General features: G+C 40.6%; 16 protein-coding genes, 2 long non-coding RNA genes and 1 pseudogene across 29 annotated transcripts; 6 read left to right on the top strand and 13 right to left on the bottom strand.

Moving 5' to 3' along the window:
* Positions 1 to 120,215: 120,215 nt before the first annotated feature.
* On the bottom strand, positions 120,216 to 124,960 carry LOC121322949 (protein ADP-ribosylarginine hydrolase-like). 2 transcript variants are annotated; one of them, XM_041263597.1, is made up of 5 exons: positions 124,600 to 124,960; positions 123,411 to 123,726; positions 122,246 to 122,606; positions 121,618 to 121,859; positions 120,216 to 120,498 (listed from the first exon to the last, which is right to left on the bottom strand). In XM_041263597.1, exons 2-5 carry the CDS (start codon positions 123,715 to 123,717, stop codon positions 120,446 to 120,448), a joined length of 963 nt encoding a protein of 320 aa, XP_041119531.1. In that variant the 5' UTR covers positions 123,718 to 123,726; positions 124,600 to 124,960; the 3' UTR covers positions 120,216 to 120,445. The 2 variants fall into 2 exon arrangements, with proteins under 2 accessions (XP_041119531.1, XP_041119530.1); XM_041263596.1 differs by lacking the exon at positions 120,216 to 120,498 and having other exon boundaries at positions 120,535 to 121,859.
* Positions 124,961 to 134,820: 9,860 nt separating this feature from the next.
* aox5 (aldehyde oxidase 5) lies at positions 134,821 to 178,374 on the bottom strand. The gene is made up of 35 exons (XM_041263587.1): positions 178,324 to 178,374; positions 171,054 to 171,111; positions 170,494 to 170,590; positions 170,028 to 170,136; positions 168,927 to 169,053; positions 166,546 to 166,607; positions 166,193 to 166,276; positions 164,384 to 164,464; positions 163,691 to 163,835; positions 162,837 to 162,929; positions 162,002 to 162,153; positions 160,439 to 160,532; positions 150,751 to 150,860; positions 150,154 to 150,338; positions 149,449 to 149,611; positions 148,566 to 148,655; positions 147,955 to 148,124; positions 146,982 to 147,108; positions 146,183 to 146,305; positions 145,174 to 145,270; positions 144,494 to 144,618; positions 143,655 to 143,788; positions 142,997 to 143,084; positions 142,722 to 142,808; positions 142,059 to 142,250; positions 141,440 to 141,667; positions 140,662 to 140,757; positions 139,936 to 140,064; positions 138,884 to 138,958; positions 138,738 to 138,790; positions 138,045 to 138,159; positions 136,644 to 136,709; positions 135,949 to 136,137; positions 135,251 to 135,418; positions 134,821 to 135,146 (listed from the first exon to the last, which is right to left on the bottom strand). Exons 1-35 carry the CDS (start codon positions 178,372 to 178,374, stop codon positions 135,096 to 135,098), a joined length of 4,014 nt encoding a protein of 1,337 aa, XP_041119521.1. The 3' UTR covers positions 134,821 to 135,095.
* Positions 153,366 to 156,378, top strand: LOC121322950 (gastrula zinc finger protein XlCGF7.1-like). 3 transcript variants are annotated; one of them, XM_041263599.1, is made up of 2 exons: positions 153,366 to 153,723; positions 154,907 to 156,378. In XM_041263599.1, exon 2 carries the CDS (start codon positions 154,918 to 154,920, stop codon positions 155,884 to 155,886), a length of 969 nt encoding a protein of 322 aa, XP_041119533.1. In that variant the 5' UTR covers positions 153,366 to 153,723; positions 154,907 to 154,917; the 3' UTR covers positions 155,887 to 156,378. The 3 variants fall into 3 exon arrangements, with proteins under 3 accessions (XP_041119533.1, XP_041119532.1, XP_041119534.1); XM_041263598.1 differs by having other exon boundaries at positions 154,904 to 156,378; XM_041263600.1 differs by having other exon boundaries at positions 154,880 to 156,378.
* Positions 178,375 to 185,038: 6,664 nt separating the features above from the next.
* Positions 185,039 to 202,195, top strand: LOC121322947 (basic leucine zipper and W2 domain-containing protein 1-A-like). 2 transcript variants are annotated; one of them, XM_041263592.1, is made up of 12 exons: positions 185,039 to 185,131; positions 187,773 to 187,846; positions 187,936 to 188,112; positions 191,000 to 191,094; positions 191,490 to 191,555; positions 191,646 to 191,781; positions 194,205 to 194,314; positions 194,882 to 195,052; positions 195,605 to 195,751; positions 196,134 to 196,272; positions 196,755 to 196,877; positions 201,445 to 202,195. In XM_041263592.1, the coding sequence occupies exons 2-12, from the start codon at positions 187,783 to 187,785 to the stop codon at positions 201,477 to 201,479; spliced, it is 1,263 nt and encodes a 420-aa protein (XP_041119526.1). In that variant the 5' UTR covers positions 185,039 to 185,131; positions 187,773 to 187,782; the 3' UTR covers positions 201,480 to 202,195. The 2 variants fall into 2 exon arrangements, with proteins under 2 accessions (XP_041119526.1, XP_041119527.1); XM_041263593.1 differs by lacking the exons at positions 185,039 to 185,131; positions 187,773 to 187,846 and having other exon boundaries at positions 188,035 to 188,112; positions 191,000 to 191,005.
* Positions 201,582 to 216,886, bottom strand: si:ch211-227n13.3. 2 transcript variants are annotated; one of them, XM_041263591.1, is made up of 5 exons: positions 216,784 to 216,886; positions 210,590 to 211,200; positions 208,875 to 208,950; positions 207,378 to 207,491; positions 201,582 to 205,677 (listed from the first exon to the last, which is right to left on the bottom strand). In XM_041263591.1, the coding sequence occupies exons 2-5, from the start codon at positions 211,161 to 211,163 to the stop codon at positions 205,161 to 205,163; spliced, it is 1,281 nt and encodes a 426-aa protein (XP_041119525.1). In that variant the 5' UTR covers positions 211,164 to 211,200; positions 216,784 to 216,886; the 3' UTR covers positions 201,582 to 205,160. The 2 variants fall into 2 exon arrangements, with proteins under 2 accessions (XP_041119525.1, XP_041119524.1); XM_041263590.1 differs by lacking the exon at positions 216,784 to 216,886 and adding an exon at positions 212,257 to 212,453.
* Positions 216,887 to 217,425: 539 nt separating this feature from the next.
* Positions 217,426 to 218,560, top strand: LOC121322951 (hydroxycarboxylic acid receptor 2-like). Its single transcript, XM_041263601.1, has one exon. The coding sequence runs from the start codon at positions 217,471 to 217,473 to the stop codon at positions 218,437 to 218,439; it is 969 nt and encodes a 322-aa protein (XP_041119535.1). The 5' UTR covers positions 217,426 to 217,470; the 3' UTR covers positions 218,440 to 218,560.
* Positions 218,561 to 224,200: 5,640 nt separating this feature from the next.
* Positions 224,201 to 230,740, top strand: LOC121323077 (annotated as a pseudogene).
* Positions 230,741 to 232,509: 1,769 nt separating this feature from the next.
* On the bottom strand, positions 232,510 to 241,907 carry LOC121322955 (anterior gradient protein 3-like). Its single transcript, XM_041263604.1, has 8 exons — positions 241,767 to 241,907; positions 239,236 to 239,299; positions 238,219 to 238,271; positions 236,944 to 237,020; positions 234,961 to 235,024; positions 234,164 to 234,247; positions 233,697 to 233,752; positions 232,510 to 233,302 (listed from the first exon to the last, which is right to left on the bottom strand). Exons 1-7 carry the CDS (start codon positions 241,864 to 241,866, stop codon positions 233,700 to 233,702), a joined length of 495 nt encoding a protein of 164 aa, XP_041119538.1. The 5' UTR covers positions 241,867 to 241,907; the 3' UTR covers positions 232,510 to 233,302; positions 233,697 to 233,699.
* A 7,948-nt stretch (positions 241,908 to 249,855) lies between these two features.
* On the top strand, positions 249,856 to 259,493 carry LOC121323076 (UDP-glucuronosyltransferase 1-2-like). Its single transcript, XM_041263814.1, has 5 exons — positions 249,856 to 250,710; positions 252,638 to 252,769; positions 255,238 to 255,325; positions 257,869 to 258,088; positions 258,768 to 259,493. Exons 1-5 carry the CDS (start codon positions 249,856 to 249,858, stop codon positions 259,048 to 259,050), a joined length of 1,578 nt encoding a protein of 525 aa, XP_041119748.1. The 3' UTR covers positions 259,051 to 259,493.
* A 3,854-nt stretch (positions 259,494 to 263,347) lies between these two features.
* LOC121322948 (zinc finger protein 239-like) lies at positions 263,348 to 268,350 on the bottom strand. Its single transcript, XM_041263595.1, has 2 exons — positions 267,921 to 268,350; positions 263,348 to 265,656 (listed from the first exon to the last, which is right to left on the bottom strand). Exon 2 carries the CDS (start codon positions 265,396 to 265,398, stop codon positions 264,223 to 264,225), a length of 1,176 nt encoding a protein of 391 aa, XP_041119529.1. The 5' UTR covers positions 265,399 to 265,656; positions 267,921 to 268,350; the 3' UTR covers positions 263,348 to 264,222.
* Positions 268,351 to 269,969: 1,619 nt separating this feature from the next.
* LOC121322952 lies at positions 269,970 to 274,409 on the bottom strand. Its single transcript, XM_041263602.1, has 7 exons — positions 273,538 to 274,409; positions 273,167 to 273,447; positions 272,326 to 273,010; positions 271,997 to 272,207; positions 271,529 to 271,890; positions 271,154 to 271,422; positions 269,970 to 270,941 (listed from the first exon to the last, which is right to left on the bottom strand). Exons 5-7 carry the CDS (start codon positions 271,601 to 271,603, stop codon positions 270,413 to 270,415), a joined length of 873 nt encoding a protein of 290 aa, XP_041119536.1. The 5' UTR covers positions 271,604 to 271,890; positions 271,997 to 272,207; positions 272,326 to 273,010; positions 273,167 to 273,447; positions 273,538 to 274,409; the 3' UTR covers positions 269,970 to 270,412.
* Positions 274,410 to 277,033: 2,624 nt separating this feature from the next.
* LOC121322940 (disco-interacting protein 2 homolog A-like) lies at positions 277,034 to 391,953 on the bottom strand. Of its 3 annotated transcripts, XM_041263581.1 has the most exons (39): positions 391,031 to 391,950; positions 329,089 to 329,160; positions 324,302 to 324,421; positions 322,751 to 322,870; positions 314,443 to 314,649; positions 313,372 to 313,506; positions 312,071 to 312,115; positions 308,653 to 308,772; positions 305,481 to 305,678; positions 304,412 to 304,503; positions 303,121 to 303,231; positions 301,325 to 301,448; positions 300,831 to 300,940; positions 299,635 to 299,737; positions 298,743 to 298,807; positions 297,155 to 297,248; positions 296,622 to 296,741; positions 296,059 to 296,173; positions 295,277 to 295,416; positions 294,164 to 294,300; positions 293,657 to 293,737; positions 293,132 to 293,259; positions 291,145 to 291,259; positions 290,634 to 290,835; positions 289,747 to 289,856; positions 289,005 to 289,085; positions 288,302 to 288,425; positions 287,588 to 287,709; positions 286,649 to 286,760; positions 286,105 to 286,214; positions 285,537 to 285,667; positions 285,003 to 285,171; positions 284,573 to 284,743; positions 281,585 to 281,646; positions 280,836 to 280,893; positions 280,301 to 280,375; positions 279,883 to 280,057; positions 278,649 to 278,772; positions 277,034 to 278,302 (listed from the first exon to the last, which is right to left on the bottom strand). In XM_041263581.1, the coding sequence occupies exons 1-39, from the start codon at positions 391,146 to 391,148 to the stop codon at positions 278,050 to 278,052; spliced, it is 4,749 nt and encodes a 1,582-aa protein (XP_041119515.1). In that variant the 5' UTR covers positions 391,149 to 391,950; the 3' UTR covers positions 277,034 to 278,049. The 3 variants fall into 3 exon arrangements, with proteins under 3 accessions (XP_041119515.1, XP_041119516.1, XP_041119517.1); XM_041263582.1 differs by lacking the exon at positions 312,071 to 312,115 and having other exon boundaries at positions 391,031 to 391,949; XM_041263583.1 differs by lacking the exons at positions 277,034 to 278,302; positions 278,649 to 278,772; positions 279,883 to 280,057; ... (13 more) ...; positions 291,145 to 291,259; positions 312,071 to 312,115 and having other exon boundaries at positions 293,128 to 293,259; positions 391,031 to 391,953.
* A 5,417-nt stretch (positions 391,954 to 397,370) lies between these two features.
* usp40 (ubiquitin specific peptidase 40) lies at positions 397,371 to 427,505 on the bottom strand. Of its 2 annotated transcripts, none has more exons than XM_041263584.1 (31): positions 426,304 to 427,505; positions 426,041 to 426,108; positions 424,916 to 425,029; positions 423,710 to 423,892; positions 422,791 to 422,937; positions 422,048 to 422,191; positions 419,816 to 419,947; positions 418,825 to 418,929; positions 418,368 to 418,475; positions 416,883 to 417,177; positions 415,989 to 416,070; positions 414,739 to 414,910; positions 414,516 to 414,600; positions 414,290 to 414,360; positions 413,567 to 413,895; positions 412,825 to 412,954; positions 412,615 to 412,672; positions 411,712 to 411,765; positions 411,326 to 411,414; positions 407,306 to 407,392; positions 406,923 to 406,959; positions 406,665 to 406,729; positions 405,310 to 405,384; positions 404,761 to 404,899; positions 403,784 to 403,863; positions 403,340 to 403,458; positions 402,710 to 402,775; positions 402,026 to 402,236; positions 401,535 to 401,633; positions 400,487 to 400,581; positions 397,371 to 399,441 (listed from the first exon to the last, which is right to left on the bottom strand). In XM_041263584.1, exons 1-31 carry the CDS (start codon positions 426,503 to 426,505, stop codon positions 399,327 to 399,329), a joined length of 3,756 nt encoding a protein of 1,251 aa, XP_041119518.1. In that variant the 5' UTR covers positions 426,506 to 427,505; the 3' UTR covers positions 397,371 to 399,326. The 2 variants fall into 2 exon arrangements, with proteins under 2 accessions (XP_041119518.1, XP_041119519.1); XM_041263585.1 differs by having other exon boundaries at positions 423,728 to 423,892.
* A 1,569-nt stretch (positions 427,506 to 429,074) lies between these two features.
* si:dkey-230p4.1 (centrosome-associated protein CEP250) lies at positions 429,075 to 452,994 on the bottom strand. The gene is made up of 23 exons (XM_041263801.1): positions 452,991 to 452,994; positions 452,679 to 452,761; positions 451,962 to 452,090; positions 450,686 to 450,763; positions 450,366 to 450,436; positions 449,580 to 449,745; positions 449,111 to 449,217; positions 448,268 to 448,477; positions 447,709 to 447,835; positions 447,091 to 447,237; positions 445,384 to 445,544; positions 444,094 to 444,264; positions 443,631 to 443,775; positions 443,240 to 443,386; positions 441,282 to 441,512; positions 440,232 to 440,425; positions 439,845 to 439,972; positions 437,379 to 439,114; positions 435,123 to 437,327; positions 434,069 to 434,257; positions 431,420 to 431,506; positions 430,531 to 430,608; positions 429,075 to 430,080 (listed from the first exon to the last, which is right to left on the bottom strand). The coding sequence occupies exons 1-23, from the start codon at positions 452,992 to 452,994 to the stop codon at positions 429,823 to 429,825; spliced, it is 6,852 nt and encodes a 2,283-aa protein (XP_041119735.1). The 3' UTR covers positions 429,075 to 429,822.
* A 1,646-nt stretch (positions 452,995 to 454,640) lies between these two features.
* LOC121323109 lies at positions 454,641 to 455,939 on the bottom strand. The gene is made up of 3 exons (XR_005951114.1): positions 455,858 to 455,939; positions 455,301 to 455,529; positions 454,641 to 454,685 (listed from the first exon to the last, which is right to left on the bottom strand). It is a non-coding gene; the product is annotated as an uncharacterized LOC121323109 (long non-coding RNA).
* Positions 455,940 to 456,279: 340 nt separating this feature from the next.
* Positions 456,280 to 464,695, top strand: LOC121323110. Its single transcript, XR_005951115.1, has 3 exons — positions 456,280 to 456,365; positions 461,653 to 461,921; positions 463,532 to 464,695. It is a non-coding gene; the product is annotated as an uncharacterized LOC121323110 (long non-coding RNA).
* A 91-nt stretch (positions 464,696 to 464,786) lies between these two features.
* Positions 464,787 to 475,915, bottom strand: zgc:162816 (uncharacterized protein LOC571260 homolog). Its single transcript, XM_041263900.1, has 8 exons — positions 475,554 to 475,915; positions 474,660 to 474,852; positions 472,979 to 473,259; positions 471,184 to 471,364; positions 468,202 to 468,323; positions 466,813 to 467,002; positions 465,818 to 465,923; positions 464,787 to 465,201 (listed from the first exon to the last, which is right to left on the bottom strand). Exons 2-8 carry the CDS (start codon positions 474,812 to 474,814, stop codon positions 465,112 to 465,114), a joined length of 1,125 nt encoding a protein of 374 aa, XP_041119834.1. The 5' UTR covers positions 474,815 to 474,852; positions 475,554 to 475,915; the 3' UTR covers positions 464,787 to 465,111.
* Positions 475,916 to 477,190: 1,275 nt separating this feature from the next.
* LOC121323107 lies at positions 477,191 to 490,067 on the bottom strand. Of its 3 annotated transcripts, XM_041263898.1 has the most exons (14): positions 489,313 to 490,067; positions 488,142 to 488,250; positions 487,278 to 487,296; positions 485,911 to 486,120; positions 484,703 to 484,780; positions 482,655 to 482,822; positions 481,801 to 481,881; positions 481,440 to 481,604; positions 480,886 to 481,119; positions 480,728 to 480,805; positions 479,361 to 479,666; positions 478,224 to 478,442; positions 477,928 to 478,005; positions 477,191 to 477,814 (listed from the first exon to the last, which is right to left on the bottom strand). In XM_041263898.1, exons 3-14 carry the CDS (start codon positions 487,282 to 487,284, stop codon positions 477,645 to 477,647), a joined length of 1,794 nt encoding a protein of 597 aa, XP_041119832.1. In that variant the 5' UTR covers positions 487,285 to 487,296; positions 488,142 to 488,250; positions 489,313 to 490,067; the 3' UTR covers positions 477,191 to 477,644. The 3 variants fall into 3 exon arrangements, with proteins under 3 accessions (XP_041119832.1, XP_041119831.1, XP_041119833.1); XM_041263897.1 differs by lacking the exon at positions 488,142 to 488,250; XM_041263899.1 differs by lacking the exon at positions 488,142 to 488,250 and having other exon boundaries at positions 481,440 to 481,601.
* A 7,483-nt stretch (positions 490,068 to 497,550) lies between these two features.
* LOC121322541 (collagen alpha-2(VI) chain-like) lies at positions 497,551 to 528,783 on the bottom strand. 2 transcript variants are annotated; one of them, XM_041262642.1, is made up of 29 exons: positions 528,461 to 528,714; positions 525,852 to 525,953; positions 524,487 to 525,088; positions 523,371 to 523,391; positions 522,863 to 522,928; positions 522,408 to 522,461; positions 521,224 to 521,268; positions 520,711 to 520,737; positions 520,403 to 520,429; positions 519,656 to 519,700; positions 519,154 to 519,207; positions 517,555 to 517,617; positions 516,236 to 516,298; positions 515,958 to 516,011; positions 515,100 to 515,135; positions 514,453 to 514,515; positions 514,159 to 514,221; positions 513,616 to 513,678; positions 512,924 to 512,986; positions 510,697 to 510,747; positions 510,317 to 510,352; positions 509,958 to 510,020; positions 507,994 to 508,056; positions 507,793 to 507,828; positions 507,141 to 507,186; positions 506,301 to 506,453; positions 505,734 to 506,186; positions 505,344 to 505,382; positions 497,551 to 499,705 (listed from the first exon to the last, which is right to left on the bottom strand). In XM_041262642.1, the coding sequence occupies exons 2-29, from the start codon at positions 525,931 to 525,933 to the stop codon at positions 499,098 to 499,100; spliced, it is 3,039 nt and encodes a 1,012-aa protein (XP_041118576.1). In that variant the 5' UTR covers positions 525,934 to 525,953; positions 528,461 to 528,714; the 3' UTR covers positions 497,551 to 499,097. The 2 variants fall into 2 exon arrangements, with proteins under 2 accessions (XP_041118576.1, XP_041118577.1); XM_041262643.1 differs by lacking the exon at positions 497,551 to 499,705 and adding an exon at positions 500,365 to 502,341 and having other exon boundaries at positions 528,461 to 528,783.
* Positions 528,784 to 571,224: the final 42,441 nt, after the last annotated feature.

Genomic DNA, 571,224 nt, shown 5'->3' with positions numbered 1-571,224 from the left:
ATAGGTACGTGTTGTAAATCCCAGAGAGTTATGGAAAAGCATATTAGTAAACATGGCTAACTGCTGTAAACTATGGTAAATACATAGTATAACCCTGCGCAAACTACAAAGATATTGTGCAAAAATACAGCAGTAAACCTTTATAAGGGTGGCCGTGTATGCATTTCAATGGTAAGCAGGCACTAACTGATTGTTCAATATTTCTTCAGAAATATATACTTTATTTAAGAATACCTTTTTTATTATACAGTTGAAAACACTAACAGCTAACCGTTGCTATTAAAAGCTATGGAAACAATCATTTTTCAAAGCAAAGACATACTCTACCTAAGAGACAGGCAGTTCTGTATAATGTCTACAGCAAGCCTTCTGTTCTCAGACTATCTTCTAGTTGCAGATCTAATCATTTGAGTAACAAAATTGCTCTTCCTATAGTGTTATAGGTGGCTTTGACTTTGTCCGCCTGATCTGGATGCTTAAAAAGACCACCAGTTCTCTAATGTGACACTAGCTCATAGACTACCTGGCTATTTAGACTGACTGCTGTAGCCAGACCTGCCAGACGCAAAACTGGTCTCTGGCGTGTGAAAGTGTCAGGTTTGTTGTTTGTGCCCCGCAGGAGATAAGGAGGGAGTGAGGGGATGGTTTAGAGTCTAGCTGAAATCTGTAATTCAGCTTCACAGACAATAGACAGGTACAGCAACAGCTGAAGCAATAAACAATAAGGGTTCCCATGCCAGGGGAGAATCTGTTCACATGGGAACAGGCCATGGGTTGTTTTTGGTTTTTATCCACAGACCAAAAACCTCTTAAAGGTCCTGGTTTCTCTGGGGGTACCTGAGTGGCTACTGGGGTAAAGGCATGGCCGTGTGGTGTGCAGGGTAAGTCATGAATACCTTGTTTCCATTGTCATGCCAACTTGAGTACTTGCCCTAATTGCTCCCTCAATGCTGCTTTTCCATGTTTTTGTAAAACTCGAGTTGGCCTCCAGTTCAGCTGTGTACCCGAGCTCATTGGTGCCATTTCACTATGCAGGCTGGCCCGAATTAATTTGGGCCGAGCAGAAAATATGTCACTAATCATGGAATACCGGGTCTTAGCAACAATCTCTATGAAAGCCAGTGTCAGTTGAAAATTACCATTAAAAAAAAACTAAATAATAGCTTACCTGTAATTTAATTTAACATTATGCAACGTGGAATCATGATGAAACGTTATCACTGATTACTGTTTGGTGAGATTGGGTCATTCAAAGTCAGCTTCAAGTTCTTCCTATGGGTGTGAGAAGGAATGCGCTCTAATGTAGAGAAAAAATAATAATTAAAATTGGAATGCAGAAAAATCAAGGACCATAATAACACACAATGATCCCAAAACATTCCGCTGTTATGACAGATTAGATGCGATTTTAGGACGCCGTCCAATATTCACCAGGGAGGGCATAATTAACAGTGCTGACGTTGATGTGGCAGCCATGGTGTACGGCTCATCAGAAAACCTAAATGGTAAGTTAAATTCTTCTTGTAATAATTATATAGCGTTGGTAATGATAGGAGGCTGCCGAAAGGGGGGTGACCGGCCCGGTAACCATAGGGATAGAGCTATAATAATTTCCTTCTCCTGCTTTGTTAAAATAAAAGTAATAATAATAATAATAATAAATCAGCCACTTCTCAGATTACAATACCATACCACTTTCAACATTAATTGTAATTTGAGTTTGAAATGTTTACATTATGTATTGAAATGTCAAGATTAACATTTTGTTTCTTCTCTTATGCAGACTCTCCCAACAAATTTCTAACTCTGAATTAAGAGATAACACACACAACTAGTGAGGGTTCCAGCACTGCACCAACATCCGAAAGCAGCAATTCTCCTAGACCAGCAGAAACATACGTTACCTTGCCAAACAACTCACGTACAGTATGTATACATATGTTTTCATAACTTTCAACATCTTACAAATATTTAAAGTCAATCCACCTACATGAATAAATATTAACCTATCTATAATATGTGTGTATTGTAGCGAACTAAAAAAAAAGCCAGACACAGATGTGATTGACAGCACTATATAATAATTTGCAAATACAGGGACAATACAAGCAGGCAAACACCGACATTTATTACATAAATATTTAGTTACAGTTGTCATTATAAAAATAGCTTTGCTTATGACCGGTTGGTATAAGAACCACAAACAGCATGTTAATGTCTTTCTCAAATGTGTTGTTAATACTTAATTTTTTTGTTTCTTTTCTTTTCTTTAAGCAAGGGTACCAAAGAAGAGGAAAAGACAGGAGGTAAAAGATAGCTTTGTGAATTACCTTCAAGAAAGTGACAGTCAACATTTTGCATTGAAAGAAGGAATGTTAGAGGTGAAAAGAGAGGAAAGAAGATTAGACTGGGAAGAGTACAAAAAGGACAGAGAGGCTAATTTGCAGTGCATTCAAATGCTGTGTGGTGTTTTGCAGGAAATTGCTTCTGAAATTTTAATGTACCAAAGAGCAGGATTTTTTTTTTTTAAATATTTATTTGTTTGTACTATTAAATGCGTTGTTTTTATTGCACAATGCTAAATAAAATGCACAATAGTTTTGAAGAATCATTCATTGTTTTGCATCACATTATTTCCTTTTCAGTATCAACTGTGTTTACATAGCCAGGTTAAAAGTAGGCCTTTATGAAGTCGGCTCTACTCCAAAAACGTAACCTAGGCTACAACAAACAAACTTATATGAACATTTCCTCCACTTTTAAAAAAGATGCAGTTTTTTTTTAAAGCTTTTTACAGAAACCAAAGGGGTTAGGTTGGGTTACAGCAGGGATAAACTGCAACAGTTTAAAAAAAATAAATAATACGGATCTCAACAATAAGAAACTTTTCATTGCATTTTTTAGACAAAATGTAAGCCACAAAAAGGTAACAGATCTGTAGACTACTCGCTTAGTTGCAACTGTTGTGATGCAAAATACAGGCAAAACGTGTTCCTGATGCTTTCAGCCTTATCAATATTTCAGTTTCTACCACCTGATATAATTGATGATGAACATTGCTGTTCATCAGGGAACCAATCTTCATAAAAATGTTCTTTGTGCTGCTTGCAATATTGTCAAGGATGCAGCCTGTCATAATCATTTCTGGTATAGTTTCAAACAACTATCATTTCTTTTGAGCAGACAGCTTCAGCACCACTTCAGTCGTCTGAATGTGTTCTCCACAACACTGTGCTCTGCTAAGGCGATAATTGAAATTCTTCTGTTCATCTGTAAGGCATCCTGAATCAGAGTAGGGCTTCATCACCCATTCCTAGAGGATAAGCCGGGTCTCTAAGAAGAGTGTAACTTACATTTGTTCCCAGGCACATACATAAAAAGAAGTGTAAACAAAGAGGGTGGAAAAACGGCTTTTCATCTTGCACCTTCTACAGATGCCAGCACTTTCCCCTCTTGTTTTTTTCTTCACATGTGTAGTTGTTGTAAAAGTGTTTGCCCTAGATGTGCTCGCCCAGCTCCATTCAGAGAAAAAACAACTAAAGGCCATTGCACACTGGATCAGATGATGCATCCGATTTTAACGTGAGTCTAAGAAAAAAATGGCCGCCTGCATTTCCTATTGCACCTTGCACACTGGGTCCGTAATTGTTGTAAGACAGTGATGCGTCAATTTTGGGATCGAAACAAGTTCGATTTGATCGGACTTGACAGTCGTTAAAAATGACATTGGCCGATGAAAAACAATTGGGAAGACACATGGATTCTTGCAGTTCCTGTTTTTGTGTTCAACGTGGCTCTGGAGAAGCTTATTCTCTGCTTTTGCTGACCACGAATAACTGTATAATAAAGCAGGTAAAAAATACAAGGATACCGAAAAAAAGAAAACATGGTGAGCTATTGCCATGGAGCTATAGAAGCTACCATTGTGCTTATTTCCAAGTTTATTAGTGAGTCAAAGTTTAGGCGCGTCAACCCCTAGAAATACAAAATAATGTCTGTTAAGCACACATAACCACCAAAAACCTACTTACATTACTTAACAAAGATTTATCTTATTTCTTATTTCAAATAAATAGTTTACCGTTCGTCGTCAAATTGTAGCTGTATCAGCCTGTGATACTCCAGCTCTTTATGCTTCTTTAATATTGGGTGCATCCAATAGCACCTTTTTTGTGTTTTTGGCTTTGACTCTACAGGATAGGTAGACTGTACAGGAGATCATCGCTGCTGGAGCTGGTTGAAGATACCATATATACCAGCTTACAGATCTGCAAAATATAGTTGTGTTTTTTCTCCCAGTTACATTATTCAGGGAATGTTTTAAACCCCTCTCATAGTTTTTGCATGCGTCAAGTGATGCTGTGTTGAGATGAAAGGCTGGGTCCTGCTGAGCAAGCCAGATCTCTGCAGGAAACATTCCTTCAAATCCTGTCTTAGAAACATGGCCCATTCTCTGCCTTTCTTTTCAATACTTCATAAATATAATGAGCTGCCTCTGCAGCTTAGAAAGCAACAACAATGCAAGTGTCTTTAATATTTGAATTAGAGGAAAGCGGATTTGGTATATCTTTGCATAAGTCTTTCTCTTTCTCTCTCTCTCTCTCTCTCTCTCTCTCTCTCTCTCTCTCTCTCTCTCTCTCTCTCTCTCTCTCTCTCTCTCTGTCTCTGTCTCTCTCTCTCGCTCTCGCTCTCGTTCTCCCTCTCTCCTGGGGAGCTTTTCAAAATAAGACCAAGCCTGTCCATCTCTCCTGATGAGAGACAGAAAAAGAATGTTTTCAATTCGATAATGCTTTATTGGCATGACACCCAAACCTTGGTTTTAAGTTGTTTTTTATTCTTGTTACAATTGTGATTAGGGTTTTTTTGTTAAAAAAAAAAGAGCTTTGAGAATCTGGTCCACTTGACTCTCTTCCGCTTTCCCTCTCATTGTGTCCATTAGTAGGTAATGCACACATTTGTTTTGACTGGTGCCAAATGCTTACCTGTGCTTTACCATGCTTTCACTATGCTTTATTACACTTTGCTTTACTTTTACTGTGGTAAACTGAGAAAGCAGCATCTGTGAAAACGCCTAATCTTTAAATCACATTTTTATTCCAAAGCTTTAATCCTTTTCTTAATCTTAAAAATAACCTTATAACTATTAGATTACAAATATGCTGTTGTATTCAGATGCTATTTAGATCTTGGATTTATTTTAGTCCTGGACTATTTCGACAGCCAGCACAGGAGAATATGGGGCTTAGTTCAGAGTGGTGGAGAGGCTGCTTCAAGAAGAGAAGTTGTTTGTGTGTCTGCAGCTAAAGCTACCCACAGTAGATAGAGACCACTGACCAAACTCATATCACTTGTGACCTGAACAGCCAAACTAGAAACCAGACCGCCGGAGATGACACGATTTGGAGGCAAGTGATTTAGCCAGCTGCCTGTCTGTGGCACCTTGCCCCCCAGATAGGAACCCAGGCCTTCAGAGGTGAAAGGTGAGAAATATAGGCTAGTGAAGTAGCTTGCTGTCTGTCTGTCTGTCTGCCTGTGTCATCTAGCCCCCCTAGATTGGAAACCAGGCCACCAGAGGTGAAAGGTATGAGAGTCTAATGATTTAGCCTGCTGTCTGTCTAACTGTGCCACCTAGCCCCTAGACAGAAACCCAGGCCTCCAGAAGTGAACAGTATGAGAGTCTGTGAATTATCCTGCTGTCTGTCTGTGCCACGTAACTCCTCAGATAGGAACCCAGGCCTCCAGAGGTGAAAGATATGAGAGGCTAGTGAATCAGCATGGGAGAGCTAGAGTCGGTTCCTGTTGTGAATACAGCTCTCTTGGGCGCCTTTGAAAGCCAGCTGGGCATCTCTCCAGATCATCGGCTCTCTGAAGGGCCAAGAAGAGCATTCCATACCTTTCCAGCAGGGCCGCTCAGAGCTTTCTGTGAATGCCATGGGGCAGTCCCTGTGGGGTCTCTGACAGACTGAGAGCTGCACCAAAAATAAATACACTGAGGACCTCACTGAGGAATACTCTTCAAATGATACTTCTATTTGATCATGGAAAGAGCTTTTTTAGGGCTTATAGTTTAACAAAAAAAGGTTTTCCCTTACTCAAATGCTTTGCATTGTTTTTTGGCTGTAGTTTGAACATTAAAATGACAATGCATCACCCTGCTCTTGCAGTGTAACAGTTTCTCAGCCTCAGAACATTGGAGTACGAATTACCTCTGATGACCACCATAAAAAAAACAAAACAATTTGTAACGTATTTTCGACATTACCTCTAACAATTGTTGCTAAGGGGTTGAAAACAACCAGAAATCAGCACAGAAAGAAAAGCATGGATGTTATGCCCGACAAAAAAAAACATTAATGTCACACTGTTTAAAATGAAAATGAGTCAAAGAGCTGGAGGACATGAATGAAAGAGAGAAAGAACCAGTCCCGGGTATTTCTCAAACAAATGGATTATGTGGAGATTAACTTGTTATTTTAATGCTCCAACATTCAATGGGTGGGCTAGTTTGAGACCACTGACCAAACTCACTGACCCAAGCAGCCAGTTTGGAAACCAGGCTTCTAGAGGTGAAAGGCCTTTAGCAGTAAAAGTTCACCCACCATCATTCCTGGAAACCTGCCTTTTTGAATCTGTATGTGTTTCCTCCACATACAGATTCTCACTTAGATGATTTTAGTGTGCCAGTTTTCTCGCTGGTGAATATCTTCTTTAAAAATTTGAATGAATCTTTATAAAAGTTAGTTCTCGCACACTCTTTCTTTATGTAGCATTTCCGTAGGTGCTCAGCTCTGCGCAATGCTGCAAGCTTATCTTTTATGACCCTTTGTAACAGATTGAGTCCCTCCTTCTGACTTTGTTCTGCCTCCTTTCTCTAACTAAGTGTTCAATCTCCTGCTGCTGTCTAGAATTTCCAGGAATAGTTTGTACTTTTTCCTTCCTTTTTTCAATTCCAAACCTGTCGCTTCCATATGTGTAGATGATGTCCCCAAATTTATCCAGCTTCTTTTCAGCTGTTCCATTCAACCTTTCCAAAGTAAAACAGAGATCCGTGTTTACTGGTCCCACGCAGTTTTCTCACAAGCTCTTGGCCATTTAACTTCACGCTTGCTCCTGTTGAGGTTCTTTTCTCTCTTACGCTGGTTCATCTCACCGGGTTCGCAGGGATCATTAGGTTCATCACTAGTTGTATCCACGCAAGTCCTCCTCACATCTATGACAGGGGTGCTGATAGCCTGCGAACTGTGGTTTGCTTCCTGTCACTGGATTTCATTCGACTGACTTGACTGACTTTGTAAAAAGTACTGATCAATGCGAGGCCCTTGTCCCTTCTCCCTCAAGCATTTCATTCTCCCTTGATGAATCTTCAAACCCCTAACCATTGTCGACTTGCTCCAGCCACAGACACAAACCTAGCAAAATAATGATAACAAATATATACGGGATGCTCTGGGAATATCTTCTGTTTAACTATATCCCTTAACCAAAGTCCTATGACTGTTTCTATTTCTCTAAACTTTATACCATTAATCAATGAAACCCTACAGCCAAACTTGCATAAACTCACAATCTTACAGTTAAAAGCAAATTCTTACCACTTAAAATAAATTTATAGCATAAAATTAAGACTTATATCAAAGAGTCTTTTAAATATTATAGTCTCTGCATGTTGAGATACTAGTTTAGCTCAAGAGCAGGGGTGTCAAACTCCTGGAGGGCTGCGGTGTCTTTTGGCTTTCATTCCACACAAGCTCTTGATTACTTAATTGGTCAATTATTTGATTATCTGGACACATTTAACACTTCTCTCCAGGCCTCAACATGTTTCATAGGTTGTGTACATTGAATTAAGTGCATTTTTTAAATCATCAACTGAATAAATAATTAGATCCATCATGTTAATTGAGATTTAAGTTGGAATGAAAACCAGAACACCCTGTGGCCCTCAAGAACCGGAGTTTGACACCCTTGCACCAATGTGCCACATTGCATAGACAACAGTTTTCTATTGTGAGCTGCATTGCGAATGTGATGGAAATCACAATTACTGACTGATAATTGTCTTCCTGTATCTGTTAGCCTCTCTCACTCTCACTCTCTTTCTCTAAATGATTGTGTCTTTATTTCTGGCACAGTAGCTAACTGTTTCCAATTAACCACCTGCATCAGGCATGCAACACAACGACTTTGAGATTACAGATAAAACTGACCTCTTGCTTACAATAGATGGTGAATTGGCATATCAGGAACTGATAAGTATGTGTGAGCAAAGACACAGCTGTGATTACTTACAGGGTCCCATTACCTATGAATTCCTGTCGTAAAGTAATTATAATGTCTTGTAAAAAACAACAAATACATGCCAATATCTCTAAACTTTCACCTTCCGTTCATAGCTTTGTGTGGCTATGTCAATATGAGAAGCTCTATTGCAGGTTGTACTGTATACAGACCTTAACTGTCATTCATTCACATAGAAGTATGAAATTTACCACGATAAAAATAAGATTCCTAGTACAATAACACTGAACCACACACACACACACACACACACACACACACACACACACACACACACACACACACACACACAGCTTGAACAGGGAAAAGGTGTTTTTTCTAGATCATGTGATTACAAGCCAGTAATGTGGTTTCAATACACAAAATCCATGTATTTTTATAAATATCAGATTTATACGCTGACTGGCCAAATTTTTGTGTCAAATTAGAAAATCCTCTAGTCTGAAATGTATACAAACTTACATCTTTAAATTTCCTCTTGCACCTGAAAAAGACATTTTTCAGGTTTTAAAAATACATTTTTCAGGTCTTGGAAGCTTAATCTAAAATAAACATTGTATACCTGACGGATCATATCACCCAGTAGAATGTTCATTATCCTGCAGGTTGATTCCCTCTAAAATGCCTTCTAACCGAACTTTAGAATCTTGATACACGCTAAACAGTGGCATAAATGTTATGCCCCCTAAAAGATTAAATCTAAAATATAGCCTAAAAGTATATTTAAAAATGTCTTTGTAAACATTTATTGGATTTATAATTTGATTAGCATCTTCCGCAGTGGTCATTACCTGTAGATAATAGTGACCTTGTCTTTCATTAACTGTCCAACACGCAGCCCATTATCTTGCAGGTAATGACATCTGCATGGACATTAATATCTCGGCATGACCAGCGCGTTCATCCCGGCTGTTCCTGGATCAGCAACATCTGTAGAAAACCATCACTGTAAAGAAAGAAAGCGCCAATGTGCAGGAAGCGGGTCATGATGAATTGAACCTGCAGACGCGTGCAGCGTATTGTGTGCAGTGGCCCAAATCACATAGTCCTTCATCACTAGACAAGACACGTCTGTTTCCATTATGCACTGTGGGCTTTGATACTTAAATAAGAGAATCGTGATGAATTGGCATCTCAGCCCATTGAATTGAAAGGGCCAGACGCAAACCTTACTGTCCAAAGACAAACATCTTACCATTCAACTAAACAGCAAGCTCTGTAGTTGAGTGGTAAATACGGTTATTAACTCATCGGACTCTAGGAGGAGATCCGTTACAACTAGAAGTGTCTAGTTTGTGTGGAGATATTCCTAGAGCCATGGATACAGATTTCAGTCGAAAAATCGATAACCAGAGAACAAGATGGTACAAATCAGCGCAACAAGTTACTATTGAGGTGGCCAAAGGCAATGTTTAATTCAAACATGTTTGTATTCGTGTTTTATTTTTTATACAGTGCATTGCTTATGAACCACTGTATATATCTGGAATGCAATTTTTGGGAAAGTTTGTTATTAATCAAGGAAACGATCATTCAGATGAGTTGTTTCTTTCCAAGGTAAAGCCCACTGTGGATACTCTGCACAAACCAAGCAGCTGTGCAGACCAGCTGCACGCAGGAGCCTCGTACCAGGTAAATAATTCAGCTTGTAATCATCCTCATCTAAAAATAGGAATGCGACCGATTGGAAATAAATTTTTCCCCCTCATTTGAAACAAGATGTGGCATTTCAATTTGGCCAAATAATAATTTGATTTCAAAAGCTGTACTTTAGCCACTAGTTAAAGTGTTCCCTGCGGTCCAGCGATGAGGCACTTTGGCAGTATGGGAGAAGGCTGGACCTGAGCCAGGAAGCTCCAGTTTCAATAAAGACAGAAAGCAGCACTCAAATGGGTCCACAGCCTTACAACACTCTTTTGCTATGTGATCAGGTCTAAATACAGCTAAGGTTTTAAAATGTCTTTTAGGGATGTTAATGAATTAAAACATGTAACTATTAAAAGGTTACTTTAACTGAAAGGACAATTCATTTAGAAGGGGATTGAGCGGTACTAAGGCAACCTTCAATCAAATGGCAAGGATCTATAAGATGGGAATCTTTGCTTGCAAGTGACGGCCAAAAAGAAAATGTTTACTATGGAATTCACCCAGTGATACTGATGAAGGCACTAGCCAAACGTTTGTCTCAAGGATGTCAAATACAAGGTGGGCCACACTCGAAGGTTCACAGGCAGTCTGAGTTCAGGATGTGTCCATTTCAAAGCAGTTACAGGGAGATAACGACATTCCAAATATATATTTTAAAAGCAGTCGTGCAGTAGCATGTATATGTATATTATTTATTAAAGTCATATGCCTATTCGACTCTATTAAGAGCAACTACACATTCAGAGAGTGGTATCTCTCCCTCGGAATGTGACCTTGTTTGACACACTGAACATTCTAGATAAGCAGCTAAAAAAAAAGACATTACTTTGCAACTCGTTAAAATTCCACAGAAGCAATGCAAATAAAGTGGAGGTTGGGGAGGTGGAAGTTGAAGTTGCAACTGGGAATGTGTCAGCGACAGCCAGTTGAGTTTCCTAGAGGTTTAATAAGTGAGGGAGCAGGGATCGATAAGAGAGGCAAGCTCTGTGATCCCTCCCAGAAACTCAGCATAGACCTACAAACAAAACTGGAAACACAAAAGTTTTAATGACTTACAGTTTAAGTGAAATTGTGTCACAAATGACCAAAGTTTTAATTGTTTTGTTCACTGGTGGTTTTATTGTACACTGGTTTAGTGTTTATTTACACTGTTTGACTAATTATTGTATTTTTTTACACAATGTATTGTATTGTTACACTGTGGGTTTTATTTATTTATTATACCCAAAAGGAGGCCCCAATAAGGGGTTTTATGTATGTGTTTTATCATTTTAATTATTTTATCACCAGCACAGTCACAAGTGATTAGGGCCTTAATTATAACCAGGTGCAAGTCATCTGAACCACTTGATTAGTTCCCCTATATGATTGGAACCAAAAGAACAGGAAGAGAGATACACACGGGAACGGGAACAGGAACAGGAACAGGAACAGGAACAGGAACAGGAACAGGAACGGGAACGGGAACGGGAACGGGAACAGGAACGGAACCTTGAACGGAACCTTGAACATGGCCATTTTGGACACTGAAGGAAGAGAAGCAGCACTGGAGCCTGAAAAATAAATACACTGAAGAGCAGAAAGAAATAAACTGGCACAACTACATGCAGTGAAGAATACACCACAGAAAAGAAAGTTAAGTACTCTTTGCATTGACTAAGAGAATACTGTTTCGCAATGGACTGCGAGTCTAACTTATGGTGTTTATGTAAGCGTCCCATTTCATGAACGTGTTCTAGTTGTTAACTGTTACGACTCCAGTACATAGGGACTGTGAATTGAAAAAGTATACTATTGAACTGGAAGATATTTTTATTGTATTATGAGTGCTGACACATTAGTTTTGTCTGTCTCCAAGGTGCACTCTCTCTCCTCCCTCTCTCAAAGGCAACAATGGACTGTTGTGTTACCTGCACACACCCCGATAAGCGAGGCTCTCATCTACTAGAGTTAAATAAACTATGTAACACAATTTTTGTTCCTGGGTAGTAAGTGTTATTTCCTAATTGCTTATGTCTCAAAAGTATAGAAAATGGCTATTATTTCCCACAAACTTTGCTTTTGTGACCAGGACAGGTAAATTTCAAAAATCACTATTTCCAATGAAAACAGGCGAATTTGTGTCTTTTCCTTCACGTAAAGTCAGAAAAAAAACAACATATGAATCCAAATTAACATGTATTTATACTAAAGTAATACAAAAATGACTACAAAAGATTTAGAAGCGAGTAGTTTTTCGAGATTTACGATTATACTGTAAATTTACAGTATAATCGTAAATCTCGAAAAACTACTCGCTTCTAAATCTTTTGTAGTCATTTTTTTTAAATCCGCAGGTGAGATTGAACTGTACTTTTCTTGCCTGAATACTTTTATAGCATCGCTGAGGAAAACCATAGTTGTGTTTTGTTGTTTTTGCCTGGGCTGTATAGAACAGAGTATGTGTATATATAGATAGATAGACATACTGGCCTGTAAAATCACGCAAACATCAACCCCTGACAATTGTTCATATTTCTTTTAAGATTCAATGACTTGCGAGAAAAATGCTGATAGAGCCTTGTCTATGCTAGTCACTGTAAAAGTTTTCTTGGGTCAAGTTAGGCTTAACAAGCTATTAATGAGTGAGTTCTTGAAGTCAGGGATGGCAGTGACATTTTAACTGTTATTGCATTTCAGTGTGATACTCGAGCACAAGGTTTGTGCTCACAGACATTCATTTCTAAAGTTGGAAGCTGTGTTTGAATGTGAAGTGTCGTGCTGTGAGTGCTCAGGGCTTACTGCAGGAATCTCTCTTAAATCTGCTGGTTACCAACAATAATACCTCAGCATGGGGCTAATAGGACGTTGCTGATTTGGAAAACCAAAGCTGCACTTTTGTGATGCCGCTCCATAAACACCCTCAGCGTGAAGCCATTGTGGGAGGTGTCAGCGGGGGGTGTTCTGCTTGTCTGTCCTGGAGCCCTGGGCTTCATGCTGACTTCTTACACAGATTCTAATAAGCAGTGTTCCACCATGATTTCCCATGGTTCAGCCATGCTTTATTTACATGGTTGTGTCGGGGGAGGGGGGTCTTTTGTCACACTGTTAGTGTTTTTTAGGCAAAGAATTAATGTAAATTGGTTCCCGGCTCTCTCTATTGCTGTCATGTGAGAATGGGGCTAGAATGGAGAGAACTGTGAGCCTTGATTGATGGATCAATTAATTAATTGTTCAATGTGGTTTAAATGATCCAGGTGAGGATAAAAGGCCACAGAAAGCATAATCAGGGGCAGTAGTCTGTTGGAACAGTTTGAATCAGAAGTTGTGTTGCATTGATATAAACGCTTTGCAAACTAATGTATTTGAACCAGGGAAGGCTATGTCTTCCCAGTCTTGTGACTAACAACAATAAAAGTGTGCAAAAGCACTACAGATTTTGTGTGACTCCAGCTTTTGCCTGCTTGACCTCGTTACGATGGTCAACCCTTGTTTCCCATGGTTAACCATTGCCAGACCATGCTTGGTATTCAGGATTTTGCATTTGGCCATATCTTGCTTGCAGTGGCATTCCAGTAACACACAGATTCAGTGAAGACTGTGTGAAAGATGTTTATCATTGAATTTAGTGCTTCTAAAAGTGAACTAAGGAATTGGGCTCAAATGCTTAAATGCGTTGTGTAAAAAATCTTATCTCAATATTATTGCTCTGAAAAAATGAGGGAATTGCAATGCTCAAGACATATTGGTATGACATTAGTTTGGCATTAATTTAACAAACCTGGGGAGGATCTCTCAGTCCTTTCAAACTGGTGAACTGCACCACTTAATTTAATTGTTAAAACTGAGAACAGAAGAATAATCTCTTTAATTTTGATTGACACGTATAAGCAGCAGTCCAGATAAGCTGATTACCTATCATTTTTACTCATTCAAAAATCTGAAATACGCAATAAATTTAAATTTAATTTGTAAAAATATGCATAGCAATTTTGCTGCATGCTCTGTCTGCCTCCCCCAAAACTTCCACTAACAACTACGTCTCCCAGAAAACAATATCTTCAGTTACTAGGAAACTGTACTCAAGAAAAACTAACCCGACAAACATTATTCAATCTCTGGCTAGCCTGTTGTCTTTACAGCAAATCACAGTAAGAATAAGAAAAATTCTAAGCTACAGTAGTTGAAGCGAAAACAGTCCAGCTAGCTACAAACCCAACTGGCTCCGTCGTCAGAGGCAACCACTAAAGAAAAGTGCCTGTAATATTAAACAAACTGTTTAACGCATTTACTTTTGTTTATTTGTTTGTTTGTTTTACCTGTAAGCAGTCAACATTGCAGACACTTAGTTTTGGTTTAATAGTTTTTGGTTTAATATGAAATAACCCACTCTGTTCTGCAATGTGCACATTTTTTAAGGAAACTGATGTGTTCTACTCTACCAAGATATTTAATGAGCACAAAGTGTGAGTGGTAAAACTTCTCTTCCAATAAAACCTCAATCATAGATTCTATGTCAAGTAGAGAAATATTGTCTTATGTCTTTGTTGCTGTAACGCATATGTAACACTGAAGATGGCACTGGGATGGTAAGTGTGTCTGTGTCTCACAGTAATAACTTTAAGCTTCGTCATCAACTGCAGTGTTTACTGAGGAAGCACTTAACAGTTCATCAGCAGTTCTGGGACATCACTGTTACTCACAATATATACACAAAGCCAGGAGCACACACTCACCCCACACAGACACACTCACCCCACACAGACACACTCACCCCACACAGACACACTCACCCCACACAGACACACTCACCCTACACAGACACACTTACACACAGGCACACTCATCCCACACAGACACACTCACACTACTCAAACACACTCACTCCACACAGACACCCTCACACATAGACACACTCACCCCACACAGACACAGACACATTGACCCCACATAGACACACTCAACCCATACAGGCACACTGACACAGACACACTCACACTACACAACATTTAACATAGATTGACTCAGTTTATTCTCTCTTACAGCTAACACATAAGTTTGTGAAAACGACATTCAGATACCTTGTATAATATCCTCTGTCACCTTTAGAGCAAATGGAGGAGAGAGCTGAGAGGGCATGAACTAACGGCAGGGCAGCAGATTTTTTTTTTTCCTTACATATTTCGATAATAGTTTTTTTCATAATTATGAGTAAAAAAAAAAGAAAAAAAAAAGACAATGAAGCATCTTTAAACAATACGTTTTATACATCCTGTCATGACTCATTCTTTAAAAGACAGACATACTTTCAGCCAGCCAACATTGAGGCAGGGGTCAGGGGTCGTGGAGTCTTAGGGGAGGAGAGCTTTTTAGATAATGTGGAGATGAGCCAGAGTGGTGCAAACAACATCTTCAAGAAACATTTAGGGAGTGCTTTATTTCAATTAGACACTAACCCTTATAAGAAAAACTTAAATACTATAGTTTTCTAGAATATACAAGAACTATAGTGTAATTGGGCAGTATTACAGTATTTTGGATATGTTGCATTCTTAACAACTTTAAGGTAAAACTATTAAAAGTGGACTTACGTTTCGACTAGTGCCTTCTTCAGTAGACTAATTAGTATGCTGCAAGGTAGACCAAGACTTAATTCCTGTAGTTTTACCTTCGTATTCAGATTTTTGTTGATTTTGCTTTTTTAAACTTTGCAATTGGAAGTGCTGATTTTGTCAATCTTCTTGCAGCATATGGGCGATGAAAGCTTGGCTGAACCTGCATTGTGCTTTCAGGCTCCACTCGTGTGCGGTGCTAGTAGCTCGCTGCAGCTGAGACAGATGTGCAGCAGCTCAAGCCATCTGTTCTGGCCTGCCTGCCTGCCTGTGGCTTCCCCATGACCCCTCATACACAGCCAGGGATCCTCTGATGAACTCTGCTTTCAGATTTATTGGCTGTGAAAGAAGGAGTAAAAATTGCTAAGGCAGCATCTGTTTCTGGCCTTTTCTGTGTGTGTTTCAAGTCAAGTTAGAATGGATGGATAAACAGTACTGTGTACAGCATCTAGGGTATGCTTGATAGTGCTGGATGAATGTGGGGGTTTCATGTTCAAAATTTTATTCATTTAAACGTATATTCTTGCATTTTGAATTAGCTAGAATATAAAAGTATTATTTGTACCATCTCACAGAAAATAAACCCAGTACCCCATCTGATTATCTAAACAAGGAAATTCTTTTCTGTAGTGTTATTTACTTCACATCTCATTTATGCATGACATCATTGTATTAAATTTATAAATTCTGTTATATGAAGGAATATGACCATGGTCATTTTTTCCACCTAATACATTTCAAGCAGTGTTTGAATATTCAAATATCCGTCCCAGCACTCATTCTAAATGTTGGAATGCGATTTTCTGTTTCTGAACACAGGGTTTAATAGATGAACTGGAGATGTTTGAAGCTTGTTTTTAATCGCCTTTAAATCTAAATTTGTACAGCTGATCAAAAAGGGATTATGATCCTTTTGCACTGAAAAGCATATATTATCTTTCTATTGGAAATGTTTTATAAGTCATATCTTTCTACCAATATACCTAAATACATCTCTGTAGTGGAATCTGTAGAGTGTAAAAGTATATTGGTAGCAAATTACATTGTCATAGTTTTCCTGTCCAATTTATAGTTTGCAGTCTTTTTGAGTGGTTTCATATTAATATAATACTGTTTGTGCTGTGCTCAGGAGATGATGTTTAGTCCCAACCCTATATATGTATGACACAGGCTAGATCAACCAAAGTGTCTTTACATTAGTAAGCACCGGCGCTATCTAGTGTACACCAACTGTGGACCGAGTTTCCTTTTGTATTGCTGGCAATACAGCGTAGGTGTTCACTAGACGGCGCTGAAGCTCACTAACATAAAGAAACTTTGGTGGATCTAGCTTATGTTACACATGTCTATGATAGGCAACTACTCAAAGCACTTTAACAATAGACTTATAGAAAAGAAAACAGAATGTTTGAGTGATTGCAATAAGATCCAATCAGAATATAAAAAGGCAGATGCAACTATGAAATGTAATTTGAAGATACTTGTCACAAGTGTAGCGGCTGCCACTACACCACCTAATGACTAACTGTGGGGCACTAGAATCTGATATATCTTCTTGTATTGCAATTAACAGGAAAAGGTTCAATTTATATGTGACTAGTAGGAGCCAGACCAGAGACCAACCTACCCAGGGACAGACAACACAGAAATGATAGGTTAAATATATTTTATTAATATGTTAACAAACAGTAAATCAAATATCTAAAAACACTACCCCGAAGGGTTAACGCCCATCAATGGCTAGGACTGAAAATAACAAGAAAAAAAAAAAGCCCACTGATGTACTAGAGCAAAGTATCAAAGAAAAAAGTGAAAATGGAACAAACCAGGGGGCCACAGTCCACTTCTTCTAGGGCTGTCCTGACTGGTTCACAGGAGGGCAATTGTCACCAGCCCTCTTCAGCACATTGTCTCACGACTGGACCAGCACTTCTACCATGGCTCTCCCTGCGTGTCCAGCTAAGACCACAATTACAACTAAATAACAATTAAAACAATTGACATACATTACAATACATTAGATATGACTACAAAATACAAATATGTAAGATGAAAGTAGTACAGTGGAACTACATAATATAGTGGTAGAACACACCACACATTTTGATCAGTGATTAAAACTTCACTACATACCCAAATTATTCAGGTGAAACACTGGAACAGACTCAAATTAGCGTCCTTGCCTGCTGCATTCATAATCATCATCTTATTCAGTTTTATTACTAAAATGCAGACAAACAAATACACCCGCAATGCCTGAAATGACTGGCTGCCGATCTTAAGGTGTCAAAAAGTTGAATTGTAACAAGTTTTCAATGGAATGAGGAAATATGTTTACTGCTAGGCAGTTAGGACTCTCCAGGCAAGCTCAAAGCAAGTTCATAGTCGGGTAATGAAAGGTATAGAGAAAACTGATGAGAACTCAAGCTAGGAGCTAAGAGCCAGCTCTATTATTCACAAGATGGGGCGAGCAGGTTTTATTAAACTTTGCTTTGTAGTTGGAGCCGTATTTGTTTTGCTTTTTTGTTCATATTTTTGTAAAACCATTTTGTTTAAAGTTTGTAACTTGCTTCCTGTTAATTTGTCTGGTACTAGTATAGGGGGCGTGGGTTATCTTAAAATATCCACACAGGGAAAATCCCTTCAATCACCAAAAACAAACTGAAGCTCCTGCAGGTTAGGGAGGCAAACTCAGCAGAGACTGTTTCTCCTCACCCGGTAAAGGCATCACAGTGTGGTTTTCAAGGTGAATCACAAGTCAAGGGAATGCATGTTTGCTTCTTGTTTGTGGGAAGCCAATGGGAGCATTTGAATTTGCTCTGGTGATCCTGTGGGCTGTGGAGGAAAACTTCAAAGTGGACTCCTGCAGAACTGGCCTTTGTCCTCCACTGACATCCTCTCTCAACCTCCTGGGTGTACAGAGACAACTGACCTAGTCGTGGGATCAGAGGACACCCATTGGCCTTCACTTCTCCTGAGCTGCTGTGGTAATTTTCTGTGAACATGATTGGGCATTCTCAACCGGTATTAACAATATCATATCAGGGTTTCTCCATACTGACAGTCAAAAGAAAATTGTAGTCTGCAGACCTGCAAGCAGGGTAGCCATCTCATTGTTTTAAATAAAATGTTTGAATGAGGATTACACTGCTGGGCACTTGGGGCTAGTTCAGTTCAGTTGCGACCTGATCAGTCGGATTTAAGGTGACAGGAGAAATATTTTGCGTTCCATTTCCACGTCACTTTGAATCAAACAAGAATGTAAGTGACGTGACCCTTTTCCAGGACGTTAAAATATAACTTAAAAGCATTCGAAACATCTCACTGAATTTGGGGCAGTTACATTAATAGAGATTTGATGAAAGCGGGTGAGAGGGGTGGACTAGTTAGCCTCCAGGCACGAGATTAGTTTAGTTTTGAGGCCCTGGGCAACTCATTTAACCCTATTTTTCTATCTAGACAGATATGCAATAATCACAACAGTATAGGGAGCTGTCACATCATGGAGCTGCCATGCTCAATCATAAGTGTCACAAGGCTGTTTCCTGAGGGACGCTCTCTAATAATATCAGTGTGTCGAGGCTCTTAGGCACACGGGTTAAATATTCAGGTGTTCTGTTTTATTAGCATTACATTACTGACTTGTCTTTTTTGCTGCATGGCTTTTTCTAATAAAACCATACTGCTGTTTTCTCCCTACAATAGGGAGGGGGATGAATTTAATTAATTTTACGATGCCCAGTTTCATTAGTTAGCAAGTTAAAGCTTATTTTGGCCATAGAAAATCCTCCCAGATATTGTCATAAAGCCTGGAGAAGTATATGCATGCTGAAGCAGTTTTAGGCTTGTAAGTTATAGTTCCTCCTGCAGCTTGACTGTTCTGCTGGAGGGAGTAATGATCTGTTTAAAATGAGCCATGTCCAAACAGACACTCCCTAATTGTACGTTAAAAACGGAAGCATTACAGCAAAAGCGATCACTTTTAAAAATAACCCCTCCTGGTTAAGGGTTGGGCAACAGCCATCAGACAAGAAAATATTTCCTAATGAATGTCCAACAGTTTTGCCCTGTGATTAAAATGTGACTGGAGACAGACAGCCATTGGGAAGTGAGGTCTGTCAAGTGCAGAGTTACTTGCTGTTCTGTGCTCCTTCAGAGAAAAGGAAAATATGAACGTGAAGTGTTGCTTTACAGACTGTAGAGTAGCAGGAAGTACAGCATTACTTATCATTGCCCCTTATAAAAGTTTGCCATCGTTAAAGCATAGCAAATTGTAATAAAGCCCAGTGAAAGAATGTTAAAGAATATGTGCGCATTGTAAGCTTCAAGTATAGTAAAACATATGATTATACACCAGTTATGGTAAGTGTATGAGATAACCATAGAAAAAGCATGTGAAAACTGCAAAATGATCAAGCAACATACTGTAATACCTTTTTTTTATATTCTTAGTTATAATTCAGTGTTGACCACTTCTTTGCGGTTAATATTGGCTATATGCATCCTGACTGCTGGGGGAAACAAACTTCAATCAAAACACAGCATTGGTTTGCTTTTCCTCAATAAAGTCAGGGACAAGCAAGTTTAGCCCTTTGACTGGTTCACCTATCAGCTTACTCCAGGTGGAGTGAACAGCTTTATGAAATGCACTCCAAGCCCTGACAAGCCCCCTGTGAGTGTGTTGTTTTATTCACTGGTTTCACACAGTCAGTTTTGAAATCTGTGTCATCGGGGAAACGATATGCGAATAAAACAGCATGCTGTATCTCAAACACAGAGCCTTTCAAAGTGATTATTTACACCACATGGTGCACTCTACTACAAAGTGAGATTTTTAAAAATTCCAAATATACTGTATGAATGCCTCTGAATGCAAAATGAAAAGGTTTACGATTCTAATATCTATGAAAAACAAATTGAGATCCTGAGAGGGTCACAGTCTGTGGGTCTTGTAACTGGTTTCCATCAGAATGAAATATTGACAGGCCAGTGAATGAAGTTTATAACTAAGTTTCGGGAGTAAAAGCTTCCCTACACACACATTATGTTTATCCACTTCCGGCCTGTCAAACAAAACTTAGTCAGTTAACTTATCATTCCTTGATTTTGATCCATTCGCATCCCACTGCCTCCTCCCACTCCTCCCTTTCTAATTACCTCTTGGTGCTGTCTGTCATGGGGTGTCTACAACCTCATCCAGCAGGCCAGGGTGTAGACCTTCAAACCAAGTAGAGACAAATGTTCATCAATCTTCACGTAACCATCAATAAAAAAAATACATAATTCAAAATGTCTCTGTTTTGGGGGTGCTGTCTTGTACTACTGAATTATAATTGATTTGGGTTGAACCTAATTAGCTGTGTTTCAGTGGAATACAAACCTTAGGCAAGTGCTCTACTCGCTAACCGACACAGCAGCGTGTAGCCAGCCAGGAGATAATATCCCGGCTTTATAGTGTGTATTAGGAAAGAATTATGCACACTTTGTTGACGGACATGAATATTCATACTGAGGTATGCCCCTGTGCATCTGGAACCAGGCACGTTCTGTGTAGCACGATGGCACTTTATTTGCAAAATGGTAGAGGTTGTGAGGTTGACAAGAGATGTTGATTCTCATCCAATATCGAAATAGCTGGTCATTTCTGATAAAGCATGTTAAAATAAAAATATTATGATTTTTGAAAAAGATATTGAAAACACAGCCAGCCAAAATGTTAAGCAATGTGTTCTGCTGTAAACTTGTAAACTTGCCTACTGCCTGTTCAGTTACACATAGGACGATCTCAGACACATGAAAACACTTACTGAAAACAATAAACTAGCTGAGACCGAGAACAATTTGAGTCTAAAAATGTAAGGTGTGCTGTTTATCATTGGCTGTTTCATAATTTAACTGTTCACACTGACATAAGATTTTATAAGATACAACTGTGTCATATCTCACTTACAAAGGTACATCAATTTAAAACTCACCAATAACAAGTGAGTTTGTGAAAGACACACTGAAACACATAAATCAATGCAGAACGGCTGGGTCAAATGTTTTTTCTTCATTTTCCTTCCAAACAATTAATTTTCTTGGCAGAAACTTTGGGGTTCCTCTGCACTTGCTCATTAAAATCATTATGTACTTGAAGATTATTTATTTAGGGACAACAAGGTGGTTATGAACTATTATGAACTCTGTGAAACTCAAGGTCATCTGGTTTCGATATCAAGCTGCTGCTCACTACCAGTGCTTCTGTCTACGATCCAGTCAGCAACAAACATTGAATATTTTTTTGTTTAATAACTTGATTTATTAGTATTATCTCATTGTTACCTCTCTGCTGCCAGTGGAAACGAACAGGACATTTAAAATCACTTTCAAAATGATCCCAGAGGGTTAAACAAGGCTGAACAAGAAAGTCTCAGTAGGTTAAAATTGACAACGAATTACCCCACCCTCTATCATTATATATTTTCGGCAAGAGATTTATTCAACCGATCTTCCATACATTGTGCTGAAAGTCAGGCTTTGCTCTCAGCATTTCTTACTGACTGGCTCCAACAGGATCCCTGGGGCTGTAATGATGTGTGCAGCAGGGAAACACTGCCAGTGAGACTTTCAAAAACACAGTCCCTGAAGAGACAGTTTGGAGTTGTGCAAGCAGATTCAGAGAAGTCACCCAACAATGTCTCAGAGCAACTGGCAGTAAGGTCATAAACAAAGTGCAATGGGCACAATTCTTTCAGCAATATGAGTTTGTATTCCTGCCACTTTCTATTTGTGTCAGGACCTGTGAGGCTAAGACTAATACATGAGGTTACAATAATACAAAAGACAGGGGTCTGTCTATAAGATAAGGTGAGCGCTATCTTTAATCAATATCATCTTTTAATATGTGTCATGTCTTATAATGCTAAACAACACACTGATGGCTGACAGTTGTTTAAAAATGGTGTTTGCAGTAAAAAATAGATACATAGTACCAGAAAGAGCAGGTAGCTTTGCGTACCATTTTAATAGGTGTTGTACATCTCCCTTACTACTTTATGATGATCGCATTCAACCTGGGTTCTGCTGCTCCAGTATTGAGTTACATTGTTCATTGTGTCAGTGTTCTTGAAATCTTAATAGGCTTTGAGCTTCACTGGAAATCCAAAGTACCTTCATTGAACAGTCACTCCTCATTCCATTCAAATCATTAGACAGTATAACCTTTCAACTCTGCCAGCCCTGCCTGCCTGCCTGCCTGCCTGCTGTCTCTCTCTCTCTCTCTCTCTCTCTCTCTCTCTCTCTCTCTCTCTCTCTCTCTCTCTCTCCCTTTATGTAGAGTAGGCGGGGCTTGCAGAGTTTAAAGGTTATATTGTCCAATAATACTACTGACATAATACTATTGAGGGCCCTAAGGCCCTGTTCCTTGTAGTTGGCTAACTGAGTTAGCTGGATAACTCTCAGGATAACTTGACAGAAGTCCGGTTTTTCTATTCCTCAAAGCAAGCTTAAAGTCTAGCCGACTAAGTTACCATAGCAACACATCCTTAATCTTAAACCTGCTCCAACACAGACTTACTTAAAGTTAGCCGGATCTGTGTATAAAAACTAGTACTTCTACTCAATGAAAGCACTTGACACACCCCTCTAAAATGGCAACGCCCTTCCTTAGAGATCCCATAGATCAAGGAGCAATTTTAATTAGATTAGCTTTTCATAGGGAAAGAGTATTGAGAGAACGCCAAGATCCTTTGCATCAATCAGATGTTTTGTATTTGAGCACTATAGATTCGGTCAGCAAGGTATCATTTACCTAATAAATCTACTTGAGCTGAACATTGCCCATACCACCCAGTGCAGCCGTGCTTTGACAGTAACACAGACTATATGCATAGGGCTGCGCTTTTTTGCTAGTGGCGCATTCCTGTACTCAGTTGGCGATATTGAAAATATCAGCAAGTATGCTGTGCAGTCTCGCCCTAAAGAGATCTCTTAATGTGTTCGTCACATTTCCAGGACATACAAAGGGAAACGCCATCAAAGAGGGCTTCTATGCAGTCACAGGTAATTTACTAGGTTATATGCAAATTAATGAATAGGTAATCCCATCGTTATCGTTTATTAAGTAGGCTACATTATTATAATCCAACATTTTTATAACAATTATAATGATTTGCATTACATGAGATTAGATGTTGAACATCATGCTGATTTGAACTCTGCTCTCGCTAAGATAATCATCAACTAAGACGTAGCTTTACAGCAAACTAATGTCATCCATCTGCATCTCCATCCATTTGCATTGTTTTCCATCTGATGATGTAGATATCCTTCTGTCTGGTGTTGATTGCTGAAGTGTAATGCTGGCTCTAGGGATCAGCCCATTTTGCCTCCCCAGCGCATAAGCACACACAACAGCTGCGATGTTGGCTCCGGGGATCAACCCAGTGCGATCTCCCCAGTGCAACAACCATCTGGATTGAGCAAAGTAGGGTACATCTCTGGGGTCTTCAAGTGGGCACCTTCCATCCTCAGTGTTTCGTTGACTAGCTCACGACACCTCAAGAAGGCTCAACAGTGATTCTGGCATCCCAGCATCACCCCCCTCCATCCCCCACTCAGCTCAACCCAGCTTACTTACCTGTACAGGCTGAAAAAAAGTTGCTCTCTCTTTCAACGTCATCTTTCGTGAAGATCATTATTTCAATGGTCTGTGATTCTCCCTTTGAGATAGCACGAGCACACACAATTACCCAGATTTCTTAAGTAGGAATTGAGTTAACTAGATAGTTTTAGCCTGTATTCGCCGTCGAGGAACGGAGATAGCCTGGCTTCAATTATCGGGTTAATCAAATCTGGTTAACCTCTGATTAGCCTGAATTAGTTAAACCAGCTATAAGGAACAGGGCCCAAGACACAAGGGAAATAAGTCTCATTACCTCAATGGACAGCGATACCCACAACACAAAACTGCTCCAGAATGTAGTGCAGAAGAAAAAACCCACTTCAAAAGGTACTGCATGGAACTCATTCAATTAGGTCACGTTATTCCTGACAGCACCGCCATGCATGACAAATCCCCAAAGCAACGCAAAGGAAGTGCCCTTTTAGGGTGTGTGCCTGTGTGCAAAATTAGTCATTGATTGCCACAGCTCATGCAGTGTAGTGTAAGACCATAAAAACCCCAGTGTGCTGCTTCTTATTGGTGCAAGAAGAAAGAAAGTGACCATGTCAATACAAGGTTGGGTAGATTCAGGGATTAGGAGGCTTTTTTTTTTTTTTTTTTTTTTTTTAACAAGTATTTTTTTTATACATTTTCCAATTGTTCTCCCAATTTTGGAATGTCCAATTATTAAGAACATAAGAACATAAGAAAGTTTACAAACGAGAGGAGGCCATTATTCAACCTGGTCTAGAATGTTCATAGACCCTACAGGAATACATTTTTTTACATTTTTTTGTAAAAGTATTTGTAAAACAAGTTTATAATACTCTATTACTCAATGTAATAGGATCTGTTAAATTGTTACAGAATATGCTGAAGTGTTAACAAGGAACTTTATCTTTGCTTTATTCACACATCATGAGTCATCAAGAAACGGGGCTCTTCACACAGGCTCCACGGTCAGGCCAGAACTTGGGAGCAAGTAGAAGTTCTTAAATGAAAACACTGGGCTATAAGCAATTAGGAAACATTAATACACAGGAAGCAGAGCCTAGTAAATGATTGATATTTTTGTTTTGCTAGTGAATGAAATACCAGTAAAACACTGCAGTTCATGAAAAAAAAGTGTCTCTATTCAGAGCAGGTGGACCAGCTCATTCAATGATCCAAGTGCAAATCACAATGGCCAATTCACCATTCTCCTTGAAAAAGGAGCCCTCGGGCATTGACTTCCACTGCTTTGAATTCTGCTAGCATCAAACAGCCTCAGTCAGGTGGAATGATGAGAGGACAGATTGTTTGGCAGTGGAAGAGCCTGTTTACTCTGGTTTCTTTAACCTGTAAGGCAGAAGATAATGTGATAAGCATGGGTAGAGACTGTGGGACTGTAACATGAGGCTGGCATGTGAGACGCTGCTTTCACATTCATGACAAAACAGCAGCAGGGGTAATGATGGGCATGGAGCAGGCTTCAGGAAACACTATCTCTTTCAGTGTGAGAGGTATACAAGTACTGGGACAGACAGCCCTAAAAAAAGGGAGAGCTTGTTCATACAGGGTTTAAAGAAAGAGAAAAAAGCACTTTTTAATTTCAGGATTAAGTCTTTGCAGACAGAAACACACACTGTCTGTCACCTCACTAGGGCCTGTCTACCCAACTGGATGTTCTCTTGGTATATCTCAGATCCCTTGATTTCTTTGGAAACTATAAATGCAATAGTTGACCTAACAGTCCACCTAATAGTGCTTCATTTGTGCTCTGACAGTGATGGTGATGACGATAGTGCAACAGAATGGTTTGATGAGCATGATACCTTCCATGGTCACCACAATCTCCCTGTATGCAGTGCAGTTTGGTTTTTCAATAAAGACGCTTTGTTTGATCTAGCATATGTTACATGTACCCAGAGTCAAAGAATCTTAAAAAATAAAAATAAAAATAAAAACAGTAAAGTATTTGCAATGAACAAGTAAAAAAAAAAACTACAATAAGCAATTTATTCCTAGTGAAGGTAATATGATGGAAAGTGAAATATAATAAACAGTTTAGTTCAGAAGGACACTCAGGGATGAGGACAGGCCTGAGGCTCAAACTACTTTTAAGGGATGTCTTTTGTTATTTCTTTGGTGCTGTAGGTTGAAATAAAATAAACACAAGTAAATGAGTTAACGGTCTGAGCTCTGCTGGGGGTCACAGTGGCGCTAAGCCCACCCACACATTTCTTCAGCTCAGCTTCCCCGACACTTTACTGCAAATACAAACTCAACAACTCCCTTGGAATGTATCCAATTCTCATATTCCACAGACTACTTAACTCTTCTTTAAAAGCAGGCAGGCTGCTGTTGCTTCAAAGTTTTCATCCTTTAATATTTAAGCATCCACTTAGCAAGTCTGCTTCCCAAACCTCACAACCCATAACATAGTGCTTCTCAGCAACAGGGTGCTTTGGAGGCGGGTGTCTCTGTGTCACACTTTACAGTCTTATGTACTACTCTTCCTGAGGCCCTTCTTTTGCACAAGTTATTAACTGTATCATAATCATCTACAGCTATATAGAGCATGCTGTCTGTATGGTATTTTACTTGTAACTAACTTTTTTAATTGTGATGAAACTTGTAAAAGACATCAAATCATTTTATTTTATTATTTCGCAAGTATTGAATCTGAATTTGGGGTAAAAATTGTCTGCTTGAAAACCCCTGCCTCCCATTACTTTTTAACCCCCACTCAGCTGACAACCTGGAATGAGAGGCTAGTGAATTACCCTGCTGGCTGGCTGGCTGGCTGCACCACCTAGACCCAGGCCTCCAGAAGTGAAGGGCAGAAGAGATTGGTGAATTATTCTTTCTCACCTAGCTGAGATGTATTTGCTCTAAAATACAGGATAGGGTTATTTATTATACAGAACTGTAGCTGAAATGTTTTTAGCTTGGACGTTTTTCCTGAGCGTTCTCCTGTTGAGACCTGTGCCAGAGTCTTCAGTGAAATATTGAAGTGTGATGTTCCTGCAGGGCAGGACTTCCACTTCAGATTTAAAAAAAAAAAAAACTTTATTAAATAGACAGTTATCCCTTAGAGCAGATCAGTAACCAGGACCAGAGGGCACAGTTGGAAATAAAGTGGAGACAGACTGAGAAGGGAAGGAGACACTTCTTAACACCAAGAGTGTTGAGGGAATGGAATGAGAGGGCTGAGACCTTGAATCTCATTTATGAAAAGTAAACAGCCAGATTTAGTGAATTAGCCTATAAACCCATTGCGTCACCTAACCTCAGTACAGATGCTTGTGTCTGACACAGCTCTGGCATTCTTCCGTAACATGTCAGGTCAAGCAAGACTACACAGGGTTTTACAGAAAGGAGTGTCTGAGTAATCCTTCAGCGCTGCAGCAGCTTCCATTCTCTCCTACACTCTTCCTCTTACGCATCTCACAAGCATTCCTTTGACAGGCTCTGCTCAGCTGTCCACAGTAAATCAAATTACTCAGCCGCTTGATGGGAGAACACAGTGGTTGTTTTCTAAGTTCTGTAAGCCTCAAGAAAAAAAAGAAAGCCTCCAAAAAAACCCAAACTCCTCCAAAAGTCATTAGCAAGCGCAGAAGTGTTTTTGAAGAGGGCCAAAAATTATTAATGGTGGAAACCCCCTTTTGTCATTTCAAAATGATGTAAACACCTTGAATAAAGCTATGGCCAAATGTTTTGCATCTCCCTATATAATTAACTAATTTTGTTTCATAAAGACGCATGAAACCTGTTGAATAATGTTATGTTAATTACTTAGCGAAAAAAAAATATTGAAAATTGTGACATTTCGAAATTTAACTACTGTACTACTATTATGGCTTCCGGTAAACTTTTGCGATATAATTTTGTAATTTCTTTGATTACATTAGGTTAAATAAGATATCTAAATTATAGTGTCTATAGGAAGTATTCACCCCCCTTGGACATTTTCACAGTTTGTTGTGTTACAACCTGAAATCTTGGTGCATTTAAATGGGATTTTTTTTCCTTTGATTTACACAACCTAGTCAACACTTTCAATGTGTGAAAAAACAAATCAATTAAAAATAAAAACTTAAAAAGTCTTCATTAGATAAGTATTCACCCCCTTTGCTGTGACACTCCTAAATAAGCTCAGGTGCAACCAAGTGCCTTCAGAATCCACACAATAAGTTAAATGGAGTCCATCTGTGTGCAGTAAAAGTGGTTCACATGATTTCAGATTAAATGCACCTGTCTCTGTAAAGTCCCACAGTTTCATAGTGCTTTCAAAGCAAAGATACTACCATGAAGACCAACAAGCTTTCAAAACAACTCTGGGATAAAGTTGTGGAAAGGCACAGATAAGGGGAGGAGTATACAAAGATTTCAAAGGCATTGAATATCCCTTGGAGCACAGTCAAGTCAATCATTAAGAAGTGGAAGGTATACGGCATGACCCAGAATCTGCTTAGAGCAGGACGTGGCTGAGTTGGGAAAAAATGTCAACAGTACCTGAGGTACTACCACAAATCTGGCCTGTATGGAAGAGTGGCAAGAAGGAAGCCATTTCTGAAAGAAAAAAAAATGTAAAATTCCACTTGGAATTTGCAAAAAGGCATGTGGGAGACTCTGAAAAGATGTGGCAAAAGATTCTGTGGTCTGATGAAACAAAAATTTAACTATTTGGCCTAAATGCCAAGCGTTGTCTGGCGCAAACCCAACACAGCACATCACCCAGGTAACACCATCCCTACTGTGAAGCATGGTGGTGGCAGCATCATGCTATGGGGATGTTTTTCATCGGCAGAGACTGGGAAGCTTGTCAGGGTAGAGGGCAAAATGGATGGAGCTAAATACAGGCAAATCTTTGAGGGAAACCTGCTTCAGTCTGCAGAAGACCTAAGACTGGGACAGATATTCAGCTTTCAGCAGGACAATGACCCCAAGCACGCAGCCAAAGCAACATTGTAGTGGCTTAAAAACAAGAAAGTGAATGTCTTAGAGTGGCCCAGTCAAAGCCCGGACTTGAATCCAATTGAGAATGTGTGGCAAGACTTGAAGATTGCTGTCCACCAACAATCCCCATCCCACTTGACAGAGCTTGAACAATTTTCCCAAGAAGAATGGGTGAATATTGCACGATCCAGATGTGCAAACCTGGTAGAGACTTACTCCAAAAGACTCACTGCTGTAATTGCTGCCAATGGCGGTTCTACCAAGTATTGACTCAGGGGGTGAATACTTCTCTAACCAAGACATTTCAATTTTTTTTTTTCATTAACTGTTGTTTCACAATTAAAATTCTTCTTCAAAGTGTTGAGTAGGTTGTGTAAATCAAAGGAAAAAAAATCCCATTTAAATGCATCAAGATTTCAGGTTGTACAACAAATGGTGAAAATGTCCAAGGTAGGTGAATACTTATTTTAGGCACTGTATATTCATAGAGTTTTGTTAATTATGTGTCAATCCTAAAATTTAAGGTGATGCTAAACTCTTGGTCATAGCTGTGTATTCCACCTTAGAGTAACCATTTAAATTCATATCTGCAGATTAAAGGTACAATAAATATGGTGTACAAAATGAACCCATTCTCTCATCTACATTTTATGTTATTTGCTTTATAGTTTTTGTTTTATTTGCACTTTTCATTAAATCCTAAAAACGTACTAAAAACCACTGCAAGCTGCTTCTAGTTAGCTCTCCACATAGGATTTTTGCTTCAGAAATGTGAGAGTAATACTGTTTTCAAACTTCCCAACATTTAGACATGTTTAACATACATTTGTCAAGTGTGTTTGAAAACAAATAGTTATTATTTCTATTAAATAATATTAGATATTATTAAATATTAAATAATATTAAATAATACATATTTGTGAATAAAGATAAAAAATATAATGTACACGAACACGAAAATTTATTTGTCACCTATATATATATATATATATATAAATAAAATATATATATATATATATATATATATATATATATATATATATATATATATATAGTGCCGAGAAAAAGTTTGCGGACCACAATGATAGTTATGGAAATTCCATACTTTTACCATGATAGCCTTCTTGAATCTTTTCTTAATTATCCAGTAGGGTTAATATCAACCAATTCCATGTCTTTTGAAACAAAATGATGTATGAATTAGACAAACAATGAGTAATTAAGATTCATGGTATGTGAAAAAGTAAGTGAACCACTGGTTTTATCAGCTCAATTAAGGGGATAATTAGAATCATATGTTTAAATAATTAGGTAGATCTTCAGGCCCCACCCTATATAAAGATCAGAAACTCTGTCAGTTTGGTCTTCACCATACAGCTGTTTGGAAACACGTCAGCCACGATCAAAATAAATCTCTAAGGATATATATACAGTGAGAAAAAGTTTGTGAACCCCTTAGGATTTTCACATATTTCAAACCTAAAATGCTATTGAATATATATATATATATATATATATATATATATATATATATATATATATATATATATATATATATATATATATATATATATATGACACACACATACTGTAGTTACGTCTGGCACAAGCCCAACACTGCACATCACTCATTCAACACCATCCCAACTGTCAAGCATGTTGGTGGCACCATCATTTTATGGGGATGCTTGTCTTCAGCAAGAACTGGGAAGCTTGTCAGGATAGAGGGGAGAATGGATGACGTAAAGTACAGGCGAATCCTTGAGGAAAACTTGTTTGAGTCAGCCAAGACTCTGAAACTGGGGAGGAAATTTACATTTTAGCAGGACAATGACCTGAAAAACAAAGCCAAAGCCACACTGGAGTGGTTGAACAAGAAGAGAATTAATGTTCTTGAATCCAATCGAAAATGTATGGTGAGACATGAATATTGCAGTCCATAGACGATCCCCAACAAACTTATCAGAACCGGAGCAATTTTCCTGTGAAGAATGGGCAAAAATGTTGTGCAAAGCTAGAGAGATCACTCCAAAAAGACTCATTGAAGTAATTGCTACAAAAGGTGCTTCTACCAAGTACTGACTTAAGGGGCTGAATACTTATGCAACCAGCAAATTTCATTTTGTAAATTTTCTTTGCAGGTTTAGCTGACATTTAACCTCCTTCTCATATAACAGTGTTCAGTTTAACCCCTACAGCTTTGAATAAAAAAAAAAGTTTGTTTGAAAATCTGTGCATAAATTATTTGTAATTCAACAAAATGTGACATTATTTGTAGGGGGTGAATACTTCTGCAAACCACTGTGTGCATATAGAAATGTGGTGTGTGTGTGTGTGTGTGTGTGTGTGTGTGTGTGTGTGTGTGTGTGTGTGTGTGTGCGCGCGCATGCACGTGTGAGAGAGAAAGAGAGAGAGGGAAAAGCAAAACAAAGCAAAACGAAACAAAAGTAAAAACACTGCTATGAGTTCCAGAAGCTCTGTATTTGTTTAGTTGAGATTATTTTGGGTTGGTGACTTGTTTTTGTTTATTATTTTATTTTGCCTTGTCTGTTTATGTCCATGCACCTGGCCTGATGTCACCACACAGCCATTCGTGTCACAGGCAGTCAGTAAACTCCATGTAAAGCAGCTGTTTGCAGGACAGGCAGTTTTGTGTAGGTTACATCACTGAGTTCATCAGCTTTGTCTCCTGTTAAAACCATGTTATATGGACCAGCCAAGAGATATTAACAAGTATAGTCCTTGTTCCACTTGGTTTGGTATATGGCACCACAGTCAGCTCCCACATTGTCAGACCTCGGAGTTTCAGAACAGAATCGTAGATCACAACTAGTGTTCTAGCAGGAGGAATAGCAAACAATCCCTCATGATAGCACTTTATAAATGCTGTCACAGCCTTTCTTTCAGCTGTCTCAGTGGCATTTTGTCACATCTCCTTGAGCTCTGCTTTAAGAAGTGTTGAGCAGAGCCTACTTTCTGTGCTGAGATCCAAAACTAAAACATTTTTTTCATGCTGTGGTCCCTGGAAGTGGAATGAGCTTTACACCAGATTTGCTGTGCAATAAACTGTTTCAATTTCATATGGAATGTGTTCATTTCACTGTTTTTAGATACTGTTAACGTTAAGATTAAGTGTCTAAATGTTTTTTTTTTCTGTTGTGTGTTATTTGGAAGCATCATAATGTGCTACCTCTTGACTCAGTCTCAGTGAAGAATTATTCTTGGGTCTGTTATGAAATAAATAAATACATTGTGGTCGTCATGTAGTGCATCTGTTAGCATTCGCAGTGAGTAAAAACACTTAACAGCCTTCAATGTAGCAATCTTACTTAGCAATATTACGAAACGAAGTGTGCTCACCTTAGCCAATACTGTCCAAAGGAGCAAGACCCCGCAAAACGTGACTGGCTGTGCAGTATATAAGGCCTAGAGCAGTTAGTATTGACCTGTGGTCTTTATTATAAAAAGGCTCCAGAACTGAGAATTAAAAACTAAAATCAATTTTTATTTTTTATATGAGGTAGCATAACCTTTCAAGTGACCATCTGATGAAAAAGTGTTTTCTGTTACACAAAGAGTAAATGAATTAAATACATTATTTCAGGACATTTTGGACAAAAGCCTTTCTTCAGCTGTGTAGACATAAAAGTAAACACTGTGCACTAAACTTGTTGTTTTTCGTGGATGACTATGTCAGAATAGAATGTTCATTACAAGAAGTTCTAAAGTTCTCTATTTATACAAAGTTATATATAGAAAGATCTAGCATTTGATAACTTTTTGTACAGTACTCAACTCTTTTGAATGATTATTTTTTTTACCATATAGCAGTTTGAAGTAAAACAGAATACTCCATGAATAACTACAGAATAACTACAGTACCCCATGAATAACTACAGGACTTCATAAATAACTCAAGTTCTCAAAGTACATATCACTGTACAGTCACTGACCCTTTATAATAATACTCCTGGTCTGGTTAAATATTACTAAAGGAAGGCCCCATTGAGAAGCCTAATCTAGTGTTGCAGTACATCACATTTAAACAGACCCCCAGTCAGCTCCTTAACTGATCCTTTCAGCCAGCTATGTGTCCTAGACAGAGATACACGTACATTGAGGCAGTGCCTTTGTTGATGTCAAAGACGTCCAGTTTTAAAGCAGCACAGTGGCATTGGTTAGGCAGTGATCGTGAGGTTTGATATACAGTGGAAACTTCAAAGTTATGAACACATGAGGTATGGAGTCTGTTCTTAACACTGAACTTTGAAACTTGGATTATTATCATTATTGTCAATGAGTAAGGGGTCTTTCACAGACTCTGAGTTTGTTGTTTATTGCATTAATACAAGGTTTAAAGGCCTGATAAAACATTTACTATGGGGAGGTCAATGTGCTTCTCATTTGCCCAATTGGGAACTTAAAGGACTACACCTTTAACACAGGAAATGATTATAAGAAACCATAACAACAAGCCAGGAGCTGTATTTAACCTTAAAATGTTTACCATGATAAATATGCACTGTAATTTTGCAGTTTTCCCAAGTTTTTCCCATGGTTATGCTGTAAGTTTACCATTCTTTTACATGTTATTGAATGTGCTTTACCATACCTCTAAGATTTGCAATGCCTTCACTGTGCTGCATTACACTTTGCCATTGGGAACTTTTATAAGGGTCTGATCTTCATGCTTGTGTAATTGTGGAGTTTGTATCTTTAAGGTTGTTTGGCTGTATAAAGTTTTATAATTTGTATCTAGGTTTAACTGCATAAATCGAGTTTTGAGGCAGCTGCATCCCATCTCCAACCTTTTTCATGCCAGACACAACAGGACATTAGTAATTGCGTTACACACTGAATTTACCGATTCAAATCTCTTACATCTAATTGTGCCAGAGGAACCACTTGAACAGCTGAGGCACATACTTAAACAGTAATGTGTGTGTTAAACGCCTCAAATTAATCCTTTCCCAAGAAGAAGAAAACCACCTTGTGTTTTTCAAAACAATGGGGGCTGGAGTTTGAAAATTAACCACTAACATCACTTATTACAGAATTGTATGTGAACAACCAGAGAAGAGATTTTTCATTGAATAACCGTGTGTCCTGACCTGCTGCTGTACTGAATAGATTCATTGTCAGAAGCGTAGATTAGGCACCCGTGCTCACAATTAGATTAACTTGAAGAGGAAAAGTTTATTGTTTTGGTACTAAAAAATAACAAACAAAAAAACACATCAAAGCCTTCTCTCACAGCTCTGCAGACGAGAGACAGGGGAGAGGGGGAGAGCGAGGGCACTTCAATCCACACCCTGTGGCAGTGGTGTTTATGTTGTGATGTGGATTACAGTCATGTCTACTGTGAATGAAGGCTGGATTAATCCTGTTGTATTCTAAGAGCCTTCCTGTCCAATTCAAGACTCACAGTGATTGGCCTATTAGCCTTACGCTATGCTGCAAGTGTGCAGCTTATGGCTTGTTAAATTAACTAACATCGGTCCCTGATTTGCTTTTATCATAGTTTGAATGAGGTGGTCTTCCGAAATGGACCTGTGCCAAGCTCAGGTTTATTGCGTACCATCCCACGTGGGTCATGTCATGTTGAACAGCCTATTCATCAACAGGGGGGTCTCTTTCTCTAACATTGGCATGCTTGGACCTGCTTGTACACAATTAGATACCACTTTTGTAAACGTCTGAAAAATTGTAAGCGAGCGCTTCACTTAAAAATGAAGTGCTAAGTCATACTACCCAATGTTGTCTTGTTTAAAGTTCTGTATATATCACAGCACATGCCTTTTTGTAACCTGGGCTCTTTGGTAGTAGATATCACACTTTGACAGATTGATCCTTTAATTCTAATTTGACAGTTTTTGCACACGTCAGATTCCCAGTATTGCTCCCCTTGCTCCTGGCATGCAGTTCACACGAGTGAGACATTTATTCTGAGCCCAATGCCAGCACATTCCCGAGGGGAGGTCTGACCCCTGCAAGCACCCCTGTGCTCTGTGTTCCATCGCACCTTCACAGCTTGCATTCAGTCCCTGTTTGTGTGTGCGCAGGTTTGCAGAGGAGCACATCATTAACTGAGTTCCCAGCATGGCGTAAGAGTGGCCTTTGGTCTAAATTAGTGACAGTTAAAGGTGCATTCATTTGCTGATAAATCGTGGTTATGGTCCGGGGTCCTTAGAAAATATCAAATTGCCTACTGTAGCCAATCTGTTATTGTCGCAGAAAACAAGTGCAACCCAGCTTCTTTTCCCCTTCTCTGTACATATAAACTACACACCAATTCAATTTATTCAGTCTGGATTTTAATTATTGAAACCTTACTGACAAAAAAGCTTGTTATATAAGAAAATGAATTAAACCTAAAAAGCAAAAATTATATATAATTCAGACCCCTTACAGATGTTCAGTTTATGTAGATACTGTGATGGGGAGAAAATAGAGTAATAGAGTTTATTATTGTGATTTATTTTGTCTAAACTTATTTGGAACCAGTACTTATTTTCCTTCCCTCACATCCTACTCTATACAAGTGTGTGAATGCAGCTGGTAAGGCTGAATTGCTTAATTAATTGTCAATTTAGCCCGGCCCTCCTGTATTTAAGCCTGGCCCTTTGTGTTGCAGTTAGTTGTGTTTTGGACTCCAGGGAGAGACTAGCTACCTGTGTGCTCTCCAGCTCTGCTACATAGAGCAATTCTAAGCCTGTTAAGCAGCTTTTATTTTTGCATGTTTAAAAATAGTTTTTTTTTGGATTTTAATGAAAGCATGCAACCCTGTGACTCCTGCCCCAGTGTTTCTGCACTGTATACCATTCTGTCTTGTCCAGAGCAGTCAAACCCTTACACTACTCTGAAGTAACACTCTTCAGAAGGACTTAGAGTCTATGAAATTTGCCCAGTACTACAGCTAGTTAATGGTAACAAAAAAGAACAAGTTGAACTGTGGTTTTCCTTAGAGACAGGATAACAAACAGAAGCGCAGACGAGAATCGGATTGTTTTATTCTATTACACTCATGGCAACTTAAACTAACACAGATAATAATATCCATACAACTGAATCACAAGTACAGTACTTTGCCTGCCCAGAGCTGGAAGGTGTGTTCATTTGATTAGGTAATACGTTCCAAGGCAATTCTCTATAATTGAAACTAATTACCTACTCCACCCAAATACAGCTTACACAATTGAAGAAAAAAACAATTCTTACCTCAAACCACTTACCAACTACTTACAAAATTGTTTTACTAACTCTATAAGACTTTGATTAAGTGAGCCTATTTATCCAGCCTAATGTTGATGGAAGTATGTAGTTTCCTCTCTTATCTGTGTTACAGGTAATAACACCCCACCTAACCCCATAAAGGTTCCTATGGGCAGCACACTGCAGAATGAGAGAGTAGAGCGCTGGTGGGGTCCTAGTACTTGTAACACAGAAAGGGAGTGAGCTTGTTAAGTATTCCTACTGGAATTTGGACAACCCTGTCCAACAAAGAGCATAAATAAGTAACTTTGTCATGTGACGGGTGTCTCTTATTATTCTAGTGAAATCCACAAGGGGATATAATAGAGACAGTGATACGCACGTCACTCTTCACATTTTTCCATATATCTGGAGAACCGCTTGTCCTGATGTCAACATTATTCAGCACATGTTATTAATAATATCAGATTGTGGGGTTAGGGATTTTTATTTGCATTCCCAGCTGTTACCAGCCAAGCAGAGGGGATTTATGTATGGCAGTCATTTTTGCCTATGGTTTCCTTGTCAATTATTCCCAATGCAGTATTAAGTGACTGTAAAAGCCTTGCTAACAGAGAAGGTTCGAGATTCAGACACATAAATATTGAGGACAGCCAATAATAGATTTTTGTGCGAGCCACAGATAACCAGTGAGACCCGTACCTTGAACAATGATGGGTGGATAAGGCTGAATTGTCAGCCCCCAGGGCTTTCCTAGTGATCTGCTCCTGACACCTCCCACCCTTTCTTTGATGTGCTGGAGTACCCAGTGCCTGGAATACTGGGAGAAAGGCAGGTTAAATCAATAAGGGCAGGGCAGTGTCTGTGCACTGGATTTAACTGAGGAGATCACTGTACGCTTATTGATTTAACAAATATGTACATTTCTTTACGTACCTTAAACTGATCCAAACACTAGTGGATCTAAGCATCACTGTTGTTGAAATCATTAAAAGAAGGGACTTTGAGAAAATCAGCATCTAACAGAGTGTGTGGATCTTTAAGGCTAAGTAAGATTAAAAGAGTGTCAGTATTGGGATTCATTTTACTGCTGAATGCATGTTGACACATCTGGTATGCAACCAGTTTCTGCACAACATTAACACGGAACAAAATAAACATTAGACAGTCCCTTTTTATGTGTCTAAATCTCAAACCTCCTCTGTTATCAGGGCTTCTAGAGTCACTTAATACCATGTCAGGAATAATTGACAAAGAAACCATCTGCAACTATTACTGGCACGCATAAATCCTTATTGCTGTCCAGCAGCGCTTTTTGGCTGGTAACTAGGGCCGGCGTCGGGGGATGAGACCCATACCAAAGATATTCTAGAATATCTTTGTTCATACCTTTTTTTTTTTTTTTTAAGTCCATTATCAGAAAAAAAAAAAAAAAAAAAAAAAACTGTTCTCCCGGTGTTTCAAAAATAAACCATGGCAAAGTTGCACTGTCAGTCAAAACGCACATTATCAAATCAGAGTTACGTAGGCGGGACTCGGCATGAATATTTATAATAGGTCAGTATCGATTAAAAAACAACAGACTGTTCAATTTAAGGGGGGGGGGTTGCATTTCTTTCACAGCTGCTGTTTATAAAGATTATAGCAAACAGTTTACTGACAAGGTATATAATCACAAATACTTCTGAAAAAATAAACACATAGGCCTACATCACACCCCAGTTTTCCATAATAGATTATGGAACTAGATTATAATAGGTTTAAAAAAAAAAAAAAAAGCACTTGGTGGAAGTAAGCTAACTTTTCCACAGTTGTGCTAATAAATACATACCGTACAGTATATATACAAGTCGTGTTGTTCAAAACGAAAAGAGTAGAAAAGTCAGCTAGAAATTTTCTCAAAAAGAAGCAGAAAATGATAAAAAAATAAATAAAAAAAAAGTGCAGTAAATGGGTTAAAAGTTGGCCGACGACAGCAGATGGAAGTATAGTGTGGCAGCGGAACTGCCAACCTCCTCCTCGCACAGAAAATAAACAGCAGCTGAGTCAGAGGAAAGACATGAATCAGAGACATCAGAGTGGAAATGTATGCAAATACAAGGTACTGATCATGTACTCATGTACTGTAACCCAGTACACAGTCAGGCACCTTTATGTGATTTTTATGATCCAGCTACTTGGTCTGACTTTTGTACCAAAAAGCTAAGAGTTGAAATCATGAAACATAAACCTGTGCAGCTAAATATACTGACATTGAATTCCCCCAAAATTACACAATTTGTACTCACTTTTGGAACAAAACTTCAGTTAGATTTATTTTAGATTGTGTTTTTTTTTTTGTTGTTGTTGTTGTTGTTGTTGTTTTTTTTTTTTTGGGGGGGGGTGGGGGGGGGGGGGGGGGGGGGGGGGGGGGGGGGGGGGGTGGGGGGGGGGGGGGGGGGGGGTGGGGGGGGGGGGGGGGGGGGGGGGTGAGGGGGGGGGGGGGGGGGGGGGGGGGGGGAGTGATCTACTACTCACAGTCTTGCACCAGGGCCCAGTGAAGCTTGCACCAGGGCCCAGTAAATCCTAGCACCGGCTCTGCTGGTAACAGCTGGGAAATGAAAATGCAAACCTCATGTATAATGACTATCTATGGGACAGGATCTGACTGTCACAATGGTTTCTTATGTGCTGCAATGAACACTAGTACAAGGCTCAAGCCAGGTCTTATTTTCTGTAACATGGGAAGCACATTGTGGCTAGCAGGTGCAGCAGGCTGATTGATAGACCTCTCATACCTGCCTTTCGCCTGCGGAGGCCTGGGTTTCAAGTGAAAGCTGTTTGGTCAGTGGTCTCAACCTTGCCTCCCAGACAGTGTAAAAATCACATCACAAAACAAGCACCACACATGTTGTGCAGGACTGAATGGGAGGCAGGGGGTGTTCAGGTCAAGTGATTGTAGCTAACAAAATAATTCCACACCATGCACACCCACCGTCTCAAACGTGCTGCTTTGAAAGAAATATAGGTTTTAACAAACATGTATTTTCATTTTTTTAAATATGATCTCTGGTACCACACTAGGTTAAATAAATCTCTATTTGCAGGCCTTGCTTTCAGACAGACCTGCACTGCAGAGTGAAATTGTCTTCACAAGTTTGGGGCCTTCCTTCCTGATAGTAATCAAACAGCTGATTTCCCTAACAATTTCATGCCAGTAGATGCAAGGCCCCCAAAGACACTGCAAAATGACCTAGGAAGTGCGATTGTAACTGATATCCCAGAAGGCAAGGCAAGCAAACCGGTAACTTCCCTAGCATAGTACCGGAAGTCATGTTTTAAAATGTTTCATTATATGTGTCTTTTGAAGCGATATATTTGAGACGTATATAGTGAATAGACAAGCATGACAGGTAACTATTTCATCAACTACAAGCACTTTGAGGTGCACTCTATCTCTCTCTAGTTCCATTATCGCTCACCTTTTTTGCTTTAAATTCGCAATGTCTATTAAAGGCAGAGAGAGCTACCATGGTGTAACTTGTATATAGTCTCTGCAGGGGACGTTTGTACCAAAGCTGCCCTTGTTCAATGTAATGAAGCTACACTCGCTCCTCACAGCTCTGCGTCATCATTGATAAGCACAGAGATTTAGAAGGCAGGGTCATGTAACTGCTGAGAATGTGCTAATCCCCGGCCTCTCCCCACCACACACCTGCGCTTCAAGCACATGCCTGGAATAGCTGCAGTGCTATCTGACACAGTTGTCCACGCTTCATTTAACTGCCATTATTTATAGCCAGGATCTGGGCTCGGTGTGCCTGTCCGAGGACCCTCCCGCTGCTCCGAGCTTCTCCAGCTCTCTTTGGGTGTTAATGGGATTGTCATTTAGGGCTGTATCTTCAACGGGTTTACTCCAGTCTTTAATTAACTCCCCTGTTAATTTGATTAAACTAGACCAAAACAAACAAGTATATATATTTGAAGTCCTCTTAAGGACTCTCAGTGTGTTTTATGGAGATAATAATGGCCTATTAAAAAAAAAAAAAAAATATTATATATATATATATATATATATATATATATATATATATATATATATATATAATATATATATAGGCCTAGTATTTCATAAAAGTTACGTAATTAAAGAAAAAATAAAACAGTAAAACGACGAAAAGGGGAGTAATATGATACATACAGTGGTATCAAATGATACCAAACGGGTAAAACAAAACGAAAACGAAAACACGTTGACAATGTTCGAGAGTTTCAATGCTAACCTCTGCTTCACCATGCTTTCACTACGCTTTATTACGCTTTGCTATGGGAAACTTGTAGAGTAATTAATACAGTAAGATTCAGTGCCTTCATCTGCATGACTCACCCTGCACATCGAGTGGTTTTGCCTTACCTGGGAAGACATTATCGAATTGCACGCAGTCCTCAAAAAGTGAGTGCTGCAGAGGTACATCTAATCAACGAGAAGAATACATTAGTGAAGATAACTACTAATATTTCACTACTATACCAAGTTGCCCTTTAAAGAGTAGCTATGTCATCTGTTTACAGACAAGCCCGTTACTCTGGCAACGCTGCTTGCCTGAAATCAATCTAATGAAACCCAGTACTTACGTAACTTCCAGTACATTCACTTTTATGTCTTGTATGTAACTGCTTTACAGTTTTTGGCAGTATATAAAGACAGCCCCAGCATTGTTTTAATGTGTCTGTTCAGCACTTTTAATACCCTAGGATGGGCTAAAGAACAAAAAAGGAATTTGAGGATAACGCACCTTTGGTTTTAGATTAGGTAACACTCACATTTTAAGGTTTAAAAATATTCACACTGCAAAGGTTACAACAGGAATCTGCCTGCCACTAAATTCATAAGCACTTTACTTTAGAGCCACGCCAGAGCGAATTGTGACGTCTCAGGATCCAAGTTACACCCAAAACAAACAATCAGTTTAGGAACATATAATGTATATTCATATATAATATATACATTTCAGACTATTCTTTAGCACCAGATTATCACACACCAAGAGCTGCACTGCCTACATATCTTTTTACAAAGTATCTCAAAATGATTCTCAGGGTGTGATATTTTAAAAAAAGGAACTTGTTTTAATAAGGAATAAAAAAATGATTGCAGCTGCCTCGAATGTGGTTCCAGTCTTGGCATTCACTGTTGCATACATTCTTTTTTGGCAGTAATGTGTAAGAAATGCTTCATTGTATTCCTGGCTGGTTCACCAGGTAAAGCACGGTTGCATGGTGAACAAAACGATATGGTAAAAAAGTACTGGTTGGCAGACTGACCTTTTAGTTTGCTGTGATGAAGGAATATAATAGATATATTAAATTAGTTAGATAATTTGGCACATTAAATTTAAAAAAGCCCAACCCCAGTCATTCAGTATTCCTAGAAAATTGCTAATCTGTAGGGATATCGTTGGAGTCGTGATAAATCTTTTGCTTGTATTTGAAGAGAGGGTACTGATCTATCCTGGGATACCAAGATATTTAGTGAGCAAGTAAGGGGTCTAAATGGGGAACAATAGGCAATAAATGCCACACCTCCAGTTATTCTGCATTTATTAATCTGCCCCAATATAAAGCAGATTGTGGTGTGATTAGCCTGCCTCCCTCCCTCCGCTCCTACTATTTCTCTTTCTCTCTGCCTCTCTCCCCTCCCCCTCTCTGTCTTTAACTTTATTGCAGCTTGCAATTTGTAAGTTCCATGATCTCGCAATACCGCAGGATTCATCAGAACCACACTTGCTGCAAGCTTTAACGAGATGACAGAGCAATGCATTAATTGGTTGTGTTGAAAATAATGCAGCAAGGTTATTAACAGGGCTAAATCTGGATAAGTTCAATAATTTTAGTTTAGACAGAATCACAAAAAGGCCACACCTCGTTATGGAAGGCTAATTGAGGGATACAAGCTTTGTTTACTATCACAACTATACACCTTGTAATTCCCTTATAAAAGGTCTGTTGAAATTACAAACAGTTTACTAATCCAGTAAAATTCGACTTTAAGGCAACCTTATTATCAATGCCATCTGACAAATATTGTAAGCAATCACTATGTCTTTATGGGTATTGCTTTTCACATAACTTCTTTTCCAGAGGGTAATACAACATTATGGGTTAGCTACTTACTCATCGTTAGCACAATTTTTTTCTGAATCCAATTAAACGTCTAAAACGAATAAGAACTTTATACTTCATTCAAGCCCCTGAATGGAAAGTTATTTATTTCTAGTTTGGAAACTTCTTTGGGTGTGTTTCTCCTTTGTGCTAATGACAAATTGGAGTAAATACCTTTGAGAATTCAGTCGTCTGTCTTGTAAAAAAGAAACACAGTGGACAAATATTTAGGTTAGTTTGACAGTTGAGCAATTCCAGTGATATGTAACACTCTAAAAGGTACATTACAGTTCCTTTCAGTAACTCAGATCACCAAATGGTTTGTTTTGTTTTCATTGTCCTTGCTGCTTAGAAGCTGTTGTCTTTTTGTTCTCTGGGTGAGGGAGGTGCTGAGATTGAAAGAGTGAGGGTCAAAGGTTATATTTGCTTTTCCTGTTTGCATATGTTGAAGGGTAATCCTGTGGTAATGGGATAGCCAATAAGATTGAAAGTGTTTGTGTCTGCCTCCGAGTGCTTGGAGAGTCACATGAAAAAAAACAAAAAAAAAAAAACAAAGATACTTCAAAATGGAAATGTCAAGTAAAATTTTTAAACAGGTCTTATAAAGAAACTGCTGTGAAGGTGTCTTATAAAATATGTTTTTACAAATATATAAAACATTTAATTTAACAAAGTTTCTGCATTAAAGCACAGCACTGGATTACTGTGTCTGCATTTTACACATGTAATTTACGGCCGTATCTTTCCAAGTAGGTCACAACAGGATTCCAGTACTAGAAAGTGTTTGTTTTTTATCAATAAGTCTCTCGTCATGGACAGCGCATTGAATGTATTTGTCTGTTTATCCTTCTTTGGGTGTGTTTTCTCATTTTGACTGCAATAGAACCAGGTTAAATGACATTTGACCAAGAATCTGTGAACATGACCATAACACAAGAACGGACCCAGTCATTAAAAATGGCGGTGGTTGAAAATGTAGTCGTATCACTTATGAGTATTATTGATGAACCAAAAGGTTATGTGTTTAATGCTGACTAATGTCATAGATATATCTGTCAGACGTTCAACACCAATAAATCATGCAAAATATATCTCTAGGCAAACATGTTAGACTGCATTGCTATGTATACAGACTATAGGTAGTTTGTTCCAAGTACCTTAATTGTATTTCACGCTAGTAATGTGAAACCATTTTTTATTTTATTTATTTCTGATCAACATCTACTTGGTGCAATCAATCCATTGTTTTGTGTATTTTATTTCCTTTCTACACAGCTGAAGAAGGGCTTTTGCCTAAAATGTCCTGAAATAAATGTTTTTTTAATCATTTAAACTTTTGTGTACATCATTTTTATATTTATTATTGTTTTTTCTTATTATCAACCTATATGTGTGTGTGTGTGTGTGTGTGTGTGTGTGTGTGTGTGTGTGTGTATATATATATATATATATATATATATATATATATATACATAGTAGTGAACCTCAGTTCCGGCAGGCTGGCGCATCACACAGGCCGAGGCAATCCACACCCAGGTGGAGGGAGGGCGCGAACCTTCATGCAATCGACATGTTGTGTGCTGGATTAGGGCAGCGTACTGTGGCGCGCAGTCTTGGGTGCTCACAGCCATTAATTTCAAACCTGGCAAGATAATATAACCAGACACACTCTGTCAATGATAGGACATGAACTGGGAGACCAAGAGTCACAGCACCTGTCCAAGATCAGCAGATCATTTTGCAGCGTCTTTGTGATGTCAGTTTTTAATCAGCACAAAAAAAAGTCACTGCACCTGCTCTAAAACAGAGATGGTAATTTTTCAATCACATCTAGTGAATTTTATCCAAATATAAGTGATAAGTTTCTTGAAGCTCAAATATTAATTATATGTTTCTTTTGACACTCAAATATAAGTGATAGATTTCTTTTGATACTCAGTATATTAAATACAGTTACACAATCGTCTCCATTCAGCCTTTTGTGACTATGAAATGTAATTGTTATAGTGTTAATTAAATGTGCTTATTTTGGGGGGTATATCAAAGAATTTTTCACTGGAACTTAAACCCACTTTTAATAAGCTTTCCTGCACTTCGGGGTGTAAAGGTCAAGGCTGGTAGGTGACGCAATCAAATATGAAGACATAAGCCCGGTGCCAGCTCCAGCAAGGGAGCCGGCGCTTTTTTACAGCGGTATCAGTACTATGCTTCAGAGGTCCTGGGTTTGTGTCCCACCTGTGCCTGTGAGAAACCACTGCCCCCGGAAACCGCGGTTCGCCACATTGGTGTCAGAAATGGACGCAGGTAGCCCGGAATGCAATTGGAAGCCTGTAGCCTGGTGAGCAAGTCCAAGGCTTATGCCTCAAGAGCAAAGTCTTCAACCAGTGTGTACTGGCAGTGCTAACTTATGGATGCAAAACCTGGATGCTCAATGCAAAAAATTACTCAAAAATTCCGACTCAACAGAGAATAGAAAGATGCATGCTGGGAATAAAAAGAAAGCAAGAAAAGGAAGGAATGGAAAAAAGCGCAAACAAAAGTATGCAATGTTATTATAAGAGAGAAAATACTGAAATGGCAGAGGGCCGGACGTGTAGCAAGAGGAACGGACCATTGCTGACCAAGGAGATACTAGACTGGATCCCAAGAGATTATAAGCAACCAAGAAGAAGACCTCCAGGAAGATGGCGAGATGAAATTAGGAAACACGCCGGAGCAGTATGGATGAGAGATGCAGCAGCTTTTGTGGAATAATCTTGGGTAGGCCTTCATCCAGCAGTGGATTAAAAAAGACTGAAGATGGTGTGATCTCTATGACTATATATAATATATTATAATATATATATATATATATATATATATATATATATATAATATATAATACATCTTCACATTCAGGGAGGCCCTTTTCAGACTACCTGGGTGATGGGACTTTGTGAAAGAAGGGAAAGATCAAAGGTGTTCTGTTTGAGTGTGAGCATATGTGTGTGTGTGTGTGTGTGTGTGTGTGTGTGTGTGTGTGTTTGTGTGTATTGATTAATTGATTTTACTGTATTGTAATTCGCTTCAGGGTTTTCATTACATGAATGGAGCGGTAGTCTAAGTTTTATTGTATTAGGGGTAGCATTCAATTTACTGACAACCCATCACTTATTCTGTTTCGCGATTAATTCCATCAAAACGTATAATTTTTAATGCAACAGCATTTCTGTGTGTTTATAGTTAATACTAGTACTGTAGTGTGCTATCAATGTCAGTGTTTTATTTGTAGAGCCCCACCAAATCATAACATTTTAAAAATCTTAAATTTCATGGTTTCAGCTATTTAAATCTTAAATTTGAAGGTGGTGAAAACATGTAGTTAAAAATGGCAAAATATGCACTTAACATTTAAAGCCATAAGTTAACAAAATTATGTGACTAACAAAGTAGAAACACTAAAAGAAAATGAAAATGAAATCCAGAGGATCTCTCTATGATTGTTTTTTTTTAATGGTTCTGGTTTTAAATGTCATTGAACAGTAACTCAAAAACTATTCTGGAATGCTGTTTTTCTGTATACCGCACTTCGGCACAGCTCACTGCCTCCAAGGAGTTTGCTGGAATTGATACAGACGGTTCCGAACTAGGGACAGTGTAGTGTAGCTGGACAATATATCCAGTGGCTAAAAAATATAAACGTGAAATCTCTGAAATTACTGACGTATTTACTTTGTTTATTTTTTGTCCTGTGGTGCTTTTAGTGTATTTTACTGCTCATACTACTACTTACAAATAATTTTAGATAATCCATTGCAGTAATGATAGTAGCATTTTTTTATTTATTTTGGACACAATTAAAATTTAGGTCTAATTTGACTCACAGTACTATCTGTTGAGATCCGTAGGTCATACTAAACCCACCCTGGATGCCTGGGTCTACCAATCAGTGCTACCAGCTCCTTTTTTCGTGGTATTGGCGCTATGTTTTAGTGCGAGAGGTCCCGGAGGTGGTGTACTTTCAGCCAGTCCCATTCACTGTAAAACTCATTAGTAGTCATTCCACCCCTATATCGTATAGTGTTGTGGAAATAAATCTGAGAGGCCTTTCCTAGCTCCAATGTCAACTACACAGGCCTCTAACATCTTACACCACGTACTGCATGCTGTTTGCTAAACCAAAGATTAATATTAAAGACATTGATCTCATTGTGGTTTTAGCTGATTCTTTCTTCCAGTTTGTTATTGGAAATTAAGGTATTATCACCTCTTTTCCTACTGAGAAGCAATTTGCGAAAGGACCACAAATTATTATCTTTTAGAGTTTTGTATGGAGAACCACTAGTCCAGTTGTAACGAAATTTGCTAATACCATTACGTAGCACAAATAATTGAGTGCACCTTAATCTGGGGGTATATGGAGGATATTTGTCAATCTGTCCCACTGTTTTTTCTGTATGTCCTTTCTGTATGTATAATATGTCTAAAACTTGCTAAGGGCATTTTTTTTATCACAAGTCATTAAGAGTAAGTGGCAGGGTTCCAAAAAATATAACGTTACACATCCCCACATGATTCTACAACTGTTTAAACAACGAACCTGTAATTTTTATTCTCATTGTTATGACAACTTTTTTAAGTCTGGCCTCTCTAGTGCACTGATAGTGTAAGGATTATTGGCTACATTGTCAAACAGGTAACACAGCAATAACAATCCATAATATGGAAAAGAAAAGCCAGAGCATTTGTTATGTTTTTTTTTTTTTTTTTTTTTTTTTAATCGCTCCTCCTGCAGTGATTTAGAGGACAGATCTCAAACCCCAATGCACTACAGCGGCCATTTTGAAAATAGCTTTGAGACTTTAAAGCTCTAAGTGTAAAAAGTTGTCAGGAGGGTGTTACAATGAAAAGAGAAAAGTCAGGTACGTTATTCAAACAGCTGTAGCAACACGTGGGGATGTGAGACGCTATATTTTTCGGAACCCCACTACTTACTCTTTTCAGAATCTGATGGTCTATGGTGGCATCCTGCCTGTCAAATTGCCATTAGTGTTACTAATAAGAAATAACTTCAGACTACCACCAAGCCACTAAATTAAATATCAGAGTCCTGATTCAGGGTTCTGCGTTGGTAACTTTATTGGGTGCGTGTTTTACTACCTGAAAAAAAATCAGACTAATAATATTTTGGAGCAAATATCTTTGAGAATTGATGGCTTACTCTTTGGACTTGGGCGTGATTTCTCTTGCGCACTCATGGGTCTGTCATATAAATATGACTCCTCATCCTGGTAGCCCTTATAAAAATTTTGTGCAGTAGATTTGCACTCTAACTTTGCTGGGGGGGGGCATTTCTTCAGGTAAGGACAACCCTGACTTGCAGACAGCAAGGAACATGTCGGGCACCACTAGAGGGATTGATTGTTGTTTTTATTTAGTTTCCCATGAGATTTTAAATATAATTAGGTGTTCAGTCATTGCACAGGAAAACCTTCATGTGTACAAAAGAAAAAACAACAAGAATCTTTTTCAGTTTGATAAGTATAGCTTGCCCGTCTAAGTGTAAACCCAGTCTGTAATCACTGAGGTAATTAGAGATAGCAATAATGAAATTGCTTACTGGTTCCATCGGTAAAGTGCAGGTTCAGCATTGGGGTCGCGACAGCAATCTGTAATGAAAGCAGTTTAGCAAGTCTGAAGATAATGGAGTTAAGGGGCTTTCATGCAAATAAGTGTGGAAATAACACACACATCGGCCACCATGCTGCAAATACAAACCGATCAGGAAACACAAGGCTTACATCCACAGTGTGGACATGTAAAAACATAACTGCGACATACAGAGTGTGGGAGCTTCCATACCTCACTGGATTCTGAAACTACTTAGAATTGACAATTGAAAAAGCTGTTCTCTGGGTCTATGTAACAATGAAAAAATGTTGCATAATAAAAGCTCTTCATTTTAAAGCTGCAGTATCCCATATTAATGTTTGCATGTATTTTATTATATAACTAGAATATAAGATTAGGTTACAGGAATGACATCTGAATGGTTTGTAAACATGAAATAAAGTGGACAAATACGCACTGATCTCTCAAGAGGTTAAAACATTGAGGCAGTGAAACGGTAATGCTTCCTGGACCAATAATGAAACTTTATTGAGAGAATCATAGCATACAGCTGTCTACCAAATATTAAAATAATAACTCAAAGTTTACTCTCTATACAGCAGAAACATATGACAGTTCAGAGGTCAAGGTCACCAACACTCTTGTTGTGCTGTGTATATAACTCTGCAAATATGAAGTTGCCATCTCAAATGGGTCTTTGACACTGCGTACTAACAAAAAAGGGTTAATTTATCATGTACTAGAGAATCATAGAATACAGTTGTGTACTGAAGCCAGTTAATCCAAGTATTAGGTCTTTATCATCCAGAGATCAAAAAGGCATCCCAGTATGTCAGCCATCAAAGGTCATAGGTCAAAGGGAAGTGTGTCATTACATTCTGCCAGAGGAGTTTTCATAAGACTGAAAATACAAAGTCAGCATCTGGAATGGTTAATGAGATCTTAGCAGCTGAAGCAACAGTGTGGCCAATAGCAACCAATAATACACAACTCCCCCCACCGCACCCTATCTTCGCAGGGGGAGATTAATTAACTGTTTTTGTATGGCATTCTTTCATAGTTTATTTAGTTTGTTTACATGTGTTAAAATAAAGCCTGTTTTTTGTATATAAAAAAGTTAACCCAGGTTATAATTATTATTATTTATTTATTTTTAGCTGAAAATACAACATGTGAAAATCAGACTGTTGTAACTGACACTGATTTCCTAGTGGAAGAACAGTCAGTTGTTTTTCTCCCTTCTTTTCCTGGGTGGCTCCTGTCAGTTTGGGCAGCTGTCGCCCCACTAAGCGTCTCTGGTGATGGCGCGGAGTACAGTGCAGGCGTCCACACATGGTCGTCATTCGATCGACTGGCACGCCACTCTCCAAATCAAACACGCACTGTTTGGTTAGAATGCTGAGGAGCAGCCACCTTCAGGGTTCTATTTCATTCTCTAAGGAGCTAGGCCTAGTACGAAATTAAGTTAAGTCTGGAAACGTTTCAGCAAAATGCTTATACTCTGGAAAATTCTGAAGATTAGGGCTCTCAAGTTCTGTTTAAGCTTTCAAAATGAATTTATTCGGTTGGTTTCACAACCCCTGATTAGCACAAATCTTAGACTACCTTACCTATAGTAACATTAGACAGTCTTAGGTTAATGTTAATCAGGGTCTGTAAAACCAGCCTAAAATGTATTTTTATAGTTCATCCTTTATTTAGGCCTGTGTATGTTAATGTGTATCTTTATTCTAATTTGTCTTTTGCAGCTTGGAGGTTATCAGAGGAAAGAGTACAGTGAGTAGCAAAACATGTCATTTTAATTACTTATTATACATTGCACTATCTTACAGTGTTTGTAATCTTTCTAAATGGTTCTAGGTTCCAATAGAGTTATTATCATTTTTCTCTAAATCTGCCTTGAACTGGCTTTGAGCTTGTCTGGAGAAACTGCCAGGCACTCAACAGCTGTCCCATTACATTCAGTTCATGTGAAAAAGTGACCTTTCTGTACAGTTCAGTACTGTACAGTTACAAGGGTTTAGAGCTTTGTATTGCACATGATTGGTACAGGAAGGGATTCACCTGTGCCAAAGGCAATTTATCACACCCCCATGTACACAATTATTTTTATTCCATTGAATTCAATGGAATACCTGCATCAAGCCACCAAATCCTCTTTCTAGAATCCTATTACATGGCTGCTTGGAGTGGGCAGTGGAATAGAGAACTTTAAAATGCTCTATTGTTCCAGAGTTCCAGAATTCTTTCCTCAGTGGAGTTTCAGTGCAGTGTCAACAGAAAAGCCTCTACCTGATACCATGAGCCTACTGCTCACAGCTGGACATAAACATAAAACATGTTCAGCGCTGTCCTGGGAAATACTCTGGTACTGTCTTAAAGATCCAGCTGTGGCTTATCTCAACAGGGTATAGGTTTATCTAATCACATATTTAGCTTGGCTCTGAAATTGGAGCACAGGGCTATGTCATGAAACCTGCAGTATGAAGCAGCGAATCACTGGGGTATTTATTTCCATTGTACACTCACTAATTGTGTTCTGCATATATCAGGAGGCATGACATCGTTTTCAAGTTAGATTCAAGGAAGAAAGAGCAGCAACTTTTATTCAAGGCAGAAAACCAGCAATCATTATAGGCTGTATATCTGTTTACGCAAGCTGAAAAGTGCACAGTTAACAAGAGGATCAGAATGTGGGTAAGATAAATACAATCCAAAACCCTTTCAATAGCCCCACCTTTGATACCTTAGCAGACTTCAGCCCACAATGGAAATTAGGCCCAAGTAGTATTAACAAAAACAATAGCAATCTCATTCAGAATTTTTCATATCACACCAAAAAAACTAATTTATCACACTAAACTGAAAAATAAAATAATGCTACTGTTTACCCTATATAATTATGTAACAATATTAAATAAGCATAAATCCAAATATGCGAGTGTGGGAAATGCAGGGAGCAGTTCAGACATGTTAATAAAACAAGACCGATGTTTTTCTCGATGCCTTGTTGTGTTGTTTTTGTCTTCTCTTGGCAGCCTGTCCTCTGGGTGACCGGGAGTTCTTTTTTTTTTTTTTTTTTTATATTTAATTTACTATTTGTTGTTTGCAAACTTTTTGAGTGGTTCTGGGTTCTGTTCCTCGAATAGTGTCCATTTATATTTTCTAAATCTGCCTTTACCTGGTTTTGAGTCAGTGGTGGACCTGTCCAATAGGTCAAAACAACGCTCTTACAAAGTTTAATTAGCAATACCTTTCTGAAACAGTACGGTTACAGTGTTTACATGTTCCAGAGTATGTGGCAAATCTGTGTTGCCATAGTAACAAGTCAGTGCTAGGTAGAATTTCCCAGGATCCCAGAGTTCTGGTACTGTTCAGGAAGTTCTGCAGCACCAGTCAACTTGTTAGTGGTGGATACAGTGTCGGTACCAAGGCAATACAAGTCTCTAAATGTTTTCTTTAAAAAGAGAAATGCTGCAAGTTTTATAGAAAGATGTGAAACCCCCCCCCCCCCCCCCCCCCCACCCCCCCACCTGCTATGAAAGTGTGATGTGACAGGTACGGGAACAAAGTGTTAACTAACAAATTTTACTTTGCCTTGATCTTTTGAAAGTGGTTTAGCTGACCCCCATTTAAGAATTTACAAAAGACCCCGCTTGTTAAAATTCAAATTCTCAATACGAGCTGAGCCGGTTTTTAAACTGCTCTTATAAAAGTGTAAAAAGGGCGTCATTTTGTAACTTTCCATTGGTTATTCAAGGCATTTACCAAAGTTTACCACTGTTTTTTAATAAGTATTTTAATATCCTTTACCTTACCTATCTGGGCTTTATAATGCTTACCTGTGCTGTACCATGCTTCCACTGTGCTTTATTATACTTTTCTATGAGACACTTATGGGTACAGTTATGTGTGTTTTTTAACCCTTTGCTGTCCTATGTCAAACCAAGTCCGAAAAAAGGGGCGGATCTGAGCAATACACAGAGGACCTGCACCACAGACCTAACACGGACATAAAAGAACAAGATAGCTGCTTCCGCATCCAGCCCTCAAAGAATATTAATATAAATAATGACTTGGATCACATTATTGAGGAGTTTGGTGATAAAACAAGTTATCAGGGGAGGATTTATCAGTATGCATGACTATGAAGAGGTAAGTGATAAATACAGCAAACAAGGGGTGGGGCTTGGCTGGAGATGCAGTACTAAGTGTCCTATTGATATGCACTGCCTTTTAAACTGGTTTTAATGTGGAGAAAAAAAAAACTTTTAAACAGCGTGTGTGAAAATAAGTTGGCCCTGATGTGCCAGACAGGCGCTGAATAAATCGACCTCTAAGGGTTAAATGCTGTTTTAACAAATGCAAACTATAGTTAAGAGTTTCAGGTTGTAACTACATATAAAAATACATGACCTTGGTTGGGGTTGGACTGGGTTTTGGAGCTGGAGCCACCTGCAGTCTTCACTCACAGGTGTGTCTCACCTGTCAGGTCACAAGCTTGTCTGGAGGACTTTAAGTGCTGGCATTGAATAAGCATCTTTGTTCTATTCAAATCATGTAACAATAAACTCTTTCTGTTTATATGTGTAGAGTAGGTGGGGGTGTCTGAAAGATTCTATTGTCCCAAATTGGAATGAGGAAATTTGTTCAGTGCCAGCACTTAGGATTCTCCAGTTCAAAGCAAGTTCAAGGCATGTATAAAGAATAATGATAAGAACTCAACACTGAAGCACCCATATCCCAGAACTACTCTGAATAACATTAAATAATAAGAACAATATCAAAAAAATGCAAGACCCAAAGCACAACATATCTCTATGCACTTCGCCAAATGGTTCTTGAATGAAGAATACATGCATTTTATAGTGACTATGGATACATACTCCCCTGTCTCATTCAATTTAGTCTTTTAACAAAATAGTCAATCATGAATTGATCATTTGATCTTATTACACTTCATACAAGTAGCCCATCAGGACCTTCACATGTATAGTTATACACATCGTATCGTGCCCTGCATTCCGCAATACATATAGTATCGTGTCCTGCATGGGTGATACACATCCAACTGCTCCTGTAAATCGTGATACATATTGTATTGCGCCCTCCATACCGTGACACACATTGTATTGTGCCTTGCATATCGTGATACATACCGTACCATGCCTTGCATATCACAATACAAATTGTACTGCTCCTGCATTTCATGATACACATTGTATCATGTCCTGCATATTGTTATACCCATCGTATTGTGTCTTGCATATCGTGAGACATACCACAACGCGTCCTGCATAGCATGATACACAACGCATTGTTCAGCTCCTGCATATCGCGTTACATATTGTATTGTGCATTGCATATCGCGATACATATCGTATTGTGCACTGCATATTGCGATGGATACCGTATTGTGTCCTGCATATTGTGATATATATATCACATTGTGAAAATTGGTGTATTGTTACACCTCTAGCTACACACTTTTTAAACTCATGAGACTGGAATAAAAACTATTACAATCATATTTAAACTGTGTAAATCTGGTCATGTCTAGTTTACTTGTGTAAGTTATGAGCTTTGTGCAGCAAATAATTTAAACACAATTTGTCCTTAATTTGTTTGGTAATTTTGTAGAGATGGTAATGTCTCATGAGTATACCACATATTTACCATAGTTTACCATGCTTTTAATCTTCTTTACCATATATCTCTGTAATTTACAATACTTAACTATAGTATGTTTTACCAGGTTTTCCCTATGCTGTATTACACTTTGTTATACTTTTACGATGGGACACTTTTGTAAGGGGTGGTTTGCAAGTCCATACGTACATGTTGTCTTATAAATGAACCCTACTGTTTTTTGATAGTGTCACTAGTGTCAGTGCGCGGTCACGGTGCTCTGTGTAGGCGATGGCAGGTTTACATTCCTCTTGCTTCGGGTTTGGTTCTGTTTTGTTTTTGTTTTTTTTGGTTGTTGTGGTTTTGTGGAAGTCAGCATGAATGGAAACAATAGTAATCCTGTTCCATCAGTTTCAAAATGCCACTCCTACAAATCAATGTGGCTTCTTCCGTGCCAGATCTGAACAAACACAGTCACACCTTAATGAAAAAAGAACACCATTACTAAGCACCTTGTAATTCTGCAGCAATAGAATCATTTACAGTAATTGTACCGCATGAAAGTATAATTATAGATCTCCTTTCAGAAGACAGGAATTTTGCCAACAAGTGACAGACAAATAAGAAATACTTACTATGCAAGTTATTTCACCTTCAATGGAAATTGGGTATATGTCTGTCATTTTATAATTCTACCTGAGAATACATTCAATTAGAAAGCTATTCGGTACCAGCAACCAATCAGTTTTCAGCTCTAGGGGACTTCTATAAGGCAGTAAATGCACATTGAACGTCACAGTAAGAAACTGTTGGACAGCAAACAATAAAGAAAGACAAGATTGGCCCACATTTATTTTATTATCTACTGAATCATCCACAGTGCTGTGCCTCAAAACAAGTCAATCAATACTGTGAAACTATGAAAGCAACCAGTCCTGTACCCACCACTGCCGCATCAACCAATCACAGCCTGTCAGCTCGACTGGAGCTCAGCATCTTTCAACAAAAACGGACAGTTCAGTAATATTGCTCCATTCAAATATCTAACACTGTCCAAATGAACTATAAGCAACTTTGACAAATAAAAAGCTATTTGTTTAATAAAGTTATTCATTTTTTCCACATCATTATGTATGTGATCCCTGTTTTTTTATGTACATTTGGGGGATTATTCTCCTCAAACATTTATCATTGGATGGATACCTGACACATATTTACAATTACCAGGTAAATGTAGGTTTTAAAATGTCATCTTTAAGAAAAGAAATGAGAAAAATTGTTTTCTTCTAGCAATAGTGCTGATGAAGGCGCTACCGTGTGGTAGCTGACCTTGACTTTTGTTCATGCCAACCTTTTCTAGCACTTGGGACGCATAGCTCCCGTAGTAGTTAACTAATATACGGTAGTAGCTAACTGTGGAAGGGTGGTGGGTAATTTACTGACTCAGGAGACAGACAGGTGAACTTGAAAACACCGCACAGGTGCCCAGTTTTATTTTGATGCAATGATTTCTTTTGGCCCACAGAGGGCACAGTTGGTCCGTGGTCTGCTTTACCAACTATGGTAAACAGAACCACGGGAATACCAAATAATGGTAAAACAGTTCAGGGTGCAAGCGCACTCGCAGGTGCTTCAAACAATAATTCAAGAATAGAAGGCAAAAAGAAAAAGGGAAAATAAAACAGTAACAAAACTACAAAGAAAAGGTGCTGCACTTTGCAGCGATATCCCGGTCGTCGCTGCCTGTGCGACTCGGATCACCGTCCTACGCTGCCGGCTAACTAGCCTGCTCATCTATACTATTCAGGGGTCTGCCCAAGGGTTCCCCTCCCTCACTGTCTCACTCTGAAACTCAGTTTCTTTCTCTCCAACTGGTTCTCGGTCGTGGACCAGCGCTTCCGCACTCTCGGCACGTTTAAAAGGGCAGCCCTGAGGAAACAACAAAGCGTTAACTTATAGGGCTAACAATCTCCCCAAGACCCGCCTCTCAGCCATTCAGAGAGGGGAAAAGTCCACACACCCACTGCCATGACTCACAGGCGGTTGTTGGACGACTGCCACCCTCATCCTGCAGCACCGTGAACACGCCAGCAGAGTCAGCACAGATCTCCCCCTGTTACATATCCTTCCCCTCAGAATGACACCACCAGTTCATTCAAAAATCCTACACCCCCATGCCTTCCCGAGAGAAAAAGTCTGCGTTTTGATGCAGCTTTCCTGCTCGGTGGACTACCCTGAAGGCATAGGGCCGCAAGTACCACCGTATGATTCTGGCATTGCTATCTTTCATCCGGTGAAGCCATGCTAAGGGGGCATGATCTGTAACCAGGGTGAAGTGTCGCCCCAGGAGGTAGTACCGGAGTGACTCGACTGCCCATTTTTCTGCGAGACACTCCTTCTTGATGGTGCTATAATTTTTCTCGCAGGGAAGGAGCTTCCTGCTGCTCGCTTCCCCGAACCTCCTGAGACAACACTGCCCCAAGACCTGTCTCTGTCGCATCCGTCTGCAGGGTGAACCTCTTACCAAAATCCATGCTGCATAGCACTGGCTTACTACACAGCCTCCGCTTCAAGGCGAGAAAAGCCCTCTGGCACGACTCCGTCCACTGAACCGTATTTGGGGCAGCCTTCCAGGTGAGGTCTGTCAAGGGAGCAGCGAGCGTAACTTTCTATAATAGCCCGCTAGTCCCAAGAAAAAGCGCACCTGGGTTTTGGTTGTAGGAACCGGCCAGTCAGCCAAGACTTTCACCTTAGCAACCAGCGGTCTGATCTGGCCGCCCCCTACTCGATACCCCAAATACTCTGACTCACTCTTCCCAATGGCACACCTCTTTGGGTTAGCAGTGAGCCCCGCCTCCCGCAAGGATTGCAGCACCACTGCCACCTTACACAGATGACTCGGCCAATCCTCACTGTGGATAACCACGTCATCTATGTAAGCAGCGGCGTACTGCTGATGGGGCCGCAAGATGCGATCCATCATCCGCTGGAAAGTGGCGGGTGCTCCGTACAACCCAAAGGGCATGGTCCTAAATTGGTACAACACGAAGGGAGTCGAAAACGCCGTCCTCTCTCTAGATTCCGGAGTCAGGGGTATCTGCCAGTACCCCTTCGTTAAATCCAGTGTTGTCATAAAATCAGCTGTGCCTAGACACTCCAGCAACTCATCTACCCGGGGCATCGGATAAGTGTCAAATTTTGATTTCTCATTGATTCATCTAAAATCAATGCAAAATTGAGTTGACCCGTCTGGCTTATCAACTAAAACGATCGGACTGTTCCAGTCACTTTGGGACTCTTCTATTACCCCCAGTCTCAGCATTACATCAATTTCCACTTTTATTACCTGTATTTTACGTTCAGGTATACGGTACGGCCTCTGGCGAACTAGCGCCCCCGGCTCAATATCAATGTGATGATGGGCTACTCGAGTCTGCCCCGGGACGGAAGAGAACACGTCAGGAAACTCCGCCACCAGACCGTGAGCCTGACATTTCTGCATTGGTGTCAGATTCTCAACAATCTGTACCGATCCTTTTCTTGCCAACACAGAAAGATCAGGTCCCAGGTCCACGATGTCATCTGCATGCGCCACTAACAACGCCTCGGCTTGCAACCAAGGCTTTAAGAGGTTGATATGATAAATGTGTTTCTCTCTCCGTCGCTCCTGCTGGCAGATCTCATAGTCCACCTTCCCAACCTGGCGTGTAACCTCAAAGGGTCCTTGCCACTTAGCCAAGAGTTTCGACTCAACTGGGTAATAAGAGAAGTACCTTATCCCCCGGCTGAAATGTGCGCAACCGGGCTCCTCGATTATATTGTGTCTCCTGTCTGCGCTGTGCCTGCTGCAAATTGTCATGCGCCCATTTCCCAACAGACTCAAGACGCTTGCGCAGGTCCAACACATACCGGACGGTATTGGTCGAATTGTCCTGCTGCTCCTCCCACATCTCTCTGACCAGATCGAGCACGCCCCGGGGTCTCCGCCCATACAACAGCTCGAATGGTGAAAACCCAGTGGAAGCCTGGGGTACCTCTCTGATTGCAAAGAGAAGGAGAGGAATCAGTTGGTCCCAGTAACGCACATCACTACGACTAAACCTGCGCAACATGCTCTTAAGGGTCTTATTAAAGCGTTCCACCAGACCGTAGGTCTGAGGATGAAATACCGAGGTCCTAATGGTCTTAATTCCCAAAAGCTTACATGTTCCGCGGATTAGCCGGGACATAAAATTGGTGCCTTGATCGGTTAGTATCTCCTTGGGAATCCCCACCCAGGAAAAAACCTTTACAAGCTCGTTGGCAACAGACTTAGCGGATATTGATGGGAGGGGAATAGCCTCTGGATAACGAGTAGCGTAATCCAGAATGACAAGTAGGTGGGTGTATCCTGCCACGCTCCTCTCTAATGGCCCAACTATGTCCATCCCAATACGTTCAAACGGAGCTTCCACTAGGGGCAAAGTTACCAGTGGGGCTCGTGGAACGGCTCTAGGGCTGGCCTTTTGACATTCCCCACACTGCTCACAAAACCATTTGACATCGCTATCCAGCCCCAGCCAGAAGAACCGTGACACAAGCCTTGCTTTAGTTTTATCCCTTCCCAAATGACCAGACAGGGGAATAGAGTGAGCCAGCTGCAACAAATCCTCCTTAAAGGGCTGAGGAATGAGCAACTGATGACGCACTTCACCGGTCTGGAGTAATTTATCAACACGGTACAGCAGGTCTCGATCAATTTCAAAGTGGGGATACGTGGCGGCGTGTCTGGGCTCGACCACCCAACCATTAAAAACTGTTGCTTGGTCAAAGAGCCTGCCCAGCACATCGTCATACCCTTGCTCGAGTCGGAAGTCACGGGAATGAGCTAAGAAATCAGCTCCCATGGCTTCCAACTCGGGGTCAGGTCGATCCCGAGCAGAGGCAGCCGAGCCAGACCCCTGCGCTGGCTCCGCGACCTCCCCTCCAGACTCTTCACCAACCGCCCCCACCTGAAACTTCTCCGACTCCCTCCATTGCCAGCCCTCATTCTTAGCGATCCGGCGCTCCAGTTTAGTTTTACTGGGTTTCAATTTATGGCAAAACCATTCTGGATCGCGAAAGGGAAAAATCTCTCCAATTACTTCCTCTTCGCCAATAAAGAGGATGGGGCTGTCAGGGCAGCCAACCAATCTTTAAACTGCTCACAGTCCCATCCCAGAACTACTGTACTACCGGCAATCAAGAACATAATCCTACTTGCACCTGCGTCACCTGCTGGCCAATAGTCATACACACACTGATCTTGGGATAGGAGTGTACTCCTATACTGCTCGGCTAGTTCGACCACCCGATCCAGAGTATCTGGTGCCTGTCGCTGAACCCATAGCCGAGGTACTGGGGCCAGACTCTCCAGAAACCGCTCCACCACGATCAGCTCCACCAACCTGGCTTTGGTGACTGCGTCTGGGTTTAGCCAGCCCATGGCGTAATCCTTTAGCCGGTGGGCAATAGCTCAGGGGTGCTCCCCCACAGCAAACTGCTCCTCCCGGAATTTCTTCCGGTGGCCCCCATGCGATTTAGGATGGCTGCCTTCAGCAGGGGGTAATCCAACATGTGCTGCGGGGACAGCGTCCTCGTAGCTGCTTGAGCCTCCCCGGTGAGTTGTGGCAACAAACAGCTAGCCCACTGGGCTTGGGGCCACCCGGCTGAGATCGCCATAGCCTCGAACACCTCCAAGTAGGCGTTAGGTCGATCCTTGGCCGTCATTTTGGTGGGTCTCTGCAAGGAGTGGTCTGGAGCTGCGGGTCTAGCCGCCCCCTGCACTGCCGCGGTGAGCGTCTGGCGCAGGAGGTCCATCATCGCGTCAAACTGGTTAGCATCCATGCTAGTCTGCTCCTTCTGAATATGCACTGTTTGGGGCAATGCCAGTGAATCCCACTCTGACACCACGTGTGGAAGGGTGGTGGGTAATTCACTGACTCAGGAGACAGACAGGTGAACTTGAAAACACCGCACAGGTGCCCAGTTTTATTTTGACGCAATGATTTCTTTTGGCCCACAGAGGGCACAGTTGGTCCGTGGTCTGCTTTACCAACTATGGTAAACAGAACCATGGGAATACCAAATAATGGTAAAACAGTTCAGGGTGCAAGCGCACTCGCAGGTGCTTCAAACAATAATTCAAGAACAGAAGGCGAAAAGAAAAAGGGAAAATAAAACAGTAACAAAACTACAAAGAAAAGGTGCTGCACTTTGCAGCGATATCCCGGTCGCCGCTGCCCGTGCGACCGGGATCACCGTCCTATGCTGCCGGCTAACTAGCCTGCTCATCTATACTATTCAGGGGTCTGCCCAAGGGTTCCCCTCCCTCACTGTCTCACTCTGAAACTCAGTTTCTTTCTCTCCAACTGGTTCTCGGTCGTGGACCAGCGCTTCCGCACTCTCGGCGCATTTAAAAGGGCAGCCCTGAGGAAACAACAAAGTGTTAACTTATAGGGCTAACAATCTCCCCAAGACCCGCCTCTCATCCATTCAGAGAGGAGGAAAGTCCACACACCCACTTTCCCACCTCCCCGTGTCACTGCCATGACTCACAAGCGGTTGTTGAGACGACTGCCGCCCTCGTCCTGCAGTATCCTGCACTAACAAATTCATTCAATAAATCTGTTTCACTTCCTGAGTCATTTCCATTGGGTCAAAGCATTTTACTGGCTGCGAAGCATGTCAATCAATAGGGAAAACAGTAAGCTCGTTGAAGGGGTGGGGACAATTTCAACCTACAGATGAAATGACCAAGGATGTGCAAGTCTACTTGAAAGCAACGTTTGTAAAGAGAAATTTCTTGAACTTAGTTGAGTACCATATGTCAGGTTTTAAAATATATGTTACTTTCTAAACTGTTCATATATGTTGCATAATCGTGCCATCAATCATTAATAGGAGTGCCCTGACACATACAATAAGCACATGAGTTTGCACGCAGGAGTTGAAGAGTTGAAGAGAACGCAAAACGTTAAAGTCCAATTTCTTGTCTTTAATGTGGTGTTTTATCAGTGAAATTGGCACAGCTTACTATTCTGGTGGAAAGTAATGCAGATTTGTTACCAGTTTAGCCCACATGCCTTGTGTTTATAATTAACTTAATTAAGGGAGCTTATACTTGTGATTAAGTGCATGGGCTTACAGTATATGTAAAACAGTGCAGTCCCAACTATAAGCCTTTTGATTCATTATTTTTAGCACTAGCAACTTCATCACTTTTTTCTTCTTTGCTTATTTATTTGTATTTTTTATTTTATATAAGAATACAGAATGTAGACATCTCATTATTAATGAGTCAATTAGCAGTTGCTTTTATCCAAAGCGACTTACACCGAGACTAGGGGGTGAAATATGCATCACAAATGCTGCTGCAGAGTCAATTACAATAGGACATTGTTTGTTTTACATCTCATCCGAAGGACGGAGCACAAGGAGGTTAATTGACTTACTCAGGGTCACACAGCGAGTCAGTGGCTGAGCCAGGAACCTCCTGGTAACAAGTTCCTTTCTCTAACCACCGCATTACCAAGCCAAGCCTCATAGACACTGTTCCAATGGTTTCACTGCAATCAGACCATGTGCCCTACAGCAAAGGTACCAGGATGCAGCCGTTTATATACAGATTTGTAAATACTGAAAAAACAGAATGAAACAAGTAAATATCCTCAGCACAATAAAAGAGGGGGCCAGCTGATAGGAAATGGAATTTAAAGCATTGGTTAGCCATTGGAAACTACAAGCCTGATTTGTAACTGGTTCCTGTTTGTCAAACTGATCCACCTCTCATCTGCCGACTTAGAGTTCATTCTGTGGTTCTGAATGTTGCATTGTGTTATCATGTCATGCTTGATTCATCACTTTCCATGCCATCCTTCACCAGTGGTAATTTAAACCGCCGCATGTCGAATCAAATTATCTGTCTTGTATTGCATTTCTCAACACATGAGCAGGAAAAGCAATTGTTCCAGTCATACAATCTCTAGCATGTATATAGAGCCTGCTGAAGAAGCCTCTAGGGAAATAAACAGTGGAGGAAAGGTCACGGTGAGAGAGAGAGAGAGAGAGAGAGAGAGAGAGAGAGAGTTGACTTTTAAGATCCTTTATTTAAACATTCCAAATAAAATCCATTAAAATTCAAATAAAGGTAAAACACAACAAAAGTTAAGATTCCTACTGCCTGAGCAAAATTTAAAAAATCCTAAAATATATCGTGTTCTCCATAAAAACAGATTTTAAACAAAATAAAAGGATCATTAAAAAATCAATATTAAACAGTGTTTTTTTTTTTTTCTTTGTTGAAAACAGATAAAAGCCAAAAATAAAACACTGTAAAACAAAAATTTAATAAAATTAGAACAAAAACTGGAGCTCCCCCTCCTCACTCACAGCACACAAGGCGTCTCCCACACACCACCTCTCCTGAAAGTCCTCCAGGTTACTGACCAGTTTAAAATACTCAAACTCTACTCTGATCTGGCTGACCACGAGCACCCTGAACTGAACCACTAAACTGGTCAGTCCAGAACCAGAGAGTTGATTTTTCCTTGTCTTTAAAATAGCCAATTTTGCCTGTCCAAATAAAAAATTAATAAGAACACACCTGTTTTTCATTTTAAAATTGTATAGAACCCCAAAAATAAAAAGCTCCTTACTAAAAACGACTCCTAAATTATTCAGGATTCCCTGCAGTAAATTAAAAAGTGGCCGCAGCCTCTCACACTCACTGTAGGCATGAAAGAGAGTTTCCTCTGCTGAGCAAAAAGCGCACTGCTCACTGATGCTGGGGTCCACTCTATGGAGAAACCTGCCTGTGGACACAATGCAGTGTAGAATCTTCCACTGCAGGTCCCCCACTCTCTTGGCGAGAGGCGGTTTGTACAGCACCCTCCACACCGGCCTGTGCCCCTCCTCTACAGCCAAGTAAGCTCGCCACTTAGAGTCTACCAGACCCCTTAGCCTACTATACTCTGTGGCTTTAACACACAATTTGTATATCTGTTTTCCATTCATTGTGTGAAAGATAATTTCCTCCACATTCTGCAATTTAAGCAAAGTCCCTCCATTCTCTCCACCGCCCTCACCTTCCTCACCTACTGCTGGTGACACGATCATCCCTGGAAATAAGGAAAGCTGTCTCTGCTCTGTGCCTCTGGACAACTCCTCCCTCAGGACTGCCTTGAGCCGCGGGGAGAGGCAGCCCCTCAACTCACCCATCAGTCTTTCTGCAAGCCTCTCTGAGTGCCAGCCTAGCTGTGCAGTTAGCTGGGAGGCAGTTAGCCAGCAGGAGAGCTCAAGGTTTAACAGGTGGACCATCCTGGTTACACCTGCTTTTAAAAAACTGGCACAGAGCGTCATCGACTGGAGGAACTTAACTGGAAAGAGTGGATTAAAAAATAGGGGCTCCTCAAACAGGTCCTGCCCTGTCAAGGACTCCACATCCCTTTCCACCCTCACCAGCTGCCAGGCTTTTAAAATACTTTGATAAAAAGGAGGAAGTCCTGCTTTACTAAAACTGGTGTTCTCAATTAAAAACAGGTGTTTTCCTAACCCCAGCCCCCCAAATCTATTGAGAAGGAAACAGGCCAGCCTCTTCCAATGAGCCTCCTCCTCAGTGTACAGGAGTCTCTGAACCGCCTGCAGTCTGAAGGCTGCCACCCTGCTGGCAATGCTGACTAGCCCCTGCCCCCCCTCATCACTAGGGAGGTAGAGGACTGCCGGCCTCAAACTGTGTCTCCCGCTCCAAAAGAACTCCAGCAACACTCTCTGGATCTCCTTCACCAGGCCCTGGGGTGGGTCCAAGCATACCAGCTTGTGCCACAAGCTAGAGGCCACCAGATTATTAATAACAAGCACCCGGCCCTTGAAGGACAGTTGAGCCAGCAGTCCCTTCCACCTCTGCAGCCGCCCCCTCACCCTATCCAACAAACCCTCCCAGTTCTTTTTCATGTAGTTTTCTGTTCCGAGGTACACCCCCAACACTTTAATACCTGTTCTGTTCCATTTCAGCCCCTCAGGCAGGAAAGGAGGGGTGCCCTCATCCCAGCCGCCTGACAGGAAGGTGTCACATTTTGCCCAGTTTACTCTGGCAGAAGATGCTCTCTGGAACTCATTTAGAGTCTGCTGCAGCGCTTGGACATCTGCATCCCCCCTCACAAACACAGTCACATCGTCTGCGTAGGCAGACACCTTCACTGTGGCAGAGGAGGGTGTGGAGGGCGAGGAAGGCACTGTCCATCCAGCTAGCCTGACCCTCAGCAGGTGCAGCAGGGGCTCTATAACCAGTGAATACAGCATACCAGACAGGGCACAGCCCTGCCTTATACCCCTGCACACTGGGAAGGGCTGACTCAGCCCATTGTTGATCTTTAAAATACTAAAAATGTTGGAATATAAAAGCCGAATATAAGAAATAAAACCAGGACCGAACCCGAAGGCTTCCAGTGTATGAAAGAGGTAGGTGTGGTCGACTCTGTCGAAAGCCTTCTCTTGATCCAGGGAGACCATTCCTACATTAAAATCACAAATATCACTTACAGTTAAAAAATCTCGAATAAAAAACAAGTTATCAAAAATAGAGCGACCCGGTATACAATATGTTTGATCCATATGTATTACAGTTCCAATAACACTTTTTAATCTATTAGCGATTGTTTTGGATAAAATCTTTAAATCAGAACATAAAATTGACACAGGTCTCCAATTTTTAAGCTGGCATAGGTCTCCCTTCTTGGGCAGCAGTGTAACCACTGCCCTACGGCAGCTAAGAGGCAGCTCCCTGTGGCTGAGGCTCTCTCTCAGAACCTGGAGCAAATCCTCCCCCATTATATCCCAGAAATTATTATAAAATTCTGCTGGCAGTCCATCGATCCCGGGAACCTTTCCGCTGGAGAGCTGCTTGACAGCGGCGGTCATCTCCTGGTGGGTCAGCGGTGCGTCCAGCTGAATCTGCTCCTTCTCACTGAGGCTGGGTAACCCCTGGAGCAGCCGCTCAGTGTCCTCTATGTTGCACAGTTCTTTATTATAAAGTTCCTTGTAAAAACGCACCGCCTCTCTGCTGATTTCCTCCCGGGTGTGCAGTTCTTTCCCACCAGGAGTCCTGATACAACACAGCTGTCTACTGTCCGCTCTCTTCCTCTCCAGGTTGAAGAAGAAACTAGTGGGGGCATCCATGTCTCTCAACTCCATGAATCTGGAACGCACAATCGCCCCCTTCACTCTTTCCTTCAGCAAGCTCCCCAGCGCGATTTTCTGCTCCTTTAGGTTCTCCAGGGTCTGTTCTTTAAATTCTGAATTTAACCTTTCCTCTAGGAGGAGGATTTTGGACTCCAGTTCTCTCACGGCTGTGTTCAGTGACCTGGTTGCATTTATAGTATATTGTTGACAAAAACATTTAATTTGTATTTTGCCAATGTCCCACCACTGTCTTAAATCTTTATATTGTGCTTTTTCTTTTTTCCAAATTATCCAAAAAAGTTTGAATTGTTGCTTAAATTTTACATCTTGTAATAATTTTACATTGAAATGCCAGTAAGATGCTCTGTGGGGTTCTGATTGAATTAATACTGTAATTAATAGACAGTGGTGGTCAGAGAGACTACTGGGGATGATTCTTGCTTTGATAAATTTATTTAAATCGTTTTTAGAAGTATAAAACCGGTCTAGTCTTGCTCTATATACACAGTCTGTGTGATACTGAGACCAGGTGTATTGTCTTGAACTGGGGTGCAGGCATCTCCATATGTCAACCAGGTCACTGGACTCTAACAATGCAGCCAACTCTCTGGAGGACTGAGGGTGTGGTTCATCATTATTTCTATCAATATTAAAATTAACAGTACAATTAAAATCTCCTCCTACTACCACCACATCATTATTATTAATATTAAAAAGAGCTTGCTTTAATTTCTTAAAAAATAAAATTCGTTCGCCCCCTCTATTGGGGGCATAAATATTAATAAAAACATACACTGTACTGCCCAGCCTAGCTCTTACTTTTAAAATCCTCCCTTTCTCGATTTCATCTATATCTAGTAAAACTGCCCCCAGGCTGGGTTTAAAAAGCACGGCTACTCCTGCACTGGTACTAGCGCCGTGACTCATCACGCACAGCCCCTTCCACTCCGCTCGCCACGCCTCCTCATTCTCCTGATCCGAGTGCGTTTCCTGCAGAAACACCACCCCCGCCTGCTTCTGCTCTAAAAACCCGACTAGCTGCGCCCTCTTAAAAGACTGTCTGCAGCCGTTTAGATTAAAAGAAATAAAAACGCACCTTTCCATCATAGCTAAAAAAACTAACACACTAAAACAAGTAATAAAAGACGTTTCATAAAACACAGCCATTTTTAAACAAGAGATTTTGAACCACTTTTAAGATCCTTTTTAATTTTCTGAACAATTTTTTTTAATCTATAACGTTTTGGCTGATCAAATTCTTCTATTGTGGCTTTCCTTGTTATAACGTGAGCGGAGTGGAGAAATAACCTTAGATCAGGGAAAAAACTCTCTATTTCTACTCCCCTTTTCCCTTTTGTTTCTATCATAAAATCATTTACCTGCTCAAGTGTGTATAACTTTTTCTTACTGACGGGTTGGCTATCAGGGATGTCTGAGATAAGCGAGGAGTCAGAGAGCTCCCCCTCCATCTCATCCGCGCTGTCCTCTCGCTCGCCCCCGAGAATCCGTTCCTCCGCAGCTCCCTCCGACTCCCCGACACCGGTCTCTGCTACAGCCGGCACTATTTCAGGCGGCTGAGATTCAGCTAGCGGAGAGTCTTGCACCGCGCCCGGCTCACCCTGCGCTGTGCTCTCTTCCTCCGCGTTGGGAGGGACTGACGCCCCGCCTGGAGCCCGCAGTCTCCCTGTCTGCACGGGTTCGGAGTTCTGCACTGGCTGCGCTCTGCCATCCGGCAGCTCTGCAGCCTTCCGCTGAATTCGTGTCTTTTTCGCTACTACCTTGAATGATTCTTCACCATTCTCAGTAGTAGCGGTATTATCCTCCGAACCCGTCAGTGACAGGCTGCGGCTGGGTCTCTTTGTGCGAGGCCGTGGTGTTGGTGGTTCTGCTCCGGTTTCCCTCTGGATCGCCCCCTCCTCGGTCAGCACGGGCTCGCTCTGCGGCTGCGCTGGGGGAGCCGACTCTTCCTCCCGCTCACCCCCAACACCCCCGACTTCCTCCCCGCCAGCATCGCCCTGATCCTGCCCTGTCTCCGCTCTAGCCTCTTTTCTCGGGCAGGCTTTTCTCTGGTGTCCCTGTTCTCCACAGTAAAAACATCTCATCGTTTCGGAACTGACAAAAACTACACAATTCATCCCTTCCACGTTAAAATTCCAGGCAACATTAATGACTTGGTTAGGATCATTTAGTAAAACAAACGCCTGCCTTCTAAACGACATGACGTGCCTAACACTGTTATTTTTGCACCCCAGCGGGATTCCCTTAATCGGGGACACCAGTTTACCAAAACGAGCTAAATTCTTTTCTAATTGCTCATTTTTTAAAAACGGAGGCACGTTAGAAATAATAACTTTCGTAACCGGGGTTACTAGAGGGGAAACCTGAACAAATTCACCTTTCACTGTAAATCCTTCCTCTACCAGCTTGTGTACCAGAGACACCTCCACTAAAAATATTACCAGCGCTTTATTCATTCTTGACGCCGACATAATATTTTCAAACCCCACCACCTCTCCTACTGCCAGCAGGCACTCCTCCACCGAAACCCCGGGGTCAGGCAGGCAACGGACCCCGTGTCGGCGGGTGAGAGCCCCCAGCCCTCCTGAACGAGACCCCATAACGGGATCTCCAAACACCCTCCAAACAAACAAACACACACACACACACCACTAACCTACGAACAAACAAACACACAAAAAAAAAAAAAAAAAACAACTAAGTAACTATCAAACAAACAAAAATAAATAAATAAATAAATAATAAATAAATAGATAAATAAATAAAGTTTTAAATTTCCCGGTCCTACCGCACCGGCGTTCCACCTCTCTGCAAGCCCTTCCCACAATCCTCCACACGAGAGAGAGAGAGAGAGAGAGAGAGAGAGAGAGAGAGAATTCTCACTATTGCCATTAATGCAACAGGGAGATACATCTCTGGCTAAAGAAGCCAACAACAGTCTGTAACAGTTTTGTAAGACATTCATAATAATATATAATATATATATATATAGTATATATATATATATATATAGATAGATAGATAGATAGATAGATAGATATATAAGAGATTGGTCGGTTAAAAGACAATGTAAACAAACTGGTTGGTAAGCAAAGTAATTGATATAAAGTGTTTGGATCAAAACTAAAGATGGTTTAATTAATACACTGTTAATTGATAATGGATTGTTAAATACAGGAGATTAAAAATAATTAAATCAGGTTTAAAATATAGTTCTTATTGTGCAGAGACCATACGTGGGGGGCATTAGGACCTGGTAGTGGTTATAGGAGTCAGGATCAACTTCAGGTTTATTCAATTAACTAATTAATAATGTTTAAAAGGGTGTGAGTGTGTCTGTTTGGTGGGTGATGGTAGGAGTTTGGTTGGGAGAGTTGGAGTTTGGTTGGGAGAGTTTTTGTCAGTCTGGTCAGCCAAAGTGTCTTTATAGAGGGAGGCAGTAGAGATGTGTCACTTTGGAGTTTAGATTTTCTAGACTAAAGAGCAGCTCCTAGATTCATAGTCAAATCACCTTGACACAGACTTATCAAAAAATAAAAGTCACTTTAGTAATTGCAAAAATAACCATTTGGAATGATTGCAAACATCATAAAAAAAGTAAGTGAATGGTGATGAAGAAATGTAATATGAAACTACTGAAGAATTGTGCTTTTTAAAGTGTTCCACCAGTCATTCAATCTCTCTCTCTCTCTCTCTCTCTCTCTCTCTCTCTCTCTCTCTCTCTCTCTCTTGAGTCTTTCTTACCCAGCAAACTGTTCCACAAACAAACAGCTTATATTTGTGATGAGGCTAGTTTTCTTTTCTGCTGAGTCAGCTGAGGTCTGACTATTTCAGTGTCTTTTGGGATTGGAAACACATGGTGTCTCAATGTCATTTGTACATTAAATTAAAAAAGGGCCTTTGCATATTGAAATAAAGGGCAAGAGTGCTGGCAAGCCAGCACCACAGCCATATGGAATGAATGTTTCCTGTCCAGCACTGACAATGAAAAAAGCCACTGAGAGAAAAAATGAGATCAAGAGAATTTTACAATATGGGAAAAAATCAGGAAGAATTACCGTAAAACAAAAGCAAAATGATTGTTAATCGTTTGACTGCCACATCAATGGAAGTGCATGATCTTGCTGTGTTACAGTAAAGTGTATACAAACACACAAGAGGAAGCACTCTGGCACTATGCTAACACATAGATCTGGACATCAAATCAGAAATCTGTAGCAAATGTGTTTCATGGACAGCACTGTCAAAATTCAAATGCACATCTGTGTGTAACAAGTGATTTCTAAAGTGTGTTTATAGGGTTACTGTTTTCAGTATTTTCTTCAGTAGATCACCATAAAATAACCCTCAGATGAGTTATTCTACTGATCCTGTGGATCTATATCAAGTGAACGCAGGCATGTTGCAAAGATGGACTCTGCCATGAAATGCACCTAATGAGCGCTCGCTCGCTCGCTCTCTCTCTCTCTCTCTCTCTCTCTCTCTCTCTCTCTCTCTCTCTCTCTCTCTCTCTCTCTCTCCCTCCTTTTTTGATCTAATGGCTTGAATGGCTAAAGAGTAAACCTTTCATTAAGTTGATTAAAGTGGCTTCAAATACTTCTGAATCTCTTAATGCTTGAGAAGCTCATATCAGAGTCCTTTAGCCACTGAACTGTGCTGCAGTATTTGAATGGGATCAGAGTCTGCGTGTGTGACTGTGAGTTCTGAAGTGCAGTGTACACCCCAGTACAATGCCACACTAAGAGGCTGATGACATTTACGACAAAGAAATTATTGCTTCAGATTGAAGTAGAGCAGGATATACAACATGTCCATTGTTAAACACACTGCACACTCTGCACCACTACTCACTTCTATTAATCTCGCACAAATTAAGTACAGGTACCGTATAACAAAGAGAGTGAAAAGGAGAATGGCAATAACAGACTAGTGTAAAAAAAAAAAATACAAAATATATATAAATCTAGAATATTAGAAATGGTGATATCAAATTGCAACAAAATATCAGTTTAAGTCCACCTTAGTACAAACACCACCTCACAATTGCACCACTTTCTCACAGTCCCAATTTATTCCTATTGACGGCAATGTAAAGTCAATGTCAAGGCCACCCTCTCTATTCAGTATTAGGCCACCATTGGCAGTACCAGACATATCTAAACTCTGTTAAAATACCTCTTCAAGACCAACGTGATAAAAATGCTTACCTGTGCTTTACCGTGCTTTCATCATGCTTTGTTACACCTTGCTGTGCTTTTACTATGCAAAGGTTTTATAGGGGACATCATTTTTCATAATGAACAAAACCCATACATACAGGTTTCATGACGTGATGCATTCACTTAATAAAGATCAGCAGCAAGCTAGACACTGTACAAATTAAAATTCTATAGTTTAACTATTCTTAATCCTGTAAACTAAAAGAAGGATCCATAACTTTGATTATTTTTATTTGAACTATGTGAAGTCTATGAGGTACTAAAAGTTGCTCTAGTAAGACTCTGAAAAAGAAAAGCATTTATGTGTTATAATGTAGATACAGAGGAAACTATGAGGGTGGTACAATTATAGAAGCAGTGACTGAAGGGTTTAAAAAAATTCTCAACTGAAGTTCTTTGCACAAAAATAACCAACAGAAAACAAGAATACAGCAGTTTATTTGTATTTTACAAAGCTTAGACCGCATAACAAAAAGCATAAGACTACATAAGACAGTTTAGATATCAAGAAGTTGTTTTTCAAAGATGTTTACAGTATTGGAATTCACTAAATAAAGTGTAAAAAAAACACTGAGCCAAAAAAAACTAAACAAAAGAAAGGCACACGGAAACCTGTCTGTACAGTGTGTTTGTATTACAGTACACAGAGTTAGTGTACAGTGTGCTTGTATTACAGTATATAGAGTTAGTGTTCAGTGTGCTTGTAATACAGTACATAGAGTTAGTACATAGTTGTATTAAAATGCATAGGGTTACTCCACAGATAGACAGACTATTCTAGATAGAAAGTAGAATGTTAGCAGCAACATTAGTCCTTGGTGTTTAAACAAGGCCTGCTGTAGCTAACAGCAATAGGTCATATCTGATCAATTCACTGTAACCAAGAAGAACTACTGTACAGCACATGTTCCAGCAGCCATCGCATGTTCCAGCAGCCATCGCATGTTCCAGCAGCCATCGCATGTTCCAGCAGCCATCGCATGTTCCAGCAGCCATCGCATGTTCCAGCAGCCATCGCATGTTCCAGCAGCCATCGTATGTTCCAGCAGCCATTGTATGTTCCAGCAGCCATTGCATGTTCCAGCAGCTATCGCATGTTCCAGCAGCTATCGCATGTTACTGCAGCCATTGCATGTTCCAGCAGCTATCGCATGTTACTGCAGCCATTGCATGTTCCAGCAGCTATCGCATGTTACTGCAGCCATTGCATGTTCCAGCAGCCATTGCATGTTCCAGCAGCCATCGCATGTTACTGCAGGTCCTACTGACATTGTTACCCCTGATTTTTACTATGAAGCTGCAGTGTTATCTGTAACTCGAAGCTGTCAGTCAAAGATCTGAACTGAAACTTTATCTAGGCTTTCCTATTTTTAAGAGTTTATTTTCCAATAAATCACTTGCCTTTTACAGAAACATATTTATTTAACTGAGTTCTTTATTGTTGTTTAATGTATTATTTGCTTCTGACCAATAGCTGACCAAATAACAGATTATGAAACTGGTGTCAGTCATACCTGATGCTTTCCTGCAGTTGACTTTAGATACCAGTATCTCTGCCCCACTCAGTCACAGCATGTCCTCTGCCCAGCTGGTCAGAAATTATTGAAAGCACCAAAATCTGCTGTATAATTAACAGGTTTCATTGTGTTCCAATGAAGAACCTCAGCCTAATACGTTACTCTAAAAGGTGAGTGATTTGACAGTAATTTGTGAGCCCCTTAATAAACATTGAAAAGGAGCAAGCGTGACTGCTAATGGAGTCTTGATACAGCAGACAGTCAGCATGTTTGTTCTCTATGACTGGTGATTGAATTGCATCCTTTGTCAATGTTTTCTATATTCTCTTAAGGACCCTGATGTACATTTTCAGAGGTTCTTCCCAAATCTGTTTTACATCAGGCATCAGGTTTTACATCAATAACTCTGGCCTGGAGACATTAAATAAACCAGGCTATTGTCAACTAATCAAAAAATAAACCAGACTTTTGTCAACTAATCAATTGATCAATAAGTAACGCAAATTAAGAAAAGCAATTTGATGAAAGCAGCAATGAATTTTTTATTATTTTTTATATATACCAGATTACATTTACAAAAATGGTATTCCCATAAGCTGCAGTATCTACTTTGCAGCAACATTGCTGGCAAATCTTGGACATATGTGACCTTTGCTTCTGCTGGATCACAGACTACTTTGAAAAGGGCGAGTCGGTCTGTGCTTTACTTATTTCAGCATCAGGTCTTCTTCTATACTCAGTTTGTTTTTTGTCATGGGCAGTACCTGTGCATTTAAGAGTATAGTAACCTACTGGTTAGTTCCATGAAAATGTAATGCTGTTATATTGTAGCCATTGAACACTGGTAAACATATATTTTACTAAATGTAAATAAAAAAAAAATGAGAGATATGAACTATTCGATGTGTTTTTATAGAACTCGTTTCGGTTTAAAGTTTAGAATGCATTGTCATTGGTTTTGTGAGTGCAAGATCTAAACCCTCTGCAAAGTTAGAGGTTTATTGATACATTCTCTTGAATACATAACTTTTTAATGTATTCCACGGAGCCTGTGCGCAGTAATTATAGTTCCACTGACAGTCTGCATTGACAGTGTATATCGTTTGAGAAGGGACAGCCTAATAAAACTGGTCTTTGATTTATTAATGAAAGGCATGGATGAGAGTGAATTAGACCGCTGTCTGTCTAACTGCGCCACCCAGCCCCCCACACTGGAACCTAGGCCTCCAGATCACATAATGAATGAGAGTGAATTAGCCTGCTATCTGTCAGCAGCACTTCTTCCCCTCCACCCTCACCCTGCATAGAAGATATTTCTCAACTAATAATTGGTATTCACAACCTTTCAACAGAGTTCACTGAGCAGTAAAAGAGAACAAACAGATCCATTCTACCAACGGCCTTACTGGCTCCTGTGGAATGTATCAAACTAGTAATTAATGCAGGGTTCTTGTTTGAAAGAGGGTGACTGTGACAGACTTGTAAATTGAATTAGTTTTCGATAATTGCTTTTATAGCCTGTGTTAATGGAGGTCTTACTTTTGAGTGCCTGGTGCAGGTATTTGTCAGCAAATAGAGACTTTATTCCTCACTGCACTCTCACCTCTCACATGGCATTGTGAATATACCCTCCACACTGCAAATGAGAGTAGCACACTTGTCACATAATAGTTCTAACTGGAGGATGCAGCCAGTGCATTTGGAGAGAACCATCTTCCTGACTAATATAACAATCACAATTTAGAGTTTTTCTGCTTGGAAGACTGATGGCCTTCCACGGTAAACTAGACCCGCTCTGTGGTTATGATCCCAATGTACTAGACCAACAATTCCCTTCTATTTCCATAAAACAGTCACTCGCACTCAAACAGAACACCTTTGCTTCTTTCCCCTCTTTCACAAAGTCCCATCACCCAGGTAGTCTGAAAAGGGCCTCCCTGAATGTGAAGATGTATTTAATGGCATTATATATATATATACATATATATATATATATATATATATATATATATATATATATATAGGTAGGTAGTGATTCCTCAAACAGGTAGCTTAATTCTGATTAAATCAGTCTGTGGCAGGCTGGCGAGTGGATAGAGGCCCAGAGACAGACTGCAGTTCAAAAAAATAACTATTTTATTATAAATAAACAAAAATAAAGTGCACAAGGGCAAAATAACAGATACTCAAACACAAATAAAGCAAAAACAAAACTCACAAAAATAAAGTTTCCAGGCTGGGCAATGCCTTCACTGGATTTAGAAAATTCAAAAACCACAAAACAAACACCAACCTGCTTCCTCAGCTCCCTCTCCCTCAAATGAGAAGCAGAGGCCTCCTTTTATATCAGGTGGCTGGGCGCTGATTGATCGTTAATCAACCTAATCAACTAATCAACCCCAGCCACCTGAACATAATAAACCCAGGCAGGTAGGGGAAGTTAACCCCATCCCTGCCAATTTATAAAGAGCAGAGCTTTGCTCTGCCACACAGTCCTACTCAGGTGACAGGCATAACGTTAAAGACTATGAAGCATGATTCCAAAACATACATGTCCCCAGGTGTTGCTACAACCCTTTAAACAACAAACCTGTAATTTTTTTATTGCTAAAATCTTTTTATACTTATAACTTTAAAGTCTGTTTCAAATCTCCTATCAAAATGGCCACTCTAGAGCACTGGGGTTTGAGATCAGTCTTCTAAATCACTGCAGGAAGAGCAATAAAAAACAAAACATAGCAACAAGTGCTCTGGCTTTTCTGTTCTGTGCCACATCATGGATCGTTATTGCTGTGTTACCTGTTTGACAATGTGGGCAATAATCCTTACACTATCAGTGCACTAGAGTTGACATGTTGAAAAGGGCTTTCAAACAGACTTTAAAGTTATAAGTGTAAAAAGTTGTCACAATGTTAACAATGAAAAGAAAAATGAAAGGTACGTTATTTAAACAGTGGGGACATGTAATGCTGTATTTTTCGGAACCCGGCTACTTCCTCTTTAAGTCCTGGGTCTGTTGTGCCCAGCTGTGTGTTCATTTCACTGTGCACTTGAGTTTTTAATACAAGGCATGAACGATAAGAAATTAACTACTGAACCATCTATCCATGTGACGATTAATTTCTAATGTTTTGTTCCAGCAGAACTTAATGTTTTGCCAGGCTGCCCAGTAAAAGGCTAGTGTCAAAGGCAGAGCTTTAAATGATTAAACTTAGAGCCACAAACATCATGAGATTTACAGTACAGTATATCTTCTTGTCTCGGTGATACCAGCAGGGTCATTAGAACTTGTCATATCTCTGGTGTTCCCTCTCCTGCCAGCGATACCTTGATATATGGCTCCATTAATAATGGTAATGACCTGCTGGGCCCTGCAGAGACGCGGGGCACAAGCTCTCAGGGGAGCAGCATTTCATCCGTTAGAAGCTCCAGTTATTAAAATGCAGTTTGATCAGGGTGACCTTGACAGGGGCCTGCTGGGTTTCAAGTTCCGCTGAGCAGAGGAGACAATCGGTTCCTGAGGTTTTCAGATAGTGCCCAAAATCAGTGTCTAGATTAATAAATTAAAAAGGACCAAAATGTATCTAGGATGGGTTTCTTAAAATGCAGGAAATTCAATGAATTGCAAAGAGGATCTACTATCACCGAAGTAATAATGTCCACAGTGAATTTGAAGTGAACTCATTTCTTGGTCATGAACAAATGTATGTATTTCTCATAAGGTTGAGGGCATGACCATGTCTCTCTTTTGACATTTGACTAACTACTAACTAAAATAAAACGACATTAAAATACAGATTTATGGGGCTCCCAAGTGGAGCGGAGTGCAGGATGCGCCCTTTAGGTTGGAGGTAACCAGTTCGAATCCAGGTTATGCCATTGCCAACCGTGGCTGGGAGTTCCCAGGAGGCGGTGCACAATTGGACAAGAGCTGCCCGGGCGAGGAGGGTTTATGTCGGCTGGAGAATCCTTGGCTCACCACGCACCAGCGACCCCTGTGGCTGGCAAGGTGCCTGCTGGCCTGCCTGTGTGCAATTCAGAACTGCATGGTCCTCCAACACTGTAGTTCTGTAGTGGCTTTACGACGGACTTGCAGTGTGAAAAAAAGCAGATAGCTGACGGCACACGTTTCGGAGGGAACGAGTGCTCATCCTCGTCTCTCATAAGTTAGTGCAGGGGTTGTAGCAGTGAGCCGGGTTGAATAATTGGGCATTCCAAATTCCAAATTTTTTTTTTTAAATACAGATTTGTCAGACTTTTATCACAGAGCAGTAGATTGTAGTGGCTTTACTGGTAGTTCCACAACTGCAATATTCATCACTGCAATATTCCAGATTACGTGAACTGTCATTGCATGTTTGCCCATGGGCACAGCTTTGAGGACTATTGTTCTAAAATAAAGAAAAACAAAACCTGTGTTGTCTCTCCTTAACTAACAAGTAGAATCTATGACATTTGCTATCAGTGGGTTTCCAAATCTTGCTGCCCTGCAATAACTCAACACAGCACAGTTTGGATGAACAAATGTCACAAAGGCTCCATGGCAACAGCACACTGTCTTCAAACCAAATTATTGATTCAGAGCGGAAGCAGCACCTAACTGACTTTATTAAAATACAGGACCTCAAAAAAGTAAGTCTTTTACTCCATATAATCATCTACTATGCTTTTTGTCTTTTACTGTAACTTGTAAAGCACTTTGTGATGGTGATTCACTATAATAGGCGCTATATAAAATAAAGATTGATTGACAATAGATGCAGTATAACTACAGGACAAGTCTGGTGTATTTTGTGTACCTAGCTACTGTAAAATCCTCGACCCCTTTGTGTATTTTATCAGCTCTGAAGATTGTTTTCTCCTTGTACACAGCCTAGGGCTATAAAAGCTGAAAGCCCTGCCACTAGTGCTTGCCTTAAAAATGTTTCCCATAGTTAAAACACAGCCAAGTGTAAAAGTATAGGTAAACATTGTAAATCTCACAGGTATGGGAAAGCATGGTAACCTTTCAATGCACAGTATAACCAAGGGGAAAGCATAGGGGAAAACTGCAAAAACACGGTGCAAAAATACTGATTCAAAATCCAAAAACTATCTGAGTGCTAGGATGCGAGGACAGGTGTTGTGTGTTTGATATTCTTAGTTCTGGTCAATTCTCTGGCAGTAGATTTCATTATATTCCGGAGCCTGGCTAGCTCTAACCTGAGCTGTTGTTCTTGATTTTTGTTATGGTGTTTTATTTTCAGTGTTTTTTCACAAAACCAGCATGAACATACAATTGACAGAAAGCACTGTACATATAATGAAAAAACACTGAAATGCCTTATCAAGCAAATAGGTCTTTAATCTAGATTTAAAATTGCCACCGATGCCTAGTCCATGATATGTTTTGACAGAGAATTCCATAAACAGGGAGCACGGTGCCTGATGGCCCTCCTTACCTCCCACAGTTTTGAACCCAGCCTTCAGGATGGTCAATAGCCCTGCAGTAGAAGAGCCTGTAATGTCTTTAGACAGCATGTCTAAAAGATACTGAGAAACTGGGCCAGGAAAGTTCTTATAGATCAACAAAAAATATCTTCAAATCAAAACGAAACAAGTAGCCAATGAAGGATTCTCAAGAAGCTCTTCTTAAGAAACTACAAAACAAAGTTCAAAGGTATCTGCCCCATACAGCCCCAAGTGTTGACAAGGGTGAGTCCAGACTCATAGTTCTACTACTAGCTGAGTGGAGTGGGGGTTCTTTCACAGCCATTCTGTTGTGTCTCTGTGCCTGGGAGTATTAGAGACACACTGTCACTTCTAAAGCATACAGTGAAGGCTGGAATCTTTGTATTTCTTTTGGAAAGTCCCTCAATATGCCTCGACATGAGAAGGCACTATAAAACAAAGCAGTTTTTTTTTTTTTTGGTGTGATCCCGTGCTTCTCAGATCTTTTGTATACAAAAGGAGGCTGAACTGAAATGGATTAAAGCAGTATTGGTGAATACTGTATTGTGAGAACCATGGTTCTTCCTCTTATGCAAATAATCTAGTATTGAGTTTTATTTTCTGGGGCTCTTCTGACTAAAAGAAAATTATGTTCAAGTGTATTTTGAGGAAATCCCAGTCATTGGAGTTCCTTATAATAAAAATCGGCTCTTAGATATTCTTCAGCACACTATTGAGAGAATCAGAATCTAGGTATGTATACCCTTACAACAGTTTCCCATAGTAAAAGCCTAACAAAGTCTAACAAATGCATGGTGACTGTGTGGCAAAGCACAGGTAAGCCTTGTAAAGCACAGAGAGGTAGAGTAAAGCATATCACAAACCACAGTAAACTATGGTAATTGCATAGTAAAACCATGGGCAAAGCATTGGGGAATTTCAAAATGACCTTATGAGACGCTTGCCCTACATGTCAAATCATCCCATCAGAGTTCTGTCAGGACAAACTTCCAGTGTTGTGTGTATAAAGTGCTATGTACTGCAGCTATGACAGGAATTCATATATGTCCAATTGTGACTCCAGTGTGTCGTCCGGTGTGGATTTCTGAGCGATGGGAATGTTTGATCCCGAAATGTGGACTTCGCCTCCAGCTGGCTGGGACTCTGTCAGATGTGTTTGTTCTGGCCTGGCGCCCCGAGGAACACAGCTGCGCCTCCTTGCATCACCTGATCAAACAGTGAGGGAAGTGTATCTGAGAAACACACACACAGGTGTCACAAGAAACCTTGACAAGCTTCTCCCAGCATGCTGTACCGTATCCTCAGTGCTGCTACCCACTGGAGGACTCTGACAGGACAGGAGCACCGGGACTATCCAGGCAGTCATTCGAAACCCGTGGCAGCTGGAGACAGGCTCCGAAATGTACTTAGGGGGGCCAGCCTAGTGTACCTTTAATATAACTATAATTTTATATAATCAGACATGCTACTTTATTTTGTGCACTAGGAAAATTATATATATATATATATATATCGAAAAGCCCCTCAATTTAAATATTGACCTATGTTTTGTTTTAGAAATTTAACTGCAAATGTTTTACACAATTGATCTGAATTAATAGATTGAACTACGGATATTGAAACTTGTCTGGTGTCTCTGTAGAAGTACAATGAAACTGATCTGCTATCTAAGCACCTGAATGCAGCTCTGCCCTTTGATCATATGCCGTTTGTTTTCTGTGTCTTTGATCTCAAGCAGATGTGGTTCTTTTAAACTTCCTTCTCCTGGTCTGTGGCTACAGCCATAAAATGGGTGACAGAGGTTTTCAATTAGGAACCCTTATGATTTTTTTTTGTTTTTGTTTTGCAAAAGACAGCTAAATCCATGACCACCCCTTTTTTATATAATGTCCTTTTACACAACATTTCTTTTGAAATCGCACAAAGCTCTCCTACAATTGCCCACGCTAATGTGAAACAAGCAATGTGATTAGTCAAGCAAGGTTCCAACTGTCTGTATATTGGATGGATAATAATAGAAATCATAACAGAAATCAGCGCTGCCTTACAGAATTTAAAGTATCGGTAGCCATGTTGTCAACAATTACAGATGTACAGTAACTATAAAACTGAGTGACCAATTACCAGCAAAAAAAAAAAAATCCCAAAGTAGAGCAATCACATTAACTGGAAGATAGCAAAACAGAAACAAATACCAAAAAAACAAAACAAAACAAAAAAAACCTGTCTTTCAGGACTGGCTGAAAAACAAATTGTCTCAACTGTGGAAAATGCACATCTTAAAAAAATGTTTATAAAATACTAAGGGTTTTCTATAGAAATGTAAGAAATGCTCAAGGAGACTAGAACATTTTAAGCTGCATTAGCCTCTGAGGAGGAATAAACCACTGTCTAAATAGAAACAAAACTGGGGAATCTGTCAATATATGCCCTGAGAGGAAAAACATATTTACTTAGTGCCGTCTCAACTCCACCACCTGGTGGATCTTCTCAATGGCAATGTACAATTAAACACAATATCAAAAAATAAAGATTCACTTACTTTTGCATGCTTCAGTTAAATGAATTTACTCAACTTAGTGTGTAGTTCAAAGTTATAAATGTGACTATTTGCTGTTTCAACAGGATTATAACTTCAAAGAGGCCCTTCAGGGTGTCTGTATACGTCCAATATACTGACCTCTCTGGTGTTGGAGGTACTCGACTTCATCTTGTGCTGCACAGCACCTGAGGCGTCCGTATATTGGATGTATACGGACAACTAGCCAACTTCCCAACGTTGTCAAGGGAAAGTGTGTTTGAAAACAAACATTGGAGGTATTTTATTATTATTATTAATTAGTCATTTAGCAGATGCTTTTATCCTAAGCAACTTACAGAGACTAGGAGGTGAACTATGCATCATAAATGCTGCTGCAGAGTCACTTACAATAGGACCTCAGTTTTACATCTCACCCGAAGGACAGAGCACAACGAGGTTAAATGACTTGCTCAGGGACACACACAGTGTCAGTGGTGAGCTAGAATTGGACTGGGAACCTCTGGGTATCAAGGCCTTTCTTTAATCACCGGACCACCAAGCCATTTATAGGCTTTTGATGCCATGGTAACCATACATTTATTTATCTTTAAATCTAATGTCTGTAATGCCATTCACTAAATAGCTAATGATATAACTATCTACTGCTCCTTTCTATTTAATCCTTCAGGCATCATGGTATCTAGTCAATTTATCCATTTATTTTCTTTTATTCTTCTGTAGTGTACATTATCTATTTTTTTTAAAACCACAAACTTTAGGTAATCCATGGTGTGTCTGTTTCTTATAAAGTGCTGAACTCTTGGTTCATTTATTTTTATATTTCTTTTATTTGATAGGTGGTTCTGTATTCTTTTATATAATGTACCTGTCTCTCCTACAAATTTTATTGTATTCCATTTTTTATGCAAAATATACCATATACAAGGTTGCTATCCTTGCATGATGGATTTTTTTTAAGACTGACTATCTTTTCTTTATTTGCGATTTCACTTTTCCAGTATATTTGTACACTTTACATGTACTTTTACAGGTTTCAATGTCCCTTAATGTATCTAGGATCCCTTTGTTTACTGTGGATTAAAATGTTAGACAAATTTACATCACTTCTTTTGGAAATGTTTTTTAAATTTTTTTCTGAATTTTGAAGTATACTTAAATGCTTCCAAACTATTTTTGAAATGCTGTGTAATAATTTAGAATATGCCATTATTAATGGTACTCTCTTAACCCCCTCTTCCCTTTTCTTATGATCAAGTAATTCATTCTTATTGAGTTTGTCAACTTTTCTCAATTCTCTCTCAATAATTTGTTCTTTATATCCTCTTTTCTTAAGATTTATTTTTAATTCCTTTGATTTTTTAGTCATTTTCCTCAGTACAGATTATTTTTATGCTTATACCCAGTCCTTTAGGAATTGCTCTTTTAGTATAGCTAGGAGGTGTAGATGACATATGTAGGTACTGCTGTGTATCAGTAGGTTTCGAGTAAAGATTGGTTTTAATAGATCCTTGATCAAGTTCAACCGAGATGTCTAACAATTCAATTTCAGATTTTGTCCACCTTAAATCCATCGAAATGTTAGGGTGGCTATATTGTATATTTGCTAATTTATGAAACTGTACAAGAGATTCTTCTCCATGTGTCCATATTCAAAATATTTCATCCACATCTCTTATGTATTTTAAGGGTTTCTTGTCTAGTTTACTCAGTAACGTTTCCTCCCATTTGCCCATATACATGCTTGCCAAATGCACACCTAATTTTGAGCCTTTTGCTGTGCCATCATTCTGTTTGTAACCTCTATTTCCAATCCTAAAATAACTGTTTTCTAACTATCTTGATAATATTTAATATTTCTTCTGTAGGTATCATGTTCTTTACTCTATTTTCCAGTGCCGTTTTACCTGAGTTTCATGCCTGGGAACACTGGGGTACAGGGATTTTACATCCATGCAAATGGTATTCTCTGGAAGTTTAACCTTTTATAGTATTAATCCTTTTTAAAAAATGGATTGTATCTTTAACATAGCTAGGTAAGCTTTCAACATGTGGCTGCAGAGGGCTCTCAAGTAACGCATCCAGTAAAGGCGCTCCGCATAGAGTGCAGAATGCGCCCTACAGACTGGACATCGACGTTTCGAGTCTAGGCTATTCCAATGCCAACTGTGGATGGGAGCTCCCAGGGGGCCGAATGCCACCCGTGGGGAGAGGGCATAGGTGGGCCAGGGTGTCATCAGCTCATCGCGTGCCAGCAACTCCTGTAGACTGGCCAGGCGCCTGCGGGCTTGTCTGTAAGCTGTCCAGAGCTGCATTGTCCTCCGATGCTATAGCTCTGGGCTGGTTGCATGGCGGGCCTGCAGATTGAAAAGAAGCAGTCGGCTGACTGCACACACTTCGGAGGACAGCGTGTGTTCGTCTTTGCCGCTCTAGAGTCAGCGCAGGGGTGGTAGCAGTGAAGTGAGCCTAAATGCAATTGAACATTCCAAATGAGAAGAGAAACAGGGTCAAGTTTATTGGTGACTACTACATAAAATAAAACAAAAAAACGTGTTGTCTTTCAGCTATTTCTGCAATAACCTATGTTATTCACATTGGGTGTTTTTCTTTGTGAATTTTTGGGTTACCTCTAATCAAACCTGTTCTTGGATTTTGTGGAAGCATGTAATTTTTTTATTGTTTTGCTACTAACCCATTTTTATATAATCTAGCTGCCAAAATTCTCACTTCTCTTATTATGCCATTATTATTGTTAGTTTTTACTTCATCATACGTATTTATATTTAGCAATTCAATCGCATCTGCTTTTATATAATTATTTATTACTACCACCCCAAAACTTTTATCTGCTGGTCTTATAATGATGCTATCATCCTCTATTAATTCCTTTAGTGCAATCTTAGTTACATTTAGTTTACCTTTACTTCTTAAGCCTGTTACTATTTCATTTATAACTACTTCAATCTACATGTCTACATTTGTTTTTTTTTTTCCCTCTAGAAGTCCAATGAAGCTTCTATTAATTTGTTTTTCATGTTCACGCACATATTCTGATTCTGTGGGTGTTTCGTTATAAAAGTATTCCGCTGCCTCGTTTGTCTTTCCCATTCTTTTAATTCTGTTATTAACTTATCCTTATTTATGTACAAACTTGAGCCCTTTTCATAGTAATGTTTTCTGTGAATCTGTTAATGTTTTATCAAATAAATTAAATACTGCATCCACTTTGTTTTTAACTTTGATATTGTGCACCCGATTACGAGTGTTTTTGGATAGGTCTCTACTAATTTTTCACAGTAGGATGGTGACATTTTTGCCAATTCACAGGAAAATTGCTCCAGTTTTGATAAGTTTATTGGGGTTCTTCGATGGACTGCAGTCTTCAAGTCTTGCCATAAATTTTCGATTGGATTCAAGTCAGGACTTTGACTGGGCCACTCAAGAACATTAATTCTCTTCTTGTTCAACCACTCCAGTGTGGCTTTGGCTTTGTGCTTCGGGGCATTGTCCTGCTGAAATGTGAATTTACGCAGTTTCAGAGTCTTGGCGGATTCAAACACGTCTTCCTCAGGGATTCGCCTATACTTTGCACCACCCATTCTCCCTTCTATCCTGACAAGCTTCCCAGTACCTGCTGAAGAGAAGCACCCCCATAACATGATGCTGACACCACCATGTTTGACAGTTGGGATGGTGTTGACTGGATGATGTGCAGTGTTGGGCTTGCGCCAGACGTAACGCTTGGAATTTAGACCAAAAAGTTACATTTTTGTCTTGTCTGACCACAAAACCTTTTTCCATGTGTCAGTATCATCTACACGTTTTTTTTTTTTCGCAAATGCCATACTTGCTTTTAAGATGAGGTTTTATGAGTAATGGCTTCTTTCTTGCCACCCGTCCATAGAGGCCAGCTTTGTGTAGGAACCGGCTTATTGTTGATGTGTAAACACTGACTCCCATCTCCTACACAGAAGTTTGCAGATTTCTCAAGGTCATTATTGGCTTCAGAGTGACATCCAGAACCAGTTTCCTGCTTGCTTTGGGAGGGCGACATGATCTGGGTAGTGTCTGGGTGGTATGATGCATCTTCCATTTCTTAATGATGGACTTCACTGTGCTGAGAGGAATAATCAGCTCCTTTGAAATTTTCTTGTACCTTCTCCTGCTCTGTGCCTCTCTACCACCTTATCCCTGACTTGTTTCAAAAGCTTCTTGGTCTTCGTGGTTTTGTTGGATCACTATGTGAGTTGCAGCTTGAAAGTCTTTAAATAGCTGAGGGAAATTATCTACAAGTTAAACCACTTTGAGTACACATAGGCTGAAACCATTTCACTAATTTTGTGACCTTGAGCTGATTTAGGGCTGCAGTAGCACGGGTTGAATACTTATTCAACTGATTAATCTGGTTTTCTCTGTAAGTCTTACTTATTTATACTCTATATGCATTTTTTAAAACTTTATCAATGTGGAGTAGTTTGTGTAGATTCTACATGTAAAGTTTAATATGAAAGAGCCGTGGAGTACGCTCAGGTACCAACAAAATGTAAAATTTTTGTAGGGGGGTCAATACTACTGTACATTGAAGTATACTTAAACTACTGTACATTGAAGTATAATTAATTCCAAATTATTATTTTTATATAACAGATTAATATAGAGCCTCGGTGCTCGGGACACACGTTACACTTGGTGCACATGATACGCACGGTGCACGGTGGCTTGGCATGCGTAGCATCTCGGTACACGACGCACACGGTGCTCTGAGAACTCGGTGCACACTGCACTCAGTGCTCGCCATACTTGGTGCATTCAGTGCACAAGGCATTTGGCTCGCTCGGTGCACACGGTGCTTGATACGCAGGGTACTCTCGGTGCTTTGGTACCCGGTACACGCAGTGCTTAGGCTCCCCCGTGCTTACATTAACTGCAAGCAGGTGTGCAGTGTCAGGGTCATACCCCAGCTGGAATGTCTGGGTTTCATGCTTGTAAGTCCTGCAGGGCGAACATGCCCCAGGAGGATGGGCATACATTGTACACTGTAAATGACTTTTTATGTTTTTCTTTTTAGTTCCTTTGAGTTTCTAACATCTTTGCTCACTGCACACAGAATATATTTTGTACTTTGCTCTATGAGAAAAATATCCTTGCATTATTAATTACTGCACCTTTATACTCTGCCATAGTATTGCATCAATCTAATAGGTGTTCTGGGTTATTGATATTTATTGAATACTGTCTTGCCTGATTTGTATAATATATTGTTACTTTTCCTACTCAAAGTTTGACTTTGTTTTCATAAACGGCTCCATTTTGGGCATCTGGGTCTATCTGTATCTTTCATTTAATTGAAGGGAATCTGTGTTGGGGTTTAAGATCTAATGATTGGATAAATATTTAAGGTCCTTTATATATTCTAGTGAGAATAACGTAGTCGACTACATTATATTAAATGTACTGCTGAACTGTACGGGGGACACACAGAGACTGCAGTAGAGAGACCAGCGTTTAATAAATCATCGCTCATTCTGCACAACGTCCTTCTTGTTTTATGAAGCTGAGCTTCACAGACCGATTGGTTTTCAGTTTTATGACCCAGTAATCTATTCCAGCAATTGCTGCAGTAGTGGCAGTGAAGAAATGCCCCAAGACTTTCATATTGAAGAATCTGCTCTGCATAACAATGAGATCAGATAATGCTGCTGTACAGAGAGCGAGAAAGAGGTGAGAGAGACTTGCAACAAAACTGAGACAGCAAAAAATGCTGCAATGTTTCTTCACCAATCCTCATAGGGAAAATGCACCAGTATACTTCATACTGGGACTAGGAAGGCGAAACACAAAACAAATTAACATGCCTGAGATCCCTGCTCAGGAAAGTCAGTCCGATTATCTCACTGTAGCTGAAAAACCCAAACAGAGGCAAATCCGAACCATACAGAACTTGTGAAATAGAGAGAAATCTGAGAGGAATACTCTTTCAGGATGCAGAAAGAGGAAGAAGCACCTGTGGATAAACTGGAAATATTTTTTAAGGTAAAAGAAAGAGGTACAGAAAGGTTTGGATAATGCAGCTTGCCGCCTCGTTTTTGACAGTTCTGTTTTATTTGCAGCACTATGAAGGAGAGAGAGAGATAGAGAGAGACAGAGATTAAGCAGGTGAGAAATTAATTACTAGGAACATGTAGATGATAAAAAATATTCTTTAAATATGTTTCCAAATCCGTGTATAAAACCAGTGTAACAGGGCTGGGGACAAACCGGCTACACTGCAAGCGAGCATCTTAATCACTAGGCAAAAGAGCCGGGCTTGTCTGCAGTCGTTTCTTAAAGACAGCGCATCACACAACACTGCCTGTTACGGTGCAACCCCTTTAATCTCACAGATCTACGAGATTTGAGTCGCGCAATGTAACAGGGTGAGGGGCTGGGCGCGAACCAATGACCTTGCACTCAGCAAGCGAGCATCTTAACCACTATGCAAAAGAGCCAGGCTTGTTTGCAGTAGTTTCTTTATGGAAGTGCATCATACCACAGTGCTTGTTACACCAGCAACAGTTAATGTCTTGCTTCCCATTGTGTGCTACTCTGTAAACGCACCATCAAGGAATTTTGATAATCATGGGGAATGTGAGTAGAGAAGATCTGAGAGTATTAGCAAACTGCCAGGCTTAGTTTTTTGCTAGAACTTTGGATTTGATGCATTGTGACATAAAATCCATGCCTGCCTTAGATCCCATCCACTTGAATAACCACGGGCCGAACCTTCAAACACGTGTCTGCAGTCAGAGCCTTCTTAGAGAGAATAGGAACCAACAAGCGTGATGTGGGTTTGGAAAAATATTTAGGGAAAAACATCCATATCTGCAACCTTGTTGCTGGCACAACTTAACATTGCTCTGGTCATATTTTGAGGTAGAGTACAGTAAAATTTCTTGAGTTTTGTCTGCATTGCATCTTCAGTTGAAGGTGAAACTTTTTTAGTTTCATTACTGTTAGCTATCTCACAACCATGGTAACAAATACTGTTAATTTTGTTTTAACAGTTAGTTAATTTATTAAATCTTGGTTTTAAAATCCATATTTTTGTTAAAACCTTGATGTGACAGATTAGTTTGTACTGTAGCCTCAGAAGTCCTTAACCACGTTACATATGCATAGCAACCATTCATATTCCTGATGTTCACTCCTCACATCTGAACTTTTACAAACACCTCAGAAAGAAAACAAGAAAGTGTTTTTCCTTCAGATTTCTGAAGAAGAGCTATAAAAACACAAAGCTTTTATTGCTAAACATCTCTGTGCCTTCAATAATATCAATAATATAGGAATCTAATTTCACTGAAGTCAAAGTAAAAAAATCAGTTTGAACTTGTTGTCTTTATACTTTCCAGACTTCTTGTGCTGTACCCTGTTCCCTTGCCTGACAATAGGACCCCACTACAATGTTTTTCAATGTGTAAGTGTAGTGGGAAGTGTTGTGTGAAGCACAATATAGGTTCTGTGACAGTGAGATAAGATGAGATTAAAAGGTCTAAAACCACCAGCTATTTTGCATAGTGGTTAAGACACTTGCTTGCGGTATGTGGGGTCATAGGTTTGCAGCAAGCTTCCCTCCGCTACATTGGGGCCGTGACCCGGATCTCAAAGCCCTGTTGAACAGGACAGGACACTCAGTTGGGGTGCTATTACTTGTAACACAGGGGGAACATACAGTATTGTGCCAGAAATGAATGGTCCTTCCCTAAGAGGAAAAAAGAAAGACACTGAAGAATAACTGCTTTGAAAGCCTTGGTTTGTACAGCTTTAAGCCTGGTTCGTTTTGTTTCTCAGATACCATATTATTTAGGCCCATCAATGCCAGTCGTTGCAACTGAGCAGAGAACTGTGTGCCACTGAATGTATAATAAAATACCACACTGCAAATAAATGTCTGTATATCAAAAGTAAATTCTCTGCATTTGGGATTAGCATGATTGGTTCCTCCAGGCAGCTTTATTCTTGCTTTATTTAACAAGCTTATATACACTTGCTCCACTTCCTTCCCTGACCTAGATCTCAGTCCAAACATCTGAGAATGTGTTTGTGTGTCCTGCTTCTCTCCACTGCTTCAGTTCTTGACATTAATGGAGTTGCTTGCTGTGGAGAGCAGTACTTTGTATGCCACTGTGTACAGTATGAATAAACAGTGGATCCCTGTATGGTCTTTTTTGTGACAGGTTGAGAACTCAAATGGATTCAATATTATGAAAAAACAATGATAAAATGTAGATAAACTTGTGCACAGTTACAGAATTAGGGACAGACTATGTTTCTGTTGCTTTTGAATCAGAAGTAGTTCAGTAATCAGTAATGGCTAGGCCCTTGTAAGACTATAACTAATGGTCACATTTGTGATACCATTTTGTAAAACACTTAGGGATTCTCAAAGCTATTTACTCCAAATCATTTATTTTAGAAAGAAAAAAGCACCCAATAGTCACCAGCCTGAAAATCACCATCCAGAATTGAGTGGCTTGTAAGTATTCTGACATGCAGTTCTGTCCCAGATAGACACATTACTGAATGTTGAACTATGGAGACTGGTATTATGAGATCATTAGATAAGCAGGCTGGAACTCTGACGTCACAAAGCACCGCTGCTCACCAGCTTTTCTCTTTATAACCCCTCTGGATTTATTGCAAGTGCGTGAAAACTGACAAGAGAAACAGTGGGGGCATCATACCAGACCAGTACACAAGAAGCCTGGACCTCAAGTTGTATCCACCAAGGACCCCAGCCCTCCTGTCCTTCTACAGCTGAAGATCCCTGAGGTCGTGGCTGCTGGACCCGATGTTTTCAAGACCCTCTCATCCTATCTTTTTCTTTTTTAAAGGATTGGTCTGTGACTCACTGGTGAAGGCAAATGGCCTCTTTCTTTTTTGCATTCAGCTGTTTTAAATTTTCTATCACAATGAATGTTTCTAAATAAAGCTTGAAAGCATGATTGACATGGTGAGATACTTAATCTCTGATAATCCCCAAAGCGGAGGGTACTGTTGATTTAAAAATGATTCATTTGCTAGCAATGCAGAACAACAAGATGAGACCACTTCTTTGTGTTTCTATAGTGGTGACTACCAGCTGTCCCAGGACCCATGTATTTATTTTTCAGATGGAATGAACAACTGTGACAACACAAAACAATGCTGCAGCTATAACACTTGAAGAACGCAAAATGTATTCCATTAGAGGTCATAAAGCAGCCAGCCCTCTGGAGCATGCTCTCCTTTATTGTTCTGAAAGCTTTTCCAACCTCTGGAGCTGTCAGGGAGGCTGCTGAAATATTTAACCACCATGATTGAAACAGACCTTCTTCAACCCAGACTAAAACATGTAAAAGAAGATGGTTTCTGACAGCCAGTGATGAGAGCCTGGTCATTTCTTGTAACTCACATTAAACCCAGCTGGTTTTCAAAGTTTTAAGTTAACTTTCAGTGAAAAGCAGTACTTTTAACACTTAGAACTTTAAACACTCAACTTATGTACTATTAATTAAGACTATACATTGAGGGGCTTTGCTGTGGGTTATGGAGACAAAATCGACAGGGACTCATCTCATTATAGTGACCCCTACTGGCCAGGCATCCAGTGAGCTCAAGTCAACACCAGCAGGGCTGGCCTTTGTGCTTCTGACACAAGTAGCTCGCCTGTATCTGCTGAGGAGCTCTTGAATCTAAAGAGGTGGTTGGCTTGGGGATCAGAGGATGCCCACTGACCTCAATTAAAAAAAATGATATTTTAATTTCCCCAGAGTTATTTTTGCTTTGACTCAGATGAAGTACTTTGTCCACCAACAGAGAGTGTACCTGTTGATCAGCATATAATGTAGGCTTTTCATTTTGGGGTTTATTTTGAAGAAAAAGGTAACTTTGGCTTGCTTCTTCTGCCCAAAACTGTGGTTAAGTGTAGCAAATTAATGGTGTGAATGTCTAATAATGACCACAAGACTGGGAGCTTAAATGCAGGGTGCATTTGCACTGTAGTACCCTAACTGGGGGTCATACTGCAGCTGTGAAATGGTTCATTAGTTACAGAAAATTGAAATCCTACAGATGTCGAACAAAAAATATTTCCCAGAAGCAGAGGGAGCTGGAAGCTGTTAAGTGTGACTGCTCTGGCTGCTCCAGACCACTCTGTTTTTACAAGAGGAGCATTACCCTGTGAAAACCTTTCAAGTCATTTTTCACTGGCTGGAAAACAAAGAATTAGCTGGATTTGCACTTTATCTACCTCACAAAAAAAAGCCTTTCAAACGAGCTTTGTTCCACTCTGTCTGTTTGTTCAAATGTTAGTGTTGATTTAAAAAACATTGTGGTAAAGTTGAATATTGTATAGTTGAATGAAATGATTGTGGATGAAATATAAGTTTAGCGACAGTTTTTGGTTTATTTTTGTTATTTTAAATGCAGCTAATTATCCCAGTGACCTACACAAGCAGTTGTAATAAGGGCTGTTTTGTGGTAGGCGAGTGAGCTCCACACCAGGAAATGTGTTCAACCCAAAGATGAGTTTGATTCCTGTTTTTCTTTCCATGCACGTATCCTGAGTCAAGCCATCTGAAAGTGTGTCTGCATTCATACAACCGATGTGTATTTACAGGTTCATTTTTTAAAGATTTTCTTTTTCTTTTTCTCCAGAGCAGCATTATTTATAAAGCAACCAGTTGGAACAGGAACACATTTTTCTGAAACATTTTATATCGTGATAGCAAATAATGTGAAACAGGAAAAACTATTCGAGTTGCTTTATCAGCAACACAAACTGAAAGGGCTATATTTTTGCAAGAGGGTTTGATTGAATAAACATGAATATACAGGGTAAATTGATGTGAGGTCAGTGCCATTTAAAGAGCACTCCAGGGTGAATATCTGCTATGCATTATTGCTTTACTGTAACTCCAAATCTAACCCTGATTCACTATTACAATGTATGCCGACTGTACCTAATGTAAAACATGTTCCCTTATAAAAGTTTAGTATTTTTGCACAGTATCTTTGTGATTTTATCATGATTGCACCATTGTTATACTATGCATTTACCATAGTTTACCCTGGATTGCAATGTTTATTAATATGTTTTACCATACCTCGCAATTCTTTACAATGCTTGCCTGTGCTTTATTACACTTTGCTATGCTTTTACTATGGGAAACTTGTATAAGGTTTAAGGCAGTAATAGATGTGGCCCCTCTGTGTCTGGAGCTGATTCCTGAGCCCTTGTTATGCTTTTGCACTTGTCCTGGCATTTCTAAAGTTCTCTCAGACAGATTGTGATTCGGTTCTGCATCGGAATTCTTTTCATCATTACTAAACAAGAGTGCCAGCAGGGACTCAGTATTCACTGTGTGAGAGAGGGAACAGGGGAGCTTGTTTAGTAGGTTTGGATAGAAACCATTTCCTGTTTGTTTCTGAAGGCTTTTGTTCTTCACATAGCAACATTCTCCCAGGTCCAGTCATCTTTCGTATTGCATTTAAATCTGAGAGCCATCCTTTATAAAAGTTTACCACAGTCTTTTTGCACCATATATATGGTTATACTATGCATTTGCCTTCATTTACCCTGGTTTGCCATGTTTATTCATATGCTTTACCATACCTCATTATTCTTTACAAAGCTTACCTATGCTTTACCATGATTTCACTGTGCTTTATTACACTTTGCTATGCTTTTACTGTAAATAGTATGGTTTTAGTAGTAAAGAAAATGCTATAAAAATGTCTAATATGTATAATTTAAAGGATTTCTAAAAACACATATCAGTGTGACTAGATATGCTGCCTAACTGAAATTTAATGTGCAGCAGGTGGCCAGGTGTTAATTGGCTAATTAATGATCAATTAACTCTGGCCACATGCCTTTAAAAAGGGGCTGGGAAGCCAGTCCTTTCTTCTCCAGTTGATCTGTGCCCTGTTACAAGATGAAGGACTCACCACTGCATGTAGAGTCAGGGTGTGCTACAGGTTATCACATGTGTATACAGGGAGAACTGCCACGTTTATGTAGCGACTCATTTAGGGGAATTTTAATCACACCACAGTTTATTTATTTTATGTTAGGAAGAAGGTTCCTGGTGCAGGACCTCCCTATGTAGCTTCACCATCTTTTATTTCTTAGCTCACTGCAATTGCCTGTTCGATTAATAAACCTGGGAATCTCTGGCACTGCTCTGGCCTGGTTCTCCTCCTACCTCATCCTCAGCCAAGAACTCAGCGTAACCCTGGTCCCCTGCCTCTCCTACTCCAGCAAATCTCCACTCTAGCACACACCTGTATGTTCTTCCTGAGCAACATACGAAGAATCCGTCCCTTCCTCACCAACTACTCCAAGCAACTCCTCTTCCAGGCCCTGGTACTCTCCCGCCTAGACTACTGCAACTCCCTCCTGGCCGGCCTCCCTTCATCCGCCACCTGTCCGCTCCAGCTCATCCAGAACTCCGCTGCTCGCCTGGTGTTCTCTCTGTCTCCCTTCTCCCATGCTACTCCACTGCTCTGCTCACTCCACTAGCTCCTGATCAACATTCGTATCCAGTTCAAGACTGTACTCGCCTACCAATGCCTTGACCAGACTGCACCCAGCTACCTCCAGACCCTCCTCTCTCCCTACACCCCCACCCGACCTCTCCGCTCCGCCTGCACTAGAAGACTGGCTGTACCTCCTCCATGCTCCCCTGCCTCCAGAGCCCACAGTGGTGGAACAACCTTCCTACAGATGTCAGGACTGCCCAGTCCCTGACCACCTTCCTGTGCCTCCTCAAGACACACCTCTTCAGACAACATCTGTAAAACTCAACTCTTCCCTTTAACTTTGCATTTATCTGTATTTAATCCTGCACTTAACCCAATCTGAAGTATTTTGTATTTCACTTGTACTCGTATCTAACCCTATGTAACTATCAACACTGTTATCTGCTCTTGAACTGCCCCTTTATCAAGTCATACTGTGTTTTGTATTTGCTCTTATTAGGACTGAAGTCATTGTATTTTTTATCTTGCTCTTAATTGTACTGTAATTCCTAATATGTGTTTTTTGTATACAACTGTAAATTGCCCTGGGTAAGGGTGTCTGCTAAGAAATAAATAATAATAATAATAATAATAATAATAATAATAATAAAACCGGGCACCTGTGTAGTGTTTCAACGTTATCCTCTGTGTCTCTATCATCTCTTAGCGGATACCCACACAGTAACAGAACACCCCTGTTACAAAGGGGTTTATAGCAAACAGTGCACGGACTGATTTTATAAATGGAACAAAACCATTTTAACAGTGTAAAAAGGAATCAAGCAGAACTATCATTGACCTGTTCCTAGCAGAAACTAAGTTGTTTCCTGTCAGTTGTATTTCATTAAAATGTTTTTACTCTTTCTAGAAAGTTTTCCCTTTCCCTTAAAGTTTGAAGGACTCACTGGGTTCCTTCTCCACATTAACTTTGTGTGTTACGATAAGAACTCCACCTGCGCTTCATACTTGGGATCCTGATATAAGTGAATAGGGAGATAAAACCAAATGCTGTTGCTAAATTAAATTATAGAGCTGTATCCATGAAGCATTTTTAGGTGGACTCTTTGACAATAAATACGACGGTTAGGGTCATATTACCTGTAACACAGGAAGTGAATGGGGAGAAGAAACTAAACACTTCCACCAAACCTCTTTCAGAATTATTTTTGTTTTCTTTTACGAGGGTAGAATGCTTTTCGGAAACTTCCAGTAGTCCTTTCAAAGAATGCTCTTAAACTAGGCAAAACAATTTGGTTTCAGAGCCCTAGACCTAAGAAACTAAAGACTCACATGTGGGCTATGTGTCTTTAATACCCCTTTTGTGATGAACCGTGGCTGTTCACAGATGTAGGCTTTTCATTTTCAAATAAAATTCCTCTTGTACTGTGCCTCTTTAATTCTGGATATAAAGGCAGTCTAATTAGTGGCTGATGACTTTGTGAGGGTGGTGCCTGTGCAGCTGCAGCTGGTGTTCCCTAGAACTCCCTTTCATGGGAACGCAAATAAGTTATAAAAGGTAGCACTGAAAGCAGATGTGTTTCAGAAAACTCTTGCCAAAATAGAAAGAGGTTTGTTTAAATAGTTGTATCAGCTTGTACCTTGTTCAAAGGGAACAAGGTCAGGTATAGCTAATGTTGAACAGAAAATGTAAACAGGATTATGGTTTTAGTTGGGAATCCTTTTAAGGATAGCTTTTTAGTATGTACTAGGAGAGCTCACTAATGAGAAGAAGGTGGTTTAGTTTTGTGGGTTTTTTTATTACCTTTTTTTAATATTTCGAGTCCAGTTATTTTACCTCATTTTTCTCCTCAGTTTAGAATGTCTGATTAAGTTTCCTCAACACTCCCAACAACACCTCAGGGGAACTAAAGGTCAGAGGGCATCCTCCACACACTTCTTTACACACAGGAGCTTGTCAGAGAGCGACCGGCATGTGGCTAGCCCTGCAGGTGTCCGCTGTAATGTGATGAGGAGAAACAGCCCCTGCCAATTTTCCTTCCTCTTTTTTTCCTCCCTCTTATGTTCACTTATTCTGAGATATCGTTTATACATTTTAGAATGTTCTGTTCATTTTGAGGTATCTCTAATTATAAGATATCTCAAAATAACTTCCTGTGCATTTAGAGATATCTCAAAATGACATGCTGTTCAATTAGATCAATTTATATATATATATATATATATATATATATATATATATATATATATATATATATATATATATATATATATATATATATATATTTCTAGCCCTGCTAATCCCAATATCCATCAGGTGTAGGGATACAGCGCAATGATTGTCCACCATTCCTCTGCAAGCAGGTCGCAGGTCATTCAGTCTCATGTAATGGGTAGTGTAAAGGTTAAAGTAACCCTATTTATTCCAGTGACTGCCCTCCCCTCCCTCTGCAAGCAGGTTCATTCTGGTCTCAGTGTGGTGACTGGGTATTAAAGCACTGTGCTGTTCCAGGGACTGCCCTCCCCTCCCTCTGCAAGCAAGTTCATTCAGGTCTCAGTGTGGAGAATAGTTCCTCTTGCGCAGGTTGAGTGAGCACTCAAAACACAATCATTATAGACACTGGGGGTCAAAATCACGAACTTCTTTCGAAAACCTAGTTCTTTTTTTAACGTATGTTATTATGTTACTGATTCTCTATATGTTTACTTTAACTTCACAATAATAATAATATGAATAATAATTTTAAAAATAAATCTTTTATTTTGACTCATCAGCTTCACAATTCCATGCACAGGTATTTAATTACTGAACCAGATTCAGGGTCACTGTTGGTGGAAAAGATTACTAATAACAAAAGCACATTGCACAACACATACGCATCTAAGCATGCACTGGACAACGGGAGCCCTGGACAGTGGAAACACAGTGTAGGTGCCATCAGTACGATACGGGGGAGTCCTAATACCTTACACTGGAAAGGAGTCACAGAGAGAATAAAGTCTTGAAATGCACACAGTAAAATGCTGACTGAGAATTTGAAGGAAGCTAATGAGAGGAGAGAGAATGCTTCTAAAGTCTGGTTTACTGAAATCTATAATTAATCTTCTCTTAGCTCTGGTCTGTCGTTGTTCAAAGAGTGGACACCATGGATTAATACTGAGGACACCTGGGGAGCTTCCTGTCTGGCCGGTTCTTTGATCAAAGCCCTGCGCTGGCCACCGTAATCACCGCCTTAGTAATAAACTGGATTGTGTAGCCTCCAGGTACAGGAATGCTGGCCGCACTGCTGTTTGGAGTTAAACCATGTAAATTTACAGCTATCGGACCTGGAGAAAACTTTAAGGAAAGACTAAAGTGGTGGCATGGATGCTTCTATTAGCTGCAAAGCGACCTTCGATTGTGGCTTGTTGACTTGACTTCATTGTTAGAGTTTGTGGTTGAATATTTCTGGTTGAGCATCTAAACCCTTATTGATATGTATGAATACTAGTGGAAATGGTCACAACTGGATAAGTGGTTGTCTATAACGTCAGACTCTAAAGTATGCATGATGTATGACCCCAGCCGGGTGATAAAAACCTGGCATTTTGCCTTAATATTTTATTAAGGAACAACTTTCCTTTAAATCTACAACCTTCCTTATAAAAGTTTACCATGGTATTTATGAATGATACTTTTTCAGTTTTACAATGCTTTTCCCATGTTTATACTGTGCACTTACCATAGTTTGCTCTGGTTTGCCATGTTTATAATTATGCTTTGCCATACAGTGTTATTTTTCACAGTGCTTACCTATGCTTTACCATGTTTTCATTGTGCCTTATTACACTTTGCTATGCTCTAACTAGGGGAAACTTGTAAGGGTTATAATGATTTTTTTCTGCTCTACCCCTACCTCTGATACAAATACAAGTTTATCAAGTGTCTGCTAATTTTAGTGAAGTTAATAAAAAGATGTCCCACTCAGTCATTCTGCATTGGAAACATTTGGGGGTTACCACTACACTTACGCCATGCTCAAACACATTTTTTTATATCTAAACAGAGGCCAGTTGTCTATTCAAGCCCAGGGATACAAATATTTTAGTAAGCACAGGGTCTGAGTTAGAGTAAAAGGGTAACAAATAAACACCCCACTCCCCGTAGTTCTGGATTTATCAATGTGGGCCAGCTCTTGCTGGGGTGAGGTGTGTACTTCACATATTCCGCACCAGTGCAGTGTAATACTAGTCTATCAGCATTGTCAAGGTCCCTTCAGTGCATCACTATCCTCCAGGGGCTTGTGTAAGCTTATGTAACTGAATTAGCTTTGAATTAAAGAGTTTTAACCCTATGAAACATAGCCATGGATATTGGCTTACAGGGATGCAGTTACTTAGGTTATTACAGCTTACTTTAGAGACTTTAAAAAGAAAAAAAGGCCTCCCATCACATTCATTTTAATTAGCTTTCGATTGCTAAGCTGACGTTGGTAATTATGTTTTTTAATTGGAAAACAGGATTCTTGGCACATATATTAGAGGTAATTATGTGTCTTGAAATGGAAAAACAGGCTTCTAAAAATACAAGTCACATGACTGAGTTGTGAAGATCTACAGTAGTTATTATGTGGTCTCTGTGTCTTAGTGGTTTATAGAGCTAGCCATGCTGTCAGGGATTACGCACTGCTTCACTGATTGGCTTAAAAATGAACAGAGCCTTTTAGTTCCACTTACTTATCGTATTGTGTCAGATAGAGCCTTATTTTGAAGTCAAGGCACTTTCTTTGAAAGAGGGATAATATAATTCTGATGTCATAGAAGTATTGAGAAACTAGTCTGAACTTAGTTGCTCCTCTCTGCAATTATGTCCTTTTCTATGCAAGTTTTAAACTGGTAGCACTTTATTTGAATTGGATGCTATGAGGTCTATTTTAATGATCTAAACAGTAGTAGATGTAAATACAGTAAATCTTTAGTTATTATATTAATCCATCTAGAGTCCCCTATTACCCATCACTGCAGATAAAAAGCATATAGCGGAGGTGGTCATACATATGTAGTTTAAATGATTGAGGATATCAAATCCTAAAGATACAGGGGGATGTAGTTTAAGTGATTGACAGCTGATCCTGAGCATAGAGAGGGATGTAGTTTAAGTGATTGATATCAGATCCTGAGCATAGAGGGGGATGTAGTTTAAGTGATTGATATCAGATCCTGAGCATAGAGGGGGATGTAGTTTAAGTGATTGATATCAGATCCTGAGCATAGAGGGGGATGTAGTTTAAGTGATTGATATCAGATCCTGAGCATAGAGGGGGATGCAGTTTAAGTGATTGATATCAGATCCTGAGCATAGAGGGGATGTAGTTTAAGTGATTGATATCAGATCCTGAGCATAGAGGGGATGTAGTTTAAGTGATTGATATCAGATCCTGAGCATAGAGGGGGATGTAGTTTAAGTGATTGATATCAGATCCTGAGCATAGAGGGGGATGTAGTTTAAGTGATTGATATCAGATCCTGAGCATAGAGGGGGATGTAGTTTAAGTGATTGATATCAGATCCTGAGCATAGAGGGGGATGTAGTTTAAGTGATTGATATCAGATCCTGAGCATAGAGGGGGATGTAGTTTAAGTGATTGATATCAGATCCTGAGCATAGAGGGGGATGTAGTTTAAGTGATTGATATCAGATCCTGAGCATAGAGGGGGATGTAGTTTAAGTGATTGATATCAGATCCTGGGGAAAATGTGTTTTGAAGTTTCTTAATGTACATCTAAAGGAAACATATGAAAGTGTAATTGCAGAAAGTGTTATTATAGAATCACTGTTTGGCTGCATTATATAAGTCATGTCTTCATCACAACACAGAAGAAATAGGCATCCCCGGTACTTGCACATCATTTTAGATCCCTTATCACCCACAGGAGTTGCCTGTTTAAGCAATGCAGTACGGAAGTTTAAGGTAGGGGAGACCAGGGACAGAGTTAAGGTTTATTTTTTACTTTTGTCTCCATTACACACAGACGATTTGAGCTAGTTTGACCAGACTTTGATACAAACAACTTACATCTGTCCTCTACCAATCCCTGTAGTGATCCTGTTTTAAGAGCTGATATACATACAGCAAGAGCTCTTGAAATTTAAGGTGTCTGGTGTTACAACTGACCCCATGGCCAGGTCAGCTGTAACAGAGGGTTGGGTGAGATGTAACATTCTGTGAAGTTATTAAATTAAAAACAATGCATTTAATTTAACTCAAGAACTGAATCTTTTATTGAATAAGATCCATTTTCACGTGAAGCATATATTAGATAAGATATAGTTTTTATTTTACTAAAAATCTGAGCATTTTTATTGAAAAATGTATATGTTCATATAAGGCAATTTTTTTTTTGTTATGTCCGACTTTTAAAACTGTTTACCATCCCTAAAATTATAGGCCTTTTCAAGCAAGAATAAGTCACTCTGAGTCACAGTTGTGATATATGTATTTTGTTTCTTTCAGTGCAAGATGTGGCCAAATATAGTTGGCCTAATGTTATATGGAGTCAGTTGTAACACGTGTTATAACTTCACCCAACCCAGGGAGCCATTACTAAACCCCATGCTACGGCAAGAAACAACAAAACTAAGAGCAATCAATTGTTTCAATTATAAGTACAGAGATCGGGGATGAGAATGCTAAAAGCATGGATCCATAACGTGGGTAACACAGGTATATATTAAAAAAAGAAAATTGGGGAACAAAGGTACTCTTCTAGTCGATTTTGGAGATAAAATTTTTGGCACAGGCAGCCCCTCTTCCCCAGGCAGACAGAGACCTGAACTGAGCATTTGCCCAGTGAGTGATGGCACTCTATATTGTTTCTGATCTGAGAAATTCAAGGTGTTACAACTGTACCCAGTCTCCCCTATATGAGCTTTAAAAATCAAATATCTACATCCAGTATTTACACTCTTTACACAAAACATTTCAGATGATCAATGGAACTCCCTTGTATATTATAACTACGGTATGCATTTTGAAATCCTGCCAGAGGAGTGATGAATGTGTCAATACTTTGCCCCTCAAGTTGGAAAAGCTAAAGCTATTAAAAATCCCATGTAAACTAAAAGCAAAAATCCAGACATCCATCTCACCTGTCTCCCAGGGGGAGCTCTGTACAGGGCTGCTCCACACTCATCAAAAACGTTCCTCCTCAGAGAGAGAGAGAGAGACGCTGACAGTGAGAAGTGTGGAGTGTGACGCATGATGCTATACCGCAATCAGAGATTCTGCTTGTTACATTTATCTTGCTAAAAGAAAGGATCAAATTACAGCCGCATCAACATCCACTGTAAGCTTGTCTTGTGATGCTGGTGTAATTGTTGCCCATTTATTTCAATTTATTTTTAACATGTGCTCAACTGTTTATAATGCTTGAGATGAGCCACCTTGTTTAAAAGTGGGAGAGCAGCCGCACACAATCCAGTGTCATGATGCACACCCATTATTACAAATACAGGGCAGTCACACTCCCAGTATAAAAGCACCATACATTTACACAATTACAAACACAGGCAAGTTTGAAACAATTCCATAAAGCGATTCTGAATTTCTGTTTACTGTGCTCTTTTCTTATACTTTCTGGTAGACCATTCCTATCTTTTAATAAATAAGACTTATTTACCAGACACACATTTAATAATAATAATCGTTATTTTTATATAGCACCTTTCATAGTGGACCACCATCACAAAGTGCTTTACAAGATACGAGACTAGTGTGTGTGAACTATGCATCAGCTGCAGAGTCACTTACAACAATATCTCACCTGAAAGACAGAGCACAAGGAGGTTAAGTGACTTGCTTAGGGTTACACAGTGAGTCAGTGGCTGAGCTAGGATTTAAACTGGGGATCTCCTAGTTACAAGCCAGTTTCTTTAACCACTGGACCACACAGCCTCCTGTTAAAGAGAAGGATGTGGCAACTTTGTCCAGTACAAGGGCTCACTGAATTCAATCAAGATAATTCACAATGGTGCATCCTATAGTGACACTGCAATATAAATGTGCAGGTGGAATCTACGTGATGCAGTTTTCATCCCTTGCTTGCTCTACAGTATAACCAGCCTGGCTTCAAATATATTCAAATGGTTTAAATGAGCAAGTTGTCTCACAGGAGCAGTGATGCCCTAAAACGAATGAGGACATTAACCCCACTACTCAGCCTACTCAGAATATATTGGTGTCCCTGAATAGATAATCAGACCATCTTCAAAAAACAGCCTAATGAAATTTGTGCCGAATTTTACCCCCGAAAATTACGTTTCTACAATGGAGACTTTTGTAGTTTCACATCTTATAGCTTCATTGTAGATATTATAGTTGTATATAAATTTAATGGTCTACAAACACAAATTTCCTGTAAAACAAAGAGTCCCACTTCAACATAAAATGATGGAGTGTGTGCTAAAGAATGTTCTTAGATTGTTTCCTCAGAATTGGACAAGGGTTTCTCAGAACAAATGAATTGTAGACACAACATCGTACAGACGTTCCAAATCCCCCCAGATTACCATGCACTCCATAACGGAAGAATGTCCTTTTAATGGGTCATTGCAAGGATAAGCAGTTCTTTATGTAAAACTAAGGGTGGCATGCAGGCAGCCTCTGTTTACTGCAAATAACGATACCCCCAGTAATATAGAGAAAGGAAGTTCTTAGCCAGGTTCATCACAGTTGGTTCTCTAGAAATATACAGTCCCACCCCCACTATATCCCCCAGTGGGAATATGCATCTCCAGCAAAGCATAATAACAGGCAAGAAAATAGATTTTAAAACTCTGCTCTATTACAGCACGGTGTAGTATGTATTTAATTAAACCTCTCACGCTGATCTATCGCAGCATGGTGTATGTATTTAGTTAAGCCTCTCACTCTGATCTAGCACAGCATGGTGTAGTATGTATTTAGTTAAGCCTCTCACTCTGATCTATCATAGCACGGTATTGTATGTATTTAGTGAACCCTCTCACAGCACGGTGTTGTATGTATTTAGTGAACCCTCTCACAGTACAGTGTTATATACATTTGGTGAACCCTCTCACAGCACTGTGTTGTAGGTATTTAGTGAACTCTCTCACAGCACAGTGTTGTATGTATTTAGTGAATCCTCTCACAGCACTGTGTTGTATGTATTTAGTGATGCTACATAGGGGTCCTATAAAGCTGGAGTAAAATAGCAACATGATTAAAACAGCAATTAAATAGCAGATTTACTGTTTCGATCGGCGTCTGTTGAGATCAGTAATGTAGACCCTGTTGTCTCAAAAGAAACCACTATGCAAACATTTAAAAACATTCTTGATCTACTCAGGCATGAATTCACTTGCTTCCATTTGGTCGGTAAAATTTAGCTCCATAAGGTTGGATGCGTATCAATCCACGTTGTATTTACCACCGTGCCCCACACAGTGCCAGCAGTGGTTTGTATGAAGTATAAATATCAGCCACACACTAGCGTAGTGTGAGTTAAACCCACAGCTACCTGCTGTCTGATGCACTCCACAGATTACTCGGACCAGATATGTACTAAAAACTGCAATCCACGTGTAATATTCCACCTGCTTTTATTACATGTTAACACAAGACTGAGAGTCGGCCTTTTAAAAACAGCTCCAAGGAAATAAAATGACTGTGAGGTGGATCCCACCCTCAACCCCAACTGGTTTGAAAAAGAAAGTGTCAATTAGCCAGGGTGACTGGTGACTGGTTCAGTCTCTAAATACTGGGTCACTGTGTGTTGTAGCGTTTCTTTTCATAGCTCACAGGGCTGACAGTTGTACAATAATGTTAGACAGTTGTGAAGCTCAGCTGTTGTTTTCACTAGCAACATTATCAGCCCCTCCCCTTTTAATAATCTGAATATTTCTGGGGTTTGTTTTAGAGAGTAAGCAGCATCATTTGTCCTTGCGGTTGCTTTTTTACATTCCCCTGAAGGTTTAATTGATTTTGCAGTCATTTAGAGTGATTCTAGGTTCTGTTGCTTCACTGTTATTATTTTTATTGAAATCTGCCTTTGCCTGACATTGAACTTGAACTGGAGCTCCTAAGAACCAACATTGAACAACCTCCACATTCCACTCAAATCATGTGACAATGTGACCTTTCAATTCTTCAATTCTGGTGGCCTCACCCACCGGAGTGGGTCACGGGGAAGGGGTGGAGAAGAGGGGAGGGGAGGCCATTCTCTCTCTCTCTCTCTCTCTCTCTCTCTCTCTCTCTCTCTCTCTCTCTCTCTCTCTCTCTCTCTCTCTCTCTCTCTCTCTCTCTCTCTCTATATATATATATATATATATATATATATATATATATATATATATATATATATATATATATATATAGTGCCTATAGAAAGTTTACACCCCCTTTCAAATTTTTCACCTTTTGCAGCCTTATAGCCTGGAATTAAAATGCATTTGAATAGTTTATTTTTTTTCATTTATCTACACATCCTACCCCACAAATGTGTAGAAAATTAATTAAAATAAAAACTGAAATAGCTTGGTTGGATAAGTCTCCACCCCCCTTGTAATAGCAATCCTAAATTAGCTCAGGTGTAACCAATCGGCTTCAAAATCACACATCAAGTTAAATTGTAGTGATTCACATAATTTCAGGATAAATTCAGCAGTTCCTGTAGGTTCCCTCTGCTTCAAAGCAAGACTCAACCATGAGCACCAAGGCGCTTTCAAAAGAACTCCAGGACAAAGTTGTTGAAAGGCACAGATCAGGGGATGGGTATAAAAAAATATCAAAGGCTTTGACTATCCCTTGGAGCACGGTCAAGACGATTATTAAGAAGTGGAAGGTGTATGGCACCACCAAAACCCTGCCTAAATCAGGCCGTCCCTCCAAACTGGATGACCGAGCAAGAAGGAGACTGATCAGAGAGGCTACCAAGAGGCCAATGGCAACTTTGCAATTATGGCAAAGACTGGTCAAAGTGTGCATGTAACAACAATATCCCAAGCACTCCACAAATCTGGCCTGTATGGTAGGGTGGCAAGAAGAAAGCCATTACTCAAGAAAGCTCACCTTGAATCCCGTTTGAAATATGCAAAAAACACTCAGGAGATTCTGTAGCCATGTAGCAAAAAGTTTTGTGGTCTGACGAAACTAAAATGGAACTTTTTGGTCTAAATTCAAAGCATTATGGGGATGTTTGTCAGGATAGAAGGGAAAATGAATGGAGCAAAGTACAGAGAAGTCGAGGAAAACTTGCTTCCCTCTGCAAGAAAGCTGAAACTGGGATGGAAGTTCACCTTTCTGAATGACAACGACCCAAAGCACACAGCCAAAACTACACTGGAGTGGCTAAGAAACAAAATGATAAATGTCCTTGAGTGGACCAGTCAGACCCCCGACCTAAATCCAATCAAAAATTTGTGGCATGACTTGCAGATTGCTGTCCATCAACACTCCCCAAGGAACTTGACAGAGCTTTGTAAAGAAGAATGGTCAAATATTGTCAAACCTAGTTGTGCAAAGTTGGTAGAGACCTATCCCAACAGACTCACAGCTGTAATTGCTGCCAAAGGTACTTCCACCAAGTATTAACTCAGGTTGACTTTCTATAGGCATTTTGTGTATGTATATATATATATATATATATATATATATATATATATATATATATATATATATATATATATATATATATATATATATGAACAGCATTTAGAGCATTTATTTCACATCAAAATGATATCGTAAAGCCATGATAGTAGTACAGTATTTCATGTTAGATTTCAAAATTCACATTTTTTTAATTTTTGTCAGTTTTGAAAACAAAAATATGTAACATAACATTGCTCAGCAGGTTTCATTCGACTTGCTGAAGCAGCATTTGTTAATTCTACAGAGGAGGCAACATTTTTGGCCACTGCTGTAGAGTAGTTCTTGAATGGAATGAGGAAATGTTCAGTTCCAGGAATTCTCCAGATAAGCTCAAAGCAGCTTAAAGCCAGGTAAAGCATGATTGGAGAACAATGATAATAACAAAAGCAATGCAACCAGAACCACTCCAATTCGTTGTAAACACCTTCAAATAGTAACAGAAATACTGACTTACAGCACAGGAAGTAATTAGGTACCAGGAATCTATAGCACTGTATGTGTAAAATCTATCGAGAAAAAGAAAATGATGAGCCCTAAGATGCTCAATAGAAGGGGGGAGCCAGAATAAGAGGTACAAGAGCTATTTGTCTTGACTTATAGAAGTGCAGTAAATGTACATTTTGGTAGCTTCCAGTACCTTGCTTCTCAGTCTGCTCGAGGTGCTATGGACAAATGAAACCCAGAATAAAATAAAATAAATACATTGAAAAAAAATCACATTTTCATAGGATACAACTTGTCAAGTTATGACGAATGTGCATACATATACAGTATGAGTTTGATTCTCCACACCCCGATTACATAGCAAGAGCTGTGCCACTGTGCCATTTTAAGACGACATAAACTGTGGTACTTTTGCTAATCGCTGGACTTCAGTGCATTATTCCACTTTTCATGCATTAGCAAATACAAAATGAACATGACTGTATTATAGTTTGATACAAAGTAGTGAATTATTATAGTTGGACTGTACCAATAGTATAAATACATATTTACATTAATATTATAATAATGACCTTTCCGATCATTTCAGATTCTTTCTGGATTGATCGTTTCTTGTAGTCTTAGAAATGCATCAGTGATTTATTGGGTATTTATACCTGCAAGCACTTTTTATACAACCTGCTATATTGATATTAGTGCAATAACTATATCTCTTCCTGTTTGAACGAGTGTGAATAATCAATTGACTTCAGAGTATAACTCCAAACCACGTACAGTTTAGCTGCTCTCTGACAAAATGCACAATTGTTTTTAAAACTTAGTCTTTAAATCCACAGCGCTCCCTGCTGTTTTGTTCAATGAATTTCCCGCTTTCTTTTGTCACCTGGTGGAAGGACTAATGAAGTTCAGCTGATTCAATGGTGGTTACAAAAAACTGGACTTTTGCGTTATCACACTGCGACAGTCTTGCTACAGATGAATAGCTGGTTTTGGCTACGAATGCAAGAAAATTGATTTGAAAAACTTTGTTAGCACACCTTTAAGGGAGGGAAACCAATGATTATCATAATAAATGTTCTGCTTGAGAATCGCTTAATAAATAAATAAATACCCAATTCTTTTTTTCTGACCCTCTTGTTGTACTGAAATAAGAACAGAGAAGCCATTCTTCCAAGTCTGGCAAAAAATGTAATTAGTACATTCTGGAAGCAGACAGACGGACTGAATTATTTACGGTTCTTAATGCCCCCCCTTCAGGCACCATACATTCTGTCCCAATTTAGGAGCTAATTGATTAAAAAACAAGAACTGGATCCTTGTTCTGCACTCTGCAGTCTCATTATCCTATTCCTGGGACTGCCTCTCATTTGGAATAATAGCTGTGCATCGGTTCAGTAGCTAGTAACTCTTTTTTGTGAGTTTAGTGATGATGAAAGGTGAGGGACAACGGCATTGGCTACAGTCAAACAGACCCCATGACAGCTTCCCCTCACAGCTCTGCACACACGAGACAGAGCGAGGCCTTTAAAAAGACTTCCAGCCAAAACGTTTGACGTTGAATTTAAGTTTCCTTTAGTATTTCTAAATTTAGCACTACTTAGTGTTTAATAGTCATGGAGAGAGAGAGAGAGAGAGAGAGAGAGAGAGAGAGAGAGAGAGAGAGAGAGAGAGAGAGAGCAAGCGAGCACTAGCGAACAAGCAGTTGTAGCAGTTGTAGGATTCCATTGTTTTCATGTGCACTTGAAACATGTGAGAACAACAGATTAGTTAATCAATATGCTGGACTGGAGTCAAAAACATGCAGGGTTAAGAATTCAGGACCGCAGTGAACATGAATCCTTGGTAAAATAAATAAAATAGTCATCGTCTTCTGTAATATGTGGAGACCTAGTTTAACATTGGAACCCTGGTATTGTGTTCAGGTGAATGTACTTCAAAACAGTTATCTTCTATCAGGCCTGACCTTTATAGAATAGCTTGGAGTATCAAGTGTAGCCTGGTGGGTGTCTTCTATTCATTTCTGCAGTGATTTAGAAGCTAACAGTCCCTACATTTTATCTGAAATCAGAGAAAGTAATTCCACATAATGACCTCTATTTGAGGAATCGGTGCCTTCGTCGTGCCCTCTGAATGTCAGTTCTTGCTTGCCAAGGTAAACAACAGATTTAATCAAGCGTTTAAGAACCTTACCATTTTTCTTACTTGCTCATTGTGATGTATGTTGATTCTAGCGAAAGAACTGTTTAAAATGTGGATTGTGTTGCTGCTTTCAATTGGAAGGAAACAGAATTAACATTTGTTAAGTAAATTTGAATGCTTGTTTGCCGATGTAACTACTTCAGCTGGGTGAAGTAATTAATTTTCTATAGTGTTCAAAGCTGTGGTAGATTGAAGTAAATTTAAGTAGCATGTAAACTGGACCTGCTCTAGACCTGCAGGACAGTATAGATGGCAAATACTGTCCATGGTATACCCTCGAACTTTGACTGCTTAAGTCTGCCTGTCGCAAGTGGAGGTCATCTAGACTGACAGTTCACAGAGAGATTTGGACCGATCACCTCAGCAGCTACAAGCATGTGCTCGCTACTGCCAGGGTGAAGTACTTCTCTGAAATGATATTCATGGGACACGGTAAACCAAATATCAAAGCAAATCAAATCCTGCATCCAGCCATCGATAAATCCATCTTCTATTCATCCTCCTCTCTTACCTGCCATGATTTCTCCTCTTTCTTTCAGAACAAAATCAAGACCATTTATTCTGCGCTCTCCTGCCATAAACCCACTATAGTACTTGACCACCTTGACCCCTCCGATTGTCCCTCCTGATCGCTCTTTCTTCTCTCCTCTGTAAATTATTGATGTTTCCAGCTATTGTTGAAATCAACTACTGCCACATGCCCATTGGAACCCTGGCCAACAATCTCATCCATCTCTGCGCTTCTGACCTTGCTCTTTCCATTATGCACACTCTCAACCTGTCCCTGGTTTCAGGCCTGGTTCTTGCTGCCCTCAAGACTGCCCGAGTTAGGCAAGTGCTCAAAAAACCTTCCCTTGACCCAGCTGTGTTATCTAACTTCTGTCCCATATCCAAACTTCCTTTTCTCCAAAACTCTTGAAAGGGCTGTAGCCAGCCAGCTGATGAAACATCTCACAGATAATAATCTTCTTGAATCTCTACTGTATGGCTTCTGGCCACATCACAGTACAAAAATGCCCTGCTCCAGATTGTAAATGATCTTCTGCTTAATGCTGATGCTGCTGCTCCCTCTGTCCTCCTTGACCTAACTGCTGCTTTTGATAGCATAGATCATAGCCTTCTTCTTGACTGCCTTCAGAAGTATGCTAGGATCTCTGGAACCTGTCTTTTCTGGCTGTCATCTTACCTATCTGGATGCATGCAGTCTGTCTTCTATGATGGAAACGGTGGTGACGCAAACCCGGTCACTTGTGTTGTCCCTCAAGGGTCTGTTCTTGGGCCTCTTCTCCTTAACATCTATATGCTTCCCATGGGTCACCTCATCCACCAACACAGCCTCATGTTTCACTCCTATGCAGATGACATCCAGCTCTTTCTAAAACTAGACCCTGGATGTCCCTCTGCCATGATCTGACTCTCAGCTTGCATCCAAGACATCGAGGCCTGGATGTCTGACAATTGTCTTCCGCTCAACATTAACAAATTAGAATTTCTTCTAGTAGGGTCAAAAAAACTCAATTCAAGAATCTCAATATTGCTTCCTTGAACCTTGGAGACTGTCTGCTGCTGCCTTCCCCACTGTACGAAGCCTTGGTGTACTTCTGGATAGTAACCTCTCCTTTGATGCCCAAATCTCCTCTATAGTCAAATGATTCTACCACCTCTGAAACATCTCAAAAGTCCATCCCTACCTTTCCCTCCCATATGCAGAGATACTCTGTCATGCACTCATCTGCTAGGATCTTTACCAGATGTAAAAAACATGATCACATAAACCCATGTCTTGCCCAACTGCACTGGCTGCCTGTAAAGTTCAGGATTACTTTCAAGATTCTCCTGCTTGCCTATAAGGCCCTTCATCACACAGGTTCAGAATATCTCTCCAACCTGCTGACCCACTATGTCCCTGCATGCAAGCTTCATAGCCCCAACTCTCTGGAACTCTCTCACAGCTTTAGTGCATGCAGCTCCCCCAGTCGCTCACTTCAAATCTCAAGACACATTTGTTCTCTCTTGCTTTCAATGCTCTTTGAGCCTGATATCTGTTATTAGCTGTTGTATAAATTGCTATTTCAGGTTTCATCCATTTCACTCCATCTTATTCACATGATTCTGTACGACACATGCATCCACAATGTTTAGAAATCACATCCTAGCCTTGTATTTAATGTAATATGCCTGTATTTAATGTATTTGCATGGTTTTTTACTGTTTGTATTTAATGTAGTATACGTTGTTCCTCATTATCTTGTATAGCGCTTTGTGATGGTGGTCCACTGTGAAAGGTGATATATATATATATATATATATATATATATATATATGTTTTTGTGCTGACTTCGATAGACATCCTAGATTGCTGCAACCAGTGATGTTCCATATGACTTTTTCTGTACTGAACAAAAGACACTTCCAGCTACCGGTAAGACATGGATACCTTTCATAATTTGAATGTTGGAAGTCCCTTCCCTTCCTGTGTCAGTTTGGGTATTTGTGGTATAGACCCTATACCTCCCTTTTTTTTAACAATCTCACATTTTTTCTGAGAAAGTTCTTCTTGAAAATGGATTCGTAACCAAATCGACTGTGATTTATCTGTTGTCTGAAGACATTTTTGTTTTTTGGAATTTTTAAAAAGTAATTGGAATTATTACTTTGAAGTTCTAAATATAATTTTCAATAATGGTCTCTATAATAAGCAATATTGCACAAAAGTCAACTATCCTTACATTGCTTACCCTAGCATATTTATGTGCCACCTCTGCTCACTAATCATTGGACAGCTCAAACCAGGGCAGATCTTTGACTTTCCGTGGCAAAGTGACGAGTGGGTACAGGTGAGTGCAGTGCAGTGCAGGTAAGAATCACAGACAATCACAAACAGGTGCAAGGGTGTTTATTGAAATTAAATGCAATGTCCAGAGCCTTATAGCAAACACCTGTAAATAATAAATAATGGAAGTGAGTACAGCGTCAATCCCATGGGTTTGACCCACAGCCAAAAGTCCAGTTTAACACACGAACACTAAACACAAAACACAAACACAGTTCTTAGTGACAGTGAATAAGTGCTAGTGGTGTATTACAGTTCACGGTGAAAGTGATGTCTGGGTTTATGCTGGCTTTCGCTACAGCTCCAGATCGTGCTACTGGTAGTCTTAAGAAACAGACAACAGTTAACATACACAAGACAAACTCACAGTTTCGCAATATAGCAACACAGACTCCTTGTAGGTTTAACACTAACCATTTACCAAGGAACAGATTACTTTGCTACACATCTATTTTATACCCTCGCTCATGACCCCTTGGTTAACGAGCACATCTGCTTCTCTAATCCGCAGATGCCATGCAGTTTCCTGTTTGGGTCATTGAGTTTGGGTACTGTAGCTCAGTCCATTTTCTAGCCAGCCGACTTCCACCTACCCACAGGAATAAAGTGTTGTGCCTTTTAGTCCAGGGTATTCTGCTCCCTTTATCTAGTCCTCTCGGGTCGGAAGGATCTAACGCCAAGGGTCATTCAATCTCTGTCACACTTTCCCATTGGTTAAACTCCCAAGATCTTCAACTGAAACAGTTTATGTCCCCGCCTCTGCTCAATCATGATTGGACTGCCGCAGAAGAAATGCAGATCTTCTATTGGTTGATTTTATATATATGTAAAAAAAAAATAACATTCTGCAGATTGAATTGTAAAAAAAAATTATCTGCGATCAACTCTTTAGTTCATTAATCGGTCCGACTAATTTGTTAGTCAGAACAACCGAATAACTATAACATATATTAGAGGTCGGCACAGCTACCCGAAAACCCATTTTAAATTATCAGATCTGACCTGGGTTTCTTTTTATTACCCAGGTATCAATTATTAATTTGAGAATTTAAAGAAAATGTAGCAAATATGCAAGGCAATTGTAAGCGTGCATCTCTGGTGTGCATCTCTGGCTGGCGTAATAAAGACAATGTTAGAACAAGCTTTGCATTAATGAGTACACCTAAATATTAATACTAATAACTGTGGTGACTATTCTTCTCAGGAACTAAATCGGAAAGAAAAGAACATAAACATCCTTTATGTCAGTGATAACTCCTAATTATCCATTAATAACAATAGTGCAAATTATCCATTAAAAATAAAAGCACAAAATGAAATCAGTATGAGAAAAACATTCCTCACAATGCTTTGCTTGGATGCCATGTTAATGTAAGACTGAAATATTTATGTTTATTTATCAGTTCGGATTTGGAGGACTTGATCATTAAGTTTTGTTTTGAACTATTGTGTTTGCCAGTGAACAATAAAGTTAGAAAAACCGGATGTGACAAAAAGGGATAAACAGGAAAAGCAAGAGAAAGAGAAAGAGCAGTAAGATCTACTTGCATGTACACCCACCCCTCGTTATATCACGCCTCGCTATACTGCAGATTCGGATATATCGCGGTCCTGGAGTTGGCTCCCCATGTTTACAGTTTAACTGCATAGAAAATTTCAATTTCTAAATAGACAATTTCACTTAGAATTGCTGTTTGTTTTATTTAGTGCTGCATATCACAAACTAAAATATACAGAACAATTAAAAACAAAGCATTAATATAGTACTGTTATCATATACACATACATTGTACAATAACACAAAGCAAATTGAGTATCTACTTGTTGAAGCAGTTTTTTATGCAATGGACTAGCAAAAGTTACTGGGAAGTGACGTCGGCTCCCTAGCAACAAGCCTCTTATGTTGTGAATGGATTCTTTCAATGCAGCGGTTTGGGCATTTGAGAAAGGACAGGGTGATTCATGAAAGTAATTGGAGACTTAAGTTAATGAAAAGCAGTTATCCTCTGCAGTATGAATTAAAACGGCATGCTACTTTTTGTACAAAAATATGAGAAAAACAGTGTTTTGAAAGGATTCCATCATATATAGCAGTTACAGTTTTGTTCAATGGCTTTCAGCACCCTCACTTTAAAAATTGTTCCAGTGCCACTGACCCTGACACCCGGGATATGTAGAGTGGGTGGTGTACTTTTTGTTTTTTGTAAACTACGCTGTGTTCCGATTGAGAAAACAAACAAAACCTCAATTACTGGAACGCTTACATCGTCCTGAATCAAAGAAGCACAACAGATCAATTAAAAAAAAAAACATTGAGAAAAAAGGCACTTTACAGAGTGTTTAAAAGGGACCAAGAACAAAGTACACAGAAAGAGTACTACAAACACATGTCAAAAAGGAAGTTAGAAAGGGCAAGAGAAAGAGAGAGAGAGAGAGAAAGTTTTTTTCAATATTATAACAGCAAGGGAACGTTCAAAGAGGAGATAAAATGTCTAGGAGATACAAACAGCAAAATCATAGATGAAGAGAAAAGAATAGCAAATATATTAAACGATTACTTCTCACAAGTTTTTACAAAGGACAATATGGACAACATGTCCGACATGTCGACCTGTTGCTTTCCAGTTTTAAATAATTTCATCATAACAGAGGCAGAAGTGATAAAAGGACTAAGATCTCTTAAAATAAACAAATAGTACTCAAAGAAATGAAAGAAGTTATTTACAAACATCTAACCAAGATCAAGCAACAGTCTTTTGGACAAAGGGGGTGTACCGACAGACTGGGGAATTGCAAACATAATACAGAGTCACAAAAAGGGAGACAAAACCAAACCAGGTAACTACAGAAAAATAAGCCTGACTTCTATTATATGTAAACTATAATAAGATCCAAATTGAAAAATTACCTATATGGTAACAGTATCCTAGGAGACAGTCAGCATGGTTTTAGGAAAGGGAGATTGTGTCTAACAAACCTGCTTCATCTTTTTGATGTTGTGTCACGGGCAGGGTGACAGTGATAAACAATATATTTAAGTTCTCTTAGTTTAAGTAGCCAACTACGCTAAATTGGGTTTCAGAAGGGCAATGACCTTGGTGGCCGAGAGATCTTTTAATTCACCTTACATAGGTTCTTTTCACTCTCCAGTGTTCCACAAACATAACAACAAGGTTAAAATTAATAAAACAAACTTTATTCATTCTCCACAGGATTAGGTTCATTTTAAAAATACACACAAAAAAGTTCCCACTAAAACAAACAAAATGCAAAGTCCAAAAAATACTACTTGGAGCTACCCTCCCGCGGGTAAAAAACACTTGATTAATAATCACAGCAAATCCAACAAAGGAGACAAAGTGCAATAATAATGCAGTTCATAGTCCAGAATCCTGCAAAGGAATGGAAAAGATTGAAGAGTCCAAAAAGGGGGGAGTGTTATGCTCCCCCCACAGCCCCTGCCTGAGATTGTCGTCCTCCGGGAGGTGCTACACCCACCGGAACCATCCTCCGACTCTAGAGAGGGGAGATCCCAGGAAACCTGGGAAAGGACAAAAGTAGGACAGGGACAGGCTAAAATAATTGAATCTATTCCATCTTGAACAGAGAAGACTACACGGCGATCTGATTCAGGCATTCAAAATTCTAAAAGGTATTGACAATGTCGACACAAGGGACTTTTTCGATCTGAAAAAAGAAAAAAGAACCAGGGGTCACAAATGGAGATTAGATAAATGGGCAATCAGGACAGAAAATAGGAGGCACTTTTTTACACAGAGAATCATGAGAGTCTGGAACCAACTCCCCGATAAAGCTTGATGAAATTCTGGAATCAATAAGCTACTAACAACCAAACGAGCAAGATGGGCCGAATGGCCTCCTCTCATTTGTCACAGAATGGCAGGGATGGGTTCAGTATTTGAGCCTGACCTCATCTGATTCCTGGTCACTCCTGGTGTAACAATGACAGGTTGTGATGTATGATCATGTTCTCACAGCAGGCACTCGGCTGATAGCTTTACAATAGACTCCTGGCCCTTGAAAGAAAAACAAAACCCTATCTCCCAACAAGGACAAATAAAGTCTTCTGTTCTCCTTTCAGCACTGTCTGACTCTAAACCATGGGGGAAAGCTAGTTCCCTTTACCAAAAAAAGAAAGCAATTCTACTTTCAAGACCATTATTTTCACACCATTCCTTTCCCTGCAGCTTTGTCACAAAGACGGCTGCAGTGGGTGACTTCAGACCAGAAACAGGAAATAAACAAAAAGAGAGGTGGAGTTTGGTGAAGCTGAGCGAATGGTCTCGCTCAGCATTTAATAGTGCACAAACAGACAGAAAGTAAACGGTTGTAAGACAAACAAAAACACAGGACATGGCACTGGTAGCCAAAATAAAAACAGACAAACAAAACGGACTAACACTAAACAAAACAAGGTGAGCTTCTATTTTACTTAATGCTATTACAATTACCTCCATCTCCAATCCCATTCTCCACTCATTGAACGCACAAGTGGGTGAAAACATTCAGCTTTTATGCAGCTTTACCGAGACTAGATTGCTAATCAATCGTTCAATTGGACTCTCAGTACAACTGCATGTGCATTAATAAAGTGCAATTCCCCATGCTCACATATTATTACGTTTTACTTGCACGTGAAGTGCTGCGCAATCCTTGTGCCTAAATGCACATATACATTTTAAACACTTGTGTTACACAGACCCGTTTATATCCCATGTACCAATGACTATACACCAACATTAACACACAACATAAAACACACACAGGGGCGGGCACTTTGCCACAAGCTTGCATTCCCTTGTATTCTCTGTAGGCATTCCCAAGGGCTCTCTTTTATAAAGCTGTTCTAATCAACTAAGATTGCTGTGCTTTGGTTCAGTAGCTTGTAACTGACAGGCAGACAGGCACCATGAGAGCTTCCCCTTACAGCTCTGCAAGATTGAGAGACCGTCATTCCGGACCCGAACAGTCCTGGGCCTCACATTATACCTGAAACTATATTTTTATCCAGTTTGGAAAAGTGCTGTTTATTTTATTTTTTATCCAGGTCTGGTGACCAGCAACAATAATAGTAAACAATAACAATAACCCACACATATCCACCCCACAATTAAACATACATGGTCACCAGTCCTGGGTGTGTGCAGTGGTGCTCGTGGTGGGTGACACAGGTTATTTGTGACAGTTGTGCAGTGCTGTTCCGGCTTTAGTGCTGGCCCTCGGCGACAGCTCCGGAATCGCGTTAGCCGACTAATGTGGTGTAACAAACAAGAAGATTACACACAAACAAACAAAACACTCACAAACGTCATTTTTCTCAGGGTCTCTCACAGTCCTTACTGGTTCAAAGCTCAAACCAAATGAAGGAACAGATTACGATTCTCCGTCGCCTTTTATGCTGTCACACATGGCCCCTTGGCAAACGAGTGCAACCATCTCTCCAATCTACGGCTGACATGACGTTTCCCTTCCAGGTCAATGCATTATTGCAACAGAGTCTGACCCCCTTACAGGCTGGCCGACTTCCGTTGAACCCTGGGAAAGAACTATCAGACCAGCCCGTCTACGGAACTCTGTTCTCGCTGCTTAGTGCCCTGACAAGTCAGGAGGGAGATTTAAAACCAAGAAAAATTGTATTTCTGTCACAGGTCCCCATGGCAATAAAACGAAACAGAGAGTATGGAGCAGGGACACAGAGGAGTGGCACAAAGAGCTCCCTGACACAGAGAGTATTGAACTGCGACATGAAGGAGCAGAACAAAGAGCTCCCTGATACAGAGAGTATTGAGCAGGGAAATGGAGGAGCGGCACAAAGAGCTCCTTAACACAGAGCATTGCTTACAAGTTCAGGAAGCTGCTATAGGAACTAAAGCACATAAGCATGGAGTCACTCTTTAGATCAGATAGTGTTGCAACACAGTCACTGATTAGGAGACTGATTGTCCAGCCAATCAACTCTTGTGTCTGTCTGTGCCACAATGTCCCCGGGAAGCAAAGGGGTGAACTTGTGTTGTGTTTGTAATAGCCTTTATTTATTAAGGGAAGTGATTTTGTTTATTCAAGACAGCATTTAAAGCAAAGGCAGCTTTTCCAGTACAATCGCTGTGACTGAAATGGTTGAAGAGATTGATTTACAAAAAGGGAACATTTTAAGGAACTAAGGGACCAGGTTGCTCTTCAATTCCACCCTTGATTAACACTGTCTGGTGGATATACGCAGTCGCAATGAGATTAGCTGTAAGCCTGGAGCCACAGGTAACAGGTCCATTTCCACTGATAAATCCCTCAAATATTTTCAGGCACCCATTCTTTTTCCTATTTAGATTTGTCAGTTACATCAGATTTGCAACAACAAACAAACAACTGTAACTATGACTAGGCTGCAACCAATACACTGACAGAACCCAGAACCCAGAACCAAGAACCTAGAACCCAAGCTTCCTACAGCTGTGCCTTTCTCCTGGTGCTGCAGGCCTCCCTTCTTGTTTGATTGCTGATCTGGTTTTGTGTGTGTTTTCAGTTGCTTCCCCCTCACTTCTCAACAGCTGCAGTCATCTCTCCTCTCCCCTGTAGCTATCTCAGGGACCACTGAAACCCAGCTCATGCACCAGCAAAGTTCAGACATGCCACTTCACTGGTGTCCTTCTCAGAGAGGCGCACTTTGGAAAAGGCCAACAGGCTTATTTACAAGGTCCCAGAGAGAAGAGCAGAAAAGGCTGGATCAGTCAGTCCACACTGCCTGTAGATCTTTGTCAAACTTGTAGCCCCAACTTAGGTATACAAAGGTTAAACCCAAAATAGAATGGCATACAATATACAGCATTCAATTGGCCCCTTACTATTTGTTCTGAATATTGTGTTAAGGTGCTTTGTCTGGGAGTCCTTTCTTATATGTAACATGGACTAGATCAGAAAGAAGAAAGAAGTAAGTAACAGTGCCACTTTGGATCTGGTTTCCTTGTGCTATGCTGGCAATACATTGCTGACCACTAGATGGCGCTGGCACTTACTTCTAGATAGACACTTTGGCTGACCTACAGGATTCATTGATTGCCAGATGATTGAAATCACTTTATGAATCAGTGATTTGGAAAATGGAAGCCTTGATTCTATGTTTTTAGGTCATAATTACATTTTAGCATGCATTTCAAAACAAACAATTAAAAAGCAAGCATTATCTGTGTTAAAATCATATGTATTTAAAAATATATACAGGTGTAGTATTTAAACCCGGAGCTCTAGTTTTACAAAGCAGTTACATTACCAGTGTACCAAGGCTGTTATCTTTTCAGAATGCTTTAAATACCTCCTATTATTAAAGCAATAGATTAGGAAAGGTTTCTAAAGCAAGTGTCAGTGCCGTGTAACACGTCTGTGCCCACTTTAATCAAATATGCCCCAGAAAAAGACAAAAATTGATTTACAAAAAAGGTAAATAGAATTTTAGATACAAAAGCACCTACCAACTAAACATCTGCTATCCACCCTCTATCAAAGTATGTCAGAGCATCTGTCTTGCAGCCCCATCTGACTCCTAACAAGGAGATCTCTCTTACTTTTCCTTCATCCAGCCAAAATCTAAATTGTGTCAAAGATTAGCTATCTCCCCACTTTGAGAATCGGAATCAGAATCTAATAAAACATGCAGAACTTTGTAACAAGAGACAGGCAGCCCCTCAGCCTATTTGCTCAACGTTCTTCTCACATATTCACAAGGATAAATGAATACAATATTTAGTTTACTCAGTTCTCTGTTGGAAGTCACTTTTGAAAAGGTTCCCTCATTCCAGTCATGTTTTGTGCTGCTACTGTGTGCCACAAGGTAACCCTGACTGAGGAGAACTACAACAAGCAGCTAAATCTTCTGTTTACAAACACCCAAAGCTGCTGTCTTTTAACACAGTGATTGATTTCCAATGCCTTGTACCCTGAATCGATGTGGAAGTCAGACAATATTAATAGGCATGTGAGAAACAAAAATACTTTTCAAAAGACTCCCTTGCTTTAGTTATCCAGTTCTGTTAGTTGCAAACAGGTTAGGGTATGGTAATAATAATAATAATAATAATAATAATAATAATAATAATAATAATAATAATAATAATAATAATTGTATATGGGGATAGGAAGTCACTGTACTTTTCTTATTCCTGGTTAGAATATACCTCAAGCGCCACAGTGAAGTGTGTACAGTAGGTGTGCCGGATAGTTAATTCAAACCTATCACAAGGGTGCCACCTGCTGTCCATTTTGTGATCTGCAGTGGAAAAATTCTAGAAAAAGTATAATGAAACAGTTACTGTCTAGCTTTACTGCTTCTTGGGCTGGACTGTGAACCATGGTGTTCAAGCTGCAACAGGAACTAGTACAACAACATACTGCCTCTACCATGCTGTAAATACAAAATGATACTGCTATTGGTGTCATGAACAATTAGATCACAACAAACCCAGTTTCACAGTATGTTCAGTAAATTTAAAATACATGTGAGACATGTGTATATAAGAAAGGACACTCTATAGACAAGCTGTTCCGATTCGGTACAAAAGAATATCCTTACCATGTTTCATCCATACCATAGTACTCAATATATTTGAAAATGTAAGTGTGACTTACATAAATGGGCAAACAGAAAGGCAAAAGGGAGCCTTCATTTATCAATGGATTGTGTAACTTTCAATAACAACAACAACAACAACAACAACAACAACAACAACAACAACAACAATAATAATAATAATAATAATAATAATGTCACAGTATCTCTCTCTCTCTCTCTCTCTCTCTCTCTCTCTCTCTCTCTCTCTCTCTCTCTCTGCTCATCTTAACAAACACTTCACAGTATTTATTCTGCATAGACATCAAGCTGAAGCGTCTTGTACAGGAGGCTGCAAATGAAAAAGTACCTCACTTGTTCTGATTTCCCAAGAATGACAAGATACGCACTTATACAAGTTAAGCACAGTAAATTTGCTCTGTAATTTTGAAGTTTTTTTGCTTCTCACATATTATGCTGTGCATTTACCATAGTTCACCATGGTGTTTTTTAATATGCTTTCCCACTACACTTTTATATTACAGTGATGGCTGAGCCATGATCCGAGCCATGAAACCTGAGAAAGACAATGCAGTCCTTCAGCACACGGCTCTTCAATGGATAGTAGTTTTATATTAAATTAATTCAGGGGTTATTTTAGCTGGCAGATCTTTACTTTCATTGTCAACTGAGGTTTGACGTTTGTTTTCTAGATAAGTCAGTCGCAGGCAGATGGGGAACTGGAATTTCTTGACTAAACTTGTTCTCAAGGAAATCAGAGTTCAATCAGAAATCATTTCAGACATTTTATAGTTAGGGTTAGGGTTGGTGATCATGACAGTGGTTGTATTTATTTATTTTAAATTTGGAATTGCCACTTATTTTTTTTCTCATTTTCTCCCCAATTTGAAAAGCCCAATTATTTTTATTTCACCCCCTGCGCTGACTCAGGAGAGACAAAGATGGACACGTGTCCTCCGAACCGTGTGCCTTCGTCAGCCGTCCACTTCTTTTTACTCTGCAAATGCAGCCACCTCAGAGTTACAGCATCGGAGGACCATGCAGCTCTGGGCAACTTACAGGTTGGCCCACAGGGGCCCTGGGAACTCCAGTCCACAGTTGGCAGTGGAATAGCCTAGTGGCTTTATTTTTTGATTTACATTTTGTTCAATGGAGGCCTGGTTAAGAAGGTTGCGTATCATACACAAATCATGTCTCTGCTTCATAGATGTCACATTTGTTTAAACTCCTTTAGAGATATTGAAAGCTTCAGTTCTTCCTGAAGTTTGTTCAGACCACAGAACACTTCACTACTCAAGTGATTTATAAATGTGGTTAATTCCTGTTCAGGCAATGGTGGTATTAATTGCACTAGTGTTCATTTCTGTATAAGGACCCATCACTAATAGTTTTCAGTATGTCATGTTCAATGTGTAAATTAAATAGTGAAATAAAGTTGGCGCACTGTGATGGAAGTTTTATAATTCAAACTCCATAAGACAGAGACTCAGCAGGACAAGCAAATTTGACCAAACAAGTTTAATGGTTTGCAAACCCAAGAACACTCTCAACACACGCAGGTGTTAGGAAACTTAGCAATGTTCTGACTACGTAGAGCCAGTAAGCATAATATATACCTTGTAACCTACAGTTATTGCGAGCCAATCACAGAAGCTCAACTTAATATTAGCAGATAGCAACAACTTGGAAGATTAAGATGAGACCAATCACAACAACTTATTTAAATTGCAAGCACCCTAAAATGAAAAGTAAGTCGGTGACATTTCTGTGAAGTGCCATGGAAGCAGCTTGCAGTTGCTAAAGAAATAGAACTTCCTCTTTCTAGCTAGTAGTCAGTATCTTTCCATCCCTTATAAAGGCCACCTGTCCTTCAGCGAGAAAGAGGAAGTGTGTTTACAAACAACTACCGATAATAACACATTATTATTATATTATACCTAAATCTTATAACCCGTAATAGCATTTAAACCTGAGCATGGAAACCCTAAGCAATCATAGCAGTAGCAACATTAAAGTGGCCCATCAAATTATACAATAACAACACATCATATAACTAATATTATAACTACTTAGAATTAACTTATTATGGCTTTAGCGAGCATGTTTTGTTCCTCCTGGCACCATGACAATCTCTGTTTTGTCACGTAGGCTTTCTTGCAGTTACTTTAAAGCATGACTATATATGGGCATTTTCAGTCTACTTTAAACCCTCTTCACTTAGCAATAACAAGATGTGTGATGAAGGCTGAAAGAGGAAGAGAAACGTCTAAACTAAGTTTATTTTTTAATTCTAAACGTATTAAATAAATATCAAACTTCTTATTGCATTGGTATAATCCCTTTTTAAGTCACACAGGCTAAACAAACACATGAACATATAGCTCAGGGGTTAGTACATAAATTGCATGAGATGTAATTTTCCCACCACAGCACTCTCTATTATTTAGGTTCATTCAGGATTCATTTTAGTAGCTTTTCTTTACCCCTTCCTTACTTTTTATGATGTTCTAAGTTCTGTTTTAATATTGAGATTTTGTTTACTCAGTTGCTCAGTCTAAATGGCTGTAATCGTGCTTTGCTACCTGGTTCATGCGATATTGTGATCATTTTCTCCACTTGCTCCAGTATTATACAAAAGAGCTGCAAAGGACATAAAGAAAAACACATAGCAAGTGGTTGAGTTAAGCAAAAATCTAATTTTATTTAAAGTCATGAGCGGTTATTACACAGCAAGTAAAAAAACAGACCCAGTGAGCATTATGATCTGTAAGGCAAGGTATGTTTAAAAACACTTGTTTATCAAAGTGTTACCTCCTGATAAAGCAAACGATATGCACTGCTGAACAACTGAAGAATCATTACATGCTACAGTTTTTCAAGTCCATTAAGCGAAATATGAGAGTTTTAAAAGTAAAAGTAACTCATGTTCTGTGTCAAAGCATGTTACTGGCTGAAATGCATGACAGTCAGCAGGGGAAGCAGCTGGTTGGAAGGCAAACAAGCCACTGAAGGGCTGGATACAATTTCACCCTCCAGGTTAATTGACCCAGAAAGCTGCTAGGTTTCTGCCAGAGTAACATTGTAGAGAATAATATTTCACTGAATAAGGAGCCCAGACATCCTCACAATCGGTTATACAAGCCACAGATAGTCAGATAGATGCATAGTAACAGCTCTGGAATACACGGATTACATTTGCTTTTGATAAACTACTGATTTCCCTGCACACCTGTTAACTGTCATGCGCTTCACTTACAAGCGTCCAACTGCCTTCCCTGAAATTACACCCCCACATTGCACCACTTCCAAAAACTCCAAACCTTAAAAAGTAGAGCTAGAATATACATATCAGGGATCATTGAAAAGTGCAACGTTCTCTAAAAGCATGGCTTGCAAATAGATTTAGCCTAGTCTGAACTACCAAGTTTTAAATAAAAATAAGTTTGCTGTAACTTGTTTCGGCACATTTAACACCTATTTAATGAATACAAGTGCACAACAGGTGAGATTTATGGATTTTTTTGGCAGGTGCAATCACTTTAATAAAAGTGCAATCAAGTAAGCTTTTGCTTACTCCTAAACCATTTGAATGGTTTGTCATTTCTATCTAGTTTCTTGATAGCTCATATAGACTCTCCCCAAGCTTGGTCAGCCTGTCCCGGTACTCCAGTGTCTGGTGATTGCTCCTGGGCACCCCCTCAAAGCCATGCATTGCACCCCACCAGCACGCAGCGATTACTGCAGTGGAATCACTGTCACCTCCGTGGAAGAAAGCGTGATGGGCCAGAGACACCCAGGAGCTGCCAGCTCTCAGGACTGCGTCGTAGGCGATCATGGGGGCATCATGCCCGCTGCTGCCCGCCCAGCCAGAGTAACTCAGGGTGCGATAGAAGGCGTCCCTCTCTCTCACTCCGTACTCGGGAGGAAACTTGGCCTGTGACTTGCCGTCCAGAATTCCTCTCTCATTGAGGTAGTTTATCCACTTGTTTTCAAAGTAGTCCCTGGAACAGAGGAATATAAAATCCTTTGAAATTGTCCGTGCATTCTGCGATCAGCTCTGTATATTGTATTCTGAAAGAAAATCTAATTCATTGATTATTGGGGTATTTGCAGGCTGGCTGGCTGGATGTCGGTCCAACTATCTTTCAGTTTGGGATGTGCATCTAGAGAACCGCTTGTCCAATTGTAATTAAACTTGCGAAAGACTTTATTTAGGACAAGTTACTGAGGGTGTCTGTCTGTATGTCCTACATTTATAGAAAACCCTGTAAAGAACATTCCTTTGTACCTTACTGAGAATATAAAAAAAACTGTGGGTATATGGAGGCCCCGTTTGTCTCTGTAATTCTGCAACTGCAAATGAAAATCAGTAACCACACACACTCACCATGCCTGCAGGTTCTCCTTGACATAGTGCCCTGTCTCCTCAATGTATCGTTTCGCTGCACTCAGAGTGTGGAGGAGCCCCTGGCCCCATTCCTCAAGCGGCTTCAGATTGACAGCGTAGGAGGTGAACAGCGCCGCTGCCAGCGAACCCAGGTAGCCTGTAGGGTGGTGATGGGTCATGCGGCCGCTCTCGATGCTCACCTCTATCAGCTGCTCCAGCTGGGAGGGCGCTGGGAACCTCAGGCCAATGCACATTGCCCGCATTGCAGCCCCACACCCCCCTCCTGCGGGGTTAAAGGCAATGCGCCAGCCATTGTGGACATTCGGCTTCAGACTGTGAACCACTGCTATACACGTTGCACCTGAAATAATTAAACAATTTAAATAGGCAACTTGCTGCCGAACGTGTTTCCAAACTGCCTGTAAAGTTGACATTCAAGCACAATATAGGAACAAACTCATGCAATACGTTTGTAAACGTTTACATGTGATGTTCAATAATTCTGCAGTAAATTTATTTTAAGCCCTTATATCCAGTTGACCCACTCTCTTATTTTATAAAAGGGTCTCCTCATGGCAAGAGGACCGCACAGATGAGTGCGGAATAAGAAGACACTCAGATACTGTAACAGACAAGGTCAACTGGGCAAGTTAACTTATCAGAAATCATGTTTGCATAAAGAAAGAACAAAATCCACATTTAATGTTGTTATCTATGTCTTTAGAATTTTTGTCTATCATGCACGAGGCGATAGAGGGCAAAATAAGATATGCTGGAATGTTCTGAAATCTGCTGTTCTGATTGGCCGAGATGGGCATCATTATTTATTTATAGACTGGTATAATCTTTGACAAACTCAATGTCTTCGTCTTGTAAAAGGAAGTTTGCGAATGTTCTTATTACAGCTTAGGGGTTTGGTGTTGAGTAAGATGTAAAACAACTTGAAATTGCGTGTAACAATTACACTGCAACTTCCTGCTGTTTAAATAGTAACAGTGACCAGCTTCAAATGTCATTTTAATGTCCCTTATTATCATATGGTGTTTGAAATCATTCTGGGTGGTTTTGTGTTATGTTATTTTACAAAACTGCCTTCATCTGGTGTTGAGCTGATCCCAGCTGCTCTGCATTTATAGAGACACGGTCACATTACTCAATGTGTTACCTGGAGCTCTGCCCTGCATGTCCTCCATGCACTCGATGTATTTCTGTGCAATATTCCTGTACAGCTCTGGCATGGCTGGCTCCTTCCCTGCTTTGACTAGCGCCTCTGCAGTAGCCATGTGCATGACAGTGTCATCGCTCACCATCCAGTCACGAACATCCACCTTTTCCAGCCCTCCCATCCTGGAGAGCTCCTTGTGAATCGTTTCTCCGCTGTGACAGAACTCCCAGTTTCCGTTCTTGTACCCCAGGGCATCCCCGACTCCGCTCAGCACCATAGCAGCCACGTACCGCTCTTTTAGGGGCATCTCGACCTTCTGCACAGGAAAGAACAACAACAATTGTACGATTGCGTGGAATTCCCCACTGAAGAAAGCGTGCATTGCCCCCAAACTAGTGCACACACAGGTTACAAATACCTGTAACAAAACAGTTAATTCAATTTTAGCCAAATGCAATCCCAGATGTCTACAAAAGAGTGTCTACAAGTGTGTGATAGAAGTTTGGTTTGGATTGGTGCCAGATCATGACAGCTATTACCTTCACCAGGTACAGTGTGACAGACGGACATGATCGGCACACAAGGGTCCCTGTTTTTAGAACGAGGACCCTAAAGACATCCTTGCTGGTGGTCTAAACTTACCAGTTACAGGCAGATGTGTCTTTTACACTGTCCAAACCACCAATAGCCTACAGAATATCCTCTACTAGGCCTGTGCTACTCAAAAGATGCACGGCCAGAATTGCTGTATCCAGATGTATTGTCAGTAAACAGGAAATATGAATGTGGAGCTCACAATAGCCTACATTAAAGCACTCCCAGAAAACAACAAGGTTTAAACTGTCTTCATGTGCTTCCGTATTACGTGTCGTATATCCATTTATTACTATTAACAGCATCGCAGCAAAACATTACATCCAGATTACTTTTGCGCTTTTCGTTTTAAACTTGTGCAAAATGCTACATTAAACAACAAACACACACACACACTGTGTTGGAATGAAGAACAGATTTAAATTTAAAATGATGTACAGTGTTCCATTTTTTTCAGCAGGCCCATCAAAAAGCCTGACCCGTTTATCCACGCCTATGCCCATATGTCACTAAATGAATTGATAAGAAGCCCAATACTTAAAAAACAGTATAATTAGTGTAGTAATAATACTATAATATACAGCCCTAGTTTTACCTGGAAGCAACAGGGCCTTCTATCAAAGATCTTCTATATCCACAATACAATATAGTCAACTCCCCCTTTTCTTCAAGGATAATATTAATAAAAAATTATCAGCCTTGCTTTTCTTCCATCCCTGTCGAACCGGTGCATCATGGGAATCCAAAGAGTTCCGAAAGCGACCGCCTTTCTAAGCTTTCTCTTTTTAAAACGGTTGCATTTTTAAACACGATTCATCTAGATTTATTTTGAGATACCCCTCTTTAACACATGCATGTTATTATTTCTACGATCGATGTTTTCACCTGGCCTGACAAGAGCTCTTTATCGCCGAAGTCCCATCAGATATTGCCACTGTCATGCATATTCATGAACAGTCAAGACTGGGGCGTGGTTTGGTTATCACGGAGGATAAGCAGCAGGGTTGCCAGTTCCGCTTTAAAACCGCGGAATTGGGTTTCTGTTTCCACGGGGTCGTTACAATTTTACTTTGCCACTTTTTACTATATTTTGGGCTTATTTACATGCTTGGTCGCTTATGTTGAAAATGGTTAACACTGCAAACGTCTGTTCAATTAAATATCATTCTTGTATACAAAAGCAATACACATTATCTACCAGGTTTTTGTTTTCTCTGTAAAACATAGGAGGTTGATTGCAGCGTATCAAAGTTAGTCCACTTGATGCATCTAACTAGTGGCGGATTAAGCAGGTTTAGCCCACTTGCTTCGACTAAAGTTAGTGTAACACTTGTGTTTTTTGTTATTGCGTATTTGTTTACGTTCGCTTCCCGGTTGCCTTGTGTACTGCAGTAGAGCTGTCAGCTGTTTCATTGTTGTGTCTTTTCCCCCGTATTTCATCCTCCCCTGTCCCTGATCTACTGCGCTTCCCTTAAAAGGGGGCGCTACAGAGTGCAGTGAGGGGCGAGCTGTCTGTTGTAAAGCTGCTACTGTCACGACTGAATCGGAGGGAAGCTGAGAGTGGACGAGAGTTGGTAATTTGGAGAGGGTGTTTTCGGAAGCGGCGTTCACCGACATCGGCACTGGTACCAAATGATTGCCGTAGAGTAGGATGTGGTGAGCTGATCCGGGTTTGTTGGACACTTGTTTTATGGTTTGGAAGAAGCGTGTTCTCGGACATACCTTGTCCTTTGTTTTTTTCTGCTCTCTGTCGGCGAGAGATGTATTGTGTATTTGTATGCATTTATTGTAGAATTTATTTTAAACAGTGCATGGCCGGCGCGTTGCTGTTTTTTATATTGTCTGTATTTTTGTTTCGTGAGAGGAGATTCTAACTGTATTGAGCGACTGAACCTATTTTTTACCGTGTTATACTAAGTCAACTCGCTATTTTGTATTGCTAGTGTATATATATATATATATATATATATATATATATATATATATATATATATATATATATATATATATATATACACACACACACACACACATTTTATATAAAGTTATATATAAATTTGTCACAAAGACGGCTGTAGTGGGTGACGTCAGACCAGAACCAGGAACCAACAAATAAACAACAGAGAGGTGGAGTTTGGAGAAGTTGAGCGTTTGTTTGCGCTCAGCATTTAGTAATGAAACAGACAAAAAATAAAAGGTTGTAAAGACAAACAAAACACAGGACACGGCACTGGCAGCCAAAATACAGAGACAAACACGATGAGCTGCTGTAATTATATACGTTACTTTTTACTTTCTCCTCACTACACCCGTTCTCCACTCACCGAACACACAACCCAGAACGAATGAAAACATGCTGCTTTTATGCAGCTGTAACGAGACTAGATTGCTAACCAATCGTTAAATTGGAGTGTCGGTACAACTGCACGTGAATTAATAAAAGTGCAATTCCCCATGCTCACATATAATTACATTTTACCTGCAGGTGAAGTGATGTGCAATCCTCGTGCCTCAATACAAATATACATTTTAAACACTCCTGTTACCCAGACCCTTTTATATCCTGTGTACCAATGACTATACACCAACATTAATACCCTACACGTAACATACAACACAGAAATACACAGGGGTGGGGCAACATTGCCTATATATATATATATATTATATATATATATATATATATATATATATATATATATATATATATATATATATATATATATATGTTTACTCATACATTGTAAGTTATTTGATTCTACTTGCCATACATATTTAAATGCAACTATTGATTAGTGTATAAATATTGCAACTTGCTATTTTGCACATGAGACTTTGCTGCTATACATAAAATTGATTTGTGTACAATTATTGCACTTTGTTGTTTTGCGCATCGAAGTTGCTTCCTACCTACTAGGTTTGGATCTTTAAGAGTATTAATAACTAAGTGATTGACCTTCTGCACTTTAGTTGTAGCTGAACTGTCAGTGTCATAAAGGAACGACTAATTATTATTTGATATTGGATATTTCACATGTTACACCAACCTAGTTGTCTTTCTGAGTGGATAGCACTGCTTGTGTTTAACTACTGTCTCAAGTTGACTTAATACATCAATCTAATTGATATTGCTGTACTTGTTATTTTGTTTGAATTGCATGATACCTGTTGAGCTTTTTTTTGTTCATCTCTTTCCTTTGTATTTTAATAAACGGCCTTGGCATTTTTGAACAGCATATATGTCTGCCTTTCATCTAATTGAAGGGAATCTATGTGGGGGTTTAAGATTTACTTGTGTTTTTAAATACTCAATTTCCCTTCTATAATTATAACATCTATTAAGGGTGGCGTAGACAACTATATCACTTATGATCCATGGTCAGGCGCTATGTTTACATACATAAAATACATTAAGAACTACTATTTAAGCGCTAACGAACGTCAAGATCATCTCCCAAATGGTAGAGCCTGTATCGAGCGGGCTCTATCGCTATTAGAAAACAATTTATTTCTTTATTTATTTTCTCTTTTAAAAGAAACTTTAAACCCTATATTTACCTTGAACTTCTGACATTTATCACAATTCCAATCATGAGACAGATGTCAATTCGTAAAGATAAACATTAAAAACATATATAGATGCCGCTTAGCAACTCTGATAAAGACAACTTTTGGTTATTAACATTTTTACAGGAATCAATCCTATGCTATGTTTTGTTGCTTATTGAGAACTTTCCGAGTTGTCGAGCTAATGACAACGTTTTGATGGCTAAGCAGCAGCAGGCTGGCTCATGAGTTGAATTCAGGAGTTGTAGAACAAAAATGGCAACCTCCTCTTCTAATTACGTCGGATGTTTTAAAACAATATCAGGCTACTGCCACCTACTGGCCTGGCGCGGATTTTCACAACCAAAGGGTTATTCGATTTAAAGGAAGATACCGCTTAAAATGATCTGAACACATTTTTTATTTATTTATTTAAATCAGTTTTTGCAACAGATTATATATACAGCTGTGGAAAAAATTAAGAGACCACTGCAAAATTATCAGTTTCTCTTTACTATTTATAGGTATGTGTTTGGGTAAAATGAACATTTTTGTTTTATTCTATAAACTACTGACAACATTTCTCCCATATTCCAAATAAAAAGTACAAGGTTGTCCTGGAAGAAAACTTGCTTCCGTATGCTCTGACAATGTTCCCCAACTCTGAGGATTGGTTTTTCCAGCAGGACAATGCTCCATGCCACACAGCCAGGTCAATCAAGGTGTGGATGGAGGACCACCAGATCAAGACCCTGTCATGGCCAGCCCAATCTCCAGACCTGAACCCCATTGAATACCTCTGGAATGTGATCAAGATGAAGATGGATGGTCACAAGCCATCAAACAAAGCCGAGCTGCTTCAATTTTTGCGCCAGGAGTGGCATAAAGTCACCCAACATCAATGTGAAAGACTGGTGGAGAGCATGCCAAGATGCATGAAAACTGTGCTTGAAAATCAGGGTTATTGTACCAAATATTGATTTCTGAACTCTTCCTAAGCTAAAACATTAGTATTGTGTTGTTTAAAAATGAATCTGAACTTATTTTCTTTGCATTATTCGAGGTCTGACAACACTGCATCTTTTTTGTTATTTTGACCTGTTGTCATTTTCTGCAAATAAATGCTCTAAATGACAGTATTTTTGTTTGGAATTTGGGAGAAATGTTGTCAGTAGTTTATAGAATAAAACAAAAATGTAAATTTTACCCAAACACATACCTATAAATAGTAAAACCAGAGAAACTGATAATTTTGCAGTGGTCTCTTAATTTTTTCCAGAGCTGTGTGTGTGTGTGTGTGTATGTGTGTGTGTGTGTGTGTGTGTGTGTGTGTGTGTGTGTGTGTGTATATATATATATATATATATATATATATATATATATATATATATATATATATATATATATATATATATATATATATATATATATATATATATATATATATATATATATATATATATATATATATATATATATATATATATATATATATATAAATATATATATAATATATATATCTCACAGTTAGATAGGAGGAAAGCCAGTCAAGAGCAGTGCCTGAGATCCCCAGATCAGAGTAAGTGGACAGGAGAATAGCATGATCGACAGTGTCAAAGACAGAGCAGAGGTCAAGGAGAATTAGAATGGAGGAGAGGGAGGCAGCCTGAGCAGAGAGGAGAGAGTCAGTTACAGGAGAAGGGTGGTTTCCATGGAATGTGCAGGACGGAACCGTATTGAAGAGGGTCAGGCAGAAAGTGCTTGGAGGAAGCATATCAGCTGGTGGTGGAGAGCTCATTTTAGAGGAACAGGAGGAGAGAGACAGGACAATAGTTCTGGGGAGAGGAAGGGTCAAGGAAAGGTTTCTTAAGAGCAGTTTTGAAGGCTGAGGGAAAGGAACCAGAGTGCAGATAGGTGTTAATGAGGGAAGGGATAAAAGCAAGAAGAGTGAGGGCAATGGATTGGAAGAAGTGAGTAGGAAGGGGATCTAGGGTACAAGTAGTTGATCTGGAATCCAGGAGTAAGGAGCACAGAGTCAGAAAGAGGTGTGAAAGTTGAGAAGGTGGGGGGGTGGGTGTGATCAGGCCCATCACACTTTCTTCCAAGAGGTGACAGCGATTCCACTGCAGTCATCACTGCATGCTGCTGGGGCACAATTCAGGGGTTCCCAGGAACAATCACCAGACACAGGAGTAACAGCACAGGCTGGCCAAGCTTGGGGAGAGCCTGTATGAGCTCAGGGCACCAGTGAGGTTGAACAAATTTATAAAATACAATTTCCAGTAAGGTTCTTAGGACTGGACCTCTGTCTCAATGTGTACTTGCAAGAGGCCTACTGACAAGGCAACTGATCAATATGGTTGAAAAAATGCCAGTGGTTTAGAACATAAAGTTTACAAAAGAGAGGAGGCCATTTGATCCATCTTGCTTGTTTGGTTGTTAGTAGCTTATTGATCCCAAAATCTCATCAAGCAGCTTCTTGAAGGATCCCAGGGTGTTAGCTTCAACAACATTACTGGGGGGTTGGTTTAAGATTCCCACGATTTTCTGTGTAAAAAAAGTGCCTTCCATTTTCTGTTCTGAATGCCCCCTTATCTAATCTCCATTTGTGACCCCTGGTCCCTGTTTCTTTTTTCACGTCAAAAAAGTCCCTTGGGTCGACATTGCCAATACCTTTTAAGATTTTGAATGCTTGAATCAGATCACTGCGTAGTCTTCTCTGTTCAAGACTGAATAGATTCAATTCTTTTATCCTGTCTGCTAGAATCACTCTTCTTTGCACTCTTTCTAGAGCAGCAATGTCCTTTTTGTAGCGAGGTGACCAAAACTGAACACAGTATTCTAGATGAGGTCTTACTAATGCATTGTAAAGTTTAAACATTATTTCCCTTGATTTAAATTCAACACTTTTCACTATATATCCGAGCATCATGTTGGCCTTTTTTTATAGCTTCCCCACATTGTCTAGATGAAGACATTTCTGAGTCAACATAAACTCCTAGAAACAGGTTGACATGTGGGGCATGTTGTCCGTATCCTCCTTTGTATAAACTTGTGAAAAGTAATCATTTAATATATTTGCTATTTTTTTCTCTTCGTCTATGATCTCTTAGACATTTAACTTCCTCTTTCAATGTTCTCTTGCTGTTATAATATTGGAAAAACTTTTTGGAATTGGTTTTAGCTCCCTTAGCAATGTTAATTTCTATCTCTCTCTCTTTCTTGGCCTTTCTAACTTCCTTTTTGACTTGTTTGCAGTTCCAAGTACTCTTTCTGTGTACTTTGTTTTTGGTCCCTTTTAAATGCTCTGTAAAATGCCTTTTTTCTGAATATATATTTTTTTAATTGATCTATTAAACCATTTTGGCAATTTTGTTTTAGATTTGTCTACTTTTGGGATGTAACTGTTTTGCGCCTCTAGTAGTGCATTTTTAAAAAACAGCCATCGTTTTTCCATGAATGTTTTAACTATTTTACTCCAATCTTCTTCTGTTAGTCTGTTTCATTCCTTCATAGTTTGCCTTCTTGAAATTGTAAACCTTAGCTTTAGTCGTTACTTTTGGGGTTTTAAAAAGCACTTCAAATGAGATCATGTTGTGGTCTGAGTTTGCCGATGGTTCTCTGACCTCTTTTAGTTATTCTGTCTTTTTGTTATTTGAAAAAACTAAATCAAGTTATGCCTCCCCTCTAGTCGGTGCCTTGACAAATTGTGTTAGGAAGCAGTCATTTGTCATTTCCACCATTTCAGTTTCGTCTGTTGTACTCCCACCGATTTTTCCCATTTTATATCGGAAGTTGAAATCCCCCATTAATATGGCTTCTGCTTTGCTGCACGCATTTCTAATGTCATTGTATAACACATTATTTTGCTCAGTGCCTGAATTTAGCAGTCTATAGCATGTCCCTATTATTATGCCCTTTGAATTTTTGTCGATTATTCATACCCATATTCATTCTGCGTTATTAGTTTTCTTTTTCTTCCAGATTTAACACCTGGGCTTCAAGACTATTTTTGATGTATAGAGCTACCCCTCTGCCTCTTCTGTCCTGCCTGTCTTTCCTATACAGTGTATACCCACTAATATTATATTCCCCCCCCCCCCTCCCTTCCTTTATAGTTTAAATGTTTCTGAACCTCCTTGAGGATATGTTCTCTGAGTAAATTGGTTCCCTTTTTATTTGAGTGCAGTCTGTCCCACCTATATAGATGGTCCTTGTTGTAGAATGAGGTCCAATGTTCAAAGAAGGTGAAGCCTTCCTGTGTGCACCACTTTTTCAACCATGCATTTAGATTAATTATTTCAAGCTGTCCGTATGCTCCTCTGCAAGTTGCCGGCAGTATCCCAGAAAATACAACAGGGCAGCCCATCTAATGCTAAAAAGGTGATTTAATTTCATCTTAATCGGCATAATCAATGATTTACTATGTATCATCTAATAGCCAGGATATTAACCCTTCTATCAAAGACAGTCAATCACATTAAAATTAAGGCATGTTATTTGTTAAAGAAAGTGGGATAAATAGCTTTTCACAACTGAGATCAGGAGTGTTTTCTAGTCATTCAGCTCTCAGCTGTTTTAATATGGGATTGTGACAGAGATCAAATGATGCTTGGTGTTAGATCTCCCTCCTGACCTGAGAGGGTGCTAGATAAAGGGAACAGGGTATCCTGGACTAAAAGGCATGACACTTTATTCCCACGAGTAGGTGGAAGTCAGCCCGTATAGAAAAGGGGCGGAGCTACTGTACCCAAACTCAATGACCCGGACGGGAAACCCTGTGGCATCCGTGGATTGGAGGCGCAGATGCGCTCGTTAGCCATGGGGTCATGAGCAAGGGTATAAAATAGGGGCGTAGCAAAGTAATCTGTTCCTTTGTAAATGGTTAGAATACAACCTAAAAGGATACCCTGCAACAGTAAAAGAAACATGAGTGTTTGTTAAGTCTGTCTTGTAACGCTGTTTGTCTGTATTGTCTGTTCAAGATTACTGACAGGATCTTGAGCTGCAGCCGCAGGCCAGCACTTCACCTTTCACTATTAACTGTCTTTGCACCACAAGCACTTAATTCATGCACTGTAGGGACTGGGTCTGTGTTTGTTGTGGGTGATAAAAGACTGGACTTTTGGTTGCGGGTCAAACCCGTGTAATTTTACAAACTGAAGTGATACACGCAGCTGTATCGCTTCCATTATCTATTATTTACAGGTGTTTGCCATAAGGCTCTGGATATTGTAAATATTTCAATAAACACCCTTGCACCTGTTTGTAATTGTCTGTGATTTGTACCTGCACTGCACTCACCTGTATCTACTCACCACTTTGCCACACGTGGTGTGAGTAGTGGGATGGATTACGCAGCACTGTTGGCACTGCTGGAGCAGCTGGACAGTAGACGGGAGAGATGGTGAGAGGAGCACCTACAGCAGCAGAACCCTTTGTGGCGGCCCTGAAGGTGAGAACATTAAAAAGAGGGTGGAGGATGACCTAGAGGCATGCCTGGTGGCATTTGAGTGGCTGGCTACCACCGTGTCATAGTCCCGACAGTTCTGGGCAAGCCAATTGGGACCCTGCCTGATTGGTGAAGCACAGACAGCATGCCAGGCAATGGCTGATGACGACGACGCTCAGTATGACCTGGTAAAGCTGGCCATTCTCCACTGTCTCAATATAATGGAGGAAACCTATCTTGTGTGGCCCAGGGAGTATAAAAGGTCCCCAAATACATGCCCCAGTGTGGTTGCGCAAAAACTTTGTGACCACATGGTACACTGGCTCAACCCTGCACTAAAAACAAGCACACAGATGGGGGATGCTATTGTAATAGAGCAGTCTTTACACCACAAGTACTTAATTCACGCACCACAGGAACTGTGTCTGTGTTTTGTGTGGGTGATTAAAGACTGGACTTTCGGTTGCGGGTCAAACGTGTGGGATTTTACAAACTGAAGTGATACACGCCGCTTGCATCATCTATTATTTACAGGTGTTTGCCATAAGGCTCTGGACATTGTAACTATTTCAATAAACACCCTTGCACCTGTTTGTAGTTGTGTGATTTGTACCTGCATTACACTGCACTCACCTGTATCCACTTACCACTTTGCCACAGAGATGCAACACAAGGAATTTTGTTTGAAATTGTCTTTATTTAAAGATACAGTCCAATTTACACTGGTTAGACAGCACTGCGTTCCTAAAGGGGCATCATACATTTTCCTACATCCTGTGTTCTCTGTACACTTCTCTTTGGTTTCTGCTCAGCTCACTTTCCACTAACTATTCCAGCAAAACTGCTTCTTAATAGCCTGATTGTAAGATAGTGAGGTGGGGATGCATATTTGCGTAGCGCTGTGCAATGAAGATCTCAGTGAAGCACTGTGTACTGAAGCATGCATACCACTAATATGATTCTGCACCTTATTATAAGCCTAGAGGAGTCATTTAAGATGCAAATTCTGTGGAACAGTTGGTACGCCTGGGAAATAATTAACTGAGCTGAAACAGCAATGGAGAACATATGTAACATGATATTACACAGGTAAGAAATTCCACATTAGAACATCCCTTTATTGTACAGTCATGTTAGCATTCAGCTTTAAATACAAATGCATTTGTTACAATTCTGATTATAAAAGGGTTTGTACAGTGAATTCTGAAACCTTAAGATGCAAAACCCTGATTGTATCTCAACACTGGGCATGGTGAGCCCTGCCAGTGTGATAGGAATCACACAATGATCTTGGCTGGGGATAGATTACCATGTCACTCTTCAGCAAGCCCTGCTGGTTAATAGGGGTGTAATGATTCATTGTGTATCCATGAATCATGCTACTTTCTTTACACGATTTATTAGAGGTGTGTATCGTTTGTATTGTAATAGACCAAAAGCAAAATATAGCTCATTGTAGTTCACCAAATTATTTTTGAATGAAGAATACATAGTATTTTATAGTTGTTATGGATACATACTCTTCCAACCTCATTTAATTCTTGTCTTTTAACAAAATAGTGCATTGCTAAATATTCATTTGATCTTATTATGCATCATACAAATAGCCATCCAGGATCATCACATGTATCATGAACAGCATATTGTATTTGTTAAAGATTTGGATTCACACCTTATGAGAAGTAATCATACTACTTTGTTTTAGTATTTACTAATTCCAGAGAAGCAGTAAATAATTCTTAGTAATGTTTGTAAATGTCTTGATATTATTATTAACTAATAATAATAATAATAATAACAATATTTTGCTCCATCCAAACTGCATAATCAATGATGTATCATGTAATAGCTAGGATATTAACTCTTGTAATAATACATTTGAAAAAGTAATTCCCAGAAACAGCATGTAATCTGTAGTAATTATCAAGTAAGTATCAAGTTATTTTTTTAGTAAGTGGTAACAGACTAAAGACAAAGAATATGTCGTGAATAGGACAGACAGGTGCAGATCTGTAAAAAAGGATGTTGGGATAGGGATCAGGGGAGCGCTCCAGTCCCCTGCACAGGCTCTGTATCTTCACACTGCTTCTGGGTCACACTCTGATGGTCCATGGAGTGAAGGAGCCCGGCTCCACTGCAGGCACCTGGAGCATATCACAACAAACCTGGAGGTGATTCATTCCCAAAACAACACCATTGTAAAACAAAGCCCTAAATATACACCCCTACACCATTTTCAACGACTTACCATCTGAGTGAACCGATCCACACAAGCCAGACGGATCTTCTCTGGAGTGGCAGGGCTGCTAAGAGGGAAGCTCCCACTCAAGCCACTGTCCTTGCGGGCTGCAGCGATCGCTTCCTTAATGGCATAAAACAGTGTGCAGCCGAAAAACACTGTGGGCTCTCCAATCCCCTGGGAAACAGCAAAGCACAGTGAATACCGACACGACTGCAGCACTGCGCAGGCAAGTGCAGATCAGTCCCTTCCCCCATATACACTATAGAAGTCAGAACCATGGTTTGATTTGATTTTCACTTTGACTCTAGTGAAGTCCATGTATCCTGCCACTATATTATTGTCCCTCCCTGTGCAGCAGGTATTAGGGTCCATTTGATGCCAAAGATAGTCTTGTAATGAATTTGCATCTCACCCCATTGAACTGAACAAAAAGGCAAGAGCTGGATGTGAACCGCAAACCATACAGTTCAAAGACAAACATCTTACCATTCAACTAAAGAGCAGGCTCTGTAGTCGAGTGGCGAGTACCTGCAGGGTCTTATGCTGATATTCATATTATTAACTGATCAACTGCTAGGAGGAGATTCACCAGACTATGTTTTATGTTTCACGTGGGGGGCTAATACTAATAATTTTGTACTAATTCTGTTGTTTTTGGTTCCCTGTATTGCCTGGCCAGTCAGCGTGTCACTCGCAGCCCTTGCCTTTGAGAAGTAGATGGCATGAGGGTTGTGAGCGTTGGCCAGCAGGGACACGTTGAGCTGCGAGGGGACATCACAGAGCGCAGGGACCTTGTACTGGGACAGACCCCGCGTCCGGAGGACCCCCTCGGGGGAGAACTGGAGCTCCTCAGTGGTGTAGAGACCCAGCCCCTGGACAAATCCCCCTTCGATCTGAAACACAGCAAGAAGAAAGAGCACCAGCAGGGCAGTGCTTTTGTACTGCAGAGTGCATATTATCGGGATTCTCTCTCCGTCATATTTATATCTCTCTGACTGAGATCGTCTTATGCTTGCTGTACATTGCTCCCATCTACAGTTCTTCAGACTGGGCCTCAGTGAATGTAGGAAATAAGTGTGTTTCCTCTCAAACACTAATACAACAGAGAGAGAGAGAGTGCAAAGGGGCAAGGCAGAGAAAGGGTTGCTTGTTCAGAGCCTGCATGAAGAAGGACAGAGGAAAGACTGGAATGAGAAAGTGGCACAACCACACTATGTGTTGTTCAACAAAGTAATCCTTAATAGTAATTCCAGGAAATCTTACCTAAATCTTACCAAACAGACAAGATTATGGTCCTGCTTCATGCAAAACTAAACCAATTTGTGAGGAAACACAGTCCTCCAATTTATCCAAACCCTACAAACTCAATGTCACACTGCTGCCAAAGTCTAAAACCCACCTGCCCAATATCCAGAGCTGGGTTGAGACTCTGGCCAACATCCATCACGATGTCCGTTCTTATGTTCTGCAGTTTAGAATGACAGAAAGAGAGAGATTAGTGCTGTCCAGGAAGAAATAGAAACAAGAAGCAAAAACAAAGCATCCCAAGTTATAATGCAAATGCAATGGCATCTGTGATATAATGGTTTATAAACAATCGTACATTTGGAGTACTAAGTAGATAAAGTATAAATTACATATTTGTCCATAAGGAATCATATAATACAGCGGTGTACTAAATGTGAGGGCACTAGTTAAGTGTGCAGAAGTCTAAAGTAATGTGACCTCAATATGGTAGCCACTAGTCAAAGGGTTCACTTTTTCATGTCCAGTACCCATGAATTAATCCCCATGCTTTATGCCCCTGTAGTCGCTAGGGTGAGCAGAGTAGGATGAAATTCCATTACAGCACAATATATAGTATCCATGGTAAAATGTTTCTTCCTTCTCACATTAAACTGACAACCAGCCTGGCAATGATTCGAGCCAGGGAGAGGAATAAGGCTCTCATTGTATAGCAGTTCGATCCATTCCTGGTATTTACTATGAGATTAATAAGACACAGCTGAGCTTGTTACCTACACAGTGTTGCTAATCAAGCTCACAGTACAACCTGGAATGAGGGTAACTGCTATGCAATAGGAGTCCCTGTATTCTCCTTAAGAAATCATTCCAGAAAACCGCCCTACCCTGTTTCCAACTGCATTTTCTGGCGATTCTGGCACCAAGTTGCATTTTATTCCCTCTTATTTATCTAGCCCCCTGAGATCGCGACAAAATGTTCGTTTTCAAGTCCAGACTCAAGAAGAGCCACTGCCCACTCCCAAGGAAATAGTTATACTAACTGTAATTACTGACATACCCAACGAGAACTGAGTAGGAGTATGACTTACATAATTTCTAGTTATAAGTTATCAAGCAGCATGGGTGTTTTAAGTATGCTTATTGTGCAACCTATTAAACAATAGAAAACAAATACTGAAGCTACTGAATCTGTACAGAATCTGAGTTTTGATTGGTATTGTACAGAAACCTAATTTCTGAACATGACTTTTCAACTACAGTCAGTGTTATTGTTACAGGTTTTTAATACTGAAACACACATGCTTTCATCGTATTTCAGCACAGCACACAGAATGTATCATTTTTTGATATGATTGCCTGGAGTGTTCTACTGTGTGTTTTATATTAAGGCCATGTACGTTTTCAGTAGCTGTTTCTGGTTCAGTGCAGTTCGTTATTAGCTGTAGTGGTCCTTTGGTTTCACCAATTAGAAGGAGTAGCTGGAGGGGTGGGATAGTCATGTGCTGACTGTTCAGGGCGAGCTGACCTACAGTTGTGGAGAATCGGATCTCACTACCTTGTGATCTCCTGTCAGACAGTCGACCTCTACCTCAGAGCAGCAGGCTCCAAAGGTGAAGTAGTAGTAAGGCATCCCCTCCCCTTTCTCCCAGTCAACATTCGTATGTGGCCCCCTGTATTAAAAAATTAAAAAGCATACACAGAGAAAACAGGGAAACAAGTGGAAAACCTGGTTCTATTTTATCTTACTGTTAAAAGACAAAATCTCATTAAACTTTGATCATATCTACATTAAATACACAGAACAAAAATGAAACATCACTGGTTTACCAGATTTAACACTGATAACTGATCTTGGAGTCGGGAATCTCAGACTGAAGCTGGCAAAGATGGAAAAATGACCTTCAAATCATCACAGTGTTTGATATGCATAGAAAAAATAAGAATGTGGCAATAGACAAGTTCATTTCTGCAGATTAACCCCCTACTGTAACTCTATTAAAGGGGAAAGAACTCCTACTTGAAATAATATTTTTGGTCATCACATTTATAGACCCAGCGCAAGGCTCTCGCATATGCTGACACCATGTACATCATTCTCTACAGGAGCCTGCGGAACAGCTGGGTTCCAGCTTTGCAGCAGTCTGGCAAAAGGACATCTGTGCTGAGATGTATTGAAAAGAGTCTGCACACGAGACTTTGAAGTTTAACAATTCGCTGCGATCTGCATGTGGCCCACAGTTTTACTCACATGAAGAATCCGGTTGCTGACAAACTGACTTTCTGGCAGTAGGCCTCTTTAATCTGTAAAAACACAAAGATGGAAAGAAGCTGTCAGGACTCTGTCGGCTATGCCTCTGGACTTGCGCTCCTTGTTCCCCTGCAGGAGAGACATACCCAGGCAGCCCATGAGTCCGTGGGGTTTTCCTGCATAATGGGCTTCAATCGCTTCATCATCTTCTCACAGGCATCCTAACGAGAGAAACAGCAAACAGATTACTGCAATTACCACAACGGGCTGCTTATTGTAATCAAGCACTAGATACACACAGCTGACCTTGCTTTGCATTCCAGCTGCGAGGCCAGTCCATTACAGTGTGATTAAGGCTTCTCTAGGAGGCTTTCCAAGTCCTTGTAACAGTTAAATAGTAAGTTGCTTCAAAATATGTATTTGTTTTTGTTCCTGTTCTCTTTAGTTCATGTTACCTGCCATAGACATATGTAACCTTGGTCTGCCAAAATGTCCTTATGGTATATATGCAGCAAGCAACAGTAGCATCTAGGGCAGTGTAGTGCATTACCAGCAAAACTAAAGGAAACGTGATTTAAAGTGACAGATCACTAGTCAGTTCTTACTCGTATAAAGACTGATTGAAAAATACCCTGTGTACTGTAGTTGTTGGTGCACCATTTGTCAGGACAGGGTTATATCCATGCCTTGTAGTTCAGCTGAGGAAGGAAGCAGTGTTTATTACTTTATCACCTGAAAAGGTATGTTTGGAGCTAGGGGGAGTGTGGACAGCTTTGTGCCCAAAACCAGGTACAGTAGACTCCTGGTAATCCAAACCATTTGGAACGTGACCCAATTCAGATCAGTATTTTGTTTGGAGTAATCTGTAGTGCATGCTGAATATGTTGTGTCTTGTTTTTGTTTTATTTTTTGGACACTTATATTTCCTTACAAATCTACACTAACCTCAACTAAATGATACATCTACTAAAAAATTATGAATTTGGCATTTGGTTCAGATTAATTCGGACTACCAGGGTTGGTTTAAACCTGAGTGTAGAGGCATCTCTGTTTGTACTTTTGTTAGGCTTTGTTTTTCTGTAACACAGTGACAAAAGCAAAAGAAAAGTGTGCAAGTGCTTTCTGCTTGAGACAAGTCAGCCTCCCACCACAAGCAGACATCATTTCTCTTGTTTTCTAGTTATGAAAGCCCAGGTACCTTAACAGCCATCCCCACTGCATCGGTCCCGAAGGAGGCAGCGGAGGGAGCAGCGTTGGGCACGTTACCAGTGCAGGTCTCTGTGATGTGAATCAAGGACATGGGGATCTTCAGGATTCGACTAGCAACCTGGAGAGGAACAGAAGATCATCCATTCAGCCTATCAGTGCTCGTCCTGGTCTGAGTAACTGGTTGATCTCAAAACGTTGTCAAGATCATCCAGGATCAATAACATGAATAGGTAACTCATTCTATACCCTCACCACTCTCTCAATAAAGTAGTGTCTCCTACTCTCTGTCCTAAGTCCACTTAATTTCCAATTGTGTGCTCTGGTCCTGGTTTCTGTGCTGTGCTTAAAATGTTGATTTAAAATACTTTAATCAAGCCCCCCCTAATTATTCTTTGTTCTAGGCTAAATAAATTCAGACCACTAAGCCTGTTTTCATGCTCATTCATTACCGGGATTCATCTGGTTGCTCTTTGGACTACATGTCTTTGTTGGGGCTGTGGTGACCAGAATTGAAAATAGTATTAGATCTCACCAGTCCATTATAAAACCTCATCACAACCTCTTTTGATGTGTACTCTATACTTTCTACTCAAGCATTCTGTTTGCCTTTTTAATTGCTTTCCCCACATTGTGTTGCAAACCTCTTGAAGAACACACCATGCTGCTCAAACTAGATGAGTTACTGTGACTGGGGCATAGTGAAGCGAGTGTTCACCTGAATGGCCTTAGTGTTGATCCCCTGCCCCATCTCTGTGCCTCCGTGAGTCAGCAGCACTGACCCGTCCTTGTAGATGTTAATCAGGGCAGCCCCCTGAGGAACAAGGCAAGCACAGATTGAGGGATAGAAACACACCCAACTCCTCATACAGCCTCCTCCCCAAAGCTGGAGGCTCGCTCATTTCAGCTCAAGAGGACCAAATCCTGGGGAGGTGTTTCCGCCATTTGTGGTTGATGTGGAATATTCATGAATTACCTGGGATGGAGAAAAGAATGCCAGCCCACATGGTGAGAATGTATCTGAAGGTGGTAAAAATGCCAGGGTGTTTATGCAGGGGCTGACCTAGACAAATAATGCCTTGATCTGACAAAAATAAATGAATGGACAGGAGTCATTGACGAAAAAGGCCCAGTAACCCACATTGGTAAGCAAACCAGCATGAAGCAGGGATGGAAACTCCCATTTGTATAGCTGTTTCATCTATTCTTGGTTTTACTCTTGAGTTTAATAAGTACCTATTCTCTGTGGCTAATCAAGCTCATAGTAAAATGGAATGAGTGAAACTGCTATGCAAAGGGGTTTTATTTCCATTGCTGAACAAGTTTGTTAGTAAAACACAACCCCTCGCAACTCATTTCAGCGTTGTTGTTTTTCATTGCATTTATTTTGTTTCTTTCTGTGCTCTATCGAGTGTTTTACAGCGATGGCCAATTCATACTAGGTAGGATTACATGGAGCAGCTCTGCTAGCTCTTCAGGAATGTCAATCTGCTCACCTGGTTATAGAATCCCTTGGAGAAGCCAACCCCGAATTTAAGCGGCACGGTGCAGAGTCCCCTCTTCCTCCAACGGTTGTTCTTGTTGAACTCCTGGATGGCGAGCCGGCGATTCTCGACGCAGGCCTGCTGCAGACACTGCTCCCAGCAGCGCACCATGTCCCTTGGGTCAAATAGCTGCTTGTGGTGGGTTAGGCTCTCCTCTCTGCACATGTTTATGTCCTGCACCTGTGGAGCATGGAACACAACTCACTTTCCTACTGCAGAGGTCAGCCTGGCTATGCAGCATCTCATCTAGAGGGGCCAAACCACAGCTATTGAAACACACACCGCCTGACCCTTTTATTAAGACCTGTCTACGCGATTGGATTTGACATCACCCTGGTGTGGGAAATGTTCTCCTGGTATACTCAGGGTCCCTTGATTACTCTGGAGAGCCAAACTCTCCAATAATGCTGTACCCTCATGGCAATGGCTACCTCCAGGGAATTGGAATTAGCTGTATATTTTATGTTTTCGCTGCAAACACTTTGCTAACTTGTGTCTTGATGCAATACTTGTCTATTTCCTGTTTAAATTGATTAAATTAATACAAAAAACAGCACCACAGCCCCCTCACCCTCTCGGCAGGAATGCCACATTTGGCTGCCACTTCATGCAGGACGCTCTCGATGACCATGAGCCCCTGTGGCCCCCCAAAGCCCCTGAAAGAGGTGTTTGAGGGCAGGTTGGTCCTGCAGACAAAACCCCTGCCACGGAGGTGAGGGATTCGGTAGCCATTGTCCATGTGCAGCAGAGCCTTCTCCATGATCTGCAGAGACAGAAGGGAAACATTCTGCACATGCATGTTTTACAGGTTATCAGAAGACTGTAACAGGTACTGTGTTACTATGAAACTGTGTGCTCTTTTATATGATGGAGACTGCTTGATGAATTGTTGTTTGGCTAGTGTTTACTAGCAGTGTTTGCTAGTGGTTACGCCTGGTTTAAAGGACACTTCAGACATGATTCTGACAGCTTTCAATATTTGACAGGTCATCAGACAGTGGTTTAATTCACTAGCCTCCTCTGCCTTTCGCTCTGGGTTCCCATATGACTGTTCAGGCCACAAATAAAACATGTTTGATCACTGTCCTTAACCTAACTCTCAATGGACATCTGTTATCCACATCACAAAACTGGGAGTGTTCTTAGCATGTGTTTGAGAGGGGCCCAGGACTGAAGGGCAGACAGGGTGGGGTGTCAGGTCAGGGCTGGGAGCTTGTCCAGTTTAATTACTCACAAATGAAGACTCATCCAAGGTGTTTCCTCCATTGCTGTAGTAAATTATATCTGCTGCGACGATCGTTCCATCCTTCATAAAGCCCACCTAGCAAGAGAAGAACAAGCAGACGCTTTACAACCATTCATCAGAGGGGTGCTAACCAGTGCTTTCAAATCCAATCTCTAATTTAAGAGTAAGGAGCTTCAAATTGAAATTTATTACAGCAAATTGTAAAATGTTCCTCACCCTTCCCTTCCCATTGCATGTTAAATGTTTCTCCCTGCCCCTCTCACCTTGTATCTGCCCAGGAAGGGGTGTCTGCCGCCAGTGATTAGCATGTCGTCTCCTCGGTCCAGCACAAGACGCACTGAGCGGCCAGTCCTGCATCAGAGGGACAGGCACTATCAGTACACAAAACGGACAACTGTCTCTTGAAATGCTGTCCTGGAATTTACAAATATCTTGATAATCTCTGTATATTACTATAACTACTATATAACTACTATATAACTACTACATAAAGTAAGCCCATTCATACTGCTGTGATATTTTTCAACTTTAATACAGTGTTACATATAATAGCTCAACAATGTTTAGCAAATCAACAAATATTCAAATACTTGTCTGAGTCTTGAACGGATATCTGAATATGAAAATTCCACATTTATCCCAGCACTATTTCACACAAGCAAAAGTAAATAAATAAATAGCTTTAAAATGTTGCAGTATAATAGCGATAATGGCATTGCTGTGGCATGTTCATTCCAAAATAAGCAAGCATTCTATGAAGTAGTGTCTGGATTATTAGAAGCTGCCCAGGTTCACAGTGACTCTCCCCTCTATGAAGCAGTGTCTGGATTATTAGAAGCTGCCCAGGTTCACAGTGACTCTCCCCTCTATGAAGCAGTGTCTGGATTATTAGAAGCTGCCCAGGTTCACAGAGGCTCTTACTTGTGAGCTGCTGTTGCTGCGATCGCTGACAGAGATGCAATCTTCATGACTTTCCCCCCGAAGCCCCCACCAAGCCTTTTCACATGACATGTGATCTTATTGGCCTCAACCCCCAAAGTGGTAGCAACGACCTCCTAGAGAACAAGAAAACAGACAGCACTTTCACCCCTACAACTTCATTGTTTTTCTTATATTACATCAATTGACATTTTAATCAAAACTTAATCAGGTGATGTTGTTTGTGTGGCAACATAGGAGCAAGTTTTGAAACAAATAATAAAATAGGGAAAGTGGAAAAAGAAGCAAGTAGAGGCAAGGAAAGTAAATTATATCTGAACAGCAATGTATGTACCACTATAAAAGTTTACCACAGTATTTTTACATGGTCATTGTTCAGTTTGCCACATTAAGCTTTACCATACCTTTCTAGTCTTTACAATGATTCCCAATGCTTTATTGTGCTTTATTACACTTTGTTATAATTGCAGTTATATTACTACATGGAGGCAATTTTTCTATACACCTGTAGTTGTCTATCTGGCAATATGAGGCCCACATTAAAGACTTGTAACAGAGAGTTTAATTGATAGATGTAATTTACAAACAGATGGTAATTTGTACCAGCAGGAACACAAACGTGTATCTGTGTGACAGTCAGAGGCATTGGGTTTGCTCTTACCTGTGTGAAAGCTGCATGCTGTGTGACAGTCAGGCATTGGGTCTGCTCTTACCTGTGTGAAAGCTGCATGCTGTGTGATTGTCAGGCATTGGGTTTGCTCTTACCTGTATGAAAGCTGCATGCTCTGTGTGACAGTCAGAGGCATTGGGTTTGCTCTTACCTGTGTGAAAGCTGCATGCTGAGTTGCTGCAAACAGCTCCATCTCCCCGTCCTCCCCCTTGGGGACAGCTATCAGGCCCTGTGTCTCCATGTAGAAATGCTCCTGCCCGCCCATGTAGATCTCTCCTGAGCACAGAAACACACAGGCCATTCCAATTATATAGCAAACCAATGAGGTCTAACCAGGCTTCAAACAGGAATCACACACACACACACACACACACACACATACACACACACACATGCCATTCCCCTTACATAACTGTAGAAAATACATTTGTCGCAACTACATTATAATTTTCTTGAGAGTGAGCAAAACTAAAACATCTAAACATGAACGCAGTACATGAGCAGTTTAAAAAAACATTGCTCAGCTACTTAAAACAGTACACTTAATCAGTGAACTAAGCAAAGGATTCAAGTTAGAACCAAAAGATTCTCAGCACACTAGGTGGTGGCCAGCAACAATGCTAATAAAGCTAACAAGAGATTTATTCTGAAGCTATTGTTAAAGAGGGACCAGTGATAATGTTAATAATACTAGTAAGAGGTAAGATAATTGGTTGGCACTCCTTTAAACATTCTTCTCATAAATACAGTTCTTTCTCTGGGATTGTGAATGTATATTTGTAGAGGTGTAAATTCAAGAAGGTTGCTGATGGGGACCCTCCTGTGCAGTACCTTCAAGAATATGATCCACGCTCTCCCAGGCCCCATCCACACTCCCTCGCTCCAGTTTCCTCTGAGGGTTGTAAAAGGATTGCTGCTCAATAGCTTCCTGAACAGAAACACATGTTAAAAAAGCCACAGGTAATACCTAGTCTAATGCATTGTTTGTTGCCCATATCTGCTTTAGACTTGACTTATTTGTTCATTTGTTCATGCAGTCTTTCAGCTTCTCTCTAGCTACAGTACTGGCAATTGTAAACATGCCCCAGTCAATCCTACAGCAGCCCTTCACAGTGGCACGACTAGCATTACATTATTTTTTTGGGAGGCGGGGGGGGGGGCGCTAGGCAATCCATCTGAAATGTAACTGAAAATAAATAAATAAATAAAGTAACCTTAATTAGGTTAACAGACGTGTGTGTTATACGAAGTTATAGACCCAGACTCCACTGTAGTTAAAGTAATTGTAGCTGACACAAAATGAACCCATACAACTTAGTACTTTTGCACCACTAGCTACATAGGTCTCAAATGTGCAGTTTTAAAAGAAACACCTGTTCTAGCACACACATGTTTTAATTTGAAAACAGGATATCTGGTACTACTTTAGGGTAAAGGGAACGCTAATGTTCTATGCCTTATTCTCAGCATATCTGTTTGCACTTGTACTGCCTGGGTCATTTCACCTCAGCAATGTCTTCTGGGTCAAAGCATGTCAGTCAGTAGGGGAAGCAGCTGATTGGTTATTGACCGGAATGAAGCCAGTGAAGGGGCAGAGACAATTTCACTATCCAGATGAAAGTACCCTGGATGTATGACAGTCAATAAACATGGCTTCCAAACAGAGTTTTCTATCTGGTACTACTTTAGGTGTTTCTTTCAAAACTGGAGACCTACGCTATTTTGTTAGTTATAATTACTTTAATTACTTCATTACTCTTGTTAAACTTGGTTTAGAGTGGCCCTCCAGGACCGGAGTTGCCCATCCTTGTCCTACAGTAAGACTGCTGGTCCCGCTCACCTCGATTGTGAAAAGGACCGGGGTCAGGTCCTTGTAGATCACTTTGACACACTCCACCGCTCGCCGCGCGTTCTCCCGAGTGTCAGCAACAATGGCGCCAATGATCTGTCCCACGCAAGTCACCTGTGCAGAGAGGAAGCGGGGACATGTGAGACTGAATGCGATACAGTGGAGTACCCCAAATACGTACAGCAAAACCATAAAAAATATATTTTAACAAAAAGACATACTCTATGTTTTGAGATTTCTGTCTATAGTGATATCACAGTACTCCAAAACCATTATCAAAATACAGTATTCAGTTCACAGTAAATTAAAATAAATTAACTGTACTATATTTAGTAGAGCTATGAATAAGATGCCAAACATTGTACTGCTGTAGATTTTATGCCAACATTATAATAAAATCATAATAAAGTTGTTTGACATTTAAATATAAATAGAAATGACGGGTTATAGTGAAGATTATAGCCTTAATACAAGTCATTCTGCTAACTCTGTGTACCTTTACCTAACGTTTCTTCTGTTCTTTACAGTGCTTTCTCAATTTGTTCTTGATGTGTTTTGGGTGTTGTATTATGTTTATGTTTTAGCTGCGAGAATCAACCTGCATGTGAATCTATTTTTATTTACAGTTATATGGGAGCCATGAGGAATATTATTATAACGTAAAATGAATGTGAGACACTGGGGTACAATGCTACTCTGGGGTACTGCGTGGTGTCGGGACGCAATGGAGGAAGGATACCCCGAGAAATCAGGATACATATTTCTGATGATTCCTGGGAACGTTATCCACCTTCTCCTCCACAAAGAGTTCCTCGATGTCACCGAACCAGGCTCTCCGGTTGTTCCCGGGAACGTCAGAGGCAGAGATGAATGCTGCCACTCCAGGCATGCTCAGAGCTGTGGCTGCATCAATGGAGCTGAGACACCAGAGAGACACCAGTTAGTGCTGTTGACAAGGGGGTCCAATTCTCTCTGAGGGGAAGCTCTCCTAGCATCTGACTTAATTAATGAAATTAATATTATATTAATGAAATTAATAAGAACATTTTCAAAAATAAATATCAGAGGCCATTCTGTATATTAAAATTGTGTCCTATTACACCCTACCTGGTCGATCTCCATTCCTAGAAAATAAATTGTATGGTGCCCCTCCACTTTTGAAACAGCTTGCTTGTAACTGACAGGCAGATGGGTTGCTCAAAATTCATCACAATATTAACAATCCTGTATTATTCCCCATTAATAGTAACCTAGTTAGCATTCCTTTCTTTCAAACGTTCTTCTTTTTTACTGTCTGTGTTTTGCTAAACCTAACAGGCAGGAAACGTGACACTTAAACTAAAATCAAATTAGATATAACAGGTAGGCAAACTATATATATATATATATATATATATAGACATATATATAATATATTATATATATATATATATATATATAGTATATATTACGTTTAGAATGCAAACCCCACCCCCCATTACAAATTATTTAGAAAAATCACAATACATCAATTCCAATCGTAACAAGTGGGAATTCCAAAATCAATTCCAACCATAACAAGTGCCTTTAAGCAAACCAAATTAACTCTAGACCATGGAGAAAGAGGTTATTACCTCAGAAATGTTCCTCTACTTCCCTTTGCTCTAACTGGCAGCCACCACAATTTCCCTGTGCTTCAGGCTTGGCTGATGTTTATTAACTGATAGCTGGTGTGCTGGCTGTCAGCAGGAGCCTCAGAGACTGTTACCGGGGCAGGTGCGTACATGATCTTGGCGTGAGGCTTGGAGCTAGTCACTGGGACCAGGAAGAGCTCCCCCTCTATACTGGGCAGGTCGTCATAGTAAACCGCTTCTCCTGTCGCCTGTTTGAAAGCTGATTGGTGCACATAGGGCCGTCCAATCGGATCGTCAGAGAACTGGCCAGCTGAAACGGCCTGGATAATACACAAGAAGCAGAGCTTTGCTGAACCATTTATACTATCCTCATCCATTCATTAAAATGTAAGGAATTATTTGTTAAGGACAATCAGGTTTGCAGCTCATGAAACCTTTTCTCAGCTGTTTTAGAGATGGTTTGTTAGTTTCTCATTTTTCAAAAAAACATTCCTTAATGTTTTATGTGACCCTCACCTACATCCCCTGAATGTACATTCAGGTGCTGGTTCCCCAGATTCTGATACTTTCAATTCATTAGAAAGAATCCAAATGTGTGACACACAGAAAGACAGGCAGACAGCCTTCATACACCCCAGATTCTGAAACCATCAAAACGTTGACCATCTCCTGCTACCAGAGGAGATTTCATTACGTTATAATTACAGTAATAATTCAGTAACGTGCCAAGGATAGGACTGGGGAGCGTTACATGAACACACCTGATATCTTTGCTGCCCCTGGGGCACCTCATTCCTGAAGGACTTCAAAGCACTCAGGTATTCAGGAGGGAGCTCATCAACACACAGGCCCTGGAACACAGAACAAGAGCAATCGGAACATAATCATGCAGTTACATATACAAGTAACTAGAGGACACACAATGGCCTTTCTGCACTATAGTCATTCCATAAATCAGGCTAGCAGAATAACTTACAAAGGATTTCAATGGGTTCTTTACAGCTGTAATCATGAGTGAAATAACAACATCTCTCTATGACTCTTCGTGGAGTGTAAAATGTATGGAAAAGAAAGTATCATTAAACCAAAATTAAACAGCTGAACTCGAATTGTTAATGCAGTGTTATTTGGAACAGTGTGACTGGACTGGAATGAATGTTACATTCTAAAATGAGATCCGGTAAAAAAAACAAATTACAAAATAAATATGAAAAAGTTATTCTGCAAAATACAAATGAATGGTCCCTTTTCACATTATGAAACTTAAAAGAAATGTCTAACTTAGTAGACAATAATGTAATCCATTTTAAATATATTCAATTGAAAAATCAACAAACAAAAAACAAACAACCACAGAGTGTTTAAGGCTCAAGTGCAGCGCAACACTAATATGTTTCCCCAACTCACTTCCTAGCAATCAGCCTTAAGGACTTTTTAGAAGCCATTTTTTGCTGAAATGTGACACAACCTCATCATAACCTCCTTTGATTTGTACTCTACATATTTAGGGCTGGTTTCACAAAACCTGATTAGCAGTAATCTTGGACTACCCAATGTTATTGTAGGTAAGGTAGTCCAACATTAGTGCTAATCAGGGCCTGTGGAACCAGTCGCTAAAGCCCTTGTTATCGCTCAGTGGTTTACCTTTGCCCTCAGTCTCTGCAGCACATGTAGGTAGAATTTGAAGAAGAAGCTGAGGGTCAGTGTCTTCTTGAACTTGACCATTCCACCATGCGCAGAGGCCTGCAGGGGGATTTCATCCAGGAGCACCCGACACGCCTCCGTCAGCAGCTCCTCGTTCCAGGGCCTGCCAGGGAAAAAAGAGGGCGCTGAGTCCGGAGCCTCCCTCTGTGTACACACAAGCACCAGACAGGGGCCAAACTGGAAACATAATGAAGGCCCTTAAAAATACAACAATGTAGTCCATGAGTGGCTTATCCAGTTAAACCACTGCCGCAGGGAATGCAGGATGAGTCATACAGGTTGAACTGCGACGGTTCATGTCCAGGCAGTGTAAAGCCGCAGAACTTTGCTAGGGATTCCGAAGGGGGTTTCACATTGGCTCTGGCGTTCCCAGGGGTGGGGATGGGAAACTGGCAGAGACTTATTCTCCTCATCACGCAAAAGCGAACCCTACTGGCCAGACACTAAACGCACTCAGAGTGGATAAGAAGCAGGGCTGGTCTCTGATCTCCGGGATCGGTAGCCCACCTGCCTCTGTTCTGGATTGCTCAGCGTAAAAGTGATGCCAGGTATTTCAATAGCTGTGGATAATTGACCATTCCCCAGTGAGCCCCTGTCTCTTGTCCCCTCTGGGAAGGTGTGCTAGATTTGTCTGAGGCCTCTTACCTTCCCACCAGCTCCTGGCACAAGTGTTTAGTCCGGACCATGGTGGGACCCACACCTCCAAAGAAGATCCGGATATCATCTACCACATTTGTGCCCTCTTTGAAGACTACCTTCATTCCCGAGTTCACAATGGAAAAGGCAAACTCCCGGCGCTGGGCCTGTCGGAATGCAGACATGAACTCCCACTGGAGAGAGATAAGCAGGGGAGCTGATTGGAGCATTGTGATCCCATTCTACTGGTTTTAGGGCTGGTAAGGATGGTAATGGATTTCAAAACCTTGGTTAGCACTACTTTAACTACATTATACAATTGCATATTTCTATGTAGGCTTCTATGATTTCAAATGTTTGCTGTGTTTTTTCTTTAACTTTGGTAACTTTATGAAAAACATATTTAAACATACAGTTTCCATATTTAAACATAATAAAAGTCAATATATATCAGCATATTGCGATTACAAAATATATTGTACGATTATCTGTATATTTAACCGTATATTTCTCTCTGAGTCATAATCACAAAACTTTACAAATAGAAAACAGTTGACATGTGTGCTAGTAGCCTCGTTAACACAGGAGCTTGCTGAGTGAACCTACCTGTCTGGAGTTAGGAATGTGTACAGACAGCAGCACTTCATCGGGTCTGATGGCAGTCTTTTCAAACTCAGTAAAGAACTCCTCATTTAAATTGATCTCCCTCAGGCCACCTGGAAAGAGAAATGGATTTTAGATGTACCACACTCCTACATGAAACAGAAACTAGACCCACTGCATATACAGACAGAGCAAAACACTGGTAGTGGCAGAGAATGATAGAAACACTGCCTTTTAAACAATATTATGAAGCTTCATCTTTTTGTGTTGAAAATGATCATGTATTCAGGTAAAGATAATTTGGTCATTTGAAAAGTGTACCAAATAAATCTAAGCAGCAATTCAATAAAACCCTGTGGCAAGCCACTTTACTGTCTACATATACTGACAAGGGACACAAATATTTTATTGTTTCATAACATACCAACACCACAACCGGAGAAAGCACCTTACGAGAGGAAAATGTGTAAGAGTCACGTCTGAGACTGCTCCTCTTGAAACACCTGTCATGAATACGGAATCACCTGCCAACCTGGCACCTGCCAAGTTAACTTCTGTTTGTTATTTGTAATAGCTATATATTTGTGTTCCGTACACCTGTCACTGTAAGTGTATACAGTGCCTATAGAAAGTCTACTCCCCCTTTCAAAATGTTCAACTTTTTTTACCTTATAGCCTGGAATTAAAATGCATTATATCATTATATGTATATATCTATATATATATAATATATATATATATCTAATATATATATATATATATATATATATATAGGATGGGGTGTCCTGAAGGTTCACCAAGTGAAAAAAAATATAAGAAATTGTAGACATTAAATTTTTAATTAATTTTAAATTTTAATTTAACTAACAAAACTATTCACAGGTGTAGCGAACATTAACGTTAAGATTTAATTCGAGTCACATTTGTTAACCGGAAGTTAAAGTGTGTGGTTAAATTGTAGAGGTGAACAGGTTACAGGACTAAGTGTACTAAAAGTCTATTAGGTCGTCAGGGGGCAGTTCCTGTAGGTTCCCTCTGGTGGGTAGTGCATTAAAAAGCAAAGACTCAACCATGAGCACCAAGGTGCTTTCAAAAGAACTCTGGGACAAAGTTGTTGAAAAGCACAGATCAGGAGATATCCCTTGGAACATGGTCAAGACAATTATTAAGAAGTGGAAGGTGTATGGCACCACCAAGACTCTGCCCAGATCAGGCTGTCCCTCCAAACTGGATGACCGAGCAAGAAGGAGACTGATCAAAGAGGCTACCAACAGGCCAATGGCAACTTTACAAGAGCTACAGGCTTTTATGGCGAAGACTGGGCAAAGTGTGCATGTGACCACAATATCCCAAGCACGCCACAAATCTGGCCTGTATGGTAGGGTGAATCCCATTTGAAGTATGCAAATAAACACTCCGCAGATTCTGTAGCCATGTGGCAAAAAATGTTGTGGTCTGACGAAACTAAAATGGAACTTTTTGGCCTAAATGCAAAGCATTATGTTTGGTGCAAACCCAACACAGCGCATCACCCCACCACAAAGAACACCACCCCTACTGTAAAGCATGGTGGTGGAAGCATCATGTTATGGGGATGTTTCTTATCGGCAGGGACTGGAGCACTTGTCAAGATAGCAGGGAAAATGAATGTAGCAAAGTACAGGGAAGTTCTTGAGGAAAACCTGCTGCCCCTCTGCAAGAAAGTTGAAACTCGGACCAAAGTTCACCTTTCAGCATGACAAAGACCCAAAGCACACAGCCAAAGCTACACTGGAGTGGTTAAGGAACAAAAAGGTAAATGTCCTTGAGTGGACCAGTCAGAGCCCCGACCTAAATCCAATCAAAAATTTGTGGCATGAATATTGCTGTCCATCAACATTCCCCAAGGAACTTGACAAAGCTTGAACAGTTTTGTAAAGAAGAATGGTCAAATAATGCCAAATCTAGGTGTGCAAAGTTGGTAGAGACCTATCCCAACAGACTCACAGCTGTAATTGCTGCCAAAGGTGCTTCCACCAAGTATCAACTCAGGGCGGTGGAGACTTATCCAATTATGGTCTTTCAGTTTTATATTTTTAGTATATATATTTTTTCTCAATAAAAACTTTTTTCACCCTTAACAGTGTGGAGTATGGGGTGTAGATAACTGGGAAACAATCCTCATTTTAAATGCATGAAACTCTGAGGCACTGACACAACAAAATGTGAAAAAAGTCCAAGGGGGTGTAGACTTTCTATAGGCACTGTATGTACCATGTATATATAAAGGTGTACTACCACACTAGAGCCTTACAGCCCTATGCTTTACTACACTTCATTTTAAATGGAACAGCGTTCAATGGTTAAAAAAATGGATAACGCCTGCCTGGTAATAAATTGGTAAAACAAAAGATTGTTTCGCAGATTGGTTTGGCAGGTCGATATTCCAATAAGGCATGTGTCAGTGTAAGCTTCGCGCTTATTGGCTTATTGTATGTTCAGTGTTGTCCCACCCACGAAGCTGGCTTTGTCGTCGTTTGTGACGCGCTGAAGAGAGAGGGCGTTGGTTGGTTCGTCCGAGCATGAAACTGCAGCGCTGTGTTCGCCATTTTGCCATTCGCTGCAGCACTGCTTACTAGACGCTACGGCTCTACGATTGAGCCATAATGGCGTTAGTTTCATATCCTGCTCTGAGGAACGTGTGGATTTCAGTGTTTAGGGAAGTACTAGTTGTGTTTTTGTTTTTGGAGGGTCGGTGATGATGTCGATTTCAGTGTACAACGGCTGATAATATTTCATATTGTAAAATGTATTTATTTTATTTATTACGTACTGTTTTTTTTTGTTTAGTTTTTTCAACAAAGCAGTTGTTTTCGGATATGAAGCTGAAGTCTTGACAACGCTCCAGGTCATTTATCTCGAAGTAGCTTGTTTAAAAAAAACCACTGACATACCACGTAGTAAAAGAAGAACGCAGCCCAACACACAGAACGACAGGTAAGGATAATATTAAAATATTAGTGGCTTACATACTACATATGGTCCAGGTTGAATTATCGTGAGGTTTCGCCACTTGCCCCTTAAAACTTAGAGATACGGTCAGGGGTATTCAGGAAAGCGAATTGGTTGGATGGAAAACGTGATCGATCAACCTGTATTAGCTTAATGTTGTAACGCTATTAGTTTTATTATCGTCCTCACTGCTCACCTTATGAAAACTCCTAGCTCCTAACTGAAAAAATTATAATTCTGTTTACACACCCTTATTCAGGTGCAACACTGTATCCTTGATTCCAGTTAGTGCTAGTGACAGTTGTCCTTCGCAATACAAATCTACTCATACAGAAGCGAACGTGCTTTGTGAGCGGTTTATTTTCCTATACCGCTTCAAAAATGTAAACATATGAAAGAATAAAAGTACCGGTAACTTTTTAATTAGGAATTTAGTGCAAGTTTATGTGTTTGTTTAAGTTTAAATATTTACGTTAACGTTAGGTACCAAAAGTTATGAGCGAACAAGTGAAAAAAAAAAAAAGTTTTAGTAAAACAATAATAAAGCAGTAAAATTATATAGAGTCCTACATGTGTTAATGCTGGTCGTCCTGTTTGTTCAGTAACTTGTTCAAAGTGTGTTCATAAAGTTTATTCAAAACCTCCTGGCTTTGTTAGAGAAGAGAGCACAGTTGCATGTGTTGTTCTTGTGATATACTGTACTGTAATAAAGTTGCTGTGTAAGTAATCATTCTGCATCCAGTTGTTCGATTTCTACAATTTGTCATTCAAACCAGATACTAGTTGATATTGCTGTTAGGGTTTCTGCTGTCACCAAACACTATTCTCGGTTTATTTATGTATTTGCTATACTAAATTTAAATATAGTTTGAACGACAACATTTAAGGTCCTTTACCAGAGAATAGGGACCTCATATTGACCGATCGTATTTCTGTTTAATTTCCTTAGCATTTAATCTTTAGGATTTAAAGGCCTTTAAACATTTAAACTTTCACATATCCTAAGAAATCCTCCATCACTAATTTGCAAATTACTGCAACATGTATTTGTGTATAAGACAATTGCAAAAAGACATAGGCACTGTACACACACACAAAAAAAAAAAAATGCAACTTATAAATATCTTTTTTCATGGCATAGGTGATTATGATCTCTTTGATTCAGCAGAGTATCTGAAGATGGAATCGGTCCAGGTCACCAAGTCGGTCCCTCTATTGAATGGTGTGCATATTAAAGAGGAGATGCCTGAACTGGAGCCTGACAGGTTTGCGAAGGACATCAGCGAGCTGGGGTCTGTTATCATCAAGGAGGAGGAGGAGGAGCCTGTCAAGATTGAGCCCGGTCACCTCAACGATTCAGCAAGACCCAGCAAGTCGCAAGGCTCGCATTTCTGCACTGAATGTGGGAAGAATTTCAACCGATACGAAAACCTGAAAACGCACCTGAGAATTCACACCGGGGAGAAGCCGTATCAGTGTGCGGAGTGTGGGAGAAGCTTCAATCAACTCCCCCACCTGAGAGCACACCAGCGAACCCACACAGGAGAGAGGCCGTATGGCTGCAGCGCCTGTGGGAAGAGCTTTAATCAGCTGGAGAGCCTAAAGACTCACAAGCGCACACACACAGGGGAGAAGCCTTTCCACTGCGCGGAATGTGGCAAGAGCTTCATCCGGCAGGAAAGCCTCAAGACCCACCGTAGGACCCACACCGGAGAGACGCCGTACCCCTGCCCGGACTGTGGGAAGAGTTTCAGCCAGCTGCCGCACCTGAAAGCACACAAGCGAATCCACACAGGAGAGAAACCCTACCTCTGCACGGAATGTGGGAAGAGCTTCAACCAGCTGGAAAGCCTCAAGAAGCACCAGAGAATCCACACTGGAGAAAGGCCATATCGCTGCCCTGACTGCAGCAAGAGCTTCAACCGGCTTGAAAACCTCAGAACGCACCAGCGCATTCACACTGGCGAGACACCCTACTGCTGCTCTAAGTGCGGGAAAAGCTTCCGCCACTCCAACTCCCTGAAGATACACCAGCAAACCCACGAGAGAGCCGCCCTGCATCGCTGCACAGACTGCGGGGAGAATTTCAGGCAGTTACCAGCCCTGCAGGCCCACCAAAGGAGTCACGCACAAGAGACTCCTCAGTGAGGGCAAAGTCAGCATTGAAAAAATATATAAAAAACTGTTGAACTCAAACCTCTGAATCTTCTACTGTTGAAGGACAAACTTTTTCTGCATCTCTCTGGGCCATGTTCCAGGGAGTTGTGATTGATTCTGTTAATGTGTACAGTAAGAAAATAAGCCTATTTAATTGTAAGGGTGTATTTGAATTGTGATACTGTGGATGTTGTGTACTGTTACCTTGCAGCCTGTTAATCTCTTATTGGCAGTCACCCTTGAAACGAGGAGTTAGCATCCCATGCATCGGTCTTACCTGTGTTGATCATTTGAAACTCGGTCATTCCATGTCAGATCAGCTGGTCATGTTCATCTCAGGTATAGATTCATGAAGAGGTGCCATTCAGCATTACCACTTTCAACACTAAGTACAGAAAGGCTACTCCAGGATATTTAATTAAATAGTTTTGGAGTCTTGTAGTGAAAATAAATGCAACACTTTATATGTGAAAAATTGGGGGGGGGTCAATTAAAAATAAAAACTGTGAAAAGTCTTCATTAGATAAGTATCACCCCCTTTGCTATGCCACTCCTAAATAAGCTCAGGTGCAACCAAGTACCTTCAGAATTCACACAGTAAGTTAAATGGAGTCCATCTGTGTGCAATAAAAATGGTTCACATGATTTCAGATTAAATACACCTGTCTTTGTAAGGTCCCACAGTTACGTAGTGCTTTCAAAGCAAAGATACTACCAGGAGCTTTCAAAACAACTCTGGGATAAAGTTGTGGAAAGGCACAGATCAGGGGAGTGGTATAAAAAGATTTCAAAGGCACTGACTATCCCTTGGAGCACAGTCAAGTCGACCATTAAGAAGTGGAAGGTATATGGCACCACCCAGAGTCCGCTTAGAGCAGGCCGTACTCCCAAACTGAGCAGCCGGGTAAGAAGGGCATTGGTCAGAGAAGCCACCCAGAGGCCAATGACAACTCTGAAAGACCTACAGCGTTCCATGGCTGAGATAGGAGAAACTGTCCATGTGTCAACAATAGCTGAGCTACTCCACAAATCTGGCCAGTATGGAAGAGTGGCAAGAAGGAAGCCGTTTGTGAAAAAAGCCCATGTAAAATCCTGTTTGGAATTTGCAAAAAGGCATGCTGGAGATTCTGAAAATATGTGGCAAAAGATTCTGTGGTCCGATGAAACAAAAATTGAACTATTTGGCCTAAATGCAAAGCGTTATGTCTGGCGCAAACCCAAAACAACACATCACCCAGGTAACACCATCCCTACTGTGAAGCGTTGTCGCAAGTGACGCTGAATCAGCTGGGCTGGTCAGTAAAAAATTGAATCCTTTTGTATGGAGAATCTCAGTAGCTAAGGCTCATGATTCATCAACTGATTCAGATTCAGTTGTAGTGAGTTTGCCCACTGATGATGTGAGGCAGAACAGTAATTGGATACCAGAAAATATGAAAAACAGTGAGTTTTGGACCCCTACTGTATTGTGGATGAATGGCATCCCTTCTAAAGTGTCTCTATGTGAGCAGAAAGAAATGTATAGTAACAATGTGTACAGATCCAGAACTATTGTACATGGTGCAGAAGTAACCCTGACACACAAATTAAAACATAATCCTCTTGTTAATTGTGCATGTAATATGTGCCAAAGCAAGTCATCAGTGACTGGGCTCAGACTTCATGTCCGGCATGCAGTCATTTGGATAAACACTGTAGAATCTTGTTTGAATGCAGTGATTCTGTAGGTGTTTCTTTCTCTCATTTAAATGTAAACCCAAAAAGATATTAAGAGAATTTAAAATGAAATGTATTAATGCAATAATATGTGTTATAATCTTTTGTAGTGTTTGTATAATCTTTAGTTTGGAAAATTATGTAAATGTGTAATCAAATGTAATGTTTAATGCTGCTCTAATCAATAATTGTGAAAATCATGCATTCTTTGGGTATAAAATGATGCCGTAAGAAACTGGTATAATTTGATACATCGCCAGCTTTTGGGCAATGGCCAGTTTTTAGGCGGTTTCTTATCAAGATGGGCTTGATTCCCAGAATTGAATGCTAAGTTTCTGCAGCATCCTTTTTAGCCTAAGAAAATGCTGTTAAATGTTAAAATAAGGTTTAATATGCTTGCTTTTTACTATAAACTATTAGTGCGTGTAAGACCATATGCTTAACACTGCCTGTTATGATAAAATGTATAAAACTGTTTCTCATCAGGAAAAGTTTACATTTAAACAGCTATGGGGTTTCTCTTAGTTCATCTCTTCTATTCCTATATTGAGAAGTTGGGGAATGGGGAAGATGAATGGAATGAAATACCTGATGTGCTTACTATGATATTGAAATATAAAAAAGTAATTTTAAGAAAAAGAATAGAAGATGGGTTTTAAGAAAGTAAAAACTTTATAACTTGCTGTGAGCCTGTCTTAGTCGTGCCAGAAAGTGAAGGGATAGTTGGCATGAAGAGCGGAGTTCTCTTATCAAACAGCGTCAAGGTTAGAGTGTCTTCTCACCATAGAAAAATTGGAAAAAACCTTGATTATCGCTGGAAATTGGAAAGCTAAGTGCACAGCTAGCGAACCGGTTTTAGCTGGTTTGTGTGCCGCTGAAAAAAAATAGGAGGTCGTCTGCAGTTCAGCTGAGTTCGTGCTGTTAGGAAACTCATAGGACAGAGACATTACAATCTTAACTCTATATTACAAAAACATAAGATGGAAGTTGCCTATAATATCTATTAAGCACACGCCTGTAAAGAGAGAAGGAAAACTAATTTGAAGAATAGAATGGCTTGAGGGAGTATATACGCAGACATTAATACATATAATCAATATAATCATAACTAATAGTGTTGTATATATTTCAAACAACACTCATATATTCAAAACAATATTATTCTCTTTGTCTGCACATATAAAATAAAGGAACAGTAAGGGTCCTGTGGGGACAATAAGGGTCCAGTGAACTTTGTTTCACCTAACTTTTTAGATAAAGGAGGGGTCGAGAAATGAGCGGGTGAGATCATGATCGGATGTGTAGACCAGGTGTCATATCTTGAAAAATTGCTGACACAAGGCTCTAAATTATTAGGCTGTTGTGTGCCAAAGAGATAAGAATTGGACTTGATAAAGATTCTCCATGTATTCCTATGGAGACGAATCCTATAAAAACTCACACTTTTCGCAAAGGGGCACCACAATCAAGACTCAGCTTGGCAGAGTGATGTGGTCCATCATTTGCAGATCCCCACAAGACAATTCTGATTACTTTGTTCACGCTACTTTTCCTTACAGTGGGAGGTAAGCATATTACTAACATTATTATATCTTACATGTATTGGTTGTATTGCTATAAGGTTTTGAAACTATGTTTTGGTTTTAAGAGAGTGTTACATTGAATGAAACTGAAATATAGAAGTGGGTGCTTGTAGACCGTGTGTATTGGAATTTGGTGGTCTGATCAACCTACCTTTCCAATATTAAAAGCATTTTAATAAAGCGAAAGAGCATTGCTCTGATTCGTAAAACTTAAAATGAATGGGTCTTGAATGTCTTTCTTTCCTATTAAATAAAGGTTATATGGACATACTTACAGCTCGTCCAGTGCTCGAACATAAACCACTAGGAGTTTATAACATCTCTGTCCTCCTAACGTCTCCCCTGAGTTAAGAGTGTGTGCAGAGTAAATAGAAAATAAATAAGACCGAATAAAAAGAGTACGTGAAAATCTGCGAAACGCAGCAGAAGTGACAGCGTGGTGGTGGCAGCATCATGCTATGGGGATGCTTTTCATCGGCAGGGACTGGAAAGTTTGTCAGGGTAGAGGGCAAAATTGATGGAGCTAAATACAGGCAAATCTTTGAGGAAAACCTGCTTCAGTCTGCAGAAGACCTAAGACTGGGACGGAGATTCACTTTTCACCCCAAGCACACAGCCAAAGGGACACTGGAGTGGCTTAAAAACAAGAACGTGAATGCCCTAGAGTGACCAAGTCAAAGCCCAGACTTGAATCCGGTTGAGAATCTGTGGCAAGACTTGAAGTGCTGTCCACCAACGATCCCCATCCAGCTTCACAGAGCTTGAACAATTTTGCCAAGAAAATGGGTGAATATTGCACAATCCAGATGTGCAAACCTGGTAGAGACTTACCCCAAAAGACTCACAGCTGTAATTGCTGCCAAAAGGGGTTGTACCAAGTATTGACTGGGGGGGGGGGGGGGAATACTTATTTAACCAAGACATTTCAGTTTATTTTTATTTTTCATTAACTGTTGTTTCACAATAAAAATTCTCTTGCCTCTTGCCTCAAAATGTTGATCAGGTTGTGTAAATCAAAGGAAAAAAAATCTAATTTAAATGCATCAAAATTTCAGGTTGTAACACAACAAACTGAAAATGTCCAAGGGGGATGAATACTTAGTATAGGCACTTTACCTTTCAGTAGCTGTCACAAACACAGTTTTACGTTTATCTATTAAGAACAGAAGAATACATAATCAAGACTAAACAAGTTCTGGATAATATCCCGATTGATGTGATCTGGTTCCAGCCCCACTCCTTACCTTTCGAAGCGAGGGTGAGAGTGCAGCCCCCAGCTGACAGGATGCTGCTGAGGTCATATTTGGGATTTGCACTCAAGATGTTTCCCCCCAGTGTCTGTGAACGAGCACACAGAACATGAGGCACTGACATAATTAATTAAATGTATTAGCTTGCATCCACATTAACACTCCTGTAATGTATTTTAGTGTTGTTTTGGGCCTACTGATCCTATGATGCATTTTGTGTTGCCACAGTTCACATTCATCAGTGCCATTTCCATTTCCATCATTAATAGGACTGTGTTATTGTATCCCAGTTTTTCAGATTGGTTGACAAAGTACTTGCAGGAATGTTAAAATATGCAGATTTCTTTTTCTTGTACAGTGGTGCATCAGCCACTGCTTTCCACACTGTCACCATCATGATGACAAAAGAGGTGGCATTGAAAGCAGTGGCTGATGCACCACTGTACAAGAAAAATAAATCTGCATATTTTAACATTCCTGCAAGTACTTTGTCAATCAATCTGAAAAACCGGGATACAATAATTCAGGCCTATTAATGGCAAACTGTGGATGCAAGTCATCAGTGTTTCTGATTTGCTCATTGCCCTGATGTTGAGTGCGCTGTGCTTTGTGGTTTAAATGCCAGTGATCAGAATGGGATATGCAGATTTTAAGTGCAGTTAATTTACAATGTATGCATTTTAAAATTCACTTCAACTGTATTTTCAATACAAAGCACAGTAATTTTAAATGTATAATACTTGTCATTGTTCTGTAATTGAAATTTAAAAACTGACAGGATGCATCTGACTTAGAATCCTTTTTTTTTTTTTTTTTTTTTGCTGGTCCCTTGAAATTCATATTAATGAGAATTGACTGTATTACATATATCAAATTAATGCATGTTTGACTTATATAGAATTAATATATTTGTACTTATGGAAATACTATATATATCTATATATAGATATATATATATATATATATATATATATATATATATATATATATATATATATATATATATATATATATATATATATATATATATATATATGACCCTGTATGTATATGTTAGTAAATTGTGTGTTTTTTTTTCCCTTGATATTGATATTTATTAAATGTATAATTTAGAATTATCTGGAAAACAAAACTACAATTTGTACCATATAGTAATATCATACGACAGTAAAATAAACCTGGTTGCCCATCAAATTAGTTAAACACTCTTCAGTACAGTGGAACGGAACTTTTGTTCTTTCATAACAGAATAATTTTTTTAAATTAATTGGCGATACACAAATTAATTTCAGCTGTCGTGTCAGTGGCGGATTGGTTAAAAAATAAATTTGTAGTGGTGAAAAGTGGTTCTGCATAAAGACAAGGGCCTGTATTTAGGGGATCTAAATGACTAATGAACCTCCTATTCAAACTTATCCATGGTTTAGCATTAACACCATTGCAGCAGTCAGAGTTTTAAATGCAGTGATGGTGTTAAGGCTCTCCATTGACGTTCTTAATGCTGATGTTAATAAATCAATTGAACAGTATTCCAGAAGTGTCAGGCGGTGGTCTTACGGCCATATTGCGGATCTGTTTCCCTGCAAGGCAGCTCAGTGTCTGCAGCAGCGCTCGGTAAACCTCCGCCTTCTCCTCTGACAGCTCGGACACGACACGCTTCAGCTCGTCCTTCATCACAGACAGGCTGCACCCCGCGCCAAACGAGATCCCTCAAGAAACCATATAGTTCAGTATAAACATGCTTGTCTCAGCTATTTGTGACTGATCAATAAAGCAGCTGTTTCCTCATTATACATTAGAGCAATGTCATGGTGCAACACAATCCTTATACAAGTTTACTACTGTATTTTTGCACTGCATTTTTCCCATGCTTTTCCCATTATTATAATACTAATTTACTCTGGTTTACCCTGGCTTGCCATGCTTCATTGGTCTTTACAATGCTTAGCTATATTTAACCATGCTTTCAATATGCTACGTTACAGTTGTCTGTACTTATACTATGAGAAACTTTTATAAGAATAGAAAAGGGTCCCTTCCTGTCATTTTTTAAATCTTGCATGAGTTTATTAACTGCTGCACACTTGCACAACTGTCAGTTATTAGATGAAAGTTAAAAATATATTTGCCGGAAACAAACAGAAATATATACCAGATTGTTCTGCATGCAGACCAGAATCGATTTCTAAATTACTTATTTAAATTACTATTAGCACAGGCTTTAAAGATGAACTATACATATTAAAATAAATTAATGTGTTTTTATCCTTGGAATTTCCAAAGATTTGATTAAATAATAAGCAGCATCAAATGTCACATTATGTGATCTTCTTTTACATTTCCCTATTTGATGTTTGCAAGCTCTCGGATGCGCCAATATTAAGTTCCTTACCATCCTCCAAGATCTTCACAACACTCAGCTCCACAATCCCTGTGGGGGCGATGATCAGAGGGTGGGACACTCCTTTCAGCTTCATATTCGGCCCTATTGGAAACACATAGTAAAGGATTTCAAATGGAAGACAAGGTAAAATGTACAGGTCATGTGTAGGGTGTATCCAATTTAAACCATGTTGCCTCATTTATTTTCTGAAAAGAGATATTTTTGCTGTGTTAATCAAACATGAACAATTAACCAAATGGAAGGCAAATCTGCAGATATTATAACATAAAATGATATACTTCTTGAGACAATACCCCCCAAACCTGATATATTATTATTAACAATTATGTATATGAATTGCATTTATTCCAGTCTTAATACACCTTTGCTTTCTTGTTTTCTTTTATTGAACATGGTTAAACTGGGCATTTTGTTTTCCATGAAGTGACAGCAAGTAAAAAGTGAAACTGAATTCCCAAACACACCATCCTTTCTTTATTTTATCTCCAACTGCATCCATTTTGTCCTGCTAAGAGCTGAATTTACTGTTTTAGACCCTTAATAAAATGTGCATTGATCAGTTTCCATCTGTACCATTCTACTGTATATAACTGTTAAACTAATCAACAGCTTGTGATTCAAACATGATCTATTAACATGGTCAGCCTTGATTGTCCTTGCTTACCCATTGCCACACCATGCTTGGTATAAGGTACCACAGCCAAACCATGTTCAGCTCACTCACACTGTCATTGTCAGACCATGGAGTTTCAGAACAGAGTCATGTATCACAATCAATGGTACAATGGTTTCCTGCATGTCTGGGTTAGCAGTGTTTCAATGTATTTGGTGAACTCACCCACCTACAGTGGTGTTCCCGATAACCAAGGGTGCGTTGGGGTGCTGTGCCTTCAGCTCCAGAAGCTCAGCCAGACTCCCTGGAGAAATCCAGCGGAGCCTCTCCCCCTGGAACACCAGCCTGCTACTCCCCTGCTGGCGCGCCAGCAGCTACACACAGGGACACAGTGAACGCAGTCAACACAGCTCAGCCATCACCGTGCTTTCCACAGCCTACATCTTTTGCAATCCCTTCTAACATGATATAAATTATTTAACAAGAGCATTGTACCATTTGTATCTAATTAGTGTCTGATAAATGAAGCAAACGCTTTCACACTGTACATGGGATATCGGCAGTGTCCGTCCTTTAATTTGTAACCTCTTAGTGCTACACCCTGATATTTCTAGTTATGTAAGCTCTCTACTCAGTTGCAAATTAATTACTAGATGAAAATTAAAGTTAAAAAAGTATTTTGCATTTTAAAAAACCTATGACTATGTTTGACTTCAGACAGAATCAAATTGTATATCATTTTTTGTCATTAACATTTTTGCAATATTTTGTAACATAACAGAAGTCATTAAACTGGTGAAGTGTAACAGATTGCATAGGTATTTTATTGATCTATTGAATATCACCAGTGGGATTAATACAGCTTTAGATTCGCAAATGTTCAGATCATTCAGTAGATATGGCACACAGTCATCTGTCTTACCATCAGCTCAGGAGGGAAAATTAGGTCTTGTGTGGGATCCAGTGGTAAGAAATCATCCATCTTGAACAATTCGCTAGAGATCTGTCAAAGAGGATCAGAGAACTTGACAAAGCAGTTTTATTACATCATCTTGCTATATAATCACACAAATAGGAGCTGATGCCTATTTTTAAATGCAGTTACTGCTTTAGTTTCATAGCACATAATCCCATGTGCCCCCAAGCAACCCCACCACTGAGATTAGGTCAAATACAAGAAATGTTTATATGAATTCCTGCACTAGAACCCCAGCATGGTCACTTGTGATAGTAACAGTGATAAACACAAGGGCATATCGTAAAATGGAACTCATAGAATTTACACTTTTTCCGTTCTGTTCAAGTCTTTTCTAAAATAGCCTTGCATACAAGTCCAGGTCCTCATACCAGCCCATGTACTTATTATGTGAGCACATGCTCCTATTTGCACTGCTGTACTGCACCCTTAACCTGGTCATTATACAATTATTATTGGGAAATATAGAACATTATACACAATTACCATAAGAACATAAGAAAGTTTACAAACGAAAGGAGGTCATTCGGCCCATCTTGCTCGTTTGGTTGTTAGTAGCTTATTGATCCCAGAATCTCATCGAGCAGCTTCTTGAAGAATCCCAGGGTGTCAGGTTCAACAATATTACTGGGGAGTTGATTCCAGACCCTCACCATTCTCTGTGTAAAAAAGTGCCCCTATTTTCTGTTCTGAATGCCCCTTTGTCTAATCTCCATTTGTGACCCCTGGTCATTGTTTCTTTTTTCAGTTTGAAAAAGTCCCTTGGGTCAACATTGTCATTACCTTTTAGAATTTTGAATGCTTGAATTAGGTCGCCACATAGTCTTCTTTGTTCAAGACTGAATAGTTTCAATTCTTTTAGCCTGTCTGCATATGACATGCCTTTTAAACCCGAAAGAATTCTGGTCGCTCTTCTTTGCACTCTTTCTAGAGCAGCAATATCCTTTTTGTAGCGAGGTGACCAGAAATGAACACAATATTCAAGATGAGGTCTTACTAGTGCATTGTACAGTTTTAACATTACTTCCCTTGATTTAAATTCAACACTTTTCATAATCAACAAAGAGTCAACAAAATCTCCTAGTCTTTTTCATAGATTCCTTCTCCAATTTCAGTATCTCCCATATAATATTTATAATGCACATTTTTATTTCCTGCGTGCAGTACCTTGCACTTTTCTCTATTAAATGTCATTTACTATGTGTCTGCCCAGTTCTGAATCTTGTCTAGATCATTTTAAATGACCTTTGCTCCTGCAACAGTGTTTGCCACTCTTCTTATTTTTGTGTTGTCTGCGAATTTAACAAGTTTGCTAACTATACCAGAATCTAAATCATTAATGAACATTAGGAATAGCAGAGGACCTAATACTGATCCCTGTGGTACTCCACTGGTTACCACACTCCACTCTGAGGTTTCTCCTCTAATCAGTACTTTCTGTTTTCTACATGTTAACCACTCCCTAATCCATGTACATGTGTTTCCTTGAATCCTTACTGCAACTTCAGTTCCTATTGCCTTGGTGTGTACTTTTAACAACCAGTGTACACTGCTGGTAATGCATTGCAGTCCCATTCTACCCTATCAGTAACTGGCAGTGTGCTACTACATCAAGACAGCATCCCATGTCCATTGTGCTGCCATTGCTGGTAATGCTGTGATCTGCTACTGGTTCTGCTAGTATCTGTGTAAATTTCCTGCTCTGTCTTCTGGTCCGGGTTTCTGTTCCAAAATAAATCTCTAAGTAAGACCTACCTCATTGTCCTCCTGTTTCAGCTCAGGCTCTTGATCCAAACAGCATTTCTTGGTGTCATTTCCATTCTGACAGCACTTTGAAGTCTGGAGAACAAAACATGCACCAAATTAGGAAACCCTGGAAACACTAGCAGCAGGTGTGACACAGACAATGGTATCAACAGACGGCAATCTCTGTTTATGAAAACCTGCCCCAGAAAATGGTTTGATTCAGAAGTTATTTCTATGCTCTCCATAAGCACAGTCTGGGTTTCATTGGCTCCCTCAACTCCAACGCTGATGCTGACTGGTTATCTCTCAGAGGGGGGTATTTGCTGACCACTAGGGGTCGCTGTACACTACACAATACTTACTCCACAGAAGGTCTTAAAGCCATCTATGATGGGCCTGTATCCTGTACAGCGACACAGGTTACCTAAAAAGAACAAAGATAAAAAAAAATCCCATTGGTCATTAGTGTTCCCCCTTGAATTTTCACGATGCTTATCTCACATTCTGTTATATAGGATACTGAACTCATCAAAGTAATATAGTTGTATTATAGCCTTCATTAGTAGGATCCACAGTTTGGTTTAAACCTGGGCCTGCATTACTTTACCCCAGCCTGTTGAATTATGACAGTAACACTGATGAAGACTAAGGCACTTTACAGAGCATTAAAAAAGGACCAAGAGGACCAAGTACGCAGAAAGAGTACACGGAACTGCAAACGCAAGTCAAAAAGGAAGTTAGAAAGGCCAAGAGAGAAATAGAAATGAACATTGCTAAGGGAGCTAAAACCAATTCCAAAATGTTTTTCCAATATTACAACAGCAAGCGAACATTCAAAGAGGAGATTAAATGTTTAAGAGATACAAATGGAAAAATCGTAGATGAAGAAAAAAAATAGCAAATATATTATATATATTTGCTATTTATATATTAAAGTTTTTACAAATGAAGATACATCCAGTTCCTATCCAGTTTTAAATAACTTTAGCATAACTGAGGCAGAAGTGTTAAAGGGACTAGGAGCTCTTAAAATAAACAAATCCTCTGGGCCGGATGAGATCCTCCCAGTAGTACTCAAAGAAATGAAAGAAGTAATTTACAAACCGCTAACCAAGATCATGCAGCAGTCTCTTGACACAGGGGTGGTACCGACAGACTGGAAAATTGCAAACGTAATACCGATCCACAAAAAGGGAAACAAAACTGAACCAGGTAACTACAGACCAGTAAGCCTGACTTCTATTATATGCAAACTTATGGAAACTATAATAAGATCCAAAATGGAAAATTACCTATATGGTAACAGGGTCCTGGGAGACAGTCAACATGGTTTTAGGAAAGGGAGATTGTGTCTAACTAACTTGCTTGATTTTTTTGAGGATGCAACATTGATAATGGATAATTGCAAAGCATATGACATGGTTTATTTAGATTTCCAGAAAGCTTTTGACAAAGTCCCGCACAAAAGATTAATTCTCAAACTGAACGCAGTTGGGATTCAAGGAAACACATGTACATGGATTAGGGAGTGGTTAACATGTAGAAAACAGAAAGTACTGATTAGCGGAAAAACCTCAGAATGGAGTGTGGTAACCAGTGGTGTACCACAGGGATCAATATTAGGTCCTCTGCTATTCCTAATCTACATTAATGATTTTGACTCTGGTATAGTAAGCAAACTTGTTAAATTTGCAGACGACACAAAAGTAGGAGGAGTGGCAAACACTGTTGCAGCAGTAAAGGTCATTCAAAATGATCTAGACAAGATTCAGAACTGGGCAGACACATGGCAAATGACATTTAATAGAGAAAAGTGTAAGGTACTGCACGCAGGAAATAAAAATGTACATTATAAATATCATATGGGAGATACTGAAATTGGAGAAGGAATCTATGAAAAAGACCTAGGAGTTTTTGTTGACTCAGAAATGTCTTCATCTAGACAATGTGGGGAAGCTATAAAAAAGGCTAACAAGATGCTCGGATACATTGTGAAAAGTGTTGAATTTAAATCAAGGGAAGTAATGTTAAAACTGTACAATGCACTAGTAAGACCTCATCTTGAATATTGTGTGCAGTTCTGGTCACCTCGCTATAAAAAAGATATTGCTGCTCTAGAAAGAGTGCAAAGAAGAGCGACCAGAATTATTCCGGGCTTAAAAGGCATGTCATATGCAGACAGGCTAAAAGAATTGAATCTGTTCAGTCTTGAACAAAGAAGACTACGTGGCGACCTAATTCAAGCATTCAAAATTCTAAAAGGTATTGACAGTGTCGACCCAAGGGACTTTTTCAGCCTGAAAAAAGAAACAAGGACCAGGGGTCACAAATGGAGTTTAGACAAAGGGGCATTCAGAACAGAAAATAGGAGGCACTTTTTTACACAGAGAATTGTGAGGGTCTGGAATCAACTCCCCAGTAATGTTGTTGAAGCTGACACCCTGGGATCCTTCAAGAAGCTGCTTGATGAGATTTTGGGATCAATAAGCTACTAACAACCAAACGAGCAAGATGGGCCGAATGGCCTCCTCTCGTTTGTAAACTTTCTTATGTTCTTAAGACTACATTTAGACATAGTTATTAGCTTTCTAATATTCATTTTCATCTGTTTTCTACAACAAAAGTCTTGCATACAAACCCATCTCACTTTTAAGTCCACTCCCATTACATCTACCGGTTGCCCTGGCACTCTTTTAACATTTATTAAGAGCCTTGAATGAGCTGCTTTAGAGACCCGGGGTACCTGTGAGAGCCTCCCTGATATCCTCGATGGAGGGTTCTGGAATGTTCCTCAGCAGGGTGTACATGGACATCACCATGCCAGGGGTGCAGAAACCACACTGCGACCCATGAGCCTTCGCAATGCGCTCCTTTTAAAGAGAGACAGGGAAAGGGAAACACACACACACAGTGTCAAACATAAGTTCCACGCACCCACTACACATTCAGCAAGAGAGAGAAAGGGAAACACACACACACAGTCACTCAGCAAGAACTGCACAATGTGAAATATAAGGCTACGGCACCACACTACATTTAGCAACAACTTCACATAGGAGACAGAGAGAGGAAAACACACACATTCACAAGCATGAAGTCAGCGCACCCCATTATACAGATTCAACAAGAACTGCAAACACGCAACAGTAACAGGGATGGAAATAAGACTCCTGTTACAAACAGTTTCACCCATTCCAGGCTTTAATGCAAGTTTGATTAGCCACAGTGTAGAGGTTACAAGCTCATGTGTGTTTTATTAAACCAGGAATGGATCAAACTGCTATGCAGTGGAAGTCTTACGTCTATCCTTGTTACTGTTGCATGATTGCAGTTTCATTGAGCAAAACTAAACTTCTAGTTAAACACTTTGACAAGGGCTCTTTTCAGTGTTAATAAAACAGGCATGATCTGCAAAAGACATAGTGGTGCTTTGTTTCATTTTTTGTAGATAGCTTTCCTTTTTTTATGCCAATGTTGCTTTGGTAAAGCTGTGTCCACTGTATTATGTGTTTTTTAATATTACGTAAGCAATGGGGTATCCACATGAGAAGTTCGAATCAGGTAATCTTTAGGCAACATAAGTAACATGAAAATTACTTATGTGTGAGGAATAGAGTTTATTATCAAAAGCGCTGGACTTATGCAACGTCCAATACCAAAACAATATAAAAATATCACAATACTGGAAAACACACTAAATGGATACCAACAATTTCTCAATTTATTTCTTAATTTTAACCCGTTGTATGAATGTTTGGGTCAGTTAAAATGCAAAAGCAAAAACAGTCCAATCCAGGCATTTTCCCATTTCTCTCTCTTTCAGAATGCGTTTTGTTTTTCTCACCTGCACGGGGTGGAGCTTGGTCTTGGTGCTCCCTACCCCTTCCACAGTCGTCACGGCAGCGCCATGCAGTGAAACGATGGGCAGCAGACAGGCATTGACAGAGAAATGACTAACGGGCTGAGTTCAGGAAACATGACATTGGTGATGATGATGAGGATTACTTTAATGAGCTGAAATACTTCAGGTGTGGTACAGACACCCTTTGTGGAACACTTACTATTTTATATGAAAATAAAGATTATTATTATTATTATTATTATTATTATTATTATTATTATTATTATTATTATTATTAAAACCTGGAATGGGTGAAACTACTATGCAGTAGGAGTCTTATTTCTATGCCTATTACATAATTTTGAACGTATTTACTGTATTCCACTGTATTATTTGTAAACGCAGGTTCCAATAGGATTGAATTGCAATGGCATGAATCTACATGGGGTCTGATGCAGCAGAAGGATACAGGACCCTGCTTTGGAGGGTGTCGTATCGGGAGATCATCACAGTGCATGCTCCGCAGCCTCCCCCTCCACACCCATACTTCACCCCTGTGAGCCGAACTGCAAAACAGGGGTCCGAGTCACACACAGCAGATATTATAACAGAAGACTATCTACGTCCTGAGACAATATCCCCTGACACTGATTATCATCATTACATTTATTATTTTATTGATTTGGCCCTTTCCATTACTTGAAATGTTGTTTGATTACAACTCCAATGGCATGGTTTACATTTTTAAATATTCGTTTTATGTCAGAAACCAGCCACGCATTTCTATTATTGCAAAGACATTTTTATGTACCTTTTTGAAAGTTAGGCATGGGAATTGTGTTTATTACAGTTTTAATACACATTTCTGTTTCTATAAAAATGCACTTAACTATATGCAATAAATTAGTATTTTAAAAAAAGACAGATTGAACAAGAGACTTTACACTGACTGGCCAAACAAGAGACTGGAAGTACAATTAGAAAATCCCCGGTCCTAGATGAATGCAAGTTTATGGAGTACAGCGGTACCTTTCTTTCTTAAGTAAGTCAACAGCATAACTTCAGGATCTGCATTCTTCTCAACAATCTAGAACATTGAAAACACATGTTAATAGTTCCCTTGTATCGTGTGTCCTTTCAATTCTACATACTGTGCCATGAAAAAGTAATTGCCCCCTGTCTGATTTTCTGCTTTTTTGCATATTTTTGACAGTAAGTGTTATCAGATGTTCAACCAAAATCTATTATTAGGTAAAAGGGACCATGAGTGAACAAATAACACAAAATGTTGATACTTATTTCATTTTTTTATTAAAGAAAGTTATGCAACACCCAATGACCCCGTGTGAAAAAGTAATTGCCCCCTTAGACTCAATAACTGGTTACGCCACCTTTAGCAGCAATATCTGCAACCAAACGCTTCCTGTAGTTATTCATCAGTCTCTTACAGTGCCCTGGAGGAATTTTGGCCCACTCCTGCATGCAGACCTGCTTCAACTCAATGACATTTGTGGGTTTTCGAGCATAAACTGCTCTTTTCAGGTCCTGCTACAACATCTCAATGGGGTTTAGGTCTGGAATTTGACGAGGCAATTCCAAAACTTTAAATTTCTTGTTCTTCAACCATTCTGATGTAGACTTGCTTGTGTTTTTCAGATCATTGCTGCATGACCCAGCTGCGCTTCAGCTTCAGCTTATAAGCGGATTGTCTGACATTCTCCTGCAGAATTCTCTGATACAGAGCAGAATTCATGGTTCCTTCAATGATGGCAAGTCATCCCCAAATCATGACACTATTACCACCATGCTTGCCCGTTGGTATGAGGTTCTTACTGTGGAATGCTGTGTTTGCTTTTCGCCAGACATAACGGGGCCCATGTTGGCCAAAAAGTTCTACCTTTGACTCATCTATCCATAGAACTTTGTTCCAGAACTCTTGAGGATCATCCAGGTGCTTTTTGGCAAACTTGAGACGAGCATTAATGTTCTTCTTAGTGATCAGTGGTTTCTGCCTTGCTATTCTGCCATGAATCCCATTTTTCATCAGAGTCTTTCTGATGGTGGAGTCATGAACACTGACCTTAGTCCAAGGCGAGAGAGGCCTGCCGATCCCTGGATGTTGTTCTAGGGTTCTTTGTGATTTCCTGGACGATTTTACGCCTTGCTCTTGGAGAGATTTTGGCAGGACGGCCACTCCTAGGAAGATTCACTACTGTCCCAAACTTTCTCCATTTGGACAATATAGCTCTGACTGTAGTTTGGTGGAGCCCCAGAGCCTTAGAAATGGCTTTGTAACCCTTTCCAGACTAATAGGGATCAATAACTTTTTATTGGAATTTATTTTGATTGTGGTATGACGTGCCTCTACAAAGTATTCAAACAGCTGACCCTAACTATCCCTTTAATTGGGTTTTTCACACCTGAAGATTGCTTGTTTGATTATCTTGCACACCAAACAAATGAAAGAAGCGCCAAAATTTGGTGTCATTTTTTTCTCTCAGACTCCCTCACAAAAAAGATCTGACCAAATTCAATGTGAAAAATGTGCAAAAATGCAGAAAATCAGATAGGGGGCAAATACTTTTTTCATGGAACTGTTCATACAGAGAGACAAGGGGTAAAGGTAACATTGTCATATAATTTGAATGGAATGAAGATGGCTGTTCAGTCCTGGCACATGCTCAACAGCAGTTCATTGAAAACAGAGAACTCAATATTAGAGCAACCCAGAACCATAATGCGTGTGCATCTTTCATGAGGAACCTACAACATGATGATACATTTTAAAGAGAAACCTGGGAGGTGTCAGACAAAGGAACAGGGCAGTGTTGCAGGGGGACAGGTTAATGGTTACACTCTGGTATACCAGCTGCACTTAGACAGAAGACATGATTGCGTGCCCCTTCGAAGAAACCAGATGGATCTTTTAAACTTGTGAGTTTTAAAAAGTCCCAGGATGTGACGGGTTGAAACAGAAAGTGACATACCAAGCAATTCTAGACTAGAAGAAGAATACATTAGTAAAGTGAACCAATATTTCAGATTCAAGTTGCTCTTTCAGTAAGATTTACTAAAAATTATTCTTTAAGTACTTTAAATTTGTTGGCTATGACCTTGGTCAATTTTCTACCACTTCCACTGACTCTATCATGGGCTCATCCCCCCAGATCAGCTGACTCTGAGGTCATGGCTCTGAGGTTTCATTACTGGTTTACTACACTGGCAATGTTCCCTGGTGAAAATGAATTACTGACCAGCTGAGAGTCATGAGACACAATAAAGAGGTGTGACAGATTATGATTAACATGCTTTATCAGATAACCAGGACCCTTTTCTGTTTCATCACCGTGTGTGTGGGCAGGTATTACTATCAATGTGGGCACAAAATTTGAGGAAATGTCCCCACAAAGATAGTAACTCCTGAAAAAATGACATTGTGGGGCTGTCCCCACTTTGTAAAACACCTTTTTAAGAACTAAATATGCCTTTTAAAAAAAAAACTGAACATGCCAAAATATTTAGTTGTCGACTTTCACCGTGTGGAGTTTTGTCTGTGTGTGTCTGTATATAAATTAGGAGGCTGTGTGGTCCAGTGGTTAAAGAAACGTGCTTATAACCAGCAAGTCCACGGTTCAAATCCCAGCCCAGCCAATGACTCATTGTGTGACCCTCAGTAAGTCACTTAACCTCCTTGTGCTCTATCTTTTGGGTTAGATGTTGTTAAGTGACTATGTAGCTGATGTATAGTTCACACACCCTAGTCTCGTATCTTGTAAAATGCTTTGTGATGGTGGTCCACTATGAAAGGCGCTATATAAATATTATTATTATATAAACAAATAGCTTTCGAGTTAAGGGAAATGAAAGCAATGAATAGAGAACAATGGGTAACTGGGAAATATGTACATTTCAGCATTACAAGAGCCAATCAAATCGCTTGAAAGTCATCTAAAGGCTTAAAATTTAAAATTCAAAGCACAGTATCTGTACACGTTTTGTCCTGTTTGTTTTTACTTACTCTCCTGAGCTTTTCGAAAGTCTAAGTACAGTTGCACTGCATTGATGTGCCCAAACAGGGCGAAACATGTCTGCAGATACTGTGCTTTGACTTTTAATAACGCTGTGAATGTAGAAGCCTTTAGGTGACTTTCAAGTGATTTGATTGGCTCTTGTAATGCTGAAATTTGCATATTTCCGAATTACCCACTGTTATATATATATATATATATATATATATATATATATATATATATATATATATATATATATATACATACACATATATGTGTGTGTGTGTGTGTGTGTGTGTGTGTGTGTGTGTGTGTGGAACATGGGAGAGTACATTTCTTCCCCCCTCTTTTATTCCAATCAGACCCCTAGACCCCTTCCTCACTAAATATCTTGGTATCCCTGAATAGCTAACTGTATCTTTAAAAACATCCAAAAAATTTTAATGTTACCACAAAATGTGATTTATTATTAGGAATGTAAACCTATTTTTTCCACCACTCAGACCCCATCCTCACTAAATAATAATAATAATAATAATAATAATAATAATAATAATAATAATAATAATATCTTTATTTTTATATAATGCCTTTCATAGTGGACCACCACCACAAAGCACTTTACAAGATACGAGACTGACTAGATCATCATCTCTTCTTTAAATATCTGTAAAAAGGTTTTAATGAACAATCTGTTCCACAAGTGGAGTGGTAACCCAAATGTGATCCATTTAACTATGTGATTAAAGTCATTCAGCTAATCTCTTTTCTTAAGCAGACCCAGTGTAATACAATATAACACCTTGCATAGGCACTGACCAGGTTAAAAACAAACCCCCTTTGAAATAAGCAGCTATATATGGTGGTGTTGATGCAATCTCTTAACAGCATCAGCACTTGTGCCAGATGATCAAGGATTATGTGAAGATAAATTATATACATGCACACTAGCTATAAACTGAAATGGTCTTATTTTTTTTACTGTCATCTATTATTTTGATATTGTTTGCCTTCATTCTAATTGATCTGTATTGCAGTTCCTGAAGCATTGAGTTGTTTTTACTTTGTGTTTGTGTTAAGAAGCTTTGACAATGAGTTCAGCAGCTGCTCTTCTGTTCTAGTTGCCTTTTGTGGCAGGGATAGAAATAAGACTCTCATTGCTAGTTTAACAGGGAGTCTAATAAGACACACCTGAGCTTGTTAACTATACACTGTGACTACTCAAGTTCTTTGTAAAACCTGGAATGGGTGACACTGCTATGGAATATGAGTCTTATTTCCATCCCTACCTAGACATATGTAATGTAGGTGTTGTAATGTGGGACAAATTGCTCTGCTTCAAAGCCTCCCCTACTGGCATACCAAGGAACAAGGAATGACCAATCTGGGTGTGGGGGCAATACAAGGATGAAATCCATCTTTCAGGCCAAATGATACCTTCTTGAGTTATATATACATACATACACAAAAGATAGCAAACTGACTCTAACTCAGCTAAGTGGAACAATAGCACTGTTTGATCTCACAGAGATTAAGAGATTGATACACAATCACACACAGACCACTTATCAAAGTGCAGAGATAAAGTCTATTGTAATGTGACTAGGCAAAGGAAAGGTGTTAACTTCCTTAAGGGTGTGTCAACCAGGAGCTGCACATTTCTGGCTAGAGTGATGATGGGCTAATATTAACACGTTAACACATGCATTGCCTATCGCAGTGGGCCAACTTATACATACATATGCATGTCTATAACAATTTAAATTGGACCTTAATTTATTTGAATCAGCTTGCTGTAATTTGGGAAAACAATTCCATGTATATTATGAATAAACCAAACTAATATCTGAAGAAAAGGACTCTATGCATTTCTTTGCATCTAATTCACATGAAGAAATAAACACTCACAACTTCAAAAACTTATTCAGTGGGCTAGATCATCCGAAGTGTCTTAATATTAGTAAACTCCAGCGCCATCTGGTGCACTGAAGTAAACTTCATCAAAACAAACTATTCGATTCAGATACTGGTTGCACCTCTAGTCACACACCAAGTTAAGTGGCCTCCATCTGTTTTAAATTGTAGTGATTCACATGATTTCAGAATAAATTCAGAAGTTCCTGTAGGCACCCTCTGGTGGGTAGTGCATTAAAAAGCAAAGACTCAACCATGAGCACCAAGGCGCTTTCAAAAGAACTCCAGGACAAAGTTGTTGAAAGGCACAGATCAGGGGATGGATATAAAAAAATATCAAAGGCCTTGAATATCCCTTGGAACATGGTCAAGACGATTATTAAGAACTGGAAGGTGTACGGCACCACCAACACCCTGTCTAGATCAGGCCGTCCGTCCAAACTGGATGACCGAGCAAGAAGGAGACTGATCAGAGAGGCTACCAAGAGGCCAATGGCAACTTTGCAAGAGCTACAGGCTTTTATGTCTAAGACTGGTCAAAGTTTGCATGTGACAACAATATCCCAAGCACTCCACAAATCTGGCCTGTATGGTAGGGTGAATCCCATTTGAAGTATGCAAAAGAAACACTCAGGAGATTCTGTAGCTATGTGGCAAAAAGTTTTGTGGTCTGACGAAACTAAAATGGAACTTTTTGGCCTAAATGCAAAGCGTTATGTTTGGAGAAAACTCAACACAGCGCATCACCCAAAGAACATCATCCCTATTGTGAAGCATGGTGGTAGCAGCATCATGTTATGGAGATGTTTTTCATCGGCAGGGACTGGAGCACTTGTCAGGATAGAAGGGAAAATGAATGGAGCAAAGTACAGAGAAGTCCTTGAGGAAAAACCTGCTGCTCTCTGTAAGAAAGCTAAAACTTGGATGGAAGTTCACCTTTCAGCATGACAATGAACCAAAGCACACAGCCAAAGCTATACTGGAGTGGCTAAGGAACAAAAAGGTAAATGTCCTTGAGTGGCCCAGTCAGAGATCCGACTTAAATCCAATCGAAAATTTGTGGCATGACTTGAAGATTGCTTTCCATCAAAGCTCCCCAAGGAAATTGACATAGCTTGAACAGTTTTGTAAAGAAGAATGGTCAAATATTGTCAAATCTAGGTGTGAGAAGTTGGTAGTGAGCTATTCCAACAGACGCACAGCTGTAATTGCTGCCAAAGGTGCTTCCACCAAATATTAACTCAGGGGGATGGAGACTTATCCAATTATGATCTTTCAGTTTTGTATTTTTAATATATAATTTTTTTTCTCAATAAAAACTTTTTTTTTCCCCTTAATGGTGTAGAGTATGGTTTGTAGTTAAGTGGAAAAAAATCTTCATTTAAATGCATGAAATTCTGAGGCACTGACACAACAAAAACTGAAAAAAAGTTTTTTTTTAATGCTGCAGTCTATAAAATGTGTTGAAACCCATTTCACTGCTATCATCAAGTTGAGTCAACAGGCTTATAAGGTAGTTAACTGTTAATTCACTCATAAAGAGACCAGTGATGTCTTCATAATGCACTAGGAGGGCAGCAGTTCAGCTAGTTTTGTCATAAGCATATAGAGGCACAGTTGTGTCTCCATCCATTCTAACTTGGCTGGATTCACTTCCAAGACTCCTGATTATTGAATTTTCTTCAGTCACAGAAGCAAAGAACTTTTTGTTATCAAGTCATACCATTTCAATCCATTTGAGTCACTTGACAGGGTTTCTAAAGCTTGACATTGTTCTGACAATTCCCACTCTACTACAAGCTCCTTGTATGCTTTTCTTAAGAATAAATACAAACGTATTTCTTTCTCAGAAAAGGTGTCTCACATGCAATAAGATTAGGAACACCTGCCATAACATTGTCAATACAGCGTACGGTCTCCACGGACAACTAGAGCAAAGTGGTAGGTGATACAAAGATAAAAACGCACTTACTGTTGTTCATTTATTACCAGCAAAGCAGCCAACTAAGTTTAGGTAGCGCTCCTTAAGTTAGGGGTCTGTTTTGTTTATTTTGTTTTGTTTTTAAAATAAATATACCGGCACCGCCATGTTTTAACCCTACCTGTTGTTTCGAGGGCTGATCCTTTCACACTATAAGACTATAAGAAGTGCTAAAAGTCAAAAATAGGGACAAAACCATCAGCCAAGAAGACTGTGTGTCACAACGTATAATACAACGTATAATCATACAAACAATCTGTGCTTTATTTATATTACCTAGTTGCTCCTTATGAATGGGTGCATGGTATTTAAGACCACAGAACACGAAAGTTTGGAATTATGTTCAATGATGTCACCCTCTGTAAAATATTTTTTAAAAGAAATAATAGCTTACCTTCCTGCCGTTAATGAAGAAGATTAACTCATCAGATTGGTCCTTGCACATCATTTTGCCAGCAGCTGCACTATTCCTAACAAGCTCAAGTCTGACAGCAGAATGATGCCTGTGTCTGAAGAGCTAAGAGTTACCCTTTGACAATTTAAATGAAGCAGCCGTCACATGACAGCCAGCCCAGAGCCAAACAGTGAAATCAGTTAAATAGATTCCATCAGAACACACATTTTCACATATTAACAGCATCTTCTGTTCCTTTAACCCTACATTTCCCATGTGTAGTAAATCTCTGTTTCATTACCAACATTCATCTTTAGTGTTGAATTTCATTTCATTTTAGATGGAGTGTGAGACATTATCAGCCAGTTGCACAGACCCTGAATAGTATGATTTTGGATGATCTAATGTTGCAAGATTAGTGCTAATCAGGGTCTGTGAAAACAGCCAAAAGCATATTAAAACTGCACTGAACAGTCTTATTCAGCTTTACACTACAGTATGATTTCTGGGCAAATCGAGTTATAATCCTCTTCTGGGATGCATATCCCTGCCAACAGGAGTGCAGTGAAGACGAGTGTCACGCTTTAGAACTGATGCTGACTGGCCAGAAAATATAGAATGTATAAGAGAACATCTCCTAGCCTGCAATGAGTCGTGTGCAATTATTCAGCAACAACACATGGAAAGCAGAAGGATCCCAATGCCTTTACAAGGGGCATGTGTAACAGGGCAGATACTGGGTACGACCCCACACACCGAGAGTGAGTGTCTTAAACCCTATGCAAAAGAGGCTGGCTCATCTGCATTTGTAGTTATAGACCTTTTAACTTCATCTCATCCCACCGCGACGGGTGACAGAATCTGTAACGACAGTGCAGCACACAGCACTGCCTATTACCTGTGATAGAACTCCAGCTGCAAGCAGGCACTGACGGATGGAAACCTCCATGAGAGCCAGTGCACGAACATAAAACAAGCAGCAGAGACCAAGTCCTTATCATTAACAAACAGGAGTCTTCAGCATGGCAGATTCCAGGTGAAGGGTGTCACAAAAGGCAGAAGATGGCAAAAGGTGCAGCTCATATGTGAAATATCTATGTAGAAAAAAAAAGAATCTTGTGCTTTTCTAGTATTTTTTCCACTAAAACTTCATTACATCAATATCCTTGCCCATCAGACATCAATCCAGAGGTCTTACAGCCTCACGTGTCCCATAAATAGTTTTTTTTTTTTTTCACAGAAGAGGTGTTACTTTGTACCATGCTATCCTTTGTATTCTACTAAGAACCCTTGGAACCGCAAGGCCACACATCCTTGGGCAACTAACTCTTTAAAAGTTCTCAGATTCCAGTATCACAAACACGGCATAAACTATTTTGGGTCAGGTTGTCTAAAATGCAGGTTAGTTTTGTAAAGCAATGTTCATTTGTTTTATTGACAGGGGTTTTAAGGGCATATATTACTACATTGGCAATGACTATCTATTCAGAGATGCAGTGTCACTATTAAAGTTCCCCAATTAAATAATTGGGGAATGGCCACACCTGTGATTGTTGGCACAGACACACTCCAAATCTCCAAAACAGCTAATTCAAACGTATTCATACCCTTTGATGCTGTGATCATATTGTCTACAGGGTGCTAGAAATTTCAATATGATAATGCAAAATCTAATTCTAGAAAAGTCTAGAAAATGCTGGATTGTAGGTGAATTCTTAGAGAGTATAAAAGGGTTAGGCATAGGATCATTGCTGTCATTACCAATAAGTCAATATGGGGAAAAGTAAAGAGCTATCTGAAGACTTTAGGCAGAAAATTATTTATTATCATAAGGCTGGAGAAGGATACAAGAAGATTTCCAAGCATTTGAGTATCCCAATTTCAACTGAGAATGTTCTTTCACCAAGAACAAATAGAAGAATTGTGAGGAAGGTTAATATCAATCCAAGATTGACTGCCAAAGATATTCAAAGTGAATTGTCTGCAACTGGGACAGGGGTTTCCATTTCAACCACAGGGCGAGTATTGCATGGTGAAGGACTCGATGGTTGCTGGCCAAGGAAAAAGCCACTATTAGGAAAATGTAACAAGGGCAATAGTTTAAAGTTTGCAAAATGGCATTTGAATGATGGATATAAGTTCTGGTCAAAGCTTTTGTCTAGCTATTTGGTCATGCTGGTAGTCGTTACTTTTGAAGAAAGTCTGGTGAAGCATACAAAGAAAAGAACACCATACCTACTGTCAAGCATGGAGGTGGTAATATCCTTCTATGGTGCTGTTTTTCCTCTAGTGGCACACGAAATTTAGTTCCAATACATGGTAAAATCGATTCCATAGAATACTAAAAGATATTGTCCAATCATCTGTAACCTTCCACTACAAAATTTGGGTTAAAGCTCAACTGCATGTTCCAACACAACAACAATCCAAAACACACTTCAAAATCTACTTCATAATGGTTAAAGAAGAATAAAATCAAGGTTCTGGAATGGCCTAGTCAAAGTCCCGATCTAAATCTGATTGAGAATCTTTGATACGAGTTGAAGAAGGCTGTGCACAAGAGAATTCCTTGGAATCTGAATCAACCGGAACAATTTTGCGTTAACTAGCTATTAATTTAATTTTTCTTGTCAGGGTATGAATACTTTTAAATTAGCATCTTTGGAGTTTTGTAAAAAAAAAAAAAAAAAAAAATTCTGAAATGAATAATTGTAGAAATTTATTTCTTGTAACATTTTTTCCTCATCCACAAAAGCAAAACTTTTGCAACAAATATAGTATCTCCTATAATTATTTGTTTTAAAGAAATTTCTAGAAACATTTCCATTGGGGTATGTAAACTTTTGACTACAACTGTATATATATATATATATATATATATATATATATATATATATATATATATATATATATATATATTTTTTTTTTTTTTTTTTTTTTTTTTTTTCATTATTTTGTTCAATTTGTATGTGTTCAAAATCTATATCCATTTCCAGAAAGAAAAATAAATGTCCTAGTTCTGAGGAGAATGACACTTGAGATGCAACTACTGCTGCCCCTGCTGTTTGTTAAAGGGATTGTAGTCTGTCTTAGTTCTGATTATTGTTTGTTTGTTTATCACATAGGGTTTGTGAATGATGCATCAGCTTCACTTACAACAACATCTCAGCTGAAAGACAAAGCACAAGGAGGTTAAGGGACTTGCTTAAGGTCACACGGTGCCTTGCTTAAGGTCACAAAGTGAGTGAGCAGGGATTTGAACCAGATACCTCCTGGTTAGAATCTCTTTTCTTTAACCAGCAGACCACACAGCCTGCTGATAAAATCAGCTAGTCATGTCCACACAATGACATGCTATTCAGACAGCTTTCTGCATGTTCTGTCTTGATTGTGTACAGCTGTATTATCTAGCGTTATTATAAGTTCAGATTTATAACCAACGTCATTCCTAGCAGCTCAGTGCATTACAGATGCTGGAATGCATACTTGAAAAGTAAGTACTTTCAGATTTTACTTTGGTGTGTTTTTTTTTTCTTTTTAATCCCTTAACATTTTTGTGATGTTTTCAGTCATTAAGTGCTGTGCACTAGATGGTGCTGGTGCTTACTAATATAAAGACATGCTGGCTGATCTGGCTTGCATTACATGTATCTATGTCAAGTTACTAGAACTAAAGAGCAACTCAGAATGATTGCAAAGCACATCATGAAAAGATAAGAAAAAACACGACAATGTAATTTGAAGCTACTTGCTCTTTAAGAATATGTCTAGGAGCCAGGCACTATAAACACCAACACATTTAATCACGGGCAGCCCAGATTCCATTATATTACCAATAATAAGCACAATCTGCACGTTATATTGTCCCAAAAAGAACTGTAGTTTCCATGTCTAAATCCTTAACCTGGTAAGATCAAATTCACTTCATCAGGACCAATAGCCTGGTGAAATAAGCATTAAGATGTGTTAATACAACAATGGGTGTTTTGCTGTGGAATTCGACTATCGTACACAGTACTGCATGCATTGCAAAATGAGCTATACAGTTTATTACACTTTACACACACATTGTACATGCAGTTCAGTGATATTCTAACCTGATTCCTTTATTGTACAAAGTGATATAAAGTCAAGTTGCAATTAGTTGTATGGCGTGCAGTGATATTATCAGGAGCCTATCTCCACTGGCTCTCATACTGTCCTGGCTGGGCCACTTTAATATGGTGAGAGCAATTGGAGGTGGAGTGATAGTAGGCAGGTTTCACTGTATGGTGTCCCTCACAAAGTTTTGCACTTTAGCATAGATTTAGTAAAACTTTTTGTTTGGTTCTAAATACACTTCAATCCTCTCTAATTTCTTTGAAGTTCAGTAATTTATTATGTGTGTTTTGTATGATTCTATGTTGTTGTTTTTGTTTGGATAATTATTTACTAGGCTGACTAATTATTCCACAGAATGATTCGTGGTTTAATCAAGAAAGTGTGTTTCCATTTTTTAGCCCACTATCTTTTGTTAAATAATGTATCTCAATTGGACAGGTGTTTCTCTAGCTACATGTACAAAATGTAAGTTTGACTGATAGACAAACAGTCTAACTGACAATCGCATTACTGGCAAATGTGTGTTATCTTACCCAGCAACAAGGGTTTTTTTTTTTGTTTGTTTGTTTGTTTTTTAAGCACAGAGTGGGAGCTGATTGGTTAAAAAGATGTGGGTTTTCTTTTTAAACTTCCCGATACTCATCAGTCATTAGTGATGATTTCTCTTAGGGAACACTGTGTGTGTTTGATTAGATTCTCATGGAATCTGTTTTGAAGCTTCTGGCTTTACATCAGTCAGTATTTGAATGTTTGGGCAATGAGGAAAACCAGGCACTTTGCATGAGCAATGCCACAGAATCCTCAAATAAACCCTTAACTGTAGCATAAAGGCTGTAAAAAAGACAAAGACTACCACGACAAGTTTGAGTTTGTACCTGACAAACCAGTTTGATTAATAAATAGGTCTCGAATGTGCAGCTCTGAAAGAAACATGTGCTTTAGCAAACATGTATTTTCATTTTAAAACATGATAACTGGCAGTACACTAGGATAGAAATCTCTGTTGGAAGCATGTTACCTGTGCTGTCCTTACAAAGGTAATATGAAATTCTCCTGTCCGGACACTGCACTCTGATTGGCTATCATATTATTGTTACCAAAACAATGAATAATCCTCTCCCCACACTGAAACCTTAACCTTAAGGTCAGTATCCTATACTGCAGTCATTACACTTCTAAACTAGTTCATGTTTGGCAGTGAATAAGTGTTTTGGTTACTTTAAAAAAGAAAGTGACCGGAGGTGCTGACTTCCTCAGTTGTCCTGACAGGAACATTTAGTGGTACCTTTGTAAGCACTGCGTTATACATAGTGTGAAATTGTCCTCACCCCTTAAGGACAGGCTTTACTGTCAGTATCCAACTAGCTGCTTCCACTAATGATGGACATTATTTACAGCCAGTTAGATGCTTTGACCCCAAAGACATGTTGGGATTAAATGACCATTAAAAAAGTAACAGATTTCCTGGCAGTCAAGACAAACAAACTGAGAACTTAATTTAAGAACATAAGAACATAAGAAAGTTTACAAATGAGAGGAGGCCATTCAGCCCATCTTGCTCGTTTGGTTGTTAATAGCTTACTGATCCCAGAATCTCATCAAGCAGCTTCTTGAAGGATCCCAGGGTGTCAGCTTCAACAACATTACCGGGGAGTTGATTCCTGACCCTCACAATTCTCTGTGTAAAAAAGTGCCTCCTATTTTCTGTTCTGAATGCCCCTTTGTCTAATCTCCATTTGTGATCCCTGGTCCTTGTTTCTTTTTTCAGGCTGAAAAGGTCCCTTGGGTCGACACTGTCAATACCTTTTGACCTTGTGTAGTACCAGAAAACATGTTTTAAAAAGTAAATACATGTTTCTTATAACGTGTTTCTTTCAAAACTGCACTGTGTGTAGGGTAGGCTAGGGAATACACCTTTAACGAGGCTAGTATTGGATGAGAACCAAATACAGCGCGTCATCTTGTTTGGGACACTGACTTACCGTACACCGTGCCTTCAGCAAAATAACATGTTTGGTATAGCGTCAGTCCGGAGGCGTGTTGAGCAATAACCGAGGTTCAAGCGTCACTGCGCACGCTGCGGGCCAACACCATATTGAAGGACGCCAAAGGACTTCATAAACGATATTAAAAAGGGGGGTGTTTCAATTGTCACAGTACACGACTCAACCAAACATATTTGTATCCAAACATTAAAAATACAACTAAACATAGATTATAAACAAAAAAAAAAAAAAAAAAAAACGAAAGCTTAGAGGACTGAGGTGTGGGAGTTTACAAATCACTTTGAAAATACATTTTATATATCTTAGCAGGACAGAACAGAACCCCTTGGCTGTAGCAAGAGACTTGATTTCATAAAGGCGGGGCGCCCGGACGATCTAACTTTTTTGATAGGTATATAGAATATTTTAAAGTATTACGCTGTGTACAAATAACATTATTATATATACAATTATATAAAATATATTTAAAAAAGGTAAAATTAGCTTGATCTGTATTGTGAAATGAATTCTTGAAACTGGGAGATCACAGAGGTTGTTTTCTCTCAAGTGGGTGACCCCTATACGAGTGGATCAGCCCCAATGGTATTATCTCGGCGCCGCCGCACTGGCTAGCATTCAGGGTGAATTTGGTAGGTGTGAGTGTTTAGAGTATTTTGCAGTCATTTCTGTTTCTATTGCTGTTTTTATCTGAATTAATTTCGGTAAGTAGTTCCTGGTAATTAACTCTGAAATTAAATTACAAGCTGTGAAGTGGTATGTTTAGCTTGCTGTTTTGTTTGTTTTTTTATAGTATTTTTTCTCGATTTCAAAACCACTGTAGCCGATTTCCCCGGCCTACTTTTATTTGGGAATGTATCTCAACTAAAATGACATATTGACATTAGCCAAACGGTATCCACGGATATGTGATAAAACACGGCTTTCTCGTGGGCGATGTGTTTTTTTTTAACGTGTATTATGATTTTACTGTTTTTCTTCGGATGTGGGTATAATTAGTAATAAATACGATACCTGGGCCTTGTTATGGAACTAGCTTCTTGCTTCTATTTTTATGTTTTCGCTCAAGCGTTGTGATTTTTAGTACACATGGAGTTTGTATTCTAAATCTGACTCGTTTTCTGTCACGAAAGATTTGCTGGTGTGACAGATGTTTTAAATTGGCTGACAAGAAAAAAAAATGGTTCAACGTGGACGCGTTTCTTTGTTGTGCGTGGCTATGCAACCTCGTTTAAGAAGAAACTACTTTTTTAGATTGATAACTCCTCGTCAGATTTGATGCAAGCTACCAGTTGTGATTCAATCGACCGTCTTCATCGGTTCATGAATTTCAACTTTCTTTTCTAATTTTGCAACCCTCTTGGTAGAATGCCGAAGTAACAACGTATCGGCAACAATGCCGACCTTCCTGTGAGGTGAGACTGCGCACTCAGCCCGAAATGAGAATTTGTTCAGGTCGCCGTGTGTGGTTCTACATTGAAGGGAGATTGCAGTTATTTTAGTCCTCGCTAGTCATAAACGACACGTGTGAAATCTTTTTGTGGCTGTGTTGTCTGACTCCGTGAGTATTTAGTGATGTGCAGACAAGTTTTTTAATGAACCGCTGCTGGGAGCTTTTTCAGTCTGTTGGTGGTGAACATGACAGGAAGTAATGCTCTTTATGGGAATTGTAGTTTTTGTATAGTCCCGCGTGGAAACAGAATGCCCTGGATCTGTCTGTTTTTGCACGGCAGTAAAGTTCTAAGGCAAAAACGAAGCATGTTCGTTTAAATTTTAAAACAAGGGGCTGGCGTAGTGTCTAAACACGGACAGGGTTACACCAGCAGTGCTTAATTTATTACTTAGCTTAGTTAAAGTGTAAGTGTTTAACTTTTTTTGTATTTTACACATTGTTAACTTTTCACGGGTTGCACCATCTATGAGTTATAACGCAAGACTTGGTTGTTGCTTAAAATGTACGCATGCCTTTTGGGAGGTGTAAGTTGGTAGAATCGAAATACAACATGACACGGCAACTTGCTGCGTGAGCTTCTCTTTGAAGATTGTGTTATTTTTCGTCGTCAGTTACATCCTCTAATTGTAGGACATCCTGTTAGTTTCTTGTAGGATTTAATAGAATAGTTTCTTTTTGGGAATAATTTTAAAGTTCCTATATGCATTTTCAATTAATGAAGTATTATACAATCCGGTTGGATGTTTTCACAATATGTTTTTAATATAATTAAATGTTATCCGTACAAGGTGCACAGTATTTGACAGTTTAGGTTTTTATGAATAGAAAATGCCTCGGACATAGAATATTAATTAACGTTATTAAAGTTTTATACTATTGATCAATAATTTCATAAACTCTCTCTATCTATCTATTATATATTATATATATATATATATATATATATATATATATATATATATATATATATAGATAGATAGATATGAATGAATATAACGACATACTTGCGATTCCCAGTACAAAATATTCATAAATTAGCTGTCTTCTGGCTGGCACTAGGAGGAGCCGCGGGATATTTATTATTTTTTCAAATCATAACGTAGAAATTTGTGTTGATTTTTATAAATTAACACAGGGACGTGTGAAGTTTTATGGTAAAACAAGTTTGCTATCTCAGTATCCTTATTCACAAAAATGCGCTAATTCATCATAATGTTTTTAGTTTTACATTCCCACTGTTGTTTATTTTCGCTAGTTTAAAAGCCCAGTCCATAAGTGTTTCTTCATTGGTAGTTTCGCGCTATATCGCTGTACCAAGCCCTCAAATATCCTCACTTCTAATTGGCTACTGCGCAGCAATGGCGTCACTAACTTAAACTAACAAAGTATTGTCAAGTAGGTGTGGTGCAACAGAAATTACCACTAGGGATTTAGTAGAGACTTTACGTTCAAATTTAGGAATGCACTTAAGCATAGCTGGTGCAACCCAGTGCATCAGTCAATATTCATAATATCAATTATAAACTGTATACAGATAGAACTACATTAACTCAAGACAGCCATTTAGCTACCTGTCAATTCACCCTCCCCACGCTGTTAGTTTTTCAGTATAACCCTGTGTTTATCCCTGCAGCCCTAAACTTTGTAATCTGATTGTGTTATACTACATTTGCAGCGACTGATGGAGTTATCTGACCAAATCCACTCACTGTTTTGTTGTATAAACACTTGCCAAAAAGGTATGCAAAATGCTGCTTGAGTGATAGGACAATAGTACATTACACCAGATTTAAATGTTTGCCTTTCATCTGAATAATCAGATGATTATATGCATCAGCTTGGGGTTAACTTAGTATCTCAAACTCATTGTAAATCTTTATTTTTTATTTCAGGGTGTCTTTTATGAATAATCAAAAGCAGCAAAAGCCAACGCTAACAGGCCAGCGTTTTAAAACTAGGAAAAGAGGTACTGTATATTTGTGTGACTTGTGTACACAATTTTATACAATTTTGAATTTATTTTTATATACAGATTTCTTCCTTTTCTTTCTGCAGATGAAAAGGAGAGGTTTGACCCTACTCAGTTTCAGGAAAGTATTGTTCAAGGTCTGAATCAAACTGGCACGGACTTGGAAGCAGTAGCTAAATTTCTTGATGCCTCTGGCGGAAAACTTGACTATCGTCGCTATGCAGAGACCCTGTTTGACATCCTGGTGGCTGGTGGAATGCTGGGTAAGAGGTTTTAGACAGAGTATTTAACACACCAGAGCTTGTTACCTATACACTAATCAAGTTCCAAAAAATGGAGTGGGTAAAACTGCTTTTACCCACTCCATCCCTGCTATGTTGCTACAGGGAACCATGTAGATTGCATCTGTTCATTAGGATTCACTTTGGATGTGTGGCACACTCAGCCACTTTTCTCAAATGGTGATTTGGCCATTTAAAGACAGCTTGAACTTACTAGAAGTGCAGCTATTTTCTGTTCACAACTGGAAGGAATTGCTGTGAAATGAAGTTCATCTTTGAGATGTGGATCGGCATGCAGTGCTTTTTTTTTCTGTTGGCATTTTTTTCAGAACTTCATTCCTGTTATATCAGTGGGTCTTGGAATTAGATACCATACAAAATTACAATTCCTGCATTCTTCAGTACTGTATGTGTGACTCCCTACTTTCAGTTTTGGCAGTGTAATCAAAGTCTGAAATAGTGTGGATAAAAACACAAGGCAAATAAGTCCCATCAGCCTTTTACATTTGTTAACTAAAATATTTTGGCACAGTTTGTACTTTCCATTGCATTAATTTTGCTGGTCGAACCAGGACAAGAAAATGCAAACAAAGGCCCACCAGTAATTTTTATTAAATCAGGGGAATTGTTGGGTGAAACTAGATGGTATTTCAGCTAGTGTTATGCCATACCTCATTTAAGGAGTATCAGAGATTCCATGCACAGTATTGTGATAGTCAATATTATCGCCATAACTTTGTCCATTACATGTTAAATGGCTGCCAAATTTTTGCAAAGTGCATAAGAGGCTAATAAGCAGTTAATGCTACAGCATGATAGAATGCTTGCTGTTTTAAATACATATTCTGCTGAAAATAAGTTCCTGTGTATTCAAAGGTCCTTGCCACTGACAATAAAAGAACTGGTGTTTTCAGCCAGGTTCAAATACTCTAGTTACAAGGAATCTCAATTCTTTTATATAACACATACTTTCCTTAAAACAGACTTTTTATAACTAGGCCAGCTGTTTTACATACAGGGGTAGCTTTAGAAGTGCCCTAAAAATGTGAGCAAGGAATGAAAATGAAGCACTGTTGTGGAAGCTGATTCAGTTACTTCAAGAACTGGGTTGATTTAAGTTCTTGCTTGGATCAATAAACAACCAAATGAGCAAGGGCCAAATGGACCTCCTCCTTGTTTGTAACATGTTTCTTGTGTTCTTGGTTACATACAACATAACACTTCCATTAATCTGTGCTGTTTAAATCTTTTAGAAAGTAAAGCAAGTAAACGCAAGTATATATAATGCTGAACTAGGCTAGCCTGGTTGATTCATGTACATTGTTAAACACTTTAAATGAACGCCATGATGTAATGTGTTACATTAGGGATTACACATGTATTCTGTAATTTTTAAACGCTTCATTTTACAATTTATATGTAAAATCGCCACTTCCAAATTTAATAGTTCAGTGGTTTTTAAAAAAAAAAAAAAAAAAAAAAAGTCAAAACTGCTTTACTAAAAATGCTAACATATGCAATTCAATAGTGAAAAATTCAAAGCATTATATTTAATGATACATTTCTAAAACCGGCTACTAATATAGATGTCTTCCTCTTATGTGCTATTAGAACATAATTCAGTTTTAAGTGTATTCAAGCCAAATGTCTCTGTCAAACACCCTAGTGCACCTTGAATAAGAACATAAGAAATTTTACTAGCGAGAGGAGGCCATTTGGCCCATCATGCTTGTTTGGCTGTTAAAAGATCTTGCAAAGTAAATTAGGCAAGACAACCACTCTAGCTATTGTAATAAAATACTTTTTATTGCTTTCATGCTGAACTTGTAGCAGTCTGCATTGGCGGACTTTTGCAGTGTGACTCGAAGCTTTATAGGTCCTTTCCTCTGCAGGTGAAGCGTCACATTGATACTGTTGGGGAAACTATGTTGGCAATGAAATTTATTCATTCTGGTCTTTCTACCACTCCGTACAATTCAAAACACAGAATTCCTGTTCTGTTTGCTTCATCTTAAGTAACATGCACTGGGATTCACTTAAACTAAAAGTAAACTTTGGCAAATATCAGGGTGACGATCTGAAAGATGTTTCAATAAATCAGTGGTATTTCCTCCTTTTTGTTTTTCACTTTAAACACTCAACATTTTGACTATCCGCCTTCAACCAGATTGCCTTTGTCATCTGGCTGAAATCCAAAATAGTTCCACATCAAGCTTCTTTCTCCACCATTTGCCAGCACTGCTGAAGTAATGTAATTTTTCCAGAGTGCACAGGGTAGCTGGTCACTTCCACCAAGTGGAAATTAGTAAACTTCATGTTTTTAAAGCACTCAATTAGTTTTAAGAGCTATAAAAAATAACACTGTTGAAAAAACTTTAGCAAAGTGGTCCATCCATTTCATTTAGTTTTATTTTATGCATCATACAAGTAGCCAATTGCATGGTTCATGATCCATGTTGTATCACAACTTGCATGTTGTGATCTGTTTAGTATACTGTTACAATCCTAACCCAGTTGCACCAAGATGTTCCTGCTGCATGAGCGTAAGTGACTGATGGAGACTTATGGCATTTATTCGTGTTAAGCCCGTTTCCCTGACTTAGCAAGTAAATTAACTTCTTTGTGCTCCGTTTTTTCGGCGATGTGGCTGCAGCTGATGGATAGTTCACACACCCTAGTCTCTGTAAGTCGCCTTGGATAAAGGAGTCTGCTAAATAAACAAATTTCCATGCTTGTCTACTTTTTGCCTACACCAGTCTCTTAGTTTGAAGATTTTACAGATTGAGTATGCCTCCCCTGAGAACCTTTTGACTCTTCAATGTATTATAAACAGATGTGTTAAGTTAACTCTTGGTTTTCTCTGTTTCAGCCCCAGGTGGTACTTTGTCCGATGACCTGACTCGTACAGAGTTCTGTGTTTTCACAGCACAAGAAGATCTCGAGACCATGCAAGCATATGCTCAGGTTGGTGTTAAACATGCATGTTTAATATGCAGACTGCTGAAAAACTGCTTTCCAGAAGCATGGTCAAGTTGTGGTGTGTTTTTTTTTTTTTTTTTTAAATTTGGGTTTCTCTTTGCATTATGCATTCACTGCTTTCTTTAAACTATTTTCAAACCTGATATAGACTTCTACAAAAGTCTATTAAATCCACTGTACATTGCAGTTAACTTTGTCAAAGTCATTTATATTTGGCAGTGTTTTATACAAACAAGTTTATAATACTGCTTGAGGATTTTACAGAAACATGAAACCTTAATGCTGAATGTGTAGTGCACCTTAAAGCTGATAAATTATGTTCTACTCGCTTTTCGGAAAGTGTCTTGGTTACCAGAAAGTCTTGTCGCTGTATATTGCAGGTTTTTAATAAGCTAATCCGGCGTTACAAGTACCTGGAAAAAGGGTTTGAAGAGGAAATCAAGAAGGTAAGGCTATTTGAACTATGTGTAATGGTAGCCTGCATTTTTGTTGACTGTTGGTGATGAGAGGACTAAGTTTAGTTCTGTCTTTTCCAGTTGCTGCTGTTTTTAAAGGGTTTCACAGAATCTGAGCGCAACAAGCTGGCGATGCTGACTGGCATTCTACTGGGGAATGGGACCTTATCTGCCTCCATTGTAATCAGTCTCTACAATGAGAACCTGGTCAAGGAAGGCAAGTGCCAACTCTGTTCAGAATATGTATCCATAGGAAGGCTTTACTTCTCAATTAGCTTTATTTTGTTATTTCACAAATTTGTATTTTAGTAAATATTGTCATGTATAATAAAAAAAATGTTGACAAACAGATTGTGCACAGAATGTAGTTGCCATAATTTCTCATTAGCAGCAGTAATGGTAATGCACATTCCCTCACCACTCTAACTGCCTTTTTACAGTAATTACTGCCCATGACTGCTATAAAAGTACAGTAAGTTCAGATACAAAATGTTTAAACAGCCCAACTATAGCGGGGCTGTCAATTGCACATACAGCAATCTACCCATTGTAAAATAAATAAATCCCATTGCACTGGAGCAGAGCATATACAACAACCTTGGGGTTTCTCTGTCTTTCAATACTGAGCAAAGCAGATTCATTCAAAACCGCATTTGCCCCAGTGCAAAGTTTGCACTACTTGAAATAAAACCGAATTGGCATGCTAATACAAGCAAACAAGCCATATTTTCCCCAAAATTAATAAATGGCTAATGCTCAAGATCCATGTTTCCTCTAAGCTTTTTAGATACTGAGAAACTTGCCGTTTTGACCGAGGGTAAATTATCAGTGAGAAACCCTTGGCCACATGTTAACCCTTTTAATATTTGTTGCATTATACAATTTTGAAACAATATTCCAGCAGAAGTAATCTCTACAATTTAAAAACAATACTTCAGATTTTAAATGAGACGTTTATTGGGCTCTGCCACTGATTTTGAATATCCCTCTGATCCTGTACAGCCCTGTCTGTTATTGTAGTTCTAGAACTGCATGCTTAAGTGGTATCAAGCATAAAATTGCTTTTATACTACTGCTTAAAACACTGGCATCTGCACTGTCATCAATTGTAACCATCTTTAGGGCTACAAATAATTCCAATTCTGTTTTTCAAAAATGGCCAATTCCATTTTTTCCCACTTTATCAATGTATTAATAATTTTATATGGTATTTGAACAAATTAGAAGGTTGCTAGTTAAAATAAGAATTAATAAATATTGCCACAATTTTTTTCAATCACTTTTGTTGCTGTAATAGTAAGTAAAGAACCTGAACACACTTCAAACCTGCCAATGTTTATGGACATCACTTGGCTCATTGCTAGCATTAAAATAAGCAGGAAAACGTAAGAATTATATTAAAACAGTTCAGAAAACCAAATGTCCAGCACATTTGTGAGAATCATTTAGTCTTCCAGTAACACAGTAGTTCTAGTCTACAAAGTTGTTTTTTAAAATACCTGGTTTAGCTTATTGCTAGTCTCTACAGTAATAAGTATGAAACAGTTTAACAGACAAGCAATGTCATGAGTAATCCTATGTACAGTACTCCAAATTAAATTTAGCATTTTACTGGCATTATAATAATCAGGATTACATATATGAAACACTGAAAGGCATGTACTGAATAGTTGCTCTAAAACGGGTTCACTGCTATGTATTACCCGATTTGTAGTTTAAATGGTGCCCCTTAATGTAAACGCATAATTAATCCTAAATTGTTTCTTTCCTAATTCTCCAGACAGAATGTGCAGTGTAGTGACTACATCCTTTACACAGTAATGCGATCAGTTTCCTTTAAGGATTGTATAGCTAGAAAAATAGTTTCAAGCTTGTTTCTTCATTGTCTGAAAATATAATTCAATTAAAAAATGGCCATTGTTTAATTTCTAATTCTATCTTTGTTAAAGGCAGGTAGCGTGGAAAGAAATAAACTAAACGGTGATGAAATACGCAAATGTAGCTTACTTCGGGAAAGCTCTGCCTTATGCACAGTACCTAGGGTCTTACTTTCAGCATAGAATGCAGTGTTTTGCCATTGTTACTGTCCTATTTACGTTCTTATTCTCTACGTGTTTTACTGGCATTTTAGCCTTCGAGGGAAAGCTGCTTACTATTGCAAGTATTTAATTTATTTTTTGTATAAACCTGTATAAATGTAATTCTGTGCAACATGTGGAAAAGCAAACTGTCATCTAAACTTGAATCCCATGCTCAAATTTCAAAAATAGAACTTTTTTTCCCTCCTGGATTTGTCTGGGAACAGTCAGTGTGTGCCTAGTTGATTTATTCTCTCTCTAACTCCCCCCCACCACCACCACCACCACCTCACTCTGGGGGTAAAATCCCCTGCAAAGGAGATCTGGAAGAGGTGATCAGACTTGCTTATCTCACACATTTCCAAGTCTGGAGCAGCTTTCTGTTCAGAATCTATAGATACGTATATCTGTCCAATAGCTTATGTAAAGCTGTTGCATACCACAGTCATTTCAGTTCTGCCCCCAAAATACCCCTCTTCTGCCTTGGTTCTGTAGTCCTCCCTTCTGTGTATTATCAAAGAAGCCGTGCCATGACTTGGTTCTTGTCTATTTCCTATTTCAGGTGTCTCTGCAGCATTTGCTGTAAAACTGTTCAAAGCCTGGATTAATGAGAAGGATATTGGTTCCGTGGCTAGCAGTCTGAGGAAGGTTGGCATGGACAACAGATTAATGGTAGGTGAATACTAAGCTAGAGACCAGAACAAGCTCTACCCTTGATACTAGATCTACTATAAACTGTGTAATGTGCTTTTCAGTAAACTGCACATGAGTTGGTGTTTTATATTGTACCTAATGAAAAGTACTGCTCTTTTCACTGTTCATAATGTTTCAAATACACTACTTCTACAGTTGGATTGAATTGACATGTAAAGCATACTTGCATTTTTGCTGCTGTTTTGTACCAAAAAAAGTACAGCATAAAGAATTATAAATATGGTTTGACAATGGCACATCTGATTCTGTAGTCTGCACTTCATACTGCTTGCTAGCTCTCTGTTTCACTGTGTGCTGCTTCCACATCTTCACACCATATGTGCTCTGTATAAATGCTAATTGAGTGCACTTGCCTGATTGCTTGTGTTAAAGTAAAACTTGGCTTTCAGTAAAATAAATACTAGGTTTGTTTCCATTCTGTTGTGTTAAGTGCATGAATATATATATTTTTTTGCAATAGGCTTAACACTTTGTTTTAGCAGCATTACCCTGAACAGAGTTTTTTTTTTTTTATTTATTTTTCAGGAACTCTTTCCTGCCAACAAGAGGAGCTGTGAACACTTCTCTAAATATTTCACCGATGCCGGACTAAAGGAGCTGTCTGACTTCGCCCGGAACCAGCAGTCGATCGGCGCTCGCAAGGAGCTGCAGAAAGAGCTTCAGGAACAGATGTCACGTGGGGAGCCGTTCAAAGATGTACGGGTTCATTGTGCATATGTAGACTGCAGTGATGGAAATGACTGACTTTGTGTAGCAGTTTCACCCATTCCAGGTTTTGCTATGAGCTTGATTAGCTGCACTGCAGAGGTAACAAGGTCAGGTGTTTAGCAATTGTAGTAAATCTAAGAGTGGATCAAACTGCTATACTTATGTCCATCCCTGTAGACTGGGACTTTGTTCCTGTTCGTGTGGAGAGATGTTTATTAGTCTGGTTCTTGGTTGAAATTTGCACACGGATAAGTTGGCGTTAAAGACTTCAGCTAAGACTTCAGACCCCTAAGAGTGGAATGGCTACAGAATGGTATTCGAGTATCTTGGTTCCTGCAAAAACATTTTTATATGTAATGTAACAAGGCCACATTCCTCTTTCTGAAACCAAAGCCAAATGAACTAGCTTGATATGGTGTGTGAAGTACCGTGCTTCTAGTATTTTAGAAATTTGTTAAATGGGTCACATGAACATGTATGGTCTTGTAGGTTAATTGGCAGCCATGTCTAATGATATTTTTACTTTTTTTTCATTCCCAGATTATCTTTTATGTCAAAGAGGAGATGAAGAAAAACAACATCTCCGAGCAGACCATGATTGGCATAGTGTGGACAAGTGTGATGAGTGCTGTGGAGTGGAATAAAAAGGAAGAGCTGGTAACTGAACAAGCCATGAAACACTTGAAGGTAAATAAGTCACCCACTTGGCAGCACCTCATATGTCAGTCCTCGATTGCACCACTTTGTTTTAGAACCCTGTTTGATTGCAGTACAGGGTTAAACTGCAAAGGTGTCCTGTGAATGATTACATTGCCTCTTAAAGAACCCCTAATGTTTGTGTCTGGCTGCAAGGTCCTTTTTTCATGAGTAAGTCTTGGCTATGGTGCCAAACTGAACCCTAATCCAAGTTACTCCTGCCATTTGCAGTTTTATATAATTTGTATGCTAATCTGTATATTGGCTGCCATTCCTGCTTTTTATTGTATTTAATCAAATGGATTTGTGTGTTTTATTTTGAGTGTTCTGACAACTGTGAACCCTATTTTAATGTCAACTTTTTCTTCTCTAGCAATACAGCCCTCTCCTCAAAGCCTTTTCTTCCCAAGGCCTCTCAGAGCTCACTCTGCTGGTCAAGATTCAAGACTATTGTTATGACAACATTCATTTCATGAAGACCTTTCAGAAAATTGTGGTGCTTCTTTACAAAGGTAACTTTGAGCATGGCTCTCCCTGTCCATTGTCAATTTGCTGCTTCAAGACTCCGTCTCAGTTTAAGATAGATTTTCTTGGGCAAAATATATATAACCCTTCCTTGTGACTTGCAACTCAGTATTGTGACACTTTGGCTTCTTGATTTAGGCACTTGGCTTTTTGACCATGCATTTGACTTCCAACCCTTCTCAGAGCAATTACAGAAGCGAAATATGGCACATTTATTTCAACTGCAGGAATAGCTTGATGTAATTGCACTTTTCAAAGTGAATAAGAAGTTCATCCATGTGAATGCTCCCTTTCCTGTATGATGGTATACTGCATTTATTTTAAATGCACTGCTTCTGTGTGAAGTACCATTCATTAATAAAGCACTGCATCTAGCCTTCTGTCACACTGTTCTATTTGAATTAAGCTGAAGTTACATGAACTAATTGAGCTGCTTAATTGTCCTTTTTTGTTTTTTCCCCTTCGGTAGCGGACGTATTGAGTGAAGAAGCTATTCTGAAATGGTACACCGATGCCCACGTTGCTAAAGGAAAAAGCGTTTTCCTAGAGCAAATGAAGAAATTTGTTGAGTGGCTCAAAAATGCAGAAGAAGGTATGTAGGCTTTGTATTGAAAGCGAACAATGATGCTTGTGATCCTTTTAACTTCTGTATAGTAGTATTCCATGAAGGGACGTTTTACACAAGGTCAGGGCTTGAAATTAACTTCTCCATGCACTAGCCACCATGGCTAGTGGATGGGGAAAAATCCACTGGCCATACATTTTTACCAGGCAACGTCATTCTGGCGGGGGAGCGACGACAGCAAAAAAAAAAAAAAAAAAAAATTTAAAAAAGCATCACTTTTTATGAGCAGTCTCAACAGGGTCTGAAACAATCTGCCTCACGAATGAAGATAAAGCGTCTGAGATGTTGGGCATCTGTCCTCTCCACAGACTGCACCAGCCCTTTCTGGCAGAATAGTACATTTACTAGCTTCTCTTCTATGACTGTTATTGATTGAACCGTCTGACATCGCTGACAGGAACTTTGCACCTTTTTATTTTCTCTTGCAGCTGCTGCCTTTCTACATCAGCAATGTAGTGCATAGATATTCTTGCTTGTTTTGTTATTCCTAGATTTAGACAGTTCTGTTTATTGGCCCTATATTTAAAAAAAAAAAAAAAAAAAAAAAAGCTATTGTCACCTTTGAGGATCTGCTAAGCATTAGCTTACTATGTTTTTACAAGCTTTAACCCTTTACAGTCCATTTATTCAGCACTTGTCAGGCGCATCGGGTCCTATATTTTCACACACACTTTTACAAAAGCTGTTTAAAAGTAAAACGGGCTTAAAAGGTATTGAATCACAAAAGGACACTCCAGCGAAGCCCCACCCCTTGTTTGCTGTATTTCGCATACCTCTTTATAGATGTGCATACTGAAATTCTCTCCTGATCACTTGTTTTATCACCAAACACCTCAGTGCGATCCAAGTAATTATTTTATTACTAACATCTCAAAGCTCTGCGAATATCAGTCATTCTTTAAGCAGTTATCTCCTTTTGTTTGTCAGTGTTCTCTATAGTGCATGGGGCTATGATACATCCCCATCACCCCCCCCCTTTTTCATTCGGCTCGCATCGGTCTCACTTGGGCATTAAAAGGTTTTCTCTGCTTTTTTCTGGAGAAAACTACTAGAGACCTGTGCTTTACGTCCTTTTGATGTTGTACAGGGTCCAACATCGGACTGGAGAGGGAAAATTTTCAGACCTGGTCTGTTAAAACAAGTCAGTTCAAGATACAGTAGATTCCAGTAAATAGTAAGTTCACCAAAATCCTTAAACACCAAAAGTTTACTTTAACATGGTTGTATTAGTTTACTAGCAAAATATTAATATTACAGAAATACTACTTTTATTATAGAAAATATTGGATGTGCTATGCTAAATTTAAAAGTAATTAATCTTGTTGTATAGGATTTGTTAGACCTGGGGCACTTCGTAATATGCAATGTGTTTTAAAACAGCAGTTGCTGTATTAAAAATTAAACTTGACCGGTTATACTTTCAGTGAGGTTAAAATACTCCAGTTGATTGCATTTGTTCAGCAATTGATACCTATGTGTTCTCCTTTTTAATCTGATCTTTTATAATCGGCTGTGTTGACTGCATATATGCAGTGATGAACACTGAGCAGCTTCTTGACAAACAACCAGTCATTTGTTTTGGTGTTATAATAACTAGCGACAAGGTCAAGGTTCAGTTGACTTGAACTGTCAACGAATGCAGTTTGAGCAGGGCGATTGCTGGTAGAAAGTATAAACTGCACGGCGACACGACGGCGATGATCTCAGGTTGCCTTGCTCTTCAGCGACAGTCGAGCGATGGAATATAAATTGGCCTTAATACATTGCATGCCATTGTACAGGAAAACAGTGTTGTCTCACCAACATTTTGCATTATTTACAAAGTGATTTTATATACCCTTGAATATCTATAAATAAGTTGTACAAAAGGATAACATGTTCCCTACTTCGCAGGTTATAAAATGGTTGGTTGTAAAGGGAGTGCATTTTATTTGATTAGAAAACTGGGTAAACATCTGTACAATCTTGGCAGATGTGAAATGATTTGCATGCAGATGTGTTCATGGTTACTATGGAACCCATAGTAACCCATGTATGCATTCTGCACTATTTGCTAAAGTGTTTTGGTACTGGCACTGGAAACTGAAGTTGCTAGCAACTCTAGTTCCGAACTGTTTTTGCTGTTCTGTGGTAGCATTTTTATTTGTAAAAAATAATCGCGGAGATAAAGGCAGTACTGCCCAAGACGTCCGAGGGGAGTTTTCAAACTTGTAAGTTTCCCGCGGCACTCGAGCTGCCTGCTATGCTCTTCACATGGAGACACTGAACTTGCACTGAAAAGTTATTTACATCTAAAGAATGACATACAATAATATTTTTATACTATCTTAACGGATGCTGTTTGTAAAAATCCTCTAAGTAAATATCAGAAACTAACCTCAATTCTTAACCCTTTGTGGTTCTATGTTGGAGTATACAATTTTCCCTTTCCGGTCCGATTTGTCGAACCCTGTCAAAGCACACCTTTTAGGTCCTTTCTGGACACACAGCCAGGCGTCTCTTCTGGCAGTTAATCAATCCTCGCGGAGAGAGAAGACAAAAAAAATGGTTTATCTGACCCACTTATTACTAGTTATGCACCACAGAGAACACGGGCGATGGCTACTGCCGCACCGATGACGGCGTAGGTCTCGAGGTTCTTATAGCGCGACTGTAAACGTCTCGAAAACAACTGACAATTTCATTATTTTACTGAAACGTAGCGTAAAACTTCCTCAAACCACTTTTTGAAGAGTGACTTCTCCATACACTATGTACGTCACTTATCCCTCACCCCGAAAAACAACCTCTACGTGATGCCTCATAGGACAATACAAAAAAAAAAAAGGTTTGACACCCCCCTTATGGGGGGGAAAACAAAAAACAATTTTTTGTTTAAACCTTTATTCAAAATACGTATTCACTTTTTAACAAATAAATTGGACCTGACGGGCGCTGAATAAGTGGACCGCAAAGGGTTAAACGAGAGATGCTGACAAACTGCACAGAAAACTAGCCCTAGTATAACGCAAGCACCACCTCCTTTTCTGTTTTGTTCGGTTGTCAGTAACGTCAACGTCGTGGGTGTCAGGGTCCAAAATAAATCTACTATATATCAAGGGCTGCTATATAGCGAGAGACCCATAGAAAATCAAATAGGCTAACAAATACTGTGCAACCACTCCCACTCTCTCATTTTATCGGGTGCGTCGGAGTCCAATGTAAATCCTCTACATAACCTGCTTTTTCTCATTTTTCTTATAAAAAGCAGCACACCAGTTTTAATTTGTACAGCGGAGGATAATTGCTTCGCAAACTTCAGTCTCCAATTAATTTCGTGAGTCTTCCTCTCCTTTCTCAAATGCACAAGTCCGCTTCATTTGGGGGGGAAAAAAAAAAAAAAAAACTATTCCCAACAACATAGTAGGCTTGTTGCTAGGGAGTTGACGTCGCTGCCTTGTTTCTTTTGCTAGTACATTGCTGCCACACGAACACCTCGTTGTCTAAAATAAAAACCATTTCTAGTATCTATTTAATTTGCTTTGTTATAGTGCAATGCGTGTGCATGATAACAGTACGATATTAATGCTTGGTTTTTAATTTTTGTATATTGTTTGTGTAGTATGAAGTAAAACAGTAATTAAGTGCCTATGTACATTGCAGCTAAGGCATATGCAGTTAGACAGTAAAAATGGGGAGCCAGCTCCAGGACCACAATGTATTTGAATCTGCAGTATAGCGAGGGGTGGGTGTAATGTATTAAATAGACCAATCGAAAGCAGAAGTTGGGGTGGCAGTTTTTTTTTGCAGGTGGTGGTTGTTAGTCAACAGCTTCTATTTATTAAAGGTACAGAGCCACTGGCATTCAAAGTGTTCAGTGTACAAAAACTTACTCACCACTGACATGTGAAATTTACCCGTTGCAGACCAAACTAACCCGCTATTGGCAGGTTTTAATTTCGAACCCTGCAAGATGCTGTGGTGTTTCATGCACTTTCAGTAGAATTCTCTGTAGACCAGCAGTCTAAGGGGTTAACTTGTACAAATAACAAACTTTTGCCTATTGCTTAAATATACCTTGGCTAAAACTACTTATTTGCATCCCTGGTCAACATGTGTAATTGCAGCAGCCTAGACTGGCAAGCTGCCACCTAACTTCTGCCCAAAGAGATGAAGGGCACAATGTGCAAGACTTTAGCCACAGAAACTGTCTCAAAGAGAATAGATTAGTGCAACAGTGTCATCTGAATGAACAAGCCATTCAACCAAAATCCATGTTTTCAGTCTTGTACTGAAGTCTGTGGGATTTACTGTAGTCCTCTCATTGCTCGTCCTTGTACTATACTTTTATGATAACATTGACAGTACAGTTTGTTTAAATTCCTTTTTTTTTTTTTTTTTTTTTTTTTTTTTTAATATAAACTGCCTTTCCAGCTGTAATGTCGCAGGGAACAAGTTTTTACATTCTGAACACTTTTACAAAGGTTGCAGCAAGGATTGTGGTTTTAATGTGGTGTGTGTGTGTTTTTTTTTGTCATCCCCCCCCCCCCCACAGAATCGGACGAGTCGGACACTGAAGAAGGCGATTAAACCCTGAAAGAGGTTTTGCGTTTTAAATAAAGTAGCAACAGGAGCTGTAGAATGTTTGTTTGTTACAGGAGTGCTTGTCTTTATTTTTTTTTTTTTCTATTCTACCTCCTTGTTTTTCTGACTAATGTTTAGATGTAATTAAGGGCTTTCCCAAAGTTCATTTTAACTCCTTTTTTATGTCAAAAAAAAGTTCACACCTCATATAGCGTCTTGTGAATGTCTCCCTGTCGCTGTCAAATTCATTAAGTGTAATTACCAATTTAGGATCCTGCAGATTACGATACGGTTAGCTTCCCTCTCCCAAATTCAGTTCCTCCTGAAGTCATAATAAATGTATCATATGTGCCACCTCACTTGAATTACTGTTATGATTCGGGTTTCATATAATTCGTAAAACCTGAGTTACAATGGCTTGTTTATTTCTTGCATTTCCCTGTTCCAAAAAGGCATTTAAATTGGACATTATGCTACCTTTTTGTTATTTTTGCCAAATTAAGAAGCCCTGAACTATTTTGTGCAGACAAATGTTTTGGTTTTGTCCCACTTTTTTCGTTTTGGTCTCCTTGGTTTAGTTCGAATACTGAAAGAATATAAATGGAATTGATCTCGCTAATGTGTCACTGCTGTGCTTAAGCAACATACCTGGTTTAAAATAGTGGCAGGATTTGTTTTTTGCCCCATTTATAGGTTATTTTAATAAAGGATGATTTAAAGGACTTGTGTAAGACTATTCATTAGCCAGGCCCTGGGTCTTTCCAACTCCAGTGGACCCCCATATGGCAGTGACTTGTCAATAAATACGTTTTCTGTGGGAAAGCCTGTGCCACAAGATTTTAAAATAAAGACCTTGCATGTAATGACATCTCTTTACATGAGCAGGCATCTTCCACATGTGAGTTATCCTAACTTGGTCATCTTGACCTGGGATGAATGGTCAAGAATGTGTCCACATTCAGCAAAATTTGAGACTGGATAGATATTGGATAATCAAATTGTGTAATCAAGAATATCTCCAAATGCATTGTAATTTAGAATAGTGTGTGTATCTATATGAATGAGATATATTTCTCACTCATGAATGAGAGAATCTCACAACCATTACTGTTCAATTAATATCTGAGCTAAAGGACTTGGGATGTTTGAATAAAGTGTTAATGAAATTAAGCTTGGATTATTTTGTCTGTATAGGAGATTACATTGTATTCTAACCTGTAATTGGGGGAGTAGTTTAGTGGCATCTCTGGTACTTTCACAGAGGGTGGAGGGTGGTCATTCCTTCTGAGATATTTAAAAAAAAAAAAAAAAAAAAGGCTGTCAGTGGTACAATTTAGGTTTTGTTTTTGTAAGCTAAAGGCTTCTACAGTGCTACACAGACAGCATGTCTTCTAGTCAACTGGGTTTGATAGACTTGATATTTGAACAATCTGTATCCTTCCCCAGTCATGCAAATCTTTGATTAGAAAGTTCTTCAGTTTAACAACCTGTCATTTCAATTGTAATTTTTACTGTGTAAGTTTTCCAAGGCAGAATTAGGTGTGTCAACAATGCTTCACCAAAAACTGAATTTCAGCATGTACTAAGTCTATTACCCATGACTCCTGCATGTAGTTTGTACACACTGGTTGTAATAAAAAATTTAAATCCTAGGAGTTGCAGCAAGGGTAGATAAAGCATTTGAAGGTCCACCAGTGTAACAGGCTCCTGTTTCTGCCTCCTAAAACTGATCTGTGAGCAGTGATCTGAACTCTATGTAAAAGTGCAACTGAGAACTTGGTGACCATCCATAATTACACAGGCCCCATTTAAAAGAATTGGGCAGAATAAACTGAATTTTGTTTACAATATGTGTATATAATATGTAGCAGGGATAGTTCAGTGCAGATCAATGCTTATCCCCCTTTGTTATAATCAGATTGAAACAGCAAATGGCCAACGTCTCATTTATTTTTGCCACAAGAGGGCAGTCTCATCATTTTGATTTGGTTTTAGAAAAGTATAACGATCGTTAAATTAACTCTTCAAGATCCCAAAAATAGGCAACTACCATTCCTGGGAAATGTTTTTTTTAGAACACCTACCCTGGACTGGAAAAAGCACACTTTTCTAGACTGGGGGGGGTAGTTCAGTTTCTATTCCTCTAGCCTGCACTAGATTACAGGGGAGTAGTTTGAATTATATGCCCTTTAAACTGCCCTGGAACTTCCTCTTGCGTGTGAGACTAACTGTTCATTGTCTGTGGTCATCTTTAGCCTGTCTCTCTGAGGGTGTTAAGATTAATACAACCAAATACATTTTCCTACTACTGTAATCTCTCTCTGCCTTCTCTCCACTACCCAAAAAAAAGAGTAAAAGCACACCCTATTTACAGCTTTATTCCTTTTGAAATAAAATTTGAAGACCATTTTAAGGCATTTCAACATATATCTCTCATATGAAACATTGCAGTGGCAATATTTTTCGGCTATTTATATTTTCTAAATAGTAATAAATCTGCAACACATTTTCCAAAAAAAAAAAAATCTTGTAGGTGATGGAGAAGTCCCAGTACATTTAAGATGGATGTTTGCATACTTGTATTGGTTCAATTTTATATAATAGTAAGATCAAGGTGTACTGCACGCCAAAGGCAGTCCACTATGTTATCTGTTCAGTTGGCAATGGGGCAGTATCTTTCAAAAAAAATGTAAGTGACTCAGTCATTGAGACAGTGAGTTTCAGTATTCATAAACATTTTACAGATCAGTTCAGCTGTGCAAAAAAAAAAAAAAAAAAAAAAAAGTAAAAACCAAGTACTTTAAAACAATTTACTACATAGGGCACATAGAAAATAAAAGTAATTTCAACTTAAAAGAATTCCTACAGTTTTGATGGGATACCTAAACCAGTGTAAATAAAAGACACTCCCAGACACTGCTAAATAGTCAATTAAAGAGGGCCGATAATAAAACAATAGTATTAGTGCTGGGACAAACATGCTTTCAGTAAAAAATATTAAAATACAAAATTATCAGTAGTAAAATAAACCCTTACCCCTTCAGAAACCTATTGAAAACAGTTAAACACTAATGTACAGTAGAATATGTTTATTTCAGCTGTCATTTATGCATTGGTTTTCTTTGGGATGTATCTTTGTTTTATCATGGTAGACCATGAGACAGATCCACAACACTCACTAAACACTACTTTAGTTTGCCTTCACCCCTCCAATATTTAACTCATATGAAACAAACAATATATGAAAGTTCAAAGGTTAATGGTCACCTAGGCAATAAGGTCATTGCTGAGCTGCTTGTAAGCACCAACATCAATAAATAGTACACTTACCATCAGTGCTTTCATAGATTTTCCAGCCTCGGCTCTTTATGAAACCAGGCTTGCGTGACTTCATAACTGGGTACTCTGCATATTTCCAAAACGCTCAAACAATAATTGAACTGAACAATAATAATACAGTGTATAGAACCATCAGCTGTCTGAAGAGTGCCACTGCATACAAACTCTGAAGAAGTGACCCTAAGCAGTGGAATACTTGGAATAAAGACCTATACTAAATGGATCTCAAAGGCCAGAGTTGTGTACCACTGGCTTACAGTGAGCCAACCTACACTGTACTGTACACATTATTATATATATATATATATATATATTCTAGTCATGGTCTTAGCAATGGTGCACACAACATCACCAGATCTCCTTGACCACTGTGGTCTGTGGTGCTTCCAGCTTGGCAAGCATGGACCTGAAGCCCCCTGTCCGCAGCCAGGAGAAGTTACCTGATGAGGTGGGCTGGCTGCTAGGAGCAGGGGGCTTGCTTTTGAACAGACTTTCTGAACCCTCCTTCCTTGTACCCCTCCTCCCTGTGTCCCTTTCAGTCACTCTCCTTGCAGACCGAGAAGCAGACGGGGGTCCGGTGAAGCGAGCAGGCCGGTTGTATTTGGCGAGATCAGAACTCTGCGTTCTGCGCACTTTGTTATCTTCATCGCTGTCTTGAATGAGCAGCGGGTCTCCCAATGTCTTGCGCTCTTCTCCAGGTTCCCTGTGATCCTCCTTCACTTCAATAATTTCATAAATCAGATCACTCTGCTCTTCTTGTTTAGCCCTCTTGAACTTCACCTTGGAGGATGGACTCCTTCCTATTTTCTTCTTTGCATGCTTACCTTTGGCAAACTTTTCCTTTCTTGTACATCTTAACAGGTTTCTGCAACAAACGAAACAAAAAGGTTACTTTATTCAGCCCCACAGAGATCTGCATCTGATTCCTGCAAAACCTCACAGTTTTTAGTCGACTCAAAACATGAATACGGTTCATAGGAAAGGCAGTGGTGCTCGTGTTGCATGGATTATGTAGCCATATTTAGTGAATGGTAAATTGTTTAGTACTATAAACTAAACTCAGGCAATACCAATTTAGATATTAGAATAAAAAGAAAAAGTAACTGGAAAGCAAATAACATGAATGATGCCCGATACATAAGCGAGATACTGATTTAACTTTGTACAACCTATTTATCTTTAAAATATCCCTTATGGAAACTCCAGTAGCTTTCAGTAGAATAGTGTTCTCAAACTGGGGGGCATGAGAAGGTTCAGGGAAAAAAAAGTTTTACAGCACACATCTTAACATACACATACACACACACACAGTGATAGAATAAAAGGGAAAGTAATAAAATATATATATATGTATTTGAGAATGAGTATGTGCAGAGCACTGTGTCCAGGTTTTCTGTACAAACAAAATGGAATTAGCAGTATTTCTAAGTGTCCACTAGAGGTCGTTGGAGAACTCAATGTGTATCAACACTCAGGTCGTAAACAATTTGGTAAAAGTGGTCATTAATTTTCTACTCAAGAGCTCAGCAAAAATAAGTTATTTTGTCTGGGTCTGACTGAAGATGAGCAGAAGTTTGTGTGAACCGTGGAAGCCATTATTGAGTGCTTGGATCTGGAGAATTGCATCAATTTTGCATCAGCAGAGAGAGAAACCATCACAACCTGTGCAGGATGAGCTGCAGTTTGTGGAGTCCCAAACAGGAGAACCTATATTGTTACTGTGTGGTTTTGTTGGGGAAATGGCTTAGCCATCCCAACCATTTAATTAGGGAATCCAAGTGTTTAGTTGGCACTCCTTGAAGGAGTTAGGCTTTTATTTGGTTTGTTTACTCTGGTTTCTCTATGCACTGTAAATAAAACACACTATTGGTTTGGAAAACAACTGGAAGTCTCCAAGTCCATTACTGTGAAAACCCTGAACAAAATACAGCCACTATCACAATATATATTAACTTGAAGCAAAACTTACTACTGACACCTCCTGGCATGTCAAATGTTTTAGATGGCACTATGCCTCTGACTGGTGCCTTGTAAGCTTGCATAGTATTGAGCTAAGTCCACTGCCATGTGGTGATGTATGTTGTTTATCGACTTACTACAGGGTGTGCACATTGTTAAGAATTGGACGCAATCAATAAACTAATTTGCAGTGTTATATTTGCTCTTTACCACAGACATAGAGAAAAGTCAGTGGCATGTTATTTTATTATTATTTTTTAACCGGTATATGTACATGTGTGTGGCGGTTGGGAGGCATCAAGTACCACAGACCAGAGGAAGGGGGGCGCAGTCCAGAGTGTTTGAGAACCACTGCAGTAGAATAAGAAAGTGTCTATAGTAAAGGTCCACTGCTAGATGCCGTCCCTCAGAGTGTCCTTAATCTTACAGTATTAGTAAACAATTTCAATGTGTGAAAGGGCATAGCTTTTTGTATCAGGGAAGCAGAATATGGCTACAAAAAAAAAAAAAAAAATGTACAAATGCCTCAATAATCAGATCACCGTCCCACACGTAGTAGAAACTGGCACAACATTTTTTAAATGCACAAACCATTCCTCCCCTTACCTCTGAAGAAATACATGCGGCCAGCAGCACCTTTCCTTTTGGTTTCCATCGCACGCCGACTGGCCCTGCCTCTCCTTCCTGTTCCTTACTTTCCTCAAAACGTTCCACAGTTTTCTGCAATTGTACATATAGAGATGCTGGGTTACAACCTCACAAAGCATTCCTACTGAATAGAACTGCGTTGATTTTAAAAGCATTTTAACAACTGGATGTACAGAGAATGGGCAATCTATACAGTCCCAAATGAAAACATTTTGTAAACCTCTTAAATAACCATGTTAAAGATGAACGAAAAAGCGTGAAGCCTTTTTTTAATTAAGAATCTGTTACTTAAGAGGTTTTGGAAACAGTGATGTATCTGTATTTTGTTTTCTTTCATTTATTTATTTATTCAAAACAGAACAGAGATATTTGTGAATATCTCATCAGTAGATGAAAGTAACATCAGTCTATAGTCTCATGTTAAATTGCTCGATTTACATCACTGCTGGTAATTAGTTTTAAGAAGATGGAAATTTTGCCTAAAAAAAATAAAAATAAAAAAAAAAATACTATGAAAGTTGCTTCACCTTTTAATAGAACCAGGTATTGTCTGCACAAATTAACTGGTCTGTTGCCACCCTTCTTTTTTGTTCCTCACATGTGTATCAAATCCTGTGTAGGCCCACATTTTTGATTATTAGAAGGGGAATGAAGCCCCCCTTACTGAAGATACCAAGATAGTTAGTGAGCAAGGGGTCTGAATTGGGAATAGTCTGCCCCACAGTTACACGGTAACCACTATTTAATAAGTGTGTGCCAGTGATCATATTTTCTGAGTATTTACCTTTAAGAAATGTAAAGCTTTTGGGTGTTTGAATAAAACGTAAATTACTCAACACAAAACAATGCGGTCCTACAGTTTCCCGTGTTTACACAATTACAGAGTATCAATCAAGCACAGTCAGTCACACGTTACCAAACTCATATATATTTTTTAAGTGATTGATTTACCTTTCTTTGACCCTTATGATATTTTTTTTCTTCACTTTCCTGTATCATTTCCATGTATCATCTCTATAGTGAACTGTGGGATTATAGTCCTGTCAAATTGTTATCTCGGATTAAGCTTGACAAAGTAACACATATCCCAGTTTCCACAGTGGTAGCTCATGTTAGGGTTAAGAAAAAGGTCACATTAAGGTAAAAGCCAGCTGCCTCTGCTAGTTTTGCAACATATTTTCATTATCAGTTTATGGCCTTGGTATGGCAGCAAAAATGTCAGCACCCCCAATGAGAGGAAAATACACCATTGATTGGTACTCAGTTGTAAAGTGAGGGAAGGACAGCCTTTCTTGTTTTGAAATCAACACACTCATAAACAGGTGTATTTTCATGTAGTTCATATCTGCTGATAGATACTTCTTAAAGGCAATTACTCTGAAATTGAGTATCAGCACACCCCTGGTATTGCTCCACACACTCTACTGTGTTGGCGGACTCCACAATGATACTTGCCCTCTGGTCCGTGGAAATCTTCGTGGTAAGCGCCTTTTCAATAGAACCCACTCATCACAGGACAAGGAAGAAGGATCTATTTAAAAATGGAGATCAAAAACAAAAGCACAGTATGTAGGTCATTGATAAAGACTTGTAAACATTAGGTAACATGTATATTTAAAATTACCAGCAGTGTTCGTAAAATTATATAAAAATAGTGCTGAGAATTGGAGGTGAAATCAACATGGATAATCACGACTTATAATCAAATTCTTGTTTAATTTGTTTAATTCTTGCTCAGACAGATCCCTTAACAGGCCATAAAGGAAACTATTTTTAACTACCGTAAAACTTCAAATAATCGCCTGGCTCTAATACATGCCGGGTCAGCTGGCAAATATTGTAAATAAACGCCGGGTCAATGTCATCTCCATTGAAACCGAGGAAGATGAGGAGGAGCTTGAGCGTAATGAACTGCTAATAAGTGACAGCGATGAATGCGACTCTCACGATTAATAAATAATAATCACATAAAACGCAATTTAAGGTAGGCCTACATGTAATGCATATTTGTTTAATGCAGTTATTATGTTATTAAAAGTTTTGATCATTTTAAGCGTGCTGAAAGTAGGCCAGATACAAACCTCTTTGGTGTATTTTAATGTATTTTGTTGTATTAACAATGTACAAGTTTGAGATTAAACAAATTATTTTTGATAATGATACTTATTGCTTTAATTGTTCATTTTTAAAAACATCTTAGAAGTTTGTATTATTATTATTATTATTATTATTATTATTATTAATAATAATAATGGTAGATCTAATTCCATTTCTAAATACAAACTCGTACTTCTGCTTGTTCATTTCTCAATGTTTTCCATACCGTATCCTTGTTAACCAGTGCATATAAAAAGACCATAATAATACTTTCACTATACAGTGAGGGTGTACAATACAATGTAATTTAATTATAAAACAAAACTGTTACTTAGTTCCCACTGACACACAGCTTTTTAACAAAGTTGCTGGAATGTTTAAATTGAGTTACAATGTTGCTACAAGGTTGTGCGTTAGCGGCTTCTCAATGACCTCATGAAGCAAGTGAAGCTAGTGACCTAATAAAAATGCTGGTCTCCAACAAGCACCGGGTCTGCTGGCAAATATTGTAGTTTATGGTATATTTACATTAAACCAACATCCAACTGCAGCCACAAGTAACACATTCTCTATCAATCAGACAACTGGAACTGAAGAGCAGCTCCTGAACTTCCAGCTCTACAATAGAATATATAAAATCTTTTTAGATCGCACCTTTCATAGTGGACCACCATCACAAAGCACTTTACAGAGGTAGGCTGTGAACTGTGCATTATATTCACTTACAATAGGACACTGATTTAACATCTGATCTGCAGGATGGAGCACAAGGTTAAGTGAGGCAGTCAGTGGCAAGGTGGGATTTGAACCGGTGACCTTCTGGTTACAAGCCCTTCACTTTAAACACTGGACCACACCGCCTCTTCCAAACACCACGGCCCCCAGGCTTTTACATGTGTTTTTTTTTTTGGGGGGGGGGGGGGGGGGGGGGGGGGCTTGGGGGGGAATGCTTATACATGAAACCAAAGGAGCAACTGGAGTTTCCCAGAAAACAGCATGTACCCAAGTGTAAGACCAGGTATAACTGAGAAATTGCATTAAGAAACACAAAGAATGATTGTGAACACACATACCGTAATCAATTGTCTTGCTCACTGGCTTAATTTCACTCCTCATTCTCCAGTACAGCTCTAGACACTGTGTGCAGAGGCTGTTGGCTGCATCAGACAGCCCTGAATGCACAGACAGGCAGTCATCTTCATCACACAGAGTGTTATCATTCTCATCTTTGCTTTCTCCTTCTTGTTCATATTCATATTCATCATCATCATCATCATCATCATCTAAAATGCAGATCACCTCCACTGGAAGTACAGCAGGGCTCCTTGCCCTCCAGGCACTGTGTTCATCAGTCTTGCCGAGGTGCATGCTCACCTCACTCCCTTGTTGCGCTTGGTTCTCTGTTTCTATGTTTACGGACAGGTTGCTGCGAGAGCCCTGGCTGCTAGAACACGACGAGCTGTTGAGTGACAGTGTGCTATTCGATCCTTCAGTCCAGAGTCTGCGTACAGGTAGCAGGATCGGGCTGTAGCACACGGCTTCTGCTGTTGCTGCTGCTGCTGCTTCTTTATTGGCTCTCCTTGACAGGAGGCGACCTTGATCTGTCCTATCATCTAGTCTGCTGTAGTTAAAGGCATCAGAGCGCATGTCATTGCTTTTGGATGGTCTTATTAACCTCTTGTACCTGGGAGGAAAAAAAAGGAAGTAAGAAGTTTGTACCAACATAAATGTGAGACTAGAGGTTTATTTGATAAACCTTCTGCATCTGTGTGAGCTGGCCAGTGCTGACAATAGCATTGTGATGGGATAATTCAGTTAATTGCTGCTGCTAAGGAGATGCAATGAATCCCTTTTTTTTTTTCTTTAAATTACAACAAAACTCACACTTAAAGGGGAGACTGACATCAGTCTCCAGTATCTCTAGTTTCACAAGTCCTTGTGATGAACGAATTAGAAACAACATGAAAAAGTGCATGTTAGTGCGATAGTGATCTCATTTTGTACAACCTATTTATTCTATCTGTAGAATATCCCTTGTGGAAACTCCAGCTTTCAGTAGAGCATGCAAGCAGAAGAGATATGTGTTGTCCCTCAAGGTTTCATTAAAAGCAAAGTATCATTTGTGAATGACTTCAGTGTGTGAACGAGTCTGGGCTTTTTGTGGCAGAGAAGCATAAACAAAGTTATGGAATCCATTCTACCTACTAAACATGTATGCCAGTTGCAGTTATACCACACAACCAGTGTAAACTCAAACTTAAATTATGATTTGAATCACTGGTTTCTTTTTTTTTTTTTTTTTTAAATACCAACTGTGTGATTTAAAATGGTTTGTAATTGCAGCACCTCTTTCTACCCTAGCATGCACGCCACACATTCGCCGCATGAAAGTAATGTTTTTTTTTTTTTTTTTTTTTTGTTTTTTTTTTTTTTTTTTTTTTTTTTTTTTTTTTTTTTTTTCTTATGGGTGGGTGGGCGGGGGTTGCGGGGGGTGGTTGCAAACAAAAACATTTTTTAGTGAAATATCTTTTATATCCGGAAAGCAAACGAAAGTTTTCGTTAATGGAAAATTATAGAACTGTGGTATATAGAAAATATACATGATATACTATTAAAATTATTAAATGGGTTCAACCTTGGATATGGTTGGAATATAAATTTATAAAAAAAAAAAAAAAAAAAAAACCAGCTGCACACAGCGCCCTGTCGAGATTATATCAGTCATAATATCAATACATACAGATTTTCAAACTCGTTGTCTATCTCCGAACAGCGTCGCGTTTTCGTAGTCTTCATGTCGCTATCGTTTTTTGCTGTAACGGTTATTTTGTGATGTTTTTATCTTCATATTACTTCTTTTTTTCACTCAGGGCAACAATCCGGAAGTATGACACTTGGCCGGTTTTTGCGACGCACCTCTTAACAGTCTCGCGTTTTGATTGGTCCTTGTCTGTTAGAGGAATATGACGTCAACACGAGTGGGAATGCTGGGAAAGCCTAGAGACTTTTTTTTTTTTTTTTTTTTTTTCATTGATCGGAAAGAGAGTATATGCTTTCCAGAATCTTTCAATTACAATATAATATGGTATTTTGCTGTACTAATATAACAAACTATGGGTGACAATTACTTTATATAAATTATCATGTTATGCACGAATGTAAGAATTGGCTTTCTGTGGTGATGCGTCTTTCAAATAGCGCATGTATATATATATATATATATATATATATATATATATAGAGAGAGAGAGAGAGAGAGAGAGAGAGAGAGAGAGAGAGAGAGAGAGAGAGCGAGAGCGAGAGCCCTATCTGTAATCTTTTGCGTGATTTATTTTAATAGCAAATATATATCGTGCTTACAAGTTTTGTTACAGGAGTCATTAGTGGTCTGGGGGTGGTTTTGTCCCAGCGGGTCGACGGAGTAGAGCACCCTATTCTGTAATCAGCAAGAAAATGCTCCCTCGGGAGTGCAACTACTCCATCATAGAAAAGGAATGTCTGGCCAGTAAATGGGCCACTCAGATTTTACGCTATTACCTATTGGGACATTCATTCTTGTCACTGACCACGCCCCTCTCAGATGGTTAAGCATGATGAAGGATAGCAACGCCCAAATAACTCGGTGGTATCTGGCGCTGCAACCCTTCATGTATTTCATGACACACCGTGCACCTGCGTCATGCTTTCACTTTGCACTGCAACCCAAACGTTCACAGTCAATAAAAGTTATTAGTTGTAATTGTCTTTCAGTACAATTTCATGTCATTAGCAAACAGGTGTGATGAGTCGATGAATTCGTCGTAGATTGGATGATTAATAAATTAGTAGAAAATGTAAAGATTAAACACCCTATGTAAAACACAAAATATATGAATTTAAAAAAAATTAACATTTATAACCACATAAATAAAGAAGTTCCCTTTTCTGTGAATGTTTGCAATAAGGAAGGTGATTTCACTTTGTTGTTGATGACAACAGCACCGGGCTGAAGTAATATTCATGATTTCACATGCACCTGTCTCTGTGGTGCAACAGGGTTCCAGTTGAAATACATGGTCAAGCCTACCCTAGTGCGGAGAACACAAAGCTAGTGAAGGAAAGACTCAGGACCCTGTTTAGCAACATTCGCAAACCCCTAAGGATTCGCAAAACACTTTTGCAGACAGTTAGCGCACTAAAATCAGGTGCACGTGTGGGCAAACAGACTTTGCCCACCTACAGTGGCTCTCAAAAGTATTCGCCCCCTTGGACTTTTCCACATATTATTGTGTTACAACATGGAATGAAAATTGATTTAATTAGGAGTTTTTGCCGCTCATCAACACAAAAAAAAGTCCATAACGTCAAAGTGAAAAATAAAATCTACAAATTGTTCTAAATTAATTACAAATATAAAACAGAAAATAATTGATTGCGTAAGTATTCACCCCTTTGCTATGACACACCTAAATAAGCTCTGGTGCAACCAACTGTCTAACCAACTAACCAACTGTCTTCACATAATTAGTTGAATGAAGTTCACCTGTGTGCAACTAAGGTGTTTCACATGATTTCAGGTTAAATACACCTGTCTCTGGGAGGTCCCACAGTTGGTTAGTACATTTCCTAACAAAAACTACATCATGAAGACGAAGGAACATTCAAAGCAAATCCTGAATAAGGTTCTTCAAAAGCACCAATCAGGGGTAGGATATAAGAACATTTTCAAGGCATTGACTGTTCCCCTGAGCATGGTAAAGTCCATTATTAAGAAATGGAGAGAATATGGCACAACTGTGAATCTGTCTAGAACAGGCCGTCCTCAAAAACAGAGTATCCAGGTGAGAAGGGCACTAGTCAGGGAGGCCACCAAGAGTCCTATGGCAACTCTAAAGGTTTTACAGTCTTCCACGGCTGAGCTGGGCGACAGTGCAAACGGCAACAGTAGCCCGGGTGGTTTATAAAACTGGACTTTATGGGAGTGGAAAAAAGAAAGCCATTGTTGAAAAAAACTCACATCACATCTCAGCTAGAGTTTTCCAGAAGGCATGTGGGAGACTCTGAAACCAAGTGGAAGAAGATTCTATGGTCTGATGAGACCAAAATAGAGCTTTTTGGCCTGAACGCTAAGTGTTATGTTTGGCGCAAGCCTAACACCACACATCATCCTGAGAACACCATCCCTACAGTGAAGCATGGTGGTGGCAGCATCATGTATGGGGATGCTTCTCTGCATCAGGTCCTGGAAAGCTCGTGAAGATAGAGGGCAAAATGGATGCAGCAAAGTACAGAAAAATCCTGGAGGAAAACCTGTTGAAGTCTACAAGAGACCTGGGACTTGGAAGAAGATTTGTCTTTCAGCAGGACAATGACCCAAAACGTACAGCCAAAGCCACACTGGAGTGGCTTAAAAACAAAATGGTCAGTGTCCTGGAGTCACCCAGTCAAAGCCCAGGCCTCAATCCAATTGAGAATATGTTGAAAGAGTTGAAAATTGCTGTTCACCAAAGGTCCCCATCCAACTTGACGGAGCTTGAGCAATTTTGCAAAGAAGAATGGTCAAAAATTGCAGTGTCCAGATATGCAAAGCTGGTAGAGACTTATCCAAATAGACTCATGGGTGTAATTGCTGCCAAAGGTGTCTCTACCAAATATTGACTCAAGGGGGTGAATACTTATGCAATCAATTATTTTCTGTTTTGTATTTGTAATTAATTTAGAACAATTTGTTGATTTTATTTTTCACTTTGACATTATGGACTTTTTTGTGTTGATCAGTGGCAAAAACTCCTAATTAAATCCATTTTGATTCCATGTTGTAACACAATAAAATGTGGAAAAGTCTAAGGGGGCTGAATACTTTTGAGAGTCACTGTATGTGATTTAGCAACACACGTTTTTGTGCCCACTCGGCCAGTTAGCATCAGCGCTTGACATGGGCTGAACTTGGGGAGTGTCCTCATTTAAATACAAATGTAGCGATTTAGCAAATCATCAACAGCGTTATCGTTTGCATTTCAGTGGGCATGTGAAAACCAGGTCTAAACTGAGCGCAAATTACATGGTCGACTACAAATACCAGTGAAACTACCGGGGAAGCAGGTAAAGAAAACAGAGAGAGAAAAAAGTAAAGAAAAATAAAAGAAACATGGAGTGTGCACTGGATTAATGTGATACATTGTAATGTGATACATTGTACTGTGATTTTGTAACAATTGTAAGTTGTCCTGGATAAGGAAGTCTGCTAATAAGTAAGTAAATAAATTATTATTATTATTATTATTCTACATGGACAGACAAAGAATGGAGGAGGAGACATCTCCAGTCATCCGTCTTTTCTGAGCATGTCTGATAAACAATGTATGTAACAATTTCGCCAAACAGTCACTGACATTTGCCAACTGCTTCAGGCTGACCTGGAAGGTCACGTGTGGAGAGCATATCGTTTGCCTGCAGCACTAAAGTACATACACCAACACAGAATATGCACTTCTACGTAAATCGTAAGGGGACCTATTATGTCAACGTGCAAGTAGTGTGTGATCTCTGATGCCAACAACTAAATCACAAACATGTATGCAAACTCCGCTCATGACTTCTTGATCCTTGCTAATTTGCGTGACAGCTGTGTTTCAGCTGGATGACAGGACAACGGATATCCACTGAAGCAGTGGCTACCGAGACCACTGCTCAACCCCACGACCCCTGCCGAAGATATACTCGTACTTTTAAATGTGCTCGTACTGTAATTGAGCGAACGTTTGGAATCATCAAAATGTGATTTCGATGTTTGGATGTCTGTGGCAGAACACTACAGTACACTCCTCAGAAGGTTAGCAATATCATCCTGGCTTCTTCTGTTTTACACAACATAGCTTTCTGTAATGGACATAGAAACCTAAAGAGGAAACATTACAGTGTTGGAGGTTCCAGATGCTGCAAGTGCCAGGCAGGTCAGACAAAGCCTTTTAGACGGGTTCACAGGTACGCATGCGGACCAATAACAAAATGCAGACTTTGTTATTGTTGTAAAAGATGCAAATTCGTACCATTAGTATATTTTTAACAGGAAAGCATTTATAATAAAGGCAAAGACGGTACTCACGGTTCAAATGTGAGCTATACGTGCCTAACTTAAGGAAAACAAGCGAAACAGAAAGCGAAACAGAAAGCGAAACAGAAAAAAAAAAATGTAACTTAATTTTGCTTAAAAAAATGTAGCCTTGCTTGAGTCACTTTACATTATATGTGTATTTTCCCAAGGCGGGGCGGTGTCCGAGCGTCTCACCTGGTACAAGCACAGCCGTGTGCTGTGCAGGATGGGTTATACACCGCAGGTTCGCGTTCTGGCTGGGTGAAGTCACTGCTATTCGCTCAGTCTCTGGCGCACCTGTGGGTTATGGAGGTAAAACCGACAGGGGCTGTCCTCATCGAGCTACAGCGACTCCTGCTGGCGCCCAGTGAGCTCAAAGATGGACAACTGCAGAACTGGCCTTTGTCCTCTAGAGGTCGGTCGCTCGGTGAAAATCAGGATTAAAATAATTGGCTAAAAAAAATAAAAGAAGTCCATGGGACTTCTTGCACAAAGGCAAATAGCATGGTTTGGTACATAATGCAATTGAATTGAGTTATGGAATTATTCTGATTGAGTAAGTTGCTAAAATAATTGGGAGAGAGTTTATTTTTTGCATTTAGTTTATTAAAACCCTCCATAACTATCAAACACTGTGTAGTGCTGAATTTAGAAGTAAAAAGAAACTTAAATTCAGTGAAGAAAACATCATATGAAAACAAAGCAGTTTTCTTTTTACTATTTAGAATTTAGTGTCTTTTTTTTTCACAGCATCTCATCCATGAAGTAAGGGATGTATTGCAGTAGAACTATAAGACAGGAAACAGATGGTAGTTTACAGAAGTGCTTGCCCTGCTGTCCTTTACAAATAAAACTCTCAGTACTGTAAGCCTATCAGTCACCATGATAATGAACAGCACCATGCACTGCCCGTCTTCCCAGAGCAACATTGCCTTCATCCTCGTCCCAGCTGTCATCGTGGAGTTCCTGCTGGGGATTCCCGGGAACGTCATCGCCTTTTGGATCTTCTGTTTCCATATGAAAATCCGGCGGCCAAGCACGGTGTACCTGCTTAACCTAGTGCTGGCAGACTTCCTGCTCATCCTCAGCCTGCCATTCAGGATCGACACCCTCCAGAGAGGCGAGTACTGGGTGTTCGGGGACACCATGTGCCGCATCAACCTCTTCATGCTGGCCGCGAACCGCTCGGCCAGCATCGCCTTCATGACGGTGGTGGCCATCGAGCGCTACTTCAAGATCGTCCACCCGTACCACAGGATCAACCATCTGTCTGTGAAGCAGGCTGCTGCAATGTCCTGCGGAGTCTGGGCTTTGACTTTGACTCTGACAATCCCCCTCCTGACCAGCGAGCTCCTCCAGGATCACAACGGCACATTATTGTGCCGCAGCTTCAGCTCTTACAACATGATCCCCACGGGGATCCTCCTGCTCTATCTCCTATACATTGCAGAGTTTTTCCTTCCTTTCTCTGTGCTGCTGTTCTGCACACTTAGGATCATCTGGGTCCTGAAGCGCCGGAAAATGAACAAGGACCGAAAGATCAGGAACGCCATCAGGGTGGTGGTGGTGATCACATTGATGTTCGCCATGTGCTTCGGGCCGGGGATCGTGACCGGTGTGACCGCGCTCCTCATCAAGCAGCTCAGTCCTAAGGACTGTGAATCTTTCCGGGTGGCGGGGGAGTGGTTCAGCGTCTCCATCGCTTTCACCTACCTGAACAGCGTGCTGGATCCACTCATCTACTGCTTCTCCAGCACCATGTTCAGGAACACTTTGAAGAAGTCCATTAACTGCCTGGGCCTGTGCCAGCTGGAGGTGTCCAGGAGTGGCAGCACCACCAACATCTCCTGAGGGGTTTGCTGGGCTATATTCCACAGCACCCACATGTCTTATAATGTATAAAGTGTGTTCATGTGAATTCTGTATTTTATATATTGTATAAAGTGTGTTCATGTGAATTCTGTAAAAATAAAACTGCTGTGTTTTCATATGATGTTTTCTTCACTGAATTTAAGTTTCTTTTTATTTCTAAATTCAGCACTACAGAGTGTTTGATAGTTATGGAGGGTTTTAATAAACTAAATGCAAAAAATAAACTGTCTCCCAATTATATATATATATATATATATATATATATATATATATATATATATATTATATATATATTATATATACTGAGCATCAAAAGAAACGTATCACTTGTATTTCAGCATCAATAGAAACTTAACACTTATATTTGGATAAAATTCACTAGATGTGATCAAAAAATGACAAACTCTGTTTTAGAGCAGGTGCAGTAACTTTTTATTGTGCTTATTACCAATTGACATCATGAAGATGCTGCAAAATGATCTGTCGATCTTGGGCAGGTGTTGTGACTCTTGGTCTCCCAATTCATGGCGTGTCATTGACAGAGAGTATCTGGTTACACCGTCTTGACAGGTTTGAAATTGCTGGCTGTGAGCACCCAAGACAGCAAGTCACAGTACGCTGCCCTAGTCCAGCCTCCAACATGCCGATTGCACAAAGGCGCTGCTCTCTTGACAGACTCTTGTTTTTTGTTTTTTTTTTCTGTGATTTTCTTTATTGCTTTTATTCAAGCTTGCAATTCAACACCTGAAATCACTCCATATCCAGTGTCCAAGCAACTGTCTCACTAATAGGTGATTAAGTGTATAGGCTTCAATCATAGTCACTCAAGTTTGTCACGGGCAAGGGTGAATGATCGAGTGATTAAAAAGAAACCAAAAACATTTCGTCAATGTCCATCATTTACAAACCTTATACATTGTAAGAGATATGGCAAACCAGGGTTAACAATGGTAAATGCATAGTACAACAACCACGGAGAAGGTGTAAAATGGCCATGGTAAACTTGTCTAAGGGTTAGTAAGGCTTTGTTACTGTAAGCAGTATTAATGACATTACATTTACTAATGAAGATCTGAAGCATCTTTAGACGCACGTGTCTGTATTTTTCTTTGTCAACAGTCTTGCATTAGATACATATAATTGCTTTTGTTATGAAGTATCTGTTTTACTGTAAGTCTTCTTTGAAAGCGTTTTTTGTTTGTTATACTGAAAATATTTTATAGGGAAATACCTATTAAAATGATCCTGCCAGCCTTCTTAACAGTTGAAATGTACTAGAAAGAAACACGCATGAAAAACCTTGTTTGTATTTTGATACTTTTTTAAAAAGCATTTAATTTTTTTAAAAGCATTTCACATAGATTAACAATTGAGGGCATTCTTAAACTGTACTCAGTGCTCATTAGTAAGCAGGACTCAGTAAAAAAACTAAACGAGCTTTTGAAAAATCTCCCCTCAGTTTAACAAACTCTATCTAGATTTCACAGGATTTCAAATCAGATGCTTGTGTTGGAGATTCATAACCCTGATATAAATGAATTGCTGAATTATTGCTGCCTCTTTTGTTGTAATTTCTTCTCTTGTCAGTGTGACCGGTTTGGGATTGTACTGTGTCCTCCTTGCCGCTTCTGTTCCACTGCTGGTAGGAAGTGCAGTGTGGTTCATTATGCAAAATTAACATTAAATAAAGCATATATCAAAGTTTAGACCTAGATCCAGATTAACAACACTGTGTAACACGTTTTTTTTTTTTTTTTTTTTTGGTTCCTGGGTAGTAAGTATTATTTCCTAATTGCTTATGCCTCAAAGGTATAGAAAATGGCTATTATTCCCCACAAACTTTGCTTTTGTGACCAGGACAGTGATATTTTGAAATTTACCTATTTTCCAGAACATTCCAGATAGATTCAGTGCTGAGTAAACTTGGAGTAACTTCTAAAACTTTCTAGAACTTTCCAGTAATATAAATAGTAGTATAAATACAGGGGCCTTAAGCCCACCAGTTCAGTTTAGTTCCAGCTACCTAAGTGGATACATATCTGCATTTTTCTGGGAGGTCATAGGAGACTTCAAAATGGTGGCATTCCTGATGGGTCTCTGTGGCAAAGTGGTTTGTAGTGCTCCGGTGTAGAGGTGATTTGAGGTGCTCCAACAAAGGACACACACAAAGTTTACCGGTCAGGTTTCTTTTAATGCCCTTTAAACCGGGTTTCAAATAATAAAGCTGGCTCTACCCAGCAATGGGTATTACCAGCTACAAAACAAAGGGGTTGCAGTCCCGAAATAATAACCACAGAAAACACGTCTCCAAACTGGGTGCTCTGGTGCAGGTGCGGTGCTCTGATTGCTGGTGCTCGTGTGCGTTCAGATCTGGGCTTCTCGCTGCAGCTCCAGCTTCGTATCAGCCGTCTGGCAAAACAAACACAACACTTCTCAATGAACCCACACTTCATTCAAGGTTCCGTCCTTGTCTCCTCCCATTAACCACAACAAAGAAGACGATTACGGCATCACGTCCCCCTAAAGTACTCTAAGCCCCACCCCCTCCGATAGCTAGTTCAATCACGTCTCCTCCAATTCATGACTGAAACTTCGCTCACCGTACTAGGGCGATGACTCCAGGTACCGTAACGCCGCCCTCTTCCTGAATGGCCGGCTCCCGACTGTCCCTGAGATGAACTGCCCAACCATTCAGTAGGAAGCCCGCAGCTCCTGTTGTACAGTGCCCTCACCGGTCGAGAGGGAGATTGTTGATTTGGATTCATTCGCTCTCCGTCACAGTCTCCAAGGAGGTTTTACCAAGTTTCCCTGCTATCTTTGCCTTTGGGACAGCAGGGACACCAAGGCGCACTACCACAGGCGGGACTGGCCACAGCGGACCAAGTTCTCTGTGGGGAGGAACAACGTCAAATGGGAGCCACTGGTGGACCCCCGAAAGGTGCTGATGCCACCACTGCACATCAAATTGGGCCTTATGAAACAATTTGTCAGAGCTCTAGATAAGGAGTCGGCAGCCTTCAAGTACCTTCAAGACTTCTTCCCTAAGCTGTCTGAGGCAAAGGTCAAAGCCAGTGTCTTCATCGGACCACAGATAAAGAAGATCCTGGAGTGCAATGAATTCCCCAAGAAGCTCACTAGTAAGGAGAAAGCGGCTTGGAACAGTTTGTCGCAGTGGTTTGGGGCTTCCTGGGCAATCACAAGGCCGAAAACTATGTGGAGCTGGTTGAGACTCTGGTGAAGAACTACAGCACAATGGTCTGTAGGATGTCCCTCAAAGTCCATATCCTTGATGCTCATCTTGATAAATTCAAGGAGAACATGGGAGCGTACTCGGAGGAGCAGGGCGAGCGCTTCCACCAGGATATACTGGACTTTGAACGCCGCTACCAAGGACAGTATAACGAGAACATGATGGGAGACTGCATTTGGGGGCTGATTCGTGAAAGTGATTTACAGTATAATCGTAAATCTCGAAAAACTACTCACTTCTAAATCTTTTGTAGTCATTTTTGTATTACTTTAGTATAAATACATGTTAATTTGGATTCATATGTTATTTTCTTATTGGAAATAGGTAAATTTCAAAATATCACTGTCACAAAAGCAAAGTTTGTGGGGAATAATAGCCATTTTCTATACTTTTGAGGCATAAGCAATTAGGAAATAACACTTACTACCCAGGAACAAAAATTGTGTAATATAGTGCAATCAGTACACTGAGAAAATCACTAATCTTTGCAACATGCTTTGCTGAGCAAGAGAATTTCAGAAAATGGTGCATTTCCAGTGTTTTCAGAATGTTGACCTCAAAGGCTTGAGCTCAGCCCACTGAAACTGTAACACTGTTAAGATTCCAATAAAGACAGAGCAACTGTGCCACCCAGCCTCACCTGCCCAATCCTTGTAATACTGACAGCAATCCCCTGCCCAGCATTCTCACCCTGAATGTATCACAAACAGCAAAACCCACAAGCAGCTCTGAGCAGTGTACAGCAACAGATGGCAATAACATTTAAAAAAAACATGTTACTCAACACTTAACACATTAGCTTGCTTCCACCACATCCCTTCTTGCACAATATCTTTTCAAACTAATCCACTTTGAATATTCAAACAAAAAACAAGAGCTGGGTCTGTATTCTACAAAGCTGACCTCTTCTGTTTTACAGCTGTGACAGGGAGAAGATCCTGCACTTAAATATTCTGGTGTAAATATTGCAAATTTAAGTGGGTTTAAACAATTTTCCCCTCCAATGGGGCAGGAAAATGTGAAAAATGTGTTGAAAAGTCTGACCAAAAAGGAAGGGAGTGGGCAGATCCATGTGCAGAATGGTGGTCAGGTTCAGTTGGTGAACTGAGTGCCAGTTTAACCTGGCCACATGCACAAAGAATAGTGATGTGAGAACTCATGTAGGTGGGTAAATGGAGTCTGGAGGTAACACCTGCTGCAAGTGGCATTGAGAAGCAGATACCTGGAACTGCATCAGAGGGCCGGGCACAGACAAGCCTCGGACCAGGTTATTTAGTTATTTAGAAAAGCTTTGCTGATATCCAGTAGTAGGGGGAGCATGGCAAACTACAAAATGATTGTGCACTATTCTAAGAGTCCGTCTGCACGGTTTGCTTCAAGAGCAGAGACAAGCTACACTAGTCCTGTCGCTCTCAAACTGCAGGCAGTCCAATCAGGCTGCCAATCTTTCTTCTGCACAAAGGCGCTGAACAGCTAAAGTGAATTCTAGTTTGTGTTCTGTAACTAAACGTTTCAATTCTGTATCTAAACCTGAATAAATACTGAAGCATTCTCACACATTCAAGAGACACAACCTTTCTTGTCGCGCTCGTGGGAATGTGATTTTGAAATTTCTGGATTAAAACTGGAATTATTTTGTCTGTTCCACCATGAACCTGAAAACTCTAAAGGAGCCCACCAAAGCCGGTGTCACAGGAAATAACTTAGCTGGGAAATAAGTTAGCGCAATGTCTACAAAGGTACCACAAAATGTTCCTGTCAGGACAACTGAGGAAGTCATCACCTCCAGTCACTTTCTTTTTTAAAGTAACCAAAAAACTTCACTGCCAAACATGAACTACTTTAGATGTGTAATGGCTTCATTATAGGATACTGACCCTAGGTTCAGGGTTTCGGTGTTGGGAGGGGATTATTCATGATTTTATTAACAATAATATGATAACCAATCAGAGTGCAGTGTCCTGACAGGAACATTTGGTGATGGACAGCTTTGTAAGGACAGCTAAGTTAGCATTTATCTTTTTGAGCCTTTCTACATATGTGTGAATCTTAGAACTTAGGCAAGGTTCTCTGTAGAGATTCATCCAAAATTACAAGAGGCTATTTGTATTTTTTTGGAGAAATGAAAACAGGTTTTGCATTGGAGACGGTAATTTTTGTTTAAATATGTTGTCATCTTATATATATATATATATATATATGGTACGCACACACACATACACACGCAAACACATTTTAATAGTAAGCAGCAAAAATGTCTGTTCTCAATAATTTAAACAACATGGAATCGTCCTTTGACTGTGTTACAATATGGTACAACACTCATACAGTGTGTAGAAGCACACATGGACAAGGAAGTTAAGTGTGCTTTTTTATACAGGGCTAGCTTTCATTTAGAGTGCAGACACAGCTGAAAGAAAGCTGAGAAATACACGTTTATAATAACAATGAATGTTTGGATTGTATAAAAATATAGAATTTGCATGTATCATGAGGTAATAGCAAAGAAGAGTGAAAGTGAAAGTAGGTTGAAGTTCTTCGATGACTGATAAGAAAGAAGCCATACAGAGAGAGCAAGACAGGGAGTGATTTTGTACAGGAATGGCAGCAAACCCTTCTCATCTGGAACAAGAGCTTTCCTGTGTTGTGAGCTATGACATTCTCAAGGCTCATGTAACTCCACATTGTAACCACAGCTTCTGTAAGCATGCCTGTATGGGTACTGGAAAGAGAAGGGAACTTGGGAGTGTCAGATCCTGAAGAAGATCTTCAATACAGAATCCTAAAGTCAATTTCGCTCTCAGGAATATTGTGGAGACATTCTTCACAGAATGAGTGCTCTGCAGTCTGTATGATGAAAAACTAAAGCAGTAAAAGTAGGCCTGGTTATGGTGCTGTTCACAGTATTTCTTACTATCATATATATCATTATTTTAAATCAAAGAACACATATCATGTTTTATTTTATATCAACTGCATTTTTTTTAAAATCAGTACTTCCACGCTGAAGTCATCTAACATTAGAGGAATGTACAGTAAAGTAACTCCCAGGCAAACAAACAATAACGATGGCAGGTCAACATGGTAGCGGGTGCCTGAAGCTCAGTGCATTGCAGTTTTATACTGGAGACTCCCACTGCAATATGTATGCAAATAAACCACAAATACAGACAACCTTAGAGGCCAAATGAGATGGATCTGAATACAATTCCTTCAGTATACAAAAAACAGTTAAAAGATTCAGAACTTGTTCAAAGATGATAACTCATGAAAGGGCCATTAGACAATCAAATGGCTATTTTTCTATCTATTTTCAGCTAACTTATATCAGTATATTAAATAAAAACAGTTTTATTCTGCTATTTACAAAGTGAATTGTCTTTATTTGTATTATTTGTAAAACACCTTGGACTCTACATTCATAATATCAGTAATATAGGGGAGAACTCAAGACTGCGCTAAAGCCCTTGCAGGACAAGTTGAAATCCTTTAATAAGCTTAAAGAAGAATGTGATGAAACAGCAGAGCACATCAAGGTAAGATAACTAGATTATTGATTTAAACAATGCACAGCATATATTTTCACTGGACACCGAAACTAACTCTAAAGTGTTCTTGCATAGAAACAAGCCCAGCAAACAGCAAGGCAGATAAAGGAGGAGTTTGAGAAACTTCACCAGTTTCTACGAGATAAAGAGAAGGCCAGGATAGCTGCAGTGGAGGAGGGAAGAGAAACAAAAGGGAAGAGTCATGAAAGAGAAGATTGAAAATATTACAAGACAAATTTCATCCCTTTCAGACACAATCAGAGTGATAGAACAGGAGATGAAAGCTGAAGAAGCCTTATTCCTGCAGGTAGTCATTGTTAAACTGTGTATGGCATGTTCTTATTGTGAATGCACACAGACTAGTACACTGACAGACCAGGCTGAAAGAAAGCCCCCAGTCTAGACAGCACACTGACAGACCAGGCTGAAAGTAAGACCACAGTCTAGACAGCACACTGACTGACCAGGCTGAAAGAAAGCCCACAGTCTAGACAGCACACACAGACCAGACTGACAGAAAGCCCACAGTCTAGACAGCACACTGACTGACCAGGCTGAAAGAAAGTCCACAGTCTAGACAGCACACACAGACCAGACTGACAGAAAGCCCACAGTCTAGACAGTACACACACAGACCAGGCTGAAAGAAAGCCCACAGTCTAGACAGTACACACACAGACCAGGCTGAAAGAAAGCCCACAGAATAGACAGCAACCCTTGGCATACGCAGGTACTGCACGATACTGCAAATCAAATCAAAGTTTTATCTCTGTATAGAAACAAACAGCATTGATCTCAAATCATAACAGCAGCCAGCCAGCCAGCCCAGCACTACCTGCAGTGTCCTGATGGTAAAACAATGTGAAACACTGCGGACTAGAGGAAGTTGCTGCTGTTTGGTAGTCATTCATTGAGTTGTTTTCCTTGTTTGTTTCAGAACTACAAAGACACAAAGAGAAGGTATGTAAGATCTGGCCTACCTTCCCATTTTCTGTTGTATTGATTGCAAACATAGAGAAGCGCTAACTCTTGAATATTATTGCGGAGCCGAGTGCACACTGCAGGATCCAGAGTGGGCTTCAGGAGCGCTGATAGATGTAGCCGAGCACCTGGGCTCTCTGAAATACAAAGTCTGGGAGAAGATGCTGGGGATTACATCTATCTACAACCAACCTGTAGCAAATACAGTTATATCAATCAGAGAGATAATATTAATCTGATCTCATGTTGGTCTGCATTAAAATGCCTTGTAAAGAAACTACAGCAGTAGAACACAGACTTCTAGAGTCCAGCCTATTGTCTTGGAATGCTCCCTTAGTGCTGAGCAGTGTCACAGTGTTCTATTCTAGAGCTCTGTGATAGAACTCTGACCAGAGTTCTTCTCAAATCATCCAGTCAGATATTAGTTCAGCATTTATATACTGCACACCTTCTTAGCCAATGTCAAGTTATAATTGACATTTAATAATAGTATTTGGAACTGAAGGAACCAAACAGGATAACAGGATCAACCAACAATCATTGGGTGCAGTTTTGCAATGTTTAATGAGGAACTTGTGAAAGCAGGGAGGAAGGATAGAATGTTCCAGTACACCATTAGGTTGGGTCAGATGTCCGGGGGCAGAGGGAGGATAGAAGGAGAAGTGGAATGTGTGCTCAACCATGAAATGCTTGCTAAAAATCTAGTATTAACTGTTTCTGAAATGTTTCTGAAATGAACATAACAAACGCAAGCGAGGGGGCAATCAAGCCCTACAGTTGCTATCCATTGGTTAAACTGAGGGAGGAGACAAGTTTAGGGGGTAAGGACAAAAGAATTGTGTGCTGCGTGTAAATCCTGATAGGAGTGAGGAATTTTATGTGAAACATATATAACCCATGTACGCGCTTTACCCCGGCAGAATACAATAGTTATTGATGAAGTGACTGTTATTCTCTGGAGCGCTCTGTTGTTTGATGACCACTGCAGTAAACCTTTGACACAACAATCGGTGTGATTAATTGTCTCTGAACATCTCTGCACTTCATTTTGCATACACCGTCTTTTACGGGCACATTATCTTTTGATACACGTCAGGTTGGTTTCTATTAATACGACAAGATTTTAAAAAAGTTATATTGTATTCCACTGACTTTACCGAACAATACGACCCCCATTAAAACGGCAGTATGGGTTGCTTGACAGCTCCCCGTTACTTCGGGATGAATATATTGTATTTACCTTTTACCCCCCCATTGACGGTCAGCGGAGTCCTCATTTGTCTCCTCCTCTTACCATTTACACATCAATATGGGGTACATGCAAAATGGGGCCGTCATTTACCACCCACTTACAGGTAACATCTTCACTGAGCAAAAGAGACTCGCGAGACAAGGTTAAACTACTGTTGTACGTCAGTTTTTGCTGGGTTGTTAGCATAACAATTAACAGGAGACTTGATAGAGACTTGTAAGTTAACACAGGACACCCGGAGCATGAACGTAATAACCCATACGAATCAAGGCCGTGTCATCCAAGAATGTACATTGGAGCCCCCCCACCGAGACCCCACAGTCACAACGAAAAATACCTTTTGAAAACCACATTATTTAGGCATAAAAAAAAAAGAAAGAAAAAGAAAAAGAAAAAAAAAAGAAAGAAGAAAAAAAAAAAAGGAAAAAGAAAAGAAAAAAAAATTGTGACCCTACAGAACAGTGCATTATAATTATGCTTGCTACTTTTCAATATTAATCATAAAGCTTGTTAAATGTCGAATTCCCCCAAAAATATGAGTTTGACTGAAATAAATGTATATACGATAAACGGCAGTGGGGGTTGCTGCCAGTCATCTCAGTGGTCCATTAGTATTGTAGTTTCACCCTGTTCTGACAGATCTCGGTGACTGAAGCAGCGGTAGAATGTGCTCATTTGTTTAAATGACTGTCAATCATCAAGACCTGCACCGAGCTTTCATTTGCCAGCTACAGTGCCTGTCATTCAATGCGCCTACTTTGAAATTAGTGGGTTAAGTTGTACATAAGCTTTTGCTTCAGGTATACGGTGACAGTTATTGTTTGAAAATGGGGCGCAAGAGAAAAACGCTTAATGAATATTGTGCACAATACCCTGACCGACGTCTGAAGTCTCCATGGCAGGATGAAGTGGGCCCATCTGCCTTGCCTTCCAGTGACTCTGAGTCCAGTTGTTCTGAAGCAGGAGAGGGGTGGAGCTCAGTCTCAGAATTAGTTCTGGTCAACTATTTAATGTTTTGTTCTGTGCATATTATTTTTATTCATATTTATGCTATAAAAGTTTGTGCAATGCACTTTTATATGCTGCGTTTTCTAGGGTTTATTTGAGACCATTTTTTAATTTGTGTAGGATCTTTATCTTACAAGATATAGCTCCGCTCTGTGACTAAACGTTATTTCAATTACAATGTTGGTAACTGTCATTTTGTTGCATGTTGAATATGATGAAGGGCTTTTGCTAAATGCAAAGACAACTCGTTGCTTGAAAAACTGGAGTTGGTTTTAGCACATATTTTCGCTGACTGGCACTCTTTGGTTATGTTATTAAAGTTTGAAATAAACTGTGCACTTACATATTCTCTACCCACTTATGAAAAACATAAAAATATATATTTTTAATTTTTAAATAATAAACCCTGGCAGCAGTGGCGTAGCCGGGATTTTATTTCGGGAGAGGATGAAAATGGTAACTTTAAGGTGAGTAATCACAGTGGTGCAATTGGCAACCTGATTTCATGTTTGTGCGTTGACATTTTATTTAAAAAAAAAAAAAAAAGAATAATCTTTTTTTTAACATTGGACCAAATACACCGTTGTACAAAATAGTTAAAAAAAATATTCAGTTTAGAACACTTCTGATTAATAAATACAAAGCAAATTACTTGAACTTTTAACATGTGCATCAGATTTCAATTTCACATTATGATAATAAATAAAAATAACTATATATCATTTCATTCGTACTTGTGGTTGTTCATTTTTGTTAACTAACATTTTGTGTTCAAAGTAAAGCAAACCATTTTATTTCATCTCACAAATCCTGACTAATTTAATTTGAATGGCGCAGGACTGCTGGTGGTAGCTGCTAGCTTGTTGTCATCAGATGGTTCATCAACAGTTTTCTGCTGTTTAGACCAAAACAAATAGCATTTTTTTTACATTGTTTCCTTTCCCCTACCGTTGTCAGGCCATATTTCACGTCTCTCACTCAGTGTTCGTCATGGTGCACGTCCGTTTGTACTCTAAAGTGTAAAAGCTGTGTGCATTGTCCAATAAGAAGAGTTCAAGGTTGAACCTCTCATGAATGACAGTAAATAGGCCAATCACAAACAGAAATTTGAAATACGTGCTTTGGCAGACAGCAAGCATGTCATTGGTCAGTAGTGAGTGGTGGATCATGTGTATACTAATTGAAAGCGGTACTGATTGAAACGTATTGAGGCCACCAAAAAAAAAAAAAGTTTGCAGCACTTTTTTTTTTTTTCCTGTAACACAGTGGCTAAGCCACTGACTAGCAGAAATCTGGGGGGGGGGGCACGTGACCAGGTGTGCCCCCCTTATGCAGTGCCTCTGGCTAAATGAGATGTTTTTCAATGGCATAAAAAAGTCTGGTTTTCTTTAAAGCATAAAGGTTGATTTCACCCATTCTCTGCTTGAATTAAAAAATAAACATTGAAATAAAACGGTAAATTCTTTCTAAAATAAACGTTGACATTAATCGTCAATTTGACAAAAATCGAATAGTAGGAAGCCTAATTATAATGCTAAATTGAATACACAACCCTGCCTCCAAGTTAGGTAGGTAGATGTTCTCATTTCTAATCCTGTCTCCAGTTTCCTCTCTAAGTTCTAGTGGCTCTGGATCCCAACACAGCATCACCATGGCTCATACTGTGTGAGGATCTGAAAAGTGTGAGACACAGCGACAAGTGGCAGCAACTTCCTGACAACCCAGAGCGCTTTGATCACTGCATTGATGTGTTGGGTTCTGAGGGATTTGCCTCTGGGAAACACTGATGGGACTTTGAGGTGGGGAACAAAACTAAATAGGATGTGGGTGTGACAAAAGAGTCCAGCAAGAGGAAAGGGGATATCAGTGCAAACCCAGGGGCGCGGTACTGGGCCATAGTCCTGAGGAATGGGGATCAGTACTGGTCATGTGCCTTACCAGCGACATGTGATACACAACTCACTCTGAAGAAGAAACCCCAGAAGATCAGGGTTCAGCTGGACTGTACAAGGGGGGAGTTGGTATTCTTTGACACCAGTGATATGAGACTTATCTACACTTTTAAAGAGAAATTTACTGGGAGAATGTTTCCATATTTCTGTACTGGCTGTTCTACCCCCCTCAGAATCTGCCCTGGGAAGGTAGTTATAAAAGGAGACTAGCCAGTACGTTCAGGATAAACAATAGGAATGTATAATCATACTAATAAGCTTGTGACCCTGCTGGCCACTGCGCACTGACTCCGCCTCCACAAGACTTTAACTTTATCCGATCCATGATCTGCCCTCCTGAAATATCCATTCACATCCACAAAAATGCACACAAATTGCATAAATCCGTTTGAAGATGTTGGGATTGAGGGGGATATTGGGCGCGTGTTCAGTGTGTGTTGTCTGTTGAGCTGCCTGGGTTTTGAGTAATGTCAATACACTAAATCTAATACAATGATGATACCACATTGTTTATGACATTGTTTATTTCAATATCTATCTAAAGTTAAGGTAATAACCAAGGCATTAAAACATTACCTAACCATTTTTCTTCTAGATTTCCAGTCTTTAATTTCCCTTTGAATCGGGTAAAGCCCGTTTCTCCTGCCACCACACTGTAGGTTCACTCCCTGTGCAGCAGGTGTTAGGATCCCACCTGAAGCTGTAAGCTCCCTTTGCTGCACACAGCTGCAGGCTGAATTATTTTAAAGTTATGCTTGCTGCATTTTAAAAACCTAACAACAAACATTATCTCTGAATTTCCCAAACTTGCCTCATGTAAAGATCAATAATGACATAAGTGTCAACCAAGTCTCTAACCAGATGCAGCCTGGTAGGTATATGCACATAGAAGCCCTTGCATATTGAAATGATAGATATTTAATTAACTTAGTAAAATGAATATTACAAAAAATACAATAACTATTGCACAAAATGACGAATTTATTATTATAATCCCGTGGTGCTCTTCGCACAGTCACCGGGCAGGTAGCTCCCATGGTGCACCTCCGCACTGTCAACGGGCAGGTCGCTCCCATGGTGCACCTCCACACTGTCACCGGGCAGGTCATTCCTGTGGTGCACCTCCACACTGTCACCGGGCAGGCCGCTCCCATGGTGCACCTCCACACTGTCACTGGGCAGGTCATTCCTGTGGTGCACCTCCACACCGTCACCGGGCAGGCCGCTCCCATAGTGCACCTCCGCACAGTCACCAGGCAGGATGCTCCCGTGGTGCACCTCTGCACAGTCACCGGGCAGGATGCTCCCCTGGTGCACCTCTGCAGTCACCAGGCAGGTAACTCCTGAGGTGCACCTCCGCACCGTCACCGGGCAGGATGCTCCCGTGGTGCACCTCCGCACCGTCACCGGGCAGGTTGCTCCCATGCTGGGACAGCAGTGCCTGGAGATACAGCTCTGGAGCCACAGCATCATCTGGCACGAATTGTGGCTGGTTGAGATCCAGGATGGCTGCATCCTCTGGTTGGATTTGCTGACCAAGATGGGGCCTTCGGCTGACCCTGGACCAGGAGAAGGAGGGGGAGAGCATGCTGTCCGAGGAGGAGAGGGGTTTGTTGGACAAACAGGGGCAGGGCCCACAGCAAAGATGACGAGTCATCGCTGGAGCCACAGTCTGTCCAGGGGAAGAAGACGTGGTGGAGGGGCTATGGCAGCAAAACTGGGAGGTCCTCACTCCTCAGGAGGAACAGTTTGATAAAACTGTTCTATATTGTTAATGCAGACTAAATTTTCTTAAAAACATTCTGAAAAAACATTCTATAAATAAAATTACTTTATCCCAACAACGACTTTAAAATCACTTGACCTAAAATATATATTGATTACAAATGTTGTAATCACTCTAACCACAGTGGCAATAAATACATTCACCAATACCCACACTTCGATGAAACTTGCTAAGGATCCTACATGACATATTAACTTTTTTTTTTCAAACCTTTATTTTACTAGGTAAGCACATTGAGATTAAAATCTCTTTTACAAGTGCGACCTAGCCAAGAAGCAACACAAAAACACAAATACAAAAATACCATCAACAATCAGTGAAACAGTCAACAATCAAATAGTAACAAACAGTAACAAGTCTACTGAACTACTTAAAACATGCACAACTCTCAACTAGATAATCGTGCAGATTACTCTTAAACTGTGCTAAAGGTATTCAGGACTGCAATTTAAGTTTAGATTGTAAATCATTCCAAGACCAAGGAGCAAAATAGGCAAATAATCTTTTAGCAACCTCTACGCACTTTAGGAACTGTAAAATTAAAAAAATGTATGCGATCTAATACTGTATTACAAAATCCGACTATAAAGTATTAATTTATATATGGAGTAATAGCTTTATATAACAAAATATACAGTACCAGCGCTTCAACCTTCGCAAAGCCAAGGCAGTCCAGCCAACCAAACTGTATAACACACAATGATGACCACTGTACCTTACTTCATAATATATCTCAAGGCTGCATGATATATAGCATCCAGTTTGCTTAATGTTAAGGGTGATGCAAACCTATAGACTGCATCCCCATAGTCAAGACTGTACTCAGTAATAGCATGCAACATTGTACAACTGACCCAGGATTGAGGTGTTTCATGATCTGCTCAGCATTTTACGTTATGAAAAAATCTCAAGTGAGCTATTCAATAAATACCAATTCCATAGACAGACTCAATGAAGCAGGCAGTTGAGTTTTCTTTTAAAGGGGTATTCATGTTCACTGAATTGTCACCCAGTCTGCATCTGTGAAGTCCTGGTCACTTCCTGGCCATCCACATCCTCCGAGATCTGCATGAAAATAAAATAAAATAAAGAATATGATTTATAAAGAGGCTGGATTTAAAAGGATACTTTATAACATTTGGAGGCTCACAGAAACAACAGCATAACCTGTAGTTGGTGGCTGGAATTGAAGTTGAGCTCTGATTGGCTCATTAGACATGGCACTTTTCTTTTTTTATCCTCAGTTTCACCCTTTCCTGTTTAAAATGGCCAATTGAAATGTCTTTTTACAGACCATTGACTGATTAGGAGGACTGAAGATCAATTCCTGCTATCGAGCCAACCTGTGCCACTGATTTCCCCTATGCTTCCCCCATGCGCCCAGCTTTTCTGATTAACATTTTCAATTGCATTTCTAGACTACAGATGAGAAACATAAATACATTGCTGTGAGACTTACTTGTTAGAGTTCGATCCTGAGCCTTTCTGAGACTGCCTTCTTCATGTTTTCAAGCACTACAGAAAAATACCAAAAGATTAAAAAATGTATTCCAGTGACTAATAACCTAGTCTGAACTTCTCCCTCTCTCACCCCTAAAGAAAGGATGCTCCCTCCAGTACAGGGCAGGCTTGAGGCATGGAGACTGGACTGCTCCCTCTCTCACCCCCTAAAGAAAGGGTGCTCACTCCAGTCCAGGGCAGGCCTGAGGCATGGAGACTGGACTGTTCCCTAAAGAAAGGGTGCTCCCTCCAGTTCAGGGTAGGCTTGAGTCTTGGAGACTGAACTGCTCCCTCTCTCACCCCCTAAAGAAAAAGTACTCCCAGGCTTGAGGCAGGAAACTCTCTACAGCTGATGTAACCTATCCTTGTACACTGCAGTAGTGGAGCAGGTTCCTGTTGTGCACATGCATTAGTATTGATCCTCACGTTTATCAAGGTCTTCATGGCTGTAGGTGTATTTGAGTTTCTCAACGTTTCCAATGAGGTCAGTCCGAACGGTCATAGTCGGATCTAGAATTAGAACAAACTTAATGAATAGCAGGTGTCCATTTGCTGTAACTTTAACAAATACTTGATGTAATGCCCTGCCAAAAATATAGAGCCCTCAAAGAGTAAGTAGTGTGGTTTCTGAGAAATATAGCGTTATACTTCCACACGTGTTGCTACAACTGCTTAAATAACGTACCTGTCATTTTTCTTTTCATTGTTAACATCCTGACAACTTTTTATACTTATAACTTTAAAGTCTGTTTCAAAGCTTTTTTCAAAATGTCCGCTCTGGTGCACTGGGGTTTGAGACCTGTCCTTTAAATCACTGCTGGAAGAGCGATTTAAAAAAGTACTCTGGCTTTTCTGTTCTGTACCACATCATGGATGGTTATTGCTGTGTTACCTGATAGACAATGTGGGCAATAATCCTTACACTGTCAGTGCACCAGAGCGGACATTTTGAGAAGTGCTTTGCCACAGGTTTTAATTTTGCAGTTTTCCCCCATGCTTTACCATGGTTATACTCTGCATTTACCATAGTTTAATATGATTTGTCATGTTTTTAATATGCTTTACCATACCTATCTGGGCTTTACAATGCTTACCTATGTTTTGCTATGATTTCACTATGCTTTAATACACTTTGCTATACGTTTAGTATTGGAAACATTCATTAGGGAATATATAGGCACATCATTTAACACTAAATACATTTGCAAAATAAATATCCTCACCGACAAAGATAATCCGAGGTACATAGTAACCGTCTGGGGCCAGATTGCTGTCCGCTGTCTCATGCTAGTAAGTACAAGAGACAAAACAGACAGGAGCCCTTAAACATCCTAAACTATTCAACACTCAGTAGTGCTGTATTAACTTTAACCACAAAACATTTAACCAGCAATGTACCATTTCATGCAGCTTTGGACATTTTTTCAATGTGTCCTTATTTATAGTATTGTGATACATTGTACACCACTGTACTGTTGACTGTTAATTGTAACAAGTAAAGACACAAGTAAGGGGGGGTGAGGGGGTGTCTGTGACAAGCAGTAAAAAGGGGGCGTGTTTGAGAGGTCACATCTACTAAAGCATTCTATATATATTTTTTTTTTTCTTGATACTTGCTACACACACAGAACTGCTCTACTGTACAAGTACAATGCTGCCAATAAAAAGGCCATGTTGTACTTGTGTGAACTCCTGAAGCACTGTAGTCATCGCCTACGCCAGGCTATCCAACAACAAAGCCTCTATAGGCAATGTCAGTGTCACAGGGTAAATGGATATTGAGTTATGTTGACATCAGGCCTGATATTGCATCCCTTCAGCACTGGTTACCTCAGGGATGGAAATAAGACTGTCATTGCATAGCAGTTTCACCCACTCCAGGCTTTACCAAGAGCTTGATTAGCCACAGTGTTTAGGTAACAAGCTTAGGTGTGTCTTATTAAACTCAAAGCAAAACCAGGAATGGATCAAACTGCTATGCAATGGGAGTCTCATTTACATCCTGGTACCTTATTACCTTTTAAATTGACTTGCAACAAGGAGATGCAACTTTTCTCAACTGCAAAATGCATGTTGGATTCTATTTGAATTGTAATAAGTCATGTGAGGTTCAGCCTACTACAGATAATATATTAAAGCTTTGTTTTTTGTCCAACCCTTCTTATCACCTTTCATGATAATACAAATGGTTATTTGAACCTCTAAATGTGTTTCTTGTACATATCTAATAAGGGCTACTCTATTAAGACAATGATTGTGCTACCTGAAATAAAAAAAATAAAAAAATAAGAAAAAAATAAGAACATTTCTTTGAAGAATACCAAGTTTTTTTTTAAGAAAAAGTTAAGAAAATTCTTAAGAAAAATTGTTGTGAACAATCATTCTTCCTAACTGTTTTAAGTTAAACTTAAGATAAATGTTGGATTGTTTCAAGAATACGGCCCCTGGTCTCTATGGCAATACAACAAGGTCTTTCTAGGACAATTTGAGTCAGTCGTTTTTTGTTTTTTTTTAAATAATGTAATAAATTAATCATCTACAAGCAATGTGAGCAATCAGCTTCCTGTAAATCTTAACTGATCAGACTTATAAGTTATCCAACCAGAACTCAATCTCTAGGTCTTTAATTGAGTTACATGTTGAAAGACATCCAAGAAACCATAAAGGGAAAGCTTATCTTAATAAGTTCATAGTATATTTAGCAAGTGCTCAATGGTCACATTGCTGGCACATGATTATTTTGTTACAGTGTTTCAAAAAACTAAACTGGCTGACGCAAACGGTCCTGGAAAGACCTTTCAATATTGCCATAGAGACCAGTCTCATCAAGAGATACAAATACAGTTCAGCAAAACTGTATACAATACTTTATACAATACTGTCGATACTGTACATAGTTTATCTGATAATAACTTAGAACATAGAAACCATTTGTTTTGTTATATGGTGAGGTGGGGATCATTGGTCCCTTTGATGAGGGATTTCTATGAGAATCTATTGCTTTAAGCAAGTCATTCACTGTAGCAAGCGTGAGACAGTTAAAGGAAAAAACTGAGCATATCACAAAAACACAGTCACTTTGATGAATACCAATGGCCCGATAAATGCGTTCATTGTACCTCAGGATATCTTACTCAGCTACATGAGTGAAGAACAGACTTGCAGTGAATTCACTGGTTTCTGCCATTGAAAAGGTTGACACTTACCATCACATTCATCATGATAAAATCCTCTTTGGCTATTTTCTGGATTTCTTCATGCTGAGAAAATAGCTCCTTCAGAGCTGTTTCAAAGAAAGAGGGAGAGGGAGTGAGTGCGTAGGCAAATAAAACTTAATTTCTCCTGAAAGAATTACATAACTAAAAATAAACTATAACAATAAGTGCACAGTGTTTCCGATAGTATACCACTAAACTGGTGATTGCGTATAAGTGGGCTGGAGCGTTCTCCTTCCATTCCAGTCAACCAAACATTTGGCTCCAGTACTTGCAATGAAGTAAATGTCCAGTAGGTGGAATATGCTAGTATTCAGTTCAGTGGTGTTAAACTGTATGTACATCTACTGTAGCATATATTAATTGACCCAAAAGCTACAACTGTATAGTATGTATAACCTTGTGAAACTGGGCTATTCTTCACATGACTGGTTAATCCATATCAAAGGTTGCACAAATCGTTAGTCATTTTTGAGGAATGTCAGGTACAATGGGCATTGTCGGGTACAATTGGTATTGCATTAATACAGCAGGTGCTGTTGTGTGGAAAGTGAGTTTGGGGGTATTTCCTTTAAATTTCTATTTTCCCTTTGACACTTAAAGGAGACTTAACTGAAAGGTGTCACTGACTAATGTACATGGTTTCTGTGTTATTTTCCTCATCATTTAACTAAATAAGTCATGTTCTTATTACCTCAAGCTTGACCCAGTCCTTATCACCACATATTTCTAAAAGCAGGTTCGTTAAACAGTATTGCGTTGCTCCAAACCATGGCTGAGTTACGCTTTAATGAAGGCATTTGTATTTTGTAATGTATCTGGAAAAAAGTTTTTAAAAAGAGGCTATCATTTGCTTTTATACACATGTTGAATAATTTTTGATTTTTTTTTTGGAGGAAAAAGTGAAATGCAACCCACGTTAACTGTATTATTATTACAAAACAACTGATTCAACTGGGAGGTAGTATATATTTGTATATCCTACTTCCAGTGCTAGTTAACATGTTAGTTATGTGCATTTAATTTAATTAAATGTAAAATGTAATACATGTTAACTGTTTATGAAGTAGCAATATAGCCTGTAGGAAAGCTCTGATACTTTTTTTTTGCCACTACACCGCTGATTACCTGTGGCTGTAAATAATGGCCAGCTATGTGCCGGTGTATTAAATAAGTCACTGCTTCCTTGGTTTAACATGCAGGGTCTCATAGTAAGTTCCCTGGCTCGCAGAGGGCTCTGTGCACGTTCTCCCTGTGAGTTCTTACCCTTGCTGTAGGGGCAGTCCATTAAGTGATGAATCACCATGAGGGGTTTCTCCCTGTAACAAAGAGAGAACCGAAACAGGGATATAAACTGTATAGTAGGACATAAACAGACCTCCACAAGGAAGATACTGTTTAATCCTGTAGGCCTGTGTTAAAGAATGATGTATGTACAGTCCAACTCTGATATTGTTGAGTTCAAACTGGACTCAAAATGAACATTGGGTTTTTCAAAAAGTAGGAGTGAATTTTAACTGGAGTAATGATTTGAAATATGATCTGTGCATTTGTGTTGTACTGTATTTCTGTGTATGTGTTTACGTTGTGTGTGTCTTATGTCATTCCCTTTGTTTGTAATTGTGTTCCCTTCCCCCTCTGTATTTCCCACTGTTGTTTAACTGTATCAGTCATGTAGTGCGTGGTCTGTGCCCCTGTGATTTGTCCCGTTTGTAAGTCACTGTGTGTTTACATGTTCAGTGTGTTCCCATTGGCCTGAAGTTTGAGGCTAAGGACTAATGGGAGGTGTATGTTTTGAACAGAGTAGCGGGGGGGCTGGGATTATAAAAGATTCTGCGACGCCGTGTTGTGGTGGTTGTGTGGTGGTTGCCATGGTTCCAGAGCAGCTTACAGCTGTGTTTGTGACTGAGTGCTGAGTAAAGCTTTTGGAATGAGAAACCAATGTGTCTGTTTCTCCTGTTTTCTGGCTGTCTGTCTGTGAAATGCTACTATATATATATATATATATATATATATATATATATATATATATATATATATATATATATACACACAACAGTGAACTTTTCTATGCTCTTTACTTTAAACATGTAGGTTGCTTTTAGAAAAAAGAAGTTTCCAGAATTTCTGGGGGACCCCCAGTGTTCCCCGAACCCCAGTTTAAGAACTAATGATCCAGATTAATGTACAATTCTAAAGTGCGACTTTATAGTCCTGTGCATTTGCCTGCGCATTGATAATACACAGATCCAGCCCATAGGATCACACATGCACATACTGTACCTGGTCTTGGCTTGAAATAGTCCTTCTTCATACGATTGAACCCACTCAATATCAGCACCCCATCCTGCAGGACAAAAAGAAAAGGTAAGTTCCTAGTAGCTGATTGATCTCAGAACTTTGTCGACTTGGGTCTTAACAGAATCTTAAGTGAATCTGTCTCAACAACATGACTAGGGAACCCATTCTATCCCCTCACCCTCTCTGTGCTGAAGAAGTGTCTCCTCTCTGCCCTAAGTCTATCTCCACTTCATTACTAGTTGTGTCCTGGTTTTGGTGCTGTGTTTAAAGTATTGCTTAAGGATAACTTTGTCAACTCCTTTTAATAAAAATCTTTATTTTTATATAGCGTCTTTCATGGAGGAGCACCATCACAAAGCCCTTTACAAGATACGAGACTAGGATGTGTGAACTATGCATCAGTTGCAGAGTCACTTACAACAATGTCTCACCCAAAAGATAACGCACAAGGAGGTTAAGTGACTTGCTTAGAGTCACACAGTGAGTTAGTGGCTGAGCTGGGATTTGAACCGAGGACCTCCTGCTTATAAGCCAGTTTCTTTAACTATACAACCTTTTAGAGTTTAATTAAGTCTTCCCTAATGTTTATAGGTTTGCATCTGATAATTATCTCATGATGTGCGCAGTCATGGATATTTGGCATGTTTATTAGAAATCACGTGTTAGAAGTCAACCAATAACTGTTTTCATGTGTGAAGATGTCGTGCTTCCTGAGTGCAAGATATTATACAAATTAAGTTTTTGGAAAAGTTGTTATTCCAATTTCAAAATTCATGTTTTCAGAAAACATATTAAAATATTTGATTAAGTGTTCCAACTGACACATAAGATCCACGTTTAGCTTTCTGAAACCGACACTTCTAGTTAAATAAACTCCTGTAACAGCCCTGACTGTGGCAGCAAAACAGGACAGGCAATGAAGGAAGTAAAGTTCTAAATCAGTAGCGGGCATCAGCCTATTGCCTGCCATGCTGTGAGGATTATGGTATTAGTCCTGCCCATGTGACTGTTGTTAACACAGGAGAATCCATTCCGACATAGTTTTACATGATTGTTCAATCACCACAGTAAAACAGCTACTGTCATATAATGTCATATAAATGTGTTGAAGTGGCTGTGTGTGAATGCTCATCTGCAGTAAAGAATTCCATTCACCAAGCATAGTCGCAGTGGCTATTTAAACTGTTTTACATAAATTGAAGAACATTTGGTATTCATTCTAATGTACATACAGTTGACCCCTTTTAATATTAAAGGTAGAATGGAGAGGGTTTTAAAGAAAGGATCACTCTCTTAACCATGTGTCATTCATGTTATTTGGTTTCCAGTTCCTGTCTTGCTCCTCTTTTTCATCCCATCATCAAAACTAACGTTTAACAGTTCAAGCTCTGCAAGGTTAAGAGCCACAAGCTGGACTGCTGAAGAGCGTTTCAACTAGTCTTGGTATCCCTCAAGTAAATCCCTCAAGTAAATTCAAACAGTTTGTGTTTTACAAACCACATGACGCCCCATACAGGCTTTTCCTGAACTCTTTGCATTACTAACAGAGTAGAGTCACTGCTTCAGATAAAAATACTTTCTCACCAGAATCAGAAGCTAATCCACAGGACTGTGAAACAATATCTTAAAGATGCAGAGTCTGATGCTGTGTATTTTCTTTTATTACACACTGGATAAGTTATGACATTACTTGTGAGATGTATTAGTAGTAGTTGTAGCTTTCCAAATTGTCCAGGTTTACTTCAAGAGAGCTGTCCCTAATTTCCAGATGCACTTTGATCTTAGTACTTCTATTTATGGTTTTTATTTGGAAAATCTATGAAATGATAGCTCAGGTAGCACTTTTTTTTTTTTTTTTTTTTTAGCCTGTTTTTTTCTTAACGTAAAAAAATAACAAATATCTATATTTCTGAGCACTGTTTATTTTGTAGTTATTTTATATCTTTATTCTCAGACTCCCAGCTGCAGTTTGTGTGTGTGGTGTAGACAAGGTACTAGGACTGTTTTATAAACACTAAACTCACAAGTAAAGACTGAGTAACAGCACACATCCTGCAGAACAGGTTAAACACCCTGGCTACCCAAGATCACCCTTCACCTGACTGGCAATGGTATTGCAGGTGTTTCTTTTCACTTGCCCAGGTGTTTTTGTTGCTTTCCTAGTGTACGTAAGGCAGATAATTTGTACAGCACTCAAATACATCATACCAGTGGTATAACATGCACACTCCCTCCTCATGGCTGGAACTGGAAAATTAAACCAGCATCCTAAAAACAGATCCATCCACAGAATGTACATGCGGAAAAGTAAGTATGACATACAGACATACTGGGGTTTCCACTAAAGCCCTGTCATCGTGGATATGCATCAAGAGCCAGTCAAGAAAGCTCAGCTACACAAAAGAGTTTCAGATCTTTCTATTATGTTGTCAGTCTGAAAACTTTCAGTTTGCAAACTTTGTTGCTGTTGTTCCCAGGACTGTATCTGTTCAAATCAACGTAGATAGGCTTACCTCTGGATAATGGGTGATCAGTTTTTTTCTCTGCGGGATAGAAAAGGAAGAAGGCTGTAGTGACCAGGCAGAAGAACAGGCCCTGTAGAACTGCTTTCATCTTGCCTGGAGGAGAGTCGCCTGCAAGGTTAAACAAAAACAGAAACATCACATTTGACAAACGTCTCATGCAAATTCATTTTAGTTGCTGATTCTACATGTAAAGATAACAACAGGACTTTCCAGCCCAGTTCAGCACTGATCAGAGCTGGGAGTAGAGCAGGATTTCACTGGTCAAGCTGGTTCTTCAATAGATTGGAATCTTGGTTGTCACAAATGTCAGTGCAGCTTCTGGTGATGAGGTGTCGGACAGGTTCTAAAGGATCACGTTTTAACCAATCAGCTTCCAACCATTGCTAGTGAGATAAGTTGATGCCTTACCAAATGTTTATTTTATTTTATTTTATTTTATTTTTTTAATTTTCAAGTTTTTTATTTAAAGAATATGATTTTCTTTCTAGGTTTATATAATCTAACAATAATTTCTTCCATAGCTGTAAAGACGCTGGCTTTGAGTATTTCCAGTACAGTAATACAGCTTTCTTTGAAACTAAAAGAGAGCAACTGATTCATTTTGAAGTGGTTTTGTTAGTGAAAGCAGTGAGGTATCCCTAATAATTACAAGACTAGCTGCAAATGGAATATCATAACCTATTTTAGATAAATGGAATGCAATGTTTTCCTAGTAAGATTTATATTTGGAGCAAATCCATATCATGTGTATTAGGGATCACGTATCAGTGCCAGATTTGAAGCATTAGTTTGAATCAGTTAAGCCACAGGTGTACATTCTTTTAAGGGTATTGTATAGTCAATGTAATAATTCAAACTGAATTGACCTTAATTTTGCATTACGAGAAGAACGTTTTATGTTACTGCAAACTTTATGTCAGTTATTATAATGTCCTTAGCTTATCATTCATTGCAATGAATTAGTATTATGGGAGTCTCTAATTATGGCATAAAGTTTAGTTACAAATGTATTTTAATTAAGAGGGTTAAATAAAATAATTCAATATTCGTGTGTCTAAAGTTAATATTACCAGAACCGAGTACATGAGTTTCAGTATTTTGAACTTGTAGATATGTGCTGGCTTCAGTGGCGTCAATATTGTATTTATCCTTTAAATTGCGTAGAAAAGATAATTTATTGTTGTTAATTAAATCGTCTATTCTATTGATTTCCTTAGAACTCCAGCATTGATAAAGGCTTTTTCTGATAAGAAAGAACAGGGTCATTCTATATTCCTGAGTTAGAATATACTTTTTTTTTTTTTTTTAATTACTAACACTTTACAAAGTTTGTTAAAAATAATTTAATTAGTGTGGATATATAGAGTGTGTTGTGTCTTATAGAGGGGGACGTACCAGGCATAAAGATTTCCTTTAAAGAAAAGGGACTAGCAATTTCTACCTTCAGCAAAGAAAGTGTTCAATGCATCATGGTGAGGAAACAATCACTGTGTAAATTGTCTACATTGGTAGGCTGTATGGTACCAGTATGGGGAAGGGAAGTAATAAGAACATACTGTAACCATTCTTGTGGTCAGAGAGGGAATGTTTCTTTCAGCAGAAGCCAGTCTTGTAGAGATTACCATGAAATGTGTAGCTAATGAGTTTGTCACTGAGCAAAACACTAACCAATTTGGCATAGAATTTTTGACAAAACAAGACAATTCTGCAAGTATGTCAGTGAGGGAGACAGTTTTAAAATGCGTTAGTGAAAATTGCATTTACAATTCAAAATTAGCATTGCTTTTGCAATTCAAAATGTATGTTCTGTATTCCTCAGTGATGTTCTTTAAGTGAATATTCAGAAAACGTGAGATTTACTCAAAGTAAGATACCAAGTGTACACAAATATAAAAGCAAAAGTCAGTCATTTCAGGCACTTGGGGTTTTTTATATTATTTATGAAAAACAAGAGGCAGACTTATAAAGTAATGGATCCATGCAATTTCTCATGCTTTTAAAAATTCACAATAGAATACAAAACACTTAAAATGCCATACTTTTTTACCTACAGTTGCTAAAATGTATGCATTTGTAATAAATAAATAAATAAATAATCAAGTCTGAGTTGTACCCACAAGTTTCACAGCAGTCTCCCGTACAGTAAACTGAAGAGATTGTTACTCACCTTTGCCTCAGAAGAATAGGGCAGTTTGTTTCCAGTCAGTTGTATTTAATGAGAATGGGTGGGTCTCCTTAAAACCAGTTCTACTGCCTTAGCTCACATGACAACGCCCACGGGATGAGTCTTCAATCACTGCTCTGCAGGTGTTCCAGAGCACCTCAGTTCTGCCCTAAATGAAGTCTTCAATCACTGCTCTGCAGGTGTTCCAGAGCACCTCAGTTCTGCCCCGAATGAAGTCTTCAATCACTGCTCTGCAGGTGTTCCAGAGCACCTCAGTTCTGCCCTGAATGAAGTCTTCAATCACTGCTCTGCAGGTGTGGTTAGAACCAAGGGTTCCAGAGGAGATAAAGGATAAGCTGGCCTGTTTGCCAGCCTGCAGTAGCAAACCCCCAACAGATTGCAAGAGAAATGAATGGATAGTTATCTGCTTGAATTGACTGCACACCTTGCAGAACAGCTTTGGCGCAAATCCACTTGGCAAGCTGTCAGTTTGATATTTATATTGAAATGATTTTTTTTTATACCATTGCTCCGCAGTGCACTTTACTTCATCACAAACCACATCTTAGTAGCCTTTGCCCTTTACCGTGCAGTTTCAGTTGATGGATTGACAGCATCATACCTTCTAAACTTCTGTGTATTTCAACAAAACACTTAATATTAGAGAGAGCAACTCTGGATCCATGTGTGGAAGGAATACTAGAATCATAGAATGTGAGCTAAATATAAGAATGCATTTATTGATACTTTTACAATTTGTCTAAGAATACAGTTTACTAGATGAACCATGTTATTTTAGATTGTGATGTCAAAAATGTATTATTTGAGGATGAGAATAAAGATAATAGAATAAGTGTGGGCCACACCAAATTATATATAAAAGATCCTTGCTCACTCTCGTTCTTTTTCAGCATGATTGACTGACTCACACACAAGAATTTAAATTTCACAGCGCATTTGAGCCCTTTATTTAAAATAAACAAAACAAAAACCTATCCTGAAGTGGCAATTTTCAAGCAGGACAATACAAAACCACACAGTGCTAGGATTAGAATTGCACGACTTCAAGAAAACAATGTTGAGGTCTTGCCGTGGCCAGCTTTTTCTCCTGAGTCCAATAGAACACCTGTGGGACCAAATCACCAGTGCCATCCACAGGAGACAACTGCAACTAGCCAACCTTCGCCAGCTGGCTGCAGCTGCACAGGAATCGTGGCGGAGCATCCCACAGCAGAGGCTGATCAGGTCTATGCGTCAACGCTTGTGTTAATGCTCACAGAGGTCATACCCGATACTAACTTTGAAATGTTTTCATTTTGACAGTGTGTCACGCTTCATATTATATATATATTATATATATATATATATATATATATATATATATATATATATATATATAATTTCCTGTTTGGTAGATACCATAGAATGGAATTGTACACAAGAGTAGCATGTAGCTTCTAAATCTCTGATCTCTGATAATTTGTAGTTCCTCATTTAATTAAAAATAAATAAAGGAATAATTTATTAAGTAGAAATAAATACATTATTTTAAAAATGCATAGAGGAATAAATATATTTAGAAATAAATATTTAAAATAAATGTTCATATTAAAAATGTATAAATAAATGAATAAATAGCAAGGCAGAAAAATGTCATATTAATTGATTTGGCTGATGCTTTTATCCAGAGCAATTGACAAATATACAAAGTACATCTCACTTGTAGCATATGTGAAGTATTGGTTAGAGTGCTGTGCTCTTGACTGAAAGGTCTTGAGTTCCATTCCAGGTGGGGGATCCAGTTCTGCTTTATCTTGATTGAGTCAGTAAAATAAAAACACTGTATGTAAATAATAATAATGTCACAATTGTAAGTTGGCCTGGATAAGGGTATCTGCTAAGAAATAAATAATAATTTTAAGGCCTAGTTGGTATAGGCTAGGAGAGTGCCTGGCAATACAAGGTACTTTAAACTTTTCTTTGGCATTTTACTCAGCGTTTACCCACTTTGAATTTGGGCAATATATTGTTTACCCACTTCTCATATGAGGGATACAGAGTTTACTCCCTTCTACTCTTCTGTGATGTGCAAATCCTGTGTTAAAGACAATATATTTTAATGGCAAGCATCTGTTTTGTGTTCAGAAGAGCTCCACTTTTTCTTTACTCCGCTCCACTCCTTGTGATTCCTGCTCCACTCCCCCACTCCAGACAAAATAATATTCAGAAAGATATATAATAATAAATATATAATAATAAATAAACTAGCTGTTTTTCCCCCATCGTGTTGCCGATTGCAGATGAAAAGATTTAGAAAGGACTACCATTTAATTGTCCTTATTAATCGCATACCTCGACCCAAGTAAAAAATAAATTTAAAAAATCCCCAGCTGTGCAAACAAGCCAACATAAAGTGCTCATAGAAGTTATCTAATTGAATTTGAAGACACTTTCTCGTTATTAGTGTTTGGTACTGAAAACATGCATACATTTCACACTTTTCATATGATTTGCATCAAATTAGCTTCAAACAGGACTTATTTGTATCCTAATATCTCATAGTGAACTCAAAGCAGCCCATGATCATATATAAGTGAGTTGAAGGAGACTGAACAGAGAGGCTACCAAGAGACAAAAGGCAACTTTGCAACAGCTACAGGCTTTTATGGCCAAGACTGGTCAAAGTGTACATATGACAACACTATCCCAAGCACTCCACAAATCCGGCCTGTATAGTAGGGTGGCCTTATGGCAGCGCCCAGGAGGAGTATAGTACGTATTTAATCTTGTAAATTCTGATTTGATGATTAAATGATGAATAATTTTTAAAATGCAGGGAAGTCAATTTTCTAACAGGGTGCAGCAATGGTGAATAAGCATTCACAAATAATGCTTAGAAAATAGTCAGTGAAACCTCCCCTTATCGACCTTGCAACGCCAACCGCACTTGGTGGTGTTTACATTTGTGTTCTCCTTCTGCGCTGGGTGTGAAGTTTATCGTTTGAATTTAGTGAAACGCGTTGCATCTTTAGAAGTAAGTGTAAACTCATTTTACAAAAATGTGGAGATTTATACTTGGTTACGATACTGACTGAATAGGTCATTTGCAAAGGGGGCCGGTTGTATTAATGAGGTCAAACAATAGGTCACGTTTTACTAAACATTTTAAAATTAATAAACAAACAATTACCATAGTGAACACTATCGTAGTGTGTTGCTTAAAACATAATAACACGATATTCATAATAAAGTTGAGTTCTTATTCATAAACAGTAACATGTTTGAAGCTTGGCACTCCCTGTCTGTAGCTTGGTGTTGTTTACATTATCTTCAGCATATTTTGAGTGATTGAAAGCTGAAATTACTTTTTTAAAAACACACTTTTCTTACACCAATACAGTATTGGTGAACAATAATCAGTCCGTTTGAGAACCAGACGTTAATTACTGATAATAGGTGCACAAGTGGTGATTCCGCGAGTGCTGGAGGGCTCAAGCACCAATGGGAGAAAATAAGGTCCTGCACAGTGCAAATAAATCACCTGTTCTGTCAAATTATAGTATGGATGCTTCACAAGCAGAACTGTTATTGCAGTGTTTAAAAATATAAAATCCAGTTATAAAAAGACTCCCAGCTTTCTTGAAAAGATCTGCGTTTTCCTTGTTTTTCTTTTGTATTTGTTTTGCTCTCATTAGTATCTATTGTAGATACAGCGTCTGTCAGTCCTGGCAGATTCTACTGTACTTGCTGAAGTGGTTTTCTCCCACTGCTACTTAAAAAATGGCCACCTAGCTATTTCATCCCAAGGGCTCAACCTGCGTCATGCCTACTGTAGATGCCTGTAACCAGATCCAGACCATAACCATCTAATTTAACAATGGAGTCACCCATACCTTTGAACATTTATGCTCAAAGTTTGAAATCATGGACAGAGTTTCTATTGTTCGAGAGCAGTTCCCAGTTATTGGTGCTCATGCAATCACCATTCACAAATGTTATGATGGATCTTGGTAACTCCATTTCCTCCTACGGACAAAGTTTCATTGCACTTTCCATAGTTACATCCTAAAGCGGTGTCCACCTTGTCAATTTTTTGACCCCACCTGCATTAAGGCACCTCAAATTGCAGTTACAGAGTATAATAGGTTCAGAAGGATTTATTGTCATAAGTTGATAAGCTTGAAGGAGACCACAAGGGACACAAGGTAAAGATCAAGTGCATTTCATTCACCGAGCCATCACTAATGTTCAGGAACTGCAAAAGCCTCAATCTTCTAAGAGAACACCTGCAGTTACACATTCATTCAGAGGCTTGAGCAACCCGAATAACACCTCTATAACAAGGAGAATAATGTTTTTTCAGCATTCCAATGTGTTAGTATACTACCCTTTGGCACTGATATGCATATGTACCTTTTTAACCATTCATAACATTGTTCTTTTGTACCTACGTAAATATCAATATATTAATACCTACCAAAATAGACATGTTGTTTTCACCACTCATGGATGTACATTTGCAAATGAAAGAATATAATGTTTACACTTTCAATACTGTCCAAAAGTCCCTTCTACCATTATTTTACTTTCAAATATTTTCTCATTTCTCTTATATCACTCTACTTATTACTCTCTTGTCTTGTCTGTCTATTTACCATACACATTCACGAATAGCTTTCCCTTGCTTTATTCATTATTTGATTAAGTAAAAAGGTGATATCTATAACAATACCATTGTCAATGTAAATAAAAAAAAACAAGTTAGAAAAACGCAACAGACATTTTAAGTGGTGATATGAAACACAAAAGCCCAAGTTAGGAGAAGCAATTGGGGCAACCTTGTCAAGCATCAAGCAAATAGGCACAATTGGAAAGGTGCTGGGGCCCAACATTCACCTAGTTAGTTGTTGCTTCTAACTTGACTTTTTTTCATTGCTCCACTTTACATTGAAATGCTGTTTGTACAACTTCAAGAGGATTGTGATCATTCCCTTATCACCTCAAAAGACACATCTGCAACAAAAAACATTGGCAATGCACAACCAAAAAAAAATTCTCCAACACCCCATCCCTGGATCTGCAATGCCTGTCCCATCAACTGTCCCTTCCCATACACTTACCCTGCATTCTCATTACCCCTTGCACTCGTTGCCATTATTGGTCTTGTTCATCATCTTCATTGTTGGCAATATATTGCTTCATGCTCTTTCATGTATTCTTGTATGTATGCTCTAAATGTATGTCCATGTGTACCTAACTTGGGCTTTTGTGTTTGTTATGACCACGTTAAACGGCTGTTGCGTTTTTCTAACTTGTTTTTTCACATTGATTCTGTACACAGCTGTGAGTTTAAGTTCTAAACCACCTATGCCTTTGGAGAGGGGGTTGATGCTTAGGGTTAGTGCTTCTATATGTTAATGCATTGAGAGTCTGTTAATGTTATAAGACATGTCATCTTGTGCAGTTTGTGTGGCAGGAAAGCAAAGCTGAGTGAAATTATTTCTGTTATTTAGAACAAAAAAAAAAAACACCAAAAATACTTAAGTCTCAGTTCCTGGTTAAAATATGTTTGCACTGATGCACTAAACTGAAAAACTTTCTATGAATGAAGCCAATCATTTACAAGGCCTTCCCCTCTAACCCAGTACTTTCATTAATCATCATGAGGCCTTTTTTCACAATTAACTTTAATCTTGGAAAAAGGTTACCCCTTTACTGCAGTGTGCAGCCTTTGTACTCTGGCAAGATAACCATCTAGCTCAGTTGCACACATACATATATCAGGCAAGCAGTGGTGGAAAAGGCAGTACTCACTCACAGACACATTGACACACACATAGCTGATGATTTTCCTGAGCTTTTGTGCAAAGTGCTCCAAGAGTTTTCAAATCCTGCAGCACATTTCCCAGCAACATGGGGCGAGCAGTCTGCTATCCACCACGGGGGTTGCTGCTGTTACTCGCTGTGCTGTGGTCTGCCGAAGGAGGCAAGCTTCTAGTAGTGCCCATGGATGGCAGTCACTGGCTCAGCATGAAGATCCTAGCAGAGGAATTGGGACAGAGGGGGCACGAGGTGGTGGTTCTCACGCCAGAAGTCAACATGGTGATCAAGGGCTCAGCTTTGTACAAGACCATGATGTTTGAAGTTCCGTACAGCAAGGAAGAGCTAGCTGGCATCTTAGGAGGCCTGAAGGATAGCATCTTTCACAATGGATCACACCAGGAAGGGCTCCTGATTAACATAGACAGGATACAAGCATTACAGGTCTTCCAGGCCAGGAGCTGCAAGAGTCTTCTGTATAACTCAAAGCTGATGGCACAGCTGGAGCGGAAGGAGTTTGATGCCTTACTGACGGACCCCTTCCTGCCTTGCGGGGTGATCATCGCAGAGAAGCTGGCTGTCCCAGCTGTGTTCTTCCTGCGAGGGATGCCATGTGGGATGGACAGGATGGCAGCTCAGTGTCCCTCACCCCCATCGTTCGTCCCCAGGGACTTCACCGTTAACACGGACCACATGACATTTCCCCAGAGGGTGCAGAACCTCCTCTCAGCCTTGTGGCAGCCGCTGCTCTGCAGAATGATCTTCTCCAGCTTTGATGAGTTGGCCAGCCGCTACCTGCAGAGAGACATCTCCTTTCAAGAGCTCATGAGCCACGGGGTGGTTTGGCTGCTGAGATATGACTTCACCTTTGAGTACCCTAGGCCGCTGATGCCCAACATGGTCCTCATAGGCGGCATCAACTGTAGAGTCAAGAAGGGCTTACCTGTGGTGAGTCTTTGCAGTGCCAGTGGAGACCAACAGCCATCCTAAATAGAGGGGATAATCTCCAGTTTGCTGGTCGTACTTGTCATTGTATTTAGTAGTGTGCAAATCCTATAGAAGGGTGTGCCACTCTTTAGAGTAATGTATTTATCTAATGAACCACTTGGCCAATTGTGATGAAATTTTTTTTTCAAGACAGTATCAGAATATAGGTGTATGTCTGTTTGACCACCTATTTAAATGCCACACTTTAATTATATATATTATAAACCACTTGTCCAACTTACTAAGGACATTCTCTAGCATAGGCTATCAATAGTATTGGAATCTGGGGGTAAATGGAAGCGCTCTGTCTGTCTGAAACTTGGTATGAATGATCATTATCACAAGCTAATGAGGGTATTGTTTAATGACTTAGGAATCAATAAAAGTCTTCTTACACCCTATTGGTTCGGTGGTAGTGCAGGCATTTATAATTGTATACATTTCTAACTATCCACATTCTTTAACATGTGCAGTAAACAGGTAAAAGCAAGGAGCCCTGTGTAAGGCAATTGTTATGCTAAGAGAGCTGTAACAAGGCTCATCTTATGTGCTTGCCTATCTCAAGCTCAGCACTGTGAGTTGTTTACTGCTGCTGATTCAGTAACAGTACCTGGTGCCCAGCGAGTCATACTCCTTGCCCTCAAATTTTGAAGTTCAGCCACTGCTAACAGGTTTAAATGGGGTGTAGTCACAGCTCCACAAAACTCAACAGAACTCTTACTTGTATTCTAGTCTTTTTAGTTTTTTTATTTTTTAAATTTTTTTTATTTAGAGTGACCAATTATTTTTATTAATTTTCCCCCCAGTTTGGAATGTCCATTTATGTTTTTCCCCACACAGCACAGACGTTCTGAAGCCGTGTGAGCGTCCTCCAATATCACAAGCCTAAAGCCAGAGTCGCTTTTATGCAGAGCAATCCAGCACAGAGGTGGGCGAACAGAGATCAGCCCTGAATTTTGTCCACTTTGAATGTGCTTGCCATCTGGCCAGTAGGGTTCATTGTTGCATGATGAGGAGAAGGAGTCCCTGCCGGTTTCCCATCCCCCATGGTTTAGTTAATGGTTTAGTTAATATTTATTTACCGTTTGTTAACTATAAAAAACCTGAACCTGAACTCAAATTTCAATTGCTTTTAAACAACTTGAAACTCATTTCAGTGATCAACCTGGAGTTAATGTTAGCTAACTATTAACAAGACATGAAGGACCTTTGTTAACATATCAGTCAGGGGTGCATTTGAGGCATTTGCTGATAATGTAAAATGCCCTATAAAGTTGTCTACTGGTTGACCGTCTCCAGTCTCTATTTCCTTTTTGGTGATTGCTGCCCTTGCTGCACCTTTTGCACCAGTGTATGCTAGCACAGGTGTTCTTGTGCTTGCATTCACAGAAAAGATAAGCATGACTTTATCAAGGTTCACTATGTTTTAGACATGTGCACCATCTGAATCAATTAAACCAGTTTGGGTAAAACTGAATCTCATCTCATTCTTGTTAAAAAGGGTATTCTTGTGTACCACTGGTTCCATTTACAATTACACAAAGACCAAAAATTACCTACATCACATTGCTGTATAATTCCCACTGTATTCACCTCCCTCCAGTATTAGCCTGGTAGTTCAAGAATTGTCATCCCGCCCTCTGTTCTGCCTATATGTTATCTCATTTGCAGTATAGTATTCAACACCAACCCCTAAACTTCAAACGCTCTCTTGGGTGACTTCCCAGAGCCCAGATCCTAACTGTGGCTGACTGACAAGAGTACCAATTTGAACCAGATCGGTCTATGTCTGCCGATAAAGATGAACTGGACTGATGTTAGATCAGCTCGGTCCCAATGGCAAATGGAAATGTTGCATCGCTAATCTGGGTTGTGTTCTGGTCCATAGGAGCTGGAGGAGTTTGTGAACAGCTCTGGAGAGCATGGCTTTGTGGTCTTCACTCTGGGCTCCATGATTTCAGAAATGCCGCTGGAGAAGGTCAACCAGTTTGCAGAAGCCCTGGGAAAGATCCCACAAAAGGTAGGAAAGTTCAATATTCAACTGTCCCTTGTAAAGGATTACCACTGTATTTTCCCACTAGGGCCATGCTTTTCCCATTATTATACTATGCATTTACCATAATTTACCTGATTTGCCATGCTGATATGCTTTACCCAACCTCACTGGTCTTCAGAACTAATTATTGGGGGGGGAGGGTTCATTTGTGGGGAGTGGAGCCTAGACAACAAGTTCAGGTTAATAAGCTCTGACAATAAATTATATTACCTAGAATACCTTATTAAACCATAATTAAATGAAGAACACAACACATTTGTTGTGTTTAAAATGTGTCATGCTTAATATTTTTCACTGTGTAAAATTGTATATGAACTTTTACTCAACATTCAAGTTACAACAAAATAATGTATTGGGAGTTTAAAAAAAAAAAAAAGGAAGCTCCCTGATTATCTTAAAGGTGCCTACAGACTTTATGAGTGTTGAGTGACAAGACTTTATTTAAAAACAATTGTGTGTCTACAGAACATTAATAAGCTTTGGGTAAAGCTATTATATATCACATCCATACTAATGATCAGTTTTCAGACTATGAATCATACTGCAGTAAATTTGCAATAATACTGCCAAAAAGGAGTTACTCAACACTAGTTTAATTAAATAACCAGTTTCCATATAGGAAAAAAAACACAACCATAAATACACATATTAGTAAATGAGATCAGTTTACTGCTATGTTGCTTTGAATACTGTAGTTATTTTTCCTACACCTGTATATAGCTTCAATAGTGCAAACAAAATAATGCACTGCCTGCACATCTAGAAAGTGCTTGAGCAACTGTTACTTCTGCCTTAGAAGGCTCTTATCTACGTCTATCTACCACTGTTATACAATGTAAATTAAAAAGTGTTTCACTAACTAACCATATGTATGCTACTGCTGCTTAAAAAAATTATATTTATAACAAAATACCTGTGTAAAATTGCTCTTTGTATTCAGTATCCAGTATTCAGTGTACATTCAAACACAATATAAATGAGTATATATATATATACACACACCAGAAAACAAACCTGATAAAATCAAACTCATAAAAGTAAAACAATATATTTGAATTCTTACCGTTGGATTTGATTCATTTATGTATCATATTTTTGTTGATTGAGACAGAGCATGAGATGTAGAAATATTTGCTTTAATCAGTATTTGATGGCAGCATTGGTAACAAGCTGCTTCCGGGACATTGATACGCGCATTGTGTACTCGCATCTGTCATCCAGGTCAACCCTGCTTTATCAAAAGCAGTGTGAAATCACATCCCCGACCCGCATGACACTAGGTCCTGACCTGGGTAGGTTCTCACCTGGGTAGAGCATGCTAGTGTGAAAGGGGCTTAGGATAACATCAGAACATTTACCATCATTACAAATTACCAGAGAGAAAAAAAGACTGTTCTCTTGCTAGGCTGTAAACTGCAACTAAAAATAAATTTGTGTGCAAAAATGAGTTGATTATATGAGTGTCACCTGGATTGTGCCAATGTACTGCACCATCCAAAAGATGGGCTTAAAAAAACTAGTGCCAAGCCTTATGTCAGAACCATCCCTGCTGTTTTTTACAATGCTTACCTATGCATGCTTTCAATAGTCTTTATTACACTTTGCTGTGCTACGGGACACTTATATTAGGGGTTAATACATTGTTAATGCTCTGTGACATGACCCACAACTATTACACATGCAATAGTGCTAGATTTCAAAATACTAAAATAAACTTTTGACTGTAATCTCACTGTTGTCACAATTAAGGATTAACAAAGATGTTGTTACGATGCCTGGAATTGGTGGGGAGATATTTCTATATGTATTTACTGAAAAGGGCATTGGGGGTGATGTTCAACTAAAATAATGATATACGCCAAAGAAGAGGATAACCCAACAGCAGCAACAGCAATGCTCTGGGTCGCCCCAGCTTAGCCCTTAATATTCCCCTGGGTCAGAGTTTAGAGCCTTTTGTTTCGACCTTCGGCAAAAATGTCAAAGTTAAGAAAAATCATATTGTAAATATTAACAACTTCAGCTATTGCATATACCCTGCTTGTTAGTGTGTTTTGAGTTCCAGTAAGTAAATATTTTATCAGTTACTGCTAGTCTTGAGGTGAATTATTATTATTTTTTTTTTTTTTGGTATACTTGTTAGTTTTCCTCTTCTGTCACAATGTTTTGATGTCATTTTTTTAAGCGGTTTGGGTGCACTCTATGGGGTTTCAGAAGTTTCTTTGGTGTCTGATACAGCTATGAACGCAGGGACCGAAAGGGTCACTGCTTTTTATTTTTACTCATGGGCCTCTCTGATCTGTACACTCTGAGGAGCAGCCCAATCGACGGGGTCAGGAGCTTGGTTAGCACGTCTCTTCAGGGGACAGTAAAGAGGGACTGGATTTTCAACCTGTTGTCCGGGTGCCTGCCTGCCTGCCTGTTTCTTCCTGCAGGTTATATGGCGCCTCACTGGACCCACACCTGGTAACCTCTCTGCGAACATCAAGCTCATGAAATGGCTGCCACAGAATGATCTTCTGGGTAAGAGTCCAATCAATTGATTACCATATGGGAATCTACTAGATATTATAGAAAGGATAGAGATGTCCCTTATAAAAGTTTACCACAGTATTTTTGTAGTTTTCCCATGCTTTTCTCATGGTTATACTATACATTTACAGTACAGTACCATAGTTTACCCTGGTTTGCCATGTTTATTAATATGCTTTACTATACCGCACATGTTTTTTATAAGGCTAACCTATGCTTTACCATGTTTTCACTATGCTTTATTACACTTTGCTGTGGTCTTACTATGGGAAACTTTTATAACGGAGAACACATTTTGCTAGTCAATAAGAGCTCAAATGGTCTGTCTTATACCCATAAGTCTGTCTCGGACCATGAAAGTCTGAATCTCTAGTGCCCCCTGCTGGCTCACCTGGTACAAACCGCAGGTTGGCTGGTCTCCACTGGAGATTCAATAAGGCGTATCACATTGGGCCTGGTGCTCCCGCAGGTTAGGGAGGCAAAACTGTCAGGGACTAATGCGAACAGCATCTGTACTGACTTCGCTGAATCTCCATTTATTAGTCCAGCTTTCAAAAGAACCACAGCAAACCTCCACATTCTAAAACACTTTTGTACCACAAAAATACATTAAAAGAAAATATAACCATTATAGACGAAAACAGAGCTTACAATTAGCTAACAGTACTGGCAGTGCAGTCTCTCTATTCCAAAGCATTCATTAACAACTTAGCATGTTATATTGTAAAATACTGAAGTATTGTACATCATTATTAGCTCTGCATTAAAATGGCAGCAGTGCCAAAAAATATATTCAGAAAAACTTACCACAAGCTGTGTTATAATTTTACTTTTTTTTTTTTTTTTTTACAGTTAAAGTGTACGTGCTTTGCGCCTGTCAAAGTAGTTATATTTTTTCAATGTATTTACATGAACAGTTTAACCAAACGCCTCAACCTTTAACCTCATGAAGCAGTGACCTTGCCACGCTCTTAAGCAATTTACCAATGTCTTTTTATCTGCGTAGACACATCATATGAATCAAATTGGCCAGCAAAAAATGATTGGCATGCATTTACTCCAATAAAATAATTATATTTTGTTGGTACGTTTTCACAGATGGCAGGTAGATGATTTGATCTTATTGTTATTTGTTATTTCTATTTCGTACATGCTTTAATCTAACATGCAATTGGAAAGTACCTAAATCCTATTTTCTAGGCATTTCTGCTTCGCAATATTTTGTAAATGATTCAGCATTAAAAAATAAAATAAAAATGGGACTGCTTCTAATGAAAAGGAAAGGTAACAAAATATAGAGATAATTATGCAAATATACAATTACTATATTAACTTTTTATGTATTACAATTTTACAGTAAAACAAAGATATTTTAAAATACATCAATTCAGTTAATTCATATAAGTATCTTATATGCAGATGTTTACCATATATGTGTCCTTACATATCCTTGCAATACACATATAAGGCCAATATAAGCCTTATATGATACACACGTTTTATAATAGTCAATCAAAATCTTATATGAAACATATATAGATTTTTGACATATGGGTTTCTCCTCATCACGCTACAGCAAACCCTACCAGCCAAACGTTGATTGAGCTGATCTTTGCCCTCTAGAGGCGGGAAGCTTGCTGACACCCGCTCTCGAGTTCCTGGGTGTAAAAAAGGAAACAGGCTTGGTTGTGGGATCAGGAACTCTAAACGTATTAGGAAATTTATGCCTCTGCCTTTCTAGAAAGTTGCTGCCCATTTCAAGACCACTTCAGTTGTGGTTAATATTACTATTGCATCCAAGTGTAATAATGACTGACTGACTCCACTCATACCTGACTGAGACGCTGGATAGAGTCCAACAGTGTTTGGTTATGCTGCTTTAATCATTTATATATCAAACTATGGAACTCAGGCTTGAATCAATAACAATATTTAGTATTTATTATATGAATCAATAACAATATTTAGTATTTATTATGTCATAAATAAAGCGGACCTTGTCCTATTTGATTTGTGTCATGGATTATTTATTTTTGCATTTCTGCTAAAACAGTAACAGATGTATTACTAAGTTAAAGAAAGTTCTCAGTTTCCATGCCTTATTCTCAGGAAGCCTGTTACTGTTTCACTTCCTAGGTCAGCTCCCCATAGCAGAGAGCAATGTGTTTTCGGTCATTTTCTTGGCCAAAAGAATGGCAGTCAATAGGAGCAGCAGATGGATGGTTAATGAAAGGAAAGTAGGCGCTGTAGGGGTGGGGACAATTTCACTCTCCAGGGTGAAACGACCAAGGAAGTGCAAGACTATCTGAAAGCATGGCTTGTTAACAGGTTTATTTAACACAGTGTAGTATCAGAACATGCATGTTCACAATAAGAGTGCACATTTGAGACATACATATCTAATGAAACTACAGGACACGTAATACTGATGCAATTATTTAGTAAGCTGCGACCACATTAAAAAGAAATTGAAAATCTTAGCCCTGACCCTTCTTTCCAGTATCCTCACGCCTCTCCCTTTCCTATCCCCCAGCCCCACCCCAAGGCTCGTGTCTTCATGACACACGGCGGGACACATGGAATCTACGAAGGAATTTGCAATGCCATTCCCATGGTGATGCTGCCTCTGTTTGGAGACCAGGCTGATAATGTGCTGCGCGTAGCGTCCCAGGGAGCGGGCGTGGTCCTCAACATCCACGATATGACATCACAGAGCCTGCTGGATGCACTCAACACCGTCATCAACGACACGAGGTAAGACAACTCTGGAAAACCAGTGCTAAAAAGAAGCACTAAAAAATAGTACTACATTAATAATAATAATTGAAAAAACCATATGGCCCCCTTTTTGCTTTTTTTTTTTTTTAATATATGAAATACCATAAACAATGAAGGTTCATGACTCAAAAATCTTGATCTTTGCAGATAGCATTTTTGGTAGATAAAGGTATTATTATCATGGCTTTGAAAGAACGGGTTCTCCCCTCTCGTTTGCATATAGATACTATATTCTGTTTTGCTGCTGATATTGTTTTCCAAACTTTATATTTGACAGACGAAGCTTATTTTTCCTGCCGCAATGCTGAGTTAGATGGTAGCTCCTGGTTTTAGCACCCTGTACATTTCCTTACTTCCCAGACATTCGGTAAACCATGGTACCATTGTTGACCATCATTGCTTCCTCATTCCTGGTGTAACAAGGACTGATTGTGATGTCCAATCATAAAGATTTTAAAAAATTACAAACGAGCCCAGACCATTCGGCCCATCTAAGCTCGTCTGATTCCTAGTAGCTGATTGATCTCAATACTTTGTCAAGTTTGGTCTGAAAGGATCCCACTGATTCTGTGTGAAACACCCATGGTCTGATGGTTGACCATGGTACAGTACATGAGGGCCAAGTCAAGACTTGATGATTTTTCTCCTCTTGTAGTTACAAAGAGAACATGATGAGACTGTCTGAAGTGCACAAGGACCGCCCCATAGAACCCCTGGACCTGGCAGTTCATTGGACAGAGTTTGTGATGAGACACAAGGGGGCAGAGCATCTCAGACCGGCGGCTCACGACCTCAACTGGATCCAGTACCACTGCCTGGACGTGATTGGCCTTTTGGTTGTCATAGTGATTGCTGTTACTTTAGTTACAGTTAAAAGTTGTGCATTTTGCTTTAGGAAATGCTGCAGAAGATCCGGGAAGAAGAGGAAGACTGACTAAGTAATAATACAGGACAGGTTATTAACATAAGACAACTACACCCCTAAAGGTGTTCAGGGTGTAATGATCTCATCATAATCACAGCCCTGCAGCTTTAATCAATGTTTAAATCCAAAGCGTAATTTTATAATATTATTTTCTCAATGTGCAAATGGGCCTCAATGCTGTTTACTTTCTTTGCTAGCACGGTGGTGGTGAAACTCCGGCTGCTAGTGGTCGCCAATTATTTGTATTGTTTTCTCCCCAATTTAGTAATGTCCAATTATTTTTAGACTGTCCACCGCTACCACCCGTGCTGACCTGGGAGAGGCGAAGCTGATCACATGCTGTCCTCCCAAGCGTGTTCCATCAGCCGTCTGCTTCTTTACACACTGCAGATTAACCATGCAGCCATCCAGCGCTACATCGTCGGAGGACAACGCAGCCCTGGGTGGCATTTCAACATGGAATACTGTACTATTATGGCTTCCAGTGGGTTTCTGGAATATAATTTTGCAGTTTCTTTGACTACATGATACTAAATAAAATATCTAAATTATCTTTATATTTGTTTTAATTATGTCACAATCCTAAAATTCTAGGTGATGTGAAACTGTTGGCCATAGCTGTACACTAAACAGGTGTCAGTACTCATGATCCAAAACTTTCTTTAACAAAACAAATTGTTCATTTTTATTTTGGACCAACAGTAAAATTCCAGTGTCAGAAAGCAATGTCATCTAAGGCTGGTTTCAAAAACAGACAGTCAGGGTCTGTAAAAGTTTTACCCCAAAAAGGTCCTTCTGGAAAGATGGGCACAAACCTGGTTTCAGCGATATGAGATTTGGGGAGTGCTGACAGTAAGCAATACCCTTAAAAAATGTACACAATACAGAAATCCTTTATTAACATAGCATTTATTATACGTTTGTTGTTACTGAAACTGACAAGTGCTACTGGTTCCGTCAGATCTGTTTTTCTCCAGAGATGCTTTTATTGACCAATATATGATAATGATATTTGAACGTTATTTGAATAGAATGTAAAGTTGCAATTTTTAATTGTGCAAAAGGGGTATAGTTTTTACTGACCGTGCCTGTAAAAAATTATTCTTTCTTATATATTGTTATTAGATAACAACCCCCTAGATTAACGTTTATTGTGAAGTGCTCAAGGTTCCAGTAATGCCTCCAGTCACATTGTGGTTGTGACATTTAGGCTATGTCAAGCATTGATCTCTGTACAAAGAAAACAAGTCATCAAAATTGGCATTTTTTCGATGACACGTTTTCACCACGTGGGGCACAAGCTCCCCATATCTTCCCCAGTATGCACTTTCCTACCCTGGCACCCGTTTCTCAAGGACACCGGGGGTGAAATGCCATTTACAATCTTTTACATGTTAGCAAAGTTTCTCCATGGAGTCAATATCCATGTTTTGTCAGTCATCTACGGTGGTTTCCCTCATGTATTACAGTGTTCACAGAATGGAGAGGAAACTAACTATTTCCATATAGCTGAACTTGATTTTTACATAACTGAGGTCAATGCTTGTGACCGGTTTAAGTCATTTTACTCTTTCAGCATCCTCCCTTATAATTCAAACAGTGCTGAAAACAATTCATTAATTGTGTCCCAGGTTTACCATACAGTAGATCCGAGTTTAAACTCTACAGATTGCTTTTCAAATAGAAGTCATAAATTCAGCATGGTAATATTTAAGAGTACACATGAGGGTTATCCTGTTGTTCTAGTAACATGTGATCACAGAAAACAACCTCCAGTTTGTATACGAATGATTTGGTGACACTTTTTTCTCAAAGCTACAGTATTTACTCCAAATCGTTTCAATGGAAAAACACCAATTAATCATCGTAAACAAGTAAGAAACAACTTAATAAAGTATTAAAAGTCTAAATTAAAGTATTAGTAGTATATTTCTAATTTGGTTACTTTATTGGGTGCATTTCTCCTTTCTGAAAAAAAAAATGTTCAAATGATGAATGGGGAGTAAAAAGCTTTGAGAATTTAGCCCACTGTTTTTATACAGAAAAAAAAACAATGTTATATACACAGTACAATGTATGATCCACCCTTAACAGGATTATTTCCAGACAGTTGCTTGTTGTTTCATGGAAGTTCTCAGCACTGTTGTTAGAAAATCTAACCCATTTCATCCAACTATTTTTACAATAATAATCTATATATATATATATATATATATAGAGAGAGAGAGAGAGAGAGAGAGAGAGAGAGAGAGAGAGAGAGAGAGAGAGAGAGAGAGAGGCACGGACAGGCAGACAGAGATATAAACAGAGATAGAGAGATAGACAGATAGATAGATCCCACAATTTAAATCTGCAAGTTGGTTAGTCGTTGGTTATGCAAGGCGGTTTGTTTTTTGTGCCGTGGGTGGCTCCTAGTTCCCAGTGAAAAAAAAACCTATGAGAAAGAAAATACCACACTTGTCTGTGTATTGAACTGGGATTCACAGGAGCTGAAATTTGTCTCCACTGTTGGTTTCTGGTTCAAACAATAATTGTATAAACTTACAAAAAGTGTGTATTACTCATAATCGCATACTTTTTTTTTTTTTTTTGCTTGTTCAAGTACAGTCACAGCAAAAGCCTTTTAGTACCATTTGGTCATTTAAGGTGACTAATTGAATAAAGCAATCAATTTTAAGTTATTAGTTTTTAAGAGTTCCAATATGAAGTGGCATCTGAAGAGTTCCATTATTACGATAAAACAATAATAATCTATATATATATTATTTTATATATATAATATATGATATCTATATATATATATTATCATATATATTAAAGATAATATCTATGATATAAAATAAAACACACACACACACACACACACACACACACACACAATACTGTACAAAAGTTTTAGGCAGGTGTGAAAAAATGCTGTAAAGAATGCTTTCAAAAATAGACATGTTAATAGTTTATATTTATCAATTAACAAAATGCAAAGTGAGTGAACAGAAGAAAAACCTACATCAAATCAATATTTGGTGTGACCACCCTTTGCCTTCAAAACAGCATCAATTCTTCTAGGTACAGTTGCACAGTTTTTGAAGTTACTTGGCAGGTAGATTGGCCCAAACATCTTGGAGAACTAACCACAGTTCTTCTGTGGATTTAGGCAGCCTCAGTTGCTTCTCTCTTTTCATGTAATCCCAGACAGACTCAATGATGTTGAGATCAGGGCTCTGTGGGGGCCATACCATCACTTCCAGGACTCCTTATTCTTCTTCACGCTGAAGATAGTTCTTAATGACTTTCGCTGTATGTTTGGGGTCGTTGTCATGCTGCAGAATAAATTTGGGGCCAATCAGATGCCTCCCTGATGGTACTGCATGATGGATAAGTATCTGACTGTACTTCTCAGCATTGAGAAGACCATTAATTCTGACCAAATCCCCAACTCCATTTGCAGAAATGCAGCCCCAAACTTGCAAGGAACCTCCACCATGCTTCACTGTTGCCTGCAGACACTCATTCATGTACTTTTGACAGTAAACTGTCTTCAGCAACCTCACCTTGTTAGCTGAGTTTGGCTGTTCCTCACCCAGTTTTATTCTTCCAACACAGCTGTTTCTGTTTCAGTTAACGATTGTGTTTCAACCTACATATTGAATTGATTATCATTAGCACCTGTTTGGTATAATTGTTTAATCATACACCTGACTATATGCCTACAAAATCCCTGACTTTGTGCAAGTGTACCTAGAAGAATTGATGCTGTTTTGAAGGCAAAGGGTGGTCTCACCAAACATGGATTTGATTTTGATTTTTCTTCTGTTCACTCACTTTGCATTTAGTTAATTGATAAATATAATCTATTAACATGTCTATTTTTGAAAGCATTCTTACTTTACAGCATTTTTTCACACCTGCCTAAAACTTTTGCACAGTACTGTATATATATATATATATATATATATATATATATATATATATATATATATATAGATATATATATATATATAATCTAATATATATGAAGCATTTGGGCATCCTGATCCTATAGTATTTTATGTCTTACCCTTGAGTTTTGGGTTTTCTCTTCTGTTGTGTGTGTGTGTGAGCATCTCTAGGTCTACCATGATACCTGATCTAAGAAGCACTTCTGCACAAACTAGCAGCACGATTGCATTATTTAGGGTTTTTTACGGTTGCAAAAAATGTAAAGAAGCAAACAAACTAAATGTAGGAAACACACAAAAAAAATAACAAAAAAAAAAAAACCTAGATGCACTACCAGGCACATCACACAAAAAAGTCACTTTACAAGCTGATAATTTCATGGATAGATAGATTAACAACAGCATTTATTTACTGCATCTTCCATTACTGTGTGGACTGACCACCAACTTCCAAGATAGGAATTGGTTCAAAGATGTGGAAAGATCAGTCTCTTAACAGCCCTTCTCACTTCACAGACATTGGAGCTGTGTGTAGTTAACTTTGATAAATACTTAGCAAACAGATTGTCTAGCTCTAAGCTATATTTAAAAATGAACCTTAAAAACATCCATGTTCTCAATAGCCCTTGTATTACACTACAATGTTGGGCATATAAAAACTGAATTGAACGAGACAGACATTCTGGGGGGGGGGGTCATTCCTAGTGCAGCTTTCAACACCGCAGACCTATTGCAAGGTCTATGAAAGTGCAGACCATTATTGTAGTACAGGAAATATAACTCATTGTGCAGTACATGAAGCTAAAACATGTTAGTTATCCTAGGGTTGTCTATCTGTATAAGTTACTTTAGTGCTGAAACCTTTGGAAACTAGGGAAAATTCTGAAATGATGAGTGCAGTGTATCACATACATATGTATTTGTATTTCTTTTAGAAGATCACCTTTTAGCTCAGATTAGTCATGTATGGAATGTCAAACTCAAAGTGCTAAGGAATGGGAGATCAGTTTCACTGCAATCTCTGCACAGGTTATGTGCACCTGAACACGTTCTGTCCCCCTGGATACCACTGCAGCTGTGCTATAGCAGCGGCCGTTATCTGAGAAACTACTCCATTCCTGCCACGATTCCTCTCTTGTGGTGGCCCCAACTCTAATAAAGATGAGTCTGGTGTTCTCTATCTGGTATACAATGATTTTGTTTTTAGGATATCGCCCCTGCTGCACTGTCAGGGTATGTAGCTGTGTTCACTTGCCCTTCTTGGCTTTCCCCTTGGCTCTGGCCCTGGTCTTGACAGACTGGGGTGGTGAGGGCTTCACATCATCCTCCTCCTCCTCCTCCTCCTCCTCCTCCTCCTCTTCCTGGTCCTGCTGCTGGTGCCTCTTGCAGTGGCGCTCGAAGGTGGCCATCTTGGCGTAAGTCTTGTTGCAGACCATGCAGTGGTAGGGTCGCTCGCCGCTGTGGGTGCGCATGTGGAGCTGCAGGTAGGAGGAGCGCGCAAAGGAGCGTTGGCACACCCCACAGCGGAACGGCTCACGGCTCTCATGGGTCTTCAGGTGCTGCTTGAGGGAGGAGGCCGACTTGAAGGCCTTCACGCACTGGGCACACTTGAAGTTGCGCTCGCTGGACTCTAGGACTTGGTGGGAAAGCAGGTGGCCAGATGAGCGGAAGGTCTTGCCACACCTGTCGCACTTGAAGGGCCTCTCACCTGTATGCAGGCGCTGGTGCATGATGAGGCCCGCCTTCTGCGTAAAGGCCTTGTCACACTGTGTGCACCGGAAGGGTTTCTCACCCGTGTGCAGGCGCCGATGCGTCTTGAGGTGGGAAGCCCGGCCGAAGCTCTTCCCGCACTCCGGGCACCGGAAGGGCTTCTCCCCTGTGTGGATGGCCCGGTGTCGCACCAGGTGGGAGGACTGCAGGAAAAGCTTGCCGCACACGCTGCACTTGTACTTGCGCTCGCCAGTGTGGGAGCGCAGGTGCAAGGCCAGGTGGGAGGAGGAGATGAAGGTCTTGCTGCAGACGGGGCAGGTGTGGGGCCGCTCGCCCGTGTGGATCCTCTTGTGCAGCACCAGCCCCGAGGAGAGGGCAAAGCACTTGCCGCACACGGGGCAGCGGTAGGGCTTCTCGCCGGTGTGTACGCGCTGGTGTTTGGTGAGCGCCGAGGTCTGGGCAAAGGTCTTGCCACACAGCTCGCAAGGGTACGGCCGCTCCGCCGCGTGTGACATCTCGTGCAGCTCCAGCCCTGTCAGCTGGGAGAAGGAGCGGCCGCACTCAGAGCACTTGAAGGGCTTACTGATCAGCAGAGCCTTCCCGTCACTCCCACTGCTGCTCCCCCCTGCACTGTGAGAGACCGACATGCTGTCCAGCAACGAGCTGTTGGGCACCATCGTGGGGAGAGAATAGCTGCTGCTGCTGCTGTTCATTTTGATTGTGTCCAACGAGCTAATACAAGCGAGTGCTACTGGGTGCTTAAAGTCATACAACCATCCAGTTTCACTTTCATCTGCTGTGAGATTTTAGCATGTAATCAAGAGAACCACTTGTCCAATTGTCACAAAACTTACTAAGGAGAATCTTCAACAGAAGTGGACGCAGCTCTTATTTTAAAGTATTACATTTTTGTTTTTAAATCCTTCCCTGCAGTTAGGTCTCCTTTCCATCGAGAACTTATTTTTCTGTATCTGCAAGAAACCAAATGAAGAATTTAGGAACCTGCTGATAGAAAGGTTACAGGAGATATTGTGTAGTGAGCATCAACGCAGCCACAACACAGAGCTGCTCTGTCTAAACGGTGAACCCTTTAAAGATTCTATTGTGTGTAGACCATGTAACCCAAGCAAGCCCCTACGTGGACATGTTTGTGTGCAATTCGATTTAACAGTTAAGTAAATAACATAACAGTTTATGTGTTTATATTTTCTACAATGAAAATGCTATGTAAAATAGTTCTTGCAAAGCCAGGTGAAGGCTATTGTCACTGCCTACTGTGATATACAGGCATTGAGAAATAAAAGCTTTTTTTTTTTGGTTGTTCTTACGACAGGGCATTATTTTCAAAACTTGACAAGTTACTCAGAGTAAGGGTTATGTTGAAATGTGGTCTTTCCTATGCAGTGTCCTAAGACTTCATCCCTGGGTAGCAGAACTTGCATCTGATTATGGACTGCTTCTTTAATAAAAATCTGTGCCCAAACCCCAATTAACGTGTGATGTACTCTATAATTTGACAGCAAGCAGAGTGAATTTACTCCAATAAAACCCCAAAAAACAAGAATTTACGTATAGAAAAACTTTACCATAAAACTCGGATTAATAGTTAGTGTAAAGACCGAAATGCCTTCCAAGTGTTAAAGTTTTCGAATGTTTCAGCTGTATTGTGTGCAGTGTGAAGTTACACATTTAATATTTATACAGTCTTTTCCAAATATAGGTGTTAAACACAAGTGGTCTCATCCACTTTAATGTTATAGTGCATCATTCAAAATTACCATAATCTCTATTTACTTTAGCACCCAAGCTATTGAAAGCATGGGAAAGTTCTGTTGATCTGCCTGTATGTCACACTTACATTTTGCCAAGTGCACACAGCGAATGTAGGATGTGGTGATCTACTTTTTCATGTTACTGGCAGCTTTTTCAGATACAGCTGTGGCAATGGGGGATGAATATCACTTGTTTTTTGTGGCCAATTTTTCACTGAATGAAAACTAAACTGAACTCATCTACTTTCAGTTCAGCTAAATATACAAAAGTTATCAGTGCCCCAGCTGTGGCTTCTGTGCACTCTATTCTATCAGACGAGATCTCTGCTGACAGACCAGTTGGTTTATAATGCTGAAAAGTAATTTTAACGGTAAGGGAGAGTCCACCCTTCAATTTGCCATACTGCACCCGAAGACAAGCTGTGTCGGGTGTCCAGTTTGTTTGCAAGCTCTAAAGGTTGTTGCAGGAAGACAAGCAAATCCCTTCCTCCTTGAAGTCTCTCTGCCACGCTTAACTGAAAGGGGATGCTACTATCTGCAGCAGTGGGAGGTTATGAACACAATTGCTGTAACACAGAAACATGCAATGCTGAGTCTGTTAATATTTACATGAAACAGCCCTGGAGTTAATATTTTCAACACAGGCTTTTAAGTTGTTATAATAATAATAATAATAATAATAATAATAATAATAATAAAATGTAATGGGACACACCTTTTAAACGCCTATACTCGTCAATTTATTATTCAATTGTTTTTGTACAGTGTCTTCTGCCTATATTCACCCGCTTCATCTACAGGTTCCACTGCCTGTTTTTTCAACAAGCCACAAACAGCGAAGTCAGCCCACAATCTCTTAAAAATGCATTTTGATTTTTCACAATGCAAACAAGTAACTGTGGTACGCTAACGACGCAAAGGTTTTCGAATTGTTTTGTTGTACAAATAAAACGGGGAATGCATTTCCGCTGTACTAGTCAAGAGTCTCCTAAAGTATACCACAAGACGCCGTTTAATAGCTAAACTTCAACGGCTACCAAGCTAAATAATAGTTAACACGTTTGTTTTCCTTTTACAGTACGATACTAGATGAAATCCATTGTGCTTGTGCGATGCAGACTGTACGAGCGGTCTTGAATGGAGGTATATGGTAGCCATTGCCGCATTCCCTTTCGTAATCATTGTATTTACTCCGGTGGGAGATACTTTTCCGATTTCTTAGTAACAACTGTTAAAAAGGTGCATGTCAAAATGCAGTCCACAAAGAACATGAATACCGTGTTTCCGACTGTGTTACGATATGAATCTAAATAAGAGTGCATGGTTTAGTTATAACTGTAAGGAGAGACTGCAGTTTATGAAATGGCTGCCCTGTTCCCTTTGAAAAAAAAAAAAATCTCGTTTCAACCAGACAGCGTTTAAATGTGTTAAAACACCTTCTCAACATTGAAAGAGACACTTACTTTGATGCGTTTTCGTTTTAACGAATGCAGAAAGTAACCCGGAGTTTTGTATTGATCATATGGGACACTGAGGCAAGAGCTGACAAGGTGTTCTAGTAGAAAAGGGAGATGGCAATCGAATGGCTGCAGCACCAATCCCTGGTTTGCCTCACACTCGTGGACCACAGGTACCGGACCGGTTATTCTCTTCTCGGTCAGAGTTTTTTTTTTTTTTTTTTTTTTTTTTTTAAGGACGTTGCTAAATCACCCCCAAGTACTTCCGCAATCGCATAGTTAACAGTTTATCTCCGTTTTATTTAGTTTACATTTGCACACATTACGGCACCGTCGCCACCTCTAGCCCGTCTACACATTCATCAAGAAAAGCAGTTTTGCGACATCTTAGATTGATTTCCGCCATCTTAGTTGCAGTACGTAGTGTTTGTATTATACTGTACTGATGGCTTGCGTTGTATGTGTTTGCCTTGTATTGTCCCACAATTAGTTTTGCACTTAAATAAATAATCATGTGATGTATGTTTCCCCTGTGTTCACTGTTTTACAGTGCTCTGTTCTTATATATATATATATATATATATATATATAATATATCTATATATATATATATATATATATATATATATATATATGGTGTAATATATACACACATATATATGTGGGTGTGTGGGTGCTACACAACACATACACACATACACTGACCTTGTTGATAGTCCAGTTTGTGTGTTTACATTACATCATGACCCTCCAAATAGACAGGATGCTATCGTAGTTGCCCAGCAAGGGAAATGGAAATGAAGGCAGATTGTCTTTTATTCCATATGTTTTTTTTTTTTTTTTTTGTTTTTAGACTGCTGGCATTGCACAGATATGTAGAGTTTCTTTAATATACAACTATCAGGCTGACCTTTGTAAACTATTGTAGATTATCATATAGGGTACAGTGTGATACACGCTGATATCCACTCCATGACAGGTCAGAGCAGATACCAACCAATGAGTGGGCTTACTGGTCACTCTGACGTTGAGTATCTCACACAGCACCCTGGACCATATTACAATATATTGTTAAATAACAATAATAGAACAGTGTAGCTCATTTTATTGGGATGTCATTACTATCTGAAACAAACTGATAAAAAAAATACATTTCAGATAGCTGTATCACATCAATATCAGGGTGTATTATATATGCTTACTTTACATGAAAAAATATCTTTACAAGCTATCAATGTCATTTGAAAATATATCTGACAAAAATATAATGTTGGTGTTTATTCATTATACAACCTTAGGATTTCAGTTTGAAACAATTTACTGCTAGCCCGCTCCCCCCACAACAGAAACGTCAAAATACAGAACTGTTTACTTTACCTTTACAAGAAAGGAGCGCTGCATCTTTGCCGTAAACCCCTATTTTCTTTAACGTCATTTCAACCTGTGGCACCTGATCAGAGAGTAGAGTTGGCAGCAGGCTCCAAAATCTCGGGACACTAAGGAAAGTTGGGTTTTGTAACTCACCTCTCTAAACTGCAATGTATTCAGCAAAGTGAGTGAATTGTGCGAACTGTCGCTAAATTAAGTGAATTGGTTTACTTAGTTGTTACCAAAAACACAAACAAGCCTGCAAGGATCGTTTCCATCAATCAGACTTGATTGGCTTTCTGAGTCTGACTGAAGCAAGAAATATTAAACAAACAAACTTTACCTGCTGTCACAAGGTTAAACTAAAGAGTGCAAGTGAGTGCAAAGTTATGTATAAATCACAGTGTTGCACTATTTTGATAGATATTGTTTACTGTATGAAAAAAATTCAAGCAATAGGATTAATCGTTGTTACGAGGCTCTCAGAATAGAATCGCTACCACAATTAAACAGTTAAATACATTTACTAAACTGCTGAAGCAATGCACACTTAATTTACATGTTGAATACATTGCAGTTTAGAGAGGTGAGTTACCTGACCTGCCTTAGTGTCCCGGGGTTCTGGAGCCTGTTGACAACCCTATCTGAGAGCTATGCAGAACAAATTACTGTGATGAGTGACCTGAATCTCCCTGCGAAATAAAACCCACACTGATTAAAATGCACCGTGTGTGTAACACATATCAAATAGGCTACAAAACAGTTTAGTAAAACACAACAGTTCCCAAATAAATCAACTTGTGGTTCAATATTTCAATTAGCTTAACACATCGGGGCTTTCACCAGAGGAAAGTCCAACTTGTGCTGAATAAAATGCTATATAGGTTTGCTGGGGTACACAAGACAGATAAAACAATAAAAACATGAAAACAATTCACCACCAAAAAAAAAAAAAAAAAAAACCCCACAAAACCGAATTGTTTCGGAGGATAGGAGTGCTTGTCTTAGTCTCTCCGAGTCAATAGGGGCAAGTTGCAGTTCTGAGGCAAAGTTTTTAAATCATAATTGGATATTTTAAAAACTGGGAGAAAATGGAGCTTTAAAAAAAAAAAAAAAAGAGGGAGAAGGGCTTACTTCTTCTTGGCACGCATTTCAGTCAACCACTGCGCCACAGTTTTGCCCGAGGAAGCAGAGCAGAAGGCAACGTTGCCAAAGCGGCTCTGGCCGAACTCCTTCTGCTTTGGCTGTCCGCACAGTGAACATAAGTTCTCTGCTCTCTTCCGCTCGTACTTCCTCTTCCCTGTGTTGGAGCCCCCCACCTCCTCCTCTGCCCTCTTTCTGTGTCGCCAGCAGGTGGTGCTGGACACGTGAGGAGGAGGAGCAGCAGCAACAGCTGAAGAAGTGGAATGTGGCGCAGGGATAGCCGAGGGTACCAGGACTGCGGTCTGCGCAGTGGCCCCAGGGAGTTTCTGCTGCTTTGCCTCACCCACTGTGTTTGGGGGGCATGGAATGGCATGCAGCTGGTGGCTGTAAGTCACGCCCTCCTGTAGCAGCGGGTGCGGCTGGGGTTGAGGCTCTGGGTCTACTGCGCTGGCGCTAGAGGGCTCCACCCCCAGTTGAAGGACAGCCTGCTTCTGCCCCTTTTGCCGTTTGTTGTGCCTGAAACACAGCAAATGCATGAAATTGTCAGTTTTATGTTTCAACAAAAACAGAGTCACTTGTTTGTGGTAGTTGTGTAGATTGTGTGTTTTTCTTTCAGCCTTTAACCTCAAATTGTATAGTGAGCGAGATGTTATCATTCTTAATGGACATCTCACCACTATGCTTTGAGGTGTAATGTCATCAGTATCCAGTCAAGAGACAAAACTTACCATTGAGACAGGGTGTGCTGATTCAACTGGAACAGCTGGAGGGTGGTCTTCTCCATGAGTCTCGGGCTGCCCAGCACCAGCTCTCGGACTTGGGAGTAGTCCCTGAGGATGAGGCACTGCTTATCTCCGTCAGCGAGGAGACGCCATAGCTCAACAAGCTCATCTACCTGCTGCTCCGTCAGGAAGAGCGACCCACGCAGTCTCACCAGACTGCTGGCCAGGCGCTGGACATGCTGGTACCCGGGAGCACCATCAGGTCCATGTGACTCCTGGAAACAAAAATAAAATTGTACTTAGACATGTATTAGCGCAGATTATGGCTTGTGTAACAGTATGCAAAAAGGAATATGTTGAACATCTATGCATTAGTCTCACCTCAGAATCTCTCACAGGTGAACCAGCAGGAGTGAGAGCCTGACAAGAAGTCGGAGGAGATGCAAGGGGAGACATCTGATGCTGGCATTTCCAGAGCGACAAAGGCCACAAGACATCGACTTGACCGGACTGGACTGCCGACAGGATCGGAAGGACTGAGACTCGGGGCGCAGGTGGCTCTGCCAGCGGGTGAACGAGGCCGGGGATGGTGGGGTCTTCGACCTCATCGTCACCCTCAAACCCCTCATCCTCGACATCTGGATCCTCATCTGCAGCCTCGTCCGGAGTGTCCGGTTCCAAGACGACGGCCTGCAGCACGCTGCCTGTTTGCGAGTACAGGTACTCAACTCCAAGGAGCTCTCCTGCCAAATACAAAATAAAACAAAAGTAAGCAGCTTTATTGTTTTTGTAGACACAGTTATAAGCAGTTGAGAAGTAAATGCTTAAGAAGTAAATGCTGTTACATACCTGTATACTCGCCAGGCTTGGTGAAATCCTCAACCAGACTGCAGCCAAGAAGTTTCTGGCTCAAATCGGTTGAGGGCGTGCTGCAGGGAGCCACTGTAGCAGTGCAGGACCTGTCTTAGTCCCTCCACTGCCGCTGCAGCGCGGTCCTCCTTCCACCTCACCAGCCCCTCCAGCAGGTATGCCTGAAAGTGCATGGCACTTACACTGCTACCTGAAAAACACAAGAGAAAACACCCACTCTAATACTGAAAAAACACAAAAGGATGGAAATTGGCTTTCACGACACAACTTCATAAAAGATAGAGTACACTTCACTGTTGGTTATTTACCTTGGATGAAGTGGTTGAGGTGGAGATGGAAGGACTCCAAGGAAGTCAACCCACGTGTGCAGCGGTAGACCGGCAGCGTCACGCCTCCCTTGGTGATCTGCCCGATCTTGGTGTACAACTGTACACCTGGGGGTCCTGGATGCAGTGGAGGTGACATCTCTGCACCTGCCAGATGGCCTGGATGCAGTCGTGGTCCAGCAGCGGGATGCCCATCTTGTCCCAACCCTTCTTGCTGTCAAAGGTCTCAATCAGCTCCTCCAAGAGCCGTGCCGTCTCCTCTGCTCCCCGAGTCCAGCGGCCACAGTGGCGAACCAGCTCCTTCTTGGAGATGCGGTTCGAGATCTCGGCGTCAGTCAGGCCCAACACCCGCTGCTTCCCCTCGAGGTCCGACCGCTTGGCCTTCATCAGTAGGGCAACGTCCTCCTCGGCCCACTGAAAGATGGAGGCAGACAGCGGCAGTCTTCGACCCCCCGCCGATGGAGCAGCAGTCACGGTACACGTAGAGGAGCTGAAGGGGAGCCTTGCCGGCTTTCTGGTACCACTGCATCAGCCCGGCAGCCATGGGGAGCAGGCCCTCGTCCTCATAAGAGGTCGGCACAGACATGAGGACCTGCCCAAACTCGTTCCCCACGTTGGTGGACCAGGCAGCCGTGCCAGCAGCAGCACCCACGATCTTCTTTGTCACCTGAAAACAGATACAATCAACAGTATTCAGCAATCTTTGTTTTTTTTTTTTTTTCCAAGCTGGCGCTTGGACACCCTTGGAAAGTAGAAAAAAATATACACATGTAACATAGAAGACATGCACATGAAATAAAGTGAAATTAAGTATAATACCTACCTTGAGCTGAAGGTGTGCAAGGCACGACCTTCGGCATGTTTGGAGGCAGACGCCGGCTGCTCACCAGTGGTGAGAGCGCAGGGGTCGGGGACAACTGCGAGGCCCCAGGCTGAGAGGAAGCAGGCTAGGAGGGAGGAAGCTGAGCGAGGACAGCCTGCGAAGACTCGGCCTGTGACGACGCAGGGGACAGGGACTCCTAGTCTCTCCGCAGGATGTATTTCTGGAGTGCCTCCATCTGCGTTCCGGGTTGGTGTGTCTGACACCAGAGACATTTGACGTAGCTGCGAGACATAACACACAGAGTCCTATACTTGTGTCTGAATTTTTGGTTACATAGTAAAAAATTTAATTAATAATTGTGCTATACAAACCCTCTCTTCTCCTTGTCCATAGCCTCGTACAGATCCCTCCAGGCGAGATCCTTATGCACCCCAAAGGCCACAAGGTGCAGGTCCTCCTGACTGGGCTGGGCTACATCCTGTGCTCTCCGGTCCCTGAGAGTCGAGGCAAAGTCAGGGAAAGCACAGGCGTAGCTAGTCAGGGCGTCCTTGTTGGCCATGTAGGGTGACATGTCACCCTCCCGCTCCCTCTGGGGGATGGTCATCATAGACACAGCGTAGCCCACGTCGTTTGTCAGGAGCCACTGTCAAGGTTTGACCCCGGTACTTACCGAACTGCACGGTACTCTGGCCGAGTACCAGCATGTTGTTCCCGGGGTCTCTTACCTGCGACACAACATGGGTCACGGCACCCTTCTGGACCTCTTCCGGTGCCTTCGCCACAAAGCTCACAGTGGCCGCCTCAATGGCCGCAGAGAAACCGGCAGCTTCGGGCGAGGGCTGGAGGAGCAGGTCCTCGGACCCTGGCACCCTTCTAAAGGCAGGGGTTCCTTCCATTTTTCTTAACTGGAATACATCTTACATGTTAGTACTTATTATAAAGAACCAAGTTGATTAAGCTAATCTCCTAGATATTTTCTGACATATGATGATACACTGATAATTTTTAAATTACAATGAATTCAATAAGCAAGTACATTTTTGAAAATAAATAAAGGGGGTGATGAATGAAGTAGCATTTCAGCTTTTAAGAATGTCAATGTGAGTTAATAAAAAAAACTATATGGAGCGTATGCACCATTAATAATAGGATCTGTAATCAGACGCATGCAGTAGCTACAATTGATTTTACACTGCTAGGCTATAGAGAGGAGGCACTTACCTTTACCTTCGTTAGAGTTAAATCCGTTCTGTGAAGGAAAGACAATTTTAATTTTACATGGAGATTAGGTATTAGAAATTAGTTGATATTACCTAGTTAACACACTTTATATAGATAATACACTGATTTAAAAAGTACCCATTACAGTAAATGTAAAATGTTACAAATAAAGTACGATAAACGTTGAAATAGATCAAAAGCAATAACTTACAATATTACGCTTGATCTCGACGAAATGGTATGTATAGCTAAATATATAAAGCCCAATACTACACGGTAATACAAGTACAACAAATCAATACATTACTGAATGATAAACGCTTGATCTCGACGAAATAGTAGTACTGCATAACTAAACACAAAGTCGAATACGCGTTGCTTACTTTTTTTTTTTTTTGGTTTCCCAATGGCAGGTTTTAGACACTGTGATAAAGCTATCATTGAAAAAAACATTAACAAAATACCAAAAAACAAACGGTCAAAAGTCTACAAATCGGCGAAAACAAAGTTGAACTCGCATTAAATCATAGTAAATCTTGACAATATAGCGTTATTATTCGGCCAAAAATTACACCATTCCACTAAAAGGTTATACATTCGACATACTTTGTGTCAGTAATTTAAAATAAAATTTGAAAAATAACATTTAAATATGGATAAAAAAACTCGTCAAAAATTAAAACTTACCTCTTTGTCTACATGCAGTTGAGAATGAGTTATTTCTTTTGAATCGCCGCCCCTTCCAAAGTTGGAACAGGCTCCGCGAGATTTGATTGGCCGCCTATGTTTGAACACTGTGTTCCGATTGGGCAAATGTTAGACACTGTGTTCCGATTGGCCCAATGTTGGAACAGTCTATTCCTATTGGCCCAATATCCACCAATGTTTGGTAATTGTAAACACATGGCATTTACAAATTAACAACCCCAACAAAAATACTTCAATACTTTTTTTTTTTTTTTTTTTTTTTTTTAATTTGGAATTCTATTTATTCTGGATTTAAATACTAGAAATGAAGAGTAAGTGCTATTAAATCTCAAAACTTTATAAAAATAACATCTCAAGAAAGGTTTAACAATTTTTTTTTTATTTACATTTTTACTTCCCTGCAACTATCAAAACACAATGTAGTAACCAATAAGTAATTCATTATTTAAAGAGAGTTAAACCTCAAAACCGATTTGCACAAACATACAGTAAAGGGGAGTGTCAGATTTTGCTTATTGCTGATGTTTCTTCCTACCTATGAGTGATACAGTCATGATGGCCATCATGTTTCACAGAGAAGTCTGTTCAGCAGAATTCACAGTAGATGTGAGATTGAGACTCACTTTTTTAAAATGAATGACCATTCTGTGGTAAATTCCTCTCAATATTTATGACAAGTTAACCTCAATCTTTTTGATTGAGGAGTGACATTTTTTGTTTGTGATTCCTATTTTAATAACTGATAAGTAAAGCTAGGATTTTGTCACTAAAATTTTTACTAAAAATCTCAGAGCAGTCACAGTAAATTTGTTCACAATCACAGAGGATGGGGGGAAATGGTGTGTGAAGTCACGGAGATGCTAAGTTTTTTTTTTTTTTTTTTTTTTTTTTTTTAATTAAAATATACAGTGCCTACATTTTGGTACACTGCATTTACTGTGATCCTGCTGTATAACTGACCATCTTTACTGCTGTGTAGACATGTCAAAGTACCTATCAATGGAAATATAAATGGTCTGTACTGCTTTGACATGTGTAATGTTATGTCTGGAACGTATAAAGGAGTACATGAGGAATTTATTACCAGGAGTAGACTGTGTGAATCAATATCAAAAAATAAAATAAACATTTTAAAAAATCATAAAAAGCCCAGTTCACATTTGTTATAAAATGTGCTCATGTAAACCCTAGCATTTTTAATTTCCACAAAACACTTTATAATACTAATAAAAATCAGCTGGTTGAGACTTCCTGCTCTCTTCAGATGCTCAGTGTGAATCCTCAATCAGACTCAAGTGACTGGTCTCCAGCACTTCCTGCTCTGCAAAGAGGAATGATGCGTCTAACAGTTCATGTATTTTGATGCTTCAGACGCTCAGTGTGAATCCTCAAATCGGGCTCATGACTGGTCTCCAGCACTTCCTGCTCTGGCATGCAGTAAGACACACCATTGTGTGGATCACACTGTTAAAGTTAAACAATCATCTATATATTGACAATAACAGCAACCTTACCCGTTTACACAGTGGCTGTGTTGAAATATGTTGAACCTCATCGGAGACATCCTGGTATTTTAATTAGAACTCTTATTAACAGATCACTTTCAATCACAGACTTACAGATGACAGAGTGCTTATGACAATATATTTATGTATGTATTTATTTATGTTTTTCTGTGTGCTGTATTCATATCTGTGTTAATGAACAAAAACACAGCATCCCTGTGTAAGGGGAATAACATCTCTGATACAATGTTTTGTTAACACGTGAAGAGATGGTGGTTGTAAATTGCAAGAACTGTAGCATTTTTTATTTATTTTTTACTGGACAGTGACCATTCTGAAATGTCCAGAAAACAGAAAGTAAGCAGTGTTTGTTTACTACAACAGGAAACGGGTATTTTCAGGGAATACTATTTACAGGAAACCAAGAGGCACGTTTTCATTTTAAAATGTTTTAATGTGCTTTCTGTTTTACAAGGCAACCAGTCCAGTCTCACTGTCACCAATTTCTTAATACAAAATCTTACAAGGCTTTTTTTGTTGTTGTCTTATTTTTGTTTGTTTTGAGCTATAAAACAAAGACTACAACATTTAAACTGTAGGCGAGTCAGGTCATCCAGCTAACTGAATGTCTGTCAGTCCAGCGGCAGCCACGCCCACTTCCACAATCACAATCATAAGTTACGCAAGATCTGTACATAATTACAAGACGAGTCAAAGACTAGTCTACAATGCATACAAGCTAACAGCAGAGCTACAGCATGGAGTCAGGGAGCAGGCTGTACTGTGTGTGTTGCTTCCACAGTCCATCTTAAACTCAAACAGTTTCTGAAATCTTTTTATCATTCGTCCGGCTTAGCTTAATATTAAAAAACTGAAAAACAACAGTAAATTAATTAAATACAGAACTATAGCATCTCGTGGGAGATGGGCAATATTAAATAAAAAGCATCATGGATAAACTTGTTCATAAAAAGCGAACACTTTTTTGTGGAATAAAATAATAAAATTCACAGTCTTCATATTGCTGCAAGCAAACAAAGTCCTGATTTGGCCCTCATTCACTGTGTTGATCTTGGTACCAATCTTGAAAGATTCCTGGAAATGAAATTGTGCCAAAATACACCCAAGCATGTTGAGGGGGGAGGGGGGTCCATCCTCTGGAAAACAACCCATAGAATGCAAGGGGAGCGAAGCAGGGAAATGATTTAGTCTGGAGTCTGACTCCACTGGGCTCCAACTGGAGGGCAGAGCATCTGGGAATCGATATTGGCATTCAAAATAAAATGTAAAAAAAAAAAAAAAAAAAAAAAATTGTCCACAGTCTAAAATGGAAATTCTGTACACCAAAGAAAAAGCTGCACATCCTAAGGTGTGGGTGAAAAAGCAGGGAGGTTCATTTGCTGTCAGTAAGTAGTCCTGGTGTGTGTCTTGGTGCTGCTTCCTGCTCCCTCACATGTTGTAAGCCACGTAGATGGGGTCGAGCTGGTCCGCCAGGAAGCCGTCCCGCAGGTGCATGCGCTGCTTCTCCCCCCGGGAGTTGATGGGGATCACGCCAGGGTCCACCACCACCACCACGCCCACGATGAGGTAGTGCTCCTCCAGGACCACGTTGGTGACCAACGGCACCAGGTCCAGCGCCTCCTGCTCCGAGCCGTCCAGCTCCACCACCACCACGAGCAGGTTTGTCCAGGTGAACACCGCGCTGACAGGGGGAGAGAGTTGCAGAGAAAGAGAAACACTTAGAGCACTCATTCCTAGTTGTCAAATCATTTTTATAAGCATGCAACATCTGGATTTTAAACCCACCTCCATTAAACCCAGCTGGCTACAAGATCTCTACTAGATCAATGCAGGAGCACATGTGGCCAGATGGAGGCAGTGTGTTTTTAAAGAGATCACACTGTTGAAACCTTTAAGTAACATTTTGGTGCCTTTTTTTATTCTTTTTTTAAAACATTTACTCTGTTATACATGGCATTTCAGCCTCAGGCTGCTCCTAGTAAGCGTGTTTGCCCACGTGTGCCTGTCTGAGTGTCTGCAGCCCTTACCACTCTGCGATGCTCTTGTGTGCTCTGATCACGGAGGTCTCTATGTCGATGGGGTGGTACCTCATCCCCCGCAACTCCAGCGTCTCATTCAGGGATCCCACCACGTACAGGGCATCGTGCCTCTCTGCAGAACAAAAAATGAACCAGCCGCATCAGCAACAGCACCCAGTGCCACAGTAACACAACAAAACAAATGTTGTAACTGTGTTGCCAGTGGATATTGCAAAAATCTTTAGTGGGTAAAATGAACAATTAACATCCCACCTGTTCAATTGCAATAAAAAAATAAAAAAATAAATACTGTGTATGTATATATGTACTGTGGTGAAGTGGTTAAAATTAAATAGGTTAGCCTTGTTTCCTGGACTTACGTAATCTCTGGTTTCTCCACAGATGCCACTGTTTTCTGTAGATCTGTGTGTACGGTATAGGTACTTGTTTAACTGATAAGGATAATGGTGGTTAAGGTGCTAATAAGTACTGATTGTGTGTTAATTGAACCTTATCTTTAAAGTGCTATTAAGATAACTAACAGCTGTATAAAAGGAAGATTGTCTTTGTGGTTCATTGAGGGTGGAGAGGAGAAGTGGAAGTGTGTTCAATGCTGAAGACAACTGTGTGAGTTTTTCAATTACAATAGTGAACGTTTACCATCTCTGTTCTAAAACCACCTGTCGTGGTTACTGTGTGTACCACAACATTTCTGTGCGTATACTTCCTGTGTGGAATGAAACACCTATTACAGCACGTTTTCTTGTCAGGGAAACAGCTCAGCCATCCTGACCTCAGTCAAAGACAAGAAGACATTCTGTAGTTAGCGCTCAAGCACAAGCTAGGGTTATTTTGGTTATTTTTTTGTGTTTACAATTGTCAATTATCCCTGTGTGGGAAATTAATAAAATAATTACCTGTGTTGCCAATGCATACCCTGTCTCCTGCCTGTTTATAGAGTATACCTCAGTCACTCTTCCACAGTATGCAATTAATAGATACAAACACACACACACACACACACATAATTGTCTTGAACTATACACATACCTTAATAATTGACTGAATTTACATTTAAAAGTTGGATAACATTTACGAACACATTTTGTATTACTCTATTACAGAATGTCTCTATCAACATGGTATTCTGCCACTCAGTTTGGAAAGTGTGCTCTGTTGCATGGAACCCTCGCTGTGCCGGCCGTATTTCCGGGGGGGGGGGGGGGGGGGGGGGCGTTCTTACCCCCGCTGGCGTCGGTGAGGTCGGTGCGGCGCAGGAAGCCCAGGTAGCCGCTGCGTGCCCACACTGTGGCCATGTCTCCGAAGCTCAGCTTGGTGCTGAAGTGATCGGCGTGCAGAGCCTCCTCCCCATACACGGTGTAGTAGCCGGTGGAGTTGTGAGGGCTGCTCACCCAGATCTACACACAGAGGAGACAGCGTGAGGAGCACAACACCTGCAGAATACTGAAGCTCCCGCTGCACAGCAGTTTATTCCATTACTGTGAGCTGGAATGTGGAATAAGGAATCTGGAATGAACAGACTCAGATGGTTTAAGATAGAAAACGTTCAGTCGTTGACATACAGGAAGAGGAAGTTTAGTCAGGATAAACACGGTGTGGTACATATGGCTCAGTCACACAGCCTGCAGACTCGCTCTTACCTCTCCTAAGTGTGAGTCTCCCAGTGGTCCTTTAGTCTCCGTGTTCGCAATGATAACCCTCACACCGGGCAGGATCTGCATTACAGGGGTGGAACAGACAGGTTTCTTTTAACAACATCACAATATAAGAGGCAGGAGAAAACAAATGAGAATCACCGTGCACACAAGAGTGTGACACACTCAGATCTGTGCTAAGAAATGTCCTCACCAAGTTCCATCACAATGTGACTTTCATACAGACACGGATGGAAATAAAGCTCTCATTGCAAAGCAGTTTGATCCATTCCTGGTTTCACTGTGAGTTTAATAAGACACACTGTGGCTAATCAAGTTTATATTAAAACCTGGAATGGGTGAACCTGCAATGCACTAGGAGTCTTACTTCAATCCTTGCAGACAGAAACCAGATTACTAAATAAAAGAATGTCCTGAACAAATTTTCCCAATAAGATGAGTGGTTCTCTAGATAGAAGTGTGACGCTCAGTGTGACGTAAGTACAGGTCTGTAAGAGGAAGGTGCCGTCGCTGTGCTTACCTTTCCTGACTCCATCAGTGGGAGGCTGTGTGGGGAGCCTCTCTCAACCAATCGAACCCTAAACAACACAAACACACACCAACATTACTCTATCTGCAGAACAAGTGAACACATGCAGAGTTACTGTACACACAAAAGGCTGAGTGCACAGTGCTGGATAACCACATTTTCTATTATTCAATTCGATTTCACATACTACCTCAGCTTTATACAGCAACCAGTTACGCACATGAACACCACCTGGGCTGAAGCATGCTCTAGCACAAGATTTCGGGAGAGACAACGAAACAACAGGGTGCTTAGTTTTTTGGGGGGTTTTTAGCATTAAAATGAACAAGGGTGATTTCTTATGGAAATGTTTTTTTAAAAAGTACTACCAAAGCTCATGGCATTAAACATGATGATGTAATTACTGTAGCATTTAATGTATCATTCAGGGCTGCTCTGCCCTTATAAAAGTTTACCACAGTATTTTTGCAGTTTCACCCCTATGCTTTTCCCATAGTAATACTATGCATTTACTATAATACATCTTGGTTTGACATGTTAATGAATATGCTTTACCATACCTCTCTGTGCTTCCAAATGCTTATTTAGCTTTAACGTGTGTGCACTGTGCTGTGGCTTTACTGTGGTAAACGTTTACAAAGGGGCAGAGAGGTTTCTCAGATGTTCAGATTTCTAGAACCTGTTTTCCATCAACTATTAACAGCAATGCCCGTGTCTGAACTTCAGGTGGGGCGCAGTACCTGTCGTGGCGCAGAGCTCTCATGTCCAGGTACACTGTGGTGGGGTCCGGACCCGCTGTACCCTGGAAAACACACAGAGAAGACAAACTGCTCAGAGAACGGCAACCAGGGTGTCTCCATTCATACATGAAAAGTGCTGAATGTGATGCAGGGGCAGCATTAGTGGCATAGGGAGGCAAACTCTCAGCACTCACAATAGGAGTTTGACCCCCTTTTCCAGAGCGGTCTAGAACGGGACTGCAGTCAAACTAAATACTCCTTACCGACAGCAAATAAAATAACCAAACTGTCTAACAGATATAATATAGGGGGATTATATGATGTATAATAGATTTCCTGGATGAGACCTCATATAACACACTGTATCCGTCTGCCACTGGGACCAGTTGAAAGGCATTTTAAATGGGAACTCTTCAGCTGAACCTTGTGTCTTTGAGGCGTATTCAAACAAACAGGATATGATGGTTGTGCGAATGCTCTGGTTTGTGACGAGTTTCTAGAACCTTGCATTCAGTTTCTTTCCACACATAATTAATGACCCAGGGTCCAGTCTGTGGTAATAATGAAGCTGCTTTCTTTTGATGGATCCCTTTCCCAGTCAATCCCAGTTCCACAAACTCATTACAATACTGCTCTACAGTACATCATCTCAATCCTAGTCTGTCACTGTTCAACTCAACACTTGTCGTTCTCCTTTGTAACACCCATGTATTATAATAATAATAATAATAATAGCAGACAAGACTACAAGAAAATAATTCCATCTGGGGGTGACCTGCCAATCACTCTCTTGGTCTACAATGTCACAGGAATTGTTTTCTTACAATTCACTGCAGCCACCACCTATTACTCTTTTTGTAGTACAACTGTAATAACACAACACAGCAATATACTTTAGCTGCCGTCCCTTGCTGAACCTTTCCGTGCCCATGAAGAGAGTATCGTGTCTCTCAACACGCTAATGACTGGAGATTACACCGTGTAACAATTTTTTTTTTTTTTTTTTTTTGTTCCTGGGTAGTAAGTGTTATTTCCTAATTGCTTATGCCTCAAAAGTACAGAAAATGGCTATTATTCCCCACAAACTTTGCTTTTGTGACCAGGACAGTGATATTTCAAAATAGCACATTTCCAATGGGAAAACGGGCAAATGTGTGTCTTTTCGTTCACATAAAGTCAGAAAAAAACAACATATGAATCCAAATTAACATGTATTTATACTAAAGTAATACAAAAATGACTACAAAAGATTTAGAAGTGAGTAGTTTCTCGAGATTTACGATTATACTGTAAACACAGTATAATCGTAAATCTCGAAAAACTACTCATGTTTAAATCTTTTGTAGTCATTTTTGTATTACTTTAGTATAATGATAATAAAAACATGATACTTGAACATTTATTTATCCACAAATGATTCAACATTCAATATCCATGTGTGAAAAATTATGTGAACCTTTAGATTCAGTAACTGGTGGCACCCCCTTGAGCAGCAATGACTTCAACTAAGCATTTCCTGTAACTGTTGGTCAGTCTCCCACATCGGTTTTGAGGAATTTTGACCCATTCCTCCTTACAGAACTGCTTCAGCTCTGTGACATTTGAGGGCTTCCTTGCATGGACAGCTCGCTTCAGGTCCTGCCACAACATTTCGATAAGGTTTAGGTCCGGACTTTGACTAGGCCATTCTAAAACGCAGAATTTCTTCTTCTGCAGCCATTCTTTTGTAGATCTGCTTATATGTTTACGATCATTGTCTTGCTGCATGATCCACTTTCGGTTCAGCTTCAGCTCACAGACAGATGGCCTGATATTCTCTTCTTGAACCTTCTGATGCAATGCAGAATTCATGGTTGTGTCAAAGATGGCAAGCCGTCCAGGTCCTGAGGCAGCAAAGCAGCCCCAAACCATCACACTCCCACCACCATGCTTGACGGTTGGGATGGGGTTCTTCTGTTCGAATGCAGTGTTTGGTTTTTGCCAAACAGACGTTTCTCATTGAGGCCAAAAAGTTCTACCTTTGACTCATCTGTTCAGAGAACACTGTTACAGAAGTCTTGTGGATTATCTATTTGCTCTTTGGCAAACTTCAGACTGGTAGCAATGTTCTTTTAGAGAGCAGTGGTTTCCTCCTGGCTATCCTTCCATGAGCACCATTCTTGTTCAGTCTTTTTCTGATAGTTGAGTCATGAACACTCACATTAACCAGGGTGAGAGTGGCCTGCAGATCCTTGGATGTTACTTTGGGGTTCTTTGTGACTTCCTTGATGATTTTCTGGTTTGTTCTTGGAGAGATTTTGGTATGGAAAACTGCTCCTGGGTAGAGTGACTGTGGTCTTGAACTTTCTCCTTTTGAACTATCTGTCTGACAGTGGATTGGTGGAGCACCAAATTTTTAGAAATGGTTTTATAACCCTTTTTAGACTGATGAGCATCAATAATTGTTTTTCTGAGGTCCTCAGAGATTTCTTTTGATCGTGGCATGACGTGTTTCCACAAACCTGTATGGTGAAGACCAAACTCACAAAGTTTCTGATCTTTATATAGGATGGGGCCTCCCAAGCTCACCCTTGAAGATCTACCTAATTATTTAAAACACCTGATTCTAATTATCCCCTTAATTGAGCTGCTAAAACCAGGGGTTCACTTACTTTTTCACATACCCTGAATCTTAATTACTCATTGTTTGTCTAATTCATACATCATTTTGTTTCAAAAGACATGGAATTGGTTAATATAAACCATACTAGATATTCAAGAAGGCTATCATGGTAAAACTACGGAATTTCCATAATTATCATTGGGGTTCGCAAACTTTCTTGGCACTGTATATAAAAGCTACTTTTCAATATTATACACAAGTCATTTTCTAAGTGTTACACATACATTTATGTCCACATTTAGGGACCCAGGGCCTGAAGGGAGCAGTGTTATGAGCCTGTACTGTATGTTTATTTCAATACGAGACTGGCTCGCTGGCCTGCTCACCTGCAGACACACAGCCACGTTGACCCGGCAGCCGAAGGTGGTGCTGACTGCTCGGGCAGACAGGCCCAGGTCTTTGAAAAGCTTGGAGAAGGACTGTGTGAGAGCAATGCGGGGCCTCTCCTCTGCTACCACCATGCATGTGCGCACACAGGAGAGGTTCACCCCCTTCACCTGGAGAGAGACAGAGAGAGAGGGGGGTAAGTACTGAACACAGGGCAGGGTCAGTCCCTTCACCTGGAGAGAGATAGAGAGAGAGGGAGGCAGTATGGAACACAGGGCAGGGTCAGCCCCTTCACCTGGAGACAGAGACACACACAATCACTAAAACACAGAGTTCAACACTAAACAAAACAATGAATTCCTGAGAATATACACTATCTTGAAATGAAGTAGCAGCATAAAATAAAGCAGCCCAGTAAGTGTGACTCACCCGCAGTGCGTCGGTCTGTGTGCCCAGCCCCTTGGTACACATCTCCATGACAGAGTAGGAGCAGAACGTGACGCGAACCTTGAACTGACTGACTGCAGACAGCCACAGAGACACGTTACTCTCCAACTCGAGAGGGGGCACCAGGATAGACTGGTGACCAGAGTACACGCTGTGAGTGAGAGGGGGAGAGAGAGACAGAGTCATTAAGGATAACATGCCGAGAGAGAGAGAGAGATTTTGAAAGAGTCAGTGAGGAGTAAGAGTGAGAGACACACAGAGACAGTCAGTGAATAGAATACGCTGAGAGAGAGAGAGAGAGAGAGAGAGAGAGAGAGAGTGTAGAGTACACAGAATAAGAGAGAGGGAGAGATTGAGAGATAGTATCACAGAGTACACACTGCAACAGAAACTCAACCAGAGACACATTCACTCCAGATGAAAATAAATAAACAGAGCTTTCATCACAGGGTACAGATTCAGATTTGCTGATTACACACACACTGTAGTGCAGGCAGCTCCTGCACTGCACTGTACCTGCAGAGGCACCAGAGAGCAAAGCCCAGGCCGCAGTAGGGGTCCAGGCAGATAGCGATCTGTCGAGAGGGATACAGCTCACACTGCAGCTTGATGGAGCGACACAAGGCACTGGTGGCAGCGTGGGACATCTGGAGAGGAGGGAGGAAGAGGACGAGTGGGGGGGAGAGGAAGAGGGGGAGAGCGTCAGTCCACTGCCATTATAAATGATCATGAGCACAGGAGATCACTGTTTCCATATCCACTGCACATTCACCCCACCAAACCAAGTTCATCTCTGTATAAGAATAAAACCAGAAACTACTGTATGGTGTAAGAAAGCATCCACTACCTCATTCTGAATAGGAGCTTTTAAAAACTTAGTGGAGTTGTATTCCATAGTATTTTTAATGCTATTTAGTCATTGTGTTATAGATTGAAGCTGAATAAACAAATAATCCACTTTGTATGTTTTCCAATTTACAGTAGAGTCCTCAGTACTGCCACCTGTGGGTCTAAATGGGTAGTGCACCTTCCCCTGCGCCGTGCTGCACAGCGGGAGTGTGCAGCACTCTCTCTCACTCCATACCTTCACTCCTGCAAGGATACCCGTGGTGGAGACACTGAAGTCCAGGTACGCCAGCATTTCAGGAGTCGGTGGCTTGTAAATCTGAAGGGGCTTCTTTCTTGGCAAGTCATCTGAACATTAAAAAAAAAAAAAAAAAATAAACAAAAACAAAAACTCATGAAACATTGACAAATAAATGCTGCAGGCAGGTAGCAAATTACTTCACTAGCCTCTCGTCTGCCTTTCAACTTTGGAAGACTGGGTTCCAATCTGGGGGGCTAGGTGGTGCACAGGGTTCATGTTAATGACTAGAACAGCCTTTCACCTTTCTCTGGAGGCCTGGGTTCCAGTCTGGGGGCTAGGTAGTGCACAGGGTTAAGGTTAAAGCACTAGACCAGCCTTTCACCTTTCTCTTGAGGCCTGGGCTCCACAGCGGCTGCTCAGCTCCCAAGTGAAATAAGTTTAGTCAGTGGTCCACACAGCAGCCTCAGTGAAATCCAGATGACAATACAACCCCCCACCCCCACCCCCACCCCACCCCTCTTTCAGTGAGCGGCAGGGTCACCTGTGTCCAGTATAACCGGCCAGCTTTTCACGTCGACAGCTGCAGATGCCTCTTTGGATTTCAGCAGCTTCATTATTGCTTGTGTGGTGAGGATGCACACGGATTTGCTGACCTGAGAGGGAGAGGGGAGGCAAGGTGATTGCACATTATGTTTTAGTTAGGTATAAAACAATTACTGGGGGGGGTGGGGGGTGGGTTGCTTCCAACTGGCGCATCCAGTAAAAGCGCCCCACGAAGGATGCGCCTTACATCCTGGAGATCGCAGGTTTGAATCCAGGCTATGTCAGAGCCGACTGTGACCGGCAGTTCCTAAGGGGTGGTGCACAACTAGCTGAGTGCCCTCTGGGTAGGGAGGGCTTAAGTCGGTAGGGGAATCCATGATTCACCGCACACCAGCGACCCCTGTGGCTGACAAGGCACCTGCTGTTCTGCAGTTGAGCCATCTGATCTGTGTTATCCTCTGGCACTATAGGTCTGGTGGCCTTACTGTGGATCTGCAGTGAGAAAAATGGTGGATTGGCTTCCAGAGTCGACAGGGGAGTTGTGAGTGGTGAGCCAAGGATACAGATAATAATTAGGCATCCAAAATTGGGGAAAAAAACAGGGTCAAAAATTGGCGATGCCTACATTTAAAAATCATAAAACAATTACTGGAAAAGGTGGACCTCAGCTTCGTTCAGCCCACCTGTACAGGGATAGAAATAAGACTCCCATTGCACAGCAGTTTGATCCTTTACTGGTTTTACTATGAGTTTAATAAGAAGACACACCTGAGTTTGTTACCTATACACCATGGCTAATCAAGCTTGTAGTAAAACCTGGAATGGTGACACTGCTATGCAATAGGAGTTTTATTTCCATCCCTGCCTATGGCAGTATTATGGATATCGGTCTCACAATCCCTGCATCGCTCAGTGATGGCACTCTGAATGCACCCACCTCTACAATCATCCTGACAGTGGGCAGAGTGGTGGCCAGGTTTTGAGGGTGGGGGGGGCGCACAGTCACCGGCACACAGCCCGCATACAGACACCCGTAGAATGTGGCTATCAGGTCCACACCTAGAGAGGGGGGGATGAGGAGAAGGAGGGAGGGAGGAAGAGAGAGGGAGAGGGAGAAGAGAAAGGCAGGAGAGGGAGAGAAGGAAGAGAGAGAAATCAGGGGCTGAATTAAAGCAGTAATGACCAAGGCGTTGAAATCCATTTTCTTATCTCCCCTTATTAGTTCAGTACAGCAGTGTGTGTCAGTGTCCCTGGTTCAGTAAAGCGGTGTGTGTCAGTGTCCCTGGTTCAGTACAGTAGTGTGTGTCAGTGTCCCTGGTTCAGTACAGCAGCGCTGTGTCAGTGTCCCTGGTTCAGTACAGCAGTGCTGTGTCAGTGTCCCTGGTTCAGTACAGCAGTGTGCGTCAGTGTCCCTGGTTCAGTACAGCAGTGTGTGTCAGTGTCCCTGGTTCAGTACAGCAGTGCTGTGTCAGTGTCCCTGGTTCAGTACAGCAGCGCTGTGTCAGTGTCCCTGGTTCAGTACAGCAGCGCTGTGTCAGTGTCCCTGGTTCAGTACAGCAGTGTGTGTCAGTGTCCCTGGTTCAGTACAGCAGTGCTGTGTCAGTGTCCATTTGTCTTGGTGAGTGGGGAGAAAGGCTGTGCTGCTGCTTACCTGGCGGGTACACTAGAGCCACGTGGTCCCCCGTGTTTAGACGTCCCTTCTCCATCAGCCCCAAGGCTACCCTCTCTGCTCGCTTGTGAAGCTGCAGGCAGGTTGCTGTACTGGCGACTGTGCCCTGTACCGAACACAAGACAAGACACAGGACAGGGCTTCAAATCACGCAGGAAGGCAGGGCCTTTCACAAGGACCAAAACACATCATCCAAAACTGGTTAAGAAATGCCAAAAGAAACATAACAAGTTCAATGACTCGACAGAAGCCATTGAGAAACAAACCAATCACGTTTCTTTTAGGATTTCAGATCTGAAATAGAGAGGGGACATAATCATTGAGTGAGGGATGAGGCCAGAGGAGTTTCTCTCTTTACTCACAAATTGATTATTTTTTTAGTCACCCACTTAGAAGAACCATTGTTACCAGTTACTCATTACGATATTTTAAACTAAGTCAGAGAGTAGGTTCTCCAGCCCTGAGTGCAGCGTAGACAGGGCTCCAAATATCTGCTGCACAGGAAGGAAGCAGATCTATAGGGTGGGGCTGGGAGAACTGAACATCTACAGCACAATGATGGGTTCCTCTGACGAGAGAGAAGTCTTGGCCTTGACCCTAGAAGTGCGACTAGCTACTTGTGCGCACGGCTCCGACTCTATATTGCCGTGCCATTTGAAGCTGACAGGACGGCGCTCTCAGTTACCTTGGCGTTGAGCAGGAGGAAGAGAGGGTGGTCCGGCGTGGCCTGGGCCCTCCACTGTAGCACGTCATGCATGTACAGGAACTGAGGACAAGAGAAGAGAAGCCCATCACCATACTGCAGTCTGCATGCTTGGAAAGAACTCTAGAGAGTGCTCACCAAGGCGCTAAACATCTTACTGCCTCCTTGGAAAGAACTCCTGAGAGTGCTCAGCAAGGCACTAAACATCTTACTGCCTCCTTGGAAAGAACTCCAGAGAGTGCTCATCAAGGCTCTGAACATCTTACTGCCTCCTGATTAGAACTAGCAACACAATCACAGCTCATCTTCTGGGTCTTTGCTTGTTTTTTTATTTTTGTATTCTTCAAATGCAACAGATTTGGGAATTCTAAACTCAGATATTGTTGTTGGTGTGATTCTGTTCAAATACTGTTATCCCTCAGGAAATACTACCTTTGCACTAACTTCAAAACAGGACAATTTCCATTACAACAAAATCTCCCTGGAAAAACTGGGGGGAAAAAAGTTTCAGTGGATTTCACCAGTTTTGTATATAAAATAAACAATGACAATAATTGTCAGTGCCACTGTATGAGGCAGCGCTGCAGGAGGACTGCCAGGTACACAGCTGGAGCAGTGCAGTGCAGTGAGAGCACAGTGTTGTGAGAGTGCAGTAATTAGTGGAATGCAGTGGTGCAGGGACAGTGCTGGAGTGCAGGTATACTACAATCAGTTAGTTCAGTACCTTACGCGCCTGGTCATTGTCCTCCAGTGCGGCCACATCCCTCCCACAGGCCTGAGCGATCCTCTTCCCAGCCACCAGGTTCCCCACCACCACTGACGCAGGGCCCACTTCTACAGAGACAGACACAGACACACAGACAGACAGGATCAGAGCTGAAGGGAAAAACTAAGAGCCCAATTCAATTGACTTAGGTGGAAAAAAGTTTCAGCATTCAATGTTTTCACACATAAAATGGCAATAAAAACCTCTACAGAGAATCAGAAAAGTATTCAATCACCCTGCTGGGACAGATGATGTTTCACCTCACTACTGAAACACCTACTTAGTGTCTTTTAATATCCTTGAATAGATAGTTGTCTGCTTCAGAACAGTAGTCAGAAGGGTTTAATAAGCAAGCCTTCCCACAAGTGCTGTGGCACCCAAAATATAATTTATTAAAAATAGCAAGAATAGGGGGAGCAATCTCATTGGCTAACAAGTGTTCCAGCCTGTGCAGATGTGTCACCATTGCAGCACAGCTTGGAATTTTCAGAACTTTCTGCCTGATTCATTTGACAACCGATTCACTTTGGTAGGGGGGTAGGGAGGAGGGTAGACATTCTCCAAGTGCAACAAACACTCCAGAGTGTTCAAAGGCCTGTGCTGTTCAACTCAGCTTCACTTTGTGCCCAACAACATCCCTTTAGGTGTGCGGAAGTGGGACCATATTTGATCAAGATTTAATATATATTTGTTTAACAAGGCATTTCAGTTTTTTATTTTATTTATTGCATGCATAGCACCTTGAGATGCTTCAAGGAAGGCACTTTATAAATCCCTATTGTACTGTACTGTACTGTCTTGTGTAAAGTCACTATGAAGTCTGCCTGTGACCTGCGCTCTCGTACCAGGCTGTTTCTGCCGGGGCTTGGGCAGGTTTGTGACGCAGGTGTGGGGGCACATGAGCACGTTGCAGGGGTGCAGTGCCCCCTCCAGAAAGCGCTGCTTGGTCTCCGAGATGTGGATCCCCCCCAGCGCGGCTTTGGGCAGCGTGTTGGCAGGAACCAGAGCTAGGCAGTATACCCCCACCTGGTGGATACTGTCAATGGCCTGAAATAAAGAGAGACAGGGCACAGGTAAAAACACAGTGATCACAGCACACAGACAGACAGATAGGGTACAGGTCAGAACACAGTGATCACCGCACACAGACAGACAGGGTACGAGTCAGAACACAGTGATCACCGCACACACGCCCAGGGTACAGGTCAGAACACAGTGATCACAGCACACAGACAGACAGACAGGGTAGAGCTCAGAACAACAAACGATTGCTCTAAACCAAATGCAGACGGGACAAAACTGCAACAAAACTAACAGCAAGCTCCTTCTCCGGCCTCGTGTTTAGGATAGCTGTACCTGCAAGATTCGGCTCATCCACTGGAAGCTGTCCTCCTCCGAGGCGTCGGGACGCTGCTCTGCAACCACCACAACCCTCTCATCATGGAGCACCTCCAGCGAGAACACTGCGATCCTGACGGAGACAGCGAGAGAGACAGAGTGTGAACAAGAACACTGTGATCCTGAGAGAGACAGAACAAAAGCACTGCGATCCTGAGATTGAGACTGTGAACAAGAACACTGCGATCCTGAGATTGAGACTGTGAACAAGAACACTGCGATCCTGAGAGAGAGACTGAACAAAAACACTGCAATCCTGAGAGAGACTGAACAAGAGCACTGCGATCCTGAGAGAGACTGAACAAGAACACTGCGATCCTGAGAGAGACTGAACAAGAGCACTGCGATCCTGAGAGAGACTGAACAAGAACACTGCGATCCTGAGAGAGACTGAACAAGAACACTGCGATCCTGAGAGAGACTGAACAAGAACACTGCGATCCTGAGAGAGACTGAACAAAAACACTGCGATCCTGAGAGAGACTGAACAAGAACACTGCGATCCTGAGAGAGACTGAACAAGAACACTGTGATCCTGAGACTGAACAAGAACACTGCGATCCTGAGACTGAACAAGAACACTACGATCGTGAGAGAGAGAGACAGAGTGTGAAGAACAATGTGATCTTGACAGAGAGACTGAACAAGAACACTGCGATCCTGAGAGAGATACTGAACAAGAACACTGTGATCCTGAGACTGAACAAGAACACTGCGATCCTGAGACTGAACAAGAACACTACGATCGTGAGAGAGAGAGACAGAGTGTGAAGAACAATGTGATCTTGACAGAGAGACTGAACAAGAACACTGCGATCCTGAGAGAGATACTGAACAAGAACACTGCGATCCTGAGAGAGACTGAACAAGAACACTGTGATCCTGAGAGACAGAGTGTGAACATGAACACTGTGATCCTGAGAGAGACTGAAGAAGAACACTGTGATCCTGAGAGAGACAGGGTGTGAACAAGAACACTGCGATCCTGAGAGAGACTGAACAAGAACACTGTGATCCTGAGAGACAGAGTGTGACCAAGAACACTGTGATCCTGAGAGAGACTGAAGAAGAACACTGTGATCCTGAGAGAGACAGGGTGTGAACAAGAACACTGTGATCCTGACAGAGACAGTGTAAACAAGAACACTGTGATCCTGAGAGAGAGAGAGCGAGAGAGAGAGGACAGAGACACAGAGTGTGACCAAGAACATTGTGGTCCTGAGAGATAGACAGAGTGAGAACAAGAACACTGCAATCCTTAGAGAAAGAGTGTGAACAAGAGCAATGCAATCCTGAGAGAGACTTAACAAGAACACTGCTATCCTGAGAGAGACAGGGTGTGAACAAGAACACTGCGATCCTGAGAAAGAGACTGAACAAGAACACTGTGATTCTGAGAGACAGAGTGTGAACAAGAACACTGTGATCCTAAGAGAGAGAGAGAGAGAGAGAGAGAGAGAGAGAGAGAGAGAGAGAGAGAGAGAGACAACACCATCCACAGCACAAAGTAGGTTCATATTGGATTGTGGTAAAGTTATGCCCCTTTATCCTATAATCAATGATATGTTGCTAGTGCTAACCAGATATATGGAAAAATGTAAGTGTGACATGCAGACAGACAGATGAACAGACAGACAAACATGCCCATAATATGATACATCCCCTACATGCTCATAAGCTGATATTCTAAATAATGTCAATATCAATTGAATAAATGGTTCTCTAGATATATGGAAAATATAAGTGTGACAGATATATGGATGGCTGAACAGACACCCCCATATATCCCCCTAGATCTGTTATCAACAACTTACCCTACAGTCAATGTTACTGTTGACTGCCTCCACTATATCTCTTTTGGGTTAATAAAGGTTTAAAGATTGATTTTTAAAACTCGATTAGCTTTCCTGCAGGACCAAGTGGGATTAATAAAACTGTCGCTCACCTTCCTCTGTAAACAAATTTCATTGGCTCCACTGCCAGCGCTGTGGCGACAACGTCATCAGCGTTGTGCCTCCGACCACTAACCACCATCAAACCATCCATCTTCCCCACCACAAAAACCAGCTTATCCTTCAGAGAGAAAAAGAGAAAGGGGGAAGGACAGGGAGAGAAAGAGAGAGTGAGAGAAACAGATGGGGAGGGAGAGAGAAAAAGGGAGAGGGACAAAAAGAGAGTAGAGTAAAGGAGGAGCGGGGGAGGAAGAATGGGAGGGAGACAGATTTTAAGACAGGTGCATCTCTGTCATGCCAAATAAAGCTAATCTGAATTGAAAAATAATTTGTCAATACCTTCATCCAAGAATTTTCTTTAAAATGTATCTTCTTTCAGTATTACTACATTGTTTTGCTAATAGAACAGACATAGAAAGACCTAACTAAGGCCTATGTATTTAAAAAAAAAAACAGATTTAAACTATATGTTTTGTTAATGTCCCTTGACTCTGTGGTGCTTCTGGTCACTCACTCACCGGCCCCACGAAGCCTAGCAGGCCAGTCCTGGTGAAGTGCCGGTCAGTGAGGGGAACCCCTGCGGCAGTCAGAGGAATGGTCTGGAGGACAAAAAAACAAGCAGGTCACCCGAGAGCACAGAGGATTCACAATGAAGGAGGCTGGGGGGGTGGGGGGAAAATCTGTGATATCCGGGTATGTGAAACTAATTTAGCACAATTGTTATTTATTTAACTCATTTATAGTGTCAAATGCCCAGTTTAGTGTCCAATTCCATTCCCTCCCTCACTGCAGAAACTTCCGCACAATCCCACGACCAAGCCAGTCGTTACAGGGATGGGAATAAGACCCCCACTGTACAGCAGGTCGATTCATTCCTGGTTTTATAGAGTTTAGCCCCAGCTTGTTACCAATACACTGTGACTAGTCAAGCTTGTAGTAAAACCTGGAATGGGCGAAACTGCTATGTAATCGGAGTCTGATTGCCATCCCTGCATTTCCCTACGCCCCGAGGTTCCTGCTCTCACCTCGAAGATGTTCTTGGTGATGCCCGGCAGCCCATAGTAGGCGACGCCAGTGGTGTTGGAGCTGACGCAGATTTCTCCCACCTCATCCGTCTTGCACAGGTACGGGGTGCCCTCCACCCTCACCACGCATACCAGAGCTAGGGGGCAACGGAGCACAGGGGGGAAGTGAGAAACCATTCCCCTATTGGAGCACAGGGGGCAGTGAGAAACCACTCCCCTATCGGAGCACAGGGGGCAGTGAGAAACCACTCCCCTATCGGAGCACAGGGGGCAGTGAGAAACCACTCCCCTATCGGAGCAGAGGGGGGGCAGTGAGAAACCACTCCCCTATCGGAGCAGAGGGGGGGCAGTGAGAAACCACTCCCCTATCGGAGCAGAGGGGGGGCAGTGAGAACCCACTCCCCTATTGGAGCACAGGGGGCAGCGAGAAACCACTCCCCTGTCGGAGCATTGGCAAGGGTCGGGGCACTGGGAACACTTTGTTATTCAAGCAAGGAGCCCAAAAACAAACAAACATCTGGGCTCTTTACAACAAACAACAAGGATGGAAATAAGACTCCCACTGCATAGCACTTTGATCCATTTCTGGTTTTACTATGACTAACAAGAGACATCTAAGCTTGTTACCTACACACTGTAGCTAATCATGCTTGTTGCAAAATCTGCAATTTCAGCAATTGCAACGCAAAGGGTCTTATTTCCATCCCTGTAACAGCCTTCAAATAAAACCGAAAACAGGCATGTGCATTATTAGACATAATGCAATATTCACAGAGAAAAAACTAAAAACTGTAAAATATGTAATAAATGGTTATTTAGAATATAAAGAGTAAATGTGAATGTGTCTAGTTGTTTTTGTTACTTTTTAGTGTAATTGTACTTTTAATTGTAATTACTGCAGCAAACAATTCTCCTGTAACTGTAACTGTCCAGTGGTTAAAGAATAGCCAACAGCGCAGGCACAGGTGCCCGGTCAGACTAGAGGGGTTGCTGGTGCGCAGTGAGTGGAGGACACCCTGGCCGACCTAAACCAGGACAATCACGTTTCGTGATACCCAGCATATCGTGACAGGTGTCGTATCGTTAGTGTTGTGCAGAGAGCGGCTCACTGACCCCCTGGCATGACCTGGCCCACGTCCTGCACCGTCAGCACAGAGAGTTTCTCCTCGCTGTCCACGCGGATCACGCTGTGACTCAGCCCAGTCATCGAGAGCACTGCCTTCCCAGGGGGAGGCACGCCCATCTCCGGGGGTCTGCGTGACACAGAGAGGCAGTGTTACAAAACTAGCAACCAGCAACGGAAGCACATCTTTACTTTATTTTCCTTTCACAGAAATGCAAACTGCAATGCGGAATAAAGATAAATCTGACTAATGCTGCACAAACCGATTATTCAGATCAGCTCTCCACAGAAGTCAGGTGCTGACAATCAGATGAGGGTCATTGGTGTTGATTGGGCTAGTTTACCATTCCAAGTGAAACGTGAAGAAAAACCAATCCAAGAAGTTGCCTCTTCATTTGTTTCACTTTGAATGGTAAATTAGCCCAGTCAACACCAATGACCCTCACCTGTAGAGAGCTTAAATTTGTAGAGAGAATAAATGGGTTTGTGCAGCACGACCCTCAACATAAAAAAAAAGAATTATATAACCACTTGGATGGAAATACAATGAGAAACAGTTCAGAAATTATATTTATTTGCATAACCAGAATTTTATTTTTGTTGTCATAATACATCTAGGAAAGCTGCCCAGGTACAGTAATAAACTGCTCAGGTGCACCTTTCCTGTCCTGGTCCTCTAGACTGAACCTCTCTGTGAAGCTAGTGTGTCTCTGCTGCCCTGCATCTCCAGTGTGGCTCTGGTAACATTGGAGCCTGCAATGTGGCACCATACCTGCGGATGGCGACAGTGAGGGCCTCGGAAGAGCTGGCGCAGGGGCAGATGACCTCGGGGCGCAGCCCACGCGCCTGGAAGACGTTCAGGAAGGCGTCACATGACGAGATCGACCCTGCGAGCGAGAGGGCATGAGACAGGGGACAGTTAGACACGACACACAAGACAAGTTCTTTCATTTTCTTCTGAAAAGGACAAAAACGCCTGCTTATTTAACCCTTTCATGTATTTCTGTTTCAATATGGATTAGGGGTATAAAGTGCCACAATGTACAGATTTTAAAAAATTAATATAACAAATGGTTTGACCGATTGCCAAAAAGCAACAGTCACTTTTAACCTGAAGGGACCCAGACTTGGTCAGAACTCCATTAAAGGACGTCATCAGTGTTCCATGCAATTATGCTATACAGGGTGCAGATAGTTAACTTTTCTAAATGAAGAAACATTTTAAAGTACATAGTGATATGCTGACCCCAATGCGTGTAGTTTTATACAGTAAGCATTTCTACATTGCTGTATCTGAACGAGTGCGAGTGGACACTCAGTCGGAGTGGCACTCACAGGGGTTGGCCCCGTCGGCTACAATCAGCATGCGCAGGGAGCTGAGGCTGATATCCCGCTGGTCTCTCTGCGACAGGAGGGACCAGTGCATGTCCCGTGACTTCACCACCGCCACGCGCGCTGAGGAATAAACACAGTCAGCATGGGGCACACTCTCACAGTCATTTCACAGTTTTCCCATGGTTATATGCAATGCATTTACCATAGAAGTTCAAACAGATAACTTGAGAATAAGGCATAGAAAAAGAGCTTCCTTTAACCTAAAGCAGAACCAGATCTCATGCTTTAAAATAAAAATACATGTGTGCTAGAACACGTGTTCCTTTCAAAGCTGCACATTTGAAACCCCATAAAAAAAGTTCCCCATTGCACAGATAGGTATGGTAAAGCATGCTTTACTAAGATAGGTATGCAAACTGTGATAAATGCATAATATCATCATTAGAAATGCATGGTAAAACTGCAAAGAGAATAACTTTTCTAAGGTAAGTAGTGCCTGCGGGTTAAATGTGATCTCCTGTGAGGAGGCTTACCTTTGTAGGAGTGCACTTTCTGTATCCAGGACAAGGGATTGACCTTCATCAGGGAGTAGGGGATACTGATCACATGCATCCTGTTCATAACACTCTGTCACAGCGAGAGAATGAGAAGAGGCTGAGACACCCTGTACTATCAACCGGAGCCACACAAACTGAGACAGAAACTGATTATTCGAATGGAGCTCTCCACTGAAATCAGGTGAGGGTCATTAGTGTTAATTAGGCTAATTTACTATTCCAAGTGAATCAAGTGAAGAAACAGCTGCTTGGGTTTATGATGATTAATGCTTCAGATTGACTGTGGAGAACAGCAATTCACACAAACCCAAGCAGCTGTTTCTTCTGAATGTCCACCAGCAAACCCAGAACTTTCCAAAACACCAACAAAGTACAGGGTTAGTACAGTGCCACCAAAAGACTGAATTCAATCCACAGTGCTTTACACTGAGGAAGCACTGCAGGCACATAGACAGGGTCCTCATAATCACAGCAGTATCTGACAGGGATGGGTTATAACAGCAGCATTTACCTAATATACAATTTATTTCGCATTTATTAAATGCAACCTGATATGCTTATAGGAGGGTAGAAGTGTATAATAAACTTGGTGCAAATTCAAGGCAGTTATGTTCCCCTTGTAGTGCGACAGACAGATCCGATCAGTGCAAACGAATCCCGCGTTTATTGACTAAAGACCCTAAAAACTGAAGAAAAAGATTAGAAAACGTATTTTAAAATGTGGAATACGCGAGCCAGATTTTGAAAATGAAAATGCTGTAACATGTGCTTCTTTCAAAACTAAACCGAGCATCAAAACCTATCACTTATATTTGAGCATCAAAAGAAACGTATCACTTATATTTGGATAAAATTCACTAGAAAAATAACAAACTCTGTTTTAGAGCAGTGCAGTTTTTTATTGTGCTGATTAACAACTAACATCATGAAGATGCTGCAAAATGATCTCTCGATCTTGGGCATGTGTTGTAACTCTTGGTCTCCCAGTTCGTGGCCTGTCATTGACAGAGTGTGTTTGGTTATACCGTCTCGCCAGGTTTGAAATTGCTGGCTGTGAGCACCCAAAACGGTGAGCCACAGTACACTGCCCTAGTCCAGCCTCCAACATGTCGATAGCACGAAGGCGCTGCTCTCTTGACAGACATGGCATATTGTTTTTCTTCTGTGATTTTCTTTATTGCTTTTATTCAAGCTTGCAATTCAGCAGCTGCTGAAATCACTCCATATCCAGTGTCCAATCATCTGTCTCACTAATTAAGTGATTATGTGCATATGCTCCAGGGTCACAGTCACGCAAGCATGTCATGGTCAAGGATGAATGATTGAGTGATTAAAAAGAAATCAAAAACATTTTGTCAATGTCCATCCTTTATATACTTTTTTTTTTTTAAATAAATGTGTTATAATAGTGATAAGTTTATTTTGATGCTAGGTATACAAGTTTCTGACCCACAGTATAGAGTAAACGGAAGAATAATGCAACCACTGCATTAGCTCGGACCCCTTTAACAAATCTAAAACCATTCCCAGAGCTGCGTATCCCTAGTGAAGCCCCCCTGCTCACCGTCAGAACGCCGTGCCACAGACCCGCATCCCTCTTGAAGTCCAGCACGTTGGTGATGGTTTCAGCTGAAATCAGGGGAACAAGAGAAAAAGACTCTGGTTACAGAGGCAGTGCGTGCTCAAATTAGTGCTGCACCAAGTAATGAATAGACTGTGCAGATTGAGCTCTCCACAGAAATCAGGTGAGGGTTCACACAAACTCAAGCTGCTGTTTCTTCACTTGTTCCACTTGGAATGGTAATTTAGCCCAATCAACACCAGTGACCCACCAGATTTCTGTGGAGAGCTCCATCTGAATAATCGGTTTGTGCAGTTCTATTTCGAGCATTCTTAAAGGGCAGCTGCATACTATCTATATTTTTACTATTTAATTTCTCACCTGTTTAATAGGATCATTCTTTACCAGGCTTACTGATGAATGTCCTTTTTAAACCACTGAAAAAGCTGAATTCTAGACAGAGGTGGTGGTTTTAGAAATGACCACTAGGGGGGTACAACTGTAATTAACCTCTGCAGCTGTGGCAAATCTGAGTTAGCAAATGGAAAATTTCTTTATAAAAGAAACAGGTTTCAGAGAGGGATTTGATTTTTCTAAATCAAACCTCAGAAATTCATCTTTTATTCTCCTCCTGAAAGGGACATTATAGAGTAAGACCAGTAAACTGGACCCAAGCCTAAACAGCAACAGAGAACTAGAAACAAAAGCTGCCCTGGCATCTAAGGGGTACATCACCATATCAGATAGCATGGCTTGTGTACCAAACATTAAGACAATAACATATATTCAATTCAACAAAGTGCACAGTCTCTATACAGAAGAAACTTAAAGTCAGGTGACCTCAGCCATGTCAGATGAGAGGTGAATGGCATGGTCTCATTTGCGAGTGACTCACCCTCTGTATAGCCGCAAGCCTGCGTCAGGGCGTGGCAGTGTGCCAGCATGGCGGCATGAGACACGGCAATGCCCATGGTACTGTCCTCCTTGCTCGTCTTGTACTGAATGAGCGAAAACAAAAACAAGATGTCAGGAACGCTCGCCCCACCTTCCACACCACCTCAAAACCCACCAGCACTCATTGAGAGTCACATCCCCACCAGAACCTACTGGCTGCAACTACACTTAGAATTTCGCTGAATGTAATGTAAATGACAACACATTCAAAACGTTTAAACCATAACAGGTTCTATAAAACAGGTTAAGTACACTAATATTGGGGTTTTATTTGTTTTTTATTTCGATTTAATGACTTATAATATGTGTCTAAGTGTTTGGTGGCTACCACTAATCAAATCACAGCAAAGAATATGTGAGAAATACACTCTGAACTTGATTCGAGGCAGCCACGGAACACTTTGAAACATACATGAGAACATTTTATATATAGCGCATTTCAATGCCAACGTCAACAATGCTGTACAAACATGAAACAGACCAAGGCTTTCTTGCTAGCGTGGGTTTGCCTAATGAATAAAACACGCTTTTAAACAAGTTTTAAAAAACGGCCATCATTTCGGAATAATTTTTTGTAACAAACTCAATGAGTGCAAAGCCTTGCCCTGGGGACTTGCAGCTGGCCCGCATTCAAAATAAAAAAAAAAAAAAATGCGATTTGGAGTCCAATCCAGTGAAGGGTTACTGAAGGCTGTGTTGGTTTTGCTGACGTTCAGAAGGTGTGCTCTGAATAAAGATTTCCTCAGCAAACTGGCACCTGTGCAGCTGCTACTGCAAATTCCCCAGCACATCTGCCAGAGCAATGCAGTTCATCATCATCCACAACCCCAAACACTGGCCCGGGGGGAGTTCACCCCAGTCTTTAATTAACTTGTATTCTTTTGAAAAGAGAAAAAAACAACGCCTTGTAATTTGGCAAAACCAAACAGCGACGTGATATACCCCAAGATCTCGCTGGCACTCTCAAGGCGTTTGTTTCTGTTTTTTTCCACTTATTATTTGATGGTATTTCCCCACCCCCCCCCACCCCGCGCCTTGCACGCTCAGCTGAGCCAGGCAGCCGGGTCCCAGCATTACCTCTATGTAGTGATGCCAGTCCCAGCTCTACCTCTATGTAGTTTACAGTCCCAGCTGTACCTCTATGTAAGCGATGTCATTGCTGGCGTCTCGAACTAGGGGGTGCCAGTCTTTTGGGGGCTTCGCTAAGTGCTTCCCGTCCGTCACGAACCACAGCAGACGAGGCCAACCTGGAATCAAAACATGCAGGAGCAGAGTGAGGGACTCTCCTCTCCACTCCCATTCCTAATGCAGGGGTGGAAACAAGCAGGAGCAGGAGTGAGGGACTCTCCTCTTCACTCCCATTCCTAATGCAGGGGTGGAAACAAGCAGGAGCTGAGTGAGGGAATCTCCTCTCCACTCCACTCTCATACCTAATACAGAAGTGGAAATGAGACTCCCATAGCTGTTTGATCCATTCCTGGTTTTACTGGGAGTTTAATAAGACACAACTGAGCTTGTTATCTATACACTGCCTGTTAGTCTGTGTCTCCCTTACCTCTCTCCGGTAAACCTGTTATTCTGCGTTTGCCTTACCTCTCTCCAGTCTCCATGTTAGTCTATGATTCTCTCACCTTTGAATGTTGCCACCTCCCCAGTCTGTGCTTTGGGCAGGCCCTTCTGGCAGGCGTCAGTGGTGAGAGCCAGGGTGACCCCGCAACTGCCCAGCAGGAATCCGATCTGCTGGCTTCCTGCATCCTGCAAGCAAACACAATGCAGGTAACAAATCGTGATACAGCTCAGGAACGAGTCTGTCGACAGTCTATAACCTTCCTTTTCACAGAGGAACTTGTGAACGGCATGAAAACACGTTCCCTAACGTATTATTAGGCTTTCTTCATTTTCAATGCTTATTTTTCAGGGACTCACAACATACTGTAATAAATCGCTCACTTTTTAGAGTACATATTTGACTGGGGTTCTTCATTTGAGCACCATGAAACCTGTTAATTATACAACAGGTTTATCCACTTCCCATTTCTGACCAGCTGGGCAGAGGACACGCTGTGATTGAGTGGGGCAGAAATATCCATAGTCAACAATCATCAGGTATGACTGACACCCATTTCACTGGATTTTCCTTAGCTAGGATACAATATCTCCACCCCAGCTGCATTTGGTCAGTTGCTGGTCACAAGCAAAGAATGAATTAAAATGATCACATTGAGTAGCAAAGACCCTGCAACAACTTGTTTCACAATTAACATGTTTCATGATGTTTCAATAATTACAGCTAAAATGTGTCTGATTTACCATGGTACTGTATTTCATTTACCCCTGTAAAACATGCAGCAGAGCTACAGCTCGTTTCTAACCCTGCTCAAACTCCTGGCTCCTGATCATTTCAATAATGGACTTCATTGAGGGGGTTCTGAAACCCAGGACTGGGTGCAGCAGGCTAGTGTGAGCATCAGAACGCTCTTTTTGGTTTCTTTCAATCAGTTGTACACTTAAGCTTGATACTTAATGAAAGCATTTCTGTCATGAACTTACAAACATACAAAGTGAGCCTGACAGTAATCCAGGAAGGCGACTGTAGCTGGACTGAGCTGCATTGGAGGACAGGGAGAGGTTTTTAGACTGTGAGGCTGCTACGATTTCTCAGAGCGCTCCCTGCTGCAGGGTCAACAACTGAAGAACGTTCCGCACTGCTCAGCTCTGCGGTAATAATGTTGAAACAGAATACTGTGCACACACCAATGCAGTACAGCAAAGAGCAGGGACATTGCCGAACTGTGACAAAGCAGTAGAGCAAGAGCACAACTGACAATGATGCACACGTGGCAGATCACTTCCTTCCAGTGCAGCAAGTATTAGAATCTCACCTCCGATGTGGAGCAGACAGAAAAAGGGCTCCTAATATCTGCTGCACAGGAAGGGAACTTAAAGAACTACTGTGCATGACGCAATGAGTCTTGAAAAGCCTTTAGTTTTCAAGTTTCAAGGTGACTCAGAAGGGCGCAGGTATGGGGAATAGAATTTCTTGAAAAAGTTTGCGTTTCAAGTTTCAAAAGTTCAAGTTTGGTAAACGTTTTGGGGGGGGGGGGGGGGGGAATCGTATAAAAAAAAAAAAAAATATGATTGAACTCCCTAGGTCTCACACAAATAATATATTTAGGTGGTAAAGGGGGGGGGGGGGGGGGGGGGGGGGGGGGGGGGGGGGTGAAATCATACCAGGGCTGTTACTGCCATTTTCGGACATTAAAAAATGATGCGATTTAAATGGCGGACTACTAATAACGTACTATAAAAGGTAGCACCAATCCAGCGTATTATAGGTTCAATTCAAAAAGGTCATCAATTGATACTCTCTCTCTGCCCTGCCGAACTGTATGAAACAGTGTAAAACACAGAAATAGAGGTGGAATACCTTCCGAGTCAGCGGCACTTCAATGGGAACTGGAACCAGCTCCACCAGCAGACAACCATAGAACGCAACCATGAACATGACCGGGTCATTGTTCGGGAACACAAGCGCAACCTGAAGAGAGAAACACACAGAGTACAAATCAGGCAGACCAGCCCATGGGCGCCACTTGTGTGCTTGCTGTTACTGCTCTTTACATAGAAGCCTGTGCACCAATCTCTGAGTATAAGCATCCCTGGTTGAACAGGAGTGCAACTTTAAGGCTAAGATGTTGTTCATTACTATCCACCAGCATGGTAGCCAGTGAAGGAAACACTGATAAAAAGACACTAAGTCTGGTAATTGGATTGAAGTTCTCGTCAACTCTTTCTTAAAACAGTGGCTCTGAAATCATTCATCAATCCAAATGCTTTGGTTTGAACATAGCCAAAATAATACATTGTCCCTATATCTGCATTCCAATCAAATGCTTTTCAAATTCATTTCTGTCATGTTTGTGACTTGCTAGCCTTTGAAGAGATTTCAGGACATTACCTGTACGAGGCTTTCTTTGAATTGCACCCCTATTTGAGTTGAAAACCCGTTTAAATAATAAATACAGAGCTGTGAGGTGAGGAAATTGATTTTTAAAAGCTAGTCCTAAACAAGCAACCTAGGAATGACAGCCTAACTGCATCCCTGTCTCAACTGCACTTGCCCTCTTCTGCTTCCTGTGAGATGGTGTGAATCAGTTGTCAAGTGGAGAATGCAGATTTGCTGTTTTCCGATTAGATTTGGGCACCTAATGGCTTCAAATGATACTTCAACAGGCTTTTTATTTTGGCTACCTCACTCCGTTTAGGAAGTGTGCAATCATTCGGTCTCTGTTTTCTCAAATGCTACGTTAATGTGGTCTATTCAATTAATCTAAAGTGTGGAGGATCTAACTACTGCTGTCATTCAAATTACTAAATCTTCCCCAGTTTTTTATTTTACATTTTACAGAGAAATAAATTGTTGTCTGCTTTTGAAACAGCTCATGTATGTACTGTAGATTCATCGCTGTTTTATCCTCATAAAAGTTTACTGCAGTATTTTTGCAGTTTTCCACTGCTTTTCCCCATTATTCTACTCATTTACCAGTTTACCAATATGCTTTACCATGCTTTTACTTTTCTTTATTACACTTTGCTATGCTGTTATAAGGGCAATAGACACCAGTGTATTTTCTAGGTAGGCGCTCTCCTCCTGTATCATGTTACACACCTCAATACTATATATACTGTGAGAGGGGGCAGAGCTGCCCTGTACATACCCGGTCTCCTGGCCTCAGTAGGGGTTCATTCTTGGTGCTCAGCTTGTTCAGTAGAGTGTATGCCAGCTTCACACTGCGGCTCCACAGCTTACCTGCGCAGAGATGGAGAGAGACAGAGACAGAGAGAGACACAGAGAGAGCGAGAGATACAGGCAGAGAGACAGACACAGAGAGAGAGAGAGAGAGAGACACACACACACACACACACACACACAGAGAAAGAGAGAGAGCGAGATACAGGGAGAGAGAGACAGAGAGAGCAAGAGACACAGAGAGACAGACAGACAGAGAGAGAGAGAGAGAGAGAGAGAGAGAGAGAGAGAGAGACCGAGAGAGTTACAAGGAATGCTTCTAATGTTGATTATAAATTCAAGAATGCCAATCAAGCGCTAGAGTCACAAACATTTTAGCCCATATTATACAAGTCATCTCCATTCAAAGAGAGAAAAACAAAGACTGAACTACAGACTGGAAAAAATGCTTTAAAAATGTATGTTTCATTAATAATAAAGATCAAGACTCTTCTTGTGGCGACGTTTCTGTAATTCTCTCACTAAGTTTATATTAGTGGCGTATCCAGTAAAGGCGCTCAGCATGGGGTGCAGGATGCGCCCTATAGCCTGGAGATCGCAGGCTCAAATTTTATTGCCGACCGTGACCGGAGGCAGTACACAATTGGCCAAGTGTCGCCCAGGTAGGCAAGGCTTAGGTCGGTAGGGCAATCCATGGTTCACCTCGCACCAGTGACCCCTGTGGTTGATAGGGCGCCTGTGGGTCTGCAGTAGTCACTCAGATCTGTGTTGTCCTCCGGCACTATAGGTCTGATGGCTTCACTGTGGAGCCGCAGTGCAAGAAATGACGGCTTGGCAGGAACATGTTTCGGAGGACGCATGTTTCAGCCTCCTTTGCTCGAGTCACCGGGGGGTTTCAGCCGTGAACCGGGATTAATAAATACAATTAGCAATTCCAAATTGGGGGGAAAACTGGGGTAAATTCATTGTCAACGACTAAATTTATATAAAAAAAAGTCTGTGCATTTACAGTGACAGCTCTGCTGTGGTCTGCTCACCATATGTGAGGGTGTAGACTGGTTTCCCGGAGTTGTCCAGTGCGGTGAGACAGGGGGTTTTGGGCTGAGTGGTTCCCCAACGCTGCATGGCAGTCAGAAGAGATGGGGGCCAGTTCGTCACGACCCCGGGGGGCTCCCCTGCCAGCGGGGACATGGCCGGCCCCTCAGGCTTGGGCTGGTTCGGGTCTGGCTGCTGGACTGCAACACAGACAGACACATAGAACATGATCCCTTTCTCCAGAAACACACATATCAGGATTAGCATACATTGAAAAAGAAATGAGGCCACTTCAACCTAGATGCAGTGCTTACTTACAGAGCCCTCTTAAAACCCCAGAATTCTAGACCTACTTTCACTGCAATTGGATACGCTGTTCTCTATTTGATCAAAACAGATCTAAATGCAGCAGCACTGTTTAAATATTGCATTAGGACCAATCCAGTGAAGATGCAGTGTTCTCAAAGTCCCCATTTATTATAATAATTCAAACAGCAGCTGGGTTTAGATCCACCAAAGTTTCGATCAATTGAATAGATGGCAAAAAATATCTGGGGAACATCTTTTGTCAAGAGAGGTGTCTTAACCGTTAATTACTTAAACTCTCTTCCTTTCCCCATCCTCTCCAGCTCAGTCCAGCAACGGTCAACAGGATTCAGAGATGGAGACTGTCTGGACAAATGGAATTCAAGCTTCTACAACTACTTTAAATCAGATATGCTCATGTGTTTCTGCCCCACCACTGCACTGGGCAAACCTATTGGGAACAGGGTCAGCTGACCAGGCAAAGATATACTCAACAGAGCGGATCTGAAGAGGGAATAATGTTAGTCAGATGTCACAATAACAGCCTCCCCTTAATAAAGACGACCACCCGGCACCACAGAGTGAGGGGCTGGGCACGAACAAACAACCCTGCATACTGCAATGCAAAAGAGCTGGGCTCCAAACCTTGTCTCCCTAACAGGGGTCACAATCTGGAACGGCAGTGCATCACACAACACTGCCCATTACATTTGCAGACATCTTCCTCACACTGACAGATTAGGCTTTGCTGAAAATAACGCTGATATCTGCCGCCATCCAACGAAGCAAGACACACATTATAAACTGACCTGAAAACGCCCTCAGTTTAGTTTGGGTAAGCGACACATGAAGCTTTTAATACAGACTGAAACAGATAGGCTTCCTGAAAGGGTGTGTTATCATCAGGCTGCATCTGTTATTTCCTTGACTGTACCGAATGATACTGTATGTACAGCAATTGTGTCATTGCTTTAAAATAGCTTCATGTCCCGATTACTGCACTGGAAGCCAGGAAAAGGAAACAGATGCTTTAACAGGTGATTTGGTCTTGTTTCCTACACCACCCTGACATCAGCATCATGCATGTATTTAGGTATTTATGTTTGGGCATTAATGTATTTTTGGAATTTATTAAATGTACAAAACCCAGCAGCTTCCTGACAACCACAGTGGTTCAAGTTGGAATCTCTTATAAATTACTTATTTCAAATAAAATAAAAAAAAAAAACATTAAGAAATGTCTCACCTGGAAGCATCTCACTGCTTATTTAAGGGGGTGGGGCTGCATTGCATTCAAACTAACTTTATTCACAGTACAGAAGAAATTATAAAAGTCCAGTCAAAAGGTACACCATTGGGATTCACAACTATCATAGCTTTTCTCCCTCACTTATGTCTTTGGAAAGTTTGAGAAATTTCCAACTAAAGTATAGGATCCAAGTCAGTTAACCAGCCTTTCAGCCGAGGCATGCACCACAACGTTTGTCTGCTTGACTGGGGTGAGGGGGCAGGGTTTGCACTGGCTCTTTGTGATAACACCGTGTAACAATTTTTTTTTTTTTTTTTTTGTTCCTGGGTAGTAAGTGTTATTTCCTAATTGTTTATGCCTCAGAAGTATAGAAAATGGCTATTATTCCCCACAGACTTTGCTTTTGTGACCAGGACAGTGATATTTCAAAATATCACTATTTCCAATGGGAAAACGGGCAAATGTGTGTCTTATCGTTCACATAGTCAGAAAAAAACAACATATGAATCCAAATTAACATGTATTTATACTAAAGTAATACAAAATGACTACAAAAGATTTAGAAGTGAGTAGTTTTTCGAGATTCACGATTGTACTGTAAATACAATTCATATGTTGTTTTTTTCTGACTTTATGTGAATGAAAAGACACACATTTGCCCATTCTCCCATTGGAAATAGTGATATTTTGAAATATCACTGTCCTGGTCACAAAAGCAAAGTTTGTGGGGAATAATAGCCATTTTCTATACTTTTGAGGCATAAGCAATTAGGAAATAACACTTACTACCCAGGAACAAAAATTGTGTTACATAGTGTAATTACATTTGATTTGAAAGCCATGTCAAGTATAAACGTCCCCACATTTCTTGGTGGTTTTACTGTGTCTCTGTGTGAGCAGTGAGGTGTCTGGCATTTTGTGCAGCATGGGGTTATTCCTGCTACTTGTTCAAAGACCCATATAAAAGTTTACTACGATACTTTTGCAGTTTTACCAAGCTTTTCCTATGGCTGTACTATGTATTTACCATAGTTTACCTAGTTTACCATGTTTATTAATAGAGTTTAACATCACTTGATATCTTTACAATGCTTACCCATGCTTTCACTTGGCTTTGCAGATCGATTAATATTGAGTTGTATTGCACGCACACTGATCTGTACTGGGGTGTATTGTACAGAGCCCTGTGAATGCAGTGCACACTGATCTGTATTGGGGTGTATTGTACCGAGCCCTGTGAATGCAGTGCACACTGATCTGTATTGGGGTGTATTGTACCGAGCCCTGTGAATGCAGTGCACACTGATCTGTATTGGGGTGTATTGTGCAGAGCCCTGTGAATGCAGTGCACACTGATCTTTATTGGGGTGTATTGTACAGAGCCCTGTGAATGCAGTGCACAATGATCTTTAAAAGGGGCGTACTGTACCGAGCCCTGTGCACACAGACTGATCTGTATTGGGGTGTATTGTACAGAACCCTGTGCACGCAGACTGATCTGCATTGGGGTGTATTGTACAGAACCCTGTGCACGCAGACTGATCTGCATTGGGGTGTATTGTATAGAACCCTGTGCACGCAGACTGATCTGTATTGGGGTGTACTGTACAGAGCCCTACCATCCAGCAGCTCCTCAAAGTCGTCCAGGAAGAACTCTCTCAGCGGGGGTCGCTTGGGTCTCTTCAGAGTGTTGAGCAGCTGCTGAATCTTGGAGGAGACGCGGCTGTTCACTGGGACACCTTGGAGACAGGAAGGAGGAGGAGGAGCCCTAATCAGTCCAATTCAATAGCATTTCATTCAATTTCAATTTAAATTAGTTTCAACTCAACTCAATTCATTTCAGCTATATCAAAATCACAGCATGAGAATGTAATGCACTGTATTATTATTATTATTATTATTATTATTATTATTATTATTATTATTATTAACATCCCATGTACTGTTATAAGAGATCTGATGTGCAGTATTGTTGTTTAGTGACAAAACTTGAACAATCTTGTGTCATTGTGGGACTCCAGCTAACCCTCTCATCCACTGCTGATAATTTCAGCCCTGCGTTTCTATAATCAACTTCCTACTTACCGTTAAGGCACATTGTGCATTTGGTGTTTCATTCTAATAGCAAACTGAGTTTGGTTGATATTTCTAGATTAGAGTTCGTAGCGATGGCCAGGGCAGGTACCGAATTGCTGGGAGCAGCCCTTGTAAAGGAGTCTGTATGTACAGCACACACAAACATACACGCAGGGGAACGCACTGACGGTTAGGAGGAAGACACACTGCACACAGTAGAGAAACACTGCACACAGTACTAACATGAAGCGCTAGTAAACCACAGAGAAGCACTGCACTGGAGCTACAACAACCCTGTTGCTTTGTTTCAGGTTTATGTGGACAGTCAAGTATTGACGAATGTGCTGACTGCTCCTGTGTGCAAGGCAGATTAAGGCTGAAAAGCCTGCTTAAACGTTTTACCGGAAATGTCGCATTTAATGAGGGTCAACACATTTCATCACTAGCATAGTATATTGATGAGCTGATGAAATATTAAAATCGGGAAATCAATGTACAATTTGACATAAACAGAGGTGCTATAGAGGCCACACGGTTGATTATAACCACTAAATCCAATCGCCGATTTAACATGCGTCTGACAGTTTAAACGATAATGACCATTTACACGAAGTTTTATGCTCAGATTTAGAGTCTTAAGGTCAAAGAAGCAGCTCAATTGGAACCCGTTCTGTTACACTGTTCAATAGAGCAGCTCAATTGGAACCCGCTCTGTTACACTGTTCAATAGAGCAGCTCAATTGGAACCCGCTCTGTTACACTGTTCAATAGAGCAGCTCAATTGGAACCCGTTCTGTTACACTGTTCAATAGAGCAGCTCAATTGGAACCCGTTCTGTTACACTGTTCAATAGAGCAGCTCAATTGGAACCTGCTCTGTTACACTGTTCAATACAGCAGCTCAATTGGAACCCGCTCTGTTACACTGTTCAGTACAGCAGCTCAATTGGAACCTGCTCTGTTACACTGTACTGTTTGTGTCATTGTTTAAGAACCGTCCTGTAGATGTCTATGTCTTTAGTGCCGCCAATCGTTTCTCATCACAATTCTTACCTTTGTAACCTTTCTAAAGCCCGGGACAGACAGATGGGCGCTGCACGGCATGCAAGGCACCCTGTATCGCTGCCATTGCTTTTCCCATAGCGATGGACAGATCAGCATGGGACGATACCCTACGAGCACCGAAGGTCCTGTAGTGACACTCAGCGGTACCCACTCAAATCGAATCCAGAGCAATTTTTTTCTGGCTGCCGCCACAGCCAAGTGCTGACAACACATGATTGCCAGGAAAAATCATGAATGAAACTGTTGTCTATGGAGGTGTCCAAGCACCCTGAAGTGTCTGATCCATCCCATATCTCATACAAGAACTGGCAACTCCTGATAGGCATCCTACCTGTAGCCAATTTGATACTGTTATCACGCTTTGCCTTTTTTAAAAAAAATTGTTTTATTATTTCTGTAGTTCACTGCTATTTTTACTAAATAACTGGCTGTAAATGGACATATTTTCTAACACTTCAGTATGTTTCTTTGCTAAGCTGATCACTCATTTCATACACCTGCATATAGAGGACAGAAAAATAATGTTGAAAACCAAACCAGTGTTTTTATTTAGTAGATTTTTTTTTTTTTTTTTATTATGTCTGCATCCTAATATTCTACTAGGTGATGCAAAACTTTTGACCATAATGTGAATTATATTCGAGTTCATAGCCTTCGGTGTGGTACTGGCAGCTACTGTACTGTACCATTCAATTTTTCTATATTGTAAGAAAAGTCCATCGGGTAGTGCATACCGCTCCTGTGTGCCCGGCTGCAGACTAATGGTATTGCACTGTGAAAATGGCCAGCGGTGCCATGCCTGTCTGTCTCGGGCTTAAAGGGGCTAATGAAATCTGCCATTGGTTAATCTACAGAGATTTTACACTGAATCAGTGCCTGGAATAATAACAGTTAGCTGGTCAGACAGACAGACAGACAGGCAGACCAGTCCAATCCCTCGCCTCATTTCACCAGCGCAGATTATAAAAGCCCTCCCTGTAAGACCCAGGTGCAGCAGCAGGTAATCAGGAGGGGAGGTCACCTTGCTCTGAAGGACACTCAGCCTGAGCAGCAAGGCTGAAGGAGCGCTCAATGACAGCACTCTCAATTCCAGGCAGTCGGTAGGCACACAGACTCAGACAGCCCACAGTGCATCTGATATGTAATCAGCAACGGTACCAGGAGGTTCCTGTGCTATTATATAAAACTAAACCATTTATGATTTAGGTCTACATTTAATTTACTTCCAGTGTCATGTCAGAAGCAGAGGTATGGCATGGCAGAAAACCTGCTGCTGTAAGTAGTGTGTGAGGGGGAATGTAAGGTTGGCAGGAATTACATCTGACCCTGCCCCCAATAACAGATGTGGCCATTCCCAATTTAGTTAATTGACACTAATTGGGAAGTGGCCACATGCATAAAAAAGGAGCTATATCCTTTGGTTGTTGGGGGAGTTTGGGGAGAGTGTTTGTGCTGCAAGTCTTTGTTCTGTTTTGTAACATTCTAGAGAAGTTGAATGCCTAGCTGGCATGTAGGTACTCTGTTGTTGAAACCTTTTATTTCGGCCCTCAAGCCTCGTTGGTTTTGTGTATTTTTGTTAACAAAATGTGCGCACAAGCACTTAAAATGCCACTTTCTGTCTCTGGGTCTCTTTCCTGCCGGCAACCAGCTCGGGCCGAGACACCATCCTGTCACAAGAGGGTTTTTACACGGGTGTTGCTTCAGTGCTATGTTTGGGAGCTGAACAGCTTGTGAGAAAACAAACACAACACTAGCCAGCACACAGAGTTTGCACCCATCGGGTCAGTATTTTGGCAGTGCACATCCAGAATGATCACATACAGTATGCTCTACATGTATATAACATAGCACACAGCGAGCGCTGCAGAGGCATACTGCAGGAAGGGTTCATATATACCGTCTTGCAGCAGAGAGGAAGCCCCTTGCATTGGAGGAGGGAAGCCTATGAAAGAAGACCATTGAAAGAAGCGGTCAGTTCAGGCACTAAAAAAATACAAGCGTACCACTGATTTATTCCAATTTCATATCTGTTATGAGGCTTCTATAGCTGGCGGATGCTACTGACCTCTGCATTGCAATAAAGGCTCTATAAACTACTACAAAAAAGGAGCAGATCCATTTGAAAGATTAGTTATAGAGCAGATGCAAGGGTTCTTTGAAATGGCATGCCAGAGCGAATGTAAAGTATTCACTTGCTGTAGGTATAAAATATCAGCTCTGTTAACTAATGCACTCCTCTTCTTGTTTAGAGTCACTTTGTATCATTTGCATTGGTGCATCCTGGTGACTTTTTATAACTCATATATTTAAAAACAATCTCTCTGCCCCACAGTTGTTTTGTGTGATATTTCTTACTGACGTTTTTTTTTTTTTTGCATCCACCAGACCTGTGTTGCAGGGGGACAGGTTAATGGTTACACTCTAGTGTACCAGATGTACTTAGAGATGTTTGAGAGCTCTATAGAGGCAACAGGGTTGCTTAGCTTAAACTTCTACAGTGGTTCTAAAGAAAAAGAACACATTTGTTAGGGTAAATGTAATATTCCAGAGCTGTGCCAAGCTTCTTTTTAAAATGACCCTCTCACAATAATATATTTCATGGAAGGCTTAAGGTTCTTTGCTTGGTGGTTTAATATGTACTGGTCCATAGACAACATATTGACTAAGGACTTGCAAAGAGGAGCTTTTGTTTTAAAGCTACTTAACTATCGATGTGGAATTTGATTTTTAGATAGAAATTGGTGCACTAATTGAAGCACTTTGGTACCAAAACATCCTAGATCAGTGATCAGCAAACAAGCACAGATAGATTGGTGCTGACTCAATACATGAAGTGAGTCGGTCCCACTGCCTACAGAGCTGTGGAAGGATCCAAGTCTTCATTATTTAAAGCATCTCAATGTCAGTTTTTTTTTTTTTTTAAATTAGTTCAATTACACGCTCAGATGAGCTGCTCTGTTGTTACTATAGATTATCTTGGGCAAAACCAGCCAGAATTTAAACCTCTTGCAGAAGCATTAGGCTTGCAGAAGGACCAATAGGATCTAATGGTGTTTTCAACAATTAAGACTTTACACGTTTCATAGCTTTTGTGCAACCTTTCATAAATTCATGGGATGACAATATGAACAGAGTTATTTGTTAAAACAATGTAATATTAAAACCTACTGATTAGAAAAATGACTGTCTGTCACTCACCGTCCGCAGTCTCAAGGATGGTGGTGTTGTGGAGGCCTCGCGGGACTCCCCGCACAGACGCCACCTGGGGCCGCTCAATGTGCACCGAGCGCTGGGACAGGCCGGTGGTCACATCTGGGGGGGCAGAGTGGTTTTCTGTGGGAGGAGAAGGAAGAGAGCTGTCAAACAACAGCAATCTAAGTAAGCATTACCCAGAAACTCATGCAAGGTCATTACAAAAAAGAATTCAGAGAGTTTATTACATACGTATTATCATTATTATTATTAAAGTGACTTATTATTTAAAAGCACCGTATCTTACAATAGTATACCATGTAGATTTTCTTTATTTTGAGCCTGGCATCAGCAAGAACTTCGAGGCTGAATAACATTTTAATGGTTCTCAAACTTCTTCACTCCAAACTGGCATATAAACCACAAATAAACACACACTGTTAGACTGAAGTTGTTTCTTATTAGTTTTACAAATGTAATGGACATTTTTTTTTCAATTATGCCAAAAACAATCTGGAGTAAAAGCTTTAAAGAAAAAACTGAAATCCATGTACCTGCTCCTGGCGTAGTAACCAGAACTATTTTCACCAAACAACTACAACATCACAATGGCTGGCCTTCAGCAGATGTCTCAAAGGTAAACTGCCTGGCTCTGCTGCACATATTGCGCCATTGTATTGTGCTTAAATGATAACTGCACACAGTATTTAGTAGCTGTGACCAAGTTAGTCACTTATGTGCTAGTTAGGTCTGAATTCGACTAAGCGACAGGCTGCTGTCACTATGCAGTCAATGGGAGCCTCTGTGGCATTTGTTGATTGAAATCACAGTGTGGTGTTATTATAGGATGACTGGATTTGGATTTGCAGTGACAGAGAATAGCAGGAGAATTTACATGACATATAACATCTTGACCCCCCCCCCCCCCCCCCCCCCTGAACTGTACTGACTAAAATGAAGTGTAATATGGGTCGTGCTGTACTGTACTGGGTGCCCTGTGCTGTGCTGTGTTGCTCTGTACTGGGTACCCTGTGCTGAGTGTCCTGTGCTGTGGTGTACTGGACGTGCTGTACCGACCTATCTGGGACTGAGCCATGAGGTCTGCCAGCACGGTGGTTGCAGCGGTGCTGGCCGGGCCGAGGGGCCACCCTCCCGGGTGCGATGAGGTGGAGGAGGAGGAGGAGGAGGTGGAGGAGCCCTGGATCACTCTGTTAAACCAGCGCTCCACGCTGGGGGGGCCAGGCCGGCGCAGGGAGCCCTCGTCCTCCGAGGCCGACGAAGTGTCTGTGTGCCAAAATAACAAACAATAGCGAGTGGATGGGAGGCAGGCAGGCGCGAGAACCTCAGGACGTTTACCAAGTCTTGGTGGCAGGACTTAACTCAGCTAAAGAGCAAGCCGCATCAACCTTCATTTATACAAGGATGGAAATAGGACTCCTGTTACATAGCAGTTTCACCCATTCGAGTACAATAACAAGTTCAGGTGTGTTTTGTTAAACTCCTAGTAAAACCAAGAATGGACCAAACTGCTATTCATTGGCAGTTTTAGTTCCATATATATATATATATATATATATATATATATATATATTATATATTTATTTATTATATATTTTAACTGTCCCCAGGGGGATTTGAAACTTAATGATGTTTGCAATTCATTCGAAGCTGCTTACTCTTTAAAGATTTTTTTAATTGCAGTTTTGTTTTCTGGACTGCTGTCAACGAAACATAACAACCGTCTAGAAATTGTATAAATATACAAATTTTGATCCATCAATACGGACTTTAAATTAGTGAAATTATGTAATCAACATTCCAGATTCTTGATAAAGAATATATTAACAAAATAGACTTCCTACATATTTCTGAAATCAGTATTCTTGATATCAAAATTACCTGCAGGTAATTTTTAAAATAAGTGTGCAGGACTAGAAATCAGAAATGTTAAAAATTGTAATATTTCCAAATATCTGTAAATTCATTTCTCAGTTTTAATAATACAATAGGAGGCTGTGTGGTCTAGCAGTTAAAGCAAAGGGCTTGTAACCAGGACGTCCCCAGTTCAAATCCCAGCTCACTCACTGTGTGACCTTGAGCAAGTCACTTAACCTCCTTGTGCTCAGTCTTTCGGGTGAGACTTTGTTGTAAGTGACTCTGCAGCTGATGCAGTTCACACACCCTAGTCTCTGTACGTCACCTTGGATAAAGGCAACTACTAAAATAAAATAATAAATAATTTCTGATGTAAAGGAAAACAAGACTTTTTTTTTAGATTAAAAATCAAAAGATCATTATATCAACATTTAAATTACAATATCAGAAACTGGAGAGATAATTCCCAGTTTCAGAAATGTAACCATCCATTCAAAAACTTATTTGTGGGTTAAATGTCAAAATGGTTTTCCATATCTGCAATGTGATGCAGAGTGTAGAGGCTGTGTACAGGGCAATGTTGGGGATGCAGAGTGTAAAGGCTGTGTACAGGGCAATGTTGGGGATGCAGAGTGTAAAGGCTGTGTACAGGGCAATGTTGGGGATGCAAAGTGTAACGGCTGTGTACAGGGCAATGTTGGGGATGCAGATTGTAGAGGCTGTGTAGAGGGCAATGTTGGGGATGCAGAGTGTAGAGGCTGTGTACAGGGAAAATGTTAGGGATGCAGAGTGTATAGGCTGTGGACTGGGCAATGCTGTAATGGACCCGAGTGGCACTCAGTCAGTGAGTCATTGCAATACAGTAATCAACTGGGATACGGGACTGACAGTTGCTCACAGCAAGTGTGCAGATCAGAGCACTTCAGTGAAGAAGATGATGTGGGGAGAGGTATTTTGCACCAGTGAGATTCAATATATACATGTTTGTGTATGTATATATGTATGAATCTAAGTGTGTGTATGTACGTATACAGTGCCTATAGGAAGTATTCACCCCCCTTGGACGTTTTCAAAGTTTGTTGTGTTACAACCTGAAATCTTGATGCATTTAAATGGGATTCTTTTTCCTTTGATTTACACAACCTACTCAATACTTTTAATGTGTGAAAAAGGGGGGGGGGGGGGGGGTTGAAAAAACAAATCAATTAAAAATAAAAACCTGAAATGTCCTCATTAGATAAGTATTCACCCGCTTTGCTATGACACCCCTAAATAAGCTCTAGTGCAACCTATTGCCTTCAGAATTCACAAAAGTTAAATGGAGTCCATCTGTGTTCAATAAAAGTGGTTCACATGATTTCAGATTAAATACACCTGTCTCTGTAAGGTCCCACAGTTGGGTAGTGCATTCAAAGCAAAGATACTACCATGAAGACCAAGGAGCTTTCAAAACAACCTCAGGGATAAAGTTGTGGAAAGGCACAGATCAGGGGAGCGGTATAAGGCGGCAAATATTCAAAGGCTGAATATTCCTTGGAGCACAGTCAAGTCGATCATTAAGAAGTGGAAGGTATTCGGCACGACCCAGAATCTGCTTAGAGCAGGCCATCCTCCCAAACTGAGCAGCTGGGAAAGACCTACAGCGTTTCATGGTTGAGATTAGAGGAACTCTCCATGTGTCAACAATAGCTGAGGTACTCCACAAATCTGGCCTGTATGGAAGAGTGGCAAGAAGGAAGTCATTTCTGAAAAAAGCCCATGTAAAACCCTGCTTTGAATTTGCAAAAAGGCATGTGGGAGACTCTGAAAAGATGTGGCCAAAGGTTCTGTGGTCCGACGAAACAAAAATTGAACTATTTGGCCTAAATGCAGGGACTGGGAAGCTTGTCAGGGTAGAGGGTAAAATGGATGGAGCTAAATACAGACAAATCCTTGAGGAAAACCTGCTTGTCTGCAAAAGACCTAAGACTGGGACGGCGATTCACCTTTCAGCAAGACAATGACCCCAAGAACACAGCCAAAGCGACACTGGAGTGGCTTAAAAACAAGAAAGTGAAAGTCTTAGAGTGGCCCAGTCAAAGCCCGGATTTTAATCTGATTGAGAATCTGTGGTAAGACTTTAAGATTTCTGTCCACCAATGATCCCCATCCAAGTTGACAGAGCTTGAACAATTTTGCCAAGAAGAATGGGCGAATATTGCACGATCCAGATGTGCAAACCTGGTAGAGACTTACCCCAAAAGACTCACAGCTATAATTGCTCCCAAAGGTGGTTCTACCAAATATTGACTCAGGGGGTGAATATCTAACCAAGACATTTCAGTTTTTTTTTAATTTTTCATTAACTGTTGTTTTACAATAAAAATTATTGAGTTTTACGATTATACTGTAAATACAGTATAATCGTAAATCTCGAAAAACTACTCACTTCTAAATCTTTTGTAGTCATTTTTGTATTACTTTAGTATAAATACATGTTAATTTGGATTCATATGTTGTTTTTATCTGACTATGTGAACGAAAAGACACACATTTGCCCGTTTTCCCATTGGAAATAGTGATATTTTGAAATATCACTGTCCTGGTCACAAAAGCAAAGTTTGTGGGGAATAATAGCCATTTTCTATACTTTTGAGGCATAAGCAATTAGGAAATGACACTTACTACCCAGGAACAAAAATTGTGTTACATAGTGTAATCATTCAGCTTGTGTAACACTGCTTGGTGTAGTCTGTTCACCCCTGAGATCTATTGTATCTGTAATACTGAGCTACAGGGACTCACTGGAAATAAGCTGGTAACACCTTGTTATCTCTTTCTTGACATATAACTTGTATATTCTCTTTTTTTTCACTACATAAACAGAATTACATTCAACTGTATTGTGGTACTATATTGTCACAGCTTCCACTGTGGCCCAGAAGAGGAGCCGTTTCCCAACGTTCACAAGTTCCAATCCACATGCCATTCAATGGGATTGAATTTGCTTCAGCTACTGTCCAGTGCTGGCAGTGTTAGAAGGATCTGGTCAGAGCTTCGGCACTGGCAAAGCAGTTCCAATGTGTTGCTCCTCTCCAATGCAGGGCATGACTACAGCCAGCAGGACACAATGTTTGCTTGATTATAATATCCCAGTCCTTTCCTGTTTTCAGTGTGTTTTCTGTATGATTAAAACTGAGACTTAAAAAACAAGGTTCAGTGATTTTTTGACCATTGTGCTTGTGAAGACTCCCAGGGTAATTTCAATTATCCCACACTCTCTAAAAGCTAATTACAGGTACATAAAAATTAGGAGGCTGTGTGGGCCAGTGGTTAATAAATAAAAAAAAATTAAAAATCGATCAAATATTGAAGAAATAAAATAAATACAGTTTACACAGGCCATGCTTGGAGAAACTGAATCTCGTTTTACTGAGAAATGATCCTAGCAGTTTAGGTGTCTGATGTTAAATTGAAACATTGTGCTAATTCAGCTACGTGAATTTTCTGCTTAGCCATACTGTTGTACTGGGACGAGCTACATAACAGGCTCTGAGGCTGTGGCTGTTTTGAAACCTTTCCCCCAGATGTATCTGCTTTTAACATAATTTAGTAAAAACAAATATTGGTCAATCGCTTCGGGATGACCCTGGATGTGAAAGGCGCTATATAAATGAAATGTTCTTATTGACAGCAGGATTGCTAGGAAATGTGATCACATCTGCATGGTTCTGACCTCTTTCCACAGGCTTCTGGTATGATTTAGAGCTGAATTTAAGATCCTACTCCTTACCTATAAGGCCTTACAAGTTCTTGCTCCATTACATCTCACTGAATTATTATCTCTATACATCCCTCGCTGTACATTACACTCACAGGATGCCAGTTTGCTGTGACTTCCACGGTTTTCAATGCATGCCAGGGGCGAAAGGACATTCTCTAACCACAGCCACGAGCCTTAGGAATTCCTCGCCACCTTTGGTCAAACAAACAGCCCCTGTTTTTAAATCTCTTTGAAAAAGGCATTCCTGGTACATTGCCTTAAGATTGTGATTAGATTTTAAACACTAAAAATGTTTCTTATACATTTTAAACCAGTAGTTTTGAATCATATGTGATATAGTCTCAATCACACTTATTCTTCAAATGAATATAAGCAGAGTAATAATCATTTACTAATTGGTTCCTTTACTTTGAAGTAAGTTAGACAGTTCTTTAGTGCCACCTACTCAGTGAGAAAGGAAGGTGGAGAGCTGTGTAGACGTTCCTTGGATGTATCCAGAGTGACGTGGGTTAACTAGCGGGTTGAACAGAAGTGCCCAGTCACATGTATGTTATACAATGGAACAGTGGAACTAGGCTAGGTATGGCCTGAAGCATTTCATTACTAAAATAAATGTGCTGTGTGCTTGTACCTGCATTCCGTGTCTGGACTCTATACTGCCTTCTGGCCTGGATTAACATTAAAAGCAGCCTGCCCAGCATTACAGCAAGCGAGGTGCACACTTAGACACTATGTAGGACACTCAAACATTCATACTGAGGTATAGTGACAGAGCTCCCTGTCAGATCTGCCATCTTTGTGGTAAAATGGTAGGAAGCGGAAAACATCGGGGGTGCCACTGGTGAATTTGGGAGAGCTTGTTTATTGAAATACAATCTTCTGCCTGTTTTGGCATTATTAGCTATTCAGGGGTCCCAAGATATTTTCCTGGGTTTTTAAAGCCTTGATTAGCACTCTTTATGCTTTTAACTGTATAAACTTGTCTATAAACACTTTATATTTCACTATATGATGCATGTACTTATATAAGCTGATAATCATAAGTGATTTGCATTGAAAAATTTAACTTTTAAATGAAAATGTAAATCTTGTCAATTTCAATGAAATGGTCACCCAGAGCAAGGGGATTTCAGTCTGAAGCCCAAGTCAGTTAAAAGTCTGAAATGTGTATAACACGCTGTTAGAACACTGGCCTTAGTATAAAAGTGTCTTTGTTAGATGTTCTCTGGAGTTAACTAGCATGTTACTTAATTAACCTTTTGTCACCAATTATTGTTAACAGGTGAGGGTCCATGATTACTATAAATATAGGTAACATAGGCACAAGTTTGTCATTCCTGAAAGTAAGGGAGCAGAAAATGGCAAAATAAGCTCAGTTAAGCAAAGACAAAAATTGTAATTACTTTAAGAAATGAAGGTCAATCTTTAAGACAAATCGCAAGAACTTTGCAAGTGTCTGTAACTGCTGTGGCCAAGACCATCAAACGATTTGAAGAAACTGGCACTCATGAGGACCGAACAAGGTCAGGCAGGCCAAGGGTGAAATATTTGGGTCCAACCACAGAGTATTTGTAAGACGCAGAGAGGGTGAGCACATGAGTTCTGCATGTGTGGTTCCCACTGTCAAGCAAGGAGGAGGCAGTGTCATGGTCTGGGGTTGCTTTGCTGGTGACAGAGTTGGTGATCTTTACCAAGTCCATGGCAAGCTCAACCAGCATGGCTATCACAGCATACTTCAGAGGCATGCCATTCCATCAGGATTACGGTTACTTGGGCAGTCCTTCATTCTTAAGCAAGATAATGACCCGAAACACATCTCAAAGTTGTGCAAGATCTATCTGGCGAAGAAGGAAAGTGAAGGACAACTCAATCTAATGACCTGGCCTGCCCAGTCTCCAGACATCAATCCCCATAGAACTTGTATGGGATGAACTGGACAGAAGAGTCAAAGCAAAGCTACCCACAAGTGCCCTACGTCTCTGGGAATTGCTGCAGAAGAGCTGGGAAGACATGTCGGGTGATTTCCTGCTGAAACTTGTTAACAGAATGCCTCGTGTTTGTGAGGCTGTTATTAAGGCAAAGGGTGGCTATTTTGAGGAATCCAAGATTTAGAGATTTTCAATTTTCTTGAACATTGCTTTGATACTCCTTATGTTTTGTTTTGTATATTGTAACGTATTTTCATTGGCAAGTATTTACAGAAACGTATATGACGTAAAACATTGTCAATTATTATTGTTGTTAATAATAACAACAACAACAATAATAATAAATAATAATAATAATAAAGCTATTAGCCACATTGAAAAGCACTGACAGCTTGCAGTTCCGTTGCTGTTCAACAGCAGTGGATTGTTCTGATTCATACTGTATAGTACAGAACTCTGCAGTGTCTTGATTACAGTGTTGTGGTGTTTATCAAGTACAATGTGCTGTACATATGAAGTAGAGTTTATTGTACTGGTAACTAAATGTAAAGGAATTCTAAAATGAGCAGCATTGTAGTATCAAAAAATCACCGTACGGCTGTGCTACAGCTTTATATACAGCAAATGAAACTAACTGATTATATCTCTGCTTCTTTCTGGTGTGTTTTGTTTTATTACTGGTTTATTGCTTAACAGATAAAGCCAGCTTGTTACTCTATACTACATATTTAGCTGATCCTTTTATAAAGTGATCACAAAAAACATGAAACTCCTGTTGCAAAATTAAATAAAGCAGTGTGTGTTAAAAAAGCTGGAGAGGGGCTAAGCTTTCTGCTATAGATGATGATGGGCTTAAAACGAGTGTGTCGTATTGAAGTCAGCAGCACTTTAACAGACTGCAGAATCCAACACCAATTCGGTGCAGAGCGCAGCTCCCTCTTCATAAGCAGCAGATCAGCCTGGGCTTGAGCACAAATCTGTGAAGAGGTCTGTGCTGTCGTCACTGTATAAACGGGATCACACATCCACTGACAGCCCCCGACAGTATCCCAGCTCACTCACTGAGCAAGTCACTTAACCTCCTTGTGCTCTGTCTTTTGGGTGAGACTCTGGAGCTGATGCATAGTTCACACACACACACATTAGTCTCTGTAAGCCTCCTTTGATAAAGGCATCTGCTCAATAAAGAAATAATAATAATAATAATAATAATAATAATAATAATAATAATAATAAGCAGCCATCTTACTGGGATGTTATCATCCTATTTTTAGCCTAGAAGTTTACCATGGCACAATTGCACAGCATTTTGAGTTTCCTGTGCTTTACCATGTTTTTAAAATGCTCTGCCACATTTCCAGTGGTACAACAGTCATTCACAGTGTAATCCACCTCACAATCACCCCCACCACACAATTCAGGATGCCTTTGCAAAGGGACAGTGTCTCGTAAAGGAGTGCACAGCAAGAGTTTAATATCCATTGTGTTACCTCTTACACTGGAAACAGTTTTACTGATGCTTCTGTTGTGCTGAAGTGCGACACCAATAAACAGGCGGACATACAGATAAGCTCCTCTTTATAAGCACAGATTGTAAGGAATATTATGTCACCGCAAGTGAATAAGTGGATCTCAAGATTTATGTAAATGTGTATGTGTATAACACAGGGATGGGTTGGCGGACTGGCACCTCCATACGGTACACTTCCAGAGTGTTACACCTGTGCTAAAGAATGTCCTCACTGAGTTCCATCACTGCTGGTTCTCTTGGATGCTAGCAAAAATGTGCTTTAATCTGCAGCTCTCCTGCATTTCTTACCTGGGGGGGTGCATGCTTCCACAGAGGACTGCACTAGAACTGAACGTCTCTTGGAGGGCATTGGCATTTTCCGCTCTTTGTATTTGGCCAGGGCTGCTTGAACTGCTTCAGTGTGCACATCTGTGAAGAGACACAGGGGTTTGCAGAAGATTTCACATGCTGCCTGAGCAAGCTTCAGTACATCATGCCCACCCCCCCTCCAGAGGCCAACACACAGCACCTTATCATCTGGCTCCAATTATTATTATTATTTTTTTTTTTTTTTTAATTTAGAATCTCTAATTTTACCTCTGATTTTCTCCCAATTTGCAATGGCTCCAATGATTTTTATATCAAATTATAGTTTAGTGTGGCACACATACTAGTGTTACATGAACCAGTTATTCGAATGAAGCTCTCCATAGAAATCAGGTGCAGACAATCTGGTCAGGGTCACTGGTGTTGACTGGGCTAATTTACGATTCAAACTGAATCAAGTGAAAAAGCAGCTGCTGGGGTTTGTGAGGACTGCTGCTTTTCTTTGACTCTGGAGAACAGCAATCCAAGCAGCTGTTTCTTCAGATGTTTCACATGGAATGGTAAACTAGCTATGCATATTCTATGCATACATCTATATACAGACACACACACACACATATATATATGTGTATATAGCTACATTATATATATATATACATATATATATATATATATATATATATATATATATATATATATATATATATATATATACACACACACACACACACACACACACACACACACACACACACACACACACACACACACACACACACACGCATAACTGGACACAAACAAACATGTAAATTAATATTCTTTAATTGTGAGTTAGCTGTAAAACAAGAGTATAATTCGTACCTTGTTACAGTAAAAAAACAAAAATGACGAAATAAAATATAAAATGAAAGGAACACTCTACTGTACAGCAGAATGTGTATTACTGATTTCAGACCTCATTCATGCATGTTTATAAATGTTATATGAACGCATATCAACACGGTCATTATTGCAATCTGTTTCAAGCAGTGTTTGTTCCACTATTTGAATATCTGACCCAGCACAAGAATGAATCCTGATTAAACACACTTGATCATTTAACTCGAACACCATATAAATCCTGAGAAATCAGTAGGTATGTAATGATTCACTGTGTATTCATGAATTCTGATGGCTTCTTTACACAACTATTTGTCATGTTGTAACAGACGTGTGTACCGTTTGCATTGTGACGCAAGAGCAAAAGCACAACTTTGCTCATTGTAGGTCACCAAGGGGTTCTTGAATGAAGAATAAGTGTGTTTTATAGTTGGTATAGAAACCTAGTCTCCCTATCTCACTGAATTTTTGTCTTTTAACAAATTGGCCCATCATTAAATAACAATTTGATCTTATTATGCATCATAAAAGTAGCCAGTCAGAACCATCACATGTATCGTGACATTCGTGTATCGTGACACCCCTAGAAATCAGAACCCTGAAGGCTCCCCTGCTGCGAGTCTCAGACGCAGCAGCAGGCTTGCGTTTCCTTACCAGATCGGAAGCGCTCATCCCGTGAATTGGATGCGCAGGACTTCTGCTGCTTGCTCACAGCCGGGGTGGGCTGGGAGGAGCTATGGATCCTGTTCTCAATCTGCAGAGAGGGGTCTACACCTGCAAACACAGACAGCTTCAATCAGGACCACACCGGCCAAAGGGGAACCAACGCACCATCACTCGCTCCACAATCCCCAGGGAGAGAAAGTGAAACACACTGCTGTACATGACCAGCCTGCTGCAGGGGTGAGGCAGGAGAGACTGAATGACAGCTAATGAATCACACACACAAATGAAAATTTAATAACAGGATTCTCTGAGCTTCTCACTTTCACTCCTTCCAATGCATACTGAGAGGTAATGAATTCACTGAATTCTCAGAACAGTCACGGTGGAGAGGGTGAGAAAGAGATAGAGTAAAAGAAAGACGGAACTGGAATAGAGATAGACAGAGGGGGGGACAGGAATAGAGCACTGGAACATAGTTGGTGAACATTATATGCTCCACACGCAGTGCCTGTTTAATGTACATAAAGTTGGATGAAATGGATTATGTGTAAAAGCAAGCTTGTTTTGCACAAAAACCCATATTAAGCCAACATTATCAATGCTTACTGTTGCTGAAGAACTTATCACCAAGAATCAAACAATTAGGCATGCATTTCTCTGGAGCCTAGTTGTGTAAAACATATAAATGTAACACATACAGACATCTCCGCTGCATCCACAGGGACTTCAGTCTAGGCATGCAGGGATAGCATGTATCATGAGGTGTACTGTAAATGCTCCCAAAAGGCATTCATTAATGATGTACTATTTTTTCACGGTGAAAATAAATCTATTAAAAAGTACTCCACATTTACAGTGACAGTAAGCTACTTTGCAAGTGTGCACCTGTTATCTTAATTCAGACACAGCCCAGAGAAGCACATGGCTAATTCAAAAAGCACAGGGTTTCATCCACACTGTGGAACCATGCCAATCACCTGACATTTGTACAGGCCGAGCACAGTAACTGGCAAAAGCAAATAAGCCAGCAATAAAGTGTAAAAAAAAAAAAAAAAAAAAAAACACAAAGACATAGCCTTTGGGGTAACATAGGGTGGACCAATCAGTCAGTGCCTTGCAACAACATGCCCTGGTCTACCAGACATAATGCAGTCAGGCCTGTCAGTTTTACAGTGGTAGGTTTTAGTTTGTATTTTATTAAATGATTATCATTAATAAGCTTAACTGAGAAGTATGCGTGCGGGAAATGTTACATTTACTATATTTCTCTAATATTTCATTTCTAATCTGTTCAATACCATATTGTATGCGTTCTGTGTGATTCCCTATTCATGTTTTTGCTTAGATCATTTTTTCTTGTGCTTACTAACTAATCCTGAAAGGACTCCTCAAGGCTGATTGTGGGGAGGCATATCAATGTCACATAGTGCATCACTTGGGGGCTTTAGTGCACAGCACAACGCTAATATGTTTCCCCACATTTCAGAAGCAATTTTTTGCAGGCATAGTTAGTAAGCCAGGGAACTAATGATCTCAGCACAACCAACAATAGTGAATCACGCAGAGCACACACAGCAGAATATGAAACAGGTATGGCATTCAATATTCAGAAAATGTACAGCAGATGATACAAAGCAGCCCAGTTCACAGTGTCAAGTATGGAGCCTGAATCTCAAGTCCTCGACATCACCTTTCCTGCCTGTGAGTGCTATTGTCACATTTGCAGGGAAGGCAGCAGACCCTCGTTTTGCAATTACCAGCGCTTGTCTCAGTTTTAATTACTACCAGTTAATACTGAAGAGGATTAGCCACAAATCCAGATAACTGGCAGCCTGCTACAGTATTTTACAGCAGGGTGATCCAGCCCTCAATACAGCCACGCTGTGCCTGAACCTTCTGCAGTGTTCCATCCTGTAAAGATCCCGATCCAGATGTCAGCGTGGTTTATCCCTGCATGAGGGTAGCAGCGTCAGCTGAGCCTGGCAGACCACTGCCCAGACTCGCATTGTCAAGAGGCAGAGAATGAGGCAGTGCTGCCCTCATAGTAAATCTAGCACCCTGATGCACTATAACCTCTCACATCACAGACAAAGCTAACCATTCCCTTCCATAGCAGGTCAATGCAGTGCAAACAGGAACAGCTGCTGGACCTTCGCGGTGAAAGACCTGATCTGGATTCTGAAGAGAGTGACTGGTTAGATGATGCATTCAAACTTACAGGACACCTTTTACAGTTTGGACACACATTTGAATAAATCAACAGATTTCAAATTTGATAGCTGCACTCAAGTACAAAGATAATACCAACACACCACATTCCCAATATAATTCTGTATCATGAGATGCATGGCTTACTGTGAACAGATATAAATCACTATACAGTATTACTGCTGATAATTTTTTTTTTAAAAATGTGACAAAAATGTGAAAGCTTTTATTTAAAATGAATTGTAAACAGTAGCAATGCAATAGACTAACCCCTATATTATTTTTATTTGAGAAAAGTAAAGAGACTACAAAAGGTCAGGTATGAACCTCTGCAGCATCATTCATCAATACAACACGCTGTCCATCCTCTAACATTAACGCCTGGTCCATCACATGTTGGCTCTCATTTCCTATGGAATAGAGCCATGCTTCTAATGGAGCTGAGAAACTTCCGCTCCGCTCCACTCCACTCCGCTCCGCTCCGCTCCAGGGAGACCAGGGCACCACCAGCAAGTCCCAGAAACCTGGCATGCACTACAGCATCACCATGACCCACAGCCACAGTACACACGAGACACGGAGATGATTTTCATAACAAGCCGTCTTCCCAGAGCAGGAGAAGCAATACTGTACACAACAGGGGCTTTTAATTAAAAATTATAAACGCTTACCACTGTATGTTTGTAGTTTATCATGCTTTTCATTTTTATTAATACTCTTTAGCATACCTTGCTATTCTTTCCAATGCTTACCCAGGCTTTACCATGCTTTACTACACTTTGTTATGCTTTTATTATGGGAAACTTTTAAAACGGGACCTCCATTACATAAATCACTGCAACATACATTTGTGTGCTAGACTGAGTGTGTACAGCATAAAGAAATAGGGAATATGAAATAAACTGGCCCACAACAACTATTCAACTTTTAGTAACAAAGATTCTCACAGAAAAAGTACCCCAACTGAATCAATTTACTAGGATTGAAGAATGACTAGGAGGGGAATCCCTGAATAATTAATAAACCTTCTAAAACAGGCAAAACTATTTAATAAGCATGCCCCACGAGTCCAACGGCTCCCCAATGTTATCCATTTACTACCAATGCAGAACGATCGTTCTTCAGTTTACCATGACAAACAGGTTTGTGCAGTGGAGAGGCTGTGTATGAGGTGGAGCCCTTTACTAGCTCAGCACTAAGAGCCAGTAAATGGCAGTTTCAGCAGCTCTGGAGATGGTTCTTTCTGAATATTTTATTCATGAGGAATGCACCCCCATAACAGTTTAATTTGAGCTGGAACAGGATACCAACTGGCATGGTTACTGAAAGGGTTAGCATAGAGAGGCAACCGTTAATTATTGATCGCCATGTCTTTAAATTGAACACTCATTGATCAAATAAATCGCCAGTGTCTACATCAGTCCCCTGATGTGTAATATACTACCAGCCAGCTATAACCATATACAGCCCTCATTAAATGGTCTCCCGAGACATTCCTGGTTCATTACTCTTGATGTTTAAGGAGCGCGCTGCTCTCAGGTGTCAGTCTCCTTAATTAAAACGTCCCAAGCCGTATTCCCACCCCTTTAATCTACAGAGAAGCGCTGCCCTACACTCACAGGAACGCATGCGGAGGACAATGCAGTGTAAAGTATGAAGTGAAAACCCATCATTAAGAACCACTTGATGAACTGCAATTAGCTGTGCTGTGCTTTTGGTCTTGTATCATAAAACAAACCACACTTAACTTTAGTAGAATATGATATATCTTGTAAAATGGAACCCTGATACATCAATACGTGATGAATCGATACACCTCTAATCAGTCTTGCAGGCTTTATTGTTAATGCTCCCCCACGATGAACAGGAGCTACTGTCCACTGTTCACCCTGTAGAGGCTTTCAAATCCATTTCCTTGTCTCTTTGTCCAGACATGCAGTAACCCACAGGGTCACTGCTGATTGTTTCCTGGTCACCCCTGGTATAACAATGACTGCTTGTGAGCTCCGTGGTCTGGCAGTGACATTGTGTGTGAGTGGAACAAGGTTTGGCTGTGGTACCATGCATGGTCTGGTAATGCTGTGGAAATGAGGGCCATACAAAGGCTGATAAACACATCAATAGCTGGCATTCACTAGCTTGAGCGCAGGCCTGGGCTCCAATCTGGTGTCACTCTATTTGAAAGATTTTGTAAGAGGAACAAACCCATTTTAAAAGACAAGAATCAATTAACTGAACTGCTCTCCCTGCAGTGGTTTGGCTGTCCTGTTGGGAATGTTCTCAGCAATGCACCTTCCTTTGTTTTTCTTTTCTTGCTATGATGTGCACCGCAAGACAGGAAACATTTTTACTTCCTAAAGCAAGCGCAACAAAAACGAGCAGTCCCCTGGGGCCTGTTCCCAGACTGAGCACTGGAGTAATACAGCACACTGTACCAGCAGTAAGGGACTGGCTGCAACACTGCACAACACAAGGAACCAGAGAAGTCTGTTAAAAAACACGTTGCAGAAAACAGCCGGACAAACAGCCTATCAACAAGAGAGCCTGCAGCGTGACGGCTGCCTTACCTTGCGTCTGGGGGATGTAGGGCGCTACCAGCTTGGCTCTCTTCTTCTCGTAGCCCTTCTGTGTGATGTCCCCTGAAATGAAGCAGAGACACTGCTTATTCACTGTGCACAGGGCAGGCAGGCAGGAGACAGTGGGGGGCAGGCTGTGCGAGGTCTGCTCACAGGACTATTGCACAGCACTTCTGTTCCTGGCAGCGACATAGACGGGCTCCAGTGCACAACAAACCAATTGACACAGAGAGACAGAGATATCAGACCATCGGTGACAGCAGACAGATCGGCCCCGTCACTGACTGACCGGCTCCTCTCTGCTCCTCACTTCCCGGTGCGACCAGACCTCTACCATTAAAACAGCAGCAGCGGCTCCTACCTGTGCAGTCACAGGGAAGCCATTCCCATAACCTACAGGAGGAGCAAAAACAGCAACTGCTATATACACACCTTACAGTATTTGTAACAGTGTTACAAGAACAGTAAGAGAACATACTGAGAACAGTATTTCAGCCTTCATTATTTTCACCGCTACCACACTATAGCTCCACTTCCGGTGCAGCAGGTATTGGAACCCCCGGATACTGAACAGACTGATCCATCAGATAGAGTTACCACATCAAAAGTGAGCAGTTCAGGCATTTAATGGAGGGGCTTGCAGATAAAGAACCATTTGCCGATAACGCTGAGCTCTGAAAATCTTACTCACCAGTCTGAGAGCCCTACGTGTTTGGAAGCTACTGTAGTGCAGGCAGCTTGTCCGAGAGAAATAAAGGAATTTATTAAGAAACAAACTGCGGTTGCAGGGAGTAGAAGTTCAAGTACGTATTGGAAGCATGGCTTCTTGCTAGTGTAATGCATGTACAATTTTGTTTTTCTTCAATTCTGGAACGTACTCTGGTCCAAAGAGTTTTAATGCATTTCTGAGTTGATTTTTTATAGAAATTGAAACAAATACTGTATTGTAATATACATTTTAGTTCAAACCATGTATTAACAAATGATTATTCCTGCAAATCCAGGTGTAGCATATCTAAATCGAAGGCCTGTGCAATGCCCCCTCCTCTCACAGTGATAGGGTTCGAAGGCTGCATGCTTGCCTCATTCTCACACCGCCCAAGCTGTAATGATAATCCTGATCATTAATATTGTGCGTTGCAATGGCAGCAATTATGGATTAGTGCAAGTGATTTACTTCCCAGTCTGGTAATTGCTGCCAGGAGAAATCTAATTTAGTTATATAGAACATTGCAGTGAGCATAATTACAGCAAATCAGGATGAAAAATCTTGAATTACACAGCACAAAGAGCTGACGGATAAGTTTTCATTTTTGTGTTTTTTTTCTCTCCTGTTTGTTTATTAAGCACAAAGCATCATCTCATGTGTGACATCTACTTCAGGCTAATTTGATGAAAACAAGTCATTAGAATCGGCTGCTTTCTAAAAACAAATTCAAGTACGACTGTGCTTAAAGTTGAGGAGAGAATGGGAAATGTTCAATTCAAGACAGATAGGTACAGTATAAGCTGATAGATAGATATTATACATCAGTAACTTTAAAAGACAACTAACTCAGGACTCTAGAAGTTAGACTCAGCTAATGCTAAGGGACTGAGTAGGAAATGAAGGTGAAAGGTCACAGAGTTCAGTAAACTTGTCTTCCCAGTGAGGATGAACACCGAACCAAGAGACACACTGTGGGCTTGAACACACAGGAAGGTTTTGAGTTGTGAGGGTCTGACAACTTAGTCCCTGTGAACTGTACCCGTTACTGCACCCTACAGCCCTCCTGCAGCAGCTTTTCAATCTTTATAATTCATCAAAAAGGAATCAATGACCCAGCAATGGTGCTTATTTTTTATTGCAGAACAACCTAAACAGCTCTCTCATTTTGATTTCATTTTCACTTCTAGGACTCAGATGAAGCCCATTTTTAAAAGTATACCCACATTATAAGTTAATTTCCTTCCTGTTTGACAGGAATTAGGTCCCCACATGCCTTACACTCACTGTTGTATTGCTGGTCATTGTAAACCGTGGGGTCTTTTTTACCTGTAACACAGGAAGGAAGTGAAGAAACCAAGTACCATACTCATATCTATGTGCTGTGTAAACCTGACACCACATACTGCAGACTCATATATGCAGAACTACAAGCTCAGGTCAGCGGTCAAAATAAAAGTAGTGCAGAAAACAGAAAAATACTGCTAATGTATGCAAGTGAGAGAGAAGAGACTTTGAAATGCATTACATCTTTAATTTACTATCTCACTGTCTATTTGTTTTATACAAAAAAAAGTACACTTTATAGTTTAGATGGTCCTGCAGAAAATAGCTTCAGAATTGTTTAGTGATATAAATGAATTTCGAAGTTCTTCTCTCCACAGGGAACAAAGCAGGAGAGGATGGGACTCCAAACTGTAAGGCTGACAAAAATCTAATCGATCATTTAGGAGCCTGGAATTGGCAGGCACGCTTACGCTCAAGCATGCAGGTTATACGAGTTTGCATAAAATGGCGCAAGTTCAGCAACCTTCAGCCAGGAAGCCATTTGTCAGTGTTGGCAGGCCCCGACCCCCTCTCTTAATCAATACCCAATCAGGTTAAGGTGGGAGTCTCAGGGGAGCAGGGCAAGCCACGCAGAGAGACCGTACCACTTAACCTCCCCCTGTGTGTGTATGTGATGGTCCCAATTGGCAACTTGGGTTATGCATAATAAGATCAAATGGTAATTTAATGATGGACCATTTTGTTAAAAGACAAATAATTCAATAAGTATCCATACCCACTATAAGACACACTTCTTCATTCAAGAACAATTTGGTGAGCTCCAAATAAGCTATGTTGTGCTTCTGGTATCACAGTACAGTCGATACATACCTCTATTACGAGACGATAGCTCATGTTAAGAAAGCAACCCAATTCCGGGTCACATGATAACTCGTTACACCCGATTAGTATGAGACCCTACTCAGGGTGTCTGATGCTTTCCTTTTCAGTTGCGTGTTCACAGTAATGCATGAGACAACAGAATGCAATTCCAATCACAACAAGCTTACTGAGATTGAATCCAGTATAACTGAAATTAATTGAAATGGCAAATTCACCAGTACAGTTGTAATGTTTACCTTTCCAAATTCATTCTACCAATTAACCTAAAATCTACATACAGGGTGTCCTAGGAGTTGGGCACCGCTGTTAATAATCAGATGCCTCTCTGTTTCTTGCAGATGTGAAACATCTTCAATGAGGAATGCATTAACATCATTCTCATGTGTGGTGCTGTTACTGCAGGTCAATCGATTTAACAGAGAGCATCCTACTTGGCAGAATACAGTAAATTGCCTGTGATTCCTGACTTAGGAGTCGGTACAAGTCCAATAGCAACTTTAACGCCCTTCTGTAAGCATGACTAAAGAGAAGTGCAAGTGCAATGCATGGGGGCTGTGCTGTTCAGACATTAGCATGACTACACAACAACGATTCTGGCTCCTTACAGGTACAGTGTGCTCCTAAACTTGGGAACCCCTTGACCTTTCTCCGACTTGTACAAAGCTACTTGACCGCTTGACTCAGTTTCCTTTACTGCAGTTTCAGCTCAATTACACTGGTAAAGGCTCTTGCCATAACATGTGTCTGCTTGGTTCAGTGTCTTCTCGTTTCTATAACACTGATGCACTAGCTGAAATGCTCCACCAACAAATAGAGTACTGCAGGTTTCTCGCTATATCCCAAGGTTCTACAGGACGCCAGTGTTTGGTACAGTAGATAGTATTTCAGTAGACACTTGACCCCTGCTTTCTCTCAGTCTGGAGCAGCAAGAGCAGATAAAAGCGAGTCTGGGATGAATGGTTGTGCTGCTTTTTCCTGCCCCCCCCCCCTTTCTCTGTCTCTGGGTGTGTATTTCTGTATCCCAGAGACAAACACTGCTCCTTTCTTCAGCAGGAAATCTGGCAGAGGTTACTGTGAGGACACAAAGAGAAACAGCAGCAAATGCAAAGGAGCTACAGGAATGAAGCTCAGACTGGGGTGGAATGGTTATGAAGGCTGGGCTAAGGAGCCGGGAGCAGTTACAGGAATGAAGCTCAGACTGGGGCAGAATGGTTATCAAGGCTGGGCTAAGGAGCCTGGAGCAGTTACAGGAATGAAGCTCAGACTGGGGCGGAATGGTTATCAAGGCTGGGCTAAGGAGCCTGGAGCAGTTACAGGAATGAAGCTCAGACTGGGGCGGAATGGTTATCAAAGCTGGGGCAGACATTCACCTGGGTGCTTTGTTTTTTACTTTAATAAAAGATAGAGATTTTTCAACATTACAGATTTAATAAAAAAAAAAACAAAAAAAAAAACTGCTGCTTCTTGGTGCTGTACCTACTCCTTTTGTGTGCCGTAAGCACATGTCCTGATTGCAGTGAGACCATGGAATTGACGAGAGCACAAGAAATGATTAGGCACCAGCAAACGGCAGCAATTTTTTATCTCTAGTGCTGTATCCGAAATCTCAGCATATAAAAAGTATTAAACAAAAGCAGATAAACAAAATAGATTTTTCAACACAAGAAAGGGATAATAAGGGTTGATAAGAAAATATCCTTGATTAGTGCTTCTTTTAAAGGGAGGGGGAAAGCAGTGCAAATAGCCTTGATTAGTGCTTCTTTTAAAGGGACGGGGATGGCAGCGATGAGGTTGCTTGAAGAGCTAAGGAAATATCCTACAAAGGGGACTAGTGATAATGTTGCAAGCGCTAGTAAGAAAATGGATTTTAATGCTATGGTTCGTACAGCTCTAATCAGCACCAGTCTTATGGAGAGAACACAGCCCTATACTGGGAAGCAGACAGCCAGGCTAGCACCTCAGGGTGTCTGTATAATTGAACACAAGCCTCAGACTGGATGACAGCCTGTCAACACTGCAATATATAGAGCTGTCAGTCAAGGTGAAGGCAGAGCTCTCAACAGACACAACAATAAGAAACTGAAACCATGCCCAACACGGGGTCTAGTTCAAGGACTGTGTAGTGAGAGTGTGTGCATGTCATCATGATCGTAGCTACTTGTACTGTAATCCACCAGCGGTACTGTACTTGACATGAATACATGTGAAAGAGTTTTGAATACATGCTTTTTCGTCTGGCTAGCTTGAACTCTGCAATCAAACATTGGACCTACTTGCATTTCTCTCTGCTTTCCATCATTACAAGACTGTCTTAAAGCCACTGTACAGTGTGAGCTCATTACAGCTGCCAGTCCCTCCCTCCCTGCTTCCCGCCACATGGATTCAGATGCAAAGCTCCTCCAGGATGGCACGGGCTCATTAGTGGATGTCAGACTCCAGCATGCCGTCCTTTTTAAAACAGCGCTGTCAGCACATTTGCAACTTGAAGATATTTCACATTCCTCATCAAAGGGAAGAGAAACACACACTGCAGCTCTCCAGATAAAGAGAGCTGGATCTTTTATGCAGTCATTCCTATTCAAAATACAGCTCTCTTTCTTTTTAGGAAAATGACATACTGTATGTTCATTTTTAAAAACAAGGAAATGTATTTTATATGTGTATCATAAACACCAACAATGCATATCTCAAACATCTGTTTAGGATTGAGTATTTGAAGTGACCGAGGAGTAACATTTGCAGGGAACATGCGATTTTAAAGGTAGATCAACAATGCATGTTCTGGCTGAAAGGTTGTCAAATTGACTTTGTTTGTTTGTTTTGTTTTTTTTAATATAGTTTTACCTTATGCACAATAAAATTATCAACCCCATTCCCAATCATTAGCATTTTTTTTCAAAACGTTCTTGTTGATTTGATTTGTTTAAAATATCCTATCTTGTTAAATAACAGAAATAAAATCTTGCCAAGATCTGGTGCTTTACAGTATTTGCAGATGAAAAACTAGACTATACAATATACTGCCATTTTAAAACGCAAAGATTTGTATCTGAAAAGGCAGCTATAGCACAACACACACAAGAGAATGTAAAAGCACATATTTACTGTAACACTTTTGCCCCAGCTCTGGTTATTAGCAGAAGTATTGAATCTATCTTTCCAGTCGCAGCCTCATTGTCTTAACACATGACGTGGAGTCTGAGTGCTCTCCCTACAGCGTAGTTTAAAGGTTCTTCCCAGTACACTACCTTACATTCCTGCCCAGACCTTTCGCAGGTTCCTCCAAGCCTGGTATTGCAGAGCTGCTAGTCCAGCATGAAGACTCACTCACTCCGGGCTGTAATCAATGAGACTCACAACAGGGGGCTTGAAGCACAGTCAGAGAGGCAGACTGGCAGCACCTATATAGTTTAAAAGGAAATAAAGAATATTTTCTTCTCTCCCTTGCTCAAATGCTGATATCCTTGGAGTTGTGAAGGAATCAGAAGGATCTGGCTGGCTGGCTGGCTGGCTCCCTACTGTAGCTGTGTCTGTCTGTCAGTGTGCGAGAGCTGAATTAAAAGTCAGGCAGTGCTGCTTTGCAGATTTCTTTGTTCCCTTTTATAAAAGCTTGCAAACCCTCCTCCCCCCCTACTCCTCCCCCCCCAGCTTCCCTAGCTCTTCACACAAAACCATGCTGGGCTCAAGCTGTCAAAGCGATCGCCCCCACAGATACACACCCATACACTGACACACAAACACATTCACAAACACACACACACCCTCACATTCACAAAAAACGATACTAGGTGGACCCACCCACTGTCCCAGACCTACAGTCACATCTGGCTTAGGCTGTGAAGACCTCAGCTGCTGTCCCTCTCCTCTCCTCTCCTCTCCTCACAAAGGGGGGTTAAGGCTCTGACTAGCAGAGAGAAAGATCTTCTCCAATGTTCAAGACCAGCCCATTGGAAGACCATTCAGGTCTAGGGCTGCATCTGTAATCAGTTACCAGGATAATTAATTCATTTCACTTCAAAGGGTTTTTTTTTTTTTATTGTAACCATCTTGTTGAAACGGTTACATACCGAACTAAACAATAAAAATAAATCTACACAAAACATTACAGGCTTCAAGAAAAATGCAGGGTCAATTGAGTGCTACCAAAAGACCAAAATGAAAACTGCTGTGCAATAGGAGTGTTATTTCCATGCCTGTAAACAGCCGACCAGCTCTACTGCATGCTGCTCATTGTGTACACACAGCTGTTTGCAATGCATTTCTAACTGAGGCTGTAAAGGTTTGAACAGTAAACAGAAATTAAACCCTTAACGGCTATTAAACGTTTAACCAAAAATGGTCCTTTTTAATGTGGATTAATGGTTTTTTTTTGTAAAAGTTTCACCGTTTACTGTATTCTGATTTTAAAATGCTGGAATCGGACACCTGAACACTGCATGCAAGAAACATAAATAAATAAATAAATCAAAACAGGAAAATGGAAAATACTAAATCAAATCTACTTTACCTATTGCAAATGTGTACGACAGTTTAAATGGTACATAAAACATTTGACCTAATAAACAGCTTTGCAGCCTCACCAAAAGCTATTCAGTTTCTTTCACTAAAGAACAGTACAATAAAATACATCATTTTACATAATGCAGTTCATGTGCGACATCCCAAAGAGCTACACAGAGCAAAGCCAAGTAACTGCACAGCTCCAACTGAAACAGAATTAAAAACACCCCTGGGAAAAAAAAAAAAGCTAAAAACTTCACAAGCTACAGTGCCAGCAGGTTGCAGATGGTCAGTACGAGGAGAGGGACTCCAGGGTTAGTGTAAGAGGATTGCAATCTGTAGAGAAGTTGAATGGGTGGGGGCCCTGCAGTCCATGCAGGACAGGGATGATCTGACCAGAGTACTGGGGCGGTGAGAAGACTGCCAGTGCATTTTGAACACGGAACACAGAAGACAGGAACAGCTAGTGTCCAAACACTTAAATGAAAATTAATGGCGATTTATTCATTATGTTTTCGAAACATTAATACAAAAGGAGCATTTTTATTCTAAAATCGGGGACCCTTATGCTCTGCTAAGGTCTGTCTGTCACACTGTAGATGCTGAACAAGATAACTACCATGATTTTGCACCAATCACCACTAAAAGTTTATCACACGCTTTGAGCACCCTGTAGATGTTTTGGGTTGCATTTGCACATGATCTGATAAACACTCGATTTGATAGAGTATCTGTAACCTTTCAGGCACTGTGCCTTTATTTGCTTCTCTGCTTTTCGTATACAGTAACATCCTAAGACCAATTTGCCATACCGTACTGTGCATTTGGTTGAATCATGCTGGAAAATTGAGCTGCTTTATCATCACTGTGGTGAGGAAAACACCAATAAATGTATCGTTTTTAGGCTTCAATTTCTTATTCTATATTGAGCTGTCATAAAAGCATCTGAACGACTATTTTTTTTTTTGCAGAGTTATCAATTACATTTAGGAGTAAGTTATAACAATATAGTTAAAGAGAACATTTAAGTAACAGGTAGATGCCTCAAGTAAGGACAGGGACGGCATTTACAGTAGGTGTCTCTAAGCTGACCAATAAAGAGATTACAAAGGCCAGGACCAAACAATACAAATGAATAGGTTTCTACTATCACCGATAATGAGATTCTTGGTTATCGACAATCATCTGCAAATGATAAGGATCTGTGTTTTAAATAAATATAACTAAGACTATTTCTTAGCAGAGCAGCATTTACTCTCCAATACTGAACATTACACTAAGAAAGCAAAACCATTTTTAGAAACAATAATAATAAAGACAGAATGATGAACCCCAAGCTCTTGCCTGTCACTCAGGGTCATTTCACCAGAGCCCTGACACACAGCTGTGGCACTTCTACAGTATTCAGAGGTGATAACAGTATCAGTGATCAACAAGATCACAATGAACAACTCCTATCATACAATAACTTAGAGTAATCTCCCATTACCGTGGCTGTCGATAACTGACATAACAGTAGGTACAGAACAGCCAAAAATACAAATGAGCAATTCAGTGTTTTTCACAATTTGATAATGGGTTCTCCATGTAAAATGTAAGTGTGACATACAAAAGGATGGCTGTGTGGACAGACAGATACCCCACTACAGCACCAGAATCTGATACCGTCAACAACTCCTAATACCAAGTAGGTATGTACGCATGACTGCCTCCACTATACCCCCTTTGCAGGAGATAATAGTCCTATCCAACTGCACAGTCCCCTTCATCATCTTGTACTGCTTGGGTTTTACACTCCATTGAACTGCATGGAACGCCTTACCAGTCAACTAAAGAGCAAGTGCTCTAGTCAAGAGGAAAGTACGTGGCTTATGCTGATGGTAGCGTTATAAACACATCAGCTACTAGGAGGGGATCATTACCATCTGGCCATTTAAAATGCAAGGTTTTTAAAGTTTTCTTTCTTTTTTTCTTGTACGATACCCACGATCAAACCTGACCTAGAGAATCACAGAATACAGGTTTCATCTAGAAAGCAGGACCCTGATGAGGAAGCCTAATTAGGTCACAGGTCAAATACAAGGGCACTCTTACAGCTCCCATAGCACTAAAAATATGAATTTGGCATTTGAAATGGTTTAATGATAGGAGTTCCCAAACTGTGGGCAGCGGGAGCAAAGGCATTCTATGTATTTATTATATATAATAAAACACAAAATGAAGAAAAAAATAAGATTCAAATTAAGTTTACTTACAGTTACAAGTTTAAAAACATTTTTCATCTGTCATTTTGGCCAATAGTGGGCCACAAATGCCTAATGCAGCTGAACAGGTGGGCCTCAGGTATATACATAAAAAAAAAGGAACCCCTTGATTATGAGATATTAGCAGTTAAAGTTGAGGCGACGGCTTAACAATACATTATAATCTGCCCTGACTGGGATGCTGGAGGATACAGAGAGAAAATACAGTGCTGGTGGTCTAAGCAGAAGCAATGGAGAGTCAGACAGGAGACATATGTCTTATAAAGTATCCCTTCTGCAGAGAACGAACGGTCGACCGGGAATTCATTACAAAAACAAAAAAATAAACAGTTAAGATTTCAAAAGCAAAACTAGACAAAAGGAAGGAGATGCGTTACCTTTTATTGGACTAACAAAACAATAATTTAGCAGGAAAGAGAGATTGATGTTTACATTCCTTTCACCTGATGAAGACACCTTTGAGGTCTTGAAAGCATTGTGATTAATTATTGTTAAATTAGTTCAATAAAAGGGATCACACCTCCTTCTCTTTGTCTATCATCTGCAGACTGACAGGGCTCCCATTTCATCTATCAAAAGCAAAACTGGAACTTTCAATTCCAGAATGACCCTGAATGAGATCCACTTGCCACAATGATGCTCTATTGTATTGTACTGTACATGTATCAGTGCAACTGTGTATCTACAGTTGACATGACACAAAACGCACATTCTTGAGAGTCCATGACACAGACGGCAGCAAAGCGTTTCCCAGCGCTGGAGTCTCGCACATGCCCCACAGAGATCTGCAACAAAGCACTGTGTCAAAACCACGAGGAATGCAGATCTCTGCATGAGGGGAGAAAAAAAAAACAAAGCGAAGCATAATCAGTATGTGTCTGATATCGAGCCAACATGGGAAACAGCTTTTTTGCAGGCCGATGGAAGGGGGGGCGCACATGCAATGTGGAGAGATGCTGATCGCAGTGCAGGAGTGTCTCTTCCACCCCCAAGTGATCACACACAGAGACACGCTCTCACAGACACACACACACACACACACACACACACACACACTCACTCTCACAGACACACACTCACACTCTCTCTGACACCAACTCACTCGCACGCACATGCTCTCAGACACAAAATCACAGACAAAGACTCTCACTCACAAGCTTAACAGACACAGACTCTCACAGACACACACTCACACTCACAGACACACACTCACCCAGACACAGACTCACTCACATGCTCTCAGACACTGGCTCTCACTCACACGCTCTCAGAAACAGACTCTCACTCACATGCTCAGTCACACACTACTCTCACAGACACACACTCACAAGCTCTCACAGACACATACTCTCACAGACAGACTCTCAGACACAGACTCTCACTCACACGCTTAGTCACACACTTACTCTCACTAACACGCTCTCACAAACACCAACTCACTCTCACAGACACACACACACACACAGGATCTGGCAGTCCATTTAGTTAATCCCATCATGCAGGTTTGTGTAGCATGCTGGCCACTTTTGAGAGCTAGTCCACATATTGAACTGTGCCAGACACACAATGAGATCTGCCAGGTTCTGCAACAATGCTCAGTTAGATAAAATGCCCCTCAGTGGTGTTTCACTCTCGAACAGAACTCCTTATTGGTCGGTTTACTGCGACATTCTTCCACAGTTTATGTACATAGTAGTAATAAAGGAAACTTATAAAATGTAATTTCCTTTAACCTGTTTTAAGCAGGAGAGTATGAATTAAAAACAGAAAGAACCCTAATGGTTGTGAAAAATGAAAATTATGATTTGCTCATCATTTGCAATCTATTACGTTTTATACAAATGTATGTTTTCCCTTTCTAAGAGCGAGACAGAGAAGCCTCACTGCGACTGTGCTCTGGTTATTCTAATTACTGGCCATTGCGAATGCAGCCCTGCAACTTGCCTTATAAACAGTTGAACAGATCACTCAATTGACGTCATTCGTTTATTATTAGTGACAGCGCACATGCAGCTTCCGCTACGCTGTGCATCCTGAACTGTGGCATCAGGAGGCCAGCCTGCTTCCTCTTTACTCGCTGCTTTCCAATTCCCTTCTCCACACCTGGGGCTGCTCAACTCATTGGCTGCAAGCACCGTGACGGGTGAGACACAATCCCAGGATGCAGGATCCCAATCGCTGCCAACCCTCTCCCACCTGCCTAGACTGTCAGCCACGACTGCCAACCTAGACTACCTGACTGCCTAGACTGCTTTGACTGACAATTTAAAAGACGGCATTCACATTCACGAAGGTAGAAGATCTGGTAGAAGATCTGGGCGACAGAACCGTTCAGCCTCGCTTTGCAGTCCACTTGCACACCCAAAGTGCTCACGAGCCAACACTCTTATACTATCAGGGTCACCTAGACATGTAGACTTCTATATAAAAAAGAGAGACAGGGTCAACTAGACATGTAAACTTAAAACTAGAATTCTGTACTGTGGGATCTGCAGAGGCAACACCATCACGGCATCTAAACTGTGCATTGCAAATGATGGCACCACTATGACCAACTTCCTTTGAGTGAATATCCTGGAAAGAGCATAGAAATCAGGTTTGTACCAAACTGAGTGCTACCTGAATCAGATCAGTTCAAGCTGACAATAGATGACGGCGGTTTGCATTTCACAGGTTTACTTCATTCGCTCATAGAAAGTAAGTTTGACTGACTGTCCAGTTTATCCATTTTCAATTGTTGGCCTGCTGTTGTGTGACAGTACAAACTGAGTGCCGCATTGAGTCTTATGGATGGGCTGAAAAAGGGTAGGATGTGAATTAAGGCAGATCATTCCTTTGCTTTCTCGTTGGTCACAGTAGACAGTCACCGACTTATTCATGTAGTACACTATGTGAAAATCTCATTAGGGAAACATTGTGCTTCCAGCTCTGGGCTCCATGAGGAGTTTTGTTTTTGCAGTGAGCCAATGTGCACCAGGCTTCATAGTTCAACTTACAGCTAAACTAGACATTGAAGGAAGGTTTCCCCCAATCTTACAACCAATCCAATTTCCTAGACACTCAAGAACGGATGTCAGCGAGCTACCAGCCTCTGGAGGACAAAAGCCAGCCCTGCAAGTGTCTGCTTCAGCTCACCAGGAAACTGTCCGGTAGTGTCCTCTGTATCACAATGAGGAGAAACACTACCTACCGGTTTTGTCTCCCTTATCAGCAAGAGCACCAGAGCCAATTCAACACTCCTTTGAAATTCCCACAGAAGCCCGGAGATTTTGCACAGTCAAGACACGAAGCTGCACTCCCTTGACTGTATGACTCACCCTGCACACCCCACAGTCATGCCTTTACAGGGGCGACAGTCAAAGTGATCCCCCAATTACTTCAGGAGTGAAGGGAACACTGTCTGGGAATTCTGATATGCAGTATTGTGCATTCTGTGTGGTTATGTTTTTTTAAATATTGCTTTTTTTTGAGTAGACACCAATAATGCTGGCACATCAACGAGCCAGACAGCTTTGCTTCATGTTCCCCTCGACCAAACTGCAGATGACATCTCTTATACAAGAGACTACCTACACAACATTGGTACACTTTTATTGTAAATCGCGTATCAAAAACCAACCAAATCACAGTGAAGTATTTGCCAAAATTCCAGTACCTTATCCTGTGTACAGCTGTCATTCCGTGCATAGAACACCACAGTTAACAAAAAGAATTCAGATAAGACATAACACATGTTATCGACAGAACATATCTTATAGAATAAGAGACACCCTACACATGACATATTAGCTTATAGTGTCATAATGTATAATGCAGCAGGAGCCTGGATAACTTTATGTTGTATATTCTAAATCTACTCCCAAATTACTGACATTATGCAGGTGAGAGGCAGCGTGAAAACATGAAGCCAGTAGAGTCTCGCATCTATGTACATTTTCCTTTCCTGTTAATTCAGCCGATAATATTACTACTATAGAATTGACAACCCAATTATGCGTCTATTGCAGTAATCTTGTACCTTTATCAAACCTGTGCTCAACGTACAGTACTGTTACTGTGGTGTTGCTGTAGTAATCTACATGGATGTGGAAGCACAATATTCAAAACTGTGATATTTTAGTGTCCAGGGAAATCCCAGGATACTTTAACAACAGGACACCTGCTCTGGTATATTCCTGTGTGATCCTACTCACTTCTGTTTAGCTTCCTGAACTATGGGATGTCACTTATCTCTTAATGCTGCAAATTCATTAGTACAGTAGAAGTAGGTCTGTCTGGATCGCTGTGAACCTAGAGGCAAACGGGTTTCAAAAAAGCTCTAGGAGATAAAAACCGCCACGTCTTTCTTCCTTCACTGCGCTTCACTTTATATTTCAGTACACAGTGAGGCAGAAGTGGCGAAACTCCAAACTAATTAACTGTTTTGGTGTAAAGCTGTAGGACTGATGGAAGGACAGTGTGACACTGCAGGCTTAACATAGCCGGCCACCAACAGGGGGCAGTACAGCCTCACATGGCCTCATCTTCCCTCCCCTGCAGTCCATTCACAAATATACCTGAATGAAAATCTGCGCCTTTGCAGTGTGTACTGAATATCAGTGATAAGAAACAACAGTCCTGAGAGTGAGAGAGAGAGAGGGCAGAGAGGAGAGGAGAGGGGAAAGAGTGAGGACACAAGGCAGAGAGGAGAGAGAGGGCAGAGAGGTTAGAGAGGATAGAAGAGAAAGGACGGAGGAGGGAGAAAGAGTGAGAATAGAGGAGAGGGCAGAGAGGAGAGGAGAGAGGAGGGAGGAGGGGAAAGAGTGAGGATAGAGGGGAGATAGGGCAGAGAGGAGAGGAGAAAGGAGGGGGAGGAGAGGAGGGAGAAAGAGTGAGAATAGAGGAGAGGGAAGAGGATGGGGAAGAGTGAGGACAGAGGACAGGAGAAGAAAGAGGGAGAGAGGTGAGGATAGAGGAGAGAGGGCAGAAAGGAGAGAGGAGAGGTAGTAGGGGGAAAGAGAGGAGAGGGGGAGGAAAGAGTGAAGGTAGAAGAGTGAGAGGGCAGAGGAGAGGTAAGGAGAAAGGAGAGGAGAGAGGAGAGAGGAGGAGGAAGTGAGGACAGAAGAGAGGGAAGTGAAGATAGAGGACAGAGAGGAGAGGGAGGAGGGGAAACAGTGAGGAGGGAGAGGAGAGAGGAGGAAAAAGTGAGGACAGAGGAGAGAAAGAAGAGGAGAGGGAGTGGGGAAAGTGAGGAGAAAGAAGGGATGAAGGCGGGGAAAGAGTGAGGATAGAGAGGGCAGAGAGAAGAGAAGGAGGGGGAAGTGAGGATAGAGGAGAGGAGACAGATCAGTGAGATGATTCTATAACTACTATTTATTATTTTGCTTATTGTCATAAGTTGTGATAAAATGATAAGAGTTTATACATACAAATCTAAAGAAGAATATTTTACTACTTTTAACTAAGACGACATCACAAATAAGACAACAGAAGGAAAAGAGTGCAGTGTACAGAAGAAAGAAAACAAATCAACACCAAATCAAATACTAAAGCAGGAAGATAGCTTTAAACCTGCTTTGTACATCTACTCTACAGTAAGGGTCAAGGAAACTTATTTTAAAATTTGTTCTGCTCCTTCTCAGTGATGACTCCCAGATTAACTTTAACCTTCAGAAACATCGACTTTTGTTGGCAGGCCGAACAGTAGCTAAAAAGTCAATCTTACGAGGTTGGATGGAGACAGATACCCTTAGATCACACTTCATTTACAGATATTGTGCTTGTGGACAGAAGTACTGCTAGATTATATCATGCCAGTGCAAAAACTGTAACGGCACAGTCATAGGCTTTTTCTCAGAAACTTGCTTAATTAGGCCCCGCTCTTATATACAGTACTGTGCAAACGTTGTAGGCAGGTGTGAAAAAATGTTGTAAAGTAAGAATGCTTTCAAAAATAGACATGTTAATAGATTATATTCATCAATTAACTAAATGCAAAGTGAGTGAACAGAAGAAAAATCTAAATCAAATCCATATTTGGTGTGACCACCCTTTGCCTTCAAAACAGCATCAATTCTTCTAGGTACACCTGCACAAAGTCAGGGATTGTGTAGGCATTTAGTCAGGTGTATGATTAAACAATTATACCAAACAGGTGCTAATGATAATCAATTCATTATGTAGGTTGAAACACAATCATTAACTGAAACAGAAACAGCTGCGTAGGAGGAATAAAATTGGGTGAGGAACAGCCAAACTCAGCTAACAAGGTGCGGTTGCTGAAGACAGTTTACTGTCAAAAGTCATACACCATGGCAAGACTGAGCACAGCAACAAGACACAAGGTAGTTATACTGCATCGGCAAGGTCTCTCCCAGGTAGAAATTTCAAGGCAGACAGGGGTTTCCAGATGTGCTGTCCAAGCTCTTTTGAAGAAGCACAAAGAAACGGGCAACGTTGAGAACCGTAGACGCAGTGGTCGGCCAAGGAAACTTACTGCAGCAGATGAAAGACAAATCATGCTTACTTCCCTTCGCAACTGGAAGATGTCCAGCAGTGCCATCAGCTCAGAATTGGCAGAAAGCAGTGGGACCCTGGTACACCCATCTACTGTCTAGAGAAGTCTGGTCAGAAGTGGCCTTCATGGAAGACTTGCGGCCAAAAAGCCATACCTCCGACGTGGAAACAAGGCCAAGCGACTCAACTATGCACGAAAACACAGGAACTGGGGTGCAGAAAAATGGAAGCAGGTGCTCTGGACTGATGAGTCAAAATTTGAAATATTTGGCTGTAGCAGAAGGCAGTTTGTTCGCCGAAGGGCTGGAGAGCGGTACACAAATGAGTGTCTGCAGGCAACAGTGAAGCATGGTGGAGGTTCCTTGCAAGTTAAGGGCTGCACTTCTGCAAATGGAGTTGGGGATTTGGTCAGAATTAATGGTCTCCTCAATGCTGAGAAGTACAGGCAGATACTTATCCATTATGCAATACCATCAGGGAGGCATCTGATTGGCCCCAAATTATTCTACAGCATGACAACGACCCCAAACATACAGCGAAAGTCATTAAGAACTATCTTCAGCGTAAAGAAGAACAAGGAGTCCTGGAAGTGATGGTATGGCCCCCACAGAGCCCTGATCTCAACATCATCAAGTCTGTCTGGGATTACATGAAGAGAGAGAAGCAACTGAGGCTGCCTAAATCCACAGAAGAACTGTGGTTAGTTCTCCAAGATGTTTGGGCCAACCTACCTGCCGAGTTCCTTCAAAAACTGTGTGCAAGTGTACCTAGAAGAATTGATGCTGTTTTGAAGGCAAAGGGTGGTCACACCAAATATTGATTTGATGTAGATTTTTCTTCTGTTCACTCACTTTGCATTTTGTTAATTGATAAATATAAACTATTAACATGTCTATTTTTGAAAGCATTCTTTACAGCATTTTTTCAAACCTGCCTAAAACTTTTGCACAGTACTGTGTGTCTCTCTCTCTCTCTCTCTCTCTCTCTCTCTCTCTCTCTCTCTCTCTCTCTCTCTCCTCTATATATATATATATATAAATAATATGATTATTATATTATTATTTTGGATTATTAATTTCGTAATCCTGTCACTTATTATACAGAGGAGAAAGAGAGCAGAGAGGAGAGAGAAAGAGTGAGGATAGAGTTGTGAGGTGTGAGAGGGAAAGAGATATAAAGCAAGCTGGTTACGAGCCAATATGATATCTACAGCAATGGTGAACAGTAATACTGGTAAAATGAAGTACACTACAACGTACGCGCTAAAGATTCTAATGGGTAAGCCATCATAAAAACTGAATGGCAAATATCCATTTGCTACCAGTGCAGAAGGCCTGATGGATCCAAGGTGGCTTGGTGATAAAGCAGGATACATCCTCTAAAGGTCAGTTCAACACAACCGCAGGTTTCCATTACACCTAATCTGGGTTTTTGTTTCAATAACTCGTGTCAGACTTCTGCTTCATTGGGTCCATGCTTTACAAGCTGTGGAGTGGAAAGCAAATCTGTTAAGGGTGTAACTATGGACAGGAAAGCAGAATTTAGTTTTAAAAATCCTCACAATTACTGGTTGAACTTCTTGTAAGTGCATTGCTGAAGTCTTCCTGATCTCAGCACCAGAGGAGGCTGCTGTTTCAATAGAGCTAGTCTGGGGTATTGCTCTTCACTTTACTGACCAGAGAGTCTGGATCAGAGGCTCCTGGGCTCTGGGTTTTCTCGTCGCCCTCTAGAGGACTCTATGAATCAGGAGCCACATTCAAACTCCTCCAGCACTACAGAGCTTTGACGAGCCACAGGAAGAGCAGCTCCACTCAGAATAGCAGACAGTGCTGCAGCTCTATAGGAAAAACACCTCAACAGCAAACCAGTTAACAAATCTCTCTCTCTCTCTCTCTCTCTCTCTCTCTCTCTCTCAGAGCTGCCAGGCACTTCCTTCTCCATTGTTCGCAGGCTTGGCCAGCTCGCCAGGAAGTGGACTCTTTGTTTCCTCTCTCTCTCCTGCTGGCCAAAGAGAGCAGAGTGCTTCTGTTGCAGTGGGAGGAGGGCACATCTGAGGTCAGAAGCACAGTAAAGCTGGACTCTCTCAGTGCAGTATCATAATATAATGTAAATACAATTCCATACCATTGTGACTAAAGCTCCCATGGACAGTAACAATTTTAATTTACACAAAAACACCTAGCACCAAAAATGACTCAAACAGTTTAGTATCCTTCGTTTATACAGTAAAAAATTAGTTGCGGCAGTGCACCACAGTCTAGTCATGCATTTAATGCTATTGCGTGGCTGTGTCATTTGTTTCCCATACATTATTAGGGTTTGAAATAAGACTCCTATTTGCATTCCAGATTTTTCTATGAGCTTCACTCACCCCAGTGTATAGTTAACAAGCTCAGGGGTATCTGATTAAACTCACTGTAAAACCAAGAATGGATCAAACTGTTAAGCAATGGGAGTCTATTTTCACCCCTGCATTTTTAAAAACACATGTTCTAAAACACCTTCAAATAAGTGCCATTAGCAATACTGCACTTTCATTCCAAATAATAAGTCATGGTTTGATGCATTTCCAGTTGACAGGCACACTAAAAACAGAGGCTTTCTCTCCTTCCGACGGTGGTGAGAAGCTACAGTAGGAGGAGACATGTATTTTCAGCTGCTGCAACTTTGCAGGAAACATGCAGTTGCCAACAATGGGATGTAAGACTTGATCGACTGTAAGATTGCACTGTTTGTATCAGGAAAACAGCCCGCCATGAGGTCTCGCGTGCCGAGCTGCAGCCCTAAGATGAAGCAGCCTGTCATACAGCCTACACCAGCAGGGAGGACTGGAGACAGACAGACACAGGAGCACACAGCCAGCTCTATATGTGCAACAACGGGGTCTGAATCACTCTCACACAGAAACATACACACACACACACACACACACACACACACACAGTTGCTGTGTATTTCCACACCCCCTTCCCATCTTCAGGGCAGGAGAAATGAAGCATTATTTAACTAACGCTGTTAAATTACAGAGGATGCAAACTAGCATCACACACACTCAATCACACAGTCACCGACCATATTACGTTTGGGATTGGAGCATTCTCAAACCTGACCTCTAGAGGTGAAAGACAGGAATGAGAGGCTAGTGAATTACCCTACTATCTGTCTGTCTGTCTGCACCACCTGGCACCCCCAATCAGATTACATTTTCTAGATGATCTTGAAAGCCTGCAGGTTCAGAGCTCTCTAACAGATGTAGCTGGTTTTTCAGGACTGACAGCATGTGCTGCAGTCATGCCCAAACTCATGACTCTCACATTTCAATGAAACGAAACCTGTCACAGGCTTACTGCTCAGAAACACAACTATCAGAACTTCCAAAGGGTTTATAAATCAATACATATTTTCAATGTTTAAAATGTATGTGTTAATATTAGCTTGCTAGCTTGTTTTATCAGCGGTCTACTGCAAATCAAAACATTCCTATCAGTTGTAATAGCCAGGCTGATTAACCACATTGCTCCCAGGCGATGTACTGCTCTTATTTACTATAGAACAATGGCTGTAGTGTTTATACTTCATATTTTGAAATTCAAGCAGTTTCTTCCATTCACTTCATAGAACTTAATACAAGAATCAGAAACTGCAGTAAACTCTCAAAACAAGAATCCCCTTCCCTGCTCAAATGACACACGCAGGACTCCTGTACCATGCTGTACATGCCAAATACAAATACCTTCCAAAGTATCAGCTTAACTGTTCTGGATCATTTCAATTAAGATTATGTATCTTTTCAATCATGCTTGAGAAATCTTGGCTGGCCCCCAAACCCCACAGTTACAGTTTATAAAAAGGAGTGGTTCACATTGCTTCCTTCTGTAGCCAAAGAGTTTACAGTCTGTAACAGAACTTGAGACATTTATTCACCTTGACATACTAGCCCTATTAAACACCAATGACCCTCATCTGACTGTCAGCACCTGACTTCTGTAGAGAGCTGATCCGAATAAATCGGTTCCTGTGGTACTAAAGTCTAAGTATGTTTACTTTATTGTTACATGTTACGAAGAGTCTTGAAGATATATTTATTATTTGTATTGCTTATTTTGTTCCCTGGGGCTTGCTCTGTGCCAGTACCAAATTTCCGCACTCTACCTCGGCCAGATAAGCCACAGCCTAAGCCAAGTCCAAGATATAGCCCACCACAGGATAAGCAACTTTACTTCAGTACTGTATAATCATTGCGTTTAACGTTATGGACAGAAGGAAACTAAAAGAAATGTAATGAATTCAGTGACAGGCGTTTCAATTAGAACTAAAGCTCAGTAATCACAGACATGTCAAACGAAGCAAAGCTCTTGTCAAATGTATATTTTGAAAGTAGCTTAACTGTCTACTTGACTCACTGCTTCATTGAAATCCGTTTGTTTTATTGTATGTGATCAAAATGAAGGTAATATACTGGCTTTAAAAATAGGCCTTTAACATTTTCACACCAGCCCTTAATACGACATCAAATAGTCCTCTGATCTGACTGCTTAGCAAGAGACTGTGAATGTGTGCTCAGACTTTTGCAGCCTTGTTCACCGAAATGAGTCTTGGGTGTGAATCAGCAGACTGCTTTAAACAGATTAGCTGTTCCCAGGGGCCCAAGTGAATTCCTGATGCAGTAATCTGTGCCATCTCCAACACACAGACAGAGCCCTACCCAGCTTTCAAAACCAACAGCAAGAAATAATACACCTGGGATTGCCAGCGCCGTCACACAGCTGTTTCTCCAGCCTGGACTCCAAATCCAGGTACCAAGTACCACAGGGTTTCATACCAGCAGCCCAGGGATTCCAGGGCAATAATAGTAGTATTCCAGGGGGACTCCAAAGAGATGCTGGTAGGATTCCAGAGGGCTTTTGGAAGGATTCCCAGTGTCAGAGTGTTCTGTAAGTTCAGAGGAAGCCAGTGTGAACTGCAGCCAGCTGCAAAGGCAAACACTGGACTCTCAGGCATGACCACAAGCCCAGGAGGGCTGGGGGAGCTGAAAGGAAGCCTGGGACTGGCCCTCACAAACATACAGCTCTTAATAACAGAACGGGTCCTGCAGTCCGAATGGACGACCACATGTTCTGCTGTCTAGCCAATCGCCTCTATTTACACGAACAAATGTTACTGAAGTCCGGAGGAGAGGCAGACTGGGAATCACAGGGCTTGGCAGCACCTTCCGACGCAATGATCTCAATGATAACCAGGTCCGGTGTGAACTGGACAATTTTAATGAGCTGCTGTAAATGGAGCTGGATCAAACCACTACCCTATAACTATAAGAAACACTAAGAGAAGCTTACACTTCTGTAAAAAACATTTTGACTAGGAAGTCTAATGCTGAAAGGCAATGAAAAAGACTTCCTAGTCAAAATGTTTGTCAATGAATTTATCTTTGCTGTAGTTTCTTTTAGAATTCAGTAATACAAGTTATACAAGCTCAGAGCGTGCAGGCACATAATGTCTGGGATCTCTTTGAGTCAAACTGACTCACCTTTCAGGGTGATTTTGAAAGCCATGAACTTCTCCTCTCACAGTCTCTCAGGATAGCAGGATCCAGCTCAGTGGTAAGGAGGCTGGCTCTAGGCTATACTCACTCTCACAGCCTCTCAGGACAGCAGGACCCAACTCAGTGGTAAGAAGGCCAGCTCCAGGCTGTGCTCACACAGGACTGGGCTGCAGTGCTGTGTGATATGATCTGATGGTAGTCAGGCACTCTCTCTCTGCTCAAATGCTACTACGGGTCACTGCTGCGTTTCTAAAGCACAGCCGGCCTGACATCACCATTGTGCTGTGCACTGCATCCTGGATCTGTGTACGATGATGTGAGGACTGAAGCAAGAATGAGGATGCAGAGCCGTGGTCTGTGTGCAAACCCAAGCGGTTTTTTAATTACATTTTTCCCCTTTTTTTTTTTCCTCCAACCCAATTCAAAATGAACCATTCAGTGGCATCATGCCTGTTCACCTCACTTATTGATCAGAATGACTGACGATCAATGGGTGGCCTTTCGTTCTCGCTGTCAAAGCAACTCATGTATGGCCGTCACCAAGGCAACAAACCCGGGAGGCAAGTGCCAGCCATAGTTCTCCTCTTGGAATCCTGAGTAGGTGCTTGCCAGCAGGGGCAACTATCCCCACTATCCCTAACCCTGCTGGGGTGTACAGACCAATGCAGTTCTCCCTTTGGGGGCAAAAGGCAAAACCTTCAATCTGGCGTGAGCGGGATTCAGATCACAGTGTAAACTCCCCCAAAACCCATCACCTGAATCATCCCTGAATCTGCAGTGCTGCTCACAGGGTTAGAAACTCACACTAGCCCTGCTGCACCCAGTCTTAAGTTTAGAACTCCCCTCAGTATACTGATATACTGTAATACTGAAATGATCAGAAGCTAGGAGTTTTGAGCAATCAGTCAGGACCCTATTAAACACACCGCTCTCCCCTTCAACTGAAAGACTCCGAGTGCAGTTGGAAATCAAGTGAAGGCAGACAGGAAAGAGGGCAGGAGACACTTTAACAGAGAATATATTTGAGATAATTACAGGAGAAAAGTTCAAAAGGAGAGACTCTGGTAAAACAGATTACTGGACAATAAAGACTTTCTAATCCGCAAGGCTATTCTTAAAATGCAGATATATAAGCTGAACCCGGTGATGTGATGTAGGAATGCCTTTGAACCCAGTGGAAATATTTTTAGTAAACAGCAGAGAAAGCTCCGTCTCTTTTTCTTCCTGCAGGTTGATGCTCTGATTTGAAGCCTATGTTCTAAACCTGTCCCTGGATCCCAGAAGTAGAGAAGCTTGCACTCCATACACTTCTCCGTACCCCAGCCAGCCCTGCCTGACTCTCTGTGAGAACATACAGCCGGCTCGGAGCAGGTCAAGCATGGCCCCTTCAGATCACACTACAATGTCAAGACTCACCTCTCACTGGTCATCAGTGCGTCACTCCACAACTCCAGTGATTCAGAGGGACCTGGAGTTTTACTGTGTGTTTTTAAGTGTTTGGTAGCTACACTACAATACTGATGTGCCTTTAACTAAAGCCATTACAGCTACAACCGACTACTGCCATCACCCTCTTAGAGTACGTGCTTGAAACGATCTTAATGCATTTGATACATTCCTACTTTTTGAAATATTCTACAGTTGCTTACACAGTTATCAAGGAATTCTCTCCCAATTACATTATCAAATAAAACCAGAAATCCTCTCAAATGCTCTGGCATATTTTTTGATGAATCTGTATTTAGATGTAATTTTCAGTTTTTTTTTTTTTTTTTTTTAATATTGCAGTTCGTTAAATGTTGAGTGTGAACGATCACCGTGCCCTCAACCTCCTGAGTAATACAAACCCCTCGCTGTGACATTGTGACTGGGAGCAAGTGCCTACAATAGTTTGGAGTAAGTACATTAAATGCTTGAAGTTTTAACACATGAAAATTCCAGCGGAATATTATTTATTTTGAGTTTATATATACAAAGCGAACAGGAAGCTCGCCATGGCTGGTGATCAGTGGAAGCAAGAAGCCAATACCAAATCACCTGAAGTGGCCTTCTGTCAACATTACAAATCAGATACATTCTCTGTATTCACTTTTTGTCCCATTTGTAAAACTGTGGCCATTTTTTTGTAGACTGTATGATCCACACAAACAGCGGGGGTAGTTATTCATAAAGAAGGCCCCTTCCCCTTCCCCTCTAATCTTTGGGCAACACTCTGTTGCCGTGACAGCAGTAGGAAGCACTCTGTGTTTGTTTCCCATGAACAGGAAACAGTGTTGCTCACATTTCAAGGCCCTTGTCTCAATCACTCGCTTTCAAAAAGACTAAACATTTCAGAGACAGCCTTGGACACTGTAAGAGCGAAGAGCCTTTTCTTGTGTTTTTCAGTTTTTTTTTTTTTTTTAAATAGCCTGGGCCTCCAAACAATGGACCATGGTCAGTTCCACTAACATACTACCATCTAAGTGTGGGAAATTATTCCAGAGAGTATTTATTCGAATGACAATTCATGACTGACTTGTTATTAAAAAACATGTTTATTCAAAGCTGAAGATTGCAGTAAAAAGATGGTAGGATGTGAACTCTTATCTCAACCATAGTGATTTATAAATCTGAATTTATTTAGCCTAGAACAAAGAGGAATTACAGTAGTGGGGGACTTGACTGTCGTATTGATTAAAAACTTAAAAGGAAATGAACCCTGACCAATACTTCAAGCGCAGCACATTAACCAGGACCAGAGGACACAGAAGGAAATGAAATGGAGGCTTAAGACAGAGCTTCTTCACACAGAGAGTGGTGAAGGGATGGAATGAGTTTCCTAGCCATGTTGTTGAGGCAGAATCATTGGGATCCTTTAGGAACAATCAGCTGCTACGAACCGGACCAGCACGGATGTGTCTGACTCATTTCTTCATTTTAACCAGCACAATGTGGATCAGTGCTATACAAATCTCACAAAGGGCTCCTTATCAAACATGTATCGCCCAGCAAGGAATTCTTTCTCAATTACATACATTATCAAATGAAACATTCGTTTTGAATTCCACTGAAATGATCATGATAAATTCCACATTTATTTATGGACCGGGCACCTTTTGTGCCAAAATCAGAGACAGGACGAGCTTCTGAGCAGTGATGTGATCCCCACCTCTATTGGCTGCTGTTACAATTGAGCGGATTGGACTCTCATTGGCTTGCATTCTATTGTCTGCTCCTATTGGCTGTAACTGGGCAACACTGTATTAGACACACAGTTATTTATTCATTTATTTTTTAAATAAACATTGATTTATAAATCAAAAGGTACACCAAGGCTAACTGTGTTCACTTATCTACTTCTACTGTTTATACTACTGTATAAACACTAAGGCTATGGGTCACACGACTATTTCTGATGACGTTTAAGATAAAATTCAAAACTACAGAATTTGGATAATGTTTAAACAGTTAAACTCTATAGTCTTGACTTCCCTATTCTGCAGTGCTGGATAGTTTGACTCTTGTTTTTACATAAATGTGACACATCAGTGACCTTTCCCATTGCTGCAAAACACACACACACCCACCCACACCTCAAACTCCCACAAGCCCCCCACACACCCACCCACCCACATACATACACAAACCCCATACCCACCACACACCCATACTCCCAAAACACCCACACATCCAAACCCCCACACATGTTTTACATATAGAAATAACAGTATCTAAAATTGCACATACAGTATACTCTCAATAACTGAGTCTTCTCGTAATTGTAATTAGTGCACACATACAGTCTCACAATCTCATAGTACCTGGAAGGTTATATTTGCATAAAATCAAGAGTGTACTGGATTCGACACTTCTATATGAGGCTAGGAGTGTCTGACAAAAGCATGGTGAAAATTGGTGCAAAATCATGGCAGCTACAGTGTTCAGCATGTAGGCAGGGTCAGTGCATAAGAGTCTGAATGAGATAGAAACACACAGGCACCTTCGGACTACATATCCCCAGATGCCTGCCTGATCATCCTGTTTTTCTGAATGAGTTCTCAATGATTTCCGGTATCCGTGCTGTACTGTATCTCAGTGAGGCAGCAGTGTGATCTGAGATGCACACCAGTGTTGCCAGATCAGAGGTTTTCCCTCCAGATCTAGAGTTTCACATTTCAGCTCAGGGTAATGCGGAGGTAAGACATGGGCAGAAGTTTTTTTAAAAGGTACATTTTAAATTATACAGGATTTTCTGAAGTTTTTTTTTCTGTCTGAAAACATTTACTCATAATCCGCACGTCCTTCCTTTAATATGGTGACAAATGAGCTGTGGCCAGTGCTGTAGTCGAGGGTATACGCATGTAAATGGCATTTAACCACTTTTTAATTTGGCAATATAACATTTACCCACTTCTCATATAAGGGATACAGAGTTTACTCACTTCTACTCTCCTGTGATATGCAAATCCTGGGTTAAAGACAAGACATTTTAAATGGGAAGTGTCTGTGTTGCATTGCTGGGCACGAGACTGACACAGCTGAGAGCTCTCAAATCAGAACTGTGCTAGTAGCCTTCATCCTAGCCCGCGAAAGGACGCTCACAGAACTGTTCATGTGAAGCGCACCTGAAAGGCTAAAGGACTGTGTGGGTAGCTCTGGTTGGCGGAGGGCCAATAACAATGTATCTGTTCATGTTTATCTGTTCAACTCTACCAAACAGGGCAGTTTAACCACTTTTTCACTACACCACTGACTGTGACATCATGCCTGTTGGCAGCTGCAACCTCAGGTTTTTATAGAATTTCTTCAGGCATTCGATTTACTGTAACTGCCCAGTATAAGACCACTTCATGTGCAGCACGTATTAGGTCTATGCTGCACAGAATTTGAGCAAGAGACACAGGTGGGGGCCTAATACTTGCAGAGAAAATTGATTTAGTTTTAAGACAGTGTTTAAGTGTTGTTCCAGTCAGTGAATATATATTCTGGAAAATGCAGAAAAAACACGGTGTGCCAATATAATATTACTGGAGGTTTAAAGTTTAGGAATTATACAAGTACAGTGCATTGCAATGAATTGCATATTCCTGTTAACTTTTAAAAAAGCGAAGCACATTTCATCTGAAAATGAACATGCAGCAGATTCTTGTGAAAAGCATATCCCATGTGACTAACAGTTTTATGCATTTAACTAGAATAAGGAACATATATTTTCAAAAGAAATGTACTTCACAGTTATATGCAATTATATGGTATACAATTAAATGTATTACACTGTATATGTTACTGATAATTGCAAATGCTGGTTAATTGCATAAAACTGTTAGGCTCCTGGGCTATGCGATTAACAAGAATCTACTGTAATAGGACTTAATATGATGTGCTTCTGGAATTATTTAAAGTTGGATTTCAGTTTCTCTTAATAAATTCAATATGCATTGAATATTTCACCAGCCTAATTCTTTGTTTTTACATTTAGAAAAACAGGAACTTTAGCCCTCATACTATTTTTTTTCCCTAGAGGTATTAGGTGCAATTCTAAAGTTTTTATTGCATTCATCAAGAGGTTATTTTGGGGAGGACCTGGCAACACTGACGCACACCCAAACTGAGTGATCTGAGACAGAGTCCTGCGCAGGTCCGATTTGTATTACCCGCTTCCGACCCGGACCCACTACTACAGAACCCGACCCGAACCTGCATCCCACTGTAGTACCGTCTTCTTACTCACTTTAATAAGATCTGCAAGTCGACCCGAACCCACAAGTGTTTGTCCTCAACCTACTGCCTGCGCTGACTGGCTCCCTCATGCTCTCACATTCACATGCAGATTGAGTTTACACAATAGACTATACAGCGTCTTAGCTTTCTCAAGTGGTCTGGATCTATTTTATCATTGTAGCATATTAACTCTCTCTACTTACTTTACTATAAAATACCTGTCTATTCCCTTTGTGCCACCAGTTTAAAAGGAGCTACACCTTTTCACAAAAACATAATGGTAGGTTTTACAAGCAGCGAATCCAGTCACATGTTCATTATTTTGATTCGCTATGATTCCAAAAGAATTCCACTCTTCTGATTTACTTCTCCGATTTACATGATATAAGCCCTGCTCTACCTGCTCTATTATCCATTGCATGATATAAACCCTGCTCTACCTGCTCTATTATCCATGCATGATATAAGCCCTGCTCTACCTGCTCTATTATCCATTGCATGATATAAGCCCTGCTCTATCTGCTCTATTATCCATGCATGATATAAGCCCTGCTCTATGCTCTATTATCCATTGCATGATATAAGCCCTGCTCTATCTGCTCTATTATCCATGCATGATATAAGCCCTGCTCTATCTGCTCTATTATCCATGCATGATATAAGCCCTGCTCTATCTGCTCTATTATCCATGCATGATATAAGCCCTGCTCTATCTGCTCTATTATCCATGCATGATATAAGCCCTGCTCTATCTGCTCTATTATCCATGCATGATATAAGCCCTGCTCTATCTGCTCTATTATCCATGCATGATATAAGCCCTGCTCTACCTGCTCTATTATCCATTGCATGATATAAGCCCTGCTCTATCTGCTCTATTATCCATTGCATGATATAAGCCCTGCTCTATCTGCTCTATTATCCATGCATGATATAAGCCCTGCTCTATCTGCTCTATTATCCATGCATGATATAAGCCCTGCTCTATCTTTTGTTTCTCCCCATCCACATACATTTTTTATATCACCAAGCAGACAAAAACTTGGATCTTCAGACGTATTAAACAAGCAGCAATACAAACTGAGAACACTGCTTAGTCAGCCGACTCCTCCCTAATCGCCTCTTGCTTTAGTGCAGGAAATACTGGTACATTTACCTTCTACATTATTTGGGAAAGGGTTACAAACGAGTACGCTGAAAGGACAGAAAACTTTTCCGGCGATTCAAATTCAGACCCGAGCCTGACCCAAAAATAAAAAATTTCGACCTGAACACAAACTGTTTTTCCAGGTCACCCGCGGGTATCCAATCCGAATCAGGACTCTAATCTGAGACGCATATCCAAACCGAAACAGTGTGATCTGAGACCCAAACCAACACCAAGGAACAACTAAGCCTTCACTCAACAGGAACACAAGTACCGACAAACAGACAGCAAGAAACAGAGAAAAGTCTCACCCTGAAACAGAGCTGCACTCAGCCAGCTGCAGCACACACAGCTCACCAAGACAACCAGAAATACCAAAAAAACTGATCCAAGCACAGACACTGGGAATACAATGCAAACATAAAAACTGATCCAAGCACAGAGACACTGGGAATACAATGCAAACATAAAAAACAGATCCAAGCACAGACACACTGGGAATACAATGCAAACATAAAAACTGATCCAAGCACAGAGACACTGGGAATACAATGCAAACATAAAAACTGATCCAAGCACAGAGACACTGGGAATACAATGCAAACATAAAAACTGATCCAAGCACAGAGACAGCTGTCACAGAATCAGAGCTAATTAGTATCACAGTAAAATCCGTTGCCAATGTAAACACACAAGTGTGAGACATGTACGGATGTACAACCACCTCCATATTTCCCCAGATTCGAAACGCTTGTGTGTCCTTAACGAGTTTCATCACACTTGCATAACCAGTTCTCTAAATGTAAGTGTACAGAAAAGTACAGTACCTTAGTTTTTTACTAAGTAAATAAAACACTTCAAGGAGACATCAGTGATGCTTTTGCTAATGAGAACTAACAAAGTACAAATACCTACTGGAACCAAAGAGCAACAATAACACCTTAAATGGGAAGTCATTTTAGTTTTATTTTACTATCATTGAACAAGCTGGGTGTCGGGTGTCCCTAATTGTTTTAAGAGATGCCATCTCGTGCAGTCTGGGTTCTGTCTGCTCAAACTGTGTGAAATTATCCCTGCTTTAATAAAAGATGCCTACACATAATGGATGAAACTGTTATTAACCACAAAAAGCTTTTTTTTTACTCTTCAGGAATGATTTATAATGAAAGGAACAGCTCAGGTAAAAACAGCTGGTGTGACTATTAAAACAGGCCAAATATCGCAGAACAGGAGTGCAGTAACAGCACAAAATGGGATATTAAGAAACAGATACAAAAAACCACACATTATATATATAATTACCAGAAAGACACTGTGTAATCTGGTAAATCTCAATGTAGGAGGATCAGCGCTGAAACAGATTAGCAGAGACGGAAAGCGTGAGAGAGAGAAAGAGAGAGAGTGAGCACAGGGTCCAGTGATTCAGCCCTGACTGGAAAGGGCGTTCACAACATGATCAGTGTGCAATCAGTGAGCATGCTGACTGCATTGAGTACATTACTGAGAGTGTACAGCACACAGAAAACCAAGCAATCCCAGCAGTGCCATGCCATTCCTGAAACAGGCTCACACACACTGTTACACCTTGTTAAGTAATGATGCAACGCTTCAGCAAAAATACGAAAAAACATTCCGGCCACGACTGCAACTACAAAACTACAGCCATAGCTATTTAGAAACATGTAAAGAAACATAATAAATAAAAAAGACAAAGGCTTTGACTAGAAGACTTTGAAGACATTGTGAAAGACTCTTAGTTGAAATGTTTGTCATGTTAGTTTCTTTTAAAGTATGTCTAAATTTCAGCACTATTGAGTGTATATTAATAGTTATAGATGACATGAAAATGAGGTCCCATGCTGTACTGTAAGCAGATGTGAAAATGAAGAGTGACCTGCACACAGACGTTTCTCACTAACCTGACGCCTCTCGATAACGTGCTAAAGAATATCCCAAGGTTTCCTTACTACTGTACCCATGTGTTCCAGAGAGGACAGATAAATGAAGAAAGAAATAAAACAAAGCAGAGAGAAATCGAGACAGACAGACAAGAAATAAAGAAAGGTAGACATGCAAAAATAGGCAGTGATCGAGCTAGTGCAAAGAGCCTGATTGTGTGGGCATAGTGCTGAGCTCATGGTTACAGACAGACAGACAGACAGACATGGAAAACAATGCCTGATTGTGTGTGCGTGGTGCTGAGCTCATGGCTACAGACAGACAGACAGACATGGAAAACAATGCCTGATTGTGTGGGCATGGTGCTGAGCTCATGGTTACAGAAGGACAGACAGACATGGAAAACAATGCCTGACTGTGGTTGGGCGTGGTGCTGAGCTCATGGTTACAGACAGATAGACAGACATGGAAAACAATGCCCGATTGTGTTGGTATAGTGATGAGCGCACGGTTACACATACACAGAGACAGACAGGCACATAGAAACATACACACACAGAGCTGTGCAGCAGGCTTGCCCCTGGCAGCCCTCCTCTGTGCTGTACTGCGGTGCAGTGCAGAAGTTTACATCAGGAGGGTGTGGAAACTGCTCTTGGCATTAGAATAAGGTGGATGGCAGGCAGCGTCCCTCCGGTCCTGGTAATTAATAGCCTGTTCCATTAATAACTCGTTTTCCGCTGCTGATTTAAACCAGCTTTCTGTCACTGCCGTACTGCACAGTAATACAACCTGCATCCTGCAGGCAGGGTCTGCCCATACTTGCAGATCCAATTAAAGTGATCCAGTGCAAGTTATACTGACAATACTGTATGTGATGAAGAAATACACGTGCACTGTCGCGCTATAGACATTTTATCAGGTTTCAGGCAGTCACGCAATTTCCCACAAAACTGCAGTCTGTGCAGTCCTGTTCAGAAGATTGACAGGTTTTAACAAACCTACACTAGTAACAATACTGTGCATCCATACCTATGAAAAATTCAAATGACAGAACAGTATGTGTGGTACTAACAGAGGTAGAAGTCTTTGACTATGTCTTTGTGACTGAAGACAATGAGAGACCCTTCAAGTATTTTGTCTGATTTTGCGTCTGCTTTAGCTCTGACATTACCACCTGTCAGAGCTGCAAACTCCATTGTGTTAAAGAACAGCCTCATCAAACTGGACAAGCAGTTCTGTAGATATATGTTGAAATGTAAGTGTTGCATATATTGCTACAGTGGGTCAGAAAGACAGACAGCCACCATCATATACCCAGAAACAAACATACACTCATTAATCTGAGCTAACACTTCATCACAAGTGCTTCTCTAGATATGTGCAAAACTCCTGAAAATCAGTCGGACGGACAGCCAAACAAACAGCCGTTGCTCAGTATCCTGTGAGATTAGGATGTTAAGTACCTTGTGCTAAAGAAAGTTCCTAAAAAGTTTTGTGACGAGCTGTTCCCTAGATATGCAGTGTGACCCTTACTCCACTGCGGTACAATTCTCTGACGAGAAGTCTGACTGAAGACATTAAAACCTTAATTTAAACCTTCAAGGAATAGTTTATTTTGATTAATGAATTACTGAAGTATCACTGGGAAATCAATATTGTATGTTGAACCAACCCAGTAGAAGACCTGTCACCTGTTTACTATCTCCATGCCACATCAACATATCTAGGCTTTACCTACAGAACCGATTGTCCAATTGTGAGGAAACTTGCTAAGTACATTCTTCAGTTATAGGGATCAGAACCAGGTGGGTGCAGGGCGTAACCATATAGGCAGAACAGGCGGTTGCCTAGGACAGCAAATTGAACAGGGCGGCAAAAACGATACATAATTACATTTTATACTTCACATTTCTTTAGTCGTAAAATGTTCAACATCTTAGATGTTTCTTGTTCTGCAAAACTTATTGCTGATGTTACGAAATCATATCACGAGCAGTGGTATCTGGACGTATGGGAACCCTGGTGTGGGCAGGGTGATCATGCGGGTGCGTTGTCACCCGAAACCTGGTCTCCCCTGGGAAAAGGCTTGAGGTTGTTGAGCCCATTGCTAAGCACATGACGCAATGAAATTCCTTGCGTATTCAAATGGGACGGGGCATTACTGGATTTAATTACCATGACAATGACTCTTATAAAAGGATGTCCTGGAAATCTCTAGATTTGTAGGTAGTTGCTTTTTTTTGTATATAGTTGAATACACTGAAAGTAACTTTAATACTTACCGGTACTATATTATTGTTCAGTCCCACCCTCCACCTCCCCCCATTCTGATTTAAATATAGATCAGCTATCAGTATACCATTTTAACGTAACAAACAATCAAAACTATCAAACAAATAATCTATAAGATTGTTTTTATTTTTGTATGGCACTAACACAGCCTAAACAATTACTCTGCTACTGTCTTGCTGAGCACAAATAATAAAGTAGAATAGTAGTATGCCCTTGTCTTATGCAGGTGTTCACTTCAATTCAAACCACTAAGACCTTAGTTTTTAAAAGCTGCAATAGTTTCCAATGTGAGGATGTTTTGTTTTTGTTTTTTAGTTTTTCAGCAATGCTTCTTCCTGCATCGAAATGTCACGGAGCTACCCTGTGACGGTTACCATGGCGATCACACGCTGTCATCCTTAATCACGTGAACGGGACCCGAGTTACTGCAAGTTATTTTGCTTAAATACAAAGATAAAACAGTGTAGCCTAAACAATTGTTTTGATAAGTCAAACTATAAAATGACCTTGACAAAATGTTTTGCCGGTACCAGGCCGTCCAGGCTTACTTTCAACTCTGGTTGTAAATAGTGTTGTGACAATCTAATAATAATAATAAAATTAAAAAAAAAACACCATAATCTGGCGTTATTTATATATAGCCATTTTTTTTAAAAAGAGTGAAAAGGGAGGGCAGCAAAATTTGGTTTGCCTAGGGCGGCAAAAATCATTGCGCAGGCCATGGATGGGTGCATTCAGTGGCAATCTACTTTTTCATGACACTGACTCCGGTTTTGAATTTACAGCCTTGGCTGTGGAGAGGAATATAAGGGACTAACTTGCTTAGGAAGCAAATTAGCAAGACTGGCCTGCTAAATGAATTAACTGTCACCGGCAGGCAAACCCAACTGCTTAGAGCACTTAAGAGCTCTGTTAATTACCTGAGAAATAGTTCTGAAGACACAGGGAGGTAGTGCTTTCTCTCTGAAACCCTGAGGCAGGTACTATAATGAATGCAAACCAAGCTGCTGACAGGGCGATTCCCTGCCTGTACAGATCCTTACTAGCAAAGGCCCAGCACTGTACCGGGGAAAAAAAAAAAAAAGCATTCCTATGCTTTCTGCAGCAACTCGGTCACGCAGAGCAGAGCAGGAAGCAGTGGTATGAGGAACAGTGCGCGGCCGCGGAGAGGGGAAAGAACAATGCAAGGACAAGAGTGCTTTATCATCTGTGAAGATGGAAAGACACAGCAGTGAGCTGATACAAAGGGTTTTACTGTCTCAGTAACGCCATGGTGTTTGCAATCATTCCCAGTGGTTCTCATTGCAATTACTCAAATATTTTGTTCAGCTGTTTTGAGCTGAGTCCAGGAGCTGCTCTTCTGATTTAGTTGCCTGGCATATATAGCTATAGGGAAACCAAGCTAGTTCGACCGAGGCGACAGCACCATCTAGTGAACAGGTACTATAGATCATGTTTCTGTTAGTGCTGCTGGCATTACACATCTCTGCACTAGATTAGGTTGGAATCACAATTAGTTAAAATGATTTTTTTTTTTCCCCTTTCTCCAAGCCATGTATAAACTAAATTGAGTTACTTATTTAACTTCTGCAATATAGGTCAAATGGTTAATGCAGAATGAATCAAACTTCCCTGCAATGGGAGTCATATTATTACTAAGCTTTGAGAATGAATGTAAAACCTGGACTGGCTCAAACTGCCCTTTTTTTTTTAAATTATTTTCTCCCCAATTATAATAATGTCCAATTATTTTTAGGCTCAGATCACCGCTACTACCCCTGCGCTGACTCAGGAGGGGCGAAGACGAACACACGCTGTCCTCCGAAGTGTGTGCCATTAACCTCCCACATCTTTACACACAGCAGAATCGCTATGCTGCCACCTAGAGCTACAGTGCCGGAGGACAACGCAGCTCTGCGTAGCTTACAGGCAAGCCCACAAGCGCCCGGCCAGACCACAGGGGTCGCTGGTGCGCGGTGAGCCGAGGACACCGCCCTGGCCAACCTAGCCCTCCTGCACATAATCTGATGGGAGTGACTTTGATTCTACCATTTGGAATGGGGGTCTTAACTTTCACTAGGAGTCAGATTAACCAACTCTAACTGCGGTCACATCCCTCATAAGTAGTAGTTAACCTTTTCCAGTTTGGTAGCTAAACTACAAAGTCTGCTTCTTCAGCAAGTCCTGCATGGTTCTTTTCTCTGGTAATTATAGTGTCATATTTCATGTGATAAAAGTGTGTTTTTTATAAAGAGATGAAGGCGACTTGCATCCAGTGTCTTATTTTGGTATATGAATTGTGGGTGCAGCTTACACTCAGGGGTTACTTATTTCTTTACACAAAGTCTCCGTCCAGTCCAGTAGTACTGTCCCAGCGGACTGGCCGCCTCCAGTCACACATCATTCTCTACACTGTGGCGAGCCCCTGGAATGCACTGGGCAGCACTGACTATGAATCCAGCACAATACCATTCCACACCGCAGTTCACAAACTCAGCTATCCACGCACACACATTCCAGCAGCCCCATCCCGAGAGGGAGGAGGGGGAGGAGAGAGACAGGGAGAGAGAGTGAAAGTGAGACAAGGGGGGAGGAGAAAGACAGCAGGGAAAGGGAAAAAGAGAAGGGAGGAGATGGAGATGGATTAAAAAAAGCATTGCAATTTTATTTTAGAGGTTCTTGATTACTTGTGTTGAATGTGATTATCTTGTCATGCCAATAAACAGACAGAGAGAGAGAGAGAGAGAGAGAGAGAGAGAGAGAGAGAGAGAGAGAGAGAGAGAGAGAGAGAGAGATTTTGTCTGTTGTGTTCTCTAACACATTGTATATTTGGCAAAACGGGTTCAACTTGTCATGCCAACAAAGTATTTGAATTTGAGAGACAGAGAGAGCAAGGGGGAGGCAGAGAGAGAAAGGGAAATGGGAATTTGAATATTTATCCCAGCTGCTACTTTCCACATGGGCTTCCAATGCAAAACAACGTCCTTCTGAAATGTTTTAGACTCAGCGGTGGCTACAGTACAGAAAGCAAACCACTCTCTCTCTCCTCTGGGGGGCATATCCTGCAATAGCAGCTTGTATCCTGACTGTAAAGAGACGGCAGGCTAATGGATAGTCTACAGAGCAGACTGGATTTAACAGTCTATTAGCCCTGGAGAGATGAGGGCAGAGGGGGGAAGTGAGGAGCTGGAGGGGGGACTAGGGATCAGTAGACTGGTAATTGGACTTGGGAGAGTTTCAGTGTAATTTCCATTGGAACAGGTCCTGAAGATTTGTAGTCAAGTCACTCAGTTAAACTACACATAAGAAACAGAAGAAATGTATGAAGAGGTCACTCAGCTCGCCCGGCTCCTAGTAGCTGATTGAGCTCAAAACTTTGTTGAGTTGGGTCTTAGACGAACCAAGTGCTTCCGCCTCAACAACATGACTAGGTAGCCCATTCCATACCCTCACCACTCTGTAAAGAAAGTGTCTCCTCCCCTCTGTACTAAGTCTATCTCTACTTCATTTTCAACTGTGTCCTCTGGTCCTGGACACGGTTCAGCACAAGCCACCTCTCGCATGCTTCTCATTGGACTCTCAGTCACTTCCTCCCTTAGAAGCTAGTTGGAGGGACCCCTAACTGGAGCTGACTGAGTCCCAATTCTCATCTCAGTCTGACTGACAATGGAAACAAATGCAAACACACCAGTGAAACACGAGGTGCAGAGACAGGAGCCTGCGGTACAGAAACAGCCATTGAGGATTTTAAAGTATTCTTTACTTTCTCTTTAAAACCTGACACACTAACAAAGGGAGAGACACAGACGCGCACACACACACACACACAGTATGAAATCATGAGGCAATGGATCGGGGTTTCCCGGAGGAGCCCTTGTCTTTCTTCACTTCCTGAGCGCTGGAGGGGGTGGGGGTTTGTTGGAAAGGCGATCCATCCTGATGTTTTGAGAATTACAAACACAGACACACCTCTCACAGCACGGCCAGTCATGTGTGTGTCTCTTGTTAAACTGTTTTATTTGCATGTTATTTATAAATGTCATGTTGTTTAGAAATTTTATCTTTATACTAAAATGCAGTCTGTGCGTTTAGTGAGGACTTCTGGTATAATGGTGTTATATGGTGATAAATGGTGATATTTGGTTTTGTTGTTCTGGTTCAGCATTTCAAACCCGTCCCTCTCGTTTACCCATCAGGGGAACCAGTGATGGGAAGGGTTGGGTAAAGGAGTGCTGGCTGTACTGTAACTTCAGAATTGTGAAACAGGACAATAAGAACTCTACTGGGAATCTGATTGGCTGAGACAGGCCGGGAGGTTTATATCCTCGTCAGTGTTATTTAACATTGCCAACCTGCGGTCCGGAGAGCACTTGTGGTTTGTGAGTGGATTCCAATGGTATAGACTTGATTAACAAGCCACTGCATCACCAGAGGTACAGAGAGTCAGACAGCTTTATCCACTGTAACCCCAAATACTCTCAATAAGGAAATGTATGTGTAATGTATTACTATGGGGCTGAACTGATTAATCTGTATCCCATCAGAATATTGACCACTGATTGATGCACAGTGATTTGAATGATTTGAATGATATACAAAATCCAGCTCAGGACCTGCGCAAATTTCTTTATACTTAAGAGCTGTGATGAAACTTGGTAAGGACAACGATAAAGACTTATTGCTTAACATAATTTGAAAAAAAAGCTATTTGTACATTTTTCCCAAAAAAGATAAACTGCACTCGCAATGGAGAATACAAAAATGAAGTCTTGCAGGCAGGCCTTGTCGATTACAGTACACAGATGAAGGCATTAGCCGAAACAATCATCTACTCGACTTAGTTTCCTAAAACTTTATACATCCGTTTTAAAATGGAAGTGTGACACAGACCTACTTACAGCATATTCCCAGATTATCAAGGTAGCAGAACAAAAAAAAGAAAATAAACAGATCTGCTGGGAGCCACGATCTAATAACATCGCTTGAAGTGTGGCATGCATCTGAGCACATCGGGTGCTGTGGATGCTACAGCAGGTGGGTCTGTAAGAGAGTAGGCAGGCAGCTCTGCAGGGCTGTGCTCCTCTCAAGAGTTTCCCTGAGCATGAGGCTGGAGAAGGAGGCAGAGCTCAGGGAGAAGCCCGCCTTCCCGCCCTCTCTCCTGGATCAGAGCCAGCGGTGAACCCTTGCAGCTCCCCATCACGTTTCAAAGCAAACCTGCGGAAAGGAAACAACCCAGAGGTGCAGGCAAGCTGGAACAAAAGCAGAGCTTCATCTGACAACACAGCCAGAGAAGGGACTGACGAGAGGGTCAGCGAGAGACAAATGGGTCATCTGGGGGCTGCAAAACCTGGAAATGACTTCCCAAAAATACAGGATGAGAAAATCCTAGAAAAATGTTGATTGTTTTTTCCCCCCCCCCCCCCCCCATATGGGAAAGTCACGTTCTGCTATATGCTGTTTTTCATAAAGAAAAAAAAAAGATTCTTACAGTAGATCAGTTCTGCTGTTTAAAAATTCTAAAATAAGTTCAATGTCATTGAAAAAGACATCTAGTCGAAACATTTCCCCATTGAATTCCTCAAGTTGCTTTTAGTGCTTCTAAATGCAGCCTTGTTGAGTGGTTAATTGCTATGGATATCAGTTCTATTGTTTGGCAAGTGTTCCATTTGACAAACTGAATGAGAAAGTGACAAACGCCTCTTCAGAGCAGCACAGAAACGAGACACTTAGTGAAGTAACTTGGTAAGTAACTTAAGTAACAACTTCTTAAGTGGTAATGACAACACCCATTGTTCACCATTGTTGAAATAGAAGGCCACCATTTTATTGCGTCATCGTATTCTATAGCTTGTTCCGTGCCAGTATTCAGCACTCTACATCGGCTAGACAAGCCCCACACGTGTGGATATACCTCCAGTGCCAGCTATGTGGCTCTGGGGTGCTGTGTGTACCCTTAGAAAAGTTTACAATAAAAAGTGCAATAAAGCACAGTGCAAGCCTGACAGAGCATTGGTAAGCATTGTAAAGCCCCGAGCAGTACATTACTGTGTGGTAAAACATATAAAAAAAACATGGCAAACTACAGTAAATGCATAGTATAGTGTATTAAGCCAACCACCACTTATGTTTAAACAGTTTAAAAAAGAAAACTATCCTTAAATTTACTTTTTTTTTTTTAATCTTTACAAATCTGGTGGGTTGTTCTACCCATCTTGCTCTTTATTTGAAGCCAATCAGTTTTTGTTCTTAAGATATGCATATTTTTCTGTCTATACTTCCTAGTAGTCTTGTTGAAAGGCACAAGAAAACTTCAGTTTCCAAGCAACCAAAGACAACTTTATTTTACAAGTATCTTTGATTGACTTAAAAGGCAAGTATTACTGTTCTGACTCTTAGTTAGAAAATCTGTCTAATTAGTACTTTAATATGTAATATTATCGTTGGTTATCTGATATTTTCGAAACTGAACATGTGCTAGGCTTCAGATTAGTCATATGGTACTATACTTACTTAAAATAAAAAAGCCTAAAATTCTGCATATCCCACAACTTCTAGTGACTTTTATCCTACTTTATCATAAAATGAAAAAGACATTAGCAATACTTTACATGCTTTTCAGCAATTTGATGTTTTTTCAAGGTGGGCTTAAAAAGTAACACGACCACTTCCCATCTCATAGTACATAGTACATCTCAACTGTACATTTCAATGTGCTCTGTCCACAAATTTAACAATATAACCCTCAATGACCACAAATAAATACAATTATATCTGAAGTGAGATGTCTTGCAAATTTTTTTTTTTTTTTTTTTTTTTTTTTTTTATTAGAACAGTAAGCTAATTATACCTTATAATTAGTCAATTATGTTGTACCCATTAAGCCCATTTAGGGGATAATCAAAACTAAACCAATTTTAAAATATGTATTTAAAACGGCAAGTACTTTATAAGGTAGTAAAATTAACCAACATCATCTTCAACATTACTTTATTTTAATTTCTAAATTTACACAGGGTGAGTAAAAAAAAAACATCAGAACTACAGTTCATTCCCTCGCATGTTGGAGGCATGTCACCTCTATCAAGAAGGCACCATCACCAACACATTACTGCTAGCCAGGAAGTTCAAACAGAGAGTCACTGAAAAGCTCAAGGTTGAGGGATATCAGAGACCTAAGGTTCATCTAAGGCAGCAGTAGTGTGAAATTTCAAGCTGTCTCCAGGTAGCATAACTTGCAAACCTTAACAGTAATTCATAGACTTAGCTTATCTTTGATATTACAGCAGCCTACCGCCTGTGGGTCAAAATGAGCTTTTTAGGCTAAATATCACTGTAGATAAACTGCTTGATTGAAATATCTAACTTGTTTGCTAATTCAAATTTCTAGAAATATTTGTTAGTTTACAGCACTTGTTTTATATCATGCGGGTCCTACATTAGATCAGTTGGGTTGGGTGTTTACTATAGATGATCTTCTAGATCTTGTAAAAGAATATATTAAGTCCAACCACACTGAACTGTGATTACCAACCAGAGACCTGTAAGGAAGTGGTACACCAGGTTCATGAGAGATCACATCCAGAGTGGTATGTCAGGTTCATGAGAGATCACATCCAGAGTGGTACGCCAGGCCCATGAGAGATCACATCCAGAGTGGTATGTCAGGTCCATGAGAGATCATCCAGAGCTCACAGTCAGAAAATCTGAACAATTTTTGCGTGCAAGAGCCAATACAACGTCAGATCCTACTATACTGGAGCACTGGTTTAATGAAATCCTTATGAATGAAAACAATGTACATGACAAACCACAAAATATATTTAATGTAGATTAAACTGGTTTCTTCACAGACTCTGCATCTGACAAAATCCTGGCTACAAGGAGGATCAAAAAATGTCTACAAATCCCTGGGGGTAGTGGAAGAGAACAAATAGCTGTACACATGACAGGCAGCTGGGATAAGTCTACCTCCATACAAAATATACAAAGGTAAACCGCTCTACAGCACATGGGGTCAGAATGGTTCAAAATTAGCAAGGTATGCCGTGTCTGATCATGGCTGGATGGAGAGGTCACTGAAGATTATTTTGAAAATCTGTTTGACAGTCCTCCTCCTCCTCCTCCCCCTCCAGTGTCAGATATGAAGTTTCCAAGTCCTTATTGTCTCTCTGAAACTAAATCTAAAAGCAAAGCAAAAAAATGTGCTCTCTTGAGGCTCCCATCTCATCTTTGACAATCCCTGGACAAAGCTGTGTTTGGAGAGGTAAAACAACAGGGGAGGAAGATGCTACGATGTTATGCACGAGTCAGTGGTGACAAGATCAGAAAGAGTTTCCATCCAAAATGAAGGATGTGCTTGATGTGGCTTTAAAAGTTACAAAACTTGATAAGTGAAATCTGTTTGTATTTTATTAAAAAAAAAAATTAAAAAGCATGTAATAATATGACATGTAAAAAGGAAATAAACTAAACTATTAATCTAAACATCATGTTTTCATATATATATACATATATACATACACATACACACACACACACACAGAGTGCCTTGCAAAAGTATGCAGACCCCTGACCAATTCTCTCATATTACCGAATTACAAATGGTACATTGAAATTTCGTTCTGTTTGATATTTTATTTTTAAACACTGAAACTCAAAATCAATTATTGTAAGGTGACATTGGTTTTATGTTGGAAAATATTTTTAACAAAAATAAAAAACTGAAATATCTTGCTTGCATAAGTATTCAACCCCCACACATTAATATTTGGTAGAGCCACCTTTCGCTGCAATAACAGCTTTAAGTCTTTTGAGGTAAGTATGTACCAGCTTTGCACACAGTGTCAGAGTGATTTTGGCCCATTCTTCTTGGCAGATTTGCTCCAGGTTGTTCAGGTTGGTTGGACGACGCTTGTGGACCACAATTTTCAAATAGTGCCACAGATTCTCAATGGGATTGGGATCAGGACTTTGACTGGGCCACTGTAGGACATTCACTTTTTTGTTCTTGAGCCACTTCAATGTTGCACTGGCCTTGTGCTTGGGATCATTGTCCTGCTGAAAGGTGAATTTCCTCCCAAGCTTCAGTTTTTTAGCAGACTGAAGCAGATTCTCTTGCAGTATTTTCCTGTATTTTGCTCCATCCATTCTTCCTTCAATTGGAATCCCCACAGCATGTTGCTGCCACCACCATACTTCACTGTAGGGATGGTGTGTCTTGAGGCATGGGCAGTGTTAGGATTGCACCACACGTAGCACTTTGAGTTTTGGCCAAAAAGCTCTATCTTGGTCTCATCTGACCACAAAACCTTTTCCCACATCGCAGCTGGGTCACTCTTTTGCTTTCTGGCAAACTCCAGACGTGCTTTCAAATGGTACTTTTTGAGTAACGGCTTCTTTCTTGCCACCCTCCCATACAGGCCAGTATTATGCAGAGCTCTTGATATGGTTGACTGGTGCACCATTAATCCACTCCCAGCCACTGAACTCTGTAGCGCCTTCAAAGTGATTGTAGGCCTCTCTGTGGCTTCTCTCACAAGTCTCCTTCTTGTTCGAGTGCTGAGTTTTGAGAGACGGCCTTTTCTTGGCAGTGCCTGGGTGGTGTGATGCAGCTTCCACTTCCTGATTATTGATCCAACTGTGCTCACTGGGATATCCAAACACTTGGATATTATTTTGTACCCTTTCCCTAATCTATGTATTTGTATTACTGTATCTCTAACTTCTGTAGAATGCTCTTTGGTCTTCATTTTCCTTCAGATTTCACTGCCTTACCAATGATCCTTCAACAGTGGGGTTTTTATCCGGAAAATGTGGACAGCAACTTTAATGGTTCACAGTGAGTAGTTTTTCGAGAGTTATGATTATACTGTATTTACAGTATAATTGTAAATCTGGAAAAACTACTCACTTCTAAATCTTTTGTAGTCATTTTTGTATTACTTTAGTATAAATACATGTTAATTTGGATTCATATGTTGTTTTTTTCTGACTTTATGTGAACGAAAGAGACACACATTTGCCCGTTTTCCCATTGGAAATAGTGATATTTTGAAATATCACTGTGCTGGTCACAAAAGCAAAGTTTGTGGGGAATAATAGCCATTTTCTATACTTTTGAGGCATAAGCAATTAGGAAATAACACTTACTACCCAGGAACAAAAATTATGTTACATAGTGCTCAGTTTCAGTGTTTAAAAATAAAATATCAAACAGAATGAAATTTCAATGTACCATTTGTAATTCGGTAATATGAGAGAATTGATCAGGGGTCTGAATACTTTTGCAAGGCACTGTATATATATATATATATATATATATATATATATATATATATATATATATATATATATATATATATATATATATAAAACTATATATATTTTTAAACAAAAAAAACAATGGGGCTTAATTTTGTGGCAATTAAAAAAAGTAAACAAAAAAACACTGGGCTTAATAGGAACACACGTGGGCTTAAATGGTACATGATATCTCTATTAAGACCAGTCCAGATTTAGCTCATATTTTGAAAGTTATTTTTTGTTATCAAAAATATGTTTATATAAAGTCATGAAACAGCAAATTAAAAGATTAATCTTTCATTTATGCCACTCTTAACTGGCAGAAAACCTGAGCTAAATATCTAAAAAAAAGGATTCAAACTAGATTTGGTGGGCTTAAGGTACACGTGCCCTAACCAAGGGAAAAGCATGGGGGGAAACTGTAAAGCACGTTTTTCTCCGAGGTGCTTCCGTACTATAAATGATAAAGCCCCATTGAAATCCTCACACTGAGCTATAACAGCAGCCTCAGTACTGCAGGACTGCTCTCAAACACTGGGCAGTTTTACAAACAAAAAGCCTGCTTGTTTTCAGCAGTAAACCTTGACCCGGAGTAATTCCCTAAACCTAGAGTATTACTGCAGCTCTGCTTTGAACAAGTCCGAGGAGGAAGATTACTGAGACCACGGATATCCAGAGCGGATTTCCTACTGCACTGAACTTCTTACACACCCATACTGTACACTGATATAGACATACTGGCACACACACACATACAGTCAGGGGTATGGGGCATGACAATAGATATTACATCTTGGTTAGAACTCATTTAAGGGGGAGCAGTGAAGGGATTTGCTTTGAACATCTTGATTAGAACTCCTTTAATGTACAGTAACCAAGGCTGAGGCGATACATAATTTTTCACTATCGATCTATCGTTCTCCAAAAAAGCCGATGCACTGATTCATCAACATTATGAAAGGGTAAAAAAAAAAAAAAAGCTACAGTAATAATGTGGAGCTGTGGATTACTGTGTAATATTGCAACACTTTAAAAACTATTATGCGTATTAAATTGGTTACATCAGTTTGTGCATATACAGTAGTAATTAAATATATTAAAATTATTATTATTATTTTACCTTATTCATGTTTATTTGTTCCAGCTGGGGGTCAAAGTAAAATAAAAATAAAAAAATAAAAAAAGTTTTTAAAATCCATAACCAGTCAGAGTAATGTGTTGTCCATGGCTTGTATTTGAATTGTGTTAAGGAACAGGATAGTGTTCACATTTTGTTTTAGTTAAGCAATGACTGGCATCTGCTTACAATCTGCTCAGCATTACTGAATACCTGGGGACTGACGTTGCCGGGATGCTTGATACTTCTGACAGAAGATACAACTTTTGGTACGATCTTGTTTTTTTTTCTTAATTCAAATTAATAAATGCAGATTTTGTTTGAAGTTTTGTAGGGTGTCATCTACAGAGGTCGCTTTTACGCAAAATTCTTTTAAACGTGCATACTGATAAATGCTCTCCTGATCACTCGTTTTTTCACCAAACTCTTCAATAATACGATCCAAGTTATTATTTTATTAATATAACATCTCAAAAAGATCTGCAAATGTCTGTGATATTCTTTGAGTGCTGGACGTGGAAGCAGCTATCACCGCTATTTGTCTGTGTTATCTGTGTGGAGGCTGTGTGGTCCAGTGGTTACAGAAACGGGTGAGTCGCTGACTCATTGTGTGACCCTGAACAAGTCACTTAACCTCCTTTGTGCTCCGTCTTTCGGGTGAGACGTTGTTGTAAGTGACTCTGCAACTGATGCATAGTTCAGACCCTAGTCTCGTATCTTGTAAAGCGCTTTGTGATGGTGATCCACTTAATACAAAAATAATTTTAAATTTAATAAAAATTTAAAGCTTTCCTTTGCTTAAACCTTTTACACAAAAACAATGCACAGGCTTATTGAAAGGTGGCAAGCCTGTGCATAGCTATATCGCCTTAAAAGTAACTACTAATGTCTTGATTACAGGGCACTCCTGTGTTGCTGGGCTATAAATACACCAATTGACTCAAAGTCAAGTGCAGTGGTTTGGTTCTGTATCGTATGGCAGACCAACCCTTTTAAATCAGCCCTGCAGGGAAATGGCAAAAGAATCAAACCCATGCTGTCAATAGCTGTCAGACTGGCGTGTGGGGTTTTATTTTGACTCGGATCCAGCAACACTGGAATTAAAGAGAAAGACGCAAAAATACTGTGTACAAATACCATGGTAAACTTTTAAAGAGAAACAGAACACTGAAGACACTGCAGTCTGTACAAGGGGCTAACAATCCACTGAAGCAGAGGCTTCCTTGCAAAAGAAACCCATGTGCAGATTAGTGAAACCATCCCAGAAACCACACTCCTAACATGAAACCAGTCTGGACACATCAGCGTTTTCTACTGCACAGCTGCGGCATTCTATGAAATATTAATTCATCGAGTTACATTAAAGATTTTAAATGCACACTAACTGAAGACATAAGGATTCCGGACTGCATCAGCAACAAGCAGGCGGGTTTCTATTTCATTAGAGGGAAAGATTTAAATAAAAATAGGGGCTGAATTCACAAAGCGTGACATACAGTTATTTTAGACAGTGTAAAAAGTGGATATATTTGTAGTGCATGTCTTCTTTTCATGCGTTCAAAGTTAGATGCGGTTAACCACAACGCCATTGAATTTGTTCAACATACGTGAGGTTTGTTTCCACCGTCATCTCGTTCAGACATGTGTAGGCAGCGAGCTGTGCAGTGTGTGGAATGAACAGAGCTATATCGGGACTCTTTCACATTCAGTGGAGCGGGTTTTACGAAAAGGTTCTGTTGTAAGCTCTTTTAGCCTTAACTAAACTCACATTTCTACTTAGCCAGTAACTCTTAGCCACTTTAATCATTAGGAATGTTAAAAACCTTTAAATCTTCTCCTCGTCCTTTAACAGTTGTCAATGATGTGCATAAGACCCCTACTGCATAGCAGTTTCACCCATTCCAGGCCAGGTTTGACTAGCCCCAGTGTATACAGTATGTAAGAAGCTGAGGTATGTCTTACTAAAACTTACAGTGGAACCAGAAATGGATCAAACTGCTATGCAATGAGAGCCTTACTGTATTTCCATCCCGGAATATACAGTAGAGGTAGGCTGTAGCAGGATGTATGAAGTGTAAGGCCCTTTGTTCAGTACTAATCCAAAGTCTGTTCTACATATACTGTAGTTGTTCTTTGTTTTACCCCCCTAACCTGGGTTTGTGCAATAGTGACTGAACTTCACATAGTGTTACAGTACAGTGATGTACAATGTATCAAGAAAATAAGACACTGCAAATTATGCAGAGCAACAGTCTACAGGCTACTAATATATTATAGATATGTAATTTACAAGTAGAATTTTCACAGCACAACAGAATTATTGACAACATTCTGTATTATTCTTAATCTGACTTTCATAACACAACTCGACAAAGCATTCACTGCAATTTCCCAGTAAAAATCATAAAGAATTGAGCTTTATTGAGGTTGTTTTGAGTTGTCCCCGTCGTCCCCGCCCCCCCTTCTGTTTTTGAGACACCCAGATGTAGACATTATCTGGTTCTGTTATGAAAGGACATGTTGGTTTGTAGCACACAGTCTGCAATGCTGGAGTTGATACAGAGTGAGGAGGAAGACATTCTTCTGAGCCAGAATTAGGAATGTAAGGATCTGATGCTGGACAAAACAGCAGAGACTTTACAGTATTTTACTGGCTCAGGACATGACTCTCAGTCTTTCATTCCATTAGACTTTGTATTAATCTCAGTAAAGTGCACTGCTCAGATCCCAACTTCACTCCACCCCCTAGCCTGTACACTATACTAAACTATACTTCTGCACCTGCACATACTAGAGCTTGCCCCTCTTGTTTTAAGAAATGTTAGCAGGGTTAGAAACTCACACTAGCTCTGCTGCTGCATCCAGTCCTGGGTTCCTTCCCTTATACAGTCAACCCGCTCAGATGAGACATATTCAAGAGTGAAACAACTTGCATACGGTTCTAAAAAATTGTTTTTCCATATTTAACTCTTGGCCTGCTCTACAGGTTTCTGTAATCTCCTTGCTCTGTTCAATTCTACAGTACTGCATTGTGAATATTCCAAAACCGGTGCATGTCCTACAGTACATGGAATATGTGGTGGTAATCCTTTCAGCTACAACAGAGCCCTGACGCAATCGAATATTACCCCTTCATTTTCTGGCTAGAATTGCAGAACTTAAAAAAAAACAAAGCATTTTTGTTTTATCTTGTACTGTACAGTAGTTGTTCCTACAGGCTGAATTAAACTAAGGACAAAATAAATACCAGCTTGCAAAACAGGTCATTAAAACCTGATAATCGGTCACTAATGACTTGCAAAAAATGAGCCCTTTCATGCCCAAAACTTTCAAAACGCGTCCACAAAACAATGTTTGACCTTGTGATATGAATCAGCAATGTGCACAGTCTCTGTTTTCAACCTGTTCTCAAGACACAATGAAACATGTTTATTTAACCCAACTTCTATCTGGAAACTAATTCTTCAGACTTCCCGTTTCCTGAGCAATATTATCGGAACAAAAAACAGAAGAGATCCCTTTTTCCTTTGTTCCATTTTTGTTTTTCCTCCCCGAGCTAGAGCGGAGCTTGCAGTTGACATTCACAACCTCCCCCCGCTGCAGGCTGCAGCAGGTCTGTTATTCAGAATGACTCTGCAGCTTGTGTGTGCCCATGTGAAAATGATGGTTCCACAGTTTGTCTGTGTAGCCATTGTCTGATATTTGATTTGTTTATTGTAGCATACGAACCGATAATATATTGATACACTGTGGCTAATCAAGCTCGTAGTAAAACCTGGAATAGAGGTGACTGCTGTGCAATAGGAGTCTTATTTCCACCGCTGAAACTGTATGCATATGTTGTGGATGGCCCTCATTATAAACCATTTCTAAGTCTGGAGATTCAAACTCATGTGAAACACAATATGAAAAGAAAAGGAAACAAAACAAACAACCATATCAGTGTAAAGTTATTTATTCAAAGTCTTTTCCATATATAAAAGTAACAGCATTCAAATGGGGGGCTTCTCCTCATGGCTTTTTTGATTGGTCACAGAAATACCCAATATGTTGAAACACGCTGAAATGTTTTGAAAATAAACTGGAATCTAACATCTACGGTTTTCAGCCCCTCAAGTACTGAACCCTCACAGGTCCAGGTCAATTCAAAATGGAATGAAATGTTCATCACCGGACTGCAATACAACAGCAAAAACTGACTGAAATAAAACCCCAGGCAAAGGAGGAGCAGGGTGAAGCTGTTCAAAGGCTGTTGAGTTGTTTCTACCTAGTCTTCTACAAGATGATCTCATTCCTCTCCGAAGATGCCACGTCTCCTTCTATGCAGTCACAAGCTAATACGTCCTGCTTATCTCTCACAAACATCCACTGACAAGCACATGCTGCACCAAGTCCTATTATAGCAAAGTCTGCTTCTCATGAATTCTTGAAATCCACGCTCCCCTCCCTTCCAATAATCCAGTATGTTTTAAGAAGCTTCAGCATCACTCCTACTGCACACCCCCACCACATGACAATCTGAGCCCTCTGTATCATGAAGAATGAGACCCCTGTGTCTGACACTCCTGTGCTGTACATCCACCCTTGGAAAAGTCTCGGTATTCCTGAATAGATACAGCGAAAAGGCCTCTCCAAAACACAGGGAAAAGATTTTTAACATGCAAGTCTACCATTTTAAAAGTTTATCATGGTATTTTTGCATATTATTTCTGCAGTTTTACCATGCTTTTCACATGGTTTTACTATGTATCTACCATGCCTTGGTTTGCCATGTTTATTAACAGTTCTTTTCCATGCTTTCACTGTGCATTATTACCATGTGCCCAAATGTAGTTTTTTTTTTTTTTTTTAAACTTACTCCACCACCAGGATATTACTAGTTTAGAGTCCAGACATTTAACAGATCTCAACATTTAACTGTTGTCAAAAGTATGCAGGTCAAATGTGTACAGTGTAAGCCAATTCATTTCATTTTCAGTAGTCCTTCACAGTCTTTTCCATAGAGAATTAAATGCTGTAAACATGACTTTTAAACACAAATACACTTTGCAGTAATATATATATAATGTATAATTTCAAGAAATTTCTTGAAAACAAATAATTTTTCAGAAAAATCTTCCGTAGCAAAAGTTTTGCTTAAGTGGATGAGAAATAAATATCCTTTGATGCTATGATAGTATTGTCTACAAGGTGCTAGAAATTTCAAATTTCATATCTAGAACCGTATTCTAGAAAGGTCTACAAAATACTGGATCGTAGGTGAACATTCTTAGAGTATACAGTAAAAGGGTTAGGCATAGGATGATTTCTGTCATTGCCAATAAGTCAGTAGGGGGAAGTAAACAGCTACTGATTTGTTGTCATACAGCTAGCTGGAGAAGGATTCAAGAAGATTTCCAAGCATTTGAGTATCCCAATTCCAACTGCTGTTTCTACTATCAAGAAGTACAAGACTCATGGTACTGTCACAAGCTCCCTCGCTCTGGAAGAAAGAAGGTTCTTTCACCAAGAACAAGTAGAAGAATTGTGAGGAAGGTTAATAACAATCCGAGATTGACTGCCAAGAGAGTGAATTGACTGCAAGTGTGACTGGGGTTTCCATTTCAACCACAGGTCGAGTATTGCATGGTGAAGGTCTCAATGTTCGTTTAAAGTTTACAAAAATACATTTTAATGATGGATATGAGTTTTGGTCAAGGTTTTGTGGAGTGATGGAAAAAAACAATTCAAGCTATTTGGTCATGCTGATAGTTGTTACATTTGGAGAAAGTCTGGTGAGGCGTACAAAGAAAAGAACATCATACCTACTGTCAAGCATGGACGTGGTAATATCCTTCTATGGGGCTGTTGTTCCTCTAATGGCACAGGAAATTTAGTTCCAATACATGGTAAAATGGATTCCATCGCATACCAAAAGATACTGCCCAATCATCTGAAACCCTCCGCTACAAAACTTAGTTTAAAGCTCAACTGGATGTTCCAATACAACAACGATCTAAAGTACTGATCAAAATCTACTGCAGAATGATTAAAGAAGAATACAATCAAGGTTCTGGAATGGCCTAGTCAAAGTCCTGATCTAAATCTAATTGAGAATCTTTGGGCTGAGTTGAAGAAGGCTGTGCACAACAGAAGTCTTTGGAATCTGAATAAAATGAAACAATTTTGCATTGAAGAATAGTCAAAAATCACTTAAAGAACCGTGCCAAAAGCTCATTAACAAACATCCTAATCATTTAAGAGATATTATTATTGCTAAAGGTGCCTCAACTAGCTATTAATTTAATTTTCCTTGTCAGGGTATGAATATTTTTTAATTAGCATTTTTGGAGTTTTGCAAAAAAAAAAAATGCTGAAATAAATATTTCTTGTAACTTTTTTTCCTCATCCACAAAAGCAAAACTTGCTACAAAAGATTTTTCCTATAATTATTTGTTTGAGAAATTTCTAGAAATAACAACAATTTCATTGGGGTATGTAAACTTTTGACTACAACTGTATATAGATATATAAAAAATTGAGAGATTGTAATAATGGCTTTTCCGATTGGACACAAAGGGTCCGATTTTCAAAGCATTTTCTCCAGTCTTTAATGAACTCCTATTTTTTGATTGAGGTAAAATGGCTGGTAATTTTACAAAACTAGACCCAAACAGCTAAGTATAAGCCCAAGTTCTCTTCAGCACTCTCAATGGGTTTGCTTCTCATTCTTTAACATTACCATTATACAACTCCTGCTTTTTGAAAGGAGATCAAATCAAACATGGAGGAAGAGCTTTGAAAATATGGCCCAAAGATCCTCAATATGTTCAAGTTTAAGCATGTTTAGTGATCCCCAGTATGTTCATGTTTAAGCATGTTTAGTGATCCCCAGTATGTTCATGCTTAAGTGTGTTTAATGAGCTCCAGTATGTTCATGTTTAAGCGTGTTTAATGCTAAAGTTCAAATGTTTAGGAAAGTAAAAGACACTCACGCCCCCGCTGCAGAGGGGCTGGGAGGGATATCTGAAGTCCATTGCACCTACAAAAAAATACATTTCTGCAACAGAGACTGCTAACACATTGTATGTGTCAGATTGTATGTGGGGTGGGGTAAACACACACACACACACACACACACACACACACACACACACACCCATGTGTAACCAGTAAAATTGACTCTTAAGATAAACACAATTGGAGCATTGCTGGTGTTCTTGTTATGGGATTTCAATACAGGGTTTTGTTATGGGATTTCAATACAGGGTTTTGTTATGGGATTTCAATATGTGGTTTTGCTGCAACTCGCCCTACCCATCTCTCTAACTGCCTACTGCAAATATTTTTCTTCACTTTACCTTTGACTTAATTTCTCAATTAGGTCTCTACCAATGTGTAGGCAGCCAGTCGCTGTCATTTTCAATATATGAACACAAAACAGAAAAAGAAAGAAAAACTCAATAGTATAGTGCTACATTTAGAAATAGGCCTGTTAAATGAATGACAAATGGTTTGACTATTCTTTCACAAGTGGTTCTTTCAGTGCAGTACTGTGTTTAAGCCTTCACAATTATGAGGTACTGTAGGCTACATAACCCTAGGACCTAGATATTTGCTCATACTGTACTGTATTCATTACACCCAGATTCTGCTTGTACTGAAGACATTGAGGAAGACTTTATATTAAGAAATTCTAAAAGAAATGTGATAGCTTGAATGACAAACTGCTAATGGTGTCCGGTTTCAGCAAGAAACAACTGTGCTTTATATACAATACATTCAATTCTTTAGAGAAAACAAATGAAACGCTGCATGGTAGAAATGGGTCACTGCCTGAAATGAAAGTGACTGAACCCAGTGTTTGAGACAGCCTTCCTCCACTGTGCTGTATAGTAACTGCCTGTCCAGGTTACAGCAGAGAGCAGACCATGCTGTACTAGAGTATAGACGTGACGCAGCCCTCAACTGCAGCCACAAACGGTCTTACTACAGCCAAAAAATAAACTAGCATAATGAACAGCAGAAACGTTCTGCATACACTTAAATACAGGGTCATTAACTGCACTTGGTTACAGTGTACGGTTGTTATCACTTACTGATATTCACTATATTAGTGTGCACATTTATTAGAACACCCCATTGTAGTTTTTGATTTTTTGCGCTTATGAAATCAAACCACTGATCCTGGAAATCTTGGAAAATTGTCATAGTAGGCAAATTAGTGAGGTCTAATTTAACTTATGACTAACAGGCCACGCATGTAATTCATTTAAAATATAAAGAGAAAAGAAACAGAGAGCCACACATGATAAAACGCATGAGACTTTTTAGAAATTTTTAAGATACCTAATTAAAGCACAATGTGGTCTAACATCACTATCACACAAGTGTCTATTGCTTCTAAATCGCAGATTACTGACCAAAAATTGAAATTCTCATGCAGGTAGATATATAAAGGATATAATGTGCACTTAGCACACCGCTGGAACTTCACACATTAACAATATGTATTTCATGTCAGGATGGAAACAAGACTCCAATTGGATAGCAATTCGATCCATTACTGGTTTTACCAGGAGTTTAATAAGACATACTTCTACTTGTTACATTACCTATACACTGTGGGCTATTCAATCATGGTAAAACATGGAATGGGTGAAACTGGTATGCAGTAAGAGTGTAACCTATATTTTTTTCCCCAGATTTTGAAGTATGCTTGTATTTCCAGATGGTTGCTTTAACCATTAATTATCAAAGTATATTTTATTCTTTAAATACCTCATGGGTGAGAGCTTTGTGAATATGTCAGCTGAGATCATTCAAATCTGACAATCAAGGTTAAGAAAAGATCTCTTTTAATATTACTTTGAATTCCCAACTTTGCAGGGGATTTACAGAAAGCTCCAAACCTTTCTGAGCCCTTAAACTGTTCAGCAAATTGTTAAACCAGAGGCATGCCCCTTCACCTTGGTCAGGTTAAGTGTTGCAGTGCAGTGCTGTGTCAATAAACAGGAACACTGGGACTTCACTCTGGCAGGCACTCAATCCTGTCACTGCTGAGGTTCTGGCACCATCGCTCTCACAGTGCTGTGGGGTTTTTATTTGTAAATAGTGTCATTTAATGAAGAGAAATTCAAATACTCCCCCCCCCCTCCCCAGTCAGTTCTAGAGAGAGCAGACCCAGCTGATTCTACCCAAACTTCAAACTTTTGTCTGTGTGTTTTGGCCAATGTGCAGTTTTGTTTGTTCAATGTTTTGTTTTATTTAAATCATTTTTATTTATAATCAAACTCGCGCACCAGCGCTTATAAACCTGCATTCCTCTGAGTCTCTTTCTGATGACAACAGCCTGGCCAGTGACGTCATCCTTACCACAATCCTACAGATACATTTATGTAAATAATAATTAGTTTTAGTGAAATGGGAGGCTGTCTGCTTTCAAACTGTGCCATAGTACTTGCACACATTAACTTTCAGAAAACAAACTTTACCGGGTAGTGTTCTTTAGTTGAACTTCACCAATTGCTGGACAGAGGCTCCTGGCAGCTGGCTATGTTTGTGGGGTTGGGTGGACGGGGGATATGTGCGCACCTTCCTGGTTTGCTGATATTTGCAGGAATTTATCTCTGGCTGTAAACAGTCGTGTTCAGATCTCAGTCTAGGCTGCAATGTGCAAAGCTGTTAAAACACACTTCACACAAACAAGCAGGACTTTGAACATGGAATAAGTGGAGAATGTGCACTTCGAAGAATATCAAACTGCATTTACCATCATCAACCAGATAGTTCCTTATGCCTGACACCTGAAGCAGTCCCAGCAGAGGAGAGAGGAGCTACACAGGCAGTGCAGGAGCTGTGCATAACATAAACACAATGCTGTTTCACTCCAATTGTTTGAGAAAAAACAAAACAAAATACTTTTGTACACCATGTTACCACTTATTCCTGACATGGATCTACAGCGCAATGACTGGATGTGGTGTGCAATAGTCGTCAAACTCCATGGTCTGGATTGAGTCTTGTTCAGTTGTGGAACCCTGTTTCAAGGATAGTCTGGCAATAGTTAAACAAACACAGCTGACCATGTTAATGCCGTAATACTTTAAATAAACACCCTAGCGTTTGTTTACAATATTTGGCAGTAGCTCCCAGTGCCTATTGGAGACCGGTGACTATTTGAGACTCAGCATTTATTATGTAAGATCACTAACATCTGCAAATACTTCAGACGCAATCATGAAAAAGCTGCCTGCACACAACCTTATAGAAATGACATAAGTAAATTACAACAGCAACATCATTAAAGGTTCTGTCAGTGCGTAATAACAGTTTGTATTGCAAGAATAATAAAAACAGCAAAATCCACTAAAGACAGCCCTGTAAATATCAGAACACAAGCATGTATTAAGGTATGCTTGAAGCAGAATAAAAAAACATGGTTTTAAAATTAATAAAAACAATAATATCATCTTTATTAACACATATTATAGATTTCACAACTGGTTTTAAAATGAATAATGTCATAAAAAACTGTATGCATTACATGTACCTTTTAAAATAAATGAAATTCAGTTTTCTTATCATTCATCCTAAACCCCAGGGTCTCGTCATTGCTGTTGAAAAACAAATTGGTAAGCTCGCTGTACAGCCATGTGTGTGCATTGGCTGGAACACTCAGTATGACATGCATTATATTAGTCATAAACCGGTGTTATAAAGAGACCCGGCGTCTATTGATTATATCTCCAAGCAGACTCAGTGCTTACTAGAGACCCAGCGAGTATGGGAGACCAGCGATTATTTGAAGTTTTACGGTAGTTCATGGTTTGAACAAAATCTGGGGGTCTAAACCCCCGTTAAAAGTACTTACTGGGGTAATTAACCTACAATAATACATGACCAGAACTTCGAGTCTAGTCCGAATACTGATCCATGATTTCACTATAAGCTTACTAAGACGCAACTGAGGTTGTTATCTGTCTGTTACAGCCAAAGACCAAAAATCGTCCAAAGCTGTCATTAGCCAGTTTACATGTGGGCTTATTTCACATGAATAGACAATACACGTGAAAATTGGCAGGGAAAGCTTGTGAAAGTGACCCAAAAAATTGTCTCAGTATTTTACTGTGATATTCCAGGAAATGCTTGTGAAATCAACACCCACTTACACATGTAAACACGAGTTTCCAGTGAAAACGTTAATTAGCTCGTTCAAGTCCTTTCCTAAAACTGCTATAAAAAAGTCAACATTGTTTAACCCACTCTCAAAACCAAATGTGGTGGGCATCCAGTAAAGGCGCCCCGAGCAGATGTGCTCTACAGTCTGGAAATCGCAAGTTGGAATCCAGGCTATGTCACTGTCGGCTGTGACTGGGAGCACAATTGGCTGAGCACCGCCCGGGGGGAGGGAGGTCTAGGTCGGCCAGGGTGTCCTCGGCTCACCGCGCACCGGCAACCCCTGTGGCCGGGTGCCTGTGTGTGCAACACCACCAAAACATAGTATTAAAAAAGCAGGCACTATGCAAATCAGACCTTTAACAGCCATTTACGTCAAACATGATGACACGTGGATGCTTTCTCGAGAAACTGTTCCCTGCTCATGTAAGCAGTATTTTGGGGACTTTCACGGTTAACAGCACGAGAATCTAAATGGGCCGTCAGCATGGCTAATTTAAATCTGACTCCTTTCCTTCATTTGCACAGTGTTCAGGGAGAGGTAGGCTTTCCAAAGGGAAATGAGGGGCTTTACATGGAAACACAAAAAGGCACCATGTCCACGTTTATTTCACAAGAAACAGACGTCTTGAGAAAAGCAAACACTCATGTAACGTGTCCTAATGACCTTTGCTCTTGGGCACTGACAGCAGTGCCCGGTCATTGATACCAACAGTAAAGTAGAGTACTTCCGACATTAACCGGCCACTGTCAACAATTCCCACTGAATCTCTGGCAATGTGTACAACTATGCCAATCTGTAGCAAATACAGGTATCTCAATGTGGGACAATAAGTGTTCCACCTGCTGACTCTTATTTTTAGCAGCAGTAAGCCTGGAAAGGAAACACTATTTGTTTACGAAAAAAGGTACGCAGAAAGAAAAAATTTAGCCCATTGTTTGGGTTTTCTATTAGGTGTGTTTCCCTTTAAAAAAGACCCGTGGTACATGCATTTAAATGGAGTTGCTTGTAAAATTTACAATTCATTGTAGTTCAGTCAGTATAGCTTATGGAAGGATACAAAAAAGTTAGAAATAACCACAACAAAACTACAATGCAGCTGTGTTATTACTGTTATCAGCAAGAATATTATCTCTGAAGAATCCTCCTTCTTGATTTGGATTACCGGTGAGACCAAGCTTTTTCTTTTTGCATTTTTTTTCACCCCAGTTATTTTTGGGATTAAACAGATATTTTGGAGGGACTGGATATTTCGGGATGTTAAACAAAGACTGATTTATACAGCATTTTGATTTCCTGGACTATTTTATTTTTTTCCCCCCGAATTGACTCATCTCCTAGTAATCTTTTATTACTGTTTTACTAGGTTTGTGTTTCAAAGCACATGTTTTTTCTCGTTCTTTTCATTCCGAGCATTTGCAAATATTGTGTAAATAAATCTTTTGAGTTTGATACATGTTCCTGTTTCATATTTGCTATTAAGCAGTTCTTCTATTTTCAGTGAGGTGTAGATTATATCTCTCTGTTCTTCTTTTATTTAGAAATAATAGTTGAGAATGTATTTGATTTATAAAGCTGTTTGTTATAAATTGATAGTCAACAGTTTCTAAAATGGCATATGCATTGTTGTTAATTTAAATCTGCTGGTTCTTTTAAATATTGAATACATTTTGTTGAATAAAGCAACAAAGTATTCTGAAATATACAGGAGTTGCTTTTTTTTTTTTACCTCCAGTATATTTTTGTAGTTGCATTTACAACTGTTTCACCACCTAGTACTGGACAATGTCGTCGTTGCAAGGCCAACGTTGTTATTTAGATCTTTATGACTACACTGACCGACACAATCGCCAATGATGTGAATGACCAGCCAATGCTGTCACTGGCCGTTGTTCTTGGGCTCTGACAACCGTGCCCGGTCATCGACGTCACTGGCCGACTTCGGACTTTGGCGGCAACGTATACACTGTGACTAATCAAGCTTGTATCACTGCTCGACGCAATCACTGTCTCTCAATTCATTTCTAACAATCTGGAGCTTGGGCACCTGGGACTGCTAAACTAGGACATTAGTGGAGATATAGGTCTACCAGCAACCACACAGGAGCTCTGCACTGAAAATAGAGAGCTGTGCTCAGTCTCCGGGGGAGGGAATATTTTGGGAAAAATCAGTAGACTGAATAAAAGGGCCTTAAATAAAGATCCAAGTTCTTTTCATTATTACAGAGAACCAAAACCTAAAACCGCACTTTCCTGCACCTCTCGACTGTAAATTCAATGCTGTATAATCCCAGTTTACGACACCCAATAGCACAGACCAGGTTTTATCATAATAGTTCTCTACATTTATACAGTATGTACTGCAATGTACTTTGTCACGTACAGACTGAGAAACAGGCAAACAGGTTCCTCCATAGACCGCAGATTCTGATACAGTCAGCTTGCTAAAGACTAGTAAATTTTATCTCAATTGGACAAGCGGTACTCTAGACTACATGTAAACTGTAAAAAACTGTCAGATAGACCAACAAACCCTGTAAGCCAATATTATGACACAATCAATAAATTCTGATGAAGAATGTCCTTAGCAAGTTTCACAAGCAGTTCTCTCTCGATACTGTATATGTAGAACTATAAAGTTGGTCACACATACACACAAGAATAGCAATCTGCATAGGGTGCACAGACTTGCAAAATCTATTCAAATAGTGCAGTTCACACTGAGCATAGCTTCAGGGTACACCGTTTTAAATTAAAAACAAGCAGCTCTTTCAGTAACAGATACTGAACCCTGCAGCTACAGTAACTCTCTCTACTGCAGTAAAAACAACTCCTAAAACAGAAAGGAAAGTCTGAGTCTGGAGTGAGAATAAATATGCTGGAGCTTTGTACTGTACTGTACTCCCCTCCCCCTAAGAGAAAGGATGCTACCTCCAGTCCAGGGCAGGCTCGAGGCGTGAAGACTAAACCACACTATTTTTGGTGTCTCTGAAGAAATGCTTGAAAAGGCAGTAGAGCTCTCTGCACCCTTTCAAACACGAGGATTGCAAGTCAATTATAAAGCAACACAAAAAGTAGCATGTGCAGGAGTTTAAAACGGTCCTTTTATTCTGAGATTCCCACAGCGCGCACACACAGTGCTTAATCTGTCTATCGCGGGAGCCGCACACTGTGCATTAAGAATAGACACTCTCATGGCTCTCTTCACTCAACATTGCCCTTATACAGTAAAGATTTTCTCATGCAGTTTCATTTCATTTGGGGAAAACCTTCTCAACAAAGTCCTTTCTATTTGAGAATGTAGCCCTCTGGGCTCAAAATCCTAGCAAGTCAGCTTCTCCTGAATTTACACTGATTGCACTGTAGAGGTGAAATTAACAGAGAAACAGAATCAATTAGAAACAATATGTAGCACTTATTTGTGTGTTTGCGCTCACTGACAACATGCAAACAGAGCCCCTGTCATTTAAAAGCAGCAACTCCCTGATGCAAGTTGCTATGGAGCAGACTTTGAAAGGGCCCACACATACATTGCTTCTAGAGGCTCAGTCTCCAAAGTGATGATACTGTCTTTGTGCAGCTCTTAACAGACATGGCTTCTGATTTCAACCCCCCTTTTGAACCAGGTGTTTCTATTACTTTGTCAAACCCCTGTTTACAGCACCACACAGTCAGAGACCTTGGGCACTGCAGGGGATACGGAACGGAAGAGAGTCAATACCTCTACTTTAAAGCTTGCATGAATTCTGACAGGACGGATCAATTCAGATTTCAAACTAGGCAACGTTTACAGCAAAATTCTACTGTCATCACTGTGTGCAATAATAATGTACTGATAGGGGCTGGTGCATAAAGCTGCTCATCACAAGCAACAGTAGCATTAACAAGCGATACCCAATACCTAACCCTAACCCTAACCCTAACTCCTGGCCATGAGTCACAGAAACCAGGACCAGAGGACACAGCTAACACTAACCAATACTTCATCACAGCACAGAAACCAGGACCAGAGGACACAGCTAACACTAACCAATACTTCATCACAGCACAGAAACCAGGACCAGAGGACACAGCTAACATTAACCAATACTTCATCACAGCACAGAAACCAGGACCAGAGGACACAGCTAACACTAACCAATACTTCATCACAGCACAGAAACCAGGACCAGAGGACACAGCTAACATTAACCCAATACTCATCACAGCACAGGTCCACCAGGACCTGCGAGGACACACTAACCATGTACTTCATCACAGCACAGAAACCAGGACCAGAGGACACAGCTAACATTAACCAATACTTCATCACAGCACAGAAACCAGGACCAGAGGACACAGCTAACACTAACCAATACTTCATCACAGCACAGAAACCAGGACCAGAGGACACAGCTAACATTAACCAATACTTCATCACAGCACAGAAACCAGGACCAGAGGACACAGCTAACATTAACCAATACTTCATCACAGCACAGAAACCAGGACCAGAGGACACAGCTAACATTACAGGAGACACTTCTTTACACAGAGTGGTGAGGTTATGGAATGGGTTACTTAGTCATGCTGTTGATGCTGAATCACTTGGATCCTTTAAGACCAACGTGACAAAGTTTTGACATCAATCAGCTACTAGGAACCAGGCTGAGCAGCTATTGTTTTAATTACCATTAGCAACATTCACTCTTGTGCCCTTCTCGATAGGTGTGGGATACAGATTGATGCATCCTGTAAAGAAAGCAATTCGATCCCTCAATGCACAGTGAATGATAACACTCCTGGCGTTTGCTTCTTGCACTTGACTGTATACAGAATACATTTAATGGCATGCACCTGCCGGACAGGAATCCCAGAATGCAGGCTCAATAAGACTGCAGAAGACCTGGACATGGTGGCTCATAAAACAGTGGCCCAAGTCCCATTCCCCTCAGTGGTTTACAGAAACCAACAAAAGTGCAACTCCTTACACCCTGGTAGTGTAACGAATCTCCTGTCAGCGGTTAAATTGTAAATAATACTGACATCAGCTTAAGATACACACTTCCCTCTTGACTACAGAGCTTTCTCTTGGGTTGAATGGTAAGACATTCATCTTTGAACAGCTTGGTTTGGTCGGTGTCCAGCCCTTGCCTTTCCATTCAATGGGCTGAGATGCCAATTCATTACATTAGACCAAAAGAAACACCCCCATAGCACTCTAACCCACATTAGCTACAGTGTGCAGCATAACCCTATATCCAACATTAGGAGACCAGAGTGATTCATCCTTAAGTTCAAAACAAATGGTGCGCAATCATTTAGAACTGAACTGCCCCAACAGACATCATTCAAGCATTCTCACAATCTTAAGAACAAGTGGAATTTATGCCTTGAAAGGCAAATATGCAAAGAATTACTTGAGTGCAACACGCAATGAGAAGCAATATTCACAGGGTGTCTATAATAGCTGGCTTTTAATAGCTTCTCCTCTCAGACTCCCAGAGCTTTGTGTGAGGTCAAAAGACCATCTCTTCTACTTCACACACCCACACCATCCGTGACTGGAGTGAAAACAAGATTAGAGAAGATATTTTGCCCACACTACCTAGCTGGCTGAATTACTTAATTCATCCTCCAGTCAAAGAGGGCAGGGGTTAATAATTTGTCATTGATCTGAAAGCTTTTTTTAATGACCATTGTACTCGCTTAAAGTTTGAAACAAGGCACAAGTATTAAACTGACTATGGTGAAATGAATGCTGTACTGAAATGGATAAAAAGCCATCTGCAGATAGCCATAAATAAGTATACGCTAGCTGCTTGTGTACCACCAGTCAAGGATGTGACACTAATTGCATGGGCTGCTACTTACAGTCAAAAGTGGCTGGTCACAGTAATTATGCACATATAACCACACTGTTGAAGAGCAGTTACATAATGCAAGCATTGGCATTTCATTAACAAGATCGGTTTACTGATTTGGCAACATTGTGAGACAAGACCGGCATAGGCTAGGTAATGACACATACCTGGCATTTTTAAAAAACAGACTTCCTCTTTTTTAAACCCATAGAGCATGCTTGATTATTAATCAACCAAATAGTGATGTACAGTAGCCTGCATATCATATATCTCCAACTTAACAAAGAGACCGAATAAAATACTAAGATTTTGGTTTTGCACTAGTATAAACCCAGAAATGAAAATCTACACCGTTTAAAATAATTAAGTAAAGGGTACTTAGACATATCCTATAATAAACTGACAGTGCATGGTCTCTAACACAACAATTATAACTCTGGCGATTACAGTTCCACAAAGACCTCAAACAGTTAGATCGGCATGCAAGTCAAAATAAATTTGATTTTCTAAGCGATGCATATTGTAATAAAAATAGGAACATGGGAATATACTATATCCGTTTTAAATGGGTATGCATGCGCTGCCGTTGATTGAGTCACACAGGAGACAAAATCTGGACAAGATGCCTACCTGCTTGCTAATCAAATGCATACTTATTTTCAATGCATTTGATATCTTTGCAAACAATTGTAATTATAAGCACAATATCTGAATAACGGAATCGAACAGCATGCAAATACATTGACAATAACCAAGCGACAAACCGGCACAAACACATCGTTTGCCAGATCATGCTTACCTTCCGACAGCTCCAATTCAAGCTCCGCCAGCTTCTCCCGCACCTCAGCGGGAAGATTCATAGCCATCGCCGCTGTCGGCTCCATCAGCAAGAACCCGGCGGAACAGCGCTCAGCCATGCCGGTCTGGTCCGGCAGATCCCTGGGTATCTATCTTTACAATCCTGGTCAGTGGGTGGTGGTTTATGTACACCGATACAGTCCGCGGTTAGTAGAATGCAATGCAAATCGTGGTTTCTGCTAAAAAATAAACGACCATTCAACCAGGAGACTCGTCCTTTTCCGCTGACTTGTTCGGGTTGCTTTGTCTTTTTTCCACTCCCCCTTTGGTTAATTCGCTCTTGCAAAGAAAACCAAACTAATTGAAGTCCAGCCGCTTTCTTCCACAGTCTTCCCTGTCATAGCGCCGCCATTGCAGCAGCAACAGCGTCCAGAACGCGGCGCGTGCACAAGACGGCCACCGCTGTACAGTGATGCTACCGGCGGTATCGATTTAGAATAAATAGTTAGGTTTTTTTTTTTTTACTATCACAGTACCCATCAGGTAAATTGTCTTAGTATTTTGCAAGTTGTATGACATTGTTATAGGTATTGTATACTTTCATAAATGGATACCGGTATGTTCTTTAACAACAAAAAGATGCAACCATGTATAAAAATACACACTGCGTAGAGCCTTTTAATGTGCATACACTTTCTTTAAAACATGCAATGTGGTATCCTATTGTTACTGATGTAGGATCCTTAGTTTTTAATAGGTTATACCACACCCTCTAAATAAACACAGTTGTGAATATAACATGTATGACTATCAATCCTTTATGAACGTGTGCCCTGTCAATAAATCGAGCGCACATATACAATTACAATCCTACACTGTCATCGTTTTGTGAAAACAAATTGGACTGCATTGCAAGTAATACTCGCATCTAAAGTTCTTGTACTACACGAATACAGCGTGTGTTAAATTTCTGACCGACACATCGGGTGGTGGGGGGGGGGGTAATAGTATAGCAGTTTAAACTATAATAGTATAGCAGTTTAAACTATAATAGTATAGCAGTTTAAACTACCTCTTGGACCAGTATGCCCAGCTAAAAAAAAACAGCAAGCATCTCATAATCACCACTGCTCGAATAAATCCTGCAGTGACTGTCACCTGAGCTAATTCTTACCAGCAGGGTAACAACTAGGACAGAATACCTAAAGCCGATACAGGTATTAATTAAAAAAAAAACTACATTGACATTTTTGCCCTTCTTGTAACGCGCCCAGTGAAAGTCCTTGGACACGCCTATAAAAAAAAACGATTGCCTTCAACAGAGCACCAAATCTGACCGGTATCTGCTGATTGGATAATCCGTTCGACGCGTGCCTAAACCGTTTACTTTCCCACAGCCGCACGTGCTCGGAATTTTTGAAAAATAATATGCAGTCCTGGTATCCGTGTATCGCATCTGTATTCTGTGTGTGCGGAGGTTCATTCATGTAACTCGAGGAGTGTGTGTGTCTCACCATTGATGCATGTGCAGGGGTGACTCGGAGCAGTAGAACAGCTGACATGCGAGACCCTATTGCAGGAATGGGGCTCCTCTGTCTGCACACCTCCGGAGAATCATGTGAGCGCGTCCTGTTGTGGCTACTACAGGATGCATCAGTTCCACATCACCAGTGCTTTATATAGAGCACCCCTGGCGTTCACAGGCTCTGCATAATAAAAGAGCACCCGTGCGCTTTGATCATCTGACGTGCAAATCCTTCATTCGATTTTGAATCATTGATAGTCATTTCTTACTTCCTCTACAGGTAGCAAGAGACCAGAAAATAGATTTTAAAGTAAATCTGGTTTAGAAGCCCTGTAAAGGGGATCAGTGATAATGTTGCCTGTGCTAATAAGAGGTTAGAGAATGAACTGTAAAGCCTTGGTTACACACTGACATAATCACAGCTAAAACACAACTATTATGTTATAAAAATGTTTCTGTTTTAAATAATTTAATCTGCACATACCAGTCTCATTTTTAACAGGTGTTCAAGACATGGTAGTTCACACACCGCTCCTGCCCTCTTAGTAAAGCAAATGTTTCCATGCCTTCATTGCATTAGCATTTTCCCAATCCCTGGTGTGCAGAATTGTAGCTGCAGCACACAGACCGTGAGCACCACCTACTGGCCATAGGCAGCATTATTATTATTAATTTCTTAGCAAACACCCTTATCCAGGGAGACTTAAAATTGATACAAAGTATATCATTATAAAATATCACATTACAAGTTACGACATTACAAAATATCACATTACCGAATATCATAATATAGATAAGAGCAGTTATAAAAGTACAATAAGAACAAATTCGAGTAAGAGCATCATAAAGAATGCAGTAAATTACAAGAGTAAATTGAGTAAGAGCAGTATAAACTATAGTAAATATTTCCTTACATCAGTAAGAACAGGTAGTACGTATGATAATTGGATTAGAATTGTTTAAAAAAAGAGCAATTACAAAAACGTGAGTACAGTTATCTATAAGAGTAAAATCAAATACAAGATACAGTAAGTAGTTATAGTTTGGAGCAGTAGTTCAATGCGACAGGGTATGGAGCAGTTCAGTGCAAGTACAAGCTGATGCAAGAACTGGTACAACTGGGTGCTATATAGTCCAGTATGTTCGAGAGTTGTGAGGTTTACAGATGCGGTCTGAACAGATGTGTCTTGAGGAGGTGCCGGAAGATGGTCAGGGACTGAGCTGTCCTCATATCCCTGGATAGGTTGTTCCACCACTGAGGGGCAAGGCTGGAGAAGGAGCAGGCTCTGGAGGCAGGGGAGAGAGCAGAGCAGGGATACAGCTTGTTTACCACAGATGGAGGAGTTGAGGGGATGAGCGGAGGTGGAGGGAAACATGACTTCCATCCACCATGACCCAAAAAAACAAAAACTGTAGGTGAATGCAAGAAAACCTTTAGAAATTAGAATTGTCTAATTCCTCTAGAAAATAATGTGCTGAATGAAGCGAGGCAATCTTTTTTTTTTTTTTTTTTTTTTTTTTTTTTTTTAGTATGAGGGCTCAATCCTGTTTTGCTAATTGTAAACACAAATAATTTTGCTGGTGAAAAGTTCAATGCATACTGAATTTAAGAGACCATTCACGCAAGTAGCACTGATATATTCACTGGCTGGCACAACACTTAAACATGGCTCTTACAACTAAATTAACTTCATCTGCAACAAGTATTATGCCCCCACCTGTGCCCCTCACCCAAATTCTATGAAGCACAGACTATGGGACCTAATAAGAGCTGCACATGAAGTGATCTTATAATGTTGTGGCAGTTAAAGTAAAGTCTGGAGAAGTTCTATAGAAATCAATGGTCACACCGCATCTGCCATCTTAGTTAAGGAAGGACTTGCACAATATGAACAAATCTTAGTGGAAATAAAGTCACTCAAAAAAAAAAAAAAAACACCTTTAGAAATTCTCTAAAATAAAAAATGTACCTTTAAAAAAAAATTCAAAAACCACCCTGATCTGGCAACACTGCATCCTGTCCACTAAAACAGGATTCCTGGGAGTGGGTTAACTCCCTGCATTGGGTTTTACCTGTATGTGTACTTCACTTCATTGGGACAGAGTTGATTGTCCAATTGGTATACATTACCTGAAGGTAGTTTAATCTGTGGGCTCACAGATATGACTTCGAGTTGAAAATCATTATTGTTGGGTTGAGTTGGTTTGGGCTAGGCTGGGGTGGGTTGGCCTGGATTGGGTTTAACTAGGCTGGGTGGATTGGGCTGGTTTGGACTAGGTTGGGGTGGGCTGGGTCTGGGTTGGGTTGGGTTGAACTAGGCTGGTGTGGGGTGTGCCTGGCTGGATTGGACTAGACTGGGGTGGTCTGGGCTGGGTTGGGTTCGACTAGGCTTGATTGAGGTGGGCTGGGTTCAATCGAGTTGGGCTGGGTTGGACTAGATGGGTGGGCTGATGTGATCTGGGTTTGGTTGGGTTGCACTAGGCTGGGGTTTGGTGGTCTGGTGTGATCTGGGTTGGGTTGAGTTGGACTGGACTGGGGTGGACTGGATTGGGTTGGACTATGCTGGGTTGGACTAGGATGGGGTGGGCCTGGCTGGTTTGGACTAGGCTGGGGTGGTTTGGGTTGGATAAGACTGTGGTCAGCTGGGTTGGACTAGCCTGGATTGAGGTGGGCTGAGTTGGGTTGGGTTGGACTAGGCTGGAGTGGATTGGACTAGACAGGGAAGGGCTGGGTTGGGTTAGACTAGGCTGTGGTGGGATGGGCTGTGTTGGACTAGGCTGGGGTTGGATGTGCCTGGCTGGATTGGACTAGGCTGGGGTGGTCTGCTGTGTGTTGGGTTGGATAAGGCTGTGGTCGGCTGGGTTGGGTTGGACTAAGCTAGATTGAAGTTTGCTGGGTTGGATTGGGGTGGGCTGGTGTGATCTGGGTTTGGTTGGGTTGGATTAGGCTGGGGTGGGGTGGTCTGGTGTGATCTGGTTTGGGTTGAGTTGGACTAGGTTGGTGTGGACTGGATTGGATTTTGCTGGACTAAACTGGGTGGGACTAGGCTGGGGGGGCTGGGTTAGATTAGGTTGGAATAGGCTGTGAGGTGCCAATGTTAAAATGTTTTTTTATGTTTTAATATTTCCTGTGGTTCCTGTCCTACACTGATGCATCTACTGCAAATGAAGAAACATAAAGTGCAAAGTTTTTCCTGCTACAGCCTGCAGCAGAGGGAGGTTCTGGAAGTCATCTGTGAACGCTGCTGTAGTTTAGGGGAAACATGAAAAATCTGTCTGACTTTATTGAGTTTCTTTTTCGTACTGCTGTGTATTTCAGTGAAGAAAAACGGAATATATATTTTCTAGCTATACTGGTAACATCTTACAGCATACTCTCCGCATGGGTTTGTAAGCCTTACAGCCTACATAAATGCATAACAATGTAAAACTGCTCTAAGTGACTTACCGTTGCCTTTGATCAGTGACTAAACCGCGTACATCCTTATTGTACCAACAAGAGCAATGTTGCTGCAGTTTTAAGAGCTTCTCAACGGGAATCAAGAATTCCACCACTTGGGAATTCAGACAGTATAAACTTGAGGTATTCGAGAGGTTATTTATTTATTTGGTTTACTTATTTAAAATTTAGAGTTGTTTTGCAGCTTGTTCCATTAAAAATAAGGGAGACACAGCTTCTCCTCACAGCTTTGCAAGCAAGATAGAGAAAACGAGGGGGAGAGAGCGGAGACTTTTAACAAATACAGCTGCAGATTCAAAAAATAGGTTCCTGTCACACTTGGCAAAATGACATAAAGAATAGAATGGTTGGGTCCTAAAGAGAAAATGGACGCTGGCAGAATACCTTGTGAAGAACTAAACAGTAAAGGCAGACCCTGCGCAAACAAAGGCTTGGTGAACACAGCCCGAGGACCGACACAGACCAGCACACAAACTAGAAACCAGTGCGAGAGAGGCAAGTGGCACACAAGCAGCACATAAATATTTCATACTGACAACTGAATTGACATAAAATTTGTTTTCCAGATATTTAATTTTACAGTACTGTATTTTTTTTACACTGCAATATATTTGATCCTACATTATGGGTTTACTGGCCCAGAATGTAATGTTTGGATAAGAAATATTAAAAGGTCTTTCTTTTTATTTAATGTTTTTCACATTCTATCTTTAGCAAGGGTACCACTTTTCCAGTCGTGATGAAACGTGAAAACAAATTTCTTCACCACAATTTGTTAACCTGAGAATACTATCTGTCTACCTGTATGTAATACTTAAATTAACACTTCTCTAGAGAACTGCTTCTCCAATTGTGATGAAACATACGTTGTTGGGTGCATCATAATCTGGGGGTGTATGGAGTCTGTGTGTCTGTCACACTTTCATTAATAAAGCACAGCACTCTATCAGATGCAGTTCTAAGGCTGATCTGGGGTCAGTTCACAGTGGCTGTGTTCACATTCTTATCCAGGATCAATGCAGGTACAGAATCTCTGTGTACTTGCATTTGCCTGCAGGCCAGGTTGCAGATTTACTTTAAACACACACACACATATATATATATATAATTATTATTATTAAAAAGGAGTGCCTCAAGCTTACTTAAGAATTGAGTGCACGGCCGTAGAGTTTCCAACAGTAAATCTTTGTGCTTTTCTTGTTAACGATCCCCAGATCAGTTCTGAGGTGCGATCACTGCAGAAACGCCTTCCCAGTCTGTCAATGGACTTCTGTTTAAACTACAGAGGCTATAGGTACAGCGATGGGGATGCCTTGGGAGATTTGTTGCTTGTGATTAAGCAATGTAACAAACACATTTTATAAACCACCTTTATTATAATATAATTTGTTACACGCTTATTTGTCAGTGATCAAGAGATGACAGCGCTGCTTCTGAAACTGAAGATTCAATGCAAACTGAAAAGGAGCCACTAGGCTACCATCTCGATTATCACCAAAACTAGAAATCGTCATCTTGTAGTGCATTCATTTAGATTACATCAATATGTAATGCCATTTGGTTGAACAAAAATCTCAAACAAGTGAAGCAATTTTTACTGTGAAAAAATATTAAAATCCACCCACTTTTTAGTATTCTATGGTGATATTCAACTTAACATTTCAGTGTGTATATGTGACAAAAGTTTTGGCAGGTTCATTAACTTTCGTTACCAAATCCTAAAATAAATAATTGATCCATAATGTTGAAGTTTAATCTGCAGTAGAGACAGGGGTGAGGCTCATAGAGGAAGCACAGATACCAGCAAGCAACAACAATGGCAACTCACGAAAGACCTAGTGTAGAACTAGGAATGTTTATAAAAAAAAAAAAAACATAACATTAGAGTTGAATTTCAATGGGGTTTTAAAGACTTGGTCAGCACTTGTTTAATACACATTTTTTAATTTTTGAAAAAGAAATTAAAATCTTTTTTTTTTTTTTTTTTTAAATATAAAGGCCCCCCCCCGCCTTTGAAGAAAAAAAAGATCACCTCTTCCATTTCTCCTATTTGTCATATTTCTTGTGTGTACAGGCTTTTCCACTTTGTGTTGCTTTCACTTTCAGTCCGTAGAGCAAGGAATCCTGGATCCTACCCTGCAGCTTATACTGTGCAGGCCTAATCCTAAATGGCTAAGGTTCTCACCCTCTACACTCCCCCAGCGTGGCTGTTAAGAGCAGAGCAAAACATACAAAAAAAAAAAAAACCCACCACATCAAGCAGTCCAACGTTTTGGCTAAAGAAGTCTACTTGACTTAGTTTCTTTTAAGTTTCGCCTCAGTTTGTGACCGAGTGCATTCGATGTTAACTAAAGAGTTATTTGGTTGGAGTTTGGACAATAGTGATTCTGTAGACAATGAAATGGCAGGGGTAGATACAGTATCTGTCAGTAAAGATTCAGGAAACCACACAACACCTCTCACGTTTCAGTCTGGTTAGGAGTGTGTTCTCCTCAGTAGCAGCCCTGGTATATTAATGTGGAACTCAATACTAGAGCTTTCTATCTGGCACATAAAGCTTTGTCAGAACTCCCTTGTACCGTATTAAAGCAAATATAAGCACATGCTTTCCCCCTGCCGACTTGCTTCTGCCCCTTTCAGTTTGCAGAGGCACACCCACCACTGTGGTCAACTATCAGTATAGTTTAACAGTTCCATCCAGACATCACCGACCACAGGTCTCCGCTTCCTTATAATGTTAAAAGGTTGCAACAGCACATTGTAACCTAGAAATAAACAACCATTCCTTCCTATTCCGATCTCTTTATGAAGGAGGGTACGGATGTGGAGTGGAATTACAATGCCTGACCCGTCTGAACTCACTGATCGCAGTGTAACACTCAATGTATAAAAAAACTCTTACTTGAGAAATCATTTTTGTTATGCACTTATTTGTAGGCGCTATTACTTGTGTTTCACCTGGATTGGATCAGTAGTTTCTTATGTGGTTGGAAATTGATAAAAAAAAACAGACAATATAATGTTTCTGTTGTGACTGTGGCACAGCAGAAAAGGTAGCTTTGGCTGTGGTGAAGCGGGTCAGTGTTTTACATTTGCTCTAATCGGGGTTCATGTGATCATATTCGCCAAGTACAATACCTGCAGCAGAGGCAGTAGCAGCAAAGACTTACAAAGCACAGTGAAGGCGTGGGGCTGAGCGGATTGGTCACACTGCAATCAGCTTCTCAAATCCAGCTGCAGGTCTGAGTTCTCTTTAGCTCAGAACTATGGCACTATTGAGGGGGGTTGCACTGCTGTAGGCGAGGGGCTGTGTTATCTGAAGACCCCCACATTGATGGAGAGCGGGACCTCCGGTCTTCTGTTTTGTGTAGGAGGCTTCTTATCAGTGACAGCTTCGTCGCTGTGAAAGCGCACACCCTGCCCCTTGCTGGAGAGAGAAGGGACACACTCAATAAACTAGGTTACCACAGACCGGACTGTTTACTGCTCATTCCTGGTGTAACAATGGCTGCTTGTGAAGTGCTAACAATAACAGTGTGTGTGAGCAGAACATAGTGTGGTTGCAGTGCCATATACCAAGCATGGTCTGGCAATGGGTAACCAAGGAAAATCAGGGCTGACCATGTTAACAGCTCTAGATTTGTGAAAGAAACATACAACAAAGCGGAACAGGGTTTGAACAGGATACACTTTTTTTTTTTTTTTTTTTTTTTTTTTTTTTTTTTTGAGTGCCCAATTATTTTATTCCCGTTTTTCTCCCCAATTTAGAGCGTCCAATTGTGTCCAATATTCCCCACACAACTTAGGAGAACTGAAGGTTCAGTGGGCGTTCTCCGATCCCATGACCGGGTGTCGTGTGCTTTCGGCCTCTGGAGAAAAAGGCCAGCCCTGCAGGTGTCCGCCTGAGCTCATGGAGTGCCTGGCCGGTAGGGTCCGCTGTAGCGTGATGAGAAACAATCTCTGCTGGTCTTGCCCCCCTAACTAGCAGGAGCTACACAGCCAACCCCAGCAAAGACCAGCAATGGAAACCTGCACTCCTTGACTGTATGACTCACCCTACACAGCATGAAGCTGTGCTTTCACCAGGGGAGACACTTGGGGACCCTGAACAGGATTACCCTTGACTTATTTTTGCTTCATCAAAAGCTTGAAAACAAATGCAAGCAGTTGCTGTCAGTTTTGATAAGACGCTTTTGTTGCGGTTTGAGTGTTTGATGCAAACACACTGGGTAGCAAGGGTTAGGGTTAGGAGACACGACCACCAATGGATCAGCAAGGATCTGTACTGAATAGGTGTTGAACCGGAAGCTGTGGATTATTTGAACACAGATTCAACACACTGGGCAAGATGATGGCGACTACCAGGACTGGTACCACACTGAGAGTGAGGCAGGTTTGTGAGTGCAGAGGACTGGCACCACACTGACAGTTTGTGAGTGTGGAGGAGTGAGAGAGTGCAATTCCTGCAGCACCTTTTCTTTTTGTCCTCAGCCTCCCGTCTCAGCTTCTCTTTCTCAGCATCGTCTCTCTCCGTGCTGAAGTCTCGGTTGCTGTCAATCAAGAGGTTCTGACCGAAGAGAGGAGAAAGAAAGAAACACCTGCCATAACATTGTCAATAGTCTGGCTCGATTCCTTACACAGTGACAGACTGATTGTGCAGCGAGTATTTCTAGAGACTGTAGAACTAACATGAGCTCTTTAAAAATCACATAAGAGCCAGTGAGCTGATCTCCAGCCCTGGGGTTTGTTGAAGTAGGAGCTGCAGAGTTCTGCACACTGCACAAACATTAGATATACCTCAGTGTTTGAGTGTTTCAAGTTCGAGACACTACCTTTCACTTCAAATTCTTGCGTGACAATATTTAAAAAGTGTCATTAATTAACACTAAAACCCCCACGGTAGTCATTTTGACAGGTTTGGATTAAAAATGTGAACGCATCTGCGTACTGTCAATGCAATGTGGTTGTCCTTTGTTTTCTTTCATTATTTTCTTTCTTTTAAAACAAACAACCACATTGCATTGACAGTACACAAATTTGGTCACATTTTAAATCTCAATCCCGCTGTCTGTCAATGGTGACATCAACGGTGTTTACAGTCATTCTCAGTGGTTCTGTTGCTCTAATATTATTACTATTTTTCTCTAAATCATCCTTGACCTGGCTTTGACCTGCTTTGAGCTTGTCTGGAGAATCCTAAGTGCTGGGTACAGCCTTCCTCGTTTTATTTCGATCCTAAGACAATGTCATATCTGTCTATATCAAATGTAGCGCAGGAATGGAATGAGGAAGGTTTTTCAGTGCCTGGCACTTCGGATAATCCAGTCAAGCTCAAACCAGCTCTAAGAATTTGGAGAAAAATAATTAGCAACTCACTGGAGCAACAGAACCAAGAACCACTCAGAATAGTGATGGAAATGTAAAAAAGAAATGAAATGACATTTGAAGCTGCTGGCTGCGTGTAAGGTGTCCCCCAGCTTGAGTCTGTTGGATAAGCACTAAGCAGGCAGCCCTGCTCACCTTGATCCCGATCAAGTCTCCATCCCGCAGGTGAAAGGGCGCCCCCTGCAGGCTCTCGGGCTGCCGTTTTTTCTTCTTTTTCCTCGACACTTGCTGGCTCTAAAAAAAACATATAGAAAAATACACCATTACTAAGTTATAAAAATCAAAAAAAAAAAAACACCTACTGGGCTTAAAAAGCATAAAGCTAAATATATGCGAGACAATTCTGTAGCCAACAGGTACTTTAAAAGATTCACTTTTACCCAGAAACACTGATGAACATTCTGAACTCTGCTTAGTGTGTAATACAGACTGGGGCTGAATTTCAAAGCCTCTTCATAGATTAAATTACTCAATTTTTTTGAAACTGAGGTATATAAAAGTAAGTTTGGTTGTTCATTTCAGGTTATTCTTTCCACTCCAAAGGGTAAAAGCTTTTAAAACCAGCCCGTCTCCGATTTGAACGGACAGTGGCTGCAGCCTGGCTACCTGGTTCCTAGCACACTCACCCAGCTAGAGATGGGCATCCAGTGGCTTTTGTCTGGGCAGTACTTGGCGATGAGAGTCTTGTCGGGGGGCAGGGAGTAGTGGCTGGCAATGGCCTGGCGAAGGGCCTGGGAGCTGCTGTCTCTACTGGTGTCCCAGACCAGTTCCTCCGCTGGGTAGTACAGCCGCTCCCCAGGAACTCCCACCTGCAGGTACAGCAGCAGCTCCTGGAGCCTGGGAGTGCAGACAGGGCTTAACAGGAGGGCACTACCTGTCTGGCTCCTGGGGCCTAGGAAAAGACCTAGGCAGGGCTTAACACATGTCTACAATACATCCCTATAAGGAATGGAAGTCGGACTCCTGTTGTATAGCAGTTTCATACATTCCAGGTTTTACTCCAAGTGTTTATTAGCCACAGTGTGTAGGTAGCAAGCTCCGGTGTGTCTTATTAGACTCCTAGTAAAACCAGGAATGGATCAAACTGTGAGATCTCATGCACAGAGCAGTGCAGACACACCTTTACAAGAGCTCACTACACTTTAAAATATAGTGGGATCTATTCAAATGTTCACAACTATAAATGATTAAAAGGGGGCATTGTAAAAACCAACATCTAATTGTGCCTTATACAAACTATAAGAAACTTTTTCGGTTAGTGCCTTCTTCAGCACACCAGTGAGAGCAGCTGCAAAACGTTCAAGACTCACCCCAAGTTCTCCTCCTTCGCCAGGGCCTGGATGGCGATCTCAGTCCCGCTGCCCAGCTTTAAACTGCTGCAGAGAGAAATAGAGGGAGAGAGAAGAGAAAGCTGCAGTTTAAACCGAGATCATGTTTGTAATTTTGATTGGCGCTTCAGCAGACAGTGAGAATTGCACATTTTAAAAAGCAGTCTGGCTCCCAGAAGAGGACTATTGGAGATCTTTGCATGTGTGAACATTAGAGAATGCACCGCTCCGTTGCCATGGACATGCCTTCATTCCAGAATACATGAAAATGAAACGGAATGCAGGGGCATTGAAAAAACTAATCACTAGTGTCTTCAGCAGGTTGTTGTGTTGAGGTGAAAGCAGGGAATCAAACGAGTGGTGCGCTGGTCCAAAAGAGGACCAGCATTTAGACATGCAGACTTTAGAACAAGGATCATGCAGTGCAGAAGAAACAAAACAAAAAAAAAAACCTCTCCTGGCACACTAAGAGAACACAAACGTTTTTTTTATTATTACTTAACCGATGGTCCTCGTATGCAAACTGCCCTATTACTGTTATCTGAAGCCCTGAGTATTCAAGCAGAGATACTGTTGAAGTGCTGCAGACAGGACTGGTTGCTGGTCACCTACTTGATGTGCTGCTGGTTTCCTCTCAGGATCCTGCAGGGGCGCTTGCTCTCCAGCACCCAGACTCGCAGGAACCCTGGTGATGGGACCCACAGATCAGGGAGGCCGGGCAGCGTCAGGACCTGAGACACAGAGAGGGGGCGGGGCAGTGAACAAAAACTGCTGATACCAGGGGCTATTCTTACCCAACAACGTGCAGCTCAATCACCAGACTCAAACCTGCCCTACAGTGGAGGGGGTGAGGGAGGGAGCAGTTCAATCTCCATGCCTAAAGCCTACCCAGGAATGGAGGGCGCACCCTTTATCTCAGGTGGTGAGGGAGGGAGCAGTTCAGTCTGTGCCTCAAGCCTGTGCTTATCAGGGTAATTTGAAACCAGAGGCAAGCTTTTAGCTTTTCATTAGTAACCGAACCCAAAGGGTGCAGACATTTCAATTGGACCCCCCTACCTGTGTCTTCAGATCTTCCAGTGTGGCCTCCCCTGAGATCTCTACGCCTCCCACGTACTGCAAAGCTGCTTCTGAGGACTCTACAGAGACACACAGAGCAGTGATGAGGAGCAGAACTCTGCACTGCCACACACACAGGGGCTCCCTCAATCAGCACAGTCATACAGCAGAGAGACACAGAGCAGCGATGAGGACCAGAACTTCGCACTACCACACACCACACACACAGAGCCTCCCTCAATTAGCACACCGTCAAACAGCAACAAAACTCTGGATATTTGTTTTGTTTTGTTTTGCTCTAATTGAATTTTTTTATGTCACAATTCCTTTGTGCAACTTTATTATTTAAAACCTATAATGCCAATACTGTAGAGAGTTTCATCTGTACCTGTTGAGTCTGGCACTGTGAGGTCTCCCTCTCTCTCCCCATCACACCTGCAGTGGAGATGCTATGCTCACAGATCTGCTCAGTGATGTTATTTGGCTTTGTCTCGGTCTCTCTCTCTCACCCTGTGTCCCTCTTTCCCATCTCCCTCTCTCTCCCCCCTGTCTCACCTGCAGTGGAGATGCTGTGCTCATAGATCTGCTCAGTGATGTTACTTAGCTCTGTCTCTGACTCTCTCCCTGTTTCTCCATGCCTCTCTCCCCCACAGTCTGACCTGCAGTGGAGATGCTGTGCTCACAGATCTGCTCAGTAATGTTGTTCAGCTTTGTTTTGGTCTTTCTCCCCATCTCACCTGCAGTGGAGATGCTGTGCTCACAGATATGCTCAGTGATGTTGTTCAGCTTCGTCTCAGTCTCTCTCTCGACCTGTGTCCCTCTTTCCCCATCTCCCTCTCTCCCCCTGCCTCCTGTAGTGGAGATGCTGTGCTCACAGATCTGCTCAGTAATGTTGTTCAGCTTTGTCTCTGTCTCTCTCCCCGTCTCCCTCTTTCTCATCTCCCTCTTTCTCATTTCCTTCTCTCTCCCCATCTCACCTGCAGTGGAGATGCTGTGCACACAGATCTGCTCAGTGATGTTGTTCAGCTCTGTCTCTCTCTCCCCGTCTCTCCCTGTCTCCGAGTGAACTCCGTTTTTCAGAGACGCAAAGAGCCAGACTGGCAGCTTAAGGAAACCCTGCAAGAGAGAGAGAGTCAGATAGCAGGAGGGGAGGTGAAGTGAAGCTAGCCATGTGATCCTGTGTCTCAACACAAATTTGGCTAAACAGAATAAACAGAAATGTTCCTTGCTGATCTGAAACCTTAACATAGGCGTGGCCGTTTGTTACTCTGTCTGCTTACGAATGCCCATATTTGTCTCGCTCGACCTAGGTCAAAGTGTGTCGACCTACATCCTGAGGTGGGTCACTGCCGACCTGGGTTAGAACCAGGTATGCAGAACACAGGTCGGGACTCAGGTAGGAGTGCCAGTGTAAAAGGGGCTAATGTAATAGACCGCATATTAAATAATGTAATACACTGCACATGCTGTATAAAACTTGATGCAAAGTGAGGGTGTGGGAGTTCATGTGGTTGTGTTTGCTGTACCTTGGGGGGCAGTCGTCCCTCTGTCAGCACCAGGGTGTCTCCACTGCTGATCTGCAGCTCTGCCAGCGAGGCATCCTGTCAAGAAACACACAGCACACAGTCACCAACCCTGCGATACCCCGGACAGGCCGGTCTAGTGCATTAACCCACTGCACCACCGCACCCCCAGATTGGAACCCAGAACTCCAGAGAAAGGTAAAGGCTGGTCTAGTGCTTTAACCCTTTGCGGTCCTATGTCAAGACCAGGTGCGACATTATGATTTTCCCTTTCCTGTCCGACATCATCAAAAAGTCGCAAAAGCACAGGTCTCTAGTTGTTTTTTCTCCGGAAAAAGCAGAGAAAACCTTTCAATGGCCGAGTGAGACCGAATGAAGCTGGGAAAAAAAGGGGCGTATCTGTGCAATACAGATAGCCCCTGCACCACAGAGATAATATTATTATTATTATTATTATTATTATTATTATTATTATTATTATTATTATTATTATTATTAATAATAATAATAATAATCTTAATTTTTATATAGCGCGTTTCATAGCGGACCACCATCAAAGCGCTTTACAAAACACGAGACTAGGGTCTGAACTATGCATCAGTTGCAGAGTCACTTACAATAACGTCTCACCCGAAAGACGGAGCACAAAAGGAGGTTTAGTGACTTGCTCAGGGTCACACAATGAGTCAGCGGCTAGTTACAAGCCTGTTTCTTTAACCACTGGACCACACAGCCTCCACACAGATAACAGACAAATAAAGGCGATAGCTGCTTCCGCATCCAGCGCTCAAAGAATATCAGACATTTGTAGAGCTTTTTGAGATGTTAGAGTAATAAAATAATGACTTGGATCGCATTATTGAGGAGTTTAGTGATAAAACAAGTGATCAGGCGAGGATTTATCAGTATGCACGTTTACAAAGAAGTATGTGAAAAATACAGTGAACAAGGGGTGGGGCTTGGCTGGAGAGGCAGAACTGAGTGTCCTTTTCCCATGCACTGCCTTTTAAACCTGTTTTACTCTGAAAAAAAAATTAAACAGCGCGTGTAAAATAAAAACAGCATGTGTGTAAATAAATTGGACCTGACGCGCCTGACAAGCGCTGAACAAATTGACTGCAAAGGGTTAACCTTAACCCACTAGCACACCTAGCCCCCAAGATTGGAATCAAGGCATCCACAGAAAGGTGAAAGGCAGGAGAGGCTGATGAACTAGCCCACCTGGCCCCTTCTGCATTATTTTTAGCTTTACCCTTTACAACTCTAATAAACAAGGAAGGGGTCAGTAAACCCTTGATTATAATGGAACTGCAAGCTGTATCCTTTCAGATGTGACTATACACAGACTTTCCACTCACCTCCTCGCTCAGTGGGTCCCCTAGTTCATAGCACCAGTCCATTTTCCTTAAGTGCCAGCACTCTCCTGCATGAAGCAAACAGCATGATGTTAGGTTACTGACACTGACAGACAACACTCTCCAGCAAGATGCAGAGCTTTGGCTTGAACAGTTTGCAGCCATATACACCATCACACACACACACTGACACATACAGAAAGACAGATACACAGACATACCATTGACAAAGATACGGACAGACAATAGCTAAACACCTACCTTCTAGACCAGCGATTTCCAGCATCTGCTTCAGACACTGAATAGGAAAAGCAATCAATTGATCAGGTGGTTTGTGATGTTTTGTAATGGTTATCAACAGCCACTGCATTAATGTGCAACAGAAATTCCACTGAGCCAGCAAGAGCTAAATCTTGCTATAGATATCACTGATTTACTTTAGAGGAAATGGAAAACATGTATATAAGACTGCCACATTACACTTTAATGAAAATGCATGTTTACATTAACATGTGTATCTTGTCCAATTTGCAAGGAGCTTGGCAGTGCATAACATGCGTGATTTCTAGAATAATTTCCCTATATATGCCAGTCTCTGACCCTATGCCTGGTTCTCTGTTCCTCTGGTTCTCTGGCCTCCTCACCTCTCTCACGGTAGTGCTCTCCTCCACCACCATCTCCATCTCAGGACCATCCTGGGGGTTGGACCCCATGGTGTAGTACAGGAACAGCTGAAATACACAAGAGACAGGTGAGGAATTAAATTCCCTTCAACACGCGCACACACACACACACACACACACACACACACACACAATAGGGAACACTGATTCCACACAGCAGGCGAGATTTCCAGGGTCCAAACACACATGAAGAGTTAGGCGTTTTGTATTTGGCACAGTTCTTCTGGAAGTGCTGTGAGACTAGTTTTGAAGGTGGGTCACCAGTTGTTATAGGGGTCAAGAAGAGCTACTTCCTTGTAGTGACCCCTGGGCAACGTCTCTGACGGCAAAAAGCTCTTCAAATCGAAATTACCATGCAATGCTTAAGCAAAGCAATGTTGGGCTTGGATAGTACTTGGACGGGAGACCACATGGGAATACTTAGTGCTGGAGGCTGCATGTTAAGCTCATACGAATATATATAAGAACATAAGAAAGTTTACAAACGAGAGGAGGCCATTCGGCCCATCTTGCTCGTTTGGTTGTTAGCAGCTTATTGATCCCAAAATCTCATCAAGCAGCTTCTTGAAGGATCCCAGGGTGTCAGCTTCAACAACATTACAGGGGAGTTGATTCCAGACCCTCACAATTCTCTGTGTAAAAAAGTGCCTCCTATTTTCTGTTCTGAATGCCCCTTTGTCTAATCTCCATTTGTGACCCCTGGTCCTTGTTTCTTTTTTCAGGCTGAAAAAGTCCCTTGGGTCGACACTGTCAATACCTTTTAGAATTTTGAATGCTTGAATTAGGTCGCCACGTAGTCTTCTTTGTTCAAGACTGAACAGATTCAATTCTTTTAGCCTGTCTGCATATGACATGCCTTTTAAGCCCGGAATAATTCTGGTCGCTCTTCTTTGCACTCTTTCTAGAGCAGCAATATCCTTTTTATAACGAGGTGACCAGAACTGCACACAATATTCAAGATGAGGTCTTACTAGTGCATTGTACAGTTTTAACATTACTTCCCTTGATTTAAATTCAACACTTTTCACAATGTATCCGAGCATCTTGTTAGCCTTTTTTATAGCTTCCCCACATTGTCTAGATGAAGACATTTCTGAGTCAACAAAAACTCCTAGGTCTTTTTCCTTCTCCAATTTCTGTATCTCCCATATGATATTTATAATGTACATTTTTATTTCCTGCATGCAGTACCTTACACTTTTCTCTATTAAATGTCATTTGCCATGTGTCTGCCCAGTTCTGAATCTTGTCTAGATCATTTTGAATGACCTTTGCTGCTGCAACAGTGTTTGCCACTCCTCCTACTTTTGTGTCGTCTGCAAATTTAACAAGTTTGCTTATTATATCAGAATCTAAATCATTAATGTAGATTAGGAATAGCAGAGGACCTAATACTGATCCCTGTGGTACACCACTGGTTACCACACTCCATTCTGAGGTTTTTCCTCTAATAAGTACTTTCTGTTTTCTACATGTTAACCACTCCCTAATCCATGTACATGTGTTTCCTTGAATCACAACTGCGTTCAGTTTGAGAATTAATCTTTTGTGCGGGACTTTGTCAAAAGCTTTCTGGAAATCTAAATAAACCATGTCATATGCTTTGCAATTATCCATTATCAATGTTGCATCCTCAAAAAAATCAAGCAAGTTAGTTAGACACGATCTCCCTTTCCTAAAACCATGTTGACTGTCTCCCAGGACCCTGTTACCATATAGGTAATTTTCCATTTTGGATCTTATTATAGTTTCCATAAGTCTGCATATAATAGAAGTCAGGCTTACTGGTCTGTAGTTACCTGGTTCAGTTTTGTTTCCCTTTTTGTGGATCGGTATTACGTTTGCAATTTTCCAGTCTGTCGGTACCACCCCTGTGTCAAGAGACTGCTGCATGATCTTGGTTAGCGGTTTGTAAATTACTTCTTTCATTTCTTTGAGTACTATTGGGAGGATCTCATCCGGCCCAGGGGATTTGTTTATTTTAAGAGCTCCTAGTCCCTTTAACACTTCTGCCTCAGTTATGCTAAAGTTATTTAAAACTGGATAGGAACTGGATGACATGTGGGGCATGTTGTCAGTATCTTCCTTTGTAAAAACTTGTGAAAAGTAATCATTTAATATATTTGCTATTTTTTTTCTTCATCTACGATTTTGCCATTTGTATCTCTTAAACATTTAATCTCCTCTTTGAATGTTCGCTTGCTGTTGTAATATTGGAAAAACATTTTGGAATTGGTTTTAGCTCCCTTAGCAATGTTCATTTCTATTTCTCTCTTGGCCTTTCTAACTTCCTTTTTGACTTGCGTTTGCAGTTCTGTGTACTCTTTCTGCGTACTTTCTTTTTGGTCCTTTTTTAATGCTCTGTAAAGTGCCTTTTTTCGCTGAATATTTTTTTTAATTGATCTATTAAACCATTTTGGCAATTTAGTTTTACATTTAGATTTGTCTACTTTAGGGATGTAATTGTTTTGCGCCTCTATTACTACATTTTTGAAGAACAACCATCCGTCTTCTGTGGGTGTTTGCTCTATTTTACTCCAATCTACTTCTGTTAGTCTCTGTTTCATACCTTCATAGTTTGCTTTTCTAAAATTGTAAACCTTAGCTTTAGTCATTACTTTTGGGGCTTTAAAAAACAATTCAAATGAGACCATGTTGTGGTCTGAGTTTGCCAGTGGTTCTCTGACCTCTGTTTTAGTTATTCTATCTTCGTTATTTGAAAAGACTGAATAGAGGCTTGCCTCCCCTCTAGTCGGTGCCTTGACAAATTGTGTTAGGAAGCAGTCATTTGTCATTTCCACCATTTCAATTTCATCCTTTGTGCTACCCACCGGGTTTTCACATTTTATATGGGGGAAGTTGAAATCCCCCATTAGTATGGCTTCTCCTTTGCTACACGCATTTCTAATGTCATTGTATAACAGATTATTTTGCTCACCGTCTGAATCTGGCGGTCTATAGCATGCTCCTATTATTATGCCCTTTGAATTTTTGTCCGTTATTCTGAACCATTTTGATTCGGTTTTATTTTCTTTGTCCAGGTTTAACACCTGGGCTTCAAGACCGTTTCTTATACCAGTTGTTATCACGGTGTCAGATAATAAAGGCTTTCTATTACTAAGCGTACAACTGTGCATTTTTCCCCTTATCAGAGTTTCCCCACAGGAAAAACATAGCAAAGTGTAATAAAGCACAGTGAAAGAATGGTAAAGAACAGGTAAGCATTATAAAGCATATTAAAAAATAAATACATATTGTAAACTATGGTAAATGAATAGTATAACCATGGGGGGAAAACTACAAAAAATACCATGCAAATGTACTGTGGTAAGCTTTGAAAGGTATTTTGGACAAATGGGAAAAAAATAAAATAAAAAAGTAATTAAATGAATATTTCATTTGAAGGGAAAGGGTTAAAGTAGCTTCACGTTTTTGTTTGATATGTTTGCACTCATTCTGAATTGCTCTTATTGCAATTACCTGCTAACAGCACTATACAAATATCCAGCTAGGTCAGCTCCACCTAGTGATCAGACTCTTTAGTACTTTTACTCACTATGTGCATGCAGGACCAGGACAGGTACATCTCAATAGTGTGAGCACTGATACTAAATAGCCTATGTTCAATAAAATATAAAAACAAAATCAGCAATTAAATAATTCCAAACATTTACTTTACATCAAAAGAAATAAAAAATATGAAACACACAACTACAGTTCATTTACAACTTAGTGTTACAGAACACCCTGCAATGTTTACAAGAAACCCACTACTTGACCTCTGCTGCGTCCCACGTGGTCTGAATTGCAGCGTTATATCATGGATCATAAATCAACGAGGGGACGAGCCTCGTACTGCAACTGTGTGAGTGAGGGAGCATGTGTGGATCTGTCTGTCCGTGGTGAGCTGGATACCTGTGGGTTTGAGCGCGTGTGTGTTGAGGTGCGTACCTGTGTGCGCGTGCACGGTGAGCTACATACCTGTGTGTTTGTGAGGGGCGGGCCGTGACACAGAAACAAGGTGCTGGCGAGCTTCACTCCCCCCTCTCTCACACTGACATCCTCCCGCACTGCAGAGACAAGACACGGAGTCAATACAGCCAAGCTGGTCTACTGCATTAACATTTACCTCGCTCCTGTGCTGGACAGATACTCAGAAAAGTAAAGTATTCAACCACCCATATTGGGATGGGTTATTTAAAGGGGGGGAGGGTGGGGTCTTTTGCATAAATTTAAGAAGCAGACGATGATCTATTCAGGCATATGTAGTTAGCATGTGGTCTAAGTGGGTTAAAAATCACTGGGGGAGTTCCGCATGTATTCATCTCTCCCCATACTTGCTGGGATTGTGGGGGGGGGGGGGGTACCTGGAGGGAGGAGCTTCAAGTTTCTGTCCATCAGCCTGAGACAGCAGTCACTTCCTGCATATATAAAGAGAGAGGGTGAGAGAGAGAGAGAGAGAGAGAGAGAGAGAGAGAGAGAGAGAGACACTCATTATTTATCTACAACTCAAGAGTGAAAACACACCGAACTAGAGGAAGTCATACTGGGAAGCAGAAACTACAACTCAAAATAAATTAGACTGTTACAATTCCCTTAACAGGAAATTCACACCAAGATTAAAAAACCCCAAACATATGCAGATCCTACCCCAATCCAGAATTAGTGACCACAAACTGCTGATTAAAACAGGCAGACACACAGTGAAATGACAAATATTCTTTCAAGCAGCTGACAGAACAAGAAATAGATTTCTTAATGAAAGAGGACGAAGGAAATCTAAAAATCTTTTTTGTGAGAAAAGAGGTCGCAGAAATCTCTGTACAGTATAATACTGTAGCTTGCAGCCTCCTTATTTGAAGTAAAAGCCTTTCCATACATCTACTAGTATTGATATTTTTAATAGAGATAGACAGATAGAGAAAGAGAGACAGATATAACTTTGGCAACATTTGTCCACAGGGGTTAGTTTGTGCTGGATTGTACCTTTTTGGTCTGAAAGGCAAGAAATAAACAGTATTTCATGTGTTTCATAAATTGAAATGTCTGCAACAATATATTTTAGGATGCAAGGGCTATGAGTAAGAAAAATAAAATGGCAAAACCCAAATGGCAAAACATTTACAGAAGTTACTGTAAATCAGGGTCAATACCTTGCGTCTAAAAACTAAAATACTATGAGATCCGGTACAACTTGTCATGCCAATAAAGACCATTTGAATGTGCGTCATGTTATCCCCAGCCCTGCTGCCCTCTACCTCCCTGCCTACCTGCCAGGTCTACAAGCTGCAGCTCTTCAATGGCCTTCTGCTTGATCTCAGATAGCAACTGCAAGAGAAATAAATATGGACACATAAGCATACAGTACTTCTGAGGAAGTAATATTAACTGTAAATATAGCAATGTGAAGAATTGCTGGTTTGTTTTTTGGTGTTAGGAATTAGTGTGATCTTTAAGTTGGTAAGACAGACTGCACTCACTGTGTCTCCTTCAGCAGGCACTGTAGCCACTCTGCTGCCCTCTTGTGGATGGGAGGAGTATTCTACCTGCAGCCAGCCGCATTCCAAGGGCGTTCCCACAGTAACCGTGTATCCATTCCGGGTGAACAGCCTGTGGGGCAGGACCAACTTTATAACCAGGGCTGTGCAGATACTCAGATTTTCAATTATTCCCGTTAATGTGTTAATTTCATATAAAAAAAAGCTATCTTTCTCTCAGTTGCCATCATATATACAACAGAGTGCCAAGTGATTAAACAGTAAAAGAGAATATTCCTTTCATCCAGGACTGCCGTATTTTTACTGCTGACAATGAAAATATGTTGTCAAATGCAACTGATTTGTCATGTACGTGTTCCTTAGCTGTACCTTAACAGCTAATCTCTCTGACTGAAATATCTACCGCTGTGCATACTGGGAGATATATTTGTTTGTCAACAGGTCTTGCCTAGGACTCTAATCTCACAATTCACTGTACACATTTTGCTCACATTGGCAGACGCACGACTATGGAGTATCAGGAAGCGAAATCAAAGTGATTTGATATTAATCAGACAAGAGAAATGTAAGAAATAATGGCCGATGAAATCACACTGTTGCTAACTATTTCAAATGTCATTGATTAATTCCTTTCCTCTGCACGGTATCTTTATGACAGTGGTTTATACATTCCGTTACCTGAACGAACATGAACATAGTGATTTTTGCTGTGGATGTGTCTCACCTGCAGTCCAGCGCCTGTGAGTGCAGCATTAGCAGAGCGTCCCCGTCGCGCAGTGTCAGCTGGCTCAGTGTCTTGTTCAGGTCTGCAGGAGGGTAGACTCTCCAGTGTGGGCTCTGCTTCTCCTCCCAGCAACACAGCAGCAGCTCCCCCAGCTCAGAGCCTGTCTGTCGGGCCAGCTCCACGCACACCTCCCCCAGCTTGCAGTCTGCAGGGAACCCCTGGGGAGTTTCTGAGAGAAGCGCCTCGCCCCCAACACCCCCTGCAGGACACACAATGCTCAGCAGCACCGGCTGGGATTCCGCTCCCACTCGCACCGACTTTCCGCAAACCTGAGGGGTAAAAGATGAGACATCAGGTTTGTGATTATCCGCTAAAAACAATCAGTCATCAAAGGGATCTTACATCAAGATTCAGCTACCTCTCTCTAGTTACTACTGGTTTTCACGTGCCGTCATTATAAAATTAAGGTCACATCCTTGCACCCCTCTCCCACAGTGAAGGAGAGACTAAAAAAAAAAAAGGAATTTTCCTTTTTCCAGTTAAATGACATGGAACTTACTGAACACGTCTGGCTGTTCCCGTACACAGCTGCACATCTGGGTTTGCCGTTAGCAACAACTTAACTTTTATTGGACTATTTTAACCTTTATTGATCAGATTTATTGACTCAAATTTGAAATACCCAAAGGTGACTGCAGTGTGACTGTAAAGGAGTCTCTGTACCTCTCTGCCATTCCACACAAAGAGGTCTGACCCGTCCACGAGGCCCGAGCTGTGCAGGGACTGCTGGTCATCTGGGGGACACAAGCAGGCAGAGAGAACTCTTATTGTCTTGTTGATATGAAGTGCTGTTGGAAACAGACTGTAGATACTGAGTGCTAGTGGATATTGGAAGCTCTGTTGAGTGGGTTAGATGGTTTGACAGAGACAATGCAGCAGGTCTCCTTACCAGTGAGAGTGTCATACAGGTGCAGTCCAGCAGGTAAACTCTTAGCAACTGTGAGCGTCATGTCCCCCTCCCACGAGTCCTGGAGCTGAAACACAAACAGTTTAAAACACACACACACTGTTTTATTCAGTCCCTTTAGCGGTCTTACCAGAGGAATGCCACTGCATACAGGTGCAGTATTATCACAGACCCTGACTCTGACCCTCTGCCTGCCCTTCCTCACCTGGTATACCGCCTGCCTCAGGTCTCCCACACACTTCCTGCGGTCAAAGGCCAGTCTAAGCAGGCTGTCCTGTGGTGGGGAGGCTGGGTGCAGCGCCCCATGTTGCAGGCGGTAATGGGGTCCCAGGTGCAGTCGCAGCTCCACTGTGTTGCTGACGGAATCAAACTCGGCTCTGCAGGGAATGGAGAGGGGGGGTTCAATGGAGAGGTGCAACCAAGCAAACTGAACAAACACAAAACAACTAGGGAAAATGTGTATGGGTAATGTGGGTATTTCATGTGCTCTTCCAGTTGTTATATAAGTCTCAAATGTGCAGTTTTCAAAGAAACACAGTATAGCAAACAAGTATTTTCATTTTTAAAACAAGGTATGTGGCACCACACCAAGTTCAATTCACGCTTACTAGAGCAAGGATTCATAGTGCATCGATGATTTATGATACTTTATTTACATGCTACAGTATCATGTATTATGCATTTCTCTGTATTTAAAGTATTACGGATCATCTTGTTATTGCATCTTGTAAAGCGCTTTGTGACAGTGGTCCACTATGAAAAGCGCTATATAAAATAGACTGATTGATATCGTATCATAACAGGTATGTATCATTTGTATCGTTGTACAAGACCAAAAGCACAAATTGTTCTTTAACAAAGAATATGTTGGTTTTGCAGTTGGTACGGATACTTACATACTCTCCCTCTTACTAAATATTAGTCTTAACAAAAAGGTCCATTAAAATGATCATTTGACCAAATTATACATCATACATATAGCCAATCAGGACAATCACATGTATTGGGATACAGATCGTATCGCAATCTTCAAATCGTGATACATGTGGTAATATTAGCGTGACACCCTTAATGTTTACAGGTAGTGCTGCACTGCTGAGGTGAAATGACTTAGCAAGTGAAACAGTAAGACACTTTCTGAAATGAACATCCACGTTTGCTATGTTTCTTTCAAAACTGCACATCTGAGACCTATGTAGCTAAGGAAGCACAAAACAAGCGAGAGGGAATTTCTGGTTAGCTACAAATCGGATATACACCTACGTTTTTTTCACCTGGTAATTCTTTTGATGCGTGTGTTTTTGTATCATTATTGTTTTCTGCCGAGATCATTATTTACAAGGCTTACTAACAAATGTAATTTTTCAACCATGGGCTGCTTCTGAAAAGACTCCTGTAAGCTGCAATTCTGCGGTGGTTGTAGGAATGCAGCTGTAATGCAGTCTGAGCTCCTACCTCTTTCTCTGGAGCTCTCTGCTCTCTGCCTCAGCCTCTTCCAGCAAGTGCTCCGGGACTTTGTACCGTGGGTTCCCTCTGGCTGAAACCACACATAGGGAAGAGCTTTAAACTTTACAGCATGGTTAGAAACTTCCACAAGTCCTGCACCCAGTCCCGGGTTTTAGAACTCTCCTTGTTCAGGTATGTTATTGAAATCAACACATGCCAGGAGTTTGAACAATCAAGCCTTTTTCAATCTGCTCTGAACTGATCACATTTCAATATCAGTCCTGTATCTTGTAAAGCGCCTTGTAACTGTGGTGCACTATGAAAGGCGCTATATAAAAATAAAGATTATTATTATAAAAAGTCTCCTCTCTATCTGTAAGTTGACTGTTAGGAGTTGTTCACACAGCTATAAGGGAAGGAACACTGTTTCACAGGGCTTGCTCAAACTCCTGGCTACTGAATTATTTAATATACTTAATTGATCTAGTTCGGAAAGCCAGGACTGGGTGCAGGGTTAGTGTGAGTTTCTAACCCTGTTTACAGCATTGCAAATTTTACAGTTTCACTTGTACAGGTGAATGTTTGATCTACTTCTATTCTAATTAAAGTAGAAACACATTTTCTCACCCATCATTAGCATAACAATTTCGCTATAGATCACTGCATTTTCACAGTGTGAAGATTTTTTTTATATTTGGAAATACTAAAAGAAAAAACTTCACTGACAAACAGAAAAAGCACTAATGGAGTACAGAGGAAGTATATTTACACCACACTGTAAATAACTGAATGCACTTCCTGTGCAGCAGGTATTAGGAAGAAACATTTAGCAATGTAGGGTAGGACTATAAACATGAAGTGTGGTGAGGAAGCAGGTTATTCTCAGCTCAGAGCGCCCCCTACCTTCCTCCGGCCTCTTCAGGCTTGCTCTCCTGTAGAACAGCATGTAGGCACTCTCCTTCCCCTGGAACTGCTTCTCCATGTCCCGCTCCGTGATGGACTGCACGCTCGAGTCGTTGAAATCAAACCAGGGGTGTGGAGGGGTGCTGTGTGACTCTACAGGCTCCTCCGGGGTTCCATCCCCCTGATCCCCCATCTCCTGGGACCCCTGCTCAGGACTCGGGGCCTTGCTCTGTTTGAGATGAACCCGAGAGCCATCTGAGTCCAAGAGGAAGACGTCGGGGTGCTGCTGTAAGAACTACAGAGACAGAGAGAGAGCGTCAACCACACACCAGAACCACTGCTTTCAACACCCTGCAGAGGGCACCATAAACACATAGCTTTACCACTGCTGTACCCCATGTCTGTATATTCTTTTTTTTTTTAATTTAAGAGTGCTGATTATTGATTTTCTCTCCAATGAAGAATTTGCAATCATGCTCCCATTGTAGCAACTCCCCACAGGAGAGCTGAAGGTCAGTGGGTGTCCTCTTTACACCCAGGAACTCCACAGAGGATGTCAGTAAGCCATCGGCCTTTGAAGGACAAAAGCCAACCCTGCAGTAGTGGCTAGTAGGGGCTGCTGTAACGTGATGAGAGACAGTCCCTGACGATTTTGTTTTTCTAACCTGCCAAAGCCAAAACAACACTCCTCTGGAATCTACAGCAAAGACAGCCAGGACACAACTCACCCTGCACATCACACGGTTGTGCCTTTACTATGTGAGACACTCAGGGTCCCCCTAATGTTTGTTTTGATATTTTATTCACGTCTCCTGGGTATTCTATCAGCTGGAGAATAAAACCAAAAGCACTTCAACTCAGGAGCTTTCGTCAGGAGAAACAGAATTAGTCACATGAACGTCATCATCAGCGTATCCAAGCTGATGTTCCCCCTGCAAGAATGCTGCTGGTTTTCTGTTCCTCCTGCAGTCACTGATTTCAAAACACACCACACCGATGTTGCAGGAACTAGCCCGATTAGGATAAGCTTATTCCCTGGCTGATTTTTGACCCACTTTCTTGTATTATACTGAAGCATTGTTTTACCTTTGCGAGAGATGACAAAGCAGAATAAAGTGAAACCCCTTTCTATAACCTTCACAGGCATGGAGAAAACATGGTCAGAGTTCACCAATAACCTGACAGACAACAAATACAATACTGTTTCTTACCATCATTCCATTCACTAGAAATAAGACTCCTGTTGCATAGCAGTTTCACCCATTCCAGGTTTTACTATGAGCTTGATTAGCCCCAATGTACAGGTCAAGTGTGTCAGATTTGACTCTCAATAAAACATGGAATGGATGAAACTGCTATACAATGGGAGTGTCCCCAGGATGCGATCTCTGAAATGGATGATATTAGGTGTGATTCTAAACAAGAAACAGAAGAGGAGTTAATCAGTTAGGAGAGTTGTGACGCTGCAGAGCTGTTCTCACCCACCTTCCAGACTGGTCCGTGGCTCTTACGGAATCTCTTGTTCCACGAAACCCCCACAGTCTCCATCACCTTCTGACCGAGCTGGTCCACACGCACACTGAGAGAGGCCTCCTGATGGGGGGGGACGGAGGGGAGTCAGGGAGAGACAGAGAGAGGAAGAAGGAGTACGGAGAAAGAGACAGAGAGCAATATTATTCACCATACAACCCACAGCGGGGAAATACCTGTAACAAATAGATTCATAATGGCAACCTTAGAGCTAAAAGCATTGTAAAAAAGAAAGTAAATCATCAAGACCTGCACCACAGAATTGCGTGTGCCAGACAGATGGCTGCCTCCATATTCATGCAGATCTGACACACTAAACAACTTGTCTTCAGGAACTGGTTTCATCACAACTGGACACATGGCTGTCTATACGTATGTACAGTATACAGCCTACTGCTTGAGAGGTTCATACCTGGGCCAGTATGGCTTTGAGCACAGACAGGGGGTCCCCCATCTCCAGGATGGGATCAGGAGCTCTCACCCCGCTGACAGGCACTTTTGACTTGATCTCTTCCTCCTAAAACCAGTCAAAAAGGAGAGTCACGGGAGTCACGTTAAATAATATATAATACATAATTATTTTTATATAGTACCTTTTATAGTGGATCATCATCACAAAGCGCTTTACAGAGGTAGGCTGTGAACTGTGCATTATATGCAGAGTCACTTACAATAGGACACCGATTTAACATCTCATCTGCAGGATGGAGCACAAGGTGGTTAAGTGAATTGCTCAGGGTCACACAGTGGCAGAGCTGGGGTTTGAACCCGTGACCTTCTGATAACAAGCCCTGGACTTTAACCACTGGCCCACACTGCCTCCAGTAAACAATACACAGGCAATACAGGTCTGGAGCCCCTAGGGACTGCTGACCAAGGTTTCTTTAAACCACTGTCTAACCTCTTACTAGCTGTATATATCCTGACAGGGAAAGATCAGCTATAAAGCTGCTTCGCTGAAAAGAAAGAAGAGTAGAGCAGCACTAACATAGTAATTCTGAAAGCTTAGGAATACGGATGGTTATTTTCATTTCCTATTCCCAAACTTTTAACCTTTAGGATTAAATACATTTAAACTTTAACATACTGGGAATGTTTGTAACCAAACAGAAACGCCATCATGAGAAGCCATTTTTTTAAATGACTCCAATATGCATCTGTGCATAAGACTGAGTTCTGCATTTAACTGTATATGGAAAAAATGCTGAATATGAAACAAAATCGACTTTCACTTACTACTATGCAACACTTCATATTGGCAGTTAACTGTTTCAAAATCTTAAATGTTTAAACTCTAAGCTCACAGACTGTAATCTTTACCCCCTCCCCCCATACACATGCAATGTACTAGTCAGTCAGACGTCGGTCCGTGTGTCTGTCTGCCCTTCCCTCCCTGTACTCACAGGAGCCTGCCAGCGCCCCAGCCGGTCGAGGTCTTTGATATACACGTGGTAATGCCCCCCGTAACAGCCACCTTTGTGTATAATAACAGAAAAGAGTTCATATTCATAGTCTGAGTCAGCTGCCCCCGCGACCTGCACAGGGAGAACAAGAGAGGGTTAGACACAGCCAGATCAAAGTCTGAACTTCAATTGTGAAAGAAAATAAAGCATCAGCATTTGTTGTAGGATACATGTATTTATTTATTTTAATTTACAATGACCAATTATTATTTGTATTTATTTTCCCCCAATTTGGAATGTCCAATTATGTTTTTTCTCCTCACCGCAGCAAGTACCCACACAGCACAGATGTTATGAGGGCGCGTGAGCATCCTCTGATCTCAGAAGCCTAAAGCCAGAATCGCTTGTATGCCAAGCAATCCAGAGCAGAGGTGAGCTAACTACTGATCCCGAAGAATAGAGACCAGCCCTGCCTCTTCTCCACTCTGAATGTGTTCAGTGTCTGGCCAGTAGGGTTCGCTGTTGCGCAATGAGGAGAAGCAATCCCAGCCGGTTTCCCATCCCCCACCCCAGGAGCGTCAGTGCCAATGTGATGCACCCCTCAGGGTCCCCAGCAAAGTTTGACCTCTTTGCACAGCCTGGACGCTAACATTCGCCATCCATGCTGTGTGACTCATCCTGTGCTCCCAGCAGCAACTCTAACTGGATGAGCCACTTGGGGACCCTATAGGACACATTTGTTAACCAGAGAAAGCAGTTTCCATTTTGATTTGGTGCTTTGACCGAGTTCTAGTTGTCTGTCATAGATATATAGTGTGCTAGAGCTAGATCAGCCAAAAAGTCTCAAGTAAGAGTGATCTTGTGATCTGCCACTTTGGAACAAAGTATCCTTTTGTTTTGCTGGCAAAACATTAGCTGTGCACTAGATGGCTTGGGGCTTACTAATATAAATCCACTATGGCTGATCAATCCTACATTGCAGATGTCTCTGGCAGGCAAGTAGAACTGAAGAGCAGCTTCTGACCACCTAATCAAAACAACTTAATATAGACTTATAAAATAGAAAAAAAACAATATTTGAGTAATTGCCATTAAAACACTCAATGATTGTAAACATCATACAAAGATAAGCGAACAGAAAAAACTATAATAATAATAACGCTAAATATATAATTGGCTATTTCTCCATAAACCCTGTATTCAATGAGCTTATCTGGTTCTGTTGCCTTTTCAGTTGGAAGGAATACTACTGGATTGCATGTCACCTGTCCTCCTCCTGTCACTGACTGGCTTGCACAATGTAACAGAACTTTCCCACTGGCTTGTTCTCACACAGGTGAAGAGATCCACCACAATACTGTGCTGTCTCCCAGAACGCAAATGAAATCTTCGTAAATAGAAATAAAAAGTGCTGTCTGTGTACTTGATAAAAAAGGGCAGTTTATCTGTCCGAGTTGCTGGTAACTACAGTAGTGTGATGACAGCAACAGTTTAATATTTAATATTAATATACTTAATATTTTGCACCTTGCTAAATCTGGATCTATGCTTGCTGCAGGTACTGTATGTCTTTCTAGGTCACACTTCTTACACTTCTCTCACCTTTAACCTGTTCAGTGCCATGGGTCCAGTCTTACATCGTCACATGGAACCTCGGGGGGGGGGGGGGGGGGGGGGGGGGGGGGGAGGAAACTAGAAAGCATCTCTGGGACCAGAGCATACGTGGAATGGCATTAGGTAGGTTATTAAAGTCCAATGCATCCTGAGGTGGCACTATTTTTTATTGGATAATATCCATTTAAAAAAAGAGTCATAGAACACCGCTGTCCGCTCAAGTTTGAGGTGATCTATACAGTCACATGACCTCACATGGTAGCCATATCTGAAATATGACAGAAGGGTTAAATAACGTCGGGTGTTTATCATTCAATTCACAAAACATAGCAGCCATATTAGCTCACAGGTCAAAGCGAAAATGCAACACTAAAAACATGAAGTCTGCATCTCAAACAGTTTATGAGATAAGAGCAGATGGTCGACTAAACCAAACCAGCTCTCCTCAAAGGGATGGTAAATAAACTTATTCTCATGTGAGGATATGGAAGACTGAAGCCGTGAGACTTAGCAAGTTAGAGGAGGTGATGAGACAGACTCTGTGCGCTGGTAATCGACAGAGGAGTTTCCAGGCTCTCTGAGGTCTGTAAGGGGTTCAGGGTGGTGACACTCTCATACCTGCTCGCAGAAAGGCCTGAGGTCTATTCTTATTGGGAACGTGTAGCTGCCCATCTCCTTGTAGCGCTCACACCTGGCAAAGTCGAAGTTAAACCTGAGCAGAGACACCGTCAGGAAGGGGGGCAGCTTCCGCAGCTTGGCAGACTAGACAGAAAGAAAGAAAACCAAATGACCGGCTGAACTGGAACACCAAAACCACCATGAGAATACATGCGATTGGTTGGACTGAAATAATTCCACTTCCATGTTCCATGTTATAAAAGATACGTAAGTTATATGCACTTAAAATAAAATTATATCTGGTTCCAGGTTAAAAAAAGTTCTCTGTTTGCTTGCCCTTTCTGGTAGTCTGTTACTTTTTTGTTTTTGTTTTTACTTCCCAGATAATTTCATTGTCTTGAGGGTCGGAACATGTGTCTGGAAAGCATGTCAGTGAACTGGGGAAGTAGCTGGCTTGTTACTGACAGGAAAGAAGACAAAGAAGGGGTGAAGAAAATGTACTCCCGGGTAAAATGAGCAAGTAAGCATGAGGCAACCAGAAAGCTAGGATTGCAAACAGAGATTTTTTTAATTTAAAATATAATACCAAATACCATGTTTTACGATGTGTGAGAATGTTTCCTTGAACATTTCTTTCAAAACCGCATGCAAGACCCAACAAACACCTACTTAGAGAATGGAGTGCACAACCGTAAGACAGGTCCCACTCCTCCCTCCTATTCTCCACCCCTTCTTCTCCTCACCTTGGCTGCAGTGACCAGCTTGCTGCAGGCTCCACAGCGGTACAGATTGTTTCCCTCAAAGAGCTCCTCCTCCACAAACATGCTCCACAGCGCCTCCTCCAGGCCGCTCACCCCCTTCACAGCCACCGTCAGGTCCAGAAAGTCCTCCTGCGCGCTCCCAAATCAAAACACACAGTGAGCAGAGAGTGGGGATTTTAACCGACACAGCAGGGCTGGGATGTTATTAACTGCAGCCCTATCCATAGACAAGGCCCCAATGAAGCAAAACCTTCAGGTGTCTTTAGCTCCCATAGAAACAGGCAATAAAGATTATTAAATGTGATAGTCTGCTATACAAATGTTTGGACTCACGCCTTCATCCGTGCAACACAGGGATGGGAAATGAGACTTACATTGCATAGCAGTTTGATCCATTCCTGGAACTTTTTGCCTATACACTGTGACTAATCAATCTCATAGTAAAACCTGGAATGGGTGAAACTGCTGTGAACAGGGGTCTTATTTCCATCCCTGTAACATGCAAGTGATTTTGTAAGAGCTGTTTCTTCTTGTGTTGAGTGGATGTTGAAGGTAGTTGATCCAGAACTTCAAACACTCAATATTAGACATTAGATATGAATGTCTCTAGAGCTAAATAGTTAACGACAAATTAACCATGTATACTTTGCTCGATGACGCTTGTAGAGACAAGGTTGGTCACACACTTAAAAATCTCTTCTTTTTTAAGACTTGACCTCTAATATTATACATCAGACTCCTCTTACATTTTGTTTAAAAAACATTTTATTATTATTGAAACAAAACAACAAACGCAACGCGTTTTTGACGCATAGTGGGTCTTTATCAGATGTCAATATTACATGCTTTCTTTCCTCTCTGATCATTTCCATGTTTCAAGTTGTGCAGCCCTCACTCTCACCTCTCGCAGATTGTGTACCTGTCTCTCGCTGGTGTTGCCACACTCCTTGCACACGATCTGGTTGACCACAGTCCCGTGGTACAGGCGGTTGATGAGGTCACTTCCCGAGGTGCCCACCAGGGAGCTCTCCAGAGCACTGAAGAGGATTCTGTTGAGCTCCTGAACATCATGCTGGCTCATCTCCTGCAGAGTCAGAGAGCAAGCAATCTCCCAATCAGTATGGGACAGTAACAATCCACCATAATCACAGCATTTAGAACACTTTAGTATTAAAAAGCAAGAGAAGACACACATGTACTAGTACTGTAATAGAAATGTGAGGCTCCAAGCAGGACACCAGGGAGATCAATCCTTCAATGAACATTTGACTGAGGCTCACAGTCATGCTGATCCATAATCGACTAACTGTTGATCTTCTTGTCGACCAGAGTTAGGGTTAATTGCAATTCCTTTTTAAAATCAATTTCCATTCCCTTTTAATCAATTCCAATCCTTAAGTGCAATTCCCCAAACACTTCCGGTCTTCTTAAGAAAATAAATATTCAACAATTAATAATTATAAATTTTCAAGAATACAGCCCCAGTTCTTAACTTTTTGTTCTTAATGTTTCAAGGATACAGACCCTGCCTATGACCTACAAAGCCACCAGGGGTCAGGCTTCTGCCTACATTTGTACATTTCCATATAATCAGAGATGTTCAGTCATTCACAGTATGAATGCCGATGTGGTCTTCTTGCGATGGGTTTTCTGATTTGTTACAAACACTGCCAATACATATGTTATAGTTTCAGCAATCAATAAAACTCTCTCTCCACTAACCACTCAACCCACCCTGTTTAAAACATACTGAAAATAGACCAAAGGGTGCTGCAAATTAATTACAATTTCAAAGCAGATCTATATTACACAAGTGGTGTATGTGATATATTTAAACTTAGCTAAACCAATACATTTTAGAAATATTTGTTGCATTAACCTGACTGACATTAACTTTAGACTATTACTTTGTAAAGTACCAGATTCAATGTTTTAAATGTAAAAGCATGTTTACTGTGTCTTTCTTCTAGATCTGCACATGCAAGTTTTGTTCCCCTGCTTCTGCTTAGATCTCCTTATTATCAGAGATGTCTGGTTCCATCTTATAACATTGGCTAGTTCTGTGCCCCTAGACTCTGGAACAACGACACAGGCAATGCTGTAGTACCTCATTGCTACTCCAGCCGAAACTATCGGTCAAGTCAGAGGTGGATGCAGCCTGCTGATCTACCAGCAAGAGGCGAGCAAACAGCCTCTGCAGCTCCAAGGGGATGACTCGCACCTGAAACACACAAAGCCTGAAATTAAGACAGTCAGCAAACACAGACATACTCAGACAGCCTGAAACACAGACAGTCAGTGCAGTGCACATACCATCCATTTCACCACACTCACACCATAGTTTCTTTTTTTTCTTCCCTTACAGGCAGCCTGGTCTTCCAAACAGAAACATGGCTGTGCTAAGCCATGCTCCGAGTTGGAATTACTATTCTTTCACTTTTGTTCTTAATAAACAATTCTATATAACATGAACAAGATACAGAAGAGCAAACCTAACCTAACCCTAGAAACAGAATAACATGAACACATTAAGACAGTGCCAGTATAATACAGTACTGACTGGGAGCTTTTATAGCTGGTTCAGGTCATATTGTGTTCAAGACATTTTGACAATCGTTTCCAGATTCCTTGTTTTAAAATGTGTCACCTCACAACTGATCCTAAAATTAAAAATGATTCCCGCCATCACCCAATTGCTCACACAGAACGATAGGGGTCGTTGTGGCATGGTGAGGTGAATTAAACCCAGCCACTTAGCCTCTCTAACCTTGCAGGGATCAAAAGCCAATTCAATGCTTCCTGTAAACCCCTAGCCATGCAACTTGGCGAGACCGGGATTCAAACCAGTGCTCTCCTGCTGGCATGACTCACCCTGCACTCACAGGGTAGTGCCTCTACTAGGGGATAGATATGAGCTGTAGCTTGATTTCCCTCATAATCACCTCCACTTCAAATGTATTCAACAGATGAAAGCTATCTGTACACACAAATATACATTTCAAAGCACAGCAAAGCTGTGAAAACAGGGTAAACCTTGGCAAACCAGCCATAACTTCAATCACAATTCAAATAGTATAAGACACTATGACTACAGACAAAGGTTTCAGCACTGAGTTTCTAATAGTTTTACCTTAACTATGACAAAGCCGAACAAATACCTAACGAAAGCATGAGAAACTGTACTCTGCAAGCTCTAGAATGTGTAACAAGATTCTAAGAATTTCGTTCTCACGGTGGTCTCTGGTTTGTCCCGGTCGCTCAGAGTTCCCAACTCCTCTGGGCCCAGGCTGAACAGCGCCTCTGAAACAGACAAGCAGCAGGTCAGAAACACGCACATAGCCATCTGTGGCGCAAAGACAGCGTGTGTTATACATGCCATGTCCGCCCCCACCAAAAAATGAGGGTTCCTATTCAAAATTATTTTTAAAAGGGGGTTCCCTGTGACAACCCTGCTCTAGTACTGCCTGTTTAGATATAACTGTCAGGACTGCTGACCTCTGAACTCCGGGGTGAAGAGCAGGGTCTGGAGCAGCGAGTTGAGGTAGCAGGTGCCACCCTGGTTCTTGATTCCGCTCAGGGTGACTGCTCCTCTCGGCGGCGGGGGCTCAGCGTCATTCACTCGGGATTTCTTAACATTGGAGCCCTTACAATCCCCCACAAAGGCCACTGTGTCCTCCTCGAACAAATCTCCGAACATCTTTACAGAAGCAGTTTCGGAGAGGCACCGAGCCAAAGACAAAAAAAAGGTTAAATCACAGGATCTTCTGCTAAATGCTATCTCATGCTCCGACGTGTTCAGAAGAGACGGACTTTTTAATTAATTATATTTTTAAATCTCAAACCGTGGAAAAAAACTGGGTTTAAATGCAAATCACGAGGCGAGATCGATTTTCATTAAGCTGTTCTGAAATAAAGGGAACTATTAATAAAACCGCAATGGAAATCATGTATTGTCATTTGGTAGCTAAAAATATATAATTATCAATAGTTTCATTAATTTGCAGTTATGGAATGCTGCTTATATGCTTCAACAAAAATATATTCTAAGGATATTACAAGTTAACATTTGGCATAACTGAAATATATTTTGTATGGCTTTATATTCACACGAGTCTGATGTGCAAAAAAACTAACAATAATTAAATGGTATATTATTACAGCCGAGCCCCAAACTATTTAATGTTGCAGTATAAATCGGTTCACTCGTTACATTTCCGGCTTAATAATACAGCGATACTTTACATTTATTGTTGAAAAAATACAGCGAAGAACAAATATAAACACTCTTGTCATCTGTTCAATATGTTATTAATAAAAAAAAAAAGATTTAACCTTCATAATATTTACAAAATCACTCATTCAGCACACTGGAGGTGTTTCGTGTAGTCTTGCTCCTTGTGCAGTGCCAGTGTACGACTAAACAAAACGCAAAAGCTCCTACGCTTTTTACAGCGGGTTTTATTGTAAATGACATACACCATTCGGCTGTATACACACTTCTAGTACCTCTCTAGTTAAATAAACTTGTCTTTTTCAATTCGCAAAGCAAAAAATAGTAGTACCCAAAAACAAACGCACAACTTAACAAAATATAAATCTTCCGTTGTCAGCAAAAATTTGAACTACTTTCGTTTTCCGACAAAAAGTAAAGAAGAAATGTAAACAGAAACACGAATAACGCGAACAGCCATATTTCTGTAAGTTAGGCAATGGCGGGATGCAATATGGTACTTGTAGTTCCATTGTTGTACAGGTCCTTTGAGCAGCTGTATTTTCTCTGAACTACAATTCCCTTCCAGCTTCAGTTATGCTTCCTGGGTTTGCGGTGCATGCTGGTTACTGTAGTCTACTAACAGTATAGTCGTCTGCCGTGTAAATAACCCGTGTTAGTTCGACTTAAAACTTGCAGCTAAATCCAAAATAAATGGAACAGTGATTGTTAATGGAATTAGCCATTTATTTAGTAAACTAATTGCATTTGACCTTATGAAGGTGTATTTAACCGCTAGTTAATTTCAAGCTTATGATATAAGGGAAAGAGTGTGTTGGAACACAATTTCAATTTACAGAATGCATATACAAAAAATTTGAAACACATATGCTATGTAGTACAAATTTTGTTGTATTTGGACTCTCCTGCTGTAACAGACCCTACTGTATATTACTGTTGCCCTTTTAGGTGCATGTTTTGTAAATTCTGATGAAGGTGCAAAGCAAATGTTGATTTGACTTGTTCACTTTTTAATCTTGATGTTGCAAAAATAAAAGTTACAAATATTTTGGCATACAAATCCTAAGTGCGGATACTCTGTTGTTATTTTATCTAGCAGCGGATCCTAGCGAGTGGCGCAAGGTACCTTGGCTTTACTGCCCAGTGACTGTAAAAGATTTATGGGAGCTATGTACAGCTAGCAGATAATAGGCCGTCTGCTCCAGGAGAGTAGCTCCAATCCTGAAAATGTTGGGATACTTGCCTCCTGCAATACTCTGCCTACTGTGTTTGAGAGTGACTGTTTACTGAGCTAGCTGCAGAATCTAGAGTTTACCCCAGAAGCCCCTACCCTGGATGTGACTGAATGATTTATTATGGAAATTGTATCTCTTACATGCTTAATGTAGAACACTATATAAAGGATGCACTCCATGTTGCAGTCAGTTTTAGTCAGTGAGTGCTTGGTTGGTCATAATTAAAGTCCTGCTGTTTCACTGGGAAGAGCCTCAGGAGTGGTAATCCCTAATCCATCTTCCCTGAAGTAATACGTCTGGTGATCATTTAAACTGTGCTGTCAATGTTGGTCCTGCACTGTGTTGACAGTGATATGGCAGGTGTTTCTGTACATTATATACAGAAGGATCTACAAAGGGATGTGCGGACCTGTAAACTTGACTTCGACCCACTGAATGATAAACACTATACTGTTATGAGGGATGCTGTTCTGATATATTTTATTTATGAAGTTAATAAACTCCCAAGAATGAACCCGTTGAGATATGGATAGCGAGCATGGCCACTCACTACTTGCCTTTGGAGAATCAGTGCAATTGATAAGGTTATGGTGGGTGTTTCTAATATTCTGTCCAACCCCATGTAAGGAGGCCACAGTTGTCCAACCTTGTCCTTTTCCAGGGAGTCCAATAGCACTTGCTTCTACCTAAGACTACAGCTTTTTTAAAACCCATTAAAAACCTTCTGGTATACTTCAAAAAGAGCCTGGGGTGCCAGTGGTGAGCCGGGGTGAAATAAAAAAAAAAAAGAATTGGGCTTTCCAAACTGGGGAGAAAACAAGAAAATAATTGGCGAATTCAAATTTATAAAAAAAAGAGCCGTATTGTGTAGTTCAATGAGCCCTCTGTTGAACAGCCCGGATGTGGGCTACACTGAGACAATAAGGACATTTATTACACAAACCTTATATACATTTGTTTTTATCTCGATGAAAAGCAAAACTCAAAGACAGCTGCAATTTTTAAATATAAAAATGTAGTAAGTTAAAATGTTACAAAAAGTTAAAAGGCAATATTACAAAGTGTTAATCTGCAATAAACTAACAGTGCAGAGTCCACTCTATAAAAGAATGGAAAAGAGTTTTGGAAAGGGACCTGGGGACTAAACTACACTGCAGGAGTAAAGCCCCAAGTCCCACTCAGCTCTGCAGTTTGACAGGGAGAGTTCATAAATAACTCCCCCTGCAGCCCGTAGAGGGAGCCCTAGCCCATCAGCGGTTTCAATCCACATGCTGTTCAATGTTATTTCCACTGGCTTCAAGTGATCCATTCCAGGCAGGATGTTGTAAACAGCTGATCACTGCAAGGGCCTGCTGGAATTCTTGATTCCCATTGAGAAGCTCTTAAAGCTGCAGCAGCATTGCTCTTGTTGGCTTAATAAAGGCACTGAAGGCTTATTTGCTGTTCCAAGATCAGCATGTTATCTGTGCTGGGCCCAACTTGCCTGTCAGTGGCCACATTTTCTCTTGCATTTATGTTTAGTCCAATATGGCAAGAGTATAGATCAAGTCATCCAATTTTAGAAGCATCACCTGAGCCTCGGAATTGGCTGAGTGATAATTTAAGCTCCTCCTCCCTGAGGCTCCTGTCCAATCGCTGTGTCTCAGACTCCAACACAGAGGGGAGGGGCTCCCGTGAGACCAGGGCCAGCGATTGGCTGAGGTCCTGTCGCAGGGAGAGTAGCCATTGGTTGTTCCTGGAGGAGCGCTCGATAAAGTCCGCCCTTTCCTGGGAGTTGAGAGACAACGACCTACGGAGAACGTGCACCTGCAGAAGGCAAAGGTCAGTCACAAACAGGCTCACGACAAACCCTATCTGTCTACTGAATATTTTATATTTCTTCTACGTATTAGCATGATAGCATTTGTCCTAAAAGCCGATTTTCAAACATGACACACAAGCAACTACTTGAATATGAATCTGTGCATTGAGACTGAGCTTAGAAACAAACTAAGCAGACCTGAATGACTGGGAATAGAACCCTAGGGATGTATGTGCTACATAGCAGGTCAGGCCAGTGTGCAAACCACTGTGCTTATAGTTCTGTTCACCACTGTTCTGAAACTGTGTGTCTCGCTCCCCATCCAGTAAACACATTAAAAACCAATCCTACAACTCAGCACATGCTTTCATAGGAACAAATAAACAAGAAAACATACAAAGCAGCTTGCACACATAATTAAACTATAACCTGTTCACTACTCGCTCCTCCCTCACCTGCTCCTCCAGCTCTCGAACCCTCTCTCTCAGCCTCTCTCTCTCCTCCTCTTCTGGAAATCGAGACCCTCTGGAGAACTGAAGGAGACAGAGACACAAAAGGATTTCATTTATATGAGATTGAAAATCAGCAAACGTGGGGGGGCAATGGAGCTAGCCAGTGACAGGAAGGCCAGTGTTGAGACAGCTTCCCTTCACAGCTCTCCACAGCACCTCAACCCTGCCCTGAACACCCCCGCCTGCATGCCTGCCAGCCAGCCAGCCATTCACACCTGGACCTCTCTCAAGCAAAGACTGACAGTGTTGTGCTGGTGTTAGTTTTATGATGTCCACAAGCAAAAGGTAAAAACAATGCATCAGCAAAACGTGTTCATTTTTACTTGGCACTTTATTGAAAGAATCATAGAATATAGCTGTATACCAAAGTTGAAGACACTATCTAAAAATGTCACCAAACTACTAAGACAATATGTAAAAGTGAACTGTCACTATTATGCAGAATCACATGGCTTCAATAAGATGTGACTTCATTAAGTCATGACTAGCAACAGATTTAGCATGAAAACCCTGCAAATACATAGCCACTACCTCAAATAGTTAGAGGTTAAAAAAGATGTGACAGTGAAAGGGTTAGTTTTTACTAGAAGACACTAAGAAAATCAAACAATACAGCTGTGTACCAAACACTAAGACAATAACTTTGCTGTCTCTATGAAGCTGAAACGTCAGAAGTCATATGACCTCAATATGGCAACCACAACCAAGTGAACGAACATAGCATCTGAATTGTGATACAGGTCTTTCGTTAGTTTTAATAGTTTAGCAGCAGTAAGCTGAAGTGACATGTGTCTGCGTGCCTGCTGAATGACCACCCCCTTCCCTTGCTGACCTTTGAACTGTTGGGTGTCCTGTTTTTCCGCTGTGATGAGAAAAGGGCCGAGAGCTCGTCACGAAGACGAACACGCTCCAGCTCCACCTGAGAGAGTGATAGAGGAAGGGGAGCGTGAGAAAGAAAGCGAGGGTGTCGGAGGAAGGCAGAGAAAGGAAGAGAGAGGGAGGGAGTCAGAGTATTTATCAGCTCCTCTCCATGTCTCAGTATTTACCAGCTCCCCCAGTGTCTCAGTATTTACCAGCTCTCCATGTCTTAGTATTTACCAGCTCCCCTGGGTCTCAGTATTTACCAGCTCCCCAGTGTCTCAGTATTTACCAGCTCTCCGTGTCTCAGTATTTACCAGCTCCCCCAGTGTCTCAGTATTTACCAGCTCCCCTGTGTCTCAGTATTTACCAGCTCCTCCCAGTGTCTCAGTATTTACCATCTCCTCCCTGTGTCTCAGTATTTACCAGCTCTCTGTGTCTCAGTATTTACCAGCTCCTCCCCTTTGTCTCAGTATTTACCAGCTCCTCCCTGTGTCTCAGTATTTACCAGCTCCCCCAGTGTCTCAGTATGTACCAGCTCTCCGTGTCTCAGTATTTACCAGCTCCCCCAGTGTCTCAGTATTTACCAGCTCTCCGTGTCTCAGTATTTACCAGCTCCCCTGGGTCTCAGCATTTACCAGCTCTCCCAGTGTCTCAGTATTTACCAGCTCTCCGTGTCTCAGTATTTACCAGCTCTCCGTGTCTCAGTATTTACCAGCTCCCCCATGTCTCAGTATTTATCAGCTCCCCCATGTCTCAGTATTTACCAGTTCCCCCCGTGTTTCAGTATTTACCAGTTGCCCCCATGTCTCAGAATTTATCAGCTCCCTCATATCTCAGTATTTACCAGTCCACCCTGTGTCTCAGCATTTACCAGCTCCCCAGTGTCTCAGTATTTACCAGCTCCCCCCGTGTCTCAGTATTTACCAGCTCCCCTGGGTCTCAGTATTTACCAGCTCCACCCTGTGTCTCAGCATTTACCAGCTCCCCCCCTGTGTCTCAGTATTTACCAGCTCCCCTGGGTCTCAGTATTTACCAGCTCCTCCCCGTGTCTCAGTATTTACCAGCTCCCCCCGTGTCTCAGTATTTACCAGCTCCCCCTGTGTCTCAGTATTTACCAGCTCCTCACGGTGTCTCAGTATTTACCAGCTCCTCCCCTGTGTCTCAGTATTTACCAGCCCCTCCCAGTGTCTCAGTATTTACTAGCGCCCCGTGTCTCAGTATTTACCAGCTCCCCCCGTGTCTCAGTATTTACCAGCTCCCCTGGGTCTCAGTATTTACCAGCTCCTCCCGGTGTCTCAGTATTTACCAGCTCCCCCTGTGTCTCAGTATTTACCAGCTCCTCACGGTGTCTCAGTATTTACCAGCTCCTCCCGGTGTCTCAGTATTTACCAGCCCCTGGGTCTCAGTATTTACCAGCTCCTCCCGGTGTCTCAGTATTTACCAGCTCCTCCCGGTTTCTCAGTATTTACCAGCTCCTCACGGTGTCTCAGTATTTACCAGCTCCTCACGGTGTCTCAGTATTTACCAGCTCCTCCCGGTGTCTCAGTATTTACCAGCCCCTGTGTCTCAGTATTTACCAGCTCCTCACGGTGTCTCAGTATTTACCAGCTCCTCCCGGTGTCTCAGTATTTACCAGCCCCTCACGTGTGTCTCAGTATACTAGCGCCTCCCGTGTCTCAGTATTTACCAGCTCCCCCCCGTGTCTCAGTATTTACCAGCTCCCCTGGGTCTCAATATTTACCAGCTCCTCCCGGTGTCTCAGTATTTACCAGCTCCTCCCCTGGGTCTCAGGATTTACCAGCTCCTCCCAGTGTCTCAGTATTTACCAGCTCCTCCCCGTGTCTCAGTATTTACCAGCTCCTCCCCGTGTCTCAGTATTTAACAGCTCCTCCCCTTTGTCTCAGTATTTACCAGCTCCTCCCCTTTGTCTCAGTATTTACCAGCTCCTCCCCTTTGTCTCAGTATTTACCAGCTCCTCCCCTGTCTCAGTATTTACCAGCTCCTCCCCTGTGTCTCAGTATTTACCAGCTCCTCCCAGTGTCTCAGTATTTACCAGCTCCTCCCCTGGGTCTCAGTATTTACCAGCTCCTCCCCGTGTCTCAGTATTTAACAGCTCCCCCCTTTGTCTCAGTATTTACCAGCTCCTCCATTTCTCAGCATTTACCAGCTCCTCCCTGTCTCAGTATTTACCAGCCCCCGTGTCTCAGTATTTACCAGCTCCCCCGTGTCTTAGCATTTACCAGCTCCCCTCTGTCTCACTATTTACCAGCTCCTTCCTGTGTCTCAGTATTTACCAGCTCCTCCCCTGGGTCTCAGTATTTACCAGCTCCTCCCAGTGTCTCAGTATTTACCAGCTCCTCCCCGTGTCTCAGTATTTAACAGCTCCTCCCTGTGTCTCAGCATTTACCAGCTCCTCCCGGTGTCTCAGTATTTACCAGCTCCCCCTGTGTCTCAGCATTTAACAGCTCCTCCCTGTGTCTCAGCATTTACCAGCTCCTCCCGGTGTCTCAGTATTTACCAGCTCCCCCTCTCAGTATTTACCAGCTCCTTCCCATGTCTCAGTATTTACCAGCTCCCCCCATGTCTCAGTATTTACCAGCTCCCCCATCTCAGTATTTACCTGGCTCAGTGTCTCTCTCAGCTGCCCTCTCTCTCTCCTCAGTCTCTCCACTCGCCGCTCCAGATGTTTTCTCTCCTCTTCCAGCTGCTGCTTCTCGTGCTCCAGCTGTGCCACCGCCCTCTGCATGGATGACAGTCTCTCCTGGAACAGAGTGTCCCCCAGCAGGACTGGAGGACCCGCTGGCTCAGCCTGAGCGAGACATAGGGGACAGATGGAGTAATAAACAAGGATGATGAGGAGAGAGAGCTTTCAATGGAGTCACCTTTACTGTATTCACAATTTGATAAATCATAAATTTGGTTAATTCACTGCTGAGCCATATTGACAGTAAACTGTACAAATCCTACATTTTTCTGTATCAGGACCCCTCACTTATTCACTGTTTTCAATATTTTACTATTTTTGTGTAAGTCAGACAGGAAAATAAAGAGGGGTGTTATACATGAGAATGCACTGCCTACTGAGAAAACACTATTGGTGGAAGGCAGGTTGCAAATGCAAAAACACTGCAGCTACAGATTATAAATCAGGAATGACTGCAGTGGAGGACACTAATGCTGACTGCAAACTTTCAAGATAAGTTAGAAAAAGAATGATAGAAATAAAGTGACAGAAAAGAGCAACACATCTGCAGCTGACAGTGCTTGAGAACGGTAGATTGTATTACAATCTGATATTGCACAGACATGGAGTTAATCAACTCATTTTGCTTTGAGAAATACTTTTTAAAAGTCTAAAATAAGAAATCTTACTTTATTCCACTGGCTGTGTATGAGAACCCTTTGCAAGGTCTCTAATTGGGTTGTGCAGATACATGGATTAACACATTTTTTGTTGGAAGGTATTAAAATTAAATCACATCCAACAAAAGTGTTTATTTCACAACAAGAAAATATACCATTGTCTCATCTACACAACCAATCAATGGGAGTTCCGCACTGAGTAATTTAGGAAGTTAATAAATACCTAACAACTTGAAACATGGTAAATGGATCTATTTAGATTGTCCCCAAGATATTGCCTGATTATTCAGAAACAATGAGCTTGTACTAACCTGCAGTGGGTGTGTCGATGATGAAGCCATCCCTTCCTGCAGTGATCTTACTTCCTGCTCCAGGCTCCCAGCTCTCTGTCTCCACTCCACCTCTCCCTCGCTCCCTCTTTCTCTCTCCAGCTCCCTCACCCTTTCCCGGAGTCTCTCCATCTCCTTGTTCCTATTCTCCACTTCACCCTCCTTCTCCCTCACTGCAGCTCTCAGTCTTACCCCTTCCATCTGCATCTCTCTCATCTCTTGGTTTTTCACCTCCACCCTCACTCTCAGCCTCTCTACCTCTTCCTCCCTTTCTCTCAGACGTTCTCTTTCTCTCTCCAGCTCCTTCTGTCTCTCTACCTGTCCCTGCCTCTCTCTCTCCAGCTCATTCACTCTCAGCCTCTCTGCCTTCTCTTTCTTCCTCAGTTTCTCTTCTCCTTTCTGAAGCTCCTCCACTCTGTCACTCAGCTTCATGACCTCTCTGCTCTTCCTATCCACACTCTCCTTAAGTCTCTCAATCTCTCCCTCCCTCTCTCCTCTCTCCAGCTCCTTCAGCCTTTCTCTTAGCCTCTCTGCCTCTCTCTCCCTCTCCCTCACCATGGCTCTTAGCTTCCCCTCCTCTTGTTCGAGTCTCTTCACCCTTTCTTTCAGAGTGCCGGTCTCTCTTTGCTTCATTTCTTCTTGTTCTTTCCAACTCAGAATGTCTGTCTCCAGCTCCTCCACTCTCTCTCTAAGCCTCACTGCCTCTCCCTCCCTCTCTCTCCGACTCTCTTCCACACTCTCCCTCAACATCTCTATCTCTCTGTTCTTTTTCTGTAGTTCTTCCACTTTCTCACTCAGCCTCTCCACCTCTCCCTCCCTCTCCCTCAGTTCTGAGGTCTGTCGTTCCTGTCTTTCTCTCAGTACAGTCCTTACTCTCTCTGCCTCTCCTGCTCTTTCTATGAGTAACTTGGCAATATCTTCTCTTTCTTCATGCAAGATCTTCACTCTCTCCCTCAGCCTCTCCACCTCTCCCTCCCTCTCTCTCACCTCCACCATCACGTTCCCTCCCTCTCTCTCCAGTTCCTCCACTCTCTCTCTCAGCCTCTCTACCTCTCGCTCCCTCTCTCTCAGTTGCGAGATCTCTTGTTCCTCTCTTTTTTTGTGTAGGATCTTTGCTCTTTCCATCTCCTCCAGCCTCAAGCCCAGCCTTGCTCTCTCTCCTTCTAGCTCCTCCACCCTCTCTCTCAGCCTCTCCACCTCTCCCTCCCTCTTGCTCAGTTCTGAGATCTGTTGTTCCTCTCTTTCTCTCTGTAAATTATTTGCTCTCTCTATCTCTGCTTGCCTCTCTCCGAGTTCTGTTGATAGCCTTGCTCCCTCTCTCTCCAGCTCTCTCACTCTCTCCCTCAGTATCTCCACCTCTCTCTCTCTCTCTCTCAGTTCTGAGATCTGTTGTAGCTCTCTTTCTTTCAGTACAGTCTTTGCTTTCTCCATCTCTTTTTCCTGCTCTCTGAGTAACTTTGCAATCTCTTCTCTTCCTCGTTGCAAAGTCTTCACTCTCTCCCTCAGTGTCTCCAGCTCTCCCTCCCTCTCTCTCAGCTCCTCACTCACCCCCTCTCTCTCTCTCTGTAGGGCCAACACTCTCACTCGTTCTCTTTCTATCTCTCCATCCTTCTCCTTCAGGGTGGCTCTCTGTCTCTCCTCTTCTCTCTTGATTGCCTCCACTTGCTCTCTCAGTCTCTCTCTCTCTGCCTCCATCTCTCTCACCTCCATTGTCATCTTCCCGCTCTCTCTCTCTAGCTCATTTACTCTATCTTTCAGTCTGTCCACCTCTCCCTCCCTCTCTCCAAGTATTTTGGCAATCTCTTCTCTTCCTCCTTCCAAAGTCTTTACCCTCTCTCTCAGTCTCTCTGCCTCTGCCTCCCTCTCTCTCACGTCTGAGATCTGACATTCCTCTCTTTCTCTTTGCATGGTTTTCACTCTCTCTATCTCTGCTTCCCTATCTCCAAGCTCTGTGGTTAGCTTTGCTCTCTCTCTCTCCAGCTCCTCCACTCTCTCTCTCAGTCTATCCACCTCTCCCTCAAAATCTCTCAATTGCGAGATCTGTTGTTCCTCTCTTTCTCTATGTAGGATCTTTGCTCTCTCCATTTCTTTCAGCTTCAAGCCTAGCCCTGCTCTCTCGCCTTCCAGCTCTTCCACTCTCTCTCTCAGCCTCTCCACCTCTCCCTCCCTCTCTCTCAGTTCTGAGATCAGTTGCTTCTCTCTTTCTCTCTGTAAATTCTTTGCTCTCTCTATCTCTGCTTGCCTCTCTCCAAGCTCTGTTGATAGCCTTGCTCCCTCTCTCTCCAGCTCTCTCACTCTCTCCCTCAGTGTCTCCACCTCTCCCTCCCTCTCTTTAAGTTCTGAGATCTGTCGTACCTCTCTTTCTTTCAGTACAGTCTTTGCTCTCTCCATCTCTTTTTCCTGCTCTCTGAGTAACTTTGCAATCTCTTCTCTTCCTCGTTGCAAAGTCTTCACTCTCTCCCTCAGTGTCTCCAGCTCTCCCTCCCTCTCTCTCAGCTCATCACTCACCCCCTCTCTCTCTCTCTGTAGGGTCAACACTCTCACTCGTTCTCTTTCTATCTCTCCATCCTTCTCCTTCAGGGTGGCTCTCTGTCTCTCCTCTTCTCTCTTGATCGCCTCCATTTGCTCTCTCAGTCTCTCTCTCTCTGCCTCCATCTCTCTCACCCCCATTGTCATCTTCCCCCTCTCTCTCTCTAGCTCATTTACTCTATCTTTCAGTCTGTCCACCTCTCCCTCCCTCTCTCCAAGTATTTTGGCAATCTCTTCTCTTCCCCCTTCCAAAGTCTTCACCTTCTCTCTCAGTCTCTCCACCTCTCCCTCCTTCTCTATAAGTTGTGAGATCTGTCGTTCCTCTCTTTCTCTGTGTAGGATCTTTGCTCTCTCCATCTCTTCCAGCTTTAAGCATAGCTCTGCTCTTTCTTCTTCCAGTTCCTCCTTCCTCTCTCTCAGCCTCTCCATCTCTCCCTCCCTCTCAGTCAGTTCTGAGATCTGTTGTTCCTCTCTTTCTTTTTGTATGGTTTTTACTCTCTCTATCTCTGCTTCCTTCTCTCCTAGCTCTGTGCTTAAACTTTCACTTACTCTCTCCAGTTCTTCCACCCTCTCTCTCATCCTCTCTAACTCTCCCTCCCTCTCTCTAACTTCTACCAACAGCTTCCCTCTATCTGTCTCCAGCTCATCCTCCTTCTCTCTCAGCTTCTCCACCTCTCTCTCCTTCCTCCTCAGCTCAGCAGTGTGCTCCACCTCTCTTTCTCTCTTTAGCTTCTGCAGGGTCTCAATCTCTCCATCCCTTGCTCTCACTTTCTCATCCTCCTCTGTCCTGGCTGCCTCAAGCCTCTCCTTCAGCAACTCTTCTCTTTCCCTGCTTTCCTCTCCTCCTCGCTCCAACTCCCTCGCTTGTTCTCTCAGTCGCTGGATCTCCTCGTCCCTCTCTCTCATCACTCCCTCCTTCTCTTTCTCCAGTGCCTGCACTCGTTCTCTCAGCTCTTGGTTCTCTCTATCCTGTCGTCGTTCTCTCTCTGTCTCCAGCTCCTCCAGCCTCTCTCTCAGTCTGTGTGTCTCTGCACTCCTCTTCCTGAGTTTCTCTTCCCCTGCTCGGTGATCTCTTCCCAGCCTCTCCACCTCTGCCTCCCTCTCTCTTAGCTCCTTCCTCAGCTCCTCTCTTTCCCTCTCCAGCGCTTTGACTCTCTCCTCCAGTCGGTCCACCTCTCCATCCCTCTCTCCCAGCTCCGAGCTCAGAGCCTCCCTTTCCCTCTGCCAGCTCTCCCTCTCCGCGTAGACCCTCTCCCTCTCCCTCCCCTCTCGCTCCTGGGAGAGGCTCAGCTCCTGGCTCAGCCTCTCCCTCTCTCCTTCCACCATCTCCCTCGCCCTCTCCCCCTCCTCTCTAAGCTGCTCTCTGTCCTGCAGCAGCCTATCCTTCTCTCTCTGCAGGCGGGTGGTCTCAGTCTGCAGTTCTGTGCAGAGACATTCAATCTCCCCTGAAACACAGAAAGGACACTGACAGATCCACAGGTGAAGGGATACAGTAAGCCATCTACTTCAGAGAGACAGAATGGAAGACAACCACAAAAGCTAACAGGCAAACAAGACACAGTCAGTCAGACAGGCTTGTACACAGACTGACAGACAAACTGACAGGCAGGCAGACATACAGACAGAGAAATACACACAGACAGACAGAAGAAAAACACAGACAGACAGAAAAACAGGCTGACAAGCATTCAGACAGGCAGATATACATAGACACAGGCAGACAGACAGACAGTCACCATCCTCAGCTCATACAGACACCACAATGGCTATTTCAAGTTAGTCTGAACTGGAACTAAACACCTCAGTAAAACGGAATATGATTTGTGACTGTGTATACAGGTGAATTGAGGTTGGTTGCTGTGATTGAAATACTCACTATGTCTCATCCCTTAATCCACCAACCTAGCCGAGCAGAGTACTCACACTTGTACATTTATTATTAGAAGGTCACCTTTGTCATTTTAGAATCTGGTGCAGCATACTAGTGTACACTAATAACTGCAACATGAGTAATAACAGCAACATGACTAATAACTCAGCAGATACTTAGCAACTCATACAGCATACAGACCAAAGACTTTAAAACACACTGGCCTCACACTAGCACCCTACACTTCCTACACTGACTTCACACTTCCACAGACAATCAGCATTATACACTCCCTCTCAACCTACCCTGCAGCACCTCCTTCGCCTGCGAGAGGGTTTGAACTTTGACCTCCAGCTGACCCTGCAGGATCTGAAGGTTGGAATTTTTGTGATTGGCTGCAGAGAGGTCACGGTGCAGGGTCTCCTGGAGTGACCTGTGAAGAGAGGAGGTGAAACATGAACCCCAACCATCACTCGGTATCAGACCTGGATCAATTAAGATTATAATTACAATTACAATTATATTCTGTTCAATTACAATTATGCTCCACTCGGGATCCCTGTAAGGCTTAAATGTTTAATATGTTATACGTGGATTTACAGCCTTAATTTACATTTATATGAATGGATGCTTTTACCGCTCCTGCGCGTCCTGTTTGGAAAGTGAAAGCTGGGTTTGAGGGTGTCTGATACCTCATCTCCTCTCTCTCTCGCTCCAGCCCCTCCTTCTCTTTCTCCAGAGCTCTCAGGTCGCTCTGCAGCCTCTCCCTCTCTCTCAGCAGCATCTCGTTGTCTCGCTCCGCGTGGCTATGACTCTCCGTGACCTGGCTCATCTCCTCCCGTAGTGCCTGCAACTCCGAGCAGGCGTCGCCATGGAGACGGGACAGCTGGGGGGGGGGGGAATTATTAAACAGTTTCTCCTGGCTTTGCCCCTCACCTGCCTCTCCCTCACTCATAATGTCAGAGACCTGGACTCAGTACAAACCCAGTATTCTGCATTGTACTACAGGCCGTCTGCTGCACAAGGCTGTGAAACTGGTAGGCAGGATTAGTGCGTACTTGTGGGGGCTCCCTGGGCACAGATAAAAGTCCCACACCAAATCCAATTGTGATTCCATAATTCGTACTCATTCTGCACTTTCAATCACTTCATAGGCCTCTAATGTATAATTTAAAAACTAACATTAAAATTATCTACTTGCTCCCTCACTCTCACCTTCTCTCCCCTACTCTGAATCAGCACCAGTCACAATATGTTGTATCCAGATTTAGATGCTGGTAATGGCTAGACTTCGACTAGATTTTAGTTACCACAAAATGATGCATAATATAGACATGTTTAAAGAGGTCTGGTGCAGACCTGTGAAATTGAAATTGAAAATGATGAATGGGTTCTTAATCTGCCATATATTTTCTTATTATAATGATTTTTTAGACTATATTTACAGTAAATTGATTGTATTAATAAACTACTGTTTAAACAGGTTTAAAGTCAGTGGTATCTGACTGATATTGTGCTGATGCACTTTGGAGTTCTGGATTGAGCCAGCATTTTCGGTGTGTTTTATTGTGTTGTACTGTTTGTAATGTGATTAATAATGTAAATATTTTTTATTTTATTTTTTGTAATAAAGTGCTTTTTAAAAGTCAAGTCCCCCTAACCTCTCATTCTCTCTCTCACCTCCTTCAGTGACTCCTTTCTTCTCCTCCCTGCTCTTGTGTCCCTCTCTCGCTCTGTCTCACCTCCTCTAGTCTCTCCTCTCTCCTCTGCATCTCCTCTCTGCTTTCAATCTCCTCTCTCTCTCTCTCGTTCTCTCTCTCGCTGGCTCGTTGGAGTATACTCCGGATCCGGTCTCTCTCTGATTCCAGTTCCTCTCTCTCTCGCTCCGCTGTCCTCAGCTCCCTCTGCAGCAAGGCTCTCTCCGAGACCAGAGACTCCAGTCTGGATTGTAAACTGGACAGCTCTGTCTCCAACTGGGCAAGAACAAACACAGGAGAGAGTCAGTGATACTGTTACTGGTTTACAATAAACACAGATGGAAGACTCTGCTTTAAAACACAATCACTCCTGTGCGGGACACAAGACTGCTTCTAAATACTGTGACTCTGAATCACTACTGCCATGAACAAGACCTGCCAAAGCCTCTATTGTTCTCAATGGCTCAGGATGTACAAAAGACCTTACCTGCGCAACATACAGTATACAGAACAGTGTCTTTAGAGAAGCCTTAGGTGCATACACTAGTGTTGAATGCTGAAGAGACTTCAATGCTTGCTTCTAGGTTTTTAAAACAAGTAGGTGGTCTGATCCTTTAAATCCACAGCGTTCACGAGAAGACAGTTTCTGCCAGACTCAACTGGCCACAGTGCTAACCCTAAGCACCGACGCCTTTAACTCTGGGACATTTAGTTGTTTAATAGCAGTTTCTCAGTACATTTTTGTTTTTGCGATTTATAACACAAAAAAACACAAACTTAATGAATTCAGAGACAAGTGCGTCAACAATGAAGACAGTGAGAAAAGCACTGAACTTAAGTTTCTTTCAGTATTTTAAATTTCGCACCATTGAGGCGTTATTAGAAGATTTGGTAGATGATGAATAATATAGTTAATATGTGGTATGCAGGCTTTGTTTTAGCCATGCTCATGATTACATCCATTATACTATCAGAGACACTTCACATATAATGTATTAACTGTATTAACTCAAGTGCATTTCAATTACTTGCAAACAGTATTATAAATCACATATCAGAAATCAACCAATCACTGTGCAGTATTTGCCAGAATTCTAGTCTTATCCTGTGTACTCGTCATCCCCTACATAGAACGCCACACCTAATAACAATGCTCAGAAATCAAAACAAACCACAAAACATACCTGGTACCTGATAATAGGTTCATCATACTATCAACTTAACTCTTTCTGTACCTTTTTTATGAACCTGACACTAACTCGGGAGAGACGAAGATGGACACACGCGTCCTCAGAGACATGTGCAGCCAACCGCTTCTTTTCATTCTGCGGGCCCGTCTTGCAGCCACCTCAGAGCTACAGTGTTGGAGGACCACGCAGCTCTGGTTACCTTACAGGCAGGCCTGCAGGTGTCCAGCCAGTCTACAGGGGTTGCCGGTGTAAGGTGAGCTGAGGACACCCTGGCTGACCTAGACCCTCCCCACCAGGGTGGCGCTCGGCCAATTGTGTGCCACCCCCTGAGAACTCCCGCCAACGGTCGGCAGTGGGATAGCCTGGACTTGAACTGGCGATCTCCAGGCTCTAGGGCACTCGTGAGCTCCAACTTTTGTTTTTAAAAAATAATCTCAGCACCTGTAAGCCTACATGCATTATTTAGGTTCTGTGGCAGTTCCTGACTGGGAGAAGGGGGGGGATTTAAAAAAAAAAAAAGCTATTCCTAGCTAATATAGCTATTTAAAGCTATTCCTAAGTACAATATTAATTTGTGTGACGTATAATAAGTGAACACATTATATGTAGGGTGTTTCTTATTGTATAACAAATGTCACTTCACACAGTTTGAGCAGCTCATCTTGGTCCTCTCTCCCAAACAATAAGAGACCCTACACACAACGTATTCACTTCTAATATAGCAAGGCAGGCTGAGATTGCCCATGCAGCCCTTCTATTTTCATCCCTGTTACACCCGCTAAGCAGGCTGGCTTGTGGTCTCCTCCCCCCTACCTGCAGGCTCTGGGAGTGCAGCTCTCTCTTATCGATTGCCAGCGCCTCGTTCAGAGCGCTCATCTTCTCTAGAGAGTCCCTCAGATCAGCACAGTCCTTCTGTAGGACAGTCTGAGAGAGGGAGAAGCTGGCGACAGAGTCCTGTGCCTGCGGAGAGGGGGGTGAAGCATTACTGTACACTGCGTGAGAGACAGAGGGTGTAGTTGCCGTGTGCAGTGAGACTGAGCGTGTTGTTACCGTGTGCAGTGAGAGACAGAGCGTGTAGTTAGTGTGCAGTGAGAGACAGAACGTGTTGCTACCGTGTGCTGTGAGAGACAGAGCATTTAGTTAGTGTGCAGTGAGAGACAGAGCGTGTAGTTGCCATGTGCAGTGAGACGGTGTGCGTTGTTACCTTGTGCAGTGCTTCCTGCAGCTGGTCCCTCTCTTTCTCTGCCAGCTCCTTCTTCAGCTCCGCTTTCTCTAGCGCCCCCCGCAGGCTGAACAGCTCTTGCTTTCTCTCACTACTCTGAGCACTGGCCAGGGACTGAGCAGTGAGTCTGCGGGAAACAGATACACTGACAATCTACACAAGCACACAGTGACATCTAGAATCAACATTCTCTTCTGATACTACACAGAAAAATACTATTATGTAATACTATTACAACTAATGTTGTAGTCATTTATACTAAAACCAGCCCCTTTATTCAGTGATGTTTGTTCAGATTTTGGACCACACAGTTGGAAGCTCCTGACACCCACTAGTGCTAGCGTATTGAACTGAATGACTGTATGTTGATTTGCCTTGTCAATACTAACTGTATACGAGTATTTACTCCTCATCTGTCTCTGCAGCCCTCCTCTTTCCCTCTTACCGTAACTTTCTCTCACTCTCCAGCTCTCTCCTCTCTTCCTCTGCTTGCTCCCTCCTCTCTCTCTCCATCTCTCGCTCACTCTGCAGTCGCACGTTTTCTCTCCTCTGTTCTTCGTTCTCTCGCTCCAACTCTCTCAGACGCTCCCTCAGTGACGGCAGGGTCGCATTTTCACTGCAAAGCAAAAACAAGAAAGGAAAGTCCACTAGGGAGGCGTAACTGTGATCTAGTAACTGAGAATGTATAAACAAAGGCACGCTTTTCAGAGACGAGAGAAGTCAGCAAGCCTGGTAAGTGATGAAAAGCCAACAGAAAATGAATAATCATGTAGACATAATGTAGTGTCCCTTCAAAACGGATAATAAAAGTTAGTAGGACAGGGGTTCCAAACTTTCTTAGCTCACAAGATTAGGCATCCTGACTGAGGACCGCCTCCCAAAATTTTGATTCTGATAACCTTAGTGGAGCTTGTTTGTTTGTACCGGTAGAAGTACTGATGCTTTCAGTATGTTCAGGGTCATTTATCAGATGTTTCGAACTGCTCTATAATTACTGTACTCAGTCATACGCGGTTTGAAATGCAACATAAACCTGCCTGTAACAGGTAAGCAGGATCGGTATGATTTACTTCAGTCATGTAGGAAAAAAATATATATATATCACAAACTTCTACTGGAAAACACACTGGCAGATATCCTGCATTTATTTATTTATTTATTTAAATGTGAGGTTATAATTATGAAATTGACTCATTAGTTGCCAATTTTATTCTCCTTACAATCATCCTCTTTTGTTGTATAACGATACACACTGTTAGCGCGGGCGCGAGCTGACGTCAGATTTACATTCCAAATAACCCCAAGCACCTGACAGCAGAGTTCATGTACATTAATTGACCCCCCCCCCCCCCCCCCCAGTCTGGGTTATATCACTTTGGGAGGGTCATTTGGGAGGAAGAATGTTTGAATATGCTACAGCCTCCCTGAAACCATCTCACAGGCCTCCCAGCCCCAGTATGGGAACCCCTGGTGTAGGGTGTCTCTTACTATGAATCACAAAAAAAGATTTACTCATGACCTGCTATTAAACATAACAAGTGTGAGATGAACTGGAATTGTAAGAATCCTTAAAGATCACTGGTTAATTTCTCAAACGTGAATTATAACCAGAATGATAGATGAGGAGCTGGTGCTCAAGGCACTTTAATAATTAGCTGGAAGGGTGGTGTTAATGGGAGTCAAATTGAACAATTCTGTCTGCTTTCTCTCTCTCTCTCTCTCTCTCTCTCTGTACCTCTTCAGCAATTCGTTCGCAGCTCTCAGTGACTGCTCCTCTCGGCCCGCCCTCTCCTGTAGCTCCACCCCCTCCAGTTCCAACTGTCTGATTCGCTGCTCCAGTGACTCTCTCTTTCTCGCTTGCTCGAACTCTGCTTTCCTCAAGAACAGAGAGGCCTCCTGAGGATAAGGGAGAGGCAGGAATGATTACTGTCTGTCCAAAAACATGTACAAACACAGCCATGTTAGAACAAAGGGCGCATCCATATAACAGACCGTTTAAGGTTATTACATATGTAAATTCATTAAGAATTAAAGTGCTATAGAGTTCAATCACAGCCACATCCCTACAAGCATGCAGAGTTTCCTGAAGACCTGTCTTCATTTGCTGAAGAACATTTTCTCCACTTTGTGACTGCCAAGCTCTCTCCTAATATAGCCACAGATAGACTGTTTTGTGTGTGATGGTAGAGTGTTTAGAGTTGTCCAAAGAAACTATTTGAATGGCGCTGACACAATTGGGATAGCTGTAGCAATACCCTAGATTTCCCATAAAGTTCGGTCCTGTGTCAGGAGTCACTGTGGTTTTCCTCCATCCTTGATTCTAACTGCTGTGTTTCCCAATTATTATTATCGTAATCAAAATAAATGCAAACAATGACCATTTAACACTTTGTCAATGTCATCTTTTCTCAAGTTTGCTATGCGCACAGAATTATTTGCTACCTCTTTTTCTGATTCATGTATGAAGCATTGTAAAACCACTGGTATTTGTTCATTGCTGTAATTGTAACTGTTTAGCCCCCCCAGGTGGCTTGGCATGAAGAGTGCTATATAAGAGTACACTTGCATTGTACTGTATGAAGTCTGTGGTTAGAAATCAACCCTCGAACACTTTCAAAATAAGTACACAGACATTTCTTAAATATACTTCTACAGTAACAGGCTGTCATGCATTCCAGGGGTGAAGCTCCCAAAAAGGTTTATGGAAATACTGGGGCTGTACAGACATTCTGACTTTCAGTTATTCCCTTTAATATGTTTTTTGTAGGCAGGTATTAAATGAAACTGAAGCAAACCTGTTAAAAATGTATACATTTCACATCAAGAAAAGCTGCTTTTCTCTCATTCTCCCTCATTTATACAAGCCAGTACCGATCAATGGCAATGAACTTCTGCATTGAGTGATTTAAGAGCCGACCACTCTGACTGAATTATCTATCGCTGTGTGTAGTGGGAGATGTAGTTGTCTGTCGAGTTGAATCAGAGGTTAAACCTTGGTCCAGGACTACAATCCCACAATACACTGCAGAGATGCTAAGCACATTGGGAGATGGAAACAAGAAAAGTTCAATCAAAATTATAAAAGAAAGGCAAGACAAATAATAGCAGAGAAAATAGGTGTTTGATCACAAAAGGTTCTGCATTAAATAACACAGCTAGGCTGTTATTGATCGGTACTCAATACTTGTGTAGACAAGGGCAACCAAGGGAAATCTTTGTTCTGTGTTGTGTAATCAACACGTTTTTTAAGATTCCAATTAAAATAATACTTCACCATTTAAAACATGCTAAATGGCAATACCGAGAATTCCGAGACCCTGCACAGCCCTACGAAATACAAATCAGTGTGGAAGCTGTCATTTCAAACTTCATGATAGTACTGGTGCACCTGCTCTGGAAAGGCTTATGAACACCCTGCAAAGGCTCTGGGAGTGTGCGTTACCTGCAGTTCACTGTCTCTTCTGCGGAGTGCACTCTCTACCTTTGCGATGGTGTTCTGGAGAGCCGGCAGCCCTTGCACCGCTGTGTGAGCAGGGAGAGGGAGACACACCCCCTGCCCATCACCCCTCTGCCCACAGGCCACTCCTGCCTGCACAGAGAAGACACTGTTCATGTGGAATACATTGAGGGCAGATGAGAGACATCCCTGGTACAAGGTACAGCGATCATCCTTCCACCGTACTGCGCCCAGAACAGAGAATGCATTTTATATACAGTTTTTCTTCCACAAACACATTTGCTATAAATAAGATATCAATAAGACTATACTGTAGCTACCCAAACTGCTTTGAAGTTACTGCATGGTAATCTATTACTTTTACAAGGCAGTGCGAAGCTTGACCCTTGAGACAGGTGAGCTGGGTGTAAAGAAGTGCATTCTTCATATCCGCTATTCTGTGAAGCCTTTTTGAAATTCTTCTATTAAAATATCCGATTTTGTGAATATCAATGCTTTGCAAATATAGTTTGTTTTAAATGATAAGCAGCAGAATCTATTTGCATTGCAGTATGTTATAGTGAAAATAAAAAATAAAGCATTTTGCAGTTTGGTTTCTCTTACCAGCCTCTCGACAGCCTCCCGCATGGAGTCCAGCTCCCTCTCTCGCTCCTTTTCTCTCTCCTCCTCCTTCTCCCTCTCCATCTTTCTCTCCTGCGCCTCTCCCCTCTCCAGCTCTCTCTCTTTTTCTCTCTCCTCCTTCTCCATTTTGAGGGAGAGCAGAGAGGCAGAGAGATCAGCAATCCTGAAGAGGAAAATAGCAGGGACAAACTAATTCTAGAAGGGTGAGTCATTGGAGTTTCAGCCCAGGTAATTTGCACTCCAATTCTACAAGGTAAGCAAAGCTCTCTAAAAAGTATGTGGACAGTGTAACGCAACAGTGTTGTTGGATTATTTTAAGGTCAAAGCCCATTAACCCTACAGTACTGAATATTTAAAAGGTATGCAATATATTATTTTTATTCATTATCTAAATAATTACATTAAACCTGTTTTTTAAAATTCAAATTTTAACCTGATTCTGTAATATGAAAAACAGTTCAAGAAATGAAACCCAGAAGCTGGAATAGCTCATGACAAGCGACTCGAAACAGTTTCTCTCTGAAAGGAAATTCTGAGTCACCTCTCTCTCAGCTCCTCTGTCTCTGCTTCAGCTCGAACCCTCAGCTCTGCCAGCTCCTGCTCCTTGTGCTGCAGGGACTCTGTGAGCTCCAGGAGAGCAGGGGAGGGAGCTGGTGGAGGGGGAGAAAGGGGCAAGGCATACACAGCCCCACAGCTGGACTGCAGGCAGGTGGAGAGACGGGAGAAATCTGCTTGCAGCTCAGACAGATCCCTGTAGATAACAAACAATACTCCAGTCAGTTGAAGTCCTGTGTATTGCATGTTTCAACAAAGGAAGTGCAAGTGGAACAGACTAAAGCAATCTGAGATCTTTAAATGACTTTGTAGCTCAGAACTGGACCCAGTACTCGCAGTTCAGTCTCAGCAGTAGAGGTGTAACGATACACATGTCACACTGCAATACGTATCACGATATGCAGGTTGCAACACACAGTACATGTGACGGTGCTGATTGGCTGCTTGTATGATGCACAGTAAGATTAAGATCCTTTAACATTAAAAAACTCAAATGAAATGAATAGGGAGAGCATGTATTCATACCAGCTGTAAAACACACTAATTCTTCATTCAAGTACATTGAGTTATTATGTGCTTTTGTTCTTGTATCACGATACAAATGATACACACCTCCATTCGATATATCATGTAAAGAAAGTTTGTCGATATACAGTGAATTGTCACACCCCAAACTCAGAAGTGTATTACACAACCTCTTCATCACCTCCTTTGATTAGGACTCAATGCTGTCAGGCCCGGTTTTCACCCAGCTCTGTGTCTGTCACTTTGACTGGACTGACACAAAGTCCTCGGAATCGGTTTAACGAGCTGCTATTTCAACTCTAACCTGTCGGTGGCGCTCTTCATGGTCAGGAAGTGGCGTCGGAAGGTCACAACCTCTCTCCAGAGAGCAAGCAGGCGTTTGTGTTCATTGGAGATGTGAGCGCTCATGATCTGAGAAGGAGGGCAGAGAGAGAAAGAGAGGGAGAGGGAGAGGGGTAGTCAATTGACTAGTTTACTTTACATTAGTTTCGTCATGCGAAGTTTGGCAGCACCACTGACGAATATTTGGATCCACCGTGTGTCTTATTGTTCTAGGAGATGTCATCTTGTGCAGTTAGGGTTCTGTCTGCTCAAACTGTGTGAAATGATTCATGTAGACACCTACACACAATGCATTAACTTCTAGTATGAACAAAAAAAAAAAAAAGAGGATGTACACTTTGTATAAGATGTACTAGGATTCTGACCAATTCTTAACTGTAATTAGTTGATTTCTCATTTTGTGATTTCTAATGGAAAAGCAGGTCATTCACCTCCTTCTCTCTCTGCCACTCTCCTTCCTTGAACCCCGACTCCTCCACAGCTCTGGTCCAATCAGCCGTCAGCTTTCCGAGATCCTCCCTCAAAGCCTGATTCACCTCTCCTGATTGGTCCAGCTGGTTCTGCAGGAGGGAGTTCAGTTCTACCAGCCCAGAACACCTGCAGAGGGGAAGAGTGTGAATGGGAGAGGGGAAGAGAAAAAGAACACATTACTGGAAGCACAAAGAGAGGCCTCACTCTAACCAGTGAGAGAGACAGAGCAAGAGAGTGGTCTATGGAAAGAGGGGTCTGCAGAGAGAGGGACAGACAGACAGACAGAGAGATTAACACAGGACAAGCTCTCAGCCTGCTCCGAAACTCCTTCTGCTGAGAGAGACAGCGAGAAGCTGAACCAGAGACACATTTAAGACAGAGACATTTGAGAAAAATACCTAGCAGAAATGTGTACCCAGTGTATTGCAGCCTGTAGCCTCCTGATTGGAAATGCAGAATCAAGGCCTTTCAATACATCTGCTCTGTTAAGAATATTACATATTTTATATTTGCTTCATTGACTTTGGAAACAGGAATGTGAATTTACAGTGCGTGTTTGTGTGTCTGTCTGTCTGTCTGTTTGTACCACTCTATTTGTGTATGCTCTGTGTGTGTGATTTGATGTGTGTGTCTATCTCTCAGCATGTTTGTGCCTCTGTGTGTGTTTCTGTGAGTTTGTCTCTCTATGAATCAGTGTGTGTGTGTATTTATCTGTATGTCTCTGTGTTTGTAACCTCTCTGCTCACCTCTGCTGTTCCTCTTCCACCCTGATGAGGGCGCTCTCCAGACTGTCACTGTGCTCCCCATGGATACGCAGCTGAAAGGGAGGGGAGAGAGGAGAGAGAGACATAATCAGATATTTTCAGACCTAGTGGACTTATCAGTAACATCACAGGGGAATCCAAGGGACTGTATTCTATTGTACTCTATTGTCTATGCATAGGTACCACACTGATATCCATTTCTAAATCTACTCTTGCGTACAATGTGACTTGTCATGTGAGAATGACAGCATGTTACAGTCAGTCATGGCTCTCTCATGTTGTCTGCTGTGTGTCTCACTCACCTCCTCCCGGCGCAGCTCACTCTCTCTACCCAGCAGCTGCTGCTCCAACTGCAGGCATCGAGACCGGTACTGACAAACCTGATAGAGGGGAGGAGGGGAGGGAGAGGGGGAAAGCAGAGAGACAGCAGAGTTAAAAAAAAAAATCCCTTAGAAAATCAAATATACAGGGGCTCCCGAGTGGCACATCCGGTAAAGGCGTTCCTCGTGGAGTGCAGGATGTGCCGTATATCCTGGACAGCGCTGGTTCGAGTCCAGCCTATTCCACTGCCGACCATGGACGGGAGCTCCCAGGCAGAGGTACACAACTGTCCGAGTGCTGCCTGGGGGGGGGGTGACTGCATAGTGGGCCCGCAGTGTGAAAAAAAGCTGATGGCACACGCTTCGGAGGACAGCGTGTGTTCGTCTTCACTGCTCCTGAGTCAGCGTGGGGGTGGAATTGGTGAGCTGAGCCTAAATATAATTGCCTATTCTAAATTGGGAGAAAATTATAAAAAATAATGGACAACTACTAAATTAAAAAAAAAATTAAAATCAAATACGTGTTTAACATAATGTGTGCATTTTTCAGACCTATAAAATAGTTCCCAAATTAAGATCTACTAGAATTACTATATTTATTGTGATTCTATCACCTTCTGTGCTTTCAGAGTCTACTAGGATGCATTAAAAATCAACACAGCGGCACCGGCCAGCTCTTTGGGTCATTGACAGGGCTGTGCACATACCGATTCTCCGAGTAACTCTCTTTAACATGTTTTAAATTGGAATGTTTTAGAATGTAATAAAAACATGTTAATTACACAAAACAAAGCTTTCCCTCATTTACACAATGAGTTCCAATTAACCAACTAAAACCACTCCTATTTAATCTGAGATTATTTGTCTTTCCTACTTTCAAGTCATTAAATAACATCATCTTGATTTCACTTCCTCATGTCCACTTTGCTTGCTTCCACAGAAATGTGTAATCTCTTCAGTGAACTGTGTGATTGTAGTCCTGAGCAAGATATAGGCTCAGAATAAACCTCCCAGTGTGCACAATGGTAGGTAATTCAGTCAGAGTGATTAGCAATTAAGGTAGCGCTCACATGTATGTGATGAAACAGTGGCATTTGTGACTGGATGTATTGTGTCAGTTTCCAGCAATAAAACTGTCAGTGCCCTCACAGGAAGTAGAATTCACTTCCAAGTGGCTTTGAAATCACTCATTTGTTTGGGTTTCACGTAAAGCATGTTAAAGGGAGTTGCTTGTGTTCATCCCCAGTGCTGAGCTCACCTTGCTTTGCAGTTTCTGCACCAGCAGCGCCTGCCTCCCCTCCCGCTCACGACAAGCTCTCAGCTTGCTCCGAAACTCCCTCTGCTCTGAGAGAGACAGAGCGAGAGAGGGGTCTGCAAGGAGAGGGAGCTGTGAGAGAGGGAGAGACAGAGAGATTAACATAGGACAAGCTCTTAGCCTGCTCTGAAACTCCCTCTGCTCTGAGAGAGACAGAGCAAGAGAGGGGTCTGTGGAGAGAAGGGTCTGCAGAGAGAGGGACAGACAGATAGACAGAGAGATTAACACAGGACAAGCTCTCAGCCTGCACCTAAACTCCCTCTGCTCCGAGAGAGACAGAGCTGAGGAGAGACGTAGAGTGAGATAAACACAGGATAAGACAGACAGACACCTGTCTTGCAGCACTCAGTATTACACAGACAAAAAGGTCTTTGCTGCTCCACCTCAAATACTCTTACACACTGCCCCCTTGGTTAAAAATTATATATATATATATATATATATATATATATATATATATATATATATATATATATATATATATATATATATAAAATAGCTTTATTTTTTTACCGGAGATACTACGACAATAACAACAACAACACGATTTCTCAATGTGGTCATTTATTAAGCTCATCTCTCCCTTCCCTCTCTCAGAGCTCGGTTCTTCCCCTCTAGCTCAGCTCTCTTGCCACTCTCTCTCTCTCCCCTCCCTCTCACCCTGTCTCTCAGAGCTCGATTCTCCCCCACAAGCTCATCTCTCTCCGCTCGGCTGTCTGCCAGAAGAGTCTGCAGCTTTCTAGCTCGAGGCGGGAGTCGAGGAGGAAGTCCAGGGGGCCAATTAGTGTCCAGAGGTCTGAGGTAGGATCACCCCCCCCCCCCAACCCGACTGGGGGAGGGGACTGTCAGAACAACAGCGGCCAGAACCACACCGTCCCCTGGACGACAGACACTGTGTTTCCACAGTTGAGTTGGCGATTCTGAACCTGCATGTGATGGAGTCAGTGTGAGATGTGGATCTCATGCAGTCACCCATGCACACCCAAAGAAACATATTTTAGCCAACCTATAACCCGTTTTCATTTTAAAAACTGATATCTGGTGCTACACAAGATTAAATAAATATCTATTGCAGGCCTTGCTTTCAGATAGACTTGCACTTCCTTGATCATTTCACATGGAGAGTGAAACTGTCCCCACCCCTTCACTGGCTTCTTACTGTCAGAAACCAACCAACCAACCTGCCTCCCCCAGTGACTGACACACTTTGCAGTCAGTCAGATGCTTGACCCAGAAGACCCAGGAAGTGTAACAGATTTCCTGGAAGGCAAGGCAAGGCAAGCAAACCAAGCACTTTCTTTAACCTAGTCTAGTACCAGACAGGTTCTATAACATGTTCGCAAGGTCAACCGTGACATTTTTCTTGACAATATGATTATCGATACAGTGGCCCCGGTACTGGTACACTGCGTAACTTTTTTTTTTTTGCTTGCTTGTTTACAATGCTGAGTCTGCTGGTGTCACGATGGCCTGTCAACCAGCAGGTTCTAAATGGCGTGCTCTGTACGGTTTATTTTGGTTCCCTTTATCTGAACATTTAATTTTGATAGCATTTTTTTTTGGTTAAAATGAGTTAATCACTCGTCTTTGTTAGCACACTCTTTTTAATAGAATTTTTTTTTTCTCCAGCTGTCACTCGACAGCTGGAGTAGTCCCCCTACTGGTGGTTAAACTTAAGAGGACTTACTGACTACTTCGATTACTAATATATATATATATATATATATAACATATATGTATATTATTTATGTATAGTGTGGGCAACACACACACACACATATATATATATATATATATATATATATATATATATATATATATATATATATAGATAATATCGTTATACATTATTAGATAACTGTATGAACTAAATAATAAATAAAATATTATTAATGAAGAGTAATATCGTTATACATTATTAGATAACTACGTGGGTATTGTTGTGCGAACTATGAATACTAACTAAATCGTGTAGTTTTTGTACAGTTCTGGGATCGCTATGAAAAAAATACAAATCGTACCAGGGATAACAGCTAATTTATTAATAATCACCTGTCAATATGATGAACGTTAATACAAACATGACACATGAAAGATCAATGAGGAAATTCGTCCCATTCCTTTCCTAAAAAAAAACTGATGACATGGGAAGAGCATGCAGTTTTCAAAAACCGCGAGGGATCCCGTTATATAAAACGTAACCATAGTAGCTCACAGCAACGTGTAAATAAAGCACAATGAAAGCATGGTAAAGGTAAACTGAAGAGCGATGTATGGTAAAGCATAGTAATACATCTGGTAAATGCATTAGTATAACCATGGCAAAAGTGCACACATTTTGTGGTAAACCTGTATAACTAAGTAAGGGATTGTAAAGAAAGTACTGAACGATTCCTACCTCTCTCTAACTAGGCTCTGACACTGAAAATGTTCCAGAACTGTGCTTCTCAACCCATCTTCTCTACTTTCAGTTTATTTATAATGACGTGCCCCTGGCTTCACGGCAGCCAATATACACCACGCTCTTTACTTTCTGTATGTGTTGTATTACTGTTACTAAGTTTCACCGGATTCAAATCTCTCCACCCGACCCCCGACACCCAATCAAGGAGAAAGGAAGGATTACCTTGTGTAGCCCGATCATGGAGAACAGCGGCGTCTTGTGGTCTGGAGGACAACAGAAACGCAATATAGCAAAACTACTAGAACAAGTTTTAACATAGAAATTGGTTGCCTGAAAAGTGGCAACACTAAACATTAACACTGCAATTGGGCTTGAAGATAATGTCCTGCAGTCTTTTGTTAACTTTTCATTACAGCGTCTCACAGTGTAGCATCTGAACTAGAGGAATGTAAGCAGAGTCTGGAAGCCTCTATTCATAGCACAGCAGGATCATAGAAAGGGGTTGTTACAGCAAAGCCCTTTCTCTGCCCCCTAGAAAAACACGCTGGCATTCTGGAAGTAATCACTGATACATTATGTTTGCTGTTTTAAAGATGCTTCTCAGGCTTTAGATTGTTAATGTTCTGTAAACGCGACCACTGGAGACAACAGTGTACCAGCTTGTATCCCACGACACCCTATCCTATTCTCAGTATAACAACCATCAGATATATTCTTATTATCATAGACCCTGATATGCATGTGATACAGCCATACAGCAATACTGATGTCAATGATCTGTAAAAATATGGCTTTAATTGTGGGGAGGCCTTTGCACCGAGGTGTCCTTTAAGTTGCACTAATGGTAGGAAATTCATCTTCTTCTTTTCATCCCTTACCTGTGCAAGTCCTCTGGCTCCACATTCATTTCTGTGTGATCCAGGAACTCTGGAAAAAGAAAGACACAATAAACTGTACTGATGTAGTAGCTTTATATCACATGTGGGTTTTCCAAATCATATTTATTTGTCCTATTTAAATGGCCAGCTTGTAGCAGTGTGAAGTCACTGTCACGGCTTTGTGAAACTCTGAATTTCAGACCTCCCCACAGCAACGGCGACTTTTAATCTGGAAAACAAAAATTAATGACTTCATTTAATCTAGCATCATGAGTAAATGGTTAATTATGTGTGGTATAAACAGAAAACACTTGAAACACACAAGTAACCTCTGTGTTTATGTCTTATAAGCATTGTGTATGTTCTTTATTATGTATTCTGGGAACATGAGTACACAAACACAACTAGCTCTAATTGTGCTTTACTGTACACCCTACAGAGCGTAAGGAGGTTTAGAAAAACGTGTCACAGGACTTAATCTTAGAAATATTAAAAGAAACTTCAGTTTCCTCACAAACGTTTCAGCTGGAAGTCTTTCTCGATGTTCTCAATCTTACCTTCTCCAGAGAGGCTGAGCTTGTCCGGGACTGACTCACAGTCCATCTGCAGCAGAGTAACAACCTCCCCTTCCTCTTCCTCCTGCTCCTCCTCTATAGCAGGGGTTCTTCTACTCTCCTCTCCCTGCTCTCCTGAGGCGCTATGAGGCTGTGTCTGCTCCCCACTCGAGCCAGCCGAACTCTCCTCACCGTCCCTGTGCCTCCCTCCTGGGATTGACCCTCCCTCAACTGACCAGCAGGGGGCGCCCCCCTGGCCTTGGATCCTCCTCGGGATCCACCAATAGGCTGAGCTCCCAGGAGTAGCTGTGGCCACCTCCGCAGGCCCAGCAGGTCACCTTCTGGGGGCGCTTTACTGCTTTCTCTGCCTGGGAGGGGTTGTGGCAGGGCTGCAGGGGGCAGTGACGACTGTGAGTGTGAACCCAGGAGAGGAGCAGCTGGAGGGCAGCCAGGGTGGTGACTCTGGAGAGAACAGGCTGCGGGTGCAGAGACAACTGCATCAATCAACACTGTAAGATCTGTCAAAACATTTTCTCTAAGATATTTTTGTGCTAGAGCATTTCATAGTGCTGGACGAACAAGGGTTTTTCGTGTTTGAATATTCTTTCACTTAAAAAAAGACTTATCTACGGGATTGAGTACTTGTCATGTCATTAGTGCCTCAGGTGACAGAAAATGAAACCTTGCTTAACTCAAATTATTGGCCCCCTGGCATCACAGCTACGCATTTCACTGAGCTCGGATTAAAAAAACCCTAACAGTAATACAAGCAATATCACTTTCTTAACTCCACGATTCCGACGTGTTTTCCATCTTACTTCAACAAAGCACCAGACGTTTATGTAGTTATTTATTTATTTTAAAATGACCAACAATTAAGGACGGGATAAACAACGCTTGTCCCAAACAAGGAACGTCCCCTTGAAATGTCGTGTCCCTGTGCTACTGAGTGGAAGAGGCGGGTCCACTGACCTCTCGTCTGTTGGGAAGCAACACATCTGCAGAGGGTGGCATCTTAGGTCGAACGGACAGTGGAACGAATGCGCAAGCAGAGTGAGAAAAAGTGAAGCGATACAAAAAAATAAAAATAAAAACCAGAAGGTGGTTGTTAAAAGTTTAAAATCCTATATTCATCCAATAACCGTAATAGCATTACTGCTATAGTATTGACAACCAATTAATTGTGCGCGCCTGTTGCAGTAATATTGTAACCTGATTGATCTAATTTGTGCTCACTTTATGGTACTGGAAAGTCATATGAAATTCCCGGGATACCTTCATCAAAACCGGGACAATCCAAGGAAACCAGGGACAAGCAAATTATTTTTATTTGTCGATTTACTGAAAAAAAATACATCGATTGCTGTTTGTTTTTGACTTAACTTTTTAAGGCTTTTTAATTTTTAAACAATATGCTTATTGAAGTTGTCAAAATTAATTAATTAATTAAATAAATAAATGCAGAACACACAATACCAAATGTCAAGACTGCAGGGTTAATTGGTGCATGTTGATTTATATCACGACAAAACACCTGACTTGCTCTAGGTAGACATCACTTGCCACAGTGGCCAATATTAATTGTACTTTTGGGTCTGCTAGGTCTTTCTGTTGCCACGGCTAAAGACAGGCTGCAAAAACAGCTATACCTCAAGGTACAGGATTAATAGGCATATGATTGTGAGGGATTGTTCCCATCGATTCACATCCCATAAAACCCTGTTTATCAAAAGAGCTGATCAGTTTCCGTGTGGTCGGTGAGAGGTCGATTTTGCATAATTGGTTATCTGAAACTGCCAACCCATAAAAAAAAATAAAAAAAAAACAAAAGGGGCTTATTTAAAACCAGTAATTTTACCAATACAGTCCCTGACCCTAAGCCAGTATCCCTGTGCAGCAAGGCAAGACCATTGTGAAGAATAGGGTTTTAACAGAACACCAATGTCACAATACTATACGTTGTGTTTCTTTTATTGCACAGAATTAGATACATTCTGTGCATAGTCCTGGCCTCTCGTCATTGGTCCTCTCATATCTCCAGCTGATCAGCCCCAGACCTCTGCTACAGTCTGATTTGACCTTGTTCAGAAGCAGGCAGCTGCATATTCTATCTGAAAAAAGCAGGTAGTAAATTCTGACAATTCATATTGTGATATCAGAAAATGCCACCCCTGTATATTCTATAGGAAAAAGCAATACATTTTGACAAGTTGTATTGCGGTGTCAGAAATAAAAATGTATGCATGTGTAGGCATAATTGCCATCATATATACTGTATATATAAAATGACACACATTTAAGATGCTTAGTAACAATAAACATATAATGTAGGAATTGCACAGTTAAAATGCAAATGACTTAATATTCAGAATGTCTAGTGTCAGATCGTATGTCACACAGTTGTACTTGTGGATGTAATAATGCATGTGTGCTCATTGCCTTAATGCTCTTTTAACTGGAGAGCAACGTGGAGTAATTTCCTCACTTCCTGGCATTTACTTGCACCTCCCAACCTGCATAGAGGCACATCAACAATTACTACACACAAACCTTCAGTGCTGAGTAGTTGTTATTTAAGAAAACACTCAAAAATGAGGCGCATATTCATTGAGGACACTAATCCATCTTATTATCCACAACAGGGAGGAGGCAACCTGGATGTCTGCTGTAAAATAGTGACAGAGTTGTCAATCTTTATATTTTCAACATCTGTCTTGAGAAACATTTGCCCAAATGTGAAAAAAAAAGTATTTAGCAAATTTCATAGTGAACTAAATCAAAGTAAATATGTAATAATTGGTAGTGCAGTATCAGAATCAGAGGGTGTGCCTGTCGATTCATCAGTCTATATGTCGGAGATGTTAATTTACTTTAACTATTACGAGTATCACATTATTATTATTATTATTATTATTATTATTATTATTATTATTATTATTATTATTATGAAAGTATGTGTCTGTCTAAAAATTTGGCTAAGTGTATGCCACTTCCATTTTATCACATATATAGTGAGTGTATATAGAGAAGATGTCCATGTATCCATTTATATACAGTAGACATTCCCTTTTCTACTCAAAGTTTTTGCCTTTGCTACAATAAATGATTGTCATTCTATCAGAATACAAACTACTGTATATATATTTTTAAATGCTTCAGCTGTGGAAGTTTGAAGGTGTTTCAGTGATATCAAAATGAACAAAAATAAAGCAAATAAGAGTACTACAATATTAGTTATACTTTAATGTTTAATGTTTTAGTTTACTTTAATGTTTCTTCATCCTGAGAATGACAAAGACTTCCACCCGGGATAAAATTGAAATTTTAAATTTTAAACCATTTTAAACAAGGTCTTGTTTAAAAAAAATGGGTCTTTCTGGTTGAGGGAAAAAAACAAACATTTTAAGCCATATTCAAAAGTATTTTTAAGATGCACAACTAGCAAAAGCCTAATTGGTGCAAGTCTATGTGAATATCCCCTCTGCATCTCCACAGGAGGTTAAATGTTCATGTATAGAGATTATGAGAAGTAATTGATAAACAGATAAACTCACTATTTGAATAATTAGTTAGGTGTTTTAGTTACCACCTTCTTTGCTTCTTCAGGATGGATGACATTTCCAAATTAAATTACAGAATTGTTGTGCCTAACTTTTTGCATCACTATAGTCTTCAGGGCTGACCCTTTTAATATAGAACTAGGCCCATTTTGTAGGCAAAACAAAATTCTGCACAATATTTTCTTTACTTATAATAGGATCCCACAATAAGAAAGAATCTGCCAGAAAGAGTTTACATGTCTTGGATATTATTATCTTTGTCAGAACAAATAAAACTACTTAACATATTTCAACATTTACTGACGTATCATACTACCTGATTTCCTATGTCTTTTCATCAGTATACTACAGAACATGCAGTTTTTCATTATTGCTTATTTCACAGATTGATGGTAATGATGTAGTTGAAGTTCATTATGTAAAATGCATAAATTGCACATTGCTCAGGATTCATTCTGTTGAAAGGACAGAGGTTTGAAGAATACTAACCACGTGCCCTTAACATCACTGTGGGTAAATAACATGAAAACTCTGATACCCTGGGGCTATCCCTGGTCCCTTGGGACAAGCTGTTGTATTGGCTCGGCCTCTTCCTTCAACAGTGAATAAATGGATGCTGATAACAGTGAAAAACTGAGCCTCTCTTATTAGACCAGATCAGTAAAATATGCCAAGTAAAAATATACTGGCTATTAGTTAACACCATAATTGTGACAGATTGGGGCTTTAATTTAAATCTAGGATAGAACACATTCTTAGTGATGAACTCAAGGCAATGATTTGAATGATGCAGCAGATTACTGCACACTTCCATGCAATGTGCATAGCTTTCACAGAATCAGGAAAATGGATTATTAGCATACTCACCTATAGATCACAGGAAACACTGGAGTGTTTTGTAAATTATGTATTGAATGCAGGTCTGTTCATAATACTGGTCTCAAATTCTTATTAAAAAAATAAGGTAAATTAGATTTTTCATTATAGATTTCCCTTACAATCATTGTATCTCTGATGAGTCTTATGATTATGCATTTCCATAAGCTTAGCAACCAGAAAATCATGGGACATGGCTGTTGCTAAAAATACCTTTCCTCTGAATCGTGGCTGTTTGAGAGGTCACAGCTTCTATCAACCGTTTTCAACCATGGGAGATGCTTCTCAAAAGTTTGTTAAAACTCCTAAAATACTTCTAATTACAATACAAACTACTTAGAAAGATTGTAAACCTCACAAAAAGGTAACGGAACAGTGTTTAAATTAAATTGTCATGGTAAAAATGATAACAGCACTTGATAATTAACTGTGCTCTTATTATACGTAAGGAGGCAACGTAGGCCAGTGGTTAAAGTCCATGGCTTGTAACCAGAAAAGCACCGATTCAAATCCTACCTCTGCCACTGACTGTGTGACCCTGAGCAAATCACTTAACCTCCTTGTGCTCCATCCTGTGGATGAGATATTAAATCACCTATTGTAAGTGACTCTGCATATAATGCACAGTTCACAGCCTACCTCTGTAAAGTCCTTTGTGATGGTGGTCCACTGTGAAAGGTGCTATATAAAGGTACAGTATTATTGTAACAGAACAAAATGTAATTGTAATCAACAAACTATGATGATTCCACACCTTCTTTCCTGTCAGTAACCAAACAGCTGCTTCCCCTATTGACTGACATGCTTTCAACCACTAACATGCTTTGACCCCAAACACTGTTTGCTGAGGTGAAATTCCCCAGGAAGTGAAGCAGTAACAGACTTCCTGAGAGTAAGGCATGGAAACTGAGCGCTTACCAGAGATCAAGTTTTAAAATGAAAATCCATGTTTGCGACATTTCGTTCAACACTGCACATTTGAGACCTATGTAACAAATAGTAATGGATTTTTTCGTTAGCTACAACCGCTTAAAAGATTGCAGTCTTTTATATTACTCTTTCAGGCTCTCACCCCCCTTTACCTGTCTCCCCCAGCCTGTTTTCTCCAGTCACCCCCTGCGCACCAGCCTGGCTGCCCTGCAGCTGCTCCTCTCGTGGGTTCACTCTCACAGTTGTCACTGCCCCCTGCCACAACCCTTCCCGGGCAGAAAAAAGCAGCAAAGCGCCCCCCTAAGGTGACCTGATGCACCTACGGGGCTGGGCACAGCTCCTCTTGGGAGCTCAGCCTGTCAGTGGTCCCTAATACAACTGCAGGTCCCTAATGCAGATGTGGTTTTTGACTGAATGCACTTCCCTCTGTAGGATGGAGCACACTACAGTGTGGCAGTACGAGGAGAGGGCTGTGAAGAAAGAGGGGGAGGAGTGTGGTGAAGATGCAGAAAAAGCGATGGACCCCAGGGATTCAGAAGATGTCGGGAGTTGGGCTGGACCTGGGGAGAAAGGGGTTTAAGAGCCGGAGTGTCAGTAGACGCATCTGTACGTGCATATGTCACACTACAGAAAGCGTGCACATCCGATTTATCCAGCTGGGATGACACGGGATGGATGTTGTTTTGCACATCTTCTCCAGGGTCAGTTGAAGGCACCTGTCTGTCTATCTGTAACTGGTAATCTTCTTTTCAATGAGGGTAGCTGTAGCTCAGTGTTTATAGTATGGCGGGTTACGTGTGTCAGTGACACAGGGAACAAGTACAGTAATATCTTCTGAGGGTCAGGCAGTCCCTAAGAAGTTCCCACATCTTGCAAAACAACACACTTGAAACCTAGCACCTGCATGGCGGGTAAACTGTATGGCATTATTTTCTTCGTTACAACCACTTTTATGGTAACTGGTCATAGTAAGAACCTTCTAGTTCCTTTGAATGTGTTTTTCTGGGTTTCAGACAAGCAGGACTTGAGAGCTTTCATTACTTCCTGTGTAGTTATCAGGTGTATGTGTGTGTGTGTTTTAAAATCAAATTAGTGTAAAAAAGCCTAAATAGAAAAACATTAATTTTATCATTTTTTAACCTTTTCATGCTTGAAATATTGAAAACAGCTGAAAATATATAAAATTAGAAACATACAGAGCATCAAAAGAAACTTATTTATATTTGGATAAAATTTAAATATTTATTGTGCTGATTAACATTTGATATCACGAAGATGCTGCAGAATGATCTGTCGATCTTGGGCAGGTGTTGTGACTCTTGGTCTCCCAGTTCATGGCCTGTCATTAATAGTGTGTCTCGCCAAGTTTGAAATTGCTGGCTGTGAGCAAAACATTTCTTAAAATGTTAATTGATTTATATGGGGAAAAAATGGCATCCTCATATGAGGCTGTCATGCATTTGCATTTTCCATATGTCCCCATATAAGGACAAGAAAGTATTTTTTTAACCGTCCCCATACGAGGCTGGCATGCATGAAAGCGTTCAGATGCCTGTTAACACATTATGTTTGCAACAGTGGTTGACATTCCTGAACACACAGTAGACAGTTTTGGTGTAGGTAAGGTAGTCTTGACTCCTGACCACACAGAAGAGCTGGTAGATGACTCCGATTCACTGCCGCTCCTCACTTCTGTGCATGTCTCATTGTGGGTAATACAGTGAAACCTGCTTACTATCACCACCTCCCCTGATTATCACCACATTGAAACCACCCGGTCAGGATAGAATGGCAGCGAATGGGACAGGCTCTTGATAACAGCACTGTGGTCAGGATTACACTCTAGTTAATCTCACTCAAATTGATCAGTTATGCAACTGATTTCCATCCCATTTAATATGACTTTGGGAAATAAAAGAAGACAAGGCACTTTACATGTAAGATAAGCACAATATTGAAATGTTCAGACGTACAGTACAAGGTATGGTAGTACAATCTAGCATCCACAACACTATAAACAATATTTTACCAGCTTACTTGTGTATTTAATGTACAGTATATTGAACTATATTTATTAATGACCACTATTGTAGTCAATGCAATACTGTACCTGGTACTATATTTTCAATTCACAGCACATCATACTCCTTGATATTAGAACTGTAGATCTTAATTCATTGAGTGTTTATAGTTAGGGGTAAACTGTCCAATTGACAAAAGTACCACTTCTGTAAGGTAATTAGTACTGGAATATGTAATGCTAGCTTTAATAAGGAATTTGTAGAAGTAATACCCCCTCCCCTCTCTCCAGGTGTGTGTTCTACAGGTACACCTGTCGGCACATGAAGCAGCATGATGATGAGGCCTCCTATCGGTTTCCCTGAGACAAGGGAAGGACAACTTGTACTTTCACGAGATTCACCCCAAAGACATCACCTGATGGACCAGAAGAGAGGGGAACCCCATCCTGCACCCCAGGGCAGACTTTGAGGAACCAGCTTCCTGATAAGATACCATTTCTATTTTGTAAACTTTTAACTTCTGCATCTGGGGTGGAGATGGGGTAGGTCTACTATTAATTATTAAAAGTATGAATTATTGAACGTATCAATACCCGGGTCTACATGGAGGCACCCTTTCATAGGTACTGCAGATAACTTAATATCTGAGAGTCTGTATTGGCAGTTACTTCAATGCTGAGGAGGTTGCACATTGTCAAGTGTTGAAAGGTGGTATGAAGACATTGCTGCACTGTCCACTCTATATACTGTCCTCGCTACAGACTAATCCCAGGGCTTAAAGGACTGAGCTACGAAGAAAGGCTGAAAGAACTGAATCAATTGGGCTGGGAACAAAGAAGAATGAGAAAGAAAATTACTGTAGTACATTTGGAAATCAAGATAGACTTGACAGAGGGAAGGAGACACTCCCCCACACAGAGTGGTGAGGGCATGGAATGGGTTACCTAGTCATGTTGTTGAGGCAGGAACCCTTGGCTCCTTAAGACACAACTTGACTACCGAGATGAATCGGCTACTTGGAACCGGATAAGCTTAGATGTACTGAGCCTCTTGTTTGTCAATTTTATATTCTTACTTCCTTCCAACTGGTCACCAGAGCCAACTCTAAAGGTGTATTGGTTTCTATTTCACTACTCGTAAAGGTTCAATACCATTTTTTTCTAGTTTTAAATGACTATTTCTAAGAGGTTTTCGTCATTTTGAAGCATTGCTAGCGAGCAGCCCTCTCCTCCACGCAGGTATTACAGTCCTCTACTGCTCTCTGCCCATTCCTTTCTTTCTTACAGTGGGAACTCTGAACTCAGTCACCTGCTCTGCAGTTTCAGTAAGAAAGCAGCAGGACAACACAGCATGGATCTATACTACCGGACCCTTTCATGTTTTCCAGCACAGTGTTTCAAACAGTTCACAGTTTGGTTGCAGAACAAAAGCAGAGAATAAATCTTGACTTCCTTGTCCAGTTATATGAAGTACATTAGATGTGCAACACACCAACACTGGTTTTGTGGAATTTCAGCATTTAAAACAAAAAAAATACAAATGTGATGGGTTAAAGTTAATGCCAGCCATAAAGAGTTTAATAACAGCCAGATTCATAGCAAAAAGAAGAACTAGAAGTATGTGGTAATGGTCTTTAACAGAGAACATACTGCTTTGAACCTTGCTGAGCTCATGTCTGTTAAAAAGAAGTTTCAAGAATGTGATGAAAGACAGCAACTGGAAACCAAATATTCCAGGTCAGTGAGAGAATGATTGAATTGTGCGCACCCCACACATGCTAGCTCTAATATCTGCTCTGGTTAGATCACTACAACACTGCTGGTGCTCTTCTCTTGGCGGTGTCCCCGGTCTGGCCGTGTTCTGGGCTGGTTTACCAGCCTCGAGTGGGTTTCCAAGTGGTCTCAATCTCTCCATTCGAGTGCACGAAGTAGACTGGGTGCATGGCCGCTGTAGCACAGGACTGAAAGACAGCACAAAACCACAGTGTTTAAAAGAAGCTGCCAGTCTCATGAACAATAAAAGCAGTGAAACCCAGATAGATCTCACAGACCCTCGACCACCAAGTGACTAGCGGCTATCATAGGTATAGTTTCATAAATCTTACCAGCTGTGCACTTCCATTCAATATATACAGTAGGTCTCAAATGTAATCTTTTACAGATACCCATGTTATAGTTAACATGCATCTCTCTCTGCAAGCCATGCTTCAGGCAGGGCTGCACTTCCTTGTTCACCTGGACTGTGAAACTGGCCCTGTGTCTTCAATGGCTTCTTCCATGTCTTGAACCGACCAGCTAAATCCCCTACTGGCTAACATGCTTTCGGCCAGTAACAAGTTTTGACACTGCTGAGGTGAAATGGCCAGGGAGTACAAGTGTAACAGATTTCCTGAGAATAAGGCATAGAAACTGGGAACTTCCTTTAACCTCAATGTAGGATCAAAAAACATGTTTTAAAATGAAAATACATTTAAAAACATGTGTTATTCCAGGACTGCACAGACCTATGTCACTATTGGAAGTGCAAAACAGGTAAGATTTGTTGAATTCTTTTCACACTTTCTCCTGGTTACTCACATGGTAGGGAATTATCGAAAGCAGGGAACCCAGAGGAAACTTCTCAAATTCCAGGTGTCCCGAGACTGGCTCGATCCGGCCGTGCTCCTGGGTCATCCCGATCAGCCTGGTTCGGGGGAATGAAACAAGCCACGCTCACTAAGGGCAAAACAGAACACAACACAACACGGGGCAATGCAGGAATATCCAGCATATGCATTTTGTGTTTTTGTTATTTTTTTTTTTTTTTTATAATAGAGGGATGTCCTAAAAAAAACTTGATGATCCACCGTTCTCCCTGATTCTCCTTAAAAGCCAAATACATTTTTAATTACATTTTTTTTTCCTGATTGATTTAGTTTCCTATAGTTTTGCAGTACAGTTTATGACTGGTGTTTGAAGTCCTGGGTGACCTCTCCCCTTGTTCCAGGGAGGAATTGGCTAGTGTCCATCCTGGTTTCTGTGTTAGTCGCTGTGTTATGTTCCTCTGTGGTTCGTGTGCTGTGTTGAAGCTGCTTAATGAAGTGAATCATCACCAGCACAGGCCTTGAATTTCAAGTGAGGCCTGCTGCAAAACACAGCCAACATAAGCCACTTTAAAATCCAAAAAACAAGGAGCTTACAGGGAGTACATGTCCCTGGTTGAGATTATTAAAAAAATATTTTGTAAAAAAACAAAAAAAAAGAACTGAGATTCAAAAAATGTTAAAAACAAAACAAGGAGCAAAAAACAGCAGTGAAAGTCGTTAAAAAAAATTACAAAAACAAAAAACAGAGCAGCACACCACACTTCCCTCAGCAGACATCCTAGCTGACCCCTTAGCCTTCCCATTGTAGAGCGAGGTGGGTATCTCTTCAGAACTCTCCTGAAGCTACTGTTCGATATCCCGTCTAAAATGTAAAGTTTAGTTTTCACTGTACCAGTGTGTTTATTGTGTCGGTACTTGAGTGTAAAATGCTTAACCACAGATGTAAGGTTTCAGTTTTGAGTCATGTGTTGAGAGCAGAGTACTCGCCTGAGTTCTGGGTGCCCGTCGATCACCGCGTACCCTGTGTCCAGGCGCCCCAGGCTGTGCAAGCTGAGCCCGGTCCAGCCGCAGTCCACCAGCAGCTGGTTCCGGTGAGGGTAGTGACCAATCACCCGAGTCAGCACTCGGACTGCCACGTCCTCCAGCTTGCAGGAACCAATCAGAGACTGCTGGACATCTAGGGAAACACAGCGACCAGCAAACTGTTTAACACACAGACACACTGGCAGACAGCACTGGAGATACCAGTCCATTACAACTGTTAGATATACTTGTGCAGAACATGGCATTTATACAGACTTATCAAGGTTCTGACCCACCATAGAATACCTTTAAACACTCACACAAGAACCAGACACTGCTCTCCCATTGTTTTCTATGGTGGTCGGCTCTATGATGACACTAATTAATGACACCATCGCCATGGACACTCGAGCCCTGCTCTCAAAAAATTAACTCTTTCAGTGACTACAATGGTTACTTCAGACAAATGTAAATACACAACTTAGTGACAGTGCTGTGTCTCTGGAGTTCCATTATTACCTTGTAACAGACCACAGCAATGCCATTATCCAAGTAATACATAGCAGTACTAAAGAGCAACCTAGCAACACAATAATTCCACGTCTGCACCATGAAACTAGACTGATAAACCATCTCTTCTCACTCCAGTATCAAACTGGGACTGCAGGCCTAGTGCTGGTTCCGTCTGCAACTAGGCTTTACACAGACTCTAAACACACTAAACAAAAACATTGCTTTTCAGTGCAAGAGAGGTCGCGTAGCACAGTGCAGTGAGTATGTGATTACACTGTGACTTGCATTAATTGCATAAACCATGCTGAACTCTTGAAGGAGCTGGAGTCTCCTCTAGTTTCTCAGGGTGCTGTTGCAAAGAAAGTTGGCGTCTCAACATCGCAGGTGCAATTACTTTTGTTTAGGATAAAATTTTCATTAAGAATCAAAAAAGTGTGTCTAAGGTTGTCTCAACTGCCTCTCGTTTAATTGGGACAGACGCTTATTTGGGATATTTTTGCTTCTCCCAAGCCGTCCTGATAAAGCGGCGCTGACTCTATTATAATAATCATATTTAATGTCAAACAGTCAAGGGAAGCACAGGTTTATGTCCTGGCCATGCAAAGCTGTCGTCCTTCACTGGGGATTTCAGAGGGAGAGTCATATTGGCTCTGGCTCTGACAGGGTTAGGGAGGCAAAACCATCAGGGACCAGGTGTCTGGTGAGCTTAAAGCAGAGACCTGCAGAGCATGGGAGGACACTCGCTGACCTTCAGATCTCCTGGGCTATTGTAAAATATTCCAAAAAAAACAAACAGGCATGTCTGAGTTTTAGAAAACGCCATTCTGAACAGACACCCACCATAGAAGACGTAGTTCCCAGGATGCACCTCACTCAGCAAGGCCATGTCTGCAACGGGGTGACTGCAGGAGGGAGTGGAACCAATGCTGGACACGGGACAAGAAATACCAGCCGCTTTCAACCTGGAACAAGAGGAGGGTTAAGAGGCTGGGTACGGGACAGGCAATACCAGGGAGTAGAGAAGTGTTAGGAGGCTGGGTACGGGACAGGCAAAACCAGGGAGTAGAGCAGTGTTAGGATGCTGGGTACGGGACAGGCAATACCAGGGAGTAGAGCAGTGTTAGGAGGCTGGGCACGGGACAGGCAATACCAGGGAGTAGAGCAGTGTTAGGAGGCTGGGTACGGGACAGACAATACCAGAGTGTTAGAACTATATAATCTATGATAAAGAAAAAAAGTATACTGTATTTTACACAGTCATTAACAGCACGTCAGTATCACAGCAGTACAGTCTGACTCCTGGCAGTAACAGCACGTCAGCATCTGAGCAGTGCAGCCTGACTCCTGGCAGTAAGAGCACGTCAGTATCACAGCAGTGCAGCCTGACTCCTGGCAGTAACAGCACGTCAGTATCACAGCAGTGCAGCCTGACTCCTGGCAGTAACAGCACGTCAGTATCTGAGCAGTGCGGCCTGACTCCTGGCAGTAACAGCACGTCAGTATCACAGCAGTGCAGCCTGACTCCTGGCAGTAACAGCACGTCAGTATCACAGCAGTGCAGTCTGACTCCTGGCAGTAACAGCACGTCAGTATCACAGCAGTGCAGCCTGACTCCTGGCAGTAACAGCACGTCAGTATCACAGCAGTGCAGTCTGACTCCTGGCAGTAACAGCACGTCAGTATCTGAGCAGTGCAGCCTGACTCCTGGCAGTAACAGCACGTCAGTATCACAGCAGTGCAGCCTGACTCCTGGCAGTAACAGCACGTCAGTATCACAGCAGTGCAGCCTGACTCCTGGCAGTAACAGCACGTCAGTATCACAGCAGTGCAGTCTGACTCCTGGCAGTAACAGCACGTCAGTATCACAGCAGTGCAGTCTGATTCCTGGCATTAACAACATGTCAGTATCTTAGCAGTGCAGCCTGACTCCTGGCAGTATCAGCACGTCAGTATCTGAGCAGTGCAGCCTGACTCCTGGCAGTAACAGCACGTCAGTATCACAGCAGTGCAGCCTGACTCCTGGCAGTAACAGCACGTCAGTATCACAGCAGTACAGTCTGACTCCTGGCAGTAACAGCACGTCAGTATTACAGCAGTGCAGTCTGACTCCTGGCAGTAACAGCACGTCAGTATCACAGCAGTGCAGCCTGACTCCTGGCAGTAACAGCACGTCAGTATCTAAGCAGTGCAGCCTGACTCCTGGCAGTAACAGCACGTCAGTATCACAGCAGTGCAGCCTGACTCCTGGCAGTAACAGCACGTCAGTATCTAAGCAGTGCAGCCTGACTCCTGGCAGTAACAGCACGTCAGTATCACAGCAGTGCAGCCTGACTCCTGGCAGTAACAGCACGTCAGTATCACAGCAGTGCAGCCTGACTCCTGGCAGTAACAGCACGTCAGTATCACAGCAGTGCAGCCTGACTCCTGGCAGTAACAGCACGTCAGTATCACAGCAGTGCAGCCTGACTCCTGGCAGTAACAGCACGTCAGTATCACAGCAGTGCAGTCTGACTCCTGGCATTAACAACACGTCAGTATCTGAGCAGTGCAGCCTGACTCCTGGCAGTATCAGCACGTCAGTATCTGAGCAGTGCAGCCTGACTCCTGGCAGTAACAGCACGTCAGTATCACAGCAGTGCAGCCTGACTCCTGGCAGTAAGAGCACGTCAGTATCACAGCAGTACATTCTGACTCCAGGCAGTAACAGCACGTCAGTATTACAGCAGTGCAGCCTGACTCCTGGCAGTAACAGCACGTCAGTATCACAGCAGTGCAGCCTGACTCCTGGCAGTAACAGCACGTCAGTATCACAGCAGTGCAGCCTGACTCCTGGCAGTAACAGCACGTCAGTATCACAGCAGTGCAGCCTGACTCCTGGCAGTAACAGCACGTCAGTATCACAGCAGTGCAGCCTGACTCCTGGCAGTAACAGCACGTCAGTATCACAGCAGTGCAGCCTGACTCCTGGCAGTAACAGCACGTCAGTATCTGAGCAGTGCAGCCTGACTCCTGGCAGTATCAGAACGTCAGTATCACAGCAGTACAGCCTGACTCCTGGCAGTAACAGCACGTCAGTATCACAGCAGTGCAGTCTGACTCCTGGCAGTAACAGCACGTCAGTATCACAGCAGTACATTCTGACTCCTGGCAGTAACAGCACGTCAGTATCACAGCAGTGCAGCCTGACTCCTGGCAGTAACAGCACGTCAGTATCACAGCAGTGCAGCCTGACTCCTGGCAGTAACAGCACGTCAGTATCACAGCAGTGCAGCCTGACTCCTGGCAGTAACAGCACGTCAGTATCACAGCAGTGCAGCCTGACTCCTGGCAGTAACAGCATGTCAGTATCACAGCAGTGCAGCCTGACTCCTGGCAGTAACAGCACGTCAGTATCACAGCAGTGCAGCCTGACTCCTGGCAGTAACAGCACGTCAGTATCTGAGCAGTGCAGCCTGACTCCTGGCAGTATCAGAACGTCAGTATCACAGCAGTACAGCCTGACTCCTGGCAGTAACAGCACGTCAGTATCACAGCAGTGCAGTCTGACTCCTGGCAGTAACAGCACGTCAGTATCACAGCAGTACATTCTGACTCCTGGCAGTAACAGCATGTCAGTATCACAGCAGTACAGCCTGACTCCTGGCAGTAACAGCATGTCAGTATCACAGCAGTACAGCCTGACTCCTGGCAGTAACAGCACATCAGTATCTGAGCAGTGCAGCCTGACTCCTGGCAGTAACAGCACGTCAGTATCTGAGCAGTGCAGCCTGACTCCTGGCAGTAGCAGTATTGACAGAATAGTAGCAGTGCAGTCTGGCTTACTTGTCCATGAAGCGCAGAGTAGCTGTAGTTGTGGCCTGTGCAACAGCGTGGATCTCCTCCAGTGCTGTGCAGTCATAGCTGTTCCCACAGTGTGCGTACACCCCAGTCAGCGTCACTCCTGGGCTCTCAGATATGGCCTTCGCTAGATCAAGAGCTGCGGGGTCATCATGAGGAACTCCAGCTACGGAAACATAACAACACCCAGAACCTTCAGAAACACAGCGACAGTGGCACCAGCAATCACAACGGCCGGCTAAACCCAGTTTAAATATGGGTGCAGATACAAGTAGGTCCCGCTGTGTAAAGCAGTTCCTTCTCTCGAGAAGCAGCCTTGTTCTTGCTGAAATGTATTGTAGGGGAGGGGCTGTCTCATTATCATTTTTAATTTGAAATGAAGATTGCACTCATGAACTCCTGACATCAAAAGGGTTGTTCCATTTTTTTAACTTTAGAATTTTGTCTTATGTTCTCTGTACGGGATGACATCTACACACTAGATAAGATGGACAACAGTTTTGACAAATTCTTACTTGAAGCTTCTCATGCATACTGCTAATACTGTAAAACTTGCTTAACATCACTCCTGTTAATGTCAACCTCCGCTGATTATTAACACATTGAAATGACCCAGCCAGGATAGAATGGGAGCCAATGGGGACAGGCTCCTGATAATATCACTGTGCTAACTACCACACTCTGCTTAATATCAATCACATTGATTTCTACCTCTCCTTTATCACTTTGGGAAATAAAATGGGAAGATTAGAAAGTTACTGTATACTACTGAAATGATCTGACACATAAAATAGCCCAATACAGAACACATCTGTATGCTTACAGATTTCTATTCATTTGATCTGGTGCAATGTGTTGTACATGTATGGTAAACTCTACTGACTGATACTAAAACTCTCCTTTGGTCACTATTGTAATCAATATAATACCTAATACTACCTTGTACCACATCAAAATACGCACGTTTGTTAAATCAACACTTAAGACTTTTCCAGGTTACTGGTGAACTCCTGACGAAGTCAACAATGTTTATTCTCTGTATATTTCTGCTGTCTGCTACTTAGTGTCCTTTATCAGCGTGAATAAAAGTTTCAGAACAAAAGACTCTCTAATCCGGACCCTGGGATTCTGAGCTGACCTATAATCCTGAACCACGCTGCTGGGAGTTACCACACAAAATAATTGAAATGTTACTGTAAACAGTGTGACAGCATCGGACAGCATAGAGAAGAAAAGGTCAAAGGTGTGAAGAAGAGCACATTATCTCTGTATTGTTAAGTAACAAAAACATAAAACCACAATTATTAATATGGTACAGATTCCAAGCAACTTATTACTAATGTGAACAGGGTTTGGTCCCAGTTGGTTGGCAGTAATGAGACTCAGAGAGTCAAATTTTATATTTTCCACTGTAAGTGCTGTGAAAGTCATTTAAACAGTGCAGTGTTGCAGAAGTCCAGCTCTCCCTTGCTCATATTTAAGTGACCAGTTAAATAAGCAAGAGCAGATCACAGCTTTCTGATTGGATACAAACTGAGACGGACCACTGCTGCTGCTTGGCTGTCAATGGGTCCCTCTGTAAAGTTAGTTATCAAGTGCTAGGATTGGAACAATGCTTGATTATTATCCTTTCTACTGTCTTTCTTGATTACCTATTGCACTGAAAGAGTCTTGTTGATAATCGTGTTTTTGACTTTCACCTAAAGCTAACCAGGATTGGTGCCTCTAGGACCAAGATGTCGTGGTGTGGGTATGAGATACAGCTCACTAGGCAGCTCACCACGTTTGTTCTCGCAGTCCAGTTTCAGCCAGACGCTCCACAGCTTGCCTCCGGTCAGGGGTGTGTTGCGGAGCTCCTGCAGGGCGGCGACACTGTCCACCAGCACGTGGAAGAGGGAGAGTCTCTGTGCCAGCTCCGCGCAGCGTGCCAGCTTGTCGATGGGCAGCGGGTATGCGTACAGGATGTCATCGAAGCCGTGCTCCGCATAGAAGAAGGCTTCGGCCAGCGTGGACACGACAATGCAGCGGCGGGAGCCCCCCGTCATGATGTCAGCACATTCCCTGCAACGCAAACACACAGGACACTGTGTGACCGTGCACATCCATCCACAATTGATTTTAAAAAGGAATTGGAATTGACAAACAGGAACTAACCCCAACCATGCTCATAACAAGAATTAAATTTCTGATATCAGAAACTGAATCAGTTACCAAGTGAGTTCTTGGTATCCTTTGATATAGATTTGTTGATGGCAACATTTCAAAAATAATCTCCATTTTAAATAATGATCAAAAATAACAATTTGGATATCAGTATTCCTGACTGCAGCAAAGTTAGATATATCAGTGAAAATAATTTCTAATGTCGACATTAATATTTGTGATATTGAAATCGCCTGTGCCGTGCAGTGGTGTTGATGGGATGGAAAGAGTGTGGAGCAGGCAATGTCACACCCAGGGGGCGGGGCCTGGCTTGCAACCTCGTTAACCCTTTGAGTCCTGCAGGCTGTAGAGTACTGTACCCAGGATACGACTCAAGTCAAGCTTCTGTGTGCCAAGTACGTTATTAAAGAAGTGACATTACCAAATTTCACTCGTAGGTGCCTGCAGGATATTTGTATGGGGGTGAGGGGTTGCAGTGTGCCGATAAATACTGTCTATAGTGTACAGTCTACTTCGGGGGTCTCCAACCCTGATCCTGGAGAGCTACTAGGGCTTCTGGTTTTTGTTTTAACCAATCTCTTAGTTACTTAATTGAACCAATTATTGGCTTAATTAGTCAAGATTAACAGGTGTTCCAGATCTTTAGCCACTGATGATGTAAGACACCTATAAAACCTGCAGGATAGGGGTTCCCCAGAACCATGGCTGCAGACCCCTGTTCTACTGTAGACAAGCTCGTCATGCAAGTCTGGTTCAATGTATCTCACAGTTTTGTGAGTCTCGTTCAGTGTATCTCACAGTTTTGTGAGTCTCGTTCAGTGTATCTTACAGTTTTGTGAGTGTCGTTCAGTGTATCTTACAGTTTTGTGTCTCGTTCAGTGTATTTTAGTTTTGTGAGTCTCTTTCAGTGTATCTTACAGTTTTGTGAGTCTCATTCAGTGTATCTTACAGTTTTGTGAGTCTCGTTCAGTGTATCTTACACAATTCTGTAAGTCTCGTTCAGTATGTCCTACTCAGTTTTATGAGTATTGTTCAGTGTATCTTACACAGTTCTGTGAGTAGTTCAGTGTATCTTACACAGTTTTGAGTCTCGTTCAGTGTATCTTACACAGTTTTGTGAGTCTCATTGAGTGTATCTTACAGTTTTGTGAGTCTCGTTCAGTGTATCTTACACAGTTTTGAGTCTCGTTCAGTGTATCTTACACAGTTTTGTGAGTCTCATTGAGTGTATCTTACAGTTTTGTGAGTCTCATTGAGTGTATCTTACAGTTTTGTGAGTCTCGTTCAGTGTATCTTACACAGTTTTGTGAGTCTTCATGTGGGGGCGCAGTCGGACCCCTGTGTTTCTGAAGCGCTCGATCATTGCGGCAGCATTCTTCCGCACCTTCGGCAGGTCCACCACGAAGGCTGGGGTCTGCAGTTCGTTGATGCGCCTGGCCATCACCTTAGACATCTCTCCCGCTGTCAGGAGAAGACGATTCTTACACTGCACTGTTAAGGGACATGTTTAAAAGCTTCTGTCACTCATTAAATAACGTTCTAATCTGCTGTACATGTATTTTTTCATAATAAGTTGGCATCTCAGCCCACTGAATTGAATAGAAAGACAAGGGCTGGATGCAAAATGCAAACCATACTGTTTAAAGTCTGTATCGTTCAACTAAAGAGCAAGGTCTGTAGTCAAGAGTTATGTAGGTCTTATGCTGATGTCAGCAACCGATCAGCTGCTGTGAGGGGAGATTTTATAAGTCTCAGCAGGGCAAATTCTCAATGTACAATCAGTAAGGTCATAACAATAACAACAATAAATAAAAAATCGCGACGGACTATTAAAGAAACAAGAAACAGAACAGTTTTTCTAAATATCCAACTTTATTTCTTCCATCAAAACAGACTTGAAGACTTACACAAATGCAAAATAAATCAAACTGTTCTAGATTGCTAAAAGTAACAACACATGTCGATATGTATTTTATTAATCAAAACAGAACTGTTTAAACTCTTTAAATATAAGATGTTAGCCTAGTTGTCCTGTACACACAGAATACTCACTGTAAACGTAGCAACGATATCATTAGACGACACTTACTGAATGTTTATTTCACAACATATTGCTTTTTATATTATATTATAGATATTATACAAGTACATTATACGTGCATTCTATGAGTATAGTATTCAATTCCACTTACCCTGTTCTTCACAATCGTTACTGTTTCAATCGATTACAATATCACGAATCCGCTTCTCGCTTTGTTTCTGTCGGTCTGACTGGCTAATAACCCGCTCCCGTGGATTATGACCCGGGGATTATGCAACACTTTACTGTCTCTTAAGATGTTGTTGCTGTTAAACCTAATGGTGGATACCCAGGCAACCTTGCTCAGTCGGCATGTTCGGTGTTGTGTCGCTTACTCGCTTTTGTGATTTTGTTTATTGTTTGTTATGAAAGACTTCATTGTGCTTCATGCAACATTCCTACAACGCTTCAGTTCCACTCACACACACACTTGTATGCAAATAACTAGTATAATTTCGGTGGTAGAGGTTCTAAGCATACATTATTAACACTTTAGAAATATTATAAATATAAATATAAATATAAATAATAAAATTAAACAACTCAACATGTATAATATTTGTAACTGCATATTAATTAAAACAACATTTAAAATACATTATTTCTTTACACTGTTACCTAAATTATGTAATATAACACGAATTAGCTAACCTACCACCACTACAGACAACCATTAACTACATTGGTGTTCACGCATTTAGTATAGTTGTACTTTATTGCGCAGAGTTGCAGAGTTCTCTAGTGGCTATAGTGAAAACACACTCTAGCTGTAATTGTTGTAAACCGGTTGCTTTACGGCAATGCTATTCGGTTGTTGACATCTGTACTGTATGCCTGTTTCTCTGACATGGATTCTCATTTGTTATATAACTAGTCTTGGTATTGGATTACAACTCGGAGCACATCCAAATGCCCTAATAATATTACAGACTGTTTAAAATATGCACGGGTTATGGTTCTCCCCAAACTATTCGAGAAACACAAAGTATTGAAACTTGCTATAAATGTATTTTATTTTATGTTATTATAACAAGAATATGTAGTCCAGTACTGTAACAACTCAAATATAGCTGTATCGTCAACTCTGGAACAGGTATTAATGAAAAATACATTATTCTACTCGTTTTCATCTTCAATTCTACTGTTCTAGATAAAAACAGTAAAGCAACTGTTTTACAACAATTGATTCAGTCTGTAAAGGTGCTTGTCTTTCTGTCGCTCCTCTGTTTGCTTTCACTTCCTCAAGCAAAATGTGTTGCGCCCAAAGCCCAAAAATAGAGGATTATTTATGCCACCTCCTGGATAAATATATTATTACACTATATGTGTTTCTCCGGCAAGCTTCCCTCCTTATTAATGTTAAGTTACAGATATATTACAAATATACAGTGGATGAATTTATATTTATTTACAGGATTTTGTACAACAAAATAAACTTTGATTTTATAGTGTTATTCGTTTTATAGTCATGACTCAGCAGCACAAAAATAAAGCAGAACCAATATGTTGGATGTTTCACAGAATGTATTCTCAAAAGTGGCTCCCATGAGAACAAACTTTGCTACCTATATCATTAAATTAGTGGCTGGCCTATTGACAGTGCTATAGCAGGTGAATCAGTTCTGTGATGGTTTTATACTCTGTTGACAGTGCTATGGCAGGTGAACCAGTCCTGCGATGGTCCTATACCCTGTTGAGTGTGTTGCTTCAGTGAGGAGGCATGAGGGAGCACACATGCACAATGGGATGTCTATTTTTGTATTTATCAATTTCTACAGGCAAGGGTAATGCTTAGCACAAGTTACACACAAATTCCATACAATTCAGTCACATCTTATAATAAAACCTAATTTAAAACATCAGCTATAGAAAGCATAGTCACATATTATTTAAACTCAATAAGAATGATATAAAACAATCTATTAAACACTCTGAGAGCTGTGCACTGAGACACAGACACCAAATTTCATTAATCTCTGTTCGCTAAATTACAATTGTGTCAAAAAAAAATCAAAATGTAAAAGCTGCATAAGCAGCAATCCAAAACACATACAACTGTCCATCTAAAAAACATCTGCAGCGTATCCATTCGAAAACATTCCGCACGGTGTTTACAAAGCTTTATGGGCTGTTTTAAAGACGGTTTTAAGGAACTCCACAGTGAAGGACTCTACAATAGACCTGAGAACTGTGCAAGCTGTTTCTAGTTCTTTCGAGAGCCCCTGGGCAGGACGTTGTCTCTGAAGTAGCTCCGGTTGTCAATGTTTCCGGGAGGATCGTAGAAAGCGACGGCAATGAACATTCCCCGGCGGTCCGTCGCCAATCCGATTCCAACCTGTGTCGAGCACTTCCACACCATCTGAGAGAAGTTCCCTGCAGAGAAGCGCGGACCATTAGGAGAGACAGACAGGGACCCTTTACCCTGTTTTTCACTGCACTGTGTTGCATTGAGTATTGAGTTGTGCTGTTGTTCTGGGGGGACTTACCGGCTCCTGTCTGAAATCCAGGGGAGCTGAAATCATATTTACTGCATTCTGAATACCAGGACTCTGCCACTTCACTTCCTGCAAGAAAAATAAAAAGACTATGGTGTGTGTGCTATGGTGCATCAGCTGCAGAGTCACTTACAACAATGTCTCACCCAAAAGACAGAGCACAAGGAGGTTAAGTACTGCATTGTACTGCACTGCACATGCATGCTATTACCACATGTGGGCACTGTGCTGGTCCTTTTCTGCACTTGTATGCTGCTACCTCTAGGGTCACTTTGCTGCTGAATTACCTGAAGGATTTTCAGTGCTGGTGCCGGTCTGGTACCACATGCTCTGTCCATGGTCTCCAGGGTGGTTCTGAATGACCCTCTTCTGGATCAGATGTTCTGCCCAGTCCTGTGCCTCCTTCGATAGGGTGGGGCTGAGTCTGAGAGGTCCCGCCCCGTGCTGCTGCCTCTTGTCATTCAGCTTTTTGAGCAGGGCCTGTGAGAATTGCTCTGACTCCCTGTCTGCAGAACACAATAAGCAACAATGGACAGCAGAGTACTGCTTTTACAGTGGACACTCCAAATGCACCTTGTATAGTAATGTAAGAAAGACTTATCTTAAGGAAGCGATAGAGTCAGCACTCATATCCGACCCTATAAAGTTTTGACTTCAGTAACGGTTAATCTAGCGTGACCCATATCTGATTATTTCATTTTGGTCCTGTCCAACCCTTTTTTCAGGGTACACAAAAAAGATACAATATCAAAAATACATATCTGAAATGACTGTGTTTTAAAATAAGTAGGGTTCCATTTAGATGTACTGTAGTTGGTTTTCTTGGTACAGTACTATATTTTCAACTAAAGAAGTATTTTAATTCAGAAGTAATTGATTCTGAAAATATCGCTTGCCAAAAGAGATGACTGTGGACACATGGACTGTAATACACTACATATTTTTAAATCCAATATGTATTGTAGCAGTATGTAAAATTTTCCATTAACAACCCAACAGCAAAATATAATAAAAATGTTAGCCATGTACAGAACTGCGTAAAACTTAAAAGGCAATACAATTTAGCAAAAGATTAAAAAAAACAACAACACCAGTTTCCAGAATTAAAACAGTACCCAAAGTCAGTATTCAAAATTGCAGAATATAGTGCTCGATAAGGCCCTAATGTCACGGTTCACTTCCAAATGAAAATGCACAAAAACAGCAAAAGCTCACAGATCTAAAAAAAAAAAAAAAAAAAAAAAAAAAAGCATCGCAGTATGTAAAACTGTTTTTACAAAATGGTCATGTAAACGCTTGGTTATGAAAATGGAATTGAAAAGGAAGACAGGTTTTCATGAAACAAAAATGGTAAATATTGAAATGAAAAATGACGGGCTTTACATTAATTTCTTCCAGCCCTAAATATAATGCGCGTCGCTCACCTTGGACACTGGAAGAGCTGCTGGATCCCATCAATCTTACGGTCTCTGGCATGTTCACCATCACTCTCACAGTCTCTGGCTTGTTCACCATCACTCTCACAGTCTGTGTCTGGCTCTTGGACTGGAGGTCTGGATCCCTCCCTGCTGGCCGTGCCCCCTTGGGCAGCACGTTCTTCTGAAAGTACCCGGGGTTGGTGATGTTACCACCGGGGTCGTATCGCGCCACCGCAATCGCCAGCCCAGAGTCTGTTGCCAAGGCAATGCCCAGCTCCCGGGAGTCTCTCCATACCACCTGAGTAAAATGACCTGAGGAGGAGAGGAGTAGAGAGGAGAGGAGAGGAGAGGAGAGGAGAGGAGAGAGGAGTGGAGAGGAGAGGAGAGGACAGGAATGTAAAGGAAGGGAGGAGAGGAGAGGAGTGTAAAGGAATGGAGGAGATGAGAGGAATGGAGAGGAGACGTCCAGGATGTTAGGTGTACATTTCTCTTAGTTACTTCACACTGAATGTTTATAAAAACATTTATGGCAGAGAAAATTAATAAATTAAATCTGAAGTTCTCAGGGGCTACCCAAGACTGGTTAACTATAGTCAGACTGATAAATGATCTAAGAAGAACCAGCTTAGATGGAGAATTATCAAACACACATAAGGTAATGAAACAGGTAAGAAATAAAATATTCTGAAAATATAGATGTCCTAAAGTTACTGGCATGTTCTCAAATAGTTATGAAAAACAGAACTTGGTGAAAACCTGTGGTCACTGATCCTGGAACTACAGAGGAGTAAACTGATGCACAGTAATTCTAGAGCCCTTAGACCCTCCCAGAAACACCTGTGTTATTCTGGAACTCTGGTCTGTACAGTAATTCTAGAGCCCTTAGAGTCTTAGACCCTCCTAGAAGTAACTGGGTGTGTTAAGTAACTGAGCGGCTCAAAGCAAGAATTTTTCTGCTCACTCAGATCACAGATGACATCTGTTCTGCAGCACTCTGAGCTGCTCAGAGGGAGCATAACTGAGCATGCTGTTAAGTAGGATAGTTTACTGAGCTGCTCTGAATGGCTCACTTACTTAACGCACCCACTGTGTTGTTTTGGAACCCTGGTCTGTACAGTTATTCTAGAACCCTTAGACCTTCCTAGAACCTGTGGGTGTGATAAGTAAGTGAGCCACTCAGCGAAATTAACCCACTTAACGACATGCTCAGTTCCACTCCCCCGAAAAGCTTGTAGCATTGCAGAGCAGATTTCATCAGTGATCCAGGTGAGCGGAATAATTTACACTCTGAACCTCTCTGTTATGCACCCTATGTTCTTCTAAAACCCTGGTCAGTACAATAATTCTAGAACTCTTGGAACCTCTAGAAGTACCTGTGTTCTTCTGAAACCCTGGTCTGTTGAAATCGTAGTCCTTGATCTCGTTGTACCACGTCTCCACCACCTCCTTTCCTGAACATAAAATAAACTCATTAAAAAGCCTCTCATGTGAAATAGACTGTGCTGTGAAGAGCAAAGAGTGTGGTGCTGACCCGAGACTGGCATTATCACCGAGCTGGTCCGGCACCAGATGTTCTCCCCGTGGTCGGTGTTGCTGTGTTGCAGGGCATGCATGGACAGCAGCTGACTGGCCCATTTCTGCGCCTCTCTCGAGAGCTGAGCACTGAGACGCAGTGGGGGGGCTCCATGCTGCTGCCGGTACATGTTGTGAGCTTCCAGGGCCTCCGCCTCGAACCCAGCGCTGCCTGAGGGTGAGCAGGCTCCTCCTGAAATAAGAGAGGAACACACGACATTACAACCAGACTGCCTTCTCCTTTTAACTGAATGACTGGAGTCATCAGAGGAGACACTGCTCTGAGCTGCCCCAGACACAGCTACTGAAGGTATTACTGGCTGTTGTCATAGGCAGATGAGCTGAACCGGTCCCAACACAACTCAGTTACCTGGCGGGATGATGTGTTACAGTGAGACCTTCAACCCCGACATCTCAACAATATGGCTGCAGCTACGTGGTCCATCCCTCTAATAAGACCCTTCTCTCATTTATTACCCACTCAGCGTATGACCCTAATTCAGGGATGGTTACCTGAGGCTCCAGGCGATTGCAGGGTGGGGTTCAGGAGGTATCTAGAGCTGGTCGGATTCCTGGCTGGGCTCTCCTGCCCCACAGTGTAGACCATACCACTAGCAGAGGGCTTCCCCACAGACAGCTTCTTCAGACTCTTCCACAAGCCATCTGTGACATCACCTGCTGAAGCACATCTGCACATCAGGTATGGATCTGTTTTCTGTTTTCGCTCCTTACCTGATAACCCATTTCTACCCCGTACAGAATTTTGCAGATTCTAGTTTAACGTGACTATTAGGGTTTACATCCACTAAGCAATCCAAAGAAGTTTTGGATTGAAGACTCATTAGAATAGCCCAGCACTGCACCTACTCCTCACCTTTAGTGCCTCTTTGTGAAGGGCAGCTGAAGCTGGAGTCTTTATCACGCTCACTGCTCGAAGAGTCCACAGTCTTCCCCCCTGCAAGCAGAGCAGAGAGGAACTGGAGGAGTCATGATACAGCTCACACAGACAACACATAACTCACCCTCTGCTTTAATAGTCACCACTTCTCATGCTGGGAGATATTACAAAGAGGTAACTGTTATCAGTGACCTTTTCGGATTGGTGGCGTATTGGTTGTATATAAAGTATAATATCTAATGAACAACAACATATAAAAAGAGACCATTGTATGTGTAACCCCACAGCTAGGTAGGTGCTCCATTATTTCATCTGAAAATAGAACAAAACTGTTCAAAACATATATCTCCCACCACAGTTATAGGTACCATGAGAAAACCACCCCCACTAGGACCTCAATCCACTGCCTGTACATGTGATAATGTAGATTTTTGTGAAGGTGATATAAAGGATGTTCTGTGTACTTTCACACTGGAAAATTCAAGTTTATTTAGTTCAGCCTGTGACATTTGAAAGATGTGCCAAAACAGCTATCATAAAAGTTTCCCATAAAAAGCCCAGCAAAGTGTAATAAAGCATAGTGACAGCATGGTAAAACATAGGTGAACAGTGTAAAGAATAGAGAAGACTGGTGAAGTATACTAATAAACTTATTAAACCGGGATAAACTATGTTAAATGAATAGTATAACCCTGGCAAAATCATGGTTAAACTGCACAAATACTGGGCATATATACCGTAGTAAAATGTTATATGTGATTGCTGACGGTGAGGGTTAGGACAGTGAAGTTTCAATTAAACTCTCACTCAGTTGTGCAGGTCAGGGTTACCTAGGTTACCGGAAGTCCCAGGAGGCAAGACGTTGCTCTGGAAGTACCCTGGGTTGGTTATGTTCCCTGCAGGGCTGTAGTGCCCCACCACATACATCGTCTTCCCATCAGTGGCCTTCCCCACTCCCAGTTCTTTTGAGCTCTTCCACACCACTTGGGTGAAGTGACCTGCGGCAAACAGAGGGGATGCTCCACTCTTAGTAAGTTGAGAAACACACTGTAGTTAGGTTATAATGCATTAACAACTGGTTTCACAGCCCTCAATTAGTCTTGGATTACCTAACATCATCTTAGGCAAGGTAGTTAACAGCTGCTGCTAATCAGGGTAACCAGATGTATAATTTAATGGGTATAATATAAGGACAGATAATACATTTTTGTGTGTACTGTTGATCTGTTGTGCTTTCTGCTTTGCATTTTCTTTTTGTAGTTGGGAGTTAAGTGGTGTGTTTTGTTTTCAAAACATCTCTAACAACACCAGGGGCGTATGCAAGAATACATTTTTACAGCGGCAACCCAGTACCGCCCGCAGCTTGTCTTTGTGGGTTGTTTGGTCTAAAAGGCTACATTTCCTGATGCTCTGAAGGTGAGAAATAATTTATGCATGCTGGATCTGATATAACACTTATTTGCAATGCAATCCCCAGATGACCCTTTACACCCACGTTGAATCACTTCACTGCGTCAGCGGCAAGCACGTCCATACTGCAAAGTGAGATTTCTCTGTAAAAACACTCCCTTTTCATCAATGTAATCTGCAGTAAACACTGTGGCAAATAGAGAGTTGTAAACTGAGAAAAAAACTAGAAATGGGTGGGATATTTCTAGTGTTGTTGTCTGTAAGGGTGATAAAATAATTTGCCACAGTTGTAAGAAATGGTATTATATATAAACAAATGCAGGCGTTTGTGTTTGGCATAAAAAGGGTTAAAAAAAGAATGTTGCTCCAAGTAGAGGGAAAAGACTACATCTCCCACAAGTGTTAGTGCAGACAAGAGAACTGACAGCTGGGAAAGCTGGAGGTAAATTTAAATGGAGGTGCGCTAGTCTGAGTGAGAGAACTAGGAAGTCAGTTTCAAGCATACTACAGGTAGTAGATACTGAAAACAAAAATCAATGGAACCTGGAAAAGGAAGAAGCCAGTTAACCTTAAGTAAGGCAACAAACAGTGAACTAAAATAACAATAACTTTACTTACCTCTGTGGAGATCCACAGGTCGAGCTCCCAGTGGCAAGTCTGGGAAGTACAGTCTCAGCTATACAGTTGTGTTATTATTTAATGAACTTTTGGTTTCTTTGATTACTGAGACTGCAAGCCGGATAGCCCAACGTTAGGGTCCGGTCGTTGTGTTTTATTAATTTTGATTTGCTGCTTAATAAATATTCTCTTGTGAAGTCTCTATGTCCTCACACTATACTTCTTCGGCCATCCTATACTCAGTGAATACCTACCTTTCACAACACTTACAACAGAAGTGAAAATCATCCCTATATTTGGCTTCTTTGTAAAGACATTTGTGTGTGGGCTGCTTGTTTCTCTGTTACATGGGTGAATGACTACGCTTGACATTCAATGACAATGATCCTACTTAGAGATGTTTTAATTTTTGAGGTGGTTTTACAGAGACGAAAACAAAATAATCTATAACAAAATAATGCTCAATTTAGAAATACTGAAAATGAAACTCAATAAATTCAATGACAAGTGTAGTACTATTGTGTGTTTAATAGGAATGCCCATTATAACACTTTACCATAGTAAAGCATAGGAAAGGGTAAACAAATAATACTGAAAACATGGTAAAGCAAATCATGGTAAACTATATGGCAAATGCAGGACATAACAACCAGAAAAAGATGGGAAAACTTCTCAATTACAGTGCAAATTTACAGAAGTAAAGTTTTATAAGGGGCATTAATTTCTCTTCTACGTCATTAAAGTGAGGAATCTAAGATATTGCTGCCTTGAATGAAAAGTGAATTGGGTTTTAAGATCCATTCCAGTATGCAGATTGAAGCGAGTGGCCAGTTCATATTTCCCCCCTTACCTGTGTTGCTTCCAAAGCCAGGGTTTCTGAAGTTGTAGTCTTTAATCTCGCTGTACCAGGACTCCACAGCCTTACTCCCTGCAAACAGAGCCACCGTGAGCTGGTGAGCAGGCAAAGACACAATACCACAGAGACCCCAAACACACAGCGAGAGCTTTGCCAATGTGGGGGCCATCTTGGTGTTTAGAGATGTTTTTTTCATGGAACACTGCCAGAATTTATTGTAATTGTAGCTAACAAAATAATTTCACAAATCGTACATGTTTTGCACAATAGCTGATGCTAATTGATGCTGCTGTGTGCATAGTGTTTTAATTGATGATACTGGGTGCAGTGTTTTAATTGATGATACTGTGTGCAGTGTTTTAATTGATACTTTGTGCATAGTGTTTTAATTGGCAATATGATATGCATAATGTTTTAATTGATGATATGGTGTGCAGTGTTTTAATTAATGATGCTGTGTGCAGTGTTTTAACTGATAATGCTGTGTGCATAGTCTTTTAATTGATGATATGGTGTGCAGTGTTTTAAATGATGATGCTGTGTGCATAGTGTTTTAATTGATGATATGGTGTGCAGTGTTTTAATTGATGATGCTGTGTGCATAGTGTTTTAATTGATGATATGGTTTGCAGTGTTTTAATTGATGATATGGTGTGCAGTGTTTTAATTGATGATATGGTTTGCAGTGTTTTAATTGATGATATGGTGTGCAGTGTTTTAATTGATGATGCTGTGTGCATAGTTTTTTAATTGATGATGTAGTGTGCAGTGTTTTAATTGATGATATGATGTGCAGTGTTTTAATTGATGATGTAGTGTGCAGTGTTTTAATTGATGATATGGTGTGCATTGCTTTAATTGATGATATGGTGTGCAGTTTTTAATTGATGATATGGTGAGCAGTGTTTTAATTGATGATGCTGTGTGCATAGTGTTTTAATTGATGATGTAGTGTGCAGTGTTTTAATTGATGATATGGTGTGAAGTGTTTTAATTGATGATGCTGTGTGCATAGTGTTTTAATTGATGATGCTGTGTGCATAGTGTTTTAATTGATGATGTAGTGTGCAGTGTTTTAATGATGATATGGTGTGCAGTGTTTTAAATGATGATGCTGTGTGTATAACATGTGGTGGTAGCAGCATGGCTGTCTGAACACTGTGTGTATAACAGAATGCTCCTAGTTCTGATGGGTTTAATACCAGCGATGCTGTTGGCGGTGGAGCTCCATGTGTAGTACAGGTTCTCCCCGTTGCTGGTGGAGCTGTGCTGCATGGTCTTCGTTGCCAGCATGTGTTCTGCCCAGCTCTGAGCAGACTTGCAGAGTGCCTGGTTGAGTCTCAGCGGCTCAGCTCCGTGCTGCTGCCTGTAGGTGTTGTGGGCAGCCAGGAACTCACAGTCAAATCTTTTTCCTGGGAAGCACACACAGTGTCACGCATCGCTGACAGGAATGTCAGATTCTGTTCAATCTCATAAACACTTCAACTTTCAGAGTAAACGTGTTAAAAAAAAATATTGGGGATTTTTTTTAACCAATGAAAAATGAGAAGCCCTCCATTAGCGTGCTGTTTTTACAACATTAATATGGAGGAGGCTACATCTACGCGACATTTGTATATACTGTATCTGGGAAACAATATTGAATAAATAACCTTACACTGCACACATCTTACTGTATAAACACTACCGCATTTATACATAAAGCTACCAACCATACAGATTTTCCTGGGACAGTCCCCTTTCTAGGGAGTACATCCTGGTGTCCCCACAGATTTAGTAAAATCCTGCTTTTGTCTTGCTTTTGGGTAGTTGTCCCGTCTATGTCCCATTTTTCATGAACGTCTGTATTTGACCATAGGCTCACAGTAATAAGGCACCACCATGATGGACTGAGGTAAATTAAAGTGGAACGGAGACGTTGTGGGTTCTTTCTGAGCTGCACTGTGAAGGGGTGACTGGAGGGGGGAGGGGGGAGGGTCCCACCTCCAGGGTGGCAGTTATTTAACTCAACCACTGTTGCTTAATTACAGCTTGTCACCATGATGATCCTAGTTGCAACTTCCACCCTGCTTTCTGTTTCCTGACAGAAAGTGTCAGTCAGCTCACAGGCAGTGGCTGCTGTCTAGAAGCTCTGCAGCCTGAACAAAGTTGTAATGAATGGCATCTCAATCCATTGAGAGGCAAGGGCTGGACACAAACTGCAATCCACACAGTTCAAAGACGAATGTTTTACCATTCAACTAGAGAGCAAGCTCTGTGGTTGAGAGGTAAGCATGGGTCTTATGCTAATGTCAGTATTATTAACTCATCAGCTGCTTGGAAGATCTATTACAACCTCTCTCTGGCTATCCATTAATGATCCTTATCCCTGGTAGCCTCTAAGTTTTATGTTTACCACTGACCCCAGCTTCATACCCTGGCGTATAATAGATTTGTACAGTATGAAACACATGCAAAACTGAATTAAACTCTTAATCACTGGCTCAGCATTCAATTGAATCAATTTCAGAGTTTTAGCAAAAGTGGTAATCCATGCAAATCATATCAATCATATTATTGAGATTCTTACCTGCCATGTCTCTGGGATTCTGCAAATTAAATACAAGACAAATGTTGGTTAATATGTGTGCACATATTATGTGTGTGTGCGCATGTTCAATAATTCCAAGTCCTAGAAGTAGCCTAGAGGTAAACTCTATTTCAGATTGAACTTGTAGAATGGATTTGGCAAGTGTTTTATTACGCTTAAAAACTTGTTTTAGCTCTGCATACAAAAACATTTTCAGTGCATGTTACAGATTTGTCAAGTAGGCAGTCAAACTGATAATAGTTATGGAGAAAGATATAAACTAGAGAATACATTGATATCACTTTTTAAATCTATATTTGAAATTGTTCATTTACACATACAGTTTCCAAAGCTTTCTAATAATCTACAATCTGTAGTCCTGAAACTAAAAAAGAAAATTGCATATCTAGATACACAAGCAATTTTTTTCTTGGTAACTTGAATTGACAATAAAATCGATCGTGTGTCACTAATAGAATTTTTGTTTGGCAGTCGAGTTGCTAAACTTGACCACAAAAAATACTATGTGCATGGTTTTACGTCCCAGTTGTATCTTGTTTAATTTGGCTGTCTTTTGTATTGCATCTTAATATGGCTTGTCCTTTTTATACCCCACATTTGAGTTGTGCATATATCTATGGAACAGCATGTTGAGTTGTGATGAAACTTGTCAAGAGCATTCTTTAGTGAGAGTATCAGAGCCTGGGGGAGAAGGCCTGTCAGAATGACACGCTTGCAATAACTGGTATGGGCCAATTCAGTTGTGAAATAGGGAAATAGGATGAGAAAATTATTTATTATGACTTATTGAATGTATTGTAACATAGGGGGCTGTAGAGGCAACAATCTGTTTGTTAAACTTACATTCTCCACGTGCACATGGTGGGCAATACTTCTTTATTTCTTTTTTGTTTAAAAAATGTAGAATGGCCGATTATTTGTTCCCCCATCACCGCATCAATTCCCCACACAGCTTAGGAAAACGAGAGCAGAAGTCAGCGAGCTACCGGTATCTGGAGGACAAAGATCAGCCCTGCAGGTGTCTGTTCTGAGCTCACTGGGCACCTGACTGGTAGGGGGAGGAGAAACGGTCCCTTCTGGTTTTGTCTCCCTGACCTGTAGGAGTGCCACAGCCAAAGCACCACTCCCTCCAGAATCGCCAGCAATTTGCACAGCCAGGACACGAACCTGCGCTCACTTGACTGTATGACTTGCCCTGCACACCACACAGCCGTGCTTTTACCAGGGGAGATACTTGGGGACCCAATTTATTTATTTTTCTAAACACATTTTAAAAGGTTTAGTGTTAGTCCTGAACAAACAACTTCAACTTTTACATAAACTTCTCTGCATTTCTTTTCTCATGGCAAAACTATATTCACATTTTTTATATTCAACATTTTCATCTCAATTTATAGTTTGTAAATCAAAGGGTTAATAGCTGATCTTTTCTTAGTTCAAATAGATGACTATATTAAACATGAACTTCAAATGAGGAAATGTGTCGTTTTATTTCTTTTGGAACTCCTCCTCTGATTAGCTGTGTAAATGTGTTACTGTATGGTAATACATACAGCTGTGAATTATTGTTTTGCACTGTTCAGTAGTCATGTCTATTTGTTATAGGGATGCATAATCGTCAAGTGCAGTGTGCTACCCAAAGCAAAGTGCCAGTAAAAAATATTCCCCTCCCAAGCACAAATAAAAAGGGAAGCACATCTTAAAAACTACGCCATAGTCATTTTTGTGGAGCATTCAAAAAATTGTTTGAAAGCAAGTTAATAACAATCAAGTGCCCCTTAAAAATACTTTATAGGCATTCACACACTTTGAGATACAAACTCCCATCCACTCACACCTAGAGATGCTTGAATACTGAAATGCAGTGTTATACAAGGCTAGGCTAGATCAGCACTGAAATTAGATTCTTGCACAGTAAGTTTACAGCTGTGTTTTTCAGTAATCCCAGTTAGCCCCCAGCTTGTTTCCTAGTAGTGACACCATTATAAATGTTAACAGTAGAACTCCCTCTCACCTTCTCCACTCGCACCTCACAGCTGCTGTTTGCTTCTCGCCTCAGTAACAGTTTCCTCTGCAGCAGTTACTTCCTATGAGCAGTGCAAGTTTCTATGCTGTGCCCTGCTGACTCACCACCCAGGCTGGGGAGGGGACTCTGAGTAACAAGAAAGATACACTGTGATGGTTCCTCATTGCCAGGTAAAAGGAAGTGTGCATTGTTATGATGCCAGGAATTACCAGGAACATGGGATTATCCTGGGACATCCCAAAAAAAAAATCCAAACTTTACATTACAGAAAGAGATTAGTAAACACATATTGAACTCCAACAAGGATTTTTGCATGCTTCAGAGGTTTTTGAAGTGCCCTCATACACAGATGTTCACCATCCTAGAACTCAATTTTCATTGTCATATAAAGCATTTAAACTTTTTTTTTCCTGTGCAGGACGTTAGTCATGTTCCACAAAAGGTGAACTACACCACCTGTAGGGGGTGCTATCTCTTGAATGAGCTATGCTGCCAATGTCAGTTTACACCATTAATAAACATAATCATAAGATTTCCCCAAAAATTACATTTGTGATCTAATTACGGTTGATAAACGGATACATTGTCAATGCATTTGTAGTTTGATACAACCGGCAAAATTCACAATAAATAAAATATAGTAAGTGCCGGTAACTGCAGGGAGTGACAGCAGGGATGGAAATAAGAATCTGTTGCATAGCAGTTTGATCCATTTCTGATTTTACTATGAGTTAATAAGACTTACCTGAGCTTGTTACCTATACACTGTGGCAAGCTTGTAGTAAAACCTAGAATGGGTGAAACTTATATGTTGCTAGAGCATCCAGCTGGAATCACCTTCCACCTTGGCAAATGACATTTAATAGAGAAAAGTGTAAGGTACTGCACGCAGGAAATAAAAATGTACATTATAAATATCATATGGGAGATACTGAAATTGGAGAAGGAATCTATGAAAAAGACCTAGGAGTTTTTGTTGACTCAGAAATGTCTTCATCTAGACAATGTGGGGAAGCTATAAAAAAGGCTAACAAGATGCTCGGATACATTGTGAAAAGTGTTGAATTTAAATCAAGGGAAGTAATGTTAAAACTGTACAATGCACTAGTAAGACCTCATCTTGAATATTGTGTGCAGTTCTGGTCACCTCGCTATAAAAAAGATATTGCTGCTCTAGAAAGAGTGCAAAGAAGAGCGACCAGAATTATTCCGGGCTTAAAAGGCATGTCATATGCAGACAGGCTAAAAGAATTGAATCTGTTCAGTCTTGAACAAAGAAGACTACGTGGCGACCTAATTCAAGCATTCAAAATTCTAAAAGGTATTGACAGTGTCGACCCAAGGGACTTTTTCAGCCTGAAAAAAGAAACAAGGACCAGGGGTCACAAATGGAGTTTAGACAAAGGGGCATTCAGAACAGAAAATAGGAGGCACTTTTTTACACAGAGAATTGTGAGGGTCTGGAATCAACTCCCCAGTAATGTTGTTGAAGCTGACACCCTGGGATCCTTCAAGAAGCTGCTTGATGAGATTTTGGGATCAATAAGCTACTAACAACCAAACGAGCAATATGGGCCGAATGGCCTCCTCTCGTTTGTAAACTTTCTTATGTTCTTATGTTCTTAATATAGTACTGCCTCATATATGCATTTATTGTTAAAGAAATTTGAAATATATTCCGAAACAATGAAGCAATTAAACAGTGACCAAGCTTCTTCAACAGCATATTTGCAGGGTTAATAAAGTCCTACTTAGAAACATCATCTCTCTACTTGTGTATGTCAATCACAGTGCTATTCAAACTCACAGACTGCATGGGGAGTGGGAGGGGTTTGTACGCAATTAACAGGAACTGTGTGGTTTCACTAAGCCCAGGAAACTGTTAAACACAAAAACAATTCTGTGTATTTTGCTCATAGAATTGATCTTGTGGTTTATGAACTTCTGAACCGGATACCCTAAGATACAGCCACTTCTCCACTGTTAGTTGTATAGTTACCAGACAACTGTTGCCTGGCCTTATGTTTGTATTTTCACCCCCATGCTTTCCCCATGGTTACACTATGTATTTACCATCATTTATCCTGGTTTGCCATGTTTGTTATTATGTTTAACCATAACTTGTTATTCTTTACAATGCTTACCTATTATTCACTGTGCTTTTTACACTTGTACTATGGGGAACCTTTATAAGGGTGCCTGCAGTGCTGGAATCTCGCCCCTTCACCCACCGAACCCCTGCAGCAGCTGTGCTGAGCTTGAACCCCAACACCTGTCAAATAAAGCACTTTGCAATAAATGACTACACTCATGTACACAGCATGATTTTACAGAAACATTTTAGTTTGTTTGAAATCATTTGAAATATATATATATATATATATATATATATATATATATATATATATATATATATATATACAGTATGTCACAGACATTTTCCATCATAGAAAGCTTTGGTCCCACCAGCAGCAGCGGCACACTGGGCAAATCAACCTGCTAAATAAACTGCTGAACAGCAGCTGAGGAAGACCATGCTTACAACTGTTCAGGGTCCTGAACCCATTTATATTACAAATACTGTAGTCACTTAAATAAACAGCTTTTTTTTTATTTATCTGCCAGCGTTTTTATTTTTCTGTTCTTACTCTCCACATGCACACTTCTAAACTATTTATTAAACTGGCTTATTTTTGTTACACCTGTAATTAACACTGTTTTTGGCAGGCTTTTTTTTTTTTTTTTTTTTAAAACAAATAATAGTTTTACCTTGAGTTTCGTATTAGTTGTTTCTCTGTTGTCCCTTTCTCTTATATCCTTCACAAATGTTTGTTTTATACTGTGTTCAATACCTTGGGCCAGTGGTTGCTCTTTAATAAGATCTGCTCAGAGGATGTTAGTTTGAAACACCAAGGCAAACCTTTGTATTACAAAATAACTCACATCAATATGTTAATAAGGCCACACCCTGAATGAGGCCAACACCTGGCAGTAGCTCAAGCATTAAAAACATGGTACCACAATCAATTCACAGGCAGTCATCAGGCACAGTCAGTCAGGCACTAATAAGTTTTGTATTCAGTTGGTGCCTTTCTCTTTGATCAAAACTGGGCCCTTATTCTTTCAACATCTGTTGTCTCTTATGTGACTGCAAATGCCCTGTCAGGCTAGTAGAGCTTCAATGGAAGGAGCTACTGAGGTCCACCAAAGGCTCACTGTTCTGGAGGACAGACAAACTACTAACTATTAAATCGACTTGAAAATTGACAAACTTCAAAACTGCAGAAAATGCAAACATGCAGGCACATATAAGGCCAATGGTTTTGCATCACCTTATAGAATTAACTCATTGTGCTTCACAAAGTCAAATATAACCTGCTGAATAATGTTACGTAATACATATTGAATTACATACCGCTTTGTGGTTTTCCATATGCTAATGAAAAACTGAAAAAAAAGTGATATTTCGAAATCTAATGAAATAGTGCAATCAAATGAAATGCAGGAGTGCATTGCTTCGCGATTGAACCTATTTATTTATTTATTAAATTAAATTATATTCACTGAAAAAGGAAAGATAGAACCAGATAGTTATTATTTTTTTTGGTTTAATATAATATATTGTTCCTATTGAAGTGGCTACAATATATTTTTTTCATTAAAAAGTTGTCGTTCTTTGTTGAAATTAATGTTCAGCTTTCATATTTTGTTGTGTACTACTCATTTAATCAAACCAAGTAGTGTAAGAAGTTGCTTGTATCGTTCATGACGTTTTTCAAATCAAGCAAGCGTATTTGTGTATAAAAAATGACAACAGAGTTGCAATCAGTCACAGGGTTTCCATGCAAGTTTTTTTTTTTTTTAACTTGAAACATTTACACGAGAAAAATATCTTGTGAAAAATGCTTTTTTGGGTTTCCATTCGCTCAGTTTATTTTACTCGAGTAAACTGGACTTTTCACCCGACGTCATGCAAATGATTTGGAAAAGTGGGGGTTGATATGTAAATTAGCTGTGCGTAAAGTACTCATGCTGTTTTTGAAGATTACTAGTGAAATTTTATGAAAATGTGGTTTCCATGCGAAGAATGATACTGACCAACAAATCGAATCACCATAGCTGAATTGCAGATCACCATAACTGAAAAAAATATATACAGTATATCCCTTTCATTCAGACAATACAGCAGGGGATCAGGTGATGCTGTGTGTACTGCCCTGGCTTTGATTTAGAAACCCTACCGTCCTGATGGCTGACTGCTGCTGAGGAAGCATTCAACACCACGCTTGGGCAAATACGGGTAGTGGGCATTTGAAAGGGAGGTGGTGGATGCTGATGAAACGGACTGAAATGCATCATTAGTTCATTCCCAAAATTGGCACTGCCTGCTGTGAGGGGGAAGGTTACCAGTGTTGCCAAGTCTCATGAGAAAAAAAAAAAGCGACACTGCCTTTCAAAACAAGCCCAAAACAAGCGAACTCATGTTAGAGTGTGAGTGTTTATTTAAGTTCCAACCAGCAACTCTCAAAAACAAGCCCAATTCTGCTTATTATAAGCGGACTAGGCAACTGTGAAGGTTACCTCAGCCGCCAGTTTGAATTGGACAGGAGCGATCTGAGGAATCTCTTGCTATCAGAGATACTCTTCTTTCTTTTAAGTTGTGTTGGATTTACTGTTGTGTCAAATATTAATTATGCAAACAAATAAAACACAGTTAATACAGTTAACACATAACATCTCAATGCCAGAACCGGGCAGAGAAAGTTCAACCTCCTATCCTCCTCCGAAGTAAACGGTGGAGGATGAAAGGACTCCAGTTCCACAGACTGATTCATGTGGAAGGCTGTAACCACCTTGGGCAGGAAAGCAGGGTTCGCACGCAGTGACACTCTGCTACCAGTGTCCCAAATACGCATGTAGGAGCTGTGCACAGACAATGCCTGCAGCTCACTAACCCGCTTTGCGGAGGTGATAGCCAAGAGGAAGGCTGTCTTCATAGACAGATACTTCAACTCAATAGAGTATATAGGCTCAAATGGGGCCCACGTGAGAGCCTTCAGTACAATAACTAGGAGGGTGCAACCTCCGAGCGCCTCAGAGAAACCGGGCAGCCAGAAAATGTGTAGCCGGGGGACACTGAGTCAATGGGGGGTATGGCAAGCAGAAATAGCCACTAGGTATACCTTCAGTGTAGAAGGTGATCTACCAGCCTCAAGCAGATCTTGCAGAAACTGGAAGATGACAGGCATGGGACAAGAGATTGGGTCATGACCGTTAGTACGGCACAATTCCTGGAAATATTTCCACTTATAGGCGTACAGCAACCTAGTTGAATGCATCCTAGCATTCTGCAAGGTACCCACAACCATGTCCGACAGCCCTGAGGCTGACCAGCGCTCCCTTTCAGGGGCCAAATCCATAGTTGGAGCTTGTCCGGCTCCAGGTGCCAAAGCGTGCCTCTTGTCTGACCAAGATCCAGGTGAAGCTGGATCTCCCAGGGCGGGCCATTCAATAGCTGGCACAAGGTCGAGAACCAGATTCTCCTGGGCCATGTGGGGGCCATTAGGAGAACTGACACCTTCTCTGACCGGACCTTTTCGAGAAAAGCCGGGAGTAATGGCAGAGGTGGGCACTCGTAAAGGAGCGTTCTGGGCCATACGTGGGCTAGGGCGTCGACGCCGAGTGGACCGCCTAAGCGGTGGAGGGAATACTACAGGGGGCAATGTGTCATCGCCGCTGAGGTGAATAGATTGACCTGCGCCTTCCCAAACTGTACCCAAATGCGCTCCGCCACCATGCTCTGGACGAATGGAGACGTAAAAATACACGTCCTGCAAGTCCACCATGGTAAACCAGTCACCCTGCCGGACAGATTGGAGTATGTGACAATGAGTCGGCATTTTGCCACCGGCTCTGGGAACAGGGTGTCACGTAATATACCATCCATGTATGCGACCAGCATACCGGATGTGTTTGCCAGACGGGTACTCTGGGACCCCGCCACGTAAGCCTTATGGACATGTGTATCCGTAACCTTGCATTGCAGGTTGGGGCACATAGGGTCCTTGGGCAGACCTCCCACCGGTGGAGCCTTCACCAAAGCTGTGATGGTGGAGTCTATGGGGGGAAACCCCTCCAGGCCCAGCTTCTCCGCCCCCTCCAGCGAGATTAGTTGAGAACCGTGTCTCAACTGAGCAGGCGCTGTGGTTGGGTGGTCCCAAGAGGAGTGCACCTCCTTCATAAAGTCAGGGAAGGTAGGGAAGGGCAGGGGCCGAGGAGCCACGTCATGCGGCTGAAAGACGGAGTGACGTGGCTTTGCAGCTGTTGCCCAGGGGACCTGCAGGTACGCTGCCAGGCGCCCCATGAGGATGGGCATCGACCCTGACAGCAGTGGCGCACTAGTAACCGAGGACACCTTGGAACCAGGGACCACTTCGATCAGGAACACAGGCTCTGCTTCGACCTCCATCTCCGCTGGAAAAGCGGACTTCTCCCCACGTTGGTACCGAAGTAGCACGGGCCGAGCATGCACCGCAATATTTAGAAAACACCGGGGGCAGCTATGCAATTGTGCCTACCCTGACCGCGTGTTTACACACCTGGGCAGCGCGTAGTGTACAACAGAGGGGCAGGGCTGAAGCCAGCGGCCAGTACAGATGGGGGAGAGCACCCTGTCTGTTCGATTGTATGGCCCACACACATGGTAATAGGCCAACGCAGCCCGAGTATATCTCAACTCAACAACGTGGCAAGCCTCGGTGAGGAGTACATGGCTGGTCCGGCTGTAAGCAGCCACGCTGCAGCTAGTCCTCTGCACAAGCACGGGGATGCGCAGCACAATCAAAACAACAAGGCCCGACCGGCAGCCAGCAGGCGGCTGGTGGACTAACTCGACAACAGGGACAAGGCAGGTCTAGCCACGGTGGAGTAACCACGCTCTCCCAAGTGAAAAAAGGGGGTGAAAAACACACACTCCCTCTTAATAATACTGCTTACCGGCAGTCGAATCACAGATGACAAACTGAAGAGAAGTAGTCTGACACGCGTAGCGAGCAGGTGCTGAAGACAGTAAAGAAACAGAAAAAAGGCTACAATTTAGGAGCGACTGATTCCGGGAAAAGTGGCAAGCCAGCTTTCAGCTCGAAGTGCAAGGGAGCTAGCAGCAAGCTCAACGCAGAGCTTTTTAAGTAATAAAAAGGGGTCAAAGCAACACAGATGGTCTTACCGTACCAACTTGAGAAGCGAAAAGAGACAGATCCTTCCCTGCGTGATAGTTATATACCCTCGGTAGGCGGGACCGAGGAGGTCATCGAAGGAAGGGAGCCTATCGGTAGCTTTGATAGAAAGAGCTCAGTGATACCTACCAATAGGCAGGCGTATATCCCATAACAATGTTTGGGCGCAATCTTTGAATTGAAAGGGAATCAGTCTCATTGAGAAGTGCATTGCTTCACGGTTGAACCTGTTTATGGAACCAGTCCTCATGTTAGTGATGCACATTGATCAGATCCAGTCTCATTGGAGAAGTGCATTGCTTCACTTTGCAGGTCAATGTGAAGCGCAGCATGGCACGAAATGTGAAGGAGCTAATAGGACTGCAGTAGTGAATGACAGGCACAGTGCTGTATATGCACAGAGATGAGAAAGCTGGAGAAAAATCCTCTGAATTAAGTCAGATTGCACAGGGCTTCTTTAGAGTCAAACAGATGAGAAAAAAATAGTTCTGAAATAAGATTAATGAAAACAATACTTCTTGCTCCTCTAAGTCTTTCAGTAAAGAGAAAACTGAAAGTGAGTTGCCCAGACATGTTCAGTCAGGAACCAGTAATGAGGATGGCTGATTGAGGATGGAGATATAAAGGTCATCTCTAATCATCTGGCATCAGCAGTCCAATTTATTAATGTGACAGCGAATGAAAGGTAAAATCAAATGACACCCCATCCATTTGCCCTAGGTCAGCCTAACTGTGCCATCTTGTGGATGCTAAGTGTACATTGGAAATTGAAAAGCTGAAAACTAGACCAACTGTTTAAAACTCACTATCTTACGGCAACTTGCTGAGGTAGTTTGATAGGCTTTTTAGGATTTCTTTTTAAGCAACCTTATCTGGGCTTCCACAGTGTGGTAGTGGGGTGGAACTTGGAAGATGAAAATGAAAGGGAAAGAAAATGACAATGAATTAACAAAAAAGGCATAGAGTTGTAACAACAACACAGGACACAATCAGCGGGAAAAACTTATTTTACTAAAAAAAATACACAAAACAGAAAGCTGATTGTGCTACATCCCCTTTAACACCTAGGTAGCAAGATGGCATTTTACAGATAAAACCCTTCTTTTAAAGGAATGTTTAACAGACGCTCTTGTATGTGAGATCCCGACTGACATTTACTAGAAAAAAAAAAAAAACTGGTTGTCAGCAGCCTGCAGAAACTCTGATGTTGCCACAAGCTTTCCTTTGGTAATTGGTATTCATAAACAAAGTTACAATAAGTGATATTCTCTGTTATATTCAAAGTTACAATAATGATAACTCTACTGTTAAAAGATTTTTTTTAAATAATGTTGGTTAGCTGAATAAAGTGAATCTTACCTGGAACGCAACACTATGCACAATGCTGGTCTCTTCCTTACTGCTAATATTTCATCAGAAAGTCCAGCAGTGTCTACATACTTACAGCTTGATGCAAACACTGCTTGACATGGCAAAACCCACCAGGTGTTTGTAGTACAGTGGTTATGCTATTTGGTTCCTTTTAAAAGTCGCTATATAGAAAATTCCCTCATATTTAAAATGTAATCCCAGGATAGGTTGAAAATATAGTTTCAGCTAGGGATCATGGGGGACACCACTTTCAACTGAAGATCTACTGAATAAATGTATTTGCTTCATGTCCAGTACACTCTGCATTAATGAGGTACAAGTTTACAGCATGTAAAACCTCAACATTTTTTATACATGTCTTAGGAAGATTACCTATCAGTGTAGTTGCGATGTATTTGCAACTGTTGTTGCAACAATTGTAAATAAGTGTCAGGCAGATCAAATTCAAATTCTTAACATAAACTTAATTCAAACACTTAATTATAAATCCTGAGGCGACTTTGTGAATTCGTTTTGGGCAATGCCTTCATCAATGTTTTAATTAGTTTTGGGACAAAGAACAGCACTTTCATTTCCCTCCCCCCTTTTCTCACCTTGGTGTGCACTTAACATAGTTTCATCTCAAAAAGTTTTAACTCAGAATTTGCAAGTGCATTGTACAATAATCTGTTTTATGGCATGATTTGCTAACAGATTTTATATCTGTATACATGATTTCCTTTTAAAGACTGACATGAAATTGAAAGATAGTTTACTTTGGAAAACCACAAAGAGAGATGGACAACTCCGGATCTGGAGGGCCCTTCTGCACTGTGTGGTGAGATCATTAACTGGAGGGAGGTTTAATGGTTCAATTAAACAATGAACATGTTGAACTAAAGCTGTGGCCTGGAGGAAACAAAAACTAAAAGCAATCCACAGATCTCTAGATTACAGGTAAGTGACAGAAGCATACAAGTATATTCAGTGAGAAACACAAACACATTCTCCAAAACTTCTCTAACAATAGCACCATAATGTAAAAAAAAAATGGCGTGATTCTTTTTTCTGTTTAAAATTCTAACCCAAGAATCAATAGCTCATAAAAAAAGTTACTGGTATGTCAAGAAAGGATTTTGTGTTTATTTCCAATAATACATCCCCCACCCCCCTCCCATAACAGCACTACTAACAAATCCACCTGATGAAGCGATCGAAGAAGCTGGACCTGGAGAGCTGGGAGAAGGATTTCTCTCTGAAGATGGCCGCCCGATCTCCCAGTCCGATCTGCAGCAGGATGTCCATGTCTACATCGTCGCCCACGGCGATCACCGTGGGTACGGCATCAACCTTTCTCATGGAAGTGACGGCCTCCGAGAGGCTCTTGCTGCTGGTGATGCCGTCTGTGATGAAGACGAAGGCGAGCTCCGCGTTGCGTCGGGCGACTCTCTGGCGCCCACCCTCACCGTTGACAATATTGTTGATGGCGTGGATAATGGCAGCGCCCACATTGGAGGAGGAGTCGAGGTATTTCATCTGCGCCAGGCTGTCCGCGATGACGGTCAGGTTGTGCGTCAGGGAGAAGGCTACTCTCTGCTCGGCCTCGCCGCCGTACTGCAGCAGAGCCATGCGTGCGTTCAGCTCGTCGTCCTCGCGGCGGGCCAGGGCCAGCCGCTGCGCCACGTCCTCCACGAAGGTGCGGGCGTAGCGGAAGTTCTCAGAGCCGATCCGTTCTGAGCCGTCCAGCAGGAAGACGATGTCGACCGGGCGCTGAGTGCAGTGTGCTACGGCAAGCTCTGAGGAATAAAAAAACAGTTAGTTTCCTTGCTCGGAAGCAAACAGTTGTCTTTAATCACATTTACAGGCTTCATGAAATCAGTCCTTATTCAGAAACCAGCAGCCTGGGTCATTGTCTAGCATGTGTTCATTGGTGGGTGCAGCTTCTGTGGAGGAGAACCAAAGTGTGGAGGAGTTGACTTTGGGGAGTTGGAATCCTCACGTTTGGCTCTCCTGCTGTAACCAATCAGTGCTTTTCCAATAAGTGACATGTTTTTAACTTCTCTGTGCTCATCATACGACTTCTCTATGAAGTACAGGACTGAAAAATCTACGAGAGCACAGGAACATTTTTTGCTTGTTAGCTGAGAAAACTTCGGAAAATCAAAAACACGTAAAACATGCAATTGTAACTTAATATTTAGTATTTTCTTTTGTTTGTTCTATGTCCTGCTAAGACATTGTCCTAAAACACTTTTCAAGAAGCCAAGGAACAGAACACTCCAATCAAGCCCCTGGTCTGAGATTAGTTATGCCTTAAAAATGAACTGCTTTCTTAAACAGCAAAAGATTTTTGAAGGAATGAACGAAGGGTTAAGAAATTAAAAAAAAAAAACAAGATGAAATACAAAATAAACCACAAGGTACATCCTCAATTGCATTTAGTAAATGTATTTAATTTTCAGAAGCACATCTCTTTCTTTTCTCTATTTATTTACAAAGACCATCTACATATAAATGCTTCTTACAGTCACCTTGGGCAATTTAACATATCTGATATGTGCCAGACACTTAGACATTCACAGGGTTACAGCATGCCTTCAATACGTTGAAACATTGTAAAATATCTGAGATTATATAGAGATATTGAATGGAATAGCACTTTAAAACAACGGCTGCAGATCCATATGGATTACAATGGAATATCTGATGGTCTTGTGATATTCCATTGGATTCCTAAAATATTCCATTGGATTCCAACGATATTCCATTGGATTCTTAAAATATTCCATTGGATTCCTACACTATTCCATTGGATTCCTACAATATTACATTGGATTCCTACCCTATTCCATTGCAATTCATTACAAATCACTGGCCACGATAGTGTTACATTTCACACTGAAGTATAAGAGCAACTGTGCAAGTTTTCTGTTTTGTCAAAAATACCTGGAGATGTTCCATTGTATACCTACAATATTCCATTGGATTCCTACAGTATGAACAATGTGAAGTATAGGTAAGCATTGTAAAGCCCAGAGAGGTACAGTACAGCATATTACTAAACATGGCAAACCACAGTAAATTATAAATGAATTGTATAAACATCGGAGAAGCTTAGAAAACTGCAAAATTACAAGACAAAACTACACATCCTAGTAAGCCAAGTAAACTTTTCTTAGGGATATTCCGTTGCAATGCATTATTGGTACTAGAATTGTCAAATAGATAGTGTTTCGTTCTCCATTACTGAATCATGGGAACAGCCTGAAGATGACAGACAGGTACTGTATCCAAAGAATTATTTTAAACGAACTTCATCAGATCACATTAAAAACAATAGTATACCACAGAATCAACCAAACATTAACATTTCACAGTCAAGGCCAAACATTTCCTTCTATTCTTCTAAAACTTAACTTACAATCTAACATGAGCATGTGTTTTTTGATCAGTTTGACACACTGCCAGCACTGTGTCTTACTGCAAACCATGACGTCATCAAACTTTCACAAAATGAAAAAAAAGCGTTCTTGTGCATTCCTATGCGATGGCACCTGAATTGACTTTACCTTTATAGTTCAATACAGAGGCAGGTATCTGATTCTCATTCCAGATAATGGGTTGGGCAATAATAACATTTTCATTGATTATTGGCTAAAATATCAATTAGGAGTGCAAGCCACTTTCAATTGGTACAGTATTATGTAATTTCTTTTTTCTAACATCCATTTTACTGAAATTAAGGCTAAAAACCAGAATGATATAGTGGAACAGGAAATACCATTCAAATGACTAAAAAAAATACCGTGCTGACTGCAAAGAGCAGTAGCTGTGTTTACCCTTAGATATCTCCAATAAAGTACAGAGGCACAGGAAGTGGAAGTTGAGGTCTGCATCTTACATTAACTGGCAGGAAAGAAGCAAGAAAAGGGATCAGTAAGATCTTGCTTGCGTATCGCAGTTACTGACTTGCTTTAGGGTAGCATACCCTTGTTTTTTCAACCAAAAACCATTAGTAAATGTAGCTGCTTCAGTAAACAAGACAGGAATACCACAACTATGATTCTGAATGACTGGGCTGCATTATAAAGACAGTGAGTATGAAGTTCTGGCTGCCACTGCCGACTAGTTCAGCACAACCGTAGTGCTATATCTGGGTCCCCCATGATGTCCCCGTACACCATTTTGAAGGTGTCAATGAACAGATTGGTCCATTGCTCCCTGTCTTCTTCCAGGTTGAGCTTGGCTCTTTGGGCAGTATATGCCAGGGTGGCCACCACTTTGGGGTAGGAATCGGGGTCCTGGCTCAGCTTCAGGGAGCGTAACAAGTGCCGGACCTCAGAGATGGAGGTGGGGATGGAGTTGAGGTTTGAGGGGTCCTTCCCCTCCTCTGCAGGGGCCGTGTACAACTCATGCCAAGGCTCTGTCCCATCTGCAAGGGAGCGTTAAAACAAGAGTTTAAAGGGGGGGCTAGGGAAAGCCACTCCTGCTTTTCACCTCTGGAGGCCTGGGTTCCAATATGGTGGCACAGACAGACAGTGGGCTAATTCACTAGCCTCTCATTCCTGATTTTCATTTGATGTGTATGTGTTGTAGATAGACAGTGGGTTTATTCCAGGCCTGGGCTCAGATCTGGAGGGCTAGATGGTGCAGAAAGACAGAGAGATCCATAAAACTGATGGTGTGTATTTCCACTTCCAGGCTTTCCTTGGCTTTACAAGCAGACAAGGTGTTAGAGATGAAACATCAAAACAGGCCTGAAGCAGGTTGCTCACACTGAGATGCACTGGTAATGAAACAGCAGGCAGCAAGAGATGACATGTCATGGTGACATGCTCACAAAACAAAAAATAAAAATACGAGGGAGTTTCATTCACTCCAACAACTGGCAGGAGAAAAGGGAAGCGCCTCTTGCTGCTTGACTACAGCAGGCAACACAATATCACCAGCCCCAGTAGAATACAGCAAAGTCAATATCTTACTGTAACAAACACCATTCAAATTTCCAGGATGTAGCGTAGCCAGACTTCATGCATAATGAAGGTCACCTTGAGTTTTGACTGACATACGGATGACAAAGAACACCACAATAAACCTGTATCATTGTCCCCAATATGATTAGAAGCTGACTGCAGAACTCAAATGAAAAGCTCTCAATTACTAAGACTGAGACAGCAGGACTCGTTGTTTTTTTATTCACAAAGCAAATGGAAACTCAGATTTACATAAATTAAATTCAAAAACAAAGTTCAGCCCAAAATTCTTGGAAAAATCCAAACTCAGTTTGGTGGCGTTCCAAACCAGAGTCCTTCAAAACAATTCCTATTGTATTTTACCATTTGAAAGAGTAGCACTCACTGGTTGTGAAGTCACTTAAGGACTACACAGCAATAGGTAGAGTTGACCCTGCTTCAGGTATGGCACTCTATCCCTAATTTACATAAAGTAGCATTAAATGACATGTGTGCCTTATAAAACTGATGTGTCTTATTGTTCAGCAATTAATACACAACTACACCAATTACAATTCCCTACCTGCACTGAAACCAACATCAATTTAGGATATCACACTGTGTGAACCCATACCCAGTCCCGTGGTGTAGCTCTATGTTGACTAACTGAACAACCCTCAGCATCTTTTAAGGATACACTGGGGTTGAGTAGGTAGCAGTGGCGCCTATCCTCTTCCACTTCAGGCAGCTGTTGAATTCTGTCTATCTGCTCCTCTGGTGGAGCCTGCCTTTTTTTTTTTTTTTTTTTTTAGCACAACAATAAAGAAATGCTGGTATTTCAGAGGAGAAAATGCAAAATAAATGAAAATGTCCCACCATGCAAGTCAGCCAGTTTACCTCCTAAAGGGCAAACTTAGCAGACATGCTTATATTGTAGACATGTGCCAGTTCATACATACAGTAACTACTGTGGTGTTAGCCATATTTACAGAATACCATTCAGTACCATACATATTTCTACATTGAATGATATACAAAATAAATGTGATATAAATACCCACATACTGTAGAACAAATGACGATGGATGTCATGCTACAAGATATATAGGTAAAACCTGCTGGCCAGACATTAAGTAAAGCGTGCTATTACTGTTTCAGGTATAACAATGATTGGTTGTGATGCACAACCATGTTCTGAGACCCCATGGTCTGACAGTGACAGTGTGTATGAGCTGAACATGGTTTGGCTGAGGTACCATTTACCAAGCATGGTCTGGCAGTGGTGGAACAAAATTTAAACAGGATACAACCCGCTGGATTAGATTACTGGATTTTGACCACACAGACATTCAAAACTTTTATGAAAAAACACCAGAAATGGCTACTTAATGTGTACTATGGGATTATGCAATAGACAGGCAAGATGCGGCACTGTTGAGATCCGCTGCTGTTTAGCTTGTCATGGAAAGTAAAAACCCTTCATGGAAATCCCTGAGCTACACTGAAAATATTTCAATAGAAAGACACTGTAGGGTGTGGGATAGATGTACTAAAGTGTTGCGCCTGTCACAAGAGTCACAAACCGGCTGCAAATGAGTCGGAAGTCTTGGGTGAAATGTATGAAACAAGCGCAATGCTTTTTATGGGATGCTTCGCGACAGCAGTTTCTGTTTGGGGTTCAGCCTTAGATGAATATGTAATTACAGACATTAAGTAGGGTATAGGTAGTTAAAAATAATAATAATTAAAAATAAAATTAAAAAAAGATTAAATAATTTGGTTTCAATTTTAAATAATCTTTTATTCGCATTGTACACCAACGTATACAATGCAGCAGCATGATTTATATTGTGTTCCTATACCAGTAGCCTACAGGCTAAAGTAAAAAGAAAGTGTGCCAGATAATTATTTCATTTTACTGCTGTACCGTATACTGTATAGGCTTACTGTACATATTTACATTTTTTACATAATGTAATGTGTAGCACACGCAAAACACATTAGTGCTATTTCAGCGCAATGATTTATACATTTAAAATACACTGAGCAATATAAATGTATGCGTGTGCGATTTTATTGTATTATTTTAAACCTGACACCTCCTTATGTCGGACAAGCATGTCCGGCTTAGCTAGGGACTACTGTATGGTAATGAAAAGCTTTTTGATAGAGACACATTTTTTATTTGGGGATGAAGGTGGGGGCACCACTATAGAATCTGATGGGATTAAACTGCCTTTCATTATTTATTCGAAAAAATGTCGCACGACTCTCGCAATGCTAGAGATCTCACTAAGAGGACGCAACAAATATTTAAATGAGTATATTGCAGCTCTCTACATAAACATATTTCCACTTAGTACATATGACAAAATGCATACCTTGCAAATTGTCACAACAAAAATGCACATTGTAGGATGTTTGCACCGCGACTGGCCCATCTTAGTACATCTACCCCTCTGTCTCATTTGAATTTCCATACCTGTTTTGCAGGGAAGGTCTGGGCAAACAACAAATGGATCTGAAAGAAAAAAGATGAGCCAATGAGATTCACTGAACCCCAAGGCACATGTCACCACACCTGGCAGAGACAATGCAAAGGAGTCTCCCTATTTATATACTTTATATATTTATATACAATCAAGGTAGTGGAGAATAGGTAGAAATACTATCCATCAAAAGTATAAAGTGAACAAAGGTCTATCATGAGGCAGTGGTTAAGCAGACAGTGTAAACCCTGAGTTTTAAAGGGAGGACCTGATGAAGTTGTTAGTGCTAACAGGAAGTATAATGTATTGAAAAGCCTTGGTTAGCTCGATACTGTTGCTGTTGCTAAGAAGAGGTAAGAGGACGGATGCTAAAGCTTCTCTACCTGGGCACAGCACCTCCTCCATTTTGTCGATGAACTCCTCGGCCACCAGGTCTGCAAACAGGTTCATCCCGGTCACGCGGCTCTGATCATTGCATGCGATGGATTTCAGGCTCTCATCCTCCTGGTGGCGGCTGAACATGTCCCCAATGCCGATGGCGTTGACGATGACGTCGCCACTGCACAGAGACTGCAGGAGCGTCTCGTCGTCACGCGGGTCGTAGCGCCCGTCTGTGATGACCACAGCGAAGACCTTGGCCTTGTCACGCTTGCTGCCTTTGATCAGCTGGTCGTAGGCAAAGCGCAGGGCGGAGGGGGTGTAGGTGCCCCCTGCGATCCACTGCAGCCTCTTCACAGCATCCTTGAAGGTGGCCAGAGAGTCGATGCGTGAGTCGTTCAGCTGGATAGCTTCAAAGGTGTTGTCGTGGCTGTACTGGACGATGCCAACGCGAGTGCCTGAGGAAACAAAGAGCCCATGGGTCAACTGAAAACGTTCCACTTGCTACTCCCAGCTGTAATGGGAGGCTCAGAGTAAGTCCTATAATTAAAGCTGCGTGTCAGTGTCCTGACCTGTGTCCGATTTGGGGTCCCTGGCGATGGAACCCAGCCTGCTCACCACGTTGATTACAAAGTTCTTCTCCAGAGTGAAGTTGGTGAGCCCCACACTCTCAGAGCTGTCAATCACAAAGACAATATCCAGAGCCCCACAGCGCTTCTCGCAGTCTGGAAGACACACAGCATTGAAACTGCTCTTTAAAGATTAACTCACTTCGAAGCAACTTGCAGTGGCATCAAACATCCTTCACACAGTTCTGACCCTGGTATAAATAGCTTCATATGGTACGGTATATACCTCTTCCTGTCCTGCTGCAGTATTCTGTATTCCTATTGGTATCCCAAATTATTTTACCCAAATTATCTCCCCAGTTTGGAATCAGCAATTGTATTATTAATCCCGATTCACCACTGCAACCCTCTGGCAACTCAGGAAAGGATGGCTGACACAAGTGTCCTCCGAAATGTGTCCATGCCTAGCTGTCTTTTTTCGCACTGTGGATCCACAACGAAGCCATCAGACCTATAGTGCCGGAAGACAACACAGATCTGGGTGGCTCCACAGCAGACCCGCAGGCGCTTTATCAGCCATAGGGGTCGCTGGTACACAGTTATTTAGATTCTACTACTTCATCTGTGTAGGCTACACCTGCTGAAGCATGGTATCTTCAATTTTGCAATACCTTTAAGTTAATGTATTTTGATCATACAGTATATGGTACCATGACACTTTAACTGGGTTTCTAGTCTGGCTAACGTGGCACACCCTCTTGCCCTGTGTACATCCTGGTATGTTTTCTGTTGGTTTGACTGCAGAGAGCTGACCCAGAAACCAAGGACCACACAAAAACACACCACAGCATCCACAGGTCTCTCTGACATAGGTCATGACATCACAGTCCTGAAAGATAACAAGGAAAACTCTTAGTTAACTCACTAGATTGCATTGGACTGTATTTCAAAACATTCCTGTGGAGAATATTTTATATTGCATTACAGGAATCTGAACTTTAAACAACACACTGTAGACACCTGACTGATCCTTTACCTGCTGTACAGCGCTCAATACAACCAACTGACATGTCTGATATAGTATGGCATCTATTGCAAGGCCTGTGTCACGTAGAAATAACATTACAATGGCAGAAAAGCCAGACGCTATTACAAATAGAATATAGGGTGGAGTAAAAGTTGGTCTGCACCACTCAAAGACAGAGTGGGAAAGCCCTTCCATGGTGTTGTGGTATTGTACAGCACCTAGTTATATGTATTCTATATGCACCCCCTCTTGTATTGTACAAGTATGTACTGTACTGTACAGCTCCCTATCCTGTAGTCTGTCTGTATTGTATGCACTACACAGCACCCTATCCTGTACACTGTCTATACAGTATGTACTGTTCTGCACTCTGTCTGTATAGTTTACATTGTACTGTACAGCAGCCTATCCTGTACTCTGTCTGTATAGTATGTTCTGTATTGTAGGAATCCACTCAAATTCACTTACTGTCAGGCCGGGATCTCCTTCAGGGCCGGGATCTCCCTGTAAAGCAAGAGTGAGAGTGAGTGAGAGAGAGAGAGAGAGAGAGAGAGAGAGAGAGAGAGAGAGAGAGAGAGAGAGAGAGAGAGAGAGAGAATTTCAGATACAGAATGTTAATCACACACATGTGATCTATACATTAGATTAATTTGTATAGTTTAAACCCACCGGCTCTCCTCTTTCTCCATGGGGTCCTCGCGGTCCAGGCTCTCCAGTAGGTCCTGGATCACCCTGCAGACAACAAGAAACAAGGCAACAAGACGTCATGAAACAAGGCAATGAGATGTCAAGAAACCAGGCAACAAGACATCAAGAAACAAGGCAACGAGACGTCAAGAAACCAGGCAACAAGACATCATGAAAAGAGGCAACGAGATGTCAAGAAACCAGGCAACAAGACATCAAGAAACAAGGCAACGAGACATCAAGAAACCAGGCAACAAGACATCAAGAAATGAGGCAACGAGACAGCAAGAAACCATGCAATGAATCATCAAGAAACCAGGCAAAGAAACATCAAGAAACCAGGCAACAAGACATCTGAAATGAGGCAACGAGGTGTCAAGAAACCAGGGAAGAAGACATCAAGAAACAAGGCAACGAGACGTCAAGAAACCAGGCAACAAGACATCAAGAAACGAGGCAACGAGACAGCAAGAAACCAGGCAATGAATCATCAAGAAACCAGGCAAAGAAACATCAAGAAACCAGGCAACAAATCATCAAGAAACCAGGCAATGAAGTATCAAGAAACCAGGCAACGAGACATCAAGACACCAGGCAATACATCACAAAGAAACCAGGCAATAAGATGACAAGAAACCAGGCAATGAATCATCAAGAAACCAGGCAAAGAGACATCAAGAAACCCAGGCAACACATCACCAAGAAACCAGGTATTGAAACATCAAGAAACCAGGCAACGAGATAGCAAGACACCAGGCAACGAGATGACAAGAAACAAGGTAACAAATCATCAAGAAACCAGGCAAAAAGATGACAAGAAACCAGGCAGCGAGACTTCAAGAAACCAGGCAATGAGACGTCAGGAAATCAGGCAACAAGACGACAAGAAACCAGTCAACGAGACGTCAAGAAACCAGGCAACGAGAAATCAAGAAACAAGGCAATGAATCATCAAGAAACCAGGCAAAGAGACATCAAGAAACCCAGGCAATGAATCATCAAGAAACCAGGCAACGAATCGTCAAGAAACCAGGTAACGAGACGTAAAGAAACCAGGCAATGAGAAATCAAGAAACCAGGCAATGAATCATCAAGAAACCAGGCAACGAGACGTCAAGAAACCAGGCAACGAGAAATCAAGAAACCAGGCAATGAATCATCAAGAAACCAGGCAAACAGACAATAAGAAACCCAGGCAATGAATCACCAAGAAACCAGGCAACAAATCATCAAGAAACCCAGGCAACAAATCATCAAAAAACCAGGCAACGAATCATCAAGAAACCAGGCAATGAAACGTAAATAAACCAGGCAAAGAATCATCAAGAAACCAGGCAATGAAACATCAAGAAACCAGGCATCGAATCATCAAGAAACCAGGCAATGAATCATCAAGAAACCAGGCAACACATCACCAAGAAACCAGGCAATGAAACATCAAGAAACTAGGCAACGCATCACCAAGAAACAAGGCAACAAATCATCAAGAAACCAGGCAACGACTCATCAAGAAACCAGGCAACGCATCACCAAGAAACCAGGCAACGAGACATCAAGCCACCAGGCAACAAATCTTTAAGAAACCAGGCAACAAGATGACAAGAAACCAGGCAACAAATCATCAAGAAACCAGGCAACAAGATGACAAGAAACCAGGCAACGAGACTTCAAGAAACCAGGCAATGAGACAACAAGAAATGAGGCAAGGAGACATTAAGAAATGAGCCAACAAGACATAAAGAAGCCAGGCAACAAGACATCAAGAAATGAGACAACGAGACATAAAGAAATGAGTCAATGAGACATCAAGAAATGAGGCAATGAGACATCAAGAAATGAGTCAATGAGACGTCAAAAAATGAGGCAATGAGACATAAAGAAATGAGTCAATCAGACGTCAAGAAACCAGGCAATGACATGACAAGAAACAAGCCATTCAGACTCACTGGGTCTCCACCAGTGCCCTTAACACCAGGGGCTCCCTTCTGGCCGTATTCACCCCGTGCTCCCTGGAATGCAAAAGGACAAGAGGATTAGTCAAAACAAAATATCACCTTCATGAATCAGGCTGCTTTTAACAGAATAATTCACACACTTGAGGGCTGATTCTCTTCAAAACTAGTATTGTTAAAAGGGTTCATTTTATTTGTTATTTTAAGCAAATTAGGTCAAACTATTGAATCCACTATTGACTGATTTTAGAAAAAATACCAGTTAACATAATGTGTGCCTCTTTCATACGTGGCAGATCTATGAAGGTAGGTAAGATTTACTGGAATTGTTTTGTTAGCTCTGCTGATCATACCTGAGGTCCTGGGTTGCCTTTATCACCACGATCACCCTGCAGACAAAGAGAACAATGAGGAGCAAGCGCATCTCAGCACTGAAAAACATGAGCTGGATGGAACAGACACTGTACAATGGGATATAGTTAGTGTAGACAGTAAAACAAGTAAAGTAACCAACTTACCCCTTGCAAAGCTTACAAATTACAATTACTGGTGCAAGACCCAAGAAAAACAAGATCCCTGTAATCTACATTCGCAGCATGCAGAATAGCAACCTTTATAAAAATGTTCATAATGAAAAACAATAGAAAAGCATTTACAAATGTTGGTATTACAAACTCCACTGATATTTGAACTCATAGATGGTAAACATGGCAAGGCGAGTGCCCGACTGTACCGTGGGTCCGCGTGGGCCTGGGTAGCTGAATCCTGTTCTTCCCCTGTCACCCTGCAGAGCAGACAGACATCCCTCAGTGTTAGTGAGAGACAACAGAGTCAATAGCACAATCTGTCAGATAGGGGGTTTTGATGAACCAGGATACTGTACTTTCATTTTACTATATACTGGGCCATATTTTCAAAGTGCTTGCTCTAGTCTTTAATTAACTCAGTAATTCATTTTTTAAAATTCACATTAATGTACAGAATTGAGAAAAGTAACTATTTTACAGTGATTAGGAGACATACAGTTACATTACTTAGATGTTTGATACAAGTTTTATAAAGTCAATTGGTTAATTGTAATTGAAGTACCGGTGTGTATCTTGACTAGATACTTATAGTCCACCAAATGGTTCTTGAATGACAAATAAAAGTGATTTACTGTATAGTTGGTGTGAATACGTCCATGTCCCTATCTCATTTTACCAAACATCAATGACCTTTTGATCTTGTTACTCATCATCAGGGATCCTAGTTTTCCGCAATTAAAAAAAAGAAATTCTCAGATAAATTAAAGAAAAATCTGCGCTACTCCGCGAGTAAAATATCAGGGCTAAAAATGAGCTTTTCCTGCCACATTATAAGACCACAAAAGTACTGCTGGGTAACAGTTAACACGGGAAGTATTTATTATTGTTCTTGTTACACTTGCTGTATTTGTTTATGTTGTATTTAAGTTTAATTATTCTTGGACTGTAACCTTGTATTACACTGTAACATGTGTAAGTCGCTTTGGATAAATGCGTCTGCTAAATAACTAAATAAAACATAAATGGTTATACTTTCAAATTCAAAGCAAGTTACAGGCTTACCAGCGCCATTAATCAATAAAACAAACAACCATATATATATTACAAATAGTTACCTATTATATAAAAAAATATATTCATGTTAGTTCAACTCCAAGTTTAGTCTTCGTCATCCGGACAGCTATTGTTAAAATAGAGAGCAGAATTGACTTTGGAATGGCACCACCTCCCTAACGTACTTGCTGAAAAAATCTCGAACTGCATGCTGATCCACTTTGTACAGAGGAATGTCGGCTTTTACACACATTTTGACAAAATCTGAAACAGGTTCCCGCTATTCTTTGGCAGTTGAAATGATTCAAACACAGTGGTCTGTTTCACCATTTTCGATGACCCTGCTGTTTCAGCCTCCTGTTGTTTGCTTTTCCATTCATTCAATTTATGTTTAGCGCTTCCCATGTATTCTACAATGGTCTGCCTACGAGTATAATCTACAGCCTTGCTGCATGAAGTACAAAACAGCACTTTACCATCAGCGTGACATTCATCCTTACCAAACTTGTTGATCTGATCTTTAGGGGTTATTTCTATAATTTTTTTTAACAGAAAATCTTTTATCAAATTTACAGCTCTGAATACTGAAGTAAACTGAACTTGAATACCAGAAGCAGTTTTATTAGACAGGTATGTTTAGGTAAATTTAAAGCACAGTTGCCTGTGTTAATGTCTATATATTATACATGTATTGATTTGGTTATGATCAAACAAAGAAAAAAAGCCTTGCATGTTTTTTCCCCTCCCCAAGTGTAAAACTAAAAAATCACCAAAAACATATACAATCCGTGTTTTTCCGTATTATCATAGATAACCCATGTTTTTCTGTGTTCAGCAGCAAATGGATTCCTAGGACCCTGCTCATCATACAAACTTGCCCATCAGGATATCCAACCATATTGTATAATTACAACCCTAATATCAACCACCTTTTTTTCTTTTTGAACCCAGGCTTTCCGTGGGACATTAAGTGGCATTCCAAGCTAAACCCATTGTAAACTGCAGCTAGTTTATCTAGGCAGTAACTCTAAGTGTCTGCATCCATTGTTTTATTCTGGTTCCATTGTTTCACAACACTGCAGTCTTGTCTTAAGAATAATGGTACTTGTCAATATCAAAGCACAATATTTCCTTTAAGTGTGGTCTTGTATAACGAGTTACGACCGTGTTCTTTATTTACGACTAACTTGGCACTCAAGAGCCTCTGGATACCATGATGTTTGTAGTTATTTATTTGTTTTTCTTTTAAAACGCTATACCCCTGAAAAGGTGCTTGAGTTGAATAAACCCAACTTGTACATTTGATTGATTAATTGTTTAACCCATTAACCCTTGTACAGCTGTAGTCTTATTGGCCCGTCTCTGTTTGAATATTTTTACCTTTGGTCCTGGAGCTCCAGGTTCCCCTCTCTGACCCACATCACCAGAATCTCCACGGGAGCCCTGAAAAACAATTACAATTCAAATATTGCTGCTGCTGTGCTAAATTGTGTGTCTGAATACAAACATCAGCATTCGTGTGGGTTCAAGACTGGTCACTTACTGCAAAACACAAAGACACTTCTTCAAAATGATGAGTATTTCTAACTCAAACATGAAGAAAAGCTGGAGGTGGAGGATTTGTTTGTGCACTGGGAGGGGTGATAGCTCTCATTGTACTGTAAGAATGGGTTTGTGCACTGGGAGGGGTGATAGCTCTTCATTAGTGTAAGAATGGGTTTGTGCACTGGGAGGGGTGATAGCTCTTCATTGTAGTGTAAGAATGGGTTTGTGCACTGGGAGGGGTCATAGCTCTTCATTAGTGTAAGAATGGGTTTGTGCACTAGGAGGGGTGATAGCTCTTCATTAGTGTAAGAATGGGTTTGCGCACTGGGAGGGGTGACAGCTCTTCATTACTATAAGAATGGGTTTGTGCACTGGGAGGGTTGATAGCTCTTCATTACTATAAGAATTTGGTTTCTGCAGTGGCTGTGTGTTGGGGGGGGGGGGGGGGGGTAGCTGGCTGTACTGATGCTGTGGTGTGCACAGTAAGACTGAGCTGGTTTGTCTGGATTTAACAACTTTCCGCTCACATTTCTTCCTAAATTGCCGATTTCTCCAGAAGGGCCTCTGGGTCCTGGCAGTCCCAAGTCTCCCTGGAGAACGAGAAGGGAAGGAGAGCAAAAAGAAGAAGGGTGAGACACTCCTTACATGCAGCCAGAGGATCCATCACAAAGTCACACATAGGACCAGGCTTCATTGAGAACTGCTTGACACAACTAACATAACTGGAAGCTGCCTTATGAAAAACAAGATTCCATTAATTAAAGGGTTGGTTTTAATCATATAAACATCACCGGATCATAATACCCCTGGTAAATCCAGCAACCCAACTCAATGGCAAGATTCATACAGAGATAAAGGAAAGCCCACTGAAATAGATGTCACAGTGCTAACCCAACAGTTGTATACAGAACAACAGAAGGGCTACAGTGAAAAACACAATTATGAGACCTGATAAATCACAAGATTGTGAAGAACCTACAGACTGATGCTGAAGCTGTATTGTGAACTGAGCAAAGGTAGGATGAAGAATGCAAGCAGCTGAAAGAAAAAGTATATAAACCATGATGTACCTTGGCTCCTTTGTTTCCTACTTCTCCAGGAAGTCCCCTCTGCCCCTCAGGGCCGACGTCTCCCTGTGAAGAGAAAAGGAATCAGTTCCCTTCTCAACTCCCTGGACCCCAACCCAAGGAGGCTGGTGAGCAGCTCACTGATGCACCCTGAAATGCAGTGTTTGACTTTCTCATGCTGTGTGGGTTCAGGTGACCCTCTCGAGAGCCGTTTGGCTCCCTGATACAGTGCAGTAAGAAGTCCTCTTCAACACAAAATGACAAACACTTTAAAGAGCAAAGACGGGACTCCTTTACCTTCTCTCCTTTGGGGCCAGTTGGCCCAGCACCGCCTTTGGTTCCCGGGTCTCCTCTCCGCCCCTGTGAAACAAAGCAAGCTGTGACTCTCTTTCACCCTGTAGAGATGGGGCTGCATTTGTTATGCTGTAGCAATAGTGATATTCTCTTAGTAACAAGAAGATACATACTGTAGACCACAGTACACTAACCTACTGGTGATTTAAAGGAGCTCAACTGAGGCATAGGTGGGCTTTTAGTTGCTATCCCCCCTGTGGAATTCAATCTCAATTGATATCAGGAAAGCCAGCACAATCAAATCTTTCAGATCTGGATTGAAGACTTATCTGTTCAATTGTGTTTTTTCATAGCTGGAACCACAAGCTCATTAGGAATATTTTAAATCTGTATCATGGAGCGCACAGGAATGCCTTTGCTACAGTATTGTACTGCATTGATACATTTGAAAAGTAACTGTCAAACAGGTAACGTGGTTGTTTTGAATAGTCTCGTTTTGTGTTGTGATCCTCAGGAGATACTTAGGTTTATTGAAAGTCACTGTTCTAGATGAAACTGTTGGATACTTGGTGAAATCTCTTCTAGTGCTATCGCAGAGAAGATGTATGACAGGTTTGTCAAGCCCTTGCAGAGGTCAAAGGTCACCCTACCGGTTCTCCTTTGGGTCCACCTTCGCCTCTATCTCCCTGAAAAAACAAAAACAAAGAACACTGAATGGCATGTATTTTTTCAAAAAAACTCATTCATAAACTTTAAATCAAGTCATTTGTGAGAATTCTGGAGTCTATGTTTGGATTATTGCAATAAAGCCCTGCTTTGTGTGCCAAGCTAATGAAAACTAAGTCTACACCACTGAGTGAGATTTTAGAACATCTAAATGGTAAAAACATGTAAAACAGCTTTGTTCTTTACTATAATATAATGCACTGCATTGCACTGTACTGTACTACACTGTGTTGAACTGAATTGTACTGTATTGCACTGCACTGTACTGTATTGTACTGCATTGTATTGCACTGTACTGTGCTGGTACTGAATGGCATTGCATTGCACTCCACTGCATTGCACTGCAATACACTGCATTGTATTGTATTGAACTGCATTGCACTGTAATGCATGGAATTGTACTGTATTGTACTGTAATACACTGTATTGTATTGTACTGTAATACACTGGATTGTACTGTAATACACTGAATTGTACTGTATTGCACTGCACTGTACTTTACTGCACTGTATTGACTGTAATACACTGAACTGTACTGTGTTGCACTGCATTGTACTGTACTGCACTGTATCGGACTGTAATACACAGCATTGTACTGTAATGTACAGCATTGTACTGTAACACACTGGATTGTACTGTACTGCACTGCATTGTATTCTACTGTGCTGCACTGCATTGTACTGTAATACACGGAATTGTACTGTACTGCACTGTATTGGACTGTAATACATTGCATTGTACTGTACTGCACTGCATTGCACTGCACTGCACACTGCACTCACCTGTCTTCCTTTCTGCCCAGGAAAGCCGGGGGATCCTGGACTTCCTCGCTCTCCCTAAAAGGTAGAACAAGGAAGAAAAATAAGTGATGAAATATTAAGAACTATATTTACAATATCTATACCACATTGACAAAGGGGTCTATCACAGCTACATTTACAATATCTACACCACATTGATGAAGGGGTCTATCAGAGCTACATTTACAATAGCTACAGCACATTGATGAAGGGGTCTATCACAGCTACATTTACAATAGCTACAGCACATTCTCACTTACCATCTGTCCTGGCTCTCCGGGGGGCCCAGGGGGCCCGTCTCTGCCTGGCCGGCCGGGGTCTCCCTGAAATCACACAAGCAGCTGTTATACCACACCTGACACCAGCAGGGTCTCTCAGTCACGGTCAATCTCACATAGTCAGTGTTATAGTTAAATGAAATGTTCACAAACTCTTTCATAGTTTACTGATAGACCAGATCTGGCTTTGCTGGACCTTAAGAGGTGAGTGAAATGAAGGCCATCTTGAAATATTGCGCAGTTAAAAGAAATCCTGTAAATGTACAAAGGCCTGATACATGCTGAGAGAAGAGGTCTGCAAGCTGAGGAGTCCAAAGGAGGTCCTGACAACATTCAGTAAAGAGGAGGGGGGTTTATACTTACTACTTTAGTAAAGAAACACGTTTCTTTACTAAATGGAATTCAACTGAACTGTATCGAATGTTAATGATGTACTGTGGTGGGAAAATTACAACGTTGCTACTGCTACAATTGTTTAGGGTTTCCATGCTCAGGTTTAAATACTATTACAGGTCATAAGATTTTGGTATAATATAATAATAATGTATTATGTAATAGTAGTTGTTGTTGTACATACTTCCTCTTTCTCGCTGCAGGGTAAGCGGCCCATATAAGGGATGAAAAGATACTGACTACCAGCTCGAAAGAAGAAGTTCTCTTTATTTAGCAACCGCAAGCTGCATCCGTGACAGCTCACAGAAATGTCACCGGCTTAGTCAGAATAGATATCATTTTAGGATGTTTGCAATTTAGATAAGTTGTTATTGTTGCATATGATTGGTCTCATCTTAATCTTCTAAGCTGTTGCTATCCACAAATATTGAGTTAAGCTTCTGTGATTGGCTCACAATAACTGCAGGTTACAAGGTATTCCTTGGTATACCTTGGTATTCCTAAACACCTGCGTGTGTTTAGTGTGCTCTCGGGTTTGCAAACTATTAAACTTGTTTACTCAATCTTGTTTGTTCACTGAGTCTCTGTCTTACAAGAGTTGAGGGGTAAACTTCCACGACAGTATGCATTTCATTTATTTATTGAGTCATTTGTTTTCTTACATCTCTGTATGATGTTTAGCACTGTGTTTTGATATACTCTATGATGAGGTGCTTTGACCTGAATTCTGGAGCAGCTCTCCTTTCAGCAGAGAGATATGAATCCCGGCTAGATCAGCAAATACTGTCTGTTTAGTTGTAAGAGCCATCGCTATCTACTGTGTACAGGTACTGACAGCTACATAATCCACTGGGTGTCTGAAACCGCTGAGAGTGTCTTGGAAGTGACAGTAGTGACAGGATACAGACCTTAGAACCGAGGTCTCCTTCTTGTCCCCTCTCTCCAACATCACCAGGATACCCAGGGGGGCCCTTGAGAAAAGATAATACATTGAATAAGAATAGTCATGTATTAGAATGGGTTGCTAGTCATTAGAATGTGATGCTAGTCATGTGTTAGAATGGGGTGTTAGTCATGTATTAGAATGGTTTGCTAGTCATTAGAATGAGATGCTAGTCATGTATTAGAATGGGGTGCTGGTCATGTATTAGAATGGGGTGCTGGTCATGTATTAGAATGGATTTCTTGTCATGTATTAGAATGGGTTGCTAGTCATTAGAATGGGATGCTAGTCATGTATTAGAATGAGACGCTAGTCATGTATTAGAATGGATTTCTAGTCATTAAAATGGGGTGCTGGTCATGTATTAGAATGGTCTGCTGGTCATGTATTAGAATGGGGTGCTGGTCATGTATTAGAATGGGTTTCTAGTCATGTATTAGAATGGGTTGCTAGTCATTAGAATGGAATGCTAGTCATGTATTAGAATGAGACGTTAGTCATGTATTAGAATGGATTTCTAGTCATTAAAATGGGCTGCTGGTCATGTATTAGAATGGGCTGCTGGTCATGTATTAGAATGGGGTGCTGGTCATGTATTAGAATGGGGTGCTGGTCATGTATTAGAATGGGTTGGGGTGAATGGTGCTGTATTAGAATGAGACGCTAGTCATGTATTAGAATGGGGTGCTGGTCATGTATTAGAATGGGCTGCTGGTCATGTATTAGAATGGGCTGCTGGTCATGTATTAGAATGGGGTGCTGGTCATGTATTAGAGTGGGGTGCTGGTCATGTATTAGAATGGGGTGCTGGTCATGTATTAGAATGGGGTGCTGGTCATGTATTAGAATGGGGTGCTGGTCATGTATTAGAATGGGGTGCTGGTCATGTATTAGAATGGGGTGCTGGTCATGTATTAGAATGGGGTGCTGGTCATGTATTAGAATGGGGTGCTGGTCATGTATTAGAATGGGGTGCTGGTCATGTATTAGAATGGGGTGCTGGTCATGTATTAGAATGGGGTGCTGGTCATGTATTAGAATGGGGTGCTGGTCATGTATTAGAATGGGGTGCTGGTCATGTATTAGAATGGGGTGCTGGTCATGTATTAGAATGGGGTGCTGGTCATGTATTAGAATGGGGTGCTGGTCATGTATTAGAATGGGGTGCTGGTCATGTATTAGAATGGGGTGCTGGTCATGTATTAGAATGGGGTGCTGGTCATGTATTAGAATGGGGTGCTGGTCATGTATTAGAATGGGATGCTAGTCATGTATTAGAATGGGGTGCTGGTCATGTATTAGAATGGGGTGCTGATCATGTATAAGAATGGATTTCTAGTCATGTATTAGAATGGGGTGCTGGTCATGTATTAGAATGGGGTGCTGGTCATGTATTAGAATGGGATGCTAGTCATGTATTCAGATGGGGTGCTATTCATGTATTTTAGGATGGATTGTTAGTCGTGTATTATAATTCCTCAAGATATTTGATCACAGCTTAATGAGTGAGTGAGTGAGTGAGTGAGTGAGTGAGTGAGCGAGCGAGAGGGTGTGAGAAACATACCTTGTCACCAGGATCCCCTTTGCAACCTGGAGCTCCGATACGTCCAAGTTTGCCCTGCATTCAAACAAAATGATACATTAAAACAACCTTGTCTCAACTCAATTCTATCATTCAACTTTCTAAACTATGTTTTTTTTTACTATGGTTTTGGTCAATTGCAGATTAAGCTGCCATTAAGAAACAGGTCCAGAGGAGGCACATCAAACCTTTGTGTTTAAATTGCTCCCATCTTGCTGACTACAGGCTATTGCTGGGAATGATCATTGGGAGCTCAGTTATTACTAGCTTTAAATCACGAACCAAGCCCTCTTTCAAAGAGTGAAGTAAATCATAACTGTAACACAGTTCTATGTGCTATGCCTGCTTCATTTCATGTAACCATATACTTGATTTTTTAAACTAGACTTAAAATCACCTGGCTCACATGAGACAAAGCGACTGGAAGTTCTTGTAGAGACACTACAACAGATTCTTGCTCTTACACTTTTAAATAAAGCCTTACCTTCTGTCCATCTGTTCCATTACGCCCAGCCAGCCCTGCAACACCCTGGTATTACAAGAACAGAACTGAGTGAGTAAAGACAGGCTTTTAATACTGATACTCTTAAAACATGACTGCTGGCACTTTCTAATGCATGCTTCTGAAACAAAAAAAACAAAAAAAGTCCCCAAACAAAACTGGTAAAAGTGGCTAATGTTTCACTTCAGTGCCATGGAGAGAGCTGAACATACGCTGTGATGCAGCTAGAAACAGCTGGAAACCACTGTTGTCTTCACTGGGACTACTCAAGCTATTTTCATGCAAAGAGCTCCTTTCTTAAAAGAGAACAGGTTCACATGTAGCTCCCCTTTCTCATGGACGGCCTGTCTTGTCATGAGGATATGCCTATTTAAATCTGCACAATAAATACAGAGTCATTTTATTTTTTTAGAGATTTGATTTTGAATGTCAGATTTGGTTTTTGTTGTCTTCCATCTGCATAAAATGACACTAAATTATAAAAAATGAAAGGAAAAATCAAGACTGCTTTTTATGAGTAGTAAAATCTGACTTGAATGCACATTCTAACAACTAACTCTCTAACTAAATCTCTATTGTAAGGCACATGTAAGGGGGAAGCTAACCCTGGTTCTTTAGCCCAGGACACCCTTACATTTATCCAGGGTTTTGTATTGAGCCCTGGAGTATATCATATATTCAGACAATCGTACTGATCTTATTTAGGTTTTATTATTTATATTGTCTTACCTTCTTTCCTTCAGATCCAAATTCCCCCTTGAAAAGAACAACGGCATTGTTTATAAGTTCACATCAACAAACTTCAAGCAATTCCAGTGTATTATATTCAGCTAAACATTTACAAAAATAAGCTACCACTAACATTATTCTTTCTTAAATCATTATATATGTTACAGTGTTACACTAAAATGTAAAAACAAAAAGCTACAATAAACTTGCAGGATTAAACAAACTGCATTAGATGAATGAATACACTCCAACTTCACTGTCATTTCCACAATATTTGGAGGCAAACAAATAAAATACTGTAGGCTTACCTTTTCTCCTTTCATGCCATGAAACCCCTAACACAAAACAGGGAAAAGAAGAATAAGAATTCAAACATTTAACATTTGATTTCAAAGTATTATTAGAAAATTATTTCTGTTGAAATTACTACTTCAACAATGAAAAACAAAACCGAACAATAAGAACACTTTACACATCCCTTATAGTGCAGTACCTGATTAACTCAGCAGGGGTCAGTGTTGCACCAGCTCTTGCTGGCCCTGCCTCAAGTTCATTCGTCAATACTAACACTCCCCTGAAGCCAACCTTAAACATTCAGTAGCCTGACAGAATATGCAATGCCCACAAATCAGGTTAAATAGGGACAATTTACACTGCTTTTGATATGTAAATGGGCAAATCTTTGTTTTTTAATTACAATATTTTCAAGTGCTTTATAGTACACTATATTAGAGCTATTGAAGCCCACAAGTCTGCTCTGATCCCATTGTATCAATACCCTACACATGTTTTATTCTCCTGTTCTGGTGAGCCACACTTACCTTGGGGCCAGGGTAACCAATTGGACCTTCAATACCGGGATCCCCCTAAAAACACAAAGAGACATCTATTTATTGCACAGTCCTGCAATTGTGATGGCTCTGAATCATACTGAAGTGACCTGCTTTGAAACACAGGTTCTGAGTCTTGTGCTTTTGGGTTTGAGGGTAGCCATCAACACTGTGGATCATACAGTCTGCTGGAGTTACTGGTTCTACTGGTTATTTATTATCCCTCTCTCACATGCATGTCTCCTTTGGAGATGTAGTGGAGATGGGCCTGTGTGTTTACAGAATGCTTTGCAACTAGACAGAGACCATGTGTTGGAGTTTCCAGTGAAAGTTTCTGAGCCAGGTTATCTGTATCAATTGAAACAGAAACAGAAACAACAAGTCGTGGTCCATATAGATCACAAATCAAAAAAGTGACAACAAATGTATTTTTATGTGGACTATTGTAATGACTCCCGGCATGGAGTATGTTTGGTACAAAGACTCGCCTGTACAGCACCAACACATTGAATCCTGGAGCCTTTTTCTTACTTCCATTTGAGTGAAGAATTGATTTTTAAACAAGGCAACGAGGGGGCAGACAGGTTCTACTCAAGCACTATCAGCCCAATCAATCCCTCTGCTCTTTATTTGATGTGCTCGGCCTCTGCACTCTAGAATACAGTACAGTACAGATTTCTACACTTTCCTGCTTGATTTATTTTTTAAGCCATACTGAATGGAAACAATAATGTGTGTGAAGATTTATAATTTTTTGCTTACTTGCTTGTCGCAGAGGTGAAAAAAAAAATGTCTTGCTGAAAACGTTATCATAGTAAACTGCTGACCGAAAAACTTGTGTTAAGCCAAACAGCCAAACACGCCCGACACATACTTAGACTGCAGAGGTGACAGGCACTGCTGGATATAAATGCTGTTTGTAATGTTGTTGTTGTGTTTGTGAGGTGTCTGATTGGCGAGATCCAGTCTGACGTGGCACAGTGTTTACAGTGGACTCAACCGCTTAAGTGTAGAAGAATGCAGCTGATAATTGAAATCAAAGCTGGCTAAAAGAGCCACAGAGGTTACCCCTGAGCTCTCAAAGAGTCAAACAACAGTGTGTTGGAGCAGGGGAGAGGACAGCATGTTGGACAGGGGAGGGGACAGCGTGTTGGAACAGGGGAGGGGACACTTACTTGTCTTCCTTTTTCCCCAGGAGGTCCTGCGCCCCCAATGTCTCCTTTTACACCCTGGAACAAACAAAACAGTGAGTTAAGAGCTATGCGGGGTGAAAAGGAGCTCAGTACTGCGAGTCAGTCCTGCGAGGTGCACACAGACTCTTCTGATACAGCAGCCTCCTCACATTTAACAGAACCACTCAGACACGTTGGTGTATTCTTTTACAAGTGTCAGTAGAGATCAATAACATAAAGACTCTCCTGGAAGAAAACCTCTCCTGTGCTATGTGGCTACATTACTATTGGTCTTCTTTCTTACCCTCACCTGCTACAAAACCTGAATATAAAATGTGTGAACTTCAGCCTTGTGGAAACTCTTTAACAACAGTGTCTTGTAATAGACTGGAGGCCCTCTATTTTTCTCTATCATCATTATTATTTGAAAGACCTGTCTTTGCAGAGGCTCGACTCACCTTCTGTCCTCTGTAGCCCTTTGGACCAGGGGGCCCTGGCTTCTCCAAGCAAGTCAGTCTGTAACACTGCAGAGACCAGAGAGAAAGACATATGGTTAAATATGCAATAAAACACCCAGGGAACGGCAGTGTGGTGCAAAATCAAAATCAAAATTTAAATAGAAAATGAACAATAAAACAGGCAAGTAGAACTCTTTATATATCTACTACAGACTGTAAACGATAAACTTGTCCATGATGTGGGGCATTAGGCAGTATTGATTCCTACTCATACTCATTGGGATGCATCACCCTTGGATTTCATTACAGCATACTGAAGCTCTGGGGAACACCCCTGGATTACATCAACCACCTATTTTTAGGATACGTAAAAGCAACAATAAAATGCAGCCGAGGTGCAACCTGGACCACAGTTAGAGGCCACCCAACACAGGGGATGGGTACTATCAACATCCTGAAGGGAGACACAGGGGAGACTTACAAAGAGGCAAAAAAGATGGAAGCTTACCTCAGAATAGGCTTCTTGTTTCTGAAAGAAGAGAAAGAGAATGTCAGTGACAATCATCGATACAGTTCAAATGAAAGGGAAACATCATAAAGGAACCAGAGCCAACAAGTCCACAGTAGATTCCACCTGCTTCTCAAACAGAAACAGACCATTCAAGGCACCGTTCAGGTCATGTCATCTTCAGCAATCTTGTCTTATTAAGATTATGTAAAGGTACTTTCAGATTGTCCTGGTAACTCACATTTAAAAAGCTGTTTATTCACGTTGCTAGCTGCCAGAAAGCTAAATGATTAGCACATAAGCACCCACTGCAACTTCATCACTGACTTTCAGTTGATTATATAGTGTTTTAATTTGCTATTTTCTATGAACATTCAACAGCATTGAAATACTGTATCTAGCACTACAAAAAACAGGTTGATATAGGTAGGTATATTCAATTAATACAATGTATGTTGATGCATAACCCTGACAAATAATTATAAATGAAATCAACGTAACTATGCAATCTGAGAAAGCTGACTTTCTGAAGTGTGGTGGGGAAGCATATCAGTGTTGCACAGAGTTCAATGCATAGTTCTTCACCTATGAGCGTCAGTGCACAGTGTAACGCCAATATACTTCCCTACCTGACTTCACAAAATTAGCTTTCAGGAGAAACATGTTTTTTGCTGGATTAGTTAATAAGCACGGCAAATAAAAACACACACAACAGGATGTGAAACAGATACAAAATATAGTGTTAAGCACTCTTTTAAAATGGCTGTAGCTAACAAAAATACTTTCATAACCATCCCAACTTGCAACTCCATTCACTATATATAGATCTCCAGTGTGCAGTTCAGGTTGTTTGCCTTCCCTTGCAGGCAATCAGCTGAAACTAGTTGGTTACTGACAATAAATATGGCCCTGAAGGGGTGGGGACAATCTCACCCTCTGGAGGAAATTACCATAAAGTGCAATCAAAAAGATAGGCCCGCAAACAGATTGCTTTAACCAGTGTAGTACCAGATGACATGTTTTAAAATGAAAATACATATACAGTTTCTTTCAAAACTATACAGCGAATGCAAATGCGTTGGGTGGAGAGGGTCTGCATGTACACTGTTAGCTCACCATGACTTTGATAATGCGGTCAATGGTTTCCATGTGGATCTCTCCTGTGATCCCGGTGGCCTGGTAGTTGTTGCGATACAGCTCGACAGGGCTGTTGGCGATCTCCCTCAGCCCCGACTCGTACTTGTTAGCGCTGGGGGACACGGCGAAGAGCCTGATCCCCGCGTCCCGGGCACTCTCTGCCCTGGCCTTCATGCCCCCGCAGGGGCTGCCCGTCACGTGCCCGTCAGTGATCACCACGGCAAAGCGCACACGGTTATCTGGAGAGGCCTGGGCCACCACCTGGGAGGTCATGTTGGCCAGGGCGCAGTCCGTGAAGGTGCCCCGACCCAAGTAATTGATACTGCGCAGGCGTTGGATGTATTCACTGGAGTTGCTGGTGATCTGACTGTAGATCTCCACTCGATTGGAGAAGTGCAGCCCCCCGAACTCCCAGGTGATCAAGATGTGGTCCTTGTACTTCTCCTCCTGCAGCTTCTTCACAAAGTGCTCTGAAAAGGTCTTGACCCGATCCACCAGGCCCCCCGGAGGAAGCACCTGCAGGGCGATGCTCTCCGACGTGTCGATGGTGAAATACACGTTGATCGGACACTTGATCTGGGCTGCAAGAGGGGCAGGGAGAGAGCAGTTAGTCATATTTTCAAGTTTTCAAATCCTATCAAGTTACATCGACGCTCATAGAGCTTAAACTCGTTCCCCTTTAAGATATTCTGACTCACACAGACATCCATCGTCCGTTAACTCTTTAATACTTCACTAAACCAACTAAACCTCTTGTCAGATATGAATCTGGCAACTGTTTAATATATAACCTCTAAAACCTGATGTGGAATGGGGTTGTGCACCCAGCTCTTAAATGTAAGAGTCAGGGAAAAGCTAGGAATTCTTGGTTGATGCCTCGGTAACTTAACCTGGAGGGTGAAATTGTCCTCACCTCTTCAACACCTTCTTTCCTGTCAATAACTCTTTCTTAATGATTTACATGCTTTGCAGTGACCCCAGAGTGCTGAGGTGAGGTGAAATGACCTAGGAAATGAAACTGCAAGTTTTGATTAACCCTGTACTTTCTGCTTACTGTCATGCTTCTGTCGACTGCACAAGGAGCTAACAGTATAGCAACACATACCTTCCCGTGTCTTATTGCTTAGTCCACAAGCAATCCAATATAATCAGATTGGTGTATTGCTTGTGAAGCACAGTGATAGGGTACGGAAGGAGAAATCTGATTATTGCTGTGGCACAATACTAGCCATAACACAGTACTGACTGTGGCAGTGCAATCTTATCTATACTAAGGGCAGTTATCTCCTGGTAGACTCGACTGCCCTGCAGTTGTAGCTGGTAACAAAGCTGCTAGGTTCTTACCTGAGCAATCCTTCGCGGGTTCCTGCTGAGCCTGGTTCAGAGTTCCGAACAGCAGGCAAGGGAGGAGGAGCTTCAACAGCATGGTGGCAAGGGGCCCCTCTACTGCAGGGGAAGGAAAGGAAGGAACACAAAACAAATCAGTGGAAGGAGGAATCTCATCTCTGGCCTGTCCTGCCATGCAACAGCTAGCAACTTTTCAATTGATTTTAGGTTAACAAAGTACTATATATTACAGAAAAGATAAAAATCTGTGTGCGTATTATCCCTGGACCGCCTTCCTTTTGTTGAATATATTGTGCTTATTTACTTGTATTTTAGTCATTTGGAACCTGCAGACATTTCAAAGACAATGCTGTTGATGAAGTCGCTGCTACTTCCTGGCAGAGAGTTGCAATCAGCCCATGTAACCTGTCCTCTGTGCTGTCTGTCTAAATTCTGCCTCTCGTCAGAAAGCTGGAAGCTAAGTTCAAACAGAAACATCATTCCCCTATAATTAAATCACTACCGCATTGGGACAGTAAAAACACACATAAATTCTCCATCTCAAACCAGAATTCTGCTCTTTGGATCAACACACAAGCGATACGCCATAGCAAAAAGCGTGGTACTGTAATGTGGCACTATATTAAAAATAAGCTGGCTCACTATTGATGTTATTTAAAAACATGGAACTGACCATTAAAAACATAAAAAAAATCTAAAACTGTTTCATGAATGTCACATTTATTTTCTTTATAAAATCATCACACACCTTGGACTGCAATATGGTAGAGCTCCATGTCACTGACACAGTTAGCAGTGCTTCTATAACACATACATTAAGTCAGCTCCTCAAACAGTCTTTGAGACTGGAGGCTTGTGCAGTGGTGGCAGTTTTGTGAAAGGCTTCATCAAACATGATTATGGTTGTGTACTTAGTACTGTATCTATTTAATGCCTATTTTCTCAATGTCAAATATATTGGACACTGGGGAGCAGAGGGTTAAATTAAGGGATATTATTAATACAGCTTATTAAGGGAAAGCTCTGAAATCCAAGTCAGTTGGCTTTACCTTGTGAGGGTTTAAAATATTGACTAAAACTTGTTTAAATGTTATTCAAGAAAACAAGCCTGATGTTGCTGCTACATAATCACTTCCTGTACTGTAGGTCAGATTCACTCCAACAGTCTAACTCAGGAGTGTCCAATCCTGGTCCTGGAGGGTCGCTGTCCCTCCTGGTTTATGTTCCAACTGTACTCTAAATGACTTAATTGGACCAATTAAGTGCTTATTAGAAGCTTAATTGGTACAATTAAGTAATTTAGGATTCAGCTGGAACAAAAACCAGGAAGTACATCAGCCCTCCAGGACCAGGATTGGAGACCCCTGGTCTAACTGTATCCCTGCATTGAGGCCTACAGCACAGGAAGTGGTTAGGTACCAGAAGATTCAATTTGAAATGTATAATGTTGTGTTGAAAGCAGGCAAATAACTTGAAGATACCCAGCATAACAGAAGGGGGCAGTGTTACAATTACCAATGCTACAAACCAGAACCACTACCAATGAAAGACAACAACAGACACAGAGGCAGGAATGCAACCTTTTCACAGGGACAGGCAGTACTGGGGGCTAGGCTCAGATTGCTGACCAATCTCATTATGCTTGTGATCAAGCCAGATTTGAACCCAGGCATCCAGCATCAACACACTATGCTACCCAGCCTCTTTCCAAAAAAAAAAAAAAAAAAAAAAAAAACGACCCAAAAAACACCAACATTTTATATGGCAAGAAAGCACACAATGTATACTTGCATCTCGATATGAAGCTAAGCGTCTGGTCACAAGAACTGCACTTGTTTCTGAATAAACACACTCATTAAAAATTATTTACAAAATACTGGATTTGTTCGGGTCGGGACTATTATTTTGTAATGGAAAAATGAAAAGGGTTTTACGAGTTTGCTCTTTTTCTGCTTCAAATTCCTTTTGGAAATGTCGTTACAGTCTGGAGCTCACAAGTAGCAGGGCGATCAGTTATTTTAATTGTATTAAACATTTTATTTAGTTGGTATGCCTGTTTGCTTATTCAAGACACCAGATATTAAAAGTGCATGCTCACATACATATCAGCTAATTATTTTCCTAAACTTTTATAGTTCATAGACAAGACCATTGTAAGCTACTAAACTCAAATTGTTTTCAAAAGTTAATCTTTCTAGAACGATGTATCTGTACTTCACGGATTAATAATCACATTTTGCAATCGTGCTAGAATGCAATAGGGAATTTAAACATAATTAAATTATAAGTAAAGAGATAATTAAATAAATAATACTGCGCTCTCATCTGCAAATACGGACAGCCAGTATGTTATTTACCAACATTTTCTGCAACATTAATATACAACAATTTGCAGACTATAGATTTATGAACACATTTTACTAAAATGCGCATCCAACCAAAAACATACCAAAACATTTTCAAAATAACAGAGAAATCAAACCTGGGAACAGTATATAAAATGGTGCTAGTTAGATATGTAATTAATTACAGTACTACAAATAAAAATCCCACAGACGTTTATAAACTAGATAGAAAAGCGACACTTTCACAGAAGTTAGCAATACCTGCAAGAAAGAAAGGCAAAACGTTCTCTTCCTCCTATAGGAATCTTGATCATTCACGTCCAATGGTCTCTTTTCACTTCTTCATTGCTTAAAAATAGTTGAGAAGTTTGAAGTGAAATGGAAAAGCGTATGGTGGATTGAGACTGTGAGTGGTGTAGAGAGAACAGGCTTACTGCGACAGCATCAGCCTTCTTAAAGACGATCCCTCCTCTTTCGAACAGGCTCCGGGCGTCTTACCATCATAATGCTTCTTACAGCAATGCCTTCCAAATCCACCAGAAGGCGCTGTGGATCCACACCCACTCGGGAGCGCTCCTGCTAATTATGAGCGAGTTCAGAAACAATAATTTACAAGGCAAAGAGCAGCAACTTTCACAAATACAACAGTACTAGCAAGCGGTATTCCAAAAACTAAAACTGAGAAGTTTAAACTATTGTCTATAATAATGGATTTTTATTTATTTATTTATTTATTTATTTATTTATTTATTTGTTTGTTTGTTTATTTATTTATTTACTACATAGAGTAACATTTTTATGTTGCATAGCTCTGCTTCATAACTTGGTGAAACGCATCGTATTTTGTTATTTTATATATTTTGACTGGTGTTATTTTAGATGATTTAACTTAGTTGTACACCAAATATAGTTACTGTAAAAATGCAACCAATCGTTTAAAAAAAAAAAAAAACAAGGACTGCATACCAAGGACATGCAGTGCAAATAGAAGAAAATGTGTTCTTATGTATTCTAAACACATAAGTATAATGCATCGCAAATGTTTCTTGAAACATCGTTTGAAATCGAGTCAATTTTCTGCGTGGAACTAGCGAGACTAAACAGTCCTACTTTAAACAGCAGGCAGTTGATTTATGCTGGTGCCTTTTGTATGACTCATAACCCAATCGCTCTTTTGCAGCAGAAGACAAGTAATGGAACACACATGTGAAGCTTCACTGGCTCCATATTGCGGTCAGCTGTTAATATAATCCCATCAAAAAAAGATAAAAATTGGTTAAACATTAAAAATGGTGCTCTGGCATCTGGTGGAAATTAGGATAGTGAAAAGGAAATGATGATACACCATACTGAATATATCAAACTATGTCCTCAAGTCTCCACATTTCCCTTTGTTTGTAAAGTACACTATTACCATAGTTCAAATCAGAGCCACTTTAATGCATCCAGCACAGAATACATGATCATTGACAGCGGTGTCTAACACACTAACAAACAAACCCATTCAACTATTATTTACTCATCTACATCATCATTTGTACTTTTGATCATTCGTCCTTTTGATTGGTCCTAACAACAGGATCAAAGTTCTCTAAGCACTAACTCCAGTGTTGTGCTGTGAATGAGAGTCTTTGTGATGTTTGTTTATTCAATCACATGACTTGGAATCCCAATGGAAATGAATTGCAGAGACATTCCTCTTGTTATATAATATTTAATAACTTTGTGATGTTGTGTCTGATTCTGATCCTTCCTGTCTCTGGACTCTTCCTGAATTGTGTCTGGAGACTGGGCAGCAGGCAGACCCTTCTGCTGTAGAACCACTTTCTAATCCTCTCACTGTCAGGGATGACTTTGTGCTACTGTCAGGCCTCACATCTCCATTAGAGACATGATAATACAATTGAGGACACACTAGAAGAAGTCCAGCACCCAGACAGCAAATGTCTGTGTAAAAGGAAATATCAGCAGGAGTAAAAGGGAATGGACCAAGGCTGACAAGCTCAGTAGTCTATAATAGGTTTTCATAGGTCATTCAACCATAACTTCAAAAAAGTGATAAAACTACTGAAAGCAGAAGGGACATCAAAATTCGAGCAGCACAAAACTGTTTACCACACACTGCCTGTGTCCCTGCCCTTGCTTTGGTTGTAAAGTTTGCTGTTGAAATGGATAGACACGCAGCTCTCCAGTTGACTTGCTTCAGCTGCGGGTGTTCTCTGTTGGCGTTAGAAAATCGGAATGCGGCTTTTTCATTTGTGCATCCTCGCTGCATTTGTGGTTGCATCTTGTCAGAGATGCCAAGTTAGTAAATATAATGTTTAGTAGGCTATGCTGTAGCCTGAGCTGTGGTGTTCATTTCTGTGTGCCAGTGTTGAAATGGAAACAGCACAGACCTCCTTTGCCAAGGACAGTCAGTGGGCAGAAGGTGATTGGCTATGCGTCAGAAGGTATTAAGAGTCAGGTTTAGTAAGCTGTGTTCAGCAGAGTGATCCAGCTCAACCTAAAGTTACTTCCTCACTGCTGAGAAGAAGATATATCGGGTTGTCAAGGCAACCTAAAGTATGGCATAGTTAGGTAGTGTAGAGTTCCTGCAGGTGTATTATGAATGTTGGATGTTTTATGCATTTTAGGCCAGTGAAAAGCAACCTTTTTTCCGTAGGATTTTTCAAATTGTTTTGTTTTGGGTTTTGAAATTTCTGTTCTGCATTGTGTGAAGAAATACCAAGCTGGGAGCTGCCATTGCTGGTACCCTAGCAACGACGGTGCTGAGCTTTGTAAATATTCTAAATACAGTATTACAAATAAATCTGGGTGCCTGCCAGCATTTGAAAGAAAGCCCTTTTCTTCTCTCAACATCATTAAAGTCATTGTAGCGATCAAAATAATTTCAATAATCTTACCCTTTTTGCTGTACCTGTTGCTAAACAGGTCAAATGTGCAGTTAAAATTATGTGTTCATTTTGAAACACATCTGGCACTAATTTAGATTAAAGGAAGCTCTCAGTTTCTATGCCTTATTCTCAGGTTATCTGTTTGCACTTGCACTTTCTGGCTGAAAGCATGCCAGTCAATAAGGGAAGCAGCTGATTCGTTATTCACAGGAAGCCAGTGAAGGGGTGGATGCAATTTCAACCTCCAGGTGTGCAAGACAGTCTAAAGGCATGATTTGCAAACAGAGATTTCATTAATATAAAGTAATACCAGATGGCCTGTTTTAAAATAAAAACATGTTTGCTAAAACATATACAGTATATTTTTTAAAACTGTACCTATGAATAGACGTGCATCCCGAATAAAATGTATGGAACTATTTTGTAAGCTTCTACAAAGCAGAACCACTATCCTTGTACAGCTATGGCCAAAAGTTTTGCAATTAGATCTTTTATTTAACATGATGTAATCAAAGAAACTACTAAATGATATAGCAAAAGTCTACCAGAAGCCATAATAGTAGGACAGTATAGCTTGTTAGATTTCGAAATGTCTCATTTTTCAGTTTTTCTAACTTTCTAAACTACAAAGCTGTATGTAATTCAACATGTTAACATAACATTATTCAGCAGGTTTCATTTGACTTTATGAAGCAAAATTAGTTCATTCTATTCTATTGTGTGATGTAAAACCTTTGGCCAGAGCTGTACCTGCACTAATAAAATATTCAAACCGGAAATCTTCTGCCCAAGAGCAACAGGAGCAAACTTCTTTTTTTCTTTCTCGAATGCAAACTGTTAATCCTTAATTAATTTCAATCCTGCTCTACTTTTAAATCAGCCAGCTGTCATAACATCTGCTTCTAACACAGCGAAGAAGCACATTCAGTTCTTCCTCGGAGAGCTCAAATTGTCGGTTTGAGAACGCCAGTATTCAAGCCAGTCATCTCAAATGGGAATATTCCACTGAATTCTGTGTTCATGGCTTCCAGATGCTGGTTAGCGCTGCTCATTGTTACTGTATGTACTTGTGTTAGGGGCCGTGATTAAGTCATTCAGGGCTTCAAGTGACTCACCATCACACAGTTTAGAAAAGTTATCCACCTAATACAAACCTACTTGATCTAGCATCAAATTCTAGACAGCTTGGTGGTGTAAATAAATAAGAATATCAATAAATTTGTATTTGATGCAAAATATTTTGCTGTGATATAAACCATATGGGAATCAGTCAAGGCAAAGGAATGAGTTAACAGTGACATGTATTTCAATTTAATAGATGCAACACCTACAAATCATATTGCTCACAATTACAATGGAGTTCTTTGTTAATTATCTTAACACAGCACGGTCAACAATTGCTAAGAATTACTTACTATGAAGGTATGAACTCAAAACAAATGGGAGTGAATAATGGGACGCACCGTCAAAAATAAATGTTCAGAAACCACATCTTAAAAAGCTTGTGGAGTCAGGATTAGAAATTGAATTTTCATTGTATTTATGATGTGGACTCTTGTGTGTGTGTGTGTGTGTGTGACAGAGACAGAATGATTCTTGGTAATAAATCTCCCTCCTGACCAGTGTAAAGGGAACAGAGTGCCCTAGACTGGATGGCCTGACAATTCATTCCCGGGGTAAGGTGGAAGTTGGCCATCTAGAAAGGGGGCACAGCTGCGGTACATTAAGTCATCGCTCCAGAGGGAAAACGATGTGCCACTCGGGTTCCCATGCCTTACTGTGTATTTACATAGTAGTTACTTGATAAATACATGTGTACAATGTACAATGTACTTAATTGGTTAAATCTTTTTGCATGATACATGTAAGTACACACTGATATCAGAAAAGGATTAGGGTTATACCATGTAAAAAGATTTACACATGAAGTACACTATTTCTATGTATAATAACATCGTAATTATATGTAAGTGCACATGTAATCACCAAGTAACTACTGTGTAAATACACAGTAATTACAGACAATTAATGTAAAGTGTTCCCAAGACACTTTTGTTAAATTAATATTCATACTTTAAATTTGGATAAATAAAATGGAGCCAGTAGGTAATGGCCTTCTCACTGATGAATGCATTAGCTTACAGCATGTTCTGACGATTCAGTTTCTTACTGTTTTACGGCAGAATTTGTCATTGAGTTTTTGAAGCTTTAAATGATTATCAAAAAAAAAGCAAGAAAAAGAGAGAGGAATGCATCTGGTCAACAAACATTTCTGTGAGACTACATTTAAACGTCCACGAATTACCACAATTTGATAGGGTACGTTTGTTTTCATCAGTCATTTCAAAATGAAGGTCAGATAGAAAAAGTGCATCCAGACCAACAAAAGACCTGAGAACTACACGCATAGGAAAACTAAATTACAAGTACAATCTGAATTGAGATGCTTAATCTCAATCAATTTACATGATAAAGTTTTTATTTATTTATTTATTCATTTATTTTGCAATTGCAGCTACAACAAAGCTTTTGTTTTTAGGATACTTTAAATATAGAACAGCCCTTGTGGGATCCACATCGAATTGAACTTGCATTTTATCTGAGCTGTGCTGTCAGCGAATACAAGCTCCTTTTAAGAGAGATAACCAAAGCTTTGCATTTCCAATTTATTTTCACACGTACTGTTTATTTTACATGCGTGGTTTAAAAGTGTTTTTGTTTTTTTCACAGTAAAACAGGTTTACAAGGCACTGCACATCAAGAGGACACTCAGCCCCGCCCCACCCCGTTCGCTGTATTTTTCACATACTTCTTCATACTGATAAATCCTCTCCTGATCACTTGTTTTATCACCAAAACCCCCAATAATGCAATCCAAGTCATTATTTTATTACTATAACATTTGAAAAAGCTCCTCAAATGTCTGTGATATTCTTTGAGCACTGGATCAGGAAGCAGCTATCTTCTTTGTTTGTGTCCGTGTTATCTCTGTGGTGCAGGGGCTATGTGTATTGCTCAGATCCACCCCTTTTTTGTTCGGCTTCTCTCAGCTCCTATGGGTTTCAGTTCTTCGGTATGATTATGATTTTGAATGTGGGCTTCGGCTTTGTGCACATGTATAATATACATGAACTACAACAAAAGAGTTTCAAACCATTTGCTCCAGTCTGTAATGTATCTCTTGAAATGAGATAACTGAATAATATATAATTCAAGGTCCAAAAAGCATTCTTTTGTAAAATTAAAATGCAGTTGTGTTGAATTGTACTGTAAAATGGTGGAAAATAGAATTTGGACCATTCAAGATCAACACTTCTTCGCAAGTTTATATAGTTTCTCTACACATGTGAACTTTTGGTCCTCTTCACAATGAAAAAAAAAAAATTACATCTGTTTGAAAAGGAAACAGCTTCACTATGTAAATAGTGGCCTACAATGACCTGAAACTCCTACTGAGACTATAGGTTTAGCAGTGGACCGGGGCTCCTATTCAGAGGATAAAAAAAAAAAAAGGAAACCGAAACTTTGAATTCTTTAGCATTGCACTAATTTCAAAATAGTATTTCTTTTGATGAACGAGATCCTGAAACACAAATTTAATAAAAGAATGAGACGGACGTCTCTAGCAGTGCACAGAAACCTTGTTTCTAGCCCTCACTTATGAAAAAAGGAGGTGTTTATGAGGTCATGTGAGGAAATCAATCAAATATAATGCCTTCTCATAAAAATATAAGTGATTACATTTTTAAACAGGTGTTTTTTTCTGGATTTAACTTAAATCACATAATTTTTCTATATTTATCATTTTTTTCAGATTTAGCAAAAAGTACTTAAAAGTTTTGAAATGTATATATTCAGATATAATTTATAAATGCTGAAAATGTGTCTCACAAATTCAACATTTAAAGTCAATATGACATTTAAATCTGGACAACTAAGTTTTCAAATCCTTTTTTTTTTTTTTTTTTTTTTTTACATCTAGCCAGTCAACATTTAGCTACTACTTTGAACATGGGAATCTGGAACTTAAATCTTTATTTTACACTTGGCATCCAACACAGCTAACAGATAAATCCAAAATACATGCTCTTTCAGCATTTTAAAGTAAATTCAATCTTTATCTATGGCAATTAAATCTGAAAAAATAAATATATGTTTTTTGCAAAATAAATATTTATTTTGCAAGCTAAATCTGAAGTTATCATGCAAATGAGTACCAGGGCATTTAAACTGGGGAGGGAAGAAAAAAGGATTATATTCTTCAGTGCGTAATTCGGCTGGTCAAGGGTACTCAATTTTGATATGTTATCCTCCCTGCTGGTCTCAGTCGCTCCGTAAACAGTGCTGACATAAACCGCAAAGATAGCCTGTTAGTGCAAGTATTTAAAAATGCCAATAATATATAGCTTCTCCAGGTCAGCGGTAGTAATGCGTGGATAGTGAACTTTGTCTTTGCCTCCTTTTCTGTATGTTTTCATTATCAATAAAAATACATAATTTATCTATTCATGTTGCAAATGTAAGTAAGCTGAACAGACAGCAATATGGAATTGTCTTTAAATAGAAATGCTCTGCTGTTGAAAGCAAGTAATACATCATTTATTCAGTCAAGTTTCCATATGTCTGACTAGTAGTATAGTACAACAAATCAGTTACAAACTTTTTGCTCTAGTGCAAAATGTGAACAAATATTAATTGATCTTTTCCATACCTACGTTACCTCTTGCTAGATTTTTCACCTTTAAACATAAAATCAGGTGCTCTACAAAATCACCCTGTTACTGTATTAGCTAAATTAATTTCACAATTGACAGGTTTATCAACGTTTTGATTAAGAATCTGAAAAATGAAAAAAAGGGTTGGGGGAGAATATATTGTTGCTTAGGGCCCCCAATCAGCTAGCACCGCCACTGACAATCTGGGTACTCGGGGAATTGTTTTTTTGCTGCTGGTAATGCACACATGCCATTGATTAGGACTCTGGCTTTGAGTATTTTTGCTTTGCTGTTTCAGCATCTGGTGGTTAATTGTATATTCTAACATGGCGGCTAGACTGAAAAGCTATGGCAAGCACACAGACAGCATGATAAGACAGATAAAGCAATAAAACAGGGTTACGGGGCCTGAAGTTACAAGAAGAAAAGTTTTCTTGCACAGATGGGAAAAAATATCTCTCTATCTTCTTAGAGTGCTTTAGCTTGGCTGCTGGTTTTGTTTAGTGTTGTTTGGTTTGGCACATCAGTATATTAAACACAGATGTTTGTGTTTTTTTTTGTTTTGTTTTTGTTTTAGCCCTGTGTATTCTACATCCTTACCTCATTAACGACTACTGCCTTAAAGGGAACCCTGACTAATAAACACAGGGTCAGACTGAAACAGAAAAACACAGACATACTGTGATGAGTCAAAGGGGTTTCGGTCTGCAATTCAGCCTCCCAACAGTAGAAGGCATCAAACCAACTCGGGATTTCCCTTACCAAGGTCTTGTGACCATGACAAAAGTCATCTTTTTGAGGGGCAGCACCTTGGTGAGGGGCGGAAGTACGAGTATGTAAATTCCAGCCACTGGAGTCAAGTGAAATTAAGGATACCTGTCAGTTTGGGATTGGTGATCCACTGACTACCGGGGCGGGGTTTGCATACTAAAGGAAACGTGCTACTGTGTTCGGGGTTGGTCCTAAGGAATAGAGGCGGGGAAAAAAGGCTGGAGGGAAGTACTTGGGAGTTTGGACTGTGTCACGAACGGAGGCCTTACTAACTTAGCTCTTTTCTGTTTTTATTCCTTTTTGTTTTATTTTTGGATTTAAGCAGAATGCGAGGAGGACTAAGAGGCTTCCGTTCCTTTATTTTTGATTACTCCAGCACTCCCTCCCTCACATCCTTCTTTATTATTTTTCTTTTTTTTTCCGTGTAATATTAAATAAAATTTTAATTTTTACACGTAAATCACTGTCTGGAAAATCCATTTTTACTCACACGCCTCACACATACACTAACACACACACACACACACACACACACACACACACACACACACACACACACACACATAAATACACACTAACACACATTAACACTAAAACACTGTGACAGAAATACAATGAATCTTGATTGTAAATCTTCCTTCCGACCTGTGAGGGTGCCAAGCAGTGAGAACAGAGTTCTTTGGACGGGCTGGCCTGACAGTTCTTTCCCAGGGTCGGGAAGTCTGTCAGTCTGGAAGAAGGTATTGACCCGGAAGGGAAACGACATAGCAGCCGCAGATTGTAGAGACCGCTGCTCTTGTTTACCAAGGGGTCATGCGTGACAGTACATAAGGGGGACGGAGAATCGTAATCTGTTCCTTCCCTTGGTTTTGTAATCTAAAACTAGAAGGACTGTAAGAGACCCCAGTGAAACTTGAAATCAATTGTGATTGTTTTCATGTTGTTAGTAATTGTCTGTGTTTGTGAACCACCAGATGGCTAACACTTATCCGGAGCTGTCGCCTTGAGCAGCACAAAGCCAGGACAACACTGCACCACAGTCCCAAAATAAAACTGTATCACCCACCACAAGTACTACTGCACAAACCCAGGACTGATGCCTGTGTTGGTATTATTGTAGGAAGGATAATTTGTGTTTGTTGGACTACAACCCCTTATTGTTTTCCTCCGTGCACTACACATTGTTGTGTATTGCTGGGGTTTATAATTTGGCCATCAGACCTGGATAAAATAAATAAAGCACCTTTTCCAAACCGGATTACAGTTTTTTTTTCCTGCACTGCATCACCTCTGCACCTCTATCCACTCAGCTACCTTGTCACACACACCCAGACACACAAACACACACTGAGAATCACTGGCACACACACTGACACACAAACACACTAACACTAATACACACACAGACGCACAAACACACTAATACACACACTCGGGTTCTGTCCCCATTGTCCGTGTGCCTTATTGATTAAAGAGTCCAATTAAATAATGTAGGAAATTGCAACGCCTGAAAATAACTGTGGTGTGGCATGAATGTCTGTGCACAACCAAGGTTATCTATTGCCAAGACTTAAAAACAAGCTGTGTTGCAAAGTACAAAATGTCCTTTTAAAAATCCTTTTTGGCACAGCCATTTTCCAAGGCCCTTACAAAGAGTATTTATTTTATTTGCAGCAACAGTGATCTGCCTCCAGTTAAACTGAAAATAAATTAAGACTATCTTTCCATTCCTGACTTGTACATTGTTACAGTATTGTTCTCCTTGTCCATCAGCCGGAGTCACATTTCTATATGATGTGCAGTAGAGGTGTATAACCAGCACTCCAGATAAGGTTTTGGGGTCATTGAGTAATTAACTCTCCAGTTTAGAAACTTTGGGCCTGTGATCACGTGTGCTTGAGTGGCGCATGTTGTGACGTCACTGACCAGGAAGAATTGCAACAACAAAACGGGTACGGGTGTTGAAACTGAGCACATTGGCGCTCAGTGTTTTATTTAATTAAACAAACAAAACAGTTCAACAAAAAACACAAAAAGAAAGTGTGCATTGGCCAAACAAAACAGACACTAACTAATATGCTTTCTTGTAACCAATACCGTTTTCGCTGGTCGATAATATTCGCTCATTCTCTTCTTCACTCTCTACCCGTTACAGCCAAAGCTGCAAGTTTTTATAGTGGTGACGGAGGGATTAACTAGCTATTAATTATCGTATTAACCCCTCAGTCACATTCTGCACAAGTTTTCTATGGATGCGTGACTGACAGCTAATTATATTATGTAGCTGATCAGTCATGCATTCGCAGGCGGTAGGAAACACTAAAACAATAACAAATAATGGCGGTGGCTTTTCGTCCGCACTGCAAACAATAATAATAATACAAATACTGTCTTTTCACTGTCATATATACATAAACTCATAATACAATAATAATAATAATAATCATAATCATAATCATAATCATCATAATAATAATAATAAAAGCATCCTTTCAGGAAACTGTATTTGTTTAGACATCAATTATGCAATGTGTGACTTTGAGGAAGATTAAATCATATTTGTTTTGTGATCAAATTAAATGCTGTCACTGACTTAGAGTAAACGTAACTGCATATGCGTTTGTGAAATTTTACCAGAGGCGCTGTATGGATTCAAAACTTTACAGTCCCTTTGAAAACCATAAAGAACAAAAATTCTGTTTCTAATTCTGATTGTGAGAATCTTCCCATTATCACATAGTGGTACTAAAAATCTCATTTTACAATTAGTAAGTTAAGAAGTCGAACATCTGCACGAGCGCGTCTCCACAGGGTAAAACCAGACAGGGAAGCCTGAAACTGAGGGATATAGAAGTGGTGCTGTCGATGGACATGGTGATTGCCACCATGATGTGTAGTTTGGCAGCTCCTCCACTCAAACAGGTACAGGAAGAAAGATAAAGATATGAAGAGACATACAAAACAGCATAAATGCATTGGGGGTTCACAGCTTTCCATGGAAATGCTGAAGAAAAGGTGGACTGACGTCAAATGAAAGACGAAGGAGAAGCTGGCCAAAAACAGTTTCTGTCACAGCCACAGGTGGGGGTCCTTCTAAGGAGGAGTCTATGACCCTCCATCACTTACGGAAAAAAATTATATTTTCATATATTAAGAAAGATCATTTAATATATTAATGAATGCATTCCAATATATTAAACATTACAAAATGTATTCTACAATATATACCAATATATTATTCATTATATTGCACAATATATACCACATTGGTACAAACAACAATAGAACAGACAGATCAAGGCTCCTTAAAAACAAATTCAGAGAGCTAGGAAGAAGATTAAAATACAAGACTAAAACTGTGGTATTTTCTAGGGTTCTGCCGGCACCTTGCAAAGGTACATATGGACAGCTGGAAATAAATAATCAAAATGCATTCTGAAATTGTGGTGCACACAGGAAGGCTTTACCTTCCTTGAACATTGGACCACATTCTACAACAAGGACTATCTATATAGGCGGGACAGGCTGCACTTATATATAAAGGGAACCAATCTACTCAGAGGAAGGCTCCTCGAGGAGGTTCAGAAACATTTAAACTAGAAAGGGGGTAGAAATCAACAAAAAAAAAAAAAACAGAAGGGAGGCTACATTAAAACAAGGGCAACAACTCAGGTAAGACATAAATCACATGTATTTATCTAAATGCTATAAGTCTCAAGAACAAACTGTTGAAGCTACTGCACTAACAAGTAACTCCGATGTGATAGGTGTTACAAAAACTTGATTTTCAGAGAGTGATGGAGACGAATATAATATTAGTGGGTATACACTGTATGGGAAATGAGGAGGAGGGGTAGTGTTATGCATCAAAATTGTCTTGAAGGCCAGGTACTAAATATAGAAGAAAAAAAAACAATGCAGAATCAATATAGGTCAGAATAATTGTCAAAAACTAAAAGGGCACAATAATAGGGGTATGCTATAGACCGCCAAATTAAGACACTGAGCAAAATAATCTGTTATACAATGACATTAGAAAGACATGTAGCAAAGGAGAAGCCATACTAATGGGGGATTTCAACTTCCCCCATATAAAATGGGAAAACCCGGTGGGGAGCACGACAGACAAAATTGAAATGCTAGAAATGACAAATGACAGCTTCCTAATGCAATTTGTCAATGCACCGACTAGAAGGGAGGCATGCCTTGATTTAGTCTTTTCAAATAACGAAGACAGAATAACTAAAACAGTGGTTAGAGAACCATTGGCAAACTCAGATTACAACATGGTTTGATTTTAAGTGCTAGCTAAAACCCCAAAAGTAATGACTAAAGCTAAGGCTTACAATTTTAAAAAGACAAACTATGAAGGAATGAAACAGAGACTAACAGAAGTTGATTGGAGTAAAATAGTGAAAACATCCACAGGAAAAGGATGGCTATTTTAAAAAAAAATGTAGTACTAGAGGAGTAAAACAATTAAAAGACAAATCAAAATGTAAAACAAAATGGCTAAAATGGTTTCATAGATCAATTAAAAAATATATATTCAGTTAAAAAAGGTACTTTACAGAGTTAAAAGGGACCAAGAACAAAGTACACAGAAAGAGTAATTGGAACTGCAAACACAAGTCAAAAAGGAAGTTAGAAAGGCCAAGAGAGAAAAAGAAATGAGCATTGCCAAGGGGGCTAAAACTAATTCCAAAAATATTTTCCAATATTATAACAGCAAAAGAACACTCAAGGTTGAAGTAAAATGTCTAAGAGATACAAATGGCAAAATCATAGATGAAGAGAAAAAAATAGCAAATATATAAAAAGAAGACTATGGGGCGATCAGATTCAAGCATTCAAAATCATAAAAGGTATTGACAGTGCCAACCCAGGGCCCTTTTTTGACCTGAAAAAAGAAGCAAGGACCAAGGGTCACAAATGGTGATTAGATGAAGAGGCATTCAAAACAGAACATAGGAGGCACTTTTTACACAGAGAATTGTGGGAGTCTGGAACCAACTCCCCAGTAATGTTGTTGAAGCTGACACCCTGGGATCCTTCAAGAAGCTGCTTGATGAGATTTTGGGATCAATAAGCTACTAACAGCCAAATGAGCAAGATGGTCCTAATGGCCTTCTCTCATTTGTAAACTTTCTTATGTTTGGATGTTCTTATATAAAGCACATTGTTATATTACACCACCCACTCGCTATATCTCGGGTGTCAGGATCAAATATAAATCCTCTATATATCGAGGGCCGAGATATAGCGAGAGACCCATAGAAAAACAAATAGGCTAATAACTAACTAATGTACAATCACTCCCTCATTTTATCAGGGGTGTCAGGATCCAATATAAATCCTCTACACAACCTGTTTTTTCTCATTTTTCTTATAAAAATCATCACACCGTTTTAATTCATATTGCTTCTCGTCAAATCAAGTCTCCAATTAATTTCATGAATCTTCCTCTCTTTTTTCAAATGCCCAAACCACTGCATTGAAAGAATCCATTCACAACATAGGAGGCTTGTTGCTAGGGAGCCGCTGTCAATTCCCAGTGACTTTTGCTAGTGCATTGCTTAAAAAAACTGCTTCAGCAAGTAGATATTTAATTTGCTTTGTGTTATTGTGCAATACGTGTGTATACGATAACAGTACAATATCAATGCTTTGTTTTTAATTGTTCGGTATATTTTAGTTTGTGATGTGCAGTACAAAATAAAATTAACAGTAATTCTAAGTGAAATTATAGTGCAGCTAAGGCATGCACAGTTATGGGGACTGTGATATATCCAAATCCGCAGTATAGCGAGGAGAGAATTAACAAGGGGTGGGTGTACTTGTTTTTTTATTTGAACATATTTGGTAAGTGGTTGGTAGTCATACAAGTGCATAAACAACAAATATAAATTTAGAGAATTAAAAAGATTGTGACTGAAATGACGATATATTGTATGCCAATATAATTTGACAATTTTTTTTTTTCCATAAGGGTAGAGGAGAAAATAGCCACTATCTTCTGCAGAGAACAAATGGAGGCACTGCTGTGGCTGATAGACACAGACAGAGACCCCAAGGAATCAGTGCAAAGTAGTACGTGTACATAAACGTGTGCGCACACTTGAATTAAGTAAGGGCTGTTCATATAACAGAAAATAATAAAACCTCTAGTAATATATTCATTTGTTCCATTAATTAAATCTGTCATCAATATGTATAATACTAAATATAAGCTATATTCCTCATTGTCAATGACTAATGTACAATATAGTTATACAACTAATATATTACTGTATATACAGTATGTATGCTATATATCTTTATCTATATAAAATATAACTGCACGGCTTGTGACACTTTTAATTGCTTATAAATAATTGTGGGGATTGTTGGTGCAAATAAATAAGCCTCTTGTAACAAACATTCTAAAAAACAAAAATTAAGGCAATTTTATTCCCTTTGCAACGTGTGTGCGTGCAGGGGTTGAATGGTGCTGTGTACTTGCAGGGGTTGCATGGTGGTGTGTGCTTGAAGGGGTTGCATGGTGGTGTGTGCTTGAAGGGGTTGCATGGTGGTGTGTGCATGCAGGGGTTGCATGGTGGTGTGATTGTGCAGGGGTTGCATGGTGGTGTATGTGTGCAGGGGTTGCACGGTGGGTGTGTGCATGCAGGGCTTACATGGTGGTGGTGTGTGCGTGCAGGGGCTGCGTGTTGTGTGTGGATGTTTGTGCAGGGGAATTGGAGTGCAGGTTTGGCATGAATGATGGGGGCGGGGAAAGCAAGGGCATATAAGGGGGTGCAGGGAAAAGACGGGGAAGGGCATGGTAAAAGAAAAACTACTAAAATCATTTCTTTTCATTTTTAACCCCCAGTAACCTTTCCCCTCACTTCATGATTTTATTTTGTGATTATTGATTTACTGTAAAAATAAATTACTTGAGCCGTCAGCTATTCATGGTTGCACTCTCATTTCTGTGCCAAAAAGAACCTGAAACGCTACAATATATTGATGGACATTACATAAGAAAATGAAATGCACTTTTTTTTGGAGTACCATGTTCCTTCTCAAAAATGTGTTTTAATATTAGCCTTAAATAGGAAAATGACTGCTTTAATGAATTTTCATGTATCTATTTCAGTTCAATGTAGTTTCTTCACTGTAATAAAGAAATATGTTAACTTTGATTCATGTACTAAGGGTTACTCTTAAATTAATTCTTATGGTAAACTGAGCATGCATGACTTAAAAACTCGGCTGTTAGCTGAGCAGAATTTGTGGCTGAATTCGGAAAAGCAAAGTGGCCTAGAATTTGGGACGTTATCTAAACACCAATTGGCGAAGACTTTGGGACATTATCTGAAAATCAGAGCGGCCCAGAATTTGGGATGTAATCTGAAAACCAAAGAAGCCCAGAATTTGGGACATTATAAAAGCAAAGCAGCCCAGAACCCTGAGAATGAGCAGTCTATGTGCAAAACTGTAATAGTGGGCAGGATATATATATTGAAAGGTTCTGGAAAGCAGATCTCTCTCGCTCTCTCGCTCTCTCACTCTCTCTCCCTCTCCAATCACAATGCTCTGTCATTTACTCCTGTTTTTTGAAACGAGAACGTTATTCCACATTAATGTTACAACATGAGAAACAAGCAACTGGAGAGACATGTACAATAGATCTGCCCCTAGTGGCTGAAGAGTTAATACTACTGATATGAGTATAAGACCCAACCCTGAAGTTTGTGGTTCACATCCAACCCTTGCCTCTCCATTCAGTTCAAAGGGCTGAAATGCCAAGCTATTACAGCCTGAATTAAACTACTAGTTAGGTTCTAGTTTTGTAAAATGAACAGGTTAGCAGGTTTTTTCAAAAGATAGGTGAAAAATTGCTTTGGAGGGGAACAGTCTTCACAATCCAGTGGTGATGGGGTACGGGGAGGCACAATTACTGATTGCAATATTCACATTTACTCTACATGTGGCTATTTGGAGAGGAAATCACAAGCATTCTTGAGGACAGATTTGTAGAGAAGCTGATTTTAAAGGGAAGATTGGACAATGTTGCCATGGACATTGTAATAGGGATCATGTTATATTTCAAAGTAAGCACAAGCAGGAACTCCAGGATGGATATGTTTTGCACTAGAGAGTGATGAAGAGTAGGTGGGGCGGGTAGAGTTTCACTGACATGCACAGAAACAGTAATTCCCTTATGTAACTTACAAGCTTTTTTTTTAGAGATCTTCAAACCGTAAACCCTGCAGAACTGAAACAGATTCAAACCAGTGTTTCTCCCCTCTCCTGCCAGCACTCCTGTGCTGTGGAGCTCCCTCCCCCACCTGCTCTATCAGTCCCAGCATTCCTGTCTGAAGTGAAACGAGGTTCAGCTGCTCACTGGGTCTCTGTGTTTGTGTCTGGAAGAGCTCAAATTGTTTCTGTTAGTGAAGGACCTCCTATTATTTGTTGATGGAAGGGTTTACGTTCCAACAATTTAAAGGTCAAAAAACAGACCATGTATGTCTGTAACATGCTGTCCTCATCCCCTATAATGGATATAATTCAAGATGTAAGAACCAATCCTGTAAAATATGATATTTCACCTCTCCTCAGCTTAACAAGCCGCTTACTGACTAGCTTTTTCTTAGGACTTGCCTTGGCACTCAAGCATAAGGGAAAGGCACTTCTCTTAGCACTATAGTATTCTATAGTAAAGGAGAAGGCTCAGTCAGATTATATTAACCTTTGCTATTTCAATTTTTTTTGTCTATTTTAGTGTCCTCTCTTTCTCAGTTTGTGTAAACATATGTACTTTTCAACTGCTTTTGGTTGGCACTCCTTTGAATTTTCTGCAATTTTTTCAGGTTGAAATTCATGACCTTTCTGGTCCTAAAGTGGACTCCTCACTTGTTGATGTCTGTCACTGTTCATTCTGAACTTATTTGATTACTGTGAGCGTGTTTCAGTGTCTTGTAGTATTGGTGGATATTGCATTTGCCTGCTGCCTGCCTGATTTTTGTAGCTATTGTAGGAGCCTCTTGGTCAGGTTGCCATTGTAAATGAGAATCAGTTCTCAATTGACTTGCTAAATAAATGATTGATTAATAGATTGACTTGTGCAATGCAAAAGTTACATTTCAGCTACAGTAAATTGAACTTTTTTGTGATTCAAATCTTGCTTTGCTGTCTTACTCTAAATATTTTTTTAAGTTCATTACATCCTTTCAAATCTGGAACTAACAAACACTTTGCTTAATTATGTAAACAACATAAACTTTACTGAGCAAAACAGAATCAGATTTAATTTGAAATGCAAGAAGTACACTAATGAAAACCATAAAAGTGTCCATTACATACAGTCCTCATAAAACTATGTGGTTTTAGGTGGGGCCGTATTATTTGTAACACAGGAAGCAAGAAAGGAAACTAACTTCTGCACTTCCATCAATGTAATAGTGTTGTGGGACACACCAGATACACCAGAGTTAAAGTGAAAATAAAGACATGTTTTTCTAATGTGGTGTACATGGTCAGCATTCTGCAGCAACCGTTCTCTTTGAAGGATCGCAATCGACACTAACAAGTTGGGGGTTCTAGTTCTTGCAGTAAAAACATCTGGAAAGAAGAGTTTCTACCTTGACAATTTGATAACCAGTTGTCCAGATAAATGCAGGGATGTGTGAAGTGTGACATAAGTACGTACAAATGCCTCCACTATATATCCCCTTTGCAGGAGATTTCATCCCCAGATCTTAGATCACTGTTGAAAACCCCAGCAATGACCTGCACTGGTCTATCCTGGTCAGAGCTGGCAGTTTAACTATGTTTTGGCTACTCTAACTAGGTATCACAAAGCTCCTTGAAGTGGTTTGACTCATTTCTGTGTTGGCCATTAAAGACACTTACCAACAACACAAGAAACCATTAGATGACTATCAATTCAAAGCCTTTTTCTTTGCCTACATGACTTGCTCTAACTAGTACCATTCACACCTCTGCAAGGGTAATATAAAACCACTCAGCGTGCACACATTCCACTTAATGGGATCATTTAGAGGTCCTCCACACTTTATCAATCAGAGGTGGAGACTCTAACATACAGCAATCATTTCAGCACTGAAGGCATTGACAAAGACTTAGTCAAAGTGTTTGTCATTGAATTTGAATGTCATTGAATTTCTTTTGGTATTTCTATATTGTTCTGTTTGTATGCAAATAAAGAACCATACCTTAAGAATGAGGACTGAAAGGTCAGGTAAGTTGGCCTCTGCCTGTTTGTGGTTAAAGACAGAGATGCAGATGTCCCTCTGAGGTAGCCCTGGGAGTCAGGATGCAGTTACTGTGTGATTAGAACTCTAAACAGAGGCTGGGATCACAATAGACCTGAACTAGTGTATACAGACTCCACACTGCTCTGCTTTTCAGAAGTGTTCCTATAAAGAGAAACAGGAGGGCTGGGTAGTGTCTCTGTCAGCCATTGAAACCCTAAACCCTAGTTACTGTTTCTGAAATCCTTTTTATGCGAGGCAGTGATGATCCATTACATTAGATATCACAAATGAGGTTGAACACACTTGACCCTTTTAGCCCTGCTGTGATGGCCAGCTGCAGATACAGTAAGGTAATATGAACCAGCTTCAGAGAGGACACTACACATGCCAGGATCACCTGATACCTCTAAGAGAGAACATCTAGGAGAAGAGGGAGGGTTACTGCAGAAGCTGCATGCAGTTCACACCTGACTAATCATAACACAGGGTCTGTTTAAAAAGTCTCCATAAGAAGTGGTGGTGTGAGAGTTCTATTGGCAGTCACAGCAATAGTGATTGTTGCTACCCAGTTATAAACAAATCTTTTTTTCCCATTAAAAACACACATTGAAAATTCTGCAATTCACAGAATATTATGCATACCCTTTTAGAAGCATTGCAGCGTGCTATACACAGTGGGTGCAGTATAGTGTATGAGGCACATAATGTGCTAGAGCAGTTTACATGTGTATCTAGGGTTACCATATGACTCCACGCTCAATGGGACAGAGCCAGGTTTTTAACTCACACCTCAGTGCATTCTGGTAGGTGTAATCCTGCTTCTCTTAAAGATAAGAAACAAGTGAAAGGTATGTGAGACAGGTAAAACATACCAGCATGCATTGCTATGTGAGATGAAAAGCCTGAACTGGAGTATAAACATGGAGTAGCCATAGCCAACATGAATACCAACCCTGCAGCTGCCAGCAAAAGCTATTGTTAGTGTTAGTACTGTACAAACTGATTGTTCGCTCATACGGATTGAGCTCTCCACAGAAATCAATTGCTGACAAACAAGTGGGGGGAGTTGGTGTTGATTGAATAGTAATCCACACAAACCCAAACAGCTTTTTCTTCACTTTCTAACAAGAGTGCAGCATGATTGATACACCCCTCAGCATGATTTTCAAAGGACTGTTAAACAAAATGGCTCAGTCATGCACACAATGCACTGGGTGAGAGATGTATTCCTCAAATTGAACTAAAATGAAAATAATTTGCAACAGACTTACTGTACTGTAGTGGGAAGTGCATTTAATGGTAAGCTGGAAAGGGTCTCATACAAAATATAGAGGCAATGCTTTTTGCATTCTGAACACTGGAGACATGTCGGCACCACTCTGAAACTCCCCTTCCCTGCACTCCACTCTCCACTCCCAGGCAGAGCTCCACCACACCAATATACCTACAGTATAGACTGTACCGGGGTGACATGTCCACCTCGCATGTTAGGATCACACTCGGCGCTCTTTCTTTTGTTTTTCAGGTGCAAGCATTTATTTTCTATTAAGTAATATTAAGCACTGATTCACATACTGGTCAGTCCTCTCAATTCATCTCCCCCCTTATAAACAGGCAGCCTTTTAAAGAGCTAGCCACACCCACATTGTAATAGCTGTAACTAAACAAAAATTAGTACCATTTTTATAACAAAAACATATATCTTTAAATAGTTACATATATAAAATATCACATATAAAACTTTATTTAAGTCATTTGTTTCAGTCTGGATCTCAAACTTATGCAGTATGGCTGCTTTGATTAAATCATAATTCTGTGTATCTGCAATATCCATAGCTACATAGACTGCTCGTGCCTTGCCAGTCAGAAGAGGAACTAAATGGAAAGCCCACTCAACTTTAGGCCAGCTGCATATTAAAGCAATTCTCTCAAAAGTAGTGAGAACATGTTCAATGTCATCTTTAAATAGAAGCATGTTGGGTCCCTTCTAATTGCTTTTCAACACTCTTGCCTGTGATACTGGTACTTGAATTGGAGCAGACAAAGATACTTGCGTTGTAGCATACATGTCGACTGAAGTTTGATCTTGCTCTTGCCATTCCTTCACACTATGTGTTACTTCCTCCTGTAACAACGTAAATTGATGTTGAAGCCCACGCCATCTGGGCCATTGTGCCTCACTCTCCAAGCTTTCTTCACGGAACTTTGAAGGTGCATAAAGTTTTGCAGCATCTCCTCGAGCTCTGCCGTGCTGTCTCCAGAAGTTGAAGTAGTTACCTCTCATGATGCTTCTGCTCCCGGTTCCTGCCTAAGTTCATTCTCCTGATCCTCTCTTTCACCACGGTTAAGCTTTGCAAAAAAAAATATATATATTCTGCACAGTAGAGTTAATGAAAACCATATGCTGTGCTCTTCGTGCAGCTGACACATCTGCTGATCATTAACTTATACAAAGGTAAGAACACTTCATTATGTCTACTTTTACTGTGATGATGGTCGTGTGGTGTTGAGTTGGGGGGGGGGGGATACATCTATTTAATGAAGAGTGTTTTTTGTGTATGACCTTTCCCTTGTGTATGATTGCAATTACTTTCTCATCTGGCTAGATTTTTTGTAACAGACTCTGGGATTAGCTTGTCTTGATTCTCTCTCCCTCTCTAGCTCTCTCTTGTTCTTCCTCTCACTCCCCCTCCCTCTCTTGTTCTCATTCTCTCCCCCTCCTTTTCATGCTTGCTCTCTCTCCCTCTTTTTCTGTGATCTTCCTCTCCAGACAATGGGCATAGTCCAGGCCAGCTTTGGCCTCAAAACCTTGGCATGGATGCGAAATAAATAAATGGCAGGATTACACAGATTTTCCATAGTAAAACATTAGATTTTCTTGTTACTGAGCCAATTGGGTGAAATCAGAGTCTCTAGTTGGATCGTTGGGCTTTTCTTGGAAGCACATTGTGTGAGCAATTAAAGGGTTAACTGGGCCATGCATGTGCACTGTACAGTATGTTACTTTGTATTGATACTGTCACTGCTGCATAAGGTCATGATAGTTCTTCATTAACTAGAAAACACTGGACAAAAGTTTTTCTAGATACATGCAAACCAATTTTTCGGATCAAGCTCTCATCAGGTGAGGTACATTGGTGTTGGCTGGGCTAATTTACCAATCCAAGTGAAACCTCTTTAGAGGCAGAGATTGGTGTGGATTGCTGTTCTTCAAATAATCTAAGAAAAGCAGCAATCAACACAAATCCAAGCAGCTGTTTCCTCACGTTTCAGTTTGAATGGTAAATTAGCCCAATCAACAACAATGACCCTCACCTGATTGTCAGCACCTGCTTTCCTCTTCATAAGCAAGCCTCCAGCAGGGTTATGCATCACAGCCCTCATATGAGGTTAGAAAATGCATTTTAAAGCCATGATTAGCACTCCTTAAAGGACTAGAGGTCTAGTGCTGATAAGAGGTAAGATTGTATAACTAAAAAGCCACTCCAATTAGAAACTAAAATGTTTGTTATCCATTTTTAGTTTGAACAGCACTTTAGAGCTCTTTAAGCACACTAGGAGTCTTGTACACTAAATGCTACAGTGCATCAATGTAATTAGTTTGGTATGGTATAAAAATCTGTGGAAGACTTTTGCAACTCTCTTATTATTGAAAGAGTACCTCATTTTGATTGTGTTTAATTTTAAAGCAGAGACAAGCAAAGGAGAAGTGAAAAGGGTAACATGAGGAATGCATTACCACATTGATTCATAAATATACGTACTGCACGTTTTGAAAGGCTTTGGTAACTATGATGAATTGAACTCAGTTGATTTTTAAATGCTGCTGCTTAGTAGAAATTCTGTCCTCCCAAACAGCTCAAAGATTCCATGAGGTTCTTTTGGAAAGGAGAGGTATTTTTCTTGGCGGAGTTGGTCTTTGCTGTGATACAGCTCCCTAGCAACGTTGAGGCAGGGAAGTACAGCCAAGCAAGTAGGAGGGCAAGAACACTTCAAGAGGAACGCTTACTACACTGGAAAGTATGAGTGTGGGTGTACTGAATGGTATAATGCAGTGTCTGAGTGTACTGTATACTACAGGAGCTTCATTCAAAGGAATAAGAGACACCCTTACTGTACCTTTGTCTGTCATACCTTGAAGTGCTTTGAGATAAAGGATGCTGCAGGTTATAGACAAATAATTTTAAACCCCTGCCACATGTAGCCCTATTAAATATAAATAGGCTGTACCACATGGAACACATTCATTTGTTAAATCTTCTATTAATACAGTGATTCAAGAGTAAAGTGAAAAACTTGAATATCAGGGCAAACAAAACTCAGACGCCCATTGCTGATTGGCTGTGAAGGTAGCCTAAGCATCCATACATCCCGGAGTGCTAGGTCCTCACTGTACAGGTCAACAGAGTCTCAGTTGCGTCTCATGCATTTTTCTAAAGATCTCCCCTCAAACAAAACCTGAAATTTCTTTAACAGGAAAACATCCACCAATTGTAAGATATGTAAATACTGTAACATTTTACACCTACTTCATATTTCTTGAGCGCTGTCTAATAAACAAACACTGTCTATTTACCCCGAGATTGTAATACATACTACGACTTAAAGAAGGTCCTCAGTAATCCTTGGATAAGCGATCCTGTTGATAAGACTGGCTTCTCTAAATTGCCTAACAGGAAAATGAATAGAGATAAGAAAATGTGTATGACAGTCTTGGTTAGCACTCCTTTACAAGCAGTCCAGTAATCATGTTTCTAGTGCTGATAAAAGCTTTTATTTCTTTATTTTTTATTAAACTTAGTGTAATACAAACAATTTCAAGCTGGCTTCTCTTACACGGCAGCAGTCTGTGTCAAGGTTACACACAGTGACCTTATCAGCTTTACATTTAGATGATTAAACCCTTCCAACCTCTTTGTGGCAGCAGATGGATTTCCTCCAGGGCACAGACCCAACCTCAAGCTCTTTCTAACACAGTTTTTCCTGCTCTGAGGTCGTTTGAACCATGTTTCAGTTTTTCCAGGTCTTTGTAATAGAATTCTCATGTCTTCATTCATTGCTAATTTAAGATATTCCAGTTATGACAGAGCATGCATACTTGATACCCACAACTCAAGTGAGGAAATTTAGAATTTATTTCAATTTTTCTGGTACCCCACAATGTTCTCACTCACTAAAAATCAAATAATTGTGAGCTAGATCTTTTCCAGCCCTGGTATTTATTCCAACCAGCTCTTAAAGAGTTGATTGATGTGGTTAAGACTTGATTGGAAAGAGCCAGGGACTGGAATAGATCTTGACAGGACCACTGCATTAAAGGAGGTCTTAGAATAATTTCATTTTGAGTGTACCAATCAGGAGTGCTTACCAAGGCTTTGAAATCAAATTTCTTTACTCTTATTAGGATTTGCTACATTGTTATGGCAACATATAAATAATACCTATGTTAGTGCCCCAACACCCCTTAGTTGCTAAATTCAATGCACTGAAGACCATTCACACTTTAGCTTATCATTGTACAAAATATGCAAAGTTTCCAGCAGCTCTAGTTAATCTGCACATTAGCGAGATAATTCCAGAAATTATTTGAAAATATATGTAGTTTAGCCGGGATGCGTGTTTAAAAAAGAACAGAAAAAAAAACTACATGAGACACATATGTACTACAATTATAAATATTTATAAAACATATATAAAGAATTTAGGGGACACCCCGCTCAACAATGCATTTAAAACAGAATCGACATTTTGAAAATCTTGGTTTTATATGGTTTTATTTCAAAACTCATATGATACACTTAGACACAGTTATTCAGATATACAAGCAAATTCCTTGCGTGTATATCTGAATATTTATTTGCAGTAACATGTCCTGCTGTGCTTCCCTCAGGAAGTCCTGGTGAATGGAGTCCTGCTTCTCCACTGACTGACTCTTTGATGGGTCTGAAGTTCTTTGTGGTTGATATTGGGATTGGGGGGATCATGGGAGATACATGGCAGATTCTGTCTGGCAAATCAAATCTGCAGACAGGATGGCGCTCACTAGCACCCTTTTGAAGTCTGTCATTCCTCCTGCTCCTCCATCTTGGCATATCACAAGATATCATGCAACAGATTCATCCTGTTTCTGAAGCTTCATCAGGGGAGTAATCAGATTGCCAGAGTTTCACCCACAGGGCCCCATCTGAAGGGTGCTAGTTGTTCATCACCATGACAACTACACCTTTGACGTCTTTCTGTTTGTTTCAGGGGTTTCAGAAATCATGTCCATATACGATCAGAACCACATCAGTATTATAAATGTAAAAGCATAATAATAATAATAATAATAATAATAAATGCACCTCCTCATCCAATCGGGGGTACTGGAACTAGGGGTGCTGGGGGTGCAGCAGCACCCCCTGGCTTTGCATGGCTTCCATCATATACCTAGGTTACAGTTTTGTTGAATGGCTTTCAGCACCCCGACTTTAATTTTCGGGGAAGCGATTCCTAAAGGACGAAGGAGCACATGCTTGCAGCTTCAGGACCACAGCATCTTTTAAAAAAAAAAAAAAAAAACTCCAGCACTGGATTTTATCTTTGGGTGTGAGACTCTGCCCATTATCACAGATCATATATGATTCCCAAGGAAGATAATTAATTCCTAATTTATTTCAGTCTTACTAATATCCCAGAAATGTTATCGCAGATCTCTAAATCTCAAGTTTAATCCAACCTAAATGAGCTGACTCAACCGGCAAAGGCTTGACTGGAAAGACTGTGGGACTGGATTGGATCTTGACAGGATCATTGCATTAAAGAAGGGCTTTGGTAGAATAATTTCATTTTAATCTTCCTAATCAGGAGTGTTAGTCAAGGCATTTCTTTACTCTTATTGTAGAGTAAGTGCTACAGTCCTCCATCTGGTGACAGTACCTAAGAGACAAAACTTGTAGTCCAGTGTACAGTAGTCCAGTGTTCAGTTCAGTGCAGTAGCAGCTCCTGAAGCACAAGGTCTTGAGTTTATGTTCATCTAGGCCTCTCCTCTAAAATCAGCAGAGCGCTGTTGCCAGGGGTATCAAATATTTGTTGGGAAGTCTGTTTAAAGTTATATAAACTGTAAAAACCTGACCTACAGTACAGTAAGAACAGTCACTCTGCAGGAATGCTACAGGAAGACTGTATTACTCTCCTCAGGGTTGTCATTACAAATGGGTTGCTGTACAGTATATTTAGGGCTTCTGATTTTCCTAGTGCAGTTGGGCAATGTCCCTCCTTCCTAACTTATATCTCACATTGATTCATTCTGAATACTTTAAACCCACCCAACTACTGAGTGGCAGCAAATTCCAACATTTCTATTGGAGGATTGTACGCATTTGTGAGATTTAAAATGATTTAACCATTTAATACTGAGCATTGTTCTTGCTCATGAGAGTTAGAGCTATATTACAGTTCGACAAAAGAATTGCACATTGTGGCAAAATGTAAAAAAAATGCCTGCACACAAAAACCCCAGAAGAATAAACATGTGACCATAAGGATTTTGTTCTGGAAGACAACAAAGAAAATAAGTTACAAGTACTGTCAAGTTACTATATTATGACAGAAGAAATGGCCAAGAATTTTGGAAAGCAACTGAAAACAATAATTTCATACAGTATAGAATTACCCTATAGAATTAACTAATTTTGCTTCATAAAGTCAAATGAAACCTCCTGAATAATGCTACATTAACATATTGAATTACATAGTGCTTTGTAGTTTTCCATATACTTAAAAATGTGACTGTGGCAGGCTGGCGAGTGGATAGAGGCCCAGAGACAGACTGCAGTTCAAAAAAATAACTATTTCATTATAAACACAAAAATGAAAGGGCACAAGGGCCAAAACAAAGCAATTTAAACACAAAAAGACAAAAAAACAAAACTTACAAAAATAACAATTTCCAGTCTGGGCAATGCCTTCACTGGATTCAAACTTTCCAAACAACCAAAAACCCCCAACTTGCTTTCTCAGCTCCCTCCTCTTCAATGGGAAGCAGAGGCCTCCTTTTATGTCAAGTGGCTGGGTGCTGATTGATCGTTAATTAAACTAATCATCTAATCAACCCCAGCCACCTGAACACAATGAACCCAGGCAGGTAGGGGAATTTAACCCCATCCCTGCCAATTTCTAAAGAGCAGAGCTGTGCTCTGCCACAGTGACATTTTTAATTAAATACTGTACTTACTGTACTTATGGCTTCCAGTAGACTTTTACGATAAAATTTTGTAGTTTCTTTGATCACATGATGTTAAATAAAAGATCTAAATTATGTTCATATATTTATTTCCTTTGATTATGTCTCAATCCTAAAATTCTAGGTAATGCAAAACTTTTGACCATAGCTGTAGGCGCTTATATTAGGGTGACCAGGTTTTCAAAGCTCCAAGCCGTGACACTTTATTAAATAATTGATAAGACTAATTTAATTGCTACTTGTATATTGAGTTTATTATTATTATTATTATTATTATTATTATTATTATTATTATTATTATTAATAATAATAATAATAATAATAATAATAATAATAATAATACATTACATTCTTAAAAATACACTTACGTTTTGACATTTTGCTTTCTCTCTTTCTTTTTTTACTCACTGCTTCAGGTTCTATTTATTGTGTTGTTGATGTGCTTCCAGCCTCTCATTGCTCTGCCTTGTGTCTGGGCTAAATCCCACCAGAACTGAACAGCTACGAAAGTACTGTATTACACATAAGTATATCGTATATAAACTAAATGAAAACGCAAGGCAACTGAGGAATAAGCACGTACGACTGTGTTAATCCCTTTATAAAAATAATGTTCTTGATTACCTAGCACCTTGCTTTTTGTTTTCACTGCAGGTGCCAGAAACTAAAAGAGGTTGTTTACATTATTTTGACAAAAGGTATTTAGAGTGTGTCGCACTACAGGAAGTGGCTGAAAACCTGGACTTTTTAAAGATGTTGAGCAAAATGTTGGAAAACCAGGACGTCTACTCACCCTAGCTTATATGTTTGTCCTACCCTTGGATATTAACTACTTCTACAAACCATACTTTGTTCCAAACAATATTTCACCAGTATGTAAATAAAAACAGCGATCTCTTTATATTTAGGGAGAAATCCCAGGACTGCAGCACTACTGACCCCCACAACTTAGCCTCCTATTATTTCACAATCAGTTTCCCAGTTCTCCTATAGAAGGTAGTATTATATGTTCTCTTGATGAACAGTATGAATACAAAGTTGTATTTTATTTTAACGGATGGTCTGTAATAAATCCCAATTACATACAGATGAGTTGATGTGTGTTGGAAGAACTTCAATGAGAGGATCAAAGCAGCCAGGCTGTGTGTCTGCAGGGATGAGTATCATGTCTCGTGTATTTAATCAATCTAGATAAGAGACGGTCTGGACTGGAGACCTGGAATGATTGAGAGAGAGAGAGAGAGAGAGAGAGAGAGAGAGAGAGAGAGAGAGAGAGAGAGAGAGAGAGAGAGAGAGAACAAAACCCTTAAAACTTTAAAAGCCAAACTACATTTTCTTTAAATATAAACATTAACATTTCCTTCATCACTCAGTGAGCAAATTGCCTCTCTGACACACCACTTTAAAAATGATTTAAAATAAGTTAAATCCACCTTAGTCTGCTCACCACCATCACTTTGAACAGCCTTTAAACAGAGCGTTTAAAAGGGACCACAAATGCAAGTAAAAAAAGGAAGTTAGAAAGGCCAAGTGAGAAATAGAAATGAACATTGCTAAGGGGGCTAAAACCAATTCCAAAATGTTTTTCCAATATTACAACAGCAAAAGAACATTCAAAGAGGAGATTAAATGTCTAAGAGATACAAATGGCAAAATCATAGACGAAGAAAAAAAATAGCAAATATATTAAATGATTACTTTTCAAAAGTGTTTACAACGGAGGATATGGACAACATGCCCCACATGTTGACCTGTTCCTATCCAGCTTTAAATAACTTTAGCATAACTGAGGCAGAAGTGTTAAAGGGACTAGGAGCTCTTAAACAAATCCCCTGGGCCAGATGAGATCCTACCAATAGTACTCAAAGAAATGAAAGAAGTTATTTACAAACTGCTAACCAAGATTATGCAACAGTCTCTTAACACAGGGGTTGTACCGACAGACTGGAAATTGCAAACGTAATACCGATCCACAGAAAGGGAAACAAAACCGAACCAGGTAACTACAGACCAATAAGCCTGACTTCTATTATATGCACACTTATGGAAACTATCCAAAATGGAAAATTACTTATATGGTAACTGTGGCAGAGCACAGCTCTGCTCTTTAGAAATTGGCAGGGATGGGGTTAAATTCCCCTACCTGCCTGGATTCATTGTGTTCAGGTGGCAGGGGTTGATTAGATGATTAGTTTAATTAACGATCAATCAACGCCCAGCCACCTGACATAAAAGGAGGCCTCTGCTTCCCATTAAGGAGGAAGGAGTTGAAGAAGCAGGTTGGTGGTTTGTTGTGGTATTTTTGAAAGTTTTTGAATCCAGTAAAGGCATTGCCCAGCCTGGAAACCTTTATTTTTGTGAATTTTGTATTTGTTTTATTTTTGTTTTAAAGATTTTTTGTTTTGCGCTTGTACACCTGTATTTTTGTTTATCTATAATAAAAATTTAACTGCAGACTGTTTCTGGGCCTCTATCCACTCTCCAGCCTGCCACAGTAACAGTATCCTGGGAAACAGTCAACATGGTTTTAGGAAATGGAGATCATGTCTAACTAATCTGCTTTATAAAGGATAATTCAAAGCAGATGCCATGGTTTATTTAGATTTCCAGAAAGCTAGTGACAAAGTCCCGCATAAAAGATTAATTCTTAAACTGACGCAGTAGGGATTCAAGGAAACACATGTACAAGGATTAGGGCGTGGTCAACATGTAGAAAACAGAAAATACTGATTAGAGGAGAAACCTCAAAATGGAGTGAGGTAACCAGTGGAGTACCACATGGATCAATATTAGGTCCTCTGCTATTCCCAATCTACATTAATGATTTCGATTCTGGTATAGTAAGCAAACTTGTTAAATTTGCAGACAACACAAAAATAGGAGGAGTGGCAAACACTGTTGCAGCAGCAAAGATCATTCAAAATGATCTAGACAAGATTCAGAACTGGGCAGACACATGGCAAATGACATTTAATAAAGAAAAGTATAAGGTACTGCACGCAGGAAATAAAAATGTGCATTATACATATCATATGGGAGATACTAAAATTGAAGAAGGAATCTATGAAAAAGACCTAGGAATTTTTGTTGACTGAGAAATGTCTTCATCTAGACAATGTGGGGAAGCTATAAAAAAGGCTAACAAGATGCTCAGATATATTGTGAAAAGTATTGAATTTAAGTCAAGGGAATTAATGTTAAAACTGTACAATGTATTAGTAAGACCTCATCTTGAATATTGTGTTCAGTTCTGGTCACCTCGCTATAAAAAGGATATTGCTGCTCTAGAAGGAGTACAAAGAAAAGCGACCAGAATTATTCTGGGTTTAAAAGGCATGTCATATGCAGACAGGATAAAATAATTGAATTCAAAAAAAGAAAAGAATCTATTCAGTCTTGAACAAAGAAGACTGTGCAGCGACCTGGTTCAAGCATTCAGAATTCTAAAAGGTAATGACAGTGTTGACCCAAGGGACTTTTTCGACCTGAAAAAAGAAACAAGGACCAGGGGTCACAAATGAAGTTTAGACAAAGGGGCATTCAAAACAGAAAATAGGAAGCACTTTTTTACACAGAGAATTGTAAGGATCTGGAACACTCTGGGATCCTTCAAGAAGCTGCTTGATGAGATTTTGGGATCAGTAAGCTACTAACAACCAAACGAGCAAGATAGGCCAAATGGCCTCCCCTCGTTTGTAAACTTTCTTATGTTCTTATGTTCTTCTTAGTTTGAAAAGATTTTTAGGTCAGAGCATAAAAGTGACACTGGTCTCCAATTTTTGATTAAACACAAATCCCCTTTGGCAACAAACTAATTACAGCCCTCCGACAGCTAAGCAGAAACTCCCTGTCCTGCAGGCTTTTTTGTAACACAAGAAACAGGTCACACCCCAGATCTTTCCAAAAGTGTTGATTGAACTCCACTGGCAATCCATCTATCCCAGGTGCTTTTCCTTTTTGCCAGCTTCTTAACAGCATAATTTAACTCCTGGAAACATGGTTTTATATGCAAACTCTGCTGCTCCTTCTCTTACCTCCTCCTGGCCAGTCAACTCCTTTCCACACGGCAGCCGGATACAGTGCAGCCGCTTACTGTTGGCTCTTTTCTTCTCCAATCCAGAAAAGAAACTAGTAGTGGCATCCATGCCTCTTAACTCAATAGACCTGGATCAAACTTGCTCCCCCTGCACTTTCTCCTCCAGCAGGCTGCTCAAGGATTCTTTCTGCTCTCCCAGGCTCTCTTGTGCTGCTGTGCTCGGCTCAGTTTCTAACTGGAGGATGTCTTTCTCTAGCTCGCTCCTAACTGTATTCAATGACTTGTTTGATATTTCTGTTCTTTCCATTTTTTTCAAAAATTATGAAATTGTTTTGTGAATTGAACATTTTGTAATAATTTAACATTTAAATGCCATTATGATGCACCATGTAGTTCCCTATTTTCAACTACTGTGATTAATAAACAATGATGATCAGATAAACTATTTGGTATTATAGTTATAGTTAAAGTTTCGCTAAGAAAAATAATTAATCCTTTATTCATAAGTGATGCAGCTCTTATCTTATTTTCTCCAACCACCACACTCACCGCAATCCTGCACTGAAACGGTACTGTCAGGATCACATCGACAGCCGTGCCGGTGAGTCAAACCTGCCACTCCCCCTGACTGGGACCCCATTACCGGGGCTAAGTCAGTCCTCCGACACCAAAACAATTTTTTCAAAAATACTCAGAAAAAAATACAAAACTTTTTCCTTGTATTTCTCCAGCTTCCACAAACTCCTCACAACAAGCCCCTCCCACAATCCCACAAAGAGACAGAGAGAATCAAGACAAGCTAATCCCAGACTCTGTTGATAATAATCTAGCCAGATGAGAAAGAAAATAATGCAATAGAAAAGGAGATGAGAAATATACAAGATATAAAAGCATATAAAAAAAGACAAAAATAAACAAATATATTACTTTTTTGAATTTAAAAAAAAAAATCAATACTATATATATATATTAGGGGTGTGGACCGGACCAGGTTCTGTGAGTGGTCCGATCCAAATCTATGGAAGTCCGGTACAGGTCCAGTACACCAGTATGTGGCCGATCCATTGCACAAACACTAGGCCAGCAAACTTTTTTTCTCTCGGTTTGGAACTAGTGCAATGAAGGAAACACTGCACACTGGAATAAAACACTGCATACTCCTAAGGCTTAAAGCATTAACTTTTTTAAAAGCTCTACAGTAAAAACAAAACAAACAAAAAAACACAATACATACAATAACAATAACAAGGCTTTAATGAGAAGTTATGACAGTATACAACACAACAAACAACATGTGGATTTTATATATTGTCATGTAATAAACCAGAGCCTGTGAACATGTCATATGATCCCTTAAATTCTCTTTCCCATGCTACATGGGACAGTGTTTACCCACAAGCAATTATCTTTTGAAATGATACAATATTTTAATAAGTTATTCTCTATCAGGAAAAGGAACAGGATAGATAACATTCAAAGTTATTGTCAGTTGTCTAATTTGGTATTCCCTGTGTTTCTCAATGTAAATACACCCAACATCAATCAAACCCTTTGTGTGTGATAATGGGGCACTGGTAGACACACTGTGCAAATTTGACATTTCTAGGAGCCCTACTGCCTGAAATACACAGGGGTACCAAATAATACAGCCATAGACTAAGATATTGTCAGCGGTCTTATTTGGTCTCCCCTGTGTTTCTTACTGTAAATACCAATCTTGTGTGTGTACTGTATATAAAATAAATACCTAAAATAAACAAATATCTGTAAACAATAATGTTATATGTAATACATTATGCATTTTTTATATAATTTACAAAAGTCGTGTTTATTCCAGAAATAGCAACACAAACCACAGAGCAACAACATTCTTGAAAACTTTGGTGATCATTTACTTTCAAGTTTCAATTTTGAAATCCAAATATATATATATATATATATATATATATATATATATATATATATATATATATATATATATATATATATATAATAGCTACTTTGAAACCGGCACAATCGTTTATAAACAGGTACTTGCATAATTAATATGTTAAGCATTAATTAAAGATTGTTTTAACTGCGCATGTAAAAGACGTTTTTAATGAAAACCAACTATATCTTATTATACACATCACAAAGAAATCATGCCGTCCTGTCGAAAAAGTTCGTAAATGATTGCAAAATGCAGCCAACAACTGCACTCATAAAGTTACAGAATGGCATCAATCGGATACAATAATCAAAGGGTTAAATCAAACAATGAATTACAGTAGTACCCCAGTCTATGGTAATGTCATGTGATCCTGGTTATACTCATCAAACCAGTTCCTTAGGAGTTGGTTGAGGATTAGGTCCTTTAACAGGGGAGCAAGGAACAGTGATGAGGTTATCTGTGAACCTCTGTATCTTTGCTTTTCCAACAGCAGGACTCTGTGAGATTGTTATTGTATCCAAAGTCACAGGCTAGCAGCTTGAACATAAAGCCACAGTTGCGCCAAGATGTGGCAGAGGTGATGAAACTCAACAGGCAGAGAAAGTTTTGTCGGCTCCAGTCCAGTTTCACTGGTCCACATGTCTTTGTAGATCAAACGTCTTCTTGAAAACAATGTCCTGAACTCCTTTCTGGGGTTAAAGGAGTGGTAATCAAATAATTAATTAAAGCTTGACGTCAGCGGTCTCCACTTTGTTAATGGAGGGTCTTTACTTCTATACTCAGGGGGTGGGGTCTCAAAGATAACTTTGGGGCCATATAAGCAAATGCTCTACCACCTGTGCTTGTTTTTAAAATGTTTGGAAAGGGGAGTATCCTGGGATCAAAGAGGTTGCACTGGAACATAGGACCAGTAAGTCACTCAGGTAGGATGGAGCCAAGCCTTGTAAGTCTTTATATGCAAGGGGTAGACCTTTAAAATCAATCCAGTATTGAATTAGGAGCCAGTGGAGGGCTGCCAAAACCAGCTCATGCGAGTCTAATATCTTTAGATGCATTACATTTGATTCATCCTTACCAATACCACTTTACAGATGTACCCAGAAAAATTGTAGCACTATAAAGCAGGACTAAGGAATCCTTTAAGTTCATAGATGCTCTTATACAATCACGTAATGCATTCCTCCCTGATTTAAAATTTTACCAAGAGATAAATGCTAGTCAGTAATTGTCTTAAGTTTGTTAGAAATACTGAAGATTTTCAATATTCATTTTTGTCAAACTCAAATGCCACATCGTAGCTTGTTCTAACAAAATGTAAATTACTTCAGATGAATATTAGGACATTATTCTGAACCTTAGCAAACAAAGTTTATTTAACATTTCAAAAACCTTTGTTCTTTAGTCTAATAAACTTTTTATGGAAAGAGGGTTGTCACAAATAAGGTACATTATCCCATCTCATCATCTTTATCCAAAAACTTAAGTCCAGAAACCAGAACTACTCATGCAAAACATGGTCTTCCGAAAGGGGGGCGAAGTAGGATAAGCAATCATTGCTTCTTCTTTCATACATTTGCTTTCACCACAGAACTGTTTGAATCCTGTTCTACAAACTCGTCTTTTTAGACATGGGGGCTCCAGTTTTCAACAGCACCTTTTAAGATAACCAATCAGCAAGAAGTAATTTGCCCTCAGACCTTAAATTTAGATTTGTTTATAAACCTTTGTGATACGATATTCTAGAAAATTACTCAAACTCATAAAAAAATGTATGAGTTACAGAAACATTACCAACTTATTTCTAACCAAGTTACTTTTTGAGGTGCAAAAATCAGTTATTTGGGACCAATATATCTTATACAGAGGTACTGCAAGAACAGAAGTATATGCTGAACAGTAACTGATTGGAAATTCTAGTTTCCATCCATCTAAATTGTAATAATTTGTGTATACCTATATTGGTATATACAATTGACCCTCCAACAACACCGATCATGCTAGAGCTGATTGAGGTAGACAGGACCTGCAGCACTAATACATACAATTATAATTATTGAAATTCCATAGTTTTACCATGGTAGTGTCACACTACTTACTTAGGACACTCAGGATCCCCAAAATATATAGTCTCCGACTACGCCACATGGTGGTAAGCGCCAGGACTAACTAAAAATAAATTTACCACTATAGTTAACAAAATTAATAACCCACAATAAAAACACAAGTTCATTAGTGATAGTTGGGATATGGACCAGTAGCAACACCACAGAGAGACAGACAAGGCTTAGCTCAGTTAAAACAATATTTATTAAATATTTAAAAAAATGTTGCATAAAAAGTTTAATTAAACAAGAAAAAGCAAACACCCACTGGATGGCTAGGGTGTGAAAGTATCAACACAATAGGCACCCACTAATTAGCTAGGGTGTAAAGTATAAACAAAAAAAAAAAAAAAAAAAAAAAGGAAAAAAGATTCCCCCGCAATGTTGCCAGCACCAACAACCTCTTCAAGGGGAGGGAAGGAAGGGTGGAGGAGAAGCACACGATGGTCAATAGCAGCAACCCAATCACAAAGCAAGTAAGGCAGGGATTCTAAATAAATATAAAAACAAAAAGAAAAACAGCAGCAAAACCTCAAAACATAAGAACCTTGCCTTCTTCACGGTAACTAATATACAATAATTAAAATAAAATACTGGGTTATTCGCTCTAGAATAACCTGTAACACACCTACAGAAACACTAGAGAACTCTAACCACAATCCAGCAGCAACAATAAAGTAAAACAGCAGCTATATCACTACAGCACAGTATTTCCATTTCTCTTTCCTCCCCACCAGTCATTGTTTCACAAGTTTCAAGCCGGCTCCTATAATGTCACAATGCGTTTATAGCACAGCCTACTAACAAAACAAGCAAAACTCCTTGCCACTATACCTGAAACCAATTGAAGAGCAAGAGCAATAGTGGTTGAAAGTGAAACCAACCCCAGTAAACACCGTCAGCTTCGCAACAAAATATCTCCGATCGAGGTAAAACGTCCAACCCCGCATTTACCAAACATCCCTGCTTCAGCTATCCCAAGCAAAACTGAGCTGCGCTCTTGATCTCCGGATACTCTTACCTTTTATAGTACGTGGTCCTTCCTTTTTCTGCTTCCAACCCAATAAACCACCACTTAAACAAAGAGCTTAATTACCCTACGCTAAACTACAATACATTTATATTATTAGTCGCAGGTTAACAAAGTCACTGCACCTTCAGCATCACAGCTACAACAGCGATGTGAAAAAAAATAAAACAAACAAATATTAAGTTCTCAATAACAAGACAATTCATCGTGAAAACGTAAATCAAATAAATAAAATAAATCCTACAATGTGATTGTGTACACTACAACTAAAAAATATAAAAGTGAACAAAAAGGATTCTATAAACAACTTGAACATTTACTTTACGATCCAGTAGCCGACTCAGCTTTGATTCGCAGCAGGTAAAGAAGGTAAAACACAGGTATGTCTTTCTTTTGTTACCAAATTACGGTATAGTAGTGGGGTTAGTAGACAAATATAAACTACAAAGACAGAGTCGAAACATTCTTTTCTTTAACTAATATATGGCAGCTGACAGGGGTACTTATTCCTCTGTGTTCCTGCCTCGTGCAACACTAGCCTTCTTTTCTTAAATATCCAAGGGGGTTTATATTATGTGAAAAAGTAACTGAACCCCTGGTTTTATCAGCATTATTAAGGGGATCATTAGAATCAGGTGTTTAAATAATTAGGTAGATCTTCAGGGGTGAGTTTGAGAGGCCTCAACCTATAGAAAGATCAGAAACTTTATGAGTTTTACATGTCATGCCACGATCAAAATAAATCTGAGGTCCTCAGAAAAACAATTATTGTTGCTCATCAGTCTAGAAAGGGTTACAAAACCATTTCTAAGGAGTTGGAGCTCCACCAATCCATTGTCAGACAAATAATCTACAAATGGAGAAAGTTCAAGACCACAGTCACTCTACCCAGGAGCGGTCGCCCTACAAAAATCTCTCCAAGAACAAACCTGAAAATCATCAAGGAAGTCACAAAGAACTTCAGAGTAACATTAAAGGATCTGCATCCTAAACATACAAGCAGATCTACAAAAGAATGGCTGCAGAAGAAGAAATTCCGCCTTTTAGAATGGCCCAGTCAAAGTCCAGACCTAAACCTCATCGAAATGTTGTGGCAGGACCTGAAGCAAGCTGTCCATGCAAGGAAGCCCTCCAATGTCATAGAGTTAAAGCAGTTCTGTAAGGAGGAATGGGCTAAAATTCCTCAAAACCGATGTGAGGGACTGATCAACAGTTACAGGAAATGCTTAGTTGAAGTCATTGCTGCTCAAGGGGGTGCCGCCAGTTATTGAATCTAAAGGTTCACACTTTTTCACACATGAATATTAAATGTTGAATCATTTGTGGATAAATAAATGCTGAAAAAGTATCATGTTTTTGTCATTTGTTTAATCAGGTTATCTTGGTTATCTTTATCTATTAGGACTTAGATTAAGATCTAATAACATTTTAAGTTTGAAATATGTGAAAATCCTAATGGGTTCACAAATGTTTTCTTGGCACTGTACATACATGCATACATACACATGTACAAGTAGACTGTGAACTGGCCGCAAGACTGAAAAAACTCCTTGAAGGGTAATGATAACTTTTTTTCCTTTGATGTAAAAAGTGCACAAGCAATCAACCCACTCTAAGTTTTTACAGTCTTCTATCTAGGATTGTGTCTAAATTACAACATGTGCCAGAGTCCTGTTCCAAGGAAATGTACTACGGTAATTATGGTCATTTTTATTCCTGGAAATTTCTTGTTCTGGTAATTCCTATTCCAAAGAAGCTGCTTGTATTGATTATCCATATTTCATAGAAGCTGGGAAGGTTAACATGACACCCCAAGGATGTGCACAGCACAATGGCATAAAACATCAGCAACTGATCAAATAGGAGCAGAATATCCACACAGAAAGGAAATGTGCATTAAAAAAATATATATTTTAACAAAAAAAGAAGATTAAATTACACAACATAAATAAAAAAGTACATGGATATTTTGTGAAATGGTCCAACCAGCCACCTTGTAAAACTCTATTTGTTGTTTTCAATCAGTTGTGCACCAGATGTTTTGTTAAGTTTCCTGCACTTCTCAAAATACTAAAAACTGGCACAAAACAGGCATTCCTGAAGCCTTATCGGCTGGCATGTCCTGTACCAGATTCTCTTTGGAGAGAAGTATACTGTACCAGAGAAATGCACTGCCATTTTAGTTTAGAATGCATCACACATTTTAACAAAGCAGAAGAGAAATGCATTTTCTTACAGTAATTGTAATAATAATATTTTTTTTTTGTTCTACTGAATACATTTTGATGGATGGCTTACAGTATGTTAGTTTAGAGTTGTTGGGTATAATGAGGGTTTATTAGAACACTGTATAGTTACTTAACTGTATGCTTGCTGTATAGCAATATGGCCACTTTATTTCCAGTGCACTGCAATGTGATTTAATATGACAGTCATTGCAAAATGTTGCACAGAAGGGAGAACGACAAAGAAAAACAAACAAAACTAAAATCTCATGAGACTAGTGCATGTTAAATAAGAACTTAAAAATCCTCAGCCTCTTTTAGACTGCTGAGGGGCAGATTCTGGGAGGAAGTTCCACAATCTTGAGCGGAATGACAGAAGGCTCCTCTAACACACACTGATGTGAGGAACAGTAGAAAGATCCATTCTCAACTTTACTGAATTTCACTTTATGTGAAAGGGAAGTGTTGTGGTGTAGCCTTTAATGGCTGAAAAATAACAGACAGAGGCAAAATAAGTTAATAATAAGGTTAAGCACTCTTGTGCATGTTTATTTTAAATGGTGTCTCTTTAAATATTTCACAACTATATACACTAAAATACAGACAGAGGAAGTGTATAAACAAGTGGTATACTTGTTAACAGGCACAGCTGCGGATGCTGGGTTGGCAGGTAATCATCACTGGGTGTTCTGGAGGTAGTTACCTGCTTTCAGTTTGGGAAGATATAAAGGGGAATTGTAGTCCTTCTTTTTAGTTTTGCTGCTGTGCTCTGCTACCTGTGCTCTGCTGCTTTTACTAGTGGAGAGACTGCTTCTTTATACACCAATGGCTAGGCTTAATTGACTTTTAATTAGTCAATGAAGTCCCAACCACAGTCTGAAATATACTGCAGTATTAACCCTATCCGTGCCAAACTGGAAGAGCAATAATACATACAGGGCATGTGCCTTATGACAGGCAATTTGCCTCAATGTAGTTCTTGTTAACAAGTGCTGCCAAGTTTTGAACTAACTGCAATGGTGAGAAAATGGTTCAGGATTTTACAGAGTATTCGCCAGTGCAAACTGGTAAGCCACATCTCCACAATCCACAACACTTGTTGAACAATCTTGCAACGACTCTGCAGTGCGATCAAATTTATAATAAGTGTATTATCAAGCTTCATTTACATACTGTATATGCTACTCACAATAATGCCTGCCACTCCCTGAATGAGTGGCATTGCAGATGTGCTCTCTCTGAGTACTCACTGGGACTGATCCTTGATAAAAGTTAATTTGTACGGTTACCAGAGAGTCTTTTCTCCTCACAACCTCCTTTAGTCACTAATAACTCATTACTAAGCTTATTTTAAGTGATTGCAAGCTGTTAAGTGTATCTGACTACCCATACATTGCATTACGTTTATACATGCTGCATCATATTGCTTTTATGGTTAACTCCTCAAGACCAAAGTTAACCATTGCCTGACCTTGCTTGTTAGGCAGCACCACAGCCAAACCATGTTCAGGTCAACCACTTTGTCAGAACATGGGGCTACAGAACATGGCTGCATATCACAAGTAGTCATTACCATGACGAGTCAGGAGATAATCATAGTTAACAGTTCTAGGTGATTCAAAATGTAGATCTGCAAGGTAACTCCTAAGTCAGACATCCTAGGCAATATCATATATTCACGGTTCAATCTTGTGACCACCCCCTGTTGACTGTCTGCATCACACATCATAAAGACCTGAATTTGTTTACTTAATAGGGAAGGTCAATCACTTCTTACTCAATTTACTGTTAAATTATCAATACAGTAAGGAGGCATTTTTACAGAGAGGTACAGTATACTTCATTCTAGAACTTTGAAGGGGAAGGGGTTGTACAGTTTTTGAGCAGCTTTTCTTTATTCTGTTTTGTAAAGAAGTCTTATTTTTTAGTGGGGTTGGGAAAGAGACACAATACTCATAAGAACATAAGAACATAAGAAAGTTTACAAACGAGAGGAGGCCATTCGGCCCATCTTGCTCGTTTGGTTGTTAGTAGCTTATTGATCCCAAAATCTCATCAAGCAGCATCTTGAAGGATCCCAGGGTGTCAGCTTCAACAACATTACTGGGGAGTTGATTCCAGACCCTCACAATTCTCTGTGTAAAAAAGTGCCTCCTATTTTCTGTTCTGAATGCCCCTTTGTCTAAACTCCATTTGTGACCCCTGGTCCTTGTTGCTTTTTTCAGGCTGAAAAAGTCCCTTGGGTCGACACTGTCAATATTTTTTGGAATTTTGAATGCTTGAATTAGGTCGCCACGTAGTCTTCTTTGTTCAAGACTGAACAGATTCAATTCTTTTAGCCTGTCTGCATATGACATGCCTTTTAAGCCTGGAATGATTCTGGTCGCTCTTCTTTGCACTCTTTCTAGAGCAGCAATATCTTTTTTATAGCGAGGTGACCAGAACTGCACACAATATTCAAGATGAGGTCTTACTAGTTCATTGTACAGTTTTAACATTACTTCCCTTGATTTAAATTCAATACTTTTCACAATGTATCCGAGCATCTTGTTAGCCTTTTTTATAGCTTCCCCACATTGTCTAGATGAAGACATTTCTGAGTCAACAAAAACTCCTAGGTCTTTTTCATAGATTCCTTCTCCAATTTCAGTATCTCCCATATGATATTTATAATGTACATTTTTATTTCCTGCGTGCAGTACCACACTTTTCTCTATTAAATGTCATTTGCCATGTGTCTGCCCAGTTCTGAATCTTGTCTAGATCATTTTGAATGACCTTTGCTGCTGCAACAGTGTTTGCCACTCCTCCTACTTTTGTGTCGTCTGCAAATTTAACAAGTTTGCTTACTATACCAGAATCTAAATCATTAATGTAGATTGGGAATAGCAGATGACCTAATATTGATCCCTGTGGTACACCGCTGGTTACCACACTCCATTCTGAGGTTTTTCCTCTAATCAGTACTTTCTGTTTTCTACATGTTAACCACTCCCTAATCCATGTACATGTGTTTCCTTGAATCCCAGCTGCATTCAGTTTGAGAATGAATCTTTTGTGCGGGACTTTGTCAAAAACTTTCTGGAAATCTAAATAAACCATGTCATATGCTTTGCAATTATCCATTATCGATGTTGCATCCTCAAAAAAATCAAGCAAGTTAGTTAGACACGATCTCCCTTAGTTAGACACAATCTCCCTTTCCTAAAATCATGTTGACTGTCTCTTACCATAAAAGTAATTTTCCATTTTGGATCTTATTATAGTTTCCATAAGTTTGCATATAATAGAAGTCAGGCTTACTGGTCTGTAGTTACCTGGTTAACTCCTTGTTATAAGATCTAACCCTGTTAGACAGTAGCTTTGTGTTTGTGGGAAGGAGGCTGAATGGTTTATAAATGGTATTCCTGAATGGTTTATAAATGATATTCCTGAATGGTTTATAATGGTATTCCTGTGTGTCTGCCAGCCTCTGCATTCTTCCAGGCCTATCGTGCAGTGTGTTGAAGGCTTGCATTGATACCACTATGTAACACAATTTTTGTTCCTGGGTAGTAAGTGTTATTTCCTAATTGCTTATGCCTCAAAAGTATAGAAAATGGCTATTATTCCCTACAAACTTTGCTAAAAATTTGTTACACGGTGTATTCACTGATAATGTACAATGTATGGGATTTCCCATTTCGATTGGCTGCCCTCCCTTGCCTAATGGAAACTGGAGGAGGAAATCTTTGTATAGCTTAATGTACTATCCACTCTATTAATTCAGACTGTATGCCCATGTTTCGTCCTGCCATGGTTCTGAACAGGGGTGATTATGCCTTGACCTCATCTATAAATACCGGAGGAAGAAACATCATTGCTTGGGGTGCTCTAATAAACCCAGAGGGCCTTTGATTTTTCCTTAGCTTTTTATTTTCCGAATTTCCTAAACAGATGAACAAACAATTGCCAGAGCTATAGCTGCATCCAATATGTTGCCATAATAAGTGTTTATGTAAACAGGGGGGGAGTGGGGGGGGGGGGGGGGTATTTCCAGCAGGATCTGTTCTTTAGACTGTGGATCTGAATACCACAAAAGGGGCTCTGCCACTTTGTAAACCAGCAGTCGCTGAATGATGAAGTCCATGCACTTATGTAATGGGAGTTCTGTTATTGTGTGGGTGTCCGTTGAAAGACAAGAGAGACAGTGGGTTGCAGTTTAAACGCAGCACAGGCGTCCAGGTGTTATTTAAATCACAGGTATTGGAGCCAGTTCCAGTGGTTGGCTGCCACCACTAGAGTACTAGGAATAGTAACCCTAATGCGGAAGAACATACACACAGGTGTATATAATAGTACAAAAATACAAAACAAAACACAGTGGGAAAAGAGCTACAAAACAAATGCTGACCTAACACAGGCTGAGCGCTGCTCCCACTAAAAGGAGGTGGGGTAAAATCCCCTAAATTAATCCCTACCCAATTATCCCAATTAAACACATGGTGATAATCTTGGTTGATCCATTCGGTTCACACTCCGTGCCTATCCACACAGGCATGAATTTTCGCACTGGTACACAAGAACAGGAACAAACAAAAACAGAACAAACCAAAAACAATTATCTGGCTTTCTAGCCCCTTAAAAGGCAGTTGACCAGTGTTTATTTATCATCAATTAGTTAATTAACACCTGGCCATCTGCTGCACATTAGGATTCAAATAGGCAGGGAGGTATGTATAGATCAAACAAATTGTACTTATAATCAAGAAAAACTGTATTTTACAGGGGCAGGCCTCAGCCCTGCCACAACTTAACATAAGAATTCTACACAACTGCATATTTATGAAAATGTAA

The sequence above is a fragment of the Polyodon spathula genome, chromosome 11, assembly GCF_017654505.1.
Source record: "Polyodon spathula isolate WHYD16114869_AA chromosome 11, ASM1765450v1, whole genome shotgun sequence".
In the NCBI taxonomy this organism is placed as follows: domain Eukaryota; kingdom Metazoa; phylum Chordata; class Actinopteri; order Acipenseriformes; family Polyodontidae; genus Polyodon; species Polyodon spathula.
The sequence above is the reverse complement of the archived record's forward strand: the minus strand, read 5'-3'. Positions and strand labels throughout refer to the sequence as shown.

Excerpts from the sequence above, each read along its gene's own strand:
- LOC121322947 (XM_041263592.1), top strand. The coding sequence starts at position 187,783 with ATGAATAATCAAAAGCAGCAAAAGCCAACGCTAACAGGCCAGCGTTTT. Across the intron at positions 194,315-194,881 it reads GCATGGACAACAGATTAATG|GAACTCTTTCCTGCCAACAA; the intron begins GTAGGTGAATAC and ends TTTATTTTTCAG. Across the intron at positions 196,273-196,754 it reads TGTGGTGCTTCTTTACAAAG|CGGACGTATTGAGTGAAGAA; the intron begins GTAACTTTGAGC and ends CCCCTTCGGTAG.
- LOC121322949 (XM_041263596.1), bottom strand. The coding sequence starts at position 123,717 with ATGCCCCTAAAAGAGCGGTACGTGGCTGCTATGGTGCTGAGCGGAGTC. Across the intron at positions 122,607-123,410 it reads CATGCAGGGCAGAGCTCCAG|GTGCAACGTGTATAGCAGTG; the intron begins GTAACACATTGA and ends TAATTATTTCAG. Across the intron at positions 121,860-122,245 it reads AAGGAGAACCTGCAGGCATG|GGACTACTTTGAAAACAAGT; the intron begins GTGAGTGTGTGT and ends CCTCTGTTCCAG.
- aox5 (XM_041263587.1), bottom strand. The coding sequence starts at position 178,374 with ATGTGCAAGGACCAATCTGATGAGTTAATCTTCTTCATTAACGGCAGG. Across the intron at positions 170,137-170,493 it reads ACCCTCCAAAGCAGGGTCCT|TCATTTCTCTGTCAATGCCT; the intron begins GTATCCTTCTGC and ends TCAGCCCGTTAG. Across the intron at positions 143,789-144,493 it reads AGCATGCAGCTTTCACACAG|GAGGTCGTTGCTACCACTTT; the intron begins GTAAGAGCAAAC and ends CTTGTTCTCTAG.
- LOC121322955 (XM_041263604.1), bottom strand. The coding sequence starts at position 241,866 with ATGAAAGCAGTTCTACAGGGCCTGTTCTTCTGCCTGGTCACTACAGCC. Across the intron at positions 235,025-236,943 it reads TTATCATGATGAATGTGATG|CATGAGACAGCGGACAGCAA; the intron begins GTAAGTGTCAAC and ends TGTACTTACTAG. Across the intron at positions 233,753-234,163 it reads CCATGAAGACCTTGATAAAC|TGCTTGAAAACATGAAGAAG; the intron begins GTGAGGATCAAT and ends ATTTTTCTGTAG.
- si:ch211-227n13.3 (XM_041263590.1), bottom strand. The coding sequence starts at position 212,312 with ATGAAGACTACGAAAACGCGACGCTGTTCGGAGATAGACAACGAGTTT. Across the intron at positions 207,492-208,874 it reads AGATTTCCACGGACCAGAGG|AAAACTGTGGAACGTTTTGA; the intron begins GCAAGTATCATT and ends GTACAATTGCAG. Across the intron at positions 205,678-207,377 it reads CCGCATGTATTTCTTCAGAG|AAACCTGTTAAGATGTACAA; the intron begins GTAAGGGGAGGA and ends CGTTTGTTGCAG.
- LOC121323076 (XM_041263814.1), top strand. The coding sequence starts at position 249,856 with ATGGGGCGAGCAGTCTGCTATCCACCACGGGGGTTGCTGCTGTTACTC. Across the intron at positions 255,326-257,868 it reads GCCACAGAATGATCTTCTGG|CCCACCCCAAGGCTCGTGTC; the intron begins GTAAGAGTCCAA and ends CTATCCCCCAGC. Across the intron at positions 258,089-258,767 it reads ACCGTCATCAACGACACGAG|TTACAAAGAGAACATGATGA; the intron begins GTAAGACAACTC and ends CTCCTCTTGTAG.
- LOC121322940 (XM_041263581.1), bottom strand. The coding sequence starts at position 391,148 with ATGGCTGAGCGCTGTTCCGCCGGGTTCTTGCTGATGGAGCCGACAGCG. Across the intron at positions 295,417-296,058 it reads CTCACTGTCGCCATCCGCAG|ACCCCCGGAGATGGGCGTGC; the intron begins GTATGGTGCCAC and ends TGTGTCACGCAG. Across the intron at positions 280,058-280,300 it reads GAGACTCACACTTAGGAGAG|ATCTGGGTGAGCAGCCCTCA; the intron begins GTAAGAGCGAGT and ends CTCTGTGTGTAG.
- si:dkey-230p4.1 (XM_041263801.1), bottom strand. Across the intron at positions 450,437-450,685 it reads GTGAGCTGCGCCGGGAGGAG|CTGCGTATCCATGGGGAGCA; the intron begins GTGAGTGAGACA and ends CCTCCCTTTCAG. Across the intron at positions 447,836-448,267 it reads ACAGAGGAGCTGAGAGAGAG|AGAAAAAGAGAGAGAGCTGG; the intron begins GTGACTCAGAAT and ends GAAGGAGGAGAG.
- usp40 (XM_041263584.1), bottom strand. The coding sequence starts at position 426,505 with ATGTTCGGAGATTTGTTCGAGGAGGACACAGTGGCCTTTGTGGGGGAT. Across the intron at positions 425,030-426,040 it reads GGGACAAACCAGAGACCACC|GTGCGAGTCATCCCCTTGGA; the intron begins GTGAGAACGAAA and ends TGTGTGTTTCAG. Across the intron at positions 423,893-424,915 it reads TCGGCTGGAGTAGCAATGAG|GAGATGAGCCAGCATGATGT; the intron begins GTACTACAGCAT and ends CTGACTCTGCAG.
- LOC121323107 (XM_041263898.1), bottom strand. Across the intron at positions 481,605-481,800 it reads TTCACAAAGAGGCACTAAAG|CAGGTGATGTCACAGATGGC; the intron begins GTGAGGAGTAGG and ends GATGTGCTTCAG. Across the intron at positions 478,443-479,360 it reads CAGCTCTTCCAGTGTCCAAG|ACAGGGAGTCAGAGCAATTC; the intron begins GTGAGCGACGCG and ends TGTGTTCTGCAG.
- zgc:162816 (XM_041263900.1), bottom strand. The coding sequence starts at position 474,814 with ATGTCTAAGGTGATGGCCAGGCGCATCAACGAACTGCAGACCCCAGCC. Across the intron at positions 473,260-474,659 it reads ATGAAGACTCACAAAACTGT|GGAATGTGCTGACATCATGA; the intron begins GTAAGATACACT and ends TTTGCGTTGCAG. Across the intron at positions 471,365-472,978 it reads GGACTGCGAGAACAAACGTG|CTGGAGTTCCTCATGATGAC; the intron begins GTGAGCTGCCTA and ends ATGTTTCCGTAG.
- LOC121322541 (XM_041262642.1), bottom strand. The coding sequence starts at position 525,933 with ATGCTGTTGAAGCTCCTCCTCCCTTGCCTGCTGTTCGGAACTCTGAAC. Across the intron at positions 522,462-522,862 it reads AGGGCTACAGAGGACAGAAG|GGTGTAAAAGGAGACATTGG; the intron begins GTGAGTCGAGCC and ends TGTTTGTTCCAG. Across the intron at positions 508,057-509,957 it reads AGGGCACTGGTGGAGACCCA|GGTGATCCAGGACCTACTGG; the intron begins GTGAGTCTGAAT and ends TGTTGTCTGCAG.
- LOC121322950 (XM_041263599.1), top strand. The coding sequence starts at position 154,918 with ATGGAATCGGTCCAGGTCACCAAGTCGGTCCCTCTATTGAATGGTGTG.
- LOC121322952 (XM_041263602.1), bottom strand. The coding sequence starts at position 271,603 with ATGTCTCCCCTTGCATCTCCTCCGACTTCTTGTCAGGCTCTCACTCCT. Across the intron at positions 271,423-271,528 it reads CACCTGTGAGAGATTCTGAG|GAGTCACATGGACCTGATGG; the intron begins GTGAGACTAATG and ends TTTTGTTTCCAG. Across the intron at positions 270,942-271,153 it reads CAGCACACCCTGTCTCAATG|GCACAACAAACGGCAAAAGG; the intron begins GTAAGTTTTGTC and ends GCTGTGTTTCAG.
- LOC121322951 (XM_041263601.1), top strand. The coding sequence starts at position 217,471 with ATGATAATGAACAGCACCATGCACTGCCCGTCTTCCCAGAGCAACATT.
- LOC121322948 (XM_041263595.1), bottom strand. The coding sequence starts at position 265,398 with ATGAACAGCAGCAGCAGCAGCTATTCTCTCCCCACGATGGTGCCCAAC.